Source organism: Accipiter gentilis, chromosome 21, assembly GCF_929443795.1.
Source record: "Accipiter gentilis chromosome 21, bAccGen1.1, whole genome shotgun sequence".
Classification (NCBI taxonomy): domain Eukaryota; kingdom Metazoa; phylum Chordata; class Aves; order Accipitriformes; family Accipitridae; genus Astur; species Astur gentilis.
This window is the reverse complement of record NC_064900.1, coordinates 9,602,283-10,178,998: the sequence shown is the minus strand read 5'-3', so window position 1 is coordinate 10,178,998 and position 576,716 is coordinate 9,602,283.

Genomic DNA, 576,716 nt, shown 5'->3' with positions numbered 1-576,716 from the left:
TTAGTATTGGCCTGAACATTGTGTCTATAAGAACGGTCCCATGGTATTGCTTTCCTCTGAGGAGCCACCTGTGATCCTCTCCAATGGTGCACTGAAAGAGCCATGGGCTTTCGTTCCGAGGCAGCTCAGCCTTCATGGGACCATGACACTGCAAAGGGCATGGGGTAACTGTGGAGCTGGAGGTGGTAACTTCTCTGTTTGCGCATCAGAATGAAAACCAGGAAGAACCAACACCTACAGAGAGAACGGTGGACTGGAAAATATTCTATTCATGTGCATTTGTTCTAAGTTTCTGTTTGTTCTCCACCCTTTCATTACCTGTGTTTTTCCTTATTGTCTTTTTGGCTCAGCAAACCAAGTTAAACATGGATCAGTGGACCTGATTTTTCACTCTCTTTCTTCTTACACCGGTAGAACTAGAGTTATAGTGGCCAAGAGGACTATTCTAGCTGACAAAATCACCCGATTCACGTTGTTTTGATTAGTGGATTGTAGAAATGGCATACTGGGTCCCGCCCTGCATCATGTCATTGCTGTTAGACCAGCTTAATCAAAACCCATGAGAAGGAGAGCACAACAGGGTGTTCCTTCCCCTGGCATTCACTTCCCTCTGCTGTCATTCAGCAGTTTAGGGACTTCCCGCAGTGGAGGCTGTGCTGGGTTTAACAGCCACTGGTAAAAGATCAGTGCTGAGATCTAAACAAAAGCCCCCCGGGTTTCAGCGCACTCATGTGCATGCTTAGCTTACATGGGCAGGGCTAGAAACCACCCTGCTTGTTTGTAAAATGACCTGGGGATCTACAAAGGCCTGCTCTCTTAAATCCATCACCTGGTGTCAAAGTGGGATTACATCCCCTCCGCCACAGCACGCCCACACCAGCTGGTGAGTCATTCCTGTTTGCTCTCACACCACCACCGGCTACTTGAAGAGATTTTTCCGCTTTCACGGGGCAAGGAGCGGCTGTTTGGTTTCTTAGCAGCATGTTCGGGTAAAAAGAGGAGCTGCGTGTAGAGAAAGGCGCTTATTGTAACCTGTGTTTGCACTGAAAATTTTGAAAGCGCAATGCAAACAGGGACATCAAATATAAGCTATATCTCAAATATGGTCTTAAGTCTGAAAAGTGTGAGAGAGAGATGACCTCTACCTTGCTGGATGTTAGCGTTGCTAACAGGACTAACATAATGGCTGCAGTTGTGCACAGACATCATGATGGATGGTAAATTTTCTGGTTAAAAAGTTCTTCTTTTTTTTTTTCACCCATTTAAAACATTGTCTCATTTAATCTCTGATTATACCGGATGTTTATCCACAGTGTACCAAACTGTACATTGTAGATTTCTTTTTTTTTTTTTTTTCATAAGGAAGCCATAAAAGACATGAGAAGCAAGCAAGAATAGAAATAATCCAAAATTTAGAAGGTAAATTCCTTCACTCTGAAGACATGCCTGGTAAATACTAGAAATATGCTGTGTAACTATATACCGTGTGACTTTCACAGTAGCAGAGCAAAAGAAAGCCTAAATCATAGTGAAGTTAGGGTGAGACAGGACAAATAGCTGAGAAATGGCAGCAGGAAAATTAATCTCTATAAAACTGCAAGTGTAAACCCAGGAATCAAAGTAAGAAAATATCATGAGACAGAGCAAGCTGTTGAAGAGGTATAAGAAATCAATAAGAGAATCATCTCAAAAAGACAGTGGTCTAAGTTTACATGATCTGCACTTAGATGCTTCGGTGACTGTGACATTGGTCTCAGGGTTCTTCAGTCAGGTAGCAGGTGCTTTCAAAGCACACAGCAAATATACATGTAGACCTGTTGTTGTGATTGTCCTCAGTAAGTGAGAGTTGAAGAAGCAGGCTTTGGCTAAGTTTGAATCTGTCCCTTGTACATCTCTCCTGAGAAGGGCCTCTGGTTCCTTGTGTTGTCCTGCTTGAAGCACGCTCTTCATTTTCTTAGCAGGTTCTAGTTACTGAGCATCGACTGGCATTATTTTCCTCAGGGGATTATAAACCTACAAGTTGTACATCTAATGATTTTGAAGAAGGAGAATCCAAAATGAGTAACTACTTGGGAACGGGTCTCAGACCTCTTCACTTGCATTGTCTCACAAGACCATCTTCTATGTCAGCAAAGAAATTACATTTAAAAAGAGAGTGGGCTAACTGGTAAGGGTGCTAAAAGCAACGCAGGGAATCTGTTCAATTGAAGATAAACAGCTCCAAGATAAGGGTCCTTTCTGAACTAGAGAGACTTTTTTAATTAACATAGATATTCAATTCTTCTGAAATTTCTGTGAAAAATTTTTTGACAGAACTGATCCTGCTTTCAGTCAAACCTGAAAGCTGCAAACCACCCTTTTTGTTTTCAGTGCCGATCTCTATTTTGGTACTTCTGTGTTTAGGCAACCAAAAGTAAAAAGGCACAAAGAGCGGTGGCCTCTGAAAGCTGCTCAGTTTTACCTAAGATAAGCAGATACAGCTGTCTCAGGCTTTTTCAGTATCATTTGTACTTTTCTGTGCTTACTACAGGAAATTCTTTGAATATTACAAACACCGAAGTTATCTAACTGCAAATAGCAGCTGTCGTTGGCAACTGGCAAGTTTTTAAGAGTCTCTGCTGCACTTTTCCAAACCTTAACCAGAACTCCATTCAGATTCAAATCATGGTCAATCAGCAGTCGGTTCTTTACAGCAGACAAATGAACGTTTCTCATCCTATTCTCCCTTAACCTCAGTTTGGGAGGATCATTGTTCGGCTGTTCCTCAGTTACAGGAAATCCTCGGTAATTTGGATATCTCTGTCATAGACTATTATGAAGTTCTGACATATGCAGGCTGCCAGTAAAATGTAGAAGAAAGCTGCATCATTGCTGACATCATACGGGAAGAACTGGAGGTAAATCTACAAACTACAGTTCTCATTTGGGAAGTTCTGGAAGCACTCCCGCCCGTCTCAAAATGCAGAGATGTGCATTGAGGACAGCGGGGCTACGCACAACCTTCAGGCGACGCATCTCCTCCAGGCACGTGCAGGACTTCAGCGAACGCACCAGACGTGCCTGTGCTTGTTTATTGTTTCAGCCAAGTGCCGTGGAGTCAGAGAAGGCGTAGATGTTTAAATCTGTTTTGGGTCTTGTTTTGTTTCATGTTTTACTTGGGCATACTCAGAGATTTCTTCCCTCTCTCTGCAGCGAGGGCCTCGATTTATAACAACGTGGAAAGGCAGTCATCTAGACCTGCCCCAGTTGGATTACACACTATGGAAAGTTTGTTTAATTATGAAAAATTAAAGACAACGGGGATATGTTTAGACTAAGAATGTAGACAGTTTCTTGGCTAGAAGCAAAGCTGAACAAAAAGGGTAAGAATCCTAGAACAATTGCGAAGGATTTATTTACATTTTTAAAAAATCTACATATGTTTTCACTTAAAGCTCTTGGAAGGGTCATTTCAAAGATTAGGAGTCCTGGCTGTTCGCATTCATGTCTACCTCCATTCCCCCTGCTTGCAACTTGAACGTTAAAATACAGACCACAGCAAAAGGAAATGCATGTCAGGTGTGACATATCAAGTGACACAAAAGCTCAGTCACAAGAAACAAATTTTAAACTGATCAAGTACAGTGAGGCCTTTTAGTAACATTTATTGGTGTATTTTGCACAGTTCAGGCCACAGGAGTTCCCAGAGAGTTTCTGGTCTTGCTGCCAGTGAGAAGTAAAGCTTAAGGTGTATTCTTTTTAAGCCCTCCTGCATCACAAAATGAAAAAAAAAAAAAAAGAATCCAAACTTTTTTCCCAATAAGTTTCCTTTAAGTTTTTTGTTTCGCTTTGTTTCTGCTTTCTTTACCATACCTTCAATGTGGGTTACGCTTAATCTCCTCTTTAAGTCTCTAAAGCTTCAATAATCCTTACCCTACCTTTCTGGAACACCAAAACCCAGCAGTATAGTTGATCTGCAGATTTGAACATGGGCCATTAGAGCTATTCATCACAAAGATGAAGCACAGTTTAAACAAGAAGATAGTGCAAATATAGGCCATCCTGTGTCCGATTAAACGTCCGGCTGCCCTAATATTCTGGCTCGGTAATGTAGGCTCTGTGACGGATTTTCATGATAACACAGGAAAACATCATCTGAGAAGAAAATTACAGCAGGGGAAGGGGATGCTCTGGATTTCTTCAGCCAAATCTTCCTCCTTTAGGAGGGACGACACTTATGTCACGGAGCCTCAGGCTGCAGCTCACTCATGGAGCGGGGTCAGGGGTCAGCCTACCTATAGTTTACCTTCCCTAAAGAGCTATTATCACTATATAGTCACCTCGGGCTCTGCATACAAAGGTCAAAGCTCTTATCCATGGCTGGGAGTGTGGACTGCAGGGTGAGGTAGCTGGAGGCTCTGATTATTGTCCGAGAGCTCTGTGAGGGGGCCCTGCCACGTGGGTGATTTTGCCACTCTGGACCTCAGGAAAAAAAGGGCTAAAGTCTTCAAACTCCTTTCTGAGTGTTTCGAAGTTTCTGTGCCAGGAAAGCGCTGTATGTCATTAAACAGAAATAAATGCAAACTTCCCTGAGCACCTTGCTGCTTGGCACATGAGGTGTGCAGACTCAAGATGGCCACGGAGAATTTCACTTGAATTTCAGATGCAAGGGGAGGTTTCACGAGGTCATGGAAAAACAGACAGCTTGCAGCCATTGTGAGATTTCAGAAGATTTCTGGCAGCTTTTTAAACAGCACACCTTCACCTCCATACACGTACACTTCTATACACCTGTAGTGTGTGCAGGAAACATAAGCAGTACTAGGACAGTGGTTTTACTGATGATTGTAGCAGATACAGATATCTTTCGTTGCTTTAATTTCTACACTTCAAGTCCCATGGAGTCAGGTAGTTTGTCTGCCCTCGATGACTTTTACTATCTATGCATTTAGTACCGCAACTATACCACATAGTGCCACTGGAGTTTTTCTTTTGAGAATTCAGAGTGTGGCACACTTCTAATTGCCAAGGAGAAATAATGGCAATATGAAGAATCACCAGAGTGTTGGTTTTGTCAGCCACACCTAGATAATCCCAGCCTGTGAACTTTCTGTCCTATCTCCAGGAATGTATGGCTCTGAGACAGAAAGCAAGCAGTGAATGCCAAAACAGGCAGGTAATCACTTGGCAGCAGACTCCTTTGGCTTAAGCTTTGAGCCAGAAAATGGACATTTTCATGATAGTGGCATACAGACAGAGGATTCCTTGAGGGAAATAAAACTTGATCTCAGTCTCTTCACAGGTGACAACCCCATCTGCTTTGTGCTTTATGCTCCATGTGCTTGTGTCAGTCGCATCTTCGGAAAGTAACAATTTAATGTAAAAATGGTTTCCTAGATATGAGTGGAGGAGAAAGAAATAAGTCCTCCATTAAATAATTAATTAACTGATTACAAACTGCAAACATTAATGCTCATGATTTAATGCCACACAGAAAATGGAAATATAAAGAACATACTAGATCTGGGGGACCAAGGAGAAGAAACATGAACGTCTCCATTGAAAAAATGTAGTATTAATGTTTTCATCATTGCTTGCTTTGTACTAGACAGGAATCCATTAACATCAGGTAAGGCCTATTTCTAATCCCCTTGCTAAGCCCCAGCCCTCAACCCAGGAGAATTTCTATATTCAAGCAGAAACATGTCAATCATTTTGGCCAATTAAGCACAATAATAAACATGAAACAAGGAAAAAAATGTGGGCGGTATTGCTAGGATAAGGAGAGCAGTGTCTACACATTTTGAAAGCTTGTCTAGATTACGAGGTTAGCTCAATGAAAAATCATCTACAACTTGTCTCCTAGGTCCAAGGGATATTCCTGATCTATAGCTTATTCATTTCCTGTACTGATGACACATGCGTTCAGTATGTGGCAAATGGTAACAGGATTACATTTCACACATATTTCCCTGAGTTTTTGTTTCCTGAGTACTCCCCCTGCTTCTGTAGTATCTTTCAGACTAACGGCAATTCAAATGATCACTGGGTTTATCTGGAAGCTTGTGAAATAAATCAAGTGCTATTTGCATGCAGCAAGCTGACTAGATATGCTGGTTACAATGGTCTCCGTGATGCTCTTAGCTGACAAGGAGATAGTTAAGAAATGTCTGTTTGGTTTTTAGGTGTTCTTTAAGCTTATCTTGTAAACGGTAACACATTTTCATTTGACATCCAAAACCACAATGTCACTGACTTGCAGAGGGCATCAAAAGTTCTCTTGAATTTTTATTATTTTTATTGATGGCCTACTTTTCCTTCCATTGCATTCTCAGTGACCCTTCCACATTAATTGAGCAGACCTGCAGCAGGAATTTATACCTAGCTCTACAGGTAAAGCAAATGAGGGGAAACAGAAGCTGTGCAAATTGCCTCTGAAAGCGATGTACACACACCCCAAAGAAGGTAGAGGATTATGTTGCCCCGCAATTAGGAAAGGTAAATTTTGAATAAATATAGGAGCCATAAAATGTAAAACCATCCTGAGATTAGCTGAAGGCCTAGTCTCCCTCTCTCTCTCTAGTATAAGCCCAGCTCCTGAGATGATCAAAATTCTGGGAGGAAAAGCCCATGTGCAGCGTGTACACATCCATGGCATCTCTCAGGGGTCAGAAAGCAAGCGGGAGAAGATGGGGGAAGCCTGGCTTGCTGCCAGCTCACATTTTCATTTTGAACAAATGTGTGTAAAGAGTTTAGACAGAGTCCCTACAGACAGTGTTTATCTGCTCAGCTTCAAAGCAAGCCACAGAAGGACTGTGATGAAATCTGGTGCAATTGTCCCTTTCAAAGCCAAGAAAAAAAATAATTATATATATATATTTATATATATTATTTTTTTTTTTCTTCTGGAAAAGACTGATGGCTAGGCGACTGTGGGCCTGAACAGTCCTTATATTGAAGCATAATAAGCCATTTATCATCTCCATTTAAGGCAGCTCTGGTCTGTCCTTTGCTTTCTAACCATGAATGGTAGCTGCAGGAACCATTTCGCTTGAGGAGTTGATCTGCACTCCCCCAGCCACGGCTCTTGACGTATGTTTGTGCAGGCTGGTTGTAGGCTAGCTCTGATTCATGAACTATGTTTTTATTTTCCTTTTATCATTCCCTTTGGTTGAAGCAGTGTCTATAAATACCATATCACCCAAACGCTGAGATGGTGGAAAACAGGTTAGGAATGCTGTATGCAGGCAAATCCCTCCTGCTCTCTCCCTGTCTCCCCAGATAAATAGCCCATCTCTGGTTATCCATTCTAAAGTCACCAATGCTTAAGCAAGTGGCTGGCAGGTACTAAATAATAGAGGAGCAGGAAAAGCTTTTGGGGATACCAAGTCCCTCCTGCAGCCTGAACAGTACTGTTTTGCTTTGTGATGGTCGGGAGCATCTAGGAGGTTTTTTGAGCTCTGAAAAAGGCAAGCTCCATAGCTCACACAAGACCCAAATGAAGCAGACTATACTCAGGAAGGTTTTATTTATTTTTAACCTTTCTAGCTGTACCACCAGTGATGCTGACATGCCATTAACCTGCTCTTCGCATTTTAATGTTAACTATATACGCATCCATTGCATAGCTGTTCAATCTAATCTACATTTGTTTCCAGACTTCCCCCCCCCCGGCCCCATCTCGATCTAGCTGGTAAATCAATGAGGCTGCTCTTTAGATTCCAAATCTTTGGAGATTAGCATGACTGAAGAAAAGATTATATAAAAAGGGAGGGGGGAATCACAGCACTTCTACAGGGAAGTACTGCAAAAGAACAAGCACAAAGAATACAGGGTAGCGCATGTTCAGAAAACTTGGATATACCTACACTGCAACTGGCAGTAATATTGACTTTTGTGTAGCTTCAACCTGAGCTGGATAACAGTGAAGGCTTTGCACTATGGGCTTAACATGGGCTGCAAAAGCCAAGCAAGGATGCTAGGGATGTTCATGCCAGTTGAGGTAACCATTAGCAAGGCTACTACTACTGGCACCAGAAATAGCCAGTTTGAAAGTTACTTGGCATGTGCCACCACAGCGAGCTCCTGTAGGCAGGCAGAGGCACAGCCAGCACTGACCTGCTTAAGAAAAACAGCACAAACCCCCCCACCAGCGTATTGTAGGTGGATAGGTGATGTACAGTTCAGCCGGGGGAGGGTTTGTGTGGTCTGTAGGCAGACTCTCCAGAGCCAGAGTTCAAATCCAGCAGTGCTGTCTGGGGAAGCTGGTATTCCTTTTGATTCAAACAAAAACAGGAGCTTCAGCTCTTCAAGTTATGAGCTCCTTAACCTTCTGCTGTACAAGTGTTTACTCAGCATGCACTCGGTGTTAGCGTAAAATTCACTCAGGGCCTTAATCAAAGGCCACTGTAATCAATGTAAAGACTAGGAGGAAAGTAAGCAGATCTTCATCTTCTAGGGATTTTTCAGTGGAAGTTGGGTTACTAATTCTTTAAGGTTGACTTGAACTGTATTTAACCTTTGGGTTAGGTTGAAGCAGCTTCTCTAATATAGGAAATAACAAAGTTCTCATCAAAACCAGTCACTTCTGACTCACCAGCTAAAACGATCAGGTATCCTCCTAGAGCCCTGTCATCCACCGGATGAAGCTTCCTTTTGGCCGAGGCTAGAGATAACCTTAAAAAGAAGTCCAATCTCTGGAGTCAGAAGCCTTAACTAGATATCTACCTTCCTGTCACCACATGAAGAGTCCTGCCGTGTACTCAGCGTCTGAGTGGGAAAGGTGTTCCTGTGGAAAATGCCTAGCGTGACGGCCACCGATTCTGACTGAGGCGTTATCACTGAGTTACAGATGAATTAATGATAATTTCTCCCTTGATGCCAGTGGATGGGTTTCCTGGGGTGGATCTGCAGAGCAACAGTGAATGGGAGCTGACATTTGGAAGTGCAGTCCCTGCACCCAGAGGACCCATGACTCTGCCGGACGGTCAGAGTCGGTGAGTTTGGCATCACTGTGACAGTCTGGCTTCCGACTCTCCGCATACCACAGCTCCCCTCCACAGGAAGCCAGAAGTTAGGAGATGTATGGCACACACCAAACTGACACCCACAGACCTTCAGGCAGGATATGGCCGAGACACACAGTGTGGGTAGGAGGTGAGATCTTCATGTCTCTCCGCTTTGACACACACAATAAGTCAGGCTTGGACCACCAAACCCCAAAACGCAAGGAAGTTTTACTCTGCTTCTGATGCTTTAGACATTTTTGTTAATTCCTAACTTACAATGTGAGTAAAGGTCTTTCTTCTTTGACAGCTCATTGTATAGCTATTCACTTACGCTGCACAGTTGGATAGAGTTTGGTGGTACGAGCTACAATTTCAATGGCAAAGGGAAGGAAATGGTTATCATCGCACCACTGCAGCAAATATCCATCAACTGTGATGCAACAGCTCAAAAGTAGGGATGCCTTCTTGTGTTGCATGGGCAAGAACTGCTCTTACGGCACTGTCCAGATGATTTTGCTTTCAAAAGATGTGCACTGAATATGTATGGACTAAAAAGCAAGTGAAAAAGGCTCTGAAGTTAGATAACGCAAGCTTTGAGAAGAAGGTGAAGAGAATGATTAACTGAGGATGCAGTCTTGGCATTATGTCTCCAAATTTAAACAAGAAGAAAATACCTGTGATATAGATATTTTTGCTTTACGCACCAGATACTATCCACTATTACCTAGTACCCTTATCCTAGTACCCAAGATACTGTCACCTAGTAGCCCTAACCTCTCAAGGGGCTGGATTTATGAAAGCGTAGTAGAATGGTTCTTGTCTAAGAGCAGAACACCAGTTCTGTCCCCACTGATATACAGCATCATTCCTGAGGTTGTCCTTACTCGATTGAAGGCTGCAAGCTCAGCAGTCTTACCTACATGGTACCTTGCCTACAGCACCATATCTGCCCATCCTATTCCCCTTTTCTTGTAGAGTGGAGAAGAGGGGATCTAGGGGATCTGAAGCTGGGGATGTCTAGGTCGGGTGCTCTCAGGTCAACATTTAGTGCAGCCCTTGATGGCTCTGGGCCACCCATATTCCCCTAAACCCAATAGATACACCCATAAACACAGCTTAGATTTCCCTGGGGAGAAATCTTTTTTTCACCAGAACATCATGAACAGCTACTTGATGACACGAGCTCTCCTAGCTTCCCTGGCTAACACCACTAAGTTGTGCCCATTTCCCACTGCGCGGGGCCCTAGTCCCACCCTTTCCCCCTTCTCCAGTCCCCTCACCTCCCTCCTGCCCAGTAAAACTGAGATGTCCCAACCCTCAGCCTCAACCCATGTTTTGGTTGATGAGATGAACCATCTCTCCCTATTACTCTATCATGAACCAGAAGTTCAGCCACTTAGGCATCCAGGGTAACTTTTCAGCATCCCTGAGTCCAAGAAAAAGCATCTGCCTCCTTCCACTCAGTGACAGGAGTCTCAAATACATGCAAAAATTATCCTCTGGAAGTGCCCACATCTTCGCATTGACAAGAGCAGGCTACGTGCCATGCTTCTGGATTCCTGAAGCTCGAGGAAGTAGAACTCATCCTTTGATATGATTTGAAGCTGTTGCTCTAGATTAATTGTAAGGGCCCTGTCTATTGTTAATCTGTAAAAATGTCCAAGAAACCCGCAGTTTGTTCTTAAGATACCTTTTCCCATTTGAAAGCTCAATGTTATTTTGATCTTTTATATCCAAGTATGCATAAATCAATGTCATTGGTGCCTAAGCACATAACTTTTGCCTTAGTAGAGTAAAATGGGTTTCTTTTAATAATTTAAAAATATTTAGTTTGATGGGTACTTCCTGTGCAGTGATAACTCCCCTGATCTATTATGTAAGTCATCCAAATGAGTTCCTTTGTTATAGGCCTACATAGAGAGTATTTTTTTTTTTAAATAAGATTCATATGAATTTTGATTTGTGCCCCATCTGTCTCTGGTGACAATCCACAGACAGATATTTATATTTGGAAAATAGGTTGAGCTGTCTAGTGAATATTTCATGGCACCCACAAGATGACTGCTTCTAAAAGTCATTGGCATTGGTAGTCACTGAGTATACCATTTTTTTTTTTGTGAGAGACAGATGAGTAAATCGTTCTCAATAAAGCTGAGAGAAATTTAAAACCGAAACTTGGAAGGAAAATAGCTTTTACAAGGATGAATCTGAGCCAGTATGAAGGGATATATTATCTTTGCAGAATCTTTTGGATCACCTATTCCAGCTAGGGATCCCCTAATATTTTTGAAGTCATTTTATATTTTTTTCTGAGTGTGTCGTATTTCAGAGAACTGGGCAAATGGAACAGCTGAGGGTGTGTCTTTCAAAAAAGAACTTGCAGAACAGGACACACTGACAATGTGTGTAATGCATGGCTGGACATCAACCAATTAAAGGGACAACTCTTTCCTACACCTCTAGAAATGAAGTGCAAATTAAATAGCCCTTGTTCAGATAAATGACACTGATAATGCTCTTCTAGGCAGCATTCAAATAAATTAATATTGAGCAAGAAACTCATTGAGCTTCTTCCAGTTGACACACATCTTCTACCAGGATCACAATTCCATGTAATATCCACATTACATATGGCTGATATTTGCCTTTACAAAACATAAATAATATACAACAAAAAATAAATATTTTTAAATAGGCATCTGTTAGTCCTTGCAGCCATGAAGATAGGAGCTTGCAAAATACTGAATGATTCCACAAAGGTCAGGAGCTCCTTTTTTTTTCTCTATCTTGTGATAGAAGAACAAGGAGATACCCGAGGAAATAAAAAAGGTAGTAACTGTCAGACTGATAAAAGGCAAAATTTGTATATTTGCTGACCTCAGCAAAACTGAGGCAAAAAAGGATTCGGAAAGGCATTAGTCACATCTAGGAATAATACAAATATTCACTGTCACATTATTCATGGGATGACTTTCTAAAGAAAATCTTTGTTCCTGTTTTAGGTCCTAAGCAACTTCCTGCTTGCTTGGGTTAGAAAGAAACTTCCCTCAAAGGCAAGAGATTGTGTATTTATCTGTTTTTATAAGTGTTGTAACTTTCAGTGAAGACTCTGATGCTGCCTGCTGTTGGACACCACAAAATAATGCTGATTGATTGCTTTGAAACAAATATGAAAATATTTGGAGTGGGGTCTTTCCAGTGCTTAATCTATACACCTCTGTGTCTGAGGCAGATCTGTAATCATCCTTGACAAAGGTTTCACTGGAAAAAAAAAAGCGACTGATTTGACGCATGTTTATTGAACACATTTAGGCGTGACCAGGCTCTCATTCTGGATTCTGCAGTAGATGGGCCATTGGTAGGTGTTAATGGTAAGTGTTAATATGCCAACATGCAAGAAATGTTTTCTCCAGCTCTTTGAATCCAGAATCACAGTTGACACCACTGTCAGAAATGGCAGGAGAGGACCTTGATGGGCCAATGAGATTCTCAGCTCCATGTCTATTTAGTTTTTTACAGCTGGTGAAGACAGCCTGAAAGAAAAATCTGTGGGAGGTTTATTTTGTCACTGACTGTGTTGTGTCTGTTTCTTCAGAAAAATGGAAAACTTCAGTTTGCAGCATCTTCCACTAGAAGTATCTTAATGCCAGAGTTTGAACAACATGGAAACACTCTACTGGGATCCTTATTCATATTCTCATCTGTGACTCTCTGCTTGCAGTTTCTAGCTACATGAACACTTACATTTTTCATGTATTACTCAGACTTTATACCTTATGAATATGAACAAGAAATTGGCAAACACTCACATCTCTTAAGATAAAATTCAAAAGTTCCCTTAAAGAAAAAAACCTGCATTCCATCTTTAAATCTAAAATTTCCTTTATGTACTTCCAACAGACTATTTATTTTACTGTCATATATATAGCAAGTGAAGCAGAAAAGATCCCCTAGCTAGGAAGTGGTGGTAAACTTTCGGAGGTACGAAAGCGTATTGAAACACACGTTATTGAAGTAAGATTGAAAAACTAGTTTACGCCTTCAATCCCACAGTAGTACACGCTTGTACAGACTCATACTAGCCATGAGGGTATAGGGTATTAATGAGGCAATGAGCATCTTGCGTTGAGAGACGTAGCAAAGCTAAGCTGTTAGTCACCTCCAGTTGCTTCCAGCACCTATGGGCTATATGACATCCAAACTGGGGTCCTTGCAGGAAGAATTCCACACCTCAGAATAGGGTCTGAGATGTGCAGAAGATTGAGGAGGAAACCTTTTAAGAAAGACAATAAAGGAAAGCTAAGGTGCACCTTAAATCTTACTGCTTCCTAAGATTTAGGTGTGGTTTCATTCACGATTCACAGCTCTCGAACTCTTAGTTGCGAAGATCACTTTTTTCCTCTGCCATATTCAAGGAGGATAGACCTTTGTAGCCTATAGTGAAAGACTTGACTGACTTATCCTGCTAAGAGTTTAAAAAGCAGTTCCCACATTACAGCCTGGCAGGAGGGTCAGACAGAGGAACAGCCCACATGTAAATCCACCCGGGCTCAGCTGGAGGGTAGATGACAAACTCTCCAGCGCTGTCAAAGGAGGTGCACTTCTACTTGTGATCAGAGGCAAAAGTCCAGTGCCATGTTAATGCCAGGTAATTCTGAGGTTTTATGGTTTAATCAAAGGTGTCAGGGTGACAGAGAAGGACCCCAGTCTCTGACCTGATCCCACCCTTCCTTTCACACAACTGGTCCTGGCAGAGAGACCCCTACCGTTAAAGAAGCCTTAAAGGTGCCGACTGAGATAAATACCTTACTGGCACTGCCTTCCTAAAAATTCAAGGGTCTGGCTCTGGCTGTCCCTGATGATTGTTCAGAGATTAAGTAACAGTGATCTACAAGGTCAAGGGGGGAAGAAAAAGGTCACCTAGAAATCTAAGTGACAGTGCTGAGCATGGGCTCTGCTGTGCAGCGTACCGAGCGCCCATGCACAGACCCACGCAGGAACGCAATCACAGCTGCGCACTCTCCACTTCTGGACTTCTCAGGTAGGCTAGGTGAAGTGTACAAATAAAGCTGTAGGCAGCAAATGCCTTACGTTTTTATTAAAATCTTCTACATGGTAGAATCATAAATGTATCTCCCTTTTACACACATGAGCAGGGGCTCGGGGAGAGGGGTGCTTTCTCTCAAGGCTTTCAGATTAACAAAGGATGTGTCTGGAGCATAGTCAGTGAATGATAAAAACTGAAAGGAGAGACACATTCGCTCATTGGCTGGGAAATTATCAAACATGTAGAGCCTAGGGGCTATCTTCAGATGCATGAGCAGCTCCCATTGAAGACAAGGGAAATGGTGTGTCTATGCCTGCGAAGAGAAGTTGATCCTGGCCTTAGGTACTTTTGAAGGAAGCATTTTCTTGCCTCTCTCAAAAAAACCCAAAAAAGGTACTTGATTCCTCTTTCAAAAGCAAAAAATAAACATCATAAAACATGTTATTACAGACAGCCTTGGTGCGGTCTCCCCACCCTCTAGCCTTCCTCTCCCTATCTCCTTGTTATTTAAATAGAAAGTTAGATATATCGCACAACTTTAAAGTGACCTTATATGGTAATTTTGCTGCAACAGTAAAAAATGATCAGTTTCTCTGTCAGACAGCCAAACAACACTTCTGCAGTGCTTTTTGCGCCGACTTCCAATCTTATGAACATTTGGTCGAAAAGCATATTTCTGTTATAGTCCTCATCTCACCTACGATGTCTGAAGTTTACAACACTCTTTTTGAGTGAAAACCAGGCAAAAGCCATCCCTGATAAAAATAGCAACAAGGAGAAAATCCCAGTGAAGGAATTCAAGCCAATCTTTGCAGCATGTCAAGGCTAATATAGGCCCTGCCAGTTCAGAAGTAGGCGATGCATGCTTTACGCGCTTAGTACAGAAGCAAGGTGAATGAGAATAAATCGGCCAGTCACAAAATGCTCACAGAGGCCCGGCTGACGCCATGGTGCACTCAGCCATGCACCGTGACATAGGAAAATGCAGCCTTCCTCCATCACCGTCGTCCTGCTGACGTGATGGGAGGAGGAGGAGGGCAATGATTCCACTTTGTGGTGGGAAAGCAACCCAGAGCAAACCAAAGCGCTACAGCAGGCTACAAGTCCATTAAGGGAGAAAGTTAATTTTTTAAACTCAGATAATTCTCACCTTCATGAAAAGGACACCTTAGACACAAGACCTTCCTGCCGAGCAATCGCAGGCCTTCCCTTTTTGCATGCACCAGGGAAATTAGAGATAGTGAAGCTGTACCACAACCCTTGGTGTGCAGCCCAGCACAGCCAGCTTTTGTTCATGGACTTCATTTTCTCCCTAAAGAAAGGTCACACGTCAATTACTGTATACGGTGCACCTCATTGAGAGATTACTGAACACTATCAATGAGGCTATAATAGAAGTCTGCACTGCATCAGGAAAATCCAGCAGTTTGACTTAGCTGATGGATGCGTCATCCGTTCCCAATATCCTGGCTGCTATTAGAAATTAAAATCTCTCTTCCTTTAACTGCTTCAGACATGTCATCTGTTCTTGTGGGTGAATGTACCAGTAAATGTCAGTCTATAGACATATCACTGGGGGGGCGGGGGGTGTGAGAGAGAGTAATAAGCTAAATTGTTCATATCTGAGTGAGACACACAAATCTGAACATAGGCACATAAATAAATGGTTCAACAGTCAAAAAGACCACGCGCCTGTAATGCCTTTTGACATCGCAGGGAGCAGCACTTCCAAAATCTCAGAGCGGGGGGTGGGGGGTGGTGTCAACTGTTCAGGGGTGCAGCACAACTTGGTATGGGATTGTTGGCAGAAGGATTGAAAATGGCCCTGATTTTCTGTAGTAAGTGTTGGTAAATGGAGGTTGCTCTACTGTGTTTCGCAATATGCCCTCCTGCGCTCTTATGCCTTTGGATCCCTGTAAACTGCGGACGGTTTGGGGAGTTTGTCTGGCAGGGGGTACTGCCAGGACAGGTGGAAGAAATGAGTTAATGGCACAGAGACTGCTTGTCTGACTGACTGCTCTGCACAGGGTAGCTGGAGTGGGAAAAGCTGCGCCGATTTTCTCCTTAAACACGTGTTGCAAATGTGAGGAGGGTACATCAGGACTCCTGGGGCATTTTTAATGACATCAGAAGAGATTATTTAACCTCAAGAGGTTAACATTTAATAATTAGGTTAGAACCTGCTGTTATCAGACTTGTCAGTCTTCTACCACTAAAAGAAATTTTAAACATCTGTGGAGGCCACAGACTGGGGAAAAAAATTGTCATGCCTCAAACACTGGGCAAAAAAATGTATAAGGAAAACATTTGCAAAAGTATCCCGGGATCATTTACAATTGAAGTGTTTAAAAATGAAGGTTGATACCTAAAAACGAATGCCTAGTGAGATTAAAAAAAATCTATTGGAACTTTTATAGATGATTCAAGATACGGGTTTTAAATACCTAAAAGACTTTTTAAAGTCTAGTCTTAAGCTATTCACACTTCTTGAAGGTTTTTCGCCTTAAGCAGATAATAACTCCTTTTTCCCACCTAAATTCCCTCAAGTCCCTGGGTGTCTAAGGGAGGCTTAGTCTTCTATGTAACTAAGGTGCCTTTGAAAATTTGCAGAAATTGTTTTAGCTTTGACATCTGTTTGAAAGTGAAGGTTGTAAATTCATTATACACCAGCATTAAACTAACAGAAAGGAAAGCAGCAGCGTGCGCATCTGCTAGACAGGAAAGTGCTGTGGTAAGAGTGTTTGTACCGATATCTCCAGTCTACGTGCAGAATAGTCACCAGTAGATTAGGGGTTAAAATAGAAACTGAAGTATAAAAATCGCAGAGCAAGACGAGGAACCACTTGAAAATTTAAACACAGAAATAAAGCTCGCACCACAGCTCAGACCAAATTAAACCAGCCCTGCACAACATCTGGTCGGGAGATGGTGTGCTAGCAGCTGAGTGGCAGCATGTCTCCCGGGCTGACAGGTAGTCAAGAGAAGGTACGGCTCGGGCTGACTTGGAGGCTCTCCCACCCAGCCTAGCTAGCTGGGATACCTGCTCTGCTTCTCAGCCTGCGTTGCATGGCCCTGCTCTCAAACTAGGCAGCCCGCGAAGAGGGGCAGGGGAGGCTGGGAGGAAGGCTGCGAGGAGGTGGGGGAGAGGACTGCGGCAGGAGAGGACACAAAGGTGTAGGGTAAGGGGCGTGGGGATGAGTTGCAGCAGAGGAGGAGGTGGGTACAGGTGGAAATACAGGCGAAGGTGTGGGTGTGTAAAGGCGCAGAAAAGTGAGGTGTACAGCTGGTATGCTGAAGTCTCACCTGTGGCTGAGCTGGGGAGCCCTGAAATAAACTGGTGAATTATGCTTAGACACCCACAGGCCAAAACGGGACGAGGTGTCCACCCTTCACACAACGCTGAGGCCAAGCTCCGCTACCTCCCAGGAGAGGACAGCAGCTGTTTGGGGACAGCGGTCAACAGCGTGGATCAATGGACCCGAGCACAGCCAGCAGCCATGGCAAGGTTAACGGGGGGGCGAACTGCATGGCGTGTACACCAGGAAAGATCAGATCCCCTCAAACGGCAGAGTCACAGTTGGCCACGTGGACCTGACGGCTTCACCGCTGAGACCTCCGAGAGAGGGAGAGTCCAGGCACCTAGCTCCGCTTTCCTCAAGCCCATGGAGCTGATGCGGCTAGCTACCCTTTCTCGAACCCTCCCCAGACCAACAGCTACCAAGACCGCTGAAAACATTTCAATTTTGAAATGCCACAATTGTATAAGAAAGAAAAATGCATTTAATTTACTTATTCTCTTTCTCAGTTCCACAGATCTCACTATCCTGAACGTCACCTTCAAAATCCTCAGCGGCTTATGAGAAACAGAGTTTGCTGTTTTCCGAGTGCCTCACGAAGCCAAAAAAAGGACAAGCTTACTTTAGGCCATTAAAAAAAGAAAAGAAACAGCAATGTAACTAGGGACTGCCAAGTCACTCTGTCCAGCCTCCCAGCTTTATGCTGGACTTCTTCCACGCTGCCTTGGATTACCTCCCTTTCTTCTCACCTTGTGAAGATTCCAGTCCTGCACAGATATCCACGTATGTCTCTGAAACTTCTAGCCCATGCTTTGGTCTGTCAGTGCGATTTAAGTTGTAGTCTTCTTACGTTGGGACTCCACTGTTGCTAACTCTCCCATGCTTAACTAGCTCACATAGCAGGGTTCAGCACATGTGCAAGAGTTTGCAAGACTGACTATTTGCTTGAGAGCACTTATAAAGAGACATTATATGAGGGCTATAAATATTTGGAAAGTGGCCAAGAACAAGTTTTGAAACTATAAAAGTAACATTGGGGGTGAAATTACAACTTCCATCGTCAAAAAAGCAGTGCTTTATTACAATTTAGGAGTATTTTTTTTTTTCCTCCCTAGAAATTAATGAAATATTTGAAGAAAAATACTGCAGGAAGTTTTTTTTAACACAGCCTCTGCTTTCTCCTGGAAACAATCATTGCCGCCTTTGTTTCAGACACTGAAAGAACCAAGGTATACCAGAATACTAGAAGAGTCTTAGCTATGCACAAGCATAATCTAGAAGTATTATGCTTGTGGCTTAAAAGATCATTCTTTTTAAATGCCTTTTTTTTTTTTTTTTTTTTAATAAATACACAGCCAGTGTATAAAAATACCAGAAAAATCAGAATGTTCCTGGCAAATCAGCTTTGTGATGCCTTCTCCATCAAGGTTACTTATTCAAAATCATGCAGAAACTGATTCAACACAGAACATGCTCCAAGTCATACAATGTCTCTGCTTGTCTAGATGCAACAAATTACAACATCTGACAAAAAGTACATAAAAGGAACTTACAAAAGAGATTGTAGGAAGGAATGATTCACAGAAAACAGCATATTTTAATGACAGGCGAAGGGCAAACAAAGTGTCTATCATTATAAAAAGGGGAGGAAGGCAAATTACTGAAGAAAGAAGCCAACAACCTAGCTGTAAATACATGGAAGAAAATGAGAAGATGAGCCAACAGCCAGCAAAGATTTGTTAGAGACAAACTGTATCAAACAACTCATTCATTTCAGGAAGATGATAGCATAGATTCCCTTTGTGGTTAGGGAAAAGTATACACATCATATAACTTAATTTTAACAAAGTTTTTCTGTGGTGTATCACAGGAAGACCACGTGAGCAAGCTAGGGGAGTACAGAATGGATGAAACACTTACAGGGGAGTTATAAAGCTGGTTGGAAAGCTGTATTTGGAGAGAAGACATGAGTGTTTTGCAGACAAGTTATGTGGTGATTCTGGAGTTTTACAAGTGTTTGTCCATGATCCAGTGATACTTAATATTTTCATTAATGACCTCAGCGTTGGATAAAAGGAGGATGCTTTATTAAAATTTGATGATGATGACCAAGCTAAGCGGACCTGCAAGTGTGTCAGAAGACAGGATAAATCTAGAATGATCTGGGTGGGTGCTAGAACTGGGGTAATAAAAAGAGACTAATTCAGCAGGTACAAGTGGAAGGTACATAGACAGGAATCATCACCATGAATAAACTCATGCTCAAAAACAACTGTGGAGGTAGCATTTCTACAGACCAGATCTGGGGATCTTAATGAATTACAAGCTCAACAAAAGCCAGCAATTTCATGCTGTTTTGGAAAAGGCAAATGCTGTGTCAGAAGGTATGAGTAGGAATAAGTGAATAGACTTTGACCTCTATTCAGAACTCTGTAAAGCTTCAGCTGAATATTTGAACATCTGTCTAGCTTTGGGCAGAACACCTCAAGAAATGTAGAGATCAATAGAAAAGAATCCAGCAGAGTTCATGAAGAAATACAGAAAAACACAATCTCTGGCAGCAGATTGAATGAGTTCCGATTGTAGCAGAAAACAAAAGCATAGCTGGCTCTCCAAAGCCCACAGTAAGGCAGACAAGCAGTGACAGGCTAACATTATAACCAGAAAGATTCAGGTTAGCTGTAATGAGAAAACTTGTTAAAACTGAGATTACTGAAGTGACAGAATAGATTTCCTGGTGATGACTTTCGTTGGAGGTCTTTAAGGACAGGTTAGGCAATACCTGTGATGGAGGAGATAAATACCACTGATCTTCCCTCCAGGACAAGGAGACGATTTCTTCAGGGGGTGTAGAGGCAAAGATAATAATTTCTTCTCTAAAGTGCTTTTATAAAGCTTCTATAAAGAATCGAGTTTGAAATTGTTACTGGTGGTTTACTCCTGCAAGAGTGATCAAAATGTCCATTTGGGAGCTGGATCCTCATTTTAACTGGGACTGTGAAGTGAAAGATTCTCTCGTGTACCAAGACCTCCAGACAAAGCCACGGGATTTTGGTGAGCTTGCAAGATCAGGTTGCACTGGCTTTGCTAATACTCACCAGAAACTGCTATCTTTGTAAGAGCTTTTGTTGGAATTGCACATAAACAGATCTGTTACCTTGCTCAGTCCAAGATTACGACCTTGGCTGAAATGATGTTTGCTTGAATCCATTACTAGAAAAGTATATTCCAAGAAAGAATTGAATGCAGCAATGGCCTCAAAGCAGAGAAGGAGCCAATATCAGGATCACTTTCTTATTCTGGAAATTCTGTCAAAAAATTGAGAGCTTTCAATCATGCAGATAAAGTATCAAAACCCAAGAAAGGTTGAGACAAAATCAGCAGACCTGTATCGGGAAGAACTTATTATGGAATAAATTCAGTACCAGACTTGATATATTACGATTTAGTGACATGCCTCTCTATACTGAAGTATGGCTAGAAGTGCCAGACCTGAAGGATGCTGTGCACCTGAACCAAGCACACTCAGCATTTCAGTGACGTGGGCTGAGAAGCTGAGCGAACATCAACCAGCCAAACTTGCAAAGAAAAGCTTGGACGGGAAGAGAGGGATCTGGCTCCATGCACTCCCTCCAAGAACTTGGTATAACTCTTCATGGTTAAGGGACTGGTATGAAAGTTAACTGGCACACAGGTAGGGCATTTATGTATAGAAGCTGTGAAGCCATGTGCTGAATGGTATATAAAATTGTGGTAACTATTAGCTGAGTGGTATGTGATAATAAAAAAAAGAATTTTTTGCTGTTGCAGATGACTCCAAAAGCTGGATTTTTTTAACATCAAAGACCTGATAAAGCAAAAGACAAGAAGGATAGTTGTGGCAGCAGACAGGATGAAGCTGGGGTGTTGAGTCACTGAAATTACAGAGAGGAAACATTATTGACTCTCTCTCCCTGATTATGTAGGACTTCTTCCTTATGGTACAGCCCCCAGTGCATTGCCAAAACTTGTTTAAAATAATTCAGTCACTTCTCATGGGATGCAACTCTGCTAACTAATCATTTGGATTTCTTTTTTCCCTGATTCTTCTACCCACAATTTTACATCCCACTGTACTAGCCCTTGGATGACCTGCATACAAATTCCTTTCCGTAAATAGAACTTGCACCTTTCAAAAAACCCATACGTTGTTGTCACATCAGCCTCCAATTTCATTCTGGGTTGGTCAAATTACAACATAATGTTAATATTTATTTCTGGTAATTCCTTTTCATAAATTGGTCCCTCCTGCGCCTTAAACACATCTGCTACTTTTCTCTGAATGTCTTCCAACTTATCAATATCTTTCTAGAATTGAAGGACCTAGGATTATATCCAGTGGTTTAGGTGACTCATTACTTCAGAAGCATTTTGCATTATTAAGTCCTGTAAGTAATTGCAAAGAATTTAGTAAGCTAAATTCCAGTAACCCTGAGCCATAAGTTGTTGGTGGTCTGTTCTGTGTGGCATGACTAACAACATTCTGTGCCTCATGTGGGTCGTCACCGGGAAAAAGAACCCCCTCATGCTCAAAGCAGACTGGACCTGCTTCATGGCCTTCTGCAGCTGTTTTGGCTTGTGAAGATGATGGATGCTTCACCGATGTTTTCTAGTCCAGTCTGTCTAATGTTTAAATTAGGTAATGACCAGATATACTGGTGAAATTCACCTCTGTGCAGATAATCTGCACAATGCTTAAGTTTCCCTTTGAGACCTGTTTTGAGGTCGGAGATGTTCTCAGAATAGTTTGCAGACTTTACACTGACCATATGTTTACCCTTAATAGTTACAAAAGTTAGTCACTTCCATATAAGTGGACCACAACATATATGAAAGTTCAATTTTTAATTCAGGTTTATGCTTTTCCTTTTCTCCCCTCTTTGCAGCAGAACTCCTCCCGGCCTGGCTCTGGGACCTGTGCTTGGTGGAGCACTTCTGCTTATATACTTCCCTTGGTTAGTCAGTCTCCCCCAGCATTTATGTTGCTGCCTGTTTCATCTGCTGGTGGTTCTGCCCAAGTTTCTTATTAAGCATAGGTAGATACAGAGCATCGGCATACAGCAGCTCTACCTTTAGATGTATGAATGAGCCATGCCAAGGCTTCAGCTAACACCGTTCCCATCTTTCTCAACCTGATCAAGGATGAAGCAGTCCCCTACTTCACACCCAACTCTAAAACTGTTGCCAGCAGAGTTATCTCCTTGTAGGGTTTTATTTTCAAGGAAGCTGTGATCAAGCTACATTTATATAGCTACTTTGCGTGTTGCTTTTCCTTGCTGACAGTCAAATTTTGAATTCCTAGAAAGAGGGGAGTTCCCCACACCACCACATGGACACACACCATCAAATGGTAATTTGTAAATGCACCTATTCCGTTCTCTCTTGAAGTTGTACTTTGCATACTGCTTGTGATTTTTCCCTTTCTTCCCAGGAACAAAAATTAGGGTAAGCCACAAACCTGCTAACTCTTATGTGGATAAGTGGCCCAGTCAAAACCAAAGGTACTACCTGGGAGAGCTGGAGGACTCTCCTATGGGACTGTAAGAGCAGGCCTTCTGCTGCCTAAGAATCTGTAAAGCAGATTTAGTTGCTGTAAAAAAATGGCTGGACTGTTATGACCTGCTGTGCTCAGGTTCTTCCCATCACTGTTGATATAACTTAGCTTGGAATCTGAGTCTCTAATAAAACATTTGAGTGTTTTATTTTGCGTTTTATTTTGTTGTGTTTTTTTTTTTTTTTTTTTTTTTTTTAATGCACATCAAAGTCACTCATAATTCCCAGAATTTTCTACACTGAACTGTTTGCTTAAGCAAAGACTCTAGTGATGGTGCGAATTATTTATTTATACAGTCTACTTTTAAGTTGGGGCCAACATTAATTTGGCTGGGTCACTGGCATTGTGGATTTAATTGCCATGTAAATAGCTATAGAGCCTATGTCTTTAATTAGTGTGCTAAATTCTACACAATTTATGAATAAAATATACTCATTTTGACATTTTAAACCAGTTATTTTATTAATGAAGAATTTATCAGTGTTATGCCAATTCCCTTGCCTTTTGTTAATTATATGCCTCTCTTGCATTTTCTGATATGTTAATTTTGTTTGGTATAAATATTTGTCCTCATTAAGATGAATACATTGTCAATGTTGACTCATTCTTTTCCCCCAACAGATAACTTAAATGTGATTTCCTTTTTTGATCTTGTGGTTCTTACTGATTTATAAGAATCGTCTAGCTCCATCTTCCACTAAGTCCTCTTCAGCAAGGTCTAAAGCGTCACCCAAGGAATGGCCTAGCTTTCTCTACGTGGTACGCACACCATGGCGAAAGGGATATAAGGTAGGATTTAGCTAGCTGTGTTTCTCACGAGAGGGAATAAAGAGCCAGGTTTTGCTAACACAGCACTGTCCCTTCTGTGAACTTCTGCGGCTAGATTGGTAATTCACACATGATGCATGCTGAGAGGCCGAAAGTATGCAGATAAGGAATGAGGGGCATGATCAGAAGGAGGCTGTGGCACCAGAGTGCTTCCAGGGCAATGGGAAAGCCACGAACTTGTGTAGGAATAGCTATGTCCCTCTGAAAAACAAGGGCTTTTTTAACCTCACATTCCTAGCTAGGGTAATTCTGACTCCCTTTTCCTCTCAAAGAATAGGAGAGCAAACAACCAAATAAAATTGACATACAACCACGAGTCCCTTTTGACACACAGCTTGCTTATTTTTGCTTGCACATGAGCTGATAATGTGCCAAGACCACCAGGGAGGTACAGGGAATGTCCTGACTGGGGAAGGAGGGAGCGGAGGGGGGCAGGTGTGAAACGTTCAGAGAAGGCAACAGCAAGTCTGCCTCCGTGAAACGGGACGGGTGGGAATGGCAGCTACAGAGAGTTGTATTAAGAACCAGCTTCATCTGAAAAACGTGGAGTCCCCTGGTTTTGTTAGGCACCTACACAGTGGCTTGAAGTGAGAGCTGATAAGGCAGGCCAGGCCTTTAGCAGTTCGGACTGAATGCTGCAGATAACACTCGCTGATGAGAAGGAGCCAAAATATTGACCCCGGCATGATTTGGGAACCTAGAGCTCAAGAAAACAGAGAAGCAAAGTACTGCTTGAAAGCAACTTTACGGAAAATAGTAGCTATGTGATGACTGAATCAATTAACTTAAGCACACAAAGTAAAAAATAATGGAGCACAGAGATGAGAAAGAACGATGTATCTTGCATAATTTTTATAAACAACAGAAAAGCCTCTTCACACTGAAATTGTATAACCTTTAAGATGCTAGGAAACACTGACGGGTGAGCACTTAGAAATAAATATTGCTCAGGTTTCAGATATTATGTTGCAAAGGAGTCGGGCTTTCACGGTAGCTGAGGGTAGGAAAGCTGGTGCGAGGAGGAGCTCAATGCTGAACGAGCAGCACCTTACAGCAGAATCTTTTTTTTATGAGCCAGTCACATATAAAACCCACATTAATAATGACATGAAAATCAGTTCTTAGTTTATTACACTGCTCTGGACAGACTCTATCAAATATTAAGCCAGATTAAGCTGAGGTTGCCTGATCTTGTACCTCTTGGCCTCTTATAGCTGTTAAGAAGAGTTTGGTGCTTCCACCACTGCTTGTCAGAACATGCAAGCTTTCTGTTTAATTATGCCTTACCTGTTACAGCTTCTAACCTATGCTAGGTCACAAAAAGATGTCAGGAGAAGACAAATCAAAGGAAGCAGTCACAGCTTAGAGTTAAAACATAACAACAGCCACACCGCTAAGGAGGCAAACAAGTCTGTGGATGCCAAATTTGACGTGGTTCCAAGGACGTGGATGAGATAAGCCACTGGAGAGTAGATCTACCGAGAGTTACTAGGGAAACCATATCAGGGTCAGGAAACCCCCTGAGCTGAGTACAGTTGGAAGCTGGTACAATGCTCAGGGAGTATCACGCTTACTTGTCCAGTTCTCTTTCTTCTTTTTGCAGGTACATACGTCTCCTGCAGCACACAGGACAGGTCTGGGTGGATGTTGCTCTGGGTTACCGCAGCCAATGCTCTTAACTCTGAGTGGTGATCTCCTTTGATTTGTCTTCCCTTGACTTCCCTTTCTGGCCTAACTTAGACTAAGAAGCCTTAATACAGAAAGTGTAACTTGTGAAGTACAGCTTGTAGGCGCGCAATGGACTGCTGGAGGGACTAAAAAGTCTTAGCATTATCATGTCCACTCTGTCACTCCCTCTCTGCACCTCCTTTCATTACAAACTGTCTTTTTTGCTCTGTATTTGCATGGCACCTGGGATAACGAAGACTTGCTCTGCCGCACACGGCTCCCAGGGAGCAGGGAAGGGAGGAACGGGTGGCCTGACCCTGGCTCAGGGAAGCTCCGCTCACGCCAGAAGTGGTGTGCGGGGCACGTACGGCAGGAGCCACCAAGCCAAGGTCACCCCACCGGTTGTCCTGTGTCCTTCATGGCTGATGCACTACAGCACTTGCAGCAACTCTGCCACTTGGGTGAGTTAAGATAACATGTCCAGAATATCATAGCATCTCCCGGGGAGAGGGTGAGGCTCATCCTGATGAAATGGGCATGGTGAAATGAAAATACGCTGAACTGGAAGAGATATCTCGCTACTTGGAATGAGCTGTAAGCTGTAAGCGACATCTGTCTGTGAGCAATGAGGACGCCAATATGGTTTAGATGGGAATGGCCCCGGGGTTGGACTGAGATGCATCACATGGACCGGTCCTCCCACACATGGTCACTGCCTATCCACGGACAGCAGCTCAACTTAGCAGGTTGGATGTGTATTTGTTTTAGAGATGAGGCGCTTTTAATAGGGACGAGCTTTTAATCAACAGTTGCACTAAAAGTCTGGAGACTATGTGTATATGGATATGTGTGGGTATGCATTTGCACAGTGCTTCACCAACGCAGTGGCCATTTTGACATGTGGAAATGCATATATATATTTTGCCTTGGATCACCTCTTTAAATCTGAACTTCAGAATCCTCACAGGCTCTGTACTGTTGTCCAGGCTATGTGAAAATGGTTTTTTTCCGTTCCTACATTTTTTCCCCCACAGATTTGCTATAAGTAAACTTAAATGGTCAGGTTTGTGTATCTCCTGAGATAAGATTATATGTCAAAGGACAGATGGAGAATCTGGGCCTGCACAGAGATGAGATCCTGCCTGCCATAAGTCACCTAGGAACACAGAGAGGAACAGGAACACACCCTTCTGACTCCTGAGATCTTTAGCACGTGGATTACTTTCCATTGCAGACAAATTTCAGGTCATCAGGCTTATTTCAGTTGCAGTTAAAACTACGATTTGAACACAGATTTAAAAGTAATCCGAGAGTAATCCACTGAGCTCCTTGTTGAGCCATGTCCACCTGTTTCTATTATTTTAATTTTGCCATTTGTGGACTGTGACTACATTCACATTTTCCTTTCTACTTCAGTTGTTTATTTTTCTACTATGGTGTTAATTTAGCTTTTTTTTTTTTTTTTTTTTTTTTTTAGGTGCAAATGCTTGCAGGCTTCCTCTGAAATTATTTGATCGTACACATTTGTAGAGTGCTTTAACATCATCTGCTACTTACTTTTCTAACATGCATTTTAGACAACATTGTGATTTGTTTGAACATTAAATTTGTTTGTGGATGGAAGCCAGCATACTGCTTTCAAATCATAGATCTGCACTCAATTGTGTAACATTTGGATCAGGAACATTTAGGATTAAATATGTTTTCTAAATGTTTTGAGAAAGCTTTTCTCAACAGGAGCTTTGCTGCAGCATTCACACTTTTCAGGTAACTGATCTCAATGCTCACTGCCTCTGAACAGCAGGACTTTGAAGACTTCAGCCAGGAGGTGACTTGATTAGTCAATCTTGTTTTTTTTCTTTGTTTCCTTTCACCTCCTCTCTTTTATTACGTTTGAAAATTAAAACAAACTTTGCCAACAGCAAATTTGTTTGTATGTTTCCCTTTGTTTGCACTGAGATTTATATATTTGCATACGATTGCCATTCCTTCTTACACTGAAATCAATTCTGCTTTAGTGTCACTACAGTCTAAGTAAAGGATATCCTGCTGCAATTTCAACACAGTAAAGGCTGATTGAAGTGTCAATGATTTCAGCTGTGTTTTGTATTACAAAGTTAAACATGTTCTTCTCCATTTAAGCAAAACAATCCCAAGAAATAGAGATGGCAGGATAAAGGGCAATAGTCAAAGATGTGAGGTCTTTAGTGAAGCTTACTGCAATAGGAAAAAGAACCTGATTATATGGCTGTTCTTCTCTTTCATTTATGTATTTTTTAAATTTAAGTGAATGATGTCGTGGTACAAAGAAATTTCTTTACATCGTATTCTGTTCCCCAGGTATTCCTGCAGTTGGTCATGAAACTTGATTTATGAGGACAGAGAGGAGCCACACACAGGTATACAGAGAATGATGCTCTAGGAAATTATAAGAACCCACATTATAGGAAGTCCATTAGCTTTCACTTTTTAAATAATTAAACAGCACACTCATTCACCTTATCTCAAGAAGTAAAAACGGAGCTTTTGCAAAGGGCAGCCTCTTTTACTTGAGAAAATATGATGCTTCTGCATACAAAAACCAGAATGCAGTTTGAAATGTGCAGCAGAACTGTAGAAATCAATCAAATTTCATTCCAAATGCACATTAAAAACTAGAACTTTTCATTACACAGACAGTCAATATTTATGCAAGTCAACATGAAGTGATAACTCTACAGTTATTTGTGGATCAACATCACTCATCAGTAGAGCTCATCAGACATTTTGCAATACAACAAGTTTTCTTTAAAGGGAAAAAGTGTTGTTCCTTGAAAGTAAAATATTTGCAGAAATAACTTACTTTCACTGAGCTGATGAGTGGTTTGAAAGCCAGTTATCCTAGGGCTGTGCCCGATCATACCGATTCAGCCAAAGCTTTCAGTAACTCTGCTTTTTGGCTTTGTGGAAGGAATTCTGGAAGCCTAGAAAACTTCAGTCACATCTCAGATTTCCAGGTCACTTAGCCACCTTACTTTATGCTGGGGGCGTTCCAGTCTGTTCTTTAATCTTTCAGGATGGCCAAGGTAACAACACAAGTAAAGAAATGATTATTTAGTTTCGTAATTAATAATTCCAGGGTGAGATATTTTGGGTTTCTTCTTCATCCAGCAGTTGTAAATATTTCAATTTTCATTCCAGAATAAGCACAAACGTTCTGCTATCTCAGAACTTCCTAGAACATTGGGAATTCAGAATTCTGAGCTGGTCTAATCACAATAATTTAGAATTTCTATTTTTTTTTTTTCTGGAAATGTTTGTAAAACTTTTGAAATGTCCTTAGTTGTGTTGATTAGTCTGAAAATTCAGACCAAACCCACGAGGTTTTATGTATTTTCAGATGTCCTTTACTAGGCTTCTGTCTGCATTTTTTAGTTATCCAATAAGGAGGAAGAAATAACAGGATGTGATTTAGATCTCTGTACTGTCTCAAAAATATTAGCAAGTGGTGACTAATCAAAACCAGCAATGCACGGACTGATATTTCTTTGCATAAATTATTTTCAAATACATGTTATACTAGTGGAGCATGAAATATAAATTACAAGAAAATGGGTAATTTCCTGGCTGGGTAACTAATAGAGACTACTAATTTGACCAGCTCTAGGAAAATTGATCAGCTACAAATACTGATCTTTACGCATAGGGCTACACATTCTGAGCATTTAAAGACATAGGGAGACTCAGCTTCAGGAAAGTACTTCCCAAGTCCTAAATGCACAACACTGAACAGTCAGCCAGATACTTTATGGGTTTATTTCCCTTTCTCAAGTACGAATGACTGCCAGAGGTAGTGTACAAAACTAAATGGGCAATAATTCCCTCTCTTACTGCTAGCGAGAGGTTGATGAAAAAGGTATACTGCAACCACCATTAGTAGTGATCAGCTGTAATCAATTGTACAGGTCTCAAACATCAGATCTATTGGGTGTTCTTGAGTGCCCTTTGCTTACAACTAAGACTAGTAGAGTACTCCTGCAACACCAGTCTTCGGCGTTCAACACAAAGAATGAACTTCAAAGCTCTTATGGTTGCTATTCAAGTTTCTTGTGTCAGAAATTACACGTACGTGGGGAGACCATGTCCCAAACAATTCTGATGGTTCATCTCTCCCACCGGTCAAGAAGATCTCCCTATTCTACCTGCTAACCAGCTTCACCAGCCCCTGGCTATTTTTCATTGCTTTGTTTTTCATTGCCATCCTTATGACAGTGCACTTAACAGCTGTGACCAAAACCTGAGTACCCAATCCCTACTAAAATTAATACTGAAAAAAACGAGGTGCATGAAAGCAAGAAGAGTCTTTTTTGATCCTTTCTGGTACATTTATAAATGACAATTCTTTTATTCAAGTGATTTAATAAAGACAAAAAGTGTCTTAAAAGTGCTAGGTCTAGGAGAATTTTAAGAAGGCAATACCTAGGAAGTCTCTGAAGATAAACATAGCTGCAGAACGTCCTGCCTATAGCTGTCTGTCATCTGTTTCAACCTGCGGCTCTAGCCACAAGGGGCAAGGCCCTGATGCTTCAGTGTCCAGTCGGAGACTCCTTAAAATCCTTACTGATAGAGCCCCAGTTTTGGAAAGTGTTAAGAAGCTACCAGCCTTCTGAAAACGTCTCCTCAAAGATATTGTTAAACTGCCAAAGCCCGTGACCTCCAAAATCACTTATCGGATATTTGCACTAATTGTGGCCTACAAACAGCCTTCGGACTGTGCTCACTAAAAGTCATTGTATTGCAAAGACTGAACAAATAAAGAAGCCAGTTTATACTAAGTTATAGCTTTGTTTCTCATTGGTGGACTGAGAGGTAGAGGGTGGAGAAGCTATCTATGCATTTAGCAATATATGACCATGAAACATTATCACTCCTCTCTAAAAATACATCTCAATTCCAGAACAATTTAGATATTTTAACAGGGAAAGAAAAGATTGGCAATCAGAGGTCAACATTTCACAGGTCAGATTTCACATGTTTCTGGGTCTTAGTTTTGTAACAGGCTTCATCTCAGTGCTTCATTTAAAAAATTCTGTCGTTTAACTGAACTCAGTGGGACTGCTCATATGCATAAAATTAAGCATGTCCTGAAAATGAGCTGGGGCCAGGTTTCTCTACCTTACCATATTTTGTTCAAAATAGACACCCAGAGACACTTGCAAATGTGCACAAGCAGGGTTCAGTGGTAATTTTTATACATCTGTCTTTTCTCATTGAATTGTGTGGAAAAAAAAATGCAAGTAATGTACTCAAGACGAACTTTTGTGCAACATTGTAAGGTGTCATTCCTATGCCTCACGTTTGCTTTGGAGCACAAATGGAGAAATGCAGGACCTGCAGCATGGGTAGGCAGCCCTTACCACTTCTGGGAGTGGGGTTTTTCACTCCGCAACCTATTGCAGGGCTGAATGAAACACAGGGCCCATCTCTGATCACAGCCAAAGGTACCGCTTTCTAATCTGCTACATCTGCAGTTGCATCTGATATTACACAGGTGCTTTCTTTTATTACACTTTTCTATTACACTTTCTCACTGCAGAGAAAGACAAACCTACATGAAACTAAAAAAATGCAGCCTATTTTACCTAGATCCCAGATCAGGACACTTACAAGACAAAGTCAGCTAGATATCTTCAAACATCAATGCCTGTGACCTTTTTTTTTTATCCCCTGAGGGAAACCAGTACGTAGAAGAGCTTTAAAAGAAAACTGTAGGAGGCCTATGAAGAACCGCATACAGTATGTGTAACTTTTTCCCTGTAAATGAGTAGGGCAGAGCCTCTTCAAGGACCGTACCTTTCAATTTCAGCATCACTGCTAACAAAGATGATGGAGAACAAATTATGATCAAGACCTGCAGACTCTCCTTTTTTAATACAAAAATTTCCTATAAAAGCTTTCTCTACACAATACGTCCAAAGAAAACCCTGAAAATCCTCCCCTGCAGGAGTATATTGATAAGAACCAAAACCATGCCAGTTAAAAACCACCATTACAATGGGAAAGGAGTACAAATACCTATGCTTTTAGGGAATAATTACAAGACTCTATTTCTAGTTATAGGGTTATGCATGTGAGGCAAATACTGATTGGTGGTGCCAGCAGATCACTTTCATAACAAGGTACAGAATGCAAATGCTTTGTGGAAAACAGTAATTGATTCAGTACCCAGTTGGTTATATGCATATTGATATCAAGGTTGCCTGAGTAACCTTAAGACTAAGTACAATACAGAAAGTCATTTATTATCACAACTCCCCCAAATATATTACCTCATGCACACGTATCTTTTGAGACTCAGACCTGAACTGTGCTACCCAAAATGTCTATCTGGACTTGAAACAAGCAACAGACGCTCCTGGAGGCTCTAGGAGAGTCTGAGAGCTTAGCAGGTGGGAAGATGTGTAGCATGTTTCCCTCCACTGCTCTCCCCTTCATTTCAGTTCCCTTGGGATCCGGTGGCACTGGGGAATTCTGGCATTACCTAAGCAGAGGCACCAGTTCTGACAGATGCAAGGACATATTGCAGAGGGGGAAGCAATTTGTATGCAGTTACATTTACTGACTACAGCCCTCGGGTTGGAGGTGGTGACTGCTTTTTCACTGGACTTCTTTTCATGAGAAAGCTGTGGATTGACTGAGAGTAACACAGTCATACTCCTTGGAGATCAGAGGGGAAGCTGAGCCTAAGCTCTCAAAGATGTGAGCTTCTGGAGCTCAGGCTGAGCTCTGAACCTGGTGCTTGCTTGGCAGGCAGTTGTTTGGCTGGGTTCTGCCCGCATCTCATCAAATTCCTGTAAGAGCCAAAGCAAAATCCTGAAGCAATTTTGCGAGGCAAGTTCAGCGTGAGATATGAACTTGGTAGCTCAAGATTACCCCTGATTTTTGAAGCACTAGTCCTGAAGAGAAGATGCAATTCCCAAGGCCCTCATTGTGAAAAGTAGAAAGATGCTTACTCCAGGTTTAGAGTACAAATTGATTAGGAGTCCCTTAAAATGAAGTGCTTGACCTGAAACATCCAAACCCTCTTTATACTTTGCTCTCAAAAGCATTCTCCCACCTAATGCCTTCTACTGCAGCATTGCTGTTCACAGCAATCAGTATTCTGGGGCACAGGCTCTTCCCTTTCTTAATGCAAAGCCTTACTTACACTTCTTTTAGTAGGCTGCATGGTAATGAGGGTAGTTTGCAACCTTCACTGTCAGCGAGAAGTCCCGGGGTAGCTCTCCCTGATTCCTGGTTGGTGGGATGCACTGCACATGGCACCCTTTAATTGGGGAAAAAAAAGCCAAATGATACCTTGTCAGTGTGGAGTTAAACCGAATTAAGTTAACACAACAGATGCCTCGTATTTCATCCAAAGTTGGCATTCCTCAGGGATCATTTCTGCTGGCCTTTAACAGAGATTCAATGTAGTCGTCAACTTTGCTGTGCTTCAGAATCTGGAGGTTGAAAAGCTGAAGCAGCAGATGCATACGTACACAGCGCACACAGTTACACATGGTAGCAATTAGATGTGTAGTAGCAGCATACAGCTCAGCATGGTGTTTTAAGAGATGTGCCTACTGTTACTTAGATTACAGCATCACTGAGATTTAACAGGGGAGATCAGGGTGCCCCTGAATTAGTCACTGTACAAGCATCTCCAAGGGTTTAACCTCTGAGGAGATCAAAATGTCCAGTGCCCTCCGCAAGGTGACACACAATGTCAGGAAAGAGCTGGGAACAGAAACTGATTCTTTCTTGGAACGTTTCTGATGTAGCCAAAGGAATATACTGTGGATGTACATGGTGCTGTGAACATTTATACATAGCTGAGTACACATTTTTTGAACAAAGCTGGTCAGGAAATAGTTAATATTTTCAAAGAAAATTATTGCAATAAGTTAATGTCCTCCCAGAATTTAACCTCTTCATACATTTTCCCTGAGAAATGCTGAAGCTTCAGGCTATATGAATGTGAAACGTGCCTTAGTATGCACTAGGGAGAGGAATCCTACATTAGGTTCAGCTCCTGTCTCAACTATGTCTGATCGGTCCCCCAGTTTAAGGCTTGTTACTAGATTTGGAAGCCTGTTACGTCTCAGGAAACTTATACGTGTAACTTGTAGCTGCTTTCATAGTTTAAAAGCTGTCATTTCACCTTATGCACAAAGAAATGCTTTTCCTGTCTATGTCAAAGCGATCCACACAGCTCTCCCACGGAGTTTTGAAAGCGTCTTCTGGGTACAGCAGCGCAGCGTTTCTTCTAAGAGAGCAATTTACTCTGCCATTATATTGTCTGCAGGTATGCAGCTGTATTGTTTTACCGTGTTGATCTTGGAAGGAGCTGGAAAGCTCATAAACTGGAAAGCAATTGGTTTCCAGCCGAAGCTTTACTTCTTCCTAGCCCACTGTGCTCTCCAAGGGAATCTCTGTGGGATTTTGTTAAAGAGGAAAAGGAAGATGCAGTTGTGTTCAGAGCTGGGGCCAATGCAATATTACTCCAAATCGAGGGTTACATCCTGCTCTGTTTCTTACTCATTCCTTCTGTCAGCTCACATAGATCAGGAGCACACCTCATCCTGCGTCTACATCAGCTGCCCACAACTCCCACCGCCTGGTTCCACATTTCTCTCACCACAGGGAGCCTGCGCATTTACTGTGGCCGCAGCGATACTTCAAAGGCAAACACAGGCAACTCTTGAAACACGGATGGTGAACACATGCTGGACAGAAAAAACGCTTCCTGCGGAGGGGCAGAGTATCACGTAAGTGGTGCTAACTCACAGATCCAACATCCCAGACACTTTTCTCTCAGATGTACCACTGGCGACAATACCCTCAGTCTGTAATCAAGGCTCTCCAGTACCATTCATAAATGGGAAAAAGCACGCGAGACAAAGGCCCCAGGCTGCAAGAGAAAGAGAGGAGTTGGGGGGGGGGAAAGCCTGACTCTAAGAAACAGTGCAGAGCTGCTCTGCAAATGGAGTTGGCACGTATGTGAGCTGCTCGTAGCTTGCAGATACTGATGGGAGTGAAATGTGTGGAGTTCGTGGGGAATTTCTATTGAGCCCCATGCAGTTCCAGAGGCATTCCTCCTTAAATTTAAGGGAGTTAATTAGAATAATGTATGTGCCACTTCAGCGTGATGCCTGGTGATCACACTGTGGAGAAAGGAAAGAAAAGCTTGCTTGAGAGAAAATGCCATTATCTACCCAAAGCAAATACAAATCTGGAACTTGGTGTATACTTTTTCAGAGATGTTACAATCATCAGTCACATAGTGCATGGATCTGATCCACAATACCATGCACACAGTCAGCTGTTCAGCATGTTGCCCCGTTGCTAAGTATGAAGTCAGAAAATAAGTAGGCAGGTCACTTCCCGCCTCATTAACACGGGGGGGGGCGGGGGGGGGGGGGGGGGGGGAGGTCTGAAAAATAAGGTTGTGGAAACAGCCATGAAAGCTTGTTGGAAGCTAAACAATACCCAAGATCCACCCATGATTCCTTTCCTTTACCTTATTTCTTTTTTGTCTCTTTCAATGGCTTATTTTCAGTTGTTTCTAACTACCGGTGATTTCTGCCTCTCCTAACCTTTAAGAATCCCAAAGCAGGGAAACAATTTTCTCATTTACTCAAGCTGCAGGAGCCTTTTTTTTTTTCTCCTCTTTTGGAAAAGTAGAATTATCTCAGAGAGACCACCTTTTGCGTTATTGTAAAAACTTACCTTGTGTGAAAGTGGGTGTGCTGAGGGTCCAGATGGGGCAGGAGGATGCAGCTGGAGCGCTCCCAGCACTCAACCAGTGCTGGTTTGCTTTTATCATACCGCAGAGAGATTATCAGCCTTGAAGCCACCACTTCTCTTGGGAGCGATGTCTCAGGAGACATTCTTCAAGGATTTATCATAAAAGCACCATCCTTCAGCCCCACCGAAGTGTGACTAAGTGAGGTTATGTTAGGGTAGGTTTTTTTGTTTTCTTTGCCTCTCTCTAATGCATTAATTTTTAAAAGCTTCTATAGCAAAAGCTTTAAACAGAAGGTTAAATATGTAGAAGGAAAGGTAGTCAAAATGTTTGATAAATGAAAGAAAAAGATAAAATGTTCATGAAAAACAAAAAACATCCCTGTTTTGTTCAGAATGCGCACTGAATTCTCTGTTCCTATAGATTCATCTGGAGCCATTTTTGTTTTGTTGGGTTGGGGGCAGAAGTCTGTATGTGGTTTTCTGATTTTTTTTGGTTAAAAAAAGAAAGAACAGGGTTCTGCTCCTCCCTTATATTCATATCATGACTTCTAAATGAAAAGAACTGTGTTGGAAAACAAAGGCTTTTCAGCAGCACACCCGATTCATGCTGCAAACCTTATATAACCAGCTATGACATGGGTTAGCAATTATACCGTGAGAAATGAGACAGCAGGTATACGGTTGCTTGCCTGGGGATACATCAAGAAAAAACCAGAATGCAAGGTCTTGCAGAAAAGCCACTTGCAAAATCCAGATTCAAGCATGGAAGGAAGGCCTGGGTTAGAAGACAGAGGCAGCCTATAATACAGTAGCAGGTCTCACTCAAACAGTCCCTGCAAATCTATGGATAACCTCCTTGCTCTGAAGTGATGCTCTCTGGTCAAACCTGGCTGATGATACAGTTTGAACAAGTTTCCTCCCACCTGTCTGTTTCCAAATGAACCTTCTGAAATGACATGTAGTAATTTCTCAATAATATTTCAATTTGCAACGTTAATGGGAAGGAAGCTTTGGTTGGACAAACCCCAGTTCTTGTGTTTTGAGGGCACCGCATATAAAGCCAGCGTCGTGCCAGATGCCGACTCTGGCTAGGGAGGGGAGGGCAGAGCTCGCCCTGACGGCCAGTACTTGTGCCTCCTCGGGGGCCGGGAATGGTGGTGGGCCAGGCAAAGAGTTGGTGTGGATGAGGGGGCTGGAGGCCACTGAGGGACTGCAAGGGCAAGAGAGGTCTTTATATCAGGGCACGAAACATGAGAATCCTCGTGAGGCGTCACTTCACTGACAACAAAAGGAAGGGCAGACTTTTAATTTCTTGACAAACTTTTGTTGATAGCTGGAAGAATTTAGTGCTTGGGCTTGGAAGATCTAGTACCTACAGTTCTGTGAAATTAAATGCCAATAAAGACACCCCAAAATCTCTACAGGCCTGGCTAGCGGAGTGCGGTGAACGGTCCTGCAAATTTCCCCCTAAAGACCTGGAGGGTGTCTTACAGACCACCCTGAAGATAAAAGAGGATTGCGTCTGCCTTGTACGTGCCTTAGAGGCTCAGATGCAGCAACCCGCCAAGGCGGCGGTTAGTGTCGATTACTGCTTTTTGTGTGCACAAGGTCGGGACCTTTCCACCGCCAGCTCCACCTTCCCTACCCACTCCAAGACAAACTGCTCTGTCCAGCCCCAGGGTCCTTCCCCCACCTCTGCCCAGCCTGGCCGTTCCCCACTCCGGGGCAACGCTGGCAGCAGGATTCGCTGCCTGCCTTGCCTATGTGTCTGCGGGACCTTCCCTTCCCCGGGCACAACCGTACTTCACCACAAGGCTTACAGCATGTGGCTAGGTAAAAATAGCATGCCAGGAGGTGAACACAGCAAAGCCTCAACCTTCCTGTGCCGTAGCCTCGTTTGATTATTCATTTTCCTCTCCTGTATTGCTATAATGATAGCCTGTCACATGCCTTTTTTGTTTGGTTTTGGTAGGGAGAGTTTTCAGGAAAGGTTTTTCACTGGAATTCCATGTGAGAAAATTGCCATTATTTCTAATACTCTATTCACAAGAAGCAGAATGATTCTGTGACAACTTCAAAGCAAACTTTGACTAAAACAGTGATAAAATGGTACAGATAATGCTTTTATTTTTTAAAACATGGGGCCTTTTTAACCAAGGAAAATGGAAACAACACCAAAATCTCCTAAAAAATGATGCTCCCCTCCTTTGAACAGATGTTACTCGCACCTGGGAGCGTGAAACTCATTTCAGACAAGTGCTGTCCTTCAACAGATGACCCTCTGAGGGGTTGGTACAGCACCTAGCATAATGAGATGCTATTCTCCAATTAGGAACTTTAGATGCCTGAAGGAAGTAGATAATGCAGCCAATGTAACTGTTAATAAACCCGGCGATACTAATTTTGGCAATATTCAGTCACCACCTGGTTTGCCACGTGGTGTTCTACACAGTGTGGCAAATCACGTAGTCTTATAACCTTTATCCCCAGTAATCAGTCTCCGTGTTTGTATCAGTGGGACCTGTCCAAGGGGTCTGAAAGTCTCTCTCCTCTCCACAAAGGAAAGATTTACAGCTGTTTGTGTAAATCAGCGGTGTTTGGGTGAATAAAGATAACATGTTTAACTCACCTGTTTGCTGTATCTGAGACATTGTTAAGCTCTGTAAATTAACACGGGTAAGTTCTCTTTACCTAAATTAAATCTCAGCTACACTAATAGGTTAAATAATTTAACAAGGTCCTAAGTCTGCATGACAGCTTTAATTTCGTGCATAACTTTCATTGTGTGCTGAAGTAGTTTCGAGGTCAGTTGTATTAAACAAATGCTAGCCTAAAGACAGAGTTGAGCTGTGCAAATAGTTCCCTGAACTGGGAAGCACGTAACCAGCAGATAACTCAGTTACGCCTAAACTTGTTATAGATGTTATTTCTTTAATCTTTTGGGCTTTGGAGCAGGCTTTGGAAATGAAACTCCTTACTGTAGCAATCACAATGACATATGTGCAGCCCCCATTAGAAAAAAAAATATTTTCTGAGCTGGGATCTGAGATTGAGCTTGCCTAAATCAAGGTTTAGACATTTTTTTATCACCTGCTAATACACGTGCAGGCATACTGTTCTTCTGTTCTTTAGATTCCCCCCCCCCCCCCCCCCCCCCTTTCTTCAGAATATATTATTTCTAAGGGACAGTTGAATTAAGTTTCTTGTCTTTGGTTTTTCTCTTTTCCCTTCAGCTCTATATTGTCATACCTTGCCAGCCAATCTCTCTTTCCCTGTAAGCAGCATACCCTACCATTTAAGAAAAAATGGTTTGCAGAAAAAATATGTCCTAAAAGATGCTATGACATTTTGTGAAACAACATAATGCAATGTGACTGATGCAGATGGATATGCCCCATAAAGCTGAGAGATTTAGATATGTAGTTCTCCCCCAAAAATCACTTCATAAAGCAGTTTTGTTTAAAATATCACTTTGAAATCCTATTTAAACTCCTTGGAATAGATAGCAAATTTATTTAAACTTTTATATAAAAGGCTTTTTACCTGAATGCTTAGAGATTTTCTGTGTGCAGTGCTTTTTTCAGCTCAGTACGTAGGGGAAAAAAGTATACAATATATAATAAAGCACCTAGCTAATGTTTCCTTCTTTACTCCCCTCCCTGAAGGAAGAAAAAATGCTTTAGTGGGATCAATAGTTATAAATCATTACAAATGATTTGAGGTTTTATTTCATCTACTTTTATTATAATGTCCATGCCATCTGCTGTACATATTGAGCTTATTACACTAATTCATTTTGCAAGCTCCAACCTCTGAGTGAGAGATGTCAGAGGGCAATTGATTAAGGGATACTTGTTCTGTTACACCTTTTTCTTTAATTTCTCTCCGTGAGGGTTTCAGGTTGAGCAAGTGAGCTGACATGATAATGGGGCCTCGGGTCTGGAGATAAATGAGACGTGTGACTTTGTGCATTCATAAATATCAGACCATCTTTTAACCTGGCCGTGATGGGAGTGGCAGTTGGTGTCAGTTGTATGTTAGTACAAAGCTAAAGGCATGAGGTTGTTTCTCTTCTTAAAAACCGAAAGAGAACGGATGCTTGACATACATACAAGTGATAGCTCAACCTAGGAATCTACCTCCCATACACCCCTTATTATCTGTAGTTACAAGAATTTTCTGTGATGGGAGTAGGACAAAGAGGAAAAGTAGAACAAAGAAAAACTCAAAAGGTCCTCTAATAGAGCATGTGATATCACTAATATGGTGAGTGAATACTGGCACTGTATCGAGTATGTGTATCTCCACCACAAAGGAAGAGCTGTTTGCTTCTAAACTTTTCAGCCCTGAAGTGTACATCCTTGAATACTTGTCTTCCACATTTGCACTAAGCAAACATTAAGATACAAGGGTTATAGGTGCTTGGAAAAAAAATCCATCACCTTGTCTCCATCAGTTCAAGACAGTGTCAAGAAGAAGAAGTGAACAAGACATGTCATAAATATTAGAGACTTGCTTCGTAACCTTAGAGCAATCAGTCCAAGTATGACAGTATCCTGAATATTTAATAACCAGTGCAAACTTTACAACAGCAACTTGAGCTTCATCACATTTTGACCTATTTATAATTAACTTGTCCATCATGTCTGAGGTCCTGACACTATACATACAGCTGAGTAACATTTACACACATGAGCTGTTCCACAGAATTCAGTGGAAACCCACGATAAATCTTATTTAGTGGATACTGGTGCTGGAACCTAAATGCAGACAGCCACGCATGAATACGTCAGCCTGAGATGCTCTCTAAAGGTCAGGACAGCATTTTAGCACAAGCTTCCTCCTCAGGGCTCCAGGACCGTCCATCCAGAACTCTTTCCCAGCACAATGCCTACTGTTCATGAAATAAAAGCACCTGGGCTAGAAAAGAGGCCTCACCAAGCTGGACAACGCAATATAGCTGAGATCAATCACTTTGAGCTGTGGCCCTGCGCTTCTGCATGTATTTTTTGAAGGCTTGGATCTCTGCAACATGCTATTAGTTGCACCTGTGTGCAACTTGACTCTAGCTTGTGGCCCCTTTGAAGTTCCAACTATTGCAGGCTTCAAATGCAAACCGAGTGGCCGTCAAATCGCCCTCTCCCTGTGTGCCCTCTCACATCGTTTCCATTGTGCCAGCAAAGTGCCTAGATTGCCTTTTTTCATCCGAAGACAGGCTGAGCAACTTCCATTTATTTGGGTAAAAAGGTCCTTGGACAATCTTAGTTTTATGTAAGGTTTTATATTAGCCAATGACTACTTCAAACACCAGCTCTGCTGATTCTCAAGCACATACTTTACACTGAAGCTAAATGGCACACCACAGAAGTCTGTGTTAAACTTAGTATCAGGTACCTCTCAGATGATTACAGAATTTGCTGGCTGAGAGCTTTACTGCTATAATACCTCCAAATACCTCGAAACTGCAATGAGTATGTTCTGCTTCTGTTCATGAAAAAATGTCAGATCCTGCATGACATGACACCCCCCGATCCGGTTGCGTCATTTCGTGCATCTAGTTTCCTCAGCACACAGGCTCCTGTTTTCCCTGTTATTAGGCACTTTACAGCTCCAGGGCTAATTGCACAAATCGATTCATTTACAGCCAGCACAACAGAAAACAGGGCAACAATGGAGACAAAAAGATTGCAGTAAGGCATTGCAACTGGTGTACTGATGGATGCTGAATAAAAGTGCCAGCTGTGTCTTGTCAAAAGAGGCAACCGAAAAAGAGAATCCTAACAAGGACTTTGTGAATTCAGCGGCATTTTGGTGTCTGTAGGGAAGAAAACAGCAGAAAAGATTACTGAGAGCTTCCCTACCCACTAGGTCACGCCACCACCCTGGGTTGAGGTGTGGGGTGCCATTCCACCCTTATTGCTACTGCAGTTTGCACAATATGGGGTTTGCTGCTGCGTTAAGAACAGAAAACTTCCTTCTCTCTCCTCAACAGAGCTTCAGTTAGTCATGCTGTACCCATGTCTCTCCAGTGGGTTTTCTCTGCAGCTTACTGAACTTGCAGTACTGAACAGGCAGTGCTAAGAGCAAAGCAACTGAGTCAGGAGCCTGACTGCTGGGTAACTAACTCCTTTGCTGGAGAGTAAATAAACTCCTTTATAGAATGCAGTCTCAGAAGAGTTCTTCTCCAATTGGCACAGACCGCGAAACATATCCTTTCCTTGCAACACAGGCAGAAAAAGTAATACCCTTCTGCTCTAATCTCCCCTGCAGCAATCTCATATATTCTTACTGGCATAGCCAAAGCCACTGGCTACCAGCCGGAGCTGTGTTGAAGGCTTGCAGGGCTTGTGCAGAGGTGATGAATGCAGGGCATGTGGGAGACAAGCCATTTACATTCTGGCACTCTCCACAAAGGAGGTCCCCGAAAGAGTTTAAAGCCATCTTTCTCTGGTGGGAAATAGGGACATGTGCAGCTTTGTCACCCTTTGCCACTTGTCCAGCTGCCACCTGCAGAGCCCTCGCCTCTTGTGTAGCCTCCTGGACAGACCTATGGTGCCCACCTTGACTGACACAGCTAAGTCTTTCTCAGGATCTAAAACTCTGATCTAAAGCTTCATTCCACAGGTCAACTCCCAGAGCTAAAGGGGATTGTGTAGGGCAGAGGCAAATATTCAAAGTCCCAGCCCAGGGACTTCAGTAATTTAATGAGGACAAACAAAGCATAGAAAAGATGATTATCAGGAGCATCTTAGCAAATTAGCACCTCACATATTGAAAGCATTACAGAGTCTAAATATTGCAGCATGAACATCTTGCTTGTCTATGAGCCTGGGCGATACTGCAAACCACGTAGGAGTTACATTTTAGTTGACTGAGATGCACAGTTAGCTTAAAGAGCCACGGTCATTATTTTTAGACACGGCTGATTAATTTGTTTTACCAAGACTCAAATGTAACATAATGTATATAATGCAATTAGAAGGCTGTGGCTCTATTAATACTGTAGGCAAAATGCAGAGATAAGCTTCAGAGAAGCAGTAGGAGTCTAATAATTACTTATACCTTCATCCTGTCTCTGGGAACTCATGGACTTCAGCCTGGAACTTTGAGCATTTGAGAGGCATGTGCACTAATCAGTGTGTTATTGATTTTCCCTCAAATTCCACACCTGAATGTGTCTTCCTCGGTTTACATGACAGCCTAAGAGTCTAACAGGACATGACTATACACTGAGGAGGTCAAAAAAAGAGGACAAACATGCCGCAATTGGGCGCCACAGCCGGAAAACGAATGAAAAGTGGGTTTTCTTCCATATGACTTTATCTTCTCCCAGAAGAGCGGCATGCCTGGCAGCCAACAAGTGTGATGCAAAGGAAGTCATTCCTGCTCCATGTTCGTCCAGATGATGATAACTGTACTGTACATAGCTCAGGGGGGTCCTTTTTTCACCTTCAGCACCCCTCTGCCAGGACCACAAGGTTAATTTCTCATCTTGGCTACTCTGTCCAGCAGCACACACAACAAATATTTATTTACCTTTCTGCAGGCTAATAGCTACATGCTGTCAGTTCCACATTAAGGTTAAAATTTTGGCCCATTTCTAGTTCTGTACATTGTGTAGAAAGAGTCATGTTAAAAACCCCAACGAATCAACAACAAAAAACCCCAGTCCTCAAGAAACTAAAACCCCAATACTGGCAAATAGCCTAGGAAACAATGTAGTGATGCATGCTTCATGCAGAGCCTGTTCATCGTTCTCTATAATAAATTGCATGAGTCTTGTTTTCTTCCTTAAGGAGTTCAGTGGTCCTTGGCTGTTTCTCATTCACCAAAGGGCAAGTAAGAAGCAACCATATTTAGGGTGTCAAAGCACATCAGCTTGCCTATGGATATGTTAAATAGGAACTAAGAGTATAAGGAAGAAAAAAGGTCAGATCTTGAAAATACCCTACAGACAGATGAAGTAAAGCAGCTAAAGAGACTTAACTACTGTCTAATTACAGTAGCTATTTATAGAATTGAATATGGCTGAGGTTTTCTTCGCTAGCCATGCTTAGCAAACTGCAACTAACGGGTCTCTAAAACTTAAGCTTTATTTTTGAAACAGTGTTGGAGAACTGATTAGTGTGTGCTTACACAGAAATGCATAAAATAATCTAATTATAGTAATACACGTGCTGTGACTGAAGGGCGATTTCTGTCAAGACTAGTTCTTTATGTTGTATGTTTCATTGTAACTGATCTTTTAATAAACAAACAGGAAATAGTACCAACAAGCAGCAGCGGAGCAGCCATTCATTCAGCTACTGAGAAACTTATAAATGGGTAGTGAACACCTTATTCTAGAGGGATTTCCCAAAGGAGAAATAGGGTACCTCAGCCTCCATTCAATCCTCAACTCCCATCTGTATTCAAACCCAGAAATATCTGGTATCATGATAAAGTTTTCAATAATTGACACAGATGTGTTTGCGTCCTGCACCATTTCAGTTAATGGAGAGCTCCAGGGAGCCAAGATTTTGCTTCTTGTGTATTCATTTATTATTCATTTAAAGAACATGGCCATTTGCCAATAGGAACTGAAATGAAATCACCACCTTCACGCAGGCAATCCAACAACCCTCCAGTCGCAATGACATTCAGTTACTAATGGGTTAGTTCAGTTTTAATCCGCTGCCTAGAGATGAATAACATTAATTATTGTAATTGGTAGTGACAGTAATGGGTGCAACATTTCCAGGGCTAATTTACTCTACTTTTGTATCATGCTAATGTGGCTATTCTGCTTCAGTACCCAAGATAACTAAAGCTAGCTCAAATGTCTCTCTACTGTACAGCATCATTGTGTAGCTCCTGCATGTCCTAAGACTTGCAACGTATGAAATGGTATAGAGTTGCTGCACTTAGGCTGTTGAATGGACACAAATGTACTGAAGCATCATGAAAGAATTTATGTGAACCCGTCACACATTGGCATGAAATGTTTTGTTCGGTTTGGCAGCTGACCTGGGGAAAAAAACCATTGGTTTGATTAAATAATAATAAAGAACCCATTTACAACAGGTGAAAACAGGAACCAGATTAAAGTAGGTCATTTTTTTTTTTATTATTTTGTACTTTACAGATTCAGAGCAACAATTTGACCCAAGGTTTCTTACCTCTCAAGTGAGTCTCTCAACTGCTAAGTTATTAGTGCACGCTGAAGCGGGCCTCCCTCAGGCTCGTCTGCTCAAACTGCTCCACTTTGAATAGCATACTTAAATATTTGGTGAGGGAATACAAATGATTCTGTAGCTCCTGGTCAGGATGCTAAAATATAAGGGACCCAATTATTTATCCAAAATGGAATAACACCTACAGGAAGGACTCGGAACAGGTCTCCATCCCCAGCCTTTTGAACAGATGATAAACCTAAGTGTTAGGACACATTACCAGGAAAAGAGGTGCTGGGCGGTTACGATGCCCTCAGGCAGAGAAGGACTGAATCTGCGCCTGCGACTTACCAAGTAAATGTCCTAAACAGAGAGCTACTGAATAAAACTGGGACTCAAGGAGTTTAAGAAAGTGCTGAAATCTGAACTGGTTTTTGATAACTATCGCAGGTAACTGAAAACTTAGTAAAGCACACAAAACCAAATTTGTCTCTGCTTGAAAGAGTTCAGGAAAAATTAACACATTAAAAAAACCTCCCCAAAACCTAACTCCATCTATGTATGCATTTATATACATGTAGGCACTTAGAAACTTGTAGGCACCAACAGCAAAGACTATCAAAGAAGCAAAAGAGAGGTAAAAACATCCCAGATATTTTGCCCTAGTAGTAATGCCATCTCAAATATTAGAAGGAGCTTCTATTCACAAAAATTGAATTTAAGTCTGTTCTCATGAGTTACATTAAATTAGATTATGTATTTATATACTGACTGGAAAGAAAAAAATACAAGGTCATGAAACAAACAACCAGAAATAATCGAAAATTATTTTTCCAGTCAGTCTGAGTGCTTCCAAAAAGGCTTTTATGAAAATAAATCAGTCGCAGAATTACATTAAATTATTCTTTATCAGTTTTTCAAACTTCTGACTTTTTACTGGTTTGTTTTGTTTTTTTTTTTTAATTTCAATCTAATGAAAATTGATACCATTTAAGATGGCATCCTGTTTAAAATTCTATATATTCATACACAGGGTAAGTTGAATTTCTGACTTGCGCAGAATATATGAAAGACAGCACAGCTCCTGCCAAAGGCAAGCATGCCTAACACCCGAAGACTACTGACATTCACAATGAAAGAAAACATATGCTCCCCGGAGAAGTGCGCGGGGCAGGATTCTGAGTAGCCAGAGCGGTTAAACCCAGGGGCAGATCCCTCCACCTGTTTGGTGACTCCGAAGGGACAGACCGGGGATGGGAAGTGGGAATTTGGGTTACCAAGTCCAGCTCGCAGCTGGCACACGCCCCCGTGCCACGTCAATGCGCTGCCTCAGAAGGAGTTAATCTCCCACTAGTCCCCTCTGGTTGCTCCAGAGCCTCCCTCTTCTGATGCTCAGAAACCTTCCTCTCCTACACAGCCAAAATTTATTCATTGCCTGTTTAGACTCATTTGTTCCTGTGCCAACATTGTCCTTTGGCTTAAATTGCTCTCCTCCCTCCCTGGTGTTTATCCTCCCGATGTATTTATAGATAGCAATCAGATCCCATCTCAGCTTTCATTTTGCTAGGCGAAACAAGCCAAGCTTTTCCCAGTCTCCTCTCCTAAGACAGTCACTCTATTCCCCCCCTCCCCGTCATCCTCCTCCTCCTCCTCCTCCACACCTGCTCCTGCCTCAGTTCTCAGCTCACGGTAAGAAGCCGAGACGTCCACTCGAGGACCGAGGTCCCCTCTCTTTCAGGTGCCACGCCGAGAGGTGGTGGGGATGAAGACCCTCGTCCCAGGGAGCAGGAGGGGGGTCCCTGCTGGCTGGGAGAAGGGTGCAATCCGGAGTGAAGTCAGCGGGGCTGAGCAGACATCACATACCTGTGCCCAGTGGGTTCAGCTGCTGTTGTCACTTCGGCTGCCTCAGCTCTGCTCACGTGGGCGCGTGGGTCGGCCCGTGACTGCTAACCTTAACGGGACACTCATTAGGGGATGCACCTGGGAGATCCATCATGGGATAAAAGGACCTGCACTACTTCAGGCCCGCTGCAATGAGATGTATGCTCTTTGGGAATAACTAAATTAAAAGTATGCATTAATAGGGCTGCTGTTCATATTTTCTGACAATGTATTTCCTCCGTACTATTTATAAATCTTACATGAAGAATTATTGGTCAGATTCTCAGCTGGCATACATTGATGAAGCTTCATTAGCTACAATGAAGCCTATCACTGCGCCAGCCAATCAGCTGACTATTTATTAATTAAGTTGTAGAACACGCCTTTGAAGGGGATTTTTCTTCCCTCTGCATAATCCATCCAACCATATTTCTTCCTTCATTTTCCCCTGAACAAAATATACTCTTCAGATTGTTGCCAAAACCTGTGTGATTCACTATATTGAAATAAATCTACCCTTCTGGAATTTATAGACAGGGGCGCTATGCTGAGTCTGATTAATCTCAGATTTGAAGGGCTTCAGCCCAGCTATAAGTTTCAGTAAAGAGCTGTAATTACAGGTTAAGTATAGCAATTCCAGATTGCTGAACATTGCTGTATTGATCCCTTTAAACCATTAAATATGGAAGTTCAAATTCATGCACAAAGGCAACGTTTTTGAAATCCCAATAATTTAGGTGGATTACGTTTCTGAACGTGGCGCAGTAGGAGAACGCCTGCCTAAGTAATGGCTTCTCTCTGCTGGAGAAACTCAAAAGCAGGATGCACAAGCAGGACTTTCATTTTATTTTAAGAAGGATAATGTTTTGTTGAACTACCTCCCCTTTTTTATCAGTCATATTCTGACAAAGGGGAAGATAGGGTAACAAACCTCACATCACAGCCACGAACCCAGTGATTTGCCTGGTTGCCACTCTGCTCAACGGTATGATCGCACTGTCAAAAAATCAAGGACCGCTCCTTCAATAATCCTCCTTTCCATGCTGCTCCAAGTGCAGGCAACCTCTCCCTCCTACCGTGGGAGCCAAGTACAGGTAATATAGGCACTGTGATGTGCTGCTGATCAGCTGGGAGCCCAATCATCACGGAGCGTGTAACATAAAAACGTGTTAGCGGTGAGACCTAGAAGTCTTGTCTCCTCAAGCTAAATTAGGGCACCCTCAGGATGCTCTTGTCTGCTTTGGCTACTCCTTTTCCTGCTGAGGTCTCCTGGCCCATCTCATGCTGGCAGGACCACTGCTCACACCAGCTGGAGTGCGTGGCCTCCCATGCTGAGGGCGAGGAGGAGGAGGGCACAGTTCTGAGTCTTCTGCCTTAAGGTATGAGGGGAGGCATGGTGGAGAAGGTGGGGTTGTTTTCTGTGCCCATCTGAGCAAAAATGTGACAACACCCCTCCCCCCCCCCCCCCCCGAACTGCATCCAAGGAGCTGGTTTTTGCCTTTTTGTTTTTCCTTTAATTCAGTGACAGTTCTGATATTTGCTTAAATGTATTCTCTAAGATCAGGGTTGTTGTCTCTTTGCGCCTGTAATCGTATTAAAAGTGCCGTGCAGCCTTGCCTATAAGCTAGAATATTGGTATTATGTGTCATGTCTGCAAAACACTTATGAGATCTGGTTCATAATTACAGCTTTCTAACATCACACAAGAACATTTCTCAGACCTACTAATTGTGCTGCCCTTTATGGTCCATCTTATTGATTAAACATCTGTTAGTGTTTTGGCAAAATGAGAATTCACTTGCAATGCAATGTGTCTGGTATATTAAATTCTGTTTAAGTCAGCCCTAACTACAAGTTTGAGATACATGTATTGTATCTCCTTAATTGTATCTTAGCATTTTTTGCCTCTGTTTGTTATTTGTACTGTTTGCTGGAGGGCAGGGGAGTGTTCTCATGTTTTCTTTACAGCAAATTCAGATTATATTCCCTTAATTTTTTTTGCCACACTTGAGCCATTTCAGGTGGACAAATGCTTGGGAACTTCGCAAAATAATAACTTAATACAGGCCATTTTTTTTTCCATATGTCACAATCCAATTACACAGTAAATTTTATCCTTTGTGGCCCTGCCTGAGAAACTGATGTATGAAGTGAGTTAGTAAAAAGAAAAAAAAAAAAACACCAAAAAACCCCCACCAAAAAACCCCACAAAAAACCATAAAGACTTTTTAATTAGACATTCTTAATTGTGAAGAATTTCCTTTTCAAGGAGAAAAAAAAAAGGATCTTTGAACAAGATCCCTCTGCTCCTACTCTTCATAATTCAAATTAAAATAAAAAAGATGTTAGTATGCTGGTAACCTCTGGGAAATTAAAAGAGTAGCTCTTGCAAAGGGATTGCAGAGAAGAAATGCAGAGTCCTTGTCTCCTTCCGTTCCCTGTGCTTACTAAAATATTGGAAGTTCTGTACAAAAGAAATCCAAAAGCTGACACAAATAGAGAGGAGGAGAGAGAGTCTGTTTCACTGCTGTCCAATGCTATTTCAAATTGACTTATCCTTTCTTTATCTCATTTGCTGACTGATAAAATCTTGACAGTATTAAAAAATAATCTGAGTGCTATTGCATGACTTGTTTTCCTTCTGCATGTTTTATGTATATTGATTGGAGAAATGAAGAAGTGCTAATATCCATATGTTGTCACATCAAGAAAATGTGGACCACTTATTTTCCCAAATTACATTATGTCTGGATGATTTTGCAAAGATCTGGGAGCTGAGCTTGCATTCAGTTTCAAGATGAAATGAACTGACCCAACAAAGAAGGAAAATTAAATTACTTCTACCCATATTTTATCTCTTTGACATTTACTTTCAGTGCCCCTCCCTCCATCATCTCCTTTAGTCTGACAGTTACAGTATCACCACCGAAATGCTGCCTAGCAAGAAAAATACTCCCTGCCTGCCGCCTCTCTTTGTCTTTGATCCAGACCTGGATGAAGTCAGAGTGAGTCTTTCTGCTGACTTCAGGAGGTTTGGTCAGGTCCTTTACCATTTATGGGTGGGAATGGAAACCCTGCTGCAGTGTTTTGAGGGGTTTATGCTCCTATTTAAATATTTTAGACTCTAACCTGGAGTAGAGGAACAGCCTTTTAAGCTTCAGACAGAAAACCCACTTGCTTAAGGGAGCATACAAGATCAAGTGTTATGCTGGGCCGTGGCCTTCAAGCTTCATCTAAAACCCAAGCTCAAGAAAACTGCTGGAGAGATGTGCACTACTGTGACTGACTGCCAAAAAGCAAAATGAACAAGCCAAGGAAACATGGTATGAATAACAAGAACAAAAAGCCGCTTTTGGATTCCCGTCACCATCCCAATAAATAAATAAATAATAGAAAAATTAAGCTAGCAGACCCTGAAACTGTCTGAAAACTAAAGCTTTCTTAGACACGATACTGTTCAAGGTATTTTCAATTCCCCCAAAATAAACAGACCTAATTCTTCCATTAACACCTTTGCCTTTTTATTTGTGCAAGGATCTGAACAAACCAGCTTCTGCAATAACTTTAGTACACGAAAAATGTAGGAGCAGCAATCCAGCTCTAGATGTTGCTGTTTTGACTCAATGGAGAGTAGGTAGCACATTAGTAGCAACACTGGAAGTCTCCTCTCTTTTCTGCTGCAGAGGTTTGATTGTACTGAGTCAATGATTAAGTATAAGTGATTTCAAAACTGCAGGGTCAGAGCTATGTAGAGCCATTTCTACATCTAAAAATTAAATCAGACATCTAAAGACCTTTAATATTGTCTGCAAATGCCTGAAGTCCGTTCTATGAAGACCATCTTCTGGAGGACAAGAAAGAAATTCTGGCTCAACTGAACTGACCACCATACTTCCATCAATGAGGATTTCACTTTAGGTCATTGACCACCACCTTTGCTGCTGACAGTGCCAGCTTGATGTTTCTCAGAGATTTCTCTTGCCATTCAGGCTTCTGAACCCTCCCACTCCTGCCTTGTTTTGCTTTCAAACAGTATAACTCTTTGAGACAAAAAATATGTCGTCTTCGATTTACCTGTCGGGTTGGATGTCTTATATTGCACCCAGCAAAGACTGAGTGCACAGGGACATCTCCAGGGGCAGGTACCAGCTCCATGCTCAGGCAGCAGTCAGGGTCAGTTCCCTGTAGCTTCTACTATGTTTTTTTTAAATGTCTTGGTCATGAGGTATCCCACTGCTTTACGGAGTAATGGTCCTACGCACTGATCCGGGGAATTATACTCCCTCTTTAGAAATCTAAGGGGATGTTTCCAAATAGTTGGGAGCAAAGATTTAAAAAGAATCCAATCACATATACACACATATATACACATGAGCACACACACGCTATCTGATGATCAGCAGTAGGCAGGAAGGTATGGAAATATCTAAGTGTAAGCTCTTGTGAAATAATTGGACATTTTATAAGAATACTAAACTATTACTCTAAAAATCTGACATCATTTTTTTGCTTTGTAAATCTGTGTCCTTAATTATAGACAGCATGAGAAATAGGAAGAACCTGAATTTAATATTGAGTCAGTTGTGACTCCAAAAATGTGGAAGAGCAAGAAGGATGTGTAGGCGTTTTGTATGCTTTGTGAAGTGCTCCAGCACACAGGTACGCTCAGAAACAATATTTATTTCTGGTAGCCAGCTGACTTACTGCGGCTTTGATTCACCCTGCTGAAAAGTTTGTCAAATTCTCCCTTTCAACTCATCTCTGATGCACAAAGCGCCCAGGGGACGGCTTATGGCTTAAATGCAACTCCACCAAACAACTTACAACTGCTGTTATGATTAAATGCACAGCTCCAGCTTTAAATATGAATGTCCCCAACTTCAGAAGGCGTTTAAAATGCACTTCGCTGTAAGCAACTCAGGGACATCCTCACTCCTGCTCTAGGACACCAAAAAAAAAATCCTCACAATTTTTTCACTAACTAATGGAAAGGTTCCTGGGTTAAGCCTTGTAGAAGACTATCCCTACTTTCTTCAGAAAACATCCTATCATGCCAGAATATGAGAGGCAAGAAAGAAGACAGAGACTGGGGGCTGCATTAAAGGTTTCTATCGGTCTCGAGGGTAGGATGCAGAAGAAATTGCGTAAGCGGCTATGGTAGTGCTGTGCCCCAAACTATTAGCTTCCTCTGGGCTGTGAAAACGGAGGTGTGATTTTTTCTTTTGTTAGAAGAAATATCCTCCACACCACCAGTTAAGTGCACCCTGCCTCGCTGTCTGTTGGCCTCCGAGTTCAAGAAGTCGGCAGCTTGGGATACTTGCTGGTGGCTTGGCTGGCAGCTTTCCCAACCCTGCCTCTGTCCTGACTGCCCAGAGGAAGGGCTGGGCATCTCCTGGGATTCGGTTTCCCTCCCTCACAGTGCTAAAGAGCTCTGCCCGGGGCTGCTCCCATAAATACATGCCTGCAGGTAGACAACGGGAATGGGAAGAGCTACTGAGACGTCAGTGAAATTCTACCCTATGCCTGTACGGCTACGTCTGCGATCCATGGGAGCTGTTGCTTGTTAACCTTGTGCCCAACTGGCGTTCCAAATCGGGGCTTAAGCAGGTCCCTGTGTATGATACAAGCTCTTAATCAAACAATTTATCTCAGCTGTTTGGACAAAGAGAGGCACTTTTGAAGGCTGTCTCATTCTCGTCCTAGAGCAAACCTCAGCCGGTGTTAAATAAGCAAGAGCTGAAGTGAATCCCAGTTAATTGCAGCCTATGGGTTCTTGGCCAGTTTTGGCTGGGCAAAGTCAGCTATCTTCTGCACCTCTGGGGAAGGATCTACACAAGGAAGGGGTGAATCTCTTTTCGTGGTGAAAGATCTGACATGCCAGAAAGAGCTTAAAATTTTGCTACAAAAAATTGCATGCTCGTTTCATGGCTGTAAAGGCAGATTTAACAGAGTGGGGACTACAGCTCTAGACTGGAAATGTAACTCATGCAGCAAAAATGCATTTCATAATCCTTTTGTTTGAGAATTCTTTCCTTTGCTTCTGCTTGTTTCGGGCAGCACGGGCTGGATACATGATGCACAATACTTAGGTTAAGTCATGCGCAAATACGTAGAAGCTGGATACATTATCTAAAAGCAGTCACAAACCAGAATTTTCACAGTACCAGTGAGCTCTCATCTGCTGTAACAGGCAGCTCCTGTGGCAGCTGTCCTCAAGATGCTTCCCTCCACTCCTGAAACAAAATTCATTGTATTGGGTAGTGGCCAGCTCTCACCTTTGTATCAATACAGGTCTCAGAGCAAAACCCAGACTTTTCTTTCTTAGGCTGAAGCCACGTATTGTTGCCTTTGCAAGCAGTTGAGTCTAATTTCATATTACACCAAGCAGACCAAAAATCCCATTTGAAAGGTGACAGGCCAGTGCATTAAGCAATTGCACCACTGGTGGGGTTAAGGCGGATAAATTATATAAGACTAGAGTCTGACACTAGAAAACACCAGCTGGATCAAGGACATTTCTATCCATTCTGGCTCATTAGACTGAGGACAACAAGGTCAGCTATGTTAAATTTAATCACAGGGCTTCCTAGAGGGTATGGTAAATGTGTTGGCTAATTTTTCATACCATATTCCAGATAATATATCACCCACAGCTTGAGAGGTAGCTTGCTTGTGTTTAAAATATCCACTCTACTTATGGCCAGTTAAGACAAATCTTTATTGCTTTTCAACCAGGATGAGCCAAATTAATCACAAGCATTTACCTCCTTCCTCCCCTATTAAAAACAGAGGGGTTGTAGTTCATGTATGTTAGCACTGAGTTTGGCATCATCTTTTTAACGGAAAAATAAACTGAGCTGTCTATTCTAAATTGAATCAGGCAAAATAAATAAGCAAACAAGATTTTTCTTTGCTGTAGGTACAGAGACCATGTCCGGAATGGAGAAGGCTAATTAGTTTTAAACTCTTTGGGGAAAACAGTGTCTTTTTGTACTCTGTTTGTAAGGTCCCTAACACAGTGGGGGTCTGTTCTATTACCACAACTTCCATGCGTTACAGTAATAAAACTAATACTGTGAAATTTATTTAACGTTCAGTCTTCCTGGGTGAACTTCATCTTGCCTCTGGAAGGTCTGCTGGCCCTCACAGGACAGTGCCATGAATGAAGAGAAGAATGGTATGAGCAACTCCTGTGCTACTGATACATCTCTTATGATGCATAGCAATTTATAATAATTAGGTATAAAAGCTAGTGTGATAAAGCAGGAGTAGGTAGTACCCCCCCTCCTTTCTGGTGCCAAACACCAACCTGGAGAAAACCATAGAATCATAGAATCCTTTAAGGTTGGAAAAGACCTTCAAGATCATCGAGTCCAACCATCATCCATGCCCACTAAACCATGTTACAGAGTACCCCGTCTACGCACTTTTTGAATACCTCCAGGGATGGTGACTCAACCACTTCCCTGGGCAGCCTATTCCAATGTCTGGCAACCCTCTAGGTAAAGAAATTTTTCCTAGTATCTAACTTAATCTCCCTTGCCGCAACTTGCGGCCATTTCCTCTCATCCTATCTCCAGCCACCTGACAGAAGAAACCAGCACCCACCTCACTACAACCCCCTTCAAATAGTTGTAGAGATGATAAGGTCTCCCCTCAGCCTTCTCTTCTCCAGACTAAACGGCCCCGAACACAGGACTCGAGGTGCGGCCTCACCAGTGCCGAGTACAGGGGAACAGTTGCTTCCCTGCTCCTGCTGGCCACACTATTTCTGACACAGGCCAGGATGCCGTTGGCCTTCCTGGCCACCTGGGCTCACTGCTGGCTCATACTCAGCCGGCTGTCAACCAGCACCCCCAGGTCCTTTTCTGCCGGGCAGCTTTCCAGCCACTCTTCCCCAAGCCTGTAGCGCTGCGTGGGGTTGTTGTGACCCAAGTGCAGGACCCGGCAGTTGGCCTTGTTGAACCTCATACAGTTGGCTTCGGCCCATCGATCCAGCCTGTCCAGATCCCTCTGTAGAGCCTCCCTACCCTCAAGCAGATCGACCCTGACTCCCAACTTGGTGTCATCTGCAAACTTGCTGAGGGTGCACTCAATCCCCTCATCCAAATCATTGATAAAATGATTTTTTGTCGCATCCATGCAATGCCCCACTAGAGTATCATTTTGCTTTGCTACTGCCAGAACATCATACCAGTCCAGGACTTGCATTTGTGGATTTTCCATTTCCAATCTTTCTGCTCATCTGAAGGTAGCCCTCATGTGAGATAGTGTGTGTTGGTCCTAGGAGAGTGCCTTGTAAAAGAGGTCCTACCAAGGGAAGCATGCACTGCAGCTGTTGCTGAATGTGCTGCCATGAGAACAGGATTGGTGATCTACAATGAGCCAATCCATTATCCTGAGAAATGCTAGGGTGATATTTCTTATCATTAGCTTAACTGTAAATTGTTAGCTAGAATCCAAAGAATTATTAGTGAGAGAGAAGCAAACATTAGCTTGCATAAAAACACTGCATAAAATTCTGCTTGGGAGGGGAGAAAAAAAAAAAAAAAAAGAAAGGTGATTTAAATGGCTGTGCCTGAATCTTCTTCCTCAAAACAGACTCCACATGGTTCCAACAATGAGAGGCCAAGAAAAGGGCTGGAGGAACGAACGAGATGCTGAGTACTGCAAATGCTGTCATGCTAGACTGAAAATAAAAAGGACAACAGGCCATACTGGTTAGGGGTGTCATGGGGAGCAGTTAGTAGGGGCAATGTGAGGGGTGTGGGCTCCACGTATGAGAGGCTAATAACATTGTGAACTGTGTGGCAAATGAAAATTTGAGGACCTTCTGCTGGCAAAGGGAGGTTCTGTCACCTCACTCGGGGAAAAACAACCCCCAAAATAAGCAAAGGCCCACAAGACAAGTGGGACTTCTGGCTCCTGAACATTACATTGCGGTGTCTGAGTTTCATAAATAACCTGGTTCCAGGAAGCCTCTCTCCTGATCTTCAGTGGCTTCCTCACCCCCAAAGGATCCGTTCATCCTCTTCATCCTCAACCTCTTCCTCTTCCTTTTACAACAAAAAAAGTAAAACTAAGGGTAAATGAAAGGTTGCTAATCATCTGCTTTAGGCACATCCAAGTCTATCTAAAGATCCATGTCATAAAGCACTCATCATGACAAAGGCACTGCTTTGCAAATTCCATGTAACAAACAGCTTGATCTAGGCATTCATTACATGACTCTTCACTCCCCTCCCCACCAGGCTACTGAACCTATAAATCTTATCTAAGGTACTCAAAAATAATGAATGATGAACATGTGTTAAAACAATCAAGTGATTACCCTGAATTTTTGTATTTGAGTTAAGATTTATTTAGGAAATATTAAAAGAGAAGCTTGGTATTATTTCATCGAAGCAACAAGAAAAAAGGACAAAATACATCATAAACATGAGAGAAAAGGAAAAGTGGCTGTAGAATAAGCCTACATAATACCTATAACTAGTATGTACTTATGAAAGGGTCAGCCTCCTTGGTGCAGTGAAGCAGGTCTAAGCTAGGTTGTAGGTAATGCCTCTAAACTACTTATTCTCTTGGGAAGTGTTGGAAAGGCTCTAGGGGGTTCTGCAATGGCAGAAAATGCCAGATGACACCACGTTATGCCTAAGCCTCAGAAGGCTACACTTTTAATGCTAAGTGATGGTTAAAAATTGCACGTAGGTTGCTTTATCTTCAGAGGGTTCTCAGTGGTCTAGTTGGGTATCACCACATCAGAGAAGTACCAGCTATTGAAAAGTCAAGCTCAGTTATCAGCAAAAGTATCTGAGATACTATAATTATTACCCCATAATTAATTGTACATCTTAGATACTCTGGCACAGTAACTAGCAGTTAGGTAGTTTCTTATGAGTGACAATTTTTCAGTAGCAGTAAGTGAGATTTGAAGCCTGACTATGCACTGCTCTGCAATTTGCTGAATTATATACACCAGGATGAGTATTAAAATGCTAGCATTGTGATTTAGTAGAACTTGACATTCACTTCAGCCCTGTATTTTCCTACCGGTGTATAAAGAAAAACAGCTTGCTTTAAGGTCAGGTGATCATGCCTTTGTACTTGTATCACTTCTTCCTGTGGAAGTTCCCATAACATGTAGAAAAATTAGGGAGATAATTCGACCACAGGTAATAAGGAGACCTTCAAAAGATACACCCCTCAGTTCCCATCAGCTGTAAATGCAGACACTGGAAGCTGCTTTCCGTTTGCAGTAGAGGAAGGGAAGAGGAATAGCATATCCAGTCAAAACAGGGGACCATTTAGGCAAGCACAGCCAGGGAGCCTTTTGAGGCAAATCCCTACTGTATTACCAAAGCCAAGCAGCAATGCTGATTTACACCAGCAGATGAATATAAGCAATGAATTAGAATTTTGCCCAGACCTTCTGTTACAAGATATCTATGCTTAAAGTTCCCTGGGGTTCTTTAATGACTAATAGTCAGCTTATTCACGGGTTTCAAGCCTACTCCAAAAGACAACACACTGCAGAGTTTGTAGAATATGGATACTCCTAACCTCATGCTGGGGTGTTGATTCATTACAGATTTGGCAGAGTATTGATTCATTCCACTGAACAACTAACAGCTTTTCTTTAAGGACCCTCACATTTCCTAGGACATCAACTGTCTGAATACTTACCTACTTTATTAAAAAACTCTGACCAATTTCAGAGTTCTGCAGATGAAGACATGCCAAGTTTAGTTCCCGAACAATAAGCCTGCATAAACAGCTCAATTCCAAACACTGAAAAATGAATAAAAAGCTTGTGTTTAGACCTACTAGGAGGTTGTTGAATAGACACATCATTTTATACTACTGAAGACATTTTACTGTTCAGTATGTTTTCCATGTCAAGTTCTAGGACAGATTTGAGCTGATGCACAAAAAAAGTTTGAAAAATGCTTCATTTCATATAAAAAGAGTCATTATGGTTCTGGAGTATCATGTCTTCCACATGTCATGATCCTAATATCCTGGTTTAGACTCTTAGAAATAACTGGGCTGAAGAGGACAGATAACCAGTCTTTCTATCCAGAATGCCCGCATTAATTTGCAAATCTGAGGAATCAGTCTAAGTTACTAAAGCATTATTTTACAGGTATTAGCACCCTCTTAGTCCCCCCACCATTTATTTTAGACTGAAGTCACTGAGTTCATAGTTACACAAATTCTAGTGATCCAGATGAGTCATCAGATGCTTGCGAATGGAGAGCAGGCATCGTAAAAGCTCTATCAACTGATTCGATTCCGTCAATAACAAAACATCCCTGCAATTTGAAGCCTTGTTCATGACTCTTACCAAATGCATCGATGGTGTCAGTTCATTTCTTGGTAGGCATCTGTTCAGATCCACAGTCATCATCCTTATGGTGCATCTGGTGACCGACTTTCACTTCTGCCTGAAAATAATCTGCCTGTCTGCAGACGTGACACCCGTTTTGCACTCAGTCATTGGCAGCCGATACATCTCTCTCTTATGGACCCTTTCATTTTCTCTCAATTGAAGGTCAAACTTATAGTATAGATATTTTTAATAGAACAGAGACTAATATAGTCTAACAAGATTTTTTTTTTTTTTTTTTTTTTTTTTTAACAGGGGATGGATGGGAGGCACCAGATCACATAATGGGAAGAATGCCCTTTCTCCCCTTTACCTCCCAGTTGTGGGATCTGACACTGAGGCTGGGACAGGGTTTTCATGTGCCTTCTGTCATTCTGTTCAACCCTCTGAAAATGCATAAATGCTTTTCATAGTAGCTTGAGAGAAAAAATTAAAAGGCCTGTGCCCAGAAGAAAAACCCAGAACAAGGCCATGTTCAAAGACTTCCTTCAGGACTCTGGGACAAGCTGCATTACTTGGGGATTGTCATGGCCAATCCAGATGTCTGGTCACTGACATAACACCTGAACTGGCATCATCTGGTAAACTCATCAACAATCTCAGCAAGGAGGCTTATGAATGAGCAAACACAAAGATGGTTCATTTTCTCACACACAGAGGGGGTTTGGAGCATACCAGCAACGTAATAAGTCAGTACAACTCCTGTTAATGCTATGTCTACTTTTAGAGTAAGAAAAACTGTCCAGGTCCGTCATTCCACAGCTTTGTGTTTAGGTCATGCAGATCCTCTGGCCCGTAAAGGAAAGGTCCATGCCCTTTGTATCTTGCTGATGAATCCTTGCTGAATTTAATGGGGCAGACCCTCTCTGGTGTTTAAATCAACACAGCAAGATGACCCTTTACTAAACACAGTGCTCTGCCATGTAGGACAATGTGGATCACCTGGGATGAAGGAGGAGGAGGAGGAGGAGGAGGAGGAGAGGGACAGAACGTCAAAAGCAGAGGGGAAAAAAACCCTAATATCATTTTGCAGAATCCTGTCTGGCACCTGTTTTTCTCCTTAATGTTTTCTTAGATTTCTTTACATTTTGGGGGAAGAAAGAAATGGAGATAGAAAGCACCCACGCTTCCTTTTCTGAATGCAGAGAGCAATTTTCTAGAAGGCCGTTAGGGTGGTGCACGGCGGTGTGAGCACCCCTGTGTTAATTTAAAAACTCAGTTGGTGATCTCCAGGCAAACTTAAGGCCACTCTTAATAAAGCGTGTGCATGTATATTTGTACAGGGAAAAAAGTCAGGGTTTTGTGTTAACAGCATTTTGCTTGACAGACCCTTCACAACCTAAGTACTGTGGCCAGTGCCTATTGTGCTTTTAATTTCCTTGCTTTCTGCTTTCTTAGGAGAATTTTTCTTTTTATAGAATATTATTTTTCGGTTCTAATTTTCAAAGGCCCTCACTGTGAGGAGCTTTTCTCTGCTGACATGCTTGTGGGGGGCCTTTGGCTTGCATTTAACATTCCAGCTGGGTTTCTGGGGCATCGCTTTAAGTGCAGAATCCCCCCAGGAATAACAAATAATCCATTTTGTTTCCTTTAACATTTGTTGTATCCTTCCTTACTTTCAACCAAGCAGACACATTTAGTAACCATCACCAGCAACCTCTGTCAGCAACTCCTCCACTCCCCCACTTCCAAACAGAGAAAGTACAAAAAACAGACTTAGCTTCAGAGGTGGCAGTGGCGGGGGAGAACAAACCGAGGAACGGTCAAGCCTGTTATTGCCAAAACAGAAGAATTCAAGTCAGTGCTCAATGAAAATAAACAGGCTGTTGAAAAAGAAGGTGAAAAGTGAATGAAAGTTCTGCTGCCTCAGGGAAAATAATCTCACCGTTTGCTTCATCATCTACGTCTCCTCAGGACAGCACTGAGGCAGGTGCCTTCAACCTTACTGAAGACAGCACCTCAACATTTGCTCAGAGATCAGCAACCATGCGTCTTAGGGCATTTCTCTGAATTGGGGCCTATACATTGCACGCTAAGATAAAACTTCTTTGAAATGTTTTTATTGTTTAGTCATTGTTTCACTAGCCAGCTTAGAAGACAATGCCCTCTTCGACATTTAATCCCTGCTATTCATTGCTTATTCCGGTTACCTATGGAAAATTCACCTTTGTGCCTGACCGTCCTCCTCCCCTGACCACACAAAACTGCCTCAGATGTCTGACCTGCCACTGTAATTCTGCCTTCTGCCTCTGAGTTTCCCTTCACCTGCACCAAGAGTCACCCGAGTCCGGTTGCTGAAGGGCGAGGCAGTGTAAAAACAACAATAGAAAACGGTGTAAAACAAGTGTAAACGCAAACCCCAGCCTCTCTTTACCACTTGCACCCTGTGTAATCATTCGCGCCACCACAATATGAAATGCACATACTTAACACTCTTTCCGAGAGCTCCGCTCTGAAGCACTTTGCGGAGATGCAAGTGACAAAATAAGGTACGAGGCTGTGAAGAAAATAATAATCACGAAGTCTTGGTCTATTCCTGTTACCTGCTGCACATTACTCTTCTTCAGCAGAACCGCTCTGATTTACAGCTGGGTGAGCAAGACACCGGTTGGAAAAGCAGCAGGTATGACTGGCAGGCGGTTGCCCCTCTGCAGCTGGCAGCGCAGCCCCTTCTCCGAACTGCTGCAGAAGCAGAAATTGGTGTGCAGAGGAGGGAAGAACGTCCTTCATTACCTGGAGCTGAAGTACGAATTTGAGGTAAGTGGGGTAGTGTGCAGCTGACACCTAACATACCTCAGAAGCATCGTACTGTTTGCAGAGGGAGGAGTAGGGTTTGGGCAGGTTCATCCGTGTTTTGCTACTTGGTTGTCTTCGGGTACATGGTCACACCCTGATTACAAGCGGTATAACTCTGGCAAGAGTGCCTTTATGTGGCACGGATGGCACAAGGGTGAGGTAGGACAATGTGCCATTCCCCCACGTTTCCCCAGTTAAATCTTTTTTCCAGCTGGAAATTCTGAGCTAGAGCAGCTGGGGGTCTCAAGCCATTTTTCTGTGGTTTTTGGATACCCAGCAGTGTTTGTTAAACATCTGGAAACATGGAGCTGCCTTGTCTTATGCATATGTGCAGATCAGATCAGCTCTAAAGGCACATACAGATTAACATGCCCATGCCCAGTGAGATGTACCCGGTGGACCCAAAGGCTCACCACTGGTGTGGGAAGAGAGGAGGGCCTTATATTTCTCTCCAGGAAAGTCCAGAAAAAAGAGAATATTTTGGCTGTGGCGTTAGAAGGGCCACTGCGCTTGCAAAGCTTCTGCCAAAGCTGCACAGCAGGGCAGCCCCTGCGAGCAGGGAATATTGCTCCTGTGCTTCAGAGAGCCAGGTTCTGGAAGCTTTGCTTCCTGACACAGTCTTTTCTGCAGCATCTCTTAAAAGTATCATCATGCTATACACAGATATGTGGTTTCTTTGAGTTCAGTTGAGTTACAGTTTATATTGGCTGGATCAAAAGCAGATGTAAGCTCATAACATCCATCTGAGAGTGTCTGACCTGAAAACAATGAGAAAAAAAAAAATAGAAACCTACCTGCATCATCAAATTGGTGTGCAAAAATAAAACCAGCAGGTAGGGAACACTGCTCATGGGGGACGATCACAAAAATGTGCCAGCATCAGGTGCTGCATTGTGCTGAAGCCCCTCTAACAAACTTGCTGTCAGTGGCACAGCTGAAGAACTGTAATTGCTCGGTTTTCCTCAGACTTTGGCCTGTACCATCAAAAATGTAAAACCTTTGTTGAATGTAGGGTATATCGTGGGCCTAAAAAGCCTACCTCGTAGGACAGCCTCCAACAGAAGGAAAACTATAAATCCTCTAACTCCATTTCACTTCATGGAGCCCAAATGCCTTCAAGGAACCATTCAATATTTGTAGCATTTAGCAGAGAAATGTTGTAACCAAACACTTAAATGAAGATGATGCACTTTTAAACAAAATGCATCGCTAATCACCACCCCCTGACAAAGTCATCTTCGGTGCAGCCCATTTCTTTAAAAACTTACCCCAAACTATTTGAAAGTTTCGAGAACCCACCTGAGGACAGCTGCCCAGAAACTCGGGGCAGGAAACCTGTCTTCGGCCAGGACCTCCACATCCTCTCCTCAGGGCCAAATGTATAGACTTTGAACAACTAGGATAAAGGCAGTGATCTTACTTGGCATAAGGTATCAAGTGAGCTGGTCTTCGCTGTGGTTTTTCTTAATTTTTTAATCAGGTTGTTTTTATTTCCCTGCTTTCCCCTTAAAGCCTTGCTGTGTTGCTATCTGAGCTGGAAATCCATAAAGTTGTCTCATCACCACCATATTTCAGAAAGTAACTCTTTCTTCTTTCATGAAGTAAAGCCTTTACGTTTTTCCCTGGGAACCACATTTCTAGCAGATACCTTGGCAACAGACAGTGCCTTGGTCTGATCCTTAAAAGGCTTTAATCAGAATGATTTTTGAAAACACGGATTAAGCTCCATCTATGCTATAAAGGAACCATTTTTCATTAAGCCATTTTCAACCAAACTGCATTCACTCAGGACACTAAATCATGCAAACAGAATATAAATCACTTAGAGGCTCTATAAATCATGTTGGTCACTGATAAAAAAAAAAAAAATGATTAAAGTATTCATTTAAAAATGAGCTAAGGAGAAAAAAAAAAAAAAGCACTTCCTGCATCTCCATTGCCTGCTGCAGCCTCATTTAACTGAGCTGAAACCTGTGTAAGGCAGCAGGTTTTCAAAGCCGAGGTAAAAATTGCTAGAAGTGGTCAAGAATTTTTGGACTAGACTTTTCTTCTCCCTCTTCTCACAATGAAAAAAAAGCAGTCATCTGTCAAAACTGAAATTGATTGATGGCAAAGGTTTGTATTCAACAAGTCTCTCAGCTTTAAAAAAATTCAAAAGAACCTTTGAATGATCAAGAACTGCTGTTTTGGCATTTTTTAAAGTGAAAAGTTTTATTTTCTAATTGAAGGAAACAAGTGAAAACTCCACGTTCCTTTTGTACTTAAAAGAGGCAACTGCTTAGAAAGGTCACAATCAAAATATACTCTTTGAACATTATTAAAGTAAAATATTTAGTTTGGCCCCATCTTGATTTTATTTTGGAGGTTTTCATCCATCCAAGTTTTAAAAGGACCTTTCATGCCTGGTGTGACATAGGAAAAAAACTGGAATTCTTGAAAACCCTGACAGGGTGAGGAAGCTCATTCCCACCCAGGTTCAGTAGCATTTTCTCTCCTCCGGTTCCACTGGAAGGGCACTCAAGGCCATGTGTTTCTTGACTCACTTTAAGATGGCTGAAAAGTAGAAATGAAGTTATTGCAGGCTTTAATTGTCAAGAGCCCAGAGACACAGAGGTAAGATCCCAATCACAGAAAGTCGTATCCTCCACTGGGGTCAACCAGAGCAGCAGCTGGGCTGGTCTAGGGTTCAGGCTTTTTCTTCAACCTATCTTGTAGTGGCACAAGCATCTGCTATGCTAACAAATCAGGCCCTATGTCTAAACGCAAATGTGAACTCTATTGGCTACAGTGCTACCTGTATTGGCCACTGCTTTGCTAAGCTGTGGGTTTTTTTTTTTCCCATTAATGTACCTTCTGAGTCCATTTTAAAGAGAAACTAACAAGTCAGCCATTGATTTACCATGGGACCCATTAGCAGCAGGCATTTAAAACTGCAGACCATTTACTTTAGCTGTATTATAGCCCTGCTGGTATCAATCACCATAACATCACAGACATCAGCAGGGCTGCACCAATTTATATGATCAGAGGATCTGCCTTCTTACCTTTACCGAGGTATTTGCAGTAATTCAGCCTTGATTCTGAGAGTGGTTATTTGCAGCTGGACCCCTTGTAGAGCCCCAGTGAAATAAAATTAGGTGAAGCAATTTCTAAGGCAATTTAAGGCCATTAAACATGACCAAAAAGTGATTAACATTGTTTGTGTGATTTACTGCCCTGGCTGAGCACTGTTTGGTTGAAAATGACTTACTCAAAAATGCTTTTAGATGCAGCCGGGAGAGGACTGAATCCATGCTTTCAAAAACACTGGTCTTAGCCAAATACGGAGGGTCAGATACAGACACTCTGCTCATTACCAAAGCAGTGGCCCGAGGTATTCTTCTAAGGAAGAAACACAGGTCTCATTTTATGTCTAGCCCTGACACCAGCAGGTCTCCACCCATAAACTGCGATGCAGTGTCAGAGCATTCCTAAGAGAAACCCTCCGTCTCTGCAGCGAAGTTTCATTCTTACAGGAGGCAGTTTGCAATGTAGAAACGAACCCACAGCCACTGATTTCTAGAATCGCTGCAGCATGTCATAAACTGCCCCTTCTCTGCCCCAGCGGACTCCTCTCCTCAGCCTTTCCAAAATGAGGAAACTCACCTTGGAGTATATCTACATGCGTGGCTCCCTAAACAAGAAAATACCTTAACTGTCAGAGGCAATATTCGCAATGCTCTCTAATCCAAATACTGTTTTCTGACAGTGTCCCTCTGTCACTGTTTCATAAATAGGAACGAGAGGGGTGTGCAGAAGAACCCTTGGAAAGCTGCTTCTAATTGCATAGGTTGTGCACCAAATTAAAAATCATCTCATTCAACAATTCTCTGGCCTAGATTTGTTTGCTCCCGCTGCCAGATGCAACTTAGTGGCACCTGCTCACCTTCTGATTCGGAAGTGAGCTGGCAACACCTGTTCTGATTTAATTTGATGAAGGTAAATCACTGCACGTCCCCTAGCAGCAAGGATCCATTATCGGTAACTACGTTATCTGCAGCGTACTAAACATTTGCTCTGAACACACTTACAGAAAGATAAGCAAAAGAATAGGAAGCATCTCAGTAAGCAGTTGCCAATCTAAATTTTTCCCTCTCTAGGAGCACCTAGCTGTGTGGGCAGGAGGGAGGAAAAGTGAGTTTACCATGAGGCTTTTGAAACCTGTAGATGAATGCAGATAATAAATCTGCATTAATGGATGAGGACTTGTAGCTCTACTCAAGAGGACATCTGCAGGAGGTGGAGGACTTCTTTTGGGCTGCAAGAAAAAAAATATGCTTAATGGTTGCAGTTGTAAGAGACCGAGCTGGTGCTGTTTATGAAAGTGGGATATCCAGCCAGAGCTGCTAAGTGGGAACAGGAGGTGGCTCCTTTGGGTTGTGGGGACTGTGGGGCACACAGCCATGCAGCTCACTGCTTTTGCATCGATGGGCTGCAGGACCATTGTGATCTCCCAGCCGCTGCTGGGCTTCTTGTCAGGATCTGAGGAATTCAAAAAATGTCATGAGGGAAATAAGACACCCTTTTGGCAGGGTTGGAAAAAAGACCCGAAAGGTCCTCTGAAAGGAAATGCAGATTGTGTGTGAAGAGCACAGGCACAGCTTTAGAACAGATTTTCTTTTTGAGTCTCCCAAAGCCTGCAACAATGCCCAGCTAATGCAGTAGCAAGCAGAGTGAGGCTTGCCTTCTCCTAACTAAGCCCATCGGCCAACCAGTAACTACTCAGTGCAGCGCTGCTTTTCCTTCTTCCTCATGTTTCCCGGTCCAGGAACGCCCAAGTCCCTTTCAGAGCCAAGTACATCACAGTTCCCACACTTCACCTGTTCGCCAGCAAAACCCGCCTCATATTCTGTCTCAAACCCCAACCCAAAATCACACAACAGACCTAAAAAGTACAGAGTGGAGGTGTTTGCTCGGAGATGTGTCTCTCTGGGGAGCTCAGTGCAGCATCCACGGGCATGCTGAACTGCTGGCCCTTAACACAATCCCTAGACTTTAATTTCACTCCTGTTTCTACAGCAGCCTCAAAGATGTTCATCTGCATCAGGAGATAACAGGAGACGGTGCTGTTTTGCTTGCTGTTCACCACTTCCCGTTTGACTCAGCTACCACCCTCTTTTTTTTTTTTTTTTTTTTACAGCTCAATTTTGCAAAGCTCAACAGTGAAATTGCAACCAAACATAGTTCATATAAGGGGAGAATTACCTCAGAGGCTTTAAGAGAGAGCAAACGCTTGCATCAGCTTTTGCGCAGGCACGGTAGCTGACATAAGGCACAATGCAACAAGCAACCAAACCCAGAGCTATCTGGCAGTGACCTACACATCTGCTGGAGTAAGAACCAAGGCCTTAGGGCACAGTTCAAACCACTAAATGAGAAAAAGCAACTTCTCCAGTTCAAACCATTGAATGAGAAAAGGCAACTTCCCCATTCTTTCTTATGATGCATCCATCTGTGGTGCAACTAATATTGGCAATGGGGCCATACCTATTATAACACCTTATGTTATAAAGCAGAACTCTAAAATTACATTGTGAGATTCTCTACCTAATGCTGGATTAAATTTACTTTGTGTTCAAGTGAAAAAAGTTGTGTGTGTTGTTTTATTATTTTTTTTTTACTTAATATTTTCCCTTAACTAGTAGACTGAAGATTCATTCTGGAGTCCCACAAAAGTCAAACCCAAACACTTGTCTTCCACATTTCTAGCAAGAAGTGTTGCTTAAACAAAACCTTCCCCCTGGGCAATGCCAGACTGATACAGTGGGTTTGGGAACTGGGGAATAGAAAGACAAATTGCAGTTGTAAAGGAATGAGGATTAGGATTTAGCAGTGGCCTGAAGGTACAGAGTTAAAGAGAGGGGGAAATCAAGGTAATGCATCTAGGGAGCATGGAAAGAGGAATATGTTTTTTGCCACAATGAATTTAAGTGACTGGCAATGGTATCTGGAAAGGCAGACAGTAGGGAGGCAGGCAGAGGTGGGAAAGTAATTTGAAATGCATTGCCATAGAGATCTGAGATGCACTCATGCAGGGATAACACGAAGTGGATGTGAAAGAAGGGCTGTTGCGATACCAATGGAAAGCAAGAGGTAAGGACTGCCACGGGAGAACAGAAGGAGTGGAGAGGAGGATAGGCATGTGGTGGGAAAAGGCTGAACGAGGACGGAGATTTGAGAAGGAAAAGGTATCTGCCAGTATTGAAAGTAGTAAAGAAGTTCAAGGATGAAATAACCTAAGCAGGCTGACCTCAGAGCACGTTTATATAAAGGGAGCTGCTTGGTGCCTGACTCGTATCATCAGGAAATGCAATTCAGTTATAAGCTTTCTGTCACAAAAGGGCTGAAACTGTAACATATGTTTTCCAATTATCGCTTATGATTAACTACAAGCAACACTTCCCTCCCATGCTGAAAGAAGCTGCAAGCAGTAGTCAGGGTGTTACTCTTCTCTGAAATCGTAGTCCTCTTTCTCACGTAATTCAGAGAGTTGACTGGCTTGTGGTTTCTTCAGGGTGGTTTGGTGGTGGGTTTTTTTCCCCTTTTTTCTTTATTTGGAAGAAAAGTCTGCTGACTTTGGCAGCATGACTTGAGCAGGTTCCTCCTTTCTCTGAAGGTCTTGCGCTAGATCCCTGAGACACAAAACCGATTCACACTAGGAACTGCATATTAATGCAAAGCAGGAGGAGAACTCCCTTGCGATGGGACGGCAGTGACACAAGCGCAGGAAGCTGCCAGGAACTTCACAGGGTGAGTCGTAGAAGCACAGTGAGGTAAGGGGAGTTGCTACTTCCAATAGAGTGAAGTCACTTGAAAGACGCAGAAATTTCCAAAATTGGGAACAATGGGTTCCTGAAGGTGAACAATTCATAGCAGACAGAAAGAATTCAGGAAGAAGGGAGTAATTTCCTTTGGGACGTATTTTCAGTGAAATTGGCCCAACTTCATAAAACCCAGGAAGCTATGGTTTTTCCTGCAACAAATCTCCATCACAGCAAATCAGTCAGACCTAAGACCAAGTAAGAAGTTACACTGCTAGGAGAAATATCCTGCGTCAGGAAGCCAGCTTACTTCTAGGCCCCAAAGGACAGCAAAAAAATACAACTTAGTGGTGAACTCAGCCAATACATTAGTTTTTTGGGCTAGTTCAGCAAGACCCAAGTCAGCTTTCAGGAATTTCTGGCTATAAACCCTGCTATTTGGAAGCCAGCAGAAAGTAAAGAAAAGAAAAAGAAAAGAAAAAGAAAAATGAAAAAGAAAAGAAAAAGGAAAGAAAAAGAACAGGGGTCTGCCATCTGATGAAAAGAAAAAAGAAAACCCAGAGGACTAACAGGTAAAGCCCACTGGCCACCATGTAAATCCCAACTCTGACATGTGGAAGTTCACAGTAACTTCCCCACATCACGCAGAAAATCCCTAGAGTAATCCAAGGAGGAAGGGTGCGCTCATGATCATCATCATCATCATCTCTCTCTCTCACACACATGTAAGCGCAAACACACACAGTAATACAGGTTTGTACACATACACACTTCTGCTTCTTGGGATCAGAACAGGTACATAGGGTAGCAAAGCCTTAATTCCTCAATGCAGAGAGGTGTCCGTATGTAATGGTGAGCTACAGCATCCTTCAGTGAAGTGCTGGTCAGACAGCGAGACGTTAAGAATAACATCGTCTACTGCAGAGGGCCTTAGGGAGGAAACTGTTAGGCAGGAGTGCAGAGCCACTGCTTTTATCCATAATACCAAACACTCAGAGAGGACAGAGTCTTTCCCTGTCCTTCTCAGAGATGTATGAAGGTGAGCAACTGTCACTTCCATTTTACAGAGGTGGACATGCTCACGAATGTTGCCACACGTGCGATGGTTGGTATATCTGGACACCGGCAGCAAGTCTAACTCACTCGGTCACATTCCTTTTTCACACACATTGGGCTTTCCCTCATGAATCTGTAAAAACAAGCAAGGTGCAGAGTCCTTCAAACCACCCCAGTGTTCTCGGAGATTACAAGAAGGGGGTACGCATTTTCATTTAATTACAGTCTGTTTTTCCTTCAGTGATGCTGGGACACTGGGTAAAAGACTGCTGTGCTGACCACCTTCTCCAAAACAAACATTTGAGACACCCTGGAAAAGCTGCAATGCCAAGTGTCTCACTGAAGGCTGATATCCCATATTACAAATACATAATTTCATAGTAATTACATATATTACATAATACAAATCACTTCTACATCAGGTAAAGAAAGCTATTCCCGTTATAAAGTGCAGAAGCCTAATTCAATTTTTTACAACACAATGCTCTCCAGAGTGAGCAAATTTGGTTTGGCTTTCTACAGACTACAATTACAGGCTTCAAGCAAAGGCGTCTGATGAAGGATTCAACAGTATCTCTTTGTAAATTATACTCTGGCATTTGCATTTTTCTCCCTATTTGATGGGGTGAGGGGAAAGAGGCAATTGCATAGAATGGGACTGGAAGAAAACATTTCAGAAAAAATTGCAATTCAAGAAATAGTTCCATAGGATTCAGAGAGCAGGTATGTGCAGAGTTGGTCAGTGACAGGCAAAAAAATGGAGAATTAGGGAACTGCAAGAGAATGAGGGAATGATGTAGCTATTTTTTGTGGGCTCCAGTTAGTATGGTATGATGCACTCTGGAGATGAGAGTGCATGCGTCTGTTTCCTAATGACTATATTTGATTCTGCAGCTGATAGAAAAGAAACAGATGCAGCCACTAAGAGACTGGGCCACCACACTGGCTGACACAATTTACAATATTAATATATCTATTTAGAGAAGTCTGCTCATTCAGCATAATCATCCTTTTCTTGATTAGTTCAGTCACTATCCAGGTTTTTCTCACCATTTTCATTTCTTTTAATCGTGCTCACCCTTCTCTGCCCCAGCCTGACCTGGCTACGTTTGGAGAACAAACACCTCTACATCTTTTTTGCATTTATACTGTGAAGCCTAACAAGCATCTTCATTAAAAATCTAAGACATCATTAAGGTATTGTTTCTCATATTGTCAATTGTAATGGGGAACACAGAATGTGTATTGTATTACTTAGTTTTTCATTCGATTTCCCTACAGCAAAGCAGGAGAGGATTGGGAAACAAGCAAAGCAATAAACAGGAATTTTAATTATTTTTCCCTTTTTATAGCAGGATGGTCTTCAGACACCTGCTTCATGTATCTAGTGATGTGTGTTCCCTCCAGCCTGCTAATACCTGATAGTCTAAAAATGATACCCACATCATCCAAACGGTCTATTTTATTCTCTAACCGTAAATTATCGTTTCATCAGTTGCGACCCTCGGTTAGATATGTCTCAACCTTTACACTGCACATCCCCAGCCTTTATCAATGCTATTCTAAAGGGCAGGCATATTCGATTTAATAGTCTTTTTACTTTTCCCTTCATTTTTCTGTCTTTTGTGACTTAAACAATCAATCTTCTCACTTTTCTCCCATTTTTTACTTGAGAACTTCTATTTTTATTCTTGCGCCTGTCTGTGCCTCCTTCGTCTCTAACAACCTGTCAGCAAATAGCATTTTGTGTGTTGACACAGCTCTTTCCCTTTTGATGGCAGACCAGAGGCATTAGTGTACCTTCGCTCTGCCCTGGAGTCAGGGGAAGGGGGTTGTCACCTCCAGGGTAGCGACTTGGAAACAAATAAACTGCTCAGAGGAACTGGGACTGCTGCTTTTGCATTGCACCGGCGCTTGAGGATGCCTCCCTGAATCCCAGCTATCTTGTCCTCAAAACGATCCCCGCGTTTGGGTGTTCATCAGCTGGTTAGGATGATGCCGTGGGATGATAGGTTAGGATGTAGGCTGGGATGACTTCTCTAGCACAGCAGTAACACCTCCCCCTCTGACACCTGCTCGCACACACACAAATTGAATTTCTCTCAGAAAAGTCCCCGCGAGCACCGAACTGTCGCTGCTCAGCATGAGAAGCGGGATCCCAAAGCTATTCCCCAATTTAAAGCCCGTCATGATACAAGAGGTAGAGGCCAGCTGAGGTCCTTGCAGCTTGCTGGAGATGTGGCTAAGCTCACCTCTAACCCCACCTCCCTTCTCCTCTCCGGCCGTACGCACAAAAGGGCACACAGAGAAACTCCCCGAGGCTCCGAAATGCTGAATGGCTCTTGCCGTGCCGGTCACCTTCCCTCTGCGTCACGGAGAGCCAGCGCAGCACGGAGCGATGGAGAGCTTTTTCCTTTCTGAGCATGTACCGAAGACACTGCTCAGATGAGGAGCTGAGAAATACGATTTCTCCCCCTCCCTTTTTTGTTTGTACTTTCTCCCCCTAACAAAAATCGGTCATTTCTTGCAGCCTCTGCAGTCAGTAGGGATTTTATTGTGGAGCTCATCAGTCACAACATGGCTTATAAATACAAAATGCCAGCACAGGTCTGTCAAGTCTCTTCCTCGCTGCATGACACTTACCTCTCTGTTCCCTCTCCGCCAGTCCTCTGCCTTTTCCATTCTCCTGTGTCTCCAGGCCAGCAAATCACTCGCTGCCAGCGCGGTGCCGAAGCACTTCTCCAGGTGTGGCTTCCCTCTGCGCCAGCTTGCCGGGGTGTCACCCTGCCACTCGGGCAGCACCCCACGGAGGGGACATTAGGGGGAAGTCACCCCACCGGGTACCTGACGGTGGAGGCAGGGACGGGGAGAACATCATCCCAGAGGACTCACCAAGCTGCACCTCAGCCTCTGGGTAGCAAAAGGCATGCAAGGCTTCCCGTGACTTAAATCGACGTAGAGTATTTCAAGACCCACAATGACAAACCAGGGCAAGGACTGGTGGTGTTAATACAGCTGCCTCCCAGTCCCAGGGATTAGTCTACAGGGCAAAAGAAGAGGGCTGCTTTACCCTGGCATGGGCAAGGCTGCCCCATGCATTCCACGCCAGGCAAAGCCTCTCAAGGACCAGGTCTTCAAGAACACTAATAGCTTGTTCGGCGCTTCAGAGGAGGGAGGGTCAGCAGAAACTCTTGTACGGCTCCATAATACATTAGAGAACTTTAATTCTATTTGGATGGTGGTTGTTTCCAGGAGTGGGCGCGACCTGGATGAGAATGTGGAAATCCCTTTCCTCCACTAGCCTCTGCTCTGCTGGGTCACGTCACAGGGCACGGAGTGGGATGAAGGGTGGTGGAGAGGGAGAATGACCCCTCGCTTGGCTGCCGTGCAGCTGCACAGCCTGTATCTGGTTGCTCACACCTGGGATCAAGCAGCAGTGGGAAGCCTCTCCCCATACACGCACAAGTGCCGTTGCAGGAGACGGTGGGCAAATAAGGTGTCCGAAGCTCTCACAATTCACCCCTTTCTACCACTTTCCCTTCTTCTCTCCCCCAGGTAAAGCTACACCTGATTTATGCCAAACTTGGAAAGCATAGACGTCAAAATGCGAAAGCACAGGCAGGTTTTACTCCGAGGATACTCCTGGGTCTTTAGAAACCTCTAGTTTATGTCAGCCCCCCCCCCCCACCCCCCCCCCCTTCCTAGATCAAATTTCACAAAGTTTCAATTTATTTCCAAAGTCATTTTTTACCCCCATGAGCCTGTCTTGCTGACATCCTGTGACTTGCACAGCAGTCACTTCTTTTAAATACTTGATCGTGGCCACTCCAAGCCAATGTGGGGTTCTCTATCAAATCGACGTACTGGAAATCTGGAAAGAACCAGCAGTTACTGTGTGCAGTCCCCTCTGACCCTGCGCTATGCCATTTTACGTAGAAAAGGTAACGTGTCTGCCAAGGAAAGGGGATGTCAGATAACATAGAAATGGTTACACGGCAGGTAAACCAGGAAAACACTCTCCTGCTGATGGGGATATATAGAACATGGAGAGGTCACTCACTTCTGAAGGAGAGAAGTAAAGCTGGCTGAACAATCAGAGTATATCTTGGGAAACTTCCCAGAAATCCCATGTTTCATTCATCTCAGACCCTTAGCAAGTCTAACTTAAAAATGTGAAATACCTTAAAAACTAGGACTAAGCTACCTCCAAAAATACATTTCTGCCTATATACCTAAATACGTTCTCCCTAAGGCAAGACAACACTGACAATAGATTTCACACGGAAAAAGCTAAGTTCCGCTTTTCCCTCCCACTCCCTTTCAGTTCCGACTCCTCCCTCCACTTCCCAGCTCTTCTTCCTCCAGGAATATTTGAATTCAAAGAGCTCTCTTGTCTCACCACAGGCTTTGGGAAGGGATCCCACTCTCGCCAACTTCAAAAGCTTCTGCTTACAACTTCCAGCATGAGAAGCTGGTCTTCATGTTTAGGTCTAACAAACCTATAATTTTCTGTAGAAGTAAAGAAATGTAGCTACCACTTGGTAAGGCCATGACTCTGCAAATAAATTCATGTAGCTAAATCTGTCTGGATTCCCAAACTACCCATAAAATGATGGCCTAAAAACTGAATGCAAAAATTGCCACGATTAGAGAAAGCACGTTTCTCCTATTCTTATTTGGACCTCCATGTATACATCAGTAGAAGATTAGCTTATACATTGTACAACATGTTTCAGTTCTTTAAAAAAAAAAAAGCTGTTTAAATATTTTCCTAACTGTTAAAGGGGATTTCTTTTTATAGTACAGATAATTAAGTATTGAAGATGTAGTGATCTATTTGATACAGAGAGAATAAAAGATTTGAAGAATTTTAAATAAAAAAATATAACCAAAACCCTATCTGAACTGACTACTGTACACTTTGAAATTTAAGGCTGATATTTTATCCCTATTCCTACAAAGTCTTCCAGTTACTGGCTGTGCATATTTATATCATTTAAATCAGTTACTTTCATTCTCTCGTATTTTTCTATGAGTGTAAGAGAAACTTATGAAAGAAGGGGGATTAAGAATTAGAAAATAAGACCTAGAGTTGAAGTTTGTTCCCTAGTCCATATAAAGAGCTAAAGCATGCAACATTTTGTCAGATTATATTGCTTCCTATTTCAATAACAATAAAGAAGTGATCTGATGAAAAAAGAGAATTTTCCTACAGCTTCTTTCTGACTTTCTGTGTAGCCTAATCACTTTTTTTTTTGTATGCAATATAAAAGGAATTTGGACTGTACGGAAACATAGTGAGAGACAAAATACCAGAGTTTGGTATCTGCAGAGCCATCAGGTACCTGTTATAGCCATCAATTCAACAAATCACTTAACATGCCTATTCTTAGCACTCACTGAAGCCCTATGGGGCTTAAGCATGTGCTTAACTTTTTACTGCATTAAAACTTGATCTAAATAGTAATGACTGTGTTTTAATTTGGTTTGTTGCTGCTACTATTGATAAACGTACTTGTCACTGCCTCTAGTAAGAGTGTGTGTTGCACTGTGGCCTTAAAAATTACTCCACAAGCAGAAATCCCACAGAAGTGCATTAGTATGTGTTTCTTAGATGGAGCTAAATAAATATCCTAGTTCTTGCTAGCTTCTTCAACGACATTGCCTGTTCGCATCTTTAGCTGCAATTTTGGCATCTTCTTCCCACATCTTGTCCCCACAACCCTCCACAGCAAACACATCCTTTGGGTGCTGGGGGGGTCCCAAGAACAGGCAAGGACGTTGGAAGAAGGCAGCGGTTGTGCTCGCGAGGCTGGAGCACAACGGTGGCTACCAAAGGAAAGGCAGGAACATGACATCGAGGTGAACCGGTGGAGTGAGTCACTGGGAGGAGAGAAAGGGTCTGGGAAACACTCGTATAAAGTACTCACAGAACCTGTAATACAAGCATAACTTCCCAAGCCACAAAGCTCAAGAGGGTTTGACAGGTAAAATGCATAAAACCAGTCCTGAAGGCAGGCCATCATGTGTAACAAGAAGAAAGCTCTTCAGAGATGTTTTATTTCCTAAGGTCTTTCTCTCTGATCCATCCATCCACACACCAGATTTTTTAGTGAGATAAAGATATTTTCAGATAGGGGTAGTTTCAGGCCTTTCTCTGTGCCAGCACTTTGCAAGCTGCCAGGTCAAGTGGGTGCCCCCTCTGCTCTCCCTCTCCTTTTTCTCCCCACTCCCTGTTTAAGCTGGGGTTTCATCCACTTCCAAAGGAAGGAAGCATATTTCAAATCTCCAGGAAACAGGAGACTCTCCTTGCTCTGGTTCTGTCCAAAATTCAGATAATTGATTAATGAACTTTTCCTCTCCGCTCATTTGCAGCAGCAGGAGGAGAGGGAGGTAATTATGACACTCATAATTGAAGGTTCACTACTGTGTGGTTACAACAACCAAAAAGCTAGGAAGAGGAAGGCACATGACGTGAGGTTTTTAAGAGTTTGTCAGGAATGAAAGCGGTATCGGCAACAAGTCCCCGCAAGCTGTGCTGTTTGCGGTCTGCCCATTTCCTCCCCACGCCTGACGGTGCAGAAGCCACGGTAATGGACACCCCAGATAATTCCTGCCATTGCAGCTGAGCCTACCTGTAAACTCAGGTTCAGAGACATTTGCATATCGCCACATAGCTGATCAAGTCCACTGCAGCACGCGCTTAATCTGTTTGTTACCCACCTCGTAGCGAAGGTTGGCAGCACACAAAAACACTTCCAAGTGCACTGTTTGCAGTGTCAAGCTCACAGCGAGTTCATTTGCACGACAGCAAGCTCAGTTATCTTTGGGGAAGGGACTTCAGAGGATAATTCAGCTATAATAGGATCCACAGTTTTTCCTACTGATCCCAAGTCACTATTTTACCTACACGTGAGTGCCTCCTATCAAACCTTCCTCCCTCCCCTCTTCTTTACAAAGAAAACAAAGCCCCACACACATACAGAGCCGTATTCCCTGAAGAGCCTGCAATTTATAGATCTCGCGTCTTCAAGGGGTTGCAAACAAACAGCTCGCTCTCCTCTGGCAGCCAGAGAAATCCACTGACATGACAGAAATTGGGGGTTAACTCTGTGCCTCATTGAGAACGGGTACTCAAGCCCAAGCGGTGTACCCAGAGGCACAGCTCTCCGACATCCAGGAAAAACACCTACCGCCCTTATTTCCAGAGGGTGCTGTAACTTCAGTTTGTGTGCTCTGAAATCGCTGGCACTGAGGGGATTAAATCAAGCCTTAGCTTGTGGGTGCACTTGATTCATTCAGTAATCAATCACCCTAAAACATTGCCAGTGAAAAGAAAGGTGTAATTTGTATCTAAGACCAGAAGAAAAGGAAACAAAATCAATATTAGAATATAACCAGGTATGGCCAAGAGTCTCCAGTGCAGGATTAGCAATGGGATAAATACAAACGCTTAGAAAACAATTACACAGAAATCTAAATCATCCTGGGATGATATATGTCAAGAGGACTGCTGTACAGGAAGGCAAAAGCCAAACATGAGCAACAAGAAATGAACAGGTGAGAATGGGAACTATTTTTGTTTTGTTCTAAAACTACCTTCCCAAAATTTAAAATGTCTATAAAACCATATAAAATGTATATAAAGCACTAGAATGTACATAAACCCATTACACCCTTGTTCAAAGTATTTTAACAGTTTTAAAATTCCTCCTTGCATCTTCAGAAATGTGAGGTTTTCCAAAGGAAGCAGTTGCCAAACCTGTTGCTTGAGACAAAGAAACACTTTGTTCAGTAGGATACTTACTTTCCTATCAGGTGAGTTAATCTTTGCAACTTTATGTATGAAGAACAGCTGAAAATCTGTTATTTCCTTTTTTTTTTTTTAATGTGTTATTTTCCTTATTTCAATTAATTATCTCGAAGCACAATCAACTTAGCAGGGTGCCTTCAAAAATTCCTTCACTGTGGTGCTATACCACTGAGCAGAGAGTTTAACTAGATGATTTTATTAGGAAGCCAATTAACACTCAGATCCCCCAAAAAGCAACTAATCCATCTTTTTGTTTCACCCTTCTGAGCAAACTCCACACCGTGAGTCCGTAGTCAACCCTGTTACACATTGTGGATCTCTGACGAGAAAAGGCTTTTGAAGATATGTAATCCTGATTTTGAAGAAATATTGTTTGCCAGTTCATGGGAAAGCAGCCATCCCTTGTTCTACTCCTTACCAATGGGTAGGGAACAAATGAGAGAAGATGAATTAGAGTGCAGCTTCAAATAAGTGACTGTGAGCAATGACACTTGAAGTGAGAATGGGAATGGGTGTGCTGCCTATTACAGGAGATACAGTCTGAGCTACTCTGGTCAAAAAACAGGACAGCAGAGATGAAGGAAAGGGAGGATGCTTCAAAGGAAAATGCTGCCTTTTGTTAAAAAAAAATGACAACACGTCTTTGTACAAAATCAGACATTGTTGTGGGGTGCAATTTTTAGTAATAATGCACCATTTACTGCCATGAGTTGGCACTGGACTGGACTTCTTTTCTATTTCCTTAAATCCACATTTTCTGTCCAAAACTAGTTAGAATGGAAAATTTTTGATACAGGTTTTGTGTCTCGCATCTGTATAATTCCACTCTGACCTAATGTGTCTGTACAGGGATTGCACTAAGAGGGTATTAGGTGGCAGAGAATTAAGTTTCCAAGGAGCAGAAATAGAAAAAAAAAAATCAATTTCGTGGAAACTGAAATACAGAAATAGAAGTAAGGAATGGTATGAAGGCATAGATTTACCAAGAATGAACAACGAAGGGGCTGTGCTACCCGTATTAGTTTGGCCTGGAGTACTGAATGACCTTGCAGTTCAGTCTCCCACCAATTTGCAGAGGGGCTGGCTCTGCCTTCCCCAGCTTCTGTCTTCTCCTATTCTGTAGCTTTTATAGTATGACCTATGTTCAAAGCCAGAGGATGCCCACATGCTTGTATTTCAATCCCATCTCTCCAGAAATGCTGCCTCCTCTCCGCAACGACCTTCAACTTTCTCCCTGTAAGGACTTCTTTGCCACACTGATATTTGCCCATGCTGCTGTGGGGCTACAAACCCCAAAGGTCTGAAAGGAATTAACCAGGGCAGGAAGGAAGCAAGAAATGAAAGAGTGTGTTTAAACACAGAGATGCATAAAAGAGTTGAGGAAAATAAGATGGGTTTTTTGCAAGCTATCATATGGGAAAGCAAGTACGTCAATAAATTAAAAGAAAGGATGGACTCAATAATAGCTCTGAAAGGCCAGATTTTCAATTTCTGCTTCGGGAGATAGACTGCAGGAAACAATCTTGCACAGACACAAAAATAACTGAAAGGTCTGAAAACCACTTTCCAAACTCTTTAACAAAGTGACGAATTGCTGATAAATGGTCTCCGGCTCTAAAATGGTAGTCCAAATTTGGAGTCCCCGAAATGCTAATGAAGGGGAAGAGGGATATCAAAGTCTAAGTCCAGATCTCTTTCTTCAACTTTGGAACAAAAATTCCATGAAGCCAGGCTTTGACTTCAAAGAATAACTCCTTTATCGGCAACCACAAGATACATGCAACCAACACAACTGGTGAGTTGGCACTCTGTGAAGCCAGTTATCCAGGAGTGATTGTAAGCAGAAAGAGATGGGCACCGCCAGAAGACACATTGTCCCACTCCAACAAAAATGCACCTGCAGGAAGAAACTCATCCCGTGCCGCCCAATGCCAGAGGCCCAGGTGGTTAGCTTAGATAAGACACTTTTAGACAGTTCATTTCTTCACTCTCTAAAAGCTGTCCCATCTTTTCTTGGGATTTGGACTTGTTTTCCTGTAGGTCTAAATTTTGGCTTTACAACGAAAGAAAAAGCAACGGAGCTAAGTCCACTTTGGTTTCGCTGGGAAAGATTTGCATAGCTTGAAGCAGACACAAAGCAGCTAGCGCTGTCGATGCCTGGCCAGAGAGATCAGGAGCAATGTTTTTAGCCCCAGCTCTTGGTACAGAGCTGGTGCAGAGCAGATTAAAAAAACCAAACCCGCTAGTTATTTAACTGAGAGGTGCTGAGATGGAGCAGCAGAGGATTGGGAAAACTAGGGCTCAGTAGCTTTAGGCACTGACCTTACCCGGCTCCTGCTGCAAGGAGGAAAGTGGGAGACGGGCAAATCCCACTGCCTTATGGCAGTTCTCAGCAGCTGGAGGTCTCAGCATCTAGCAAAGCCAGCCTTTGGCAGCCCCCTCTCCTCTTCCCCCTTCTCCCACCTCATGATTTACTTTCTGACAGTGTCACGAGAACTGCTGCTATCCCTTTCCCTAGCTTAGGTTAGCTGTATTTGAATATTGCATGTTATTTACCGACGACCTTCGCTTCAGAAGATATCTGCTTTTTGTAGCCTAGCTGTGTGAAGACTGACAGCAACCTTCATCAGAGGATAATTTCCAAATGAGGAAAGTATCCACGTGGGACTGTCAGAAGCGCTGAATTGATTTGTGCCTGCACCACAGGTCAGATTTCAACCCATTTTTCTTGAAGACGAACTAGACTGATTTATCCTCAGGGGCCTTGCCCTCCACTCCTTACAAGCCTCAAAACCCAGAAATAAATGATGTATGTTCATTTAGTACACCCATATCATGTGAGGGCAATTGATTCAATTACATTATAGCTACTGGAAACAAAGCAGCCATATGGCGAGCTTTCTGCCCCGAAGTAAAGGATGCTGCACAGCCACAGCTCTGAACTGGGAGTTAGCTCCTTGCATGGATGCTGCCCCCGGAACAGGTTTCCTGAGGGGAGAGCTTTCCCGGAGCCACAGGGGAAAGCTGAGTTCACGGCTGGTTGAGATAAGCATCTAAACCTTCAGATACTTCTCTGAAGCTTTATCTGAGCTATCCAGACCTCCCAAGTCTGCAAAATTGCAGTGAAAATTTGGTAAGAAAAGGCTTTGTGTGTGCAAGCGTGTATGTGTGTGCAGGCACATACGTACACGCTTTTTATTACCTCTTAATGCTGGAAGAACAAGAAGTAGATTGAGAGGAAAAGCAGTAACTGTACTCTGTTTTGCTTCATATGCCATGCACAGCGCTCGCTCTAAAGACATACAAAATTCAATCATGAGCCAAATCTAGCCTTAAATCGATAAAGTTCTGCCGGCTTCAATGGAGCAATCGCAGAGACATACTCCAGCCGCTGCTTTAAGCCCACCCATTTTCACACTCTCTCTGCTTTCCAGCAGGCTGTCTAGGCTGCCATCCAGAGATGGCAAATGCAAAGGTTCACAGATATCTACAAAACCTGCATATGAAGTAGTGAAGTAGGGTGCGGAAATTCAGCATGGTTTCTGAAGCCTAAAAAAAAAAAAAAAAAAAAGACAGAAAAAACTGAGCTCCTCCCTTTCTTTATAAAGGGAAGACTTAGTTGAAGAAGTTTTGTTCTGACCATTTTCCAGCATTTAGCCAGAACCACCTTACCAGGCTCAGACTTTCTACTCCTGAGCAAAACCCCCTGTGGTCCAGAAAAGGCCCACTATTAAAAGTAGCTCTGGGAATAGGTATGAGTTGCTCTTAATGAATTAAAAATGTGACAGCAGCTTTGGGATTTTTGCGGTTTGCCTGCGAATCCGTTCTGACCATGAAAAGCCTGCTAGTTTTACCTCAACTAAGTAGAACACTTAACCTCAGAACAGGCAATATTTACTTGTACTTCCCAATACTTAAGACAGGAAATGCCTTAAATGTTGCAAATACTGAGGTTATAAAACTGTAAATGTTTGCCTCTCGGAGGCACCTGACAAGTTTTTACAACCCTCAGCTGCCTGCCGACAGAGTCACCCCAGCACCGGGGTTTTCCCTGTCCTCTCCTTTTCATCCATTTTACAGGGTGCTGCTGGAAACCAGATCTTTTGGGGCATTTCAGTTTCAAGGCTACTGTCCTACCAGCATTTGTAGAAAGGTGATTCGGGTTTCACTGGACCTTTTAGTTATCTCTTTTTATTGATGGAAAGGTAAGTCTCTCAGTTTATGTTTTGTTTCATTAGCTGCCTAAAGAGAGGTTCGAGGCCTCAAGGACCTTCCTCAAATATTTTAAAAAGAGAAATTCAGCAGGTAACATTTGGGAAGGCAGATGTGAATTATTTCTTTTTACAGAATGATAAAAATCCATGGAGTATGGAATATGCCGGGACACGGTGCCACAGTAGTCTTTTAATACCATTTCTCTCCATGATACCTTAAAAATCCGGCAGAGGACTCTTCCTGCCTGGTGTTTCACAGCGAGCTGGCCGGCTTGGGTATTTCCATGCTCATTCTTGCATAGGCCTCTCGGAAGTGAAATTAAAACCTGCAGTCCGCTCTGCTTGACTGCACCGGCCCGACGACAGCCACGACACCCAGGGGTTGCAGTCGCTCTAGCGGAGCAGCGCGCCCAGGGGAGTGCAGAGCCCAAACCCCCCCCTGGGGCAGGGTACCGACCCACCCCACGCCGGTCAACGTGGCCAGGCTGGATCCGAGTGGGACAAACGGGTCCCTGCCAGGGGTCAGAACCCAGGACAAAACACCCACACCTGGGAGACGTAAACCAACCGGTAAGGCATCGCCACACGTACACGTTGGATGGAAAGGTGGTCTTCGCCCGCCTTTTCAAGGCTGTGCTGGCATCAGGATGAGGTTTGGCTGGCTTTGCATACTAACACGTTGTCCATATGCCCTAGATATGACCATATGCTCATAGAGGCGTTATTCTCGTGTAGCTTACACGGGTGTAATCTCACCGGCGACAGTAAATCAGTCCAACTGCAGGTGAGGGAAGAACCCTAAGTCCTGTGTTCAAGGAATGAAAAGATGTCGCTGGATTTCCTGATTTACCCTACTATACAAAGGAGAGGAGAATCGCATGTTAGGAGTTTGTACGCTTGCCTACTGGAGCACCTCTGTAATGCATCCCTGTGCCACGGGTGAAACACTTCAGGGAATTAAATCAGCACAATCTTCCCTAACTCAAACAAAACCAACAACCTAGGACGTAGTTCCTGCCAAGAGCCTGCTGTAGAAGTGAGAAAAGCAATTTCCAGACTTCTTTTTTAACCGTGAGCCGTTACTAGTGCAGTCACGTACTGCCTTTGTGGCTAGTGTTGGACCCAGGAGCAGGGGCTGGGGTGTCGAGGGAGGTTCTGCCAACTGGGATCCCGCGTGCCTGTTGCTGGAGCCCCTGCTGCCAGCCCATCACTGCAGCTGGGACGTCTGCCGGCCGGGCATCCTTTATCTTGCTGGCAGGACATGATTTAATTGAGCGCTGTGATTGCTTCTGGCTGCCCCAGTGTAGGTCTGGGGACGCCCAAGAGAAGGGAGTGACGGCACCGGCGTGGTTTCTGCTCTGGGTGGCCCCTGTGCTGCCCCAGGGACGAAGCTGCTGTGGAAAGGAGCCTCTATCAGCCCGACTGTCCTCAGGGAAACTGCCATTTCTCAGAAGGGACTCCGCTAGCAGCCAAAATAATAATATTGTTTAGGTGCGCTAATGACCCTGCCCCTGCCAGGTCTGCCCTGAATATGTCTAGCTCGCTACCCTCCAGAAACGGTGCGATAACACTGGAGCACCAGGAGTGTTATTAAATATCTGTGGCCCAGCTGAGCGTGTTCTAGCTGAGTTTTTATTACAAACTGCTATATGTCCTTGTCATTAAACAGGCTGCTAATTCATTATTTTGGACGTTAACAGAATGCAGAAAGTATCTTAAAATAACATCTTAATTTATATTTTTAACATCTTGGCACCTCTAATTTTTATTTTATAAGCTCTATTAATGCTTAATGTCTGCTGCTGCGTGGCAGCCCAGCTACACTGACAGCTATTGTTGCAAGTCTTTCATCTTTGATCCATCCAATTGGTCAAACAATGAATTTAGTACAATTTCCTTGAATCCAAAGTACTCCTGCTTTTACTATTGCTTCTGTGACAGGGGTAGATTTTTTAATAATGTTCCACCTGAAGCACAAACCAACATACTTTTTAAAATATATGTATCAACCAAAGTTTTCCCCCAAATTTTAAAGGATTTCTGTCTTCTCCCAGGACCTCAGTATTTCACATGTGTGAATGCAAGGGTAGCAAAATAATAGTTTGTAACATTACCAAATTATTTGTCAGTGGATAATATATTTGGAGTTTGGACAAAAAAAAAAAAGAAAAATAAACACAAGCCTCCAAAGAAATAAAAATAACCTGGTTAGAGGGAAAAGGGAGAATAATCTGTTCTGACCCTTCATCTGTTATATTACTCCACAGCTCAAAACCATGTTACGTATGATTTATACACACATCATACTTTGCTATGTTTCAGGATTTTTGAAAAATGGACATCCTCTCTCAGGTCTCAAAAACAATCACCATATAGCAGGCTTGCAATCTTTCCATGACTTAACAAAAATTTATAGAATATTGTAAATAAGTGCATACATACAGGACATTTATTAGGCTTAAAAAAAAATAAAAATGTATCAAAGTGGTTCTATACCCAACTTTAATTGGAAATCAGACTGTAAACATTTTTAATGAGTCAAGCTGAATATTCTTTTTGAATTTGTGAGTCTTCTCTCTTTTCCACAGCCTCTTGTTCCTTAACATAACAGGACCTGCCAGCCTCGAGTATCCTCTGCCTCATATGCGGCCTTCATTAGGATTCGCTCCCAGGTCTCCAGAAAGCTAAAAAGGAAGCAGCTTCAGGAAACTCCATGTGTGGCACTACTGAAGCTAGAAAGGCGTATTCCCTAACAAGTATCCTCTGTGCTCGGGCAGCCCACAGTCCCACTGGTGAACTTTCATTAAACACTACGCTCCTTAAGTCTGCAAGGCAGCAGGACAGTTTCCTTAGCAGCCAAGGAATTTTCTACCAAAACAAACCAAGGATCCATATATCGTCATATCTTTCCTTTCTACCAGTTAATGTTAAATACTTCAGAGGAAAGTGTGAACAATGATCTCGATTTAGCAAAAGAACATCTGCTTTGCTTTAAATGTGCTTAAGACCCCCGGCTTCAGTCTTCATTTAAAAAAAAAATAAAAAAATTACAACTTCAGTAGCATCTAAAACGTACGTTTAACACGTCAATTCCAGGTTACTTGAATGTATTTTTACCTTGCATGCAAAATGTTTCAAGAGGACTGAACCCTGTGCGTACAGCTAAGTAGGAATTTAAGTGCTTCCTTGGCCAGGGATAAGTAAGAGCACAAAATTGAGTGCACTGGTCAATCGGGTTATGTTGAAATGACTACATAAAAGCTGGCCAAGAACCGATCTTGGGCCCCAGGGCCAGAGAGTTGCCCTTTCTGTGGCAGGTTTGTCTTGGAAACAAATATTTGGAATAGTTCGAAGGGGAGCCAGGGGCTGAGCTGGCTCGCAAAGCAGCGAGGACAAGGAGAGCCCAGGCTCTCCCTCCCGACGCACTTTTATTTAGCAGTACAGACATACCCTCAGGACCCTACACCCCAGTTCTCATACCAGTTTTCTCTTCGTGTAGCTCCACTCCAGATTTCACTTCAGTTATTCCTGCCTACACCAGTACATGCCCCTCAAAGGCCCTAATAATTTTCTTACTCATGCAATCCTAAATCCTAGGGAAAGATTTGGGTTTTTTTTTCAGCGTGCTAATGACACGAGGTAAACATGTTTGTATATCCTGGAAATATAAGGCTTCTTTGCATTACTGATGATATGTCCATTTCTGTTAATCTGCCTCTGCTATCAGTACTCAAGCCTAGTCAGCTCCACTTATGTTCTGGCAATGTCAGTCATATACTTTGATTTGTTGTCAGATGATGAAAACAAACTTAAGCAAAACTTTCCTTGGGAACAAGAGTGAATCAGAGCTGTAACTGGACCTTCATAAAAATATGATATTTAGAAACTTGTGGTTACCTCACTGATTTGCTCAACCCAATTTACCTCAAGGGGCAATTACCACCTGAAATGTCACAGATTTTGTATACCATTTTGAATCTCTGGAAATAGTTCCTCCGCTCATGATTTTTCTTATGGCACAGTGGGAATGCTGGTGTAAAATGTCTGGCTATAAATTGCTGGATTTTAAAGCAAATATCAGTATTCATGGAGCCAGGTTCCAGACCTCCAGCTGTTTGAGCCTGACAGGGTTGTCTTTAAAATTTCTGTATTTACTTTAAATTTCTGACTGCTGTAATCAGTGGATGAAACAACAGCTAGAATACTGTATGGAAAGAAGTAAAGGTGGGAGTTAATTTTTTTTGTAATGTCTCAGTACCATGTTTATTTTCTTCCCACGCATTTCTAGTTTATAAGTTAAAGCATCTTTAGTCACTCATAGTTTGATTCTTTTTCATAAGATGATGTGAGTACTTCATATAATGCAGCTACACCAAGATTCTTCTACTTGATATTTCATAAAGAAGTCAGATCTCAAAGGCAAAAGAAGAAAAAGAAACATGATGGCAGACCATTCAAAACCATAACTGGGACATCACAAAAAAAAAAGTTTTCATTTTGTTTGTAAATATCAATCAGAAAGTGGTCCCCTTCCCAAAATTAAGGAACCTGCAGATCCTTTTTACAGCAGCAGGCTAAACAGCATTTTTTATCAATATTTTTACTGCTTCTGCCGAATGAGAAAAAAACAAGGCTGAGCTATGGAATGAAGCATAATTTACAATTTATCATTTAAACACGCAAGTGTCTAGGGGAAAAAGGCTGGAACGTGTGGGAGAAAGAAGACTTAATTATATATTACATTTCAGAGGTCCTTTCAGCCCATACCTCAACAGTTCCTAGCTACTCAGTCAGTCACTTATTTTTAGATCTAAATTTCTCTCCATCACATGTGAACCTGTTATCTAATTTATAAGGTACTCCATCAAAACTTCCAGTTCTTAACCATGAGGTAACAGAAAACATCAAACATGTTAACTAAAGGACGTCCCAGGCAATTTTAAGGTCCATCTTTTCTAGTATTATGCCTCTTTTATTTTATTGCCTTTCTTTTCTTTGCATCTTTACCGTAGTTTTGCATCTACCGTGGGACAGAGCCTGAGCAATGTGTTTAAGTAACTTGTATTTAAGATTAAAGAGGGGAAAAAAACCCCAAAACACCAAAAAAACCCCAACCCTGGGAAAAAATAAATATTCATAGCTCCACGTGAGAGAGCAGAGGGTGCAGAAGTCACCTGGCAGCAGCAGCCCCATTGACCCAGAGCTGCTCCGCAGCACAGCGAGCCCCGCTCGGCTGCCTCAGCGTACATGGGAAAAGGGCGATAACCACTATACAGCGGCACTGTATAGGCAGCGTTTGGCCAGGAACAGGTCAAAAAGCAGTGCTGCTGCTGAGGACAAGCCCCCGTGTTCAGCATCACCCGTCACCGCCATCCCAGGCAGCTGCCGAAGCCACCGGTTTCCCCCGCACCAGGCGCAGCTCCCGCTCGCCGCTGTTTTTTCGGGGCACCGGCTGGCTTTGGGAGGGGTGAAGGGCTCTCACAAGGGTCCCTCGGCCCCCCTCGTGCCACCACAGCCACTTTTCAGTCAGTGCAGAAAATAACAAACATGGGGCCATGGTGCAGTCTTTTCTCCTGCTGAAAAATGAGCTGGAGATTTTGCTTTCCTATGTATTGCTGTTGCTACCAAGATGTCCCCGGACTGAAAACTGCCATCTAAAACGTACCTCTCTTACCCCTTTCTGATGCAGCCCCCTGGAAAAGTTTTAAAGCCCTTGGACCAGTGCCGATTCTCTGACCTTTGCTTTTCATGAACTGGGAACTATATACTAGATGGTGTGATCAAGAGCTGATAATTACTGTCTTAAATCTAATGCTATGGTCAGCATACAAGTAGAATATTTAATGCCTTTAACAAAAATAGAAAGGCAAATGCTTCTCTGTAAAGTCAAGGCATGTGTGTCCTATTTGGCAATTCTAATTCCTTTCTCTAGCAGATCTGCTTTCATCCCTTAAAGCTCTTTAAAATAACACAGGAATACCCATTATAATATTGTAAATAGTACTGTTCAGCTCTCTTTTCAGCAGAGGGAACAAAGAGCCCGCCTTGTAAAAATGGCTTCTTATCACTGTATTTCCTTTGTGACTTTCTACGCATTACACTTATCTTTAAACAGGAAAAAAGGTATTCAGTCTTGTAAAATCAATGAAGCTTTTAAGCAATGGAATCATCTTCTACTTCCTTTACATGTCCTTTAAAAACTGTACAAGCTCTCCTAACTTGCTTCAGTTGGCAAACCCCAATCTGACCCTTCATGCCGAACTAGAGTAACTTAGCTGGATGCTAAAGGGAATTACAAAATGGCCTTTTGTGAAGGAATTCTCCCCCTTATGCAACAAAATAACTTCCAGGCTAGTCAGCAGCTCTCATAGATCCAGTGTAGGGAATATCTTATTTATTCATTCCCTGGGCAAACTGAAAAGTCACCACAAACTTCAGCTTTCACAGTGATTTAAAAAACTAATGTCAAGAGGAGACGATGCCACTTACAGTTGGTAGAAACAAACAAAAATATTTTACTTTTATCTAACTCCTTTCTTCCTGGAAAATCTTCTTAGTTAAAATAAAATTCAAATTTAAAGGGTGAGCTGAAAAAAACAACTTTTCTGATTACTTATTTATTTTTTCCACTCCCCAAGGACTGTTCTGTCCATTCTCCCCGGTTGTACCAGCCTCCTTCCCCAGGGTCTCTGCGGTCCAAACCCATAGATCATCAATACCAAAAAAATCACCATCACTTGGCGTTACGAGGGAACACCACCGCGCACATGTCTCTGCTGACGGGGACTATCAGTATAAAGCAGAGCAACGCACCCTGGGCGCAAAACTTTCTGCGTGTTTTAAACAGGCTCCACCACCTCCAATAAAACTACCAGCATCTGGGCCTCAGCAAATGCAGAAGCTGGAACACACTCGCCCTTTACGTTTAGAGAAATGAAAGGGATCGCACCCTCCCTCCCTCTCCTCACCCCAGGTTCTCCCGGCTTCTGACCCCTGTGCTGAACGGGAGATGGAGGGGGAGCAAAGGACAGAGTGTGTGGGGGAGGAATTTCTGTGATTTCTACCATTGTCATTAACTCTGGGGCCTTTTTCCTACCCCACACATTTCTGAGATTGTTTCGTGCTTCTGCCACAGCTGTCAGTTCCTCTTAGTCGGTTAGGTTTAAGACGAAACTCAGTGTCCGGAGGTGTGTTTTGTATCAGTATCAGCTGATGTACTTTCTGTTCCAGCTTACATCCTGCGCTAAACAGTAGAAATGAGCTGAGTGAATTTCTACGCCTTTCCTCTCTTCCTAGCTTTTATTATAAGAAGGAAGGGGAGTACGTTTGTAGCACCCTCCTCCCGCGCTACTTCCCAAGGCAGTAAGGTTGAACAGGTAGCTGAAGAACGGGTGCTGACCTCGGCTGTAGAACCAGGCTGGGAGGGTGGGAGTCCTGGGCTGCAGCTGATGGAAAGAAGGTGGCAGAGCAGGCCGCAGCCACCACCAGTCCTTCAGTCCTTCGGATGGACTGCTTTGAAAAAGGGGAAAGACGTCGTCGTCTACTGGGGGTGAGCAATCACTCCTCGAGACAGAAAGGGACCTCCCCAAGCCACAGCTCAGTCGTGCACTCCTTCCTCCCGACTGTTTGCCAAAGGGCACCCCGGCAGGGAGTAAATACGTCGTCCCTACCGAAAGTTGCCTGAATACACTGTCACACACTCCTCCTTCTGTCCTAAGGGCTTGGGGTGGGTAGAGGCGTCATTCCCTGCGTGACTAAAAAGGCTACCTGCGCGTATTAGTGGTCTTGCTGTGTTTTACTTACACACCACTTAAATCCCATTTAAATCCGGTGCTTGTTAATTTAGGCACACAAACAGACAGATAAATGCATCAAGCAGATGCTACTGACATTTTCCATGTTGAGGGCTGGGCGACAATAGCAAGCAGAGGTGCCTATACTGCTGTGTGTCAGTATTTTAAAAGCAGCTCCACAAATGCCACCATCTCTCAGTACCTAATAAACAGTTCAAGAGGATGTTGTTGAAGCTGCCAAAAGGGGTTTTAAAACTAGAGTGTCTCACAGAAGTCAAACTCACAGCTTGTACTCAGAATGCCTCCCCCACTTTGCAGATGGATAAGAGAGGCAGACCGCCGCTGCCAGACAGCGCAGGGCTCGGCACGAGGAGGCTGGGGGCACAGGGACGAAAAGAGACGGTCCGTGAGTGACACCAAGCATGACTGGGAGAGAAGCACTGGAAGAACTGCCAGGTTTGGGCGTTACAAAATTGGCTATTCAGCAGGCTTGCCTGACTGAGCCGGGCAAGGCAGCGGCTCTGCAGTCTGAAGCCCGGGTTCCCCCTCTCCTCCCCTTAAAAAAGCAACCCTCTGCACCGCCGGCTGGCCTCTGGAAATCACTTTCCATCGGGTACCACTTCAGTAGGTGAACAACACTCTCTAGGAGCTCTCTTGGAAGCACAGGCGACGCGATGCTGCCTAATCAAGGGTAGAAACCTCCACCAGGCCGCTGGGCACTGGCAGGCTCCTCTGCCCATTTGAGAAAGATCTCAGTCCCTAACTATCCAGTTAAAACGCATTGGAAGATTCAGGACGATGCCCACGGGAGGCACAGAGAACGAAGGCTGCTTAGCCCCTCAGTTCAGCATTTGTGCACCGATAGGGACCTGTTAGCACGAAAAGAGCTGTATCATTGTAAGATGAAGGTGTGATTAATTTTATTGATGTGTGGGTTAGAAGAAATGAATTGGTGCTAAGTGCTTTGAGACAAAACAGTATGATGTGCTTCCAAAGGGAACTTGGGAAAATAAACTCTAAAAAAAAAAAACGGGCGAGGTTAATATGAATTGGGAGTTGGAAGCTGAGTATAATATTTGATGCTTTGGTATTTGAATCAAGCCAAAAACTTTGATTATCACATCAATCAGTTGATTAAAACTAGTCACCTGAAACCTGGTATTATGTGCTGTGCAGGACATCAGAAGATATTGTTTAAGCCAAGAAGCATAAAAGGTTATTGCATCTCACATCTTCATTCCATGCTTATGCTGTGGCGATGCCATCTATAAAGATAGCAGGAATGCCGCATTTGAACAGAGCAAGTGTTATGTATGACTGCAAATGTTGTTGACTTACTCTGGGTCATTGGCGACTGACATTTCAGAAACTGCAGACATGTAGAAGATATGGTGTATGTTATATGGAGTCAGAGAACAAGCCTGTTCTTGCAAGATTTCAAACTCAATTATGCAGGCACAAGGAGTTTAGATAAACTTTGCAGATAATATCAAATGAACTTTTGGTTGCTTATCTGAACTGACCCTCTGAAGGCATTTGGGATTATTCTGAATGCTGTTGTTGTTGCTGGAAAACAGCAAGTTAAGAATTTAGTTTTAACTTTTGCATTTCTGGAGTCTGGTTTGCCTGATTGTGCAAGGGGAGGGACAGATTCCAAACTCTTTGCCCATTTTCATCAACATTTCATTATATCTAGCTGACTGCAGTGAATAGTTGCTCTCCAGTGCAAAGAAATCACAATTTGAGCCTTAGAGTTACATTAGAAGCTTTGTGAATTGAACTATGAAAGATTTTCCTTGCTTTTCCAAGAAAACATATTCAGAAAAAACCCCAACCAAACCTTCCCCCAAGATTTCAGGGGGACGATAGACTTGCTTCAGAGTTTTGCTGATTTCTATCCCATACAGGTCAGGAACTTCACACACCTCTGTTCTAGGAGGGAACAGCATCTGGTCAGTCCTGGAAAGCATTAAGTCACGATGGACTTTCCATTTGCAGTCTCCATCTCCTAGCCGGGATCCACTGCTGTAAGGTCACTCCTCAGTTACTGAACTGTGCCCAGAGGTGGGGCTTTTTGTGAGAGTGGGGAGAGAGCAGTTGTTGCTGGATTTTGTCTTTCTCCCCACCACTTCCAGTCCTGCACGAGTGGAAGGTCACAGCGGGGCTGGGACAGTGGTGACACCAGTCACCGCTCCGTGGGAAGGGTGAGGACCTCTGATGTGAGCTTCGAGGAGAGCTGGGAGCACCAAAGAGGAGGGCTCGGGCAATGGGCATGGGGAGAGAGGTCTGATGTAGCAAGGAGTGGGAAAAGTGCTGAGAAAGAAGGACATGCAGGTGAGACTTCCTAGAAAGTAAAGGTTTGGGGACAGTAAGGTTGGGGTCACATCAGCGCAGGGCCACCTTCCTGTTCAGCTGATGATTTCTGGTTAGGCTGCTGGGGGAAGGACCACGTGTGCACAGCTGCCAGGCACACATCCTCTTTTTCTCTTTTTAGAAATGCGTGATTTCAGGACCAGCACTGTGCTGCACTCAGGCATAGGATCTCGACGTGGCACTGCCCTGCAGCTCCTGTGGAGTTTCGTGATCTTGATGGAAACTTTCTTTTCAAAGAGCTCAGGCCATGCTTTACAGCTGCCTCCTAGATGGTAAATAAAAGTCCCTCATATCAGGAGCTTGATCCTGAAACAGCTCCTAGTATTGACATAAGCAGGGATTTATAGCCTTAGGCCGTACAGGATCTTCCTCAGCTTCACCCTTCAACAAGATTCACTACAGCCCTTTCTAACCAGGGTGGCCGTGCTGTTTGCTCTCCTGCCAAATGGTAAAAAACAACCACTCAATTGTACTGAAGTTTCCCAAAAGAGGGGAGGAAATACTGCCTGCTGCTGAGGTCATACATTTAAAAAAAAACACCTCATTACCAAAGTAAGTTATCCAAAAAGTTACAGGACACAAAAAAGTAAATGACTGAATTCTACAGGTACTGTAAACCGCACTAAGTTACAGACAGAGCATATGGCTGAATTTACCAAATCAGTGCTAATACCAATTCAACTACAATACAAAAGTTCTCCAATGTTGAAGTTCAAATAAGTAGCCAAATTTCACAAGGGAGGCCTTTATGTAATACATGTACTAATGCCGATATATGTGGTGACTCCATGGGGTGGTAACTGACCATCAGCACGACGGCCATTCATTTGGCTGTCTCAGCAATAACAAACTATTCTGGGTTAGTTATTGTACTTGAAATATAGTTTTGAAATGCAAATAAGCTCAGCCTTGGAAAGCTCGTGATTATCTAACCCCTCCTACTTAACCACAAGAGCATTCTTTTGGCCTCCAGAAGCCAATGCATGTAGAAGTCTACTTGAAATCTACGGGGGAGAAATAGTTGCACTTCAGCACCTAAAAATTAGAGTAGATTCATGCAACCTTTAGAAATGCCTGTACTCTCAACACTCTGCCATGTGCTAATGCCACCATGTTCATAGTGTTCACAGTTCACAGATCTAGGTGTCAGCAGCTAAACAGAAACCTTACATACGATGCTGCATTATTTACAGTAACCAGTGCTGCACAGAAAATCATGGCCCACAGCTGCAATTACACCTGTCACTCTCATTTGAATAAGAACTACATCTTATCATTACTACCCAGCAGAATGAAAAAAAAAAGTAAAACTCGTTGTTCTTAAGAGGAAGGGAAAAAAAAAACAACCCCTAATCTCATAGCAGAAGTTTAACAAGTTCTCACTTGTCGGCTGCTGGTTTGCGTGCCCGTGCAGCTCGTACCAGGTAGTCCTCTTTCATGAGAGGCGGCTTCCCAATGCAGTATTGCAGCGTTGTGCTTGCAGTGTTCCAGACAGCACTGGACACTGTGGGTAGGAGGCTGCTGGTGAAAGAGGATCTCTACAGGCCGCTGCCAGCTGTATTCCTCTAACATCAATACGGGCAGGGTTGGTTAATATCAGTATGTTTAAGAATGCAAATTCCCTCCCCGACTTGTGACTGTAATGAGAAACTCCCACCAGTACGTCAAGCTGAGAATCATTCATTTGTGAACAGCCAGTAAGTCATTGCCCAGACAGCTAAAATAAATCAGAATATCTATTTCCCAGAAATCTGAAGTAACTCTATTTGTTTTGACGGCAAAATACACACAATAGAATTAATTTCAATTAATATTTTTGACCGTCCCTGTAGAAATCCTGATAGGGAAACACATCAAGTTTGTCATTGCCTTTCAAAGAGAAAAGAAGTGGGTGCTGACACAGGCTGAAAGAGAGTGGCCACCTGTACAGAGGTAAATGCATGTGTGGCTCTTAGCCCGTAGCCCAGCCAGGTGCTCGGGATATCCTGACGGCAATGAGAAACTTTTCCCTCATTTACTCAGACAGACGAGATCTCTGGCAGGGGCAAAGCCCATGTCATGGGGACACAGTGGAAGCACATTGAAGGACATACTGTCCTTCAGCATGGCTAAAAGAAATTTTGCTCTTCTAATCCTCTTCCAGTGTGGTTGCCTCTCTGAGGTGACCTCTGCCAGGAAAATCTAGATTAGCCATATAAACCATCCTCCTTCCACCCTCTCCCTTCTTCCTGATTACAGAGGAGACAAGGTATCTTTACGAGACTACCCCTTTCTCTTCCTCATCCTTCCTGGGTCCTGCACGGAGCATGCTTCGGCTAAAACCAAGGGCCTGGCCATCTCCAGGGAAGCAAACTGCTGGAGACCACCGATGGATACAGCCCTGCTGCTTATTAATTCTCTTACCCCATCAGCCCTTTGTCTTCTCCCCAGCTGCCCTGCTTCCCATGTCATGTCCCTCCTTGGGCTTTTAATTCATTCAGCTTTGCTGGTGCTAATGAGAAGAAGCCTTGGACTAGGTCAGCTGGTCATATACAGCCACTGGCAGCAGCGCTGATGGTGGGAGTCTCGGCATGTGAGAAACAAAGACTGTAGAGCTTTCCTTCCAGAAGTGAACGCTGGGCAGGTGGTGGAGCCCATTGTGTTCCACCTCTGTAGAGGTGCAATGAAAATTTCCTTTCCATCTCTTTGGGAAGCCTTATACCCAAACGCAACTTTTCAGGAAAGAAACCTCTTTCACTGACTTCAGGGACAAACACTTGCAACCCCTGAATGAGAGTGTATCTCTCGGTGAGAAGCTTTATTTTTAGGGACATCCCACTGAAGCCCAGCAGAGCTTTGCATAAGGGCTCCTACCATGCAGGACACTCACAACAACTATCTGACACCAAAGTTGGGGTCTCAGGGCAGAAACTATGGGAAGAGGTAAAGCATTCAGCCTGTTTCAGACAATAAACAGTAACTGGCAATAACCTTGCAGGTTCAAGAAACCTCCTTTTTGTGGGCTAGCTTGCCCCTGTAAGTGCTGCTCCAAGCAATTTCAAACACTACAGAGCCTTTAAAAGCCCATCCAGAGTTGAAACAGCATGGAAATCTGCAAGCGGAGGGTACCTGCTGACTTAGGAGACCAGCCAAAAGGAAGACTGCCAGGAAGAACCTTAATTTCTGACAATAGCAGGTTCTGAAGCACTTAGTGTTTTTAACAGTTTCCAGTTAACTCAGAAATGGCTGACAATGAAACCATAATGCAGGAATGTGAAGCACTGTGCACGAAAGTGGACAAGGTGTGGTTGAAAACAAGCAGGTGCCAGGAGAAAGCGGAGAAACCAAAGAGCTCAACACTGTCCTTGGGTTGACCTCAAAGTACCTAGCATGACTAGCAACCTTGCTGGGCACTACGTGCTGTGTGTTGGGCCCACGTGTCCCAAACCACGTTGCTGTGTCACGCTGCAGGACTTTGAGCAGGCAGCGGTGGCGATGGAGGAGGGCTGGCTTGGGAGGGACTCCTGCCCAGCGTATCTCCTAGCATGCACGTGGCGGGTGTTGATACTGGCTTGGTGGCCAGTGGCCATCGCCCTTTGAGGAAAACTGGTGTCAAGGGGACATCTCAGCCTCGATGGCACCTGCTCCAAGCACTGCCGTGGACTGCTCTCCTAGGGCTGCTCCACACTGTGCCGCAGCCACTATACCTCCGTGCAAGAGCCGCGTCAGGGAGCAGAAAGATCGCACTCCCCTCAAATCTGGTCACTGGCGAATTTGTAGCTGGCGGGGCCTAAATGACCAGATACGTCAAAATATGCAAAGCCTCATTTTAGAAGCTGGAATCAGCTTTTCCTGTTCAGAAAGCCAATCTAATCCAGCCTGAGGCCAGGGAATGATACCCCGCCATTACAGGGAATCCTATACTACAGGTGAGGAGCAAGCAGGGAAAAATACACAAAATCAAAGGCAGACTTCACAATCAGCAGAACGTGAATTTGCAGACACTGTAGCAAAGAGCAACAGTCAAAGCTGTGCCCAGTATTCGGAAAGAGAAGAAATAAGGTAAAGGTGTAAACCAAAACAAGTGAAAAGGGTCTGTCTGGTGGCAAAGCAAAACTCTTCTGGATCAAACTAGGCAGAGATTTACTTGTTTTGGTAGAGGCACCTACCTCTTGCTGTTAAGAGAAAGCATTAGAAGAAGATGCTGACACAAAAGTGGAGATTGAGCATATCTGTTTTCTCTAGATATCATATCCCCGATGTAGTAATAGACGACAATAGGCCTAAATTTAGTAGATATGAATTTTTAGCAGTAACAATAAAAACTAAACTAGAAAGCTCTCACCATCAGCCATCCAAGCGGTTGGTAGAAAACAAATGTCAAGCAATGCAGAACACCGAGTCGGACTCATATCTGCATTTAATACTGCTGTGGAACAACGCCGATGAAGGCAGCTTGTCACCTGTTTTGTTCAGTGAAAAGCAGAAAGCAAAACTGCCTACGCTGTTGGAACCGATGTCAGAGTTACTGGGGGCATGCAGATAAATAGCGACAGGCAGAACAAAAACAAATAATGTGAGAGTCAGCACTCTGGCCACGCCAAATGAGGCAGTGCTTCTTGGTAGTCAGAAACAAATAGATATAAACAGCAATAATACTACCAGGAGATTAGAGGAGGTTCCTCCTCTCTATCAAATGTAAAGAACATCTGTATCCTCCCCCCTCAAGTTGTTTTTTCACCTAAAATATCTTGGACAGGTTAAACCATAGCAAATTTAGATAGCTGAGCCCTACAACACGATGATAGACTCAAATTCAGTAGGTATGAATTTGAGCAGTGAAGTGTAAGTTCAGATGCTCATATCCAGAACTAATCCACTTATCTCTACCTGACCATGGTGACAGCGATACTGAAGAGGACTCAATAAATTACAGGCACTTCAGGGATTATTTGAGCATTGCTATTTATATGTATTTGAAGTGGAGTTTCACGATATACTCAGGCTGATGAACTGTTCTTACTTCCAACTGTACCTTTAAAAAGTCCTCTCTTTGACCAAACCGAGCCCGTTTATTGTATCACACACGAATTCATATTGCGCTGACACAATTAGTTATAATCCAGGCACAGAAAGAAACCCGTCTCGGTCGGGCTCCTTACCCCTGAATCGCACCCTGCCCTCGTAACCCGCCTGCTAGCGCGGCGGGGAAAGCGGGGACGCAGCCCTCCAGCCCGGTCCCCGTCGCAGCGTATTCCCTTTCGGCCGCAGGGGGGTCCACCGCCCCCCCAACTTGCAGCAGTCCCCAGCCTGAAGCTGTGGCTGCCCCTGCCAACGCAGCTGCCGGTTCCGCAGCTGCGGTCTGGTTCTGGGTGGGGAGGACAAGGAAGAAATAGCAAGAAATAATCTCAGTGATTATGCGAGACAGAGAATACATTCCCTTAAATAACCTCCTCTGCCTGCTGAAGTTAGCGGAGCATGCCTTTCGAACGCTGGCTAATGCCAGGTTAAGTTCAGTAGTTCGCAGCTGCATATTTTGTTCAAGTTGTCCTTAATTGAACAGCAAGCTCGGGGACTACAGCTACATGTAATATCTTCCAGGAAAACACATTCATCTCAAATGACATTTTTCAAAGAGGCGCATACAATCTTGTTAAAAGCAGGAACCCTAATGGCCATTTGCTCCATTATATACCAGCAGCAGGTATGGCAGGAAAGGGAACAGCTGCTTAGTTGCTTCTGCGATCTATTTTGTCTAGATGTTTGTATGTTTGGGAGCGTGGTCTGGCCCTTTTGCAGCTCTCAGATGAATCACTCTGCTAATGGACTAGCAAGTGCCTGGATAACATTATCAGCGATGCGGACCGTGGTTCCTATATTGCCTTAATACACCCCCAAACCAATCTGGTAAATTACTTCCATTATAGGATTTAGATAGTATCCCATTACAGATCAAGCTTTTGGTTAAATGTCATTTCTTTGAAAGACATATTTGGTGTCAAGGTCTTCTTGGTAGTTTCAGAAGAGAATGAACAGAGTCCCAGACTCCCTTATTTACTCCTCGAAGCGTTCCCTCTAACTAGCAATCAAAGGGTGGAACCACAAGAGCCCGGAGAGCTGTGGTGAGGAGAACTTCTTCAGTTCACAGAGGAGTGCTGGCTAGAAAGTTTTTCACTAAGGTCTGTCCCTGGAGTACTGTAAACATGCAAGTCTCCCGGTGACATACTGAAAACTGTTTCTAGGCCGTGTTGGGTAATTCTAAAATTAAAGTCACTGTCTTCCATTATACTATTATGCTAGAAAAATCACTCCGTACATAGGCTGCTGTTAAAGAAACTAGCTCTTCAGTACCTTTCTGGTGGTTTACTCCTGACACTTCAGTGAAACTACAGAGCCCATCTCAGCTGCAAAGTACAGCCAGGCTATGCTGCATTTATTATTGCATAGTTCTCTTCCTTGCTCTGAAAGCAGATCTAAATAAAATAATTTTCCACTTGCACTTGAAAAAAAAGAAAAAAAAAAATCCTGCAACAAAACCAAGCCATGAAAATGCTTCTATTTGTATTATAAAGTATAAATGTTCTTCCTCTTTTTTAAACAAAATGAAGACATTTGTGTCCAGCCTATGCTTTTTTCCAGAGTTTCCATTAAACATTTTTACTTTATAGTTAATAAAAAGAGGCATTTCATTTTAGCAAAGTCCTGGCACATTAAAACTAAAGTGATGTGGCATATTAGAAGGACTTGCCAGTATTAACTATCTTTACATGATAATTTATTCCATATTTAGTGTTCAATGTTTGCAGTATTTAATACAGCTAAAGCATATGGTGCTGTTTTATTCAAACAGTAAACTATGTGATCATTAAGATTATATGGAAATGTAAACATCATGTCAGAGTTCAGCGTTTCAGAAAGGAGCTGTTAATCCTTGCAAACAGTTTCATTATAATAAGCAACCCAATCAATTAATGATTTTGTTTCCTTATATATTTACTTGGTATTACGTCTCCATTTAGAGCAATTAATTTTGTTGTTTTTCAATTTTATATATATTTACATTTCTACATTATTTTAAAGGAATGTGTCATTTTTATTTTCAGTTGATAAGAAACAAAGATTGGCAAAATCTGTTTAACTACTAAGCTGGGAGCTGAGATCAATCTCCATTTCACTTGAGGATTGAAAGCAAAAAGCTTCTGGCTCTACAGCAGCTTTGTCAGCCTTGGCAATTTGCATTATGTTACCCATGATAGCATGCACAAGGATCCATTGCCACGAATGCAATTTAAGAAAACACTTTCAGTTCTTTTTACTCCTTTCTCAGTATTTTCAGGCAGCTGGAGTGCCTTTTTTCCCCTTGCTGTGGAGAGATTACTTATTACTTGTATTTAAGTGAATAAAAAAAAAAACATCTTGAAAGGTAATAAATAAGTTGAGCTCCTAAGAGAAACTTTTCAGGGCTTTTCACGCAAAGGGGGAAAGCAAGAGGGATTTGGATGGAACATGGTAGGCACACTGCTTTTGAGACTGAGAGGAGACTCCGTTGAGCAGAGGAGGAGGGAAAGCCTGGGGAGGTGCTCTGGGACTGCTTTTTGCAGCCTCCTGCCTGTTCCTGTTAGCCTGGCACTACCTGGACCACTGCTAAGTGTAAACCGGCCACTGATGCTCTGTACTCTGTGCACTTGATGATAGCATTAACATAATATTATAATTTTTCAGCTATGGGTCTTGCAGGAAGATGTAGACATTTGGGGCCAACAGCTGTACTGATTAGTACGCGGCGTTGGACATTCTTCACTGTTGGGCAAAAATGTCTCCGTCTTTACTGAGGTCAGGATTTCATCCACAGAGCCTGAAGATTCAGCACAACCCAGACACAAGAGTTAACCAATACCCAGCATGGCTGTCTCCCCGCTCATCAAACACTGCTGCTGTTGCAAGACCCTTTAACTATTTCATCAGGCTACCTGAGGGTTTAACGTTGTGGAGGTATCTCCCTCCAAATCTGACTTCCATTTCCTTCCTGGGCTCCTGCAACTCAGTCTGACGTCAGCAGCAAAGGCAAAATGCTCGAAATACCTCGGCTGTTCAGACAGTGAGCAAGCCCAGAAAATAGACAAGCCTTATCTGTTGCCTTTGGACAGAAGGACACTGATAACGGTACACTCAGAATTTTGCTCCAAGGCACAAAGAGAACAAGGTATTAACTTGCAACGTAGCCAGGGCCTGCAAAGCTAGCTAGCATTTCACCGTCACTGTAGAAGCTCTCCGCGTGCAGATGAATCACGTTCCTTAAAAGAAAAGCCCACATCACAAGGGAGATGGTGAAATCTGGATGTCTTTCTAGGAAATTGCACAGATTCTGCTTTGATCCAAACAGAAAGCTCAACATTGGGGTGACTGGGTGAAAGTTTAAAACTGAACATGAGCTAAAACTAACTTAAAGCTCAGTATTGGGTTACCTGCATGAAAAGGTGAAAGCCTGTGTTGAGCAAGTCAGGCTCAGCGTTCTCACTAAATCTTCTAACTTTAAAGTCTCTGAGACTGGGGTTGCGATGCCCCATTTTGTTGTCAACTGTTTGTCCTCAACGCTATGCAAATTCAGCATGAAAATTTCTTTCTTACAGCCATTTAATTTATACCATCCATTACCCCTGCCTGCATGACTGACATTTACTGCATGATGTCTGGTAAGTAGTGCTGGCGGCTGGGAGCCGGGAGACCTGGTGTCTATAGCTGATGTTACTATCTTTGGTAAGTCGCTTCATCTCTTCTATTGCATCCACTTAATCACGGTCATCATCTTCAATTGAGCTGTTTGAAGGGACTCTATTATTACAGCTGTTACACCCAATACAACAAGGCTTGAATTATTTTCAGGGAACACAGCAATACAAGATTGTGAATTATTAGGTAGCACGTCTAACCTAAAGGATTTGGCAGATACAGTCACAGAGTTGAATGTAACATCATCCAGGTCTTTTTTCCACCCAGTCAGCAGTGTAGGTAAACAAAACATTTGCTCCCTATACTGAAACAATTGTGCCTCACCCACCATGCTGCAGAAATGGGGAGGAATCGGTGGTTCATTTGGCCCCTTCTTTGATCATTATTGTCTTTTTCATGGGCCTGATCCAAAGTCTGGAGCTGTTGCCTGGGGGCTTTTCCTTCTCTTCCTTCCCTTTCTAAGTAGCAAAGCCTTCTCCTAGTTCTCCTGACTCACTTATACTCCTCCGTTGAAACTGCTGGAAAACAGGTAGCAAAGCTGACATAGAGGAAGCCACAAATCCTTTTAATTACACAAATTTACACCAGGTAGATACCTTAGACCATCCTTTTCCCTCCTGATACCTCAAAATAGTATCCAGTTTTACCTCTGGTGTTCCTGAGGAAAATCAGGATGCTGATTTAATGAGGACAAAGAAACTAATTCAGGAAACATGAGAAGCCTCCAATGCAATTCCTTTCATGCAGAATCAAACTTCAACCAGAACTGTATTAAAAACGCGACATGGTTGAACAGGCCTTTTATGTCCCTCAGCTATTAGCACTAGAAGTCCTAAAAAGAACTATGGGACATCTTGCGAGGATGCCTGTATCAAAGGCATCAGATAGTTTTCTAGCTCTTTTTTTACAGATCAAGTTTTAGAGACAGTTTGGGTACTAGCATCCAAACATTTGAAACTGAAATCAGACTTTGGGAATGCACACATCTCTTGGGATCACTGCATTTATTTCACATGGGCTGCAGAAAAAGAAAATATTCCAGTTCCTCTAAATCCTCTCGCTAATCCATTTCCATCCCTGGTGTAACAAAGTGTTCAGATACAGACTTCCCCAAATGATCTCAATATCGCAAGGACCATTTATTATTTACTGAGCTCTAACCATGTCGTTGACACTTGGTGATTCATGAAGACCTCCCTACTTTGAGGAGTCTCTTTGAGTAACAGGCAGGAGCTGAGACCTGCTGGAAAACCATGGGCAGAGGGAGGTCAGAGTCCCTCTCTTCTGTTGCTCCTCCACCACCCTTTGCCCAGGCTTCGAATCTGTTGAGTAAGTTGTCTCACTGGTGTTAAGTTCCCTACCCAAAGCCATTACTGTGGGAGACACTGTGCTACCCCCCTTCCCCGGCACCGTGAGGCTGCCACCTCCCCTTGGCTTTCAGCAGTTCTGAAGCAAATACATGCTGCAGTCTCCAATTTGCCTGTCAGTCCTCAAAGTGCCGTATGTTTTTGGAGGGCTTGGTGTTGCAGAAGGTAGGTATGTATCACTGAAAAAGGAACCTCATTTCACAGCTATTTTTCTGCATCCTTAATGCTAAATTTTAAGGTGATTTTTGCCCTGTTGTAATTCTGTAGCAAGCATAACTTAATTATTTGGCCAATTATAATATCAGGGAATATAACAACCATTACGTGAATGGGAGTTGAATCAGCACATTTTCCACTCCACAGTAAGCAACAGGAAAGAGAGGGGAAAATGCATTAACTGAGCAAAATCTAATAAACATAATACTACCTACAGATATGTGCTATTTAATCTCATGAAAGGATTTTATGCTTCTGTTCACATGGCAATATCAGATATCATCTCACTGAAGGAAGCAGTGACTCCAATGTGCAAGCCCAACATCAGGAAAATAATGTTTTCATTTTAATAGCTGCAGGCAAACAAAATTTTGCCTTTCTTGGTAATTCTTAAATGTGGGGCGAAATAATACTCAGGCATTAACACATTTCAGGCTAGATCCATGTGGAAACCGCTGCCATTGACTTCAATCTGAGCTTTCTAGACAAGTCTGTGAGCTTCTCTGGCATACGGCGCATCTTCTGTTTGTCTGCATAGACCTTCCCCAGCTGGGACTAGAGCTGGAATGGGGGGTTACCAGATACTGCCATACAGAGAATAAAGATCTTTCTTCATGACTTCAGTTAAAACATAACCACCGCGTTTATTCTGCTGTTGTGTACAATTCCAGGGGTTGACAAATTCCCCGCAAAATTCAGATGTTTCAATCCACAGAGGCATGAATAATGAATTGGTCAGAAGCTGTGCTGAAAACCCAGAAGGGGTAAAAAAAACATACCAGCTTTAATTTTCCTCTGTACCCCTCACCTTGGAGGGGGGGGAGGGGGGGGAGGCAGAAAAGGGGATGGCTAAGCTTTTAGAAAATGAGCTAATTTAAAAAAAAAAACAAAACAAAAGTCAAAAGAACTAGTGCTTCAGTTCAAGAGGAAAATGTTTGTACTGAATCTCAATTCATACAGTGCTCCACAAGTGTTAAACGTCCTTACATTATTATCAGTTACAGCTACATGTGATATTGATTATGTTGATAATCAGGATAACATTTTGAAGAGGAAGTATTAGATTTTCTAACAGTGATTAGTACATTGATTGTGATTGGCTATACAATTAGAGAGTTATTAAGGTGGTATTTGATTGTTTAACATGGCATTTTATGTCAGCAACTATTTAGGGCATCAGCGGGCCCAAGTTGGAACATTCGCGCTTGTAAAGTACACATTTTCTAAATATAAAATTCTCTTATTAATGTCCATTTTTAGTAAATGGGATCCTCAAGTAGCAGGTTTCTGCATGCCTGTTATTGGAACTGAAGTCCACAGCATGCATCCAAGTCTAAATCTCTTTAAAAACAATAGCCACATTTATGGCCACCTCTTCTAACATCTGAATACATATTTAAGTTGAATTTATTATTATTATTCCTTCAATACAGGAAAAGATACCCTAAGACCCATATATTACATAGTACTTATCCAGACACTACTGAAGTAAATTGGAAGGGTCCTTTTATTCAGGGACTTAATGCAAATCCTAAATTGGGCACTTTGAAAAGTTAAATTTTACATCATTTTAGGTTATGTTCTTATTTTCACTTCAGAGATTCAAAATAAGAGTTGACTAGAGTGTTAATCAGAGATTTTTACTGCAGCTGGAAGTATCTACCTGTACAAGGTAACATTAGATATATCAGGCTATAAATTCTCATTTTTTGTGAACTACACCTGGATTGCACATTTGTTTTTCTCAAGAAAAATGGCTGATGCAAGAAAGATTTCAAGATATATCAAAATCAGGAATTTAGTACTGATAAACCAGTGGAGCCTTATTTTTAGTGTTCATAAAAGGCAAGAAAAATAAAGATCAGCTGTCACGTTGCAAACACCGCTTATTTCACATACCAGCAGCTAGCTCTGTGGAGGCAGGTAGAACCAGATTTTTATCTTTTTTATACACAGACACATCAGGCATCCCTAGAAGTATGAGGGAATCTTGATAAAACAACCGTATCTAACTGTATTTTCAAAAGAATAAGTGCATGGTACTGTATGTAAACCATGGTGTCTCCTCATTATAAAATAAAAAATGGCTATGCTGAATGTCTCACATTTTTTCAGAATGTACTATTATTCTGCTTTTGCAGTTGCTCCTTCTTCTTGGCCACGTGTAGCATAGCGACAACTGCTTTCATAGCCCAGATTCACGCTGCAAATTTTTAACAACTGGCGTACAGGTCCCAACAGACAAATTTCAGGAAACTGGCAAATCTGTTTCTCTTTTAAACCTGATTACATCTCCTTCTTTGAATAGCACAAGGTCTCAGAAGACACATGGTCCTCAATATAACCTGCATAGATGCTGTACTCTGTCCCAGCAGCCCTCAGGAGACACTCATGTACAACATTTGTATCCATGATGGTGACAAAGCCAATCAGGACTTTTAGCTCCGCGAGTCCAGTGACTCAGACTGCAGACACCTACACGTATTTCCCCGGTCTTTTGGAAGTGCCTCTTCGCCAGTGGCCCATTCTATGACCTGACAGACAACGGTCCACAGAAGACAAGAGCACCAGTTCAGCTCTACGCTGTTGGGTAAGTGCAAGATCACCTCAGCCTGTGGGGACAGGAGACGGTTTCAGCTCCCCTCCAAGGTCAACGAGGGGAGCAAGGACAGCAGTTCTGCTGTTGCAAGGAGGACAGACACCAGCAGCTATGAGGGAGAGAAAGGTGGCCGGGACTCAGCCAGGGGGGCCCACACAACCCACACAACCTCTGGAGATCACCAAAACCTGCCCTGATTTGGGAGCAGTCCCTCCTCTTCGGTGGTGTCTCCCTCTTGATGCTCAGTAGCATCACGAGTGTGTGAATAGGATGGAAGAGTCTCTGGGGAATGGGAAAGGATGGGAAGGGGTGACACTGCCGTGGGTCTCTGCCCTTCTGAAACCCACCAGGCTGAAACCTGCCACCAAATGAAGGCGAGGGATGACCCTTAGATGAAATCCTACACTTTTAACACTTTGTCCCCATACACAGCACATAAGCATGTCCTCTCTCACATCTTCTTTAAAAATGGCCATCCTTTGTAGAGTTGAAAAATAAAGGAAAGAACATGGAGAGTAGCTAGTTTATTTCAAAAAACCTGTCTTAGCTATGCAGCAAGAAACAGAGTGAGCCACCTGGTAGGGTTTCAACTGTTGCAAAACAGAAATATACCAGGAGTACATTTCATAAGGTAGTAAAATACCGATCCAGGTCCCCAAGCATAACAAAATAAGTGACATAAAGACATAAATGTGTGTTCCCTGAAAAACTCACTAGTGACTTTAAAAAACAACAAGACCTCAGGCTAAAGTCACCAGTACTCATGCACTGAAGAACACAGGCCTGTAAGTTCAAGACCAATTTTCCCATTCCGAACAGACCCAGCTGCTGCAGAAGATGGCAAAGGGAATGCTAGTTAAACTTGTTTCAGGAAGAATTACTTTTGTCTGTTATGCATTGCTAGGGAGCAACAAGAGTCCTGTCTCCTTGCGCAGCATTTCTTGACCACTCTGACATCTTTGCTTCTTAAGCTGGTCTCAACAGCATTTTCCAGGAGATAATCATCAGTCCTTAGCTGCTCTACTGCATGCTGGTAGAAAACATAACCACGACTACACGCGAACAAACTGGCTCCACGGGCAGTTGGCATTTTTTTAGTGGTGCAAGAACAGGTAACAGGCAACTCCCACATCCGTAGATTATCTTCTTTGCTCTGAACAAGTGAAGTTTATTTCTTCTTCTAGATTTTTTGCACACATTAAAAATGTGTGATAAAGTTCAGCATAAATGCGTGAGAACCAGTACCTGTCTTGTACCACCTTTTTCCTTCCTTTTTGACATGATCAACAGCATTATAAATATTTGAGCTATTTACACAAGAAAAATACCAAAAATAAGCAACAATTAAACACATGTTAAGACACAGTGGTAAAGTGATACTTTCCTCAGCTTCAGCACTCCTCAGTGACTCTGCTTGGTGCTTTGCTCTTGAAAACCAACAGATGACTCTTTGTTTCCTTCTCCCAGTCACCACATCATCTTTGTTATGCCAAATACGCCGCAATACATAGCAAGAAGCAATAGCATGAAAACTGCTCGCCTCAGACAGATGCAGGCAAGTCAGCCTGCCAACAGCATACCAAAATGTTCCCGGGCTTCAGGGTGAAGTAAGACAACCTGGTCTCTCTAAGAGGAGCCCTAGGCTTACATCAGGGTAGTTGCTTTGGATGGCGAGCACAGACACGGACCGCACCAAGCCTGGCTTTCTGCACCCAGGACTGGCCGCAGGGGGCCTTGACCCCTGTCTCATCATCGTATGATCATGTAGCATCTCTCCGAAACAACCACCAGGGTGAAATACAGTCCGTTCGATACAACGGGCACCTCACAGTTGAAAAACAAAAGGAAGAAAAAGAACGAAATTACGCCTCAAGTCTGCGTGAGTATCACAGGTTCGTGGCCTGCACTGAGGGCTGGGGAAAACTCTCCCCACCGCCCATCCTGGGTGCTGCTAGGTCTTCCAGGGTGCATCACCCCCACCACCCACAAGGTGTTCACGTGCACCGTCTGCTTTCCCTTCTTGAAAGGTCCCGTCAGCTCTGTCGCAGCGGTAGCAGTCATTTAAATTACACCAGAGCCGGGTGAATTGTGTAGCAGACCCCAGAGCAGGCCCCATGACCGTGCTCGGGAGAGGTAGCTGCTGGGTGCTGGGGATTTTAAGTAGTGAAGAAAAGAGAAATGTGGAAAGCCAGCCTCACCCACCCCTGATTTCCTCAGCTCTCCTCTGTGCTTTTTTGTAAACCACAAAAAAAGCGCATCCTGCAGGATACAATGCCAAAGGCAGTTTGGGTAACGTTTGTGCTGTGTGACCACAGCGTACCAACTAGCCAGGAGTCTGCACAAAGTATGAGCTCAAACAGCAAAATTTGGTTTTTTTCTGAGCACATGTCAAAGTCAGCTGTTGCATGCTGATAAAATTTGTGGCAGCAAGCTTTCTAGTGTAAACATAGCCTCACTCACACTGAAGTAACTGGTCCTACAGCCCTTCTCTGCTGGGGGGTAAAGCCATCACTGCAAAGTGGGAAAACATGACAAGAGTCAGACAAAATGCATGATGATTTACTAATAAAATGATAGAGGAATGAGATCACTCATAAGCATGGTAACCATTTTACTCCATATGGCTCAAACCCTGCTAATGTTTGGGACTATATCTCACAAAAATGTATACAACTCATACCAAGAATTTCCCTCCCAGACCACTTTTTACTAAACAGAGATTTTCAAAAGCATTTTCTGCTGGGCTAAGCTTTGCTTCCATCAAAATTGCTAGCACTCCAGTTTAACTTTGATGGGAGCAAAGCTAGGCCAAGTCCAACCCACAAAGTTTCATTTACTAAATGCAGGGTACTAACACTGGTATCTGCAGCCATATGAAATCGTAGTTCCTGCGCTGTGTCCCTGGAAAAGTGAACTCAGGACTTTCTAGCAATACAGACCCTCAAATAAGAGCCCATTCCAGCTCAGCACAAATTATCTCTTCATATGAATGACTTCTCATCAAATCCTAGTTACAAATGCTTACGTAAATGTATCAATATTACACTAATGCACTGGGGAACCAAAAGTAAAGAAATCAGAGAAATCAAACACCAGCAAAAAAAAAGAAGAGAACAATAAAGCTTGGACATGCTTCGCATTCTTTTCTGAATCAGAAGTACTCCCCGTTCCAGCAGCAGCCGGCTCAGCAGCTTGGACTGCAAGTCTCCTTTGCAATGGTGAGACAGGACTATCAGAATTAAGGAGGAGAGATAACGCATGAAAAAAGAATTTGGGAAATAAACAAACAAATAAAACCATGGAGGACTAAACTTATTTCAGCCCAGCAGATCCTACTAACAAGGCGCATCTTATCTCTATAGTCTTAATAAAAGCACAAAAAGACAACTTATTCCTTTTCAGTACACACTGAAATCACTCAAAATAAACTGTGGTTTGGTTGGAGATAGAGCTATTGTGGACCGTAATTACATACAAAGAAAATGGATATATCTAATGGGAAAGCTTTCTACGCTGAACTAAAATGCAATAGTGAGGATAATTACTTTGATCCTTAAGTCTTTTCCACAAAGACAAAATTCTTGCCAAGTTGGAAGTTGATTCTGCAATTTTTAATGTCTTTTAAGATAACTCATTTCCTCCTGCTACCCCCCACCAACCATCAAGTCCCAGATTTTTTTGAATAAACTACTTAAGGGGACATGTCCACTTACTTAAAAGTAATTTCTTTTCTTTTCTTTTCTCCTTTCCTTTCTCAACTCTCCTTTTCACTACTGCTACTACAAGTAACACTTAAGATAGAATCATAGAATAGTTTGGGTTGGAAGGGACCTTTAAAGGTCATCTAGTCCCCCGTCCCCCCCCCGAGCAGGGACATCTTCAACCAGACCAGGTTGCTCAGAGCCCCGTCCAACCTGGCCTTGAGTTTTTCCAGGGATGGGGCATCTACCACCTCTCTGGCAACCTGTTCCAGTGTTTAATCACCCTCGGTGTATAAAACCCTCTTCCTTATATGTAGTCTGAATCTACCCCCTTTTAGTTTAAAACCATTACCCCTCGTCCTGTTGCAACAGGCCCTGCTAAAAAAATCTGGCCCCATCTTTCTTATGAGCCCCCTTTAAGTATTGAAAGGCTGCAGTAAGGTGTCCCTGGAGCCTTCTCTTCTCCAGGCTGAACAACCCCAACTCTCTCAGCCTGTCCTCATAGGAGAGGGGTTCCATCCCCCTGATGATTTTTGTGGCCCTCCTCTGGACTCACTCCAACAGGTCCATGTCTGTCTTGTCCTGAGCTCTAACTGGAAAATAGTAAAGGGAGGGGAAATGAAAACTCATATTTGGGGGTGGGGAGGGTGGGGGTCTGGTGCTCCCCTCTAGTTATGTTTACGTTTGACAAAATCCTGCACAATTAATTGCCAGAGGTTTTTTTGTCACGGGTATTGGCATTTTAATGTGATTGAAATTGAGCACAATGATAACAACAGTAATAGTATTTTTTGTTGCTCCTGTCCTGAAAACATTTAGTTAGGATATAGGAAGTTCTGGTGCTGCAGCAAGGGAAAGAAATTTTTCTTTAATCTTATGGTCAACAAGGGCTGATGTTGAATGGTGCACATGGGAGCAGCTGAGGTCAGGGAACCAAGGCATTTTTAGAGAGGTGTCTGGCAGTGACAGTGCTTCCCGGTTCTTCACTCGCACTGCATTACGCAGCACACAGTTAGAGGCATTTCCCAATACCCATAACTGAGACACTACAGACCAAGTTCTTGGAAGCCTTCTCCTCTCTGACAAAAGATATCCAGGAACCTTCTGATGATCTGCTGATGTGCTTTATTTCTGGTTTGGAAAATTAACATATGACTTGGTACACAATCCTGCAAAGGACCTTTCCAAACAGAAACTATTGGACCACAAAGACAAAAGAGTGTGTAGCTGGATCTAACTATTTTAGCCAGGTACCCCAGGGAAGCAAGACCCATGGGGTTACAAGAAGGGGCATGTATGCATGTATATGCATGCCTGTGCACTCACATGCCTATGTGCGTCTATCCCTTTTGCTCCTTCCCTCTCCATCCTCCCCGTAATCTTTGAGACTTAATTTCTAACACATTTCACGGAGGAATAAAGCTCTCAGAGATACTCATCCCCTACAATGTAGTGAAAAAAGGAGTTGGGTAATGAAGAAAGATCTTACTAGAGCCTCTGCTGAGGGAAAGGTGGTAGCGTGAGCTCAATGAGTATTAAATACCAAGCAACCTACACAGGACATCATTCTTGAGGCACACATTTGGAGAAAACCAAGCCCCCACTGTTCATGCACCTGCTTTTTCTCTAATTGCTTGTACTCCTGATGGATGGCCTCCATTTAACTTTGGTGAATGTGCACCCACTGGTGCATAAATTGACCTCAGTAGCACCAAGTACTTGAGCACTGTGAGTAGCATGACATAGGCTGCACGTTAGTAAACTGAACAGTTTACATTAAAGTTACCGGTTCAACAGCTGGCTAAACCCCATCAGTTTACATGTTACTGATGTAGGAACAGTTTGATCCAGTGCTGCGGTGAATTTTGAAACAACAGTCTTGGCACGAGGCACAAGTGGCAGCAGAACGTGGATTGACTTTTTAAATGTGTTTTTGAAATAGGAGCCCAGGCTTGGTTTGGCTAGAGTCTAATGTACCGACCCCACCACTCCACAGGAGCGCCACTGCACCCCATTCCCGCAGAGCGATGGTAATAACCACACATCTCTGACGTGCCTGGTTATGCTGCCCAGATATATTCACCCTTTTTTTCCCTGTGCAGAGGATGTGAAACAGAAAAGGTGGTTCCTATGTTCGGTACCGACTCTCCCCTTTTCCTCTTTAGGCTGTACTCTATAGCTAAACAAGCAGAGGAATTAAGTCAGCAACTAATGACTGTCAACCTGGGAGAAAAGGAGAATTGGAAAGCAACTCACGCTTGAGGACACAGGCATAAATTACTCCAGGTAAGCCACACACAGCATGTCAGCAGCTCTGCAGGATCTCCCTTCATGCATCTTCTACCCTGCCACAGCCTGTGGCCAAGGTTCATTTATCCCTTTGTCCCTGCAACTTTCTGAAGCACAAATGCCTTCAAGGGCTGTCCCTGGAACAATGCCACTCAAGCAACATCCGTAGCCCTTGAAGAAATCTTACCATGTGTATTTCCTTTTCTCCTTAAAGTTGAATCTATTATGGGCTTTCATACAGTACCTACTTTCTTCACGCTCATATAATACAGGCTTTTACTGTCAGGAATTAATGCATCACGGGGGAAGAAGAGAATGATTTCAGCTCTATATGTTTCTCTCTCTACATCCATTTCTTCAGGGAGAATACAATATTCCCATTTGAAAGCAACAAGAAAAAGGGTTTTCAGGGAATGAGTGTTTCAAGTATAGTGCTTCAACATTATTACAGAAGCACCCAGCAATTCTAAGGACATATGTGCAATACTCCGACTAACCTGTTTCAAATGTTTCGTTATTGAGCTGATACAGCACGATCATGACAAACGAAGGCTTGTGGCTCATTTTACAGACAGGTAAAGAAAACAGAGCACAGGTTTTTGAGTTCAGGTTTAGACTTCAATGCTATGCACACAACAGTGAAACATGCTTTTCTGTAATGACAGACAGTAGTAAAAAGCGGCTCAATTACAGGTGTGTTGTCCCAGACCCACAGATTTGTGGCTGTTAAATATTATGTTAGAATTAAACAATACAGCTTCAGGGGAATCATCTGTTGAATACTTTTTCTGCTTAGAGAATACCTAGCGAGAAGGAAGCCTCAAATTTTTGCTCTTTTATCATATTGAAGCCACAAGAAACTCGGTGTTTAACATTGATTTTACGGTTTTAAACCATTGGTTTACATTTATCATGTAAAGCAAATTATTCCATTTTAGACTACTGCAGGTCAGCTAAGAATCAGTCCCAGACAATACATTTAAGCAGCTAATATGCAGTTACGTTAAGAGTTGGTCAATTTTTTTCCGTTTTCTCTTTGCTTTTTTTTTTTTTTTTTTAAAGAAAAAAGCAAGAGTTTTTTTTAGGAGCTTGGAAAGGGTATTTTTTCACAGAGAATCTGTTCTCATCAAACTTTAGTTGCTGTCCTGTTAGAAACCTGCATATATTTGCAAGCAATGCAAACAGTTCTTCAGCTCAGGAACTATGTAGCGAGACAGCCCCTCGCATGATGGAGTCCTAATGTCAGCTGGATGATAGTTTAATAGAAACAGTAAAAAACAACATAGTGGAATCTCAGCCCGAGAGGGACTGACATTCTAAGTGTCTATTGCCTTTTTCTTGTTATTCCATTCATTTCATCCAGTTGATGTAACTGACTTTGGTCTTAAATGATGAAGGCCTTTTGGAGGATTTTCACTAAGCTTTCCCTAGTTGCTGGATTAACAGGACATTCGGATGCATTTTTTTTCTGTAACACTAAGTATCCTGTCACTTTTAATTCAAACTGACCCACTGCAATAGCACTAGTTCAAATGCAGTTTGTTTGGTGTGAGTGAATACTTTACATAGTCTTTGACAGAAATTTCATTGTAAGTACAATGCAACATTTTCCACTACAGAAACAATCAAATCACGATCTTTAAGCACCAGGGCTACTTCGTGTAACAGCAGGGACTTTCAGAAGAACAAGAGGGTTTCATGAACTGGAAGTGGCACTGCAGAAATGGCATTAGCAGAGTGAAGAAAGTTTAATGGAAAATATGGCAGCTCAGGATTAAAGGGCAGGCAAAGGTGAAACTACTTCAATGCAAGCTCCTGCTTTCTGCTCAGCAGATTTTGACTAGGCAAGCCTGAACTGTTTGCAAATACCTGTTGTTCCTTGTCCAGAAAAATACATTGACTTCATTTCCCAGCAATTCTCCCCCCCCCCCCCCCCCCCAATACATGGCTTCTTTCTGTACCCTTGTAGTAGAAAAATATAACTCCTCAGCAACAGTCTCTGGACTTCTGCTCTCTTCAGCTCCATCCAAGGTTATGCCAACACTCTTTTTTCCACAGAGAAAACTGCAGTGATGCCACCGTGCGTGGTGCCCCCGCAGAAGATTTTAAGTAACTGATTAGCATCAAGATTAAAGGAATGCAGACTGACCAGGAAAAGAAATTTATAAGTAGGCCTCCCACTAAATGGAAGGTCTGAAAGCAGACATTTCCCCCCCATTTTCTACATTTTGTGTAGCCATTCACAAATCCCCACTTCCACTCCTCTGCTGGCTAGTTCCTCTCTATTGAACATCAATGCTTCTCTTCTTGCAGCGTTACAGAAACGGGCTTTCCTACATTCAGCTCTAGCCCTCTGTGTGTGTGTCTCAAGCTTCCTTCCAAAAAAATGCTCTCCTCATAAAGTGAAGTTAGATAGGAGTGCTGGATGTGTTTCATCCTCTACAGACTATTCTCATCCTTTCTGCTTGCCAGAGGAAAAAAAAAAAAAAAAAGTGTTTCACTGGGGAATATTTGACCATATACTACTTAACCGCCAGCTGCTACTGGAGCTCCTTGGTGGGCCCAAAGACTGAAACTCTTTTTCGCTCCCAGCATGGTTTCCCAGGCCAAGACATCTGAGGAGAGGCGTGAGAGGATGCACATGCTGCCTGCGACTGCCTGTGGTTCCCTTCTCCCACGGGGAGGGAGAAGACTCCAGTCGCCAAGGTTGTCAATCAAGTGTTAAATCTGCAATAGCAAAGCATACTTTTAAGCCAGCCATCTATTTAATAACACTTACTCCTTACTCAAAATTGCAGACAAACCTGTCCATAATCTGATAACATGAAAGAGACTGACAGATGGCTGGTGACGTCTGTACCTGCCCCCTTCCCCCATACTTGGCCAATTCCCTGTGGTTTGCAAGTATCTGAGCGAGGCAGGCTCTGAGAAACAGGATGCTTTGCACTCCTGGACAGGCTGAATGTGTTGCAGCAGCGAGCGTAACCTGCTGGTTAAAGCGCAAAAGCGATTATCAAAAGAGTTCGGATGCTGTTCCTGGCCACACGGATCATTCACATGTGCTGCACAACTTGACAGGTGGTGGTTGCATAAGTTTGGGGAAATTTTTTTGCAATGCTACGGAAAATCTGGTATTTTAACTTTTTTTCTGGGTTGGTGAATGAAGAAGGATCTGCAATGGAAATAACTTATCTTTGACAGCGTTGCTGCAATTACACTGACATTACCGAAACAACTAGAGCCTCTGCAAATCTTTCCTCACTTTCAAAAACCAGAAAACATACTGATGTTTATAGGTGTTCAAGGAACAGTAATTCATACTGGTACACCACACATGAATAAAGCCTGATGCTTACAAACTGCGTCTGTCATGCAGTCCGCCTGATTTGTTCAAGTGGCCGTGTTAGACCAGCACTGCTTCTGAGCTGGTGAGGTTATCTGGCAATAAATAGAAACACACTATTTAAAACACTTTTGACTAATGCAAACCCAGCTAAATCTGAGTTGGCAGATTTATTAGCACCCAATATTATACTATGACTCAAAGAATGATTAGCCAGGACCCTTGACAGGCTGAAGATATACGATCTGATACGGCAGCCTTTTTCTGCATCTATGGAGATGTCCTTAGGTAGGTGAGTGTGTGTTTAGTGCTTGTGTAAATTGTTAGACCGATAGCTCTGAAATATGAAAGTTTATCTTCAAAACTGGGCACAGGCTGGGTCCTTTTTTATAATGCTGTACTGTGCCTTAAACAAGGCTCGGGGGCTTATTGCTAAGAACAGGACAGGAGAGAGACAGTGCTTATTCACCAAGGAGACAGCTAAGTCTAATGAGATATTTCTTTACAATGTAGAAGGTACAAAAATACCTGGGACATGCTTCACATATTTGGTGTGTATCTTGAGTACAGAATTGGTCATTTTCAATATAGTTTACAAACTTTTCATGCTGCACACCTATATTTGCTTTACATTGTAGTTTGTCCTGAAGAATTAGGTATCCCTATAGGGATATCTTAGTGAGAACATTGGGGAGAAAAAGCACAAAGCAAGCTCTCCAAAGATAAAGAAGAGAGAATTGAGACATTTCTTCTCCCCTTCCCTTCTTCCCTTGCAAGGGGAATCAGTGTACAACTTGCTTCAAATTGAAGTCAGCTTTGCAAATTCTCATTTGAGCAATAGCCTAATCCAGAAAAGTCCAAGTTAACTGATTAGCTACTCAGGGTATCCCGAGAAAAGGAGAATTAGACTGTTTGCAGAAATGAAGAGTAAAGGAGGGGCATAAGTAAAAGCAAGATGACAAAAGGGCCTTGAAATTTCCAGTGAGCATCTAAATTTTGTGAGCCATTCTCAAACCTAAGAAGCACGTGTTACTTAACCATAAGTAACAGGACTGCAGCTGAGCTCTCGACAGAGCTGTAATAGAAAGAGAAACGTAGCATGGACAGAGGGCATTAATGGTTATTTTCTTTTATCATCCTGTGCTTTCTTGAATTCTTATTAGGGAATTAATAAACACATATGGTTTGCAGAACAAATCCGGGTGCGAGGAACTTTCCAGAGTACTTTTTTTTATTATTATTAATGGTAATTATGCCTACAGGTGAAGTAACAGCTGAGTGACTCAAGGTACCCTGCTGTTTAATTTAATCAAAGGAGTCGTGAATCCTTTAACAAGACCTTTTAGAAAAAGGACAAAAATAATTTCCCCTGTTACTGGGTTACAAAGAATACAAATAATTTATTTCATAACACCTAATATATAGTAAAAGTATAGGAGGAGAGAAAGAAAAAAGGAGAGGGAAGCAAGTAGGCCACTTGAAGGCATGTTGATTTTTTTTTTTTTCTCTCTCTGAAATTTTGTGGCATGTTCTTAAATCACTGCCATAATCTAGAGGGTTTGTAGATGCTACAAATTAGTCAAGACAATTATGTGTTAAATTCAAAAACTGTGAATTTAACAGAAAGAGCATTTGAATGCTGCTTGTCCCTAGAGCACACAATACACCTCAGGAGGAGGCAAGACCCCATCTACTGACACTAAATCTTGGGAATCTACACTGAGATTTCCTTATTTCTGCTGTTCCAAAGCCTGCAGCTTACAGAACAAACTCTTTCAGAACTTGGGAATCAGAAGCAGCAGGAAAGATCTACTGATCTTTGGTGTATTCTGTCTTTTCTGATGTCCCAAAGTATGGGAAATTTGAGACTAGACAATAATTTGAGAGGTTAGAACAAGTGGTATTTAATAAAGCTCTGGTAGATTTCAAGCACCTTACTTCTTGAGCACAGATGTTCCTGAAGATAATAGCATAGAATAAACCCTGGCTTATGGGTAAGACAACTCAGTGTTACTACTGGGTTCTTCAATTCATAAAAATATTGAGAGTTAATGTACCAGCCCTACTGTCCGAACAAGAACTGCAGTCCCTCCTGCCCATAACGTGTCTTTTCACTGTTCGATTTCTACCGCTCTCAACTTAAGTTGAAAACATAAAATATAAGGAAAGAGACAAACCAAAATACTCTTTAGCCTTCTTTTGCAGTGAACAGCAAATTGCAATAATCTTCGCAATCCTCTGGGACAACTCCTGACTCCTTCGATTACAGAGGACCCTGGGCGACTCCAGTTTCTGGCAGCACGGCCCATCTCTCACTGAGCGTAAGGGTAGCCGCTGCTCCTCACACTGGCTGTTTTAGCCACGGTGGAGAAGTTACGCTGTCTACGTGTAGGCCCCAAAAAATCAACCCTCTGCCTTGGTGCTTGATTACCCAACAGCTCAGGTGCATCCCACACGGCTCTTGTTCCCTCACCGCCCAAACCTGAGCTCACCAGGGCTCCTTCCCTAACTGTATCTGGGTTTTTGGAGAGAGGCACAACAGAAAGGTAAAGGCTACGTGCCTACAGTCACACAGCAGGTCAGTGGCAAATGTAAGAGTAGAATAATTTTCTACCCAAGAGACCCTTTTGTCAGAGTCCAGCCCAACCCAGAAAGTCAAAGAATTAACATATGCGGCAACCTTTCACTTCTAGAACTCATCTGTAGAAATGTCTGTTATGTTAAAGGCTAATTAAGGTCAAGCATACCACAGTCTATGTCGAAAAACTTGTTAAATCATTTACTCTCTGGAGGAGCAGGATTGGTTTCCACAGGACTCTTGCCAGTATTTTGTTCGAACTACTTTCAGAAATCACAAGCAATAGGGTTTTTTTTAGCAGTTCCTTTGCAAGACACTTCAGGTGTCTTGCTACCTGAAAATTCTAACCTGATTTTTGGCTTAAATGTATCTCCACTTACATTTTATATCCCTGTGCCTCCTGAACATGCTTGGGTGCATCAAACTACATTTCTTTCATTCCTGGATGTTTGCATATTTCAAACATTTATGGCCTGTTATAACATCATTTCTCCTTAGTCATTACCTAGTGATACATTGGATTTTTAAATCATTCCAATATTTTGTCCGAGTTCTTTTGTTCCGCTCCCAGTATTTGCTGCTTCCTACTGAACCACCTCCAATTTGTTCCTCTCTTTTGTAACTCAATGCTCCAAATGAATTCAGCAGGCAAAATTCAACACTCAATGTACGACATAATACTGACTCACTAGATTTTCCTTTCTATCCTCCCCCTATTTTCACACCCTTCTGAAGACCAGGTCCCTTTTTGGCACCTCAGTAAAATAACCAGACGCGTTTAGCATGCAGTCTAACCCTTGACACACGAAATGTCGACTGTGCGGAGCTCCCAGGAGACAAAGAAATGTGGTCCTGTATTGACGTGCCTGAGGATAAAGCTGGGCTCTTTTGAAAAATCTGCACCACTCCAGCACCACTGGAGACAATCAGAGACCCAGTGCCTGTTGCCACCTTTGCCTCGAGAACGGAGATGGGGATGATATTTCTTAAGTACCACGAGTATAACCCATGGATAAAGGCTGGGCTGCAGGGGAAGCTAGGATATACTGCTTTTCCATTACGGGGTGAGAATTCGACGACAGCATTGGCCAGAACGGGCCAGAGGTGTGGGAGACATCGCCCCTTCTCCCTTCCCGCGGAGGGAGAGCTCCCGGACCCGGGTCTCCTCCTGCTTGCGGCTGCTCCCCAGCTCTTCCCTGAAAGGGAAAAGGGGGATTTCAACAGGGGCACGTCACTCCCTCCTGGCACAAAGTAAAACTTTGGGGCCACACAGGCTAAATGCGCAGGAAAATGGCTTCTGCCCTATTTCTGCAGACAGGAAACGTATCCATCGGGAACAAAAGCATTCCGCTAGCGTTTATAAGCAAGCTGTTAAACAAAAGCTGGGGGTCTCCTGCTTCCCCACGCTCCTGGCTAGGCCAGAGGCACCGGGAAGAGACTGGAACAAGGAGAAAAGAGCTTTCCCAGCAGGCTCCCCGCTCATGCCTTGTTTGTGGGGACAGACCGAGCGCCCCAGTAAGCCCAGTGCCGCGGCAGCAGGTGCCGGAGGAGTCACTGGGTCTCCCTGCCCGGAGCCGTGGCAGGAGGCTGAGCAATGGGGACCACTGTTTCTCTGGCTGCCTGCCGGCCTCGGCCCCACGAGGAGCCCGAGGGGAATCCGTCCCTGGCTCTGGCCCAAGATGGGATGAAAGTCTCCAACCCTCTGGTATGACCACCTTAAATTAAGGCGCTGGTTTTACACTCTCGAGAACTGGGACGGGTCTGCCCAGTTCGGGCGCCGCTGCTGCAGCAGCTGCGTTTCACTAGCGTCCAAAATGAAGCCTGCCGTCACTGCTTCCTGGGGCTTGACTCTGCATATCTTTTATCACACTCCTTTTAAAACGCTGGTATCGTCCGAAGGAAAAGAAAACATCCTGTGCTATCTGGAATTTTCCATGGTTACGCTTTGCCCAGGGGTGACTTGTCCCTCCGAGGAAACTTTCAGCGTTATGTAATATTTTTTTTTTAATTCTGCTGTTTGTATCTACAGAGGCAGGCAGATGAATGGAGAGACAACTAAATGAAAGAATAGCCTGAGATTTTTATCAGAGTGCAGAGCTAGGATGACTCAATGATCAAGACTACTGCTCTGGAAAGTTTAGACCTTTGTTAATTGAAGATTGCTGAAATTCCAGGATGACGGGGGGTCATCCTTGAATCTCTCTCACAGAGGAAATTTTAATTTTAAGAGAGGGGTGTGACTGGAAATACCTAAAGGGAATGCCATTTTTAATTTTGAGATCCTGTCAAATTATGCTTTCCTAAAGAGCTAAATGTTCAAGTAACCGCTTGAGGATATGTTTTTTTTCAACATTTAGAAAATATTAGTGATTTAAAAAGCCACAACCTTGAATCCCACTGTTAACGTTTAAATATACAATATAATTGCAACCACTGTTATCCAGATTGCCACTTTTCTGAACATTTGAATCCCTAAGCCCCATGCACCTTTTTTGAAAGTGTGTTGATTCTTCCCAGAAGCAGCTCTAAACTCACTCTCCTCACTGCTCTGGAATATAAGTATTGGACATCAAGTATTTTTCTGTGTTATTGTATAATTCTTGCACACACAGATACTGTAATAATATAATTTCTAAACAATATGATTTTCCACACTGAACTTACATGCGCACACAGTCTGCAAAAGAGTTGGGGGTCTGGTTCATCAAGATGAACAAGACCATCCTGTCATAAATAGATTTTTATTGTGAGGTGGTTTGTATGTGGACGATTTAATTACTTGCTGGAGCAATAAAATTCCCACAACAGTGAAGGCTGGCCAATCTACCCATTTCTCACTTGATTAACCTGCTGAAACTGAAGACACCTGTTCCAAACTAACAGATTTTTATAGAACGAGTATCAGAGGACTTGACACTTCGCCACTATCTTGGCGTCATATTTCACGTAAGAACCCCCCCCAAAAATGCCTTTCATTCTGTGTCACAGATACATTTGCCTGGAGCTGTTATCAGGAAGAATGCAGAACACCTTGTCAAAAGGCCGAATGTCTTTAAGACGTGATCTCAAGGAAAAAAAAAAAAAGTAGACAAGTATACTGATCATCCATATCCAGAGGCTAAGAGGCTAAATCCTTTTGTTATTGATCTACTTGGGTTAGGAATTCAGGAGATACATGTGTGCCTTTGCATGTCTGTTTGCTGGTCTGTACTGTGTTTCTTCTGGGACACAGGTGAGAAGCTAAGTTCAAGGATCTGTCCTAAATTCATCTTTTATTCTTAGTATTGCAGATGCCCATGAGCTGTAATACCCAACGTGCCAAAAGTCTGTAAGCATTTTCCAAAGCATAGCATTACACCCTATTGAGGCAAAAAGTTACTCAAAAACAGAGGAAAGAGCTGTTGTTTCATCATTGTTGTTCGAAAAATGTTATAAATCTTGTGTCATGGGATTTTGAGCATCGATCCACCCGCTCTGGTGGTTCAATTCACTTCTCTATGGAGATCAAATTCTTAGCTGAGGGAATTTTAAATAAAATTAGCCTCCTGCTTCTCTGGTATACCAGCTGAGGATCGCTTTTCTCCTCTACAGCCTGGGAGAACTCACGATGCGAGTTTGCTTTCAGGGCTTGCTGTGTGCTGCCGATGAAGTAACACTGCGGTGGCAGGGAGAATTCTGCACAAGCCCTTCAGTGGTGCTGTCCCAGCAGCAGATTTGCTACAAGTAAAGAAACTTTCTGAATTACAAAGGAGCAACAGTTTGTGCCATTACATTAAGAATTCAAAGGAAATTATTTAATAAAAAAAATCCTTGTTTATACTCCAGCTGTTGATTATCTCCGAGCCTGGTAGCAGCAGGTACTATTTACAAGAAATCCTGAAGGGTTCATGCCAAAAGAGAAGATAATGAGCCAACCGGGCCCAAGACGAGACATTCCGCACTTCACTCCTCCGCAGGCAAATATCCTAACACTACCTGTTGGTTCCTACTTCTGGCATGCAGAAGTTGCGTCTGACTTTTCTCAGAGCAAATGCAGCTTTCATGACAGACTAGTGACAGGTGGGGAGATGAAATTCCTCTGTTTAGCCATGAAGAGGTGCACCATGGATAACCCCACGCACGGTTATGTACGTGTTCATCCCTAGCTGGAGGAAATGCCTACTGGGCAGCAAAGCTAACTCTGCCTTCAACACTCAGCCCTTCGCCCACCCGTAAGTGTTGGGTAAAACTTCACTGAAGCCAGCATGTCCTGCAGCGCAAGACACACAGCCCGGTAGCACCATTACTGTTGATGTAGCTTAAACTCTAAACTGTGCCAGCCAAAATAAGGTTTACCACCAAAATCACGTTTTTACTATGCCTATCCCTGGACTTTTTCAGGTATAGGAATACCATCACAAATCATAATTCCCATCTGACTCTACTACCCAATTCATGTTTTCAAGAACAGATTTGGCCTTCAGTCACAAACCCTCTTTAAGCAAAGCTGATGCTCTGATGCAGTCACCGGCTGGTATCAGTGGAAATTAAACAAACCCAGTATCCAGGATGGAAAAAACATTCTGTTGTCCATCACCAGTATGATGACGCACCCAGTCCCTGGTGTAAAACACAATTAACACTGCATATGAATGAGTCATCATTGAATGATTTCAGCTCTCTGAAGGGAACACTATTGCCTGTGTTTTTCCTTCAGATGTTCCACATTCCCCCAAAGACACCTAAGATTATAGTATGTATTAAGTGTTGTTCCTAAGGGTCAGTATAGCATATCAACAGAAGAAATACAGCTTATTGCTAACTTTCTGCACGCACCATTTGCAATTCTCTTCCATGGGCACTTGCTGACTGAAGTAATCTCAATAATAAAGGTGAAAAATATATATTCCTAGAAGACTATTACATGGAATGACATAGGATGTAATACCCTGTAGCCACAGAGAAATGATGACTTTAAATGAATGAAACTAGTGCTGCTTATGTGGTGACAGGAGGATACTGCCTTTTTAAAAAAATATATATCTGTAATGAAAGCTAAGCTGTTATTATGTGTAAAGCAGCTGCAGAGAAAGTGATAGCATTAAAGGCATTAGAACAAAGATTATCTGTTCTCTGTAATTAAATCCTTTTCCCTGCTTTATACCAGATGACTCCTCAGGTCACATAAGCCCAATTCAAGCATCATCCTTGAAACCAGCCTGAAGAGGTTGGAGACAGTCACTGGAAAGCCCTCAACCTACAGGGATTTAATTGTTCTGTGGTTTCCATCCTGCTTTCTCTCTGCAGGAGTGGAGAGCTGTGACATTGATCCTAAAAGTATCCAGAAACAGGCTGGTCTTTCCACCGCTTCCACTTCCCGCACACCTTTTGCCGGTGACCTCTCATACATTCGAATCGACAACATGTAAACATCATTTCCTTGCCAGAGCAGGCAGATTATTCATACCCTAGTTCCAATAGCTGTATGACAAAATATTATCTCCTGATCACTGAAGTGGGAATATCCATCTCCCAGAAAGTAAGCCCAGTGCCAGGCTGTTCTCTGCATGAGTCGGGGGACAGAGGAGTGTGTCAGCACATCTGTGGCAAACACAGAGGCTCTTCAGTGGCCTTTTATCAGCCTGTCACTCTGGCCAGGCTATGGGATTAACTCCACGCTCTCCGATTCAGCTTTCCTCCTCATCTGACACCACCTCACCTATTGCTTACCTAATACTCTTCTGCTGGAAGCAGTCACGCAGGTTTAAAAACAAATAAAGGTTTTGCGTGTGCCAGGAGGAGGGGAAGAGGGACTCCTACTAGTTCAAACTGTGATCCACATCACTGGTGATTAAAGAAAGAAAAAAAGAAAAAAGTCACTGCTGTTTGGTGGTTTATGAGAGCTGCTGGTCTCAGTCTAGTCACAAGGGGAAAAAAATAAAATCTATTCACATGGATGGCCTCAGCCTGGTAAGAGGGTCTCAACACTTGGAGGGCAGGAAAGCTGAACTTACATTTCCTCCACCTAGGGTCCCTTTGGATTAGAGCTGGAGGTGAAAAGAAGATAATGACAGGCAGACCTGAATTGTACCACATCCCTTTAAAGCCAGAAAATCAAAGGCTGACCCAGGAAACAGTCCTTCCGCTCCAACCATTCTCCTGCTAGACAAAGTAGCCTCCTTCTAGTACAGTCTTACGGAAAGCAAGCTCTGACATTTACAGTCTGTTTCCCCTTATAATCAAACTCATTTTTCAGCTTGCAAGGCAATTTTGTCCCTTCTTAAACTTAGTATTGAAAGAAAAAAGAAAAAATAGAGGAAGATTGACTTGGGACACACAATAGTTTGAAGAAATTCAGATATGAAACCCCTCTCTTTTTTATTTTACGCAGACAAAACAGGAGTGTAAATGAGTGAGCTCTGCTGGTGCCAAGACTGGAGGAAAGCCTGGAGCCTCTGTAATTCATCCCGGAGCCATAGTAGTGCTAGTGGTGAGAGGGCACAAAAAATGGAACCCCACTTGTCCCGAGAAGCCCAGTGTCACCGGTGGCATGAAGCCAGGCTGGACTGGAAGCAGGCACGCACGCACCAGCCCTTGTAATTCAGGTCAAGCTCAGCCTGTGCTCCCTGCCCTCCTTTTCCCCAACTTGGCCTCCCAGCTCGCTCCTTCCACTACCACCTCCACCCATGTTCTGAGGGACACGGCAACCTCGCCAGGTGACCATCACTTCCATCAGCTTTCAGGATTTCCCAGACCTCTGTTCTGCTTTACGATGAATGCAATTTACGGTATGTCCCAACAGCACTATCCTTCAGTAAGAGACACACGTATGGAAGGGAAGCCAACAGCAACACATAAGCCTGTCAGGCAAATGAAGCCACCCTCACTGGAGGTAACTCCGATGAACTGGAGAGAGTCAGAGCACGCAGTGAAGCTCTGGAGAGCCCAGGCCCCTTACTTCAGTCAGTGGCCAACGCAACTAACACGAGGAATCTTTTTCTTAACCCGAAATTTTTCACCCAAGCCTACAAAGGCTATTAACGTTGTACCAAACTTGGTAGTATTTACTTTCAGAGCTTTATTAGGCTCCTTTTTGCTGAGCAGTTAAAGGATATTCTGAGAGGCCATGCAAATGCGTAAACTAAAACAGAAAACTGACAAGAGGAAAAAGAAAGCAAATGAAGTTTTACGGGAATGCACGTATGACGCTGTGGGTGTTGTACAAATATAGCTTCCCTGTGCCACTGTTTCATAGTCCACAGCAGAAGACTGCTCAGCTGGTCCCAGGGAGCTAGGAGGAAAAGGCAGGTCAGCCCCTCTATTTTGCACAGCATGGCAACATGCTGCCAAGCCAAGTCTACAAAATCTTTTTACAGCTGTAATGTAGGTGACCACTTTCCTACAGCCCCCCCATAAATTCTGTTTACTCTCTGAGGGGGCTTCGCTGCAAAGAAATTCTTTTTTTCTTTTTTTTTTTGGTAGGGACTCTGACTTTTGCTTACTGAATCAACAGAGGAAAAATACAAACTATATAAAAGTGTGCCTACTGGAAATGGGGACAAGACTGGGAATACGTGTGTGTAGAGAGGCAGAGGGCTGCATGCAAAAGCAGAGAACAAAGTAAGTCTTTTGTTACAGAGGCTTATAACACATCACAGGTATTGAAAGCCAAGGCAAACAGGAGTGGCTAAGACTGCTTTCTTGTACCCTTTTTACAAGCGCATGGTAAAATCAGGCATTCCAACTATTTTATGCACTAGCCTGTCTCTGACACTTTACCACAACGTATGAGTAAATAGCGTGTTGACAAATTATGGATTTAACAAGAGTTTATTTCTTAGCCGAGGGAATTAAAGGTTCTTTTATGCCTCAGAGAATGAAGGTACATTTGTACATTTTTATCCTACCTAAAACAATAGAATATTCTTATCTATAGACAAGCTGCTTGTGGAATCCTCTCTTTTCACTCTTCTTGACACTATCTGGCAGCATGTACTACATGTTGTAAACATGCCACATTAAAAAAAACAAACAAAAAACCCAAGAAAACCCAAAAAACCCCCACAAACCAAACTTTTCTGGTCAGTTCCTTTTTTAAATAACCATTTGCATTCTAGCATTAGTACATTTTATTAGTATTAACATCCTTTAGGAGAAGTAGGGAGAACATGATGTACAAAGGCAGTGCTGAGAGAAGTGGGTTTGTTCAGTCCTAAGAAAAAATGGCAAAATCATATACTATTGCTTTCAACTACCTAACAGATGCATACAGAGAAGGCAGAGCCAGAGTCTTCGCAAAGGGCCAGATTTCTAGGATGGGAGATAATAGGTCCAAGTTGCAACAAGGGAAAGTTCAGTTAGGTGGGGGGGGGTGGGGTGGTAGTAGGAATTTAGAGTCACCTTGAGGGTGCTTTAAGACTGGAGAAGGTACCTGGGAGCTTGTGGAACCTCCATCCTCAGAGACACCTCAACCCCAACTGGAGGAGGCCCTGATCAAATTTGCCTCTTCTTTGGGCAGGATGACCTCCAGCAGCCCCTTCCCACCTAAATTCTCCTCTGACAGTGGTGCCCTGCCTTGCTTTACTTCACATTAGAGTAGCTTCTCACTTGGATTCTTACAGTGGACTTTGATCAAAGGAGATCATCCTGCCCATCCTCTGCAAAACAGTCCTCACGGACATCAGCTGAAGTGCTTCAGCTAGCGGTGCTTTGCAATAGGAGGAAATTCCTAGGAAAGCCTGAATCCTCCTGTTTTCAGGACACAACCTCCAAACTTATATGCAAGTCCAAACCCTTGCCTGCAGTAGGGTAGGTAGCTGTTTGGTATCAGATGAATGAGACTGTTTTGGTGCTTAGGAAGGCTTTCAAACTTGTTCTTTTCTTAGGATGCATTAAATAGTTGAAGGACAAAAAGGACTTTAAGCAAGTTTGAAAATACCAGAGAAATATTTTTATCAATATGAGTAAACACATTACTTTACAAACTCTAGTCCATTTAACCCCTTGTTAAAATAGACATTTAAATCGAAACAAGGAAGTTCTCAGTCAGACAAGCAGCAGAAGTTATTTTATACTTTTTACAGCAAACCACCTCCCATAGTCGGGAAGTGTTCCGTTTCCTACCCTGCTAGGTTGCTGGTGATAGTCATTTTCCTCTGCCCCCTTGCCAGTTCACCCACTACCCTCCAATCTCCTGCTCTCTGCCTTCTGGTTTTCCATCGGACAGCGTTTCTAGCATATGACACACTTCTACAGTTTCTCTATGCCCACTCACACCATTGTGCTCTATCTTCATTAGTATCCTACCCTGTCTCTCTTCCTGATGTTTTTTCCTCTTCATTTGTCATTGATGTTTTCCTTTGTGTCGGTTAGGCTCCTTATTTTTTTCCCCCATGTGTGCTTTCATTTTCCTTCTATTGTGATTAAGATTTCATTTTAATGCAAATTTCAAAGCCAAATATTGTTATTCCCAAATGCTACATGCACACTCACGTTTGAACAAGACAGAAACACTTCTCATCCCTTACCTTTTGTTCTAGGTTTTCCCACCTTGCTATGATGGTTTCTTTCTTCCTCTGGATTAATCTCTCATTTCTTGCTTTGATGCTCTTTTCTTTAATAGCACAATTGTTTTTCTTTGATGGTACATTAAACTTCTTTTCTTTATCAGTATTTAAAGCCTGATTGATGTTTGACTTCTTTTGTCACCATTTTCTTTGCGTACCTTCTATATTCCTTCCCACTGTTGGTGTGCTATTTTATTCCATCACCATTTTTAGGAATACTCCTCAAAGATAATGCTAAAGAAAGCCACTTTTTCTCAGAGGGCCAAATACTATTATATCCTTCATACATGCAAACACTGAAATTAGTAATAGTGCACACCTGCAAGCTAAGTTACCTAATCTTTTTTTTTTGACTCAAGGCACTTCCAGGGTCTGGGCTGCCACTAGTTTGCCTCTTGAATATGCAAACAAAATGAAAAGCAGGTGTTAAACATTGCACTTTAGAGCCACTTAGCAATGTGAAGGCAGAAGCCCTACTTTTCTTTTTCCCTTAGCCAGGCCATAAATGAAGCTAAGGAGAACACTGCAGGTTCTCTTTCTAATGGAGTCTAGAGGTCTGTAATCAATTCATTGAAAAATTATGTTTGTGACCTTTCATTCTGGCATGAACAGCCACCAGACTCCATTTTCCATGAAGTATTGTCAAACATGGATGTTTTATCAACTTAACTCTGAAAATTGGAAACCAGAAGCTCTGGAATTTGAATAACACCCTGAGAAATATTGAGATTGGTAAAATTACAGTTTTGCTTATTCAACCACAACCTGGGACCTGATCTTGCATGTGCTGAAGTACGTGATTAACTCCAGGAAGCAAGTGAAGTTACAAGACCTACAAAAAGTGGTTTCTATAGAAGAAAGAGGGTATGGAAGATTTAAACTAATAGTTCTGCTCTTGATAGTAATTGCTCCAGGCCTAGCAATTCCTCACAGACAATTCAATTAAATGCTGACAGAAACACAAATAGAACTCACACGGTCTTCTAGTTCTTGCAGTGTTGCACTGATGTCATCTTGTCTGGAAGTTACTGCAAAAGGCTGTTCTTACTGAACACATAACTACTAAATAACACTGAGGTGTCCGAAGCAATTAGAAAAACAATAACCTTATGTTTCAAAACTTGAATTTCCCAGTCTCCAGAACTGACCTTGTTGTACCTGGCAATCTCATACTGGATAATGTATATCTTTGCATTCCAAACATTTGATGGGTTTTGCATTTCTCCATTTTGGGTTTATGCTTGCATTCCTGAAGAATCTCTGATGGTAACTGAAATAGAAGGCACTCGTTGTTGTGCTGAAATTAGCAGCAATGAATCACCTGGACTGGAATTTTTTCAGTGTGTAACTAGTTTATTTGTTCTAATCTCCTGTTATTGCACAGATATTTACCTTTCTGAATTTAATCTTGTCAATGAATATCATTCAGTTACCACTTGTCTTTCCTGACTTTAATGATAGACTGCAGTATTTCATATATATATATATATATAATATCAAGTACAGTTTTGAAACGCTGGTGTTTTTAATGGTAACAATTGTTTACAAAGCAAGGCAAAAGAGCGTTGTAGAGACATACAAATAGTCATGTAGAAAGATTGAGTATTCTAATTTATAATAAATTGACAGAGCATGAAATTTGAGCTAGTTTTAAGTTTGTGGTAAAAACCTCCAAAGCGAGTATACCTATAATTAATTTTATAATAAGACAGACTGAAAACTTACAAACTCCATTAGGATGGAGGAGAAGTTGAGAGTATTTCTTGCAATATTAATAGCAAGCAACTTAAGGAAATACTTCAATCATCTCAAAACAGAGCCTTTTAAAATAAGGTTAAGCTTAAAAAAATATCAAAAGCTGTTAACATATGGAAGTACCCACTTAAGCCTCTCAAACAGCTTTAACTATGACTGCCAGTGATATTGTTGCAGAACAGTATTCAATAACCTTCTGATGCAACTAATACATGTTTGTATTTATCATCTCAAACTACAAAAAAATGCGTTTCAGACACTCCTTAAAAGTATATGCACATGCGTAGCATCACTACACGGCAAAATCTGTCTGTGGGCACAGTAGTTGTTCATTGCCCAATTGCGCTGGATAAGTGTGGTGTAAAATAACTGGCAGCGGTTTCTGAGGCAGGTTAAGCATTTATACTCAAAGTAGTTAAAATGTTTTAAAACATAAGAAATCCATGTCTATGTCTTCTTAAGTTCTGGGGCCAAACAGGTTACTGCCCATGATGTATTTGTGACTGACTCCGATACCAGTTATCAGTGTTTGGCAAATAGCTATAGAAACAGGTAAACCCTTGCCTATCAACACTGGTGGTTTGTTTCTCCTTATGTCATAAATTTTCATATGAATACCCTTGTTGAAGCTTTACTGCAAGATTCTGCAGTATCACAAAAATATTTAATGAACCCAACTCCAGCAAGTGCTGGCCATAAAAACAATTTGAATAGTATCCCACAATTCAAGCAAGCAAAAATAGTGGTATTATAATGGCTTTATTTGGGTCTAAACTTCACTAAAATTTCTTGACGTACTTTGCAATCCAGCCATTTCTTGGACTTCTTTGATGAGAAATCTCTCCTCAGATCTACCCTTTCTCATTACCTGAAGCTTTTTTACACTCTTTCTTCCATAACTAAAACTGTATCTAGCTATGCTTACTCTTCCCAATTTTTCCCTTGCTTAAAAAAAAAGTACTAGCAATCCAAGCTGGTTTTATTTTTGTATCTCTCAGCAAGTTCTAATAAAGTAAATTGAGCAATATTCTCGGTTTATTGTATTGATAAACAGACTGTAAAGTGTTTTATGATATGGTACTTCTCATATGAAAGACACTAAACTAACATAAATTGCGATTGTAACTGTAAAGTACTAAAATATATTTTCCCTCTAGGGCTCTCTAGTATATTTGGCTGAAAAAAATAAAATAAAATAAAATAAAATAAAATAGACTTGTTTATTGTGTGTATTTTTTGTGGTGTAATTAAACGTCTCTATGGTTTCCACCAGGAACAAAGTCCTTGTCCTGGTTTCAGCTGGTACAGAGTTAATTTTCTTCCTAGTAGCTGGCACAGTGCTGCATTTTGGATTCAGTATGAGAATAATGTTGATAATTCACTGATGTTTTCAGTTGTTACTAAGTAGTGTCTACACTAAGTCAAGGATTTTTCAGCTTTTCGTGCCCAGCCAGCGAGAAGGCTGGAGGGCCACAAGAAGTTGGGAGGGGACAGCTGACCCAAACTGGCCAAAGGCGTATTCCATACCATGTGATGTCATGCCCAGTATATAAAGTGGGGGGAGCTGGCCTGTGGGGATCACTGCTCGGGAACTAACTGGCCATCGGTCAGCAGGTGGTAATTGCATTGTGCATCACTTGTCTGTCTTGGGTTATATTTCACTCTCTTTTTGTTATCTCCCTTTTCATTACCATTATTATATTTTACTTTTTACCTCAATTATTAAACTGGTCTTATCTCAACCCACGCGTTTTACTTGTTTTCGATTCTCCTCCCCATCCCACCTGTAGGCAGGGGGAGGAGTGAGTGAGCGGCTGCGTGGTGCTTAGTTGCTGGCTGGGGTTAAACCATAACAGTCCTCTTTCCCTGCTCAAAGCGGTCTACAGGCCCACTAATAACTTTACAGGGCTGCCTTGTTCCAAATTGGAGGTGAAAAAGCACTTTCTTTTTCACTTTCTCCAAACTGCCTCCAGAGGAATGGATCTCTCGGCACTTGCTGCCCTGTCATTTCCAGGCCACACTAATAGTCATTATTAATCGACTCTTGAGTCAATCTTTCCTACTGTACCACTGTAATCTGGACCCATGCAAAAATTTCCATTCTCCACCCAAAGTGGTGTCAAGTGGATTCTTTGCGGTGATTACTTTGGATCTCATCCAAAGTGAGTATCGAGCAAGGAGGTATCTTCCCCCCAGGATTAGGACTTCTCAGTGTGGCAACTCCGGTACCGTCAGGGATGTAAAGCAATCGCAGAGGATTTGCCCCCCTACCCGTGGTGGCCAGAGGCAGCTGTGTCCGGACTGGTAAAGACACAGAGGTGCTCTGCCTCTCCGGTGGGCACCCCAGCCCAGGCACAGGTCCCGCTGCCCCAGGTCACACCAATGCGACTGTAGCTCTGCAACACCCACAGTGAAACTGGGGACAAACTCAGTCCTCGGCGGTTTTATTGGGGAAGAGTAGAAATTTGCAGGGATGTGGTAATGTAGCTATACGCTCCAGACAGGTCTCACTTCACGCACAGTAGCTACATTTTGAAGCCCTGCTCTTCAAAGACACCAGGACCTACTCTGATCCCTCTTGCAGTGTTCACCGACAGTAAAATTACTGAAGTGCTTGGAACTACTGAAGGGTGGCGAGAGGGAACAGTGTGAATCAGAGCAGTATCCAGACCCCAGGGTAGTAGTTTTTGCTCAGTAAATACAATCCCTCCAGTTTCATACCTCCTTGCTTTAACAGCGCTTCCCACCCAGACCTCCCATTAAGGAGGAGGTGCTAACGGAGCTGTTGTAATCCTTCTTCAGACAAAAGGCAGCAGTTGAAGTAATGGATAACTGAGAAAAGAATACTCACAGAAAAGTCAGAGAACAGGATCTTGGAAATAAAGGTGGAGGTGAGGTACTTAAAAAATTAACCTCCTCCTCTCTTTCCGTCTTCCTTTAATAGAATGGTGATAAACCCATCACCTGTTTTAAAGCTCAGAGCAGCTGCGTAATGAATCTGCTGTAATACACAAGAAAGTGCAAATTTGCCATTGCACTCCAACAGCTTGTGCTCCACTCTGAATAAGATGGAGGATTATACAAGCACAAAACCACTCCCTGGAGTAGCTGAATGGAGCTGGTAGAATTAAGGCTGAAACACAGTTAACTCCTGATACATGTTTAAGCACAAAATGTTAAGCCCTTCTTTTGACATAGACTTTCATAAGCTTTGATTGTCCTTACAGAAAATTCCACATGGGACTTCTTTCAGTCTCAAGAGCTTGCCTAAAAAAGGGAAAAAACACCTCCCTAGTCACAAAGGAAGGATCTGCTTGCTTCCCCGTGGCTCTTTCTAAATCCTAAAACTCTCTGTTATAATTCAGGATTAATTTTCTTGTTTGGAACAGTAGTATTTCCTAGATCTCTCTTGAGCAGTGGTCTATCTTGGATCTGAACCTGCCATTTTAATTTGAAAGCATTATTGTATCATGTGCATTCTCCAGTTCTTACTCTTGCCTAAGCCTTCCTTAATGTTCTTCAACCATTTCTTTTTCTGTGAGCATCTTACAACAGATAAAAACCTCTTCTCTCAAATATAGCATAAGGTGAATGTTTTGCATCATCTCGCTGATTCATTCTTCAACCAGAGAATCCTACTTAATTGTTTGGACACCTGTGAGGTAGAATTTGTCTCACATCTGTATCTCTTTGTACCCATCTTTACAATATATTGGCTCAAAACAGACAGCCTCTTCTATCCTGGACTTTCTAAAAAGGACATGTCTTACTGTAAAGCAAAGTGTGATAAGAACACAGAATTTAAGGCTTGCAAAGCTGATCCTACACCTCTGTGATAAAGCTGGATTAGCAGCAGTAATATTAGCAGTACAGAATTCTTTTCTCTCCCAAACTCTGGGGAATTGTTTGAAGAGGAGATAAAAAAAACCCCACAACAAACAGAAGCAAACACATATCACAGAGCTGTACAAAATCTCAGGCGATAACAGAATTCAGTCTTAATTATTTCATACATAACTGGTCCAAGCAGCAAGTTGAGCCAGAGCAGCGGGGTTGCCCTTGGCCGGGCAAGTGTGCCAGTTGTGCTGAGGTTGCCATTGGCTAACACCCAGCATTTGACAAGTAGGACTTCTCATCACTGGCCTGAAGGAACAGGTCCTTGAGGGGACACGTTTCTTCAGCATCCTAGCAGAAACTGGTGTGTGCACCAGGTTTTGCATTCTGCAGAACCCCAGTGAGGGGCAAATAAAAAGAAAAAGGCAGATCCCCAGACAAGCCCACTTTTCTTCCTCCTCACATACACACGTTTAGGGGACAATGAAAGGAGGAAAGATACCCTATCACAGTATCTTTTGTGATAGCCCTGGGTATGATCAGAATTCATGTATGTTCTTACTAAATTACGATGGTATTATATTGCAGACCTCCTCAACTTTTTTTTTTAGAAAGAGTGTTTTCCCTTAAGATTTCTTGCTAAATCTGTTGGTTAGTGCACACAAAATCCATCTGCTTCCTGAAGATTGCCTCCAGACTGCAGAGCATTGCCTTTAATAATGCACATCCTCCTTGTTGTGTGTTTTACTCTTTTTCCTGGGATGTGTACTGAGTGGTTTTGATGTTTCTTCTCTATAGTCATGATAGAGGGTGCATCAAACTTTAAGCTAAGCATCTTGCATATGGGAAACAAACACACACCCCCAGAGGAGACCTTGTGTACACTTTTTGAGACATGAAGACCTCCCTCCCATCACCATTTCGTCACCTGAAATATGCTACAGTCCAAAAGCAAGCAGGTAGGTAGCCTACACCAACCTGAAGGAACATGTGGTTCCACTGTACACAGCAGAACTAATGAAGCCTGGTCTGCCCTCTCTGTAGATTCCCAGGTGTCTACTAAAGGATGAGGTTTTTAGTTGGCGCCTCAGAGGGAGACCCTAATAGGATCACTCTGCTCTTCCTGGTCACCTATTTGCATAGAACTTACGAGATACTCAGAGGTAATTTGTATTCTGTGAAACTGAATTAAATTTTGCCACTGGGTTTGCAGGTTGCTTAGAGGGGAGAAGAGGAGGACAAAAGCACAACTGAGTGTGCTCGTTCCCTTAGAAGACGAGGCTAAAAATCCTCTTTAGCTGGGGAGAGGTGGAAGGAAGGTAACACACATGAAAGGTGAGAAACATCAGCAAACAAAGGAAAAACAGTGTCAGGACAAAGCAAAGAGAGGAACCAAAAGGCCAGTAAACTACACAAGCACCAAATCTTTCTTGTGAAGTCTTTTAGTCTTTTGCCTCCAAATTCCACTTTACATTACAAACATGAGTAGTCAATGTTTCTCCAGGTTGGCACAAAAATACACATGTAGCTTTTTTTCTTCAGAATATAAATAATACACTCGTGTCCAAGGAAACAAAAAATTATTTATCAGTAAATAGGGGATCACATGCCTTCATTTAGTGACTTAATTGATACTTTGCTCAGTGGGAATAATTCTAAATTGCTCCTCAATTTATATGGTTGTATGACAACTCTGCCACATCATAACAGGCTCTAGGGATTGCATCTGGCCTGTTGGTGCCTTCTCCTGCCACCCTTTCCTATTGGAGGTAAAACAGCTGGTCAGTCAGGAAACACTTCAGCAAAAGGCATGCAGCTTTTTCTGACATTTGCTCACGGTCCAACGCAGGTTGCATGTTGCCACTATGGCTGTAGCTTCTGTGGAAAAGGTGTGGAAAGGAAGAGGGTGAGCATCTGCAGAAGAAAGGAGAATGGTTCCAAATGGGGACCTTGTTACAGGGTGCAGCCCATGACTTCTCTCCTGCCTTGGCTCTGCCCTTGCAAGAGCAGAGGGTGATGTCTTAGCCGAGGTTAGTGAACAGCTGCTGAGTGAAGTGGCCTGAGGAGCGTGAATAAAAATTCCCAAAGGCAATTTGTCCAGTGTGACTTTAGGTCTGACCACAGTGCCCTATATCTGTAGTATCTGGGCTCCAGATTAGCAAGCTTCTTATACGTGCTGCTATTCTGGTGCCTTCGGTGGGAAACTACTGAAAGATGAAGCTAGGAATGTGTTTCTAATGCCTGCATCTACACAGACCTACATAGGTGATGTTGTGGGATGGATTAAGTCAATACAAAGAGCTCTGCCCAGCGAGGCTTTCCTTTGTTTTACATCTGGAGATATCTGTGAGAGGTGACCAGAGTGTAAACATGACAAACTAAACGGGACTTTTAACTTGTGACTCATTAGGCACGCTGGTGATTTACGGCGGGGCTATTTTCAATGCCATTTGTTGACAGAGGAGATAAGCATTTGACCTGGTGCTCTAAGCTCATTTTGTAGGCATTGTATATCATGGCGTTTTAGGAGCACGGCTAAGCAGGAGACTTGTCTGTTTCCCTTGGCTTGGTTGTTCCCCTCTGGGTCAAAAAGTTCCCCTGGAGAGAGAGGAAGGGGGAGAGAGAGAGATTGTCTGCTCCTTGAAGAGTAACCACCATGCTTAGCTCCAGCTGTAAAGTGAGGCAGGAGAAAAGGATGGCTGCAGGAAGAGACAAGCCGGCTGCTCAGCTCCAGAATACTATATACAGCTGAACAGACATTTGGACAATCATGCTTTACTAACAGAACGGGGCTTGCATGTAGACTGGAAAAATAAAACTCTTTATCCAGGTTCAAGGCAACAGTGGAAGAGGTTGAGAATCAGAGCCAAAGTCTTCACAGGAATGTTGGCTCTCCCTGGAATGAAAAGAAACTTGTGTTGTGCAATAAGGGGGAGAAGAGGCAGGGAATCTAAATCCCATTTGACATATCATTCTTTTTTATTCTCTCCAATGAAAACACTTCTAATGGCTCTATTTTTCAGTTTCATGTCAATTTTACAACAGTTTCTGGTTGACTAAAGCCCAGTCTTACTCTTTACAATATAGAAACTGGAAAACTGTCTTAAGTTTGCTGGCCCACCTGTTCATTCCAGTGCAATGCAGTTGGGCAGTATGAAATAAGCTTGCTATTATTATAAAAGACCTCATTTAGCATGATTCAGTGGGGCTATTTCAGTTCTAGCTACAGCAAAGACAAAGATCAAATGCAACCGAACAGCTCTGAACAGCTTCTGAAACAGATACCTCTATCTAACGGTGCCTTCTATTATTTTTGCAAAGTAAAATACAATGGAGCGAGTTCATTAACAACATTCTCCAAAACGTGCAGGGTCTATATGGAGAAGCTGGAGCATTATTTGGAAGTACTAGCAACCCTCTATACCATTCTTACCCTCCTCCCTAGTGTCGCTGTGACTCACATGACTGTTGGCTGGAAAACAAATGTTGCTACTCTTGATGACCTTCTTAATCTAACCCTCACTCTACTTTCCATTCTGATTTTTTTTTTTCTCCTAACCCTTCTTCTTGGTCCTCTGGTTGGGAAGTCGCAGGTGAGGAGGAGATCCAGGTGCACTCTGTTAACTTACACAGCAACTTGCTGTGAAATGGCAACTTGCCCTCTTCCACGGCAACTTGCCCTCTTCCTATCGGGATCCTGTTGCACGGCTCTTTGTGGATTTTTCTGAAGGTGCCCCATACTCACTCCCTGCCTGCCTCTCTGTCCCTTGAGGATAAAGTATGCTGCACAGGACAGAGCTAACTGAGGAGGGCCTAACAGACAGAAAGAAGAGGGGAAAAAGTTGTAGGAGAGACACTGTGATCCATCCAGCCATTTCCTCTCTTGCTCTGCTTCTCAAGGGTCTCTGTGGGCTGGCCTCCTGCTCAGCAGTGGAGAGGAGAAACTGGGCTAAGATAAATGCGCTCTCAGAGGGACACTGGTACTTCTCTCCATTTCGACCAAATCGAAGCCTCACTCCTCTTTTGCCAGGCCTCCGCCACTGAGTTAGTAGCCGACTCCTAATACCTCCCTGCAGCTGTTAACCAAAGATGCCTTCACTCTCTCAGAAAATTGGTATATAAATGAGGAGCCAAATTTTCTCTTTAGCAGCTCCAAGCCATTAGGCTTTCCACATTACTTACCTGTCAAATCATCCAACCGTTCATCTCTGGGGAGTTTCAAATAATGCCCAAATCACAAGTAATGAAAATGAGTTTCCTTCTTAATCTTACTCCTTGCCAGCAGTCCCTCACAACAGGTGATCCTGCCCTTATGATCCTGACGAGAAATAAAAGCAGGTTCTGCCAAACTTATCTTCCTTCCCTTGGTCATCTCCACATCAAGCTGAAAAGACAGAATTAAGACTGTACATAGGTACAGCTAATGGGGATAAAAGTAATACAACTGAAGCTTGTAATTGTTCTCCAGACCTTAAGCATATGAGTTATCATGTAATGTAAAAATAAATAGTGCATATTATGTGTATTGACCTGAATCCTAACCACATTTGTAAAACAATATTAAGACCAGTGACTAAGCATAAAGCCCATGATTACAAACCAAACCTCAGTCTTCTTTGCATGAGTCACATTTTTTTAAGCAGCGTAACAACTTTGTGTATACAAACTGAGGAGAGGCGAGACCCACTGGTAATGGAGAAAGCCCTGCCTAAGTCCATTCTCATTTCTACAACAAAATAAAGGCTGTATATCCACAAAATCTACCTTGAATTTTCAAAATTCAAAACTTAACTAAATGGACAAATTACACTTTATGCCATATTAATTGAAAAATATATTCTTAATTTGATTTTACTGACTGAGACCCTTCTCAAATAGCTGTATTTTCCAATAACTGGCCCAGCACATTATAATCTCTTTATTTCAATTTTAGGTAAGTTTGCCAGATGATAGATGCTGTTTGCAACTGAGCAGAAAATTATATATACAGTATCATTAGTGCTTTAATGCTTCAAAAGATTATGGAGCTTAGAGGTTTGCGCTTCTCATTTACTGTTCTAAACCTGACAGGGACAGTCACTTTCAATTTTTTTGTCAAAATTTCATACTTGGGAATTCCAGCTCATCTAGCTCAAGACTGCAAATTTTTCACTCTTTTTCTCCATCCGCCTATTTCCGCAAGGTCCTGTTCATGCAAAACTTTTTGCATGAAAGGACAGGAGGAATCAAGATAAGGGAAAATGCCAGCAGAATATTATCTCCTTCTGTGTATACTTGTACTTTCTGACTGCCAATAAGAAGCCCTTACTTTTGTCTACTGTGTTATGCCTACCATTCCAATGCAATAAGAATGGAGAGGGATAGCTTTGCTTGATGCCTTTTCATAATTACAAAGTCTTTAAAGTCACTCCTTTCAGAAAAAATATAGGTAGACAATGGCTAGCATTCAGTGAAATTGATGAATACTACATTGAATGCAAAATGTATATAGAGCAACAAAGAGAAAAAGGTGATGTTTCACACTGAAGCCTTCACATGTCTTCAGGGCTTTTGTGTGACTTTCTGTCTTCATCGCTGAATATACATAACTTTTCAAAGATCTTTTCAAAGAGCTGCCAAAGAGGTAATTCACATTTTTATAAAAGGAAAGAACAAAATGTTTAATTGTAGTGGTAAATGTATTCACCCCTGTCCCTAGCGCTCACCCTTTTCTTTAAATACATGATTTTTTGGAGATCATATGTTTTGATTTGAACTGCCACATTGTGCTTGGTTTGAGTCAAAACTGATTATTGAGGTTGCTGGCCACACATGAAAACAGGGGAGGAAAAACCCCATACCACCCTATACCTGTTAAGGTTTTTTCTCACTGGATTTGACAGGAAAGCTCTCTGTAGTTACTATTATTTTTTTTTGTGATCCAGGACCAGAACTTTAATTGCACCCATAACTTCTCTTATCAACACATCTGTATCCAACTGTGCTAACACTTCACTCACCTTCAACTTTTTTTGTTTGTTTTGGGAACATTTCTTTGTGGTTCTAAACAACATAAATTTGGTTTCCTCATCAAGAAGCTCATTTAGCTGCAGCTTGATTGCAAGTAATTTGCCCTAACTGTCTCCGTCTTTTAATTGTTTGTGCCTTTTTCTAATCTATAAACTGTAACTTCAGGCAGGCCATTTTTGTCTTACCATTTCCTCTTTGGAAAGGCATATCTAATAACCCACCTCATATCCTGTGGCTTTAGGCATCTGAAATCATATGAACAGAAGGGATAGACCATCGATTCAACTCCAAGTTAATTTGAAAAAAATACCTCCATAAAATCTCCTTTTTAAGAAATACGAAAATAAAACTTCATCCATGAAATTTACTTTGGTGGAAAATAAATATGCATCATCATTGGTACAGAACTGACTCCCTATTCTGTTTCCACAGCGTTTCCTTATGACCTATGAGAGACATGAAATTCTAAGTGCCAATTTGGGTACTGCTACAATCCTTGATTTAATCAGAGTCCAATGAATTTTATTCCCACAGTACTGAATTGGCACCATTTACCCTACTGGAGACAGAATACATGATCTCATAAAGTCTCTGGACATAGTCAAGCCTATGCATAAGGCAGCTTTTTTTTTTTTTTAAGTAATCTCATTAGAAGTTCTACCAAATATGGTATCCATATCAAATCTCTTTAATTCCTTCCACCTAATCCCCTTTACCCCCAAAGTGTAGCATAAATGTATTAGTCAGATTAGCAGCACATTCAGGAGTAATCCCTTCCAAAACAAGAGAACTATATGCATTTTTCCTGATCCCCAAACTTTTGTTTGTGTTAATTATTCTAAAGCTGGCTGACAGTGTGAATAATACTCTTCCCCCCTCTAGTCTGAATAGCAATTAAGGAATTTGCATTTGCTCCTTCTTTTTCTTACAAAATAAGATATTTTCTCTGCACTTTGTGTTCTGGGCAAGTTCCTGCTCTGACTCCCGCTGGAGTCTGTGGCCAAGCTCCCAAACGACTGTTTTCGGTGGTGTCTTTACAGCACTTGCATAAAGCACAAAACACACCCAAGAGTACAGGAGCCTTGGGATAGGCAAAGAATGCCAAGCACAGTAGGATTTCTTTCTCTTTAAGTTCTGTAGACAGGTACTTTTCCACATGGTCTCAAGACCACAGTTAGCTACTGCACTTGCCTGGTGGGGACCAGGGATTCCACCCAGAGGAGTGCTCTTAGCAAAAAGAATGAGAAGCATTTTCTGTGATGATAAAAAGTTTAGAAAGCTTTATCACCGCCTTGAGAAATTTTCCTTTCCATTCTTTAAACCACTGAAAATATCGAGACTGCATATGAAATGAAGACCACATTCAGGTGGCCAAAATTCAAGCAAATGCCAATGAAAAGCTTCTAACCAATTTCTGGCAGCTTTCTGGGAGAGAATCAGCAGATGTGTGCACATATACTCAGAGAAATGTGCACTAGATACATGCGTGTATGTATTGTCCCTTCAGAGCTCTCTTGTCTATGTAACATGTTTTCTTGACGGATAAATAAAAGGAAGCAACATGACTAGACAGCCTGCACAGTTTATTGACATTGCCAATACTCAGCTGTTTTGAGAAGAAGACATATTAGCTGAGAAGTTCTATTTTATAAGCTAAGTGGCTGATGGCTTCTTGTATGACGCTGCAAATTACTGAAGTGTTCCTGAAGCTCTTCTATTTTTTTTTATTTTTTTTTTTTTTTTCCCCCCCAAAGCTTTTCAAATCATACTGGAAGCTTCCGGAGTTGATTGTACTGCAGTATCTCATATATAAGCTATGGAGAAATTTCCATGTGGCAAAGCCAAACTGGCATGAAAGAATGCCAAGACCCCTCAAAACCAACATAATCAAGTACTTTGTTATACTATTAAAAAGCAGGTTAAAAAATACTTTCATTTCTGAGAAAGACATTGATTGTATGTGAAAGCTCTGACCTCCCCCCCCCCCACACATGCACGCACACACACCTGAAGCAAGGAAGCAATTTCTAATTGCCTGATTCCAGTTAGGAAAAGAAACTCCACCTGGCTTATGGACACAAACTGCTTTTCCCTAAAAGACTCAGAATGTCATGTCCCATTTTCAAACATGATATAAGTTCTTGGGAGCCTAAAGGGCACAGGAGTTAACAGGACTGAACTGCTAAAACACTTCTAAATAAGTACCATTAGCATAACATTTCTGAAAGTCCCTTGGGGACAAAGCAGTGCAAGTCCTATTTGAAGACTTTACAATAGGTTCCCAGATCTCATTTGCAGGGGAACCCATGCTCTTCCATCAAGTGAAAATTCTGTATCACTTACAAAAAGTCCTTTGGGCTCCTTTACTCCTTAACTCCTTATTCCCATTGCAGCTAGCGAGAGGCTGGGCTGCCTGAAAATGCAGAATAAGGTATTTAGGACACTAGAAATATTAATTCGACAAGTAAAGTATCGAGTCTTTGGATTAATGAAGCAGATATAGTTAATAACAGGAAAGACACCAATAAAATGCCACTAGCATGATGAGTGGGAATAATATAATACACCATGACCATATGGACTCAAAAAGAGTAATTACATGTGAGTAACCCATCTGATCTTTCATGTTGCCAGGCTTTTATCTCAGATAGTCATTTTTCTCTGCTATTACCAGCTTTTTGTTCTAATGAAGAACATCCTCCCCTTTCACCATCCTTATTATGCCTAAGTAATCATTATACACGGATACAGAAGAGGGTGAATTCCTCAAAGCAGATGCACGCCGAGAAACAGTAAAACTTCCTTTCTGCAAGGCCAGAACAAGCTATATAGGCTCATTTGGTACCAGCAGATAATTCAAATTTGTCTGGTTTTAGTGGGCACTCCCACAAATTTTAACACAATTTGCATAGAGGAGAGAGTCAAGTAGTGTGTTTAAAAAAAAAAAAAAAAAAAAAAAAGTTGTTTTTCTTTCTTTTCAAATGACATCTTTAATGAAAGAAATACAGAAAGCAAGAAAGAGACTTGCATTTGATCTTTACATCAATACACTCACTGGTCAGTTCAAGTGAAGGGGAAGCACACTGGAAGAAATAGGAACCTGGCTTTTAGGAATATAGAGTATATCCCATAGTGGAGTAATAATATCTCAGAGCTCTCCACAAGCATGCATTTCCCTCCTGTCTTTATATCTGCATTGAAAACCAAAGAAACAGCTTTCAGTGTGAAATGAATGCTTAGCCCTTAAACAGATTTTACACAAGAGGCAGAGGCAAGAAGAACGGAATAGCAGAGCTATGATCTGAAAGACATAATTGGGACTGGAGGGTAGGAAGGTAGATTGTGTTTTCCAGGAGAAAATGACAGAATTCTACTTTTCCTAGCTTTGTGGAACGTGATAAAAGTACCCATACAGAAATGTTTGCTCATGTCAGCTTCAAGCATTCCTACGTCACCCACTTTGTTTTAAAAGAGGTGAAGGAGAAAGGGCCAGGTCAAAGGAGGGGGACATTTAAACAGGTGAACAGATGCACTTGTTCATCTCAAGTGGGGACAAACCTGAAATAATTCCAGCTAGATCTGAGTCAGAGGAAATTTCTCTACTTTGAAAAGGAGATTCAAAACCGGCATCACTACAGTCAGTAATAACTTCCTTGCAGTTCATCTTTTAATATTCAGGGGAGCTATTCAGACCCAGTGTAACCCTTTCTAATGGGTGCTGCAGAAGCATGAAGGATTATGGTTTCATACCACATACGATATCAAACCATATCCTCCTGGGAGACTTTACAACCTGTAAGAAACTCAGGCTGTGTACGATAAAGAATCTGACACACCTCAGAGTAGCATTTGGTTCTGTTGGTTACCGGCTGTAGATGTAGAACGTAAGAGCTTGCAGGAGTGTCTTTTATGCCCATTTATAAACTGATTACACCATGCTGGCACCAAAATGCTTAAGACAATTTGCTCAATTCCTGTAAGGCAATGATTTTACTCACTTGCTCATGTCTGATGTTGAATGTTTTCTTAACCCACATGCAGCAATCATTTGGACATAGCAAATCTGATTGAAAGAAAATTTTCCTAAAGTACTGGCTAGGGAGTTCCAGCCATGCCGACAGATCTCTGACAAGCTCCTCTCTGTGGCTCTGAGAAGAGCTATTTGCTTAGACTGAAGGCAAAGATGGGCAAAATTCCACTCTGTGGCCCAAAGCATAATTTTTCATGAATTTGCATGAGATGAAAGTTTGCTACGCTTTTAGGGGAAGAAAAATGTCAACCGTTTGACTAAAAAATGAGCTCTTTGCAGCAAACACTCATTGTTTTTCTTTTCTGTACACAGAAAAATTCCTCTCCTCTATACAGAAGAAAGGGCATTAAGAAAATGCATTTTTGCTTTCTCCGAAGGTGTGAGTGCCCCACTGAAGGGTTTTTCCCATGTAGCTGTAGGTTTTTGAAATCCAGGAACCAATTTTTTTTTTTTTCTCAGTTGGTAGCTTGTAGTCACATTAACCCCACTAAAATCTCTTGTTCTGCTCCAGATTGACACTGGAGTATCTCTGACAAGCAAAGACTAGTGCCTGCACCTGAGGATTAGTTCCATTTACCCTTTGCAGCAACAAAAGCTCTTGTTTTCTTGGGAAGGTTTGAGACAGCCTTCTGATATGCTATGAAGTTATTAATGTTGCTTGATATTTGCTTTGACAGCTGCTCTGTACCCTCTTTAATCATCTTCATCATGGTTCACAGCTCTTTTTTCCCTTCATTTCACTTTTGCCTATGCTTCTTAGGGAGAATGGTGCAACACACAAGTTGATAAATCTTTCAGCCCTTCATGTATTTCCCCCCCTTTATCTTCACTTCCAAAGTTTCAGTGTTTGGCAATTTTTTCCTACTGCTCAAAAAGAGAACAGAGAAGTGTTCCACATGCAAATACCACTGGAGTATAGCGGTTTTAAAATATTCTGACTCTCATGGGAGAAAATTAGTTTGCAGCCCACATTCATTCAACAGGTAATTTGGTTATGCATTAAAAGGGCTCCTTCAATACTTGAGAAAACTTTTGACAATTGTATTATGAACATTATTAGCTGCCTGCCTTTATTGTATTTGGCTGCCTTTCCTTTGAAGTTATTGCTAATATTTAGAGGAGCAACCTCTGCTACAGAAAAGCTTTCTCCAACCATGACACTTTTTGGAATTACGTCATACTTTGTCACCTGACTTCCTTTTCCCAGAACAAACTGTTCCCTGTGAAGCTGTAGTTGTGTCTGTCTTGTCTGCTATTAGTCAGGCTCCTGTTTCTTGCCTGTCAGGGTGCAATGCAGGAGTACAGTATTCTACAAGCAATGTCACTGTCATCCACATTCCCCCAACAGCCTTGTTCCCTCGGTTGCTGCCAGAGCAGAGGTACAACCTGGTTTGGTCCCCTGTGCTCCGGGCTTAAGATTTTAGGTCTGATCAGCTCCCCAAGAGCGACTGGCAGAGATTTAGGGCTATGGGCTAGCTTCCTCCAGTACCATTTAGGGCTCAGCAGTCGTCAGTCAGACGAATCCTGCAACAGAAAAAGGTGTGATCTTCAACCAACTGGAGCGATTGCAAAGCTTCCCAGAGGGCCAGGATGCCATCCACCTTTCCAGTCTGCCTGGAATCGGCAGCATTAGATAACAGCCAAGAAAATCCATTACCCAGAGCTTTCTTCCAGGCATGATAACCTATTTCTCACGTCGTGGGACAGTGTCCGCATTCCGTGAGGGTCTCTGTCAAGCGTCTACATTTGCAAATGTTTTCACAATTGTACAGACAGCGATTTGCAAAAACTCACAATACTCTATCTGGTTGGTATTACTGAGAAGGCTTATGAACAGCTAAGCTTCATCCTGCCTGCACCCATTTGGGGGATCCACAAAGGAAGCCTGCACCAATCTGGGGGATTTACCAAAAAAAAAGCCCCAACCCTAAGAACAAAACAAAACAAAATTGAAAAAGAGAAAGAAATTCTCCAATCATCTGTCAGGCATGTGGAAAATACTGTTCTACTTCAAGTTTTACAAACAGGAGCCCTGACTTCATATTCTTGGGATCAAACTCCTGTTTCTCTCAATCACATTAAATGCATTCTTTTCATGTCAGTAGATTGCATACATCACAGAAAAGAAATGGCTCTTGATATCTGTCGGTTTCAAAGTCAGATGGTTATGATCAAAGTTTAGCATCGTAGCACCTTACAGGGAAAATCCATGTAGAAATGCGACAGGGGAAGCAAAAGCAGAGCTACTCCGCTTTGATTTCCAGCCAGGGTGCATCTAGGAAAATACACAGGTACGATCTCTTCCTTGCTCTTCGTGCACTGTGGTATTCATGAGAGAGTCTCAGGGTGGCTGCTTTCCCCACACGCATACCCTTTATGTCTCAACTCATAGAAAAACAACACTTAGCAGGGTGGAAATGCAGAGCTTTTATAAGGTGACTTTCTCCCTTTCACTAAAATCTTTCTGTCCGGCTATACCCTGTCACACATGACAACAGTCTCTAGCTCAGCTGCTGCAACATCAAAACCCACACGAGACACTGCAGTCTCCCAAACACCCCTCTCTATCACAGCATCTGACTCTTCCTAATTAATTTCCTTTGTTGTACAGAGAGCATCCAGGAGCTAATTGTTCTGATGAGACAGATAAAACATCAAAGGATGTTTTAAAATGTGTTTAAAAACGTGGCACGTTGACAGTGCTGCAGTCTGAAGCCCACCAGAATTCAACCAGCCTGTGCCAAGGAAAGCTGGTCCTTGGGGCCTCGTCAGGGTGTTTGAGCACTGCCTCGACAGTTCGCCTTTGCAGGGGAGTAGGAGCTCGGTGTGCAGTTCAGTCTCTGTATTTTTGCTTCCTCAGCTGAGGCTGTTGACGAGGATGCAAGCTCTCTCGGTTGTAGGGGAAGGTGTTGTATGTGAAGGGATAGAAGAGGATCCCCTGCTCTTTTGCTTCCCCCCCCTAAAGCCCCTTCCTCCCTCCCCCACTCACTCTCACTAATTTCAAGGAAGTCCTAAGTGGCCATCAGACAGTAATGAGGTTTTGCAATTGGCAAGCTGGATGGATTTGAACTACTGACCCAAGAATTAAAATGCTCCGTACGTCGTTATCTGTGCGTTCGGAATTCGTCTGTCTCTCACCAGGAGCGCAGCAGATAGCTTTGCTTTCTGACCAGATCCTTCCACTTTTCAGAAAAATAACTACCTCAGGTGGAAACGAGATGCTCTCAAGCCCCCGCTACCTGATGTTTAAGTTTTCTTTCTACTCTAACAGAACAAAAAAGTAATGTAAAAATCTATCAGCCCAAACTGTAAAAAAGTTTTTTCTCTTAGAAGGACTGTCCACATGACAAACAACAAGAAACATGAAGAAAGGAAAAGCCAAGGAGAGGGAGAGATTAAGACCCTGATACAATACATAGGCACGTGCTCACCTGGCTTCATGGGACTTACGTAGATGCAGAAGTGCTGTCACGAACAAAAGTGCTCTTTGAAACGGGGCCTCGGAAAAGAGGACAGTGGAGGGAGAACAAAGAAAACACGGGAGTCTTTTAAACTATCTGAAAAGGATTCAGGCAAAGAAGAAAAAATGGCTGAAAGAAACAAAGGAAACGGGGAACAAATAAACTGTGCTCAAGATGTTACAAAAGAAAAAAGCAAGGTCACGGTAGCATGGGGAGAAATGCAAGGAGAACATTGAGCTATATGGGGAGAGCTGCTGGAAAGCACAACACAGATGAGATGGAGCAGCCTGGCAGAAAACAGGAGCCCTCACACTCTGCAAAACAGCACGTTCCTTCCTCCTCTCCTGGGCTCCCAGGACCGAGGGACCAGTCCCGATTCCCCCCAGATTTGCAGGAAAGAGGGGCGGAAAATTTTTACGCAAAATGCCTTCGGGCCCCGCAGACTTTACAGCAAGAATCAAGACAAAATTCTCTCCTGTCCCTGGACTGTCAGCGTTTTTTTTGGGCTGGAGGTTGGTGGTACTGTTTTGATAACAAAGCTTGTTGATACAGGTACAAAGGAGGCTCTTGGAGGTCAAACACCACCCTTGGAAATGGAGCGACAAGTTTAACAGACTCACAGTGTTGTTTTTGGTGTTTGACCTTAAACAATATGTGAAGCTTGTAGGATAAAAGAAAAACAGAGTTATAAATATGAGCTGAAACAAGTTTTTCAGAGTTCTATTTCAAACGCAAACATGAAAAGGAAACAGAGAAAATAATCACATATGAACAGAAAAAACAACAAAACCAAAAAGCTGCTATTAGAACTACAAGCGGAAAAGTATTCAGAGCAGATATATCGCCTGTCACTTAGTATTTTTTATGATTCAGGCCGAGTAACTGAAAGGACCAGCCAGTCCAATCCGACTGGAAAGGCTATTTTCCCATGTTAGAGCTCAGACTTTGTTTTAGGTTATTTTCAGCGCTGCTGATGGAATGAGATGAAGAGATTAAGTTTCACCTACACTGCACTAAAGATATGTGGACAGAATTTATCTCCAGATCTGAGCTCAGGCCCAGGCCTGGAGGTACGGCGGTACCGGGCACAGTGACTTTGGTGGCCGCCACCGCAAGTGCTGGCAGCAGGCTCAGCACCTCTCAGCATTTGGCCTTATGCATGGAGGTTTGCAAATAACTTTTGGCCGGATGGTTCTCTCCCAAGGATAGATGGAGTTTCACTGAAAGCGTTGTCACACGCTGTGTGGCATTACATTCGTAGCATGCTCTGGTCTCCTGGGGTTTTAGAATTCTTTAACAGTGAGACAAACACAACATCCTTAACATATAAATACCTAAGAGATACAGAGAGAACCAATATGGGAGAAAATGGGTATTTGTAAGGAGCGTTTGAAAACAAGATTTTCTGACCTGGGATCTGATTTTTTATTTATTTTTTTTTTAAATGGGGACAAAATGTTAGCATTTACCTTATTTTTTCCCTTCAACTGCAATTTTGAAAACTTTTCGATCTGATGTTGACTCAATAGTTTCATTTTCGATATACATTTTCAAAGCACATTTCAAAAAATGAAAAGTCATTGCGAAGTAAAACTTCAAGTTTCTGATTTGTAAAAACATCTTCAAAACTCATTCTTAGAAATAATGACATCTCAGCATAATTTACATGGCTCTAAATTTAGAGTAGTCAAAATAGAAAGCTGTTCTTGAAGAAAGTTTTGCAGCTGGATGTAATACTCCCTGTAAATTTGACATAATGAGAAACACACCGAACTTCTGACCACCCAACCTAGTAAGCCTGGTAACAACACGGGGCAGTCATCAGGCTTTCCTCTCCAGAAAGGAAGCGTATTCTGCTAAAAGTTGAGCTCAGGGTTATCATCTCCATCTCACTGTGAGGTGAGGGGCCTTGCCCAAAGACGCGAAGAAAGGCAGAGCTGGAGGTGGGTTAGACCTCCGTTGTTGGTGATTGCTAACCATGCATTCAGACGATGGTCTTCCTTTATGGGGAGCAGTGGAGAAGAGAAAGAACTGGCAGTGCATACAGTTTAGAAGGAACCTGAAAGTCTCATTACGATGACAGCAGTTCCTTGGGGGAATACTGCATGAAACTGGCAACGTAACCTCTTGCGATGGGGAGGAGATCCCTGTGTGGGAGACTTTTGGAAATTCGGGCACACTAAGTGGAGTAATTGGCCTTAGGACCATGCGGCTGAGAGGAGGGGCGGGAAGGGTGGGTAGGACTAACTGTTGACCTGGTTTTACCTGTTTTCCCATTGTTGACACAAATTTACTTACATATCACCACCCTAGTGGTTAAAAAGATTGTAAGTACTGTTTGGTTCTTCCCCCAGATCCCCTTTTCAAACCTGGAAATGTATTTCACGTCTATGTCTTCCCAGCCCTACTCTTTAGTCTTCTGTTTACATGATAATGGTGAAATATGGCTTTTTTCTCAAGCTAGAAGCCAGGTTTCTCTTCCATTCATCCATTATAGAGCGAGAATAAGAAAATGAATACTCTTATATCCATTATATATATCAAGAGACTGAATCTACCTTTTTATTCCAAGAGCTAGAGATGACTGCATAGCTCATGAATTACAAAGCAATTTTGAGACACGAACAGCAGCAGAAACAGTAGTAGCGTTTGGCACAATGTATGACACAGATGCAGTATCCAGAGATTGAAAAGTAAAGGGAATTTCTATCTATTTATCCATTCATCTCGTTACCGTGTGGCTTTTACTTCCAATGTGGGAAAATAAAATCCTCTTTTACATGCTATTTTTTCCATGCATACTCGACTTAAATGCTGTTGATTTATGAAGCTTATATCAGTGGCATAAAATATAACTGTGTCACAGAATTTGGAGAGGTATGTTCAGACAAATATGCTGGAATACCTGAATCTGTGAATTAAGATGCATAGTATAAAAATAATAAATATATTGTTACCATAAATTAAATCTGTAAAGATTTTTTTTCTTACTTGTTGGCAAAGGAAGCGATCTCTCCAGTGTCAGGATTGAACTGCAGGGCACTAATAAAACATGACACAAATAACAAATAAATTTCCTCTGTATTGAATGGTTTGAGATTTATTGAGGTCTCTTATACCAAGATCTATTGGGAGTTGTATAATCTAATGTATAAAATTTATAGCTAGGAGATAAAATGTGGATAAAATAACCATTACCTTACAATATTATTTCAACTCTTGCATCTAATTTGAATATTGTTTAACACAAAACTTGCAGCTTTGGTGGAGAAAGGCATTTACACTGAGTGAAAGTCATGACAGCACTTTGAAACTGAATTATGAAAAAAAGAGAGAGTACATTAAGTTTTCCTGACATTTTACAAGTACATAGATTTACATATAAACTAGTGATCAACTCTCTTTAAGCTACGTGGGGTTTTCAGTCATTTGTACAATGTGGTTTTTTCCAGTTCTGAACAGATTTCTACCCCTTTTAGCAAACAATTTAGGTATCCTATCTTGGCTAATTTAAACTGTATGGAGCAGGACCTCAGCTGGAGACACAGCACAGAGGTGCACTGATTTATGCCATCTTAAAATCTGGCCAAGTCCAGCTCTGAAAATAAATTCCAACTAACCTGACTGCATGGATGCCAGTGTAAGTGAGTACAGACTGCAGTTCTGATTCTGTTTTCATTCATGGTAGTGTCAGTTCAGAGATAAAGCAATGACTTCCATGTCAGCTTGAATGTAAGCCAGAAGGAGAAAAAACAATTGGTTCTTTGGACCTAATTTTACCTCTGCTTGATTCTGTGTTGATGAAACTGCACTGACATAAAAGTGTGATCACTCCCTATTTATACAAGTATACATAGAAACAGAAATGACTTCACATTTTATTTTACTTCTGTTCTGTTTTGCGGAACTTGCTAGGGCAGACATCACATTTTTCAGAACTTCATTATCCTTTGATACTGTCAATTTAACTGAAAAATAAATAACCTCTCATTCAATAAACATAACTTAATTTTTCAAGAAATTTCCCATATGGAAAATTTGGATACAGAAGATTGCTACCAGCAATTCTGAGCCTTTTACTGTGAAAGTTATTCAGGAAAACCTGAGATAGAAAAGATCCTTCTTTCCTGCAAATTTAAAGTTGGTCTCCCTATTTTCTGATTTTCAGCTACTCTCATTTAAACAGGTCCTGACAAACATTTTCACCTGCTGAGGAGACCAATCTGCTTTCCCCTGCAACATGCAAACTTTTTGAATAGAATACCACATTAAGGTAAGGCACCCTGGAAATCCAAGTCTTCGCTGGAAGCCCAAAGAGGTTGGATAGTTGCAGTGACGGGGCAACCTCCCTCCATACTATTAGACCAAGGCTGATTTCCAGAAGGTGAGAAGCAAACAGAGGAAACGGCATCAAGTTGTGCCAGGGGAGGTTTAGATTGTATATTAGGAAAAAATTCTTCACTGAAAGGGTTATCAAGCACTGGAACAGGCTGCCCAGGGAAGTGGTTGAGTCACCATCCCTGGAGGTATTTAAAAGACGAAGTGGTGCTTAGGGACATGGTTTAGTGGTGGACTCGGCAGTGTTAGGTTTATGGTTAGACTTGATGATCCTAATGGTCTTTTCCAACCTAAATGTTTCTGTGATTCTATTCTGCCTAGATGGGTTAACAATATTAAATAGCTGTTTACCTAGATGTTTATTTATCAGAAAGTTGACACCTACTCTAGATTATTTAGCAAAGAACTACCAGCAGCTGTCAGAGGTAATGGTGTGTTTAGTGTTTACCTTGAAGCCAGATGCAATCATTGACCTTGAGGTGAAAGGCTCTGTAACCTCTCCCTAGTTTTCTGAGCCCTTCCATTTACAGGGTTTAGGTAAGAAGTATCTTGCTGAGCTTCTTTACAGAAACCCTCCCAAAGATTTAACTGCTAATGCTTTCTCTGACTGTTTTTACCACTCTAACCCTTCTCCTCTGACGGGCTTAGGGACCCTGCTGTTCTGAGTGCTATCAATTAGTATAAAATCTGACTTCTGCTCTTATGTTCAGGCACTTATATTTAGTTTGTGAGTTTGTGTGTTGCTCAGCAGAGACATGATCCTATACCTATTAAAATAATGGACTGAGGTGTTCCTTCTGTTTTTCTCCTGAAAAAGCATGTGTGGAATGCAGGCTGTTCTAGCCCAGCCATGCACAACAAACCATCCCCAAATTCATGTGCTCTGGTGAGGTCAGAGATATACAGACCTTTTGGCCCAAAGGTCGCCTTTTAGGGCTTTGGTAATGATCTAGTGTAATACTGTAGTGTTCATCTTTCTGTCAAAGACAGCTATTTATCTTACAACTGTTTGGTGCCTGCTTTTATCTGTTTGGTATTTGACTGGCCCGTGTGCAGAACAGTGCAAGGACAATTTGACAAATAACTTACCCCAAAGCCAACCCTTCACTTTTGGATTAAACAGTTTGCCCACAGCATTCCCTGTGGGAGGGCCTAAATAGTGTCAGTGACATGTCAGGAGTATGCTTTTGTACCTCAAGAGCAGTAATTTGGGCTGGGACACAGGACAGACCTTAATGGTTAATGAAAGTTAATGGTTTAGGCAGCTGGGGTGCCTCCTGTCAGTCTGATATTGTATTTTGCTGTCTCCATTTTGTTCTACCTTTTAATTTATCTGTGCGTAAAGTGGGTTTGGTACTTATGCTTACCTGTCCATAAGGAGTGGTGTTTAGACTTAATGAATACAGGCTTTTTGAACTCTTTGGATGAAGGAAACTATGTAAGTGCAAATTATCCTCTTGTCTATCATCTCTGAAGTCTAACCTACTTTGATGTGATCGTGATCTAAGTCGCTTGTAGTGTGTATTATAGGAGGGGTTCTCACAGCAATGAATGTAAGTAAAGCTTTGAGTAACACAAAGTAATTCATGAATGTGTAAGTTCAAACACAGGACGGAAATTATTATTTTAGGCATAGTTCCAGGATTTGGTTAAAGTATCTTTAGTTTTTAAATTACTTGCTCTCCATTTTCAGATACAAGCTAGCTTTCATATCCTCCCTGACTTATTAGAGGCCAGACCCTCAGGCTAGTATAAATCATCAGTACTTTACTGATACCAGTAGAGCTGTCCTGATTTGTACTTAGCTGAGCACCTAGTCCAGTGAGGTGTATTTACAAAATGTAGCCAGGGGCAGTACTCTATCGAGATGGTCAGTAAAAGTAATATGAATAATAGCTACCAAATGCAAAAGCTAAAATCCTTAAATTTTACAGTCTTAATTATAGGGTAACTATATAGGTTAAGCAAACCATCTCTAGATTTGTACCACCATTCACTTTTGACCTTTGCACTAAGAATGCTTTAAGGAACAATTAAGGAGCAGTTGCGTTTAGGAGCAATTCCTTATAAATATATTAAAATAAATATTGCTATGTCTATTGTTCTGATGTAAGCCTGAGAAGGGCTGAGAATTAATGTAGACTTTGAGAAATAATTCCTAGTGTTTTACCTCTGCAGGTGACCCAGTCTGAGTCAGTCACGCAGGCAGGTGAGCAGTGTTCATGCGGAGCTACGTGGATTCCCTTGCTGCACCCTGTCTATTCAGTTAGCGCTGGAACACCGCATCGCTATGGGCTCCTCTCTGCAGGAATAATATTGATTTCTGTTGAATGCTTTCTCCTAGGAGAAAACAAAAGGAAAGCTTCCATTTTTCTAGTCCTGCAATGAAAAGTTAATGGGGAACAGAGTTTACAGCAGGGGAAAAGGAAAGAAAAAAGAGGGAGGAAAGGAGAAGGGAGCTAAACACAGAGAAAATTTAAAGGATGCAAGGGGAGAAGGATGGATGTCAGAAGGATCTATGTCAGAAAGGTAGTTTTTCAGTTCCATCTCTCCTGAAAAGTTCACCGGCTCGGAAGAACTGAGGTCCCAGCAAACTACTACCACAGAGCTTTCACAGACAATGTGCAGGATTTTTTACTGTTTTTACAACCTCCAAAACCTTGATTCAATCTCCCCAAACTGCTTCATGAGAACGTAGTATTCCTACAGACAATACGCTACATGCACCTTCCTACAAGGTCAATACTACGTACGTGAATGCAGGAGGCGAGAGCAGGAGAATGGCAGCTGGAACTAGAAGACCAAACCCAATTCAGCGCCTGAGCTGGGTGTTCCATCTCACTCCTAGTTTCCAAGCAGTAGCTGATTCACTATCACAATTCTGCCCAATGCTCTGTCTTTTTGTAATTATTTTTCAAAAAAGGTTCTCAAAGAACCTTCCCTTGATGGAAATCATGAGCAAGCAAAATATGCCTGGAGATTCAGGCATTTACCATATTTGCTGCTCTTCCCTCCTTCCACCTTCATTTTAAACAAGGGGGACTTGCACTTCATCCCTGTAAACTCAATAGCAAAACCATAACTGGTTTCAATGGACAAACTCTTTCAATCGCAACAGAATATTGATGATACTTACTATTTTATTAAACTGCTGTATTTTTTCCACCCCATGAAGCATCCCCTCCCTCCCTTTTTTGTTGCACAGAATGACTAATTTAATCTGTTTAATCTGTAGTTAAACACAGCCTTAAATGAGTAAATTCTTTCCCTTGATGATATTTCTACATTTGAGACTGATTTTCTTCACTGCCAAAACATTTTTATGCCAATGAATTTTTTTTGCATTATCATTACATTTAGCCTTAGCTTGTACAAAAAGCACAGCAGTGTCTCCTTCCAAAATCTGCTTTTAAGGAAAATAAGACTCAGCCAATAAGAAGAATGTTGTGGGGTTTGGTTTTTTTTTTCCCAAAACCGTTCATGAGGGGAGGAGAGGTAATTTTCCAGCACGCTTTCAATTCTGATTACCATACGAGGCATGTGAAGTGTTCAGCCCATTGGTTTCAATGCATGCTCTAATGAGTGCATTTTGGTGCAGACTCTGAAACACCAAGTTTCTGAAATAAAATAAAAAAAGTTCCTTTCTGTGGAAGTAATCCAGATTAAAAGTAAAGGAGTCTGAAGCCTAGACAACACTCATTCTACCTTCACTGATACCCACTCCCTGGATGTGTAAGTGGAGGCTGGTTGGATCACAACAGGTAACAGACAGGAGGCTGTTCTGCAAGAAGCATGATTTTGTGAGTGTTTTGTTCATATACTCCTCTATTCCTGCCTGGTCATTTTTAGGGACAGGATCCAGCTAGGCTATCGGGACCTTTAGTCTAATCTGTATGTTCTTAAGAGCCATCCCACCACAAGAAAATAGCAGTGATACATATAGCCTTGAATCGTACCCCTTGTGCAGGGAACTGGGAGGGTTTGGTACTTCTGAAAATCAGACCACTTATTCAGATACCGAAAAAGATTGAAGAAGTAGTTAACATCTGAACATGTAAGACCCTGTCTGTGCCTCATTGCTCCATTAAAGCCCAAAAGTTTGGGTGTTTTTTTTGTTTGTTTGGTTTTTTGTTTGTTGTTTGTTTTTTTTTTTTAATAAAAAAAGGGGATTGTACTTGATCGACCTAATCCCCCTCTAGCTGAAATTATATCACTGGCTTCATTAGACATTGGAATTAGGCTTGTGTTGCTCTGCATGGGCATATTTTGAATCTCTGCTAGCTAGCAGTGTTCTCAGACAAGCGATTAATAGTACTAACTATTTTGGTTAAAATTAGGGCAAAGAGATACTCCTTCTGACATGCCATTTAGGTTAAATGCATTCTCCTTCTGTTCAACTTGTCTGATACTGTAATGTTAAGCCAAGAACTTATCTAAGTAAAAAGATTAAGCATATCTCTGAGGAATGCACAACACCATTACAGTTGAATCATGAGGTTAAAGTGTTGCACTGAGGTTGCAAAATATCAGATAGTGAAGAGATTGAAAGGATAAATCCTCACTCATTTAGCGTAGTTGCCCTATTCCACCTGCTAATGAAATCAGTATGTAAAGTGCATTGGAAAGGGGCTCTACATGTTACATCTTTCAGTACAAGTTACATTGCATCCTGCTATGGAAAGTGATGGCTTATTGTAATCATTCTTCAGGCTTGTTTTTCACTTGGGATCAGAGGAATGTAATTCAAACATAAAGAGAGTTGCCAATAATTCATTCTTAAAGAGCCCTATAAAGATATGTGGCCAATACTGTGGCCTCTTTCAGGAAAAATAATGGTCAGACATTTTGCATGAAATTATCATTTCATTAATGTACCGATCGTTCCAAATGCTTTCAGACTTAAGTATGAATTAAACAGTATCATATTCATCTTAGAGCTGTAGATACAAGCTTCATCACCTGCCATAGCATTACATTTTATTCACCTCTGGAAACAGACTTGTGTTTATGTATTTGAACATTAAAAGCCCGATGAAGAAAAGCACTTCATCACATGCTTAAGCAATTTAGTAGAGCAGGGTCTAGGGTGGGAGCTAACCCTCTCCACTGGTGAGCATTTCAAAAGCAAGCAGACCAATTTTAAAACAATTAAGAAGACATTGTAAGGTGAGACTGCATCAAAGAGTGATTAGACTGCACTGTTACTGGATAATATTAGGGACACAGGGATATTTTCCAGCAAGTTTGCATGCATAACCTAAATGTAATATTCCTCTAAGGCAATGCATTCTACAGATGGGAAATACAGCCTGACAATGCGTTAATATTCAGGATGGTGGGTTTTAGTCAGTTGGAGATGAGGGGTTTCTGTTAAACTTTGCATTATGCAAGTTGTATATGACAATACTTATGTCTTAATCCGCCAGAAGTATCCAAAGGTGGGGTTTTAACAAACAGCCAGACAGAAACAGATCATCAAAATAATTTAATTTAGACATTAAGTACGTGCCTTAAGTGGCGTCCAAATGACTTTCCCATGACCTCATGGCTGTGGCCTTTGATTCTCTTAAAAGGAGATGAAGATTTCAGTGAAACAGTTGATAGCTATCTCAGAAAACTCTTTGTAGGTCCATGTAAAAACTGTATTTTCTATGAAGGCTGGGCTTCTGATCTCATCAAGCAGCTCTGCTGGGTCTGTGGTTTCCAGGCATATCTGCCTTAAACAGGCTCTAAGCACAGCCAAGAGGGGACAGGAGCCTAAATTCTACACTCACTTCTGCCAGGGGTTAGTCCTTGTAGTGCTGATCCCTGAAAAACAAGTAGTTCCCTAGACAGGAAGACTAATGAACCTCATTTCCGGTAACTTTATGGCTCGTGACTAATTGGATTTGGCTGTTGGGAAGACATAAGAGCCACCTGAAATTTTCCTTGCAGCTGCGGCTTCTCTATGGGCTTCTTCCTGAGTGAGTGGATTCTCGGATGACTAGTAAGGATTCAACTCTTCCTGCTTCCTCTTCCTCATTTGTCAAAAGCACTTCTTCCTGTGCTCACACACCTATTTTCATACAAGTTTTTTAGGAATGCCATTCCTACATTCTACCCACATCAAACTTGACTGGAATTGGACAGTAGGTCAGAATATCCTAGTGGGAGTACAGATGATGCAGGAACAGAAGTCTCGCTTCCATAAAAAAATCAGCTTTTGGAGGGCAGCCTAGGTCTACAGAGCAAACTCATTGTCCCGTTTGGAAACAAGGAGTGAGGAGCTCAGAAAAAAATGCAAGTGAAGATTGGGCACGTAGCACTAGCATCACAAAAGGGCTAAGAACCGGGACCCAAATTTGCAGCATGCAGCAGATCTGAAGAGATTCAGGCAGGGATTTCTGCCTGAAAATTTGACAATTTCTCAACAACCATAACCAGCAGTCTTCAAAACCACCTGGGCTCAGGCGATGTCTTACTATGCTCTTTATTCCCTAGGGAATACGTTTCATTAAATAGAAATCACTATTACCATGTGGAAACTATAAGAGCGGCAAGAGACCATTGCCTTCACCTCATACCACCCAGGAGCTACCAGACCGCTGCTGACATAACTCTTCGGGGGGGTATGCAGAAGGCAACAGAGGGGAAGATCTTCCTTTCCCCTTTCCTTCTCTGGCTCTCCAAAACTTACGCTTCTCAAGTCAGCTCCTGAGCCACGTCCTTCTCCCTCCTCCAGCCTCAGTGAATTATTTACCCTTCCCATGTCTTAGGTTTGTCTCCCACACAATGAAGCCAGTGTTGTGCTAACACAAACACCACCTGCGGCTATCCTGATGGGTACTAGAAAACTCCAGGGTGTGTTATTAGCTGTATTTTATAGGTGGGAAAATGAAGATGGAGAGAATTTAAGTGACTTGGTCTGACAGGAATCATGGTCCAAGGACTTCATCACAGCATTACCTTACATTACAGCACACATCAAAACACAAGGCTTTGTGTGACTGGGTTCTAGGAAAGCAACAGCGACTTCTGTTGGTAGGGCTGTCACTCGTTTAACAGGTTAGTCGAATTCTGACTCAACCTCCCTGCTTAAATTCCTTTAGCAACCTCTGTTTACTGTGATCTGGAAAGTCCAACACAACTTACTGCTAGCTGGCAGAATGCTTTGGGAGCGTGTCTTAAGCTTTGAGATAGCTGAAAAATCTTCTAAGAGCTTTTATGTCTGTTGATGGGTGAGGAAAGAGGCAGCAGAGAGAGAGAGAAGGGAGGGAAAGAACATGAGATCCTTCAAAAAACACCTGTGACTGGATGTTTCAGAGTACAGGGAAAAAGAAAAGGTTTGGAGATTTCTGGAGGTTTTTTCCCCCAGAAAGTTAGAGGTGACTCAAACAAGTACCTTCAGTCATTTTTAAGGCTGAAAACTACTACCCAAAAATATCCATGAAAAGGAACAAATGAATAAATGCAAGCAAAAAATTCCTAAGCCAGCCCAAGTCCTGAAACATCAGTTTAATATGCTCCACAAGTGAAATATTTATATGCATTCAACATCAGATGAAATTTCACAGTGGTTGTCTTACGTAAGCACAAGGTTGCATTAACAAGTCTGAAGGTGACAAAAGCATGAATGAATGTGGTAAGCTCTTTATGCATGAAAGGAACAAGGCCAACAAAGACCTAACCTCCCCCCCCCCCCCCCCGCAAACTTTATTTTGTTTTTCAGGCACCCAAGGCAGTAGACTACCTAACTGTATGGTTTTTTGCAGCGCTGGGTTTGCATTACTGCAAACCTTTACAGCCTTATATTAAATTCTAAAAGTGAGTCAGGGATTTTCCTCTTTGCATTTCTTAGCCATAATTCAAGAGGCAGAGAAAGAATTATTTAACAGAGAAAATGAAAATATTATTTTATTAGCACTATAGCCACAAGTGAACACGGGAAACAAAGCAATTAAAGTAGGAAATATGGATATTTTGGTAGAAAATAAAACATATCAGGCATGATAAAAGTCACAGCAACTTAATGTGGACCTACGTAGTTGCTTAAAAACTTAAACGTGTCTGTGTATAAACATGCACAACCTGGAAAGATACAAGTGTATATAGACACACTGATTTACAGAAATCTGTGCAGGCTCCTTTGTTGTTGTTGTTATTGTTATTATTGGGTTTTTTTGAGACAATCCTGCCCAACATGCTTTCCTATTTCTGCTCTTTGCAATGATATGAAACAGAGGAGAGCTTAGCCAAAGCTGAAGTGAATGCAACATTTTTTTTCATGGCAATTGCAGTTACTAAGTGTTTGGTAAACAGGTCTAGAGTACCCATGCTGCCCATTCCTGAGGCCAGTTTCCCCTCCACTGCAGTTAGCCAGTTCACATAATCGCATTCATGACACTTACTAAGATCTCCCATACGTGCTGGATTTCCAGTACTCTATTTCCTACACTGGATGGAAACCTGATTCTAAGCCTGAACTGAGATTCACAGCCAAACTATGTCACTTAGTCTTCTATCTACATTGTCTTTTTGCTTTTGTGTCTTGCACTTTCGTTCATGATTGTAAAGAGCAACCAGGTCCTTCTTAGACTTTATTCTGCAAGGCTAAGACAACCAAGCCTTTTCATCTTCCTCGTAAGACAACTCTTCAGTCTTTCAGTGATCTAAACACTTTTCTTTTTCCACTTTATATGTCCCAGCTTCAGTTCAACTTCTTGAATAAGACACTTACTACATAAGAGGCATTGCTCTGACAGCGACCTGTGCCTTGAACAATGGCTCCGAGACATCCCCTGCCTCCACCGCAAACACCCTCCCAACACATCTCTGCATCACATCTGCCTTTCTCGTGGTTGGAAAGCATTAGTTCTCATCTTCACCTGTGGATTAATTACTGCATGGAGATCTTTCCCTTATTTCCAAGTGCCAATACCAGGATGACAGCGAGTACATATATACAACTCGACCACCTGTAATATCGCTTACTACAATATGTTATCCCAGACCATGATACTCTGATACAGTGCAAAATAGGGGAAATTAATCTCTACTGTTCAGACCTGTGATATGAAATATTCAACCCGTAATACCCATGTGTTGTTAGAGGGACTGCTGTTGGGCAGCTTTGGATACCAAATTGGTCTCCAATTAGCATTTTCTCTTCTATTCTTTTTCACATCAGGGACCAGCAGGAAACCAATGAATAGCAGCTAAGCAATGAGAGAAATAAAAGCACTTGAATGCAAAAATCATCAAGTCAATACTAATGCTGTTGCTATTATTTAGGGAAAACATAAGTGCTGTATAAATGAGCCTTATGGTTTTGTATGGCAGTTCATAAATACGTAGCTCTGCAGACAGAAATCAAAACTAAGTGATTCACTGCAACAGATATAATTAGAGAACAAGTCTGGAAAATACTTTCTCCCTCCCTCCTTGACAAAAATTTTCTTCTCTTCCATACATATGTGATTCTTGTCACACCAGAGAACTTTCAGTGGAACAAATATGAATCCTTAGAGTTACAACAATGAAATATGCAAAAGAGAGAAGAATGCAAGACAACTTTGCAATGTTGATCATACTAATTCCTTCTGTAGATAAAAGCTGGAATGGGAATAATTCAAGGTGTAATTAGCAAGTTAGAAACTGATGAGCACCCCATAGGAGCTCAGAAAAACAGGGAGGTAGAAATCAGAGCATCCCCAAGATGTAACCTAGTGCGTAAGAACATTATCCATTTAAATACAAAAATGGATCAGCTTCCTTTTCATGCGTATATCTGAATATTTCTATTTTAAAGAAGTCCAACCACCAGCTGCAGAGCACTAACATTCAGTAATGAACATTGCATATTAAGGAGAAAAATAATACCTAATATACGCAAACAATCTAAGATACACATATACCTTGCTCTAAAGCCCACTGAAGCTGCTACAGGGATACCCTGTATCAACTTGGAAGGAGTTTGGATTAGTCCTAGTTTGTCGGAAAGCACAGTTTGAAGCCAAGTTAGATTCACAGAAAATATCAAGAGTTGAAGTGTCTGTATCTTTCCAATAATGCTGGCTAAGAAGGGGATTCAGATGCAAAAGATGCAGGAAATGCCATCCCACAGTCATCCTTTATCAAAAGGTACTTCAGACCTTTAGCCCTTTTTCTGTAAGAGTTTGGAAATACGTTATATTTTCTACCCACAACAAAATGATCAGCATCCCCGCTGGCCAAAGGCCTTCAGGGGAAGGACTTGTTCTTTCTTCCCCCACTACAGTTCAGACGGGTAATTCTCACTAATACAAGTCAGAGCCACAGAATGTCCTCCATACGCAGATAGGAAGGTTGAAAGCTCCACAACACGTAGGAAGGTTAGTGGCCCCCTCATGTATTTTGGGCTATCCAGTGGACTGCCACTGAGCTCCTGCTACCTAAAAAGAGCTCACCAGCTCTCAGTTTTTATGTTGCTTTTTTTCCCATTCCTCCATTTCAAGTAAAAAGTCTCTATAGCAACTGGTTTGCATCCTGATGCATCTGAAGGATGGGGACAAAAGAGACGGAGTTTATTTCAAGAAATGCTTTCGTTTCCAAAAGTCACTTCTGAAAGAGCATGTGCACAACATACGTGTCTGCTTTGTATACACTAAAATGTCCAGAAGTCACCTGGATTCCCATGAGGTCCCACAAAATGCTATGACTAAGTGCCCTATCTGAGATTCCTGATGGGACCTGGCTCAGCAAGCACTGTGCTCCCAACCCTCTGGAAAGCTGAACCCCAAAGTTTGGTCCCAAAATAATCCAGATGAAGGGTCACGTTCATGCCTCAAACGGCACTTTAGCCAGGAGCATGCTGGAAACATGCAAGAGCTTTTAGCCCAAGATTTCTCAGAGGTAAAGAGTTATTTCTTTTCCATGTGGCAGCATTGCACTAAAGTCTTTACCATTCATTGCCCACAACGAGAAACAAAGATAGTGAACAACAACTTTGAAAAGAATGTACAGTAACAAGAACTCAGATATTTAATGTACTTAATTCAAAAGTATTTTGCGTCTAGTTTATAATGAAAGAATATTCAGACAAAGATTTCTCCCTTAGAAAAATGCTGTTCCCCAAAAGCTGCCATTTTGCCCTCACCTTGGCAATGTTTACTTCTCAGCTGCAGCTCTGAAAATTAGCAAGTACATGGCTTTTGCCTTTTAGGCTAATTTAATTAAAAGTGATACTAGATTGTATTATACCTCCTTAAAATACTGTTGTAAGAAATAGCCTGGGGAACCACTCCCCAGCTGCTTTAGAACAATGCATAATTCTGTTTAACTTCCCGAGCAGTGAACAATGCTGGTTTATCATAACTACTTGGAAGGTTGCCATGCCACAACCTAACAGTTCTTTTCTTTATTATTATAATTTCTTACTTCTTAAACTCAGAGGATGGATACCCAATGGACTGGGGAGAATATTTTGTGTGATTCTGACACCTTTGAGAAAACCAGGCTTCACTGTTTGCTTGTCACTCATCAAACATGGAAAAGCTCAGGAAATACATACACACTCCAATAATGGTGCAGTGCCTTTGGACGTAAGCATCTGTGACATATAGCTATATAATGGTTATTGGGAAGGTGCTTCGAACAGAGGAAGTGTGGTGTGTGCAGCTAGAGAACCATGTGTTGTGGGTCTGCAAGTGTATATGCTCTCTCCAAAAACACACATAGCATTTTGTTGGGTTCAACTTTTATAATCACATACTTCAGAAGTAGTTCAGCTTCCAAATTATGTGTAGAGCTTATCTATACAGTTAACTTAAAATGAGCATAAACTTCAGGACAAATAGGTAGAGGTCAATTTTTATAATAAGGCAGATTTCTAATGCCTGAAATGTTTATTTGCATATCAAAGGTTACAGAAAAGAAAAACAATTGGTCTAGCTGGAACTAGTGATAAACTACCTCGTGATCTTAGTTTCATGAAATTACAGTCCATGCGTCATAATATTCATGTAAGTTTGCTTTCTTTCTGTTGAACAGCACTGCAAGCGTTTAATTCCTGATGGGAAAAAATACCTAATTTCTTTGAGGATAGGGGATTGTAGGGAGTATCTCAGCAATCTCAAGACTGATTTTCCCTGCCAGACAGAAAAGCACTGCTACACAGGCTGGTCAGCATCACATTTGACCCACAGGTTTTATTTCACCACAAGCAGAAGAGAATGAGTTGACTAGGAACCCACGTGAGTGGGGAAATGTGCTTAGCACAAATCTTTGCCTGGCTTAGGAAACTGTGGGTACTCAGACACTCCCAGGACTGGGTCTACTGTATTTTCAAGAACACTAGCAATGGAAATTCATGGCTAAGTTTAACTAGCTTTTTGATAATTTGTCCTCTAGACGACAAGGATCTTCATGCTAAGAGAAACATTAATGAAATGCATGAAAAGATTTCTGCTTTTGGTGGAATGGGACACCTGCAGTTTAAAGAATTATTTTTTTTACAGGGGCCTGATTGGTTCTAGTATTTGAATACCAGAAGGATTTGGATTTGGGGGGGATTTTGTTTAGGTTTTCTTACTAGTTTTACAATGATATAAGTGATGACACACTATAATACTGCAGATTTAGAGAAACACAGAAATTAATTGGCTCCTTGTTCTTTTCTTTTTTTTTTTTTTTTTTAGATATTAATTTATCTTTGTGAGTAACAAAATCTGTAGCAGAATCAGACTCAGGTATTTCTATCCATTTCAACCAAAAAAAAAAAAAAAAAAAAAAAAAGGAAAGAAAAAGAAAAAAAAGAACCCAAAGATGATGAGCATCATTGTCGCCAATGAAAAAAAATCATTTACCTTTAACAAAAGCCACAAAATTCAGTGATCTGCACTAATCTTTACTTGGTCAAGATTCCTATTAAAGCCAGTAGGAATTTTGCCTAATAAAAGAGAGAAAGCTCTTTCCCCAAAACTGCAGTATTTTACAAAAATGTTTCAAAACCTGCACTTGTAATAGGGTCATCTAGAAGCACTTCTGGAATGGTTATACTAGTTTTCCATAATAGTATTGCAGCCAATATTTGTACAAATGTAGACATGAATCAGGTTAAAATTACCCTCAAGTTGACTTAAAAATTCTGAAATCAATATTTAGGTTAGTGATTAATTAAGCTAAATTACTTTAATTAATTAATTAAACTAAACGTATTTAGCTTAAACTTTAGAAGAACCAAAAGAAGGGAATCTTTGGCAGGTGGGGCTTGTCTGCCTTTCAGATTTTCTATTGCCTTTTTCTGTGTTTTTAAATTACTACACAGCTTGTCATGCCTGAATCTCTCCAGTCTGCCTATATTGCAACTAGGATATACCAAATAGCTACAGAAAAAGTTCAAAGGCAACTTTTTTGATTTTTTTTCACCTCAGTGATTCCTTACATGACACCCAGTAAATTCCTTAATCTCTGCCTATGTATTTGCTTCAAAAGGAAACGTTACACCACCACCACTAATCCAAGCTCGCAAAAGGTGCTACAAAATTTAATTAACATTTAAACATGCTCAGTGATCCTTAGGTGACAGAGGGTCTAAGTACAGTGTGACTGTTACACCCTGGAGTGGTGCACAACCACGAGAATAAAACTGCCTCTGTAGTACACCTGATAAATCAGTCTAAGAAAAATGGATACATGTAGCTCAGATGCCACTAAATTTCTGTAGCTGGGCTATAAAGGCCTTTGTATGTGTGTGTATGCATTCAAACACCAAGCTATATACTGCTGTTATTCTTACTATTCCCATGTATTTTTCTTTTCCTGAGCAGGCTCCAGCAATCAGATGGATTAATGACATGTTGCTTCATAACAACAAGTCAAGTGTTCCTCCTCATGAAAAGATAAAATAAAATAAAACACTTCACTAACAAGATTCATTAAAAAGGAAAGCAGCCTGATTCAAACGGAGATCCAGCCTAGCGCACCTGCTGCACAGCCTGCCTACTAGCTCCAGCTGTGGGTGGCGAGGAGGGGTAAAGAGCTGGATGCAATCCAGCGGTGCTTGCCCGCACACAATATGTTATCCTTTGGAGAACATGCTAGGATGCAGAACAAATCCCCACAAAAGACTTTGTGCAATTTCCATGTTAACTCTTGTTTCCTAAATCACAAAAGAAGGTCTTGCTGTCAAGAAAATGCAGAATTAACTAATGCATTTTTCAGGCCTTCCCATGCTGCTATTTCTCGCCTCCTCTTTGATCCCCCAATGCAAGCTGCTGGAAACAGGAAAAGCACAAACTGCATAAACACCAAGCTAAAGATCTGAGCCTGGTAAGTGCTAAGGATCCTCAGGTCAAATTAATGAGCCCTGGGGATGCTCATCTCTTAGTTCAAACCTTCAGCAGCTCCTAGACTCAACCTCCAAAACACCACCAGCTGCAAGCCAATCTATTGTGACATGGGGAGTATTTTAGCATCCATAGGGCATTAATTACCATTGCTTCCTTTACGCCTGTCAAACCCACCCGTACCTTTACCGCGGTTATCACTAGTGACATAAAAAACATGGGAAATGGTTTCAGAAAACTGGTAGACACAAACAAATGGCACAGATTTTTTTTTTTTTTTTTCTAAAACAATACATGCAAATCTACCACAGGGCTTACTATTTATGTCTCCCGTTTGTCTTGTAATACAGCTATTTGCACGGTTTCCGACATCGGTTGCAATACAGGCAACTGAATGTCATGCTCCTACTGAAACTCCAGAAGCTTTGATTTCTCTCAGCCTGGATTTACGTACCATGCCTCCTCTTTGTATTCTCTTATCCTACTGATTTTAGTTCTGAGCTGATGCATCTCTAGATGTCGTGGCACGCTTTGTAGTGCCAATGTTGTGAATAAAGAAGTACTCGATGGCAGGTGGAGTAACTAACATGCATCCAACACCACAAGTACCAGTGATTTTTCCATACTCTGTTTCTCACAAGAGATTGCTCTGATGGTTCTTAGCGAGCATCAGGGCCGGGACTGAAGACTGTGATGAGTCTTTAATCTTGGAAATGACAAATCAAGAAGTCCTAAAATAAAAATGCTGGAAGAGATGGAGAGGGATCTTTCTAAGCCTGTCAGACTGCTAGAGTTAACTAACACTAACTCATTTGTGTCAGAGAACTTCAGGAGGTAAAAGGTACATTTTTTTCATCTGAGACTTTTGAAGTTATCCCATAGGGTGCAGTCACTGCTGTTTCATGCGTTAGGGTCAGATTCCGGGCTTCTTAATCACAAATTCAATAATCTAAGCAGTCCTCTTAAATCACGTGCTGAGTAAGAAAAAACGTTTTGTGAATGCCCTGCGTAATAAGGTACAGAGATCTTTTTGCGGGGCAGGATGAAGAAATGACAGCTTCTCTCCCTACTGAACTTGCAGGGAAAGTGCAGGACACCATGCCAGACACAGACGAGCTCGGCGCTAGCGGCACTCGAGCTGTATGCGGCGCTGAGCAGCCGCATCTTCAGGCATTTTGTGAGGGGGAAAGGAATTTGGCATGTATGAAGAGAGAAGCTGTTCCAGCCATGAGGGACAGCATGAAAGGCTGGATGAGGAGACAAAGACAGCAGTCAGATAGGAAACGAAGGCAAACTGGTGTGAAAGGGAGGGATGCAGAAGGACTGGGGAAGAGAGGATGGAGCAAGCTCTAGCTGCGGTCTGCTCTACGTGACCAGTCCACGGGAACGTCTTACTGAACAAACTCATGAGGACTGACTGAGAAAAGCATCCACCGCACGAGCAATCCGCACACAGAACCTGGGACCCAGTTTCATTTAAATGATTATTTTTCCTTCAGCTCACTCATTTGTGTGCTGTTGATGAAGATTTCTTTTCTCAATTAAGTCATAGCAGGCCTCAGCCTAAACAATACCAGTACTGAACCCGTGACCTTTTAAGCCGAGCTGTCAGGCAGGGGGGCTGCAGTAATGCGAAGCAGAGCTAACATCGAACCGGCAGGGTACAATGGCCTCATTATTGAGTTTGCTTGCACTTGTCCGACACTGGGTAAAATCCCCGGAACGACGTCAAGACCTTTTAAATGTCAAGTCTTCCTGGGTCTGGGCACTTGTGCCTGAAAGCTCCTAAAAGAGCAGCAGGATCTGGACTGCAAAGAGTGATTGCAGGCTGTTTACGGAGGAAAGTGAGCAGGGGCAAATGAAAAGAAGAAAAACATGTCTGGGAAAAGAGATTTTTGCAGCAAGCTGTGAGATTTTGCCTGGTAATTAACTTAGGAATCGTGCAATTGTTGCAAACAGTTGACCTGAGTCTGCCCTCTGGGTTGAGAGCTAAATTTTGTATTTACTAGCTACCTTGGGAGAGGTAGAACAGATTGAAAGTAGTGGTACTGAGGAGTATTTATTAACAAATCACTTTAAAAGTGGAGGGCAAATAGCCAATGAAATCTGGCTTGTGAATTTAATATGGTTTTGTCGGCATATGGTACCACTCAGGGGACACGAAGGAGGCATTTTTGTTACATATGTACGTGTGACTGGCAAGGAAGCTGTAATGAGAAGACTGAAGCAAAAATAGATGTTTCTTGTAAATACATTTGAGCGGAGAAAACGAAGCAACATTGAAACTGTTCAAACAACCATTAGCGACAATACTACTTCTTGTGGATTTCGAGTTACACCTTGCAGGGTGAACGGTCTGAACTCTCTGTAGCAGAAATGGGAATAAACAATCAAACAAACCAGCAAATGCATGAATAGAACTTCTTTTTGTTGCAGTCACTCCTGCAAAACATTATTAATTGCAAGGCAAGACTTTGGGAAAAAAAAAAAATCATCCACAAGAGAGTGATTTAATATGGATAGACTCATCCCATGTTCATGATCCAAAACTCCCACAGACTTCACAGGGTGCCCACCCCCAATCTGTTGCATCTTTTTTGTTCTTCAATCAGAGTCCACTATTTTAACAACCTGAGTGTCACTGAAAACTCATGAACTGCAAACAGAGAAGAAAGAGGAAAAAGATGTCCCATGTGAACTTGGAAATGTTCCTAGCATTCCTATTCTACCCTTGGAAAGATTTCAATGGACTTTGGCTCAAGTCTGTGAACATGGGGAAGGTATTAGAACAATAGAAATTTTCAGTGAATGAGTTCTTTTGCACTAATTCCCTAGGAGAATATAATACTTCAAGAGTGCTAGAAGATCCTTGTACTAGGTACTTTAGTTTTGGTAACTGCAGTAACTTCCTTGCAGACAAATCTTTAATCCTTCATTTACTACCCACCACATGCTGCGGACACTTACACTTGTTTGGCAGAGTATAGGACTGCTTTAACTGCAGCACACAGCCCAGCTGAGCCAGATATTTGCAGAAGTAGTGCAATGATCAAGAATTATTCTACTTCTTCTGATATCTTATATCCATGACACATACAGGTAAAATGATACAGCTATCTCCTGCAGTCGCATTTTTCTTTGCTCCTTATATCTGTTGTGAACTCACATGGAACGAGAATGGCTTCTTTTTTTTTTTCTCTCTTTTTTTTTTTTTTTTTTTTTTTTTTTTTTTTAAATAAGGAACAGAACTCATACCACACTTGAGAGAAAAATTACAAAAATATGAAGTTGAACATGACGCCATTCCTTCATGGTCTGATACTTTTCAATCTTGAATCAAAGACGGAAAGGTAAGGGGAAGGAAAGCTAGGACCAGTGATTCTTCCATGTGTGAAGCAAGCTCTGCTACCTATTTGTTAGCTATTTGCCTCCCAAAAGCAGCCACAGTGTGTAACCAGAAATTCAGGCCACAAAAGATTACAGCACCAAAAGATAAGACTCATCAACTACTGTTTAGAAAATACTTCCATTATAAGCATGTTTTCAATGACTCAGAACATTCTTAAAGTCTAAGAAAATGAAGGAAGGAAAAAAAAAAAAAAAAAGACAAGCTATCCTTGGGCAGAATATCTTTAAATAGTCCTGTGCCCAACAAAAACTTCTTAAGAAATCTCTTTAGCTCTTTTAGAGGTTCCAAGTAATTCCTACAAGTTCATTTGTACTGCCTTATTTATTTTTTATTATTTTGTTCTCTTTAATAAAATTTAGAAGTAAATTCAGACGCTGATGTGACTACCAGTAGCCTTTACCTTACAGCCCCTCCTCTTTGTTCTTACATTTGGTCTCTTCATTTATCAAATACTGCTACATTTGGTGATCAAATATTTGAGTAGGATCACTATCCATTATTTTACAGCTTTGTGGCTGACATTCACTTAAAAAACTACCGAGTGGAAGACAGAAAGGTAATCTTTTTTTGCAGAGCTCCCAGCAAATAGGCATTAATCTAGTTTGAAGATCTCATTATTTAAGTCAAGATTTACTTTTAGTTCTAGGCACATACATGCAAAATGTTCTCAGCAATGTCTGATGATTCTTGTAGGATGTCCACTAAGAGGCCATGAGTCTCCTAAAAAAGTATTCATTACTCACCAGTATTCACCGAGATTCATCACCTGTCTGCCGCATTGCCTGCATGCAGTTCATTGTGCAGAACTAAGATTTGAATTTCCAATTGCTTTTACTAAACACAAGTCATACCGTTCATTTCAGTTTCTTGGTTGGCCAAGTATAGCCTGTGAAAGAATCAGTTTGAGCAAACCCTAACGACTGAGTGTTAAAACACCAGGACCTTCCAGTGATCACTCTGCAATACAGATTTGATATTCCCTATCGTGAAGAACATTTCTATATTGGAAGATAGAATACATACCACAGACAAAAAGAGGCACCAATACAGTGAAAAAGAATGTGCTTAAAAATCACAGTAAACACTAACAGGCTGTCGGTTTGGTGTGTAATGACCCAGCTGTCATTATTGCCATGGCTGCAAATTCTGCTTGCCTGCTGGGCTGTGGAATGATGTTGTATCGGTTGGATAGCAAGAGCCTGATATTGCTGCTAATCGGCGTGGCTGGGAGCACGCTGCATACAGCAGAGCGTGGCCCCCCACCCAGCTGGGCTCTAACCGGCCCCAGAGCAGAGCCCCAAAGGCGGCAGAAGGAGGGGAGGCATCTTTCATTGGGAAGGCACGTGCATCGTGAGGGTTTGGGGGCTGCCCGAACCCTGCCATAGACACCTACCTCATCGCTGGGCATCCGTATCCGAAAATGCAGCTCGAGCAGCTGGGGTGGCTGGGGGGGGGAAGCAGAGGTGCCCAGGGCCCATAAGGCACCCACCACCCCACTGCTCACAGGTCTCCTTCCTCCAGGAATATCAGGAGCCTGATGGTTTTTTAGAGGCGTGCAACTGCAGCTCCAGTGCAGCATGTGCTGCAGTGTGAAATTCAGCTGTGCCTAGGAAATTCAAGACAAACAACAGTAACTTCTTCGTCTTCTCCCCTCCTCTTTCTTTTTTCTCCTTCAACACGGCATCTACCTCTTGATGCAACTGAAACTTGTAGCTGGGGTGTGGCAGAAGTTATTTTGCTAAAGCAGCAGCCTTAAATGTCAAAGAAATCTTACAATAACTCCAATCTTTGTAGAAATTCAGAAAGAAAACATTTGTAAACTTAAAGAGAAGGGGGAAAGGGGCAGCCTGAGGAAAGTGTGAACAAAAATGACTGGTTTAATAGCCATGGTGAAAACGCTCCGGAAACAAGAGCAACATCGGTAACTGTACTCCCATGCCAGTCACGTACACGCTTACAGCTCTAAATAAAATAAGGTCTACTGACTCTGTGGTCTTTTAAAGAATTAGCTTCTGCTACACTCGTAACGCTTGGCCAGAGCTACCCTTAGTATCAGTGGGCCAGGTCTCCATTCCTTTTCACCGTTCCTGCCCATAAAAAATGTTCTTAGAAAGCAACTTTAAAGTTGTGCATGTTGAATACCTGCTGACAGGAAATTTTGAATTCCCACCGCAAATGTGTGAGCCATAAGTGCTTGCTTGTCCATCCAATTAGTGGGAGGAGAAAAAAAAAAAAAAAGTGAAAGAAAGTGTGCTATTTGAGTTCTCCAAACAATCACAACTTAACAACCCAGTTCAATGCAACAATATTTGTAATCAGTCTATACAGTGAAAACAAAAGTATTTTTTTATTGAACACTTCTGAATAATGGATAAATTTAAGGAAATTGTAATCTGTTTTGCTGAGAAGAAAAGCAGGCTAAATTAATTGAATAATTTATTCGTTGTAAATTATGGGCTCCAGTCTGCTATGGTGTCTTTGTATATATATATATATTCATTTTCTGGCATCTCTGCTGAGCTTGCTAATGAGGATACCAATTAGTAACAATGGTACTGGTGGTTTTATTTTAGCTTTACTTGCCTCTGCATTTCCTGGTTTTGTTTGGTACCAAAAGCTGATGTACTAAAAGGACATGGATTCTTCCATTTAGAAAAAATATAAAAAATAAATAAAAATCAGAAAATAATGGAAGTCTGAAAAAAAAATAGTAGCAAATAGACAACTTGTCTGAGCTTTACAGCTTGATCCTCCAGTCAGAAGTCTGAATCCATTTCAGCAAGTGCCCAGGCTTTGGTATAGGTATTTGGAATAAGCCTTCCAGTGTTCACAGCTGTTGCTTACCTCTAGTTATGAAACAGCAAAATAGATATTTGACCCCAGTAACAGTGAGAACTCCAACTGAGTGTATGTAAATTAAAGCTTATTCTATAGCAAGTACTTATGCTTGTGTAGTGATTTGGAAAGGTACACGTTGCTCATCTGGCTTGGGTGAATCAAAGTAAAGTCAAAGAAAAATCCACCTGAGGCTTCACAAGACACTCACTGGTGTGGCGACTTGAGCTGCTTCATGGGCAGACAGTACGACACGAAGAGTTCGGCAAAGCCCTTAGGTTTTTTAAATTAAATTCCAGTCTTTCAAAAGTTTGAGACAACATTGAACTACAGAACTCCAGGGTGGAATAATTTGATCTGATTTTGTATGTCTACAGTATAGGTATCTGTCAGAGACTGCCCTCCATGGCTGCTTTTGTAACAGCGCTTTTATTGCAGTTCCTCCTACTTCAGGTGTCTGCTTAGGTTGAGGTGAACTACTGGGCCAGCCACATTCTCTCCGTGGATTACAAAGTAAAGCAGGGGGGTGACTAGCTCAGGTGAAGTCAACCACAACGTAGATGTCTGGCTGACCACAGCCCCTTGTGCCTCGGGACCAAATTAAACATGAATGAGGAACTCTATGTTATAATGCCTGTAAACAGATGCTGACCAGTAATATGTGTTGTCCATTCACGGAAAATGCTGTCCCCAGTATTCTGGAAAACAACGGTCAAATGCACAAAGAATGAGCAAGATAGTCAAAGCCTCAGTAGCTGCTGCCTTCCCCTAAACCCCAAAGTTTATTAAAAAAAACCCACTAAACTAGGGTGTGAAAGCACTAAAGCCCAGAAAAAAGGTGACATACTGTTTTCCAGCTTACAGCCTTTGTACAGGTCTCACTTATTTTACCTCCCTTGCCCAGTGGAAACAATTAAGATAACTGAAGCAAAAGTGACAATGTCTTTACTAATAAGTAAAATTGTCCAAGGTCTATTGTCTTGTCCAAAGTGAGCCACATGGCTTATGTCTGCGTAACTAAGCTGTCTTTGACTCGCCAGCCCAGTGTGGCCTCATCCATGTCAGGTGTTTAAAACAGTTTCTGACCTGCAGTATTCTCTGAATCGTGTCCAGGCACTGTTTGGAAAAATACTAATTGTTATGGGCCGAAACTGCCAGGGAGCATCCCAACAACTTAGCAGTGTGGGTCACTGGGGAGCACCAGTTCAAGACTACCCCTTTATCTCCTTAGCTTCCTAGCCTGCTCTCACGAGTGCTAGCTTGGTCTATCTGGCCTTATTATACCTATTCAGTGAGGTATAAAGTAAATGACAGATGCCACGTCAAGAGTAAAACTGGAAACCTTCAGGCTTTATGCAGCTGCACCTTCACCTAAAATTCATGGACTTGCTTTGTTTCACACTCATATCCTATGTTAGTCAAGCTTGCAGGGCCCCAATCCTTTCACTGGTTGCTCTGTTTATATGCTGACTGGGAAAGGTCTACTTTGTACTCCTCCTGTTCCAAAAATGAACACTATCCTTTCCTTTGGAAAACACATATGAATACAGCTTACACAACGCGATATGAAAAATGATGCGGAACAACTGTGGATTGACAGCCGCTCTTCCAAACCCCTCTTCTCAACTCTTCCATTGAATTTATTTGAAAAACATTCATCGAAATGTCAACTTGCAATTACCATTTCCATGGCATTTTTATTTGGTTTTTAAATGAGTTGACTTTATCTGCTAAGCTAACTCATGACTGTTCTCTCTGTGGTCTTCTGATTTCTCTTCATATCTGCTTATCTCACCCTCAGTGTGTACCTGATCTCACATGGGGCAGTCATGGACAGGCAGCCAGCTGCAGCAAAAAAAGACGGGTACGTTTTCCTACTCTAAGACTACAGACAGAGCTCTTGCCATAAAATGCAAGGTTTTGAGATAACCAAATTCAACGCAAACTGGCAGGATATATAGCCTTGCAGATACTACTTAGTCACATAATTGCTCAGCCTAAAACTTACAGAGAATCCAGGTAGTGCGTTGAGCATGAATGTGTGGCCGGCTTTGCTATCTTTCACAAACTCTCACTTCATTGCTATACATCCCTTTGCAGTCAGCTGGAACAGTGCCTCTGGAAAACTCAGAATTTCTGAAGGACGATGAAACTTTTTGTTAAGGATTAATACAGTAGTGAAGCAGCACTATAAAACCAGAACAAAACTTCCTCACAAATGAAACTGTTGATTGTCAAAACAACAGCCTATGCCAGGGATTTGTTATCATTTGGCTCCTAGTCCTTTGACTTTCATCAAGGTTGGATTTGACAGTCTGGAAATCCCTCATTGACTGTCTCTTTAGATAGAAAGGAACTTGAAGATGTGGTAGCAGCGCTTCGTCAGCGTGATGGCTCACCTGAACCTGAAGGTTCATCTGGCGACACTGGTTTTGAGAGAAAAATCTTAACGTCTCACCGTAGAATAGGGCTGAGGACTTGGAGTGGGCAACGCTGACACTGTCATCCTCTCCTGCAGGCCACTGATATGACCTCCTGGGCTCCGTATTCTCCAGGGATTGCCTATCAGTCTATGCTGTCTATCAAAATACTTCTGGGATTAATTGCTATGCTTTTCTACATAGCCCTGGGGAATCAGACTGTCAGAGGATTTTTTCAAGGGGAATGGCAGGGAAAATGATCCTGAAGTTCCTTTCCGTCAACCGCTCTGCACAGATGAACGCACTTATTTGAGGTGTTGACCACGGAGGGGTGTGTGGTGTGTGCAACAGGCCATCCCAAAGATCTACAGAGAGAGAAGGAGGTTGCTTTATTTTCTGTACTGCATAACCTGTGATTTGCTGGATCAGTATTCAGCTTGGTTTCTGTTGCTATGTAAAAATTAGAGACCCAGCACTCCTTGGTAAAGGGCGAATGCCAGGTTGTCTTTGTTTCCAGCTTACAGAGTCTCTTAGTTCCTTGCTAGATGCCCCCAGTGACAGCAGAGTTGACATTGGCACAGTTTACATAACATAGACAAGCTGTTAGGAGCCAAAAGAAACCTGATTCTTTCCTACATCAGTGTTGATTTTCAGTATAATTAATCCCTACAGTCTAAATGGCATGGGACTGGATACTGTTCCTTCTTTTTAAATTTACCAGCTTCCCTTGCTGAAAAAGCGTAGTCTTATTTTAGTTGCCTTTTATTTTGCAATCCATTAAATTGCGAAGATGGTATTCTGTGTACACCATCGTTCATCATTCATGCCTATAAATCTTCTTCTAAGGAATCGTAAACATCACACTTTTTACTGTATGAACAGTAAGTAATAAATAACACAAAACCAGATGATTATCATTCTGCAGATTACCAGGTGCAAACCAAACAATTTCAAACTCAGTTTATCCACTTTTAATTATTCTTTCTGCCTCATATATGCTAAACCTACTGGCAAGTAACTAGCAGGAACTAATGAAGTAATATTTATATATTTCACTAATTATAACTACAAAAGAGGGAGAAAGCAGCTAATTAAATGACAATCAGATCTGTGAAAGACTTTAAGGACAATGAAGAGGGACAACATTTACAACTCAATGAGTAAGGGAAACCCTGCATTTACAAAATTTTCCCCTTTTCATAATCACAAAGCAACGTGGCTCTTTTTTCCCACTGAAATAAGAAAGTGGCAGGCCTCTAATTCTGAAAGACATAGTGAGAAAGTGCTTTTTTGAACGTAAAACATTAATTTAATCCACAAGTATGATAAGTGCCACACACTGCTTTTTATTGCATTGGAGCTGAAAAATGATTTTCCAAAATGTAATTTCTTATCAAGGTGCCTGACTAACTTCAGCTAAGGTTTTTAACTAGCTCAGGCTTTAACCTCAACTAGCCTTCAGAGAAACACACTTAAAGCCTGGGCAATAAGGAGGTAATCAGTTACAGCAGGGAAGAATTGCTCGTGTGGACTACACAGTTGTTGGATCAGTTCAGTGTCATGTTTGGTGCAGGTGGCCTGGAGAAAGTAAGCAATACAGTCCAAACCGAGTGGCTAAAGGCAGTCTCTTACATCCACCCAAGCATTAAGAACCTGAAATAAACGTGCCCTGTTGTACCGAGGAAGGACAAATTGAACTGTTGTCAAGAGGAGGCACTCGGTGCCTTTGGGAAAGCAAAGCATTTTAATTCTGGTGCCTAAGTACATATTTGTTAGCCTAATACGTGTTTCAATAATCTGACCAGGATGTAGGGAAACACATCCAAGGTTTCTAACACTGTCCATCCCGAGTCAGCAGTCTCTGACCTGTGAAGGTCTCCATAAATTGCACTTTTCTGTTGCTACCGAGTTGCATTTGATCAGCCTTGTTTGGGAGGTGTATGCAGAGGTTTTGCCCTTGGCTAACCCGTTGCATTTAAGGGCTCTGTTCGGAAAATAATTTATGGGATTCTTTGCCTATGCACCAGAGTACAGAGAACAAGAAGCAGAGTTTGTAAAGCATGATGTGACACTGCTGGAAACTGCACGGTACCCTAAATCCTACCGTCTCCTCCCCAGAGACCTGATTCAGCAAGGTGGCTGCCCAGGTAGCTGCTGTGACCTCAGTGCAACCATCTATGCTCCGAAATCTGCATGTATTGAAAACTTGAATCATGGCAGCTGCTGCCACCAGTGTCCACACTCATTGTGTGGATGCCCACTGAAAGAAGTCAGCACATGAAATTGCCACAGCCCAGTTCAGCCCAAAGACTGAAGTTCCACTGCAGAGTTTCACAGAGGAGGAAACTCCCACTGTGGGAAACCAGCATACCCAGCCACACTACCACTGCAGTGTATATATGTCTGAAAATGACCCTAGCCAAGCAATGCCTACACAAATGGTCTTTTGCATTGTTTCAGTCAATGGCAGAAAGAAAAGTGTATTTGTTTCAGCAGAATTAAAATGAAGAAAAAAAAAATTTACCCTGACAATATAAACATGGCATTTAATTTTGTTTAGTTTGTTTAGGCCCTGCTAACTTCTCTTAAAAATGCATCAATTTCCAAGCAAAATGATCTACATTCTCCTTCTTTCCTCAGCTAGTAGTACTTTCTGATTTTAGTATGAATATGTCTGTTGCTTTAGTCAGGACAAAAAAAAACCTACCAGAAAATAACATCAATACCACCGCTGATCTAGTTGTGACTGTTTACTTCAAAGTTACAGGCAACACGCATCTGTGGCCAGAAAGTACAAATTCTAAAAAATATCAGAGCATTTATAGAGTGCCATGCTGAACATGGGGCTGGGGGGGAGGGGGGCAGGGACTTTCAAGAGGGGTACAGTGCCAAGCACACCTCTCACAGCGTCATGCCCACTGCATTCTCTAACACTGTATGTACAGTGACCTTACTACTACTTTTTGAGATATAACACTACAGCTTTGATCCAACTGCTACTGTCTTGCAAACTTTTTGCAAAAGAACCCCCTTTCCCTCTTTTGGGGAAAAAACAGGTAATCAGATGTTCAGGCAACCTACACCAAATTCTAGATATGGGTGAGAAACAGTAAATCAGGCCAAAACTTCAACAGTCACACTCATTGCTCTCATTTTTATCTATCTCAAAGTCATTATACAAATGCTGAAAAAAAGAAAAAAGCAAATATCCTAGCTAGAAATAAAGGTGACACAACAGGTCAAGGAAATGGCATTCTGGTTTTCGATGCTAAGGCCCACTGGTGGCTCTCTTGAGCAGATACATCTATTCCTAAACATTGTGTCGGAAGGCATGACCACTCCAATTAATATAGTTATGTTAATGAAAGACAAAAGAAAAGATGAAGATCTTCCATAACCAGTCAAGAAAGGACACAGCACTGACTATCAGAATGTGGCAGTTTCTGGTCGCTATGTTTTCAGTTGACTACTTGCACTAGGACAGGAATTAGATTTTATGGAGATTTTCTAAAGTGTATGTGACACCTTGCTATTCAGAAATTCTGGTTGTACACGGGATTTTTCCTCTTGGGAAAGACATAGGTTAGAAAACTTTCTAAGACCATAGAAAGGGGGAATTTTTTTTCTCCAACCATATTATGGACTCTATCTTCACTACCTGAGTAAATGTTCTAGTTTCTGCTATTTATAAGCCTGCTTGTTCCTAGCGTGGCTTTAGCACAAGTTGCCTTGACAAATGCAGAGTGGGAATTATTCTGAGAAGGGGTTAGCAGAACCATCCAAGTGTGGCAAATATATTAAATAAAAGCTTTATTGAAATAAATATATGAGATGAAAAGCTACAATAGTACCTACCTCACTGACAGGTTAATAGCTCAGTGTTTAAAGGCAGGAAAACAAGAGTGGGTGAGAACAGTTGATGGCTTGTGAGATGCTACACTTGAACCTTTCTGTATACTGGACTCATATAACTCCTGTTCCCAGGCTGTACAAAGTGATGCATTGCCTTTCGGAGAAACTGATTTCTTTCCACTTACAACACAGGCAGCCTAGGAGCTCAAGCCTCTTATCTTCAGCACATAATATTTTGAGTCCTATCTATAGCCTTCCAGGTTTACAGATCTCAGCACTAGCATCAAGGCATGTCCTGAATCTAACCTGCTTAAGTTTGGCCCCCACCATTCCAAACGCTTCCTACACCACTGCTTGCAAGTGGGTCCATGGATTGGTCTCTCCAGTGCTGGCACTGGAGAAAAAAACTTCTCGCTTGCTTTGTGCGCAGCTTTTGTGCCAATTTGTATCTTAGCCTAAGATAAAGGCAAGAGGGTTGAGACTGGGAGACAGAAATACAGGAGAGGTGGTTGGTCTGAACACCAACAAGGAACAATCTGGCAATAACCCTCCAAGAATATTCTGGATGTGTAAACTTTGCTGATGCTCTTACTCAATTCAGGCAAGAACTGACCCAAGTACAAATCATGTTATAAAAGGGATAAGTGAAGACACTAAGATTTTGGATAATTTTTTGTTCTTTTCTCTCTTTTTAGGGAGAAAAGTAGTTAATACCATCATTCATAGCACTCAAAGGGCTCTGTAGGAGACTCAGGTTCGAATCCTTAATCTAGTGAATTGTTGTGTACAAGCATGACTCTAAAAAGAAGTCCAAATACTCACCTCAAAGCAGTCAGTACCTTAGGGAAGCACTAAGGCTGGAGGAATTGTGCAGAACAAGAATTTGAATCAGTGTTCCCTACACTGCAGATCCTAGCTCCAATGGGAATTATTTTCTTTTAAGGTATCTAAAAGTTTTATGGGAGAGGAAAGCAATTTCTTATCCAGACTAGCTAAAAGCTGACACAACTCTCAGGCTTAGAACATCTATTTGCAGGGGGACATAAGAAACTTGACAACTCCTACCAGCAATGTCGTTCACAGCCATGCAGGTCAATATGGTTCTATACCACAGTCTCTGATGGACTTTGTCGTTTCCCCAAACCAAAAGGCTGCCAAGCCATTTGGCCGAGAGCCTCAGGATCTAATGCTCCCAAAATTGGCAAGTGGCAAAATTTACAGGTCTGCACGAAACATCTCAGAGATACCCAAATATGACCCAAATTTGGTGAGAAAGACAACATAACTTTGTGTAAATATTGGCATTAATAGCAGCAATGGCATGAAAAAAAAAAATTAAAAAAACCAAGCAAACTAAGAGAGCAGGCTTGGGAAAAAAATCACCAGAACTTATATTGACAGAGATGGCATTGATTGGGTAAAATTAATCCGCTATTTGAACAGAGGAAAACGGAATACTAAGACAGACAGACTGTAAGTGGAATAAAAAGGAGTGGTTGAGCTGGGAATTTCACCACTGAACTTCTTTCCCAATGACAGCAGCCTAAAAAAAAAAAAAAAAAAAAAAAAAAAAAAGGCAGGTTTCCAGAGCACCAACCACATTGTTAATTAGCAGTATAATTTGTGCTGGCTTTAATGATGGCTTATTCTGCTCTGGCTGTCAGGAGAAGAAAACAGGAAGGGCATTTGGAAACCTTATGAAAAATAACCACAGTTTTAGGGCATTTGGTCTTGAAAAATGTACAGCTGTTGATGGATTAAAACACACACAACTCCCATAAACATTCGAAGAGTAATAGATGGAAGGAAAATAGGTAATAAGAGAGTGAAAGATTTTGTTTATAGACTTGACTGGTTGACTAGGGTATAATTATGGGACCTGCTTCCAATCCATCCTATGTAAAATAATTGGTGTGTACAGGAGACGGATTTACTCATAATAAATGGATCTCCTCACGATGGAGCAGAATGATATCGGTGTGAATACACTAGAATGACAGCATAATTTAACAGGAGTGATGCTGGAGGGTGGACATTATTAGCTTCAGCATTTCTGAAGGCATGTTATACTTGCAGGCACATCTTACTTTCACACAGAAGGTGCACAAGGTAAAAGAAGTGGCAGTCTTATAGATTAGAAGTTTTAAAGGAGTTAATTAGATTGCACTAATCTTTCAGCTGTACTACTGCTGAGCTGAGCTAGGTGCTGCAGAAAAAAAATGTGGCCAGCCTTGGTTTCGACAAAATTTTTCATGTCTGTTTGTAGAATGTCCTTAGATATGGGGAGTGTGCTTAGATATGGAGAACGTCCTTACTGTTCTCCCAGAGCTGAGCCAACCAGGCAGGTGACACTAACAAAGAGTGCAAACACCCACCGTGTTGTTCCTCCCCCCCCCCAAAAAAACAACCCCCAAATTCAGGGTTGTTCCATCTAGTACCACTGGCTATCAGACTCAGGGAGCTACTCTGCTTCTTCCTAGTGTCCTTCAAGTCCCTGTGGCTGCTGAACAATGAGGAGCTAGGTCTGGCTACAGAAGAGGCACCAAAGTTGATTACAGGACTTGAGTAAAAGAATCTTCATCCATGGCCCTAGTGGAGGTTTAAAATCCCTGCTGTAGTTCTGAAGGGTTGAAATGTGTTCAACACACACACTGCTATTCAGCATTGACCTTGCATCTGTGATCATCCTTGATGAATTTGCTATTCCGATCAGAATTAGAGCAGTTCAGATGCGCTCTGACTTAGCAGTAACCAAGCATTTACCATTATACGTTAAAAATATTCTCACGGACAGGCTTCATGAAAAGCCATCCCCACCGACCCTACCAAAACCCTACCAATTGCTCTTGGGGACTGAGGATCTGGAGGTGGTCCTTCCAGTTGAGGAGGGTGATATACTAGCAGATCAGCATTCCAGTACTGCCGTCACTACTAGGTATTTTTTTCCTGCAAGCAGTGGGCAAGGCTATTGAAAACAGAAACGGACTGTTAGATCTGGACAGTCCAACTTAGTGAAAAGAACTCTAGACTAGAAGTTAGGATGAGGGTTGTACAGCTTACTGAGTAGTCTTCTCTTTTTTTTGCTTATTGTTGTGTGACAGAGTCCATCTTGCTTTTCTTGGGCATTGCAGATCAAAAGAAATCGATACTAACGTTATTATATTCGCTGATACATTAGTAGACACAAGTACTAAAAGAAATCTGAAAGTTAACTGTTCTGCAGTGTGCAATAAATAGTACTACTATTACTACTAGTGACAATTAGTTGCTGAGCAGAGAGTTGCAAAGAGTTTCTTCAGGGTAATATACTGTCATCTATACCTATATTCAGTGGAAAGAAATAACAGGGTATCTCTGTGGAAAAGCCATTTAAAAATATATACTGTACAGAAGAAAGTGTGGTGAATGATTTATGTAACACACTAAAGATATAAAAATGCTTAGGCATAATTTATTTATTTTTGTTAAATATCCGTTAATTTCATTTTGCAGGTCTTCATCCCCTACTTCCAATGCTAGGTTGACAAATCCTCCAAAGGTTGGCATAGATCAAAGCTATAACTTATATTTTAGTTATCTGCACTCCAAGATACTTGCACCAATTTGAATTTATTAAGAATAATTAAAAGTGTATGTCAAAAGGGAGAGGACATAAAACACACCACAGCTAAGTCACAAGCCTTGCCAAAAGTTAAATGAAAACATTCCCTTCCACCAGCTTTCCAAGGAAGAGGAGCCAAATCTATCTCTGGAGCAACTCCACTGAAGTCAATAGGGTGGCACAGGGAATACATTTGGCCAATGCTACCTGGCGTATGGCCTTCTAGGAAGCATCAATTAGCAGGTTGGCCACATTACTGTCTTCAGTCTCTCAAGTGACTCGTATCTATTCTGCAGGATACATTTCTCCACTGTACTATCCCACTCACACTAGTAGAAAACCATCAAGGAATGACCGACCACAAAGCACTACGGTAGGTAGTGCGAGTAAGATTTTAGTCAGGCGATTTGCTCTTTTCCCTGCACCCCCCTGGTTTTATTTCATTGTCTGGAAAAAGCCAGAATTTACAGTGACATGGCTGATGGTTTCAGGTAAACTCTGGGCTCTGGTCAATAAGCAGGAACAGGCACGTGGGTCGACACGTCACATAACAGCCCAATCTTTGCTGCACAGACGCCAGAACTGCTTACGTTACAGCTCCTGAATCACGGCAGCTTGCAATGCGCCATATTAAGACAACACAAAACCAGTGGTTGTTCACTGCACTGACAACTGACAGTGATAGCTGAAGTAGCGTACAACTGCCAGTGTAACAAAGGACACTTCCAAGCCAGTGCTTCGTTTTTCAGAACTGATTTTGCTGCATTGTTAACCTAAAACATCACTTCCTCCCTGAAGGGGAACAACCAGATCATTCGTTTCCTATTTATTTGTCTTTTCTTAACACGGATACTGCCCTGTGATCTGCTGGAGGGGGTCCATGCCACCAGAAGGCTTTCAGGAATGGCCACGAACAAGGATGCTCCACCTTATGCCCATTTACACACAGTGGCTGTGGGCAGCCAAGCTGTGAAAGCTTTTGTAGACATGAGCAGCAGGCAAGCCTAGGCTCAAGGAGAGTCTCCGTCCTTCTCATAACATATTGGCTACCCACCAACAATCACTCTGAAGCTTAGTCTCTTTTTAGACACTTTGTAGAAAGAAAAAAATTTAGGAACAGCCGGTGAACACAGGACTGCAGCATCTAGAGTCACACAGTTTTCTTCTCCCCACCTTAAACTGCAGGACCAGTGCCACAATATTGCCTTCTGCCAGAAAGTGGTGTGGCCAAAGATCAAAGCAATAAAGTAAGCATGCAGCTCAGAAAAGCTGCTTGTTTGTAATAACAGCCTTAAAGAATGGCCCCAGGAACACAGTTCTAAAGAAACCATTTAGAAGCAATCTGCTGCTGAAATTAAATCTAAACAGTAATTAAAAAACAACAAAAAACCACACATCAAGGCTAAGAAGACGAATAGCATAACACAAAGGAGAAAAGAGTTTAGACCTCTTCAGAAAAAAAAAAAAAAAATCCAACAGTATTTTTCTACTGCTGTTGACATATAGGCACTATAAGAAACAGGTAAATTAGGAAAGCATTCTAAAAACTCAGATCGACAAAATGGTTCAGAAATAGGTTTGCAGGTGGGGTAAGATGGATTTTACCCTGCAGATACTTACGCACATTATGGCCTACTTCTTAACTTTCAACAAGAAATAAAAGCATTAGTTAAAGTGTTCTCCTTTCCATTGCAGACTAGACTTCCAAAGCAGATAAACGCCCATAATACATGAGTAAACTCTTAGTTACTTGAAAATTGTGCTTAGCTGTCTTTGAGTCACATGAATGTGGGTGTGAGAGAAAAGGACATATGTTCTGAAAAGCCTCAACAAGAATTAAACTTGAAATCAAAAGCCTACACATTAGCCTTTACTGAGAAAGAGAATATCAAGTTCAACCTAAAGAAAATTAGATAGGCACCTGAAAATTAAGGCTGTAGTAAGTTAAAACTGTAAAAATAAGATATTGAACTATTTTTCTATAGGTTATTCTCTTCCTTTCCTCAGTATACTCTGTAGCTGATCTTGGAGTAGTCTGCAACATTGCCAAACAACTTTGCAAATGGTGTTTACAGTGAAGATGCCCACAGATTCCTCCTGAAATCTGTGTATATGGATGTTGTCATTGATACCCATTCTCATTTCTTTCTTCCCCCACAATCTCTGATCCCAGGAAATAAAATGGAAAGAAATATGGAAAAATGAGAAACCTAGATCAACACATAAATACAACAGGAATTGCAAAAAGAGATAGAAGCTGACTCTCCACTGCTTCATAATCTATACAGTCATTTAGATCTGTGCAACATGATCTGAAAATCCAGCTGTGCTTTTCCAATTACATTGTCATCAATAATAAAAATTCTGCATTCAGAATTTATCTCACAGTTTTGTTGCCGATACGTGAAACAGCAGTGTACAACTTGTTTTGCCTTTCTATCAAGCATATATAATATGCAAAATCTGAAGCACAGGCTCGAACAAGGAAGATTTGTCAGATAAAAAGAGCCTTTTTAAACAATTTTTTTTAAAAACTGAAACTTGGGGTTTTTTTTGTCCTTCTTGTATTTTGATTATTTAGATAAGCTAAAAAGACAAAGGGCTATAACAATCATTGTAAGTACTGCCAGTAAAGAAAGTCCATGAGTATGCTGTACGTACAAAACCAACCATGACAGTGGGAGGTATGATTACTGTTCTTGAAATTTTTTGATTAACCATAAGGCAGATTTCCCAAACACATATTATCAGAGTTCTGCAGAATAAATGCACAAACAGCATAGCTCAAACAAAGGGCTAACGAGTCTGCACCAGCAGGTGGGAATATGGGAAGAGACAAGGGCCTGTAAATATGCCAAGGTACAGAGAATGACTGGGGAAAGAAATGAACCTGCAGCATGACTCAGATGAAATTGGCTGAATATAACAGGAGCAGCCTGGGAAAGAAACATCTACTAGAAGCTACCGAGAGCTGTGTTATTTGCGCAGCCAACTAAATAGGTTGAGCAAATACCGGTTGTGTCAAGTGCCATGGAGCTAAGACCCAAGAGACCATGGCAGGATCAACTTCTGCTGATAAAGGGCAGGAGGACGAGGGCTGGGGCAGGGAACCACAAGTGGATGTGAATCAGCTGCATTGACCTACCTTTGATGTATCTCCATGACCTAGAATCACAGGTTTCGACTGCAGTATGAGCATTGTAGGATGGTACAACTCAGCAGGGAGAGCTGATCACATTCACCCCCAGTCCTTTTGTTCAGGCCACTCCATGGGATGTTCTACTCTAGCAAATTACATGCTGAGGAAGAAAGGGGGGCCTTACTGTGATATGGGACATGGGTGGTCCTCAAGACTCCTGTACAGCCTTGTAGCTCCTCTCTATCTTTGGCTTGAGGAAGCAATATCCTCCAGACATAATGCTTTCCTCTATCCATGGTTGAAGGAACTGCCTCACTAACGTACTAACTTCACTTAGTTATGAAAGTTCTCATAAAACTACATGATCATGTTTGGTCATTAACTAGCATGTTGGACAGATTCCAGTTCAATGAAGTACTTTTTGCCCCATAAGTTCCCTCTGCAGTTGCAGGTATATGCTGCAACTCTTTACTTCCACCTGCATGCCACTTGCATGCAGTTGCTATGCTCTATGCTAATGTTCTTTCACTGGTGGGTAGAATGACCTCTAAGAGACACTTGTGATTAATCAAAACCGCTGTTAGCCCCTTACTAATGATAGTGGCAGTAAATCACCTAATGATCATAAACTGCTTAAGAGAAATTTTCAGGGACAGATGCAATAGACATGCAAAGTATTGAACTGAAAAGGAAAAGCCAAAATAATCATAATGATATTTGTTTTGAAGGGAGACACCATTTCAAGCACAGTGATTGAACAGAGGATTTGAAAAGAATTAATCTCCTGCATATTAGTCAACCCGACTGAATCATCCTGTAATATTCCACTTAGCTCATAATATTCAATGTTATAACAGCATGCGGAAATTTTCAATCAAGATGGTTGTTTGGAAGCCCACATACTAGCTGTAATGCTAAATATAAATATATTATAAACCAAGGAATGGAAAGATACTTTAAAATCCATTTAATAGCTCTTTTTTGAGCACTATAAGTATCCTGTGGTTCTCAGTTGGGGGTTTGAAAAACAGCCGATCCGTGATTTACAGCATTGTACCTTCAGTTTCTCACAAGCAAACTTCATTGCTTACAAGAGGCACAAGTTCATTTGATGTTTCCTTTCAAAATAAACCTGTCTGACAGTAGAAGTTAACAGGGTGGGAACCTTGTAAACAGATACTTTAAAAGAATTTACTGAAATTCCCCATTCCATGTGTTTCAAGATTAAGTACAAAACTGCCTCCGTTTAAGATAACACTGTATCTTAAACCAGAATATACAGAAAAGGGAGATGATGCCTTTAAAAATATCAGGCCTTTATCAGTCTTTGTCTTCTATGAGAATTCAGGAAGTTATCAGGGCTTGCATGAAAGGGATATGCTAAAACCATGCTTTTTCTCTTGTGCTATTTCTGAGATACTTCAGAAAGGACGTTTCCTCAGTATAGCTTAGTAACCAGAGAATAACAAAATAGTACAGAAAGTTCTGGATGATTTTGGTATTATAGATCATGCAGGCACAGCAGAATGCTCCCCGGGTAGCTCATTCTTTTAGATTTAGAAATGCAATTTGCAGGCAAGTTTTAAAAATATAAGTAGTAAGTAAAATAAGCATCCCAACATCTTAAAAGAACACAAGGCCTGGTACTGTTCTGTGAAATTATTATTTGGAGGGAAAAAAGACCCAGGATATTCCTTCTCGGTGAGTGCGTGCATTTATCTTGTGCAGTTTTCAGAAAGGTTTCTTCAGACTCTTACACCTATAGCTTCCCATCCATAGCTTCCCATCCCTGTTGGGCCTCTTATAAACACTTCAGGTAAGATTTATGAAAATACTTCGGCTGAATCCTCAGCGCTGCAGGAGCGGGCACTGGCACACAGTCAGACAGCCTGGACAGACAGTGGCACTTTCCTACTTCTCCTCCTCCTCCTCCTCCCCAAATCCGTGGGATCCTTGACAGCACAGAGCAGCCAGCATTGCACTAGAAGTTATACATTCTGGTGATGGAAAAACGTTTTTGTCTCCATCCTTGTTTTTCGTTACTTGCGTCTCAAAATCTCTCTGTTCAGTGTGGCCTGCCCTGTGGTACTTAAGGCACAGCCCAGACCTCAGGCTGCCTCACAAAATCTGGTACAAAGCTGGTCAGCATGGAAATGGAAACTTGGTTGGCTGTGTTCTCATCTCACCTGTACCGCTGGGTTGCTGTATCACCTAGGGCAAGCCAGCTCAGCTCTCTGCACGTATAAAATGATGCGGATGATAATACATATCCATTTCACAGGGGTGCTACAAAGGCTGATTAATTAATGAGCACTTGTAAAGCATTTTGGGAAGCTCGGATATAACCTGCTCTGTAAAGATAAATGGGGGAGAGGGAGGGTGGTATTTTGCTTTCCAGAGTATTTCAGTTTCTGTTTTGTTTCCCCTCACTGTTAACATGAAGCCATACGCAAAACATGAGCACCGAGATAGGGAAGAGTCAGTTTAGCAGCCTGTTCTATAGAATTCACGAGACACGACCTCTCTTTGCTTAAGCAGTAGGAGTATATTGTACAAGTCCATCACGCACTCGTGCTTTTGTTGTTGGTGGTTGGTTGTTTTTTTAATATATTGAGGTTTTAAGAAGGTAGAAAAATAAATGACATATCAACTACTTATCAATCTTACAGTCAAGTAAATACTTTAAGAGACCCAGGCAAACTACACTGGTACAGCTAAGAAAATTAAGGTTTACCTACAAAGATGGCATTAAAAGAAAAAAAAAAAAAAAAAAAAGTCTCAAAAATCTTGAATCACCACCCCTCTCACAGAATAGCCCACTGCACAATCATTACATCTCCCTCCTGCACAGGTAAGAAAGGATACCTTTGAGTGAGATACATTGACCATGAACTCTTCACAGACAATCAGCAGAAGTTATTTAGCACAGATGTTGCTGTAATTGTGAGATACTGGGAAAATCAATGTTTAATGGCAGACTCCCAACTCCACCCTGGCAATGTTCTTGAGTTAACACCACCAGGCTAGAATTTAAAACATGTAGAACAAAATTGGCTGAGATAAGTCCTCTAAAGTTGTTATCATCACTCACAATATCCCATGGTTTTTTTGATCCCTGAGTCACCCACAGATAAATAGATTGTGATTTATATCCATGTACTTCTAACCTTTGCTATCCACTGCCAGTTTATGGACAATGCTTTTGTGAAGTGCTGTGCATACACATAACATTATTCTTTGGGTAGGAAACATAGTGTTTGAACACAACAGAAAGATGGAACACAGCGCATGCTGTTTCAATATGAGGAATTATCCTAAATGTTGAGAATCTCAGACAGCCAATATTAATGAAACACATAATCATAATGCTTCAATGATAGGCGAGTATGGAAGGAAACAGAGAAATAAGTGGTGTAAAATTTGGTAATGCATTCTACTCATACCAATTCTGCATAAAGGATGAAGCTGTTGATGACACAGGTGACATCATTCATTCTTTGTTTCATTTAACGAGAACATCCTAAATGCAATCTAACAGAATTTGTTTCACCTCTCTCTCATACATGGTCTTGCTCTCTTTCTCTCCTAAACAATATGTGCGTAGAAGAGATATATATATAGGAAATAGAATTTTGTAAGCTTAGTGACATTCCTACATGGCATAGAAGAGTCTCACCAACAATTCACAGATGTACACATCACACAAAGGGGTAAAATGTAATTTGTAGGGATGACTGACTGATCTGTATCCATCTGTACATTCATCCCAGGATAAGCATTCCATCTGCTGCAGATGCTAACTACAGGGGTTTTGCAATATCAGCTTTCAAGGCAGGGAGGCGTCTACAATATACCTAAAGGGCTGGCTAAAAGAGAGAGTTACAAGGGTAGCTGAGTTGCACAGAAGGGCTTTAAGTGGGTCAGCCATCCAGCTGCAGAACTGCGTAACATATTCCATCTGAATTAACAACACTTAAACCCTGCATAATCAGTGAGAGCACTGAGAGGAAACGTCCTCTGCAAAGGCTTACTTTTCTTTGGTGTTCACATTCAGAAGCAATTCTGTTTGTAACAGAGGGACTAGGATCCTGATCTCTTTGTTGCTTTACCTCCTTCCATTCCCTGCATGGGAGTGTTTATGTGTGTGCCCTGTCTGTCTGACCTTAATTCTACCGAATTCCTCTCCTTTTGGCTCCCCATGCCCAGTGAACTGAAGAGCCCGCTGGCTGAAATGCTGACGCTATTGAGCGGGACTCCTATCTGCTGCCTTGAAGGCTTGCGGCTTGCCTATTGCAACAAAGGTGGTCTCTACTCTCCCGTGTACAAGTACATACTCAGAGCAAAAAGGAGAAAAGACAGACACATCTGAAACAGCACCTCAACTATCGGAACAGCAGCTGCAGTACCAAACCACACAGGACCCCCGTCTATGGAGTGCAGCACAACAGTCTTACAACCTAGAACTTGAGTATTTTCCAATGCACTACGACACAAAGTGACTAATGTCTGCCGCGTGGTTTGCATTTTCTCTCTCACACCCACGCACGCTGTGTGACTTAGGAAAAAAACAAACCTGTCAATGCAATATGTCTAAAAGCTGAGGGACTAAAAAAGAACTTGAGCACATCTTGATCGATGACCAGATTTTATAGATTGACAAACAAAGCCACTGTGACTGCATAGCCACATAACCTGTTTTGCACACTTCTTTTAGGGGTGTAAGTCATTTCTAAAGGTATGGCAGAAACAGCCTGGAGTTTTGCCTTGGGAGGAGTTACATTCTTCAGTGGGTAACAGTCACTGGTGTAAAAAGCAATAAAAAGACATAAGTAAAAGATGCCTGAAAGACAATGCTTTGCATGTGGAACCTCTTCCCACAGTTAGTATCTTATTCCAAAAGGTACCTCACTGACTTTTGGGGAGTATTCAAGAACTAAGATGTATTTCAGTGGGCACAGTTTTGTTACAATCTAGCTGTCACAGAAATCTTTGGGTAGAGCAGGACAGTAGGGAGATTAGGAAATTGCTAGTTGCTGTCCTCTTCCCTTATGGAACTATTCGGATGGAGAGGTATAACTTTCTTGTTCCATTTTAGGAACAACTGATTAACCAGTGACATTATATCTCTGAAGTGATTTCAAAAATCCACCCAACCTTGCCAGAATTTCTCCTCTAACAAATAAACCACTCACAATCATCAAAAGCTCTGAAAGAAAAGAAGTGATTTTGCCCAGTAATTTCCCTTTGTCACAACTAGACGTCAGTGGGACTGGTTCACAGAAAGTTCTTCAAATGTGTTAGGGTGCCTGCATTCAGTAGGATTCAAAAGAAAGGGATAAATTTATTTCCAAATCAGTGAAAAGAAGAAACATTCCAGGTCTTTTAGATGCTCTCACACACTAAGCAGTATATTACCAGCTGCCAGGATCAAAGCCTACTGGGAGTTCCTAAAGGGGCAAGCGACTACATAGCGTGACTGCTGATTACACCTTCCCCAGACAGCCTCAAAATGGGAATGTTATTAAAACAGGATTATTTTAAGGCTGTCTTCTCAGTGTCTCGGTCAGGCTGAGCTAATGCAGTAAAAGCTGTAGTTAACAACACAAGTAAACCACAGGCTGAGGTATACCCGCAGTAGCCTTCATCCCTACCTTTGATCAGAAAAATTCCATCCGGAACATTTAGTTTGGAAATATGGATGCATATTACAGGATACTAGCTGGTGTTTTGGGTGATTTACTTCCTTTCTGCAGTTGACTCGTCTAAATTGGACTCATGTTGCTCAACAAACGTCTGCACCACGGTGGCCAAACCAACACACCGGTGAAGATTGGTGCCACTCTCACCGGCCGTCCTGCTGACATCAGGGGCTTGCCGGGGCCTGCGGTGTCGCGTAAGCAGCAATGCCACAGCATAAGCAAGTGGAGGGACCCAATATGGCTCTGTCCTGGCTGAAATACACTGAACACGTTTTGCCTGCCTAATATAATTAAGCTTCCGCTTCTGCTGCCAAAGAATGGCTCACTAAAACTCTCCTTGCTTTCAGGATAAGGTGGAATCCTCAACAATGGGGAGATTTCAAAAAGTTTCTAGTTTCTCAGAGAAACCCCTCAAATTAAAATGTGTCTTTTTTTTTTTTTTTTTAAATTTGCTGGTCCTTCTTGGACCTACAAATATGAGATACAACCTTTTCAAGAAAAAAAAATAATATTGAAATTTCCCTGCTTCTAGTTTACTCAGGTATATTGCATGGAACAGCAAGTTCTTACAAAATGTTTTGCTTCCCTTCTGTCCCAAATGAAATAAAAAGAATGAAGGAAAGGAAGTAGACGGGAAAGACAGAAAAAGTCCTTATTTTTTCCCCCAAATTCAGGAAGAGTTATTTGTTTAGGAGGGGAAAAAAATGGACACATAAAATCCCACCAAATAAGATGACATTGTTATCTTATTCAAGATGGTGGGCAGGACTGTGATAGTGCTTCTGTCCCCTACTATTAAACAGTATTTTGGGAAGCTGCTTCTACTTACTGCTTCTGAAGAAGCAGCTCTATCTCCCACAGGACTACAGGTTTCCCATTTGAGTCCAAGTTCTGGCAAGGTTCAGATATGCTTATCTTTCAGTACCTGATAGGAATACATCCTGAGATTCCCAGACTCACACAATCTATATGCGGAAAAGGCCTCATACATTTTCTTTTTCTGCAGAAACATACTGTATGTTTAATACTTCTCTTCAAGCCTTGTTTTAAATATCTGAGGTGATAAAGTTCCCACCACATCCCTTGGGCCATTATTAGACTCATAAATCTCAATGTTGGGAAGTTTTTCCAAGACTTGCCACCTAAACTTCCACTTAGTTCACTCCATGCCTCCCTTCATTATGCCAAGTAATTCTCTACTTCATGGGTACACTCTTCCAATGTCTGTAGATTTCCCCCTCTGCCAGTTTGCCATTGCTTAAGCAAGCTGCAGCTACTTACCTTAATTTTACATTTTAAAGCAATCCCTCCAGTACCCTCAACCTTCTCACTGCTTTCTTTTTTAATAGTTTTCTGGTACTAGTGTGCATATAAATGTCCTTCAGTTTGTAGTCCTTTTGAACAGAGTCTCTGCAGTTACAGCATAGGATTTCAGAGTTTAACTCTTCTCCAAAAATAAACAAAACAAACCAACATATTTTTTCCCTTCTGTGTATGTTTCAGAATTATAATTAGTTTTATTAGCACTTGCAACTGTTAGTGAGAAGCCAGATCAACTACTTCGCTTTTTTTTATTATTATTATTTCTGCGCTGCCCATTTGCCAGCACAAATTATTTCGTCAACTTTTGTACTGTGAAATACAGAACTCCTCACTGCTGATGTGACTGAGCTCAGACTGAGAGGTTCAAAATGTCATTTCTACCATTGCAGACTTCTCTGATGTTCCCTACGCTGAGGGGCAAAGCAACTGTTACAATTTCATGCCTGCTCTGTGCACACTTCCGATAGGAGCAAACTGTGCTTCTTGACCCAGAACTGAAGTAATCTCAAAACCACATCCCAAGCATGCACACAGATATGTTCACTTTGGTGTTTGATCCTAAAACAGAACAAGTCCAGTCTGAACTGAATGATTGCTTTGCCCAAAGCCCGTGAACTTTCTATGTTACCTTTCTGAAACAACGCTAGAAATGCCTTCCCACTGTTAACTTAATGCACAGCAACACAGTTCAGTTTGCCAGGTGAGAGCGCAAACAGTGCAAAGCTTTAGGAAGCTCAAATACATACAAAAAAACCAGAATGAAATAAATGCATGAAGATACTCCAGTAAAAAGGTGGTTTGTACCTGAGCTACAATACTTCTAATTGAGTAAACCACAATGTAATTGATCATTTTCAACTATTATAACAATCCTGTGAGGAAAATGGAAGCACCTGATTTAGTACAACTACTCCAGTTAAATATGGGCGAGAAAAAAGTAGAACTTCCTAGAATCTTGAAAATTCAAGGAAAGAATGGAAAGTTCAGTCAACACTTCATTTTATTCAAGAATTGATCTAGAAGCAAGTTGCAGGTTTCCATATGAACATTCCTATAAAAGACACCCCTGCTGCTTTGGTCTGCTTTTCTTATCACATAGTTCTCCAGTGGAAAGGCCCTGCTATTGAACCATCTCTTCCCAATCCAGTCACAACATCAAAAAAATCTTTTCATAATAAGAGGCACTTTCCTCTTTGCCAAAGGCAGCCATGATATTTTGGTGATATTGCTGAGCAATGTTAGTCTGGGAACTAAAGGATATAACGAATAACCACGTATTATGCTGTAAGGAAGGGCAGAAGAAAAAGATCCTTACAGGAAAAACAGAAATCAAAAGCAGCTTGCCTGAATTTTAGTAGTACATCACATACCATTCTTTTGTCATGTCCAATTAAGCTATCGTTGAAACCGCATGTCATACAGCACTATGAAATAGTTACTTATCAATTCTTGCTTTTATTTGAAATTACCCTGCAAACACCTAAGTTCATTCTGGGCCATAGATTCAGATAAGCTTTGAAACACAAACGTCGTCTTAGCCAAAATCCAGAAGTACATCTGAAAACCCTCCCCCGTACATCGTCTGTGTCCAGCTTTCTGGTACTGAAGTAAAATTTGCCATGACACAGTTAGGATTTCGGAAGGTATAAGCCTAAATTAGTTCAAACTCTAACAATATATATTTTAATCCTCCTCCAGGCACATACTTGGATACTTTTTCATATCAAATCTAAGCATCTCCCTGGAATGTTTATTTAATGACCTTAGCCTTAGCATCAAGAGATTAATCAGTCAACTGTAAATAACTCCAGACTGTCCCCAAGAGTTTAAATTTTGTCAGAGAACCTAACTATAATGAACAATAGAGAATTGCTTGGGGTTTTTTTCTGAGGAATCCTGGAAGAAAAAAAATGTTTTGAAGGGGGGAAAAAAGCTAATCCCAAATGTAACCAGCTATATTCGCTTTGTCACTTCAGCATCTCATTTAGCTTATACCTCCGATAGATTGATATTTCACTCATTATTTCCTGTCTTCTCATCCGCATACTAAGCAAGATGGCTAATTCACTTTAGAAGAGCCTTTATTTATGACTCTCTCCCACCCTGCTTTAATTTCAGGGGGTGTGACCGGTAATGTTTGGGTTTTTTTTTTTTTAATAGGTTTCTTTTAATGGACTACAGGATGTTGTTGTAAGGTCACTGACCACACTGACAGGAGAGAAAGGGCTGTGAATCTGTATTATTTTCAGGTCACCGATTGACCAGGAGAGAATGGGCTGTGACTGGGAAGTGCCAGCTTTCATTATTCTGCATAGGTCTGAGTGACCTTTCATTTCCACCATCCTTCCCTACCTCTGCTGTAAGAGCCTCCTCTAGTTTCAGTTTTCCTCTGTAGTATCCATTTTCAGCTGTTAGCTCCTCATTCCAATGAAGAACACTGTCAGGAGTCTGAAGCAGTTTATTCAGGGCTGGTTTTGTCCCATGCCTCTCCCCAGTTTGGTTTCCAACCCCTTCTCTGTCGTGCATAATTTATACAGCAGGACTGTAACAGACTGCAGTTTCAGCCTGTGGCAAACACCCATATGGCTCAAAAGCTAACCCTGGGTGAACAACTACTGCTCACGTAGTTGCCTGAAAGCACTGTGCTCACCAACATATGAAAGTACAACCAATTCTTTCAAATAATACGATTTCTCCAGGACACTCAGCTATTGTGAAGTTTGCTTTTTAATAAAACAGTTGTGACTATGACTGCTTTACTGAAAATAGAGAATGTACTAAGATTTCTAATTCTTAATTCAAAGAATTCTGAAGTAGAACCAGAGTAGTTAACTCACTTTTGGGGCAGGGGAGGAAGAACATGAAAGCCAATATAAGTAATATACACAAAGAATTGAACACAAATCTTTTGCATCCTCCCTATGAAACATTGGGGACTGCCAGAGAAAAGATAATGGATAAGGTGGGTCTGTTCTGGGGCTTTTGTTTATTTTTTAAAACAACAACAAAAGACAACTGCAAAAATTGAGAACTATTGGCTGAAAAAAAAAAAAAAAAAAAATCTAGATCAAGGTTCCCAAACTGTTCTCAAGCAAGAGACTGTTCTCAGCCCTCAGCACTTGCAGTTTCCCACCCACCTTATCATCAGTCCTTTCAAAGACAAAAGTGATGTTGCTCTGTGCACCATATAGCAAGTTCCTGGAAATCTGGAAACCTGTTCTTTCTGAAACAGGGAAACTGTTGCTACTAACTTGTGCTTTTAGAGAGGATGAAGGGCATTTGGTCTATATAGGTGAGACACAGCACACCAGAAAACTTGGCTTTTCCTCACTGTGAGATATTTAGGACAACTTAGAAAGATTAAGTGCCAAGTATAAATAGTCTGGCAAGCACAGGGTTTACAGCAGCAGAAGGAAGATCAACAGGCATGAGGCTTTTGGGTAAGAGGGAAGACAGGGTAATTTTCCAGGGGGTGAGTCAATAGAGAAGATAAGGACTCACATCACAAAATTTTATTGTTGCAAATCATTGATTGCTTACACACAATGCTATTTACTTTGATTCCACATGTTCATCACCACATCTGTCATTGGTGAATTGGTTCATGTTTTTAAGATGCTCACATATTACATTATAGCCACTCCATTTCGCACTAACAGCAATACTACATAATTCATCACTGTCACTTCAGGCAGTGTTCTGTAGCTGTCTTGACCTGTAAAAAGGAGAGGCAATAAAGATGTAGAGCAGTGTGACTCTTTGAAATCTAGTGTGTTAAGCCCTGTGGCAACATGCTTTCAGTGCTGAATTTCTTTAGCAAACTCCAGCTCAAGATGATCCTTCAGTGAAAGGCAGAGGAAGAGGAGAAGTTCTGTTCCCTGTTGCCAATGATTAAAATCCATCAGTCTGCTGGGGACTGTTACACAGATGGATAGGTAGTTCCTAGACAGGGCTCCACAGTTCTGAAGAATTTTAGAAATTCTGCACAGCTCAGAGACATATGACCTTCTGCATCCACCAGGCAGCGTCTGTTTTAATGGAGGCATGTATTTGCCTATGCAAGCTGAAATTAGACAAGACTGAACATCAGACATCCATCCGTACGCTCAGGGTCTGACAGCCTGCAAGGCAACCACATTTTCAAGATCTGCTACTGGGATCTAAACCATCATAATGTCAACGCAGTCACTGCAGCAGATCAGTATGTTATGCAGCAACTTTTTATTTCTACATCCATATAAAGTCAGTCAGACTTTGCATGGATCAGTGTAAACCCATGAAAAGAAAAGGAGAGAAAGAAATGGTAGGCAAGAAAATACTATTGTATTTTAAACAGCAATACCCACAATAAAGTAAATTCTCAAGTATATGAAAGAGATGGCTAGAGTAGTTTGGCTTATTTCCTTATTACTTTGCTCTTTTACAAGACTATTTGTTTCTTCCAGAAATAAGAGTGTAACTATTTCAAAGCTCAGCACAGCCACAAAGAGAGCTCACCAGAACACATTAAAGATGCTTTTTGGTCTCTTGCATGACGGTTGCTATTAATATTGAAGCAATGAGGAACCAGTGATAAGTAAAAAGTGCAGACATACAGAACCTAACATAAACTCACCCACATTTTTGGCAAACCACATTAACCAAAGCAATGCCCATTGAAGCTTTTAGGTATAAATGCAAGATGGAAGGCAATCCTTTTTGTCTTCGACCTCGCCTATTAAAAAAAAAAAAAAAGAAAAAAAAAAAAGAGTAAAAACTAACCTTCTGATGAATCTAGCTATAACTGTCCCAGCAAGCCAATAATATGACTCACAGAGAAAAAGGAATTAATTCACTGTTGGAAGACACAAAGCAAAGCATCAGCTAAAGTCAAGTCTCCTCATAAGGTATGATCCTTCTGTCCTGAATGTGAGAATGAAAAACTTACAAGTTCAGCCCAGGAAATGAAAAAATGGTCAGAAAACGCTGGGGTTAGGGGACCTACCTAGACAGGATTTGCTTTCATAGCCTGATATCAAAAAAGGAGCATCCGTGTCTCTTAGAATGAGATATCTGCCCAGAAACAGCAGTTCAAGAATGTTTCCCTGATACAGGTAAATAATGCCTACTGCTTGGACTTCAACACTGCAGCTGAGCAGCCTGGTAATTTTCAAACAAGCTTGAATGACTTAATGACAAGTAACAATAACATGTCTGATTACCCTTGCCTTAACTTCAACATTTTTCAGTGTTTGGTCAGTTAGAGAATCGGGGCTGCAGAAAGAAAAATAAGGTTTCCATGGGAAGAGAAATATTATGATCGCTCACTCCTGTCAATTAGATGCTCCAAAAATCACATTAACTGCCAGGTCCTAAACCTTAAAAACCATCCCATTCCCTTGGGTGATATTCAACATGTCAATTCCTCATGCTGGAAAGAGTAAGCAGCTAATTTAGTTTCCATCACAACTATTCCAACACTGCACGCCTGACAAAGACATCACCCGGATTAAGTGAATGGGGAAATAATTTTCCAGTCCTGACATTCCATCTGTATTTCCATTTAAACTCCAAGACCGAATCTTTCCATACCTTCTACCAAAACCTTTGTCCATGCATTCATTTCTACCCAGAATGCATAAGAATAATAATTAGCAGTGGAAAATAAGGAGAAGAATGGTATAGCTAATCACATTCCAATATTAAGAAAAAAACCAAACCACAACATCCAGATGCTTCACACCCCAAATTACCTAAATCATTACTTTGGGTTACAAAAATTAAAAACCAAACTATTTTTCTGGCATTAAAGCTTGCAATTTGTTTCTTTGTCATTTAGAAACGTGACTTGAGAATATAAAAGCTAACAGGGGCTTACATTACCTACTATCATTAAACAGTCTAACCTTTTATAGTAATTCACTACATTTGAAAAAAAAACCACAACCCCAAACCTCAAATGAAGGATTATTTGGGAGAATAAGCAAGTTGTTCTATGATGTTTTCATCTCCCTCCTAGCCAACTGGCAGAGAGTTGTAATCTTACCAATGAAGGCATTGAACCTTCAAGATGGAATTGATACACCTTCCCAGAGCCCTACAAACCTACCTGTGCTGAAGCCTTGACTCTTTTCTAGTTATAGAAGTCTTACCTGGGGAGAGGCTGTGGATAAGGATGAGCAGAAGATTTGATTCTGTATGGTTTGCGAGGACAGTGACAGTAAGCACACCTCTAAAATGGAATAAAGGTCTTTCAGAGCCGAGTCCTCTGTAGGTGGCTCTGAGTCTTTTTGTGCCTCTGAGTGGTTTTGTGGCCAGAATCAGCACCCTTTCTGCTGACGTGGAGCGATAACTCATTGAAGAGATTCTGCCTATCATTTCTGTATGGAAGATGAAGCAACAAAACCATTCCGTGGTTGCTTTTTCCATCTCCAAACTACGCATAACCAGAAACGAGGAGGGGGGAAAAAGAAGCATTATAGAAAGTAATATGAGTCAGGGAGGAACCTTTCACAGTGCTTCTCTTCTGACTTCTCCTCCTCCTCCTCCAGATTGCCTCTTTTATGAGTGCAAACACAGCAGGTTATGTAGCCATGGGTTTACTTTGCAGAAGAAGTCACAGCCCAGGACCCTAATCTTGAATTCCCCAGTACAGTATACAAGTCTAAGAGTGCTGAAAGAAAGCCACACCAAACACCAAACTAACAGGGACACAGGAGTCTGATCAAATAAAAACTAAATATAAACATGGTCTCAAAGTGGTACCTTAAAAAAACTTTAAAAATTCTTCAGTAAAAAGAGGTAGTAAAGAAGATAAAAGTTTTCTTTTGCTCCCCTTTTTTCACCCACAAGAATTTGTTTTCCTTTGCATAAAAATAATTTCATTGGAGAAAAGTGAATTGCAGGCAAAGTTTTCTAATAGCAAAAGTAGTTTGATTCAATTTTATTTCTGGTGCTCAAATTCTATTCCTTCTCTGGCCCTCACATCCAGTCGCCATGGCAACAAAAGTGTTGAAAAATCCTCTGCCCATTTGATAATCATTTAATCATTTAACAACAAAAGAGATTGGGAATGGAAGAGTGGAGTAGTGGGAAACACCAAAAGGAAAATAAACTCTGGTATGGAAATAAAAAAAAAAAAATAAAAAAAAAATGGACCGGGACCAGAAGTAAAGAGAAGTTGCCTACAGGATCTCTGTGCCCACATTGAGAGTAGGTTTAAGCCTTTCATTATGTTCCTTCAGACACGATGGCGTCTTTTTTATATTTTTTTTTTATTTTTTTTCCCAGGGGAGCCTGCATGCTGTCTGAAATGTCCTCCAAGTAACTGAAAAAAATCCAGAGAAGAATCCAGAGGATCTGTGTTAAGAGTCCAGAAGATGAGCAAAGAGCTATGGGTGTTCCTAACCAATAAAAGCCACATTCTGGAGTTTGTCTTGTTTCTTCCTTCTTGTCAAAAAAAGGAGGGCTGAGCCTACAAGCGTATTTCAATAGGAAATCTCTGAGATGCTGAAGCCCTCAATATCCAAACACAGGACACGCTGCTCTTGCTCTTATCTATACCCCAGCTGCGAGTAAAATGATTACTTCTTTTTTTTGTTTTAACAGCTTCATAGTAGCCCTATCCCCCCAAAAAACTCCTCCAAAAACCCACAGATAAACCAGCAAACATACATGAAGGACAGCCAATTTATCAGTTTTCTACCCATCAACCTAGATATGGACATGGAAGCTATCAAGGTAGTAAGTGATTTCACTTACACTTTCACCTCATGTTGAGATGGAAAACTGCATCTTTCTTGTCAGCATTTCATTAAACAATGGTTTATCTGTTCAAGTTAACTCAATGGAAATTATTCTTAAATCTTCATGCTAGAAGTCAACAGCTCCTGTGTCGTTGGTAACCCATTTGATATGAGAAACTGCAAATGATCAAATGTTCTTGATGTACCCTTGGCAAAATGTTGCATCCCAAAGAAGGTGGTGAGGAGAAGGAAGACATTTGTGTGACAATCTTGGCTACTCATGCCTGCCAGAGAAAAGCAGCTCTGCCCTTTAATGGATATTATTGCAAATACCTTAGGAAAAATATCTTCTGAGTATGCTTCTAACAGGGAAAGGTACAGAATTTTTACATGGCATTGAACTGATAAGCCCTAACATTTTTAAAATAATTGCTATTTCTCAGTTAGGAGTAATGTATCTTCAGCCTTTTAAAATTATTTGGAAGGATTTCTCTGAGGTGCCACATCACTGTGGCATCTCAGCATTCAATGCAATTATTCAAACATGCCTATTACGTTATGCCCACTGCAAAGGAACGGAACGGCACACTACAAATTTCTCCTTCAAACCTAACATATACAAAGGTCGCTAGTACTGCTAGGAATAGAGGCTTGAGTCTTGCTTACTTTTTGCAGTGTTTTCACCACAAACATCCCCTTTTTTTGTATAACGGAGGGATGGTGAGCATCCATCATCCTCAGAGCTTTTCCCAAAAGGATCGTCTTCATTTTTGCTTTCTCTTTAACTCAGGAAAGTTTGAATGTGGATCTATATCCATTGACAACATTGACAACCCATTGCCCAACAAACTAAAATACCAAATAATAGAACTCCAGAATTAGGCATCATTGGATTTAACTCCCAGCCTCAAGTAAACAACTAGGTAAGACTTACTTTTGTAGCTGCCTCTAGATTTGCCTTGCTTCACACTCACTGTAATTTTTTTCTGCAGCCCAAGGACTTGTCAAATCTAAATTCTTGTCACAGATGTTGAGGTGAGCACAAAGGCAGATACAGACCCATGGGAATTTTTGACCTGATCCACATTCCTTATTCACTCATATTCATGTAACATTGATGTGCATAAGAGCTTCTAACACTGCTTTCTTTAGTACCTATCCCTGACCTGAAGTACAGAGCTACAGCACAAGCTTCAATAGATAAGCCACATTGTACCTGAAATACAAATGACCATTCAAGTAGCTTTCGCTTCCAAGCCCCCGTGTTTTCACACTTCCAAACCTCACTGAAGAATTTCCACCAGAAATTCAACCAGAAATTGCCTCAGTTCTTCCAAAACCCCAGCATAATGCCATCAGAATGTCAAAATTCAGTTTTATGCCAGTCTGGACCAAGATCTAATTGATAACTTCCAAGGCAAGCTACAGTGCAACTTGAGGTTTGCAAATTCTTATTAAACTCTGCGGAGCATTTCCCTTGGTGACAGCTAGCCAAACAACTGTTCAGATAAAACAGACAAGGTGGGAGCGATCGGGCTGAGCGCTGACATTTTCATGCCGCCGTTGCAGTGTGGCAATTCAGGCCGGGGCCACTAGTGCCAGCAAGGGAACACGTGCGTGAAATGAGGTGTAATTTGTACAAATAAAGGCCTCATAACCAAATCATAACATTCTAGTCTGCAGATGCCTGTGCTGCAGAGCGATGCAGAAATACATCATTCAGTCTTAGCTAACTCATTTAACTTTTTGGCAGGGTAAATTATCCCATGCTGAACTCCATGCTATGTGGTCTAAAGTGTTACTATAACATGAGCTAGATTCTTTAAAGTGATTTCACATCTTTCTGCATTGCATTGTGATATACAGACATTCCTTGCCTTACCTTGCACACATCCAGGTATCTATTTAGTCATTATAAGCTCTACTCTGATTTTTTTTTTTAATTTTACTTTTTACCTTTCACTCTTCACTTTGGATTTTATAAAAGTTGTTTCCACTACCCTTTGCCATTTTTTTCCAATCATTCTCTACTGGCTCACATATGTGAGCGGGGAGAGGCAAATTACAAAAAGGAAAATATAGTCCTCTTGTTAAAAAAAAAAAAAAAACAACAAAAGAAACCATTAAAAAATTAGTCTGCCCCCAAAATTTATAAGGTAGGCAAAAAATCCAATATATCTTGCCTTTTTATTTGTCTTTTGGCCTTTGCACCTTAAAAATACGCCTAGGTTAGAATTCAGAGATTTTGTTCCCACAATGCCAGGCCAAAGAAAATTCCTAAAAAGTATAGATTTTCTTACCTATTCATCTGAGTCCAGAAACCGGAGCTTTCAGTAAATCACCAGATCACACAGCTGTTGGGCTAAAGTCACAAGAAAAAGGCAGGAGTAATAATACTCCACACCTGATTCTCTAGCTCTGGAGGAAAAGAGCAACAAAAGGGTAAGGAGGCAATATGAAGCATGAGGTTAAAATCAACCACTTATTTCTTTCACCTGCTCCTCCCTCTTTCTTCCAACTGTGTTATGCAGCAGACGGAGCAAGAAGATCAAGAATAGGCAAAAGGGCACCAACCTGAAGTCAGACACCAATATACCTTCTTATGAACTCTGTCTCTTTGTACTACAAGTATTTTCTAATGACCCCTGTCAGGCACAGGATGTTGGGCTATTCAGACCTTTCACCTAACACAATCTATATTGGGTCATTGGGTGACCTATATCTTGCCATTATATTAAAGTTTTATAAAGCCTATGTGGACTCTAGATTACTATTACTGTGATTTTACTATGCTTGTGTCATGATCACATTGGCTAGGTACTACCCAGAAACAGAAAGGAAGAAATGACTTCTGCGTCAAAAAATTGTACTCTCTAGTTGCCAACTGGCTCTATTTTTATTTTGTAACTTAAAGAAAAGTTGGAGGGAAAAAACCTTCTTTGTATTGTAGGCAAATGTAACCTTCAATGTATTGAAAGGGAAATTCTACAAATGAAGTGTAGGCGGAAGTGGGTAGTACCCCCCCTCCATACACATAAATCATAGCTTGTCTTTTGTTCTCCAAAGGCAGGATTCACCATTAAATCCCACTGGGAAACGAGTGCGCCATCATTTCTTATGCAGGTGGACTTTGCAAGATGCAGAAAAGGCTAAAAAAAGTTTGGCTTTATGTCCGACTAGCTTGTGCTTCTGTGAAAAGTTCATCACTTCCAATATCACACTTAAATGATTGTCACCTGTTCTCTCAGATATCCTGATTTAAGTCCCCACAAATCCAGGAATTTAATAGCACACTGAAGCATCTTTATTACTGAAGAGGAGCTGGCTGTATTGTGGCAGAGCTGCTTACTGCTCCAGTGGGATAAAACAAAATAAGAGCAAAGATGTCCGATACTTAACTAGTGCTGTATATAAATAACTCACTATTGCTGTTTTATAGCAAGACAGTTGTCCACTGAAATATAAGCAGTCATTTCAAGTAAATAATATGATTCCTATCTATAATTAAAAATTACTCTTCAACATTGAAACACTACCTTTATTTCAGAAGGATCCCAAAATGCTATGAAAACTATTTTGTTGCAGAACACTTACATTTAACTTTACCCACTCAGAAATTCAGCCACTTCTATGAGAGATCCACTCCAGAATGGGTCAGGCTATGGCATAGTCAGAGAGAAAGTATGAGGAGCATATCAGTTTGAAACTACAAGAGGAATTTTGTTGGGGCAAAAACTCATTCTCTAAGCTGGAGTCTCTCCAAGACACTGGACCTAAAATCCTAAAGCAAATGAAAAACTACAATGCTTCATTTTGTTAATAGTAATGTAATTAATCATTTACCTTTTGTATAGCATTACACTAATTACACATCAAGCTGGTTCACATAGGTGGGGAACAGAGCTCTAGTATTCACTTCTTTTTCCAGAGGAAATCTTATTTAAACCCAGTTGCAACAAAATTCACAGGATTTGATCTCTTACTATATAAAGAAATCCAACACCTGTATATGTTAATATGTCAGAGACATTTAGAAATAAAAGATAAAGGTGAAAAATGCACTTTGTTCTTACTCCTTTTCAGTTAGGCAGGTTTTCAGTAGAGAAAAGTTTTCCACTTTTATGGATCATGGCTGTGACAGATGAAATGTCTGTGCAGCACAGAATTTATTTTTCTTGCAGAAATAACATTCTACCAGTTTTGCCAGGAGATGGCAAGTTTTATGTGCTTATTTCAGTTGAAAACATCTGCACTAGATAATATAAGCCGCTGGGTCACATGTTAAATAACACTATTATATGTGGCTGCTTATAACGGCTGTTTTGCATCTTCTTCATAATAGTTTGTAACTAAGCAGAATTGTCTTGGATCATTAAATGAAGCTGCTGTAACTTTAACCCTTAATGCATTTATACTTCTTAGTTTTTCAATTAATTAATCTCTGATTCAGTTAAGTACTTGAGTATAAGCCATTTCCAGAAATAGAACTCAGGTACCTACATCATAACTTGAGTACAAAGGCATTCTCAAAGCACCTGCTTGCCTCCTAAAATCTCAGATGCCCACAGATTTTTTTTTTACGAGAATTTCCAAACAATCCAGTTTTTCTGTTTCTGAATACATCAGTGCTAAAGGACTCCTTGCCAAAAACTATGTGCATCTTCTTTGAACCGATAATGTCCGGAGGGTTGTCTAACCAGGTTTTGCAAACCTGAGCTGCCAAAGCAGCTTAGATGCTGGATGAAGTCTGTAAGAGTGGCGAAACATTGATGCAATACAGGTCTACTCCACCACCATCAGCGTCACCGCTTGCATCTTTCCAGTTAGGCACATGCTTGAGCATCTCACCGGAACCTGGGTAACTGTGGTTACCCAGCCAGGTTTTTCAATGATTGACTTAAAATCCAACATGCCTGAAAAAATCAGTATTTGGTCTTCATCAGAAGCTAGCCCACAGTGGAATTCTAATGAAAAAAATAGCATGTGCCCTGTCATGTTAAGATTCCCAAGATTTGGGTAAATGACAGAGAAAGAAACTTTGGAATGGGAGAGGATGTTTCATGTCCCATTTGACTTAAGACTTCTGAAAGTTCATAATTACATTCTAGTTATACCTATTAGTGGCTTTTTGAAAACAGAATCTTTTTGGCTTCCCAATTCTCCCTCACTTATGAAGTAAATCTGGAAATGTTTTTCTAGATAAGAGTTACATCAATGCAAGACTGGTGTGTTTGGCCCTCTTCCCAAATATTTATAACACTGGAATCCAACACGTTCCAGCCCATGATAACAGATTAATGGGTTGAGAAAAAATGAAAACATCTTAGAAGGCAATGTACCTTCTATAAAAGCTTGGCTACAACTTGTGGGAACAGGTTTTAAAAAACAGGGATGCAATCTTATTTAAAACACACTGTTAATCAGGAATCTTCTCATCCTGATGTATGTACAGCTGGTTTTCTTCTGCTAAATGAAGGCATCGATGATCTAGTCCACAGTGATTTACTTTCCTGGAAGTCTATATTGAAGCTGATAAAGGGTAATGATTGGAAGTATTTTAGATAGCCCTGCCCAACTTCTCTGCCAGGCTGCTAGGAGTAGAGATAATAGATTGTCTTGGGCTTCATCAGTCTAGATCAGTTCTATTCTAACAATTATAGAAATGAAAGGTGCAGAACAATGAAACGAGGCATATTGTTGTACCAGATGGTCCATTTTAGAACAATTCACATGCAGGTCTAGAATAAGCTGTGGCTCCGATACCCACTAAATGCATTTGCAGACTGTTCCAATAGTTTCAGTCCAGTTTCCTTACTTTGATCAGGACTGCAGAACTGACACATTTTTATGCGTTGGTTGCTTTCAGGATTTAATCTCATTTGTTTAACAGCTTTATAACTTCCACTGGCAAGAGTTTATTCATTTATTTTGACATTCATATGGGCTACCACTGTAATTGTTTCACTATCTCAATATCCATCATAATGGGATCTCAGCAGGATTTTCTCTTAGTAATCTCACTTTATAATTAGAAGTATCATATCCAGTCTTCTAATCAAACTGGCAGAAGTATAGTGGTTGCATGTAAATCATTTTATGTGCATTCCCAAGCCAGCAACCTGTGAAGCCCAGATCCAACAAGTGCTCAAATGTATTTGCACTCAGTGAACTACTGCTAGGAGCTTCATGGTATCTATTTAACATGGCACCAAAAGGAAGTCTTCTCCATTTCTGAGTAACAAAAAAATGTTTCGGTTAGGACTCACAACATGGTTCTCCATTTCCTCCACTCCTCCCAAGTCACTTTGCATTAAATAATACTGCCTTTATATTCGACATGATGCTATGCCACCCAACGAACCACAACATAACCTGTCATTACCTAATACAATGGGATTGGATATATTGGAAAACTTTTTCATAAATTTATTTTCTTTCAGGTTGGGTACCTGCTGCTATTGAGCTGGATGCTAATTCCAAGTTAAGTTTGGGCAGGACGTAGAAATAATTCCGGCACATCAGGAGAGCCCTCCCCAAAACAGATAGCCTACTGTCAGATCCCCATACTGTTTCTGAGCCATCTGTTGCTAGGAGTTTTTGCTTAATGCATTCTTTATGGTGAAAGAATGTGCATGCATTATGTTTTCTTTCTTCCGTTCCCTTCCTACTTATCAGTTGATTCAAGGAGAAATATGAGAGTCCTTTAAACAGGGCAGTAAAACAATATTCTGTATTAATGCTACTTAGGAATGAGATTTCCTGTAACATTTGCACGCTCCCCGAAATGAACCAAATATGCAGAGAATTGCAGGCCAAGCCCAGAGACAGCTAAATGATCCTGATTTAACAAGTACTATTACACAGAGGGAGAGGTCTCTGATAATGGCACAGAGAGGTTCTGCGTGTATTTAACACAGCTGCTGTCTAAATTCTGAAATGCCACAGAATAACTACGGATGAGGAAAAGGTTGATATCTGTCTCTGGGAGGGACAAACAAGCTGTCATAACAAAGCATGAAGTCAGCAAAGATGTTGTCTAAACTATCAAGGACTACACCATGACAAAGAAAGGACAACACAATTTATTGGGAATCAAATGCCATTTTACTAACAAAATTTTGGCACTGAGTACGGACCTTTTACCACATCACACTGATTTAAGGGGAATAAATTGCACCACCTAATTAAAAAGAATACAGATAATACAAAAGGACAGAGGCAGGGTTAAAGCTGACATTGGAGAGCTGTAATTTGCAACAAAAATCTGGAAATCAAAAGCCTGCTGGCAAGGCATCCACTGAAGTGAATGAGGTGAGAAATACATGTACTGTCAAGAGGATGCCTGTACATCAGCTAGTGTTATAGTCTACTATTTTATTCAAACAAGTTTCCAGGGCTAGGAATGAAGTCAGAGAGTTCAACAATGAAACTTTTTTGTTGGCTCATCAAAGCTGAAACTCTTTGTGGGCAAAGGATTCAGTTTCTACAAGGATCCCCACTTATAAAAGTTGGGGGTTTATTTCTTATTTTTACTGTTGAGGCACTCTAGTTCAAAAGAACTGCTTTGAAACACTGAAACACTGGGAAGTTTGGTCTGAAAAGGACACCATGCTCTGAGTTGCTAGGAAATTAATGACAAAATTCTGCTGATCCAATCCCTTCCCCTTCAGCCTAGGTTATTAATTTAGAAACGTTTTTGAGACCTTCAGCATTACATCCCTGTTCAGCATAGAAGCTAGTCTGAAACCTTTTGAAGATAGGAAGCCCAACTTTTGTTTTGTTTTACTAAGGATCTTCCACTGTTGCCAGAGAGTCTGTTGTTACACATGGTTGTTTTCCTTCACTGTCTGCAAGTGAGAAGTTTGCTCACACTGAACATCGACAGGAGGCAGCTCTGACAGAACTGGTTTTGAAACAGGACCATCTGAACAGAGCTACTGTTACCATTTCAGAGCAGTATAGAAATTAGTTTTCTTGTCCAGATTTAGGGGTTCTATCTCTCCTTTTTTTGTTTTGTTTTTTGTTTTTTTAGTAGAAAGCCAAGCATAAGCAGGTCAAGGATACAGCCAGGGCCTTTCAAGGGAGGAAATGTTCTTGCTCAGGAGCGGCAAGCAGGTCAGCGGTTAGGGCAGCAAGAGTGGACAAGCAGAGTAGTCAGGCTCAGGTGAGGAACAGATTCTGCTCCTCCTTGCTGTGTTGAAACTCTTTTCCAATATTTGGGTTCAAGCCAATGAGATTCGTGGAAGGCTTTTCTAGAGTAACCACGCAATCAGTGCGCACAGGGCTGGGAGGGACCTAAAAAGGTGATCTGGTGAACTCCCTTTCCTGCTCCCCCTGCATGGTCCTGCTGGCAGCTGCTCCCAACGTGCAACAACTAAACAACCCATTTCCTTCAGTATGTCCCAATTAATGTTTTTCTTCACTTTTCTCTAGATTCTCTTCTCCTGATCCAAACCTCTGCTGAACCGCAGTACCCAGAATTAATCCAAATATTTTAGCCATGTGCCTCACCACAGAAAATGGGAGAATTACACCATCTGCCTTACAAATATGACTCTTGCTTGCATCCCCAGTATGGTGCTGTTTGTGGGGTTTTTTTTCCACAAAAAGCATGAGATTGTTGTCATATTCATTGTGCCACTAACTACAGCCCTATATTTCTTTTCCCTTGTAACAGGACAGTGATAGCAGGTGCGACTATGAGACAGAATTTGACCCCCCCAAAACTTTTATTGACAGTGCCTGCGAGAAAAAAAGGTGAAAGAAAGGATTAACTTTCAGGTGTCTGGTATAACAGCAATGTGCTTTTCCCTTGAAACGGAACAAGTGATCTACAATGTCACTGAGTTGCGTTAAAATGGAAATCCCCGAGACACTGTTTTTTGTAAATCGCTTTTCAGAGAATAACAGTGAAGCAAAAGAATTTATAGGTCTACTAATTTTGCCCTTGATAGCATAATTGCCATTACTATTCTGATTCCTAGAGGGTCTGATTTTACAGAGGTGCTGAGCAGCTGCATTTACCATTGATTTCTGGTGGAACTATAAAGGATCAGGACTTTTGAAAAATCCATACCCACTATGATCCAACCCTTACCAAAAAAATACTTTTCATATTACTTGAAAGTTATTCATTTCCCTCAGTAGGTTTTTCTGATACAATTCTCCAATAAATAATAAATCACACAAAGAACATTCTTCAAAACATCTGATACCTAGCAAATGCTTTGCATGTCTAGAAAGTGCCTGGGTTTTTTTAATGTTTTGGAGAGTTGTTTTTTAGTGTCAACCAGTCAAAGATTTCTGCTTGGACACAAGCTCTCTCTGTGTATGCCTCTTGGCAGAGCTTGGCAGATAACGGCATGCAGTCTGAACCCGCTATGACACTCAGAGTTTATAAAAATCACTGGGTCACAACTTAGCAGGCTGTTCAATACGCTGAAGCAGACACCATATGCAACTGGTTTGGACACTAGAACTATTTATGAAGTTGTATGTGGGCTTTTTTTCTAATAGTTTCAGCATTGGAAATGAGCTAACAGGAAATAATCCCAACCTTTTCTCCGCTGAGCAGATTAATTGCAATGTCACATTATTTGTTGTATTTTACAAATGAAAGTTTGGCCGCTGATTTTGTTTTGTGTTTGGAGGGGTGGGATGAGGACAGGGAAGTGGAGCTCTGATGCAGGAGAATTAAACATGCCTAACTTCTGCATTGGCAAAACTGTCATGGTGCTATTAACTGTAAAGGAAGAAAGTAAAGCAGAAATGAAAGCAACAGGCCATCGTTTGAATAATGCACATTTTGAATGAATAATTAGGCACAAAACAACAGGAGAAAGCAAATGTAAACACCAAAGGGGACCTCAGTGGAGTACTAAATCAACACTAGCATACAAAAGAGGGTGCATGAATACAATTATAAACATATATTTACATATTTTACATGCTCCCATTAAACAAAATCTACCATGATAGCTGATTTATAACAATTTATTTGATCAATGAGCTGAGAGTTTGTTTGCGAGAAAGTTACCAAATCCTCGCAGAAAATATTCTGAGGCCAGATGCATGCTCTGTTAACCATTCTGCAAATAAGTATATTAGACTGAAGCATTTTACCAGACTAAATTTTTAGGGTTTTTTTTGTTTGTTTCTTTTTTTTCCCATAATTAAAATACACTGGTCTTCCAGACAAGTTGCTTAAACTATGTCATATGCCTAATAGTTTGACATAAATAATGAATAATCTCAGGGCAAATAATGCTCAAAAAACCCTTAAGCTTTAAGTTATTCGTTGAAAATATTCAGAGACTACTGACAAATAAAAATGGCATTCACAGAAATCAGGACTAATTCATGAATGATTCACAAACAGAAGAAACAGCTGAATTCATAATTAATATTCTTTACTTCAGTAGTTCAACCACAAAAAATAACCCTATTTGAATGAAAAGTAGTGACCTGAGCTGCTTACCAAGTAACCACGGGATACTATATAATAGTCCACAATATCTCAGGAAAAATAAGACTAACTATATGATCAGACATATTGTGAATAGTAATCTGTCTAGTAAGTTGACTGATATGCCGTTTCATCATATTAAATTGTTCTACATTTGCATTCTGTGCATTGTTTGCTGATGAAACCTCGAAAATGTGCTTTTTTAAAAGAGGTGTGGAAAGGAATTAGAGTAAGACTTGCTAGACTTCTGGGAATATAAAGGAACTTCTTTTGAACAACAACTTGTTCAAAATGTTCCATATCACTGATTTTTCCTAAAATTGAAAAACTGGGAGGGGGATTACATTAATTTTACATTTAATTATTCATGATAGGGAAGATAATGTTAAGTCCAAAAAATCTTTAGAACATTTTCCTTCATAAAATATTCCAAAATCCTGGCACTTTGTTCAGGTTAAAAGAAAAAAAACCTGAAAGCTTAGAATTTCCTTCAGATTAGAACCCTTCTTAGCAAATCCACTTCTAAGTACAAGGCAGTCAAAAAAAAAGTCATATAATTTGTCTTGAAGATGAAAACAGAATTTCTGAATTCTTTTACATTTTTAATTCAATTGAAATGGTCAACTGAAAAGAAACAGCCAAACATTATTTAGACTAAATGTTTCACAACAGGGGAAAAAAAATATTACAGTGTTCCCATTCTAATGAATATTTGAGTAAAAAAAGGAAAGGTCAGCACTTTAACTTACCTTTCTGTGTTTTCTTGATAAGAGAAAACCCCAATTCTTACTTCACTAAATTTACTTCCTTATTTTTAGTGGAAAAAGGAGGGATAAATAAAAGAATGAGAACAAATGTTTTTCTCCAGGAAACAGATATTAAAGATGTTAACTTATTTTAAAATTATGTTCAAAACTCACAGTTCCTCTTTCTTAACTATTTCTAATAAGACTGTTCCCTATGCCATGGACTGTTCCACCATGGTCACCACTCTCTGATATAACGTTATATCACATTTATCCTACAACATTTTTCTTCCTCCCTGCATCTTTCCAGTATCCACCATCTGAGTCTCTACACTCCAAATTTTTAGTACCAGTCTCTACTTCCAGAAGCCCCTCCTGAAAGCCCAACAATACTTAAAGTTCTGTGTTCCCTAAAAGCCAATAAACTCTACCTTAATTCCTGGAGAGACTACCAAACCTGCCTGGGCCTACAACAATATTTTCAAGGGCAATGAAAAGAAGGCACTTTAAAGGAGGGCTGGAAATAGTTTGAATTTTTCATTTGGAGAAGGAATGGTTAATACCAAAAGCTGGGCGTTCCCTTCCAGGGGAAATACTGGAGGGCAGATGAGACAAGGGATTTCAGAATTTTGATTTTCGTGCGAATTGCTTACGGCAGCTCAACCTTCAAAGTTTCACCTATTTCTTCAGCTTTTACATATCTTAATATATAATCTGCATCCCTTCCATCCATAAAAGTTGTTTTGTAATAAAGAAAAAGCCTAACCATAGTAGACCTGGTATTGCCACGAGCTTGAGTCTTCTATGATGAATTTTCAAAAAAATTAATCTGAAAACAGGAACTGAGCAAAATTCAGAGTCAAACCTTCTGCAATGCTTGGTTTCATCCTTAAGCAGAATGGAAACATTGAACAAATTCCAAGGAACAAAATGTATTCAGAAATGTCAAAAGGTCTCATTTTGACATATTCAGTTAAAACATCTGAATTTCCTAGAAGTGGTTTGGTTACTGAGTTGTGTTTCAGCATTAAACTTTACCTTCTCATTCTCTCAATCCAGTTTTGCCTACTGTCTCCATAGCAGGCTGACGGGCAGGCATCAGGACCAAAATAAAGTCATCAACAGCATACATTAGCTCAGGTGAGTCTTATGATTCCAGAAAATGCATTAAAGAATACATGTCCGACCAAAACCCCAGCTTATAAAAGAAAATAAGTTCTATAAAGGTAAAATTTATCTATGACAAAATGCTATTTTATATTATATTTATTTAATATTGATCTGAAGCAAAATAATTTAGGTCAGTGTCAAAACAAAATCAATACTCTTATCCAGGTCAACTAACATGAAATAAAATAGCAATTTTAATTTTAATTCTCCATCAGAAAAATTTGACACTTAAAAAAAATGCTATCACGCTTTTTTCCCCCCTTGGAAATTACACTTCACAGTGGAATATCATTTCGGTGAAAAATTCCCAACTACCTCTAGCCAAAATCCATGTTCAAGTACTTAAATACGTTTCCTGATTTTGCAGAGGCAGAACGCTCTGTGCTTCCACCAGAATGGATTCATACATAATATAGCCAGAAGGGACATTCCTATTCATTAGCCTGATGTCCTGTATAGCACAGTCAATAGAGATTCCCTGAATTATGTTCAAACTAGGCAAAAAATAATTGCAGGGATGAAAAGTCCACCACATTTCTTGGCAAGTTTAAGTTCTTCCAAAGGTTAAATAACCTCACTGCTAAATATTTGTACCTGATTTCGAGTCTAAATTTATCCTGTTTCCATTTCCAGCCGTCAGCTCTTCTTACGCATTCATCTGCTAGACTAATGAACTTTTTATTATGACATCGCCGTTCGCCATGGAGTTACTTACGAACTGTGACGAAGTCCCCCCTTAGCCTTGTCTTTGTTAGGATAAACACATTGTGCCCTCTGGAGTCTTTGACCATAATGCACGTTTTTGAGTGCTTTAGTCATTCTTGTGGCTATTCTTTGATGAGAACACGCTGCTGTTAAGAGACTGAAAGCACTGGGTCTGTAATTTGGTCACTATTGTGAACACAAGGCCTCCTACGGTGCCCCTGGAGCTTAACGGAAAGCTTCCACTTGGATGTGAGGAGTTTCGATCTATAGTGCAGAGTACATGCTCTTTTGTGAGAGCAGGGTACCAGCCAGGATACTGCCTGCTCAGCTGCCTGCTTGCCACTTGGTTTCTCTCCTGCTCCCACCTAAGAGATTCTCTGCATCCATTTAGACGGCTTGTATCCCACCGAGACTATGGCCTTAACAGCATGCCCATTAAGTCAAAATAACAGCAACACAAAATGTACAAACTGAGCCATCTCCAATGTGCAGTTTGTGAATGCTCTTTTTATTGCTATGATTGAAGTGGAACGATTTGGAAATCAGGACTGAGAATCTCTCTTCCCCTATATTCCTTTACGGGGTAATCAATGGGTGTTCATTACCCAAGTGCTTTTGACAATCAAAGGCTAAACATTACTTTGGTGGTGGAACAAAAGTATTCAACAGTTATTTAAAAGTCTTTAACGTGGGTATGGAGTTTCTAAGACAGATAAAAGATTCACTTACAAAAAATAAGTCGTATGCTTTTGGCACAAACATTTTGTCTCAAAGTGAGTTTTGCAGTTTCAGTGACTGAGTCCTTGAAATACAGACAAAGTTCACTCACATAATTTTCATTCAAGATGCTGACAGCTGTATTGCTGTTTTCTTTCTGGATTTCACTGTGTCTTCTCTACAAAAGACTTCAAAGAAATGGCATTAATAGGCTGCTTGTCACTGACAAGGGTTGATTTGCTCCCAGTCAGGAGATACCTGCACTGGCCAAATGGTAACAGCCTAAGACAGTCTTTCAGTCAAATATCCTCCCATGGGGAGCAACCCGTTGGATATAGAAGAAATTTTCATACACTTTTTAGCTGGTGGGACAGCCAGCTTCCTGAACAAATAGAATTATGTAAAGTTTCTGGTCAAAATATGACATTCTGAACCAAAATGTGGATGAGTATCATCTCATCACACAGACAGAAAATGCAGTGTTTGCCCTTTGAAGTTTTGCAATTTTGCCTCTGGGAAAAAATCACTGCAGTTTTTATGCCAAGCATCATGGGGCATACGTGCGCTGATATGCCTAGAGTCAACAAGCCACCTGAGCAAACTGATTCCCTTGGGCCCCGCTCCCTATAGGATACTTTGCGCAATTCCATGTCTTTTCCACGAGTCACAGTTTTTCCATCAGCATTTTTAGCTGCTGGCTGCTGAAACATGCATTTTGAAGTAAAAGGAGACTTTATTTAAATCCCTTCCTGTTGTCCGATAGCTCTGCAGTAGCTTAGCTCTTCATCATGAAGCACTATGAGGTCGTTTCACCCGTATTTGTAGTCCAGTATGTTAATGTGATCTGTTCATCTCTTAAGTGGTATGTGTAACTGCCAGTCAAACAGCTGATTGAGCCTAATGATCTCACAGGCTTTAAGAGATTTTTTTAAGTTAACCCTGAAGGTTTTCATTTTACATTAATTTCTCAGTGTATCAAACTAAAAATTGCTTTATCATGAAGCAAAAGATTCTCACTACTTCATTGTTAGATATTCTTATTGATTGCGCTTTTATTTCAAATAAACAGCACCATCCAATCTCTTTGAAGTACTCTTTGTGGCTGGGTTGCCTTGGCAATAAAGCTATGTGGAAAAAAGGAAATCCTCTCTTTCAGAGAATTTTCATATTTTGAACTCTGGTTGCCTTCAGAAGCAAGCCCCATCTGCAAAAAGAAACAGGGCCCTGACTCTGTATCAGTACGTGAAATAACCTATCAGTTGTTCAACAGCCCTGAGATTGCCAATGCAATGGCAATTTTTTTAGCAGGCTGCTGAGGAGGAGGACAGAGAAACTGGCAAGAGACTACTCTGCTGCAACGAAACCTTATCTGTGATAGATTTTAACTTTGGAGAGTGAGAAAATTCCGACACAAGTTGTTTAGTCATAATTTTGCCAGCTAGCTCTATTTGGCAATTCATCAAGTTGAAAGGGCACTGTAATGAATACTTTGATGGTTTTAATTTTCTCTGTAGCATTTTAGATTTTAGTCAGCATCTTTACTTCCCATGCTATACGACAAATAGCACGACTATAAAACGATACCTGGAAGAACCACATTAATATTAAGAACTACTCTGTACAATGTATAGCGGCAAGGAAGAAGTCAGACAAGGAAATCCCTTTCTAAGTTTAAAAAACTCCCCAAACTTCATACCCAGCCTAAGCACCCGTAAAAACTAAAGTTATCTTGTGAAATTGCAGAAGTGACACTTGTTCTTTCATAAGCATTAAAAATTCAGTCCTTTGGCTAAAGCGTACGGTTCAAAATCCCACTTAGGTATGTTGGCTCAGTCTGTGAAAATTTTAACACGTCCTCCCCAGTTCTGTCCTATCTGTGTTGTATGGTTTGCACACAGCATGCTGACAGAAGCGAGCCTTTGTTGCTTTAGCTGGGTTATTCAGGGGAATGGTCCAGCTACCCAGTCGGATGCAGCTTACTCAGTCAATAGATTGCCTTACACAAGAAGACTCTTCCTACACAGACAGTAACAGAAGAGACTTTTGTAATAAAGCAAGAAAGGCCAAAGTTATATTACAGTTATGCATATGTACGTGTAAATACCAGTATCAATAAATTCTGTTAACTTCTCTGGGACAAAAAAAACCCCACCAAATAACCCTTAAAAGCTTCATGTCGGGAGGACAGGGGATGGAGAGGGAGCTATAGTCACTTCAGATGAAAATGCCTTTAAATATGCTTACATAAGACAATCCAGCTCTCAAAGAAGTATCCTGCATAAAATCTCCCATCTCACCCTCTAGCATGTGTGGCCAAAAAAGGAATTCACATTTTTCAGTCAAATGCTGAAATTCAGCATGAGACACAAATGTTGATTTACGCCTATAAACCTGATGCAAATTGTTTAAACCTGGCTAATCCAAAACCAGATTGAAATCACCTGACAGCTTTTCTTCAGCCACTTGAATTTTTTTTCCAGTATAAGGTGTTCTGCTGTCTTATAGAGAATTTGAAGTATCTGAGATAGGGCTCCAGTGAGCCCAAACAGCTTACAGTTACCTCCAAGGCTTTGATAATAACTTCATAATGCTTTACTTGTTTTGAGAAATGTCCACAATGCTGCTCCAGAGATGCAAGACATGACAGAATAATTTGGAATTAATAACAAATATTCTTTTGTGAATACAGCTACAGAATGCAGCAGATTATAAAGCTGCTTCAGCAATCACCAGCACAAGTGAGCTTTACATTATGATGTGGACTGATGGTAAGTATGAAGATGACAACTTGTACTTATTTAGAAAGCCAGTAAAGAGGATAAATACATTTGAAATGAGAAATTATCTCTCAGTTAACATTCAAAGGAAGAAAAATTAATCTACTAAAGCAGAGTGGAACAAAAGTGAATGAAGAAGTACGTCATAGTCTGTGAAAAAAAACTCCACTTGCTGGCTACGTAATCCAGCAAGAAAATTTTGCATCTCAACTGAGCCGGGGTATATATAGAGCAGTCAAACACTGAGAGCTATGTATAGAAAAATTATGAGAAGACACCTCCTTGTTAATGTTGCAGAACAGATGCATGCTGAGCATGGGCATTATTCCAAACAGCAAGGAGTGACACCACAAAGTAAATCAATCAATGCAAGTTTTTAATTTAATTTTCTTGGTAGCCAAGACATACAAACACAGATAGCATGAAGATGAATGCCAGCTAGGAGTGAGAGCTGCAGACCTGTGTTACTGCTCAGATGAGTATCACTGCTCACAGAAACTCTTGAGAAAATATGCCTAAAATAAAGATATTCTCATTCTCCTTTAAAGGTGTACTAGGTTTAGATTGATGGGGTTACTGTGGTTGGGTAAATTGAGTTTCTCATAGTCTAGTAAATTGAGCCATTTTGGCGTGAGGGTAAAAATCAGCATTCTGCCTATTTCTCTTTCTGGTTTTAAAGAAGGCACTTCCTGGGGTCAAGAATTGTGCATACCAGATCACCACGTTACGGTGTAAATAAATGTTTAAGTGACATGGCAACACAAAATATTCAGCTCACTTGTCCAAAGTCATGCAGAAAATCTGAGACAGAGCTGAGAAATAAGACCAAGTATCTTAATCCTAGTTTACTCACTAATACATCTTTCCTCTGAAAATGCGCTACCCTGTTTTAGTTATCCAGCTAAATACTTTCTTTCCACCAGAAGTGACTCTGTATGCATTTTGGTGCCAAATCTATTGTTACTAACATCAGTTTTGTTAGTAAGACAAGGAATTGCCTTTGCTAGATTGTGAAAATGAGGTGAAACTGGCACATTCCCATTAGATGATGCATCTAATGGGACCACATCCACTAAGGCTTGTTAAATCCTATAGCTTGAATAGTGTATCTGCTGAAAAAAAGTAAACATCTTCATTAAATAAATAATTATGTAATTAAACCAGTCATACATAATAGGATAATGTCTGATTAAAGTCTCAGACATTTTAGCATTATTATGTGAGTAAAGGGCTTGATGTTATTGCTACCTGCTCAGTCAGCACATCTTCCTAATTTATTCATTGCATTTTACAGCTCACAACAGAGATTATTCTAGAAAACTCACAGAAGCTGCTTATACAGTGCCCAAGCATAATGTATAGGCAAGGTAGAAGCCTACTGTAGTTGGACTGTATGTAACATATTCATCAGTGAATCATTATCCCCATTTTATAGACAGGAAATTAAAGCTACACAGAACATGAAGAAAGGCCTTACAGCAACTAGTTTCCAGGTATCAGTCTTGGCTGGCTAATTTACTCTCCTTACTTTCCTTCTTTACAGTCAGTGGAGAAAACTGAAGACCTCTCCTGAGCGGTAGCATTGCAAAAGTACGCAGAAAGTCTGCAGCAAGGGAAGACATTGAATCCAAGTCCTCAAGAACTAAACTGACGTTGTACTTATGCCAGGTGTAAGCTCTCATCCAGGACAAACATTTACTTATGGACACAGCTAGTATCTGGTTGTATGTATGTGTTGGAAGACCAGAGACAAAAATTAAAATAGGTAGAAAAAAGCACAGTTGCATTTGTGCCATAACCTAAAGGACATGTACTGCTCAAGAGCTTCCCTTGCCCACTTTTTCCTTCTCCCTCTCCTCACAAATCCTCTTCTGTAGTAATATAAAGTAGAAATGGGACTAGATCCAAGATATTCTCATTCCCAGGCAAATTTCATAATCACTAGGCTGGAGAGTTGATGCTGACTCCCACATTAGCTCAGTGAACTCACAGTTATATCAAGCAATATGAAACAGCTCCAAAAAGAAAGTTTGAGGGCCCCTTCACTTCACAACAGATTTGTAAGCTGAGTTAGGGTGGTCTCCTACTAGGAATGAAATATGTTCTCGAGCACAGGGTCAGGAAATGAAGGAACAATACAGGCATGGAGCCACAGAGCTATTGGGTGACTGAAGCCATTGCAGAGGAGGAACACAATACTTTCCCATCTTTGGAAGAGAAGTCCAAATCTTCCTCAGATTTTAGCCTGGCATACATTATGCCTGTAGAAATTATCTTATGCAGTCATGCGGTGTTCTTGCTTCTCCATTTACCTCTTTATAACTGCTTGAACGTGGCCAATTTCTGCCAAATTTTACAGGGCGGCAGCGGTCTCAAAGGTATTGAGTTCCTACAGGTTTCCTGCAGATGAGCAGCAGCACATTTGCCCTGCTTGCTGAGGGAGGGACAGCAGTTCGAGCTTTGCTCTTCTTGGATACCGGAGCACACGTACAAAGAAAGAGAGGCTACCAGAGCCCCTGCTGAAAGAAAAGTGGCAAAGGAGCTTGGTCGTTATTCAGGATCAGAGTTTCTGGCCAGGAAACCCTGAGCTGGGGGGAAGCAAGCTGCCGCCGCTGTGCCTTCTGAAACGATTTGTTTCATGAAAAGGCTTTGGTGCTCAGCTCTCACCTCAGTCTCGGAGCTGGAAGCTCCGGGTGGAAGCAGGCACCTGCCCATGGGCAGAGCAAGGTCCCTCAGTCTCAGAAAAGCGAGGGGTTTGGCATACTGCATTTCAGGAACAGTGTTTTGCTACTTCTGCTTTAGAGGCAGGTAGCAAGAAAGGAAAGGTAGAAGGAAAGAGGGAGGCAGGTAAGCAAATTAGCTCCAGAAAAGCAGTGATGTAATCCCCACTGGACAGACTATCTTAACATGTCATAAAAAACCACTGGGATGTTTAAGGGAATTAATTAGTTTACAGTTTCTATAAATATATTCTTGAGTGGCAGGTGTTCTGGCATCCATATGCAAAGCTGACTGCCCAAATACAATTGCGAAACCACCCGCCAGGAAAAAAATCATGTTTATCTGCTGAGAAAATAGATATGTTGTGCCAATCTGTTCTTTTCAGAGTAGCATGCACGGCAAACCTCTTAACTCTGTCATGTCCATGTAATCACAGAGTGAAATGTGGAAATAAGAAGAGCTAGTGTCCCTGCACAGAGGCCGAGAACACTTTTTTCCCCCCACTGACATTCTTGGTATTGAACGTTTCTTTCTCAAAAGAGGTGATAAATAATTTGCTTGCTTATCATAAGACACTGGAGAGCAGATTCCACCCTCTACAGTTACTTCAGTCTCTTACTGGTGTGAGTGAGAAGTGATTCATCTCCCTACTCAAATGTTTGCAAGTCCTTCTCCTGAGTGAAGTCTACAGTTCTTTATACTTGTATATTCTTTTGACTCAGATTTAGTATTCTAAATTTAAACTAACGTAGAGTTCAAAATACTGGCCTTTAGCATTTGAGCCTGCAAATATCAACAATTAATATGCAATGCAAAAACATTCCCTTGTACTGTGAGAGGCTATGTTTACTTGATTACAGAATCACAGGATAGTCGAGATTGGACGAGGTCTTTGGAGATCATGCCAGCCAACTCCCCCTGCTCAAGCAGGGTCAGCCAGAGCTGGTTGCTCAGGGTTGCGTTTTGAACATCTCCAAGGAGGAAGCCTCCACAGCCTCTCTGGGCACAGGTTCCACTGTTCAGTGGGAAACTTTTGATTAGGATCTTATTTTCTTTCCACTTGGAGTAAAAAAAGAATTGTTCTTTTGCTCTATGACTACTAATTATCAGCAACAACAACTACAGATTAGTTGCTATTACCTGTATCTAAAGTAACCACAGCTGGATAGCTGAAATCATAGAGTGACTGCACTGTTTTCCCCCTTACAAATAATTTGTTAATAATCCACCAGCAAACTTTGGAAAGTACAAGGATACCTGTGCATATACATTACCCAACCTGTAACAAGAACTTTCCAACCGTCTGACCAACAGGTAAACTGCAGGAAGTGCCAAGTGTTTCCAGAGTGGTGACCTTCACCAAAGCCAGCAGCTTCTGGGTTTTATCACTTGTCCTATTCACTCATGCAACACTGTCTGCTGCCAACTTGACTTTATATATGTATGTGAATACGTAGAGCGGGCAATGCAAGGGAGTTGGACTAGTATAGAATTGTAGTAATGTTTGTAGTAAACAAAACCTAACGTTTTTATTTAAAGGGACAGTAATGTACCACGCAAAATAAAAGAGTATACGACTACAACAGGGATGTCATCCTGTCCTTCTTCAGGAATTGTGCTTTCCTTCTCACATGGTTTGGTTTTCTCAAGCTTCCCTCAGTGTTGGGTTGTAGAGGCGAGATAAACCACCAGCTGAGTCACAGAAATCCAGCCCTGTGGCCACAGCTTTTGATTAACAGAAATCCAGCCGGCTCTGCCAAAAAGATCTCTCTGTGCAACTGCTATGAGAACCTGTTCTTTATTCGCAGAGCAAAGGAACCCAGCTCTGATAAACATTATCCAAGTAATCAATTGTCTTAACATGCTGCTTTCTCTGTATCATGCCACTTTCCTTTCCAACCACACAGAGCTAACTTTTTCTGAACATGGTGCTCTAAGCCCCCCCTCCCAGTAGCAACACTCTGCTAGCAAGCACTGTGTATTACAGGGCTTTTTTATAACATGGGAGACCCATCTCTGTGGTGACAGCTGACGTGACCTTTTGTGGGGGTAGAAGTAAATCACAGGTAATTGAGATTAAGCTAGGCTGAGGTAATATCAATTTATCATGTTATAGAAATCAAAACGTATATTTGACAAAAAAGTATTTGTCTTGATGCTGAGATCATAGAAAAACAGTGCTTGGAAATCTGTTACTAACTCTCATTTGCCTGTACCTGTCATTTTGTAGTTAGGAGGCAGTCTTGTTAAGTTTCATTGCTTCCCTTGCCATTTATGCAGAGTACTGCGGCACCTACAGAATTTATTTAGAATTAAAATATTTAAAAGACACATCTGTGACTCTAGGCTCCTATAGTACCTTCATTAATTTATACAATACAACAAAATCCAGCAGCATTAATATAATCACTTCAGTGGGAATGCAACAATGTACAGAAATAACTTCCTTTCCCATGATTGCTATGAGAAGTTTGCTCTCAGCTTTCTCCAAATACTCTTCAAACAGCTGGCTTTCATAGCAGCCTGAAAAGTCACCGCAGAAAGGCAATTTGTGACCCAAGGATAGGCAGCAATTTCAGTTTGCTCAGAACCATCAGAGCTGCTCCCCTCTTTCTTAATGAGAAAGCTCTAGTTTAAGGATTAGAGGTGCTACAGCATGGCCCAGAGGAGAAATCTCCCCCTGTATCAAGTCCCATGGCAGAGCCAGCAACTTCAATTTCAGCTCAAAGTGCCCACAGTCTCTAGAGCACTGGCATCACATTTGCCCATACAAAATACTTCCCATAATAAATAGCTGCATTCCTCACTAGCTGTGATTTCCAAATGATTTAAAGTTACGGCCCTTTTGTAAAGGGTGGTGCAAACATTTAATCTTAAAATGACAGAAGCGGGGGCAACTGCACTAAGGGCCAGATCCAAAAGGAAAGGTTGCAATCTTCTAGCCAGATGATGATGGGAGGGTGGCAGGCATTACAGGAGAGTAAAAATGGCAGCATGCACTGTTTGCACTGCAGAAGCACTACTGTAAACCATTTCCATTGAGTGCAAGAAGTTAGTGGAAAACCACTACTCTTTAAAATAAACATCAGGTTAAAGGATTTGAGGACCACCTTTTCCTTCTTTTTGTTCAAGGAAGATTAACCTTTGCAAGGCCTCTTTAACCAAATATTATGCAAAGTCCAAAGCGGCATAAGCACCGTCATTTCCATCAGAATCTAGGCAATTTTTCATTCTCTTGACTTCCAACTACTCCCCTTGAGGAACTGCATTCAGAAGTCCCAAGATAGCTTTTAATATCCATTGCCCAGGAATTTAAACTTGCAAAATACATGTTTTTACAGCACTCAGAAAGCCCACACTCTCCTGAATATTTGCATGTAAAGATGCCACCCAAGTATGCTCAGATGGGACAAAAATGGCATTTGAAGTCCCTTTATCTTGCCAGAACATAAGCCAGACTGACGGTTTCTATAGTATTATTAATTTGTATTTATTAGTGTGGGGTTCAAAGACATTAATATTTTATAGCACAGAACAAGAAATATTCCCTCTCATTATAGCCTGACCACACTGATGCTATCATGGTTATCACTCCAGATTTAAGAAAAACAACAGAAAACCCCAGTACTACAGCTAGGTTGTTCTGAGGGTGTAGATTATTCCCTCTGTTGCTGGTAACATGATGAAGCCTTAGAGAACAGACTCAGACAATTTGCTTATAGACATTTTCTCCACATCTTTTCACTTCCCTCTCACATTCCCTTCGAGGTAAGCAACAGACAGACAAGGGTCAAAGGACTCAAGTAGTTTCTGTCTGTCTTCAGGGTGCATCCTTTGGGTGTATACCCATTCCCCTCTTTCTTACTTTACATTTGCCTCTTTCTAGCTCCTACTGTGCCCCAGTAAGCATCTGTGGCAGGTAACTTCCCAAACAGAAGTCCTGTCCGCAGCTAAAGCCTTTCCCAGATGCACAGGCATACCAAATACAGAGGAGACTTTCTTTCATTAACCGCAGGTCTCATGGCAAACAATATATGACAGCTACTGAAGGACAGAGCAACCTGACTCTGTGGGAATGATAAAAACCAGTGTGTCCATTCTTACTGGGTTTTTTCCTACTTATTCTTTTAGTGTTTCTCACTTAAGGTCAGCCATCACATCTGCAGTAAAGTAATGAAGGCTTACTCCTTTTCTGTACAGTGGTCTTAGGCTGCCTTAGACAAATATATGTGGGGAAAAAGACATCATTTTTACATGTATAGGCGGACCAAATTTATTCTCTGCATGTAGTAATTAGTGATGCAAATGGTCAGTAAGCAATGTTTCCATACTGTAATAAAATAAAATCTTTGGTTAATTGGGAGATGAAAACACATAAAGAATATGAGAACTCTGCCTATTGTTCTAATACAGGCCTTCATCTCATTTATATTGTTAATTGAACAATTAGTATTGCTGAATTGTAAACCCGCAGGGGACAGAAGAGCGGAGAACATGTTCCTGCCACGCTGCATTACTCTGATGGCACTAAGTAGCTGTGACCACAGGACACCCAGTTGCTCTCCAGAGTCTTTCAGCAACACAGGTGCATTTCAACCATGAGGGAGGGAAACTCAAGTGCATAACTGTTCAAATTTTGGTGAGACTGCTCATAGTGGTACTTCTCCAGCAATCACCCAGCCCATGAAGCCTTACAGATAGGCAAACAGAGGAAGGAAAGACGGAACCGTCAAGAGGAGTAATGCACCATATCCAGACCAGCCAGGCATCAAAGCCATCCTTATCCATGCCTCCTCTTCAGTTGGCAGAAAGTAACAACGTCTCTGAGGCTACTCCGGTTGTTGTTCATCGATATGTATGTCTATGACTATTTAGTGTACAGATTTTAGGCAACAGTTGCTGAAACGCAAGACTTCTGAACTTGCTGATTACTACAGAAGGAAAAAGAATAAAAATGCATAAAGAAGAAGGAGCAGATTTAGAACAGCAGCTGACTGACAGCACACAAGAGGGACTCTGCAGGGGAGAACTTTCAACTGGGATTCTATCAGGCTAGAATAATGCATGGGCTGGACCGTGTAGAAAGAGACTCATCTATAAATAGGACTAGTCTTTCTTCTGCATTGATCAGCAGACAGAGGCATAGCCAAAGAACTTAAGGTAGATGATCTGGCAACAATAGAATGTTTTTTGTCTAAAATAATACAGTGGAGAAATTGCTCAGGAACAAGTAACTCATGAAAAAGTGTTATTGCTGAAATGTTGCTAACATCAGTACCTGCATGGGCTTTTTAATCTGTCACTCACAGTTAATGTTGGCCACATACATTAACGTCATCGAGGAGCTAATTGAACTAGCCTTCAGGTTCTCTTGAAAATTATCTGAGGTTTTTATTCCATTCTTGCTGTTATGCACTGGGAATGCCAATACGACCTGAAAAAATAAAATTATTTTCGTGACCTGTCAGTAAAACATCACCATGCTGATGGAGAACCATGACTAGAGATGTGTTTCCTTCTCAACGTGAAAGCAAAAAAAGGAAAAGGAAGAGAGAGAGGGAGCTACACAGTTTCTCTTGTCTTGTGACATGAACCTTGGGGCTAGCTTTAACTGGGAATGCTTCAGGACCTTTAGTGACTTGGTAAAGCCACCACTGAGTATCTCCACCTGAACCAAAAAGTGAGGTATTTAAGAGGACAGGGTCTGGTAACCTTACACAAGCCTGCAATCCCTGTGTCACTGCACAACTGCATCCATGTTGAGAAACCAATGTTGCCTGAGCATCGTTTTCCTGGGAAGCATAAAAATGTATTCTTTTCAGTACTGTGTATCTCTCATGCTATGCAGGAATAACATCACCCATTACTGTGATGAAACATGGTAGCTGCTTAACAAAAGCTACAGATGAGGTCAGGAAATCAAAATTATACTGGGACAAATTGGATCTCTCTTACACCTATGAAACAACACAGTAGTTGTTCTGGATTTAGACAAATTTAAACAAGAGAATCTTCAATGCCACTCCATTTTTATTTTTTTTTATTTTATTTTTTTTGCGAAGTTGCAAAAGGAACTGTAAACAAGTGGAACACGATTATCCATGTTAGAAATTGCTCTGTATGCCTCTTCCTTAAAGCATTGATAATGCTTGCCTACATTTTTTTCTGGAAGATCTCCCATCAAACTTCTCAACTACTTTACAGAGGTAACTGAAGGCTAACTGGGACTTGCACAGAAATAATTGCTATGGTTTAACATAAAAAATATTGAATTATTTTTCAGTGGAAAGGTCTGTGAAATCCAGAGTTGCTAACCATTTGACACACCGTTATTTAATTCAGGGAAGCAAACCACAAACAGTGTATGAACAGCACTATTTATCCATGGAGAATACATGTCATTGTCACAGCATATTGTGCATTCTAAAAAGTTCACATGATTTCAAAAAAGCAATTAGACAAATTCATGGAATGAAAATCCAAGAAGTGCTATTCAATACAGAAATAAATACGTCTGCACAAGAATGTCTGGCCTATAGAGAGCTGGTAACTGGGAGTGTATACCAGTGAGCTACTAAACATGTTTGTCCCACTCTTCCATTTTTTCCTAGGTATCCAGTTAATCACTGCCAGTGACAGGATCCTAGGCTGGACTGAGCTTTGGTGTGACTCATGCAGCTATTCTTCTGTTCTTGGAGGAGAATTCTGAATTTATTGTTATTAGACATAGCACATTTACTGTGTACGAGTGACATAAGATATACAAAATCATGTAAAACCAGGCACCATTACTGGAAACACCCTAATCATTAAATCAATATTCACCTCTGCAGTAGTTAAATTTGCCACTGTATTTTAAGGAAAAGAATTTTGCAAGTCTAGTGCAGCAAGCGTTGATTACTCTATTTTTAATGATACACAGCATATTAGTACAGTTATTACTACTTTGCTGCAGTCTAACTAAAAACATACTTCAGAAAAACTTCCAAATATTTATTTCCTTTCCTCTCTCCTCTTGTGTACTGAAAAGCTCTAATCCAATGTAAAAATTACAACCATTGCCTTAACACAGACAAAGATAGAGATGTTTCCTACTGCAATGAAGCTTCAGACTTCTTCCCTCCCAATCTCTGACAATAAGGGCTCCACAGCAGTCACAGCATTTTGCTTCATGGCTATCTTTACTGTCAGTAAACACTGAAAACTGTACACATCATCTATATAATCTTTTTCTTTTTTTCCAATGCCTCAAACAAAGATTAATGAATATAAATGCTTATGTAGATTTTTTTTTTTAGTGTATTGATCATTACTGTTGCATCTACCTAGCATACTGAATGGCTTACAGACTCAATGGACAGCTGAGTAGTTCCATAATTCTCGTGTGGAAGAAGACCTAAACCCTAATCTTACAGTTAAGCAAGCATGTATGGCTTTACTGATGCACACAGCTGTGATGTATTTGTGAAAATTATCTGCATTAGTGTTAGTCACTCTGGATTTAACTGTTTAGAAAATCAGTGCTTAAATCTACAATTACACAAAGCTAGCACTCAGTGTGTTACATTTCCCGTTCTGAGTAAATACTTGGGGAAAAAAAGAATTACATGCACTACAAAGTTAAAGACTTCTTGGAACACCGAAGAAAACTTACTCAAAGCAAACTAGTCTTTTAGCTAGTCTTTTAAAAACAGATCAATCCTTATGACTTCTGAAAATTGATACGTATTAGTTATGAGTCTTATGTGGTTTCTTCAATTGCTCTCCGTAAAATTCTCCAAGTTTGGGGTGTTTTTTTGGTTGTTGTTTTTTTGTTTTTTTTTTTTTTTTTTTTCCCCATAACTGAAGCTGTGTATTTTATGTTAAAATTAGAAACTCTTCCATTGCGGCTTTTTCAACTTAATTATACCTCACAATTGTTCCTGATTTTAGAGCTATCACAGATTTAACCTCAAATCTCTCTTTATTACTAGCTAACACTTTACTGTCTAACATAATAATGAAAATGCTAGATGAAGAAACAGCAGAGGCAACTCCAAAGTTTCCAGCTCAAAAGCATTAAAGTGGCTCTTTTCCTCTTAAAATAGGTTGCTAGATCTAGCAGTGTGCATAGGTTTTATTTGAAGATTAGGATTTCAGCATTGCAATGACTTTTGAGTGAGAGTCGGACATCTAATTACTCAGACACCCTTAGTTGCACCTAATCCTGGTATTACCGCCACTTATGTAAACCTGGAATAAATCCAGTAAAGTTAAAGTGGTTATATAGAATAAAGCCCGTGTAAGATAGGAACAATTCCTTCTTGGCCCTCCCCACCTGTGCTGTACTTTTTAAGATTGACTTCCCCTTTTCCCCACTGCGTGGCAGCCCACCATGCAATTAACAACTGTGCTGGTGCTTCTTGCTGGTATTTACCTTATACATCGTTACCATACACAGCTACTTCTGAGAGTCAAACAGTAAATTAAAGGAAGCAGGTGTGGCATCTGAGGTCTAAATTTCGATAATGTAAATGAGTGGCAGGTGGGAAGTTTACCAGCCACATAAATCGTATATGGTCCAGCTACATCCCTTATACCTGCCAGAGAAACAATCCCATTGACAGAACTTTCCCTCAAGTGACTGAAGCTGCTGGGGAGACACTGGGGGTGCTGGTGTCAGCGTGAGCCTTTATTTTGGATGACAAAGGAAAAGCATTATGTCACTGGGAAGAGTTGAGAATAGCTACAGAGGAACGTTCTTCTTCCATGGGGCCAGAAACGCCCTTTGTCACGTACCAGTTGCAAGCCCTCTCCTTCCGTTCCCTGCATTTATCCCCCAGTATTAGGGTTGTCTCGTGGCAAGAAGACGACAAGATTTGAACCATTGTGGCCTGGTGGACCTGATAAGTTTTCTGACTACCACCCAGTTACACAAAAGGCAAGTACACACGGTGGCTTGCTTTTATTTATTTGATGCTTTTTGTTCTTAATTACTTGTTTTAGGAAAGGGCGCGTTTCCCACACTTTCATTTCCATCAGTGATTGTGGCTTGTCTCCCAAGAAAGCAGGCACCACCACAGTGCCTCCCTACCTTCCATCTCACCAGAAGTGGCTGCCACCTCTCTGCTAAGTCTTTCCCATTTTCACCAGGCAGCTGCTAAGCGGGACCTGCAGATCATTCATCTGACACATCTAGCTGCAATGGGCAGGGAGCCGAGGCACTAGATTTGACCTTCTGATCTACTTTGCTTATGCACCTAAACCAGATATACCTGCTCCAGTTCTACAGTGCACTGAACACTGGAGACCCCAATTTTGCCTGAGGCTGCAGGAGCTGATATAATACAAATTATGAAAGCTCTTCTTTTACCTGACAGCAAGCTCTGTACCATTGCCTTGTCCCTTCTCAACCAGCACTTGGTGTGGTTTTGTACTGTAAAATCTCAACAGAATTATAACTCTTACAGAAATACATTGCTCCAGCAAGCCCAGCAGAGACAATTCACCTGAAGTCTCCTCCCTTTTTCCGGGTAGGAAGGGATGGCCGACAGGAAGTCCCCTACAAAAAACCTCTCCATCATGCTCTTCAAAATAGCCTGTATTTGATAACTTTCTGAATGTGATCCAAATAGCTGATATAATTAGCAAAACCAAATAAGCTTCCAGGCACTCAAGCCCTTCTTCAGGTCTCAAACAGAAATTATGGGAGATAATGAAATTTGTCTTCCTTCTGTGTCAGCCAGGTTTTTCTCTGCTCTTTTTTTTTTTCTTTTTTTTTTTTTCCCCCCCCTTCCTAATAGTACCTGTTCCTGTTGCTGCACTAAAAGCTAATACTTCTCCCTACAAACATTGTCTCAGAACCAAAACCTGTCCGAGGGTCTCTACTGAAGGCAGTGTGTGCACCTTAGATAAAGCAGGTAAGAAATGACCAGCTGGACAGCTGGAATGTATTTTAACACTACTGACACACAATTTCATTTTATTTATTGCATGATTAATCATATTGGGATGTCTGAAACAATGAAGAGACATATTTTCTTTCTACTAAATAATAAATAAATGAGTCACACTCTTAAGTGCAGTCTAACCCAAGTTAAAATCAGGTCATCCAAGGTGATACAACAAGAATCTCCCTTCCAAGCTATCTAACCTCTTTTGCAAATGCTTATAGCTAAGGAACGGTCAGTGATTGATGACCATTCTGTACAAAGCCATTCTTTCTAGCAGGGTTATTCATCCATTTTTTACAGACGGCACTAACAAAATTGGGGAAAATCTGTTGGTTTAACATTTTGTAGCCTGTGGGGGGGATTTACCTGTGATTCATTCATTTTAGGAAGTCGGGGGTGGACATCCTATTTTGAGAGAATCTTCTTGCTACTGTTTTTTCTAACGTGCATCTGAGTACTCCTCAGGAAAATCGGAGAAAGAAATATTTTTCTTACTGACACATACTTCTGTGAACAATCAACAAGCATTTTGTTCTGAGCCTTGGTGATGAATGGTCCCAAGGCACTCTTCATAGCATCAGGGGTTTCCTCTAAATGTCCTTGGGCAAATAGTACATCAAATGTCTTTTCACTAAGGGTGATGACATTCAGAGTTGTTTGGTTGCTAACGGCTGCCTGAAAACTAGCTGCTTTTCACTTGTGGTAGGCATACAGAGATTCTGAGAAACGTTGTCCTTTGGGATAGGAAAGCACTGCAGAAACATCAGATCAACTTTTTACAGAAAAACCAGCTGAAGGAACCTTGGATCACGGTCATATTGTATATAGTGAAATACGTGCCAGCTTCATATTCTCCTGCTAGCCCAATGTCAAACAAGTCAGGTCTGGTTTGAAACAAACACGGTGTCTGCTGAGATGCTCTGAAGAACTGCTCGGCAATAGGGATGTCTATCAGGGACCTCACACAAATGAGCTCTCCCTCCCCCAGCAAGTTGCCATTAATCCTCCTTCTTTCCTGTCACTGCAGGAGTTACTGCAGCAAAGCTACTCTGAGCCTCTGTTGGGAGTGTGTCTGAGGCAAAGAGGAAAAAAAAAAAAAAACAAACCAGGAATATTCCAGCCTACCAACACCAGGTAACTGACATTCAAGGGCAACTCCTCTAAGGACTTCCACAACTAGATTCCAGTCCTCTTCCTACCCCTCTGGTTTCTAAAACAACTTATTTCTCATAATCTCTCATACAATTTTATTTCTGGGGAAGCAGGACTCTACTATTACCTGCCTTGAACAAATGGGAATTGAGGAGATGAGCAACTTGCTCATAATCAAGCATCAGCCTTGAGATGGAGGAAGGAATGGAACTCATAGCTCGAGTTGCAAATTTTCATCCCAACCCCTAGACCATCATTCTTCTACCATTAGGGATTCAGGGTAGATGGTATGGGTACTTACTTCTTGAATAGAGTGAAACCATGTGGCAGCATACTCTCCTTTCCTCCTGCAGCCTTCCACAAGCTTATCAGTAATGACAGGGTTCAATATCAAGCCAGAAAGTTCTGAAAACAGGGGGCCCTGCCTGAACTTTGTGTCCTTCTCAGCATAACTCCATATATCCCAGCTATACTGACATAGAGAGCACAATACATTGCACCTTCAGCCGGCAGTGTTTTATTTTCCTGGCTTCTGTGCTGAGGAGGAGTGCATGACGGGAAAATCAGTTTGGCCCCAAGGAGCTAGTTAATTCTAACTTTCTGAAACCTCCTTATTTTCTTTCTATGCTTATTTAGGTAATCACACTACACTCTAGGGCATAGATTTGGAGTGTGCAATTCAAGCTGTGTTATGTCGTATTATGATGCAATATCATACAGGGTAAATGCTCGCTTCCTCTGGGGTGCTGCGTTTTGAGGCACGCTACTGCCAAGACATAAGTTTCCGAAACGCAACTAATGACAAAATCGTCAAATCAGGAAGTACTGATTCCAACTCATCTTAGAAAAGGTTAAAAAAAGAAAAAAGAGTGAGGGACAGGGCAGAAGTTATAAAGACTGTTGACAGTTTTAAATACAAACCTTTTTGACAGGCATTTCTTGAGCTTCCTTTACATTTTAATACAGTCGATGCTGAAGATAAAATACAGACTCTTTTCCCTGCCCAGCCTGCTATTTCTGCATAGTATCCAATTTCAATATCTCTAACAAAGGCATAATCAGACTCATGATTACAGATGTGGGACATCTACTCCCACCACATTTCAAGTTGAAGCTTTAAGACCCACTTTTCACAGATTACTGCAACTACTTTTATTCTGTGTATAGCTTTCTCCTTTGTTCAAAATCTCCAGTTGTTTATAAATGTTTAACTATAAGTTGATACAAAAAGGCTGGATATTAAGCTATATAAAAATGAAAGTCACAGATAAAAAAGAGCTGCAAAAATTCTAAGATAATAATAATTAAAAAAACCCAAACCCTGCGCTCCCAGTTGGCTATTTGCAATTAAACCACTTTAAAATAGGTCTCACTACAGAGAGATTCCTGTTGGGCCTTTTATAACCTTCCTCCCTAGGGATTAATCAGTGGACAGAATCACTGCTGAGATGGGTGGCATGTGTTCCACAATGCCCACGTAGCCAAGCATGCACTGGGTAATTGGCTTCTGTCACATTACTACATTTTAGCTCCAAAACCCCATGTTGTCCTAATGGGAATAAATGAATGACTTCTACTGAGAACAAAAACTGCTGCTCACCAAGAAAATTGCTCAAAATTGGACCAGCCTGAATCAACAAATATGGGGAGACACTGGGCTTTAGTTTCACTAATTTCTTTCTATGGTTTAATATAAGGCTGTCACCTATAGTACACTAAAAACATGGTACCTGCAGCTCTCACACAGGAAATTCTGGACTGGGTTGTATCTCATCCAGAGACCTGTCAATCTCCTGGCTTCTTACTGAAGACTCAGAGACTGAAAATACGGAGGGAAGGTAGGCAGTTAGTAGCAAAGGCGGGCAGCTGTAAGAATAGCCCTAGTACACTCACCAAGCCCTCTACCCTTACCCTTGCCAAAATATACCTGCTGACATGCTGCTTTGCTGATACTGCATCGATACATCACTTTGTGGAAATGAGCTCATTTCTTAACCTGCCACAGATCATATATTTGACAAAATAAAATGCAGCAGAAAAGTAGTTTTGGACCAGTCTGGTTCCTGCTGTGTGCTGTTCTGAAGGAGTGATTTTCAGATTATTATTCTTGCCTTAGCTATGCTGGCTCGATCATCTAGTTTACATCACATGATGCAGGGAAATGATATATCCAGATACCGATCAAAGGTTGAGGACACACAAATGTCTTCCGTGTTACTCTCCTGCTGTTGCTCGGGGACAGAGTAAAAAGATGTAGCCTGTTTCTGTCTATGGCATCTGGCTTGCTTGGCAATCTGACTCAAATGCCTTGAATTTGAAAAACTTTGGCTCTTGAAACAAGTGAATATTGGATTTTAATGAGACTGAAACACGCAGAATGAGGAAGTGCTAAACTGTATTCTTACTCCTTGGAGGAGCCCACGGGAGTAGCAACAGGAGCGTGTGGATGAGTGAAAAATGACAGCAACCTAACATCAAGCAATCCAGCACCAAATAAGTAGATTCCTATCAAACAAAACCTGTACAAGGTGCATCTCTCTCCTGGGTGCGATGTCAAAATGGCTGCTTTCTCCATCTAAAGACTGACTGACAGGAGAAGGCAAATTCTGTGTTTTGCCAGCTGTCTCGGCTACTGAGAAATAGAGGCTGCAGATACTTGGCCAAAGGATCGCTTTTATTTATGACATCAAAATTTCTAAACTTCATAATATCTATCACAAATCCAACTGGACTAGAATTGCTAAAATATCTCCTTATAACTATGTAAATGCAAATTATGTTGTAAAACATTTACCACCCAACAGTCTAGTACAGCCTCTTTTTGTAAAATGAATAGATATGAAAATATCTATATTCATTCTATATGCATATGAAATGAATAGATATGTGAATAGATATATGACTTGATTACTTTCTTTTCTCTTCCCATGTGAACAGCCAGGGCCAGCCATTTAAGAGAGATCAAATATTATGTTCTTTTTCTGGCAAATGACACAATCTCTCCAAAACACTCCAAGGTTTTGACCAATTCGCTTAATTGCTTTGCCTTATTTTTTCCATCTGTTCAATGGGAATAGTGAAATACTTACTGTAAGTCTCTCTTTAAAAATTCAGCATTATATTCAATTCCTGAGATATCTGTGCAACCTCTTTGAAATCAAAGGCTAGTTTCTACTATCCTTTCCATTAGTTTTTCTCATAAATATAGTAAGTCTAGATAAGGATGCTCATTTTAATTTGCTAGTTATTTACCATTCACACAGATGAATAGTATATTTTGATCACCAATGATTAATTATCTCAGAAGTTCAAAAGTAATCACAAACCTAAAATTAGAGAAAGCTAGTGATTCTAGTGGAGTACTCCAAAGTCTTTTAGGTGTCTTGCATTACTCATGTTTTGTATATGTAGTCCTTTTGGGGAAGTTTACAGAACTAAATGTGTTAGGTCACAAATCAGGCAACACAATCAATCTTTGGCAATCCTGGAGATACCAGACTGAACTGAAGGGAGTTAGTATCAGAATGATCAGAATTTGGTTCAGAATTTCTAGAGGATTTGGAAACTGAAGAATGCTAAATGAGCACTTAATGTTACTCATGGTAATAAGAAAGCTTGACAGCCCCAGCTTGGCATATCACTTAAGCATGTGCTTAAAGCTAGGCATGTTCTTTGGGTGTGTTGGTGATTATGGGTCCTGATCAGTTGTTCGGTGCTGTATACGCATGGAGGAAAAATATCCTTCCTGACCCCCCGTGGGCAATCATCTCAGCTCCTGAAGCATGAAATTAGAGTGGCCTTATCTTTGCTTGCATACTGTAACTACAAATGTTATTAGCGATCATAAATTTAACAAGCCCTATTTTAAAATCCATCCACAGCATTATTGCATGACTTTTGAAGATAGTCCTTTTCGAGAACTTACAACTTTTTTCCTTCCATCTTTTAATTTCATTTGAGTGAACTGGGGGAGGAAGGTCACCGTCAAACCTGCTGAAAGGCAAATATTAACAGTAGTGCTTAGCTCCATTTCAGCTACCTTCGAACAAACAGCCACTTCCTGATGTGTAGAAATAATAACATTAAAATAAATACCACTCTGTCCTTCCCTGGGGTCTATGCAAAGATTTCGAACCTTTACACCCTGGGCAAAGGAAACCTCAGCTCCCGAATTATAAAATGTTCTGATCTAACTGAAGTTGCCACCTGGCCAACTTTATATCACTTGAACCCATAGCCACGGTTTGCTTCTCTATTAGTTTCTTCTTTCAACGGGAAAGCCCACTGCAGCTCGGCAGAAATGATTAATCACCAGTACAGAGAAATCACCAACACAGGCAAGATAATTGGCTGTATTTGGAAGACAGCAGGAAGAACAAAAGGCCTATCAATGCCTAATATATATCAGCATAACCTTTTTGTTCAGAGCGGGATTCATTGCAAGTATTACTACTATCTGGAAGGAGAGAAAAGGTAAATGGCAGTGCTGCCTCCCACACATGGAATACCCATCTCTCATGCACAATGAACAACATGTGTTTTTCAGTCCAGATGACTTTGTACTTTAGCTTGAGGAAAAACAACAAAGACACAGTGAAAAGAAACCCTCCATGACCTGGGGTGGGGCAGAGTATGTTTCTCACTTGACCTTACTCGAAACCCTTCCCCCGGCAGATGAGTTCCCACTGCGACTTAAACCACGAACAGCAGATAAACAGATGTTAATAGTGTCTTTGCCGAAACACTGTGCCAGAACTCCTGCTGAAAATGCTACTGGGCTTTATCCTCCCTCCTGTAGGCAGCTGTGCTAAAGGAGGCATTCTGAAAGGATTACAATTTTGCTGCAGGCTCACGAAATAGAAAAAGCAGAGTTATGCGGGAGAAAGCCCTTTACTGAACATCTCTTCAAATAAGCTTACTTAACAGTCAGATGGGAAAAGACTGGTCTCTCTTTTCCTTCTTGCTTCCAAGCCTCTTCCAGGGCGAATACCCTGAGATTTACATTGCACTTGAACCTTCTGCATGGAGGCCACTGTTCACCCTCCCGGTAAGCCCTTCCTTCCATTCTGTTCCTGATCTCCCTGTCTTTGATAACACTGATTTAAGTAAAACCATTCTATCAGAAACCTACCGAAGCAGCTGACAGAGACTATATCGCACTTCACTTCAAGTATTTGCAACAGCAAAAATAATCCTTGGTGCAAAGTACCTGCAATCGACAGAAATAAAACTAAAAAAAAGAAGAAATGAAAAGGTTCCTCACATGATATCCTCACAGAAACCTCTTGGAGTAGATGCCACATTGGCCAAGGAATGAAGAAGGGACTTACAGACCCAAACACAGGATGCTTAAACTAATGAGGCCTCTAACACATACATTTTGTCTGCAGAATAGGCACAGAGGAACTTACATCAACACGTCACCATTACTCAGCCAAAATTTACATTTGTACCTTTGTTTTGACAAACTGCTCCAGAGCATCAAGGGGAGTTCAATAGCATCTGTACTCAGGAGGTGGAACTATTCTTTGTTTCAAGATTTGGGTTCTGGCACCTGAGTTCTTAGGTCAAAGAAAAGCACCACAAGTTGGCTTTTTTTAGCTGTATGCATCTGCATGTATCTGTGAATACAGTGAGGACTTGAAAGTTGTTTTCAGGAAAGCTAGATGCAAACACTTTCTTATCCAGCTCAGAGTACAGTGAAGCAAAAGGACCTTCTGGGTTTTCTGTGGTCCAAATGGCAGGCTTTGGTGTAAAAATAAGAAGAAAAAAGTATTGGTGGCAGAAAGCACAGATGAAAATAAAGAAAAAGGGCAACCTGAAATCTTTTCTAATTTCTATGGGGTTCTAAGTCCTGTGGATTGGAGAAGGTGAAGAGAGTTGAAGAAAATGAGGATGTGCATAAAAATAACATAAAAATTAACTGTTATAGCAAAGAAAGCAGATAAAGTAGAAAAGCAGATACAGAACCTCACTGCAGTACTGCTGGACCAACTTCCAGGACAAGCAACTTGGAGCAGCCATGAATACATCTAGATTTTTTATAAGTTGGTCTGGGAGTAGAATATGTTCTCCTTTTCAAAAAATAATAGTACATATTTTTTTTTCCTTTGGAGAGAGAATGACTTTCTAATGTGGAGGAAATGCAGGTGCAACAATGGTTCCTAAATGTGTAAAATGAGGTCTCCAGTTGGTAAATGGGTAACAGTTTCTCTTCTCTTATTTTTCCCCTTTGCTGGAGCTTCTGAACATTATTGAAAAATAAATGCATTTCAAGTGTATGGATGCACTTATGTGCGAACTGCTATTGCATCTCTTTTTTTTTTTTCTTTTGCCCTTCCTTGTTCCTAATATTACCAAATGATTTTGAGCTGCAAGGCTTTTACATTAATGGAAGCTCCCATTCAGCTGAATTCAAAATCCTCTTTACTATGAATACTGAGTGTATTGGGTTTGTGTGGCAAGGTTTTGGTAGTGAAGGGGCTACAGGGGTGGCTTCTGTAAGAAGCTGCTGGAAGCTTTGCCTATGTCCGATAGAACCAATGCCAGCTGGGTCCAAGATGGACCCGACCCTGGCCAAGGCTGAGCCCACCAGCGACAGTGGTAGCACCTCTGGGATAACAGATTTAAGAAGGGGAAGAAAAAACCCGCACAACAGAAACTGCAGCCAGAGAGAGGAGTGAGAACATGTAAGAGAAACAGCCCTGCAGACCCCCAGGTCAGTGCAGAAGGAGGGGGAGGAGATGCTCCAGGCGCCGGAGCAGAGATTCCCCTGCAGCCCGTGGGGAAGACCCTGGTGAGGCAGGCTGTCCCCCTGCAGCCCAGGGAGGTCCACGGGGGAGCAGATCTCCACCTGCAGCCCGAGGAGAACCCCATGCTGGAGCAGGGGGATGCCCGAAGGAGGCTGTGACCCTGTGGGAAGCCCGCGCTTGGAGCAGGCTCCTGGCAGGACCTGTAGCCCCGTGAAGAGAGGAGCCCACTCTGGAGCAAGTTTTCTGGCAGGACTTGTGACCCCACGGGGGACCCACGCTGGAGCAGTCTGTGCCTGAAGGACTGCACACCGTGGGAAGGACTCACATTGGAGAAGTTTGTGAAGAACTGTCTCCTATGGGAGGGACCCCATGCTGGAGCAGGGGCAGAGTGCTGCCCCTGAAGAGGACGAAGTGGCAGAGACAACGTGTGATGAACTGACTGCAACTCCCATTCCCTGTCCCCCTGTGCCGCTGGGGGGAGCAGCTAGAAAAGATCGGGAGTGAAGTTGAGCCCGGGAAGAAGGGAGGGATGGGGGAAAGGTGGTTTAAGATTTGGTTTGATTTGTCATTATCCTACTTTGGTGTGATTGGTAATAAACTAAATTAATTTCTCCAAGTCGAGTCTGTTTTGCCCACAACAGTAATTGGCAAGTGATCTCTCTGTCCTTATCTCGGCCCATGAGCCTTTCGTCGTATTTGTTCTCCATCCGTCCAGCTTAGGAGGGGGAGTGATAGAGTGGCTTTGGTGGGTACCTGGTGTCCAGCCAGGGTCAACCCACCACACTGAGGGACAACACAAGTGACATTAAACCTACCTGGATGGTTTCTTTTATTCAGGCATCAGTTACATTAATATGTGTAAGAAATTACTTCACGTGTTTAAGCACAGTAAGAAAGAGGGCTGGGGTCAAGAAGAAAGAGAGATCTGCCAACTGGAAAGAAAAAATGGGAGGATGCCCACTGCTTTGTGAGAAGCATGATGTCCAAAACCAGACATCAGGTCGGCGAACCTAAAAACTGTACATCCTTTGTAGTGGTTTCTAAGCTTCACAAAACACGTCCCTGCAAGCTTTCGCTCCATATTAAGAGCTTTTTTAATGCTTTAGTAGGTTTGCATCACACTCTGAGACGACCTGTGTTGTTATGATATTATTATCATTACTATTTTTAATACTAATAATGTGATTTGTCATCCCAATTCAGCACAGAGGCCCCAGGAGGAGAAGTCTCCTCCTCAAAGCCAACCCTATCAACTGCACCTCGAGACACGGAGAAAGTATCAAAAGCATGCTGTACCCTTGGCTGGTTTGCCCCACTGGAGTTCATTTAATTGGATATTAGGACTGACAACGTTAGCGCGCAGCCTGACAGGCGATGATGGGAGTCTGTCTGTGGCTGGCAAACTGGTCTCATCAGATCAGGAAGGCTGCTGGCCTGATCTCTGGCAGAAGTTCAAAGCGTGAATTAGATCTTGAGGCAACACTTCCGTCCTTGTATGATAAAGTTAGGAAGTGAATGTGACTTTAATTTGGAGATGAGGTATCCAGGCTATGAAGCTGACATCTGGGGTTTGGTCAAATATTTATACCCAGTTTCACACAGGAATGGATAGACTATCACCTTCAAAAACTGAATAAGCTGAGAAGTCCATTTTTTCCTTTTAAAGTTTAAGACAACTGTATATCATTCAACAGTACAAAAATAAAACTCTGACAAAACAAAAATGGCAAAAAAAGAGTGGAGAAGAGAATTACACCCATAGTATGCGCAATTCCAACTCAACAAAAATACCATCGTATGAGCAAACACTTTCAAGTAGGATATGAAAAAGATAACTTGGAGCTTATGACACAATTAATCCTGATGCTACATCTACATGCAGGGAAAATGGAGAGGAGATGTTAGGGTAGTTTGCAAACCAAATCAAAACCACAGGAACAAATAACATCCCTGTAACCTGAACAAAAAAAATAATCACATTTATTTTAGGCTTAGGTGCATGAGATCAGAAGAGAATGTTGCACAGGGCTAGATTATAATTAGCATTTACACACCAGCACACTTTGGTGATGCTGCTGCCTCACAGGTGACCCAAAAGAGGCTGATGCAGCTTCCAAGGGGTAACGAATAGGAATATTCTCTCTTTTTTTCTCCCATGGCTACAGAAAGGCCTCAGTAGGACAGGACTGCACTGGATGTAGCTTGTACCCTGACCCTAAATATCCAACAAAGTGGAGCTTCAACATGAGAGGAGGTATCACTCCATGAAGTGAAGGCAAAGTGGCCTTTCTCTCCCTCTGTCCTATATAATTTGCAGAAGACATCATTCCCCGAGGAAGAGTGTCTACCTGACCCTAGAGCTCCCACCAATAACATACACTGGTCTGTTGCTGTTGCATGGAGTCCTTCTGAGGCTGCCTTGACCAGTCTACAAGCCTACTTTCACAAAGAAGCTGCACCATTTGGCTTTCCACGTGCTTGGCCTTCTCCCTCCTGCTGCAGAAGCTGAGCGTCTTTCAAAGCTGGGCCCAGGAAGACACAGCACGTGGGAGGGAAGGAGGAGGGCATCCACCTCTGAGCATTCCCATGACTACACCGCCAGTTGCTTCCTTTCAAAGGCTTTCTTTTTGAGCAAGGAAGACAACAAGTTCCCCCGCATATGCTTGCAGGGCCACCTTGTTTCAGCTTTTATTTCATTTGTTTGTTTCTTCAAAAAAATCGACAATATTATGGGAATGAACATCCAGAGAACAGGAGAAAGTTAAACAGCATCCTGCTCCGAAACACTCTGGTTAAGGCAGAGAGCATCTATGCCACTGTATTTTAATCAGGCATTTAGAAGAGAAATAGCTTTGACAAGATGGTAATTTAGTCTTTTTGACTCCATCACATCAAAGCAAATCTATCTGGAAGTTCTCAGAGGAAACAAGGTTCTGCTGAAAAATGCCAAATTCTTGACCCTGACCTATTTTGTTTGCAACAACAGGAGTGATACAAACTTCTGCCAGAGCAAAGCAGTGTTTCTAGGATCCCAGATAGATTCATCCCTGCTTCTGAGTCACTGGGAACCCTGCCTGGCAATTTCTGTCATCAGCTGGAGAATAAGGGCATTCTCAGTTTGCTTTTTTTTTTTTTTTAATTGGCCTTTGACTGGCAAGAACTGTCTGAAAAAAAGAAGATGACGAAAAAAACCCTCACCCCGCAAAGCAACCAAACAAGCCCCTCACAAATATATGGTGAAAGCAAAACCTTCTTTTGTGTGGTGACCTTGATTCTTTCTCTCTCAGTAAAGAAAATATGACTACACTGTCAATACTGGATGTTACTGATCTGAGATCACTTGGGCTTTATCTACACTGGGGATTTACACACACATTTTCCCACTGAGCAGGAAGCAACAGAGGTAACAACTGTGGTTGCAGTGAGTAAGCTCTGGAGGCAAGACCTATATTTTACTTGTCTTTTCAAATGACTTATCTGCTTCTCAGCTGTTAGAATATTTTTCTCAGGAAAGCGAATGGAGGACAAATCACTGATATTGCTACCTCCACTAAATCCAGGCCAGTCTCTCACTTGGGATAAATTGGTGGAAACACACTGAAAGCAATGAATTAATGTTTATTCACAACCAACCTGAGGATCTGTATTTTCATACGTGAATACAAACCCATAGAGAGAGTAGGATGTGGCAACAACTGACACTAGATTGATTTTCTCATTTTCTGAGTTTGGCAGTGTGTTACACATCCCAGGAGCAGATTTGCCACTGGCTTAATACTTCCCTACATATATAATATTTCAGAGGATGCTGCTGAGGTCTCTGCCTTTACTAATTTAAATATTTGTCCATTTCAGAAATCTCAGCTCAGTTTCTCCGGCTTCATTTCCTTACCACTCTATGGCACATGGTGGCTTACTGCAAATGAAAAAAACCAACCCTGCAAACTGGCAGATGCAGAAAAGAGCTACGTTAAATTATTTTTCTTCAAATTGAGATAATCCAGCCACTCATATTTATTGGCTCAAAGTTTTACAGCCCTTCTGATGGCATCTCTCCTCCCTAGAAACCAATAGCTGCCACTGTTTATCTGCAGAGTGCACCTACGTGGATGTAGGTGCGTTTCTTCTCTGATAATACTTGTGCTATTCTGATAATTTCTGAGCAGTCCTGGCTCCTAGACACCACACTGTTACAATGCACTGCACAAGTACTAATGAAATTAGAGGACACATCCTATGCCATCTGAAAGCTTCCTCACATGAGTTGCCCAAAGGGAAATCTTTTCTTTTCTACCTGCAAATGACATGAATGAGAAAAGAAACAAAGCTGGCCACAGCTACTTGGTGCCTGATTAACAAAGCACACACTGCTCCAGCGTGCTTGAAGTATAATAATTCAATTTAAAGGTATACATTAGAAGCACATGCTACAGCTGACTCTGTGCACTTTTAATTGGCTTAACTACCAGGTTTACAGCGAGGAGGTGGAACTCTTGCTGAGATGTTCACTCAGTACAGAATGACACACCACCACAGACTGTCACTTATCCAGAATAAATCAGAGTTGTGTATTGCCCTTCTTTCTCAGTTTTGTTTTCTAATCCAAAACATTCCCCTTGCACTTATATCCATCCCTCCAAGTACTAATGGAAGCAAACTTATACCAGGGGATTTCACAATGTGAACCAAAAGCTTATAAACAAATAAAAAGCGCACAAAACATTGCTCATTTCTGACATTTACTAACACTTCTGTTCCAAAACAGCACTATTGCTGCACTTTTTAGGAAAAATTTTATCAAGTTTTAAACCTATCATAATTCAGTCACCAATAACAATATCACAGCTTTGCTTGTTATATCTCATTAATCTGGTGTTACTCACCCTCCTTCTCATAAAGTGTGCAAGAGTGTTATTATAACCTCACTCTTCTTTTAATTGCTGTTAAAAATCATGGTGATCAGAGTGCTCTCATCATTTTTGGCAGCAGTTTCCAAGCTTTCCACCTGGTTTCACTTCAGGATTCATAATTTCCCTCTGGCTAGCAACCCCCACTGTTGCAGCTGCATTTCTACCAGGGTCACACGGGCAGTTGGGGTAAAGCCATCTTACACAAGGAAGTAGCGTTGACTTACAAGTCAGAACTTCCAAGTGCTGACTTGACCAGATCATTAAATCCTCTTTTTTTTCCTCACATTTCTTGTCTATTCAGGAAATTCAAAATAGCAGAATAAGACGGGGGCTCCGCATTTTAAGCGCTTTGCAAGATGCCTTTATTTTTTCTCATAGCAAGAGGCCTCCAGCTGTGGGATGCAATGGAAGTTCCACCAGCTAAGACTTTCAGGATCAACTGGAAACAAAAGTGGAAAAGTGTAGCATCGTGCATTATCTCCTCAGGATTGCAGACTAGGTGATCTAATAGGTCTTATCCCTCTTCCTAAATCTAGGAACACCAAGTAAATCTCAGTTTCAGGCTTTCTGTGCATCAAGTTCAATATACTTGACGGCTAAGGAAAAAATAACACTCAAAAAGCCTCAACCTATTTCTACATTGAACTTAAACTAATAGCACAGCTCATTTAATCTTTAAATTTTACATCTGGAAGCAACACATACAGAGTTTTATGGCTGAACAGAAGTTTCTTAAGTTCTACCATCCTGGACTCTGTGAATGTCTGAATATTTCCTCTGAACTTACAGTGTGTCCTTATGATGTGACCTCTGAACTCCGTGGTGTGTAGAGAATCTGAATTGCAATTAATAAGAGCATTATAAATGGCAATGTAAATTACTTTGAAATGTTCCAGAGGTTTTTGCAAAAGTAAATTAGAGTTTTTGCTTTTCTCTGAATATCTAGATATAATGGCTTACATGGAAATATGTACCTGGCTTTGGATTATAAGTCAAAGAATCCTGAAATTTACAATTATGCTCCTGCAAACAAGGTTTCCTGGTGGATGTAGCAAAGAGATGCTGTCTGAGACATGGATGCAAGCCAGTTCCCCAGATCTAAATATCGAAGGTTAAGGGAACTCTGTAACCTCAGTATAAATACGTATATGAATATATGTAACGGACATTACAGTGGAGCCCATCCAAATAACAGAACAAACACTTCTTTGAATCATAAGGATCAAATCCAAACTTTCCAAGACATCCTGTAAGTCAGCAGTTATTTCAAAGGAAGTTGAAGGTGTTCAATAGCTCTGAAAAATCACAGCCCAAATTGTACAAAGCACATAGCAATACAGGTGCTGGTATTATTACTCTCTGCCTCGGGAGTTTTGAGAGAGACAAGCCCCAGCGTAGACTGTTTCAGATTCCAGCCAATATTTCAGGTTCCAGCCAGTGCAATCACATTAGTTATGTAAGCCACTTTCCCAAAATGCATTACTAGTTAATAATTTTTTACTTAAAGATAGACATCTTCTGCTGTTTTAAAGTGTTATTAGTGGAATTGAGGGGGCTTCAAGGAGGAGAAGTAGCTTCCAGTATTTTACACACAAAAAATATAAAATAAAATGGAGAAACATTAAAGTTTAATGCTGAACTTTCAACATCATATTTTTCATGATTTAACCCCAGCCTTCTCAATTCGTTTGTTGCTATCAGTTAAAAACTAACCTGAACACTTCTTCCAATCAAAGAATGTGCCTTCAGAGCTCTAATTTTCTGGCAATACCTGAAGGTTGCTACCGTTGTCATAACTTACATCATCTGAATGACTACAATTATTTGTAATGCCATTTCCTTAACAGTCCTCTGTGAGATGACAGTAACAATTCCTAAACCTTTACTGTCATTAGAGGGAATGATTGTCAAGGACACAGAACTGCTCAAAGTTAGAAAAAGAAAGAAGCAGAGGGAATGGCCCCCAGCAAGAAGTTCCCCCAAATAAGCAAGAAAACAGAAAATTCAGGCTACTTATTGGAATGATCTTTTTGCTTCTCTGAGTCTTTGGATGAGCCAAGCTCTTGCTAATGACCAAAGGAAAAATAAGGGAATAGTAGCCTTGCAACTCAGGTGTGCCAGCAAAGTGCCCATATTCAAGGAAAATAAATACCCACCTACCCATTGACCAAAAGAGGTGGCAGAAGGTAACCAGGCCCAGGGGATTATTTTTTTTTCCCTTATCTTTTCTACTAGATACATCATTATAAACTACCTGACTATCTGAATTTTAACTTTTCATGCCCAGGGATCAGACTACACCCTGTGAGGCTCTGTGTTACGAAGCAATACAAAGGGTAGTAGATTCTACGCAAAGCAATATCTTTTACACATATGTTCACAGATCTATCTGCAGTCACATATCCTAGTTCAATTTCAGACATCTAGGCTTCTTACCCGAAGGTCTGATTATATTACCATTTTGCTTCATCATATCCTTTCACCAGAGTCCCTCATGTTAGCTCATTCTCCCCCCCATCACTCTGTCTGGAGTTAGCTAATTTAATTATTACTTTCATTCGTTGTCACCTACTATCCAGAGCGCATAGTCCCTACTGACCTCACTTGCTAAGCATCCCAGGCTGTGAGCACTTCAGCTCCTGAGAAGGTCTCCTCACTTGCATGAAAATACTTAAAAGAACGCTATTTTCTCCTCAACCAGCTAGGCACATATTTGCAGTTCTTTGCATAAGCGGTTATGGGAAAAAAATGAAAGGATGATGGCCAAATTGCCTTTGCTTGTGGATTTGACAGTTGTCCATCTCCCCAGCGTTGTGCCTGTAGCTGTGCATGCCACACCATGTGTTTAATTTAGTGCACCCTTCCTTGCAGTTCTACTACAGTCTGCATGTAGGTTCCCAGTCATGCCAATACTTTCCATGCACCAGCATTTAGTGACACGTTGAAATCAACTGAACTTTCCAGAAATGCAGGAGCCTGAGCTGTCATATATGAACACAGGATTAGGGTTTAAATGGAAATAATTTTGCAACCTTAATTACATGGCACGTTTGGCACAACCATTAATAATGAATGCTTGGTTACCCGTAGAAATTATTGTTCAAGCGAGCGGTTTCTGCTACCTCCAAATAAGCTTTTAAAAATCAAATCCATCTTACCTGGTATTTTTTAACTCAGAAATTAACAGACCAAGCCATCAAATGTTTGTATGATGAGGATTTTATCCTTTGCGATGAACAATAATCCAAACAGTTCAATGTATCGTAATTCTATGGAAGTCAGAACTAAAGCACTGTTAAATCAGATTAAAAGTTGACTTGAAAAGTACCTTCCTACTCCTATGCAATATGAATGCCATAACTTAAAGCTATAGTTTTTGTTCTTGCTCATTTAAAATCAGAAAACATATCTAGATATTTCTAACAAGCATGGTATGCTAAATAGAATACAAAATATGCTAAGTAGTACAGCATGATACAAAATGTTTTACTGAATGCATGGCCTCTCAGTGCATGGATTTTGACCAGCTTTTTTACATACAGACACAACCCATCTTTTCTGCATGATGTGATCGAAGTAGTCATACTGAGGTGAAAAAGTAGAAATAAACTAATATTGCTATGTAACTTGAAAGATACATTTCATTATGCAGATGCCTATTTCCTTACCGGCTTTAAAGTTACAGGAAGGTTATCAGAGATCTTTAAACACATAAGTCCTTCATTCAGCTTTTTATATTTCTGGCTTATTTCCTGACTCAGGAATAGGCTACAGTAATTCAGGTACAAATGAAACTGCCAACAGGCTGCTGCACTCCTTATACTCAGCAAATGCATACTCTGACTCCAGCTTTTTACTGTTTTGATATTGGTTGCATAACATTAATAAGGCATTTCAGATGTAATAGTCTTTAGGGATTATTACTGAACTTCCCAGGTGGTTATAGCTACTCAGCCTCTGGCTCTGTGACTCCACACAGACTAAGCAGTATTCTGTGGCGTTCTTAGTAGGTATTCATTTACATGGATCACACCACGTGTCATTGGGTAAGGAAGACAGCCCCCAAAAGCAGGCTTCCTCCTTGTCTCCTATCCTAACAAAGAGGTTGGGTGCATATGTTTTGCCTTACATCCCCATGAAATCTCGTTATCCAGCCCCCTCCCATCCCACTGGGCCATCACAGGAGGGAAATAATTCATAAACTGCTGAAATCAACCTCAAAGGAACTTTTTTTTCCCCTTGTGCTTAAAGGTAGTCTTGGAGTGGAAGGGGGAAGGTGACTGACTACTCTTTCTCTTAGAGTTCTGTGAGTGCAGGTGTTTCAAAAATGAAAGCAGATGAATTTATTGCATCGATAGGGTCTAAGTGTCTAACGTTTTAAACAGATGGAAAGTTTGCTCAAGGAATTCCATGCAAAGCGTCTTCACTTTGTTTTGAACAGTGAGAACTGCATCATTCCAAATCGTACAATGCTAAATCAGAATTGATGAATGGCAAAGTCCTCCTCTGAGAGGAAAGGTACTCAGAAATCTTGTTCCAATACACCTCTGTTCAAACCTACTTTGAGGTGAAAGGCAGCTTAAATGTAGTCTGATCCATGCTCAAAACATGAAGTTATTGCCTTTTTCACCATCTTTTGCATGGTTTATAAAGGCTCATTTACATGACTCCTCTTGAATGAAATGTTTTTAAAAAGTCTCTTGTGTTTAAGTATCAATAATTGTTTACTAGAAGCGTTCTTCAATTGGTTCCTCGATTTCAGTGCATTTCTAGTCACTTTGCACACATCTGTGAAAAGTAAATGCATGTTGCCAAAAACTCAGTTAACCATTTTAGCCAGGTCACCTGGAAGTCAGGCAGCAACAGAATAATCTTAAGGGACCATTTGTGTATCACTGAGAATGGCCCATGCTTTTATAAAACGATTACAAGCTCTGATTCATGACAACTGCAAACAAGCTGGGTTAATTTTCTCCCTTTCTCAGCTTGATTCTGCCCATGAGAAAGAATCTCTGTCTTGCATTCTCTTATCTTCAGCTAAAGAAGATGAGATATTTCTCAGGCAGAACAAATAAGGATTAGATCTCACTGCAAGATGACATGCTGCTGTGTAGCCAGGTTGAGCTCATGCCCCTTCAAAACTTCCTCATGAAAATTGCCTGTTTACTTCGGAGACTCTTTCCTATCTTTGTGCTTTATTTTGACTACAGTCTTCTGGGATTTTTTTGTTGGTGGCGTTAAGAAAGTGGGATAATATAAGTAACCATATCATGGGCATGTGTCCCTTTCTCTCACCCAAAATTGTTGCTGTAAGTTTCCAAGACTCCAGATATAACCCAAACTAACCTGGTTGTGGCAAAACAGTTTGTATTTTCCGTCTTCCTTAACAGTTTCACAGTGGGTTTTCACACAGACGTGTCAACAGGCCAATATATACAGGTAGATACCACAGATACTATAAATTAGATAAACTCTAACCACTGCTGTCAGCCTGGATATGCTACATAAAATAAAATGGAGAAACACATAAAATAAAATGGAGAAAGGGCATCCTGATGCTGATAGGAATTCTTTTGAAAGACATAAGTTCAGCATCAGTACTGTCTGCCTTTAATGTGGTTTGCAGGTAGCTCAGTCAGAAAAATTTGGAAGTTCTGAGTACTTCCTTTTCAGAAAAAAGCTGAAAATTATATGGGGAAAAGCTTTCTGGTAAAGTATTTGAAAGCGCATGACTGAAAGTGCAGAAATTGATCAATAATGATAATAACATTATAAAATTAACTCACTTTGTTTGGAAGAGGAAAATTGGCTTGGAAGGAAACTGTTGCCGTAGTTCTGTTGTGTAAAACCAGATTAAAACAATCCAATGGAACTCACACACTTGTAATTGGCAGAAGAAAAAGTGGGGAAAAAGTTGAAGCAAAATTTTTTCAGCTTTTCCCCCCAAATAGACAGAATTTCCGATCTGAGGTTTCTCATCGTACTTTAGGGCTATATATACGGTTCCATCCTATTTAACTTTACACAAACAGCCATCATTCTCCTAAGCAACACGGAGGAATGCATGTCATCAGAGATAACTTCCCAGAAAACCAGACAAATCACATTACACCTGCTTCAGAATACTAATTTCTTAATGCTTATGCCTGTGTTTTGAGAAACACAATAGCCTGGATTTCATACCAAAACTTTAGGGGCCCACTTGTGCTGGGTTCTTCCTCTAATAGTTGGAGATGGACACTCACCTTCAGAGAATGACTTAGCTCACTGAGCTAAGAATTACACCTGGAAGAAATGCCCTCCAGTTAGATTAACAGTTTAGACAAATTGAATGATACCGTGTCAAAATGCCACTCTGCTCTGATCCTCAATGTAGATACACAACATGTAGGGCTTTTCTGTGAGTGTGTGCACACATGCTATGAAACATCTTTCTGAAGGTCTTTCCTAGGGACTCCAAAATACATCAGCCCAAGTGGAGAAAGGTATGAGAGGCGAAATCAATATGCACACTACAGATCTTCCCAGTCTTGAGACAGATGCTGAAGTTCTGAAATACCACTGGGAGAAGAGTTTGTTCAACTTCCTCCATGCAACTGAAATGACCTCATCAGCAAATGGCTCTGAGACAGGACAAGAATAGTCTGCACTCAAGACCAAGGCACAGGGTTGGGGCTCTACAATCACTCCGATCAATCAGCCCCAAGTTACATGACAAAGCCAGCATGCTGAGGGAAAACTTCAAAGCAACCTAGACCTTAGCAATACACTTGGGCTGTTATAAATTTTACATTTGCCCCCATTCCTTCTTCTCAGACAAACCTCCAGATTTTTTTACTCCAGATTCACACATCATAACAATCAGCAGTAGAAATGTCGATTATCACATTTTAAACAAACTTATCCTTAAGAAAAGTAGATTTTTTTTTTTAAAGTTAAATAACTTTGGGGAATCTTTTGGCACTATTGGTTCAGATTCTTTTGTTAAAGAATACAGATTCAGTAAAGAAAAAAAAGAGCAGGTATCGCAGCAACAAAGCTGGGGAGGGGGTTGCAATTGGAAGGACTACAGAAACTCAATTTCATTTGTTTCTATGATATAAAAATGCATTGGGCAATGGGAACAATCAGAATTTGGCACGACAGGATTCCTCTCCAAAAACTGTTAGACAGAAGCACACAAAAATCAATGAATTTTCAGTGACCCATCCACGTGTTAGATAAGCACACAAGAAAACATAAGCCTCATATTCTAATTTGACGAGAGCATATCTGACTGGGGAGATTATACCAAGGGAATGAACGAATAACAGACATCATCCTCCCCATCCTAAAGCTGTACTTGTCCTATATAACTTGCCTTACAGTGAGCTTAAATCAAATCTACAAACGTTCAGGACATACAAAAGAATAAATCAAACTGGAACCCAGAAAACAATAGCACTGCAGTAATACTACCCAGCTTTCTTCATTTTCTCTAGCTTTAGCTTCTATCAGAGCCTCCTTAGGTGCTCTGCTGTGCTCATTTCTGTTAAGAACTCGTTTTGGAGTTGGGATTCCAGAAAATGAGAAAGATTATTCTTGCATAGGTCTCACGGCACGGCTGGGTGAAAGCTCTGAACAGGATCGCCTCTGTCCATGAAGGACCCAATTCCAATCAGGCAGAGCTCCAAGGCAGCAGGAGACCTAACAGAATCAGGGCGCACCATAGTTGTGCGAGAGGGTTTTGTTCCTGGACAGGTGAAGCTGCGATGATGCCCAGATTGCTCTAGGACAGCGGCCAGAGACTGTGCCAATGGGAACACCTGCGGGGTGATACAAGAATATTGAAATGGCAGTGGGACGGGAAATAAAAAGATGTGGATGCAGCTGGGGCTCTCTTTTAAGCTCAGGAGACCCTTTTCACGTGTAGGTTCTTGGAGGCAATTCACAGCCAGTAGTAAGCAGGTGGCAATGAAGAGGTGAGGGTGCTGGGAAGAAGCGGTCAGATCCCAAAGCTGGCAGGAGCAGCTGCTGGAGCTGCAGTGACATTGTAAGACTCTCTCATCACTTTGCCCCAGCTCACCTGCCATCATGATCACCTGTTTGCTGCAACTCCCCTATCAGGCCACCTCTTTTGCCCTGGCCAGAGCCTTGTTCTCCTCTTTCTCCTTCTGCTTTATCAATCTCCAGCTACTTCCTTACTTTTTTCATACAAACGATGCCCTTTTGGTGAAGATCTACTCCCTAGATCATTCCTCTCCTTCCCTTCTCTCCCTATGAAGCTTCTGCAGTCCACTCTGCAAGTCAAGCACTGTCCTCTTCCCTAAGTTGCTTCTGTTTAACCTTTGGCTGCTCTGAGGCAAAGCACTTTCTCCAGGTTTCTGCAGTACCAGCCATCTGAGGCGAGCAATGTGAGTTGAATGCGGGGGAAAAAAGCTACTTAGTTTTGTGGAAAACACGCTTCTGGCTATTTGATGCAACAAGCAAAACCTTATTTTCTTCTTCACGTACATGCAGTCATTCACCAGCCCGGGCACTAAAAAACACATTTACAGCAATTTCACACACTATTTTTTAATCGTTGTAAATAGTTCTCTTAAAACACCAATTGATGCAACCAAGTAGGATGGCCTAATAATAAAAGAGAGGGAGAAAGAACAAGAGTGAAAAGTCACATACACAGGTGTATAAACACACACTTGTACGATGTGAAATCATTCTAAATATAAATTTATGATGGTTTTAAGAGAGGCATTGACATGGGATGGAGAAAAGGGGAGTGTAGAACACTGTCCTGCTTTCAGCTGGGATAGAGTTAATTTTCTTCCCAGTAGCTGGTACAGTGCTATGTTTTGGGTTCAGTATGAGAAGAATGTCAGTAACACACTGATGTTTTCAATTGTTGCTAAGTGGTGTCTGTACTAAGTCAAGGATTTTTCAGCTTCTCGTGCCCAGCCAGCAAGAAGGCTGAAGGGGCACAAGAATTTGGGAGGCGACACAGCCAGGGCAGCTGACCCAAACTGGCCAAAGGGGTATTCCAGACCATGTGGCACCATACCTGCTGTATAAACTATACAGGGGGCAGTTGGCCTGGGGAGATCGCTGCTCGGGAACTAGCTGGGCTTTGGTCAGCGAGTGGTGAGCAATTGCACTGTGCATCACTTGTTTTGTATACTCCAATCCTTTTATTAGCATTGCCATTTTATTACTGTTGTTATCATTATAGAAACAACAAAGTTTCTTCCTTTCTGTTCTACTAAACTGTTCTTATCTCAACCCACAAGTTTTACCTTTTTTCCCCCCCGATTCTCTCCCCCATCCCACTGCAGGGCGGGGGGGGTGGGGGGGGGGGAGAGTGAGTAGCTGCCTGGTACTTGGTTTCTGGCTGGGGTTAAACCACGAGAACCACAGAATGAAGTTCCCAACTTCTCTGCCAGCAATGCTGGAATAGCGAAGCGGGAGGTAGTATATACACACATACAACTAGACAGGAGAAAAACTGCAACACCACCAGAGTTTACAGTGAACTATGTTTAAGGTTTTGCAAAGCATCAGCACCAATTCACTGTCAGTCTGCCTCCACACAGCCTGTCAGTGTACAGAACCAGGGGCAGATATAAGATGGACAGCAGTCCTTAACTTGCAGAGCAAACATACCACATCCAGGGACCTTTTCTTCCAGACGCCCAGCAGCCAGAAACCCTCTGGAGTCCCTCAGTACCTGTTGGCAGGGCTTCTTCATATCTAGAAGCGGCCATGATCCTCCATTTACTAACAAAAGCAATATTGCACAACTTCTTACCCTGCTGTGCTGTCCCTCCAAGACAGGCTTTTGCTTTCAGTGGTAAAAATCTTAACCTCCTCACCTCTATTCCTAGCATCTCACCCAGGTACTCATTAATTGACGTGATGTCTTTCCACTAATCATCACTCACGTTGGTAATAGGGAACCCTAATTTGTCCCTCCATGTCTGGTACCTGTGTTGGTCCATCTGCTGCCAACATGCACTATGGCTGCACTGACTGCTCCATTTTGCTTCTTCCCGTACGACTTTTCCCCCAAACTTCTCTGTTTACTCTTGGCTAGAAAGAGTGTGCTCTCTGTTCGGCTGCAGGCTGCCTTAGCATCCGGAGGCCACTGGGAGCTTCAGGCTCTCTCCAAATTCTTTTTCATGATCTACACAAGGGTTTCCTCTTCTGCTCCTCCTTGCACACTGTTACTCTCAGTCACAAGTTCACTCTTAGGGACACAGAGACTTCAAATCTGATCTAAACGGGGTTGGCACCGGACTAAAATGCCAGGGTCCCCAACCTCTTACACATGCATTTTTAGTTTATATAAAAAAAAACCCTACCCCTTCAGGCTAGCCAAACCACTCTGCAAGTGAACGTGTCTTCCTCTGTCAGGAAGCTTTGCTCAGCGCATTTAGCTAGGCCAGATGATGGCTCATTTTCTGTGGCTTGTAACACTCGTGAATCAGTACATTTCTTTTTCTGAATTCATACCAGACTGGGACCCAGGTGAGTTTAATCTCTTTGGAGAATATTTGGCCTTTATATAAACGTTCAGATTATAAATGAAGCCCTATGAAGCAATTCATTTTTGCATGTAAGCGATCTTATTGCCTCACAGTTACACTGTGTGGTGGCTTTGTAATGAATGTCTAATTTTCCAGAGCACTGGCAAATGTTTTTGATTGCTTTTCTGTAGCTATTTCAGCTGGGTTTTGATAGTTTTCTTTATCTTTCCTATTTATTAGTACTTCTGGTTTGCCCAGAGGCATCTATTGGAAACTCTAAAAAGTCAAGACAAAGGATCCAACCACAAATTACTCTGTGAATGAAATTTTTTCCTTGAGCTGGAAATGTTTTGAATTCAGTACAATTTCTAATCACCAGCTGGAACAAGAAGCAGCAGTCAACACAATCTAATTATGTGCTTACAATTGTTTGCAGGAAAGTTACAATTACTAATAAAGATTAAGCTGAACCACAAAAAAATATATTACATAAAATTAAATAATGGTGTGCTGCCTTTAAGGGCTAAGGTAGTATTTTTGTTCAAAATAAACATAAATGCTATCAAGAACATTCTGCAAATACTAGTAACAAACACATAAACCAATCAAGAAAAAATCAGACTAAACTAAGAACTTATAGGAGGGGGCCTATATGCTCTGAGGGCACCTTCAATGTATTTCAAACACTTACAGAACTAGTTATTAACTTAAATCCTGCCCAAGCCATGAGCGACTCAACTGAGAGAATTATCTACAGCAACTAATTAATAGCAGTAAGTTTCTCTGTCTGTGAACAGTCCTTAAAACATTATTCACAGTATATGAATCATCATTTAATCATTTAGAAACACATTTTATGCATTGTATCAGCCTATGGAATGCTTGCAAATTATTTGCTGTTCATAATTTGTTGTCTGCACTGCAAATTTCAAGATAGTCAAATATTACAAAATACAATAATATTCTTCTCAAAAGTTTTGCAGTCCATTCTGTATGATTTAAAATAAAATTAGATTACTTCTATGTACTAGTTAAAAAAAAAAAATTGAAAATTTTCGTGCTGTAAGTTGATTGCAGTTGCTGTCAGAATACTATTCAAAGACAAGCACACACCCAGATAGAAATAATTTGCGTATTAAGTGTCTGACTTTCAAGCTACATGGAAAGAAAGCCTGTGCCTATCCTTGCATCGAGATAGTAAGGTAACTGTTGTTCCAAACCATGTACCATATAACTGAAAATCAGTAAAAATACAGATATATTTACAGGGATTTTCCTGGAGAAGTAAGCACTAAAGACTGAAATTTGCACACTGTAGGCTTAGAAACAGAAGAGTCATGAGGAAGCCATCGTGATGCAAGAGAGACAGCTCCTTGAGTTCAGAAACTGTTGGAGAAAGAGGATTACAGGTCTCTGGATGAAAGAGCTGGCTGTTGCCACTGAGTTCAGGGGAAGCTGTGTATTTGTAAATAATTGGACTACTCCCTGCACCCCTCCTTTGCCAAAACACCACTTGAAGCATCCAGTTCTCCTCTATGGATAAGACAGTTCCTGGAGTTCTAGTCACATCATCTGTCCTAAATTGAACCCAACATTTCCATAACCAGCTGGTCACCTAACTCATGGAAGGAAACCCAAACTAGGAGAGAGGGCAGCTGCGAAGCCTGTGAACCTTCTTATAGACTGCCCTGAACACTGAAATGATTGAGTCTTTGCATAAGTTTTATAGCTCTGCTCCTAGATTTCTTCTTTTCATTTTGACTTTTTTTTCCTGGTAACTCTAAAGTGTGAAGAAGAAAAAATAGAGAGAGAAGTAGCTGGGACAGGACTCAGCACAAATATTCATGGAAAAATACCTTCAAACAAATGTGTCCAAGGCATCCTCTATCTGAGGACGTGCTGGTCCAATCATCTATGTGAAGGTGTGATCATAAGAAGCCAAAGAGATAACAGGCACCTTCAAAGAGAATTTCAAGTTTTATCTGACTGGACCACTAGCTGGATACATTTTCCCATTAGTTGCCTGCTCACCACAGAAGAAGCTCTTGTCCCACTGAAATTAATAAAACTTACTGAAGTCGGTTAAGCCAGAATTTCTCTCCAGTGACTTAACAGCATATGTGAATATTCTCTGTCTTGTCCAGCTCCAAGAGGGTGGGTGAGAGAAATATTGTAAGAAACCAAAAGCAGCTTGAAATTCAAGGTTCTTTGGATCTCACTAAAAATTCACAAATCAGTCTATTTTCCCAGAAAAATGGAACAGGTGTCAAGCAAAAAGAGAATCCTTTGCTGAGAAAATATGGCTTAACTATCAAAAACATAGCAATGAAACAGAAAAAAAAAAAAAAAAACAAACAAAACAACAAACTCAACCTTAATCTTAAAGTCTGCAAAGCAACATATATAAATTTTGCAAAGCATTGTGTTAGATGAAACCACAATTAAAATGTTACCCATTCTAGCAATTTTTAGATATTATTGGAAGAGTTCCAGTTGATGCAACTGGATTTTACATCAGGTTCCCAGTAACTGTGGTATATTAATTTTGACAAAGAGGCAGTTCCCTGTGTCACAGTTGAGATGCATTATTTGGGCAGTTTCTGAAAGAATGAACATTTATTATTTGGATCACATTAATTCTATCAGCAAAATAGATCGGATTTTTTTTATTATTTTTTTTTAAGTCAAAATGGCACCTCTGCTGCACATTCAGTTCTTTTAAAAAGAACCTCTAGAACTGTGCTTAAAAGGAAAAATGTAAGAGTGCTACACACGGGTCCTTGAAATATACCTCAATACACTGTTCTTAATCATGCTATCACAGAATTCTTTTGATAGGCGATTATAAGGGATAGGTAATCTTAGAGCTATGCTTAGGAGGGAAAATGTGACTTGGCTGCCTGGAACATGAAAGAATGCTACAAATTAGATCTAGTCAAGTAGTACAAAAAGTCATTCATTAACATATGCACAAAAAGAAAGTACCAAGTTAGCGCTATCATTATTCAAGGAGGTCAAAATTAGTCCTTCATGTACATTCAGTTCATCAGCAATTTATTTGCAAGAACTTTTGTGAATCCTAAAAACCCCAGAATTTTACCACCAGTAATTATCTTGAAAAACTTTATGAAATGTGCATTTTTATTCAATACTCAGCCTTTCTTATTTTATTTTTTCCAAGGAGTAAGTATTCTGTGCTAGCAACCGAACAATCCCACAATGCTAGTGATGGCCAATGGCTAGCCAGCAATGTAAAATAAAGTCCTAATTCTTACCCACTATTGTCTGTCTTTGCCTCAGTGGTCACCAGACATCATCCATAATACAAGCAGGTAATTCGGATATAATAAATGAAGGCAGGACTGTTTCACTAAAATTCTTAGACAGTATTTGTGTGACTAGGAGATAAGAATTAGCACACTGGATTAAACTATTGATTCATCTAATTGATATCCCAGTTCCACAAGGCGTCAAAATGATTCTCAATAATTGAGAAAAGATTACTACAGCTGAAGTTTTGCAGCTAAGTGGACAGCTTGTGCCTTGGTGTGCAAGTGATTTTCCACCCCGAAATGTTTTTTGTTCTGCCTAATACAAACATGGAAGCTGTCACGATCCATAAATCTTTTGTCTTTAAAGAAATCTACTAATTAAATGCAAATGGATTTTGAAAATAACAAATCATATGGATAAAGCACAATCCATTTTTTAACAGCAGGCAAACACCAACAGATTCAAAAGGTAAATTAATGAGATAAAAGTGGCTACAATGAGAATACGTTATTTATGTTATACGGGTCTACTGAAATGACAAGGGCCTACTCATCAGCAAGGAATAACTCAGGAACACAGATTCAAGACAACAAAGGTTGAGAAACATAGATTGACAGACAAAAAAAAGCTGTTCTAAATCAAACTGAATTTGAATTAAAAAGGGAAAAAGAAGGAAAGTAGTGGAATAGGAGACAAAAAGGGTAGTTATGCATTCATTGTACGTCAGTCAATATTGTTAATTTGCTTACTAACTGCATAAGAGGAAAAGCAGAATCCTCAGACTATAATCTCCTCTTATAAAACATGATAAATTTATTTCACAAGGAGGGAGGGGAGACTTCTAAAGAGAAAACGGGCAGGAAGAGTCAGTCCTACCAATACCTGGCTTGCAGTAAGCCTCCAGACCCAGGAAAAGGAATATACAGAACTGGACAGTTTTACTCCAGAGCTTAGATGCCAGCTAAGCCACCAAAGCCTTCCATGCATGGATCATCCCCTCTGCCTTGAGTGGCGGTGCGGGTGGATTAGACGAATCAAATAAATATTCATGGTCTACAGGCAAATAAGTAGTACAGAGGTGCTCTAGTTTTCCTGTGTTATCTTCACCTCTGTAAAAATGTTACTCTAAGACTTTGCTTTCCTTAGGATAATACGATCAGGATGCTCACAATACTGAAGAGTCATGTCAGTCAAGACTGATGCTAAAGGTGATCTTGCAGTCAGCGGAGAGAAGGATAAGAGATGCTAGCAGTGTATCCATTAACACAGTTCCTCAAATTTCTGTTGGAGCAGGTTATTTTCTGGCAAAGGCAAAACCTCATGGGCATAGGACACAACTCACATCAAGGCAGCTCCAGCACCGATGACTCTACGCAGTAGCATGGCCAGCCATAACGAGACCCAGCTACCACGGAGAAGTATCTAAGCCGTCTTTGTGAGGAAACTCGGGAAGGAAACTCCAAAGCTCACTAAAGAACTATACAAGTGACATGTGCTTGTGGGAGAGTAAGGACATCCTTCCATCTTCTGAAAATGAAAAGATAGTTGAAAAACCTGTGCAAGACAACCACTGAAGGAAGAAAAAAAACACAACCCAAAACCTCTATAAAGTTTTTCAGTAGGTTTTCCTGCATGAGGAAGTGATCAGATTGGCTATTAGCATGGGGCCCATTTCATCTGGAATTTATTTGCTAGGAAGGATATTGAGGCTGCATTATTCCACCTCGGTATTTTTTTGAGCTGTGGGTGTTCTGCATAATTAACAAAGACAAATATCATCTTTTACCAAGGTTTATTCCCATCTAGGCAATTGGATTTAGTCCATAACAGAGAAAATCAAATACAGGATTAGGAAATGCTATTTTTTCCTCAAATACAAGCTTGTCAACATATGGAATTTTTGTAGAAATATATTTAAATGGATTTTTGTAGGGTGTTGAACAAGGAATGGTATTTTCTTTTTTTTTGGTCAAATGTATTACTCCTCAGAGCAAGTAGCTAATAGAGTTGGCAGAAGACACAGAGTGTGCAAGCAGTCATTGAACTGTGTAATAAAGACACCTTGGCCTCTACCACACCTTTCTCAATGTTACTTCATTCCAGGGTCTTTTAAAGGCACTGAGAATTGCACCTTTCAATAGCTGGACACTGACTTGTGATATTTCTGAGAGGTAGTCAAAGGGACAGGGCCTCTCAGTATGATGCCAGTTGATTTTCATACAACTGGCATTGCCTATGGTCAAGTCAGATGTTCACCAAAACTGGAAATACATGTGGATTTGGAAAAGAACATCATAAACATGTGCAGGACTTTGACGTCCATACTCTGTGTATGGACAGATTATGAAATTTGTCTTACCACAACATTACTAAACCCTGGAAGCATTTAAAATTTGTAAGCATCCCAGTCTTATCTTAAAGCGTATTGGTTGCCTAAGACTCTGCCCAGATCTGCTATTGCCTTTTGGTCTGCTTCACACACAGTCCTGATGAAGATACAAAAATTAAGATGTTCTTTTCTGCTTATATCTCCCAAGCTTCCCAGAGCATTTATGGGACTGGCATCTGATGAAAGGCAGATGTGATAGCCATTTTTATATCCTACTGTGTGCCACAACCTAGCATTACAGGAGGATGTGGGATACATCTATTCCTCCCCTTCTGCATGAACCCATTACAACACATTAGCTAGTGCTAAAATCTTGACAGTGCCTGCTGTTGGGTGGAAATGCTTTTTTGCTCCTTGTTGAAATGGATTGGGGAAAAAAAAAAAAAAAAAAAAAGAGAGAGTTTTACAATTTCTGGGGTTTCATATGATTTTTTAGCTTTAAATACAGAATCCTTTGCTATAGGCAACTAGTAAAAGACTTAACTGCTCTAACCGCAAGACAGTTCCGCACCTTGTTTCTGCAGTCATTCAGCATTTTGTTCTGCACGGTGGCACAGTTTTCATGCCAGCCGGGGATGGATTCTACCCTTTATCCAGACTTCCGTAACACCTGGTGGGTCGGAGACTCTCCCAGGAGGAGGTGAGAGTTAAGTTTGAATTTGATCAAGATCAAGAGGCAGGGAAGCAAGTTTAACTCTCCAGGTCCTGTGCGAGTTTGCTCACAAAAAAACTAAGGAATAAATGGGATTGGAAAGAGGTGTGGGCAGCACCATCTGTTCCTGGTTTTAAATGAAAAAGAGAGATTCCCTGCTGTAGGCTCCAAGGAAACGACGCAAGGGTCTACTTTGCAGAGGTGATTTCATTTCGTCGCTCTTAATGGAGAAAGGATCCCATTTGGCTCTGCACAATTCAAACCCCAGCCCTATCTTAGAATTCTCCATCAGTTCATCCTAAGTGCCTCCCCGGCGGAGCATGCTGAATTCAGCATGGTAGCGCCCGTGTCCCATTGCGAGACGCGTACCTCTCCCGGCGCAAAAGAAGAGCCGTAGTGCCTCACACAGTTCTGCCCTGTTCAGCGCTGGGCCCCGCAGCGCTTGGCACAGCCGTGCCCTCTGCACCTTCTGGGATGCGGCTCAAAACATTTGCTTTTGGGGAGCCATTGACTCAGGTCGTTCCCACCGAGAAACCTGCTGCACAGCACGCAGTTAGCAGCCGGCTAACAACGCTGAGTTGTAATTATACGCAGCCCCCGCCGGAGCTCTGTGGGAAGTCTGTCTATCCGTCACCCAGTAACGGGAGGAGGGAGGACTCGCCTTTTCTCAGTGAAGTGACGCTAATTGATGTGCCCATCCATACCACTGGTTGCAGGACCGACTTCCCGATTAGGCAGTTAGGAATGGTTGTGTTGTGTTTGTTTCAGACGTTCCCTTGTCGATGTAAACATCTGCTGCCCTCAGTTATGACAGCAGAAAAGCGGCTGTTACAAACCCAACCACGTAAATTGTCAACAGTTAAGCTATCTGTGCCTCTAACCAGTTGCAAAGTAACAGCGAGAGCTGCAGCAGATTTCTTACTCTCATATGCCAACTACTGCTCAGCTGTACACGGCCCATGTTTCCCTCTGCCCACTTCGAGAGGATGAAGAGATAAAGAGAACAGGCTGCCCCCAACGACAGCAGTGATAACACTCATTATTATACCCACAATGCCGAAAAATGAAGGTTTTCATAGGGAGCTGCTGCATGCCACATAAATTAGTTACTCACTGTTCGCCAATCCTGTTAGTTAACAAATGCTCAGCGTTTCATTAGTTCCCTTGACAGCTGCTCCAGGGAAAAAATTTCCTTTGAGGGTGACACAATGAAGCTGGCGTTTCTGCTCATTCAGCTATATGTTACCAAAGGGCTTACAACCCCCCAAACTCCTGCCAGAATAAGTTTGAAATCCCTGGCTTTTGTCTGAAGAGAGTGAAATACTCCACAGAGAGGGTCAGGAATTGTTACCCTCTGTCATTAGCATTCCTTATGTATCAGCAGCGAGCAGGTTCCCCAGAAGTCAGAGCACATTTTACTGTATACCAAGGTATCACTGTAAATTTTATTTAAGTTTCAGCCAATAAAAGGAACAAGCACAGCTTCCAAGAGGGAGGAGAGGGAGCTCAACTTTCACACATGACACTACACTAAATTTTTAAAAACAAGACAATCTGTTCCCTCTCCTGATATCGAATGTGTAGCACAGAAGCATAAAGCAGGGGCTAGTCCAAACTACTTGCATAATCTGATATTAACTAGTAGATTTCCATGTTGGATTGTCTCTTACAAATCCATCATTTTTCACTACACTTTTCATTTTGTGCCTCTAGGACTTGAAGAATCAGATAAACTACTTTCTTACGTGTTTCACTACATTTCCCCCTTCAATAGCATTCTTTTAATTTCTTTGTGGTTCCTTGATAAGTAAAAGAAACTTTAATCTCATTAAAACCTTAAAAGCTTTCCATTTTTACAATAATGCTTCCCTTTATTTATCTGAAATTATATTCTATCTTCAGTCAAATGTCATTAGAAACATAGTTACAATGAACATCCTTTTGAGCTGAACTAATGATGAGAAACTTCCTTCATATATACCTTTAACCTGCTGGTATTCAGATCAGCAGCCCTACTGATAGAGGTAGGCTTAGAAAATACATTAATTTTCCTATTCAAGAGAAGATCCTCCCAATATTCTAGGCTTCCTCTTTCATGTTACAATTACAGTATCTGCTTGTTTTAAAGGACCATCTCTCATATTTGGCCTCTTTCAGCAATATAGCAAGAGAGATAAAAGGTATGTATTTGCTGAGGGTAAAGGAATTATACATATGCTGTACACTCTTACCTATAGGCCTGACATAAATCTTTCTGGAGCCAGTATTGGACTTTCAGTTGTCTGGATGGCAGCTGCATTAATGGTAACCCAAAACCCCCAGCCTTTAATAACAGCTGATGTCACTACCAGGGCTGAAGCTATATGTATTTTATTTTTTTTTACTATATGAGACAATAAATGTTTCAACCAGTCTTTTTTTCTCTATATCAAGCTATGACCCAATGACCCAGCTTAAAAAGTTATCTTGTATCAGCAGAATGAGGGTAGCTGTCTACGCTCACTTACGTGGCAGTCATGAGATCAATTTGACTTAGCTAAAATTTTCCAAGGCCTGAATTAAAAACAGAGCTGTTACGCAAGTTATTAGATAAAATCACAATCACGTACTAGATCATGTCAAAGAAAGATCATCAGCCTTATACTGATTTTCCTCCATCCTTCTGCATGAACATGACCAAAGGGAAAACAAACAGATGGGGAAAGGACAAGTAGACTTGGTCACTGAAGATGACCTAAGAGTGTGCTAAAGACAGGATATTTGAAGGCTTGCAGAGAAAAAGTTAAACTCATGCAGGCTATAAGTAGAGCTAAATTTTAAAATTTTAAAGTACTATTTCCGGAGATTCAGATGACATACCCCTTTTTTAAAATTAATGATTAACAAAAAGATGGGGAAGATTGACAACACTGTAGAGAGAAATTTCTCTTTCCTAATGCTGTAGACTATGCCTATACAGCAAAATGGAGTTGTGATTGCAACACAGTGCTGCACTGTCATGTTAACTTTATTCTTACTATTGAAACATAATGAAAGCAAGTGGTTAAGGACAGATGACTTGAATTCTTGCACCAAAATCTTAGATTTCTGCCTCCGCTGTGAATGCTACCTGCATTAGCTAAAGTAAAGCAATTCTGCCTCGGCAAAATGGAAACTAAACAGCACTGGGTTTGTGTAGTTTTTTGATGATAGCAGCAGACACAGTGAAAAGGTGCAAGGAATATGCTCAGAGTTAGTTCTTAGAAGGTTTTTTGCTCATGATCATACCATAAGGGCCAGTAACACTGGCATGAAAACGGTACTGTCCAGTTGGTAGCATTTGCATTGGTGATGTGCTTCTGGTTTGTTTTTAGACTATGATCAAACATATTCAAATGGGTAGCGCTGAATTGAGAGACATAGTCAAAGAGGGTAAGGAAATCATACAAACATGGGAAGTCAGCACCTACATACAGGTATATATTAAGTTTCACTAAGAACACAAAAACCAGTAATAATAATCATCATCATCATCTCAAACAGGAAACAAAGGGATGACCAAAACAGATGAACTATACAGAGAAGGGGACGGTGATGAACCGAAGCATAAGAAGGATATAAAAAAGTATCTACCAACAAAACCGGAGTGCTTAAGTGGCTGACAATGAAATTCAGAAAATTATGTTCAGCAAGGGGCATTCTTTACCTTCCTTCATGGCGAATGCTTCGGAGTTCTTATGTTGGCTGATACCAGTGACACAAACTACATGATGAAGCCATTACAAAGTGGAAGATCTTGCTGGGGACATTGATTAAGAGGGAGGTCACCTGCATGACTTTAAAATGAGAGAAACTCCAAAGGATAGCAAGAGGAAAGATTGGATATCTGGAAATAAACTGCCAAGGAGCAATTGAAGGACTGGTATTATTTTGTAAGAAGGCTGGAAGGGTGGCCTTAGAACTTTGTCCAAATATGAAAATGAGGCAAAAAGCACAGAAGAAGAGTAACACACTGTTTTCCCTGTATACTGGGTTAGGACAAGCAGTACAGGACTTACATTTCTTGCAAGTGGGGTTTAGGTAAATGAGGACATTGGGGATATGGAGGTTGTGGTGTGTCCCTCAGAAGACTTCTAAGGAAGAGATGAGACAAAAAACCTCACGGGAATACTTCCTCCTTGGGCAAGGAGATGGACTAAACTTTCTGAGATCCCCTCAGCTCCATTTGTAGAACATAGAGTCAAGGAGTACCTGGAGAACAGGATCCTCAAGGTTTGCACTCTATACCAGTCACGCAATTCACATATGCAAACTGGATGTAATCTGAAAATAAGGAGACTCCTGCTGTTAATATGTTCTTGAACAACCACAAAGCTTCTGTACAAACATCCACAGAAGATGTTACATCCAGCAAAATCCTCTCAATCTTACTGTTGACGACTGGGTTAATAGTTAGAGGAAACATTTTTGGCTCTGCAACACAACTGCTGTATGTTCGTGAAGAAGTCAGTTCATCTGTCGGTATCTGTGAAATGAGGAATGTGCCTTTTACCTCATTCATACAATAGACAGAGAGGGTTATGACACTTATGCCAGTTCCTAAGTAGTCTGAGATCATTAGACGGATGGCAAAACACACATGCAAGGTGTCATTGTTCTGCATGCAAAAGCACGTGGGCATTGTTGGAAGACTAATCTTTAGTATGGACACAGCTCTGTGAATGGCTTACACGTAAAAACCCCAAACTGTAGAACTTGCAATATTGATGCAACGCTGCATACGGGTTTCCTGTGCTTAGGACTTTATTTTCATGAATATGTAAATTTCATTAACCACTATTCAGACCATAGCACTTTGGGGGTGGGGAGGGGAGAGAGGGGAGGGAGAGAGGAGCACCACGTGGAAACCTTCCAGCTGCCCTGCAGCGTGCACGGAGAGGGTGCACAGAGAGGTGAGATGAGGTCGGTGATTATTTACACAAGAAGAATAAATGGAGGAAATACTGGATCAGCAGGTGATTAAAGAACACAAAGAAAAACAGGATAACAGCACTAGAACCATTGTACGTGTGTCAATAGCAAATTATGCCTGCGGAGAAAAAGCCAAAACATTTTTCCTGAATTAAACCCAACCGGAGTGAGGTTTACATTGAACAGTGAAATCTGTTCTTTTCAAAGAAGGTTTGAAAACAATAACTTCACGTGCAAATCAAGAAAGGGTCTCCTCCCTTGCTTGGTCAAGCTATTACTGTAATGCTGTTTTCCTGAATTCAGGATTAAAATTCCTTTTATCTTTGCCCAGATCTCATCTGCAGTACATTTAACAGAATCAGACATTAAAAGTGACTCACTAACAATTAGGCTTCTGCTTCTGAACAGAGAACTCTTTGAACATGGATGCAGCAAGGAATGTTTTGGGGATGCTCTTTCTTGTGAGATGAAATTTAAAAAAAAAAAATATTTCTCCAAAGGAAAACGCAAGAATATCATTCAGGTGGTGGAAAAAGATGTTTAAACTTCAGCTGTACAGAGGGAAGATGATGTTCTCTGCAGAATGTCAAAAGCAGCAGCCTTGCAAAATTAGATTGGGACAGTGAATTGTATGCAACCTAATTATATTAACAATATTACAAAAATCCAGAAGCATAACAGCTGTTTCATATCTGAGCTGTGGTAAACAGAACCTCAGCAATCTCTGCCTGAACCATGCAAACACCGGACAAAATTCAAAGCTGCTTCAGATGTTTGTATGGTAAATACACCAAGAAAGCAAAAAACATGGATCCATTTGGCTACTCTTCCCCACCTCATTAAATATAGAGTAAAAAAGAAATGCTTATGCCCTTTCTCTGATGTTCCGCTTCTCATGAACAAAAATATCTCCACTTGCACGCAGAGCACTGTGCTGATGCCAGTCACAGGCACATATGATGAATAGGGGCTACTAGCCCCTAGCCTGGGATTTAAAGTAGCAGGGAGTGCAGAGCCAGCCTGCACCAGCCTGACTGGGACAGCATGTCTCCTGCAAGCCAGTGCCGCTACCGGGATTACCTACACGGTTACCCAGCCATACTGGGAGAAGTCGTGGCACAGCAGTGCTTCTGAATGTTCACCAAAAGTACTCAAAAGTTCACCATGCAGAGAATAAAGATTTGCTTAAACAAAGTTTCCAAATCTTCCACGGGAAAAGCATGAGCCCCCCCTCTCCTCCTCCAGCCTCCTGTTAAATGGAAAGTTACAAGGGAATTATGCGGCGAAGGATTTCAGCTCCCCAGCTTCCCAAGGGAATCACTCGAGGGTTTCCAGGCTCTCCGTTGCCTGCCAGTATGGGTGAACAAGAGCTAGAAGTGTGGGAGCAGTGGTGGGGGCCAGAACTCCCCGGCTTGGGTTTGGGTGCGACCGAGCTTGCAAGGCAGCACGCTGCCAGACTCCGAGCTTGGAGGGGAAGAAGCCTCCCCAGCTCTCCCAAGGGAGCTCCATTCCCTGATTGACCTGCCTTACCCACCTCCAGAAATTTAGATGATTACAGACACCCAGAAATGATTACACAGAGCTCCTATGCTGAATTGCTACAACTGCTCACGGAAGAATCATTTTTTGTTACTGAGGTTACTGATTTGATCCTACGCATTTTTTTAACTACAGGGAAAAATAGAAGGCCCGTGATTAATAAAAGAGGATTCGGTATTATGATATTCTCTTTCCTTTTTGAATTTTATGTATACTTGTAGTCCAACTGAAAATCTACTCACCTTTCCAGCTGTATTGAAAAAGCTTCTTTTTCTTTACCGATTTATATACATCAAATCCCCTGCCCTGCTTCTTTACTCCTCTGGTTTTCCCACTTCCCATCAGTCTGATCTTCCTTGAGCTCTTTGGAAAGAAAAGAGCTTGTCTTTCACCAATATATTATGATGCCTAATAAATAGTTTTATTCCTTTTCCATAGCTGTTGGTAAATACAGTGCCCAACTGAAAATTACGCTGTTTTTAAGTTTTCCACTGACTAATTTTTACGACTTGCAAAAGCAATTTTAATCTTGATTAAATGGAGTGTGCTTAAGTATAGTTAAGATGCAATCACCTAAGACGGGCTGACTGATTAGGTGAGAAAAAATCAGGAGAGGAGGGGCTGGCTCACCTTGAATCTTTTTTTTTCTTTTCTTTTCTATTAAGAATACTTCCAATAACCTGACTTTTCACAGAAATCAGAGATCAGAAAATAGAAAACAACCCTTACTCAACATAAACCCCCGTCCAGATTTCTAGTAAATGTGACAGGTAGTTTAAGAAGTTTAAGTCTCAATTTTATGCACAGAACAAGTGTTCTTGAACAAAGTTTCCAATCCACAAAAACTGGCAGTTCCACTATCCCTTTGTGGTAACAGCCTTGAGCTTACCTACAATTAATATAAATCAGGTACATTCTTAATGCTTTTTCCCAGGCATCATTCATTCCTTATCGTACATTACTTGCTCCCTTGGGACTCTTTAGGTTCAGCCCCATGCCCTAGTCCTGTTGCATGCCAGGAACAGAAGCTGACTAGCAGTGATCACTGCAAATTACTATTCCTCAGCAACAGCCTGCTCTTAAACTGGCCTGAGCACTCTCCTGACCTCTGGAGCTCTCGGAGAGCAGTACTGGAGTCCTGGACACAGCAGATGTTGTGAGGCGCACACTAAAGCTTCCTCAGGTGCAAAGAAACTGAACACCTTTGTGTGTATCACTGCCATGAAAGAGGAAAGACATCCATGCACAAAAAGCAAATGCTTATAACATGGTCACAAAGCCATAGAAACTGGTGAACATGAATGAAAAAACCCTCACCCTGCATGTATTATAGCCACTTACTAGCGAGATTAGACCCAAAGCTTTTCCTCTCCTCCAGTACTTTACTGATAAACTCATGCAGCCACTTCACACACTCGAGGTTGGAGATCCAATTCTACAAGATCCTACACCATTAGGTTACATGCAGAGTCGATAAGCTGGATATTCATCTTTCTCTTTACATTCCAAAACATTTGGGGAAGGCTATTTCCAACCAAGGGCCTCTTTTCCCATTCTTACACACATTTTTTATCCCCAAAACCACCTAGAACTAATTTTAACTACTCATAGCTGCCTCTGTTTCATGTCGGGCAGGTGATACCACATATGGTGATGTTAACATTTCCAAAACAGGATGACAAAGTCAATAGTTTGGAGGTCTATTGAAATAACTACTCCTGCCCTTCTCATCTATTGACTTTCTCCTGTTGCTTTGGAAATGCAACTGTCTCTTGACCATGGCCCATGACAACCATCATCTGCCCAGACAGTAACCAGAGGCTTACTGGTACCTGGGTAAGTTCTAAATAAATTGCTGAACCATGGCGAGACAGAATGCTCCTTACTGCCAGGCAGCGCAGCATTGAATCTGTCTGAAGCTTCTTCACACAGTAAACCCTACATGCTACAGCTTGATGTAATGTGATTTCACACTTCATGCAATGGCATAACTGAGATTAAAATACGCAGTTCCCAACTGGCTCTTGCTTATGAGAAGAAACAATCACCCTGGAGTGATGACTAGTTTTGGGTCAACCATCGCCACTCATGTCTCTGAGGGATATTATGGTATAATTGCTGTAACACACTCATAAGGCTGTTGCAACTCTACGAGTAGAAAGAAGTGTTGCTTTTGCAGGGCTAAAAGAGACTCATCCTATGTAGAAAAGGTGCAGAACTTCAAATGCAATTAAGCAATAAGCACACATAATCAAGCAGGTCAGAAGTTCTCCGATGTAAGGAGAAATAAATGCCTACCAGAAAGTTTTCCTATTAATAAATATATATTTTAAAAAATCAAAAGTCTGCTCCGGCTTAGACAAATATTTGTGGTGTTTCCAGACTGAACGGCTGGCTTATATATTGACATTGTTCCAGAGACATTTTAGTGCCATTATTTGTAAACATTTCTGAACAAATTTGCGAAGTGCTGAATAGAAGTCAATGATTAGTATATTACCCAAAGCATCTTCATGGCAAAAAGAAAATGCACAGTCTTTCCTCTGCCACTGTTTCAAGTGTCTCAGGGTTTGCCTAGGCACTGCAGGACAGTAATGTCTTCTGACTTCTGCATGCCCCTCAGGACATCTCTTGTGCTACAGACAAGAGGTGCTTTTGCTGGTGAGCATTTTCAGTGTCAAATCACTGATACAGCCAGACGGTTGACAGTGCAGCACTTTGAAAGCCCATTCCTTCCCATCCCTTAAAATATGCATTAATTAGTGATTATTAGTATTAATTACAGGACATTACAGACTGTTATCATTTTAGATGATGGTTAGTAGCAACGTTACATTCTTTCTGGTTTGTTCTTTTTAATTATTACTGTTAGAGTTCCAGAGCTGGATGGTGCCCCCTTGTAAAAGGCTGTTAGAAGCAGGGGAGCTGCCCGGGGCAGCAGAGCCGAGGGCAGCTTCCTTGGCTCCAAAAACCCTGTCAGTCTCCTTGGTTTGGATTGGGGTTGACATGTACAAGGGGAAAGGGTGCTGTTTACTCCTCCTTTAAGTTTCTCTCCGGATACTTGCTTGTAAGCATTTCTCTCACTGCCACCCACTGAGCAGGATTTATTCATATGTTATACGGTTGTGCAGATTCAAGGAAGAAATTTTACTCCTCCATCTAACCTGCATGGCTGAGCTAGGCACGAGACGCATTAGCTCTAAGTTAACTGGTTATTAAGAAGAACTCAAAATGTTGCCTTTTCCAGAGTGAATACCGGGCAGTGTGAACTGTACAATGAGACAGATTTGTACAGAGCCTGGTATAACAGTACCACAGTGACTCACATCTGCCGGGAGCTCTGCTGGTAAGTAACAGCACCGTACCATCAGACACAGGAGCGCACCTTCCAGGCACAGACCACGTCCTGTTCCGGTGCCTGCTGTTTACTTTAAATAGAAACCAGTTTTCTTCATGCAGTTTACAGATCACATCTAAAAGAAGATTCCCATTTCGCATCTAACGCACGTTTCTAGATGCTTTCCTGAATCTCTTAAAAACAATTACGTATGTGATTTTGAAATAGCCACAATTCCAGAACAGGAAAGTGAAGGCATCCCAAAATTAGACTTGCTTCTATCCCGCAGCATCAGTTAAGACGAGTAGCACACGAGACAACTTGTAACTTTACTGTTCTAGCTTTCCATACGCTTCTCTACATGGCCAAAAACTTGTCACAAACCTGACTTTTTTTTTAAATTCTTGGCTGTATGTGAGTTTAATAAGTAATGTAAATTGGGCACGCAGGTGACCTTGAGCCAGGTTCCTCCGAGAGAAGCTGTAGCAGTGGTATATAGGAAGAAAAATTGTTCTCGGTCTAGAAGAAGGTACAAATAATTTACAAGAAAATGGGGCATTTGGAGCCGCTGTGAACGGGACCAGCTGTGATTGATCCAGTAGGATCCAGCTAATCCAGTATCTTATTAGCAATGACAAGAATTCACAGAAATATCAAAAAACTTACCATCACTAAAACCAAATGACCTGTGGAAGCAGAAATATTAATCAATAAGACTGATTCCCAAATAAAAGTCACTGGCTTTTTATGAGGGCTCTCTTTCATCTTTCTGCCCATTTGAGTTCCTGATAAATTAAAATTGTGACACAAAAAGATACGTCTCATACCTGCAGTGACCACAGGTGTCCCAGTGCTCTCCTGAATTTAGCTGCTCTTTCAAGTTCCCTGAAGAAAAAAAGAGAAAAAAAAAAATCTAAAAATTAACTGGAGCATGATTCTGAAAAAAGCCTGAGTGGTTGGGCTCAGGGCATCCCACACAGTCTGTGATGGGAGGAGGAAAAGAGGTGCCTTTTTATATGACCTCTACAACAGTCCTTCCTTCAGCAGGCAAGGATAGTCAGCAACATTATTAAGAAGTAGTAAGACAGTAGAGCAACATCACAAGCAGTATCGAGTATTTTCCATGCCAGTCCACGAAATACGCATAGGACCAACTTTAGTCCAAAATTCATTGTGTTGTAGCTATGTCACAGGCCATTCAGACAGCATTTTCAGAACAGTAAAATTTCTTGCTTGATCTTCTCCATTAGTGCTATGCGGTCAGATAAGAGTCCAAGATCTAGACTGAATATAACAAATGGGTTAACAGCAGCCAAGGACTATGTTTCAGACTGCTACGCGAGATTTCCTGGCTTTTAACCAAGATCATCGTAATCCATGGTGTTAGAGAAACTCAGTATTTTCCATCTGGTTACCAGTTTTCCCTGACAGATCTTACCTGTGGTTGCAGTATTGATGATACATCACACATTTGCACCATGGCATCCCAATGGTGGTCACTTAAATCACTGTTAGGTCTCACAGAAAATAATTTCTCTCTGAGTGGGGCATTGACATTTCCTTGTTAAAGACTCTCACCCTTAGGGGAGTTTCTATCACCAGAGCTATTAACAGTGATCTGGATCTAAATACTGTACTGTGTTATCTGCATCCAGATGGCATAAAAATGGAAATTTCTATAAGATTCAGTCTTGACCTTTGGATGAAAACCATTCTTTCCCTAGTTACTGCCCGAGGTACTCTGAGGTGTTTCTCTTCAAGCATAAAAGCAAAATGGTGATTTATGATTAACATAAGAGAAAAATAGCTTGCCCGCAAGTTTATGACAGGGTGAGTCTATTTCGATGCCATTATTCCAATAAATCACGATGTTGCTACCTACTCATCCTTTCATGGGTAACATATCTGGGTGTTGCTCCTGCACGCATGTTTCATTCTCCTCTCCCTAATTTTTTCTTTTTATATATATATATGTGTATAATACGTATTTCATATGAAACACTCTATACATTTTACAGTTCTAAAATGCATATGCAGTAGTAAAGCAAACCCCTTTATGGTTAAAATATTTTATCTTTGATTTAGAGGTAAAGCTTCTGTTGCATATTTAAACAATTTGCTAAGAAAGTAAAACTCATCCTTTTTTTGAAATGACAGCACAAAGCATACGTGTCACTTTGTTACTACTTCAATACTCTTTTTTTTAAGGGCTAACCAGTAGCACAGGTTTTACAGCAGTTCTCTGCACAGGGTAAAGCTGGCAAGGACCTCTTATGAATGCAGGTATGCCTTTCTTGTAACCCCCAGTCTTGCTGTCTCAGGCTGTGTTTTAATTTCCCTGGTGGGCTGAGTTGCAAGTGAATTTGGCTTGAAGGAGTGACTAGGAGAATATAAATATGAATAAGGTCGTATTCTTTTGGTAAGTGGAGCCATCTGTTGCCACATCTAGAAAAATACGTGTTTGTATGGAATTCTGTTGATGATGTTACAAAACATAGTCTCATCCACTTCATTTGGTGACATGCAATACTATAATTCAAGTTTAATACACACATTGTCTGGATTGGATTTGGAAGGGGGATAGGATTTGGGGGGAGGGGAAAAGGGGATTCTTGCGTACTGCTGCACATCATGAGCTTGTTCCAGCTCCCACTGAAATTTCTACAAGTCTTGTCATAATTTCCAGCAGCTGTACTTCAGTCAATAGTAGGGTACAAAATTGCATTCCATTACAAGGAAAACTCCTATCATATGTATGCAACAGGAATTTTCCTTGCAAGATTATTATAGGCCAGGCTTATGCTGAGGTTGTCACTGTTGTAGCTATATCGAAGTTACGCATATGCCATTAGTCATATCTGCAGGCATCATAAAAGACTCAGTATGCACCACTGTACAATAGGAGTCAAATTCTGAAGGTCTTGCTCAAGATAAATCTTTTAACAAATCCAATGCATTTTTGGGGTAAGGTAACCATCTGGTTTTTGCAATTTATCCTTAGCAAAATAATGAAGCATATGCTGAAATCCCAAAGCCTGTTCCTATAGTTAAATATTTAATTTTGCCTTGTTGGATAGAACGTGCATGCTTTAATATGTTGTTAAAGTCACAGAGCTGGAGACAGAGATCATGTAACTAAAGAAAAGTAACATGATTTTGTTACTGCAGATACCTTGCACAGGTAACTGTATATGAAGTCTTAATAACAACCACTGTATGATGAAATAACTTTTTTCTTTCTTTTGCAGCCATAACAAGTGTCCATTTACTAAGGGAAATTCAAATGTATAAAACTATGGCCTGTTATATTTGAACTACTTCCATTGTATGATGGTTCATGATTGTTGTTTTCCATCCATTTTATTCATTTAGGTCCAAGCTAGTTGTAACTCAGTTAATTTTCTCACTACTGAATTTTCCCAAACATCATCCATTTGATATCATCGTGACTCTATGACTGTGATTATCTAGCAGTAAAAAAGAAATTTTGATTAACCGTTGTAGATAAGAGAAACAAATTCAAATGTAAGTTGTTTTCCGACATCCCTTCATTTTATTGAAGAGAGGCATGTGAATTCAATTAAATGTATTTAGTCCATTTATCTAATGAATGTGATTCTCAAAGATTATTTGATATATGTGATAATACATAATCAATATAGCCTGCAAGAGCCAGTCAAAGCTCTATACAACACAATCCAGGAGGTCACAGGGATATGCAAGTGTTCATTTGATTTGGTTTAGCTTTTGATGATGTACATCAGCACATCAGCACAGAGTTATCTTGAAGCTGGCTTCACCAGAAAATCTTGTTTTCGGAGCACTGAAAATAACATCGATAACTTCTGTTGGATTCAGGAGATGCTGTGTTTAAGTAAAAGTTGGTTTAATTAGAAAGCTGGATAAGAAATTGAAACAAGCCACATCCTTACTAGGAATAACATCTAATATTTAGTACACAACTTTTCAAAAACCTAGATGCAACAGAGTTTTAAAAGACTGAAAGAAATTCCTGTCTCCTTTTTTAGAAATAAGGGAAGATGGCGTTAAGAGAGCTTATACCAACTCTTTCCATCTCGTATGGAGAGTTAATAACAAATCTGGAGATTTACTATCAAACTCAAGACTATGTTATCTACTAAGTGATTCTTGCAAGAGCTAGCTGATTCTTCTCAGCAGGGCTACAGTTTTACAATAGGTTACTTAGCTGACCTGTTTAAACACATCAGCTTTGTTCCTTTCCTCTTCTTTATTTTCATGACACCATTTTAGAGCCTCACCCTTCTTCACTGATCAAAAAAAAAAGTGTCTTTTGTGAAGCCAAATTTTTGGTAGAACAGAAATTTGTCAGACATGAAGTACCTGCCAGATTACAAATCCAGACAACACGTTCTTCTGGACCGTATTAAATAAAGACATTTGCCAAAAAGGTGGAGTAGACTGATGTAGTGTCAACCTCATTAATGTTGGGGTAGCACTGAAGATGGATATCATCATGTTCAACCTTGTATTAGCAACATCCATTATTCAATAAATTATTAAATTAATAGACAGACGGTAACAATGGGCGTGTGTCCTCATTAATTAATTAATGAGAAGGAACTCAACTCATGGTCATCTTATGTCTATAGATTTAATAATTTATAGAATAATAATTTATTGATTCCCCACTATTTCTACAGGAGATAGAATTCTATTTCAATAACCATCCATTCTAGTCGGAAGCTGTTATTACCAGGCACTCCGGTGGCTATACATGCACTAATTGTGAGATAGACTAATCCTTCTGCAACTCCATTCTAAATGCTGGGACTGGAACACATTACAAAAAAAAAAAAAAAAAAACCCACACCAAAAACCACCCAATACTGAAATAGCCTTACAGCAGCACAGTCACAAAATTGACCTCTAAAGAAATGAATGGATGAAGGGAGTAAATGGTGTTATGTTTCATTAGTTTGAACAGAACTCATTTGGCTCTTGTTGATTAATTGAGCTTTTCTAATTGAATAAAGTGCAGATTTTTAAAAAATATATTTTTGATAGGCATTATCGAAAGTGGAATAAAAGCTCTTTTCTAATTAAAAATATTCTTTTTATATTCAATGCTGTGGCTTACATTGCAATATATTTTGATATGGCATCAAATACGCAAATTGGGAAATATTCAGTGCAATTATTCATATATAATAGCCATTTTCCTACTTCTGAATTTTATTATTCAAGTTATGATAAGTTCTCAGAAGACAAATGACACCTCTCCAATCTTTCACTTTACAGAGAAATCTGAAAAGCTAGTTAAAATTTATGATGTTTTTGATTTAATTATACATTTTGGCTGAAGTATTTTGGGGTGTATAAAGTGATAAGATTTTGCTGGTTGCCAGTTTCGGGCTACTCGTATGAATCTGTAGGGACAAGATGGGCTGCAGAAGTGAATGAAAGAGTTGGTTTTCTGTCCAAAGACACAGTACTTCCAGAAATAACATTCAAAGCATGTCTCCGAATTGAAGTTTCCTCAGAAAGAGGATCCCAACTCATTCTGAAACTTTCAAAACCAAAAAACCACATTCCTCCAAAGAAGGAAGAAAAGACAGGTCAGGGCTGTATAATATTTGGGGGACAGGTGTAGGACTAACAAGGGAAGAGAAGAACGGCACAGCTAAGGGATACTGAATGAGACACTCCAGTTTAGACTGACCCTTCCTATTCTTCCCCTTGAGGTGGTTAATGAAAACTTTGGTGGATTTTATAACAAACTTAGGCCCTGGCCTGAATAATTTGGAGTGGCCCATTAACAGGCAGGCTTAGGTGTTAAGCAACGCAGGCCAGTTAGAAAGCAGCCAGCGACAGAAGCAGCCTTATTAAGTTTCTCTTCACTGCAACTCATTTCTGAACAACAAATGCTGCCACAGCTGAAGTAAACTACAGAAAACTCCACAAATAAAGCAGTTAAAAGCTCAGCAGTTAAAAGCTCAACAGTAAAACCGAAACTCTCCAGAAGCATGGAAGGCAAGTGAAAAAGATTTAAACGTTACTTCTCTCTTTGTCTGCAAGCCGTGGGTGAAAACAGAAAAGAAAAGGGAGTGGTGTTATTTCTGACAACGGTTGACTCTGAAGCACTTGATAATTTTAATAGTTTTCAGTTAACTTGGCAGAAGAAGCTATATTGAAACTGTATTACAGAAATTTTAAGAGAACTGTGTTCCATGTAAAAGGAAAGGTGAGAGAGATACATGTTTTTAAATGGAAAATACAAAAAGTACAGAAGCCTATCCTGCAATTTTGCAGGTTTTAACTGAGCTCTTTATGAGAAACTCAGTTGCTGTTGGGATGGATCTGAGATAAAAAACCTCAGACGTGTTGGAAGACCCAGAATCAGGTTTTGGCACAGCCAACTGAAATTAGGTTTGTAATAGCAGCCATTTAAAGTGAACTGAAGTTTCTGTATTAGTCTAGTCACAGTGCTCTGACACAATGTTTTGACACTGTCACAATGATGGAGAACTCAAAATAGTACAGGGAAAACATCCGAAGGAAGAAAGACATTGACAGCTTTTGCCAAAAAACCTCTCTCCCACAGCCTATGAATGGTGATCAGTGGCAAACAGGAGAAGCCAAGGCAATACTACACATTTAGGAGAAAAAAACCCCACCCCACCATACAACTGCAATAAATAATAAAGCTTTTCAACCGGTCGAGAAATAGCACAGTATGCAAACAATGGACCAAGTGGATGAGGTAGCTGGAGACTTACACAACAGCTGTTCACAGGAGCAAAGAAAATGGTTCAGTAGAAGATGAATAACCAACAAGGCCTCTGTTAATTTTAAATCAAGTACCGTTTCCAATGTAATTCATGTGGCAAATGAAAAAGTGTTTGTAAAAGCTACAGGTAGGAAGGAATGAGCATGTAGGAGAGGGAGATGATCTTACCTCCATGAATCAGTAGGTGAACAAAGCAGAAGGGTAAAGAAGCACCATCCCACTCCCCTAGACAAAACCAGACATGAATATATCCAATATTTGGCTAAACAGTATCATGTCTTGCATCTCGGCAGGGGAGTTAAGCATTGCCTGGAAGGCTACCCAAAACCCATGAGAATTTTAAGGTCCTATTTCCCATAACTGGGAAGCCCTCTTCAGAACAGAGGAGGAAATGCCCAGCTTTCCAGGTCTCTAGGAGAATTCTTTTATATTGAAAGTCCTAAATAAGCGGAAAAGAAAAGTAATTAAAAATTTGATCACACAGTGGCTTGCTAGTTTCCCCCTCAGACTTCATTAACAATTTTAATGTTTTTTTACGTAGTAGGTTTGATTTTATTGAGAGGCAGCTAACTTTTATTGAATGGTATACTGAAGAAAACATGCTAAGTTTAGAAGGATATGAAATGAATTTGCAAGGATTTTGTGTTAAGCAAAACACTAGTAGCACCAGGGAAAAAAACCCCAACAAAACCAAACTGAAGAAAAAAAAAAAAGAACAAAAGTAGGTGTAGATTTGTTGCTAGTGTTGATTGAGAAAAAAACTCAACACCCACCCACCCCCATAGCTCCCAACTCCTCCATCCTCTAAGAAAAAAAGCCAAACAAACAGCAAAACTAAGCAACAGCCAAAAAGAAAAAAAAATATTCAACCAGCTACCCAAATAAACAGTTCAAGAGTTTCCCTGGAGTAATACTGTTCCTCTCTGCAGAGGTAGATATTACAGATAAAGAAATAATTGTGCATCTCAGATCTCCTTTCACTATTATTGCTACAACTTATCTCCACAACATCTTACCACAGCACACAGTTTAATGAGCATGAATTTATGCAGAATGAAGGTTTAGACATGTCACCACAGCTATCCACTATTACCCATCTGAGGTATTGACAGAAAACAGTTTCAAAATGTATGAGAGTTTCGTAAAAAGACTGCAGAAGGCAAACTCTACCATATATTTAGGTCACACAATTGCAGAGAAATAATAAAGGGCAGGTTGGCCTCTGCTGACATTCTCTTCTCCAAAATGGCTTGTGTTAGATGTTCACATCACAGTCCCTAAAGATATGAAACAGAAAATACCTAGAAAAAAATCCCAGTTGGATTTGGGGTCCCAGAAATGACCACAGCTTTCTCAGCAATATTATAAAGAGCAATGGTCAGGAACAGAAGTGGAAGTAAAAGAGAAGCCTGTGGGAGTTGTGAAATTTTCATCCCAGCCCTACAGTAGCAAAAAGACATTTTTTCCAAATTCCAGTGACAGATGAAAATGGACAAAGAGCAGACTTGTCCTATGCAAACAGCAATCACAGCAGGCTGGGCCAGCTGAATCCCAGGACACAGCAGACCCTAAAAGAATAGTCTTAATGCTTCTTGACAGTACCATAAGTAGGATTTTAAGAGACACTCACAAGCCTGCAAAACCACACAGAATCCCAGAAAATAATCAAACTTTCATCATGAGTTTGACAAATACAGAGGTTACAAGCATTAGAAATTCTGTATCATGTTGTGCTTGGCTAGGAAAGGAAAACTCACATTTTTAGGAACATGCTAGTTAGAAAGATTGATGTGCAGACCCGGGTGACACCACAACGTATGGTGAGAAAGCTGATCTGAATTAAGCTGGCTTCTGTGAGAGGCACCACTAGAGCTTTGGGCTCCATTTCAGGAAAATATAGTACTTCAATTTTCTTCTGGTGAAGAAACCACTTAAAGACATGCTTAATAATAAGTGATTAGTCCTAACTACTTCAAATGAACTTAAAGCAAAATTTAAATAATTTCTGGCTTAAGAATAGAAAAAAAAACACTGTCAAAAATCTTTATATGTGCAGAGCATCATACATGTTCAGCTAGCAGAGTAACATCACCTCAGTTTTTCTTTTCTCTTGGTGTCTCACTCCCTTTAACAGCTGATACTGTACACAGTAATTGCTAGAGGCGATTATTTTGACTTCTTTCTCCTTTTCCTCTTTTTTTATTGTTGTTGTTCTGAGCATCCATATCACTATTGGACACACAAATTTAGAGTTTTAAGGAAAAAACCCCCACGCTCAGAACTGTTTAAAGGACATTTAAATTAGGTTTAAGTGTGTAATACTCTAATCCTTACCAAATTAAAACCTTGTTACTTATAGCTGTTAGCAATAATATGAAATAAAGTTACACAAGTTATGAAGTACACAGCAAGTTTTTTTAAGGAAAAAAACTAATATAAAAAGCAAATGAATTAACTTGCCTTGTAAGTAGTGGTGTACATCCTGTATTATTAAGTATGCAATTACTGTGTAATGTGGCACAGCTGTAAAATATTTAAACTGTTTTTCACTAATTTTAGTTTGGCAAAACCGCAAGATTTCTGATAATTCTAGCATTGTTAACATGACAGGGTAATTCTCCAACAGACATTTGGAAAGGACCATCTTACAATTATCAGAAAGTTTTCTTCTCTTCATGAAGAGAAGGGTAAAATTTCCAGACGTGCTAGTTAGAAATATAAATCCTACTTTGAAAGACAGGTTAGCTCCTAGTAAGGTTATACTGATGTTCAAAAGCTTCTTTCATGACCAACAAATTCACTTAACATTTTCTCTCAGCTCCATTTTGCCAGTGTGAAGTTACTTACATAGTTTTATTTTAAGTTGACGCTTTTGCTACCACCAGTGTGTGGGCGGAGGAGAGGTGATTCTCCTCCCTCTTGGTAGGTACCACTATTCCAGAAGAATGGTGCAGTGCTAATATTGCTAAACTGGGATGAAGGGGTATAACCTCTGTTTGTGAGTGTAAATAGGAGGAACAAGCTCTTGCTGAATACCATACCAGCCTCTCCATGCAAGGGCATACACACTGGGTGCAAGAAAGGCTCATCTCAGGTCAGTTTGAACACTGGTCCTTAGTTCCTTTGTAGAAAGTTGAAGGACGGGATCTCTCCACCAGCTGCACTGAATACACTGCGAGAGCCGCTTCTCAGACAAGATCTAGCAGAAGACATGGACAACCTTTGCTAAACAAGAAATGTTTTTAAGTGAAATTCTTAAAGCAGAGGTGGCAAATAACTGAAAGTTCACTAGCAATTTTGTTTGGGTATCTCAGCAGTGTAATCCAGCTCCTAGTTCAAAAAAAGCAAGCTGTGAAACAAAGACAACGCACCATTATTTTGCTCTGATTGTACAAGCACACGTAACACCATAAATTTCAGCCAGTACGGATCTTTCCCAAGGTTAATGATTTCTTCTATTTCTTCTGTTACAATGACAATACTTACAGTATAGGTCTAATTTCTGCCTGAAACCTGACTTTTTTCCCCCCTAAAAAAAACAGGTGTGGGAGAAAGAAACAGGTCTAATTCCCTGAACTCTAGCTGTGTTCAGTTCCCAATCAGAATTTAGCTTAAGAGTTTAGACTGTAAAGATTATAAAGGCAACCAACATGAGTATAAACCTCAGAGATGCATAGTGGAGCTCACTCTGAACTAGAAGCACAAAGCTCCACAGATCAGCAAACTACCTGCATGCAAAATGAGGGGTTCCTACATGAGCTGCCTGGTACAGAGCGGACATGCTTCATATAAGGGCTACAAAAGGGAGCCAAGAAGGGAAAAAAATCACATATTGCTCATCAGCGGCCCCTCCAGAAGCCTGGGGAACATTCATACACTTTAAAGGGATTCATATTTAGCCACTCAAGAAAGGACACAGTAGCCACCCTGTAATAACCTGAAGATGGAGGAAGAAGACATTTGACAGGGAGGACCAGAATGTGTCAGGAACAAAACAAAGGTGATGAGAACTCTGAAAAGTATCTAAGAGACTTCTTGTAAAGTACAGAACACCTCAGAGATAAAAATCTCTAAGTAGAATTTGAACCTCTTTTAGTTTCTCTGCATCTATAATATACAAAATTTGAAAAGAAAACTCTTTCTCCTCATACTCTGGATATGTCATGTAATTGATGGCTGGTGGTGGCATCTAGTCAGAATCAGTGAATTAAGCAGAGAATCTTCCCACTCACACAGCAGGTCAACAGCACTGTCAACAGTTCAGGCCGCTCCAGGCTGAAAAAAACCAAAAATCTCCAGCCATTTTAAAGACACAAAGAATAATTTATTTATTTTTTTAATTCAAAAAGAAAGAGGAGGTTTTGGTCAAAATCCCATTCTCTCCCCCTACAAACCAAATGTATCCTCCATTTGCTACCTACAACACAAACAATATTTATGTAACATAAATCCTGGGTGACTAAGACACACAACCAGATGCAACATACCATGACACACTATTGCCAAAACGTGGAAAAGGCCTGTGTATTGAAAATCATGATTAGGGAAAATGAGTCACCTGAGGGAAGCCACCCACAGAACGGTTTAAGACAGGCATTTGATGACTGCTGAAATCTCTCCACAAATAATTGTCAAGGATTAGCTACAGAATTGTCGTTCTGTTTGCAGGTAAACATTTGAGGTTTTGGAGACACTAGGACTTGCACAATGTATTATTATCCCAGCAATATAATTATTACATTCAAATGACATATTGCTGTTACTGGGAAATATGATTTAGAGTCAGTATAGTTTATAGCTATACATTCAGTCAGGAAACAAGTAAGCAATTGAGCCTTTGTTAAGGGGTAGGGGCACAAAGACTATGAATAAAACTGTGAGATTTGTTTTGGATGGGTATTTCTCAATGCATATTTGCACAGACTGTTTATAAAATCCTATTTTCTTTATATATATGTGTGTGTGTGTGCATACACACACACACACAGGGTAGCATCAAGAGCAACTGAATGATTGAGAAAAAACTATGAAGAAATAGCTCTGAAATCCTTGAAGAAAGCCAGTCTTTACTCAGAGATCCTATTCAGGCTCCATACCTTCACGTTCCATTCTCCAGGGATTTATCTGAACTCCAGTTACCTGCAGGCTCACACAAGAAGGTGAGCAGCAGATGGCCAAATTTCCAAATCATGATTTAGCCATCCATTCCACCCCATTTCTTCCTCTTCAATATCCACCTTGCCCATCCTTCTGGCTCTGTCACTTTGAAGAGACCTCAAAGATACAAAGCTACCAAGGTTTAAGAATTATCCCTTCACTACTTTACTCATGGAGATATGGTGCTTTAAGCTGACTTATACCAGCTAGTGCAAAACTCTTTTACTGTGTATGAAAAAGGAAGAATATAAAAAATGCTAGTGACTGCTTCCTGGACCATGTGCACTATGTCCTCAAAATGTCTTCACCTGATTTTTGATGATGGAGAGAGTTCACATCGTTAACACAAGATGCTGCAATTAGCTACAGAGAGGAAGAGAGACTGTAGATTGGGTATTTCTAGGTCTGAAATTCCCTTGGACTACTACCTCCAAAAAAGGGGAGGTGAGGGGTGTGGAGTTGAGGCAGGATTTTGCTGTCCCTCTTGTTAATCTTGTTAATGGGACCACTGTTCAAATAACTTGAAAATTGCTGCTGGTAGTTTGCAGTGGGCATTCAAGTGTGATACTTCTTTTTTTCATAAAAAATTAAGCTTGCAGTGGAGAAAGACATCAAAACACAGAGTGCTGAACAGAGTTTACTAGGGAAATAGTATCTGTCCTACTCATCAGTGCTTGGAGAATGATGAAGACAGGATCCGGAGGTCATCAGACTGCTGGCCTTATAAAACACAGCCTCTGACAGCATTACAAGCAAAATAACAGCTGAAAGAACTTTGATAATTTTATCCTTTGCTGCCTCTAACTCACACCAGAATATACAGAGAGCCAAAACCAAACACATGACCAGTGGAAAAGTCAGAGAATACTTTGGCTCTGAGCAGATGACTATACTTTTTATGGTGTGGCAGAGACACTTCCCCACTCTTAGACAAGCTGCTGGATGCTCAGAGAAACCTAGTCATAAAGAGAAACAACTCAGTGCTAAGAAGAAATGTTTATTAAGCAAATCCCAGCCCTTGCATGAAAGAGACACCAACAAAATCAACCCTAAGTGTTCCACTATCAGTTCAATAAAGTTCTCTTATTCCTTCCAAACAATCTTTCCATACCCACATATGGTTTCCCATCTCAGTCTTATTCAGAACACACCACGTGCTTCTTCACACACTCTTATACCTATAATTGGCATGCTCTCAGGTTCCTAGTCTTTTCTTGGAGCAGAGGTTAATCTTCCTTAGAGGCTTGGCTTTTATTCCTGTTTAATTTTGCTCAAGAAAGTTCTTCTGCATTTCACAAAAGTGTTACATGAAACTGCTTTGCAAATCAAGTGGCGATACTCAGAGCACATTACCTTTGACCTACAGAAAAATCTCCAGGAATATTTAAAATTTTAAAAAAAACCCCAAACTCATCTACTTTTGCTTTTTAGGCCAGTAGTTTTCAAAATGTCAAAACTTATCGCTTATTGCTACAGAAGCACAGGAAATATGATACATAATGTGCATAGGTAAAACCTTATTGATTTTTGCAGACATAAATTGATGCAGCATTACAAGCAGCTTCTTTTGTAGCTCATTTCCCTACATACATGCATAGTATAAAAACCCAGCTTATGAATGTAATGTTCATAAACGTCAGTGGTTCATTTAATGAGCAGGTGGCTCTTGCTCTGGTCTGTGGATCCTGGGGAAATACACATTAACCTTTTTCAAATTGAATAAGGCAGGACAAGATACTAGTTTAAATACAAACCAGGGCTAAATTCACATAGCTTGTTCCTGAAGGTATTGAGTGTTAGCTGGATAAAACAAGTCCTCGTATTTTGATTCATGCTGGAGATTATGGTTGTCGGATTTGAGTGATTGGCAGCACAGAGTATCAAAAGAGCACGAGTACGGAGCAAGGTGAAGGCATGTTACCTAATTAAACCCTTGAGCGTTGTGTAGCAAGGATGTCGCCAACCAGCCAGACCAGGCTGGCCAAGAGGGAAATGCCACGTAGTGTAAGAAAACAAAGTGGCTATCTCATCTCCTGCAGACAGGGTCTGCTTCTGGAGTGGTATTAATGGAACAGCAGAGGAGCAGACCTGAGCCAACTGGAGACTATTTACGGAGCTGAATGGGAGACGTCAAGCCACTATGGATCAGCTCTCTGGGCTGCTTGCAGGCTTAGAACTTTCACTTCACCTTCCACTTCCACAAGGAAGGAGCCTGCACCACTCTTTTAGTACGTAATAAAAGCAGAGATACTGACATGCCAAACACATCCAGAGGCCTTAGCTGAGGTGATTACTAGAGCCAGCCTTTCACCCTTGCCTGCACTTAAAGAGTCTCAATGTGTGCAAGTTTAGCTATTAAACTGATAACTTGTAAAAGGGTAGCTTATAAAATTTTATAATAGAACATGGAAGACACTTCTATATATATTTGCATTCAACATGATCTACTACAAACATAGCTTTTAGAAATCTTTTAAATCTATATAAAACCACATCAAACCTCTTACAAATATATCACCTTTAGCCCTCTGATACATAGATAAGAGTGTAAAGAACATAACATCCAGATAAACTGATGTAGAAACAGCTGACTGGTAAGCTCAGACCTGGTTTCTTGAATTCTTTGTGCTGGCAGGGGGAATCCCTGACTATCTGATAGAGGATAGAGAGAGAGAGATGAGGTCGGAGCTCACAAGGCACAAGCTTACAGGTTTCTATTCTCTTTCACTAGGAAAAACATTAGTATCATATCATATTGGGTGTCTGAAAGATTTTCACTAACAGAGTGTAAAACCTGCAGATACAATCAGTATAAACCCAGGCTCGCTACATGTTTGAACCTGAGATGTATTTTGGCACTGGAATATAGCCAGTGAATTTAGGAGTATGTGTTAAGGGAGTTATGCAAAATAATTTCTCATGGGCAACAGTTCATCTGTGGAGGAAATGCAATGTAGACAAGCAAAATTCAAGCATGTTATTTTCCTCTTTCTGTATCTGCAGTGCTATACAGTAGAGAGGGAATGCATGGATACGAAATGACGAGGTGAGATGAGAAATAAATAAAATTGCTAGTGCTTCTGGGGAACAGCCCTCCTCCCACCCCTGCAAAGCAGAAGTGGTCCCAAACTCCATTTGAACTAAATCACATGAGATTCATTATTCCATATGAAGCACAAACCATGTGCTAGCACTAAATCATTTCTATGAAATCTGGAATATATAATTCATTCTAGATGGCCTCCTCCCCTGGAGATTTTTACTTCATTAATGTAAAACAAAACTCTTGTTAAAAAAAAAAAAAAAATTACACAGTTCAGCACTTCCACTTAAAAAATGCCTTGGTCTTAAAGAAGGCAGCCTCATCAGTTTAATGACGTTTGTTGATTACTTTCCATTAAAATGGACAAAATATATGGCTTTGTAAGTGGCAATTTAACCTTTGAATTAAAATACACCTTCCTTTTTTTATTCCCCCCTGTCTCAGTCTCTCTATTCCCTCCCCTTTCAGATATTTATTACTCACCTCCTTTCTGCTCTGCTCTGAAAGCTTTTACCAAGGAATAATCTGATGAAAAGCAAAGCCTGGTTTCATCCAAACAGGAAGAAGCCCAGGGGCGCGAGGGGACCGATGACAAACTGTCCCATTGCCTCAGCTCTCCGTCTCACGTGTACGCACAGTTATCAGAAGGGAAGACCATCACAACAGTTTCTAAACCAAAGAGAGGATATTCGCCTTGCGTTTTGGACCTCTGCTTCTTCTGTAGACCAGTTGTCCTTATGGCAACCATTTCCATCAGAGACAAGCAGCTCGGTACTGCTCTCTGCTGCTTACTGCAGCTTTTGCAGCAGCAGATTTAAAAATGTCATTATGGAGAGAGAAATCCGGGAGGTGTGGGGAAAGAAACGGAAGAGGATGATCACTTCAAGTGCTTCATTCTACGGTTAAATTCAATTCCAGCCCGCTTCCCATTCTCTCCTTCTCCCACACTTACATGAGACTTGTTTTCTGAACTGTCTCCCCTTTGCACTTTACAGAGGGAAAAAAATCCTTTATTTTTCCAAATTTGGTGCCTGATCTCGTACGATATTGAAACTATCTTGCATTCACCTTTTCAAAGAAGAATGCGTGCTATAAAGAACACGCTAGGCATTATTTGCCACTTCCACACGTTAGCGCACCGCGGCTGACTGCAACTAAGTCAAGGTGTTGTTTTTAAAGCCAATGAAAACACTAGGGGAATGGAATGGTGGGAGGGGGACGGGACATCTCCCTGAAGAGCAGGGAACATTTGTAAACAGAGCTGGAAAACACAGCTGGCTCCTTCCTGCTTCTTAGCGTGTTTTAGCTAAATGACCTGGGGCTCTGTCAGCCACTGTGGTCTAAGAAGATACTAGAGGAGCTGCATTCGGTCTTGCAGTAGGGCTGCAAATGCAACCGGACAACTGCCAGTACACAGCAGGGATACAAAAGGAGATAACGGGAATAGCACAGAGCTCTCAGTCTCGTCTTATCTGCTACTCAGAAAACTACCACAGCAGAACTGGCAAAGTTGCTCAGCTCCACTTCAAAAGTCTCAAAACAACCTATCTTGTCTGGAGCAGTGGTTAAGACAGCACATCATATACAGCCATAAAGAGCAAAAGAATGGAAGCTAGTGCCTTGCCTACTAATGGAGGTCTGTGGCTTCAGCAGGCACCAGTAGAAAACATTGATCAAATGCCCTGGCCTGGCTACCACTGAAGCAGACAGTTCTGCTGTTAAAAGATTTACAGCTATTAACGGCACACAAGAGTACAATATGCTGGAAACTGTTATTGAGTGAACATGTGAGAAGGGGTTTTGAAAATGAGGCATATGCATATCGAGCCTAATAGGCTTTAATAGCAAGTGTCAGAAAATGTCAAGAAGGTTGCCGAATACTGCAGATCATCCTCTTCCTCTAGTCATATCCACTCTGAAGTCTTCGTATCAATGGTTTCAGAATTGCCTCAGCTGGAATAGGAAGGCAGACCCAATCACACGGTCGTTCGAACACCCCCTCCCCGGTGTGCTTCCAAAGAGCCTGCTCTTGTTAGCCAGGGAGCTGCAGGCAACTAAGTCACCAGAGAAATTGCTGTCTCTAGCAGGAGGCTAAAAACTCGGGTAGGGAGGATCATCCTGAAGCAACCGGACTTAAGAGCTCTAGTTTCAGATGCAGCCCTTTGACCTCTGTAAAGTCCTTGCCTGTGAAACAGGGATATCATCTTTTCCTCTTTCTTCTGCTCAGAACATACAACCTCATTAAAGCAGGAATCACACAAGAACACACAAGTTAATTACAACAGGAATCACACAACTGTGCAACACTTGCCACCACATATGGCTTGCTGGCTGCAGTCAGTCTGCTGAGACTTCCAGATCTGAGTAAAATGTGAACAGCAAGCAACAGTAAACTGAGAAATGCTCCTTCCCTAACTGACTGCATGCTTTAAGAAAGGGAAACAACAAAAATGGTACCACTACATTTTAGGCCGAGAGCCTGTCATGTCAAGGATTTAAGACTCAGTAAATACTGTGTAAGAAGTACTGGATTTATATGTTTATCATGCAAGGGTGATGCAACAACAACGGACTAGGACAGATTGGATTTTTTCAGGTGGTTTTGTATTTTGTTCTGATGCGGGTTTCAGCTCAAGTACCCGAGACACTTCCACTTTGTTCTGGGGGAGCGGGATTAGTCTCATATGCCAATTTTGAATTCTACTTCCAGCTTTCTGGTTGTTATCACAAGTGGCTACGAGATGTGCTTTCTGGAGGTTAATGCATACAGCCTAGTCCATTCAGTTCCTCTTGACATGCAATTTTTATCCCTTCAGTTCTTAGGAAATGAAGAGGATCTTGTTACTGTTTTAATTTTGCACCTAGTATCAACATCGATATTTCCACACCTGCAACAAGAACAAAATAAGGCCAAGAAAATTAAGACAAGCTGCAAAGGGACAACTGTTTGGCTTTAATTTATACATGCAAGTTTTATCATCACTCTAGTTGAAACCTAAATAATATCCGAAAGCCATCAAACATGGTTCCTATTACGCAGCAATGGCTAACCTTTCTGAGAGCGGAGGCACGGTTCAGTATCTCAGTCAGACTGTTCAGATGCTGGTGTCCCGCCATCCACACTTGAATATGAAAAATTACTCGTCGCCTTAGAATTCACAGCATTAAAAGCCAGAGGAAGTCGAGCATGACTCTACCAGGGGCAGGTGCTTAAGTAAGTCAGATGTCTCATCAGGGCTTGCACGGGAGGAAAATGCAGGAGAAAATTTTAAGCCATTAATTTTCTTTGCAGCATAACTACACAGACCTCCGGACAAAGCAGTTTTGTGGAATCCGGGACTGGTAAAGCTGGTCTGAAGGGGAGATTAATCTGAAATAGTTTGGAGATCACCAGCTCCCCTGTGGGAGCGTTCACCCAGATGAAGCAGACGTGCAGTGGCAGGGCCAACAATGAAAATTATTAGAGAGTGTGATTCATTTCCTCTTTTTCCTTTTTAGTACCATCTGGCAGCGTGAATACAAGACTGGAAGCAAAAAATGCAGTTGTGTTCAGCCTGACAAAAGCTGCCTAACAAGGACCGTTTTCAGCGAGACTGAGAGCTGTAAGCATGTATCTAGCACTGACTTTATAACTGCTAGGAACCCCCAGATTTGTTCCTGTCAAGCAGCCCATATGGCACCCTGGCGAGTGACTTTAGACAGCAACCCACTGAATGATTAAGGACTTGTGAAACAGTCCACATATTCTGTGGGGTTTGTATAAACTGCATCCATTTATTTCTAATGCGTTACAAATAGTCCGGTTGTTCAGCATCAAAAACTCTATGTTTACAGGAGAAGCAAAACTCAAAAAGGAAACCAGGTGTCCCACAGGCAACTCTTAGAACCACATCCAAATGTTTGCAGAGACTGGTCTTTACTCCTGTCTGTAATGCTGGCCCCACACAAGCCGTCTCACTCTCCTAAAGCTGCATGTGCACGCGTACATGGGAATTGTGATGCCCCCTTCTTTTGTAAAGCCCTTCAGGATCTGCAGGTGTAAGCTGGATGCTGGATCCACAAGGCAACAAGAACAAAGGCCTCTCCTCATGGAAAAGTCCATGTTGGCCTAAATTTCCCACGTCAGGTGAACTGGGCTCTGTCTATTCCCCTGTTGGTCTGGCAGAAATCAGATTTAAAGCACTCTCACAGTGCTTCATTGCTTCACAACCTTTACTCACCTAGGCTGTTTCCCAAACACACGTGCAAAAGGATTTGTTAGCTTTCAAGGAAGTGATCCCTTTCTCATTCCAAAAGAGGAGGGGAAAAGGGGTTGTTGTGGGAGCTGAGCCCTCCACACCCTGCTGCCGGGGCTTTGCAGGACCAGGGCTCTGGGAGTTCACGGGGAGCCTAGTGACTTTCCCATTTAATCAGCTACAAGTTTTCATCCCTTCATTCCTGTCTGAAGGCTGTTAGAAAGAAAGGACTAGCCCTAGAGCCCTTCGTTACTAGGAAGAAAGCATCGGCAGAGAATGTGCTTTTCACCTCGTGCAGTTTTCACATTAGATTCTGGTTTGGACTAACCGCCTGCTCTCCACCACTAACCTGTTACATCATGAGCCAGCAAACCTTTAAAGTACTGCCCTCTTGAGAAAGTCGTCATTTCCTACAATAATAATAAATAATAAAATAATAAATAATAAAATAATAATAATAAAATAAATAAAATAATAAAATAATAAAATAATAATAAAATAATACCCAGTATGACACACGCTACCAGCCCAGGGAGGAAGAATTTGCTTTGCCCTTGACTAGCTGCTGGAACAGAGGAAGCTGCTTGCAGCAGCCCTGAAGCACTAAACCAGTAGGAGGAACCTCAGAAAACACACAAACAGATCTTCACAGCTCCCTGTAGGTGTTAGATACACAAAGGAATTCACTAATACTAATAGAATACATGTTATCTTTCAATTATTTCAACCGTCAGGCTCTTTAGGAAGGTTTTCATAAAAGTTTCAAAGCATCCCAAACAAAACACCAGATTTAAATTTCCGCCACACCAAAACTTCAAGGGTCTTTAAAACAGTTCTAAACTTTGCAGATGAGTACGGCTCTGTTCTAGCACAAATACTTAGGCTGTTAAATGACACAGATGTACTTACCTATTGCATCATTTACAAAGCAAAGCACTTAAAACCCAAGCAGTGAATATTAAAGGACATAATAAATTTTACATTGCCTACATAACAAACATACATTATTCATATATTATTCACATTTACATAAAAGGAATGCATTTTTCATCATTACAGAATAACCTTAACTCTGACCTGTGGATTTTCTCAATATATTTGTTGTACTACTTTTAGTTTTTAAATATTTTATATTAAGTGTTACATGGGAAATACTATCATTCGTTAACTTTATCAACTGACAATTTTAATTAGTTTTTCCAGAGAATAGGATTGAACATACAGTTTCACAAAGTGTGTAACAGTGTTGATTTATGGAAAAATTATGCATCTTGATTTACATTTGGGAATGATTAAAGTATTATTAATGTGTAGATACATCTTTTAAGTTTGCATTGGGATTACAGTTGAAGGTTAGTTATGAAAATAAGCTTTTCATCCTTCAAAACTCCTGACTCTGCATTTGAGCTATCAGTCAGATGTAAAGGGATCCTTAATATTCCTTCCAATCTGCATCCGGATCAGATAACTCTATGGTCAAACACAAAGGGTCCTTTCAGTTGCTTACAGTTGCTACTTAAAGCAGACCCACTGGACTCAATATGCGGATCAGGATTAAGATTGATGCGGTAAGATAAAATTTGTTTCTCAGTAACCCTAGGAAAGTAGGATAGAAAGGGTTCTCCTTGGTCATCTTTCTTCATGCTTACAGGAGTACAAAATATTTGCATATTGACTACATCATGCAGATGCTATAGAGTTGATGATGTTGTTAAGTATTCATCTGTTTAATTCTCATTGCTTCTGCTGCTTAAGTATTTCAACACACTAGTATCATTTGGCTATTTCACTGCTTCTGATACAGATTGGATGACGCGCAAAATTTGCACACAAATCAACATTCATCTCTTAATTACTTGAAATGCTTTATTGTGCTAATGAGATAAAAAGAACCTACTAAGTTAAATATGCATCAAAACGCTTAGAGGATTACGGTCACAGTTCCCATCTTACTTCTGGAAACAAATGCAGAACCATACAAACTGACTATCAATGCTTGAAGCCAAAACCCAAGATTTAAATTCATCTGTACTTTTGGTAAATCAAGCTCTAGATTCAGACTCTGTTGAGATAGTACATCATCCCCTAACATTTACCAGCCTTATTTCAACACAGCGTCTACAGCAGTAGCTCCTCTTAGTGCAATGCTTGTAATAACATGTGGTTTCTGGCAGTGGATTTTTTTCTGGCACTCTGTCACATAAGTCTTTTAAAAAAGTCAGTCCATACTGAAGCCATAACTCCCTTTTTGATTCTCATTTGTCATTGTCAGCTGGTGGGAAATATGAGTGTAAGACAGGAAGTTGAAGAGGAAATTAGGAAAAAAAAAATCAATTAAAGGACAGCAAGAATGCTTTGAATGAAAGGTGTAAAAAGATGCAAGTCAATACAAGAGAAACCTATCAATTTCCTTATTGTGACTATATTAGAAAACTGTAGCTTCTGCTTGCCAAAAGCATGAAATCAGTCATTCTTTCCTTCATCATTATAGATTATGGTGACACAACTTAGGTACAGTATGAGGAGCGATCTAATTATCAACTGATGAATCATGCTATACAATTTTAGTTGTAATCAGTCATGTTCTAAATGGAATCCAAGTTACATGCTGGTAATTATCCACTGTGGATGGAAAGATGTGATGATTTATTTTTCAAACTGGCAGTGCCATCTGATACGTTCACAAAAAGGCTACAAAAAGAAGTAACTGTCTAACAAAATATTTACACAGCATGAAAAATACCTACATTTCTATAGGTATCACAACCCCAGATCTTACCCCTGAATGGTAATGGTCAGCTCAGACTCCACCATTTCATACACGAATCTAGACTGTCTTTCCCCAGTATATCGCTTCACATTTTACATTGAATTTAATCTGCAATTTTATTGCCCAGACTTTCAGTCTTGCAAAATCCTTCAGCAGTTCTTTAGTTTACCATTGTCCTGACAAACCTTTGTATCATCACCACTGCTCATCCCCTTTTCTATGCCTTCTCAACAGACAGCCATGCAGAACTCCACTGACCATTTTCTGCTGGACTCCATTCCTGTCTTTAGCTGACTATTTATCCATGATAATTTATCTTACCCAATGCCAGCCTAGTTTCCTTAAAAGCCTTTGTCAAAAGCCCCTTAAAAGTTAGGGTAGGCTATATGAATAAATTCATTCTTATGCATCTTTGCTAGTCCCTTCAAAGGAGGCCAAGACTCTTATAAAGCAGAACTTCCCTTTAAAGAAGTCATGATGACTCCTAGCAAGTAGGTCATGTTTTTCCATGTTGATATGCATCATTTATAGTTTCCACTAATTAGCCTGGGAAAATTATCAAGCTTAGAGGCCCCCCACGCTCCTGTAAAGACTGGCTGTCATATTGGTTATTCTTCAGTCACCAAAGAAATTTAAGTTTTCCCAGTACTGTTAGTAACTCAGCTAGTTAATCTGGCAGTTACCTTACTTTGCTGATACCAGCTGATTCTAGTAACATTAGTGATTGTTTTGTCTGTTTTTTCCTCAACCTTTCCTATGGTTGCTTCAAACTTAGTTCAATCCTCCAATGATTCTCCCAACCCGAGCCCCCATACAGGGTTCTGACATCTGAATCTAACCTGGGTTCTACAAAGCCATCAAAGGAAAAATGTTCCAAAGAGAATAGACCACTACTAAAAATATTAAGTTTAAATACTGTAGTTAGATCATGCAGTCTGGTATAGGCTCCTCATTTGTTTGCCGTACTCAAGATTCATGCTACCACAGATAAATACTGGGTGGCATTCGTCAAGTTAACCTCTACCTACAAGCAAATAGTGGTAGAATGACCCCAAACACCTTGGGTCTTCCATACGCTGTAACGTTTGTTTAAAGACCTTCCTTGTGAGCTTAGGGTGTCTGGATTTTGACCTTGATAGTGTGTGTTGAGCTGCACTCTGGAGCCCTTCTGGAGCAAAGCGACTAGATTTGCCAAGGAAACTTAGCCACAAGTGGAAACCAATTTACCAGCAAGGCAGCCTGCAGGAACAGACTGGAGAGAAGAGGCTTTGTCAGCTCAAGCACAGCTCTCAACAGAAGCATAAACGTATGCTTCAGACACCTCTATTAGGCTGAATCCTGCCAATGGGGATGTTTCTCTCCTTCTGAGACTATAAAGAGAGTCTGTTTGGCTCAGTGCCTAACTTCTAGTGATTATTATTAGGAGAGAAGAATTCTAACTTTTGTGATTCAGATTCTCCTTCATAGAACACAGGGATCACAGTCCTGCCCTGTACCTCAGGGGGGGAAACACATTCAATATTTTGAAACATTCTGATACAACACTTGGATGGAACTCTCAAAATTAATGCCTTCCAGGGAACTCAGAGAGAATTCAGAGCAATTAGTTTTGTTAATTGCTGTATTTTAGAATTTTGTGCACATTTCAAGAAGTTTCTCCTTCAGCTCAGCTGAAGACTATTTTAACTTGCCTAACCCAGCTTAGACAAGGACTTTGCTCTCCAAACTAGGCTGAAAATGCTATGAAAATAGACTGTTTGGGTACTCTGGTATTTTATACCAATTGTACACCATTTTACACTAGACATTCACAAAAAGAATGTGTGACAAAATGTAACGACAGTTTTTCCACTACTGGAGAAGTTTAAGTTTTAGTTGGAGGTTCAGGCTGGTTTTCATTTTATCAAATCAATTTGATCTTCTATAACAAATACAAAGTTAATATAGAGTTTATAAAATAGGTATTATTATTTACTTAATGGCCCATAACAACTTCCATAGAGAATTTATATTTCACAGATCATTGACTTGATAGATTGTGACAGCTCTTCTGAAGATGTTCTGGTCTACTGGGTCATTACAGATAGCATGCACAGACAGTAAATCTATGTCCTAAATATCCAAGTAACATTTTGCTCAAAACAGTTAAGTGAATGGGATCAAAGTCAGTTTAAAATATTTATTTTATTTTTAAAAGGCAAACCAGCATGAGGCACATTACAGACTATTTGCTAGCAAAAGCCTGAAAAAGTCATGTTGTGAATTATACAAATGTTTTCATGTATGCACAGCTGAAACAAGCAGACATGTCACAAAAGATATAGGAAGAAATAAGCCCTGTCTCAAAGAATTTGTACTTTAAACCCTTACCCCAAAAAGATTTTCCTTGTTGGTTTACTACCCAGTAATGTATTATCTGTCTGAATTTTGATTACTACCAGATATCTAGTCCCAGCCCTGATGGCCACATACAACCTTCCTTCTGTGAATTGTCCATTGCTTTCACAGAAATTGTTTGCACAGGCACCTATTTCTCCCTGCATGATTTTATACTAGTTCTAGGAAGCAGAGGAATCCTTCAGCAAACAAGAAGGAAAACATTGAGAAGAAAGATTGTAGTAATCTGTAATCATGAAACATCACTCTAGACAATGTGTAAATTTTGATGATTCTCTTAGTGTCTTGTTAAAATGAAGATAAACATTATTGATGCCCTATTAGGATTCAGAAATCGGCTGAAACAAGGCTTTTTTTTTTTTTTTCCTTTTCAACTTCATGTTAAAATACATTAAATAATTCCTCCAGCTGCTATCCCATCTTGTCAAAGGTGAACCATCTAAACTAGAAGCTGTTTACTAAAATAAGACATAATGAAAACACTGAGATCTTGAATTATAGTGCCAAGAATAGCACCACTCAGCCAGTGGCTTAAATGTCACAAACTCAGTTGATACTCACAGATCAGATATACAGCAACAACCTACAACAGAAGCATGCAAGCAAAGCAAAGTAACATTTTGATTTAAGGAGGCTTAGATTCAGGAGAGCGGAGATTTCACAGTTGTCCTAGGATGGCTACTGATCTCTTTGGAACAGCTCTCCGGCAGCCACTCCTGAAGAGAAAATCACTCTAGAAGCAGCTGACCAACCTCTTCTCACCAAAGTTTTAAAAGAGGGTGATTCTTCTGAACCAGCTGCTGTTTGGGAGTAGAGGAAGGCTAGAGGAACAGAAACCCTGTTAATAACAAAAATGGCAACAGAGAGGAATGGATATCATAGGCTGATATATAACGAACAGCATAGGAATGGGAAGGTCGGTTCTTTAGCAGTAGAGGAGAGCATCTCTTCTGTATGAGGACAGTTGCTATCTCTCCTAATGAAGCCCTGCCATGGCATTATAGAATAGAATAGAACAGTCAGTATTTTTAAGTTTATGTTGGCAAGTTACCAGCTAACTTAAAATTAGTTCCAAGGAAAGTCATCAGTAAACATCTGATGAAAAATGCTGATGTACCTGTGATTCACATCCAGACCTTTGGTAGCAACAACTACCTGACAAAAATCCATATATTACATAAGATTTGGTGCTATGACCAGCACACTTCTTTCCCTGTCTGCATTTTAAAAAGCAGAGCTGAACACCAGTCATCTCCATGCAGGCAATATATGCTGGCAATACAGTACCTTGCATGTAGACCTGAGCAGACAGAGCTGCTTCACAGAGCCTTAAGGGCAACAGTGAACTCTTGAGAAATAAAAGTTCCTCCTTGCCTTTTCCCCCACAATTTCTCATGGTTGAGCCCTCAGAGGGCTGCACACTGCGAGCTGACCTTCGCTACTATCCTCTTGGCATTCTGGCTGGAGCAGGGTCCATCTTCAGCTGCTGCCTTTCTGCAGAGTTTGCAGTCTGGTATAAGGCATTTCACACTGAGGCCTCGTAGTGCTCAGTTTTTGGAAGAGGAAAATGGTGTGCAAATTGCAAACTGTCCATTTGAATTTACTGCTGAGAAGTTGGCTAAGTCCCTCTTCTTGTGTACGATACTTCTATTTTTTACATAAAAAAGCAAACATCATGCTCTTACTAATCAGTAATATGGGTCACTAAGCTTTATCACACAGATGGAAAACAACAATATCAACCAATCCTTAGTCTTACTTTATTTTTGGTATTGTCAATCATATGCTTTGATACCATATTACATTTTATTTGAGGCAACATATTCACAGACAGGACTTAGGGAGGTAGAAAGACCAGATGAAACAAGTTCTTGGAGCTATTACTAACTTAAAAATACCAGATTTTAGCTGTCTCTTCCTTTCCTCCTTTTTTGAAAATAATGAAATAAGGATGCACCAAACTTTCATATTAGAAGTGGAGAGACACGGAGTAGAAAGTACTTCCTTCCTCTGCATTCTTTTAGATAGGATAATAGATAATAGTCTGAGGTGTTAAAATGGCTGATTGGCTTAAAGCTAGTTTTCTCCATGCTTCCCCAAAATCCCACTTGTGTTCTCTCTCCCACTTCTGGCAGAGATCCGGGACTGCTGCTTATTTTCCTGGGCCACTGAGCTGAATCTTACATTGCCTGGTAGCAAGGCCAGTCAGTGCTTACTTTGGGAAGCAGCTGAACCCAGTTGCCACATTTCCCTGCAGATGTATAAGGCTGGACCCGGTGACCTGCCTCTTGCTGAACAGAGCCTGAGGCACGCGGCATTTAGCAAAAACAAACTGAGTAGTCCCATCGTAGCCACTTGGGACAATATGCCAACAGGGAGGTGATTCGTTAACAGAAGTTGATTTATACAACAGGTTTTGTCCTGGTTTCCAAGTGCTCCACGGCTGGACGTCATGTTTCTGAAATGTGCTTATTACTCAGAATTTATTTTATACAAAAGCGGCTGCATTGCTTACGGGTTGGTAACTGACTATTGACCATCATGATTAGCTTGAAAGAGTGCTCTTCAGGAAAAGCGATTGCTCGTGTAGGCTATGGATTGGATGCTCGAAATCTAAAAAAAGCCAAAAGCTAGCAGGCTTCCAGTTGCTCCACAGAGGTGAGAGGGACACCAAACAACAGACAGGTCTACAAAATTCTAGAAAAAAATCCCAGTAAAGACAATGCTATCCTTTAATAAATTCAGGGCTCCCTGCTGGATTAAAGCAGAGATCCAATCCATCAAAGCCACGTTTTGTTTTCTGTTTACAACCAGCAAAATCAAATTTAATTTTATTATTGCATCCACGAAGTAAATACCTGTATGTGCATCATTGCTGTGTGAAGGGTGAGATAACCAGATCCTGACTGTTCTCATTTTACTGTCTCTGTGATTAATCTACAACTGGGATTTTCCCACAATCTCAGCCGCATACTGCATTTCCATACACTATCTTGACAAATTTTGCTAGACCCAGGTTTCTAACCTGACATTTTTGGAGCAACAAAGTTCTGGACACGTTATCAGTACATATCCCACATACGTCATTCCTTCCCTTGCCTGTCGGTGCGAACGGATCGGTGACTGCACCACTTTCTCTCCCTCCTGCCATCCGTGTTTCCGTGAAGGGCCTCGTCCCTGGCATAACAGTGTCACTAGCAGGCCAGAGCTGAGGAGGACAGCAGGATGACCGACATTTCCTCTATTTTTCTGTAGCTCTTCCTGGCGATATTAATGGATTAACACCTTTTCCCTGGCACCACACATAGCTGCTGTATCAGTTATTTTTAAGCACCTCTGAAAACCTCTTCCCTTTCTTCCTAAATCAACTATGGGGAAAGCAAAAGAATTGCTTTGCCTACAAATGCATTTTTTACATAAAAAGGTAATCTCATTTTTCAAGACCACTCCAATTCACAAAATGTCGCTTTTAGACATGTCTCCCCACAACAAATAAGAAGCTAAGAAACAATTGAAACGCACTTTTTTCTATTCTTATTTTATTTAATAACACTTGTCCCTGTCAAGATTCCCTATATCCACTTTTGAGGCTTTCCTCCCTAGGCAGAAAACCTGTTACCGCATTTATAAGATAGGAAGATAAATATTTGTTAGATATGCAGACAAGTCAATTAAATTCATTACTTCAGCCTCTCCCAAAATTCTTCAAGCAGTGGTCCTCTTATCTCTGCAAGTTGCCACTAGACTTGCTTTGAACAAACATCTGTCCCTTCCTTATAAGAAAAATGGGTGATTTAATATTTGATTAGCAAGTACTATTTCACAGTTGTCCATGTTTTTAAATGGAAACAATACTGTGAATTTCAGTATTGATTTCAAGAAGCTTTGTGCTGTATTATTCTAGAATTCGTACTGTATATCTCACACTTGCAAGAATTCATTATCTCTAGGGAAAGGGTAAGTAGAGCCCTGTATTTGGGAGAAAGGAATACAGAAGACAGGATTAAATGGCCCTCTTTTTTTTTTCTGTGATAACATCAGCTTTATTTTAGAAACATATTCTAGCACCAATTATGTTTTTTAAGCATCTTAATAATAAAGATAAACTCCATGCTCACTGTCTGAACATATGCAACACCTAAAAGCTTGTCAGAATGAGAAGGAAATAAATTTGATTGCTAAACAATACCATTGCTTTATCTTGCTCTGCTTTTATGTTTTGGAGGAGGAAGATTTCAGAAGAACATCACATAGTAAAATCTACTTACAACAATCACTTTTTTTGTGTGTGAATTTCTGACCTTTTTTTCCTTTTAAATTTGCCCCAAACATTTTGTCTTTGCACGGAGTTTGACATTGTAAGGCTGTAAAAAGCAAAGGAGGACACAATAGGGGAAGACGGGATTTTTTTTTTTTTTTATTTTTTTTTAAGAGAAAAAGATCTGCAGGACTGGTCAGTGCAGGTTATTGTTATCAAAAGCTTTCCCTTTTGAAAACTGCTTACAGAGAGTGTAGATGCACATTCATTAATAGCTGTTGTGTTGCCAGAACAGCACCTAGAGAAGGAAAGCTCTGTGGCAGAGATGGAAAGCCATGCAAAAAGGTGCTGGAGAACCACTGGCATGAAAGAGAGCACTTCATATGAAAATAAATGGCGATGTTCTGCATGGTTTGAAGAATCGTCTTCTGGCTCAGGCACCGGGCTAGGGCTCGGAAGATCTTGGTTCGGTCTCTAGTTTTGTCATAGTCCCTCTCTGACCTTGAGCTAGGGAGTGTGTCAGTTAAATTCAGCCTTTCTATCAGAGAGTAATAGTGCTATGCTCAACGGTATTTCATCCATTTCGACTGCAAGCTTTCTAAGGCAGGAACTGTCTCCCAGTGTGTGGTTGTACAGTGGCTTTAGAGCGCTTGGGCTTCTCAGCTGGGGCCTTTAAGCTCTAGTAACAAGCATAAAGCTGATTTAGGAGATGGGTTTTTTTACTGCAGTTTTCACTTGTGCTTGATTAGCTCAGAAGAGAATTGGAGATTCTGCTAATCTGCTAATTGAATGTGAAATGTAGAATACTACAGAATGCTCAGGAATGTAGGAAATAGATACCTGAAATAAACTACTTGAAAGGAGGTTGTAGCAAGGTGGGTGTTGGTCTCTTTTCCCAAGCAACAAGCGATGGGAAGAGAGGAAACAGCCTCAAGTTGTGCCAGGAGAGGTTTAGACTGGATATTAGGAAAAATTTCTTCACTGAAAGGATTGTCAAACATTGGAACAGGCTGCCCAGGGAAGTGGTTGAGTCACCATCCCTGGGCGTATTTAAAAAACATGTAGACCTGGTGCTTAGGGACATGGTTTAGTGGTGGAGTTGGCAGTGTTAGGTTTACAGTTGAACTCAATAATCTCAAGGGTCTTTTGCAACCTAAATGGTTCTATGATTCCATTATTCTATATTCACCTTTTTTTTGTCTAGTTTGAAATCTGGTTTACCATTGTGTCAACTCAGTGAACTTCCAGAAATACCTGAAGCCCTTCCTGAGACTGCAGCCCAGAAAACCAGCAGGTTTACCACAACAATGTAGATGCTAAAAAGAGTAAAATCAACAGTGTTCTGCTTGTTGGACTTAAGTCTCTGTGATGGGTAGTATCCATTCCAACTGATTACAGCTCACTTCTCATAAGCTGTTGGGAAAAAGATTGTCTTCCCTCACAGGGAAGGCTGTGGGACTGTGAGGAAGACCATGGCTAAGAGGAAGGCTCCCTGCCCACGCAGTCAGGTGCAGCCTTCTGCACTGGAAGGAGAAGGTTCCTGCCACAGAGAGCAGATGGAGCCTGCTGGGGTTGTGGGGACCCTTTTGCAGTGGGATATGCGAGAGCAAGCCAAGAGTGAGAAAAGAAAGCCTGAAGGGAATCCGAGGCAGACACAGAGAATAGGAGGCTGCTGAAATAACCTGGGAGCTGACAGCCAGGTGGCTGGGGTGTCAAAAGGAAGATCACCCTTGGGATCCAGAGGGGGTTGTACAGACTTTTTGCAACCTGAAAGTTACTGAGCATTGCTATATTGGGAGTCAATCTGAAAGAAAGACTCATTCCACTAGGACAGAAAAATAGTACGGGGCAGTTTTGTTTACAAACCCCTTATTTCAGTTTGGTTTTACTCTGAGCTTCTCCTGTACTGAAGAGAGTTCAGAGTTATGATGCCAGATGTCTACAATGTACAATCCTGCTAAACCCTGTATTTTGAGATTCAAAGCCCTTTCCACTGTTTAGGGTGCTCACTTCAAAGAAATGATCCAAATAAGCACACTGATCCACCGTAAAGTGCTCCCCCCCCGGCCCCAGCTCAGGGACCCATGAATCATAATAGAATCATAGAATCATGAAGAGCTGTTGTGTCAAAATTATGATCAAGGTAAACATTTGGAAGAAGACATGCCACAGGAAATAGAATTGAATTACTAACCCTTGGGTGCCCACAGACTCCACAGTGTACAGGACCTAGTTGCACGGAACCAGGGGACATTCAGTCTGACCTCATAATAAAGGTTATTCAAGACATTTTGATGTTTTGTTTTGTTTAAAAAAAAAGTTTGTAGAGTTAGATCACCATTTGGAAAAGCAGTAATATCACCGAATGAGCCAAACTGTATCAGACACAGAGAGCTAAATCATCTGTTCATAAATTCAGGTAAAATTATCACTATTGAAACCACAAATGGCATTCACCTTCCTCTATTATTGGAAACATTGTAAAGCTTTATTTTTTAGCTTTTTAGTCAGTTACTTATCTGGGGTTTGGGAGCCACACAATTAATTGAGAGGATTAGAACCTATGTCTTGCATCTCCCAGGAGTGTGCCCACAACCATTATTCTGAGGTGGTTTCCTCTTGTTTCCTGTTGTTACTTTGCCAATTTGTGTAAAATACTTAAAAAGTCATTGAGAGGGAAAGAAATAACCAGGTGGTGAGAACAACAGCTTTCACGAGTCTAAAGGATGGGACATGTATCTGTAAGGATACTCAGCTCTAGAAGCTTGTGGAAAGCTAGCGCAATCGCCTGAAAGCTAAGCACTTTGGATTCTGATTCCTTGTAGACTGAAGTCAGTGCAGTGATTAAACCACAAAAAAACTTAATTAAAAGGGGAATATCAACATCACCTTTTTTCAAAGGGCTCCAAATTTTGCATTTCTTACATTAAAATAAAAACCCTAAATTTAGGAGGAAAAACTAGATATTGCTGCTGGAAACAATAGCGTCATGAACAGTAAAATCTAGTAAAGGGCAAGACTTATGAGGAGCGGCTGAGGTCACTCGCTTGTTCGGCTGGGAGAAAAGACTGAAGGGTGATCTCATCACAGTCTACAGCTTCTTCAAGAGGGGCAGCAGCAGAGGGGGAGGTGCTCATGTCCTCTCTCTGGTGACCAGCGATAGGACATGAGGAAAGGGGATGAAGCTGCACCAGGGGAAGTTCAGATTGGACCTGAGGAAAAGGTTCTTCGCTGAGAGGGTGGTCAGTCACCGGAACAGGCTCCCCAGGGAAGTGGTCATGGCACCAAGCCTGACAGAGTTCAAGGAGCACCTGGACGATGCTCCTAGTCATAGGGTTTAGTTTTAGGTAGTCCTGCAAGGAGCAGGGAATTGGACTCGATGATCCTTATAGGTCGCTTCCAACTCAAGATATTTTCTGATTCTATGATCTATAGTTTCTTTAAAATTTTATGTTCAATAGTTCACTACTTCATGCTACACAATTACTTCTATTAATTACATTCATCTTATTAATAAGAAGATTTAAATTATTTCCAGATCCCTGTAATAAGTGGGTTGTTTGTCTTAGCAGATGAACTACTGGATAAGACAGAAGGATCAATATTTCAATTCTTCACAATATCAATATCAAAACAAGATTAAACCTTTTAGACACAATTATTCTGGCTTTAGAAGATTCTATAGAGCAGAAAGATTCTGTAGAGATGTGATCTGGAATTAAAGAACCATAGGGTATTACAGACAACTCATTATCAGAAAAGCTTTTCACATGAAGATTTCCATAGAACAGAATATAAAAACATATGATTAACTCCAAACAATACATCACAAATTGTGATCTAATTCAGTTGAAAGAGTTTTGGTGGGGGTTTTTTAATTCTTTGTGACTATTACATCGGATGGAGGAGGGAGAAGGAAATCATAGAAATTACGAACGCCAAATGATAATTTGTGTAATGTAATGTAACACAATGTAAACGTGGCTTTACGTAACACAGACTCACAAGAAAAAGCGACAGTGTTTTTCAGACATCCTATGGAGCATCTAATTGAGCTACTTTCATTCAATTTCTTTTAAAAAAAAAAGTCTGTTGGAATGTTAGAAATAAATTTTACAGAAATTATCCCCTGGAGCATGGAAATTATCGTAGATTGCCCTTTGTAGTTCAATTCTCAGGACACAATAATCCTCCCTTTCCATGAGCAAGATGCTAGGCAGAAATGATTACATAAAATATCTGGGTTTATGTGAAAGTCTTAAAAGGACAATGAAGACAGACATGAACAGCAGTTTCTGCTTCAATCAAAATTATTGATAAGAGAACTGGCTTGAGGCTATCAGACCATGAAAATGGTAGAAAAATTGTTCCCTTTCTGGTCAACTCTGGTGACCACAATATCTTCTGGAGAGAGTAGAAAAGAATAGTCAGTTGCCAACACAGAAACACTGGTCTGGCAAATGGATTTGATGACATTACAGCGTGACCACAGCCCCATGAAGTAAACTTATCCTTCATCCTTTAAACTACATTCCCGTAGACTGAAGGTTCTATATCATATAGACTATCAGGAGGACCAGATACTTCCTTATGCTAGTCCACACAAGAAGATTAACTGAATCTATTTGAACTCTATGCAGTTTCTTTCTGTCTTAGGATGACATTCTTCAATAGTCAGGAAGAATTAAAGAACTTTTATTAATATAAAAAACCTCAGCTGGATGCAACTTAGAAGAAATTGCTTTATCAAAAATAGTCTTTTAAAGACATTTTCAAGTATGGTTACCAATCTTAAGAGAGTTTCAGAAAGAGACCATCTTATCCCAGACTACTGCGACTACAACTGTATGCTGTTCTGAAATACAATCTAGTGGAACTTGACTTTCTCCAATAAAAGTCATAAAAGCATAGCTCACGCTTACTTCTTGGGGATCTACACTATTTTTGCAATGACGTGCTCTGGATGAGAACTAGTGATATTTCAACCGATCATAATGCTCATGCTTTTGCTTTTACAGAAAGACACATGGAACTCATGCTAGTGCCTAGAAGAGCCTCTGCACAGGTGTGTAGAAAATATACATGATTTTTTTAGCTTAGATTTTTTTAAGCAACAAAATTAAACAACAACAAAAAAGTCATTTTACTGTATAAAAATTCAATACTCACATGATAAAATTTAATTTAAAATATTTCTATTACCCTTAGGAAGACTGTGAACAATTTGTTTTTCCAGTACCAGATATCCAGCATGTATTTTGTTTAGATAGATGCACATATCAAATAACTGTTTTATTAGAGAAATAAGCCATCTGTTAGTGGCTGGCAACGCAAAGGAACCATAACTGCATAATAAAAAATCCTGCAAAAAAATTACAGATCTGAATCACTAATACAAACACAAGATACACACAAAAACTGTCACAGAATAAAATAGAGCAACAAGATTGCTAAATGTACACTCCTTGTTTGAACAGACTAACAGCAAAGCCCTGGTTCAGCGTAGGGTCGTCCCTCAATATCAGCTGGCAGAGGGCTGGAGATCCCCAGACTGCCTCTGGAAAGGTATATGAGACAATTTGGACCACTGCTCTGCCTCACTGAAAAAGTTCCTTTTCTCCCCAGACTCCTGTACACAGCAGATAACTTTCAGGTTTTGAAGCTCATACTTCTCCAATTATTACAACTAGTCAGAAAAATATTTACAACATAATTTTATCAAATTATGTATTTTTGGCTCTAAATCATTTTTTTTTTTGCCTGAAATGCTAACCAAATCTTAAAATTATCAGATACTTTTCACAGAAATTGAGAAGAGAACAAACAGACATGCTGCAAATGCAGTCTTACTAATAACAGTGATTCAAATACAGCCAAAGGAATATTTCTAATTAAGCAGGATACCTCCTTCCCTTTCAGCAGTAGAACCATGATGGATAATGCTTTTCAGGAAGACACTATAATGAACCGGCTTTTCTTCTCACTAAGGCAACAAAAAAGAGTTCACAGGGATACCCAAGAAAGTCAAGGGGAGTTCACTAAATGGCACAGAATCCCTCATATGTTAAAACATGTGCATTAACATTCATGCAGGGGCTCCCATCTGGAGCTTTGAAGAACCTTTCAGGACTTAAAGTGCGGGCATATATTTTTTTACTGCTAACTGAACTTACTGGAAATAAACTCTTCACAATCTTTTTATATTAAATAATTTTAAAAAACCCCAAAACACCACTAAACAAACCAACAACTCAACTACAAAGCAATTTCCACACGCTCTGCAGAAACTGCCACTGAAACACAGTGCTCACTCCTGGACATTTCTTCCCAACCATAGCAAGGAACATCACTCACTAAGTGTGCTAACAAACTCAATTGCTTTAGTGGCATGCTGTGGCTGCACAGATGGGTGCATTTTACTCTCATTTGGCACACAGCTGATAGGCCTTTTGCTTGGCCTGGCCTTCCGCTTGTGCCAAGATGCACACCAGTCTACAGAGGCAAATTCACAAATGTGGAGGCATCAGAGCCCCTCTAAAATACCAACAGCACAGCTCTGAAAAACCTGGCATTAAAGGACATCATCAGAAACCCAGCCTCCGTGCAGCCTGTCCAGCTTGACCCTCCCCTGCGCAGACTTAATTTACAGGAGGCACTTTGTTCCCAAAATACCAGGATTCACGGAAAATTCCCTTCCAACTCCACAAGGCAAGGTATTAGGGATGGACAAGAACCAATTGACACATAGATGGTAGGTATGGCTCTCTAGCTGTAGAGCAGCCAGGCAGCTGCAACTTGAGATCCCAGCACCAGGAATGGCTGTGAAGTTTTACCGGAACGGCAAACATCCCGCGGTGCTGCCTGGGAGGTCAGTGCTGTTGGAAGCCAGAGATCTCCTACAGGGGAAACTGCCTGATGCTTAGATAAAACCATCTTCCTTCCTGAAATCCAGCCAAGACGTTTATCAGCTTCCTGTTCCTCACATTGCTCTTTTGCAAACCCAAACTCTACTGTTTAGGACTTCTGCTCCCACGGTCCAAGAAAAATAATTAGGAACATGACAGATTTTGAGTTAGCATTTGCAGAAAGCAAAAGGCAGAACCTCGCTCCCCATTGAACAATAATCCAGAGAAAAATTAATAGAAACTACAAAGAAAAGTTAGGTAATTTAAAGACTCAAAATGTTAACTTGTCCTTTGTAACATATCTGTCTCATAAGAAAATGATAATGTCAAGCTGCTTAGTAGTGACAGCTTTTGTTGTTTTTATTCACTATCTACAGATTTGATAGGATGTTTAATTACCACCTATTTTCTCTAATTAAATGCTACTCTGAAAAAAAAAAAAAAGGTGGTTCTTGGAAAAATACTGTTTGGTAGGAACCTCTCTATCTGTTTCAATGATGCTCCCATCAGGAAGGTTCTGCAGGCCTAAAGCAAACTTCGTAGTAAAATTAAACAAAGCAAAACACATACAAACATACCCCAACCCCAAACACTGAGACATTGCTCAGAGCAGTCACTGAGTAGGCCATTTTCCTGACTTCAGACCATGGACTCGGCTCCAAGTACTGCACCCCAAGCAACTGGGTACTCCTTGACACTTTGCTCTCTCCTTCTGATCCCACTTTTGAACAAGTGTGGTAGCCTCATTTACCTCTGCAGAACTGTATTGCTTTCCAACCAACTTCCAACTATCTACAGCAAACTGTAGCGCTCTGTGTATTTTTGGACTGTGCCAATATCCAAATCTATTGAAACTGGAAAGGTATTCAAAAGAAGAAATCTGCATGGGTCATTCACTAAAAATGCAGGAAGAAGAAGCAAAAAAACCCCATTGGTTTTGCTATTATTTTATGCCTATATAGCCGGTTAATCCTTCCAAACTTACATTCATTGACTTCACAATGCTGTATAATGCACCTTTTCTTTTTTTATGAAACCCTAACACACATGAAATAGAAAGTAAGTTTTGTAGGACCTGGCTCAAATCTCTGAGCTCTCCTACTGTTTGGGAAGAAACACAACTGTCAGGATGCAGCAACATATTTTACTTTGCCTTTTAAAAAGAAAGCAGACACAACAAGGGATAATTAAAGTAACTTTCACAGCCAGAATATTGTTAAAACATTTGAATACCATTTGTATTGAACTGCTAGATTTCTAGCAGTGCAAATTCATATCTAGCATGCCAAGAAAAAAAGAAGTAACAGCAATGACAGGAAAATCTTTTAAAATATTGTCTCACTCCTAAGCCTGGAGAAGTGTTTTCTGTGAGAAAAGAAGGAAGAAACACTCAATGACTAGTTCTGGATGCCACAAACTCTTTACAGAGAATGCCAGTGAAGTTCAAATTAGTGCCTATTTAGATCCTTTTTTTTTGTACGCAACATACTAGGGACTGTATGGAGAGCACATCTCTCTCACGTAGGTTACAAACAGCCATCAGTAATGACATTTGGTTCCCTCCCACCTGCTCTAGTTTCTAAACATGACCCTCTGATGAAAGACTGGCCTCCAGCAGCAATTCTCTGAGCCATGTCTTTCCTTCACAGCCTTCAGTTTATATTCAAGTCGTGAACATGACACTGCTTTTGTTAGCTTTTGATTTTCATCTTCTGTTTTGTGCATTAATCCCCATAACAAAAATTGTCATTGCAATAGGTGCTATAGAAATCAGTAAAATTAATAAATAGTTGGTATAATATCTAAATACTCTCCCCTATCAGGCTGAGTACGTTGCTGAATTTGTGCTATTGTAGAACAGCTGACAGTGAAAATAGTTATAATAGATCACTTTGACAACTTTAGATTTACATAATGGATTCATCCGCTTTGTAGATTGGGTATGTGTACATTCTCTCTGCATGCAAAACACGCCTATTACCTTTAAAATATTTGCTTTGAATGGTATCTGCTGCTGTGTAAAGTATATTTGTTTACAGTCTATAGCTTTAAACATGTATTTTTAAGAGATGTGTATTAGCATGTTTATGTTATGTGCAAACAAAGTAAATTTATGTACCTGCACCAGATGCACCTGTTTAGTGATTTTGTCACATGTTTTCATTTAATTCACACAAGCTGACTTTTTCTTAATTCACACAAGCTTTTTCTTTGATACTCTCAGCCCTTTTTCAGATTTAGAAAACATCATTAGTAGCAAACAAAGACACTGCAGAACTGCGCCTAAAAAGCTGATACCTTTTCCAGTCTTCTCACAACAGATCACAAATGTATTTATTACCCCCAAAAAAATAAAATATCTAGGATTAGTTCATTCTAGTTCCAGTCCAATTCCATGGATACAAAGAGCGAAGAAGCAGCAGAAGAGGCTGAAAAGGGCCATGTATCAAACATGAGATAATCCCCTCCACAAACACAGACATTGTGAAGGAGGCCACGCTGCTGCCTTCTGAGGTCTTCTCATTTGGGAGGACACGCAGGGCCGGGCTGCAGCAGCCAGGGCTGTGTAGTTCTACTCGGTGTTGAGACCAACAGGGAAATTCAATACCACTGAATTTCTAGATACGAGTGGTGTATAAATTTAGAAAGGGGCTTGCACACCTTCCCAGCAGGACACACAGCTCTGAAGAAGCCCAGTTTGAGTAGGATGGGGGTCTTAAAAGAACATTTCTGGTTTAACATCACCTAAAACTGAATCCCAGCGCAGGGACAGCCTGCCGAGTGACCGCTCAAGGTGGGGTACACGATCCCCAGGCAGTGCTCTTCAGCCTTGCAGGATGGGCAGCTCCAGAACAAGCCCCCCAGGCAGACTCTCCCAGGTCCAGGCCCATGGGATTTCAGCACACAGCTCCAAGACAGTTCAGTGAGCCTTTGGATCATCTCTAACATTCTCCCACAAATGTCTTCGCTGATGGGATTTTGTCAGATTTGCTGCAGTTACAGGGCCTGGGGAACATACCTTGCTGTACGCTTTGGAAACATGAGCATCTGTCTCTGACAAAATAACCTGAATTTTCAGTCCATGGGAAGTTCTTAAAAGTGAAATTTTCTGTAAACTAGAAATTCTACTTTTTGGCCAGGAATAATATTGTATCGTTTATTACACATGAATATCACTGAGGAGTTAATGTAATTTCTTCTGTATCTGCTACTACCTTGGACCTCTATTTCTGACAAGACAAAAGCATTTTTTCCTTGCAAAACTGAAGGACTTTATAATACTACTGGATGATCTAAGCACCTATTTTCATACGTATTTCCCATTGGTACTTCAAAATTGTGGAAAAATGTTACCATCCGTATATCCCACATTAAGAACGAGTTGCTCAGGGCAAGACATGAAGGCTGTCACAAAGAAAGCAACTGCAGATGGGCAGTTTTAATGTCAAATTGTTTAGATCGAGACATTTAAACTCTATGTTGTATCACCTTAAACATTATACTGAATTACGAGATCATGTATGGATTGTTGTTGCATTGTATGGTTTGAAGAATGTGATTAATTTGCAAGTTAACAGAGTTACTTTAAGATAATTAGAGCCTCAGATAACCCTTAGTTTGAATATATTAGCATTCTTTTTTATTTTTCAAGGTGGAATATATTGCCATCATTGAACTAAACCACAAGCAACGTCTGCCAGCCATAAGCGTAGTTAATAGCTCTAAACAGTTGCTGTAATTTATTTGATTTTATAAAGTAAGTTTGTAAATAAAATCAAACCTGCAATTAGCCATTTTATCATTCACTAATATTTTTTTTTTAAAAAAAGAGTGAAACACAATAAATGTTTATACACCTTCCCAGCTGTCAAGGTAAATCTTCCAGCCCCATTAACACAAGTTGTTTCTCCTTATCACATGGCTACCTAGACTTCTGCTGCACTCTCATACAAATACTTACATATAGAAACATACATGCATCATCAGTCAAGGATGAATTGCAAGTTCACATTTTTCTTAACCAAATTCTGGTTGTAATCATATTTCTCAGTATCCAGGCAGCTTCTTAAAGTGATCCTGATTCTGCTTTGGTGGCATTCACGAAATAAATGCTTCATAATTACCCTTTCAGTGTGATTCTATGGGGCCACATGGCTGTAAATGAGAAACTAACCACGTAAAGTTAAAAAGAATAAAATCCAAACGCACAACAAATTTGGCAGCACATTTTCTGACCTCTCAAAAATGCCAGGGGATGGTTGTGCTCTTAACTGCAAACCAGCAGTGAGTGCTTTCTTTGTTCATTCTCCCATTCTTAATTGGGATGTGCATTTTTCATGCCTAGTGCTCTCAGGTAATTATTCACTCTTGTCCTGGTTTCAGCTGGGATAGGGTTAATTGTCTTCCTAGTACCTGGTACAGTGCTATGTTTTTGAGTTGGGTATAAGAATGTTGATAACACACTGATGTTTTCAGTTGTTGCTCAGTAGTGTTTAGTCTAAAGTCAAGGATTTTTCAGCTTCTCATGCCCAGCCAGCAAGAAGGCTGGAGGGGAACAAGAAGTTAGGAAGGGACACAGCCAGGGCAGCTGACCCAAAGTGGCCAATGGAGTATTCCATACCATGTGACGTCATGCCCAGTATATAAACATTAGGGGATTGGGGGTGGAGGGATCATCACTCAGGGACTAACCGGGCATCAGTCTGCCGGTGGTGAGTGTTGTTCATCACTTGTATATTCCAATCCTTTTATTATTACTATTGTCATTTTAGTAGTGTTATCATTATTAGTCTCTTCTGTTCTATTAAACTGTTCTTATCTCAACCATGAGTTTTACTTCTTTTCCCGATTCTCTCCCCCATCCCAATGGGTGGGGGGGAAAGTGAGTGAGCAGCTGCGTGGTGCTTAGTTGCTGGCTGGGGTTAAACCATGACAACTCTCCAAATACCTACTGGTTGGCATATTTCCCCAATAGAGTGCTGCTGTTTGGTCTTTTCCCATTTCATCAAAAAAGATCTTAAAGTAGTCAAAACCTGTTAAGATCAGCAGGCCATGCCATCTTTTAACTTCCTTAAGCACATCGCACTTGCTGTATGATGGACAGTCTTTGAGCAACAACAAATGACTCATTGTTTCAAATTCCTTGTAAAACTTTAAAGAAAAAAAATCCTATAAAGGTGATGTTTTTTATTACCTTTGCTCTGATACGTACAGTCAATGGCAAGTCCTGAGCTGGATATTTGTAACTAAACCCAAATGTTACGCTTCAGGACTGCAAAAGAGCTTACATTTTCTTGAATGGAATTCTTGCTTAGGAATCGATTGCCTTGCTCTTTTATTTCTTTTTCACCTTTGTCATGGTTTAACCCCAGCTGGCAACTAGGCACCACACAGCCGCTCATTCACTCCCCCCCCTCCGCCCCCAGTGGGATGGGGTAAAGAATCAGAAGGGTAAAAGTGAGAAAGCTCATGGGTTGAGATAAAGACAGTTTAATAGGTAAAGCAAGAGCCACGCGCACAAGCAAAGCGAAATAAGGAATTCATTCACCACTTCCCATCGGCAGGCAGGTGTTCAGCCATCTCCAGGAAAGCAGGGCTCCATCGCACGTAATGGTGACTTGGGAAGACAAACGCCATCACTCCGAATGTCCCTCCCCTTCCTTCTCCTTCCCCCAGCTTTATGTGCTGAGCATGACGTCCTATGGTCTGGAATATCCCTTTGGTCAGTCGGGGTCAGCTGTCCCAGCTGTGTCCCCTCCCAACTTCTTGTGCCCCTCCCCAGCCTCCTCACTGGTGGGGTGGGGTGAGAAGCAGAAAAGGCCTTGGCGCTGTGTAGGTTCTGCTGAGCCACAACAAAAGCATCCCTCTGTGATCAGCACTGTTTTGATCACAAATCCAAAACACAGCACCATAGGAGCTACTATGAAGAAAATTAAGTCAATCCTAGCCAAAACCAGCACAACCCTACAAAGTGTGATTCCTGGAATTGGTGGGAAGAGTAACTACAGCAACTAACAAGACTTGAGCTTTCAGAAGGTAAAAGAGGGCTGGCTGCTCCTCCATTGTGCTAAAATTTTACATCACTTTAAAGAGTAAGAACAAAACAGGAAAAGAAAAGATGGTGGGGGGTATGGGGAAATCAAGGCATGAGCTGCAAAGTAATCAAACCACTTAACTGAGAAGTAAGTGATGAGGGTGTTTTAGGAAAGTGACATTGCTGAATCCCATCTTCCATTCTAGACCTTACGCTTTTATATTCAGATTACTGCTCACAGCAAGCTGTCTTGGCTCCCGGGCTTTCCCTTTGTCTCTGCTATGATTATTACGACAGATACTCCTTCTATCCATTCCTACTCTCTGCTGTGCTGTCTCCCTCATGCACTTGCTGTTTCTCTTTCTGCCTCTCATTATTTGCTCAGGCTTTCAACCCTTCTGTGACAGCATTCACAGAACAAAAGGTTGCCATTAGATTTATCCCTATTTATCCTCCTTTGATGCTGAATTGAATTTTGTTCTGCTAGCGTGAAGAAAGCTAGATTTGTCATCATCTTCATCATCTCTATTTTACTTAAATCACCCTGAACACAACTGTAATTTATTTCTTAGATTTATAAAAATCCTTTATGACCAAAAACTTTTCACCAAACCCTTCCCCTATTATTTATCTAGTGAAAAAATTGAGGTAAATGCAGACATGTTTGTATCCAAAATGCCTATAGGCATTTTTCTCTTGTACCTTGAGAGCCCCCTAGGAGGTACAGAATGGCCAATTAGCCAGCTGCGTATACACGTAAGGAAGAAAAGTAGTTCACATAATAAAACTAAATTATCATCGTTTTGTTTCTTTTCTTACTTTTCATAGAAATGCTAAAACATCCGTAGGTAGGAATCAGTCTCACTTAAAGTCAAATTGCTCAGAAAAAGCATCAAATGGCTGAAGAGGGATCAGCTTTCATACCGCTTTTGCCAGTCCATCACTGTATCAACTCCAGCTCCCAAAGCCATTAACCATCACTGTATTTTAGGTGGTTGGGCTGCAAGGTCTCTGTAGATTGGCACTGAATGAGAAATGTGTGTTGCAAAGATACTGCAAATGCAACAGAGCTAGATGTGTTCCTGACTTCACATGAAGTTGATTCAGTGAAAAGAAACTCTGAAATCTTCCAGAGTGTGGCACTGACAGGATATATGTATCTGTACTTCTAATTTCTCATGAAATCAGAGAAGAATGTATCTCAGAATGCTCCAGTGCCATCCATATTATACTCTCTTCCCAATATGCATTCACGTAACTTTAACAAAATGGTAGTTAATTATGACTCGCCATGCCTCTGGAGCAATAAAACAGTGTTTACCCCATTTTATAGAAAAGTATATGGAGACTAAGCTAAATCAGTCCAAAATCATCACTGGTAAGAATCCAAAATTCTACACGGCTTATGACATTGACTATCACACATATGCACATAAACTGAGAAGGTAGGTGCTCCCAAGCTCGCAGGGGAACTACACAATGGCATCACCAAAACTCTTGTCACCAATGTGACAAGGGGAAAGACTATATTCTCCCAATGACAGCCCTCATACTGGGACTGGAGTAACTATCACCTTCCCAAATGAACTACCAAATCCAACTGGACAAGCAGGAGTTCACAAGTGAACCATGAAAAACTATAATGAAGAGTTCACAGAGAAGAGAAACGGCATATGCTTTGAACTGCATGTGACAGAGATGCCACCACAGTCAGGATGATCTTCCTTGTGCCATTGTTCAGCCTCCCCATGAACACAGAGACAGCAGAAGGTGCAGAAGATGCTACAATAAGCTGGTCACTGTTGCTTCCATTCTGAGAAAGCTATATATTTGATTGTGGAAAAAGGGCTTCTCTCTACTAGAAAGGACTAGGTACCAGCTACTCAAAGTTTACAAAGACGTTGTCACCAATTAATTCTCTGTGCTCTACTTCCCTTTTCTTGGCAGTGAAAAATGAGAGCCCAGCACATGCTGTTTGCCAGCTTTAAGCAGCTTTTCAAAAACAAGCTTCAGGCTTGGATATGTCAAAGAGACAATGCTAATAGCACAGGATCAATGACTTCCTTGTGACTCAGGGTAGAGGTCAAATCTATACACTTTTTTGACCTCTCTCCAAATTTTGACACAGCCACTGATTGCTGATGATCTGCTAACAGACTCCACTAGCATAAGCAATATATGACTGCTATCACTTCAATTATGCATCTCAAACAGGACCTTAAACGTAGACAGCGGATGCTATTTTTCCCCCAGAGCCATATACGTACCACATTCAAAGATCAATGCAGGCGCCCTCCCTCCATTCCAAATTGCTGCAAGTGCTGTCCTGAAGAAACAATGCAAGACCCCAATCCTTACATTGCTTGCTACACGCCTCTTCTCTAAAAAGGGAATCATATTTGAATAACATACAGCTCAGAGAAAAGTTTAGGCTGAGCCCTGCGTTTTGTTTCTGTTAAGACTAAAGGAAAAGATTTCTCTATCATTACAGAGGTGAGAGTGTTTTCAAATTAGGCCAGTCACAGGCCTGCTGTGTGGACATCAGAGCAGGGATTCAGTGTACTCATAGTACATTAGGAGGCATCATGTTAGGCATCACCTAACAGACTAGGTCTCTCTAATATCTCAGAAACTAGGGAGCTGCAGTAAACAGCGCTCTCTGCAAAAGAACTGGCAAGAAGTTTGAGGATCCTGTTCAGTTTTTCAATATTACGAGACATGCAGCAGAGAAGCTTTCTCTCATTCTTTGATCAGAGGAGAACAACTGTAGTGTGGTTAATTGGGTTGGGCTGTAGTTTATCCGATTTCCTACTTTGACTTTATACAATGTGCTTCTATAAATCTTTGGCATATAAATTGAAAATCCAATCTCGGAGCAAACCAACAACCTTATTCGACACACAAAGAAACCGTTCACAAAATGGAATGTCCTTTTCTCCGCTTCTACTAAACAACAACCTCACACTATATCCTACAGAAAATCCTCAAATTTTGTCCAAACTTCATCCTTCTCTAAATCTGGAAGCCGGCCCCGTTTCATACTCTAAAGATCCACACATTCTGATGAATGTAATAAACCAGCAGAATTTGAAATGGCTCTGCTTGTTTTATGAATGTACTAAAGGCAATGTATCATCTCATTATACCAGTGAAGAAATGTAATGACAACAAAGAATCTTCTCCTCACATTTAACTGCTGTTTTGGCTCCAATCTGGCAGTATTCATGTGTTTTATTCTATAGAAATAGTAACTTCTATGGGCATATCAGTGTTTTGTTGGATCACAACCTCAAAATATTAGGTAACAGACACAACAGGTATGAAAGATTATTCATAGTTTCAGATGATATGGCTGAACATGGGTTTCATGTTTTATGCAAGCCTGAATTATATACATCCAAAGGGAGCTGTTCAATTTAGAGACTCGCAAAGCTCAATTTAAAAATTATATCATAATTTTTGAATTAACAGAAAAGTGAAACCATAACACCTGTAATTTATTGCCTAGCTAAACCTATTAAATATGTAGTATAGTTAAACTGGGAAAGAATAAAAGAGCCTTTGAACAAGAAAACTTATTATAAAAACCAGGTCTCAGTTCGGAGTGGACTTCCACACTCTAGCTATAAACCCTTAAAAATAGAACTCAAAAGGAGGAATCATATCACACCAGTATTTCTTTCATGCATCCTCACAGCCACCGTCATTGTACCTCACCCTTAAGATAGAGTGGGGTCAGTAGCACCTTACCTGTTGCACAATAGCCACCTACATATAGGAACCTAACAGAAGTATAAGGCATTTAAACATTTTGCCATTAAATTACTAAGTTGAAAGAATTTTTCTTTCTGGTAGTATGTGTGTTTTGCGGTAGTACTCTGAAGCCTCTACTCTGGACCGCAACCGTATCATAACATCAGAGAACAAGCAACGGTGGTGTAGTATTTTTGAACTTCAGGCACCACTACCAAGTGAGAATCCTTAAGAAAACAGCCCCTCATTACACAGCAAGTAGAAAATCACCTGCTGACAGGCACTAATCCAGTCAAAGCTTTTAGTTGTATAATAAACTTTATTCAAGTGAATTAGGAAAGTGTATGGCTAAAATGGTTGAGGCACTTAAATACTTTGACAGGTAGGCATTGTGAGAGCTAAGAAACTACATTTACTTTTTTTTTTCTCATAAACAAGAGAAAGAAGGAAAAAAAGAGAGACAGACAGAGGCAATAGCTGAGACTACCAAGACCACTAAATGCTACTTTCAACAGGCCATAATATAATACCTTATTACATCAGCATTAAAAAAAGGAAAACTTTAGAGCTGTTAACATGTTAAATCTATCTGTTGCAAAAGAAGATATGCAAATACCAGAACAACACAATTTTTTTAAAGCCCTACAAAATGTTTAGTTCAGAATGGCATGAAGAACAGAACAAGATCTTTGTTCTTGGGGTTGACGTTTACATTTTCCTTCTTCAAAGTATAGAGTTATTTTTAAGTTAAGATAGAGAAAACAGTATCCCCGCCCCCCCCCCCCCCCCCCCCCCCCCCCAAGAACAAGGATATGCTGATAGCCCAGGCTCAGAGACTTGCACAATTCCCGTCTGTCAGCAGATAATTCAAAACATGTACCTCAGCAGACAGTGGTTCCTGGCCACCTGCCTTTTATCAGAGATGTTTGTAGTACTTCTGGTGCACTGTGTGGTATTATAAGTAAATGAAACATAACGTGAATGAAAGTGAGGTAAAAGTAGTATTAAAAGACAGACAGACATTCCTGAGGACAGGACAGATGCTATTCATTTTGTAAGGGGACCCCTGATGTGAAATGGAGGCAAAGGCAACCAGGAGATTGCAGTACGGGGAAGACAAAGGAACTGGAGATATTATTGCTGACTCTTCAACCATTGAAACTCTTTTTCTACCATCTTTTTGACCGCAATCATAATTAAGAAAAAAGTCGCTCCGTGCTGAAAGAATAAGAGCCAAGAACAACAACAAATCTGAAACCGTGTTCTTCTGTCCCCTGCATCAGTCTAAAGCTAACCATAAACAATAGACGTCACACATTCATTTGACACTCTCTTTACACTATGACACTTAACATAGGTTCCCAAAAACCAGTGAAGGTCTTTGGTCATGAAAGAGTATTACCGAGACACAGGATGGACTACTTGTATGGTAGATGCTCCATTATTCACCTGCCAGGAAGGGAAAATCTGAGGATAGTTGGCCTTGCAGATTAGGCGGCTGGCAGAAGCACTGTGCCCAAAATACACTGGTGCCAAGCAGCTATCTGTGAGAGGTATTATTTTTTAGGCCCTCTAAGGACATTTCTGTACTCTTGGCAGATCACAGTGTGAGTCACTACTTGCCTCTAGGGGTAACCTATAAATGCCCAGTATGTTCTTTATGAATATTTACTGATTCAGAGTTAAGTATTTATGCCCCAGTCATACTCTTGTACAGCAGGCTTGCTGTGCTTACTCCCCTGTTCTTCGTTAGCAGTGCTTGAATCGAGGTGAGGTACAGATTAACCACACTGACAGGCAGTTTGCACACCTCTGCATGCCATGGACACTCACTGAAGCCATAGTCAAGGAGTGAGTGCTAAAGAATTTGTCATATCTTCACTCATTTCAGAAGCTTTTATGGCTGCAGCTTACTTTTCCCAATCACAAAACTCAGATGGCTCTGTTGAAAACGTCAGCACAGGTACATTTTCCAAACACGGGCTGAGTTTTGAGCAGCAAAACTTGGCACAGATCTATGCCAAACTTCTGGCTTTTGGTAGCAATTTTAAAAGGCCAAACTAAAACCCAAGTAAAAACTCTGAGTACAAACTTATGTGAATCAAAACACACTACAACATTTGGTGGAAGGCCTGGGAAAGCATGCAAACCAGGAATTGCCAATACTGGTCTTGCAAGAACTTTCAGCATTTTCTAGCTAACCCCTTTCAACCACCAAGAGGCATAAGTGAACCAAGTACATTTATAGCCTGCGACTCAATCAGCAACATCTTGAGTTTTCGAGTACCAGAAATCAAAAAATCACAACAAAGTTGAAGAAATACTCATGTTTCTTTGATATATAACTTCACAGAAAATATATAAACACAAGAATTTATTGCTGCAACCCTGTGGACATGCACAGGTTTACACAACTGGCTAAATAAGGAAGGGGTTTTTACGCTAATTTCTAATGAGAAGAGGCCTGTTTCATTTTTTATGTGAAAAATAACTAGTAAAATTCAGTTCAGGTATGCTCTGCAATTTGTAAAATTTTTGACTGGTTCCTCACCTCTCTGGAAAATGTCTGAGGATCTGCAGATCCAATATTGTTTAAAAGTTTGTGCTATTTTAGGTGCTAAATCCAGGGAGTTTTGCAAGCAATCCATGTAACAATACAGACAGGAAACTCAACATCCCATTTAACTTAATGAGTTTATATAGACTTGGGTCTGATGTCCAACTTAACTAATACAGAGACTATGATCATTGCCCTCTATATTCTTGAAAGAAAAGCATGGTGAGTGGATGCTTTACAATATTCTACACATCATTTTCCAGGTCTGCCAATAAGTCAGATTCCTCCTTCAGTCTGTGAAGTTCCATGTCAATGCATGCACCTAACAAAACCAGGAAACAAAAAAGTCCTCCCTGACCTCAGCTACTTAAAGATACTGTTAATGTGTATGTAAGAATGAAACCTGCACTTCTGCAGCACCTTAGTAACAGATACAGCAATCACCAGGTAGTCTTTTCTGAGGTTTTGAAATGCCCTTTTTTAAGGTCTCTGAAAGCAGGCAGCTTTGCAGAACTGAATAACCAGAACTGTCTGCATGTTTGCTATGCAAGAAGTATAGGTTTAAGTGACGTGACCTGACTTCCAGAAGATAGGAGGAACATTTTTTTAATCAGAATTCTTACTAAAGTACATGGCAGTCTTCAGGCTCAAATGAAAGAACCATATGTGAAATCGGTGATTTCTATTATCCTTTTTATTACATAATAAGAGTTCATTAGGTAACAGAAATAGGAGAATATGAAAAAAAACAAAGAACAGTTACCTAAAACTGCGTTGAGAGCTTCTCAAGAAAGATAATGCTGTGCTGTACTGGATGAGACATAGCAAAGCTGTTCTCACAAAATCTAGTGGAGCTCCTTACTGTCTGCTTGAGACTGATATATGACAGACTCAGAAACAGTTCTGGATGCCAGACTTTGGGGCACTAGCATGCTTCTGATCTGTTAGCTCTACAGATGCATGGGGAAAAAGCACAAGAATTTTCCATCAGCCCTAAAGTAGCCTTTATCTGAACATACCTAAAAAGGCTTGCACAGGTGTTAACACAAACTGACATTTAGTGCCTGCAAATACACAAGGAACTGTGTCTACAGGGAGCCGGTTTCTAGGCCTGTTCTAGTGCTGGATCAGAGAGATCCTCATTTCAAAAGCAGTCCCACATTTCTTTTCTTCCTAGTTGTATTTCTCAATGAAAAAGGAAAAAAAACCCAACAAACAACAAAAAAATTCTCAACATCAGTCACTCTTGTTAAAGTATGGTATCAAGCCTGCAACTGGCATAAAATCACCCAGTTTCTCTTAAGTGAAGCACCTCTGATTTACAGTACTGTAGATCTGGATCATCCTTTTGAAAATAAAATCTGTTTATGAAATGCATGTTTAAATCCCATCCTGTTGCCTTCCACTGAGTGATTAATTACCATAATCTGTGTGCTAAGTGATGTGCAAACTTTGAGGACAGACATGCTCCCTGCTCTAGACATTGTTCTATAATATCTTATCAGACTGCTTTAATGCTGAAAGCAGTGTCATTAGTAACTTGCTTCTCTTCGTCTGTTTTCAGGTTGAATAATGCCTTCTTTGCAAATACACCAATTTAGGTGCATTTCCTTTGCAAGTAATGCTAATCACTTCCACCAGCTCTCCCTGCTGTATTAATCTTTGATTTACTAGAGTTTTTCGAAGCTGAAGAACAAGGTCTGAAGAAGCAAAAAATGCAATTTTGCTTGTTTAACACATACTCCCATCATATAGCTTCTACCAACGCTATATACAACATGGCAAATTAAAAGCCTAAGTCCAGTTAATTTCATTTTTGTTGACTTTCCCTTGTAAAATACCCTCACCTCTCATATGAAATCAGCTGACGCTGTTGGCTTCACAAAATTTAAATCTTTGCATTCAAAAGCACAGATTTTTCTCTTCTTTGTTACCTGCCTTTGTATCTCTTAACCTCCCCATGCAGCCTTACACACTGACCGAAGGGTAGAAAGAGTGCCCGGAATGAGATTTTTACCTCAGCAAGGACAAGCTGTAGGTAGGAGTTTGTAACTTGTTCTTAGACACATCTCCAAAAGTGTCCTCCAGTAAGTGTGACATGTCACACACACAGCAGCTGTCTTCTTTTGCTTGGGACCCCTCAGCAATTCCTGACCCTCCCTCTCCTTTTCACAAAATTGAAAGGGTAAACATATGTTTGAATACAGTCCCCCTCCAATTTTAGACAATTTCTCATAGCAAATAACATTTTTCTCACCAGCAGATGGGGCTACTCTGAATTTTGTGCTTTCTGCTGTATTTTGCCTCTTAAAGACACCAAAGGCCAGCACTTCATGTCTCACAGCTTTGTTCAGTTCCAGTGGCTTTAATAAAGCCATGCTAATGTATTCCAGCTGAGGACATGTGCCAGTGGCTTTTTTTCATGGAAAGGGAAATGTCCCCAGCTGGCCAAATAGCATAGAATCACATTTTCTATTGAAATCTGTATTTTACTCCAGTAAACAATAACAAGCCTACACCTTGTAATGCAATTCATACTTCCAGTGCTATGGAGGAGGAGGACCAATACAGCTTTCAGTACCTATGGATTCATTACACATGACCAGTATATCTCAGTGAAATCCCCAGCAGATCAAAGCAGACATTAATGTAATCTCTAACAGAACCAGGCAAATGATTGACAGACTTGCTAACTGCTATCCAGTTTCAAACCTTTTAAATATGTCAGAGATTTGTTTTTATGCCATGAGATTCCTCCCAAAGGGTGCTATATTCAGTATGTTGAAAAATTATACACCACTCAATCAAGTTTACTTGGATCTTTCTTACTTTTTTTTTATGGACAAAAGAACCTTAAGCTCTGAGGTATGAAAGCAGGAGATTGCCCACCATCAGTAGCTGTTCTGTTGCACACCCCAGCCCCAGGCTTATTACATACAGGTGAAGGATAGAAGTCTGGTTGCATCATAAATCACCACCTCTCTCTTATTTTTTGCCATCATAGACAATTGCCTGGTACTTTCCAAACAGGTGGGGCAGGGAATCAAAACCCAAGCCCCCTCCTAAAAAGAAAAACAACCCACCCTGCACAAAACCCCTCTAAGCATAAGAAAGAAAAGAGATTAAAAGGTAGCACACTACTAAAAGTCACACACTACTAAAAAGAGATCCCCCTGTGTATTTATGCTTTGGTACACTGTATTTTAAAACTACTGATACGATATCTTGAGATGCAGTATATTACTACACTCAAGAGAGAAGAATATTCCATAGCCACAGACATACTCTGGAAGAAAAATCTGGAGCAGAGAGGTCTTCTGTCCTTGCATGTAATCTTCATAGGATGTGCACAGGCAGGGAGACCCTGTCCCTTGGAGACGCACCAGACATTCTTGTGTCATAACTTGTGATTCAAACTTATGGAAAAGATCATCGCCATAGACAAAGTCCTGTGTTAGTGGAGAACGTGAGGGTTTCTCTTAAGACTGACAACTCCCACGAAGGTACCTGTGCATTCCTGCCCCTCGGTATACTCTTCTCCTGACAGTGGCAACTGGCACCCGGAATCTAATCTTCCATTTCTCTTGAGATTATTCAGGTTGCACCCAGACACTTCTCACAGTAGCTCCTGATCTTTTGTCTCATATCAGGTATCATATATAGACTTTCTCCCACAGTAAAAAAAAAATATGTTAAAACAAAAGCAAGCCTGACACTATCTTAATCTATCATATAGAGTTCATTACAGCTTGGTAGTTGGTCTCAAAACATTCAAGACACGCTATTTGATAGCTTTATTCCTTTCTTTTCCAAGTGATCCACAGCACTCTGATCTTCTCGGTGTGCTCACCACACACAGCCATAAATTTTCTCTGCCCGATATTAAACCACTTTACCAACCTGGCGCTAGAGGGTTAATTAGCTGGAAAGATGCAGCAAGGATTACGTTACTCTTACACAGCTGAAGGCACCAATGTCTCCTTATGCTTTGTAAAGTCTCATCTGGAGCTGTGAGAAACACCGGATCAACCTACAGCAATACCATCAATTATTCTTCTCCCTATAACTTTTAGGTGGCCAAAAGACTGGAAACATCCTTTACAACTGCATATTGTTCTGCCATAATGCCTCCATCAATCTAATTCTGATGAGGTTGGAAGGCTGCTTTAACAGAAGTTATCACTCAAATTTACCAAAGGAGCAAAGATGAGTGGAAGTTAGGAGGTTGCTTTCCTTCCCTCATCTGCCAATCTACTGCCAGAATATCTGCACCTTTTCCTTTGTATTTCTGGACGTAAGGGACCAACAGGACCAGTAAAAGTTTGTAAAATACCAGGGGCCATAATGGATCTTATGTTGGGAAATTATTCCAAATCCCTCCATTTCCACTAGTTTCTACCATTACAAATTCTCTCTTTACCCTGGATTTTGAGACAGGACTATGTACTTGCTTGGTACAGATCAAGACAGCAGTTATGGTTGCAACAGAATATTTGCTAGTTTCATCTTCTATGTCATTATAATTTTAATCATTTCAAAGGCTCTAATAGTCTGTGATTGATGCTTTTGCCTTTGGATTAGATATGCACATAAATAAATTAATTAAACAGACAAAACATGGAAGATGGATTAGAAGTCAAATTCTGCTTGCTACTACATGAGCATCAAGAACGTGGATTTTTTAAATAGATAAAAATCTGAAGTGAGAAAACGTTACTGAAAGAATAAAAGCTACTAGCTCTTAAGACAAACATGCTTATCACTCAGCTGGAATATTGCAGGCTGTCATTTCAGCAGCATTTTAGTTTTGTTTAAAATATACTTAGAATCAATTATGGTAACTCTGTAGACTGAAAGTTGCTGGTAAATTGTTAAGATTCGTCCACTTTTAAAATAAGCATGTTCATGGCTGCAAGAATTTGAAAGCTCTGTGAAGTCCACTTTGTACCTTTGTATTGGCTTTGTGTGGCAAGGTTTTGGTAGTGGGGGAGGTTACAGGGGTGGCTTCTGTGAGAAGTTGCTGGAAGCTTCCCCTGTGTCCAACAGAGCCCACACCAGCCGGCTCTGAGACGGACCCACTGCTGGCCAAGGCCGAGCCAGTCAGCGATAGTGGTAACGCCTCTGTGATAACATTTTTAAGAAGGAAAAAAGTTGGGACAGGGAGAAACAGCCGCCGGAGAGAGGAGTGAGAACATGTAAGAGAAACAACCCTGCAGACCCCCAGGTCAGTGCAGAAGGAGGGGGAGGAGATGCTCCAGGCGCCGGAGCAGAGATTCCCCTGCAGCCTGTGGGGAAGACCCTGGTGAGGCAGGCTGTCCCCCTGCAGCCCACGGAGGTCCACGGGGGGGCGGATCTCCACCTGCAGCCCAAGGAGAACCCCACGCTGGAGCAGGTGGGTGCCTGAAGGAGGCTGTGTCCCCGTGGGAAGCCCGTGCTGGAGCAGGCTCCTGGCAGGACCTGCGGATCTGTGGAGAGAGGAGCCCACGGAGCAGGTTTTCTGGCAGGACTTGTGACCCCACAGGGGACCCACGCTGGAGCAGTGTGCTCCTGAAGGACTGCACACCGTGGAAGGGACCCACGCTGGAGCAGTTTGTGAAGAACTGCAGCCTATGGGAAGGACCCACGTTGGAGATGTTCGTGGAGGACTGTCTCCCATGGGTGGGACCCCACGCTGGAGCAGGGGAAGAGTGTGATGAGTCCTGCCCCTGAGGAGGATGAAGCGGCAGAAATAACGTGTGATGAACTGACCATAAACCCCATCCCTGTCCTCCTGTGCCACTGGGGGCGGTGGGGGGTGGGGGCTTGGTAGAGAATCCAGGAGTGAAGTTGTGCCTGGGAAGAAGGGAGGGGTGGAGGGAAGGTGTTCTGAGATTTGTTTTTATTTCTCATTACCCTACTCTGGTTGATTTGTAATAAATTGAGTTAATTTTCCCCAAGCTGAGTCTGTTTTGCCCATGACAGTAATTGGTGAGTGATCTCTCCTGTCCTTATCTCAACCCATGACCCTTTCATTATATTTTGTCTCCCCTGTTAGCGCTGAGGAGGGAGAGTGAGGGAACAGCTTTGGTGGGCACCTGGCATCCAGCCAGGGTCAACCCACCACAACCTTAAAGCAGGAAGCTGGGAGGAAGAGAAAAAACTTATTAGCATGGCAGGGAACTTGCTGGGGTACAAAAGGAAAGGAATGCCTAGAGCAATGGGTAAGTACACAGAAACAGAAGGGAGCACAGGTATTCAAAAATTTAAAAGAACAGCCAAGACCTGCACACTGACACGTGTCAGTTTGGCTTAATTATATGTCTGCACCAAATTACCAACTTGGAGGCAAATTTGTACCCAATAATATACAACTTGGCACAGCCATAATGAATCAGGCATAAAAATGTCAACAGGAGTACTGAAAGGGCAAGGGAAGTGTAGAAGGCAAGAAGATAGCGCAATAGTGCTTGAATGGGCTAAGAGGATATGACTATTCATAATGGGAAGCCATTTAAAAAAAATGGGCCATTGAAGCTGAACAGCAGGGAAGAAAAACAAGATGAATTAGACCACAGAACTCTCTCCAGAAGGAATCCCATCTTATGAGATGTTTAGAACAAGACTCAATGAAGTAGTAAAAAATATACTGTAGCAAACAGTATTTTGGGTCAAAGAAGGTCTTTTTCTGTCTCTAACTCTGTTCATTACATGGCATTTCAGGGAATTAAGTAGGGAAAAACAAAGTAAGAAAGGGAGTGGCAGGGGAAGACTGGCTAGAAGCAGCATCCTGTTCATATAGGTGAGAAATGGTAGGAGCTTTCCAGCAATGGTAAAAGTTGAGTAAATGTTCTCAAGATGGACATTTTACGCAGGCTATATACAGAGGGTTGGGAATGAAAAAGGGAGTGTTTCAGGGAAAGAAAAAAGTTGTACCATTGGGCACAGGCCATACAGATTCAAGACAAAGTAGAAACCTACCATACCTATGTTCATTTGTATAAGTACTGTTGTACCTGTGGATTTGTTGAGGACAAAAAGATAGAAAACTAGATTTAAAAAAAAATAAATTAAAAAAACCCTCAGAGGTTGAGAAACAGCAGCTTTATGGCAATGCACAGATCCATAAGCTAGGCAGAAGTACAGATGCCAGAACACAGGCACAGCTCAGGTCTCCATGCCAGGGACTATGCAAGAGCAGCTCGGCTATATAACACGTGTTGCAAGCACCCAAGCAAGAAAACCAGAAAGTTAGACTAAAGAGGAACAGCAGAAAGAGAAGGCTCTGTACTATTTACTGCCAGTGCTAGGGAGAACCATCCAACCACAGCTGGATGCCAAAGTAGACATCCTGAAAACACTCGACACAATATGCTGGTTCGTGGAGCCACTGGAGAGCACAGATAAGCTCAAATACTTTCTGCCAGGTTGCAAACTGATAAGGCCCCAAGAACATATGGTCTTTCAACAGGCGTGTATGGGGCCAAAGAAACTGTTGACTGGACTCACCAGGGACAGGGACAAGAAAAACAGGACTGTAGTTATCGACCTAGGATTAATAGTTAGTTCACTGCTACATTAGAGGCATTGTTTGACAGAGCTGGAAAACAATATTTGCTGGCACAGTCACAGAGCATTACTTTGTTTGATATGAAAATGTCAGTGAACATCTCTTTCAATTATTCTTCCTTTCCCATTCTAAAGTGATGTTTATTCCACACGAACCTAGTGTTATCTCAGTTTAATTCAGAGAATTACTCATATCAGTGAAGCTGAATAAAAAAAAAGGTTGTGCAAAATGTTACAAAATACAAAACCCATGTAAGACATTCAGGATTGATCTTCACAAAAGGAAAGACTGCCATCCAAGATAAAAGGCCTTGTTGTAGGTTCACTGGTTTTAACCATGCATAATAAACAGGATGATAAATCTTTAAACACTTAAGTAAAAGTTTCCATGAACGACTTCCCAAGCTTCTTTCAGAGGAAGGAATAAAATATTTTCAAATCATCTGACAGTAACCTAAGACCTTTAATTCGCACTTTCTACAAAACACATAACCTGCTATGTCTGCCTGGAGTAGAAGTGGTAAGTTTTAAATACAGACGCCAGACTTATCAGAAGCCCAGATTTATGGGCACTATATATATATATATATAGTGAGCACACAATACCATGGATTACGTGATCAGGATTACCTCCCTCTTCTCAACAAAACCAATGGAAATCTGAATTTCCAACACCATAGACTAGCTGGTCACTGAGCCAGAAAAATGTGAAAGAGGGATCAGAGAACAGTCATACATTTCTTTTTGTATCTTTTATAAAACCACTTGTAACTGCACAGTAAGGCTTACCTCCCTGTGCAAAATGTCCACAACTAGACATACCAAGTCCCATCCTAGCGCTCACACAAACAATTCAGGGAGCGGCCTAAATTGGTCCCACCTCTCTAAGAATTGCTGGAGTAGATATTATCCTGGGGTTTGTGCCTTTACGTTGCCGTGTTGCTCCAGTTCTTTACCTCACCCTTCATAAGCGCTCTGAGGTCTGATGCAGTGCTCTTACCAGCTCTACGACACAGCCAGATGCACGCCAGAGTCTGGATCTGTTGATCCCTACACAGCCAGAGGAGGCAGAAGAGATGCTGCCGTAAGAATTGGGCAGATACAAAAGGAAGCGCATGGCTGGATACTGTGGTCAGGCTAATCATCAGGTCAAGGTATGAATGAACAAGTAGTGCTGTTTAAGCTGGAAATCAAGATTCCCAAAGTTTCCACTGTGTTTTGTGAGAAAGCAGGGTAAATTCTAATCATGTAAGGGAAGGCATTCCTTCCATTCAGCTGGAATCAGAGGGCAAGCAATGTAAAACTCAGGCAAGGTTTCAATATTAAAGGCAAGGCTAAAGTGTGCTAAAGCATGCTGGTGGAAATGCAGTAAGAGTATGTGCAAGAATATAATCATGGTAGAAATTACACATGGAGCTAAAAAAAAAAAAAAAACAAACCACCAAAACCAAACAAGCTGATTTTGGAAATTAGAACTCCATTTTTAAAAAAACCCACCTGTTAATTGGGATCATGTGTGCAGACACAGTTTTATTCATCTCCATGTGGTTCTGCTGGCTGCAGATCTCTTACAGGTTCCCTTATGCAGTCAGGGTTATGTACTTCTGCAGTTTCTCACCTGGCTAATGTCAATTGTCAAAGGTGTCACATAGAAGTATATGACTTCCAAGATACACAGGCAATGGATGCAAAGCAAGTAATATGTAAGATGGAGGTCTTCAAAATGGGCAGTTGCAGAGCTATGAGACTGATATATCTGACAATTAACTTGGTGTTTTGATGACAGATGGTAAGTAAGAGTGTGATTACCAGACGACAACGGTTATGTAGAATGAGTTCTCCTGAGTAGAAATACAGTGGTTATAGCAAAGACTTTGCAACAAGATACTATATTTTCCAAATCCTCTATTTGGCATCTACTAGTTAACTACAGTTATCTTCAAAAGGAAAGAAAATATCAGGCGGTTATCAGGAAAAATTTTGAGCAGTTGCATGCTTTTTAATCTGCCTTTTTTTTTTTTTTAATTTACCAGAAAGTAGCCATAAGAACAGAAAGAGATGACTGTTTCACTAGATAACACCATGCAAGTCCTGTTTAAGGGCAGCACTAGCCTCTGCTATTAGGTATGTCTGTGCAATTCTTGAGCAGATGCTCTAGATTTCCTCTGCAGTAAAAGGGCAGCCGCATGGGGGGGGTTTGTCTGGATCCCTGTAGGGAGAGCTGGCAGCGAGGTGGCCCCCTGGGACTGCCTTTTTCGAATTCCACCAAAAAAAATAAGGGGGTGTTTGGCATGATTGTTATGGTGCATCAGCTGGAATCACTTCCCTTCCGGATGCTGCTAAATCATCTCTGACATAAACCGTTTATCCCCAAGGCTCCTGAAAACATTTCTGAGCCACAAATTCTTTGCCTTTGCAAAAGACTTGCTCTGACTGAGGGCAGCCAGATTACCACATGAGATAACGCTCTCTAAAACCTTTTATCCCTTCTTGAGCCTCCTACCAATCACACCAACTGAATACTCTACTATACTGAACAATAAACACAGTCTGCTGCTGGCAAAGCCTGGAAAAACATTCACCTAATACTGTTTTGTTTACACAGAAATTGGAAGGCTTGCCCACTGCCATACAAGGGAAAAATTTTAAAAATTTCTGGGGTTTCTTTCCTGCTCAAAACAGGCATGCCCAGGGAGCACAAGTGTAGCAAAAACCAGAAGTATTTGGAAGTTCAGTATAAAACACAGGCATCCTATCACTAACACTGAGCCAAATTCTATGCTGATTTTTATACTTGCAACTACACCGTCTCCAGCAGTGCTCTGAGACCTTTATTCTAAATGTTCTCTTGACTAATAGGAGTCTTGAGTTAGCTGAAAATGTTGTACAGTTGTGTAGAAATTTCCCACAGAACTAAAAAAAGATGTTCTTTCTATAATTGCAGATGTGTCAGAAAAAAAGGCAGCCAGAGCAGGAACAAGCTGAACAAGGGAAACAAGTAATGGGGTAAGAAGATTAAGGAGCAAAAAGCTGAACTGACACATCAGAAAACAATAACAACAAACTCAAAACAAGTAGGGTGGAAGCAAGGATTAATGGGTAAAGAAGAATCATGGATATGATGGGAAGAGGAGGCCAGGTCTGTGCTTGCTGAGCTCTCAGCCCTCCTGATTTAGTATGAAAGTTTCCTGGAGTCTCCCCATTCTTCTGCAGCGAGAAGGGACGGAGGGAAAGGGAGGTGAAAATTTACAGAGGAAAAAAGAAAACCAAACAACGTTAGTTCTTACTCTGTTAGAACTACTGTTCCTATGTCAAGCTAGGCAAGTCACTTAAACTGTTTTACTGCTGGATACTCATCATGTGTTCCCCGTTTTCATGTTCAGCTTGAAACTTGATTTGCAGAAGTGCTGAGCCCTCACAGCTGCAGCTGGGAGTTGTGCTTGTACTCTGGGAACTGCTCAATGAGAATCATGCTTCTATATATAAAGTATAAGTGTTATAAACATGTAGTCTATGTATAGTCTTAACTAATGCTAAGTATGCTAACAAAAAAAGAAAAAAACCCAAATTCCTTAAGCATTAAAAAATAGACACCCAAAGGAGGTAATTTCATACATTATTTCCAGTACTATCACCTCAGTTCTCAGCATTTTTTCTGAAAATAAGCATCTTGTAGTATGCAGATACTTAGAACAAGCACTAAAAACAATAATGCTGTCTCCCAAGATGATTTCAAATAGCATGTAACAGGTGAGGTTTAGAGAGCTCTACTGAATGATGGGGAGAAAACAAAGTAGCTGCTCATCAAGCAAGCACTGCCCATCTGGCAAACGAGGCAGGGCTTCACAGACAAAAAAAATTAAACACATTATACAATCCCACCTACCTTGTAAGATATTACACAAAGAGGCCTAAATAATTTTTAAAATTTAACTCTGGCATTTCCTAGTAACTGCAGCTTTGATTTTGCAATTTCAGTTGTGGTCTCCTGTACGTTATGGAAAAGTAGCATCTCACTGCCATAAATTCCCGAATCCCTTAAAAAGATTTCAACGTTATATACACCTTTTAGGAGATTTTTCAGCTGAGAGAGAAAGTAAGCAGAGTAGAATTAGTTCATCAGTGGTCACACTACCCAAACTCAGCCTCCATGCAAAAAGTCAGGACCACATCTGCTCATCCTCAAATGAAGCTCAAGATTAAAAAGCACAGGCTAACTCAGCCTTAATGGGGTGGATTGGAGGGGAAAGGGGAAAGGTACTGTTTCATTCTCAGGAGCAGCTTTAGGTTGAAGATTTTATACCGAAAATGGTATGGTTGATTTAGTTTCCTCAAACCAGCTACTATCAGAGTCAAAACATATAGTGACGCACAATTGAAGTGCTAGTTAATAATGTCTTGGGGAAGAGGCAAGAAGAAACAGGAAGAAAAAAGAAGTGCAGATGAGACAAAAGGAGATAGGATATTTAACATTTTGTAAATATAAACAAACACACACATAAAATCAAGTTATATGGTAAGTTCTTTGCTTGCTCAACATATTGCAGTGATTTAAAAACCAGAATGCCTAGACACAGATGAAACACTTGGAGACTACATATGCTATCACATAGGGTATGTGGCATTATAAATCACTTGCATACACAGAATGAAAACCTTGTGATTTTAAATGTTGCTGTTGAAACAGAGTTAATGGTAAACTATGCAACTTGACTGCCTCCATAACACTATCCAAACCTGCTTCCTTCTTCCCCTTTCCCTATGCTTAACCCTCCCTCCAATTTAAAAAAAATAGATTATAAAATTTAAAAATACAGCTTGCCTTCTGTTCCTATGGAAGCATCATAGATGAATAAATACAATAATTTACTACTTTTGAAACAGCAGTAATCACCTGGTAAATATACTGAGACATATTTGTCTTGTTAATATCACTTGTATCTGCCAACAGTAGTTTTGAAGATTCCCCAGGGCATAACAATTAAATCTGCTAGCACTTCAAACATGTACAAGGCAAAGTATGGCATATGGATCTGGGTGTCTGGGTCTTTCTACAGAACTTGAGAGGAATCATGGATTTCCTATTTATTCTGTCAAAAAAGAATTATGAGCTGCTCATCCTCTGGCTGGAAGGTATCCACAAGAGTACTATAAACTCTCCATTTAGAAGGATGCATTTCTGTACTTTGAGTATTTATAGGTGCTATGACATCATAATGCTGGGAATAATAGTATTTATATGTTTTCTGTAAAGGAATCATTTACAGTAAAGCTATTAGATAAGGTGAAGAATACTAGCTTGCCCATCAACAAGTGCTACATAAACACAAACAAGATACATAAGATAAAAAACATCCTGTGAACCTAGTATTAATCACAGCTGGAAATTAATTTTACTTTTGTCATGACATGCACACTTGAGGAAAAGAAACCCAGGCCAATGAATATTAAAAAAGGGGGAAACAAAAGGAAGCATGTTTTACTAAAAATATACTAGTCTTCCGTTCACCTGCTATACTAGTTGTCCTTCAGCTTTGTCCTCCAGTTTCTCAGATGACACTCTTACCCTGTTCCGCAGGATAGTTGATAGTCATTACATCAGATGTGGGTTCACCCTACTGTTGCTCTGCACAAATGCTTGTAATTTGAAAAATGTTTTGTTTTTCCATGCACGTAGTAAAGTAGTTGTCATACATGGCAATTTTGCATGATGTTGCATCTATTCAACAGGGAATGACAGTTAGCACAAGGGAATGAATAAAAAAAGAATAATCCACTTTTGTATGAAATCAAGTTTTAACGAAATTGTCATTAATATTTATGTTAACTGTCATCAAAACCTAAAGAGACATGTTAACATTAGAAACTGAGCAGCCTGGAATCACATTAGTCTCTAGTTTCAGAGAAAAGCTGCTTTAAATGCAAAAGCTCTGATTTCTGTTCTAGCATTGATTGTTTCTTTTGAAAGCGTTCCTCCCCACATCCACCCTCATCTTCCTTCCAGATGTTCATGGAGCAAACACCAAGTGGTTTGGATAAATGAATGCATGCAGTTGTAAGGGCAAATTGACTTCTAGTTGCCAAGAAGTTCTCTAGTCAGATTTGCTGATGACAGAACAGCAAAATCTTGCCTCCGCACAATTCCCAGTTCACTAGCTACTGATTTCCTAATATCTTATCTTTTTAGTGGCCAGGATGCAGAAGAGCTTTATGTTGATTATCAGAAATAGACTCTAATAGGAAGCCTATTTTTAAATGGTCATTATTATGGTCAATGTATTATTGAAGGTTGCATTCTACACAAGCTGAACAAGTCCACATGTATTAGAAGTCATCACTTCTGATAAAGATGCACAATCTACGTGTACAAGAGCAAGATATAGCAGGATATACCTGTACAGGCAGAACTTATCCTTCTTTCCACAGTACCCTCGTGGAAAGCTGTGCAGCTTGAGTTCCAGCTCAGATCTGTCTTTTTTTTTTTTTTTTTTTTTTTTTTCCTTTCTATTTCTTCTCATTCTCCTGACTTAGAAATCAGCCAGGCATTATAATAAGCATGCATTTCTGGTTTGCAGCCAGCTACACATTGCACTAAAGAACATGGTAGACTAGAAAGGCATAGGGTATCTGATCACCCCTACATTCTTCTTAAAAAAACAAACAAAAAAAAAACCAAACAAAAAAACAACCCAACAAAAAAACCCAACCAAAAAAAAAAAAATCAAAAAAAAAAAATCACACAACCAAAGCCACTGAAAAAAACTGCAATACTGAACAGTCCTCAGGAAAATACTCGGTAACATATACATGCACACTAGCAAAGATAATATATTCCTCTCAAGAACCAGTATGCAGGGTCCCACACTCTGATTAATCCCTCATGGCTACAGAAAGCAGTGAATTTACAGAAAGTCCCATAACATTTTCCCTTAAAAAAACCCAACCAACCAAAACAAAACAGGAAAAAACCCAACACCAACAAAAAACCCTCACCACACCAGGCAAAACCGCTCCTTTGAAAGCCTTTTCTAAAACCTCTTTTTCATCTCAGTGGATGGAAGGGAGCAGGATCTGTCCTAATTAGCTCAGGGTCAAGACTAGAAATGGAGCCACTGCTGTTCATCTGTGCCCCAGACAGTACATTTTACGAAAGGTAGCATCAGAGAAATTGTCGCAATTCGTTTATAACTGCCTGGTGTGCTCTGCCCATACCGAACTGGATTAATCCATCATGAGCAACCTTAACTGTGAGCCTAAAAATCCACTAGAAGATTAAGCACTAAACGGATGGCGAGGCAGGTACGGACACTGCAAGGACAATTCAAACCAGGCTCCAACAGCTCCTTCCTTCCAGGGAGGCACACTCCAGGGTCCTTGTTGGCCTGTTGCAGGAGGTACCAGCAGTGTCTGCAGTGAACGGGTATCTCCAGTTCTGTGTGCGACCGAGTTTTCCAGGTCCTGCGCCTGAGTGCTGCTTCCCTCGGGAGGAGGGAAGCCAGAGGCCGGCTGCAGGGAGGGGGCTTGGTGGCCAAGATAAGGCGAGAGTCAACCCTCACTGCTGCACCACCAACTGCGTGGTGCCCTTGAGGGGTGAGGGGGGCTGCTGGACCTTGCTAGAAGTTATCGAGGTAGAAATGCTTTTTCCAGTGGGGAAGACTCTCTGGAAGTACACAACCAAACAAAGAGATGGCTTTGGTAATGTTACCAGTGATAAGGGACCTACCAATTATTTTCCAGTCAGTGGAATCACTGCTCAACCTTCCCTGGCCAGAGGTAACTCTGCAGTGGAAATGCATTTGTCAAAAACAGATTCCTTCCCTCAGGTACCAGCTATACCAGCAAAACAATGATGAAGTGTCCCAAGAGGCATTTTTTTCAAATCTGTTCTATCTAAAATCTCTTACAGTCATTTTTAGGCATCTAAAAAAAGGTTGTAATTTTTCATGGAAGGCATTTTCAAAATATTAGGGGCATGTATTTAGGCAGAAATAGGTACATGCAAACCCTCCACTAAATATGTCCTTTGGGGAATCCTAGATCAGAGGCTTTCGGCTGTTTGTTGGCAGGTCTCCTGTTTAGAGTAATAGCTTAAAAAGGCTTAACAACATGGCTTGATTTTGTTAAAACCCAATAAATTTTTTGAGAGAACAACAGGCAAATCAAATTGTTAGAAGAAAACCAGAAGCAAAGGAACAAAATCCAGTCCTCAATCTGGAAAAAATCCCCAAATGTCTGAGAGGAGTTTATAACAGGTCTGTACGTATGCCACGGCACATGAAAGGGATGGCCCCGTATTGACTGTTCCCTGCCTCTCCTAATACAAGAGCTAGGTAACAGTAAGCAAAGGGGCTCACAGCTGGGGGCTGCTGCAGGCTCTACGCATGATATGTGGTTTCACTGTGATGCACCATACCACGGGATGCTGGGACACATTAAAAGCTTACATGACCTCAGAAAGAAACTGGACAAAATCAGGGTAGAAAAATGCATTAAAGGCTGCTAAATGCATAGAAACTACCCTCTGACTCAGGATGTCCTTGGTTTGTGGCTCAGGAGGAATATCACATGCCTAGCCTTTTCCTATATTCTTCCCTAAGCACCCACCTTCAGCTCCTATGAGACAAGATACTGCACCAAACAGATCTTGTTTTTGCAGTCATTCACATGTAATGCAATCACTTAAAAAAAAAAAAAAAAAAAAGAGGAAAAAAGACCCTACGAATACTTTTGTAATTCAATTACTGTATTATTTTGCAAGCATCAGAAAGTTTAAGGAGTTGCTTATGGTCTTTTAAGATAAAATTCACGAGCAGTTCCGAATTCCTTGGAATTTTAGACAAACCAATGGATGAAACAAAGAAGCAGGTGAGGGCTTTTTCTCCCTTCCCCACCCCCAGTTTGTTTTGGTTTCTTTGTTAACACATGCGGAATAAGGTTTAATTTAAGGTATTCATCTGATAGAGCCAAATAAAACACAAGTATGCCACTCCTGTGCCTTAACTGTTTACATTTGTATTACTATGCTAGTTTTAATGAAAGAGATGAGAGATGGTAACAGTGAAACCAAAATGGGATAGACCTTACTGCAGTGGACTGAAGTGGAACTATGTGCCATTTACTCCCTGATGAGCCAAGGGCATTATCCATTTCCAAAAGAAAGAGAAAAAAGCGCAGGAAAAACACATGACAATTTTTTTGCAGGATACAGTATGACATTCATGTTATAAGAATATGCAAAACAATCAATTTTGTTTCTTGATATTGCAAATCCTTTTCCTCATTCTATATTTGTTCTTGAATTCTTTTATTCAATAATTTTTGGGTCCTTTAAAAAAAGGGGAAGACAAAAAACCCTTCACGTGCATACACAAAAGCCCACATACTTCCAACGATGTATAAACCAAATATTAGACACTCAGTTATCATAGCTGAAAGTTATGTCCATTATTTCATTTAAGTCAGAGTTTACAGGAGCCAGAGAGTCTTGTGTTAATTTCATTCCTCTAAAGCAGGTTCTACAAGGCTCTATACATTTGTGTAGTAAGTCTTGAAAATTACAGAGTAACTTAAGTGTACATTGATTTCACTACCCTATTCTCACAAGCTACACCTACTCACAAGTCCATGTTTGTGGGGATTTCCCCACAAACAAGTGCTAGAGATATCTCATTTATTTTTGCACTTTTTTTCTTGTCAGTTGGGATCTAGACACATCCCACTTCTATTTTTATTTCTTCTCCCCTCTACTACGTTACTACCGAGCTGAGGGGGCTGAACTAATATCTTTCATAGATCAAGAAGAAAAACACTGCAGTTGAGGCAGCAATAAAGCAAGTTCCACTGCTGCTCTCATCAGCGTGTTTCAGTCACTCATCAGAGGAGCTAGAGGTGGTAGGCAAATCCCATACCTCTGCCCTCGCCACTGACCTGGATCAGAGAGGCAGTAGCTTTTTCCAGCACTGGTCACCAGTTTACTAGAAAGCAGAAATAGATCCTTCAGTTTATATCCCTTAGAGCCACAGAGTAATAAAGGGGCGGCAAAGCATTGAGCCAACGTTCATCCTGGCTGGACTTGATCTAATGACCTATAGGTGAAAAGCTCTGTGTATCCCATTAGCAATTCTTTGAGTCATCCTGACCCTTTGTTCCTCACCTTTATTAAAAGACCTGAAGATTAATGCAGGCAACAAATGGCAGAGAGATAAATCTTGGTCTGTGTTACATCGCAGAAATGATGTTTCACAACTGTAATTTGGGGGAAAAGGTATTTTGGTGGGGGTTTTTTGGTTTGGGTTTGTTGGATTTGGTTTGTGGGTTTTGGTTTCTTCTCTTTTTTTTAACATAAAACAAAAAAATCACCATAAAATCTGATAGTGCCGATAGGTGTCTAGCTTGAGGCTTCTATAACTTTGAAGCAATTGTAGGTAAAGATATTATTCAGAGTTTAAGTTTTACAACATTAGATGGCTTTATTATCTTTCCAATTTCAAAGCAGGCTAGTAACTCGGTTCCTCCAGGAACACAACACAATTAGTCATCTACAGACATTAGCGAACGATTAGGTTTTTTCCCTAACAAAATGAAAATCCTTTAATTATCTTTAAAATACTTCTAGCTTATCTTGCTTTTAAATTTAAAGAGAGGGAATGTATGCCAAATTAGAATTAAATGCATGGTATTTACCTGGCTTTCTATCTTGGTCAAATTTGGACTATTGTTTCCAATGAGCAATCACTCTCTACTTCCTACCATTATCAAGGCTGTTTAGTCCAGATTCTCTTTCTCTTCCTTTATTTTTAGGTGTTTGTGTGATCTTGCTAAATTGAAAGGCAGGACTGACTCACTTTTGACTGTTGTGGGCAAACCTACACTGGCTCAGATCATTTGTAATCTAAAAATGCATTTTCTGTCTTCCCCTGTTTTCATTTGGAAGCCGATTTTGCTTCTCATACAAGAATTCAGAACGTTCAAAATAGTAAGCAATGAAAAATATCCTGAAATCAGTGCTGATCCTGCTCTTGCCCCACTGGTTAATTTTCTGCAACCTTAGATGTTGGTATCTGCAGCATCACATTCTTAAGTAACTACTCATTTTGCAGTTAGCTCTTCCACTACTTTTATCCAGAATTTATGCTTAGATAAGCATACACACATCCCCAAAGTATTTAGGTAAGTCGTCAAGACTTTCTATTAAGTAAACAGCATGTAAAGATCTGCAAGTGATGAGAGGAAAAAAATACATCGTTTTTAAACATTTAGTCATGAAATAAGTGCTTTTAAAAGCATGAGCCATAGATGTATACATTGGTACAAATAGCCTTGCTTGCTGTCTCTTTACAGTGCTAACACACACTCATTTAATCTTTTCCCTTTTCATTTGAGAGCTCTCTCATTGCACATCCCCTAAATGATTTCAAGCAGTTCAGGAGTTAGCCTGGAGGGAGTTGGGGAGAAGGCATCAAGCCCTCTTAAATATAAATAACTGATCCAGGCTAAATGCCGGTTCTTCTTAGGTTTAAGCTCGTAGGAGGAAGAAACATTATTTTGCACTTTGTTCTGCGCAAACTTGGAGTGCCTGGCACTTTTTTGCCACCCACCCCCCACCCCCCCCCAACCACTAATTCTCACAGTACGTGAGCAGCCCTTAACATGCAGTGCAAAATGACACTCTTTGGCTCTAAGTACAGATGAAGCAAAACTGCCCAGGGTTTTGTCTCTGCCAGGATTACAATGGAACTGTCATACTATAAATACCAGGTTCTTACTGTAGCTTTTTACATGTTCAGTTACTCCAAGTTTATGTTTTGACCTTTTATTTCGCATCGGAAGTAATTTCCTCCCCTGCTTCCAATTCCTCAGTCCTAGAGAGAGCTGAGCAACAGTTAACTCTACGCAAATACCCCTACCAGTTGCCACTTTTCCAGTGAAGGGTCTTTGGCATGTTCTCCCACCATCTTCTGCCTCCTCCCAAGACGTAAGAAATCAACCTTTAGAGGGATAAGCGTTCACAGAAATAATAGACAAAATTTGAAGAAGCAGAATACGAAATTTGTGTACATTTTTCAAAAAGTGTAAGTATATACCTCTGTGTCATTCAAACCATGGTATTTTATTTAATGAGCTAATCAGAAAGAATCACTGCTCAATAAAAGCTATAGAGACCATACACAATGTACAGTTTGGGATAAAACCAAGAAATCTTGAAAAATATTAGTAAAAAAACAAACCACTTCAAGAAAAATACGTGGTGCATGACTCTAATATCAAAGGGAATTGCCAGTGAACCAGATTTTAACCCTTCTCCACCACTAGCCTGCTGCATGTCTCTGACCAGCAATAGTAACAGGTTTCCCTTCTATGTTTTCCCTTTCACCTGTAAACTTTAATATCTTACATACGGAGAATACTGCAGTGGAGATGGTGCTTTCCAATGTTCTAATTGTTTTAGGTGGTCCCCCTCCAAAGTGATGAAACAGGGGCCTCAAATACATGTTTGTTACCTCTGGACTACAACAAATCGAAGCTTCTGGTGAAGATGGTTCCAGCACTTGGAAAACTTGAGTTATACATACTGTTTCTCTACCACATCTTCTCAGAAATACTGCCTATACATCAAAGCTCTACTTTACCTGTGCGTGGATTGTCCGGCTCATAGTTCACAAACAAGTTTCACCATGTCTAATGCACACAGGTGACTCATGGCGGGTTACAAAAGCGACCCAGCCTTGGATTGCCTTGAGGCCCTGTCTCTCTGCAGAGCCAATTCATGGGGAGCCGTGTAGGCAGCTTAGCCCTAGGTTGTAAGATAAACCCTAAACTAAACAGAACAGTGGCTGCACCTTTCAGAGAACCAAAACCTGAACTGAGCCTTGAAATCCCTTAACAAATAGTATGCCCTGAGTCTCAATCCAACCACTATTCAGTTGCCTGAGGACGCAAGGTAAAAAAAAAACAAACCACAAACCTGGAGGGTTTCAGCTTCAGTTTCAAATGACAACCTTGTGTATTCAAACAATCACAGACCAACAAAGGAAAGATAAGGGGAAACTCCACTCAGATATACATAATCCGTTTAGGCATATATCATAATACACTCAGACATAGTCATACACACCATTTCACAATTCAGGGAATAAAAACTAAGATTCAGGTTGGAAATGGGAGAGTCACTTCTCCAACTATACAGATGGCTTGCGAAGCAAACCCTTTCCCCCCTTGATCAGTTTGCCAGTCAAGGTAACTTCCCTGGGATTGAAAGCCCTTACCTGGAGGGATAAGTGAATATTATTTATGCTTTAAGTTTGTAAATGCGTGTGTGCTTGTGGTTGTCTGTGAATCACTTGTGGTTGTAATAATGTACTACTCTTGTCTTAAAAAATTGCAATTGTGCATTCCTCCATTGTATCTGTAAAACCTGCAACAGTGGCATGTTAAGTCTGTAAGTGAAGTTCAGATAAGTTGTTGCTTGAACCTTCCAGTTAAGTCTGTGAGTGAAGTTCAAGTCGTTTGCTAGAATCTTGCAGTGAAGTCCTTTTCCATCATATTAATTTGGCATAGTTGGCAGGATACAATGGAGGAACTATTGCAGAATCATGGTTGTAAACCTTCTCCTGCAGACAAGGAGAAGGCGAAGTAGTTGTGGAGAAGTAAAGAGAAAGTGGTGGCGTGGGTAGAGCAGTGTAGGAAGGAACAAAAGAAAAAGAAAAATAGGAAAGGTAAAGGTATCCTGTGCACTATTTTTGGAGCATGTTTAACTTGTGCACAGGAGGAGGCACTGAAATCTGAGACGGCAAACATAACTGGTGCAGCCGATCTCATTGAAGCTACAAAATTCAGGGCATTAGAAACTGAAGTTTGAAGTGACCAAAACTGCTTTAGATGCAGAATGAAAGATAAGTGTGGCCTTGAGTGTTCATAATGGACAATTGGAGGCTGAATATATGTTTTTGAAAGATGAATTAAATTCTGAAAGGGAGAAGAGCAGAAAATTACTAGAAAAATTAAAATTGTTGTTATCAAGTGCTCCAACTCCCTCTCCCGCCCAAGTCAGGAATCTAGTTATGTGTGCCGATCCTGACACTTGGGACAGGGATATCTGGGGCGACCCAGATGATGAATCTGATGGGGCAAATTATATTGAAATTCGACCCCTCATTAAAACGGAGGTACAGTCGAGGGCCAGGAATGATCGAAACTTAACTACAACCTGAGCCACCCTGTGGTCTGGACCTGAGCTTGCACGAATGCAAGAGAAATTTTCATGCAAGCTGGGGGAGAGTGAAACTGAGTATTTATAACGTGTGTCACTGAATGGAGGGGATTGAGTCTTGTTGAGCGAGGAGGAAGCTAGGGGATATTGGGGTCCTGGTGTGTTCCTTGATCAGGGTCCTGTGGGGAACCAACCCTTGACGCTCAGAGTTGCCTATTGGGCAGGGGGACTAGATTCTAGAGAACGAGGTGAACCTCTGACTATTAAAACAGCTGGATTATCTAGGCTGGCTGAATCAGTGCAAAAGGCTGTGTGTATACAAGTTATGTACAAGCAGGGGGAGCAGGGTATTCCCCTTACTGCTCTGGTTGATCCGGTCCACCTTAAACCATTAATTAGAGGTCTCCCTGACGTCTTGAAAATTTATGTGCAAAACCTAAAAGAAAAAATTATACGGGCAACTGATCATAATACTTGCAACCCCAACCAGCGACAGCAGCCTGTTTTAACATGGGGGCAATTATTACAAGAAATAGTGATTTATGGTGGAGAGATGGGCTGGCTAGAGGAAGGTTCAGATTCACAGCACCGAGTGTAACAGGCACGATTTTTTGAGGAGAATAACTCCCATCCCCCTCAAAAAATCTATTCTTGTTTTGACTCTCAGCACAATGAACTATGGAAAAAGGCATTAGCATTAGGAATACCCTGCTCAGTGTTACATGGGCAGTCCACAGAAAATATTTGTACAATGATAAACCTGGCGGAGCAGCCTATTAGCAAGGCTATGGAATGTACCGATATTGCCAAAACACAAGAGTGATTGTAAAATCTATCTCTCAGGTAAGGGCTCACCCAGAAATTGAGGAATACATAACTCTACTAAAACACACAGACGAAATTTATACCAATACACTGGTCAATGATGACATGCATGTGGTTGAACTGTGACTCAGGTCACAGAGTGGATTGTGTGGATTGTCTGGCTCATAGTTCACAAATGAGTTTCACCATGTCAAGCGCACACAGGCGACTCATGGTGGGGTTACAAAAGCGACCCAGCCTTGGATTGCCTTGAGGCCCTGTCTCTCTGCAGAGACAACTCATGGGGAGCTGTGTAGACAGCTTAGCCCTAGGTTGTAAGATAAACCCTAAACTAAACAGAGCAGTGGCTGCACCTTTCAGAGAACCAAAACCTGAACTGAGCCTTGAAATCCCTTAACAAATAGTATGCCCTGAGTCTCAATCCAACCACTATTCAGTTGCCTGAGGAAGCAACCTGTTGCTTTCTACAAAATCATGAAACAAGGTCTTCCTCCTTATCTTTGACACACTCCTTCTAAGAGACCACTTAAGAAGTGGGATGAGGACTGCAGCTGAGATTTGTCCTTCTCTGGCACTGATGCAGGCTTAGGCCAGAGCTTTCTCGAGATGCTGGTCCAAGACTGCACAATAAATCACTCTTCCCTCAAAACAAATTCAGGATGGTGTTGCATACACAGCTACATGTATGTTTTGGAAAGCAAACCAACCCTCTAAACTCAAGAGGACAAGTCGAAAAACAGGACCAAAACACCCACCAAAAAGAAACACAAAAAACCTGTGATGCAGTCACTTTTTAGTGTTCTGTGATGACAAGAGCTTACTCTAAAAGAAAGCGTCAGCTGAAACCAGTAGTATCCACTCTGATATACACAATGATGACAACAACATGATCTGCCCAGTGGAAATATTAGGAATGTTAGAGGATCCATTTGTCAAGAAAGCTATTTGTTTTGAATTATTCACTTAGTTCCTCAGTTAATAAATTCCAAGAATCTGGCTATTACATCCAGGCTATGATCTTTCAAACTGTGCTTAATTGTCGTTACAAAAGATGAAATTCTCTCTCTCATTTTGAAGCTGAGACAGAAATCATTACAAGAAAAAGTAATGATTAAAAAAAACCCCACAACAACAACAAAAAATGCAACCAAAACCCCCACAAAACAACAAACACTACCAAAACCATATAGCTCCCAGAACAGACAGAAAATTAACATGGCTTAATAAAATTCATGGTGAGCTTGTTATTGCTGCTGTTATGTAGGAGAGAATAAACATATTGACTAGTGCTCCTTCACACACAATCCCTCACTTGTTGGCATTCAGATAAGCCTGTGGCTATAAATAAATAAACCTTGATTTATCTGTGTTATAAATATACTGTCCCTCTCACATATGAGCAATTTGTAGACACAAGAAAAGCGCAATGCACAGAGAGGAGGGCAGGCACGGACCAGGGCTCCGTTCCTGTCCCCTCGGACTCAGAACAAATCACTGGCATTTGAGTTCCATTCATTCGTCACTACCTTCAAACGAAGCCACTGGAAACTCCACGCTCAGTGCCATGACCTTTATCCGTCCCTTTCCACTGCATACAAAATTGTACTTTACTCATTTGTCTTAAGAGCACATGCAGGTTTTCACCTGCAATTTTCAAAGCAGCACTCCACATACAGTCTTTCTGGTTGTACACTCCACTTTTCAGATCCTCCTACAGAAACCCAAACTAGTTTGTCAGATCTGTATGGAAACCCTGTTTCTCTGTAAGGCCTCAAAGAGAATTTATATTCATACTATATGCATGCATCTACCCTCTGTGGGATATTGCCAGCTGAGCTAGGGTTTCTTCACCATCTAATCCAAGCACATCAAAGCATCTTAGCAGTTCTGGAATGAATAACTACAAGCTTTCATGACATAATTTATACACATATCTAATGTGGTGAGCCAAAGACATCTGCAGTCCTGCAAAACAATTCAAGTTTCAGAACTGCCGTCCCGCAAGTTCAGCCCAGCTCACGAGGCTTCACAGCAATTAACCCAACTCACCGTGTCCCCTTTCCTGATGGGATACAAGGTGGTATTAGTGAGATTGTCACCGAGCAGTGCCACAGAAGTGCCATTGCCTGTGTTGCTTCCAGGCATCTGGTAAAGTCATCCAGCCACAGAGCTTTCACGCCAGCTTGGTGCACGGCAGCATTTGGGATGTGTTCTACCGCTACGGGAGGTTTTTGTTAGGTCTGCACCTGTCAGCATTCGGGAAACACCAGCATCCCCAGCATTTGGGCACCCCCAAATGCCCCAGTAAGTTCACATCTACAGAACAAGTTACAGTCTTACCTTGGAAATGTTTATTTTTATGTTTTTAAATATTCTGATCTCTGATCAAAGCATTCAAAGTTAGACTTCAGAAAGCAACTGTGTATTAGTTTATTTTTTTGCTCAAAAACTCCATGTTGCTCCTTATATAGGGAATATCTTCCAATTCAACAGACCATAACCTTTTCCTAATTTAAATTCCCCCATAAGCCATCCCTTGTACACAACCTGGCAGAAGTGACCTTTATCTGAATAACTGAAATATAAAAAAGTTAGAAAGAATTTGATGCAACTCAATTTAGAAATTCAGAAAGGCCACATTGTTGTCATATCACTGTATTACAGTAAATATAGCCCTTCCACTTCTCATCCCTCAAGTCATTTCTTGGTCTCACATGAACCAAGATGTTTAATTAGATACCAAGCTCCTGAAGGCAGAAACAACTTCTGTCTGTAGCTATGAATTTTCTAGTGTGCTTTTGGACATGGTAAAGATAATTTCCAAAAGAGCTTTGTGTAAATAATCTGAATCTAAATTTCCTTTCTGTTTAAGCATCAGCATAACTCACCAGATCTTTAAAAGGTTTCAGCAGGGTGGGCATACAGCCCACCAGATGCCCACTGTGGTTTTCGTCTTGAAGCGTCACATTGGCAACACCTGACTGCAGAGTTTTTTTGTACAATACTTTGATACGATGCCTTCACTCTGTACGTTATTCTGGTGCTTTACTGGAAAGAGTCTTCTGTTGGAAATCTGTATTCAAAGGAAACTGAAAAGCAGGCCCTTGGCACATGAACAAAGATATTTATTATTTAGTGGCACTATCCAGGGGGATCTGCAAAATAGCTGGGAGAACAGGACACTTAGGTGGTAACATCATATAAATAATTGTACTTCTCAGATGGAATCATTGCATGCCTGTAAGCAAAGCTGTTAACCATCAAAACGTTTTTTTTTTTTGGAGAAGGCAATCTTAGTCAAAGTCTCATTTCCTCTACAGACAAAAAAAAAGAAAAAAAAAAGTTATCCTCAATGATGATGTCCTCATACAGAAGCTTGTTAAGCCAAACCAAACTGTGTGTCACTGCATTGCTCATGTACCTCATGGAAACTGCAGTTGAAGGGCTCCCACTCTCCTTCCAGACTCTGGGCTGGGCTACATCTTTACAACAACCACATGTCCCTCCTACTTTTTAGCCAGGTCACAAGTTTTACAGGCTGCAGCTATAGCCTGCTTAAAGGAAACATGAGTAAGAGTATCTTGAGCTGCAATTCCCATAAAGCATTTATACCTGAGACACAGTTTTATCTAATCCTGCTTCTACCTCCAAAGAAACAAAAGCAAAAAGCCACCTTGCTGGAGGCTTTGTGAAAAGTGCTGTTCACTAGCTCTTCCCTCCCTATCCCAGGACAGAAATGATTGCCGATAAGCCTACGTCCCACAAAATGAGCATTGCTCTTTTCTGTTACTAATGGCTGATGATTTCTAGGTTCAGTTTTAAAGAAAGTATCAAAGAAAGCTGCCCTATATGAGAACTTAGCTGTTGAAAACGTTGGAGTTTTGAAGAAGTCCTCTTTTAAATTAGTGAAACTGTCAAAGGTCTTCCTCAGCTGCTAGGAGGAAAATGGCACGATGAAACATTTGGTTTGACTCACATCCCTACCTGAACAAGTAAATGTGTCCCAATGCATTTTGTCCTTACTTACATAAGGCATGAGAATGACAAACCAAAGAACTAGCTAGCTGGTTTTCTCTCCAAAGTTCATCCTCAGTGATTCAAATATTTACCAACACTTTATTTAAGCTCTACCATTCAACTAGTTCTGTGCGCTATGCAGTGTAAATCAGACTTGGAGAATACTGCAGAGAGGCAATACATCATCTTTATACCTGTTGACATGGTAAGCTTTGATCTTTAGGTCTGCCTTAGGCTAGGATCAGAAAGAAGGGAGCAAAGCCAGAGCCTTTAGTTTCACTGGGCTGTTTCGATTCGAGTTATAGGGATACACTGATCCACTCTATTAGTCACATCTTTCCATCTGTCTGCAGTGCCAGTTGGACAGAAATGCAGAAAAAAAAAAAGGTCTTTTAATTTTTTGTCTAAGTATCATTAAAACCCCTCACTTGAAAAAAATCCTTAGAATAAAAATCAAACATAAAATAAAAACCAACAACAGCTTAAGCTGGATTACCACAGAGGAAGAAAAATGAGACTGTGCTCTTCAGGTAAAGTGCTGACCACCGACTCAAGTTTGTAAGTGCACATTCGCTGTGTATTTAAAACACACGTTAAGGACTCGAGAGTTCTTCACCAACAGAAATCCCCATTGCCACCTGCCTACAGTCCCTTGCTGTTACAAAATGTGTATGCATGCATTGCTTTGCAGACACCCTATCAACAATTTGTGCCGAGCGTCTGAGACTCAAGCTATAGCATCTAGTTGAAGTGATATCTACAGTTATGGTCCTGGTTCTTTTCAAAGTGAGTTCCAAAGCCCTTTTTTCCTGATGTTATTTACAACGTCCTTGCTGTAAATTAGTTCGGATTGTCAGATAAAATTTCCCTAATTCAACAAACGGTCTACCCCAGAATCCTTCCATTAGAATTTTCACAGCAAGTAGATAGAAGGAAAAGTGGCATGAATTTAGAAAATGAAACTTAATTGAAACCCACCCAACACAGAAACAACTGCACTTCTCGGGAGCCGTGCGTTTCGGTTGTAAAACTTCTCGCCTATGCAGACAGGTTTACTGGGAAAACAAACAAATAACAACAAACCCCCTCAATACTTTAGGGTAGATTTTCATGGATTTTAGTTGATACATGAGTACTAGTTTCATTATAATTTTTCACTGCAATTTCTGCTTCCAAATCCCTTAGGCCCATTTTCAAACTCTGCTGAATTACTATGGTTGTATATTCTTTTACCAAACAGCGTATATATAAAGGCTGCAATACCCAACAACTGATGAAGTGTTTGCAAACTTAATCTCCATTTTCTTAAAATAAGGCATTGCTATGACAACGTACTACTACCACACCACAGCTCCAGCAATGCAGGCTGCAGGAAACACTATTCATCTATCTCTACATTACTTTCCTCTATATTCTGCCATAAGATTTCCAATTTCCTGTCTTACTTATTTTGAATCCTTGTGAATGCAATTCAGCTGGTGCTTTAATTTTCCCAGGTCTAATGTATTATAACCCTTACTTTACTTTCTCACAGAAGAAACGCCTATCGTAGTCTCTAGCACGGGATCTTCAGGAGCTCTTCTGAACAAATATTTCTGTAAACAACCCATTTCAGCTTTTAGCAACACTAACCTCATTCATTAATAACCCCATTCAGGTTTTCCAACAGCCCCAATGACCCTTGGCTTGACTGCAGGTTTCTTATACACGTTTTTTTAATATATATTCCACATATTTAACCTGGTTTCTCATGTATTATTTACTCCTTTTCCTTCTTGGGGTTTCTATATTTCACTCAAGTTTTCCTGACATATCTTTTTATTAACTTTCTCCTTCGATATCTTATACTTCAAATAAGCCAAGTCTTATTAATACTTCAAATACATTTCCTTTGGTTTTTATCAGTTAATTAAAAAAAAGACAAAACCTTCATCTCAGTGTGTTTTTCCCACCTCTTTCACTAGTCTCTTATACAGTGGATCAGAGTACAGACAGAACATATTTAGCTGAAAAACTATTCCTTTGAAAACAGAAGCCCAGAACCAAGTTGAAAGGGCTTTGGAGAACAATATTCATCTGAAGGTCCACCAAAGGCAACAGGTTAACATTAAACATTTTTTTAAAAAATCAAGCAACAACGGAGGACACCAAAGTGAACATGCAGGATGTCCAGAAAGGATCTGAGAGATGAGGAAAGTAATATCCCAAAAACAAGGAATTCAGGTTACCAACTTTACAGAAGACATTTCTGCTGGCTGAGTAGCTGTCACCAACTTAAAGGCAATTATAAAATATATATATTTATACACACACAACCATACCCTACCAAACCACAAGACAAACCAAAAATTTTTTATTTTGAACTATTTAAATCATATTTGAGGGGTAACATGGACTATCTGCTAGAGGTTCAATCTCTAGTCCCCAGTTCAGTGCTCGGCCCCCATTCCTGTACTGGTTTCTGTAGGGAACACAATAGCAAATTAACACACTGTTTTATTGCATGATGTGGACATCTGTCTACTGAGTATTAGAATGAAAACCCACCCACACAGATTTCATGTAGGACATCAAACAGCCATTAAGGAGAAAGAGAAGGCTCACTTCTTATTAAAATTGCCTGAACTACAGTGAGTAAAATTTAATGGTTCTACACCATGTTAGCAATCCCCCCACATCATGTAGTCCCCCTTAGTAGCAGTTTGAGAAATATATCCAGTTCATAATATTTTATTAGCCTATATAAAACATGGGATTCATCTGTTCCAAATATCCACTTACTGTTATTCTTAAGCCCAATATTTTATTAGTATTTTAAGCTTAGATTCTTACTATTTTGCAAAGAAATCATGTGTTTAAATTGTTTTATGTCCTAAGCAATACCAGTACATAACTTTTATGAGCAACATGCATTCCTAATTACACTCTTTCCATCCTTGCTTCGCAATATGGTATTATTTATATTCTGGTGCTGGTCCACTAGTCAATATACCCCAGGTATCCCAGGCCACAGAGAATAAGGCTGTTGTAGCTGCTGATTGAGAGCCTTGCTCTCTAGCTAAGCTGTATGCATTCTTTATTCCCTTGGAGATCCCCTATGACAGTATAAAATAAATTAAAAAAAAAAAAAAAGAAAGAAAGAAAAAAAGGCCACCTACAACAATACAGTTTTGATTTCAGCTGCCAAAACACCACCAGTGACTGCAGACAGGGTCCAGAAGAACTTGCATCTACAAGAGTCTTCATATCCTGGTCAGACCAATTACATTTTGAATTCTTCAACATCTGACATGCCACCTTTGTAAGTATAACCAGTTCAGGTTTAACAGAATCTCATACCAGTCCACCATCAGCCTTTAATAGGCTGAACTATTTTTAATTTTGCCAATAGCTTGCATATCCCAAAGCGTATGAGTCAGAGAACTTGTGCTGTTGGCAGTTCTTAGGCTTCCCAAAAATCTCTGCTTTGATTTTCTTCTGACTTTAGAAAAACAAGCACTTTCCTATTACAAACTGTTTAAGCAAATCCTTGGGATCTATTGTGTTGGACCCTTTGCCAAATTCGGGCTGCACATGGTTTGAGCCGTCTTCTCCCTCCAGTCCTCATCTAACCTCTTCTTTCAGACTTTGCCATACTACATGCCAAAGATGTCTGTAAGCTTCAAAGGAAGAGAAAAGAAGGGGCAGCAGGGAAAACATCCAAGAATAGAGTATGTTATTTGCTCTCAGGGGGTCCAACCTATCTGCACAGACCTGTCTGTCTCCACTAGACTTGTTTGCTCTCCATGTCACATGACAACAGAGCAGGAAAAGAAAATATCATGCTGTACTAAAATTTTAACCTGTACCTGCCGGGCTGGAAATCCCAATGATATAGCATAGGTTTGACAGCCATGTCTGAACCCACACTGCTTCTTGGGGCTGCTGCTAAGTTCCTATCCAGTACGTTAAAGCATCACCAGCCTATTGTAATGTCAGCTTTATTTTAAGCAGAGTTTTACAGAGGTGGTGAAGTGCATTACATGAGACTCCAGTCAACAGATAGGCAGACTGCATGGAGACCCTCAGACAGGCAAGATGAATACACAGTTGTAAAAACTATGAAGACATTAAATAGCAACAATCTAGAATCATTCTGTATGCATTTAATTCATTTCTGATGAGAGTAGGCTGGGAAAACAAATACACCATTTACTTACCTATACAAGAGTGCTTAGTAAAGACATGATGAATATGGCTATCTCAGCAGAGACACTTAGAACTCTATTGCATTAATATGCCTGGACACTCATTTACTAAATGCAGTTGTTATAGAATATCTCTTCCCATAACATTTTAACTTCCTTATTCAATCAAAAAAAAAAAAAGAAGAAAAGAAGAAAGGGGTAGTTACAGAACAAGAAAAAACGGAAATAGGTTCTGTATGGTATTCAATGTACAGAGGATGGAAGAAGAAAATTCTTGTTTTCTTCCTGGAACAATGTTTTATTGTAGGACAAAAATTCAATACAAACGTCAAGATGTCTCACTGCAATGGCTCAATGCTGTTCATGAGAACTACTAAGTCAGAAAGAAGAAAGAGATGATAGAGAGAGTAAAAGGAGATTAAAGTAGGCATCCAATTCAAGTTAAACAATAATTTTCTTACCTGGACAGGATCAGAAGGATGACCTCACTGTATGATGACATCTTACTGTACTAGATGATAAAATAGTACACTGCACTTCTTGGAGGGAAGACATTCACACGTTGCTATGCCTTCTTCGGTTATGGTCACCTAAAATATAGAAACCAGCATCTCAACAACTACGACTGGATTTCAATTAAGAAAAGATCTTAAGAACCAGCAGCAAGGAATTCCAGGCTTCTCCTTAAAATTCCACCTTTCTATCTGGCTCTTAACTCTTGTTTGGTTCACAGAAGCAATTAGGACTCCCATACTTGTACAAACATACATTAGTATAAAATTTTAACCAGAATATACCAGGTTATGATATTTCTGGCACATGAGAACTCTGACACAGAATTAGTATATTGATAAGAGTCACTCTTATTCCTCAGACTTCAGTGCAAACCATGAAATTCAGAGTGACTTTTTAATACAAAAGTAGTAATAAGTGAAGCATATTTGTTCAGCGTTGTCTGTAGCACTGTTTGGGCTTCACATATCCAGAGAGAGTAGTTCAACTGATAACAGCCTTTCTTGAAAGACAGTATGAGATCTTGGAAAAGTACTAAGCTAGATTTGTGAGCTTTGAATAAGATATTAGTAGCAGTGACTTCAACAGAATTACACATATCCTAAATTTTTACATGTGTTAATTACTTTATGAACTGAAGACTACACGTAGTATTCTCCAATATGCTGTTTTACAAATCCTCCTTTCAAAACACGAAGCATTTCCAATATACTTAGACTTTGTCCTGCTGTTTCCACTAGAGAGGCTAACTCTACTGGTCAAAACTGATGCACTCCTTGCTCAAAGAGCACTGCCACCCAAGTCAACAACAGTGCTCTCCGGGACAAAGGCTTCGTAATATATAAGCAGCACAGCACGTGCTATAGTTAAAACTGTCTCAGTGGTGGTTTGCCACGTATACATTTTTGCTTTCATCTGTTATCACATCCCTGATACCCAACTGAATGGACAGCGTATATTCAAGTAGGGTTTGCTGTGGATGAATATGCTCCTGAATATGCAATGTGTGCTCTTTTACTGCTGGGTCTTTTATTAAACTACCTGAATATTAGTGGCCTGAAATTGATATGATTAAGGTTTAATGAACTACTGATTAGCACTAATGAACACAACTGAACACACATTTTATTAAATGATTTGTCTCTTTAGAAATGAAAGTAATGTTGGGCCCATTAATAAAAATTATTTGGGTCATTTCTGAGCAACTGTTTGCACTCCTTGGAGAAAAAGGAGAGGAATCAGCCAGTGTGCCATCTGATTAGTGTTTCAGCAGGTCTAACACATCAATAGTCAGGGTTCACAGGCTGTATTTTCTAGTCTTAGTAAGGTCAGAAAAATTAAATAATTTTCTGAGTGCCTTTCAACAAGAGAGATATGTCCTTATGATGTGGCAGGATCTGAAATTATACAGCGTACAAGAAAGGAGAGGACTTCGTCCCCTAGTTCCAAGTAATACAATAGATGTGACTGGGAGAAAGATGGCACACAAACACAAAAAAAAAAAACCCACAAAGCATAAAAATCCGCCCCCAACCAACCAAACACAATTGGAAATATATTGTTTTGTATTATTGCATATTTTCTACATCACCTTTAGTTGAAAGCATTTGGGAAGCCACATGTACCAACATCTATCCAGCTACCACAATATACTGCACTAGTTTACATACAGTCTGAAGGTTTAAGGATGGAAATGGCATCCAACACACTTTACAGAAAGACTGAGGAAGTGTTAATGACTGTTCCCATTTATGTGAAGGTAAGATGGAGTTAATCGTCTTACAGTAAAAAGTCATAAAAAATCCATAAATACTCTTGGATCTATGATGACAAGTGATGAGAACATCACATTTGGCTTCTATTTTAGAACCCTATGTCCCACAGTATCCAAAATGACATGGTGGGTTATTAAGATATCATTCCAATTAACAAGTAAGATTGCTACCAAATAGTTGCCCACTTCCTACGTTAACTCAGTTGTCCCCAGGAGAATTTCTTTCCAATTATTCAATCAAATATGAAGGAGGAAGGAGTGACAAGAACACAGCCGGCAGCAGTGTTCTTCAGAGACTGCATTATCTGCTAACAGGTAACATAAATAGACACTACACTGAAAAATTTAGTTGTTTTCTTTCTAACATTTGCCATTCCAGCAGCACAGCAACCCCGAAGTAAAATCAGTATATTTCTACACATGGGTCCCCTATCTCGAATAGGAGTTATAAGTAAGGCCCTGATGATTCTAAGGAACCTGAAGGAAACCAGTCACATATTGCAGAGTTCCTGATATAGTTAAAAAAATAATAATTAAAAAAAAAAAAAAAATATCAACAGGCATCTGTTGACTTAATGGAGTTTTCTCTAGTGCAGCCTCATTATAGTTTTGAAACCATTTTTCCCTTTGTTAAATCAAGTCCTACTACCGTCAAAGGAAAACCCAAGAACATAGCTAGGGATTCAAACAGAGTATTGTAATATAAACTCTCTGTATGTAAACAGCCAGACCCAATATCACTCACATATTAGCTGGAATGATTAATGTAGAAAAACAGCAGCACAAATAGAAAGACTAATGAGACCTTTACAAGATGATTTTCATGTAATTAAGCATAATGGGCTAAATTCTGCTTCAAATTGTTCCGAAGCAAAACCAGAAGAATCCTTATGTGTTTCAATAGATCTGCTCTGCATCAGGAAGAGAGAAGCTGCTGGCAGAATTTGACCTATTCCCAAAAATACCAGCTTAGCAAAACAGCTGTTTTTCTCTACTGTGTAACTAATCGAATGAATCCACAAACTCTCAAAATAGATTTCTTCTTCGAAACTTTGAAAGGTTTAATGCATAATGTAGGAGGGAAAGACAGAGCACACAGAAGTAGAAGAGTGAGCAGTTGCAACAGGCCTAACCCAAAGCCTTGGAAAGTCAAAGGGAATCTCCCTAAGGATTTTAGTCTTTGGACTAGTTTTACTGGTGAAGGAAGAATGTTGATCGTCACCTTCCCTACCATATGGATAAACACAAAGGGAAGAGAGTCTGCCTTTTGTTATTGAATGTGGGGCTGAAGAGGCACAGGGGGACTGTGTAGAGAGCTTCCCTTTGGATGAAACTGAGGAAAACCACCCAAGACCTTTGCACAAGAGCCACTGAAGTGCTGAGGCAGCTACACCAGGAGCTGGAAAGACTTTACAACTGCTGGCAAGAGACATTGCTGCCACTTTTACAAGGTTTAGTACAGGTTTTAGCATGCGCCAGCGATGAAGGTGGGACTTCAGAGGGCACAGTCTCCCTTCAGAAACTCCTGTGTCGCCTCTTCATTAACGGCTCCTCGGTTTCCAAGAAGAAACACTTTGTCCTCACTTAATAAGTAGAGAGTTTCTTCAATACCAACATGCACAATTTATGTTTGTTATCTTCTCACCTGCTTAAGTAGACAATCTTCCTAATTGTTTACAGAGAAAACATTCACTTTCATTTGTGGATTAAGACATCACTACTTTAAAGAGTACTAAACCAAAGTCAAACCTCAGTTGTAGAAGACAGCTTTAATTAAAAAGCAAAGAAGAAAATTAATACACGCTTTCAACTTGCAGAAGTGTAACCTAGGGTAGAATATTGTGGAAGAATTGTTTTTATTAATTATGGTCTTCAACAAAACTACCATTGCTAAAAATCACCTAGAATACTTAAATTAATAAGTGGGCTGCTGTGAAATTTAACCTAAGAAAATTAATCAAGACATCATATGAATGTATGTGATGCAAGCATTATTTATGGAAATAAGGTCCGTAGAATATACGTACTGTAGCCAACAAGTAACAGTGGTTCTAAGAAACAGACATTATAAAATACTAGCATGAGGGCAAGCATTTAGTAAGTGATAAATCAGACTTTCTAGGCCATAAAACAACCACTAGCTGCTTGGGATCCTCTGCGAGAAAGTTTTTCTAGAATATACGTGTTTTAAGTCTGGTACTATGTACTACCAGTGCTTCTGATGGGCTTCTGCTTTGATCCACAGCTAAAATGGTTTCTAAGACTGTGGGTCATATTTAAGTTATACGTGAATATAACCCCAAACTAAGAAAAATCAGTAATAACACATCAAGATGTTTCACTCATCCTTGTTCCTGAGAAAACTGTATTGAAAGACAAAATAGTCACTTTTAAGGCTTAAAACACAAAAGGGAGTGGCAGGATTTATGCACATGAAACTACTGCTTTTATTAGCAAGTAGCTTAATCATATTTCTTTTTAATAAAATCATGGAACTGACTTGCTATAAACTTTAGGAGATGCACATTATTTCATAGGAACAGTGAGTCTATATTTGTCTGCAATGAAAAATTTCAAATGACTGTTTAGAAAATACTCCCTTGGACTTGTAATGAGTATTAAGCATCAGCAAATCTATTTCTATTTAATTACGAGTAAATTAAAGGTTGTTTTAAACATTAAGAATCTGGTTCATTTTTAGGAAAGGCTTCTCAGGGGTTGAAAAACAGCAAAGAAAATCAAAAGCTTGGGAATAAGGAATTTTAAAAAAATAATTATATCTTCATTTCTGAGGGCAGAAAAATTCTGGATTATCTCAGCATCTTATAAAAAGATAAAACATTAAAGTTATGTACCTAAAACCATACATTATTCATGAAATGTAAAATTTGCATCCTTAACTAGTTATTCCCCGCCCCCGCCCCCCCCCCCCACCCCCAATGTAATTAAACCCAATGGCTCTTCTTTAAGGGCATGTAAGAATAATAAACGAGATTGTTAAATAAAGAATTGAATTAAAGCTCATGGTAAATTTATTTGACAAGAATTTCCATTATGAGGGGGAAAAAAAAAAAAGTAACATTTTCAGTTGCTTGTACAACTACAGCTTCAAGAGTAGCTGGTCTTAGAAAAGACATGGTTAAATTTAACAGCAGTATGTTCTTTTTACCTAGGCAAGCTATCTCTCCTATTTAAACTTCCTTACCTATGTCAGATGATTGACGGCTGGATACCGCTCAAGACACCAGTGTTTGGTCTGAGTGGCATGCTGAAAGTCTCAGGGGACTTTTCTGAGCTTGTACCACAGGCAACAGGTCAAAATATTTACTTCAGACAACAACCATGAAACTTCATTTGCTGCTGTTATTTTCTTTCTAATTAAAGACTCATTTCAAAGCAGAGTGGAAATAATGTGTCTGCTATGGTTAATATTTAATCAGTAGTCTAGCGTGCCAACCATGTATCCCTTGTAATAGCCCAGGGTCAGTGCCCTGGATCCCACTGGGATGCCATATGGCTGTGTCCTGAAGACTGGCAGCCACAAATGACCCATCATGGGTTGAGTGATAGTATGAATCAACGAGGATACTAATTATTGGGTTTGAAGAGCTGACTCATCCGCTGTGGGAGTGAACATTATCTTAACAACCTTGAGTGTTTCACATCATGATATGAGATTTTAATATTGAATATAGATATGTGCTATTATAAAAAAAATAATAAAGCAAACTAGATTCAAATTAGCCAAGGTTTTCTAGCCATTTACTGTTAAATAATTTAAATATAATTTATCTGGCTATAAGACAAGCATGCTGCTTGTATTGCTTCTTCAGTCCAAGGACAATACCATAAATTCTGGTTTGGATCTATTTGGAATCCAGACCCCCAAACGTCCATATGCAAACTGCATCCTTTCTTATGCAGTTACAAGAAGGGCATTATTTCAAATCCATTTCTGCAAGTGGAATGTTTATCTCAGATTTCACGAGGACCTGGACTAGATTTTGAAATACAGAAATTGGGAAAGCACTTAGACGTACATTTAACCCTCAGTGAGAATATACCTGTCTATAATAAGGCATCTCCTGAACTGCTATCAAGCCTGGATTTGCTGCTCATATGTTCAGCAAATCTAGTAACCCATCCGTAAGCTGCACTCTAGAGAGCATAGCATCCCCCTCTGCTGTGCTCTTCTAGCAGCTCAGTACATTTTCCCAGTACGTTAGAACTCCTGATAAAAGAAAACCTCATTACTGTCTCTGATTCATTACTGATATCTTGGGAAGTAATTTGCTCCGAACAACAGACTGCACTCCAGAGAGAGCAGGATACCACCTTTTGTAGCAGGATGTTACGCAGGTAGGGTACCATCAAATATATCGGGGATCTTTGTGGAAGAGGAAAGCGTAAATAAAACCGATTTAAGCAAGTCACAGTTGGGAACAACTGCTCATCTCCCATGCTTAGTTTCAAGCCAACGCTTAATTGTTTAGCCAAAGCGAAGCTGGAAACAGTTGCTGCTCCCGAAGTCAACTGTATGACACAAGTTTAAGGTTTAAAGACCGCACACAAAACTCGGACTCAAAGGGCACCTCGCAGGCAGACCCTTCCCTTACAGAGTCCGAATTTTCTTTTTTTCTCGTGAGTAGCAGGGTAGTCTGCCTACTGCAGACTCAACTCAGCATGCGATCTCCAGCAAAAAAAGAGTTGGTATAGCTTTAAATTTTATCTCCCTCGGTTGCAGAACAGATGACTGTTCAGCCTGCGTCGTCGTAAGTGCTTCCTAAAACACAACTCAGGTTTGGGGTTCACTCGGCGAACTGGGGGGGGGGGGGGGCGAAAGGCCCGCCAGCCCAACGCCGCCATCCGACAGAAACCCGGCGGGGCACCGCAGAGCTGCCTCGGCAGACACGGCCGGGCTTCGTCTCCTCGCTCCCGACTTTGTGCCGAGCAAAACGCACCGTCCCTCGCAGGCGCTGCCCCTCGCCGGTCCCGGGGGACCCCTGCCCCTCGCCGGTCCCCGTCTCCCCCCCCCCCCCCTCCCTTGCCGGCAGCGGAGCGGAGCCGCCCGCGCTCCGCCGCCCCCGGCCGGCTCGGTAACCGGGCCCGGGCAGCCCAGTGCGGGTCTTTAGTCCCCTCTAGCGGCTGCGCTGCTCCGAGCTGCCGCCACGGCCTCCGGCTTAACTCCTGCCCGGCCCTGCAGCTGGGGGCTCCCGCCGTCCGCTCCCGCACGGGGCGGCCCCCGCGGCCCAGCCGCCCGGGGGGTGGGGGGAGCAGGGTGAGGGTGAGGGTCTCCACTCACAGCCTCCGTGGGCGCAGCTGGGAAAGGCTGCAGCCTCGGGGGCTCGGCGTGACGCTTCACGCAAGCAACCTACTTTCTGAAACCCGTTTGCTACCCAGGGGTGAGCTATACTACAAAATTAGAAAGCCATCGGTATAATTAAAGAGGAGCGAGATTCCGAGGCCTACACGCTTCCATGAGTACTCCAGCCCTCTAGCGCTGCTGGTCTGAATTCCTGCAGAAGACCTAGCAAAAGCGGGAGGGATTCTGCGTAGGACAGGCCATTTTTTTCTAGTAAAAAAAGATACCGCCTTCCCTCACTCCTCTTTCAGCCACTAGAGACTTCAGTTCTGCAGCTGGATCCAGGCCAAACTACTACTAGTCTCTGCAAAAAGCAGCACCGACTTCATTGAGACTCCTCACTGAAGTAAGCAGCGTGGACTAATCCTGGGACTTTCACCATTGCAAATCATGAAGCAAACGGGCTTTCTACTCACCCCAGCGCTGGGAGTTGGGAAAGTGTACGAGAACCTCAGACTTCTATTCCTGGCCTGGCAAACTACAGAGAAAACCTTGAAAATAAGACTCCTAGAGACTAAAGAAATGGAAACAATGAAAAGCAGCACTGTTGTTCTTAGGAAAAGAAACAAACCGAAATTGACATTTGATTTAGGTTTGTGTCATTTTTGCTGTTTATCATTTAGAGAGCTGTAGCTGATGGTCAGAATCAGCAATACTGGGTAGAGAGTCAGCTTTATGGTCAGCGTCGACACTACCGTAGCCTGAACCAGCGAACTCCCTGGCAAAGAAAAGGTAGCAGAAGTATTTAATTTTGAGTTAGGTACACAGGCATTCTCAAGCTTTTCCCAAGTAGACTTTTTTTTTTTTTAAAGTAGAGAGTAAATGTAAGAATACCTCCTGCACATGTTCTCTTTCTATGTTTCTCATGCCTTGTCACCAATGTTCCATCCAGAAAAAGAGAAATTAAAACACTGAGGGGGGGTGTCACCCTCCAGGAGCATGCGTAGCTCTCATTTAGCTCTCAATAAACAAACAGATTAGTTATGGAGGAAGGTGGGCAATCCACAGCTTCCCAGGCACTTCTGTCTCCAACCAGGCTGAAGATTATGTGTCTACGCGGAGTAATACAGCACAGCGGTTTCCAAGTGGCCTTCTACTTGTTCTCTGCTCTCTGCATTTGGGGGGGCATTTTTTCATTTTACACATTGTTCAGAACTTGCTGCAGTGATTTCAGAAGTTATATAACTGTGTCAGATGCTCGTATGAACGACAACTATTTATCTGGCTTTCTTCTTCCGGAAATCCTTCCGGCATTGCTTTTCACGGAAATACTAGTACACAAATAGCTGCATGGCAGCAGTGGAACTCTGCCTCTTTAGGTGCAGTGAAGATAATGTTTTAACAAGGAGACTGTTATTAGTTTATTCCTGTATTGCTATATGATACATTGCTCTGCTGATTCTATCAGATCACTTTAGGTACTGATTTTACCTATCTAAACTTCAAAAAAAGCAAAGACAACTTATTTGTCTTTTATATTTTAATGACATCTCATTTCCCCAGCACCCTGTTCAGTGTTAATAGTCCATATAAAAGCTCATTCTCATTATTAAAGCATAAAAGAAGAGGGGAAAAGACACAGAAGGGAAGGATTGCAGCATGGTCGTTGCTCTGAGTCCCATCTCCTAGATTTACCAGGTGTTTGACCAAGCTGAATTTGATCAGCATGTTATGTTACTGAAGGTCTACAGAGAGAAATTATTATCTCAAACCACATTGCAAACATTCTACAGAAAGACACCCCTGTGAAGAAAGAAGGATGACTCCTTATTTGATCAATGAGGGGAAAAATTAAGCACAAAAAGCTGAAGTGACTCATCAAGGTCACACAGAAGAGGTTGATTCTGCTGACAATAAAACTTCCTTTAATGTTAATAGGAGTGAGATTAGACCGAATTCAGACAGGGAGTCGGCATCAAATCCAGACTGTGGATTAGCAGCACTGACCTTTCCACCGTGAAGGCACACATCTTTCCAAAACAAGAATTACTCTTGAAAGATGACTTGTCTGCTTTTCTATCCAGATACAAATACCTCTATGTGAGATACCCAGGTGATCTCATCCTGCATCCTCCATATACACACGAAGACTGTGTTAGGCAATGAAATACTTATGCCAGAGCAACACGAGCTTATATAAAACTACATTCTTTATTACTGTTGTTATTATTTGCCCAAACAGTAATGTTTCAGAGGAAGCAAAGCTATTTCTTCAACTCTGGTGAATAGTGCCCTGTAAATAGGGAGAAGGGCTAGAGTATAAAACAGGCAAATGGAGAACTATTTGGCAATGGCAGTCTTTCATTCAGATATTGTCACAAAAACTAAATTTGCATTTCAATATGATATTTTTGTCAAAGAAAAAGATGGGTTTTCTTTAAATATATAAACCAAATCCCAACAGTTCATTTTAGACTGAACGAAACACTGCAAATGACCTTTATGTTTGTTCAGTCTGATTTGCTAAGATGTTTCTGTTCTGAACCAAATTCTTACCTCTTACCTCCTTTGATTTTACAGTTTGGCTGGTGAACTGAAAAAATCCATTCATCACCTAATTTTATCATGATTTTACAGATGAGGAACTGAAGTCCAGAGAAATTATGTGAATTCTTCAAGCCAGCACAGAGAGTCTGTGGCAAAGCAAGAAATTGGATCAACCCTGCCAGATCTGTTCTAATACCACCATGCTTAGATCATCCTTTCTGTCTGTGCCAGCATGTCCGCAGCATTTTGTTTAGCTGCAACAGATGAATCAAACACATGAACTAAAATGAAACGGGCAGAACAATGTGATCAAAATAAGTTGCTTTTCCTCTGACAGCATCAGTTAGATTTAGGAAGAGAAGATGGAAAAAAGAACCACAGCGATGGCTCTCTGCTCTATACAAGAAGTTTGCCTGGTTCTGCCAAGCACCCAATGTACCTATGATAAGAAATATCCCACTGCTCATGCAGCATGCACCTGCCAAAGTAAGCTGGTTCATGCCCGGATGGCATAGGAGAGCGCACACCCCAACTGTTTAAAGCCATGTATCCACCCTGAGTAGGTTCAGCTCCCTGATCAAGAAGCACTCCCAAAGGTTCTCAGCTATCCAGATTAAGATGATCAGGTTGGAACAGGTACTTTGTGGCTAGCTTTCTCTCTCTCACAACCATTGCTGTTATTTCTGCATCACTTTCTACTACAGTCAGGTTGTTTCGGCTTCTCTCATTGCTTCAAAAAGAAAAGCTGCTAGGGATTTCTTTGCACCGGGACATGTCAGGGTTAATATTCCACTGCTGCTCCTTGCCCCATTTCAATCTAGTTAATTTACTTAAGATTTCCCTACATGCCACATTTGTTTCAATGAAGACAGTTACAAAACATAAAAGGAGGAACATCAGAGTCTCCTGAAACAACCTGAGAGCTGGCTGCAAGTCTAGTGACACTGTTTGAAAAGATGGCAATGAAAAACAAATATACCTCAAATTCCCCAGCTATACAGATACCGCTTAAGCATATTACAAAGCATTATGTGAACTACTGCTCCCCTTCCAGTCCTGTTTTCAGCAAACATTTAATTTGCAGAGCTATAGCTCTAGATAATGTGTTATTATGCTGGTTGTTCTTACTTAGGAATAGATCCAAATCACAGCATTTGGAGCCAGCAACAGCATACCCTGAAAAATTGTGTGTGCTTGCATAAGGAATGGTTTAGATCAACATTTTTTTCAAGTTCCTTTATCCTCGCCTATATTTTAACCATGAAGGGAATCTTTTATCAGCTCCAGGGTTCAGAAGTGCTTGGACCTCAGAATGGGAATTCAAAGCTCAGCAAGGGACTCTGGGCAGTGCCAAAATTCTGCACTCTCAAAAATCATGGCTATCTCCTGCAGCATGATCGCTTGTAGCAGTGTTGTCTCAAGTGGCTGGGCAACCAAAAGGGAGGCATAAGCTCCCACTCGGGCACACCCGAGGAGCAACAACCATTTACTTCTTTTCACTGCGCACGCAGCATCAGAAAACTTTTAGCCACGTGCAGGCCACCTCACTCCCACTCACTCACAAAGACAGGTTCCTTCACCATGAGCAACATGTGCTCGGCACGGCACCCCTGCAGAGTTGGAATTAGCTAAGGTGAAGTTAATGAATCTTCATCGAGGAGGATAAGCAGGGAAGAAGTCACAAAGTAAAATGTGAGAAGGGTAAAAAGGAAACAAGGGGAAAGGAGGAGTGAGAAAGCTACCATACCTGCACCGCAGGGAGGTGTTCCCACCCCAAAGTGTGCTGTTTCAAGGTGATGCAATGTAAAGGTCTCAGGCCAGAGTTGGAGGGCAGGGGACTGCAGAGTGGGAAGGAAAGGCAGTGCCCAGATCAAGCTGGAAAAGGAGAGCTCCTTGAAGATCTCAGCAGAAGGAAACCTCTGACACAGAATTGTTAACTTTGACAAATGACTATCAGCTGCTCGCAACTGATGACAGGGTAAGGGGAAGAAAAAGGGGAGGGGGCATTGTTGAAAAGCAATGTATCCATTTTGATAACTGAGTTTTCACCCCTCTTGGAAATACTAAAAACTGAGTTTTCATCCCTCTTGGAAATACTAAAAGCTGCATTTTGGGTTTCTCCTCTTCTCTAAGGATACAATAGAGAAAGCAGGCTGCAGCAGATGAATCAAACACATGGACTGAGATTTACGGTCTGTTCTCAAACATATTTTTGGGGTACTTAATAATGAAAAAAAAAAAAAATCTATCATGGAAAACCACTATAGTTACCTCCTAGAATTTAAAAAAAAAAAAAAAGTGTTTGTCTTTTGTTTAAGAAAAATACCATACTGGTCCAGGATTCAACTATCACCTTTTGATCTGATCATTAGCATTACCACTATTTTATCAGATAACTTTCTTAACAAAAGAAAGGAGATACATTGTTACGTTTACCATACTTCTTAGGCAGAGTCCAAACTATCATACCCTTGTCTTAAGATGAAGGAAGGGTGCCCATTATTTCTTCTGTTTCTCTGGTTCCAAAGATGGTATTTCTCCTTTTGCAGCTAAGTTGGTTTTCCTAATCATACACAGAGTTGCCAGCTGGTTGAAGGTATTCTAATGGTTTAATGACTGAGAGACTTCAGCAGTTGCCTAGGAGAATATAAACGAGACCCAACCCTGCAAATCCACCTGCAAATTATTAGCTTTTTGCATGAGTAAATCCATTGAAATAAGTTCACGAGTAGCCCCATTATAGCATTCACAGAACTGAAACATAAGCTAGGAAACATTAAGTCAAGTGCACCTTTGGATTAGTTGTCTGTATAGACAAGCAAAAAATATCTGCAAAACAAGTCCAAAAGTCTCTATTACTAACATTAGCAAGACAAACCCCACTAAAATAGCCAGCTGCAGCATCTGAACACAGAGAAGTTAGTTTTGAAAGGAAGGCAGGTGTGACCATAACAACATCAATGATCTGATCAGTAAGAAATAAAGTGGTTGTTACAAATACAGCCTTAAAAGTTACCAGAAATCCACTGACCTACCGTTCATTACAGATTTTTACTCCTTGCTGACCTGCTCATGCCACTCAGTGCAAGAGGTCAATAGAGACAACACACTGAGAAGCACAGATAACGCAAATAAACTTAGTGTGGTGAAGAGGGAAATTAAGGTGCAAACAGGGGAATCCAGTTCCAGAATCTGATCATCAAACTTATTATTTGAAAGTCTTGCTTATATATTCTCTATATAACATGCTATATGCAGACAGAGAGTAGTTTTAAATTAGATCAAGCCTGCAAAGGCCTCCTGAAAATATAGGAAAATTCATTTTTTCAGGTGCTAGCAAAACATTATTTATGGCCCCATAAGCATTGTGACAACTTAATTACAGACACAGACAATACATCCTATAGAAACCAGCTTGTGCAGAGGACAGATACTCAAAAGGACCAGAGCTAAAGCTGAGTGGGTAACTTCTAGGTCAGACATTTCTAGTGCTTGATTTTGCAGCCTAAATAACATTCTTCAGATGTAAGAGATTTTATATGATAATTAGTGATGTAGGAATTACTATCATTATTGCTCTCAGTATGTTGCTTCAGGAGAGTTTTTCAGAACTCAACCTCTGAAGATGAAGTATAGTTCTTGTTTTGTAGTTTCTTTCATGCAAACTATGTCCCCAAAATGTCAGAGTTAACTGAACTGTCACGGAGTCAAGTGAGCTGAAGAGATAGATCATAACAAAGGGAAAGAGAAAAAAGGAGGCATAGGCAAAGGAGGAAAAAAACCCAATCCCTAACTATTGAGATAGTTAGATAAAAAGACCACACAGTGACAGAGGTGAATATTCTATCAACCTCTTTAAATAATTGTGGTTTACCAGGTATTGAGCCCTAATACTGTAAGATAATGACATGTAAGTGGGACCATGATAGCCTGGGGAGAGGCAAGAGGGGAAAAGTTGGGAAAACAGGAATCCTGACAGTGTAGCACTGAGCCACTCTATTGGTGTCTGTTGGGCTCTAGACAATACAGCTATGTCAGTACGTGATGTTTTCAGCCCCACTTTGTTATTTCACACATAGAGAGCCCTATTACTACCATAGTATTGATACATTGCTCTTTTCTACCTTATGTTCACAGCTGTGCAATAGCATTAAAAACACAAGCAGAAACGTAAGACAGGTCAATTTACCAACAAGTGAAGTAAAAAGCTCCCCACCCCCCAGTACCTCTTTTTTTTTAAAAAAAAAAAAAAGAAAAGGAAGAAAAAAAATAAAAGCCACCAGCTGAATTTTCGAGGAAGACCTAGCACATACTGTTTTAGAAATACAAGTGCTGGGATAAAGAGCTTACATGAAATGCACATGCATATTCAAAGGACAACACTCCAAAATATAATAGAAACAGCTGTTTGAGAGATGTCTGACCACAACTCTTCACTTCTGCGGAAACATAAAAGAAAGATGCAAAGGGAAGCATAACCAACATCAAGTATGCTCACCAGCTCCCGCAGACAAGAGTTGCAAACACACTTGCAAAACAGCCATTGCTTCAACCTCCCACATTTAAGGGGACTGCTCCACATAGACATCCCAGGCAAAGGTCTTCCAAGATGATCACACGGTAGTCCCTGGGTAAATTCATGTTGCATTTTACCAAGGGGAAATTACCTTGTTATTCTGGACAGAGTTTTTCATCAAAAAATGAGAAATTGTGAATATCAGCCGTGGTGTTTAAAAGGCTTGCACATGTATGGTTAATCACTATCAATCCCATTGAAATTTTCCAGCGGACCACATGCAGGGTTTCTAAAATTTAAGTTGCTGACTAGATACAACAGTTATTAGAGAAGCAAAAATATCTGCGAATAGTTAAAACTGGATATGTTTTTATGCTTTCTTGAGCAACGACCTGGAATGGTTCTTCCATGACTTGTGACGTGATTAGAACCGCTTAGTATGTGAAATGTGAGAATTTTACAATTTTTTTTCCAAAGTTTCCTCCTATTCCCAAGGCAGAGGTGAGGAGAGGATTGGGTTCTGAGGAATCAGAAATACTCCATGTTAAAGAAAACAAGACAGATATGCACATTTTTTAAAAAATACATTATCAGCTTCCTGACTGAATGTCTGCATTTATTGTTTCCTTCTAAAGGGGAAGCAATGCAGTCCACTTCAAACATTCTCAGGCTTGGTTCGCTCATCTCATTCCACGCCAGTGAGAGATCTGTACCACTGAAGAAGGAAGAACAGCTACTCCTCCTTCTGCACTGGTCTGCTTATACACACACAGGAAGAGAAATACTTCCAAACCCATGTCGTTGCTGCCCATTTCTGAAGTCATTAAACATCCAGCTTTAACAGAGGTCTACAGAATAAAGTATATACCTAGTCAATATGATAGTCTGTTGATTTGGTAGCAGCAAAGAAATTTGTATTCTGAGCCTCACAATCACCTGTAAGTCTTCAAACTTTTAGGAACATTTTGAGGAAAGCTCAGCAAAGTTTTGAAAGTGCCAGCCACACCGAAAGAATTATTAGAGATGGACTGTGTTCAATGGGAACCACAACAGGGAACTGTTTCATCGGTATCTACTTGCCACAAATGTGAATTTGCATAGTAAATACCCAAAGTCAGAAACACTGAGGATTCAGGTGCAGCCAGCCATCTTCCAAGCACACAGGAGTAACAATGGCACCAGTTCTGCATTGCAATCCACACTGGTATAGCACTGGGGCCAAGAGGACCTGATCTCTCTCTTTGTTCATGGTCTTGGAGCTCTAACAGAATCACAGTGAAGGCAGCTTCACAAAATTATAATACAGTCACTCAAATGGTCTCAAACAATTGTTTCCAAACTTCAACCTACAGGAAATTCTTTTCTGGTATGAGACAACCCCATCCTGCTTCTCCACCAAAACAGTATCATTATGGGAGTTTCCGTTATCAAAGAGTTCCTTGGCCTTTGTTGGCAGCCACTAAGTTGTCCTATCATTCTACTGGTGGACCTTTTTTCCTCACCTTTCATTTCCCTTAGTCTTAAAACAAGCAAAGCAAAACAAACGATCAGATGAAAAAAACCCAATAGTTTTATTTACTTTCTAAGTTTCACTCTCTTTTTTTAAATATCAAGTACAGGAAATCCCTTCCTACTGGCTAAAGAGACACTGTTAGAGGAAGGCATTACAACAGCTTTGTTGTACCTTGCAAAGTTCTGCCCATGAGGGAAAGGTGTGGATTCCGGGATTCTTCTGACACAGACTGATTCCCAGTCAAACTCCAGAGAAAAGACAGCATCAGTAACTTTGAAAAAGAAGATGAAGGAAGAGCAGGAGTTCAGGAACAAACAGCTTTAGTTCATTTACAGCAGATGAAAGATTTACAACAGTAAAGCTTGTGTGAGCAACTGGAGGAATATATTTGGGTTGAACTTTAATGTATCAGTTAATACCATTTCGACTTTTACTTTATGCCACTGTGTTTTATGATTTGACTATTCAGCCTCTTCCTGCTCCCACCAAGGTGGGATTTGCTGACCACATCATCAAAAAGTTGAAGTCCACCCTCATCTGATTACCTGATGGCTGCTGTGTGCTATACACAGATCTGCAGGTTCGCTGTGGGGATTGTCACCACTTAGCGTGTATGGATCTTCCGTGGGGATTTCTGGCTTCTGCTGCAGTGAACCCTGCCTGATAAACAGGTTGCAGAACTGAGGTATACTTTAATTTAAGCACAAACAAAAGAGTTCTTCTTTTGCCTTATTTAGGATGCTTTACCAGATGAAAGCCTGTTCTAACAGGTAACTCACTAGACTCAGGACATTCAGGTCAATTCCCACTTCATCAGCAGACTCTGTATGTGACCTCTTTAATCTATTCCACATTGCTATTTCCCAGCTGCAAAATGGAAAAATTCCCTGCTTCAAAATGATGAGAGGAGAGAATCCATCAAGGATTGTGAAATACTCAGCTATCATGGTGAGGGGGAACTTACAAGCACATAGACAGTGATACTTCATTTTAAAAGCTGACCTCTGCTTCTGTAGCATTCATAGTCCTTGCTCTTTTAGACTCATTCCATTTATACCTTATGATTAATATAAGTAATTTAGCATTTCTATTACTCCCTACATTATTATAGGAAATACAAAAAAAACAATTAAATAGCTCAAATAGGTGTTTATTGGCTGGGATTCTACGCTGAGATTACAACATTTGGGCCATAGGTCTCTCATGCATTTAGAAGCATTTTTCCCCTGGGTGGCCGCTTCATTGCTTTACTATATCATAATTAAAACTAAATTGCATTTGGAAAAACAAAATGCTGGACATTGTGATGCATTATTCTTGGCCTGGATTTGTTTTGCTTATTCACTTGGTAATTTGTGAAACTTGGTAATTTGCAATGGGTATCCCAGTCATTAGTGCAAATTATTCTCCTTCTACTGTATTTGCATGTAATTGCCTTTTGAAATTAATTCATTTTAATTTCTTAAAAATAATTTGTTACAGGATGTTATTTTCCTTAAGAGGGTTTAATTTCTTAAAAGAGTTCTTCTAGGATTGTGATTAAGATGCATATTTAGAGGAGGCATTCTTATACATTTACCTCAGAAATTTATGCTTTGTGTATTCAGAATCAGTATGTGCCACATGCTGGGCCACGCTTAAATTGCTTGTTTGGGGTATAACAGGCTCGTATTTGACTCCCCTGTGAACTAGAAGATTAACCAGCATACCTGGGGCAGCACTTACACCATAACCATATCACGTAACTTTCTAGGGAACAGGCATTCAGGAATAGCCAGAGTTTTTATCCTGAGTATCACACTGAAATCTTGGACACCTCTGTATATCCCAGACACTTACATAGATTATTTCAGTTCACCAGTGTTTCTCATATATCAATGTATTTATTGTGTGAGGTATGGAAAGTACTTCTTCCCCCATTTGGAAAATAAAGCCGCATTATGGTGCGACAAATTTTCTAGTGGAGATGAACACCGAACCTCGATCTTCAGCTATAATCACCTAACCAGGTGCAGCTCCTACACCAGTGAAATTTAGAGCATCCATGAAGACCCTTGGATATGTGGTAAAGAACAAACAGCTCAACAGTTTTAAGCGAGCAATTTCAGAGTCAGAGGGAATAGAAAAGCAGGTCCATATCCCTAAAAATATTCTCAGCTTTGGTGAGGCTCTAGCTAAAGCTCAGGTTGGGCGCTTCCTCCTGGTGACATTAACATTTCTATTAGAATGAGGAAAGAAATTATTGTGTGACAAAACCTGATACTCTGCACAGAAGCTCCAGCCGGGGTTTTTTCGGGACATTGCTGGCTATTAGTTAAATATGTGCTTAGGAGAGACCCGAGTGCAACCTTTTACTCCGGTGACTCCAGTTACGTTAAAATTTCAGCCATGCAAGGCAACAAAAACTCTGACTAAAAGGTAAATAATAATAATAATAATAATAATAATAATAATAATAATGAAAATTTGCTTTGTACAATGATTCCTTTCAAAGTGATGTGCCTTGGGCTGTTTAAACCACTGAATATCAGTATTCCTTTTCCTTTCAAATCTTACTTTATCCAGACTCAGTAGACACCCAGCAGGTGTTTATCTATCATGCCCTTTGGTTGCACAAAAGTCTCACTGAGACTTTGAGTACCATAAGGAATTTTTATATCACGTATTTAAATTTGTGTGTGAGAGTGTGTATGTGCACACACAATACAATACCAAAAGCTAATATAAGGTAGTGGCATAATACTAAGGCTTTACATATGAGCAAAAATAAAGAAAAAAATATCCCTATGATATGTACCAGTGCAACTGGATGATTCTGCACAACTGAAAACCAAGGCAAAAGAAGCCAGATATCACATCCACAGAAGTACCCCGTTCACATGTGACTGGTGATCACAACAAGCAGTAGCTCATTTAGTTTATTTACTAAGCACTGGGAATGCGCTCTTGAGTGTATATAACACAGGAAAGAAAGGGAGACTGTACTTGCAGGAATTTTCACTCTAGGAGACAGACAGGCAGCAGCTGAGACATAAAGCAGCAAAGTAAATGGAATAAGCGCACCACAACATGCGTTGTTTGTGGCCAGCAAGGCTGCAGCAGCTGCAAAAATCATTTGGAATGAAAGCCTGGAGACGAAGGGTAAAAAAGGAGTAGTTCTTATATCCTAACTGGTCATCCTTCCTTTTCTCTTTTCTCCCCTCCAAGATGGGGGAAAAGGAGGAGTTTGCTTTTGTCAGCACTTAGCAGAAAATCTCCTTGGGATGACAGCAAACAAATGGTTAGTCTTCAGGACATTTTTTCTGAAATTTATGTTTCCTAAATAAAAAGCCTTGTAGGGAGTAGACACATTACAATTTTTGTTTCACAGAGATTCTATTTATAGTCCAGAGGTTTTTTCTGGGTAGGTTTGCTCATGGATGGCAAAAAAAGTTGGGGAAAAAATATTTGTGGACGTGGAGTTATAAAGAGATTTGAGCACTGAGATGGAAAGCTTAAACACTTAAACCTAATGCAGAAGGCGGAGAAAGCTCCCAGGTTCTGGGCTTTTAAGACAGTTTTAAGGCCATCAGGTAGAAATGGACTGACTGGAATATAACACGACAAACTGGAAATCCAGAAAAAGCAACATACTAAAGAAGCATAACAAAGGCAGCTAGAAGCAGTGTACCAACTAAAGTCCAGAGCTATGTTTTCAGATGAGGAGAAAAAAAAAAAAAAAAAAAGAAAAAAAATATTTTTACAATATATGAATAGGAACACTGGCCAGATTACTTCCAAGGGAGAATATTCTATTTACAGAGCCCTCTAGAGATTCACTGGGATCATTCAGCTGACTGTATTGAAGAACCACTTCAGTTTAGTTTCCTACCTTCCACGTTGGCAGCATATTTTTGGCTATTAGCAGTTCTCCAAGGATAATTATTCTCTGAGCAGCAAAGAAATTTCCCCTTTTCCTCACCAACAAAATCTTAGAAGAACAGCAACTGCCCAGAGGGTAAGAGCTCAAAGCAGAATCAAACTTGATGCCTGAAAGCTGGGAACTATCTGACAAAATCACAGCTTGTGTAGGAGGACAACTGCATTACTCGTATTATATTTCCTCAATGTATTTCTTTCTGTCAGTCCAGTTTTCTTATTCTTTCTGCAATCTAGAGAATATCTCTATATCAGCTACAGCTCTATCAGTAAATTAAACAGTCCTGGGAATGTTCATAGAAATGCTTCATTTTATTGTATAGATGCAGCCATAGTATCTAGAAAAAAGAAATAGCTGTTTCCCTATTGCTTTATGAAGCTGATGACTGGATGAGCTAATCTAGGTAGAAAGCTTACTGATGTCCCTGCAAGTTTTCAATTCAGTTATTAGTATCATTTGCACTAACTGCTCTGGGAAGTGTTTCCCATCCTCTCTTGTGGATGTCTGCCCCTATGTAATGGGTAAGATGTACTACAATTTGAAGGATGAGTATTCATACAGTGTTTGTGATTTTCAGACTGAATAGAAGCTAAATAAGAAGCCACAGATTCCAGGAGATGATGTAAGCTCACTCTTGCTACAGGTATATGTCCTGGTTTTCAAGTGCGCCCAAGTAGAGCTGGATAAGGAAAACTGGAAGGCAATGTAACCTAAGAGCCATTTGTATTTCCTTCCCTGAATTCTGTGGGTTTTATTCTAGTTCATCTTCTATCACAAAATTGACGCCAGCTTCTGGTTCCTCCTTTTTACTCCAGAGCAAGTAAAGGTCTTTCAGGAAGAAGATGCCCAATCACACACTTTTCTCCCCATGGTCACACACTTGGAGCTGGGGAAGCTCAGGCAGAGTTGAAATAACTCTTGCAGAGTTGTTATTATTAAGGATGCTGATGGGTGACCTCATTGCTCTCTACAACCTCCTGAGGAGGGGAAGCAGAGGGAGGTGTTGAGCTCTTCTCCCTGGGATCTAGCAATAGTACGCATGGGAATGGTTCAAAGCTGCATCAGGGGAGGTTTAGACTGGACATTAGGAAGCATTTCTTTACCAAGAGGGTTGTCAAGCACTGGAACAGGCTTCCTAGAGAGGTGGTCAACGTCCCAGGCCTGTCAGTGTTTAAGAGGCCTTTGGACAATGCCCTTAATAACATACTTTAACTTCTGGTCAGCCCTGAAGTGGTTAGCAGTTGGACTAGATGATCATTGTAGGTCCCTTCCAACCAAAATAGTCTGTTCTATTCCATTCTAATGTTCTGATTGATTATTAGAACAGACAATTATATCTCAGGAGCCAAGAATTTATTCCTATACAGAGGCAATGAGTCAGCCCTCGAGTATCTCCACTGACTTTTGTGGAGTTATTCTCAAACTAAACCTGTGTAAATGAGTAATGAACCAATGACCTGATAAAACTTGAGGATATGCCAAAGAAGAAGTAATGAGGATGACAGATGAATCAGGCAGAACGAACTGAGTTACTTGGTGTCCTGGGTCTATTCAAACAAAATATTCTTACTGCAGTGAAATCAATGAAGAAACATCTGGGGAGAAGAGATATAGGCCCTATCAGCACTGTATCTTGGGAGCTGTATCCTAGAATGCAGTGACTCAAAGAAAATTTTGTGAGTTATATTGGATAAGCCATGGTGAATGCCACACTGGGGTAAGAAATGCTAGTACATTTCTTACACACTAGATGCTAGAGCATGGAGACTGCATATAGGGAAATGATTTACCTCTGTTGCATTCATGATGCTGATACTAGAAAACTGCATACATTTTTAATAGACACATTTAAATGTATTATAAACACTGGAGAGGGGGCAGGGAAATGCCAGACAAATTACCTCAAGACTGGAGAAAATATTTTACAGTAGCGGACTTAGGAAGTTCAGTCTGTTTACTTTACCAGAAAAAAAGATTGACAGCTAACTTGATGCCAGCATATAAATATGTTCATGGGAAGAAAGGAAGAAAATGTAAGGTGTTAAACCAGCATCTTTATTATTAAAATGAGGAAAGACATAGATACATATTTGGAAAGAGAAACCAGAAAAAATTGAGAAAAAAATCACACACTTTTTTTTTTTTTTTAAAGTATGGTCAACACAAAAATCGAACTACAAAAGGAAACAGTGGATGCTTTCAGATCAGGGCTAAATATTTTCCTTGTATTCTTGTATTTTAGTCAGCCCTAAACCTGAGCTCAGTACAAGGGCAATTAGGTGAAAGTTAATAGCTGGTAAGAGATGGTATGCCAGAACAGATAATAAAATGGTTCCTTTTGACCTGAAACACTGGATCCAAAGCCTGTCCCCTTCCACATGATGGGCATCCTTAGCTGCCTTTGTATTTGTATGATCTGGAATACAGATTTCATATATCCTTTCCAAGAGTGGAAATTTATTGTCACTTTTGCACTTTTGCTTAAGATACTTGGAAAGAGGGAAGGATGAGCCAGAAGTCCCTCCTTACTGTTTTTGAAATCATTCTCTTGTTCAATAACCCACTGGAAAAAAAAGAATATCAGTAGATGAAATACTGAGACAACTTTAATGAGAGTTACCAGAGAAATACTGTTTCAGTGCTTTCTACATACTTTGTAAACATACTGTTTCCAAGCCCTCTGTTAAACAGAACAACAACAAAAGCTGTAGCTAGTTCTATTTTAGTGGCTTGAACAACAGTGATAACAAAACCAGCAGCTTTTCTTTTCCCTTCCAGAAAGCAGCAATGTCAGCTAGAATTGGCAGCATGCTGAAAATAAAATGAAGCCCCAAACTGCCGAGAGACAAGTGTTGACATTTGCCACACCGTTGTACCTCTAGGCTTCTTTCCCTGTAGTTCCGTACAAAACTTGTCGGTTTTGTGCTGCTATTTAAAAACAGGATTGGGGCAAGTTAAAGTGAACTAGTAGTTCAATAACTTGTTCCTCTGCCTTTGTTCTTGTGATTACCTTTCCAGAATGACAGTATGCATTTCAATTGAAACAGTTGACAGTTTTCGTATGTCCTCATTGTAACCTTTCTATGGAACTATTGTTTTTCTTTTTTTTTTTTTTTTTTTTTCCTCTTCTCTTTGCTATTTATGCTACACCCCACTGATAGTAACCAGTATTTGTTAAGGTGAACAATGTCCTTTGGGACATTTAAGACACAAGGAAGAAATAGGTCTCTGTTCCAGGCAACTTTTATTGAAAACAGAGAATATAATTCAGAAACAAAACCACCCTGGCCGATCCAGAGAACAATCTAGCAGACTATCTTTATTTCTAGCATGACCATATACTGTATAAAATATTATGGAAGGGCCAGATCCAGCCACTCGTGCTAAAGAGAAGTTCTACAGATTTCAGTGGGAACTACTTATTGCATTATTTAATATTACTGAGGAAGGCAAAATCAGTCACATAGCAAGTGGATATATTTTTACAGAAATGGATTAGCATCAGTAAGCTTTGCAAAATAGAAATGAGGGGTTGAATGCAGATTTGTGTACAACTACATATGAAAGGAATTCAGAAGACAGAGGAGAGACATTTAAGAAAGGCTTCATGACAGATAGAGAATATAAAATTAGGAAGGAAAGATAAGAGTACATATATAGACAAGGGAAGCTGTATAAGGCACTGAAGGGAAAGAGCATTATCTTAAATTTCTTGAAGAAAGAGGACTTGGATGAGGCCTTCTGAATAACATATTCAGAATGGCAGTCTAAGGTTATTTGAGCTCTTGCACTTCTGATAGACAAGGATAAGATAAGACTTCAGCTGGAAAATATTAGAGTAATAAAATAGCAACCTGTGCTGGAGACTAAAGAAGATTTTTGAGAAAGGAAATCAGAATCAAAATTTTATCATAAGACTGTGTTAGGAGACAAGACAGTAACACCCAAAGAGCCTTTGAGGGAGCTTGAAAGATTGCCATGGGTAGGAAACTAAGGAAATTTGCATCAGCGGAGGAAAAAGTGAACTGGAGGGATGATCCTAAATGAAAACATGTAAATGTCCCTTGCATCAGGACTATGCAAAGAGCAATCCAGTTTCAACATGGGGGTAGTACACAAGCAGATGAGATCATTCACAATTTCAATGAAGAGACAAGCTGGCAGGCAGAGGTTTTAAAATACAGGTGGCTGAAAGGTGCGCCTAGGTTGCGACTTCTTTAAATGATGAGTTCTTGTCATCTCCCATTAAACGTCTTTCAAAATGAACTACCTTGAGGTAATACATTCACAAGTGACCAAGTATCCATTTAAGAATATGCCAGCAGGAGTGAGGAATTCAAACTGAAAGATAATATGGAGGAAGAGAACTCAACAGCAAGGAGATAATTTATTAGTATAAAAGAACCATGGGAGAAAGATGCTCTGGTCAAAAAGAAGTCAAAATCACAGTAAAGACAATAGAAAGAAACAATAAAAATAAAGATGATGCCTTAAGCACCATTTGGGGAGAACAATTGGGGTTTTGACTGAAATCAGTAGAAAGAGAGACTGTACCAAGGACTATTAAAGATGAGCCCAGAGGAATAATAAAAAATAATGAAAACATCAAAACACTTTAAATCAGTTTTTTTTTCAATTAACTGTTCTTAATGGAAAATCAAGGCTTACTTTAATTAATTTTGCTTTTTCCCCTTTTGTAATAAAACTGAAGACCAAAATAGTCAATCTTTTTGTTTTTCATATATCGTTTTTCTTCAACTTATTTTCAAGGGAAAAGTGGAAATTGAAAGAGGAGGAATACTGCATTTTCAAACAAAAATATTATACTGATTTTTGAAACTAGAGTACCCAGTTACTTTTTGAGCTATGCAAACCAAAAATTATATCAAATGATTAAACATGAAGAGGTAAGTAGGGTGACATTAATGACAAAAGATACATGTTTGGAAATTATCAGACTTGCATGGTAAAAGAAGCAAAGGCTTCATTTCTTGGAGGTTAGAGTATAAGAATGAACAACCATAGTTTAAGTCAATGAGTAGCAAAATGCAGAACCTATCTTTCAGCCTTACCAGTCTAATGGATCTGTAAAATCAGCAAAAATGCAGAGAAATCAGGTCTCATACTAGTAGATCTTGACGTATCAGGGTTTTTAGGAAGGTAAGGCAGAGAAAGCTATGTCCTGACTGGCATGAGTTTTTTCTTGACAGCCAATAACAGCTGCTGCAAGATAAAGAAAGGCTGTTTTGCGTACACTAGGGCTGGATCCAGGATGCATCCTGATTAACTCTGTTATCCAAATGGATCTTTGTTTTTGAAAGGGTCTGGGCTATAACATGTAAGTGTGAAATAAATGAGAAAAGCATACAAGGTTTAGAGACAGGAAACTCCATGGAGACAAATGGAAAGGTAATTGCACAGAAGAACAAAGGGATTTATGTAAATGTATCTGGGTATGCTAGGTGAACTTTTCAGTGACTGCATCTCCCCATGCAGGGGAGTTCAACTTTTAAAGACTCTCTCTTCCAACACTCTCTTTTTAATCTTGTTTTTTTTTTTTTTCACAGATTTCTGGCTTTAATTGTGCAGATCTTAGACCTTAAGGATGTTGTTTTCAGTTAATTATGATATATGATGCTGACATGAGGTCAGAACTTAATTAATTTCAGTTCTTTGACTACTTCTAAAAGGCAGCAGGATAGGGGAGAAGATGAATACTTTATGTCTTCCGAAAAACCAACAACAATTACTTTAAATAAAAAGACCTTCTCTCTCCAGGAGTAACAAAAATGTAGTGTACAGAAATAGATGGCACAATTTGTGACTGTGTGAATTTTTTATGAAGATATATTTCCACATTTGCTTCTCCCAGATCATGTGAGTTACAAGCACGGTTTCTGATAAGTATCCTATTTTTGTGGCTCTGACTGCATACTGCTAATTCCAGTTTTAAATAATGTATCCTTAAGTGGCATGTGTATGTTTGTGTCTTACGAACCCATCAGAGAAAAGAATATTGAATCTAATTGATCCAGTTTTGACAGCCACAGAATACAGTATTGTATTGGAATATGCAATTGGTGCATTTGTCTCTCTGTCCTTAACACAGGAAAAAAATTTCTGGTCTTCTGGTCTGCTTCTGTAGCAAGCATTATCAATAAAAGGCAACAGAGTTGCGCCAATCACAGTTAGTAAAAATTTTCCTCTGAAATTCTTTCATGCTATAAAAAAGTAGCTTTTTCAAAAAACATTTCTGTATGTGAAAATACTTGCTCTCTTTATAATCAAAACTTGCATTTTAAGGTACGCTAGAAAACCAGAAAGCTTCTATTTTAGCAACAAACAGTTATTTTCATTCTGGAGTATTGTCATCATGTCTTAAGGTACATGAAGACAGTTTATGTTTCTGTTCATTCCTGTGAACCTGATTCTGTGGCGAAGCTATGTGGCTACCATTAAGAATCTCCAAAACGGATGCCATATTGCAACTTGGGTACTGCAGACAAACCTGGCTGTTAGAAAACACAAAGCAGATGAATTAACTGGAGGGGAGGGTGTAGCTTTTCCTGAAAAGTAAAAAACTAAACAACCAAACAAAAACGAAACCTGCACAGAAGAGTGAGAGCATGGAAGAAACACATAAACACTCTTAAAACTATCTCTAGTGATGGGTACCGATAGATAGATAGATTGTATTTTCCTCTCAACCAGAAAGTCAGTGTAAAAATAATAATGTCCACAAATACATTCTCTGCCAGAGTGATATTCCATCATCTGCAGTACCGGCCCCTTAGGTCTCACCAGAAAACCCTGGGCTTTCGTACACGTCATAGCATTTCTCTCTCATATTTTTTCCCTTTCTTTCTTCTTCTTTCTCTCCATCTGACTGCCTTTCTCTCTCTCCCCCTGCCTCTCATATTTTCCTAGTTAAAATGTCACCTTTATTGGATCGTGCTCTGCCCGTGTGCTTGTGCATACAGGATGTGGGCAGTACCCTTACCTGTTCAAAATAGTATAGCACAGCTTTCAGTAAAAAATAGAAGAAATAGTGGGATGGATGAGGAAGAGTCAGAGAGGAAAGTGCACCCTAGCAAGTTTTAGCCGTGGCTGATGTGCAAAAACCTTGTCTGCTGAACACGCATACACGGTGCTGGCTTGCGGTGCTTGCCGATTGCCATTGTATCTGGCTGTAAGCCATGCAAGGGCCACCTGACAACCCTAGACTTAGCCACTGGCCAGCGTTGTCCTTGGCCGAGGTGAATACTGCCTGTGAATAACCAAGGATGGGCACGGGCACAGGTACCAGGGCTGAGCAGCGCTGCAAGGCCACTGATTCAGCACAGGTAATGGAGGTAAGCTGAGAAGGGCTTATACCTTAGGACCTGTTTGCCATATCAAGGGCTGGTCTGGGCTTGATGGGTGGGCGGTTTGGCTTTGAAGGTGACATTAGGAGCACTGTGACAGGACCAAGTAGAGACAAGGCACATAAGCAGCACATTCAGCATTCACAGGCGAAACCAGCCCCATGTAAATGACTTATAAGCCATGTAAAAAGCTTCCGTTAAAAGCATTTCTCGGTAATTTCACCAGAGAGACAAGGCATGTACCTGAACTGTTCTCTCTTCCTGTACTAGGACAATTGATGTCCCCTTCAATGCCCCTCTGATTCAGAAACAAAACCTAGCATACAGCACATAACTACGCATGGGTACAGCCACTGTGCCAAACCAGGGCCTGTATTCACTCTTTTTGATCAAGATCATTATTTCAACCTTTCCATGCACTTCCCAGTTTTACAATCTTGGCTATCTTAGTGATCATCTCTAAAAATAAGAAAGCAGGGTACAACTCTTCTGTCCCAAGCCAACACACACCACAAATCCCCTTCTCTTCAATTTCCAGTCCCTCCATAACTCAGGTATATGCTAGTTATTTACCACAAACTTCTGTTCCTTTAATGTAATAAGATCAAGGAAAGGGAACGAATATTTACAAATTTCAGTTGACAGATCTGTTTGGTTTTTACTGGATTTGTCTTCCATTGGGAATAATCCTTTCAAATCTGTAATGGTGTTTGAAATCTTTCCATATTTCTGATAAAAATAGCCTTCCATGAACAAGTGGGGTTCATCATAACCAGACATATTATTAGCTTTTATAATTTCTTGCAGAAACACCCCATTAGCTTATTGGAGCTATTAGAGTATAATTTCCTGAATCCAAAGACTGCTGCGTGCAGAACTGGGTGGGGGTTTTTACTTTCCTTTTTTTTTCTTTTTTTCTTTTTTTAATAGAACAGCATATCTGGTATTTTATATGGTCTAATTGCAAGGAAGATCATACTCAAGAAATGAAAGCCTATGTTCAAGCTGAGGCGATAGATAACCTTCAAGACCGCTATAGCTTACGAAGGGATTAGAGGAGAAAAAACTGCAAAGTGAACTTTTGAATCAAATATTTTGAGCTAGAGCTATGAAAAAGGAATCCAGCTCATTCTAAACACCATCTGTTTGCTGAGTGTACTTGCATATTTTCAATTGCTTTATTCCACAAACTGCTATTTACTTCCCTGAAATGTCCCTTGGTGTGAAGATAACATCTCATAATAAGCTGCTTCCATTTTGGGGCTACTGTTTGTGGGCCGTGCAGTGGTATTAGGATTTCCAAACTTCTCCAGAATCTGAACAAAGCAAACAAAACAATTAGTGAAACTTTAAAAAGCAGTGAAAAATATGCTCTCCTATATGACAGGAACACTAAAGGGGAAATTACAAAAATAATAATAATTTAGACATTATGTCTCTCATCATGTATACTTCCAACTTCATATTTTTCCCCCATGCCTACTGTTTCTATTTTTTGATAATTACAAAGAACTGGCACCGCATGTGTTCTGATATGAATGCTAACATTAAAAGTCTCCTGCCCAAAACAGTACATTCTGTTTATTTCCGAACTTTTAAAAGATGTTTCCTCTTTCTCTTCCCTTTTAAGATTTCATTACTGATGCAAACTGAGAAGTTATCAAAAATTATATATAGGGGTACCACTTAAAGCTCCAAGCAGTAATCTGAGTTGGATTGTACTGTTGAAAGCAGGGATTTATCTACTTTCTGTAAAACATAGCATGCACAGTATGCTCCCCTAAATTATAGCATTTAAGTATGGCCTCCTGAATATCTGTCTGTGCCAGCATGATTGTCTGTGTCGCAAAGAACCCCAGAGAGCTGGGGAGCTTCTTGCACAGTAGGAGATAGAAATTATGTCCTGTGTTAGCCCACTTCCACATAGATACTATTCCCATTTCTGGCCCACCAGCCATAACACAGAAACATTTTGCAGACAAGATTGTATTTTTCTCTGCCTGTCAGCTTCAGTTTTAACACTTTTATTCCCTAAGGTAGTGGGTAATGGAGAAGGTCCTACAGACAGTATGTTGCCTGTGAACCATGGGTCAGGAATATCCAAGATCTACATTTTGAGATCCTTATTCAGAAAAATAAACCCTTACACTTTCAGAAAGTCCTGTTAAAGCCAACTGAGGTAAGTAACTTACTGAGGGATATCTTCACATTCTTGTCAAGAATCTGCTTATTGCTGAGTAAACCATATCTACCTGAGTCAAAACTACAATAGTCTAAGAGCACAGTCACGATAGCCGAAACAATTCCTATGTGAAACTGGTTTCACAATGAAAGCACTTGCAAAGCAAGAGAATGATGGAAAGTTTCCTGTCCTCATGAAGCAAATATATATATATCAATGCAAACATGAAATGTGGTAATTTTATTGCGTATAGAACATAACTACTGATGTATAGCGTAGTCAGTTGGAACATACTGCAAATGAATGATGATGAGGCCAGCAGATAAGGAAAACATCTTTATGCTGTTACATAATCATCTTGATCAAGTTACATTAACACAATGGTGCTGTTTTGGGCTCAGTGCTATTAGCAGAAAGAGCACTTAAAAAATTATCCTGACACTTATCTTCTCCAGTTACATTAACCCATTCCCTGCTCCTTTAGAAGTTAATGTATGAACTCAAACTTCCCCCTTTTTTTTGTATCATTACACAAAAGGTCTTCTGAGACAAGGGTTGCTTAATTATTTTTTTTTTTTTTGGTGTCTGCTCATGCACCTTTGCTTGACATTTTTTCTTTAATTAAATTCTTTGAGTTATTTATGTTGTACCAGCATCTGTTGGAGCTTGGGTTCAATACAGCAAGGACAGCGAAGGTCAATTAAACCAACACTAGAAAGCTTTCAGATTCCACTATTGATACTGAGCATTTCAGTGTATATTGACACCTTTCCACCCCCCTCAAAAACAAACCCTCAGTCCCTGTACTCACATAACACATGCTTCTAGGCATATAGTAACATTGGCTTCAACACAGAATAGCTTGGCCCAAGGCACCTCCTGAAATCCTCATGGAAGCAGATATCCAAAAAGCTCCCCTGAGATTGGTTAGACACTGATGTCTTAGACGCCGGGGGGAATCTGAGGTTTTGTAGCTTGTCTGTTTCAGCACTTGGGGATGCAGTGGAAATACACTACTTTTTGGTCATCCAGTTTGTTTTGGCTTTCCTCTCCTGATTTTTGAGTGGTATGGAGTTTTTCAGCTTTGTCACTGCTGACCAAGAAGGACTCTACAAAACTCTTGAACCCTCACAGTCAATCATCTCTCACCAGAGAGCAATCTGAGGCACTCTTGGCCTGAGGAATGGGATTTCTCAAACAGCTTTCAGCCTTGGCGTTGCTCTGTTCCCTCTGAATTTAATAAGAGTTTTCCTTTCAAAGGAAATGGGCAGAATAAGACTAATGTTGAAAGCTTTAGAAAAATCTCATTCTTCGCGTCACTTCTCTTCCATTAGTCTTTGAGTCAGATCCTCACCTTGAGTATACTGGAATAGCTTCATTGATTTAAAGGGAGCTGCACTGATTTACACAGCCAAGGACCTGTCTGCCTCTATTTAAAAAGCAGTTCCTTGACCCTTTAGTGGATATAGGAGCCTTCTAATGAGGGTTTAGAGACCAATTGTCCAAGCAAAATGTAATTGTTTCAAAGTAACGAAACGTTCCCTTCAGTCATCAGGAATCTGCTGAGACCAAGTCTGGTGCTGACCTGCACGACATGCATACTTCTGAGCATCTTTATATATACCGGACCTTACGGAGATCCCAGGCTGGTTCTCAATGAGTAAAGGCAGCTCTGAAAAGCTCAGTAGCCACGTTAGTGTAGTACTCACAACAGGGCTTGTTAGTATGCTGAAACAGCTGCCTCACTCAGAACAAGGTAGCCCAAGTACGCAGGCTATATGGCACTGTGCTGTGCAATATAGACATATCCTTGACGGCAACACCAAGAAATTCAGTTACTCAGAACTGGCCCTCTACAACCTCTTTGTCTTTACTACTCTTAGGTGGAGAAGACTAGGCAGCTGCTTACCGTCGCTACCTGTGTAGTCTCACACTGTTTAAATACACTTATCATCGCTGCACTCCAACAGTGTTGCCCTTGCAACACGGGACCCACAGCAACTGGAAAAAAACTTTGTACTAACCCCTCCATCAGGAAAAAAGAGCATTGCAACCATTCTCTAAAACCCCTGTGTTTAAAGCTTGACAATAACAGCTGCAATTCTCAGCACCTCCTTTCCTCTCTTACTGAGGGGGAATCAAAACAAAAGAAAACTGAGGGGCTGATCCATAAGGGTGCTTAGCTACTGCACTCGTCAGAAAGTGTCTGGCACCCACTGATACGAAAACATTGTGACTTGGAAATCAATGCGAGCGAGGGACTGAAACTGGCACTAGGAAACCTAAATAACCTTTGTGGATTTAAGACCAAGTGATTTGCTCAAGTTTTCACAAAAAGTTTGTGGCAGAACAAGAAATTCAGGTGTGATCTCTTGAGAACTAAAGCTAACACCCTTTTCCATAGGATGTCCTTCCTATCTCCATATAGCTAGAGGGAAGTGTCTGAAAAACACAGCACATTATGCACTACTCTCAAACGATTCCGTGTTCTTGTCAGTTGGTATATCTTTCTTCATGAAAATCAGCCTCTCATCATCTAACCAGCCCTGCAGCTCTCTCTGCATAGATTGTCATAACTAAGCTTTGACTCTCTCTTTTGCCTTTGAAGATAAGAGAGCATGGTCTTACTGCAGTATCTGTCTAAATTTCCTAACGTGCTGAGCCAGGGGCTGGTCTACATTTCCTTCTCCTCCCTCCCCCACTTTGTTGTTATTTCTGTTATATGGAAATGTTTGAAGACTGATCTAATACTCAGTGAAGTCCATGGAAAGACCCATTGACTTGGCTAGAAACCGGATCCAATATGTAACAACAGACAATTTCAGAAGCAATCTAATTTAATTTTCGTATAAATTTAATTTAACCTAATTTAGATTACCTAAGTGTCAGGACTAGAGGTACTGCAAAGCCAGTCCACACCATGTAATAATATAAGATGGCTCAGTGATTTCGCCCCCTCCCACCAAGCTAGCATCATTGAGTTCACTATGACACTGGGAGCAAAGAACTCATGTCAAAATAGCACTGCCCTCAGCCTAATGATTCCCCCAAGAGGCAAGGCTCATTAGCTTGTGCACTGTGCCATACTAATGTGCCATTATCTGGGATACTTCCATGCCTTCGAACCAGTCTATAAAACCAGAAATGCCCTGTGGAGTTAATAGACATGAGTCGTTTCCCCCATCTCCATTAGATATCAGGGTATCAGTCAATCCCTTTGTTACTCTCTGATGAAAAGGTGGGGAATCCGCTGCAGGGCTGGTCATTATGGCAGCAAAGCAGCCAAACATTCTTGTAGTAAAACCACTTGTCTGAATGCCAGTATTTGCCTGATATATATTTCTACACCAAGAAAGCATGTCCTCGTGCGTACAAATTATCTCCTTCTCTACCTGAGAAGTTCATACATTAGGATATGAACAATTTTTAAGGTATCATTTATACGAATGTGTTTGTACTTGCGCATATGCATATAGCAATGAATACTTTCGTATTAAATAAATGGAGGTGATTACAAACTAGCCATGTTTTGACGAAAAGTTAAAAAAAGCAGAGATTTTTAACCATTTTTCTTGAGGTTTCCTCTGTTATTTCCAATGAAATAGCTAACTTTCATAATGAATTGCTGAAATTTCTTGGCATTTAAAAGTTTAAAGTTTTCCAACATTAGTTATTTTCACTGATGTAACATACCTTAATTAAACAGAGGACTGACCTGTGGTACATAAAGAGTCCACACTGTGCATCTGTGGATTCTTTCCAGATTAGGGATCCTCATTTCCCTACCACATAGCCAGCCATTAATCTGCTACTAGGACAATTATTTATTTAATTTCTAGAAAGTTTCCTTTTAATCCACAATTTTGCTCAGACAGTTGTGAGTGATGGGGAAAAGATCATGGAAGAATGCCAGCAGTCTCTTCAAAATCAGTCTAATTCAGTGGTCTCAAAAGCATTTAGAAATTCATCAGTTGTCACTCCTGTCCAGATACTAGGGTGATCATTTATAATCAACATCACCTGAGAAGCTGAACAGATGGAATTTGTCAACATTTGCTGACTGCCTGTGCTGCTGGTTGCACAGTTGATCCAATTCAAACGCACGTCTTCATTCCTTTGGTTGGCTGGCCCTGGTCCTTTTAAGGATGACTAGATATTATCTCAGCAGCCCCAGTTCTCCCTTTTGAGTGGCAACTTCTGACATTTCAGACTTCAGTGAACTGCAGAATTCAGTTTAGAATGCATCTAGCTTCCCCTCCAGTCACTAGTACCCTCAACATCTTTATCCATGCCTCTCTTGGGGATCTCTTCAGCCTCCACAAGACCTCCTACTTTATCTTGTTTTGCAGGTTTCGGCATGTAACTTTACTCTGCCAATTCACTTATTTTGTCATTGAGTTCCAGTGCAAGATGCTTTTTCTGTTATGTATGTCCAGAAAGCTTTATCTTTTGAAATCTCTTTCAAGTTTAACTTCTCTCATTGTACAAATCCACCAGCTCATCTTTTCTCAACCAAAATACTTTCTGTTTCCCTGTTCTGCTCCTCTAAGACAACAAAGAGAACTACAAAGAATAGCTGTATTGCCTTTTTTTTTTTTTTTTTCCCCCTGTAACACTTTCAGCCCACTCTGACATTTTAGGTTTTTTCAGATTCCCCATTTTTTGTCTGCTATTCATATTGCTACCAATATGGGGAAGCTATGGGACTACTAACAGTTCTGAAATTTGCTTTCTTTCTGGTCTCCCTGAGCATATAAACTTCTCATCTTCATTTGGGTGGACTTTAATTATCCTCCGTCTGTACCAATTGCCTATTTTCTGGAAAGTTTAGTTGAGTTCCCAAACAGACACTTATCAGGCAGGAATCCTATTCAGGGGTCAGACCTTGCATTTCCTTCGTTTGAAAATATGCAATATAGATCAGTAGACATTTGAAAGTTAAGGATGTTTGTTTAGCATCAGCTAGAATTTAGTATCATTGTGTAGCTTTTAGAAGTATTTAAAATACTCAGAAGTTCATATATATACACCCAATCTTAACTAATGCTACACTTCACTAATGCCAAGTTAGAGCTTCAGCAAAAGAGATCTGATTACTCTTTGTGTCTTTTAAGGTGCTGCTGCTCCTAGGCTTTTCATTCAAACCTCTTCCCACAAATATTTTCATCTTCACCCTGTTCCTTATTTGCCTTTAAGACAGCCTCTCTGCTGGAGAGAGCGAGAGTTTGAATGAAGATGCCAGACTATGAACCAGAGGGACTGAAATGCAGGCACATGTCCTCTTCTAGCAAGTCTTCCGGAGAGACAAAAATTTCTGGCAGGGGAATGGGTTGTACAGCTGAAATCCTGCAGTAAGGTTCAATATAGACCTCATCTGCAAAACCTCAGACTGGCTTTCCTTACAAATTAGAGAGCAACACTGCAGGCTTTCCCCAGACAGCAAAGGTGCTTTTAGCCCTTACTCACAGGCATGCCTCATGGGTCATTTTTTTCATTTTTGCTCTCTTGCTTGCAAGAATTTTCTATATCTGTTTATTTACACAGAATAACGTAACAGTCTCAAAAGCTAGCTCAGAGCAACATGACATGACAGACTACAGAGACACTAACCAAGCCATTTAATCCTATTTGTTAGCAAAGCTAGTCAGCCTGGGCGGAACAATGTTCTGATGTAGATTCTTTGCACCTAATCCTGTAGCTACTGAGAAAGGGGTTAAAGAGGAAGATGGCCATCATCCAGTTTAAAAAGCAACCAGGGAATTACACTGACTTTTGATACAAAGAAGAAATCAACTTGAAAAGAAATAAATGGGAAACACGAACACCTATAACGTGGGGGAAAGATCTTGGAGTGGAAACAGAGAACCAGCCAAAATCTGGTCTGGCACGGATGCAAGTTGCCCAGGCAGCATGGTCGCCTCCTCCCAGGCCTTACAGAGCAGCCTCCCCATCCACGCCACACGATAAGCAGCCAGTCAGTGGACTGACAATACTGGATGCAACATGTAGGAACCCCCATCTCAGCGGGCATATATTAATTTGCAGGGTGCTTTTGCACTGGGTGGGTTGACAGGTTGTAGAGACCTGCCCAGATATGCGTGCAAGTAGGGGAATCTGCATTCTCACGGGAGGGGAGCTCTGTCCTCGCAACCCACTTGTACTGAGTGTGGATTGGGGGGGGGGGGGGGGACAGTACCTATAACTCTGCAGGGTGAGGGGAAAATTAGGTTAGATTTTTTAGGATTACTTCAGAAACATCTTTAGAAATTTATAAGTGTTTATTAATATTTTGGAAGCGTCTGTTATTGTGGTTTAATTTGTTGTATGGCTGATGCTGATCCTGAATGTATAGTTCAGTGATTGCCAATTAATTACATGTCATTAATAAAACAAAAGTTACTTCAACCAAAATTTGATTTAAATTCTGTGAACCAAGTAGAGTTTTTTCCCTATGGTCTGATCTTTAAAAATAAACAATATTGCTTGTATTTTGAGGTACAGTCGAGACACTTTTGTATCATTCAGAGCAAGGACTGGATGGGGTCCCAGAAGAGATTCCCTGCTTCTGTTAAACATCCTCTCCTCCTCCTTGATGTCAGACAGGTCTCAGAGGAACTCCTTCCTGCAGATCCCCTTTCTCTCATGGTTTGGCCACATCCTTCTTTACAATACCTGATAACCATCACACACTGGTCTTCTCTGACTGTTTCGCACCTTTTTGTGGGAATCTCATAGCTTTTGATATGGACAAACCCCAGCCAGAATCCAAAATAAAAAAACGCTGAATACAAAGTCAGCTGAGCAACAAACAAATATTCCATATTTATCATATCTCATTCTCCCAATATTGGATTCATTTCACATAATGATAGACAACTTGTGTTTGCTTGATTTCTTATGAAGATGCAGGGGAGGACACAGGGAAGTGGCTGTATTAACTAGGAAAGAACGTCATATCAGAATACTTGACCTACAAACAGCTAACTTAAGACTCCTCCACGACCAGATCTAAATAGACCACGTGTATATATGGTCTTGCTGTAGTGGCAATTAAGCACTTTACCCATAGTCTGTAGAAAATTTCATCCTTGCCCTTTAGGGTGCCCTTAGGAGGTAAACGAAGATTTTACTGAGAAGAAATAGAAGTAAAGAGAACTTAAGTGGCTACACTTCGAGAACACACCTGCAGCACAGAGAGACTTGAAAGCAGTTCTTCTAAATTCCAGGCCAGCATCCTAAACACCAAACTGCTCTTCCCTGGGAGAGGAGAGCTCTGCACAGGAAAGCAAAGAGCGTACAGGAATTAGCAGGACATTCGGTTGCTGGACCTTGTGGCTTTCAGTGCCCGCCGTAGCCACAAGCATAGCTTGTTCCCGAAAGCTGACTGCTGGCTGTGCTTTAACTGCCTCACAACAAATGCGACCTGAAGCTACAAATCAACTAGGGAAAGAAATGAAGCCACCTCACTGGTCCATATTCCACCTCCTCGGCAGGAGATGAGTAAGCACAGGTTTACCGGAGGGGCCAAGGGACTCTGCTGTTGCACCGTGTACTGAGGGACGTGGGACACGTGCCACAGCTGCACCCCTGTGCTTGTGCAGCCCCCTAGGTGACACTGTGCCTTACAGCGCCAGAGCAGGACACGGACATGGGAGGCCATCTCCTCAGATGGCCTATGAGTCACAGACACAGAAGAGGAACCATCCTGACAGAGCAGGCCAGTGGTCTTCCCCCAGAAGTCCATTGCTGAGCCCGAGAGCAGAAGCCAGGGACAGCTGGAAAAAAGACTTGGGTTTTTGCCACAGTGAGAAATTATTCAAGTATATTTTAACCCGTAAGTAAAAAGAGGAAAGAGAAAATAGTAGGAAGATTACAGGGAAAGACAGGAAGAAGATGTAGAAGTGAGAGTACTAAACAGCAGAGGAATAGCGTGAGTCAGGGGACATAGGAGGGACACACAGGAACACAGCCCTGAGAGCCTTTGGTGCAGCTGGAAAGAAAGTCAGAGAGATGGAAAAAGAAAAACAAAGCCTCACTGAAGAAGAGGGAGGAAGGCAGGAAATTGGAAGAAGGAATAACACAACACACAAAAGGAAGAGACAAAAAAAAAAAAAAGAAAGAATAAAAAGGAGAAAAGAAAGAGATTGAAAAAAGAGAGAAAGCAAGAGCAGCAGTGCGGTACCGGTTCTCCAAAACAGCCATTAAAGTTATGGGGAGTGGGTTTAATTTTATTCCCTTTCCTGTGTGGTACACTACTTTAAAATGACAGCTCATGCTGCTATACAGTACGTACACATTTTTTAGGTATCTATATATAATCTTTTTATTTATTCCATTTCAGCATCTTCATAAATTAATGAATCCTTCATTCAAGAAATACTGGAGAGAAATGAGAGGCACTATTTATGAAAAAAACAAAACAAAACAAAACAAAAACAACAACAAAAAAAACAAACAACAAAAGAACCATGAGAAAGAAAACCTACAAAAGTGTAGTTCAAATGTTCTGTAAATCACACCAAGTAATTCTATTTCAGAGTATCTGTTGTGCAGGCCATTAAAGGATCTTGATTTTCAAAGAATGCCTCCCGCATATCCTCTAAAAATCAGACCATTCTGAAGTGCTCAGCTGGCACCCAAAAGTTGAGACATGCAAAGTTAGCAATCATGCCTGGAAACCTCAAATCCTCAAAGGTCATTTTTGTCACCCCTTACATCCTCCTCCCCGCAGGCACACACTCCCTGCTGAGTCACTGGACTTGAACACAGACAGCTCTCTATGCTCAGAGCAAAGTCCATCTCAAGAGTGGTGCCAGCTTCCTTCTCTGATATGTTTGTTGGAAATTATTAATCTAATGATTGTCTTCTGGCAGTATCAAATATGGACAGACAGCTATGAATGTTTGAAGTTTAATTATGTTTCTAAAGATGTAAACACGCCCAGAGGCTTAGGGAATGGGGTTGTGTTTTAATAAGTACTAACAGGTAAAATAAACAAAGACATTATTTGGTTGGATGGAAGAGGGAGCAAACTTATATTAATTATTCCTTTCTTTTCATTATAACTGAAAAGCAGCTCAACTGAAAACCCCGCTCATACAGGACTACAAAAGATGAGAGAGCTGCTTCCACAAGGTCACTAGCTACATCTTTTTGATCTCCCTTGTTAAAGAAATAAAATTAAAGTTGAACTGAAGAAGAAAAATAATCATAACAATTTAAAAAAATATACATACAACCATCATCTCCTCCTAGACGTGCACAGCACTGACTTGCTGCCAAAGTTGGTACTGATCTTGGGAAACCATTTTCTCTCTGCCTTCCCATTGGTAAAATCCCAGTGAACATTCATGATTTTACTATTTACAGTTTCAAAAATATGGGAAGAAAGTATAGCATGGTCTCAAGATGTGCGTGTATGTGCATATCTACTCAAGTTCTAAATCTGCTAGCCCCTAGGAAGTACTACAGCTGTGTTTTCTCTCAATTTGCGATGTTAACCTCTTTTTTCTTTTTAATGTACCCTGGTTTATTTTATGTTTAAAATATTAGAATCAAGTTTACAGGTTGCAGTGACCTATTGGTAGCACTATTGCTAACAAAATTTTGCATAACTATAATCAGTCAAAATTATTTTCCTCTTCTGTGACATGGTTCTGTGCAAAGGCAGAAAAACATCATTCCTGAGGCTGCGATGTCAAGGAAGCAGTTTTCTTAGAATAATTGTGGTTAGGTACCTTCTCAGTTTCTTGATGTCTAGAAGGCTCTTCAATCCAGCCAATCTGGATTCGCTCTGACTTCATTACATACAGATTTTCCTACCTAGAACAACAATCAGTTTACATTAGTGGCAAAAACTTATCTTGCTGACGGTATTTGTTATGGTCCCATCAGATGACTGCATATTACTGACTTAATACCCATCAAAAGAGTAGTTTTGTTCACAGGGTTCTTTCCTCTGAGAGAGTTTCCATATGGTGGTAATAAGTGCTCAGATTTCTCTTCCGAGGGCATGGACTTGCGACACCAAGAATTACTCCTGTTTTGTCCTCCTTGCTCAGCTGTTAAAATAAAATGTGCTTCATTTTTCTTTAAAGGTTCCCCAATATTCTGATAACACTTGCCTCTCTTCTTATCCCTTACCTCACTGACACACCCTTAAAGTTGTTGTTTTCTCCCAAAAATCAACCAGTTGCTAGAAAGAAATGTGGTTGTGAGTTACAATAGGGAAATATATCTAAATGGATGTACGCTGTCATGTTCCTTAAGCTGCTCAGGTCTTTTCTAACACGGTTTGCAAAAGATCCCGCTGCTGAGTTCCTGAGCATTTAGCTTCTCTAGCACACAGTGCCTTTTTTACCACGTCCTAGAGAATGTGACAGTAATTCCTTTTCTGCAGTTCTTGCCACTTTGATCTCTGCCTTTCTGTCCTTCAGAGTGAATTACTACAACACACTGTATTTGGGCATATAAACCTTGAGCAAGACAAAAGCCATTCAGTTGTCTTTTACTGATTTTAGGGGGGGTTGGCTATTGCAACCCTGACCAGTGAATTGAAGCCCCTACATCTGTTAATAAGTCAGAGCTTTGCTGACTTTTGGATTCACCTGTAGCTCTGGCAAAGATTGAGACTGGCTTATATTTTAGGCTCCCCTGTTCATTTGTCTCTTTGTGGTTTATAGTTAATCATCGTAGAACACAGGCACCTCAGAAGTTGCTACCACACTACTAAAGACACTGTAACTCTGAAAAGTGTCGTAATATTCTATGATCACAGCGATGCTTCCTTCTTTTTTTTTTTTGGAGTAGAGACAGAACAGCTGCCTTTGACAATGGAAGCTATTCCGATTGTTTTAGTCTAATCTAAGAAACATTTAATCCCTTTCTAATAGCTATTTCAGATGTGTGTCTGTCTGTGCAGACGTCTCGGCAGTGGGTTCCATGGCATTGGTCTTCATTCTAAATAATTCATTCCCAAATGCACTCCACTCCCAAAATAATGCATGGGACAGCTACCTTACTCTTCTGCGAGTATTGCAACTGAAGATGTATCATACAAGTAAAGAAATACATGCAAGACTGAGAAGTCCTGCTACCCTTAGTATGATTCAGTAACTTTCCAATATTTTCACTGGTATCACGGAGGAAGTCAAAGGGGGTGGGAAAGCTCTTCTATCAAACATACAAAGTCTCAGATGATGCTTTTTCTGAATATTCCAGCATAAGCGAGCCATATGGTTTGTGTTGTGGGAATCTCACTCTTGGCATAATTATCCACTAACTTAAAATGCAATTCAATAGGCAGTAGGCACAGTGCTTTGTTTATTAAGTGCAACCTTTAGAATCATGTCGGCATGTGGTGGGTTGAACCTGGCTGGACACCAAGGCTGCTCTATTACTCTCCCCCTCAGCTGGACAGGGGAGAGCAAATATAATGAAAGAGTCATGGGTTGAGATAAGGACCAGGAGAGATCACTCGCCAATTACTGTCACAGGTAAAACCGACTCAACTTGGGGAAATTAGTTCAATATATTATCAATCAAATTGGAGTAGGATAATGAGCAATAAAACCAATGTGATGGGTTAACCCTGGCTGAACACCAGGTGCCCACCAAAGCCATTCTATCACTCCCCCATCCTCAGCTGGATAGGGGAGAGAAAATATAACAAAAGGCTCGCGGGTCGAGATAAGGACAGGAGAGATCATTCACTATTACCGTCACGGGCAAAACAGACTCAATTTATTACAAATCAACCAGAGCAAGGTAATGAGAAGTAAAATGAAATCTCAGAACACCTTCCCACCACCCCTCCCTTCTTCCCGGGCACAACTACCCTCCCGGATTTCACCACCAAGCCCCCCCAGCGGCACAGGGGGACAGGGATGGGGTTTATGGTCATCACACGTTATTTTCTGCCGCTTCACCTCCTCAGGACGAGGGCTGATCACACTCTTCCCCTGCTCCAGCATGGGGTCCCACCCACGGGAGACAGTCCTCCACGAACTCCTCCAACGTGGGCCATTCCCACGGGCTGCAGTTCTTCACGAACTGCTCCAGCATGGGTCCATTCCACGGTGTGCAGTCCTTCAGGAGCACACTGCTCCAGCGCGGGTCCCCCACGGGGTCACAAGTCCTGCCAGAAAACCTGCTCCGTGGGCTCCTCTCTCCACAGATCCGCAGGTCCTGCCAGGAGCCTGCTCCAGCGCGGGGTTCCCACGGGGTCACAGCCTCCTTCGGGAACCCACCTGCTCCGGCGTGGGGTCCTCCACGGGCTACAGGTGGAGATCTGCTCCACCGTGGACCTCCCTGGACTGCAGGGGGACAGCCTGCCTCACCAGGGTCTTCACCACGGGCTGCAGGGGAATCTTCGCTCCGGCGCCTGGAGCATCTCCTCCCCCTCCTTCTTCACTGACCTTGGTGTCCGCAGGCTTGTTTCTCTTACATGTTCTCACTCCTCACTCCGGCGGCAGTTTCTCTCCGTCCCAACTTTTTTTCCTTCTTAAAAATGTTATCACAGAGGCGTTACCACTATCACTGATTGGCTCGGCCTTGGCTGGCGGCGGGTCCGTCTCAGAGCCGGCTAATATGGGCTCGCTCTCTCTCGAACACAGGGGAAGCTTCCAGCAGTTTCTTACAGAAACCACCCCTGTAACCCCCCCCCGCTACCAAAACCTTGCCAAACAAAACCAACACCTTCCCCCTACCCCTCCCTTCTTCCCAGGCTTAACTCTACTCGAGAGTCCTCGACCTCATCCGCCCCTGAGCAGCACAGGGGGACGAGGAATGGGGGTTGAGGTCAGATCATTACATGTTGTTTCTGCTGCTCCTTCCTCCTCAGGGGCAGGACTCTTCACACTCTTCCCCTGCTCCAGCGTGGGGTCCCTCCCACAGGAGACAGTCCTCCATGAACTTCTCCAATGTGTGCCCTTCCCATGGGAGAGAGTTCTTCATGAACTGCTCCAGCGTGGGTCCCTTCCACAAGGTGCAGTCCTTCAGGCACACACTGCTCCAGCGTGGGTCCCCCGTGGGGTCACAAGTCCTGCCAGAAAACCTGCTCCAGCGTGGGATCCTCTCTCCATGGGACCACAGGTCCTGCCAGGAGCCTGCTCCAACGCAGGCTTCCCACGGGATCATGGCCTCCTTCAGGCACATCCACCTGCTCCGGCGTGGGGTCCTCTCTGCAGGTGGAGATCTGCTCCCCCGTGGACCTCCCTGGGCTGCAGGGGGACAGCCTGCCTCACCAGGGTCTTCCCCACGGGCTGCAGGGGAATCTCTGCTCCGGCGCCTGGAGCATCTCCTCCCCCTCCTTCTGCACTGACCTGGGGGTCTGCAGGGTTGTTTCTCTTACACGTTCTCACTCCTCTCTCCCAGCTGCTGTTGCACAACAGGGGTTTTTTCCCCCTTCTTAAATCTGTTATCCCAGAGCTGCTACCACCGTCGCTGGCGTACTTGGCCTTGGCCAGCAGCAGGTCTGTCTTGGAGCTGGCTGGCATTGGCTCTGTCAGACATGGGGGAAGCTTCTAGCAGCTTCTTACAGAAGCCACCCCTTGTGGCCCCCCTGCTACCAAAACCTTGCCACACAAACCCGATACACAGCAACAATAATACATAACGTTCTAATAAACAACTTTTTTATAGCACAATAGTCACAAGGGTATTGTAGCCTGTACCAATATTAAAAACAAAGAGAGAAAATAATCTAATTTTGACCAGAAAATAAAAAAAGTATAGCTAAATGCCCAGCAAATGGAAATAGGATGTTGTATAGCACAGGGGCACTACAGGATTTTTCTTTTTCTTCCTATGAAAAAGTAACTATTAATTTAGCATTAACCTAAAAGATAATAGAATTCCTATAAGCTACTCTCAGATAATACCTTCTAGCAAAACACTGAATTAGAGGGCTTTTGCCACTCAGTTTTTCCACAGAAGTAGTCTAGGAACTAGATTTAGTCCTTCAAGTGCACTACAAGAGTCACCCTGCAACACAGAGTATTGCAAGCAAACTGTGTTCACAAAGAATATTATTCCCTTCCCAGGCACATACACCTTTAACAGTTACTACTAAATATAGTTTACTTTACTGATACTAGGAAGTCACCTTCAGACCTCAGTAACAGAATAGTGAATCTACATAATAAATCTCATTGATGTCCGGAAAAAACTACCTCTTAGTGGATTTCCTTCCTACCTCTTCTTTCCCCTTTCTCTCATGCATTTATCTTATTCGTAATCTGAAGATAAACTCATTCTGACCTTGCTTACGTCTATGAAACTTGATTAGCAGCACACATATCAAAATATGATTCAAAAGAATAAACTCAGGCTTGCAATTACATAATTAGCCTTATTAATGGCTTACTTAGATGTGTTTGCAACTTTGAGTTTATTTGTGCATTCTTAGCTGGAAAGAAGTATAAAAAACCCCCATTTGACAGATCATGCCCTACACTGCAAATAAATGCACTGCTGCAAAAAGTAATCATGCTTGACCTCTATAGCTAGGGGATGATACGTCACCAGATTCTTAAGAACTTCATCCAGAGGGGCCAACCTCTTTAAGAATAAATGGTATTTATATCTATGCTAGCTCAATCCTCTTGAACAAATACGATCACATTGCTAAGCCTTTTAAGTGACTATCTATATGCAATGCTGACTGAAAGCCATCAGCCCACAACTCATTTCTCCAGGTCTTGCAAATTGGACTTGAAAAGCTTCAGAAAGGTTAAAAAGTGCAATATTATTATTATACAGTAGTGGTGAGGTCAGGTCTTTGGTTGCACTGAAAAAGCGTAAAGGTGCAAGGGAAGCAGTTAAGTCGATGTATAAAGTTGACAGGTATTGGTATGGCTCATGGCACAATTCTCAGCAGCTGTATGGCCAATCTGATCTGGGATCATCTACAGTAGTCACTGCATGCTAAGTTCCTAGCTGGAAACAGATAACTTCTACACTAACATGTACATTAAAAGAGTCTTGGACCATTCCATGGCACTAAGGCCAAATGCCAATATCGAACTTGTCCTGCAAACAGGGTGGCTACATCAAAAAACCTATTGGGAATAGCATTACTCTGTATTAATTCCCTAAACAAACAAGCCCGGAAACTGTTTGGGATAATGATAGTTGACTTCAAAGTGTGGATAATTGGATTCTATTTTTTTGGAGCATAATTTTATATACCAGTAAAAATAACCACGAAGCCTTCTAGGGCACCTCCAGCCCACATTTGTTGTGCTAAAGGACCCTTTCTCCCTCCTATCCCTTTTCCAGACAGTTGAATTGTAATTCATCAGTTCTCAGGTTCATTTGGTAAAAGATAAGACAGCTGGCTCATCAGCAGATGGTGTTACCCATGTAACGTAAAAACCCATTCCCACTCCCAATATCCGCACACCTTTCTGAGGCAAAGGACTGCCTTGCCCGTGGCACTGGGCATGGAGACAGACCTCTGTCTCCAGCCCCAGTGCTGACAGTTCCACCTCCCATCACCTGACAGGGTCTTCCTAAATCATACTACCACCACTGACCCCTAATGCTGGTGTATTAAACCAAGCAGTGAAATACGGAAGTTTATAATCTAGAGATGCACACATGAGCTGTCTGTATCTAGGAGCTGTAATTTAAGAAAAAATTGCCTATGAAAAGAGTTACAAAATTGAATATATAAAGCTGGTTTTCTTTCCCCAGTATGTTGTTTCTATCAAATTCTTGATACAGCTTTGGGCTAAGTAGGTCAAGACATTCAGAAAAAGGCCAGAAGAGCTACTTTTTCAATGTTTTCTTTCTATGATATGAAATTTTTCACCAGTAAAAGACAGGGGGAAAGGATTTGGGATGTTTATGAGGAAACTCTTTTTTTTACATATAATTTTCCTTTTTCCTAAGCATTAATTGTACTGTAGAAGCACCTCTCCCTCTTAATATGTGAAACCTATCTCAGCTCAGCATAAACACACACGTAGGTTATTGAAGAGTAGAACTGAAAGCAATGAACACAGGTTTTTCTGCTTCTGGAAAAGTAAACCAAAATTCATTACTAACACCAACAGAGGTTGAGTTAGACAAGCACTAAGCTCCGAGAGCATGTGAGCCCATAGTGCTGAGTACAGGAGAAATTAAAACTTACTTCATCATCCTGTATCTCACAGGCCTGCCTTTTAACAACTTGGTAAATAAATGGAAATCCAGTGTAATAACACTTCCAGAGAGTGGTTGATAGGTTACAGCAGAAACAGGGTTTTTCCTGATGTACAGTTTCAAAACCAAGCATCTTTATTTCCCAAAGCCATTTTTATTCTCCAGTAATGTTCAAACAATCTACTATAAGAAGATGGCAGATCTTTAGGGGCAGAACAGGCTGAATAGAATTTAGGAATTGTTCCTCCCTTGCTAAAAAGGTGGGAAAAGGAGGGCTCTTCACCTGCAGGATTTTATCTTGGCCAAGATTTTATCTTGGAGGTAATGGCAAATCCTTGGTTGACACTAATGCTAAAAAATGTTGGAAATTCTCCAGGAAGAAAGCAAGTTTCCCCATTCAACTTCTTATTCAATCTGCATAAGACTTTATACCTGCTGCTTCAGATAATTTTTGTTTTTACATGCTCCAGAGGGATGCATTCCTCTAACAAACAGCTGTCTATACAAGCCTTGCAAAGCTGTCTTTTCCATTTAGTAGCACACTTCTACCACAGTCACTCATCTTTGAGCCTGTACCATGATTTCATGTGTCCATTTATCTTTTCTGTTGTGGTTTTTAAGGCTGATACATATGCACTGAAACTCTAGGACTGAAGTGTTTCAAGTCAGGTCCTGAAAAGTTTCCCATGCTCTTTGCTTCAGTTAGTTTCACTACATATTAGCCTTTAAGTAAAACCCATCATTTTCATAGTATTTTACGTAGGGGTGACTGAAGCTATAGAGAGTTAACTAGTTGATTTAGCAATGGAGATTAACTTTAAGTTTGTATTTATGAATGCAAACTGTATGTTCTCAATGTGGTAGGTTATCGAACAGTACGTTTTTAAAAGTTGTTATAGTGTCAACTGTTCCTACAAATAATACGTGAAAAAACACTAGGTAATAGAAGTCACAAAGTTGAGGATGGTGGGAAGCATAAATCTTGTCAAATACTTTATGACATAAAATAAACCTTGTATGAAAACAATTAGACAACATGTTGATAAGGTGGGGGTTTTTTCCACTTTTACTTTAAGAAGTTTAATGTGTTTGAAAATACGTGGTGAAAGCCCTTTTCAAAACATGAACATGTGGGTTACTACAGAACTGATGGTGAATGCTCTTAAATGGAAATGTTGTCACATTGCCTTGAATTGCAGAGGAATCAAACAACAGCAGAAAACAGATCTCTTTGTCCTGCACACTCCACAGCATTGATTTTTCTGCAAGTTTTCTATGTACAGAATTATGTTATTTTATTAATTTCCACCCTTTTCAGAGACCTAGCTTTGATCTGATCCAAATCTTTGTTGTTTCATCTATTTCAGTGAAACTGCCCAAGTTTGTGTGGCAACGGCACCATAACCAGCATTATATAAATGTTGCTTTCACTTCATTATATCTATTTCACAAATGGGTCCAATACGTTAGAGAGCAAACATATATGCAGTGTAACCATAAGAAGCACTACCAAACCAGGAACGTATCTCAGAACTGATGTCTGCTTTCAGGTCTTCCAAAGGTGTTCTACAAGACTAATAATTTGCAGAGTATGGGAATGCTGTGATTAAAGATATTACAGAGTATTCTATATTCCATGTATGATTCTATTAACGAGTATTTACGTTCTTTCTGGTTAAATAAAAGAAATAATCAAAATCGTTGTCTTTTAACTTTGTCCAGAAGATGAAAATTGTGGAAAAAATCTGAAACATTGTATTCAAACCAGAATTGATGTATTATTTTTTGTCTTCAGTCCTCCAAAAGTAATTCCAAAGTGTGTAAGATACTGGTAATAACCATTTTTAAAAAATAATAATTAAAAAAACAAAAAACAATTCAAAACCAAAACAAAAAAATTCCAGGAGAAAATAATGATTACATAAGAAGAATCAATACTACAAAGATCAGTTAAAAACGAATCATGGAAACAGCTCTAGAGTTAAGCATTTACCTCTTGGGGGGATATTGGCTCCACTAGAAGATGCCCTTCTCTGTGAACTTCCCCCGACTTTGTTGTATGAACTGTTTCAGAATGTAGTGGGGACAGCAGTGCTTGCTGTTTTCTAGGTCTTCCTACACTGATGCAAAATGTACTTACTTTTATCAATACACCAGGCCAGAAGAACATGTAATATAATGTCGTAATTCTATGGAGCGGGATGTTTAGATGGGCAACAGCATTTACTGAGAATTAGTTAAAATTATAAGGTGCAAGTTAGCAGGTAGGGGAGGAGAAGAGAGCTCAAATACTCCAGACATTTGTTTTGAAAGCATTGGAAGAGAAGAGGGCAGAACTGCATCAACATGATGCACTCCTTCGTGCATGTTTGTTTACTGGGATGTTTAAAGGCATTCTTGATGCACTCAAACCAGGTGGGAAATGTACTCAAACCAGGGGAGGGGAAAAACCCCAAACCAAACAGCTTAACGGTTCACTCCTCAGCTAGAATTTGTTACAATTGCTGTAATTTTCATTCCGTAACCTAAAAACCAGTCTTCATTCTCCGCCATATCCAACAGATATGCAGAATTCAGCATCATGAATTTGTCAGACATGAGTCTGCTGGAGTAGGGGAGGGGGTGTAAGAAGGGACATTAGAAGAATCAGTTTGGGGGTTTTGGGGGGAGCTCTCCAAATATGGTCTTAAATACTTAGAACTGTCCTGTTAAGCATAGTTTCAAGTTGTACAAGGGTAACATGAAGATGGTCATTTTTTCTCATTCTTCTCCATTACATGTGCATTTCAGCAATGTGGGTAACAAGCTAAATTGTGCTGACCTTTATCAGAGACAGGGGGTAACTGCTGAAGGAGAAGTAACATTGCTGCGTGCCATGTTGTCCATTTGCTGCTGCAATTTCTAGGCTTCCTGATACCACATAACCACACTAATGAGCACATCAGCTCAACACGCTTACTCACAAATCCCTTTTGAATCATTCTATCAGCTCCAATTGCAGGGGTGAATGTAAATGCCAATTCCAGATCTTCAGCTAGTTTAACATGCAGGAAATGATACACATTTTAATTTACAAGAGCCTCGACTATGTCTCATCAAAATAAGAAAGTCTCCTAATTATATTCCATGCCATCATGACATTTTAACCCTATAAGAAGACTGCATTGTCACATCATGACAACATGCTCAGCAGACTTCACAAATGTCATATATAATGAGTGGTACATGAATTACAGTAAAGTTGGAAGATGCCCATTTAGGACTCTTGCAGTTTGCTCACAAAGAGAAGGATGAAATTGAAGCCATGCTCCACCTGATTATTTCTTAGGAGCAGTTGTCCCACTTTTAAACCAGAGATTGCTGGAAGCAGTTATAGAAGGGGACAGACAGAGGTGAATTCAAAGTCCATTCACAACAGCTAAGAAATATCTACGTACTTCCAGGTAAGAACTTCCTATCATAGCAGTACTAAATACAACTGTTTCAACATACTCATTTTCCTCCACAGGGCAATACAGAACTCAACAGTCCTGCAGTTTCTGCTTCATTTCCTCACTGACAGTCTAGGTCTCCAAGTCAGTACCATCTCCTCTTTCTTTCCTGCATGATTTGCTGAGGCCATTTTAAACACCGCCAAGCAGGTTGTCCTTTTTCCACCAATTCTGCTAATCTAATAAATAAGGACAACGCTTAATAGTAAGTATGCCTCAATCCTCTTATGTACTGACTTCTGATCATCTTCAGGACACCCTGTGCTCTTCCCCAGTCCTTGACACTTGTTCTCTTCTTCCCTCCAGAGCTTTGACTTCAGTTATAACCAATCAACCTGCTGTAGAGCTCTGGTCTGAGGAAAGATGGCAATTTTTTAGCAACACTAAAAGGCAGGAGCCTCTCAAAACCAGTCATTCAGAAAGCTATGCTGACTACAATTTTGCCAAGTTTCAGATACAAAACAAAACCAATAGGAGTTGTGTATCCTGGTAAACATGCGAAACTCATTTTCTCTTTCCAGCTGAACTCGCATGGAGTTATTCACGGACAGAAAACAAACAGTATAGAGAACACACAGCTTGTCATTGGCAACTATACTCCCATTTAAGTTCACAGCAAGTCACACACACAACTGCTGTTGCTGTTAAGAGGTGTTATGGATATCACTTTTCATACAACACAAAAGAGCCTGTCCTCGGTACTTAATAATTTAGGGTAGCGGGTCTAACACATGGAGGCTCTTCAGTAGAAACTGAATAAAGTTATCTACCTCCATGTTTCTCTTTTAAATAAAAACTGTGTGAAAGTGAGTTAAAGAATAAATGAGGAACCCACCTCTCTTAAAATCTGCATTTTTACACATGAAATAACCTTACATGTGACAGACCCTCTGCTAAACTTGCAGCCACGGTCATCTTGTTATTTCACTGATACCCAAATAACTACAAGTCAAACACTATTAGTATACACAATATAAACACATACTATTGAAACTGCATTTTTATCAGTTCTCTAGGTTTTCTTCTTACTCATAATTTTTCAATGCATACAGAAATCATTCCAGTTAATGGAATTTAAAAGACTAAAAAAGCTGGTAGAGTTTAAGGAATAAGCAAGTTACATTGCTGTTCACAAGCAGACATCTATTACATCACTTTGTTTCAGAAAACAAGCAACTGGAATGCTGAGTCATAGCTGGTTTTAAATTTGCATGAAGTACACGCACTGACTTTCAGTGTAATTTTTCATGGCTATCAAGGGCAGCATGTGGCCTTGGCACCATTGATCTTTATTTGGGAAGGGAGATTAGTAAGAATACAGTATTAGAATCTGTGCCTGAGTGAAGTGAAACAGTTGTAGCATGGGAGCAGATAAAAATTTCCCTGCTTAAAATAGATATTACAATACAATTCATCTTTCAGAAAGGTGAAAGGTAACAAGAAAATACCAGTGCTCTTTGTTTAGTGTTAATCAAATAAGGCCCAAGGAGATGCATCTATTCTGTTTGGATAATAGTGGTGCTACCTCCCGAGCCATAACTTAAAATAATAATAATAGCAGCACAACATTTACAACTCTCCCAGTCGTCAGCATACTTGTACATCATACCCTCTACATATGAATTCCTTGCCTACACTGCTCATTGAGCTTGTCAGACCCTTTAGTGGCAGAAATAATTGCTTATGTGGGTCTTGTACAGAGAGCAGCACAGTTGGGTCCTGATCTTGGTTGGTATTTGAAAGCATTGGTAATATAAAGGAATAAAAATTGTCAGTGTCACTCAGGAAGTAGTTCATGTTTGTCTTCAATCACTGACCTGCTTAGATTTGATGCATATGCTGAAATCTTTTCATTCAAGGTGAATGAAGAAGGAACAAAAATACATTTCTCATAAGAGAAACTGAAACAATTTTAACCACTGACCCAAGATCAAGTCAGCGTGGAAAGCCTCAGGAGAGTTTATGTCAAGTTGGCCAAGAACTAGTGCGAATGCAGAGGCCAGAGCACTGGTTGAGTCCAATGGGTGGGCCACGTAGCTCAGTGAAGAAAGCTATGAGAACACCTGAGCAACTGTGAGGAAGCAAAGAGGTAAAGTTTCTAATTTTAGGCACAATATTTCTCTTGTAGCAGAACTGGATGGCTGTGCAAGGAACCCTTCCCATCTCCTTCATTTCTACTATATATAGGGAAGCAAGAGAATGAGTACTTTCTTTATAAAGTAACACCTGACTCATCTCAGCAGTTTCACCTAATAATGGCAACAACCTTGCTAACTGCTCAAGCAATAGTGATACATAGTGAAGTAATTTATCAAGATCCCATTCTTTCATGAAAAGAGGAAAGAAATGGTGTACAAATCTGAGAGAAAACAGCTGAACAAATTTATTTCCTTAAAGAGTACAGAGTTCCCAGTCAATGATAATGATGAGAAGGAGATCGGAGAGTAGTCTATAAACCAAGTTACATTTGCCTCCTATCTCTAGCTGCAAAGGGGGAGGTGCCTTAATATTGGACATCTTTGTGTTAGTGTAAGGAAAAAAAAAGAAAAAAAAGTTTTACTTGGGTGGGGTTGGTTCTACGTGATTTCTTCAGCAACCGCCAACAATATTCATTTAATACAGCCCTGGTGAGATCACTGAGAATCTTCTACTGGCATTAGTGGGTGTTTCATGTAGCTACACAAGGCTCAAGTTCAACCACACAGTTTAGCGCACACCTAACCATTGAGGCAACCAACACTTTCGTTGCCTTTGCCAGAACAGTTGCTTACAAGCCATAAAGTTAGGTACCTATGCAAAAGCCTTGCTGAGTTTCAACCACAAGTCTTTGCCCTAGAATAACTAAATGGTATAGTCCCATTGACTAATTAATCATCCCTGTGTATGTTTGCACCTGAACCAAATGGGGGGCGGCAGGGGGGAAATCACATCAATCTCCAGCAAAAATACACCACAACACCACCAAGGACATGTGGAGTTCATTTATTGTTTTGCTGATAATTTACTTATGGCAACATCAGTTTGCCGGTAGTATGTTATTAGAAAACATTTTTCATTATTTGTTCACAATGCCCGTTTTGAAAGGGTTGAGTTTATCTCATTCTTCTCAGCTCAAAGAAGTTTCATTTTAGATATAAAAAATGTGCAGTCATTAGTCTATCTGTGAGTTATTTAGTCATAGAGCTAGCAATGCAGGAAATACAGACAGTGATGGAATCCCTCTTGCATCTACCTTCCAGAGAATCAGATTTATCTTACAGATCACAACAGATAAGAGAGTTAGTCAGTAAGCCAAAGAAATTCCAAATCCTCTCTCTTCTGAGCTATTTGGATGAAGCATTGAAATGGAGGTGAGGACAGCAACCCAACTCACCAACCTTTCAGAAGAAAAAAAAGTTGCCATTTTCCCTTGCTTAAAGTTTATTTAATTTAACGTTGAGAGCTTGAACATTTTCTAAGCCCAGAGGCCATGGACAAAAGAGGTGAGTAAAATCCCAGCACACTACTAAGGTGAATTAAGTTTAGGCTAGAAATCCTAAATCAGTGGACAAAAATAGATCAGACTATAAACGTGTTTTTCTAAGAGGTCAAAAGGTCAGATGTCAGGAAATTGGACAAATAAATAGAGGCGAATCCGAGAAAAGAGATAGGCAAAAACTAAGGCATTTTCAATAAAAATGATAATGAGCAGCGGCTTATATAAGACTAGGAATAATAAATAAAAAGGTAATCTGACAATACATTTCTGTAGTTATTGAATAAAGGACTTGCACAAAACTTTCCAGAAAGACTTTGAAGAAGTATCAGCTCTGTCTGGGGATAGTTGAAACAAAAGGGAAAAAGATGTTCTGAAATTCAGTAAGTCTGGAAATCAAGCTTACGCGTTCAAAGGACACAACTGGAACAAATCCACTTGAGACACTGAAGTCCCACAGAGGTGTCGCTCATGAATGAGGTAGTGATTTGTGTTAGAAAAACATGACTGACTGACTGTTGTGTCTGCAGTTACATTGAAAGCTCATACTGGACATTAAGGGCTAACCGAAGTCAAAAGATTTCTATGTTAGCAGAGATGATTCATAGAATCACAGAATAGTTGAGGCTGGAAGGGACCTCCGGAGGTCATCCAGTCCGACCCCCACTGCTCAAGCAGGGTGACCTAAAGCCAGTTGCCCAGGACTGCGTTCAGTTGGAGTATCTCCAAGAACGGAGGCTCCACAAGCTCTCTGGGCAACCTTTTCCAGTATTTGATCATCCTGACAGTAAAAAAAAAGGTTTTCCTTATGTTTAAATGGGATTTCTTTTATATTAATTTGTGCCCATTGCTTTCTGTCCTTTGACTGGGCACCACTGAGAAGAATCTGGATCTGTCTCTACATGCTCCCTTCAGATATTTAAACATATCAAGCCTTCTCTTGCCACAGCTAAACAGTCCCAGCTCTCTCAAACCGGTCCTCACATAAGAGATGTTCCAGTCCCATGAATGTCTCTGTGGCCCTTTGCTGGACTTGCTCCGCTGTGTTGCTCTCTCTCTCGTACTGGGGAGCCTGGAACTGGACATACCACTCCAGATGTGATATCACAAGTGCTGAGAGAGAGGGGAAGGATCACCTCACCTCCCTTGACCTGCTGGTGATGCTCTTTCTAACGCAGCCCAGGATGCTGTCCGCCACTTTTGCCATGAAGGCACAATGCTGGCTTCACAGCCAATTTGTTGTCCACTAAGATCCCAGGGCCTTTTCTACAAAGCTGCTTTCCAGCTGCTCATTCCCCAGCCTGTACTGGTTCATCGGGCTATTTCTCCCCAGGTGCAAGACTTTGCAATTCTCACAAAGTCCCAGAAAAAAAGCTTTTGGCAGCTTCATCTAATAGGGGTAATGGAAATAATCAGATAATTGCACACAGAATTTTAATCAGTTTTAATTGTTGCCCTCTTTCTTTAAGTAGTAGGGATCCACTGAAATATTGAACCATAGTTTAAGTTCCTAATTTCCCTTTGTGGACCCTGCTCTAAAACAACTGTATTTGTTACTTGTTAAATGTTGCTAATGTGATCCATGTAATTAAATCACAGCTCACATTGCCATCGTATTTTTTTTCTCTCAAGGTATCTTGATATTTTAAATTTTTTCTTTTTCTAAGAATCAATAATGTAATTTACTTAAAAGACAGAAAACATGCACTAGAAACCATAAAATGAATACCATTTGAACAACGATACAGGCCTTGAAGCTGTGAATTGACTGTACCCAAAATAATAAATAGACCTTTCCCAGTGACTGGCCAATTTATAATCTGATCCTACTGAGATTTATGTACATGTTTTACACATGATAAGGTATCCCATGGACTTCAAGAAAGTCAAGTCAACATTTAAATTATTCTGAGATTAACCTTAGTTATGGTCTCTACTATACCCAAACTAGCAGAGCTGGGCTACAGATCCGTGATTCTTTTTGTTTGTTACCTCAAGATGTTTAATCTTCATATCACAAAAGTTGAAGAAAATTTTAAAATCTATTACTGGTTGACAAATATATTTTCCAACAGCTCAGCTTCTGGTTGTTTGAGAAATATTTATCTTTCAATTCACCAAAATTATTCCTTATTCATCCTTAGTGCAACTATATTTTATACCCATAATATTGTATTCATTAGTATTTTCCATAAGCTGTTATCAATAGCAATTTTATATGTCTATCCCTAAACTTTTCATTTCTACTGTCTTTGAAGATACATCATTATAACTCAGCTAGGCATAAATCTTGGACATAAAAGAGTTTGTTTGTTTTTGTAATTGAATGTTGCCATGACATCAGAACAATTTATGACCCTGGTAAAAGTGGAAATATCCATGTATTATGCACATGAGTCTTTACATACGGGGATCCAAAACAAGTCTTTTCATGTTTTGCATAACATTTTTTAAAATAGTCAAACCAGTTGGTTTTTAAGATTGTAGCATAACTTTTCCTTGCTGCTGCAGAGATTGAAATGGGCACAGATATGAAAGCTAAACTATTTCCATAAATATTTCAAATACCAGATAAGGTAAGAACCTGTCAGCATTTCTTTAACAAATCATTATTTTCACAGAAACTGTAACTCAAGTGTGAAAAAAAGCCAAACTTCTCTTTGGATTCCAACTTATTTTAAAATTAAGGGGGGGTCATTCAGACTAACAGAAAATTACTTCTAGCAAATGTGAAAAAATACAAAGGTAATACAAGACTTCCCTCTATCTCAGCCCTCCTGGCAGAAACTGTGGGTCTCAAATGTTTTTTCTGTTTCTGTAAACTATATTTCTGTGCCTTAAATTGATCTTTTTCATTTAAAGTGGAAACTTTTTTTTTTTCCCCCCAAGTGTCCATAACACAGACTACCAGTTTTGGACAGGAATTATTATAGAGGAGAAGAAATAAACAGAAATGACCACAAAACTCTTATTTTCAAATCTGGTTTGCTATGTGTTCATTCATTCTTCTTAACAAAAAATTCATAAGCATTTGAGAAGGTGGAGTGAGGTTTTATCTCTGCCAACCAAATAATCCTGGGGTTTAGGAGTCTGTTTCTCTAAACCTTCTTTCAAAGTGATTTTGTTATACTTCAGTGCTTATGCTATTATACAGGTATGGAGCCTACAAATAATGTTAGCTGGCTGACAAAATAAGGCATCCAGACCCAAGCAATTCTTTTTACAGTGTCAGCTTGCAGACCAGTAATTCTGGAAGGAACTATTTGTAAGGTAGGAATTTGTATGAATTGATAGGCAGAAATAATGGCAACAGTAAGCATTTGTAGGAACTAAAAAGTTTGTATGAAGTAGCGTGATCACCATCTCAGTTCTCACATTTGTCTACCTTCTTAAAGTTACTGTGAAGTTACACAAAGAATTTGTAACTTTCAAGAACTAATATTCAAAAGCTTGCTGTAGTCCACTTAGCAGGACATGGCATCAAGACAAAGAATTTATCTCAACTATTTGCTAAACATTAATAACCATCCATCTCTAGCTACACTTTCCAAAATTCTCAAACAGCACCTGAAGGACGGTCCAACCTGTTTCTGTGCTGTGATATTGTCTACAATGGAGTAAAATATGGGTAACAGCTCCACTGGATTTAACATCTTCATACCCCACCTTGTACCGTCTCATTATAGGCATTATCATATAGGCAATGCTATGAAAGTGAGATTGTTTCAGGTTTTAATAAAAACTCATCATCCCAAATGTTCGAGAGTTTTGAGGATCACGAATACACCACGCAGAATGGTGAGAAAAGGCTTAATTTTTAATAAAAAACATCTAACACCTTCCCCCTCCACCCCCCACCCTCAGATTTCTCAGCAGTCACCAATCTCATGCAGTATCCATTTAACACAACTTTCTGCTTTGGCTAAAACATGCTTTCTAGAGTATATTGCCAAAAGGTCACCGAGAGCAACCAAAATGTATTTTTGCTTTAATAAGGAAGCAAGTACTTGTATTAGAGATTCAAGATTTCCACATTTGATATACTGACTTTTACCTCAGTGACTTTGAATCAAAAAGGCACATGCCTAGGATCTCACTACCATTTGTCAATCTCTGTAGCACCAAGAGTTGTGAACATCACCACCACTTTGAGCACAAACAATTACATACATGATACTCAGCCACCTCCTGAATTTTCCCCACCTCTAGTTGAGAGCTCCATTTTGCTGGACTTATGATTCCAAATATTAACCGATACAGCTGAATTGCATGTGAACATATTTGAAACAGTCTCAAACCTATCTGGGATCAGAAGTATTTGCTTGGAAACCACTACAATCCCCTCTTCCCTATAAATACAAGAGCTGAATTAGTAAAAGGCAACGCTCTTAGGATGTTATTCTAAATAAAATAACTGTATTTCTCTTAGGATGTGGAAAAAACATCTTGAAGTAGCAAAAGGTTGCTATTTCAACCTTTTATTTATAACAGCAATACTCAACTTCGAAAAGAAAACTTAAACATCTCTGCAGGAAGAAAATCATTATTTGAGATCTCCTTCAAAATTCTACAAAATTGCATGCTGCTTTGCAGAAACAAGTGCTGTTATTCTACATGGCATGCCTGGCTATATACCCTACGAAAGCACTGCTAAGCGACATTTCAGCCTTTTGCTAATTTATGTTTAAAAAGAACAGCACAATGCTCTATATGGAGCCAGTAGCCCTATTAATGATATTTGACACTTCCCTAGCATAAGTCCTTGTTTTAGTTGGTTATAACTTTGCATGTTTTAAATATGGACTCTGAACTTCACACTTACATTTAAAGTTAGAGATAAAAATAGTGTGCAGTTTTTCACAACCAGGAGAAAAGACTCATTATTTTTCTTTTATGCAAACTGATGCCCCCCCCCCCCTTTTTTTTTTTTTTTTTTTTTTTTTTTTAGAGAAGTTAGTCTCTCCAAGGTTTAGGACAATGGCTTATGACCTGTGGGGTTTATGTGTGCATATGATAGCTGTCTCCCTTGTCATCTTCTGCAGCAAGAGATGGAAAAGTTAAATCTCTGAAAATTTGTTTCAAATCTGCAGAAGAACCTTAATACCAGCTATCTCTCTTTTCAGAAGGTTTAAGGTATGTTTAACCATAACTCTCTTCCCCTTCCCCTGAAAAGTTTTGGAATAACGGGATCTTAACCTTTTACTAAATTGGGTCCTGCACCTCATTCAATTCACAAGATGGCCATTTGAGAATGAATCAGGATTATGTATCCTGAGACTGTTGCTTGTACAAGTCCTGGATATTTGTCAACCACTTTAGAAGGTCTGAAGTCAAGGTTGCAAGAAGATGCTTAAAAAGGAGGGATTATTTAATGGGTAAGGCAGTTAAACAGTACTCCAGTAAACCACTAGTGCTGCCCCCCAACACTTCTGCTTAACACTAGCAAGTTACTGAAAACAAATTTGTCACAGTTTAGCCATTAATAAGTATTCACAGTTTTCTGCCAAGATACCTGAGAATGCTTTTGCATAAATTCTGTAACTAAAATACTGGAAGTAGGGTTTGAATGTAAGAAGTACCCTGTATGATAAGTAGCCTGAAGATTCCAGCCCTAAATTAGCCACCCAAACTTAGCAGATCCTTGGCTTCAGTCTCTTGGGCCTATAAAACGGGATATTAATAGCAACCAGTCTCAGCTAGGAGTTAAATTCATGAATGTTTGCAGAACATCCAGTGTTCAGCCCTTCCTAGTAAAGTCCCTCAATAAATTAATGATTTTCCATTCAATACAAGGATCAAGGAGGTGGAGATGTGAAGACATTACTAAATAAAACATTCAATGAACAAAGCTGGGGTCTTGGGCAGAGAAAAAATACCACAATCTTTAATTACACTGTTGCACATTTTATTGTAAGAAACATGTGCAAAGGTGATGAATTCAGGTGACACAAGCAAACTTAATTCTGGCACTTCCTGATTTCAACATATTTGACTTCGCAACCTTAAAATTCTTTTAGTGTACGATTTTTGGATGCAGTACGGTATATATTTGTAAGACAGCCAAAAACAGCTGCATGAATAAATGCAAAACTCCTGCATACCACAAATTTAACTAAATGTGACTTTATCTCCAGATCAGGAAAGACAGTAAGTATGCAAGTGCTTACTTTGGGGGTTGGGGATTCATTTGTTTCCAGTAATTTATTTAGATATCAGTGTCAGAGTGTGTCAAATCCCTCTGGTCTACAATTTCCACTAAAAATTCATCACTCAAAGAAAACACTTCCTGGACAGTGTGAAAGGGTTCCACGAGCATGAGAAGTGACTGAATTGACTGAAGTTACCCTTGCAAGCTTTTAAGGGCGATACAGCGCCATAGTAAGTCACTGGGTGAGAAGGAGTAAGACTAGAGGGTAAAAAACCATAAAGGATGAAAGGACTGCTTCCGAGTGGTTAGAGGAAAAGACAAGGAACTGGGACTCAAGGGGCATCCCATTAACAGTGGAAGCACAAGCAAAATTTGTCCTGATGATCTTATTCTTGCTGTCACTTCTTGAAAGATTCCAGCTTGTAGAGTGCATAAGACTTCAGACTTGCAGACTTCAGAATAAGCTGAGAATAAGGAGCATCTTATAAGACCTAGACTTAGGATCTATTCAATTTCCTGTCCAAATTGTAATGTCTTACGCATGCAAATTTGCAGAGCTGAATTTTATCTATTTAAGGACACCCTATAACTTACATTACCGTAGTGGTTTCAGGACTTTAATGCAGTTATGCAGCAATACATTGTCCTTTACATTTCATTTTCCTTAAGTTTATGAGGCAGTTGACGCTGTACTATCCAGTGTAGGATACTTGGGTTAATGATGGGTTAACAGGGACATGCCCAGAATCCATTTAGTTGGGCTGGGCAAGCTTGGTGCCAGGCTAGCTCCTGAGGTATGTAGGAAGAAAAGGAGTCAGGAGGAGGAGACCTCCTAACAAGTCACTTTGTAATGGGATATAAAGGTTTATGGGAAAGTTGGTATGCCCTCACTGGACAAAGCAGGGATTTGGACTTAACAACCTAAGTGATGTGGCTCCATGAAGTCAAACAAAAACTTGGCCACAGCTACCATAGACATTATTGAGATAACTTATACCCTAGCCTACCATATAAATAGACCTTACATCACCTTAGCAGTTATTATTTTTTAAAGTTTAGGAAATGAAATGCAAAAGCTACTCAATGCAACTCTTAAGTATGAACAACTAGGCTCTAAACTAGTTAAATATTTAAGTACATGAGCAAGCGCTTACATTAAAGTTGTTGTTCAATTTATGTGCTACTTGCTGGACTAGTACCATAAATCAACAGGAGTCAGAAAATGCAAAAGTTTACGTTCCAGCAGTGACATGATTTTGGCACTCATAGTGCTTTCTATTTCTGTTTTCTCATTAAACATGTTGCTTAATATGTATAAGGGGACTTAGTCAACCCTATTCCTTGTCAAACTAATATAATCATTCACTATCACTAATACTTTCTACGCTGGTGTGTAAATTTTCTTTTTTATATACATCACTTAAATATTTGCATCTTAAGATTTTGTAAGTTTTCTTGTACACTGGCAAGAAGCAGAACATATTTTTAAATACTACCACATTTAGTATTCCTTTAAATCCTCTCCTCTGCTTGTAATGGAACTACATTCTCCCTTTAACTGGGCATTGGATAAAGACCACACCGAGCACATTTTTATCATGAAGGAACCCCAAACGAGCTGTAAAGTAACTGATCTACAAGTCAGTAGGAGTATTGTGATAAACAGCTCTGAAATGCAATCAGCTGTAGCTTGAAATGCAGCCATTGTTTACCAGTACATGCATACCACTTTACAGTTTGTAGCAAGTGGTGAAAAATTGTACCTTTCCTAATAAGCGAAGTTGCAGTGGAAAATTAAGTAGGTAATATGTCATTAACAGATCTGGACTTCAGCCAAGACAGAGAAGCTATCTTGCTACTTTTCTGATGGGCCCCAAAGAATACAAAGTGACTTGAGGAGATCCTCAGTTTTATGTATTACCCAAAGGAGAGAAACTCTAAACAGCACAGGACCCCACAAGAAGTTGATTTCAGTTGTGATTAGTGTACTTCTATAAAGCTAAATATAAAATTTCATTCTCCAGTCTTTGTTTGGTATAACCCCCCATAAAAGCACGGAAGATATTTTTAAAGATCCCAAGTAGATATAACTGCCCAACTCTTACCAAGAATATTGAAGACAAGCATTAAAATTCCCTGTGAGATTATAGATTATCTCCCTCAGCCCAGGATGTACATCCTTTTGTTGCATAGTGTCTACGTTTTCTTTCAAACTGAAATAAAAGTTAAAAAATAAGTAGTTTTGTTACAATTCCTGACTAGAATAACACATCTTCTGCATAACAAGGCTCTGAAGATTTTTTTAACTCACTGTTTTTATGACTCTCAGGTTGTGCAATAGCCAGCAGCTTCCAGCACCAATGCACTGCACAAGACCACAGTGTCTTATGTTCACAAGATTAAAAAAAAGAAGAAAATGGTTTCTCAAAACTGGGAGTTGGAAGAGAAAGAACTACACAATGCCTGTGAATGAGGAAGGAATACTAACAACTATGGAAAAGTTGATCATGGTATTTGGAAAGGCAACATTAGAAAACTCAGAATAGACATTTTTTCAAAAAATACCTGCAGCACTTCTAAAAACATGGACGTACTGAAACTGAAACCAGAAAATTAAAATCCCAGCTGAACTCTGGGCTGCATTTTGGTGTCTATTTATCTTACTTTTGGCAAAAACATAGAGCAGATTAGTGCTCTGTTTTAATAGGGCACCTGTTATACAAAGAAGTTGCAACTAAAGACAGGCAAATGGCAGAGTGAAGGATTCTGAAGTCAAAAGATACAGCATTCCAACCTCAGCAAAGAAAAATAAACAAATCTTCACAGTGTAATTAATTCATCCCAGTCATCCTATTTAGAAAGTTGACAGTTTTATTCCTTCTTTCTGCTCCCACTCTTAAGTAACAGCAGCAGTGTTACACTCCTGGTTCAGTTAATCAGGTTATGTAGTTCACCAAAGCTCTAGGTCACGTTAGTTCACAGATTTGTTTTATATGCTGCTCTTGACAGATGAAAGAGTCTCAATTTTCTTCCCTCCATTAGCCTGCCATCCTGGGAATTGCCAAATTCTGGAAATCCCAGCAAGTTCCCAATCTTTTGCAGAATCAGGTCTACAAAAAAATAAGAAACTTCTGACAGAAGTAACACACAGAATCAGTTTACATGAGCTACATACTTTACATTTTCTCTTGATCATCATTACTAATAGTCATGGAGAGAATCATCCCAAAGCCCTTAATTCTATTTAGAGTTCCTTAAATATATTCTTCTTTTCCAGGGAGAGCCTGGGAAACTGCTGTGCATCAAAGTCTGACTGAAGTAGTTACGTTAAAGTTTGCTAGGTAGTGATATACATGCTTATGTATTACAGTGCACTAATACTGAATAATCAAACATTTTCAACTCACCTCCAGAAAAATCTATAGGAAGCTCATACATATTCTAAGGAGAAAGAAATTAAATTCTCAAGCATGGTAAAGTGCCACAGGAATCTTTTGAAAATGTTGTGGCATTTACTATCTTCTTTACAGGATTTCTATACCATTTTTTAAAATCAATCAGCTTTACGCTCCCGTCAGCGTATAGGATGATGGAAAAGTTCTAAAGAAATCTCATTATCAACTTCTCACTTATGTAAGGATAAAATCTGAAGGAAGAGAAGAATATTTTTCTGTTTGAATCAATAGCCTCCTAGGGAAGACCAATACTATTAATGAGAGATACTCCAGCCAACAAGATAAGTACAAAGTCACGCATATGCACAAGTCCCAGAACTGTTGTACATATTGTTGTACGTGCAAATGGCAGCCCAGCAGCAGCTGAAGTTAAAGAATCTGGAGCACCCGCATGCATCATCTTCTAAGAGCAACAGCAGGAACTGTCCTGATTCCAGTGCTTAAAACAAGAGAACCTTCTCCTTCCAGCAGTTTCAAGAATAATAGCTGTGGAGGAGCCCTGCTCAGTCTTAGAGGAACTTCATGAAACTCAGATGAAGGCATTAAAGACAGTGGACATTTGTTACTACAGTCTACAAGCTAAATACAGCACCTGTTGCTTATTCTTTGCACAATTAGTTCTGTCAACGGTCCTATTGGATAGATATTACTATCATTGTTTTGCAGAAGGAAAAACTGAAGTTGAAGAGTTAACTGAAGATTTCCCCATACGCACAAAAATAGCTGAGAAATTAAGGCTCCAAAGTAGGTAGCTTTGAATCACCGAACGATACACTGTCCATATAGCTCATCTGCTATAGATGCGAGTCTGCAGAAGGGAACAAACGTGTTCCTGGCCTTCGGATTTGCAGGACGAGCTAGAGATGGAACATAATGTATACATGGGCTGAAGCCAGAATTTTGGATGTAAGCTCTGATGCCAGATCTGGGTTCAAATGACACTGATCTCCAGATAAAAACCAATAAACATACAAATCTGTGGTCATAAGAACACAGATGGTGCTGTCCATATGTTTGTATGGCATACACAGGGGAAAATCCCGTAATTTAATATGCACTTTTTCTTATTCATTGACACGATAATTAAATTCCCCGAGAACATACTCAACAGCTTATGAGAGAAGGAAGCATTGGGAACTTCATAACATTGGCTTATTTAACAAGCAAGGGAAGTGAGAACTGCTACAATTTATAGAATTTATGTGATGACAGAGCAAAACTTAACCACAGCATGTTAACCCATAGACACTCTATAAAGACTAAGGACACAGGATGAACTGCTGTATATGACATCTCATTTCTAGATCACTGGACTAGCTTGTTGGATGATCCCAGGGTGACAGAATTATTTTTTCTACTTACACAGAGGCAAAGTTTTTAATAAGAGTCCAGACATTGAAATAAAGACAGTTTTTCTCCCAGGTTTATTGCTAACATTTAAAACAATGCTTCCATTAAAAAAGTATTTTCACACTTGATCAGTTTAAGGGGTTCATTATTTTCATGCTGTGCAATTATGTAGACTTCTGGTAAGTATTCTCTGCCTCTGTACACTAGACCGAAGTGCTAATTTTGGTATTTGCTTGATGCTTGGAATGTGATAATGGTATTTGGAAGGAAGTCTTTTATTGAGCTGTGTAAAAATTGACAGTCTCACTTCACATGCATTTATGTGAAAAAAATACTCAATAAGCATCTGTTCTTTTCGCCCACATCAGGTTAAGTGTTTCAAATGAAAGCCAGCAATCTTCATATATTTTAACACATTTAAAATGTCCCTATGGTTCAAATACAATATATCGCTATGAAGAATAGAGTTTTATTAACTACAAAGAAAAAAATAAAAGAAATATATCTTTATAAGACTCCCCAACTTGTGGGTCTTCAGAGCCATCCAAACTGATTTTTGTATTACTGCAAAGCTAATTCATATGGATTTATAAACTTATGTTACCTTGTGCAATATGATATGACCATTAACATAATACACAGTAGGGCAGAGGTGTTATTTACTACATACCTAATCTTGCCTAAATGTTTTATATATTGTTTGGGAAAGTTTAACTATGAATAATTCCTCCCAAACGTATTTTTTCTGTTTCTTTTGGTACAAGATTTGATGGCCATTTTCTAAGGAGTTCTAGATGAACACAATTCTAATATTTCTGTGCATTGTTTGCTGTTGACAAAACAAATAACAATGACATTCCATATGTGCCAGATATAAGTTGAAAGAGTAATAACAGACTCAAATATCCACAAAGATTCAACCTGAAAGGATAGTACTTGTGCAGAATATAAGCATGCTTCATTGGCTAAAACCCATAATGAACTTTTGCTTTTTCTTTGGGGTTTTTTTGTAACCCAAAACCAATGGGTTTTTTCATGCCTCTGTCTTTTCTACCATAAGCTTGTTAATGAATGTGTAAATGAAATCTTAAGGTCGACTAAAATGCAGGAAGGAGAAGATGCACAAAAGCACATTTGGGAAAAGAACATTTGGAGTAATGAGTATGTGAGGAGTCTGCAGTGCTGGCTTTAGGAGGATAACTTAAGAGTGTTAAAATCAAATGAAGTATTGCCCTTAGCTAACAGTTCTTCCCCAGAGAGAAATATTTCTTTGGGGAAACATCCACCTTTAGAAAACAAACCGTTCTTTCACAGTTTAAAAAAAAAAAAAGTTTCCTAACTAGCTATTACAAATAGCAGCCTATTTAGCATCTTTGCTAAGCTTAGGGAAAAATACACTATTTTAAAAAGAACATTAAGACCAAAATGGCTGGGTACTCACAGTTAAGAAACACCATTTTAAAACTGCTGTACATCCTCTCGTTCTTTTATACATGTTGCATTATGATGCAATCTTTAGTAAACACAATCACGTGACATTTTTGCCCACAGATTCCTGCCTCATTCAGTGCACAAAATACAATGTGCTCCATTAATGAGCAGCTATTCAATAATCTTATCCTTATTATCTTCCCAGCAGCACCTTTTTCCCCAGTGGCCCCAGCATTTCTCCAGCACTCCCTGGAGTTTGTAAGCCTGGTCTCAGGCTTCAGAAGATGAGGGGCTGCATCACATCCCACCTAGACAGATTTTGCCAAGAGAGAAAGGGGACCTGCACATCTACCCCTTGTGAGGGGAGATGTGAGTAAAGATCACAGACCTCTTGAATCTACCCGTTCCTCTTCTCCTCAGGAAAAAGGACCAGGGAGCAAGGCCAGACTGCCAAGGGCAGGGAGAGATTTCTGTGTGCCCTGATTTGCCGCTACATGAGCCCGTGACCCACCTCCTGACACAGCAAACGTTCAGATGGACATGCCCTCCTCCACCTCTCCTGAGGACACCACACACTACTCCCTTCTCCATAAGGTAGTCTACTTTCAGCCTCACTTAAGAAGGATTGACAAACCCGGTCCACCCAGACATCAAATGTAAATGCTTCACAAAATAGCAATAGAACTTCACCAACATCCCTGTAAGATGATGACTCCCATGAGATGTTAAGCTCTAGGTGGCACTTACCAGGTCTTGGCATCTCATATGAGGTGCTTATGGCCTAGTTTTTAAGAATGTTTCTGAAGCACACTCCATGGTGCTGTGTATGTTTCAACAGGATCTTGACTCATCTGCAGCATGGGTACTCTAAAGATGTATGTTAACGACTGGCTACCTCTGAAAGGTTTGGGTTAAATGACTTGGGTTGTAGTAGAGCTCTACGACAGACAAGGTGAGAATCAGTTCCTTTAGGGAGCTTTCAGTATCATCTTGTCCCATCTCTTCTTCAGTCCTCTACATACAGTCCCTTACTACACACCTTGCAATAAATGAAGCACAGGGTTTTATGGATAAGGACTGTTGTTACTACAGTTGTAGTACAGTTGGATAGTTTGTAGTACAGTTGGATAATGTTGTACCTGTACAGCTGTACAGCTATCCCTGATTCAGTGCCGGAGCAGACCAGTCTATATACTGAGTAAGGTGACAGTCACAGAAAGGAGGGAGAGGGAAGCGATACCTCTCAGGGCTGCTGTCTCAGTCTGGATGTCTCAAATTGGTCCCAATGCTAAATGTACAATAGTATCCACAGCCAGTGTTCCTGCTACCTCCAGAGAGAAGCACCTATCCTTCTTACCAGCACTTCCTACACTCTGCTGCCTCAACTACATCTCCCCGTCACTTTTGGTGCCAGAGCAAGTGTGTCTCTTGTGGTGACTCCTGGGGCGATTTCTGCTACTCCACCAATCACCTTGTGAAGAACCCCGTGGTCAAAACCAGTATTTCTCTGGATAGTATATGCCCTCAATACTTCAGTTATCTCAGATCCACCCATCCAAGGCCATCACATCCATCGAAAATATGACTTCAAGTTAGCAAACAGGATTTGGTAACGAGAAGTGAGGGGTAACCTTCTGATGTTACTGGTCCTGTTTAGAATAGTGTCTACAAAAGAAGTTTATTTCCAGATCTAGGTACTGCCTGCTATTACAAGCCATCCCATCTACAAGGTGAACTGGGCATTTCAGCATCTTGTGAAAAACGTGACATCCCTGGCAAGCTTGGGTAGAAATTCTTTTTTTTTTTTTCTTTTTTTTTTAAATGGTTGGTTAGTTAATTATTTAGTAAGCAGCTGAATAAAAAAAGTCTTCAGAGCTCTGCCTCTCTCCATTCCAAGGTCTTTCCCTTTATGTTTTTTTTATATTAGACTCATCACAATTATGAGCTGCAACTCAGAGCTCTCTATTATAGTCATGCAGGAACACTACACTATTGAAGTCAATGCAGATTAGTTTGATTTACTCTTATGTTTGCAATTTTATAAGCAACTACTCTTACACCTATTCAACTTCACTGAAAGGAATGAAGACAAGAGCCAGCCTTTTCTTGTTTGCTCACCAGAAATTTGAAAACCAGAGGAAGGGGAATAAGCCATGAAGAATTCCATGAATTAGTTGCTAGGCTAAGGATGGAAAACACACTTGGGAATTACCAACATTAAAGTACTTATGCTTGGACATTGCCTTCTTTTATCTAAAACAGGCTAGCTGTGGAGAAGGAATGATGAACAAAGTTTAAGTGCCTTAATTGTTTTGGAGATCTGCTGTTGGACATATTTAAGCTTCCCTTAGGCTTATGAGCTTGTAGAACTCTCAAATTAAAAAAACAAAAAAAAAAAAAAAGGAAAAAAAAACCCAAAACACTTTAATCCTCCTCCTCCTCCATCTAATGTTTCCAGACTTTCTCACCTAACTAGCAAGGATTTACATCAGTGAATTAAGCCTGTACCTTTAAAAGCGTAACCTGCATGCTTGCATTCCACTGAGCTTAAACTGTACTATATTGCCGCCCTAACTTTACCATGTCTCCTAGAAAACCATTCCCTGTTTTTCATCATTTAAGACACACACAACTCTTCGCATTTTCAGCAGGATGGTGGCAGAGCTGAAAAAATGAGAAAGGATCTGCCTTAATCCCTCATAATCTTCCTGAGCATCAGGATCTGTGGGCAGCTTCATTATTAGAGGTATCATTGCTTCCTCTATTACTAAGTAATTATTTGAATAATCCATTTTGCTTGAGTGAGTTCAAAAATCATTTTGTTTTGGGAGAAGTATTTTGGTAGTGATTTTAGGGAAATTCGTGTGCTCAGACCCCAAAATACTCATATCTTGTATGCTTTGCAAGCCTGGTACACGATTAGCCCTCAATTTAATAGGATGCCTAAACTAGAGGAAAACAATTCCTCAAGACAAAGTGCAAGACTGAATCACGTCTCTTTTACACTGATGTAAATAAGGGAGAGCGCCAGTGAAAAGAAGGAATTTACAGTACTTTAAATAAGAACAAAATTCAGGCTTGCAGAGCATTGCTTTGTAATGCCTCAGTGTTGCAGTTGAAATTGTACGTGTTGAGCACTGTGCTATAGCAAAAACTGATCAGAAATAAGCTTTATTAACTTTTTTAATAAAATCTTGCCGAATTTTCAAGGGATTCAGACCAAAAAAAGTACTCTTTATCTAAGTCTATGAGAATTTGATAAAGACTAGTCACCCCTACAAAAATCATAGCAATTTCTCTAACCATCTCTTCTGATGGGATTCAATTAGTAAAATAAAGGGAATAAGAAAAAAAAAAAAAAAAGAAAGAAAGAAAACCAAGGAAATCTTATTATATGCTATTAAACTCAATAAGGCTTTTCCATCAGAGAGCATCAAGTCTTATTTCTGGTAATCCCTCCGCTGCTATAAATCAGGAGTTACTGCTATAAAGACTACAGAGTTCCAACAGAATAAAATTGCAGTAAGCAGAAGCCAGACCTTTGAATCATATTGCACAAGTCTAGAGAATTGTTAGACAAAAATCTTTGCTTCTTGCAACTCTATGTTTTTTTTGTAAGTCTCACAGAAATGTTAGCCCTTGAATATTGACACTTTGGCAGCTCTGCCCCAGTCAGTCTGAAATGGAAACTTAAAGGTGAAGACCGTTAAACTTGGGTCTCAACAGATTTTGTTTCACATAAAACCTAGTATCCCACAGCTGGATTGCCTTCAAGCAACTTGAAACAAAACACAGATAATGGCATGGATTGTCAGCCCCACTGCCAGCAGTGACCCTCTTGCCTCCTGGCACCAGAGTGACAGCCAGGCTCCATGAGGATTATTACCTCTCAGGTCCAAACTGATCTTGAATCTCTTGCAGTCCCTTGGCTCAATTTAATTTGCAAGGATGTGATCCCCACCCCAGATCTGTCCTGTAGTTAGACTATTCTTTCATGGGTATGAGAGAGGAGGGTTTAAAACCCTTGGAACTGAAGTCCCACATTTCCTAGTCATTTCTCAGGCTACAGTGCACAAAAGCTGTGAACATGAATATTAGGTAAATATATTTGGGGGTGGGGGGGAAAGGCAGGTGCGTAATCTAGGGGGGTTGTGGATCTCTCTTAAAATTAGGCCCCTAGACTGTATCTACCATGAAACCTTTCCCCTGACATCCATTTGCAGGCTTGGACTTGAGATAATATAGTGATAGCATACAGAGGTACCATGTCACAGACAACTTCAAAAATATCTATACACATTTAGATTAGGATAGGTAAGTGAACACAGCCACTCTTAAGAGACTTTTTAGGACTGGAGCCTGCTATTTCTTTTTTAGGAATATGAATAACCCTTCCTCCTGCTCTCTTGTAAAGCAAGAGAGTATGGAAGTACGTGATGTCCTGACTGAGGAAACAGCAGTTTCCAGAAATTGATTCTGAAAATCATCAGCAGGTGAAAAACCTTGGATAACAGAGATAGTAGTACTAGTGTCATATTTTTACAATAAAGAAAATATGTAAATCATACATACAACCCCCCATCACAAGAATTTCTTGGGATTATCTGATGGGAGGCAGATTTCAAGTCAAACTTTGATTATAGGCGCGCTAATGCTATTCAGAGTAAGATGTACATTATAGGTAAAGATTTGCTTTGTCAAAGAATATATGCCATCATAAATAATCTGTGTTTGTACAGACAGAAACCATAGGCTTCGTTTTCTGTGAGCTATGCTGCAGAGAAATATAAAGTTTTTCTGAAACATTTTATAGGAAATACATGCTATATCTTACCAGAAAGTGCATCTGAATAAAAACACGTCTGGTCTAAAGCAATGTCATTCTCTGAAAAGTTGGTGGCATTTGTTCGTACTTAGCCTTGAACTGAAATTGGCCAGAGATATGGAATTTTGATGATTATGTTTCATATCTTTATCATATCTGCCCTGATCCCAAGATAAATAGACTATTTCCGAGCAATACAGTATTTCTAGATATCAATTTACTGTAAAATTCTCTATAAGCAATTTCAATTCCATGTAGACTCCACTATATTGTATTTTCAAAAAGTTCAACAACAGGAAAATGAAAGTAGAGGATCAAAAGCAAGTTTTTTTACAGTTGAAAACAAGCGAAACTTTGGAGTTTCATATAGGTACTGTCAAAAGGAGTAAAAAGCAACATATTAAGGGACTTAGTAGAACCTCAAAAAAAGAGTAAAGACTTGGCATCCAGTTCATTCTTTTATTAAGCTTCCTGATGAAAGAGAAACCCATCACACACCCCCAAGAAACCCAAACAAACAAAAAAACCCACACCCAAAACCAAAAACCCACAGAAAAAGGTCTTTGGTTTTGTAAAACAAACAAAAAAACATACTGTGAGAAATCCTAAACCCACCAAATATTATGACTGACTTCAACATGGACAAGAATTCACCTTAGGCATCCTACCATCCCACAATGACAAATAGTTCAAACTCAGATCCCTGCCCAAATTCAGGGAACATTTGGGACCACCTGTGATTCTACACCTAAATTTCTAAGTCACCTCCATTGAGCAGAGTTGTTGTATGTTACAAGAGGAATAGCCTACACATAGAGAGCAGAAACACTCCTCACGCAAAGATGGTTCACGCTGTCACGCTGTTCCAGGGGTTGATGTGATTCTCCCAGCCAGCATGTTGCAGCCAGCATTGGTGCGTGTGGTGGAAGATTCTCCCCGGTCTGATATGGTGTTCTCCTACTTTCTTTACACTGGCACTGCAGCTCACAACATGGGTTTTCCAGCAATAGGATCTGACATGAGTCCCTAAAACTGCATTCAAAGTTGCCTGAGAATATGATTTGTAGTGACATTTCTGAAGGGAGCTGTAATTCATCAAATACAGTCTGCAGCAGGAATGCCTTGAAATCCAAGGGGTGCCCATAAGTGACAGATACAAGATGTTACCACCCTCAAAATCCTGGCTAACAAGATGAACTCTGCTCATCTCAACCTTGATTGCTCACAGAATATGAGCAGACTTTCAGCCACAAGCGCTGGGGGAAATCCGAGGGTTTGTTCAAGCCCCCTGCCGCAGTACAGTGTGGGAAACTGCCGTGTTTCCCAAGGAAGGGGGATATTGTAACACTGTCTCAGTCTGGGCTCCACACACCCCCTTCCATTGAGACATATGCATGTGTGCCTTCATCTTTTTTTGGGCAACTGTCATTGGAAATTTCTCTTTCACTCTTCTCACTGCTTTACTGCTGCTTCGGGCTCTCTGACCAACCGGTCTGCCTTCTCTGCCAAGCCTCTTAGGGGCTCTTGCAAACACTGGAGACCTTCAAAGACATAACAAAGTGGACATAGGACACAACCTTGGAAGCCAGTTCTGAAAGACTAAACAATAGGATGCAGAAAAAGAGCAATCAAGTGAAGCATAAAGGCCAAGTCCTTAGCTCGCAGGAGTTTGAGCTAGTTGAGCTCGAGTTGCTGTCTGAAGCTTCCTGCTACGGAGATGACCATCAACCCTAGCCCTCTTCAGCAATTTAAATTACATGGGAGTCTCTTCCAATCCTTACAGCTCCTACTCTGAAGCCATTCATGACCAGAAGACTAATTTGTACTGAGTTTAGATGGCTTTAAACTAGCCACAGGTCCCTTTCCTAGGAGAGGTTATGCCACTGATGACAGCTTCAGATTCCCCCTAGGCTGCCAGCTTCACTCCAAATCTAATGTGAATCCAATCAGCGGTTTTACCCATGTTCTCTTACGTCTTAGATTTCTGCGCTCCCATCACTCATTGTGAAATCCACCTTTTTAGATATAAAACATGATCCACACTAGATTCTAGACATGAACTGAGGATAAAGCTCTTTTCTGATGTTTACCTAAGACTTTTTTCCATTAAGATTGCCATGTGACACCAACAGGTGTGCACAGCTTTAGATTATAAGCAAGTTAGCATCCTAAAGCCAAAAAAGTTTTGCAAATTTATTAAGATCTAGAGTCTAGTAGCTCATTTGATAAAGAAAAAATGTAACGTCAATGTATATAGAAATTTTTACATTTTTTTATCCACTTGCATAATTGTATGCTCATATCCCAGTGGTTAGTGAGATTCTGCATTGGCGTGTTTGTCTTTTAGATATTATAGAACACCAATATAAAAGCAACAGCTGTGAATACATCAATATTCACCTGAATTGTATGTTTTTAAAGCACCTAGTCTGGGAGAGTGGGTAAGTTTTGATAGCTTTTTATCCATCATAGCCAGAAGCTGTTACTATCTCTACAATACTTCGTCTGTTTTGAGCCAATGATCTCCCCACTGAATAGCCCCCTCATAGCATAGTGTCCACTTATGTCATTTGGGTTGAGTAGGACAGATTTGAATACTAAACAAAAACTTTGATTCTGGAAATCAAAATACAATCCTTATCTAAAGCACATGTTCATTGCATGCTCTTGTCAAACCTTGTAATCTATCCTAAAACTCCATGTCTGTCTTGTAAAATTGAGACACCTTCCTATCTGATGGGGGATAGCAGGAAATGAGAGATGCTCATTTCTATGCTAATGAGGGTTTTAAGTAGATAAACACCAAAGAATGCAGAAATGCTGATATTGAACGTGGTTGGCACAAAAATGACTACCAATGTGTCACTACAGGTTCACATTTGGTATGGTACAATTTAACCAGCAATATTGAAATTCAGCATGTCAGTTACAGGGGGGAAAAAAGAGAGTGAGAGAGAAGGAGGGAGGGGGAGAGGGAGACAGAGGAACAGAATGTAATATTATGGATGGAAGGAAAGTAACAAGGGTACAATCTATTATAAGAAATTACTTATGAATAAATTGCAGGAGTGTAAGAGCTAAGAAAATAAGAAGGGAATAACAATTAGATAGAAAGCCCAGACAGTCTAAGAGAATAAATTCCTTCTTAAGAGAAAGGTGTGAGGTCTTGTGTTGATTGAGGACAATAAGTACATCAATTGGTATTTTAAAAAGTCCTGGAGAGAAGCTCAAAAATCTATTTGTTATACAGGAATGAAACAAATCACTGAAGCCAAAGGCAAAACCAAAATCATTCCACAGCTGGGGAGATGCAGAAGGACTGCTATCTTTTTTGGTGGGGCACAAATAGCACACAAAACAACCATTTTTAGAATCAGTATGGTTATTCAAAGGGAGCTGATATGCTCAGCACCTCTTAGCTTTGTTAGGAAACAAATTATCAGGGGCTGGTACCAGGGATATGATGCAGCTGGAAGGTTTCATTATAAGAAAAAAATTCCTACGTTGAAATTCAGTTTATTTGAAACCTCTCACAAAACCACTTTATTTTACATAATTGAGGTAGAACTCATGTACCATTCCTTTGTAATAAAATATCCCCCATTATCTAGAAGCTTAGTTTAACCAATTTGAAGTTCACCTTTGCAATCAGGGAAACAATATTCTACATGTGTATTTTATAAACATTCACGGCTGTATCTTGTGGTACTTGTTTCCACAGCAAAATTGTGGATTTCTAGGTACCAATCCAAGATCTGCTTGATCATTGCAATATGAGTTTACAGCCTACAAATACCCCAAAAAGAGAGCTTGCCCCTGCTACCATTGCCATGAATTTTCAGTGAAGTCGAGTGATCTCGACTTCAAAATTACTTAATGTGGCCCTGTTAGTATTGCTAACATGAAGCAACTGTTATATTCTTGATCGTGCGTAGACAAACTCAACCTAAACTAGTGATAATGCAGAACCAGCAAACCAACCACAACATCGTGATATGTATGTACTGGAGATGAGAAAACCAATTTACACACAGCTCACAGAAGTCTTTCACTGGACTCAAGTTTTTTAGACGTTCATTCTTAACACATTTTCAAATTTCCAAAGCATTCTGCACTTTTGTTTTGCTTAAGTTATTTTTCAGGAGTAATATACATGTTGAGTTTCCTGCCCTGTCAAATCTGCATTATCCAAAAATGCCTTTACTCTTGAAGGATTTTTGCATAGCCTTAAAAGAAAAGCAGAGCAACCAGCAAAAGTTCTGTGGCTGATATGACTTATTCTGGGTTACCTTCATGAAAAGGTCCAAACAGGCTCAGAATTACTGAAAGGCAAAGAAACAACTATACTGTAAGTCTGAAAAATAACAACTGTTTTGCAACTCGCATAGTACAAAATTTAAAAAAAACCCCAAACATTCCTTCCAATACAATGGCTTATTCACTGAGAAGAACTATTTTCAATAAGTATTTAACGCCTTGATCTAGTGGTAACAAAACCTGAATAATTGTATGCACATTTAATAACAGACAGTTAAATTACTTGTTTTGGTTTATTTTCCTCCATATTTGCTCATAGTACTCTGTCACGAAAAGGCAGGACTTTGAATCACTGGGAGTGACTATGCTACGCAATGGAACTTTTAGCCATGTGTAATGTTAAATATCTGAATAATCCTACTAGCTGGTCAGACACCTGTGACAAGAATCTGCACAAGACTAGAGTTTCTTACAGTACAACATTAAAAGGCACCTGTGCAAAGCTCCAGTATGAAAGAAGCATAACATTTTGTAAAATCCTATCAATTGCCATAAAACCTTAGGCACCTTGCTCTCTTCTATGAAGAGAGTGATAAAAAAATCATACTGACGTTAACAGCCTGAGAGCTTCCTATGGTTGTTTAGAGCCAGGCTGTCAAAATTGATGCTACGGTTTACAGGACTTCCTCATTGTTGACTCTGGCGGGTAAAGAAACTGCCTCACCCTCAGAAGATGTTCAAGTTGCCTTCAAAGAGCTGAGCCTCTGAGACAGCACAGGCCGAAGGAGAAGGCAGGGACCATGATCTTTAAACAACTTGGTAGCTTCCCAAATCTTAGTGGCTAGCAGGACTTGCAATAGCTTTCGATGCAGCACAAACAGTCCCAAGCACCTCACAGCACTCTTAAACAATATTAATTTCCTCTTCCCAGACTGACTCCCAGTACAACCCTATATTGTACCTCGTGTGCGGCTCCCCTGAGGGAGATTTTGCAGCTTTCCTCTACAACATTTGCTCAGAGGAAAATATTCCCATAGCTGGACATGAGATTCAAGAGACCTGTGATACTGCTGCCTGAGTACCTCTGCTATGTTCTTCTCCAGATGCTGTATGTGCGGTAGGAGCCAATGCATGCTGAAGGAGGCAGAGTCACGCTGCGGCAGCAAGCTGATGCAGGCTTTGACTTAACTGGCAGTAGCAGGACTTTTTCTAATTCCTGTGCAAGTATACAAAATTGGTAGAAAATAAAGTAAAAAATCCTCCTACTGTGCCTCATGCAGCCTCCCAGGCCTTCTGTTTGCCCACTGACTGGATATGTATAACCAAAAGCAGGAGGTGACAGCCCCACCGTGTAGTTTTTCCCCTGGCGCTCTCATGCTGCGAACTATCAGCACTAACAGCTCAGTGAAGAGAGACTGCAGAAACACCACCACAAACACCGATCCTGCCCGTTCCTCTCTCTGACAGGAACAACGTAGTTGTCTAGAGCCCACTGACAAGGAAGTCGGAGGTGCATTTTGGTGACCTCCAACTCCCATTACAGACTCAAACACAACTATGAAGGCACTTGCAACAGCGGATCAGGCATAGGCGAGTGATACTTGCATCAGTCATGTCGTGGAGCCACGCGAGGTTACGGCATGGCTCCTCAACGGCAGCGTAGGGCTTGTAGTCCCGGGATTGGAACACTTCTTTAGTCACAAGGACCAACTTCAGAAAACAACTGTACAACAGCCTGATTCAAAGCCCCTTGAAGTCATTTGGAACCTGTTTTTAGGATGCTCTTATTCCTGGTTCAAGTGATAAAGCAGCAGAGGCTAATAGAAAAACCCCCTGTTCTTCCCAGAAGCCTCCACTTGCTCCCCTTCACCCTAAACATGTGACAGCACAGGCACTCTCCCCTGCCTCTCTGGAAAGATTTTCAATAAAAAAAGAAAACCGTGGCCAAATCTGCAGGCCTCTTCAGCTACAAGTTAAAAAAATGGATACCTTTCCCTTCCTCTCAACTCCCTGCCCCCAACAAAGATCATCTTGAATTAATCTTATCTCAACCAAGTAACAACACAAAATAATGCAAAGAAAATGAACAATATATGTGATTTCAGGTCCCAGAAAACATCTCAGCAGGAAGAATTTATCGCTGACCTTCACGCCTAGCATCTGCTGAAGAATATACAATAGTTGTAACTGGATAAAAAAAATTGTTTTCATTTAGGACAAACAAAATAAATGAATAATCCAACAGTGATTTCTGCTTGTTTTCCAAGATGAGGGTAACTATAACTATATATGTTGGTTGTGGGTTTGCTTTAGTTTTAAAGATCAATTTCTCATGAGCACCTCTCAAAGAAAAGAAGGGTTAAACATATACTTAATTAAGTGACTTCACACGTTAGCAATCATAACGTGTAGAAATCAGATGTGTTTGAAATATTCATGATGAAATGCAAAACCACATTTTCACATTTCGGTCAAGCTTGAAAATGGGTTTGTTTCTGTGAAAAATGTCACCAAGATACATGCTTTTTTTTTTCTCTTTCTCTTCCTTTTTTTTTTCTTTTGCATGAAAAGTACTTTGCAGCTAGCTTACATGAATTCATATTAACATTAGATTCATAGGGGTGAGACTCATGTTTCATGTTTTCAATGTGCTGACAGCCATATTTTCAAGTACTACATAAAGTGGTGTTTGGGTGCAGGGGAGAGCTGATAAAGCTGGATGAATGGAAAAAAAAAATTAAGAAATAAAATTAGTAAAACATTAAGCACACTTTTAAACTTTAGCACCTTTGTTACAGAGAAAGGCAAATTTCAAACAGTTCAGAATTGGGTTGTGGTTGAGTTAAACATGAGGTAAAACTTTTAGCTATCATTTTTCAGCTCTGTTTGTACGAGTGATCAAAGTTTATTAAAAGTGCCATAAAAAAGAAGCAGAGTAAATTCCGTTCTATTCGAGCAAATGTTAATTGAACACTTATCACCAATATACTTCCAAAATGTGTTGCTTTTACCTGCATAATGAACCACTGGCATTTTATGTCCAGAAAATATGCCATCAGAGGACACTCCTTGATACCTTTACACACAAGCTGTTTTTACTGCCTTTCAAACCAAACAGTATTCTGTGCTCTGACGCCTATAAGAGCTGTTTGGAAAGCAAAGTCTTTTCTTGCAGAAAGCATCAACCTTTTATAAAAAAAAAAATAAAATAGAAAGTTTCAGTGAAAACCAGAAAGATTTCAGTTTCAGAGCAAAAGTTTTCAATGAAAACTCAGTAATTTCTTGACAAAAACTGATCTTTTTCCACCAACACACTTGAAATGCTTACTTGAAATCCTGCACCTCTGTTGGCAGGCAGGCAACTAGCTTTATAAACATCTTTTACCAGCCCACTGTTTAGCAAGACCTCCTGTTGCCAGCTCGTATACCCATCAGGATCTCAGCCTACTTGTCTCCTGAAGAGCCAAGAGCTCAGATGAGGATATTTCCCAATAACCCACTACTTTCCCCTCACACACCTTCCATCCCTCTGAAGGGGAGAGGCCAGAAAGGGAGACAAGGTGAGAGGAGTTTGGTACAAACCACCCCATCAGTGTGAGAAAGAGGGTGAGGTCTTCTCTTAACAACTTCAGAAAGTCTCTGTATCGCAGACCCTGGTTCTTAGGGAAGACTTTAATCTCCTTGACCTCTCTTGGAAGGGACAAAAGCAATCCAGGAGATTTCTGGAGGGTGAGGTAACTTCTTGGCAGAGGTACAGGATGGCCAACCGAGGGGTGACACACAGCTGGATCTGCTATTCACAAACAAAGAAGCGACAGCCTTGGCTGTAGTGACCATGAAGCAGCAGAGTTCAGAATCCTGGGAGCAGCGAGGAAGCAGAGCAGCAGAGTGCACGCCCTAGACTTCAGGTGGGCAGACCTCCGCCTGTTTAGGAAACTGAGCAGTGGGATCCCACGAAAGGTGGCTCTAAAGAGTGAGTTCAGGCAAGCTGGCAGGTCTTTGAGGACACTATCCTCCAAGGGGAAGAACAGTCCATTCTGATGCTTAGGAAAACAGACAGACATATCAGGTATCCAGCTTGGCTAAACAGGGCTCGAAGGGGGAATTTCAAACAATGCTAGGGCAGGTAAGCATGGTCTTAGGAAACCCAAAGATAAATTGGACCTGACAATTGCTAAGGACATCAAGGACAAGAGACCTTCTGTTGCCACTTTTAAGCAGCAAAAGATTGAAAAAAATTATATGAAACCACTGCTGAATAGGGCAGGTGATTTAGTGACAGACATACAGATAGCTGAGGTGCTTCTCATTGGAAGCATACCTATGGCCTGTAGGACATCACAGGATGTTAGTTTAATTGGGTTTGTGCATTTCCTAATATTCAAAACCAATCAAATTTAAATTTTTGTCTCTCAGTCAAGTGTTGCAGCTTAAACAAACAGCGTATACTCAAGTTTTATCAAAAGGGCGAAGAGCTTTTTAATAATGCTTATCACCACAGTGGAGGCAACACAGTCCCTCCCCAAGGGCAACATTAAATCGCTGTACCTTTAACACAGTTCATCTATGATTAGTATAACCCTATAGCCCTGTCATATGCCATTGCCACTCCTGATAGCCAGCCATAAGCTTTGTACTGAGTTTACGAGGCCTCGGGACTAAGGTTTGTCAAGTCTGCTCTGTCCAGACTTCACTTAACCTGCTTTAAGCTTCGTTTCACTTGATTTAGCTGTGACAGCAGTTTCTCCAACTGATCAGGTGTCTATGGCTAATTTGTTTTACTTTTGTCTATCTTTGTGTGGTACAACCACAATTTCATACAGAAAGCAGTAACAAGCAGTTATGCTATAAAATATTTATGACTCTAGCACAGTCACATAGCGTAGAGAAATACAGGGCTGGTACAAGAGAAGAGGCTTTGGGAACTGGAGACACAAGATGCGGCACAGGAACACAAGAGAGGGGGCCCGGGCTTGGCACTGGGGACCCCAGAGCTCTAACCAGCTCAGTCATGATCAGTTGAAAACATGCAGATCCTAAGCTGGACAAAACTGGGTTTAGCAGTAACAAAGAAATACTATGTAATATACAGAAAGTATATAGTAGATTTAGATGTAACCTAGAACTCTAGACCAGTGGAGAGAAGGATGTCAAAGCTTGTTAACAAAGATACAAAAATGATCCCAAGTTAATCCAAGAGAGAGGAAGAAGAAAACACCAACATATTCAGCATCATATTTCTCCTGGCAAAAGACTCCGGATGCTGACAACTTTTTGTCCCCCTACCACACATGCCACCCACCAGAATGAAACCACTGACTAGGATCTAGATTAGTAGCAGCAGGGGAAGCATAACACCAGAAAAGGGGTAGAAACTAAGTGTGTGTGTGTGTATAGCAATTTTAACTGCATAATTATTCTTTCTTGTTCTGCAGCAATTAGATCTGGACTAATAATGACTAAACTCTTAAGACTTCAGTTATACTAGCAATGAAATATTGGCTTTATTTATACATAAGGTGTGCTTTCTCCTTGCCCCCAAAAAAGGCTTCAAGTGTAACATTGGCTGGACTGAAAATAAGAGAAAATGCCACACAACTACAAGACCTGGTAGTCTGAATAGGAGGTGAACTGCAGGAAACACACACTGAAATAGAAATATTTTTAGGATGGATTTTTAATCTACCATGTCAACACTTTCAGTCACTTAGTCTTTCAATTTGGCACCATCTGTGCATTGCAGTTATTACTTGGGACATCACTGGATTATATTAGTTTGCAATCAGAAATCTATTTGAGAGGAAATCATTGTTTTCAATACAATTAGAGTTTGCCATATTTCTCTGATTTTACAACACTTTGCTGTGAGAAAACAATGGGATATTTACTGTCTACATTCTGCTGATTATCAAAGATTTTCACATATTGGAAAAAATACACTGATGCAGCTCATTGGTATGCTCTACGGCATCAGTGTGATCAGCCAGTCACTTCCCTTAAAGTCGCAGTTGTTGCAGCTCCTGCTACTGTGAAGACTCACAATTAGGCTTTACTTTACCCATAAATAGAAAGTCATCTATTTGCAAACCAAATCTTCATGGGAAACTACAGGCTGGGGATACATCTGCTGGGTTGGCATTAACATTTTAGCTTTCAGCCAATTAGGACAGAACAGTACCTTACATTATTCTAGGGCATAAAGTATTGATTCCAAATTACAATTGCTGGTTTCAACCTTAAAATGTCACCTCACCTACCTTATCACAACGATCCCTCCTGCTACAAGAAAAGTATAGTAGCACTTAACAACAATTGGACATGAATCTATTAAATTACAATGGAATTTTTTTAGCTTTGCAAATTATAGCCATATTACTACCAACCGAGTTCTCTATGAACCATAAATGCAAAAGAATTTTTTTTTCTCCAATGATTAGCCACCTTTTGTAAAGCGTAGACATTTAGTGCATGCAAATTTCCTGCCTTGCAGATCAAATGTGAATTAGAGCACTAGGAGGCTGGCTTAGATAGTGTCAATTATAAAACCAGCATAACATAATCACACTTAAATTGTGCAAGTCCTTTAATGCAATATGGGTGACCCCTGTAAATTCGGTTGGCAAGAACAGAATTCTTTGTCACCACATTTTGATGTAGGACAAGATTCATCATAAAACAGGAATTAGAAAGGTTGGAAACTTTCTGAACCTATGGGTAAAATCTACTCACATATTGAGTATGTGAAAGGTTAGGCCCTGCAACATCTATGCTTCAGGCACGTAGCCACTAAAGCAAGATTCAAAAGCCAAAGTTGCCAGTATCCCTCCATCATACAATGGAAGAGCAAGGTGTCTCTGGCTAATGAAAGACCCACGTGTTGAATGGGAAGGGAGCTGAGATTTGGCCAGCGGGAACCTTGCCAGTGCAGGCATCCCCTCGCAACTCTCTTGTGCTTGCAGCACCTCAGTCAGGCTGGCACAAGGGGTGTTTGTCCCGGCTTGGGATTCAGGACAGTCCACCCTTGGCGGTATGTATCTCCACAAAGTCTTCTGAAGAACTGCAAGACACTTTCTCTTAAACATGGAAGCAAGAAGGGATAGCTTTTCCCTTACTCCTCCTACCATTTTCAACTTTGCTGTAAGCATTAGGTTTTTAAATAATTCCCTGACAGTTGGGAAACTTCAGTTGTCTCTTTAGCCTACAAGGGTTCCAACTTTGACTGTGAAATAGTCACAGTTTATCTATTATTATTTCCAAGATAAATGCTCAGTACACCTTCTTGGGAACTTGACACCAGCTGAAGAGGTTGTCTTCTTTCCTCATGAATTCTGCATTTTTTGGCAGAACACAGAAAACACTTCAAAGGAAGGACAAGCAGGAATCCGAACCCCGCTCTCAGCCCCAAATACAGCGTAGGCTATGGCTTGGTAGTGGGCTTCAAAGCCCTGAGGCCAAGAAAGAAGCAGAATTAATCAAAACTGTAGGAATAGCTCTAGTCAACATATGTCTAGCAGCAAGCAGAAATTAAAATTTATGGAATTTATGGATTAAAACCAACTTAAATATTCCTTCTAAGTTTATAATACACATCACAAAAACCACTTTATGTAACTTTAAAGCACTTTTCTTGCTCTTGTCCTAACCCGCTCGGGAGCTGTGGCAAATCTGTGCGTTTCTGTTCAGCTTTCCTGTACCTTGCCGTTCACAAGTACTGGAGATTCTCTGCTGCTAGAAGAGAAGATTAGAGAAACCCAGCTGGGTAAAGGAGCAATGGCACAACACAGCAGATGCCAAGTCTGGAACATCATTTCCTTAGTTAACATGATGAAGAGAGACATTTCCCCCAACAATATAAAAGTGCAATCTGAGACTTTTTCTCTAATTGTGTCTGCTGACTCCCTCTGCTTCAAGGTTATAAAAAAAATCTTATCACATTGAGAGGGCAAAAAGCCACAGAAAGCAAAGAAAAACAATTAAGCACCATGGAAGAGTGACGTGTTATTAGGACTTAATCTTAGCAACATCCTTCCTTCCCTTTCTTTTAAAGGCCCTTTAAAGCTCTCTAAAAAGGAAAAGCCTACCTTGCAGGGCAAGGACAGGGACAACTGTGCTATTCTTCATTTTTTATTGGTATATGTTGCTTGTCCTTACATTTCAGAGTCAATAAAGCAATTCACCTGGGCAGACATAAACTTGTTTTGTGAATTATCCATTAAGCATTTACTAAATTAATTCTTCTGTTTCTATTTAGCACACACATAAATCTGCATGCCAATAGAACTTTATCATTCCAGTGTTGCCTTTTTTTTTCCTGGTTTTTACCAAAATTAAAACACCATCAATAATTCTGTTGTCAATATATGCAGGTATAGAAACAAAATGAGCTTTGCAAAATTACTACATGGATAAAGCTAAAACATGTAATGCACACATAAAACAGTCCACATTTTACCCTAAATCCCACATATTGTTATAATCAATTTAACGTAACAGGAAGGCCACTAGTGTTGAACTATGTACAACATTAATTCCTGCTACATAGGGAAAATTGAGAAATCCAGATCACATACAGAAAGTTATTTTTTCTTCCCCATGAAGTTCCGTGATTTATGCTTTAATTGGAAAACATTATAATGTAGAGATTCAAAACCCACAGAGATCAAAGATTTCATATTCCAAAGACCCTGCTTTACATTTAGCAACACATTTCTTGTTCGCTGACAGTTTTACTCTGCAACAGGACAACAGAGGCTTTGTTATACTTTCATCTTGGTGGCCTACAAGACCTGATCTCACATATGAAGATCCGTACACCTCTACTTTCCACTTGGAAAAAAAGTGCAGCCAATCCTGTTTATTGCTGAAGCGTTTCCCAGATACAGCCCAAACCCAGAAGCCAAGGTTTCAAACTGTCACAGCAATAGCCACTCTTAATTCATCCCCACTCAAAGATAGGCTGGTTGGGAAAGAGCCAGTGACTGTTTTCTTGCACAGGACTACAAAGAAAGGACAAAAAGGATCTATATGGACTGAGGCATCCCAAACAAGCGCCGAAAGCTGGGTGCCACTTCTGGCCTGCACCTGGATTCAATGAAGCTGTGCTGGGACTAGAGGACAGAGTGAGACTAGCCTGTCCCTGGCTTGCCTGCTGCTGCGTGAGGCGATGCTAGCACACCCCATCCCTGCTGATCCCCAGCAGAAACTCTTCCGTGTTTCACACAGCTCCTGCTTTCTTACATTCCATTAAACTAAGGAAGGGTTTGAAGAGCAAACGGCAGACTAAGCACTACTAGCTGCTCCACAACAGAAGTAGAGAGTCCGGGAATTGGAATTAGCTTCCATTGCTGCCCCACTGTAGCTTGAATACTACTGCAGCTTTCTCAGTAGGAGGGACAGTGGGGAAATGGTGGGGACAAACTCAGAAGATGAGGGGGTTTAGAGTGCTGGAAAACAGCAGGGACAGTGGGAAAGTAGAGGAATCCTACAAAAACACGGAGGAATAGGGGAAAAATTAATTTGGAAGTAGGGGGAAGGTCAATTAACCGGGAGAATGGTGGGTAGGGTAGAGGAGGAGGCTGGGTATTTTCAGAAGAACAGTTAATGCGTTAGGAACAGATTAGAATGATTTGCAGGGATGAGAGGATTATGTAATGAATTGATTTGGAGGGCAGAATTAATCAATGAGTTAGTGGTACTACTCAGTTTTAAAATGCTTACTCATGCTAGAATGAAGATTCAAATTCCCAGCGGACAGAGTCAGTTTTTATGGATAAATTCTTTCACGGTGCTGTGCTACATAAATGACTTATTGGGCAGTTTACTATTAAACAATTAAGCATTACATGACTCCATTATTTTGATTTGAAAATCAAAGACTGAAATCTTCAATTTGGCGCAATGTCAGGGGAGAAAAATCCTAATCTGGGGCCATTACAGCAGCACACAAATGAAAATTTTACTGCTGTCTCCTCACTGGTCCGATAAAACCTCCCCTCTGGTCTCAAAATTAGGCTATTTGTTTATATATGTGGGCTCGAATTCTGCAGCTCAGCCTAACTAAGATACTGGAAAGGTGACCAGTGCTGCAACACTAGGAAGAAAAAGAGGAAATCCCACAAAACCAGGGAAGTATAAGAGTACAACAAAAATGCTCTTAAAAGAAAGGAGTTTTACAGAGATCTAAGTTCCTCTGAAATTACCACCAAGTCTGCTGATAATTTTATTCCATTAGTAAAACTAGCTGACTAAATAGGGATGTGAATTCCTTGTCCTCCTCTTCCCCAAAGGCAGCAAGAAAAGTTGAGGTCCAGGTTCAGAGACAATGCCTGAAAACATGGTAAGAAAATTAAAAGTCCCTGCTAGTGAGCAGGGACCACTCAATTATTGTGGTAAAGATTCCCCTAGAACTTCCCTAGCATTATTTCCTACCTATCAAATATTTCTTTATGGCAGGGTCATCTGTGAGAAAGTAGTTACAATAGCTAAAATCTACGGTAGTCATAGAGACAAGATATAATATTAGAAATGGCATTGTAAAACAGATTTTAAAGGGATTTAGAAATGGATAGGAAGAAAGAGAGGATGCCCTGCATAGAAAAGAAAATGCATATGGGTTTCTGGTGCTGTATGATACAAATTCCTCCCCATACTCAAACAGAAAAGCATATCTTAGTAAGAGAGCAGCCCAAGCATTTCTTCATGGTAACCAGAACCCCTAGTTTCTCTGTAGTTCCACAGAGCTAAGTGAAGCCTTACAAGAAAGAAGAATATACAGTCCCTATTTCAGAGAAGTTACATATGAGCCATAGAGGCTGGACTATTTTTGGTAGTTCACCAAGATTTCTGTCATAGGTGCAGGAGTAAGAATTGAATGCAGACTAGATAACAGGAACAGATCATACAGGGATGAAGGGAAGAATTATATGGAAGAACAAATGCAGGCATAGCTACTTACTTTTTTCTATGAAGCAAAACAGCATGTAGTTGAAACACATAGCAGTATCCAAGTATTGTTTGTCCAAATAAGCAGTTTCTACTGCTGTTAAAAAGAAGGTGTGCAACAGTAAACAAAAACAGCAGGAAGAAGATGGCCAACATAATTCCAATGGGATTGTCCACACGACAGCCTCTATGTTAAGCTGAAATGCACTTTGTGAGGCATTTTAGGCAGTGACATGCATATGCAATTCTGATCCATCTCAGCTAAAAGAATATTTAGGCTTGGATCTTGCTATGATAGTTTTTGCAAACATTTTTTTTAGAGGAACTGATTGTCTTGTATCATTTGAGCAGAAGGAAGGTAAGCTATAGACTTTTCAGTTTTTATGAATCACACCAGTTAGTACTGTTGCCTAATGTTTTGGGTTGGTTTTTTTTTGGGGGGGGGGGGGGGGGTGTGCAGACACACTCAAAATTTTTAACAAGGAAAAAAGTTATTATAGACTGGAAATCTCCCCACTTCTAACTTGTGAGACTATTATTCTAGTCGTTCTGAAAATGTAGAGAACTCAGAAGGATTAACAGTTTTTGTTTCATTGATTTCTTGCTAGAAATAAACAAAAAGATTTTCAGCAGTATGGGAATTTAAAGTAAATGGAGTTGTGTCTATGGAGGAGTACAATCGAGATTATATTTTCTTTGTTGATGGTTTCTTTAAAAGGGAAGTAAAAAACTCACAAACAAAAAACCCAAGAAAGATAACACCAGAAAACATTAATCTATAAACAAACAGCAAACAATTTCTCTCATGTTGTCTTCTGCAGATATTATGTAGATTTTGGCAGCAAAATTTGTTTGTCCTTGATAAAACCAAAATTCAGCAGAGAAAAGGACAAAAAAATCAATTTGAGAGTTGTGTTCTGAAAATAGATTTTCTCAGTTTGCCGCCTAAATATGGACTTAGCAGAACGCCTCCCTGGAAAAATACTTGGGCAGCAAGCCATGAATGACTCACATGTTGGACCACCAAGCTGGCAGCCTCACCTTCTAGCTCCCTTCCCAGCAGGGAACTTACAGCCTTCCTGCACACCTGATGAAAGGGTTTGGGGACCTCAGGATGAGACTTGCCAGCCCAAGCCTACTGAGGAGAAAGTTTTGCCAGCCCAAGCCTGCTGAGAGAAAGCTGCTTGGAGCTCAGATTGGATCTCTCTGATCACGGGAGAAATTGGGGCACTCAGCCTAGAACCCACAGTTGGCAGTCTCAGCCCTCCCTTTACACCACTAACACTGCTAACAGCTCTACCAGAAAATCAGCATTTTCAAAAGTTTGTCAGTCCACCTGCGGTTTGCCATTCTAATGCTGCAGAGCAGCCACTGTGAGCGTCATGGACCATCATTACTTAGAAAGTCTTGCCCTTCACCACTCTAAAATAAAACGTTGCCAAGAGGAGAAGGAAACTGACTGAAAGCCCCCCTCGCCTGCTTGAACATTCAGGTCATTAATAGTTCTGTTCAAAAACTCATGCTTGGATTTTTTCTTCTTTAACAAATAAGAGTTTAGAAGTTTTACTGGATCAATGCCCAACGGCAAAAAAGGCTGTGCAAGCATCTTTCCTCTAAACAGAAACTATTTGGTTGCTGACAGACGGACAGAAGGTGTTTGTGTGGTTTTAAAAATACCTTTGTGTGCCAGATTCGAGAGTTTTAATCAGTTAAACAGTTGAACACATTGTACAAATGTTAAATTCCCCAATCAGGCCATGTTCTCTCTTTTCTATGAAAGTGGAACAGGAATTGTACTTGAGGAAACAAATAGCTCTCAACAAATGTCACAAAACATGCCACAAAATGACCAAAACACATTATTTATCCCTTATTTCTTAAAGCAAACTAATACCTAGCATTCTCTTTTGTGCACTGCATATCAGCAGTTAGGTGAAAGACCCAGGACATCCCTGTCTGGATGGAAAGAGTTCTAATGTATATTTTATCAGCAGATGGAATTAGCCAGCAACGCACAAATGTGTCCTTCTATTAGAGTTTCTCTCTCTCAAAAAAAACCCCCATACATGGTTATTGCTGCTTTGTTCTAGAGAAAGGAAAAGTGCTGTATCAGACTGCAGTTTTCCAAGGGCTTTTCCTTTCATATGACTTTCAAACACCCCTTCCCAACACACAGAATTTTACGAAGGAAACCAGGAATGATGGTAAGTCACAGCATCTTTTATTTGTCCCACGCAAAGGCAGAAAAAAACCATCTTTACTCAGCTCTAGGTGCAGCCTTTCTCCTTCATTCAGGGAACAGCTTCAGGACTATTTTTTACTTTTGTCCCTGTTTCTTTCTAGAGGACCATAATCCATGAAAGTGCCTTTTTTCAAACTACAGGAACTGGACTGGGCACCGGGCACTAGCAGTATCCAGGATTACATTCAATCCACTGTGCACTGCTTGAGTTTGGTTCATCCACACCTGCCAGTCTTAACCAGACACAAATAAGTTTCAAATCCTGTTAACAATTGCAGGATTAGTTTGACACCTGATACTGCCAGATCATAGTCTGTCCTAGCGTAACGATCTTGCTGAATGTTGCAGTAGTTCAAATCCCTCCAGTGGGATCTTATTCACACTGAACGAGATTGACAGATCTTTGGCTAAATTACACTAATCCATGTCATGAGCAGGGAAGAGGATTCTTGTTTTTATTCTCTGAGTCAGCTTCAGGTTTGGTTTGAAGCTGCTGGGTTTGTCATTAAAATATAAATATGCATTTGAAAAAAAATCAACAGGTTTTTAAGCAAACAAGTCAGAAAGCACAAAGTGACATTTTACTTGAAAGACAGGTGAGATCCAGCTTTCAAGGCTCAGCTAAGTCACAGTTATGTATATAGAACAATAAAACTCAGTGGTAAAAGCTAATCTGTTATGGAGATAAATGGAGATAAATGCCTAAGGCAATAGTAATAAAATGCCCTCACTAACAAACATGTCTGCTCTTCTGAATTTTGTAAAAGTTTGCACTTTAGCAAAAAAAAACAAACAAAAAAAAAAACAAACAAAAACCCCCTATGACTTATTGTTGATATTGTTCTATTCATTAAAACTATCTCTGTTTTCTATAAAAGCAGGAATAGCCTCCATCCAGTTCTCTGGCAGCTCTCATGCACTCTTATATGGATTATTTAACACTATATTTGAACAACTGATCCTCGCCAAAGCCTCTGCTTGTGCAAAAATGTGTCAGAAGAGATTTGCGCTAGTAGGATTGATGCTATCCTGATCTATGCCCTGTCCAGGCAGCTATAACTTATTTTAGTCTGACTGAATATCCAGCCTCATAGCTGAGGATATGAAAAGTGGGCAGGTCTGGTTGAAGGTCCTGTGCGCTAGGATGGAGTTTCTTCTGCAAGAGTCTACCCACAAATTGGATGTGAGCATACAAATGCTTAAAGCTGTACAAGCCTAAATACAAGGGTCCCTTGCATGCTACTTAGAAGAAAGCTTATAAAATCCCTCTTCTTCCTTACAGCTTCTGAAAGATGAAGTAAGGGATAAGAAGTCTGTAAAAGAAAACCACATTTCAGTTTTAAAGGACTGATAGTCTAATTGACAGTTTTAAAATCTGCTAAGACTTCATAGCAATCTTTCTCTGAAGTGAATCTATTAAAAAAGTGAAATGTGAGATGAAATTGGAAAATGAGCTTTTCATATCAATGAAATAAAGCTGATTTGTTGAATTCGTATCACTTGAAAAAATCAGTTCCCCTGTTAGGTCTTAAAAGAAAAGGCAAATGAAAGAAAAAACCCAGCTCTATAAATCCTGTTAGAGGATAAAACCATGTAAATCTACTCCTTTCCTTCTCTGAATCAAGTACCACAGCAACATTATTCTTGGTGTCACAAGGTGGTGCTCTCCCTTTCAAGTAATCTGTTTCACCTTAAAAACGACCTCATTAACTTAGAAAAGCACACATTTTGAGACTTATCCACATACACTGTTACAGGAAACGAGAAGCATCTCATCTACAGTACTTTTTTGGCACAAAGACGTACAAAAGCCAAGTTTCTTTACAGGTGATGTACATGATAACTTGGAAATGCTAATGCATGACCAGCACCAAGCTCTTTTATAGTCTTAAGAACACTGGATTAGTTGAGTGTTTAAAACTTGTAGTTGTATGGTTGTTTTGCAGGAAGTTCCACTTACCTAAAACTTTCAATTCTTTACATCTAATGTTTTAATGATTTAAGCACCAAACCTATTCATGCAATCAATAATGCAATCCCCGTGTTGTTCATTTTATACTAAATCTATTTTATTCTATGCTCCTTCTCCTTGTTCCACTTTTGATACAGCAAAGATTTTTGTATTGAACATGTATAATTGCATTGAAGATATCAAGGAAGAGTTAGAGGGTTTGACAGCTAGTCTAAAGAGTTGTGATTTTTGGCACCCACTAATGTATTTGGAACCTGGAGGTATTAATTTTGCCCAGTTAATCCTGCAAAAATGACTAGCAGCACAGATGTCTGTCTCCATCTCCTGATTTATCAGTCCCTTGAGATCAATGGGATAGATTACAACTCCAGAACATCTTCTTTCCAACTGTCAATAAACTCATAAATGTAATACTGTGTCACAATTCACAGCCTAGTAGTTTCTTCAGATTCATAATTGCAGAGAAAGTTCCATGGCCACAGAAACACAGAATGCCTGGGGCACTAACTATTGTCATAGGATCATTCAGGTTCGAAGGGACCTCACCATGCAATCTGGCATCTAGACTAGAGAATGCCTACTGAATCTCTGGACTAAAACTGTAAATACAAATAATGTTGTGTCAAAACACAACAGAGAAAGACAGGGCTTTGCTTGCCTTATATGCTTAAGTTATACAGCCAGAGAAATAGCCTTATACTTTCAAATTAAAATATGGCATTAATATATTAACTGATGAGGTAGTAAAACACGTAAGCTAGGCCAATACAACAAGTAGCCAACAGAAATAAAGGACTGCCAAAAGCCAAGGACACGACAGAAAACCAGGGCACTGCAGTTAGGATATACAGCAAGAGATGGCACATAGCCGAAGCCTGAATACAGCGGGGCAGGAAGAGGAGTGGTGCTCAGGGAGGACAGGTAAGTTGAAGTCTTTCATTCCCTACCTATACTTGAATTGTTCACCTCTACTCTAAGCACCTCAAACAGTCATGCGCATCAGAAAAGTGTGAAAACAACCTTCTCCTTGATTTGATGCTGAATTAAATCTAAGTTCAGGTATTTGAGGTACTGAGCATCTCAGAGGAAGCGTTCAGGGCTTTAAAAACACCAGAGTCCTCAGAGAGGACTAGTTCATGAATGTTTCACCTCTCAGAAAATCCCCAGTTTCTTTACTGTTTCTGCGATATAAGGCATGTTGTGCCTATTTATTTCCTCCCTCACACGTCAATTCCTCCTATACTACAGAGGGTGTCCCAGCTAACAAGGAGCACGCACCGTACAGATCACCATCCTGGCATGTCCAAATGCCTCCCCATCGCCACTGGCATCTCTGCTACTGTTACATGTCAAGAACACAAACATCTCTAGCATCTCGGAAATCTGAAAGCAAAGGACAGTGTGAAACAAATGGAAAATAACAACAAAACTTGTATTGGAGAGCAGCAAATGCAGTGACTGTGTTGGGGAAGTTCCCATTTAATTTATTAAAAACCCTTCTGCCTTTTCATATACAGGGGAGTTGCTGTGGAATTCCCAATGTGCTGCACCAGAGCTCTGCAGCAGCTGAGGCTCTGCTGCAGAGGACCAGCTTGCCTAGCTGGTGTGGTGCCTTGAGACCTGCTCTTTAGCAAGGCAATGTCAACAGAAGCTTTTCCTGCCCAATGCAACTCTTACCATCTGGGGAAACCATTATTCTGAAAAGTCCACCTCCCGGTCCTTACATTCAGTTAGAAACAAATTTTGCTCCTGTTGAAAGCTCTTTCTCAGCCAAACTGATCTACCTACCGCATTATGTGGTATGTCTGTAGAATTTAGGAGAGTCCAGCATAGGCATGACTGTCTACTGCCATCCTGCGTGAAACACCTGGGACTCTACAATTTGAACACCTTGAGATGAAGAACTACATGTGAAGCCTGTGGCTCACTAAACCCCAAACTGGACTATGCTACCATATCTCCAAGGCTGACATGGACCATGACATCCACTCTGCAGTCATCATTGGCATTAGAAGAGCTGCACAGTAGTAATCCAGACAGGAATCCCAGGAACAGATGTTTCTCTGTACGTCTACCAAAAATCTACAGGAAAGCAACATTTTAGGCTTAAAAATTACTAAAAGAAGGGAGGGTTTTCTCCCAGCCTCTCACATTTTCAAAGTATTAAAAAAAAAAAAGTCCTCTGATATCTCACTACATTTCAGTTTTAAAACCCCACAGAAATTCAGGTCCTTGATTTGGCATCTCTGAAAATTCCTGGCAAACACAAAATGTATTAGCGCCCCCCCACTCCTAGGGACAGATTCCTCTTGATATGCGTCCATGCGTTCATTCTGCCTCTGAGGGCACCACTGTGGGTGGCTTCAATCAAAGCATGTGTCTGGGGGCCGGCAGGCTGAAAAGGGCATTTTGAAAGAATGAATGCATGGAGGACTTTGCTGAAGTTTGGGATCTTTCACCCTTCAACAAACAACGAAGCAACAGGGATATTGACGCAGCTGCCTGAGCAAAGGACAGGAGCCATCGCTGCCAATATAGTTTCCCCTCCGGAGGCAGGTAGAGAAGAACTGCATTGGACATAATTAGTTTTGCAGTAGAAAACAAATCAATTGAAAAAGCAAGTTTTCAATCCTCTGTCTAACACAATAACAGGAAGCATAACATTGATTTTGGTTTGAGGTGGATTGGTCTCTGCCACGTGGTATGTATGGGGCTTGCTTTATCTTATTTATTTCTTCCTGTCCAGAAGGTGACAACTTCAAATGAGTTAAGGCTGTTTACTAAGCCCTTCCTCCGTACCTGTTCAAGGTGCACCTACAAAATACTAGAGCTGGATTTAACCATCAAACTCCCAGACACTGTGGCTCTGTGTCCGCAAACAAACACAATAAGGATCCCCCGTCCCTTTCGAGGTATGACATCCCTTAGTACAGCAATCAAACCTCATTAAACAGTCATTCTAACAGGAAGGTAGCTAGCCCCTGCAAAAATTCCTCTCCATCCTTTCAAGCAGCTGAGACATGAACACTCAGCCTTCTTAATAAACTTGGTTCAACCTAATTTTTTCCCCAGCATATCCCAGAATGCTGCCAGATTCAGTCCTTTAGACCAGGCAGGAAAGCAACCATGGGCTACAGAGGAGCTTAATTCTGGGCCCGTGTTTGTCAATGACTTGGCTCACATATCTTGGAGCTGTTCTGAATGGGGTTCTTACTGAAATGGTACCTGAAGGCACATCCAGCACCAGCTTTTCGGAGAGTTTCTCTCTCAGCAGCTATAAAATGACAGTCATATACTGCCAGACGACTTCACCTCTCCTTTTGCACTCTCCCTGCCTCACTGCTTTTCAACTGCCTTCATCCCATAGCAAGGTCATGCACATTCACCCCCATCTGATACCTTTTTCTTGCTATAAGTCTGTATCAATATTTTGGAAGATTTAATCAGAAGAGGAAGCACAGAGCAGGAGAGATCAATAATTGATTATGCAGTTTCTTCCTCTCTCTAAGTGAATGATTCACATCCACCATAGCAGTTTAGTGATTTCCGCCAAGGTCCTGTGGATCTCCAGCCTAAATAAACTTCTACTATCTGAGAGGCTGGATAAGTAGAGGAAAGTTGGGGACAAGCAGAGATCAAATTTATTCATTTTATCACTTTTAATTAAATAAAATAAAGAAGCAAACATCAGATGTAACCACAAACATAGCGTAATTCCATCTCCAATAAGCAATCCACCTGTTTCAGAAAAAAAGTACCTTTACAATGAACATAGAGTTTGTCTAAAACATAAGACTGTACATTACAGAATAAATATTACAAACCATTGTTATAAGATCATTTGAAAGAACTGGTGAGACCGATCGTTTCCACAGAGCACCAGAGTACAAGACTATCAAAGCACACACAGCAACACCACAGCATTAAATCATCAGCAACAAAAAAACCAAAACAAAACCACACGTGCGGGGTAAATCAAGCAGAATTTTAAAAAGTCAAAATGAACTCTCCAATACAAAAGCATACCTGGAAGCAGTCTGTTATTTAATGCATTTTATGAACTATGTGAGGGCACAACAGAGATCCTTTCAAGTTGATATGAAGCCTCAGTTGAGAATGCAAGGAGCAGGAGCTTACCTTGCTGCTGCTCTTCTTCCACTGTTCAAGAACATTGCTCAGGAGCAACACCCCACCACTGAAGCAAATGCAGAAAATGAATGCTGAAGAAATCATCTTGTCTAAACATGTGAACTCCTGCAATGTTACCAGACACTTGGGATCTTCGCTGGTTCCTGAACAGTCACAAAGGCAACACGTTCATTCCCAGAGTCTGTCAATCCTTTTAACACCTGAAAAAGTGCCACGTGCTCTCACCACCAGCACCAGTCCTGACTTTATTCCCTGGCTTTGCTGGAGCCCAGATTTCTTCCTCTGCACAGCCCTGCTGAAGGAAAAGCAGCTAGCTGTGGCTTCCTGCAAGATTCTCTCATTTGCTAATGAGAAGACAGGCCAAGTTACAACTCCCTTCTTGTCACACAACTGCTGAAAAAACAGATACCTATCGACATCATACAGTTTCTCAAGCGGCCTGTAGCAGCCCTTACCATTCCATACTTCTACTTGAGTTTATCAATGTCCAAGCACTTTCTAATCTATAAAGCAGATTTGTATCATATATCACAATATATGAACTGTATTGGGCTGTCCATGTATTTGTATGGGTACTGTAATAATAAAAACTGTATAAAAACGCACTTTTCTGGATTGTTTCCCGTCGACCACACACTTCCAGAAAGTTAGCAATAGACCTGTGAATGACTATCCTATGTGCATCATGCACCAAGAGCAGCTCCTGCTGACTTCTCACAGGAATTATGCTCACAACAGCTCCTTCTTTTTTTTTTCTTTTTTTTTTTTTTTTTAGTCCAACAACATCTGCTGATTCTCTCAGAGGAGGTAGGCAGTGTGATAAACAAAGTCTGCAGGAAAAGGTTCTCAGTGACTTAGGTCTTGAAACTTAAGTGTAATACCTTGAACATGGCTTGCATTAAACCACATATAGATGCAAAGCATTAACGCTTGAAAAGAAAGAAATCCAGAATATCTGTTCTGTGGGAGATTCCAGCACCTATTTTTATCCTGCATCAGACTGATTTCCATATATTCCACTTAGACTTCATCTACGTATGTCCTAGTATTTTCACAGGCTAGAAATTAAGGTAATAAATATTTTGCTTTGATACTTTTGATGAAAACAACCAAGCATATAAACATTCCTTATATAAAAGTACTTAATCTAGCTATAGACTAGACTCCAATCCTTTGTCTAATGTTCAACATTAGGCTATATTTTTCCACAGTAGTACAGTGCTTCCTGGGAGCTAATTCCTAAGTATTGTAGTCCCCAACACACCATATAACCGAGACTCTTCAATCAGACTCCTCTTACCACAATATATTTGCATTTATTTGATTGTAATGAAAAATAGTGATGTTGAAACCTGACCTGCACTATGGGAAAGTGGTATGGAGCCTGAACAATTCCCAAAAGAAACCCAGTGCTAAACTGTCTCACCCTCATTCCACTTTGAACATCTTGATGCAAAAAAAGATTCTTAATCGGGTCTGATGGCAAATTAAATACCCGTTTCAGTTACCCTGACAAAAAACCCTGTTGATTTCCAAGGCCTACTTTGTAAAGAACAGTAACCTTGCCTGCTTACTTCTGCCATGAATGCCTCAATGTTTTCATCACTGCTAGGCTTAGAGCATGGAATCCTTTCCAGAAATCATTTCAAAGCCCATTGCTCTTTCATCTTCCAAGACTCACTTCCCTTTATGATACACTCAGGAAAAGAGTGCTTTTGGAACACTTACGTATAATAGACATGCCTTTATTTATCATTAACAATGAACATCACAACAGCTAGCACAGCCTGCTCTGACTGGGTCGCTCTCTTCAGGCACCCTTGCAGGCTGCACCTGCAGAGCACCTCGTGCTGTCTGACCTCAGGCTCTCCTGCAGTGGAAAGAGCACTAAAAATAAATAACTGAAAATCACAATTGCTTCACAGATTTACTCTGTCAATCAGAAATTACGCTGGAAAGCCAAGTGTGGGAATGGACTTAAACCCTGGCTTTGTGCTGCAGGTTCATCTCCCACTCACAGCTACACAGCCGTAATGGAATTTCCTCAATAAATAATTGTTCCTCTTTAAATTTGCCTCCAACAGTTTTATGGAAATATGGATCAAGTTTGAGAGGGCTTTTAACATCCCATTAAAAATTAACCGCTTGTATTATTGATTAGACAATTTGCAATGTGGTTGACTTTGCAGTTTGGGGGGGGAGGGGTTGGGTTTGTTTTATTTTTGTTTAAAAGAAAGCCTTGTGTGGATGCATTCTTTCTCTGTTGGTCAAGTGAGCACTTTGTTAAAGCACAGCATAATTTGATGGGGTTTACTTACCAAAGCACTATTTAAGGTAATACTATTGTACAATGGCTTTAGACTTCTTTAGGAAAATACAGATTCATCAGACACTTCACTCCAGTGAAAAGTTTTACGTAAAAGTTGGCACCCTCAGAGAATGTAAGGTCCAATAGCAACCAACATATTTACCCACAGGAATGATGGTTTACAGAAAGTTCTCCCAAGGAAAAGCAGGAAATAAACACTATGGCAGTTTCAAGTTAGTAACACTTCTGTTTCTGCTACATCCCTAAGATTTTTCATCCTTTTATAAAACAGTAACAGGAAAATGGGTAACACTGTTGTTCATCTAACCACACTGAGGTCAGAACAAAGGCAACTTTAAGTAGACATACTGAAGGAAACAGGGAAGGGCTGTAACTTTCCCCATACAAACAACTTTCTTATGTGTGCACCTTATTAATCTCTTTCCTTTCCGACTGCACGCACCTCCCATCCGACACTGATAAAGGGCACACAAATAACCTTCCTTTCCCAAGACCTCAGCCCCATAGACAATGTCCAGCAACTGACACCCCCTGGTGATGCCTGTCCTAAAAATATCAACAGTAATAAATACAGCATAGTCCAAAGACCATTTTAAGACCATTCTCTTAAAAATAGTCCTCAAAAAAAGCTTGAATTACCATATGACACAAACTCTAGTCTGTAACAGTTCTGTGAAACATGAAAGCTGTAAATTACAGGTAGTTAGGCCACATGAATGCTAGTAAGAACAGATAAGCAAGATGCAGTTAGATTACTTTCAGGCCCTTTATCAAACTCTTATGACTGAATAACATGGACGTGAAGTTTGGAGTGTCAAGTAGGTAATGTGTTTCAAGTTTTCAGACCATCATGACTGAAAAATGATTGAGCAAAGTTAAAGGAAGTTGGAATAGTGAGAATGAGTCTGCCTAAAACTTGGGAATGAAGAATAAATCTTGTTTTACGATGTAAAACAGATTTTTGGCTTTAGGAACTCTGGTGATTCGGCTTAAGAAAACATGCAGTTTACCAGCTGTCTTTTCTCAGAGGTTATCTACACAATTCCCCTGTAGGCAGCACCTGGGTTTGCAGGATGTCAAGATGACATTAAGTTTACTGTAGCAAAAACAAGTTACTGCTAATTTTGTCCCAGTACTCCCTCTCGCCCTGCTGCGTGTACTCCCATCACGTGATCTGCTAGGCAGGTACCAGGTATTTTTGCAACCTGGCTTAGTTATGAATTATAGGAAAGGTGAAAAACATGAGGGAATAGATAGCACATATGTGGGATTTGCAAACCTCAGCAGGACAGCTCTGATTGTTCGTGTCCTGAAATGCTTGATAATTGCTGAAGAAAAAGAGTGAGGATATTAGTTTTAGTTCTTTCTCCAAATGTGAATTTTACTGGAAGACGAATACATTTATCAACATGCTTTCATCATTAAATAGAGCCTTTATTCTCTATTTTATGAACACATATGTATATATATCAAAAAGTTTATGTTCAGTTTCAATATCACAGCACATATATATGTTTTATACACACATATATATATATGTGTGTGGATTTTCTTTTAGATTCTCCACAAAGCTTTACTGTATTTGTTTACAGAGAAAAAGCTGTATTTGAAACACATCTCTAATAGCACAGGGATAAGGTGACCTTGTGACTTTCTGTAGCATTTCCACATTCTGGTTCCACCTGTGGAAGCAAAGGAAGGAGAAGAACCTCACGCCACCAACAGCATTTTTTGTTCATAGCACACTCCTTAAATCAAAGGCCCCTGTTCTCTGTGGAGTTCTAAATTACCTTTTAAACTGACAGTCCTTTCCACACTGCTGCTGCTGTACTAACAGGCACTTTCTTCGGAGACCCTGAAATTGCAGGGAGGTGACCCACACTGCCTATTATCAGTTGCTTACACTGTACAATGAAGGCACTATTGCAGGAACAATAGTGTTAAAACCATCAAAGCCCTCTGGTTAAAATGGCTGAGAAACAAAATCCTCTACTTTAGAAAGATTTGAACCAAGGCTTATAATTCTGCACTTTTACACGCAAATTTACTCAGGATTGTACCAGGAGCACGCTCACAGGATGCAACGCAACTCCGCTTACAAAAGGGATGAAGCTCCCATGGACATTACCAGTTTAGGAAGAAGTGTTAGAGGCATGAGCGGCATGGAAGGGGGCAGAATGATACTGGAAATTCTGCTACCTGTATGTGGGCTTATCATGTCAGCATTGCCTACTGCTTGAATCACACCACAGCTAAGGGATGATTTTATTTAGCAGACATTAAGTAACTAAACTGATATATTTTATTCCATTTTAACAAAAAATCCCACCCTGTAATGGATTATACAACACTGATATTGAAACTCCAGAAGTGAAATTGTTTGCAACAACAGTAATTGTAATTAATAAGGCTGTGCAAATCTTGGCAAGTGAAGAATAAAGAAGTATCTTTAAAGACAGTAATAACAGCAGTCACAAAGAAAGTATGGCTATGGGCCAGCACACAGGCCACACAATCACAGCCCAACTAACTGTATTCCAAAAGCCCTGGCCCATTTTACAGGATTTGCCAGTTTTGTGGTGAAACACTTGCAGGTACTGAGTTCTTAGGATATAGGAGAGCACAAACACATTGTCAGCAGACTACACAGGAATATTTAATATTAGGCTTTCTTTTATACATCAAAGATCATTGATGGAGTATTATCCAATTTCAGCCAGGCTACGAATACCATTGTAAAAAATTTACTGACAACAAGAGTAACATGAAACAGAATAGCTTGAAATTATTGCCACAAAAATCTAACACAAAGAATCCTACTAGTGGAAGATTTACTGACTCCACATCTCTGAATAACCCAACACCTCCAAAGGAGGAAGCCTGAGGCTATTTAGTGCTGAAAACAGGACAGAGCTAGGAAAATACAGAACATAACACTGTCGTGTTAATCTTTTGCCATAACTGGGTTGGGTTTTCTTTGCAAAACTAATATTGACCTAATTGAACGGAATATACATTTAATGTGTAAAACAGAGCTAGGTGCTGGCAGTTCTTTTGGATGACACTGTCAGGTCTCTTTTCGTGCATTTCCAAGGTTGTTTACACTTATTTCATTGCAAATCATTACATTATATCTGAACAGCACCAGTGGTTTTATTTCACAGTGCAGCACCCATTGGCAGGGACAGAGCGCTCCCTCCTCCAGGCAGCACAGCCCACATACAGCCAAGACAACTCACAAACGTGCTGCCTGGTGACCCAGCTGCTACAGCTCGCTCAGAAACATCCATACAATAGTGTGGCAAGACTACCTTAAATACCATCAGAACCACTGATTCTGAAATCTTAGCGACACCTTGGTTTACTTGTTAGTTCTGCCCTTCCTCCTGCTTCCGCAATAAATTTCTTTTCTCTGCTGTACTTTAGAAAGTCATGAACAATACAGCCTTTTGTCTCACCTCCTCTGAACTGCATTGCTATGGTAAATTACATTTATGGACATTCACTCTATTTCAAAAATTTTCATCTACAAAACACAATGTTGACATTTTGGAGGTTTTTTTGTGGGGCAGAGAGAGAAGCAAAAGCAAAGTATTCCAGCTGCTGTTTATTTTCTCCTAATTACTTTCCAGATCAAATCACTTCCCTGGATGCTAATATATTACTTCCTTCTTTATTTCAGGTTAGCATCAATAATTGTCTAGCTACTGTAGATTTTGATACACGGGCAGAAAGAAAATTCTGTTGTGATTAAATGAGGAGATACATAAGTGAGAAGGAACTGTCAATAAGTAGAGTTAGGATTCTCCCCCCCCCCCCTTTATTAATTTAAAACTTCTCAGGCTGTTTGCAAGCCTCTTAGTACTTGAGAGAGGGGCAAAGAAGGTGGAGTTGGAACAGATGAATTTTGTTGCAGATTGCTGTTCAGCGGTAGTTGGAAGACAACTGAGAATCATTTCCATTACTGAAAAGATGTGTAATGCCACAAGGCTCAATCCAGAATAAAAAAGAAAAAAAAAAAAAAAAAAAAAGAAAGAAAGAAAAAAAAAGGAAAATTCTAAAAGGACAGCTTCATTATAAGGACATTTCAGTTCTTTCCTTCACAGATTGGAAAGGCCAAAATGTCATAATCTTGCATTTGACACACTGTCTTTTTTTATCTTTAAACAAACACCTTTGGTTTTTAAAAGTTATCATTATGTACAGAATTCAGAAATGCTAATCATTAGATAAAAAATAGGGAAGAAAACAGATAATGGAATGAAATAAGCTGGAAGGAGATTCATTTGGGGAATTAATTTACAATGCCAAAAATATAATTGCCAACTGATTAACACATTTTTTTCTCCCTCTTATGGGCATTTATTTTTAATTTATTAATTTCAATGCTCATTATACCTTGATTACACTCTCTTTTGGAAGGAAATAAGATTTGAAGTGGTTTCTATTTTTTCCCTGTTTTATTGTTTCCATACAGTAATTGTATGTCATGTACTTGAATCTGTTTGTACTTTCTCTCACTTGAGGTTCTATTTTGAGTTGACTGTATTTGGGGGGAACAAACACGTTTAAGGGCACTTGGTTGCAAATCAATCACTGAATGATAAGAGCTAATTTAAAGTGGTACTAGCATCTGCTCTAAGCTGCAGAGTGTCCTTGTGGCATTGCCAATGCTCTGTGCAGAGCAAGAAAGGAGCAAATACAAAGGTTACCCATAAAATGCTCTAAAGTTGTAGGTAGATTTCTAAAAAAGAAAGGTAATTGTCCTGCTCTGTAGAAATACTGGCCTGTCCTAAGTCAGTCCCATCTTTTGTATCCACCAAAGCCTGTCATTGTTATTGCCATGAAGCAACTGAAGAACATGTGAGAACTACTAGGCAAGACAATCTTAGTTTATTGGTTCCATTATTCTGAGCAAGCCGCCTATGGTTTTGTTTATATTCCAATCATCAGGAAACACTCCGGCACCCTACTGAGTACTGCAACAAGATCTGTTAAAGGGTGGACAAGCCTCTCTTGGGCAGCAGAGATAAACAAAGTCCCAGGCTCCTAGACAGTTACTATCAGCTGCAGAATTGTCTATATGCAGTTTTGTAAATTGTAATAAAAGCACGGTAATTCAAGTTGCACTAACTGAAAACAAAAATCATAGAACCATAGAATCATTTAGGTTGGGAAAGACCCTTAAGATCGTTGAGTCCAACCATAAACCTAACACTGCCAAGTGCTGCTAAATGATGTCCCTAAGTGCCATAATATACGTGCCTTTTAAACACCTCCAGAGACAGTGAGAGACAACCCACTCTATTATTATTTGCCTTAGACCAACATACACGCGTATTATTTGCCTCCTCACACGTACACGCATACCTCTACTCAGATCTGCTGATGTGTGTTGTTGAAGCACCATAACTTATTCAAAGATGAAACTTTTCATTTATTTGGAGACATCCCTGGCATGTTCTAGAGAAAGCCTGCATTTGCCCTCTAATTTCTAGTGTGGCTCTATTAGAACAGAGGACAGAAGTCATAATCACATTTCTGTCCCCATGTGCAGCTCACAGAGCGTGGGTTTGGTATGGAAAGGGTATCAGCTGTCAACATGAATGTTTCCTTTCCCCACACTACCCCACAGAGTAGCGGTTGTCTTTGTGCAATCACAATTGCCACTGTTATTCAAACCTTACAGGTCAGCTCCACAAAGAAACGTGACTTTGAGTACAAGAGATCTCTGACTTTTTAATGCTTTATTTCGAAGTAGAAAGCAAGCATTCTGCTAATCTGATTTCCAGTTTTCACTTTTTCAGACTTCTCAAGAGAACCAGCAACATATATCTCTACACGTTTTAAAGGAGAAAGTTAACTTCTCACAAAATAACATGCTTTAGACCTGAGGCTTTGTTAAAACGCTGAACGTGGCAGGACTTAAGGTAAAATTGTGAGCTAGTAATCTTGCTTGTGTCTTTAACTATGAGTTCCTAAATTCATTATATTTTATGGCAGCTATTACACCTCTGGATTATTTTCACTATTTATATAAATAGCTAGGCTTTGCTGGAATCTGGCTAAATTGTTTGCCTCAATAATATCTTAAGGCAGCAAGGTCCATAGGTTAATTGCATGCTTAGCAAAGAAGCGGTGCCGCTTAAGAAGCTATTTGCTTATTTCTGCATTTTGGTTTGGGTTTTTTTTAAAAGAGTAAGGAAGAGTACCTGGTTTCAGTACTGTGCCTGCAGTTACTCTTTCGAGACAGAATTAGCAGAAAGGATCACAATTATTTTCTTAATAACAGAGATTATTTACAGGTAGAGATACTAGAGCAAATATGATTTCAGCTAAAATCTCTCATCTTTTCTATGGTTTTCAGGGGACAAAAAGGCTAAAGTTGTTAGGGATGTATTTAAGACACTAGAAATTCAGAGCCTGGTACAAAAATCGTAAGTGGGATCTTGGCTGTATAAAATCAGCATGAGTTCTGCCATTAACTTCATTCCACCAGGATTTCCTTCACCTCATTAGCTTCTACCTTTGGAGTCTAGTCTATAGCAACCATCAATTCATTCAAAAGGATAATAACTCACAAAGTTCAGACAAAGGTTTAAAATGTGCATAGTTGACATATAAACCCAAGTCTCATTATCAAAAATAATGTAGGAGTTGAGTTTTTCATGGCAATCTGGTGCACAGATGCCTGCCCAGAATCAGATTTTCCAACCTGGATTTGTAGCTTAGGTGCTGGATTGCAATGGATGTTCTCACCTATGCCATTTACTTTAGTGGTTTTTTTCCCCCTCACCTGTATTACACACTTGACATTTATATACCTTTAAAATTATAGCCCTTGAGAGGAATACCAGCTAGTGAATAAGTCATATACCATGCCTAGACTAAGGCTGCTATTACAAGCATAGTTACAATAACAACATTATGTCGTACGTACAGCAGAGCTCTTACCATGGACTTAAGCGGACCCACAAGGCTGCAAATTTGCAACCACACAAGAAAATCAGCTATGAGTGAAATAAGACAGACTGGTAAAAGAAATTCCATCCCACTGGGGTTTTTATTGGCAAAACACGCATCGGTCAGGACTCCCTTGTCTGGGAGTACAGAACTAGCTCTAAGACTAACCAATCAATTTAGGTCTGTACTAATGGACCCACTGGGCTTTCAAGTGCTCTTGGAAGCAAGGAGCAAAGCTCTGAAGACTTTTATAGTATGGAAAACAAACCTTATCTTCAAGCCCTACAGAAACAGGCACCCAAAGCTGTATCTCCATATCAACCAGCCTTTAACTTCAAAGATAGTCCTGCTCTAAGGCCAGCTGTCAAAAACTCAGGCCTCTTTCCACTTCTTTGATGATCTATAAAGAAGGTGGAAATGCAAATTGTCACAGAGGGGGGAACAAATCAAATCTCTTTCCTCAGGGGAGGCCATCAAGAGACTCTCTTCAGCAACACTTAACACGTACCTGCATAGCTGTGAGTTACATCTCTTACCAGCAGTAATCTTCCCTCCTTTTCATTTTCTTCCACGCAATAGACTCACTTCTATCCTTACTCTTTAAAGCACTCTGTATGGTTGATTTAGCTCTTTTCTCCTCCCACTGTAGCTGCTTTATAAAAAGATGTTATTGAGAAAGGAAATGTATGTAGGTAGGAGAATGAATGCATAATTATTATTGTTATTATTGTTATTTTTGTGTGGAAAAAGATGCAGAATTTGGCATTCGGAAATGTGAAATACAAGATTTAGATGAGGTGTATAGCTCAGAGAGATTATTCTGTTCCATTCCAATATCTGTTACCCAATCATACAGCCTCTTTGGTCTAAATAATTTTAATTAAGCAATTCTACCTTCTGTAGCAGCCATTACCAGAAGATAATTGACTGCATTGGTAATGAAGCTTTCTGAGGGTGCTAAACAAACAGCAAGGTTAATTATCTGGCAGTAATGCTTGTTATGGAAGTGCAACACTGGCCAACTAAGTTTCCTGTTCTTCTGCAGTACCCTTTCAGTAAATCAATGTAATATCCGTGGCTATATATTGTCTTACTGCCGTACAAGTATTCAGCAACGGAAACAGGCAGCCACCAACTGGCTGGGAGTGCATGGAAACCAATACATAGAAAATATGACTTTTTATTAAATGTCTCTTATTCAGCTACTAAGTTTTATTAATTTTTTTCTCCCCTTTCTAACTGAGGAATGAATTTTCAACCTCTGTGTTTATGTACCAGGTACGTCTGTCAGCAGAGATGCATTTCAATTATAGACAAAGTCCAGAAGTTTATATTACCTACAATATAATCCCAGAGTGGATCTGATTTTTTTTTTATTCACTCAGCTTCTGTTTTCACCTTTTCTCCTTCTTAGCAATAAATCCACTCACACTGAATTAATTGGATAGATCACATTTGGATTTCATTTTGTGGGTTTAAATTCAAAGTGTTGACAATTCATGTATTTAATTCTGTATCACTCAAAACCAATAGTGACCTCTGAGTTTCTCTGCAGGTAAAAGGTTGTTTTAGATTTGTGACAATGTTGATTTTTTTCAGAATTAGAAATAAATGCATCAAGTCAAGTTTATTTGACCTTTAACTTGGGAAAATGTCAAAAGTTAGTTTTATTGTAGGAGTTATCTTATTTGGTGTTTTTTTTTCCCTAAGGCAGATTCCCAGCTTTATAGCCAAAAGAATACGCAAATGGAATACCTTGATTCCCAGGACCACAAGGCTATTCCCACCCCAATTTCAGCATCTCAAAACCAAAGCAGTGTGTCTTTATGTCAGTTTAAATAAAAAAATAAAAAATACCCCCAATGTAGCTGCTCTCTGAGAACAACCAAATACCATGCACTGGCATTTAGACACAGAAACATCTATACAGCATTTGGGGGGGGTTGGTTATTTGGGTTTTTTTGCCACTCACTACCCTTATCTGATTTGTATGAAATTCAGACATTTGCATAGAGGTGTCAGATGTGTGCAAATTCTATTTGTTAATAGTAGCTCAGCTGTTTTACATAGATCCAATTGCCAATTACAGGTGGAAGAACCCCAGCAGCCACTAATGGTACATAATTTTAGCAACAGCCCTTTCACATGGAAATCTTGCTAAGAATTCTCCAAGGAGTAAATGTTAGAGTGGGTTCTGCAGTGCTTGCTGAGCTAACCCTTCTTCCAGTGTCTTACTATTTCACTCTTATGGATACATAAGGAAGTGGAAATGCGTATGAACAGAAATACAGAGAACTACTTTGCATTAAAACAAAGTGCTTACAGCCCTTTTCAAGGAAAAAGTGGCTTACCAGTAATAGTAGTTCTTCAAGAGCATTGTTGTTCCTTACATACACTTACAGGACACTTTCTTAAGGCCACAAGCCTCTGATGAATTGTGAATAATCTCCATCTTTGAACTGATTTACACATATTCCTGAATGAATCCATCTAGTGCACAAAGCCCCTCAAGAAGATCCACTGGCAGTTCTGCTAAGCAAGGATCACAGAATCACTTTCTCCAAGTCTGAAAGAGCCAGACTTATCTTGTACAAGGACAGGAATTATTCCAGTGTTGATTTATTGAGATTTAAGTTTGCAGGAGCTCCAAGAACTCCTCCATAATTGCTGAGCCGAGGACAGTTTTTCTCACTGATGAAAACACAGCCATCTCACTGCTCCAAATGCACCTTTGTAGACCTTAAAAAACAATTGATATGCAGGCTAATGGCCATTCCTATATAGCAGCATAAAGAGACACGAAACAGTTTTCAAGATCATGGCTAAGGACTTGGAGACAAGTAACATAATGAAAAGTTCAGCAACAAAAGTTATCTGAAATTATGCTAAGTACGTTTTCATTTTTTCTCCTCTGCAGTCAGGTGGTGACCTCTTTAGGGTAAGTACCACTGCTTTTCTTGCATTGGCAGAATGCCTGATTCAAGAGGCCTTCAGCCCTGACAGCATGAATTTCACAGCAATACAAATACAAAAAAAGAACAGAAAATAAACTTAAGAGGTAAGTTGGGAACAAAGAGTCTTCCAGAAATCATCTATGTGTAGACAAAGACCCATTAAGAAAGGATGAAATGTTTTCACCCGGTGCTAATTTCAATTGTAGCCAGGAGCAACCCAGAAATTCTTATGAATTCAGATTAAATTTGAGAAAGAGTTCTACGAGGGAAAAAAAAACCCAAACAAACCAACAAAGAAGTAGTAACTACTTTTAAACACCATAATGTTTCATTTTAACCCTTTTTGGAACAAAGCATTTCTTTTTAGAAAGACTAAAACATCAAAAATATTTTAAAAGATCTCAAAATAAACAGACACTTCACTTTGCTGTTAAAAAGAAAGGGGGGGGGGGAAGTTATTTATCTGAAAAGCCAATCTCCCTCCCTAGAGGACAGTCTAAATCCATTCTGCCTCATACCAGCAACCCCCAAAGGCAGGCTATTATTGGCACGAAAGCTCAGATTAGTCCTGGTTTTTTGTTGCTGCTGTTTTTTATGACTTCCTCACTCTGTTTAGCAAAGCTTTGAGTTCTCTCATAATTTTAGCTCCAGAGGTTTTTTCCAAGGTTTACTGCAGCCTTTGAAAGTGCTCCCATGCTCTCAATTCTTGTCCCAAAGATGTCCACAATTTGTGATCAGATGCTTTATAACGCCACAAGTGGTCCAAATTTTGCCCTACTCATCCACTGTATTAGGCAGCTTCTTTGAGCCCCATGTTTCATCTCAGTTTCAGCAGTGAGTGTGAAGGGAAACCGTGCTTTTGAACTGAGAATGGTCCCTCAAAACATCCTCTATTCAACTACTGAAGAGCTACTGAGCCCCAAACTCAACACTTACCAGCACAGCAAGACAGTGACCATAGCTTTGGTCTGTTTCTCAGTACAATTTATTTGACCAAATGTAATATTCCACAATGCATACTCCTAGTTTATCGTTGAGGTTTCCCCTTTTGACTGAAGGGGAGAAATGCGCATTCTGATACCATTCACATCACATTAATGTGGACATCAAAAACAAGTCAGTTGAGTCACATCCTAGAATTGTTCCTTTATCTCCACTGACTACAAAGGGAGGGCAGGTGGTTTGCACAGACAACTAAAGTTAGGTTAGATGAATCTACCCCACTTGTTACAGTAGAGTAGGAAAAGGATGAAGGAAAAGAACAAGGGAGGATGGCAAAAGAAGGCAGCAGAGCTTTGGCTTCAGTCAAGACAGCAAGGCTCCACTCAGAACTACAGTGATTACCTCTGTACCCTCATCTTCACTCCTCTGTTTCACTTTCTGGTTTGTTTGTGGTTTTTTTCTCCTTTGCCTCATTCTATTTTCTTTTAAACATTTCCTGTTAGAGCCTGCCTAGCCCCTCAGTCAGTTTCCTTGAAGCCTGTCACATCACTGTACCCTTCAGCATTTGATTCAGAACAGAACACATTTTGTACAAGGCATCTCCAAAGGCGTGTCAGTTGTCACTTCCACAGAGTTCACTCAGGATGACTGAAGCACTTGGGGAAAAAAAACCAAACCACAATGTCTTCAGCTTTGCTCTTAAAACACTAGTATGGAATTTGTTGGTCCCAGTAAAAATTACAATAGCTTGTCCATAAAGAGAGAGCTGCAAGGGCAAGTGTGATTTTAGCAATACAGAGAGGGGTTTGGTGAAAAAATGAATAAAACTTTGGCCATTTGGAGGCTCAGCTCCGACATGCTCTCAGTCACACAAGGTGGTTGGTTTGAACCTTACTGAGAGATATCTGAAAGCCTTGGATCTGCGAAAGTGGGTCAGAAATACTGCAGCACTTCTCTGGGACATAAGGTCCTGCCCAGAGGCAGAGAACAGAAACAGACATAGAGAAGCAAGTGAGATAAAGCTACCCAAACTTCTCTTCCTAGCTGATAGAGTATGAATTTACAGCAGATTTAAAACAGTCCTTCTTCTGCCTGTCCTTTATTCCTATCTGGCACTGTTTCTACAGTGAATTTTGGCAACAGAGTAGGGCAAATGTTTAGATGGCAGAAGTCCAAGTTGTTAAACTATGGATGAAGTAGTAAAAACCAGGTGGCTTTCCAGATGCCCATTACTTGCAAGAAGTTTCTTGTCTGCTCTATCTATACGAGTTGTACCTAGCTCCTTTTTTTGCCTATAGTTTCTCTCACAGACATGCATACAGAGGCATTCCTCCCTCTTTCTTCCAACATTAGTTCACATCTATGCAGCTGTCTCCAAAATGATATGTTTCATGCTGACAATATTCTCTTGCCCAAAGGAAAGCTAGGCCTAAAGCTAAGCCTAGAAAAAGCATGGAACAGCCTAGAACTGGCCATTTCACTGTTTCAAAGGGACACGGAGGACAGAGATTTTTAAACCAGAAAGGGTTGTTGGAGCACACGATCCAGCCTTTGGCACATTAGACTCCACTATTCCACTCAGCCACCTCATCTTTCAAATCACCACCCTGGTAATCAGCCAGGTCTTCCAATGCCAACGGAACGTGTGGGAGGGGGTGTAAAAGTAGAGTCCAAAGTTGGACCCCAGACTCAGGAAAAGGCTCTGTTGGTCTGTTTGGACAATTGGCCTAGAAATGGCTCCCCACCTCCAGCGAGAGTACAAATGACTACTTGCATTTGTGAGATACAGCAGGCCAGGATGTTTTGCATCCAAGAGGACCCCAGTACCGTGGTAATGGATGAGCTGTAAACAAACACTTAAGTAACATCAGTGTCAGCTGGTTTTGAGCTGAATGGGAAAGGAGGAGGACAGAAATGCATACTGTTGTATTTAGCAGCTGATTCTAGCACATCCTTGGAAACAATAATTCAGGTGGAAGGTCTGACTGCCAAGGGGACTAATATCCAAAAAGCTGATATGGCTTGTTCATAGACTCTCTCAAACCATAAAGCTACCAACAGCAAATGGGTTAAGCCACTTGAGAGTGGAAGATGGGTAGGGAAGAAGAAAACAAAGCGAAAGGATGAAAAACAAAGCTGCTGCTTCCTATTTGCCACTTCACCGAGCACAGGTATCACAGGAACTACCACTGCTCTCCCTCACTTCATCAGCAGCAAGAGAGCTTATTAAGAGTTTTATACCCACATATGCATAAAAATCTCCAAAGCAGGTTCAAGGTACTGGTGGTAAAATTGGTACGTCACTTAAAGCTTTTTGCTGCAATGTTGAACAAGCAACACCCAAGAACCCTTCCATCCTTCAAGTTTCCCCAAGAAGAGCTATAATGAGACAAGAGACAAGATGGACATGGAGAACACAGGAATTAAAAATTCTGGCAAAGCAAGGCAGAGTACTCGGGTAGGAGTAGCATACAGAACAATATGAGAACAAAGGTCTAAAGTCCCTCATGGCAAAACCCCCGTAGGAAAATAAAGCAAAGCAATGTCTGTTTTGCTGGCATTACATATCAGAGAAGATGCTAAAAATGTTACTGCCAAGCAAACCAAAAAAAAGTAAAACAAGACAAAACAAAACATTCCAGTCATTTTCTATTGACAAATTTAGTGTTGTCTGCAAAATATACAATACACAAAGTATAGAACTACAGACTGTCCCGGTGTTGGTTTCTCTCCAAACAACACACAGATAAACTTCCCTGGTATAGGATGTTTCATCCTCACACTAGCATCCTGAAGATCACCATGGAAAGAAAGGTCAACTCCATATAGACAGAGAGGATTAGACTAAAGCATATCTTTCCTTTCCTCACATCTTATAACTCATTCTACCTAGGAATTGCACTAGGAAGAATGTGGTGCTTCCTTTACCAAAGCCAAGTGCAACTCACTTTTGGAATCTGAGGGCTTAATGCAAAGGAGATAGCAATGAACATGTTACAGTCCCAATGCATCTAGAGATAATAAGCATTAAAATGCTTTTAGATACTTAGCCCCTTTGAAGTTAACGGGACCACTTAAGCATTTCTAAATGTTTTAGACCTTGCAAAAACAAGGTCTAGAGCTCTAAGGTCAGCTGTGTTGTTTGACTGACCTACACACAAACACAGCACAAACATTTCCACCAGACTGGTATTCCCAAAGAGAGGCAAATGTGTTCCCCTGCCATCTGCTGAGAACAGAAAACTCAGATTGCTGTAGCACACGGTGGCACCGAATGGAAACACGTAAGTGCCAGAATGAATGGCAACCACTTTGGAGATTTGGGAATACTTAAATGTGTTTCATGTAAGGCAAGATGAGGAGACAGACACACAAAGATAGGAAACTAGCACACTTGATCCTTTTTCTTAAGCTTCTTCAGAGAACCATGTATTGAAGTCAATTACAGAAACAAAGCAAAGGGAAAACAACAGCCCAGGGGTAAAAATACATGTATTAAACCTATTACTTCCCTGCAGGATGATGAGAAATATCTTTTGATGTGACTGTCACAAGACAGCTAGGAAAACAAAGCATCTCTACAGCTGTCAGAAAGGTTGAAAATAATGTCTGTGGATACTTCTTAAAAGGGTATTTTAATACTGGGATAAGGCAAATGATGAAGTGTTTAACATTCAAATCAAATTATACAAATTGCACATCAGTTTGCCCAAATCAGAACTCAGTCATCCCCAGCCTCAGAAGGCAGGAGAACATCTGGGCAGCAGCAGAACAGGCCAAAGTGCCAGCCAAGGCCGGAGTCTTCAGCCTCTGCTAGGAACAGGACACTGGCTCAGTCACTACCGTGCACTTAACCTGACAGCTCGGAGCAAAAGGTGTCCTCCTCTCTTGTGGACAGAGATGGATAAAAAGGGGAAAGGGAAAAAAGGAAAGAAAAAGTCACACCTTCCAGAATTCCACATCATAATTAAAAAAAAAAAAAGGAAAGAAAGAAAGAAAAAAAACCCCAAACAAACAAAAAGGGCAACTCTTTTCCAAAACAAACAAAGAATTGAAAGGAAAGTGCTTATTCTTTTGGCCAACCACATTCATTGAGATCCCCGGTATCTTTTGACTACTGTGATTTCACCATATGCTGGACACATCTAGAAAGAGATTTACTTTTCAAAGTCTCAGAAAAAAGCAGGTCTGCATAATACTATGAATTTTTCTGGATTTTCACACTGACTGGACCATTTCCTATTTGACAAGAGGGAAGCTCTCTGTTGGACAGAAAACACAGTGCATCTCCTTAACATATAGTCAAGTATCTATATGAGAAACATCTCCCTATGACCTGACCATGTGCATACATATCTCAATCTCATGTCTCAGCCCTTATATATCTTTGGTGATCTCCCAAATCATGAATATTCAAACAAGAATAAGACCTATTTTTCACCCAGTAAACATGCTGCATAGGCTGCTGTGCTGTCCTCATTAAACCCATGTAAAAACTGGGGGGGGGTGGGGAACGTATTGCAATCAGTCTAGATCACAATAAAAAATTATTGTCTCTATGTTCTAAAACATAGAGAAGTCTTCTTTAAAAACTTGCAGTATAGAAAAGAGGAGGAAAGAAAAGAAAAAAAAGCCTAACAATTTGAATTGTAGTTTTCGTTAAACTTGGAAGAAGTCACCTAGGTCAAGCCTAAGAGAATGCTGTAAATCAACTCTGACAGTCCACTGGAATTCAAGTAATTGCAATTTTCTCGCTGCATATTGTCCGTACTTCATTTCTAAAACCAGTAAGTTTGAGCCCAACACAGTTTTGAGGTTTGTGACAAAGTGAGGATTATGATCTTCTCATTAGCTCTTATTTCCCTCAAGTTACTTGCTTTCCCTACACCACTCCACAAATTCAGCTGCTTATGGTCTGTTAATCATAAGGAGAACAAGTTTGCTAGAGACATTGCTTCACAGCAGAGGTCCCAAGCTGTTTGGACCGTGGACCATTGTCAAGTTTTTCTTTCAGAGCATAATATAGCCTCACCAACAACCATTTAAATTGCAAATCCAAATCAATCTACTGATGACGGAAAATAACATTATTTTCTTCATGGCTCACCAAGTGTAGGAAATTCCTGCTCATAGTTACTTGCTACCAGCTTTCCTTCCCTCTTCACACAAGAGTGGGATAAAACGCTAAGTTCTGGTCATGCTGGGGATAGAAAGCTCCAATTAAGGGGATAGGAGAGAGGGAAAGATAAGGCATTGAGAACAGGCAGTGCAGGAAACAACAACAGAAAGGCAGGTGGTTCTCATTTAAATAGCTAAGCTGAGGGAGAATCCTGAACTCCTTAGCATCTAGAGGCTGAGACCAGTATGGAACAAGCTGCCAAGCTCAGTGCGCTTCTTACTGGGTGCAGTGAAACACTGCCCTAGAAGAAACAAAACTCATTACCAACTACAGTGCCAGGTAAAGTTACTGGCTAGGCTAAGGAATTTCAGAAGGTTACTATACCACTAGTAGGGCAGGCATCTGCCATGTCTCCAGATATTCTAATTCTGAGCTGCAGATTATTTCATTGCCTTTGGAGGTCTGAACCCATGTGAGAAAAGAATATAGCAAACATGAGAAACTGCTTATTTAATTTTTTCAAAATGACAACCTCCAACACTCACAGTTATGAAACTGCCTTTATCTTCAACAGTATCTCAGCATTCAGGTCTCTTAATAAAACAGTTACTTTCCTACCATCAAGCAATATTTTTCAAAAGTCCCCTTTTCATTAAAAATGTAAATAAGGCAGTATCTTTTTATACATATCATGCATTTAATAGATAGAAAATATCTTGTCTTTAAGATATGAAGAAGAGTTCGTGATCAGTTAATTGTCTGTCAACTAGACTTCATTCAACCAACTCTGGGCATTTCAGAAAAAAAGAAGGTTGGAAATATCAGTGACCATAAGTCTTTAAAATTAATAAAAATTCATTCTTCCTGTATTGACAAGTTTTCTGTAACTCTTCTACTGAAACTAAACATCTTAAATTTAACAGTAGTTTCTTTTGGACTGAAAAGGAATTCAAAATAGACTATGCAGAAAAATTAGTAAACAATTGGGTTTTCTGATTTCTCTTTCATTTCTTTTACACAAAAGGCTGGGTGCAAAGGAATTATGCTGTTTTAAAAAAGTTGAGTTACAAGTATGAGTTTTTATTATAGTCTCCTATCTGGCAAGTAATTGAAGAATTAGCCGTTTAAGCACAGTGAAACACTGGCTTTTTTTGCACATTATTCTGAATACAAGCTAACATGCTTGTGTAACAACTCAAGTCAATAGAATTAGCCTCATAAACCTGAATGGACTTTGATCAGATTACAAGACTACAAAGATTATATATATAGTATTTAAGTATGAGAAGTCTCAATAAATTAACTGAAAAAAATAAGAAAAAGAAAACAAATTATCCCATTGACATGAATAGAGGCAGGATTTCATCCCCAAATTCTACTGTATTTGTAACATCTCTCAGCCTTTTAGACTGAAGCTTCACCTCTAATTTATGCTGAAAGGCTTTCTGCTAGCCATTGCTGCTTTCAAGAACATATGGCATTTCTCACATTTTATCCTCACAAACTCATCAATGACTGGGCTCTGTTTCAGAACTCTGCCTCCTCCTTTCTGTACTCACTCTCATAAAGAAGCAACATCTACTTTTGGCAACAATAATCACAGTTTGCTATTGGATACATAAACCATGGTTCTTTCCATGCATAAATTAGAAAACATGGACAGAAAAACAATGGCAAAATATTTAGACAAAAAAGAAAGCAATTTTACAAATATTCCTGTTTAACTTCTTGCCTTATTCCAGTATGATTATCCGAACATTGGCAAAGATCAAATCTGTACTTCTTTAAGCAGTGCTTTGCTTAATGCTTTATACAGTTGATCCTCTATCAAACATGCCAGTATTGAGGGTTTTGGGGTCATTTGAGCCTTAGACCATAGTGTTCTCTGGGAATAAAACAGAAGGTAACCAACTGTGGTGGCAACACAGAGAACATATTTATGAGAAAAACCAGCATTTTTTCAGACTCATCATCTAAATAGCTATGGAAATAGATGGCACATTAAAATATATGACAAGAGTCAAGAGTTTTATTCTAAGCAGTTTACACTTGAAGAATTTCCCTGGGTGCTCAGAACACTCAGAAAATAAAAATTATGTTCAGAATTTCAAGGTTAAGGTTAGACAGCCCACTTATGGTCCAGGCACAAAAAGTTGAGTATTGCACATGGGTTGTTGGACAGATTGTACCCAGCCTTGTGCCAGTACTCGAGAGAGAACAACAAACTGTTATCACCTTGATAAAAAAATCACACACTATTCCAGGTGAAACCTGCTGTGGATTTCGCCTTCCAAATACAGACCAGGTAACTACATGTCCCTTTTTGTGCTAGCCAGTAGAACAGACCAAATACAGTGGTGGCAGCCATAGTTATATGTTAAGACAATGAAGACCTGGTAAAAGAGCACATATGATCTCCAGACATTAAGTAACTATAATCAAATTATCTACTGAGTCAAGGTGCCTGTGAAAATACTACATGCTGCACCACACAGCAAAGGCAGAGCATCCCACGTACCTTACAATCATTTCAACCTTGGGCTATGTTTTAAAGACAAAAAGGTCAGTCGCTCATCTGGCTCGGTGCTGAAATCAATGGAGCAATCCTGATTGACGCCAGCTGAGGATCCCGCTAATGAAGACGGGGAAGTTTTCTAATTTACTTTTACCTGGGGAGCTGCCCTAAGAACTATTCTTTGACAATTTAATGACAATGGATGTGCATATTCTGTTACCACCATATAATGTTAAACCGATGGCATCACTCTCCCAGTTGGCCACTCAAACTCTGCTGGAGGACACTGTAACAAGGCAGCACATTTCAGACTGCAGGGCTAAGCACAGTTACATTTCAGTTGCTGCTATTAAAATATTATGCCCAAAATTAATGCATTACACCTTTCAGACTAATGTTCTCTAAATCAGACTGAATTTATTCAGGGGTATTTTTAGGCAAAAATACATCCTCACAAGCAATGTAATGATCAGCACTTTTCCCCCAGATGCTCTAATATGGAATAAAGCCTATGCAGTAATTAATATTTATGAAGTGAATGAGTTTCTGTTAAACCCTAAATCACAAATATATGGGATTTGAACTATAAAAATGCAAACTTAAACCAATATAATAAAAAGACATTTACATACATATTAATTGTGAACTTTGGTCAAGTTGTTATAAATTGTTTTAGTAAACTCAAAACTAATAATCAGGCAGGTCTACAAACTTACATATTGATCAATGTAATTTCTAGATTAGACATATACAACAGAGAAAGTTTCATTTTAGTACATTAGGGCACCTTTGAAACTTGATCAGTAGAAACTTGATCTTATGTCCTTCAGTTGCCAACATTACCTTGTTTCCACTCTCACATGAGTGCTTTCCCTGTTGCAATTCAGACAAAGCATTATACACAGAAACAAGCTCTTTGCAAGATGAACTGATATGTGATTCAAGCTGTGTCCTAGGAAGAGACAGTTTTACCCGTTATTAAAAATGAAAACTACATACACTGTTCCTAGAACATACATTCGGTATGTATCAAGCAGTTGAAGAAGAGTAAATAACACTTTTTGCAGTGTTTTTTCTCATCAGATCTTGAATGGCTTTATAAAAATTGCTGTTCTACATATAAACCATTAATAAGAAATTAAAGGATTACAAATCTTTTTATGGTAACTGATGTTAAAAATGTTTTGGCATCAGAAAGAAACTATGTGATTTAGCAACATGAGATTTATTTAAGAGCTCCTATATGAATTCAGCAGGCTAACTTCAGGCACCCAACCCAGAAAATGTTTGCTTTCATAAGAGCATAAAAGGATTCAAAAGAAATGTGAACTAATTCAAGCTAAATGTAGTAATGTCTCCTCAAACCATTATTAATGTTTTATTGGCATTTGTTACCTCCTCCCCCTTTCCTGATAGCACAGTGCAGAGCACCCTGAATAATGCCATCAACACCTTTGTTGAAATGCAGGTGGAACACTACAAGGTGTGCCAAAACTGACCAGCTCCGTGAAGGGGTGTGTTTGTTTCTTTGATACAGTACAAAAAAAAAAAATAAAAAAAAGAGAAAAAAAAAAAATCTTTCTCCCTCTTTTTTTTTCCTGGTTACTCAAGAAGCTGCCGTAAATCTATTCAAGATAGGACAGGAATGGGAGTGTATGAAACATGTACCTTCTCCTTCTCTTTAAGGAGATACTGCTGGTAGAGGTGCTGGACTGGTAGTTCAAAGGACCATTGCCCTCTGTTCATCTAGAGCTTGGCTCAGCACGACTACAGCCAAAAGAAGTAGAAAAAGAATCAGCAGCAGTGCATGCTAAGGTGCTGAGAAGCAGGAAACAAAAGCTACAGGATAGTATGTTCTCCACAATAAATACCAGCATCTCTTCTAAGGCTAGCTGCAAAGACTCCAGGCATGGTAATCCACAGACCACCAGTTCATTTTACACACACCAACAACTTGCCATCGTATGTCATCACATTTTATTCACCAGTACTGAAGGCATTCTACTAGAGGATATTATCTATCTAATCATCTAAGCTGTTTAATATCCATTTTTATCTTTCTTCCTACTAAAAATATAAGCCTATTTGACTTCACATCTCTCCCATCTTTTGAGCATCAAGAAAAGCAGAGCTGCTTGACAAAGTTGCAGGTAGAATGGAATTTTATACTGAACAAAGAACACATCGGCAAGCTACAAGTAAATAATTTAGCTCTGGGCCTGAGGCATTACCTTTTATTCAAAGAGGTATAATTGATAAAGAATGGTAGCGGAATAATTTACAAAATGTTAACTATGCAGTAGTATAAAATCCTGTTACAAAGCCAGATAATTATTTTACATACCAGAACCTCAAAAGTAAATAGATGAATGCACAGAATCTTAAATGATGTTAGCAGATTAATGGGCAGATGAAGGATATTGGAGACAATGTAATCCCTCAAAATGTTCAGGCCAAAAAAGAAAGTAATACTCCAGCTTATTAAAAACACACCTTTATTTGCTTTTACTTTCTGCATTAACTCAAAACTTCTCTGCTGCACTGGAGAACATCACTGGGACCCTGTTTAACATCTTCATTAATGATCTGGGTGTCGGGGCAGAGTGCACCCTTAGCAAGTCTGCAGATGACACAAAACTGGGAGGAATGGCTGATACACCCGAGGCTCATCCTGCCATCCAGAGGGACCTCAAGAGGCTGGAGAAATGGGGTGACAGGAACCTGATGAAGTTTAACAAGAAGTGCAAAGTCCTGCACCTGAGGAGGAACAAACCCATGCACCGGTATGGGCTGAGGGCCACCCAGCTGGAAAGCAGCTTACCAGAAAAGGACCTTGGGGTTCTGGTGGACACCAAGCTGAACATGTGCCAGCAACGTGCCCTTGCTTCAAAGGCGGCTAATAGTATCCTGGGCTGCGTTAGGCAAAGTATTGCCAGCAGGCTGAGGGAGGTGATCCTTCTCCTCTACTTGACGCTGGTGAGGCCACCCCTGGACTGCTGTGTCCAGTTCTCAGCTCCTCAGTACCAGGGATGGAGCTATTGGAGAAAGTCCAGAGAAGGGCCAGAAAAAAGATTAAGATGCTGGAGCACCTCTCATATGAGGAAAGGCTGAGAGAGCTGGAACTGTTCAACCCGGAGAAGAGAAGGATCAGGCGGATCTCATCAATGTGTACAAACACCTGAAGACAGGGTGTAAAGAGGGAGCCAAGTTCTTTTCAGTGGTGCCCAGTGACAGGATGAGAGGTGATGGGCACAAAGTGAAGCACTGGAGGTTCCCTCTGAACATCAGGAAACACTTTTATTCCTATGAGGATGACCAAGCACTGGCAGAGGTTGCCCAGAGAAGTGGTAGAGTCTCCCTCCCTGGAGGTATACAAAAGCTGTCTGGACATGGTCCTCGGCAACTGGCTGTAGGTGGCCCTGCTTGAGCAGGAGAGTAGGACCAGATGACCTCCAGAAGTCCCTTCCAACCTCAACCATTCTGTGATTCAGTGATATAGAGCCCATTCCTCCTCCACATAGGAAAGCAGCTTTACTCTGGACATATGTTCAAGTAATAGCCTACACTGAAAACTGTAACCTCTCATCTGCATCTTCCCCTGATTCTGCAGTTGTAGAAGACAGTATGGTGTTTCTACTGCAGTAGCTTTTCAGTTGTCTGCTTTAAATTAATGTTAGGTAATTACTAAATACCTTCTGCCTCCCTCCCCTCTCCGTCCCAGCTGGAAAAGTTGGTAACCTGTTTCCTCCACTGAAAATGCTCTTGGAAACCTTTGCAAAATAACTACATGAGCATCATGTCTGTAATATGTTATTTAAAAACAAATGTTTTCTTTGCAATACTTGTAGCTCTACGCCACTATGCATTTGTCGGTACTGCTGAAAAAGAACTCTGCAGATCTGAGATACATCACCACTTGTCTGTCTAAAAAATAGGATGTTTACTCTGCCAGGAACCGCATGGCTGACCAGGAATTAATTTGGAATCATTTCCTGGACTAGACTGAGGAAAAAGACAGGCAGGACTAATGTACAGAAGCATAATTAATCACAGTTAATTGAATCTTTCTTTATTTATTTATTTTAAAGTGGTTGATACCTTTCAGTTAGAGATAATATGTGAATTAGCATTTGGGGTTTTGTTTCCTTCTGCTTTGTTCAGACAGTTTCTGCCTATTTATTCCCTCATAGTGCTGTTTCCATAATGTAAGCCCTTACTTTCAGCCTGCTAAATGCAAGTGAAGAAGATCTCGTGTGTAGTTCTTCTGTGATAAAGAAACCAGAAATAAAATCAAAACACACAGCAATATTCTCTTATGAGAACACGCTCTGTTGAATTGTTGAGAATGATGAAAAGCAGCAGGGTTTGGCATAGAAGTAACTGTGGAGGAGGTCAGTCCATGCCTCTAACACCTATTCTTGACATCAAAGATATGCTGGGGAAGCAGGGAAAGTGTGAAGGGGGAAATGGGAGCTCTATTTCACTACCCTAATCTAATAAGGATGCATCTACCAGGACAAAATTCAGAGCCTTTCACTAAGAACACCAAGGAACTCGGGGGCCATCTGTCAGCACTGGTTAACAGCTCTCTGGGGCTGTCTCTCACATAGCAGAGCGTCTGGCCAACTGGCCTTTATTTTTTTGCTGAAGTAACCTCATCAGAATCTTTTAATTGCTCTCTGCAAAACTACTGCTGGTCTGTCACTGAGACTAGCCAATCTAGTCAAACCTCAAATTTAAATAGAAAAACAGAGAACTTGATTTTCAACAACAGCAGTCACATAAGTTTAAAACTACCTACCCATACGTGGAGATTCGTGACCAAAGCACCCAACCACACATGGATGGAAAAGCTTCCATCCCCTCGTTACTCTCTCCCCATAGCAAAGACACACTAAGATAGACCCAAGACAGTTCCTACCCAGCCTGTCCACAAAGACAAATGTGCCATGATATGGTGGTTCAGCTCAGCGATACGCTTAAAAAGAGCCCAGTAATACCCAAGTCTAACATTTGCTATTGGATACAGCAGCACAGAGATCTCAGCTGTATCTTCTATAACAGTGAGAAGCTAGAAGAAGAGCATTTTCATGGTAGGATGGTTGAATTTCAAGCACAGCATACTTGACAGTGTTCTTTATGGTGACTGCTAATGAAATACTGGTCTGAAGTACCAATACACAGTTTAAGTGTTTTACCATAGATTGACTTGCACATAACGTGCACGCTCAGATGTATACATGGTTCTCTATAGGTGAATAAACATACTACCCACATCTCAGCTTTAAGGGAATAAAATCACTCTGCATGGGACTGATTCCAGCCACCAAAGATGAACAAGGCCTATCATATTATAGCTAAATTCAAGAACCCTGCACCAAGCTTAGATAACTGGGGTTGGCACTGAGGAGGTACACAGATGGGAGGAATCCTCCCCCACCATCTGGAAGATTTGCTACACCTGTAGCAGCAGCTGCTTTGATACGCACAATAATACACATATCCTTCCCTTCAGAACAAAGAAAATAAAGGTCTCAGCAATGGCAAAACTTCCAGGTTTATATATTGTTGGTGCCTATTCCCTTGCTGTGAGTCTGATCCCATGCAGCAGCATAAATCCCTGCCTTACCTCCTATAACTAAATGTTCTTTGAAAATGGAGCCGCTGACCAAATGGAGGACTAGCGTAAGGAGGAGGGAGAAGTACAAAGTGACCTCTCCACTGAATAAAGCTTGGCAGATAATGAAAACACACATTTGTACAAATTACAGGTATTTTCTTAAACCTAAAAAAATTGTTATTTTATGCATCCAAACTGATGTGATTTTAAAATATTAAAGAAATCTTCTCTAGACATTTTGGTTTAATACTGCCAAGAATATCAATAGGATATAAAATACTCATTATGAAATACATACACACATACACAGGAGTATATTAAAATTGAAAGTTGAGATAGTTTTCTCTTATAGAAAGTCAAAACAAAACATAAGAAAGCATAACCAAAATATTCTGATTTGAATCACTTTGCATTTTTCAGGTGACAGATTAGGAAATTGATACTTGTACATCCTCACTGTCAAAAACAGACTTCTCAAATGAAAACTCATTCATCAGCAAGTTTGATGCCAAGCCCACCATGGAGTATCATGCCAGATTAAACCCTGTGACAGCAGCAACTCCAATCTTTTTTCTTTTTTTAAAAAAAAAAAACAAAAAACAAAAAAAACCCAAAACCACCACAACAAAAAAAAACCCAAAACAAATCAAAGAAGTAACTTTCACCAAAAATTATTTTGAGGAAAGTGAGTCGGAGGAATTAAAAAGCCTAACCAGTTACTGGTCTGCAGCTAAACCAGGATAATCATCCTGTCTCTGCTCATTCACGCCTTAAAGCAAAATAAACGCAAGAGCTTTTGAACTACTTTGAAGGAAATGCATTTGCTTTTCATTGTATGTCCGTATGCTAAGAACAGAACACTTTTGTGCAGTTTTAGAATTGTGCGCTAGAAAATGACTGGCGTGAAAATAGAATGACATAGAAACCAATAAAAGTTATGGACAGAGAGCTCATGAAAATACCATGTAGGCAACAAAACGCGTACCAGTTATTCTCACTCATATCCCTAGACACAGCTGTTCATATCTAGGGATTACTAAAGCTGTGACAGCATTAGAGAGAGATTGACAGCTGTCTGTTGTATAACAAAAGCAGAAAGCCAGCATGTGTTTTGCTAGCTTCCAGCTGAGAGGAGTAAACAAACAAGTCAAAGGCGTGTACAATCATTAGTGTATAGATTATGACTGACTAAAGCTGTGTGAAACTTCTACAGAGAAAGCCCTGAACAAGCCTGTGTTGCCCTCATGATGCCTAGTTTAATTTTAAACTGGAAATACAGATTAAGCTCACTAAAATATTCATAAAACTGGGCTAAATTAGAGAAAGGATTGGAGTGAGTTATTGCTTCAGATTTGAACTGTGTTTAGGCTCATCAGGGCTGCATAGATTTTTCGGATCAAACAAGTCCAAATTTACCTTTGGAGTTTTACATCGATTTTTTTTCCCGTTTGTTTTACCTGTTTTACAAGGAGTCTGAATAAAGACCAAACAAGAGGAGATGTTTATAAATCTGTATCAATAGCTGCTTTACTCCACTGAGAAAACACTGGTAGCTTTGGCATAACTAAGAGTCACCTGCCCTCCCAAGCACAAGGGACTTGGTCAGTCATACTCTTTTTTTCAGAACAATACTCATCCAGAGACTATCCTACAATAAAGCAAATTTGGAAAAAAAAAAATTAAATAACATTTATTTATTACTGTAAATCTCATTTGAGTTGGAGCTTAATGGGGCTCATTTCCTGTCATGGAGGAATTGGGAATCTTCCTTTGCTAGAAGCCTTTCTCCCACTTTATCTCCTACAACTATGAGGAAGCCTCAAGAGATCAGTCATACAAGGATTATGATAGTGATTACTCCTCACCTTCCACAACCTTTAACATACTTATTCTGTTCCCTGCAGGACAGTCTGAATATCTGCTGGAGGAAGGAAAGAGATTTCTCAGTACTTAGTGGGCTTATTTTGAGACTAACCCTCATCAGCCTCGGTTTTATATTTAGTTTTGGTATAATTGTAATATCTCTTAAAGACTAATACATGCTCTAGATATGGCATTGTCTCCATTGTAAGATATATTGGGTTTGTGTGGCAAGGTTTTGGTAGCAGTGAGGTTACAGGGGGGGTTTCTGTGAGAAGCTGCTGGAAGCTTCTCCTATGTCCAACAGAGCCAATACCAGCTGGCTTTTAGACAGACCTGCTGCTGGCCAAGGCCGAGCCCATCAGCAATAGTGGTAGCACCTGTGGTAACATATTTAGGAAGAAAAAAAGTTGCAGGGCACACAGAAACAGGAGCCAGAGAGCAAAGTGAGAACATGTAAGACAAACAACCCTGCAGACATCAAGGTCGGTGAAGAAGGAGGAGATGCTCCAGCCACGAGAGCAGAGATTCCCCTGCAGCCCGTGGGGAGACCCTGGTGAGGCAGACTGTCCCCCTGAAGCCCAGGGAGGTCCACGGGGGGGCGGATCTCCACCTGCAGCCCAAGGAGAACCCCACACTGGACCAGGTGGGTGCCCACAGGAGGCTGTGACCCCGTGGGAACCCCGCGCTGGAGAAGGATCCTGATAGGACCTGCAGATCTGTGGAGAGAGGAGCCCACGGAGCAGGTTTTCTGGCAGGACTTGTGACCCCGTGGGGGACTCACGCTGGAGCAGTGTGCTCCTGAAGGACTGCACCCTGTGGAAGGGACCCATGCTGGAGCAGTTTGTGAAGAACTGCAGCCCATGGGAAGGACGCAGGTTGGAGAAGTTCATGGAGGACTGTGTCCCATGGGAGCGACCCCACGCTGGAGCAGGGGAAGAGTGTGATGAGTCCTGCCCCTGAGGAGGATGAAGCGGCAGAGACAACGTGTCATGAACTGACCATAACACCCATTCCCCATCCCCCTGCACCCCTGCAGCGGGGGGAGGTAGAGAATCCAGGAGTGAACTTGTGCCTGGGAAGAAGGGAAGTATGGAGGGAAGGTGTTTTGAGATTTGGTTTTATTTCTCATTACCCTGCTCTGCTTGATTTGTTATAAATTGAGTTAATTTTCCCCAAGTTGAGTCTGTTTTGACCATGACAGTAATTGGTTGAGTGATCTCTCCTGTCCTTATCTCAACCCACAAGCCTTTTGTTATATTTTCTCTCCCCTGTCCAGCTGAGGCAGGGGGGAGTGACTGAACAGCTTTGGTGGGCACCTGGCATCCAGCCAGGGTCAACCCACCACAGAGGAGTACCACAGATACAAGTGTAAATTCTTCTAAACCAACAAGTCTTTGCACTCAAGCATAATTTGTAATTGAAAAAAATCTTGGTCAAGAATCACACCTTCAAAGACTACTTTTCTTTTAGAGTACCCTGCCCCATTTCCCAACATATGCAAATTGGGAGCTGTAGAAGATAATGCATCCTTTACTAAGTCTGTCATCCACTAGGACCACTCTTCTTTGTGACAATCTTGAAACCACCCAGCTGAAACATGGTACTCGGTACTGTTACTGAGGTGGTTAAAAAGATCATCAATGTTGTAATATATACAACTGGTGGATTAATAAACATTTGCCATCAGCAACATGGCCAATGTTTTGTCCTGGCTGATATTTCCAGTGCTGCCACTGGAGATTGAGCTGCCACATCCTCATAATTTCTTTTGATTCAGATCTCCTGAATTACAGCAAACAAAAAAAGGAGAGGCATTGGAGACAAGCTGCAACACAGTAAATGTCCAATGCTGGGAAAAAGATTTCGCCGCAAGAGCTGTCATACATTGGGAAAAGGTACCCAAGGAAGTTGTGGAATCTCCACCCTTGGAGATGTTCAAAACTTGACCAAAGTCCTGAGCGACCTGAGTTGCACTGGCCCTGCTTTGAGCAGGGATTCAGATGAAATGTCCTCCAGAGGTCCCATCTGACCTGAATTATTGTATAATTCTACGAAAGCACTCTGAAATTTCTTGTGCTGAAAGAAACAGCAGCAAAACTAAGAGGAAACCCAGAACTCTTGGCATTTATCGATTTCTAATTTTTAGAGAGTTTTTCATTAATTCCTCCCCAAAGCTTTCAGGAACATGTAGAAACATACCTACCACACTGAAGTAAGACTCCTCTTTACCAGGTGCCACTACAATTCACAGTCTATTGTAGTTATTTTTGCTCTTGAGATTTCATTCCTGTCTCAAGTCCTGACTGCTGTCTCTCATTAAAAACCTGACACATCTGAGAAAGCAGATTAGAACCCAGTGGGGTTCAGTCTTATAGGACATTTGCGCTGATCCCTAATTTTGAATGGCTATTGAGTCATCTAAGGTCAAATGGCATGGAAATATGCAATGGTTAACCCTTAGCGGAACTGAAGGGTTTTTTTGACAGAAGGTGCTACCTGCCAACCAGTAGATCTATTTACTGATCCAGCCATCACAGAACTCAAATGAAGCTAGCTGATTTATTCTCAGTTCTGATTAAAACACCGAATAAATCCAGGTACACTAGCAATCCTTCTGGTTGAAGTAACTTACTCAAATACAAACTTGATCACAAAATGAAGTGTTTCCATTTGTATGGAAATCCTGGCTTGAAATATGTGTTGGGGAAAAGTGTTATCTAAGCTCAAGCCAATGTTTTTATTTTCATTGATTTATACATATAATTCTATTGATTGTTATAATATTTATTCATTTCATTTCAACATGCCAAGTGCAATCTGCACTAACTGAAACTCACTTGACATTTTTCAAATAGAACTTTTTCAGTTTTGTAGCGCTTGCCTTCATTAGTTTCATGTGCAATTACTGAATATAAGATTAGTAGAATCCATACCGCAAATCACTTGAGTGATAATATCCATGAATTCTTGCAAAATTGGTACTTCATTTGGTCACTGAACATGAGGTAAAGCACATTTATTTATTTCTACATAAATTCTTCTTTGGTTTCTATTATAATAACATTTATTACAAGCTGTGTTTTTTGTAGAGATGCCTGTGACACACAGAAACATTCATTCTCTCCTGTACAAATAAAAGATTGACAATGAACTACATTAAGAAGAAAATACAGCTGTTGTATTTTGAGAAAAAAAATCTTTTCTTTAAAAGTCACTGTATTAAATAATGCAGTGTTTATGACTATAACTCTTTCCCTATGCACTGTTTTCATCTGGACATCACTGAGTTTCTTGGTAATTACAATCCATTGCACATCCATATACACTACAATGCTGGCAAAGGTAATTTATAAAAATCAAATCTAAAATGCTATGGATAGTAGTCAAGAAGCAGACATGAATCAGTTTCACACAGATGGAGAATTTGCTATGATTAATTAATTAAAGATTTGCAGTCAGACCTTTCTTGCTTTTATAACTTAATGAGTAAACACAAATTAAATATGAAGGTTCAAAGACAGTGATTTTCTGAGAAAGGTCTTCTGCCAATAATTTAGAAAAAGAGGTGTAAAGTATTTTACAACCTCTTGGAGATTACAGAATATAATATCCTGAAGAGTAACACTGAAATGTTCTTACATAAAAAAAAAAAAAAAAAAGAAAAGAGATAACCAAGCTTTGTGTTTGGGTTCAGAGCAGTTAGGGCAAAGCTTGTGTAGTCACCAAGTTGTATTTCTTTGCCTTTCAAAGGTTTTCTTTTGTTCCTTGCTTGTCACACAGTTGTATGCTGTCAGATGAATTGTGAAAATCTGCTGAGAACTCTCTGTTACCTTATTTAAGTCAACAGGAATTTCATCACTGATCTTATAAATAGTAGAGTCAGATTTTGATAATCCCATCTCTGAGGTCAGATTTTAGGGGAGCCTTTGGGAGAGGTATGAATATACTACAAATATGGGGCTTGATTCTGATTTCACCAATATCACTTTAAATACTTCAACATGTATTAGTGAAACAAAAATGGGCATTACAGGGGGATTTCTTCAGATTTTTGCATAAGTCCATTTCCCAGTGATACATTTGCTCCACTAAAGATTACTAGCAGGGTTCTGAGAGACATTCATTCTGCTGTGCTGGAAGCTGCTCATCGGATCTGCCAATATGGGACCACAAGCAGAGTACATACTCTGCTTTAGTAGCAGATCTGACAATAGATAGAGATCTGGAGGAGCATCAATAAACTCACAATTTCATTTCAGAAATAGCTTTGTTTTGTATTGTTTAAATCCATTTAACATTATGACACCTTACATACATTGTAATCAGCATTTCTTTAAACATAACGAAAAGCAGGCTGGCTTGAATTTTTAAGTGTATGCACTGATCTTAGCAGCTGATGGATAAAACCAAATAATTCATGCTTCTGAAAGTTTCTCAGAAAAGTAGTTACTGAGGTTAATATTTCATTAATTACCTTGTATGTCAGAGGTAGGTTTTTTCTCCTAACCATCAAGCAGAATTTCTGGAGAAAAGAATGAAGTGTTAAAACTTACATCACTGTCAATGACTTGCTAAACATACGAATGTATAGGTTGATAAATGAAGGAAGAAAAAAGAACAGGAAAGACAGAAACAATGCTCAAAATGACGTGGTGCTAATGAGCACTGAACATTGTTAGAGGATGCCAGTCATCCAGCCATCTGCTGAAGACAGACAAAACAACAAACAAGGTTAAAGAGAACAGAAGACTCAAAAAATTAATGGTTCACTCAACTCTCATCTGAAGTTTTTTATTGCAGGAAATACTTTGTTAAGATTCTGTGGAGACCCTAGATGCCAAATTTCATTTTAAGTCTCGACAACTACATTTCAGGTAAATACCAAAATAAGATACAAGATTATGTTGTTATTTTCCAGCCTTTTGTGATGGATGAACAAAGAAGTGCAGAGTGACTATGATGCCAAGAAAGAAACATTACTTCTAAAATACGTTTTTTAAAAGACTCCAAATTAGATAGGTCTCAAGGACAGAATTAGTAGGATAAAAATCAAATAAGTTTATCTAAATAAATTTATTTTTACACTGTAAAAGAATTATAAACGTATCATTCTTTCACATTTACTTTTTTTTTTTTTTTTTTTAAAGCTTACAGCAAGTTACTTTTATCTTTTCTTACAGATACCTGAAAATACAAAATAATTTGAGTTTTACTGGGTTTTGGTTGTTTATAACAAAGATGACTAGAAACATTTTATTACTGTTTTGGCTTATTTTACACTGGAAATTTACATCTGCTCAACCCCAGTCTTCTGGAAAAGTACCTGGCACATTAGTACAACTATAACATCATGAACACCAAGAACTAATACTTCCAGAAATTCAGAGAGAAAGGGGTTTGGGGTTTTTTTGAGAGTCTGTGTGTTAAATATTCATCAAGAAAAACAACAGCAAACAGCAGCACAGTTAGAAAGCAGGTGGGTGGCTTTGCAGATTAAAAATTCCAGCCTGTTTTCTTGCAATTTTCCTGCAATTTTGAATACAAGTGTTTTAAAAATTCCTTTTTTCATTCCTCATACTGCAAAAAATACACTTTGAAATCTATAATATTCATATCTTCAACCAAAACAAAAAATAGCAATAGGTTTATTCCTTCATCAAGAGTTTTTAGTTGACTGAAGAGCAAAATAAATCTATCGCCATATTTTTCAATTAAATTCACAAGTCAGCTAGAAGGCCTCAGTCTGAGCAAGTTGCTAGGCATGACTGGGTGACAAATTATGCTGATGAATTGACCAGAAGTTACAAGTATCATGCCAAAACAATAGCCTTGATACTAAGAAACTCTCGTTAAGAATCTAGGGGCCTCTAGCTCAGATTTAGCTCCAGAAAGCTACACTCTTAGTAAATACCAAACAGAAATAGGAAAATAAAGTGGCATTATTAAACACTTTTTCAACACAAAGTAATACAAATATGGTAGAAGGTCCCTTGCTATAAAAACCCATGCTCTTATAAAAAGCCATTTGACACTAGCAGCACTCAAACTTCTTGGTCCGTGCGCTACTATAGTAGCACTGAGCAGGGCCAACCCTCTGTCTCCCCATTAGTGTCTCTGCCTTCCCCATGATGCCTTTTGGGGTTCTATTTACACTTGCCAGACACATCCTCTCATATCCTGTTTGGCACCTTGCCTCAGCTATTTACATTGGAAAAACAAGGAGACAGCTGGCTGGTGGATTCAGAGAACCTCCTGCTCTAGTCAGAGAAAATAATCGTTCTTTTCCACAAAGCACATTTTTCTTTTTTAATACCAGCCTACAACATTCACAATGACCTTGCCTTCTGCAGACAAACATTATTTCCGAAACGACCACTACCAGAGATAGCCTGAATAGGTACAGAACAGTGCCCATGGATTTCCGACACAACACAATAATCCAAATCTCACTAAGGTCTCAAGTGGGCGTAAGGTTCATACCATGATGGATTATTGCCTCTGATTGCCCCTAGTTTGTAGTGCTCAATGTGCCACATCATTAGTCCTTGCTTTTACGTTATGCTTGATGTGTATTTTATCAGGAACATATTGGTGTCTCCTTGTTAGATCCTCAGCTGCCTTCTCTCAGATGAGGCTTGGCACGCTGTAAGGGAATGAAGCTGCTCTCTTTCATCATTTTTGTCTAAGGGGTAGAAGAAATTATATTGGAATTTATTTCCGTCTCTCAACTTAGGAATATTTTTCTCACCCTTTGGCTGTATCAGGAAGGCAAAAATAATAACGTCAATTTAGACTGGCAACAATCATGAATAGGCTGATCGCCAACACACAGGGAGGTAGCAGCAAATGCACACATTCATAGGCTGAAGTGATTCACACTTTACCTTATGCCTTAAGTGGCCTCTCGCAAACTGTTATTTTGCAGCCTCTGTATTTCACAAACTGCAGTTTACAAACTGCAAGCTCTGTCCTCCATTTGCAGAGAGCATACTGAAAGGAGCCCACACTGGTGAAATGTGAGATGGAAGTGGCTCATTCAAAGTTCCACTGAGTGGAGAAGAAGGAAGAAAAAGGAAGTAGGTAGAGAAACTGTTGCAGGGAAAGGAAGATATCGGGGAGAAAACAGTGCATGGGGGAGAGGGTAGAAGGAAACAAAAGAGAAGGTAAAACCAGATTTCTACTGCAAAACCAATGCCTTACCATGATTAATAAAGGAACAAGAGCAGCCCTGCTCACTGTACTACAATTCAACAGAAACATTCACATCTATTTCTTAGAAACAGTAAGTATATGCCCCATATAATTTTTCCCTGTGACTCAAGAGGAATAAAGGACTATGATGGCCATATCACAGCTATGCTTCAGAACTTCTACAGGCAGCATAGCATCACCTTTTCCAGAGATGACTTCTCTGAGTCTGTCTGAGCTTAATCAGCTAAAGGAATATGTCCCCAAAACACGCTTCATCCAAAACCTTATAAACTAATCTCTGCTAGGAAAAGAGAAAACAAGCAACCAAGAGGTCTCAGAATCAGTATCATCCTTCCACTGATCTCTTCACGCATAGCATCCAGGTCAAAGAAAACTTCCGTTAATGTTGCCAGTTCAACTCCTTCAAAAGCACACATTACAATACCACCTCTCATTATCAGACACCAATTTTTCTATCCCACACATGTGGGAGGCTTACAATTGCCCACATTTTGATGAACTTTTATAGTCACAGTAAAAGGCACATCTCTGGCGCATGGTCAGTTTTCTCTGCTGAATGCCAAGTACCTACTCTGTTCAAAGTATCAAAGTGCCATAACTTGTAAGTGAAATATTTACATATTTATTATTTTTCTTTAACAAGCATAAAGCAATGCACTTTCCTCTAACCTGGTTACAGAAAATGATTGAATCATGTTATCTGAAATTTGCACGCTGCAAACACACACAAACAGCCCGAGGCAGACACTCAGCCTGAAATATTTCATTGCTGATTTAAGTTTGGCAAAGTTATAAGCAACTGAAAATGGAATTCCATCATGGAAAGCATCAGCCTTCCTTAACTGTAGGCATCACTACTATCTGTCTAGTATATTTGTAAAAATTTTCTGAATGAACATTGTGGCTGGATCTCTCAGTGTTTGTTTGCTTATCTACTCAGGTACTTTCAAAATCCATAGACACAACAAGCCCTAGTTTACACATTTCAAGTCTGGTTCTGTGATTTGCCTATATGAAAACTCCATCGACAACATGAGCTTTAAGTATTGCCAATGGACTCTCCCACTGCAGTGACGTGACCCCTCTGCCGAGACAACTATTTCTGCATGCAGAACAGGACTGTTGAAAAAGAAACATTTTGGTCATGGTATGTTTCAGCTAGTTCAGCTGCAACACAATTTTGGGGAAAAAAAGGAATGTTACCAGACTAAAAACAAGTTGCATAATTAAATCTTCCAAATATTTCATAATGTGAATTCTCTGAGAGGAGTACCCCTACCACCTCCAATTCAAGCATCTGATTGAGGCAGCAGAGGGTATGGCAGCAGGCGTTTGGTCCTCACTCCTGGAGGCACCGTGTTCCAGCCAGTCCGTGCCATTCTCTGAGTCATGGCACACGTTTTCACAACCCCAGGCAGAGACCTACCATTAGTCCAGGCAGCACGAGATGCTCACAGCATTCAGACTGCTTTGTTACACCGTTATTTCCCCTCACTTACGACAATGGTGTTATGAATTCGACAGCCCAATGTTCTCACAATTATATGTCCATAAGACTTAAAAAAAAGCAGAGAAAACTAAGAGCAGATACAGTGTGCTTCCCCCCCCCCCCCCCAGTAGCCTAATTTATATGCAGAACACAGGCAAAAAGCCTATATTATGCAAAATAATAGCATAGATTAAATTCAAAGTTTGGGGGATCTGTAGGTCTTGTGTACACACATTTCCTCTTGTATATTTAATTTAGCTCTAAACAGGAATGATTTCTTTATCAGTAGCATTACTAGTGTTGTTTGAAGCATCTTTTTTTTTTCCTGTATTGTGAAATATTTCTGATACAAAGTGCAGTAGGGTTTGTCTACATTGAGGTTTTTAAGGAACCCACATTATTCAAGGAAGCAGAGCTCACAAGCGGTGCAGGAGGAGACAAGATTGCCAGACAAAGGGTCTTTGCGTGGTTCCCTCGGGAAAGTACTACCCAACAGCATACACCAGGTGCTGCTTCCAACACATAGCAGATACATAACACCATGACTTTCACCTACTTTTTGAATCATGCACCATCTTTATGGTACAGCCTAAGGAGGATTTTTTCATGCAACCACCAGAGAATCTGGCCTGGCATACAGTCAAGTATCCATTTTTCACATGCTCTTTTCCCCAAATATGTTTACTAAAACAAGGACAGTGCAGCCTGCTATAGGCATAGATCTGACATGGTTACAAGTTCATACAGCCCTTACTCCTACTCTGGAAGAGGGAAAAAATAATCCAGGAGAAAGATTTATTTGGCAGTTAAGTCCTGGGAGCTCCAGCTGCTGTAATACCTACTTGTCTCTATAATACAGACTGATGAATAATATGGAAGAAGGAGAAGGATAAGGGAAAACATCCTTAAAACAATCTAAAACCAAGAAAAGGAGAAGATTTTGGCTAGCTGATTGCTTTTGGTATTTCAGAGGCTGCTATTCAGATGCTCCAGTAGTGATGGAGATAAGTATGTAGGATCCATACACTAGGAATAAACAGATATTAATACACCTGAGTCTATTTACAGTGTTATCACACCTCTGCTTTTGCAATTTTGCTGATGTCTTCTCTAAGAGTGCCAAGGTCTGTATTAGCACTGACCTATCTCATTTCTCTATCTTCCATTTCTCAGTAATGGGCATATTCTGTACCTGGAAGAATTTCATTATAATAATGGATAATTATTAACATGTAGCTTAAGCAATGACACAAAATAAAGTTAATATTTTCCTGCCTTCAGAAGATAAAAATACTTTGGTTGGAATTTAACAGCTAGTAAATTGTTCTATAAAAATACAGCTCTGCAGCAATTTTTACTCTCTGTGTACTAATTACTGGGGAAGAAATCCTGGCCTTGTTGACACATAAACCAAAATTCCTAGTGAATTCAGTAGGGCCAGAATTTGGTCCACACAATTTTACAAAGTCACCATTTACAAACATACACTCATGGATTCAACATTCAGGCTTTTCAACTCAATAAACAAACAGAACAGGGAAATCTATTTGGCACAGACCTAATTTCCCAGAAAACAAGACAAATCAAATCAGCAAGCAGTGGGGAAGTAAGCAGAAAACCAGGAGAGAGAAAATGGGAAAGGCAGATGTTCTTTAGCAATACTGGGCTAAGTCCTGGCTTGTAAGCACTGCTACTCAAAGTATCTCAGTACCTTACCTTCAGGTATTGTGTGCCCTAACACAATTCGGTATTGTCACAGTCAGGTGCTTAGGCGCCCTACAAACACCTAGGACCTCACAACCAGAGTATTCACCCAGGCTGCAAAAACCTTTGATTCAGTATCTTTATCTGGAGTGCACATTTCCTACAGAAATTCTTCAATTCTCTTTCTGTAAGTTGATTAGATATTCCCCATGCTAGAAAGAGGCAAAATCTACCATATCTTGGTGCACAGTACATCCATACATCTGTATGCTTACAAATAGGTAATTATCTTATACTAACTGAAACAGCTTCCACAGATAAAATTGAAAAAAGACCTATTGTTTGGAAGTGACTTTGTGGTTAGGGAACTTGCCAGGGACAATGGGAGACTGGGACTCCTGATCTTGCTCCAATTTACTACTCCAGGGAAATTTTCCAGTTGTTTTTTCCACACTACAGTTGAGCACTCTAGTCTGTATTGCTGGCTGTTACCCACCATTTCCTCCTCCCACTTTTTCTCTTGATAGTTTTCTGTTCACCCCTTTACTACAGCTAAGACAGACATGCGAGTGTGTTGCTTACTCAGTGTTCTGATTTTGGCTGGGATAGGGTTAATTTTCTTCCTAGGAGCTGGTAGAGTGCTATGGTTTGGGTTCAGTATGAGAAGAATGTTGATAACACACTGATGTTTTCAGTTGTTGCTAAGTAGTGTCTATACCAAGTCAAGGCTTTTTCAGCTTCTCATGCCCAGCCAGCAAGAAGGCTGGAGGGGCACAAGAAGTTGGGAGGGGACACAGCCAGGACAGCTGACCCAAATGGGCCAAAGGGGTATTCCAGACCATGTGATGTCACGCCCAGTATATAAACTGGGCGGATTTGGCCTGGGAGGATCGCTGCTTAGGAACTAACTGTGCATTGGTCTGCGAGTGGTGAGCAATTGCACTGTGCATCACTTGTTTTGTATACTCCAATCCTTTTATTAGCATTGCCATTTTATTATTGTTATCATTATTAGTTTCTTCCTTTTTATTTTATTAAGTTGTTATTATCTCAACTCACAAGTTCTACCTTTTTCCTTCTGATTCTCTCCTGCATCCCACTGGGGGGGGGGGGAAGTGAGTGAGCAGCTGCATCGTGTTTAGCTGCTGGCTAGGGTTAAACCATGACACTAGGTCAACAAGGTTTTCAAATACAGCTAGTCACAAAAATTTAGGCACCTTCCTACATGGAAGTAGGTGGGCTGGGGACAGATGTTCCCCTGGCCACCAAATGCTACAGTTTCATATTTGGCAGCAGTACTGGGTAAGAAGCCATCTCCTGCCCTTGGTTCCCTGTCCTTACCCCTCCTACTCCTTGCTTCTGTCCTGCTCCACTGTCAACTAGAAGACAGAGTTTATCTAGGTGAAAAATGGCATTTTTTTTCTGGTTTGATTTTCAGTCCAAAAGGAGGTAACGTGAATGCATGAAGAAGCCACCAAGAGCATAGAGAACACAGAAACTACCTGAGTCGGCACTGGTGCTGATAACTGTCCACAAAATCACATCAAAAGGGGTTGGTTTTATGATGGGCTGCAGGTGACCCAGTGCCACACCGTCACCAAAAAGGATGTTCCAGTCCCCTACTTTATGCCACTACTAGCAGTCACAGCGATGTATGGTCAGTGGGATCTGGGGATTGACTGACTCCACAGTCCCACCAGAGAGGTGTCAGATCACTTTCTTTCCATCAGGATTTAGATCAGCTTAAACCAGGCATGATATATTATCCCAAATCCTTTTCTGGACTTAGGTCATCCTTACCTGTCTCCTCACAGCTGAGCTGCAATATGATTAGAGCTTCGGGACTGAGAGAACAAGAGTGGCAGAAACAGAGATTTGGCTTATATGGGATACTTATTCAATTTAATAGATAAACAGCTGTAATCTTCTATAATTACCTGTTTCTTATCTAGCTAGAATAAAAAGAAATGGAAAGAATCTATTTCCATAACCTAACATTTTTTAAAGCAATTTTTATAAGAGTTTTTATGCCAGTTACACAATAGACCATATTTTTTGAGTATCTAGAATCCCGACATACCAAACAAAATGTGTTAATTGCTAAAAATTAACTGTCACATTTTGCTCTAGGTCTTTTACCTAGATGGTTACCTAGCTTTCTTCCAGGTATATGATTATATTTTTTCTCTTCTAATCACTATTGTTAATATTTGTATGCACTGCCTTACACATACAAATAAGCAGATCAACTTTTAACAGCACAGTTAATAAGATCATTTTCAAAGGCATCACCTGCAACATCTAAACCTATCCCAAAGGAACCTACAACTTCCACTGTTGTTTTCCAGGGTATGGGTTACATGTTGCGCTGACTTCTTAAGCCCTGGTGACATGCTCATGCATTCTGCTGAGTCTTTAAAGAACAACTTTTTCCCGCATCTCTAGGGAACAGGTGCAAAGAACACCTCTTTAAACAGCACTTCAGTAGACATCCACCTGTACCTCCCTCCCTATCTCTACTCTTCTTGAGGGTCTTCTTTCTAAACATTTGGCAGAAAGCTCTTCCATTTTCTATTCCTTTCTCTGCTAGCTGTGGCATGTCTCTGTGAGCCTTTATTCCACCCCTTTCTTCACCAGACACACACTCATATCTCCACTCTGAGAGCTATAAGCCCCATTTTATGCAGTGGTATTGTTTAATGGATTTCACTGCGAAACAGCATCTGCGCTTAGCTCCAGAGAGCCTTCAGGTTACGAGTGAAATGCTAGCAAAGAGCTTGCCATACCTCAAAATAGGTGCAGCAAACTAGCAGATTTTCCTGACAAGAGGCAGTTTGTGTAGCTTTCCAAAGGGACTAGAGGATCAAGAATTTAAACAGGTGAGTCTGTAGACCACTACTTGAAATGAAATGAAATGCTATTTTTGCACTTCTGTACCATCAAAGACTTGCTACTGTTTTGCAGCTTTTCCCTCTCTTTCTGTCCCTGCCTGAGAGGGAAGCTTCATGGTAACTCCTGCCAAATTTATTCTACACCACCAAAGCCATGCTCAGTGCTATCTCCCAATCCACATGTGGCCAGGTAGAGAAGCCGATAATGAACACATACACAGACAAAACCTGAAAAGTGCATGCTTGAGTTCCTGCCAGCCACAGAAACTAGAGATAGTTTCCTCATCTGGCTTTTCCTGTAACCAACTAAAAGCTTTGAGAGAATACACTGGGTCATTTTCTAGGAATTAAGGTATGCGGTTCCCAAGGCTGTTGAGGGAATTCTTCTCGCTCTCTCTTTCCTATCAGAAATCATGAAAATAAAGATAATTAATAACAATAATAAACACTAACTTCATTGTGGCTTTTTGAGCCATTGTTAAAAAAAAATAATTCTTAGTTAAAAGAATCTTATTTGGAAAATGTAAAGGCAGAGACACAGAGGCAGAATACATTTGTCTCTGTCTAGAGGGCAGAAAGGCAGTGGAGCAGGGGGAATTGTGGGATCTGGGGAAGAGACCTACATGCTGGCCCTGTTCTCATGCCTTTTTCTGCACATCACCCCTGGGCTGCCACTATCATGGGCAGGATACTAAGCTAGGTGGAAAAATCAGGCTAACTAAAGTACATATTTATGTTTTCATATGGTGTCTAGCTTTGCAATAACTGACCATCTCAGAATTTTTAATATATTTGTGCCTGTTTTGAAAGGAGGTGCTATTACTCTGATTTACGAAGTAAGAACTGAGACATAGGGAGGCTAAGGATTACCTGAAGGTTACCCCAAAGGTCTATTTCAGACCAGGAGCCACACCCTAGAGTCCTAACCTACAGCTGCTGTTGCTGTACTACTGTACGGTACTGTTTTCCCTCAACCAGTGGTGCCCTTTCCTTACTGTATCAAACAAGATATATTTGTAATAGGAAATAACAAAATGCAAGCCAACATTAATCATAAATCATGTCAATGAAGAGCATGAGGTCTCATGCTCTCTGTACTTCTGTCTTTACCGCTTTCTCAAGGCAGAAGGAGTTGAATTTGAGAGGATGAGGGAAGGAACAAGGAAGGGAGTCTGCAATCCCTCCAGAACCTACACTGACATCCTTGTTCTGTAAACAGCAAATATCTATGAATCCCTTTGAAAAAGTAGATCTCCCTTCAGTCCACCTACAGGATGACAAGCTAAGTTGTTCAGTTAGTTCAAGAGACAGCAGTCTTCATCCCAGTTCCACACAGCAGACCTTAAATGCTTCACCTTAGCGTCAAGATCAGTCTAAGAAATGTGCCACTTGAAGAAACTTGCTCTTGACATACTTTCTTTAGGAGCACTCCATTACTTCAGAACCTCTATTTCAGCAAAGTCATACTCTCCACTCCGAGATAAAGCCAAAAAGAAGATTCCTTTTACTCTTAATTTGGCCTCCTTTTCAAAGGGCATTCCAGTACAGTCCAACTACAGAGTCACAGCCAGCTTTGCAACGAACCTGCACTTCCATTTAGTAAGCAGCGCATTCCTGCTCCACGGCCAGCCAAACTGCACAGCGAGAACATTTTTTAAGACCCCTGCATTCTTTGTCAGAGAAGTTGGAAGAAAGCACACACACGTACACTCACTTAAGCACCATTAACGTGCACTTAAAGACCACTAACACATTTCTCTGAAAGCTGAGGGCTGACCCAAGAAAAGAATAAAGATTTAGTTGTCTTAATCAATCATAGGATGACCGTGAGCCAACAGTACGATATGGGCATGGGAAAAAGTGAATATTTACGTTGTGTGGCAGATAGCACTGGTAATACCTCATCTCAAATTCTGTATAGAGTTTAGCATCAACTATATTTAACTGAAACAGAAATAAACACAGAAAAGGGCTGCTATACATCTAAGGAATGAGATATTTTTCTTAAGAGAGGAGAAAAGGCAGTAGCTTATGTAAATTTAGCAAAATAAAGGCTAAGAGGAAATATAATTGCTTCCTGTAAATATAAACACAAAGAGGAAAAGAGCTACTTAGTCTAAAGAACAATGTTGATACAAGAAGAGATATAAATACATTTGGCCATAAAGAAACTCAGGCTGGAGATCAGAAAAAAGATTTTCAATCACCAAAATTATAGGATTTTGCAGCAACTTTCTAAAAGGCATAGTACAATTTGTCTAGTTTTGAGAAAGGACATGATTAATTTATTAAAAGTATGATATGATTTGTCTGCATGTGATAGGAGGGAACAGTATTGATGATGATGTTATTTTCCTACAACAGTCTTAAAGTAGCTGGATCCCGCCTGGAGAACTGGATTCAGTCCCTACTGCTGTCAGGGGACTCCTTTAGGATGCGAAGGAAGCCACTCTAACCGAGCTTTTTACCAATGTTCACAAATTACACTCACAAATTGCTTCTTCATTTTGGGGGACCCAGTCTAGAGCCCCTGGGTTCTAATTTGCAGCTGTGAGGAGCAATTACAGCTGCAACTGAAGTCACAGGAAGCTGGGCTTTGAACACAGAAAATACCCTCTAATGCTAAGCACCCAGAAAATATAGGCCCTAAGTATCTCGAGGAGACTATTCAAAATAAGTGGCTGTACCCAGCTTCATACCTGTGCATCCAAGTTCCACAGTGCTACAATGGAGATGAACCCCAACACCTCAGAAAATGTTCTGTAACACTAAAATGATATTTGCACAGTGCACATAGAAGGCGATGGCTAGATGAAGCCTAAGGGAAAAAAATTAATGATGTCATTGCGAGAACAGACTTTGCACAGCATGCAGTGAATCAGGCTTCAGTCTGCACATTGAATAGCAAAAGGAAAAAAACCTAACTATTGAATTTCTGTTCTTTCAGTGTGCACAACTCTTGTGTGCACTGAAGAAGGCAGAATCTGGGGGCAAAACCAGTATATGATCATGTAATTAAAGACTATATCATGATGATGATGTAATACTAACATGAAATAGCTGGCTGCTGTTGCCATATAGGGCTGAATGCAAATTATTTTTCTTTTCAAGTTCTGCCTCGACTAACTGGGAAGAAGAATGGAAAACACCTGTTTCCTCACTTCCGTATTCTACAAGGCTTTGATTCCCCTTTGTAACTCCTATAGTCCCTTCTCTTTTACTGTCCTTGGCTATCTTATCTTTCTATTTTTGAGAAATAATGCCTTCAAGAGATGTAGCTCAAACTTTATCTTGTACTTGTGTGTGCTCAGTGTTTAACAGGGTAAGAAAAAAGAAAGGAGTTAGTATACTATGTGAACACTGTTGCGCTTACCAAAATATCTGTAAAGGCATACTACTATGATTTATTCTCTTTAACATTTATTTTAAAAAGAAAAAGATTAGAAATAAATCTATACAAAAGCTATTTTCACTGCATGAGGTTAAAAGAGCTTTTAGTTGACAACTGGGTTGCCTGCAGGCTGGACAAATTGTGTATGGGTTTTTATTTTATTTATAATAAGAGTTAATGTATATGTCTGAGAATATGCCAGGTTTAGGTTGAGAAAGTAAAAATCTCCCTGAAAAGTGTTTCTCATTTAACACAATCAATTGCAGGAAGGAAGGAGGATCCCACATAGTGCCTTTTTGTCAACAACAAAGACAATGACCACACATACAAACACACAGATGCACACATACAGGGCCAGACCTAGGCCATTTAATCTTTCCTCACCTACTGCAGTGGCACTCATTTATTTTAAATGTTTCACTTCATTTGACATCAGTTCAAATCTGACTGAAGAAATAATGATCTTACTTTCAGAGATACTGAACACATGACTCTTGGTGAACTCAGTGGCAGCTGTTGATACTCAGTACCCCCTGAAACTCAACATTAAAACATGAACCCACTGATTTCATGTATGAAGTATCCACCTGGAGAAAGCAAGACATTAATTTTTATTCAGTTACTTAATTTGGAAGATGATGATGTGTTGTTTTGTTCTGCCACATAGATCTGCTTTAAAAAAAAAAATCAGTTCCACCCCAATATCAGGTATATCAATCTGTTTTCCAATAGATTTGTCCAAACAGGCTTCTCAGAGACAGCTGAACGTATTTCCAATGTTTATTTATTTTTTATAGTACGAATTAACCAGTGACAACATAAAGGTTTTTGCAAGAAAAATTATTCCATCAGAAATTGTTCAGATTTTAATTAAAAATCCATTTTCAAGCACTTAGTTCAATAAAACCTGAGCCAGAGAAAAAGAAATGGAGAAAGAAAAAAGAAGAAAAGCATACAGGCAAACTTGAACCAAAAAAAGCTAACAAGCCTCCTCAACTCCACCAAAATGACGAAAGGGCACACAGGTTTACTCCTCAAGAGAACTGCAAGAAATAAAAGCAGGTACTTTGGCAAGAGAGTGCAGGGGACATGGATCAGGAATGGAATGCTTGATCAAGGGTCAGAGAATGGATGACAAAAATAACAGAAGTATCTTTATCAAGCAGTCAGAGGAATCTGTGCTTTGGATTTTAGTACTGCACCACAACTGAGACTGCAAAGTAAAACTAACTATTAGTATTAATTTTTTACTCTCCATATCAAAACCAGTACAAACCAAGCCTAATGATGCTTCCATTGTCCCCACAGAAGAGATGAGCTGAGCAGGGAAGAGCAAGGAAGTCCAAGGGAAAGGAATAAGCTCCAAACCTCAGGACCCTTCACAGAGATTGCTCCTGGCTAGTCTCTTTTTTTTTTTTTTTTTTCTCCTTACATGAGAAAAAGACAGGTACTGTGAACAGCAAGTAGAAACACGGTGACCAGAATAATAATTTATTAACTATGCAAGTTGTGAGCTAGCAATTAAGTTCATCCCACTAGTTTATATGTCTCATAAAATGGGAAAATTAAACCCTTTTTCTTTGCTTTCCCTCCTCTACCTTTGTCTACTCATTTGTCTTGCACCTTGTTCCTTGAGATTTTTATCTTTTGGAATCACAAGTGCACTTCTACTACTCCCCACTCCACAGCACCTGTTACAGACCATAAAGATATCTGTGCAACAAATTGACAAACCTGACTGTTCAGTGTTCACTGCTACTGCCCAGTGAGCTGGGGTAATAAATCATTTTAGCAGATGAATTTGTCATCCAATACTATAACAGCGTAAAAGCAGCAGAGGCAACAAGCCTCCAGGCAAAGGAACAGTAGCAAAACCGAAATTAACATCTAAAATGGAAAATTGCAACAATAAGAAGGATACTAGAAAGAAACAATTTAAAGAGCATATAAGCAGTATAATCCCTAAACCTGGTTTGGCTGCAATTCAACTGACCCACATATTTTGGCTCATTCTAACCATTCATACTTGGAATGAGCTGAAACCAAAGCTAAGTTGAGAGCTTAATGCGTTTGCTCCCTCTTTCTACCATTTGGTGGGCTGGAGTCAATACTTGTTTCTACCTCCACGAGATTAGCCCCTGTGAAATACCGCTCAGAGTTCATCATTTTTGTGTTCACATATATCAAGTGATTAGCTGATGCTCTGAACTACAAGAAAGCTCTGGTTAGTGTATCCAACGGTGGTTTAGCTTCCCTTCAGCCTTATTAGAACTAGGCAGCCCTCCAGATGTTGTGACCCAACCAGAACCCCATACTGTGCTATACCCTGTGTACCTCACGCAATGAACTGGTAAGAGCAGTTGCTTTTAAAGATGACGTTTCTCATGCATGTGAGTTTCAGAAGAGGTCTGTAGCTAACCTTTTCCACTGCTTAGTTCTTTGAAGCAGAGCAGCAGCCAGTAACTCCAAATTAAAGAAGGCATCAAACATGTAAAATTATGTACAATAACTGTTTCTCTAAAGCCATCCTACAAAGCAAAAAAGTACAATGAGTTTGGTACAGTTACTCAGAGAGTCAATGGCCAAGCCAGGAAAAGAGCAAGCCAAATGTACTAAGCCATTTTGTCTAAAATTAGGAAGTCAGGAAAACAGTGGGCTATAAATAGTTAAACCTCATCAGAAAAAGCAGAAGTGCCACATTTCCTACCTCTCAGGGTCAGTACCTAATCAGACAAAAAAAACCCCCAAACTGCCAAAGCCTAAGACAGGAAATGGAGCCAAATTATTTCTGTGTATTAGAAGACGTCATAAATTTTCCCCTAGTCATCAGTGGAAAAGCCACAGTCAGGGCTCAGCACATACAAGAAAAGCCTCATGGAAAGAAGAAAAGATAAACAGCCTTTCTCTGCATATGTGTGGCATCAAATCTACAGCAAAACTGTCCGATGATCCACGTCAGACTTCAATTCCTGTGACAAACCTCAGCTGTAAAACCATTCCAGAGGTGTTGCAATGAAGAAGAGACACCACAAACATGTCCGTCAATATGCAAACATCTATTCAAATGCACTTGTCATCAGTACTGATTACAGTGGTAGGACAAAACTAAAATGAACATGGCAAAAACACACGAAGGGAATAAGGAGCTGGTGATGTCATGGAAGACTCCCAGGCAACAGCAATCTCTGCCTCTCGAGAACGGGGGGGGGGGGGGGATATACCACGTAAGATGCACAGCATGATTTTACAGCAGTGATTTTTCCTTGGTGAACACATGGTCAGCTGTGACATCGTTGGCTCAGACAGGAGGACACATAAAGGGCTGTTACCATAGACTGGTTGACAGATCAGGTAATTAGCCACCTAGACGTCATGACCCAATTACTTCACAGTACCTTCTTTAGAAAGCTTTGAACGAGAAACAGTGCCAACTGCTGTAATTAACCAAATTCCTCTTAAGAGGTTATTGGATTAGTTTTTGTTGTTTGTAGAATACACACAATTTAACCAATACAGGAATATTACACAGACTATCCCTTTAAAATATACTTCATATGAAGGTAAATATTGATTTTACTGGACAGAGTGATATATCTACATAGGTGATTATGTCAGCACCACTATCAGACTTCATGGGTTTTTTTAGAAATACCTTATGCTTGGGGTGGGATAGAAGGAGAACTTACAAAAAATACACGAAATCAACATATTTCAGTCTATAAACAGAAGTTACCCTCAGACACACAACTACAAAAAAAAAAAGCTTTATTACCCAGAGTTACTGTCAGTTAACCTCTCATTGCCTGAACTGCTGTTCAATCCATGCATACTAGGAGACAACCATACTGTTAAAGCACAACAGAATTGGCTTATGCCTGTCAGCTAGGATAGGGTGACACGTCTGGGGTCTTTACCCTGCTGCATACAGGGTTAGTTACCACAGCTCCAGGACAGCCTAATAGAAGCAAAGGACAGGGCAAAATACTCATGTTCTGCTCCTGAAATGCTGTTTGCAGACTTCTGATAAGCACGGAGCAACTAAGCCTTCAAGAGTCAAAGCATGTCATCTGAGTCCCAGTATGCTCCTGCGTGAGTACTCCCACCTGTCAAAAACGTGCCTAAAATACACCTCAGTGCAGTTATGCTTGTAACTGTCAAGTAGCCCACAGTAACTCATTAAAATACAGAAATTCAGTCATGGGTCTCAGCCCAAAGCACTGGCCTAGAATGCTGCTTCTGCTGAGAGGGAATTTCATATGTGCATATCCAAACAAGTTTTAATCTACTCACCAGGTAATACCAGCAATTAACACAAGAACTTAGGTAAGACAGTAAGTTCTGCAGCCAGATCAAGACCAGTCTTTCAGCTCCACAGCTTACAGTATCTGACCTCTCTATTTCTGACCCACTGCATGTGCTATAATCATGGAAGTGAGAGGAGTACAGATAAACTCTCAGCTTCTGTGATAGGGCAGTAACTGAGCTTTGTCACGTTTTACTTAAATGCTTTGAGACCCACACAATTTGGAAAGTATCCTATGCTATTGCTCAAGATTACTGCTCTGACAACGGAATTCTAGCTCTCCCGCCATTAAAGCACTAAAATACATTATACCTCAGGAACAGAGATGAGAAGCACACATGTAAAAGAAATATACAAACAGGTCACACTGTATTTGAACTGCTTGGAGGAAAAAAACCCAATGTCACTGGCTTTTCTCCGTCAGCAAAATGCATTGAAATATTTCCTGCATACACCCTATTCAAGCACTGAAGGATATCACTAACAAAAAATCTAAGGAAAATCACCAGAAGTGCTACCAGGCTATATAAATGAGCAGTAGAATAATTTCCTAAAATGATAACAAACTAATGATAGCTTTGAGGTGATAAAACACTAAGTCAGTGCCAGATCGTATTCTGGAATAACATGATAATATTTCCTCTACCCAGGTAACTGGAACAATCAAACCATTTATGATAATGACAAAATAAAGAACCTTATGTCTCTACACTAAATACTCCCTGTAGTTAGAAATGTTTTTGTTGGGTTTTTTTTATTCCACTTTGCAGAAATATTGAAAATGTATGCAAGGTACATCTGTGCTCTTGATACTACCTATCTAAAACCAGCATGCAATATTTTACATGATTTTGACAAACACCAGACCACATCACTGCACTATCATGTGATGATCAGATCTGTGTCCCACTTTGGAATTCATGAGGGTAGGCAGCTGTGGGCCTCCCTATCTTCCAGGAACAGTATAGGCATAAAAGATAATCACAGCTTTCATTTATATTTTTTAAAAAGTTTCTGTCCAATTATCTGTCAGAGATAACCTTGAAAATGTAATGGAAACAAAAAAAAGATAGACAGATTTGTAGGTTTGAAAGAATTGAGAGCTACGTTCAGTTTCAACAGAAGGCTGGAAGTGAGAAACGTGAAAAATACACACACACACACCCTCCAAACAACTCAATTAAGCTTGAGGTATTTCAAAAATTTATGCACAAAAAAACCAACCCTCCCTGTCCAGATTACCCACAAAAGCAAAGCAGGATGTTCCTTAGCTGGCTAAATGGAAACAACTGCACCTATGACTAGCTGGACATCAAGTAGCCTGTGTCTCATGGCGATGAAAAGTGTGCATAGCAATCTTATTTCAGCCAGAGAGGATTAGATAAGAAGCTGTCTTGAAGGCCCCTCCCAATCTCAGTTACTACACTATTTCTCATGGTTTATCCCCCTTCTCCTTGAAGAGTTGCTCTATTTTCTTGACATCATCCAGCCTGAGAAATATTTCCCTTTTGTCTTCATATTTTTGTGTCATGGAGAAAATTGGGGAGAGTGACAGAGAGTTATCTTCAAGTACATAATGTGATGTTATAAAAAGAACAGGAATCAATTATTCCCTTTAATTAATGAGGACAGAGGAGGAAGTAATGAACTTAAGCAGCATCAGGGGAAATTTAGGTCAAATACAGTTACTGCATGAAGTTTCACACAGTAAGAGTTAGGCAAATGAACCAACCGTCAAGGGAAGTTAGAGTCCTCATCAGTGGTACATAGCCAAGGTTAGAAATCTCCCTGGAGGATGACTGAGGAAAAATGAAGCCATTCCTATTCCCTCAGTGGAAGAATGGACAAGAGGTTAAACTCAAGCTTCTTTGAACATTCACAGTTCTCCTTTCCTCTTTTGTTCTTCTTTCATCAACATCTTCCCCTATTTTTTCATGTTGTGTTAAGTGCTCTACATTGGATAGCTAAAGTTCTTTCAAAGCTTCACAGGAATATTGTATTTATTATATATATATTAGATATTAAATAATATTATTATTTATTATAAAAAGTCTTTCTTTTCTAAGCCTCATGGCTTCCTGTCATGTCAGGACTTCTAATAGCAAAGCCATCCAAGAATCTGCAGCAGTTGCTCTTTACCAAGGCACAGTTCTCATTCCAAGAGACAAACACCGGAAGACAAACAATACTAGCATAGTTCTTTGTAAAGCCCATCTCTAATTCTTTCTCCTTTTTTATTCATATGTTATCCAGGCAATGAAAATACAGAAGAATGAAAACAGGAAAGACAGAAAAGTTTTTCTTCTCAACCTGAATATTTTTTTGTTTTATTTTTAAAGGGAAAGTCCAGACATGCTTTTTCTTACTATTGCTACTTTTCCTTTTTCTGAGAACAGAGTAAACCGAAGTGAATCTGATGGGCAAAAAGGCCATACTTTTTATTTTAGTTTTTATTAGGATTTCTAAAGAGTTCTTATCTTTGTTACCATTTCCCACCCAAAAAGAAACTTAAAAAGCTTAACATTTTAAAGTAAAAGCACTAGGAATAACTTTCAAAAAGTAGTAAAATAAAAAAGGATTCCTTTCAATTTTAGGCATCCCATTTGCACCTCACTTTCACTTACAAGGTTTTGGCAAGAAGATAGGTATTGCTTTCTTTTTAATAGTTTAAAATATTTTATAAATAAAAACCCCAAAAACATTCCCAAATACAACAACAAAAATTTGAGAATTTTACAAATTTCTCCCAAATTATGCTTCTCTTTTCCCACTTATCCACACAGAGAGGATTTTTACATATACAGGTATATGGAGATGAAGAGATACACAGAAATAGCCTATTTTCTTGTGGACAAAAAGCTGTCAGGGAAAGAAAAAAAAAATAAGAAAAAACCTAATCATTTCACTTTATTAATGAAAATGCTCTGCTGGCATTTCTTAAGATGTCAGGTCCATTTCAGTATTTTGCAGAAGAAACAGGGTGTGAGATTTCTAAATTTCCATTGGAACTATTATTCACACTAAGGTAAGGAGAGATTGACGTCACCATAATCTGCATACCCTCTGTAGTTGGCTGGGGCCATGACCATCTTGGTTAAAATACGCTTCATGTTATGATAGGTGTCTAAAATCCTTGAGAAGGGCTGTACAGTAGAGATGCCTCACACTCCCCATGCCTACAGATGGAATCTAGGCAGTAACTAGCATTTCTGAGATTTCAGAAGTTAACTAAGAAAAATTTCAGTCATCTTTGAGTTCCAAATGACTTTAGGACATCACAGCTCTAAACCCTATATGCACAATCAGTGATTAATTGATTTGTCCTAGGGAGTTTACTGTCTAAACAGATAGGTCAGTGAAGACAAAGAAACATAGAGTGATGTAACTTAAAGAAATCAAAGCATCACAACAACAATAAGACAAATTGTCCTCTCGGTTCTGTGTCTTCTTCCTTAGAGAAAACCAATGGACATAGCAAAGATGCTTGTATGCATGATCACATGACTGACTTCCATTCTGACATCTACAGGTCTAAATGCTAAGGATAGAGTACACTTATCCCTTTAATCTACTGCATAATCTACAGTTATACAGCTATGAGTGCAACTTCCTATTAGCAGTTATTCCCCTTCTAGCTTTTAGCTAGAGAAGAGAGCAGCATAAGGGGCAGAAATCCACTAACCATGAGACATACCTATACTAACATAGTCCACAAAAAAAAAAATCTCACTGACACATTTTCACCACTACTGTTGCCAATGTCATTTAGGTTAGGCTATCCATCACTCCATCTATGACGACATTATGCACTCAGTTGGAGCCTAGATATACTTATGCAGACATAGCTTACCTTTATTAGCACATTACATAGCCAGCCTAATGGTTGAAAGACCATAGGATTCTGTCACAGTTGCCAGCCTCACTATTGGAGGGGTAAGTTAAACACAACACTAAATAAATGTACATTGGTCATAAATAAAGATCAAGATATGTAATAAGATGATCACATGACTTTGAATGCAAGACTCCATTCACTCCATTGCAATAGTTTGCTTGCAGGATACCTTGCATTCAGTAAGATCAATGCAAACAAAAAATAAGTGCCAATACCAAACTCTGTATGAACAAATCATCAAGTATGGAGCCATGTACTGCCTAGTAAAGGCCACAGGGTCTATATATAATTGGTACCCCACCTAAAGAAAGGTTATGCTACTAAACCTCACTTTTCCCTGTGGATAGAAATTGTAAAAGTGGTCAGACATTTTATGATCTTGGATAACAGTTTTCTTCCTCTTCTGTTCTGGTACTGTAAAAACCATGTCCAAATCTGGTAGGGCAAAGGAGCTAAAATTACAGAGATTTCCATTAAGTCCTGGAAAATAATAGGAATTAGATCCCCAGATCCCTGAAGTGCACTTTAAATTCTAAGTCCGACTTTCTGAACATATTTAATATACTATTGTATACTAACCAGTTACTTTATTCCAGCAAGATCTGCATTTCTTCTTAGAGATGACCCCAAACCAGTTTATATTGTTGGAATAAGGCACTGCGGGCAAACTTTCAATGTTTTTGTTCAGCTTCATTTCCCCTAAGATTATTTCAATTTTTATTCTAGAAATTGTCAGTATTCATTATAACTTTCTAAAAACAAAATACCCAAGTTCATTTCAGCTAATTCCTTCCAATGTTCTCCCCAAAGCATATCCTTTTAGCTGCAACATTGATAGGAGCTGCCATAGAAAACAGGTAGTTAATAATAAACAGCTCAGAGGTTGCAGGCTGTTTTTATTTGCCTTGTATTACAAAATACAAGCTCCAGCAAGGCTTAACATAACAGTCATTCCCCAGAAACAACACAGTTTAACACTGTTTAGACTGCTTTGGAACCAAGATCCTTAGTACCTCTTCCCATCAACTCAACACAAAGTTATTTTCCTCTCCGCTCACAGATCTTCTCTCTGGAACTCACTCAACAGTATGGCTGAATTGAATTGCTTTAAAAGCCTAAGCTTGGACTCAAGCAGAAGATAGATAATGACGACTACTTTGGGGTCCTTTTTGTTTGCCTGTTATTGGAACAGAAGCTTAAACTCTTGGGTTCATGAAGTAAAGCTTTTTTCCATAAAAGAATACTAGAAATCTGTTCTAAAAGAAAAAAAAGAAAGAAGAGAGAGCAAATTTTTTATATATAGTCACAAGAGTCTTGTAGTTGAACAATTGCAGAATTTCAGTTTCAACTTTCTCATGAAACTTGGGGAAGCATGGTGAGACTGATCATCGAATCAAAACCCCTGACAATTCCACACTCAATAGAAGGGCTTTGTCAGGCAGAAACTTCCCCTCTTACCTCCCAGCTTATGAGCTTAGAAAGCCAGTATATGAGTCAAAAAGCCCTGATAAAACTCCCCATTGAGAGGAAGGCTTTTCCAATGTTCACATTAACATTAGAAAAGTCTAGCTTGAGAAAATACAAATTAGAAAGCCACTCAGAAGCTCTGCATTGAAGGCTTTGTGCAGTCAGGAAAGGGATTAGAAAGCATGTGCACCAAGTGATGCCATGTTATCCATTCAGGTTAGCAATGTGGAATAGGACAAAGAGTTTTGAAAAAGGAAGAAATAATGGGAAATTTAAAGTAAATCTGGGAAGGAGACAAGGATAGGCAAACGAGGGAAGACAGATGGAAGAAGATTCTCTAGGAGAAAAAAGAAGCTGTACGGAGAACTGAAAACCAGTATAAGTCAGAGGAGTGAGCAGAGAAGTACCAACAGGAGAAACAGCTGGAGAAAATCCATGCTGACAGCAACAGATCTCTCTGTCAGTCACAAAGGAGAAGTGCTACCCTGTGAAAAGCCAATTTAGGTATCAGAAAGTGTCAGAATGGATCAAATTACCCAAAGGAGTTCAAAAATGGAGGTGAAGGGATGAGCAGGCTGGACTGGCCCAGTCACTATAGTAAGGACTGTACTGGAGAGAGAGAAATCCAAGTCTATTTCTATAGCAGTTATTGCTTTCCTAGAACAAAAGGGGGAAAAGCCTATTTTTATGCAAATATTCCCAGTTCTTAAAGTATGATTTGTAGTCCAACTTTTATTTCAAGATTCTCTGCAATGCAACACTGCAGATGTGCCCAGTTTACTTTGAGAGACCCAGGCTGGGTGCCAGGTGTGGTACCGCTCAGGTAGGATGGGGTTAACTGGCCCTGCCAAGAAGCACAGGATTTGTTCCCAGTCAGGACACTGAGCTGATACAGCCACAACGTTTCTGTTACTTGCCCCAACTTATTCAAAGCTAGGTGAGCTGGAGTGCCTCTGCGTGATTCAAAGGCAAGCAAAGAATTAGCTTGCCCAAAGGAAAAATATTCTATGAAGTTTTCAAAGGAGGCAGCAAGAATATTTCCACATTTGAACTTGCAGCTTAACTCCTTCACATGATATGCAGGAAAACTGCCATTTGGAAATCCCAATTTGAAGGCTTATTTTTCAAACACTTATTGCAGAAGAATGAAAACTACCCCTTTTAAACCTCTGAAGCTATATACAGATGAAGATACTTCTATATATTAGATATAATAATATGTATTTTTTTAAAGAATATATATCTCTTCCTAGCTTTATATCACCTATAGTTAAAATAATTGGTTCAACCTGCTCTTTTAAGGCCCTCATGTCTAAAAATTCCTCTTGGCATTCCATGCTGTTGTTGTTTTAATAGACTCTACAATACGTCCTGTCTTCATATCACTTGCTTTCTGTCATATGTTTGTGTAAACAACAACAACAAAACCAAACAGTTACAATCATTTTCACTACTGGAATTAAAAGTATTGCAAAACATATGGTTCATCTGCCTCAGAAACAAAAAAGCTCAGACTTTTCAAACAATAAATTATCAGGATCATTCCACCCCTATTCAATACCACAATGAACAGAAGTTTTCATACATGTAGTCTTGACACTTAAAACCATTTCTAACTTACTGAAAGGAAATCTAAACTTCTCAGGAGTTTCAAAACCTGGTAATACTAAAAGTTCAAAAATTTTGTTTTTTCTTGTTTGTTTGGGCCTTGTTGTTTTGGTGGATTTTTTTTTCCTCTGCTTTAGCAAGCTTAGATCATAACCATCTAGCTTTGATTGCGACTCCTGCTTTGCTAAGACAATTTATTGTATGAAAATAAAATTCCTAGCAAAGCAATATTCCTCCTTCTTCTATGGTACAAAACACACTGTCTATCTTGCCTCCAATGATTTTTTTATAAACTATAAATCTGTGCTGAAACGTAAAAGGAAGGAAAAATATCAAAAGACATCTGGGATCTGAACACTGATCAAACTTACTTTCAGCTCAGGTTTAAAATTGCAGCTTTAAAATTCACAATTTGTTCTAAGAACAATATTAAATATTTAAAGTGCACTTTGCACTACCATCAGATCGGAAAAGAGCAACAAAGCACTTTATCAGGCAACATAACCCCCATTAATATTTTTTCCTCTGATTTTAAAGACATATTTCGTATCACTCAATGGATAAAGAAACTGTGATGGAAAGTGCTGTCATTCTGCCAAAAGCACATACAGAACAAGACAAGTGAGAGCAATTAAATTTCTGATCAGGATAATAATTTAACTGCAGATCTAGAGACTATAATCATCTGGAACATTTGAGCAGTATAAAATATTACAAGGACTCCGTTCCTTAAATTATCATACACAGCTTGTCACCTGAAGGCACCTCACCTGAAGGTATGTAGTGGCTTCCTACCACTCCCCCAGAGATACTATATCTTCTAGCAGCAAAGACGACAAAAAAATGAAAGACTCACAGACCATATAAAGAACTGTTTGCGTATCCAACTGTTTGTGTATCCCAATATGGAGACAATTCCCAAATTCAGGGTCATCATTCTCACTAGCTTCCTTTGGCAGAGTAGTGCCTTTATTGCCAAGACACTTGATTTATCAAAGGAAAAAGTAACCTGACACTTCAGACAATCCCTTGTCCCATTCACATACAGAGCAGAGTAGATTTCAGCCTCCTCACAATAAATTGAATTGATATTTCATCATGATGCAGGTAAGGTAAGGTGGGTGTCCCTCATTCAGTCACTATACAGTGTCATGCCCCTAACAACTCAAAGATTCAGCATAGTATTCAAGAACACCCACAAAAGGCCAGTCCTTGAGAATTAAAAAAAACACCTTTTACTGACATTCCAGTATGTCACAAACCTTTCTGCTTGCTTAGGAAAAAAGCGGTAAGTGATCATTTCTTCAGCTGAGAGAAAAAGCATGGCTACTTGTTAATCCATCAGGTGCAGCTGCTTTATCACAGCCATTCTGAGGCAAATAATTTGGGGTGACATTCATCTCACTGCATTTTAGCAGTCTAAAAGTCAGGTGTGTAATCTAATATATTCATTTAGTTCCACTTAAAAGTCAGTGAAGAAAGCCAGGCCCCTCCAGCAGACTGGGGATGAGACAAGCCCTCACTACGTCCTAAAGCAGTTGGATGGATTGTCCCCCACTAGCAAAGGAGAGATACTTCATCTGTTCAGGCTCAACATCTTTTAAATTGGTAGAGATAGGCAAGATGAATCCAGCTGTCAGAACAACATTTCTGAAGTTGTTTATACCCCATGCTCTCATGTAAATCTTACTTACTAAACCTTTACTGTTTGATCTGAGAGGAACAAAGGGAATTTAGGGACTCAAATTTGTTTTCAAAGCTTGCACACGCTCACTTTGTGCACTGACTGTCCACCTGCAAGATGAGGCCAATTGTGCTGCCACTTCTCAAAGGCGCTCGGCAAGGATAAGACCTCTGCAAGCTGCAGCAATCTTTACATGTGAAGGCACTTTGGTTGCATAAGGTGGCAAGCAGGGTGGTTAGAACTGTGCTCACACATCACAGGGTATTTTAGGGTTTGTTCACACGGCCAGACACAATAAGGTGTATGGGACCTGACTTGCCAGCCAAGCTGTAGTAACTACCCTCATGCTTGCCATAGCCCACTGCAGCAGGGAAGTAAAATGTGCAAGCTGAAACCATCACTTTGGAAGCGGGGTGCGCGCAGAGCTCGCCAGCAGCCACCTAATGGAGTTTAGCTGTGGTGAGTGACTTACCTGCCTGGGCCACCTGTCAAACTGCAGCAACCAAACTGCTCGGGATCATCTGACCATGCAGTTAGTTTCATATCAGTTTTAAAGGACAGCTTCCTTGTATACAACAATGCTGCTGCAGCATGGAGACAGCTCGTAATTTGAACTTGAGAGCTGTGGGGTTTTTGGCAGGAGATCTAACCAGGCACACCACTGAGAGAAAGTAGACATCCCTTATTTTGATCTATTTTAGGGAAGAGTTTTTCCAATTAAACAGCATTTTTTTGAAGCTTGACTATTTCCATTTCACAAAAGCAGTTCCACCAAGCTTGTGTGGATGAGACTTCTACCAGATTTTGCCAGAAGCGTGACGTTTTTCTGCTATATTATACCCCATACAGACACCAATCCTAACTCAGTGGAAAGTAGCATCTCACTGCATTTTTTGTCACAATACTGTGTGACAAATGCACTTACCCTGACTTCTGAGTAACAAGGCTTATTCCAAATATTAAAAAATTACTGTCACTACAATTTACATTTAACAGTATCTTTCTCAGCTAGCTTGGGAAAATACTGCAAGGAGAATTCACAAACATTAATTTGACTAAAAGCATACATTTGCTTTGACAGCATTCACAATGGTCATTGTTTGCCTTGCTTAGATATTTATTCCATTTTTTTCTTTGTTTGGGAAGTTGCTTGTGGGAAAGCTGTACCTGGGCAAACAGATAGGAAGATTTGTGGAAGAGCTCTTCAAATGGCCATGAAGCCTCTCATGTCCTCCCTACTGTCAAAAGATTCAGACATCACATCAGCAAACAACCCTGCATGACAAAAATAAAGATCATCGAATAGTTACACAAGCTTGTAGAAGAAAATAGAATAATAACCCCTTCATAAAGCACTTCTTAGCCATTTGTCTGAAAAAGCTTTAAAATAAAGTTCCAATCTGCTTTAGTTAAGCACAAATTATTGGACTCAGTATGGGAGAAATTAGATGAATTCCTACTATATATGCATCATAAAAAAGATTAGAGTAGATGATCTAATAGTCCCTTCTGGCCTAAAATCCTATGAATAAAAAGGAAAAGCTGCTGCACTATTCACATTTTCAGCAAATATAGCAAATAACCCATAGAAAATGGGTTATTTTCCCCTCAGTCAAGAGCACACTAAAAAAGAACATTCAGGTTTCTTGAGTCCCACTGTAAAAACCCTCCTTGTATAACCGTAACCTTCCAAAGAAAGAAAGAGAGAAAAAAGACCCCAAAAGGCACTCACACAAAGCATTTGCTGAGCAATTTTGAATAATGAACAAATTAGTGGGGGAAAAAGCCTGTTTGCAGATAATTCATGAACAGAAAAGAGGACGACATTGATCAAATAAATTATTCACTGTAAATAGTTCATTCAGCTCTGGCTTCAACACACGTTACCAATTAAATCAGAGCCCAATCCCACAGCAATTATTTAGGAAGTACAATCTGGCCACCTGAAAGCAAGTCCAGATTGCTTAAAGTGTTTCTTTTTTTGTCGATATGTCATTTTTCCCCTCTCTCTGAGTTAGGCCACTCTTGCCTACCTACAATACCACTCAACATTTTTCAGCTCTTTTAGCATATTTTCAAGTTTGTAAAAACTAATGTTTTCCCAGCTACAATTGCCCTTAGTAAAAAATTTTCTCATTCTCCATTAGTACTTGTTAGGGAGGCAGGTCTCAGAGGACAAAGATCTTGATGCTATAGGTAAATTCATTTCCAGTTTCTTGTTTAACATTCTGCTTATTTTTTCCCTAAAATGACTAGTTGTACATTTAGGTTCATATCCTGTAAATCAAGTTTGCCTTTTCTTTTCCACAGTTCAAGCACTTATTGTATTAATATTGGGTTTCATTTTGTTGAGTCCAATAAATTCTAAATAATAATTTCTGCTGGATTCATTTCAGTCTCCAACTTAAAGACCAATTAGTTCACAACCTTGTGCTCATTGTTTCAAGTCTTATTACTTACATTCTGTAGCTCAGACTTCTCCACAAGCTGAATTAATATGGTTTGCAGTCTATTTCTGTCAATAAATATGAGCCATTTCACTTGCTACCCCTTAATATATTGTTTGTTACCCCTTACACATTGTTAAACAGGATGGCAACAGAAGCAACCTAGACTTGTAGGTATGAGCACAAAACTCTTTACAGCCTTAGGTATGTCAGAGATGACAAGCACAACCACCGGTCCCCTGTGTACATTCATACCACTGAAGGGAGGTCAAAGTGTCACTGAGCCTGTTACTGAAAACTGTGTCAGGCTCTAAGACAGTTTCTTCCCTAATTTAAGCATTAAAGACCTCCATGAGGAAAGCTTTCTACACCTGTATGGATCCCACCTGATCTTCACAGGTTTCCCTAGAGAGGCTGAAGGTTCCTTCAGCCAAAAGGGGTGATTTCATTCTGTAAAATACTACTAAAATAAATGAAATAAAATACTGAAAGGTCACCATTCCAGACACCTAGAAAATATCTTCTCACTTCTAGACTGTCAGTTCGGTCACTTATAACAACGTCTATATTATTCTGCCACTTTGTGGCTCAAGGTCAGTTTTTTGACCATCCACAGAGCTTCCACAAAAGTTCCTAGCTGGCTAAGGCCCAGAAGACGACCTGAATCTGAAGCACAGGGCACAAATTTTGTTCATACCATCACTCTGCCCCAGTAGACAGCACAGACAGAATAAATTAACTCAAAGTACTTGGCTTTAAGACTTCAACAACAGCCAAAGGCAAATCTAGTTTTTATTTCTGTTAGGACCTGAAAGGGTAATAGTATCAGAATGGAAAACTAAATGTACGGGCTTATATTATCCTCAGTTAAAGACCTACATTTCTCAGCCAAAACTGGGAAGTCTGTCAACCTCATCAGTACTGAAGTGTGGGATCTCTCCTTTCTTTACCTTTTGCTGTATCAAAAAAAGTAACTCATGTGGGCATACATATTAGTATAGACATTGATTTCAGGATATGGTTTTATCAGCAATGTGGAAAGCTTGCATATCTCCTTGCTCTGTCATTGTGGAACGACAAGCAGAATGTTTTGTAGCCAAGTAACTTTTACCACAAATTCTCCTAAATGTTTTATAGATACTTTCACTTCTCATATTCTGCCAGTTGGGCTTCACCATCATGCTGGATATTTTTCTAAGTCACCTCCCCACCTTCATCCTGATGTTTGGTGTCTCTGTCTTTCCTTCTTCTAATTACATGTGAATGTTCTTATTGAGGTGTCCATCATCCTGTGATGCAATTGCTTGCACTCTTGGATGAAGAATTTCTAGGAGGGTTATATTTCTGCACTGGATGGGTAGAACCAATTCTCCAGAACAGCAAGAGGCACTAATCAAAACAGGTACATTTACAGCCCAAATTATTTTGCCCTGATTTCCTTCCAGTGCAAACAACCAAGGCTTTGCCTTGAATAAAAGCTATAGCATCACAAGCAGTTTGACTTGACTTGGGTTGTTTGGCATAAAAATGCCTTTTCTATATCACTTTCTATCTTTCAAGAACATTTTATTCATTGTAGTTATATTTGAAAGTAAACCTTTAAAAGACTACTTCCTCTGAGTACATTTTCATAGAAGTTCATGTACATATATATACAGACACACAAGCAATACATAACAAACCTTGGAAAATTCTTCTTTCTTTTACTGTGCTTACTAACAGAAAAATCCAGATTCCGCACAGGGAATTGAAGACGATTACTATATTAGTTCTAAGAGCATTTTTCTTTATGCCACAACTTGTTGGGGTTGAAGGAATTTTTAAAGTAACAAAAAGAAATTAGGTTCATGCTATGCCATTGAATAAGTAGATAAGCAGATGAGAAGCTATCTGAGGAGGTACAATCGCTCTGTTGTAGTAATAACTACACCCAGCTAAACAATGGTACAGATATCAGCAAGGCAAATGCAAGATCCTAGCCAGGTTAGGTTTTCCAGTGAAGATTTAAAGGCTAAAATCTATAGCAGGTTCAACATCTTACTGCTAAGTCCTTTAGCACATGCACAACTCAGAAATCAGTGCAACAACTCCCATGCATAAGTCTTTTGTGAATTCTAGAGATGGAGACATAGCATTTTCCTGAATTGAACCCCAGGAGAGGACAAAGGGGAAAGGATGGAGGGAGGAGCTGGGCAGTGTGCAGGGAGATCCTTCTAAAGTATGAGGGGTAGCAAAACAAAAATCATGATGTTTGTGGGAAGAAATATGCTCAAGGCTCAACATTCCCAGAACAGAGAGTTGGGGTTTATTTTGCCATGAAAAATTAAACCTGAAAGGTCAGTGAGACTCAATAGCTATACAGGTGACAATAAAGATGCCTGTGCTTAATGCAGCGGAGAAAGCAAAAGCAGTAGATGAATAAAGTGGTCAGAAAAGGTGGCCAGGCAGACAAGTCAAGCAGAAGCACAGCAGACAGACTTGAGATAACATGGTTAGGAGAGAGCTGTAATCAGTTTCCGCATAGATAAGGACAGGGACAAGTGTTTTGATAGTACAGGCTGAACAGTCAGATCAGCAGATCTCAAAGCACGTTACCAAATCATTAATTAAGCCAGCTCCATACCCCTGGGAGCTGGGTACCATAACTTGATAGTCATCACAAAATCACTAGAGGGTGGCACAAAGTGGTTCAGTGACTTTGCTCAAGGTCACTGAGCTGGGAACAGAACCAAGGCAGTACAAATCCTCTGACAGCTGCTCCCAGCACCAGCCTATCCTCTGTGCTTTTGGGACAAGGGAATTTACTTTGTGAATCCAACTGTAGTCATGATCATTCTAGCAATAAAAAAAACCATTCAAGATTATTTGAATGTTCAGCTCCAACAAATATAACACAAAAAAGGCATTTTTACATTTGTACAGTTCCTTAGTAAAGGAGACTTTCCACCTTATACCAAACTGGAGGCAGAGCTAGAAGATAACCAGTCAATGGCATCATTTACAAGCGAGACAAGTGTTAATGTAATTAAGCAACAGATCCTGTAAGATGTTCAGCACACTCACAGACATTCATCTCAGGGAATTAGGCTTTAGCACTTGAAGAAAAGTCTCTCATTTGCTCAATGTGAACCCCACAAAAGAATTGACAGAATTAATGTCGTCTTTTGTGACAACAAGCATTTACCATTTCCCAAATTACAGTATGAAACAAGCCACTTGGTTTATACCAATTAGATAATAACTCATTATGTAGCAACCTTCCAATCAGGTCTTGTAGATCAACAGGTCCTTTTAAAGTCTTAATCAAATTCATGATCAAACTACAGAAATCCAATTATACTTCAGAAATGAAACCTGTTTCTTTGGATGCAGTTTACTCTAAGGACTAATCTGGACTCGCAAGTTTGTATTTATTCAAGAATGTAACCTAAAGTGACAGATGCAAAATAAAATGGGATTATATATGATTTATAAACATGGGAATAATTAAGCTATAATCATCCATTTTCTTCAAGTCCAATCTTGATTAATAGTTTCAGGAAAAAAAAAAGTCAAACCTTATCTGAAGCTTTTTATTTGCAGAAAACTAAACTAACTTTATTGGGTTCCTCTTCTCTTGCTAATTATCATTAGAAGTCCTGTAACACAGTACAGTGAGGAAGAGGTTTGTTCCCTGGACAGAACTGCTTCTGTTCCCAAGAAGAAGGTTGAGCTAAGGTTGAGTTGGCTTGGCTAGGATTTTTGTTGTTGCAGGGGGAGAAAAGGGGCAGATATTTTTTTAAAGGATGAGAGCTTATGCCTCACCCTAATTTGTAAGACTTTTTCTAAACTCCCATCCCTAACATTGCAGTAATATGTATTCCTGATGTTTTATGTAAGTGGTCCACACACCATTTCTGTGTTTCTTTTGTGTGTTTTTTTTTTTTTAATTTCTTTGGTTTCGTTGGTTGTTTTTTTTTTTCTTTTTTGAAAATTCTGTCCTTCCTCCTCCCCAGCCAAATAGTGTATCAGTAAGTTCCAGAGACCAGCTGGGTAAAATAATGTTTGTTGGGTTTTTTCAGTTTTAAAACTGAGTCTTACAGGTTCATGGTACATCTCCTTGTACACAGGTCTTTTTGGGGAGGGTTAGTTTCCAATTTAATTTTAAGCAGAACACCCAGAAATAATTTATCTTTTTTACAATACATATTTTGTGGCACTGAAGGGTCATTTTCTCTCCTCTCAGGAAAAAAGCAACCCATGTTGACCAAAAACATTCAAATAAATCATGGACTTTGAATCACTTCTGGAGGAAGCCTTCAAAAAAACAACTTTCAGATCTGGTCCCATTTCTAATCTTTCAAAGGGTTAAAAAGATGAATGCATTCTTAAGATGTGTATGAAGCTGAAAGTCAACATTGCCTTTGCTTATAGGACTTTAAAAAATTACTATTTGATTAGCACATCCAGTTCTGATTACTGGATCCAGAGTAGATCAATATACTCCACAAGCTGAGCCACAACATACTACAAGCTTATTCCTGTATCTCTTCTGTATCTTCTGTATCTCCTATAGGAGCTCAGACTAAATAAATTAAATGGATTTTCAAACTTAAAAACACGTAGAACTACATTTTCCAGGGCCGAGTAAACTGTCCACATGCAAGTAATCCTAACAGCACATGCAATCACATGAGCAAGCAATTGCTTTTCTAGCATTATATGTCTAACAGCATTCTAGCATAAAATATAAAATAATTTAGAAAAGAATATTAGGTAAATACAGTAGTTCCCTACTTATACCAGTATTTCACTGGCTGGGGGTCCTGGAAGCCATAGAAGTATCTGATAGATAAGCAACCCCAAAGCAAAATGTGGAAAAGGACAAAATATTTCCTATTATATTTAGGAAATTATTTCTGTTTCTTTGTCAGTAGAGCAACAAACTGTAATTCATCAAAACATGGCAGGACTGACACACTCTCAATCCTCCAGGTTCAATATAGCCCATACATTTTTGTCACATATCTTTATTTGGTAATCTTTAAACTATTGTTTTATAACCTACTTTTTCAAAAGTCAATTTTTTTAAAGTGTTCCTCCCTCACTGCTGGAAAGTAGTTAAATGTTTACTTCAATCTAGACACATTATGAGGCTCCATCAATCTCAAAAAGACTTAAACGTGTCTAAAACGTTAAGTATTTGTTTAAAATCCTTTACAGAATCAGGGTTTCTGTGAAAACCCATATCCAACATCAGAAGATGTTCTCTGCATTGAATATACCTGGTTTGTTGTTTTGGTTTGGTTTTTATTTCCCCCCCCCCATACAAGTCTTTATTACAAAATGTATAGGAAGTAGTATACCTCATTTAGTGCTAGAATACAGCCTGTCCTGGAGTGCCCAACCTGCTTCTATTTTTTCTCAAAATTGCTATTCCAGCATTCTGCTCTTCTTCAGACACTTCAAATACATTAATCAGCCTGTCAGATTCACTTTAACACTTTTGCCAGGACGCTTCTGATCTTAATTCTGGCCTGCGATACTTTTAAAATATCCAATACAATACACGGAGCTTTTTAAATCATTGTTGTTTTATGGTTTTGCACCTTCCATTGTGTTACAAACAACAGCCCATTAATCATGTCAACCAAGTTTGTGTGTATGATCCTCATAGCTTTTCTCCAATTTGTTTACAAACTGTTTCAGCATTTATTAGCATGCAGTACAAATACAAGTGATTGAAAATCTCTATGTGACAGAAGATCCTAACATTTCAACTTCTGATTTTGTCCCAAAATAGAGAGGAAAAAAAAAAAGGAGAGAGGAAAATTTGTTTCCTCAAACCAATGAGCCTGAAAGCCATGTCAAAACAAACTGAGTTTTCCAGGTAGGGATAGGAACCAGATCCCCTCACTCTCCTCCTGTGGGACTCATCCTTGGGCCACTCCACACATCCCAGAACATGTGCAAGAAAGCAGCACTGGCTGGGAGGAAGGAGGCAAGTACTCCTTTCTGCTCCTTGTCCATGAGAGAGAAGAAGGACCACAACCACTACTCCAGGTGGTTGAATGCCCAAGTAGGAAAATTAATTTTGTTTTTTTTGTAAAAAGAGTGAAACAATTTCTATTCAGATTAAATAAAGCAAAAAGTACAGTATTTTGTTTCAGTTTTCCCAGAAATTATTTTTTAAAGCTCAGCGAAATGCAACATCTAATTGCTTTTCACGTGGAGGATTTTTACCGTGGAGGTTGCAAAGTATTTGTGCCACCTAAAGAGCACGCCAAACTCAGGGCAGAATTTTGATGTCACCAGGTATCTCTTGATAATCACAAAACCTCTTCTGACTTTTACTATTATCTTCATATTCACAAGGCATTCTGTAAATTCAGAGGAGCCTGCCTGAACAAACTTGGGACAAGGAAGAAGCAGGGCTCATTAACACCTGTGCTTGGAGATACATCTCGGAGCTGAGAACAGGTAGACTTTTATAGGTGACTGATGACATGCAACATCTAACCTAGGCTTCTCAGCTGTGATTTGAATGTCAGAGACCAGTCCTGAGTAATTTCTTAGTAATACCAAGCTCCTTTCAGGTGCCTTGGTTCAGTGTCTGAAACATAGGGCATCCAATATCCTGTAATTGCTCATAAAAATCTTGGCTAATGGCCCAAGACATCCTCCCAAAACTGAGGTACTCATGTATGACTACTAGAAGCAGTAGCAGAAGTCTACAGTGGTCTGCAAAAGACCTCATACTTGAGTACAAAGGCACAAGAGGGCAAAAAGAACAGTGCAGTAACCAGAGGGAAGAGACACAGGAGCTCAGGGATATCAGCACTGTCAGGCTCAAATACTCTTACACCAAGCCAACTTCCTATGCTAATTTTGGACTTAAAGAAAACTGACAGACCAGGAACCAAGCCACAAAAAAAAGTCTGTGATGCAAGATTTTTCATTTTGAATTTGACCCACCTTTATTTTTTATTTACCAGCCTACAATATGCCTGCTGTTTTATCTGGTCACACTACATTTATATTCGGCCTAACCTTTCCTTTACATTCTCATCCTTCATTTCCAATTACATGCCAAATAAACTCTGCATTGCACAAGAACACTGAAAGTGGCAGCTGAAAGACTGTTCTTTTCCCTAAGAGATGTAAGGCATAAAAGTGAAGATAGAAGCCTTTCTAGATATTTCCAAGAGAAGGAATTGGTCATCTTTGCTAATGTGGTAGCTATGGACGGATCAGATAAGGCTAAGTCTCCAGAGGGGCATGTCCCGGATCAGCGGGATACCTTACAAAGTGAAATGCTAGTGTCAGGCTCATGCTTCAGTAATTCACGATTTAATGCATGCACCACTCAAGGCCACCTGAGTACTTTGTAAAGATAATAACATATCTGCCTTTATGCCGTTCCAAAGGCATGCTGCAGGCATCCCATTCCAGTAGTTCTGCAGCGTCCAGTCTGGCTGTGCTGCTCAAGATAAGGAGCCCACAGGACCATTTCCAAGAGCTGTTACACAGATGCTGGCATGAGCCTGCAGCTAGTGGTCAACACGGAAAGGCAGAAGTCGTGGTAAGGACCAGCTGATCTGCAGCCAGTGTACATGAAAGGGCCAGCATGGGTGTTTGACGCTCTGGTAGGTGTACCATTCAGAGTCTCGGTTTGGCTCCTGCTTGTAAGTCAGAAAGATCTGTGAATACAAGGGGATACCCCAGTGAAATAAAATGGATGCTGGCATTGCATCTAAAGGCTATCACCACTCGTTTAGCCAAACCTTATTTAAGCAAGCTAAGGTGTTAAGTGCAGCGTAGGTAGCCTCACAGTGAGGAGTACTCTATTTGATGGTTAAAGCACACACCACTGCAGCTTCCCTGTTGTCTTGACCCAGTTTAAAAACAACTCAGCTGTATGTACATGAGGTTTAATCAAACTTCTGCACTACAGGGTGGACACGTCCTTCAGCGTCTGGAGACAGCTTTTCCAATGGTGCTCCACCTGCAGCCCTTCCAGCCACACCATTTTACACTAACCATGTATCTGGATTCTCATTGCCCTGTCCTGAAGGTTAGTACCACTCGGACCTCACCACAAAACACACTAATGCTCAGGAGCCTGCACAAACATGTAGAAGTCTCTCATTACAAACACTAGAAATGTGGATATTAATAGTGGTAAAGCAAACTATATCATGTATTTTGCCTGTAGCTTGCTTAACACACACACAGTGTTATACAGTACATGTCCTTACAGTCGCACATATTCTTTTCTATTCCAGACTGGGTTTTTTTCCCATACATTGTAAGGCAGATCGCAGAAGTATGATCTTTTATCCAATTTTCCTTGCAGATAGATAAAAGGAATTTGTTATACCATGAATGAAGTGCAATTGGTTTTGGCAAGACAGTGTTCAGGAGGCACAGCAGGACACATATGTTAAGGCACAGATTCCATAGGATTTCTGTGCTCTTTTTAATTACCTGAGCTACAACTATTGGTAACAGCTTTCCTAGTCTAAACAATATAAAGCATAGAAATCAGAAAATGCAAGAATTATCCCAACATTAATTAGTTGCTATATATCCTGGATGTTTTCAACACCTGTACTAATATCTATGTATTAATAGTTTACCAATGTGACAAACCACTGACAAAGCCAGTGTGCCTACCCACAGAAAGTTACATTTTCTCATGACACATCAATGAAGTAAATTCAGTCAATCAAGTAACATTAGTCATTCAATCTCTCCCATTAGTTAACAATGAAGTGCAGGATAAATCTGTGGAATAGAAAAAATTTCTAAGAACACATCGCATATAAAGTACTTCTGTGCTTCAAGTTATGAAAGCTTTGAGTTTTGAAAGTCTTTAATAATTCATGCAGTTAGTGGGGATTTTTCCATAAAGTCTAAACGGAAGTGTACTTGCAAACGTTTTATGAGAAAATGCTAGAATTGTTAAACCAAACGTAATATTTACTCATTTTTTTTTTAATTATGACACCATTCAAAAGCCCCAGGCAAGTATCATACCACACTTTGTTAGGGACTATGCAAATAAAACAAAAAAAGGCATTCCCTTGATACAAGTATACATATGTGGGAGATATTTTCTGTGGATAAGACGGAGTAACCAAATTTCACAGAATATGTTCATTTAGATATTCAAACTGTCTCTTAAGTATTCAGATCAGCTCAGTGAAGTCTTGGCCTGAAGCCAACAAAAAACCCTAGCAAGTTCAACAAAAGCAGAATCTCATCCTTTTTTGGTCTTAATGTTACTTTTCACTTCAAAATACAGCTCTAGAATGTCTTAGAGCGCCACTCAGGTCAGAAGATTAAGGTTGCCAAGTTTTTCTAAATCACAGAATACCCCAGAGTTAAGCCATAGGAAAGTATTAAAATTACATCTGCAGAGAGTCTAAGACTTCTTCAAACAACTGCAGCCTCTTCAACAGACTTCCAACCACATTAGTGAGCAAAGGCAAAACATTTATTCCCTGACATTTACAGGAACCTGAACAAAGGCTGGACAACAGGTAAAGAGCATGTCACAGACAGTCCAGATGTATCCCATCTTACACACCTTGGTGTATCCGGGTTTAATACACTTGTCCAAACCCAGTCAGCAAATCTGGCGGAAGCGTGCCAGAAGATAGACTGCAATATACTGCTGAAGACATTTATCAACTGTCCATTGTTATAACAAGAGTAACCAGTAGTAAGAAAAACATAAAACATGGTTTTTGTTTGTTTACATTCATCATGTCAGTTCACTCCTGTGTACTGCCAAGGCTGAAGAGAATTTACCATTTTATTTTCCCACCTTTTGTAAATAGAGCCACCTTTTAATCCCTTAGCAGTTTAATCCACACTGTCAGTTGGTGACTGTGTCAAAACTCCAACGCAGAAAAAGATTTTCAAAGATATCTAGATAACCAGGAATGAAAAAACTCACATAGGAATTTTTCCAACAGCATTTAAGGCAGACAAGTTACCTCATTTACCTGAGTTTAGGAGACATCTGTATCTGGAATACGCTATACACCCCAACAAGCTTATAGCAGTCAAGACTTGGTCTGAACACAAAAGCAGAATAGCCACTTGAGCAGCATAAGACACCAACACTAATTAACCCTAATTTTCTTCCTATTTCATATCTCTAGCAGACTCGTAATTGAAAGAGTCTTAGCAATCCTAATAGGAACCTATCCAGATCTTCACGCAATTCTGCATTTTTAAAAGTCTCCCCTTAAAGCCTAAGAAATAGAAACCTAGGTTTAGGAATTTTAGCTCATGTATTTTTAAAAAAATAATTTATTTTATGTTTACATTGCCCAGCAATAAATATTGCCTCAAATTTCTACAAATAACTTGCCTAGTTAAAGATTTTGCAAAGACAACTGTTAAAAAATTGTAGCATAATGAATTGAGATGCTGTAAAACCCAATTTAAAATATTTTTCATATGCCATTTAAGTTGTTTTCGCCTCATGTTTTTGCTTGCTAAGGAAAAGAACATCAGTCTTTCTCATTATAGATGATTTTAGTTGCGAATTTTGAAAAGGCAAAAGTACATACTAAATAAAATATGGGAATTAAAGTCAACATAGTATTATCTATCTAAATCACAAACTATAATAATATTTATTGAAGTGTTGGTCAAACCCCAAGCATAAGCTTCATAATTTAGACTTTTTATTTTAGTAGATTGAAATACAAGGAGAAAGACCTGGTATAATAACAACAACAAAACAAAAAAACAGACAAACAAACAAACAAAAAAAACCACAAAGAAACCCACATCACACTTGGAAACAAATTGTGTGTAAGCTTTAATTACTTCCTTAAAATTTACCTAAAATAAAAAAGGAAAGAAAAGAGAAAAAGAAAATAAAGAAAGATTTACTAGATTCAAACTCTGATGAAGAAAGTAGCCTTAATGAAGAGCAATAAATACAAGAAATTAAGACTGGTGATCTTAATGTTGTACATCTGTTGGCCCCATGGTGAACTCCTTAGGGGAACAGAAAATAAGGAGAACATGCATAATCTTGAACATCGATATTCCCAGTGAACCAATATTTTTATTTAGAGGGATTAAACCTCATGTCAAACATTAATAAATTACAAGATTCTTCCAAAAGTCTGTACAAGTGTAATTCCAAGGGTGCACACACAGCCTTTTCTTTACAAGGACTGGGATCCAAATTTATGCTTCCAATCCCTTTCCTCTTTGCAAACCATCAGTTCTGTGGTGCCTGGGGCTGTTCAGTACTTCTAAAAATTAGGTCATTTAGATCTCAGTGCCTACATATGAATTTAGAAGTCCAGCAATAAGTCCACAGATGTGTTTTTTCTGGCCAATGTCCTAATAAACATTCTTTGATTTCTCCTTTTTGTTCAACATAACACATTGCAAAAAATGAACCCATTTCAAATCCATGTGTGTAAAATATTCATTGCAAAGGCCAAAGCTCAATACATGCTGCCCAGCCTGTTTTTTCTTGTACTGATTCAAAGCTCACTCTGAGATCTTAATAAGGATTGCCAACATAACCTGGATCCCTGGGTGGGAGGAGCTGTTGGATGATTTCTCATTTCACATCAGTAAAACACATAGATAGCAGTGGTAAGTCTCAGATCCAGACAGAAACTTCACAAAATCCAGAAACAGAATGTCTGCCTCTGTGATAACTGCAAGATAACAGGCCCAAGAATCTCCTTATTTCCTATGTTAGCAATAGAGATTGCAGTGGTCCTTTTAGCTACAATTATCATCACTCTGTAACAGTGTTCCCTTATACCACCAACCTAAAGGGATGAATGGATGATGTTCAAAAACATCCTTGCAAATCAACGCTATGCCAGTAGTTTCAAACTCTACTTGCTCCATATTTCATCAGTCAGTGTTGCTTGACATCACTGTTGCCATTTGCTTTCAGTTCCCTTCCACCCTCCAGATTACAAGAGCAGTCGCTACTATTGCTAGCCTTGGTATTTTATGAATATGACTCTCTATTACTGACAGCAGCCAATAATACTATTCAATGGCAATATGTTGCCATGGTAAAGCAAGAGTATCCAAATGTCTTATACACAATAAAGGCATTAATATGCAGCTATTGTCGCTTCCACCTCTTAATCCTGACAGAGAAAAGCAAGATTGCTAAAAGCAATTATGCTTTATTCCAAAAGAGTGACAGATATTTTAAGAGACAGGAGTGTCAGAAGAGTAACAAACTCCAGTAGCAGGTGAGATATACATATATATATATACACACACACACAATTTTTACAGATATTGCTCTAGCTCAAAGGTAAAGACCTTATTCTTTTATATATAATATGTACTATATAAAAATAGTCTACCTAATTTAATCCCATGTAAATAAACAATAAAGCAATAATGAATAGTAACACACTGATTTTTTTTGATTTATTATTGTGCATTTCATCACGAAGATTTTACAATGATCACATTTTAGTGGTGGTATATGGCAAGGCAGGGGTACAATACTCAATACATGAAAAAAACAAAGAACTCTATTCAAACTCCAGTATCAAGTGGAGATTATTTCTTCTCTCCTTTGTGCCATTTTCATGCTCTACTTGGAAAGCATGCATTTAAAAAAGAAAATCTGTTTCACCAAATACTTTGTTCCACTGCTGATAAAAAAAGAAATAAATACAGAACTAACAAATGCGTTGGGGGAAAAAAATTAAATTCAGGCATTAATAGCAGCTGTGTCTACTTCAATTTGCAGCAATTCTTCTTACACACTGACATTCAAAGCCAACAGTTTGCCCTCTTGCTCTGCCTCAATAACAAGGCTCTATCAAAGATAATTACATACACTTAACACATTTCTTTAAATATCACTTATCTCTGCTTTATTTATCTGCCATGATTTGATTTTATTAGACGTTTGTTTTTTTCATTACTTTTACTGCAACATTCCCTAGCAGAGTAAAATGTTTTTCTGAGATCTCTTACTCTCTTACAGCTTGTCTACAAACTGACTTGTTCAGGGACAGCTGTGGTTCAGAAAGAGCTATGATTCAAGACTAAGTACTGGGGACTGTCTGTCTCTTTTTAAGAATCCATTTGAAAGCAGAAAGAACTAATCTGGAGCAAAGAACTGGCGTTTTGTATGTCACGGTGTCAGTGTCATCTTCTTATAAGCTAGACTAAGAGAGCCCTTCCAAAGAGCTATTCCAAAATAAGTATTTGGTTTTCCATTCATACCCTTAACAATTAGAGCCTTTTCAACACCGTTGTTTAATAACAAAAAAGTGGTGGATATGAGACGAGCAAAACATATAAAAATTAAATATGACACTTAACATGGTAAAACTTTCAAATGTAATAGTATTGGGACACTAATAACTAAGCATTACTCATCTAGTACAGAAAATGTGATGTGTTGCTTTTATAATATAGTACAAAGAAAGAGTGTAAATAGGAAACACAGCTGTCTGAAACTAAGTCACAGCAAAATAATCTGATGCTCCAAAAATCACCTCAAAGTTTTTCCTTTTACATAGATTTTCATGTTTTCAGCCTTTCCCCCCCACCTCAAACTGAGTGAAATATATTTTGAAAGCTCATACTTGGTGACCAGAGTTAAAAATACTATCCCCACATTTAAAATCACCTACACAGAACAGACCTGGAATACTTCAAAAGCTATTAATATCGATAATGGTGAGTGTTTTGTAAGCTTTCAAAAAAAATCCATAAACTCTTGATTTTAGTTATGACTATATATCTGAAGGACATTTTAAACCTATATTAAAATATTCTATTTACAGGATAACCTTTATCATACTCTACCCAAGAGAACAACCTAATAAACTGTATTCTACTGGTGACAGTGATAGGGTTTAAATAATCCTTTCATTTCCAAGTTTTTCTAGAAGTAAAAACAAACTAAACCTTCTCTTTTTTGTCTTTTCACCAGTCAGATGCGCCACCGGTTTTTCTAAGTACATTTATGCCGAAAGTCAACATACTACTGAGCAATTGTTATTGTTGTTGATAGTGGAATAGAAAATATTTTACATTTAGTTTTAGACTGACTGATTTTCAATTATTCCAGCTCTAAGCCACTGCTTTTATTCTGAAAAAATATATCAAGGGGGGAAGGTACTGCTACTACCATTATACAATAAAAGCAAATTTGACTGACAACACTGAAAACTAAGTCTTATTATATTCCTCTTTTGGAGGTTTTTTTAATATTTCACCTGTATACACCAAAATCCTTATATGACATGGGCAAAACATGCTTAAGTGGTACGGTTTTTCAGAGTTGTGAGGTGCTATTAACATCAGTTATAACAGATTTTCATCATGAAAACCAATCTAGTATTTCTAATACACAGTACACCAATTCTGTATTTTAGACCTTGGCCTCAGCAAGTGCAGCAATTAAATAAAAAACTTACATGAATGTAATCTGCCTGAAGATTTTGGTTTTCTCATTTTGACGGACTGGCAACAGAGCTGGTCCTAAAAATTAACAGGGAAAAAAGGAATGAGTGAAGTTAAAGACTGTGATAAAGTACCTAGAACATGGCCTTCAAGAACGCCTATGACTGTATTATTTATTGCAGTCTCCACATTCACCTTTTACTTAGTGTAGGACAACCCAGGCTCTCTCTTCCACCACAATCAGTGCTTTAATTTTAATCAAAATTGGTGAATCCACACAGAGAACATGCTGGCTTTCATTTCAAGAATATCTTATCTTGCTGTCCTTTTTTCTTAAACCCATCTTATCGCCTTTTTTTTGCTAGCGCTTGCACCCCAGTACTTAGCCAGAACCAGGAGGCGGCCTTTGCAGTGGGGGCAGCGGCAAGGCCCGTCCCCCTCCTGCCGGCCTCCACCACAAGGCCTCTCCTGGCAGCGGGCAGAGGCACCGGGCACGTCGCCATCTCAAAGCAGGCCCCGGCAGACCCCAGCCACCTCCCTGAAGGGTTTTGGTGCAGGAGCGAACCTCCCTCACGGCACCGATGCACAAGAGCCTACGAGTTGCTGGGGACAGGGCCCCCCAGGCTGGCTGCAGCCCCCAGACCCTGACCCGGGACAGGGGCAGTGATAGGGCTCCTCAAGGGCCCTGAGGCAACGGACACACACACACACACACACACACACACACCCCGCCGCCCTTAGCAGCACCCAGGACGGATCTGTGGGCCCTGCTGAGACAAAATGGCACCCCCAGGCCTGGGGAGTGGAGTGGAGGTCCCAGCCTGCCGGTGCCCTCAGGGCCCAACGCCCAGAGACGCCTAAACACTCAGCAGCAGATCCGCGCTACCCGCGGCAAGTTTCAGCGGTGCAAGGTGGCTTTCCCAAAACGGCCTGGCCTAGGCTGGTCCCACAGCTAGAGCAAGGGCTTTCTGCAGTGGGAGGCCATCAGTGGCCACCTTCCCAGGAGGAAGCCCTGAAGCACCTCCGAGGCATTGCCTCCGCCATGCCCCAGCTTATCCAGCGCATCTCTCCCTTTCCCTTCTTAAATAGTGCTCTCTCCTGATTTGCTTTGACCCTCACAGTTGAGAATTCATTTTTAAAAGTTAATGCTCAGTGAGTCTTGCTGCCAAGATTTCCCCAATGGTTCCTCTACACAGTAATGGATCTACTTCAGTGTCTGAACGGCCGAGTGGCGCAACGTGAGGGCAGCCACGTCCCTTGCCTGCCAGGGGAAGGCAAGGTGTTAGCCAGGTCTCTTGCCTTCTGAGCAGCGCTTCATACTCCACTGCTTTTTGAGAATATTGTCACACGCAGTCCTTGGGAAACAAACAATCCATGTATCGAGCAATGCTGCTTGAAAGTATCCCCCAATAGATTTTGATGGAAAAATCTAGTCTTCAATGATTTTTGAGAAAGTTTTCAAAATGTTTTTTTCAAAACCATTTAATTAGTTTTGAAAAGTATCTGCCTTCACTGATTTTTTTTTTTTTTTTTTTTTCATCAGAAGGCCAACCACCTGAAATCAGAAGTATTTAGACCTTTAAATGCAACCCAGATGTTTCCCAGGAATAGGTTTTGAATACCTTGTGCCACCATTCCCTTTTCTGATGGGCTTCATTGTCTGTCATTAGCCACAGACGGATCATCATTTTTAGTAGGAGAGAGATCAGGTGCCTCTCATGGATTGGAAAGCCCATTTAGAGACCCCAATATAGAGGGAGAGGTTGAAGAATTAATAGGAATGTGCTCTGGATCTGGTATTTCACTGGCCTGCAATCTGTATAATCATTCAAACAAGCATTAAGAGTCAGGTTTTTAATTCTCTGCCATGTTTTTCCCACTTTTATCACAAGAAAACATCTGTTTTATTTACGTGGCTGAATTGGCTGTGGTCTCAAATTTTCATGCAAGTTAGTTGTTGTATTTTAATGAAAATTACCTTTTTCATTTCCCACTCAAGACTATAGCTTTCCTCTGAGATTGCCAATAACAAATGTCTCCTGCAGTGACAAGAAAATGAACTGAAGTGCTTGGGAACTACACTTGCAGGTATTACAACATTTCAAAATTGGATTTGTTTGAAATCAGAACAGATGGACAAGTTTAGAGATTACCTGAAACAAAAATACTTTAAAAAAATCCACTATAATCTATTATTTAAACTTTTATAGTTTTTGCTTCATTACATTAAATTTTAGTGAATGTTTCTGTGTAAAAATTTAACACACAAAATCATGAATTTATGAACAGACGGTATTTTATCATTAATATTTACTGATCACCAGCATAGTTATCTTCTAATACTACCAAATAAAACAGAAATATTCAGTGTTAATACCCAGCCATAAAAAGCCAAACATATCCAGTTAGAACTCCTATAACAGAAAAGTTCAACGAAATTTAGTTTTATTTTGTTCAAAAAAAAAAAAAAAGAAAAAAAAAGAAGAACATTTGACATTGCTAGCTACTTTTTTTTTTTTCTCCATAAAAATGGTTTCATTGCAGGTCAATCAGAATGATACTTTGTTTTGACCTCATTGCAGTGTTTTATCTCCCTTTCATCTTTTCAACCTGAATATATAACTGCCAGGTCATCCTGATTAACTATTAAACATAATATTATTTGTATTAAAAAGGCAAATGATGAAGTCAAAACAATTATCCTCTTCATTCTTCAGCAACAACTGGGAGAGAGAAATGCATGCCCTAAAACAATCTGGATTAATTCAATCATCTTTTTTTCCAGAACAGAAGTATCTCATCAGGACAAGTTAGCCCAATTTTAGCTAGTGTGAAAACAGAAATATAACTGTTTCTTCTGTTCCATGGTCAGAAATTGTCTTCCCAATTCGATTCGTTAATGCCTGCAGAATGATAAATGTGGTCTTATATTTATGTTTCTCCACTTAATAATTGCTGTTTGATATTTTCAAAGTCATTTTGGGGATTAGAATATGCATTAATTCTAGCTTTAAATATAGCTTATATCTATTCAACAGCCTTAAAAATGTTAGTTATTTTCTATGCAAAATGACTAAATCATGTCTGCTACTGTATGTACATATTCAAAAAAGTTGTATGATTTAATTTTTGCTTTTGAAAAATGAAGCATGGTTATTAAAAAGAAATTGGCATTTATTGGATATTTCTTTTGTCTGTAGCTGAAAATTTAAAACAATCAGAGTCTTGCTTTTGGTGAACTTCATTCTGACATAATTTAATTTTTATTTTTTTTCCTGAGTCCTTATATGTGACCACCACTTTGTTTAAGAGTGCACATGTATTTGCATCCTATATGCAGAGAGCTATGCAATCTAGATGTAATCATCATGCAGTCTACAATAGATATAACTAGATATAGTGATAGAGATAACTACCAACATAACACTTGTAAAATGCTAAATACTATGCCTCAGAAAAAATACCAATGAGACTACAGAAGATTAGCAGTTCAGTTGACATTATCTCCATATTTTTTAAAACCTGCAAGATGATGTCAGAGTTGCACTGATTCACCTCAGGTAGTATAAAGTAAGGAAACATGTTTATTTCCAGCTCAGAAAGATGCAACCTGAGGAGCCTGTCAGAAGCCATTTTAGGCCAGCTGTTATGACTGATTGATACATAACAAATTATGAAGGAATCGGCTACCTCACAAATTTGGAATGCAACATGCACTTCGTAATCAAATATCCATGCCCATACACCTACCTCACAGTAAATCTGTCATTACATACACATGGGCCAATTGCCACGTGAAAGATGATTTCTGCAGTCTTACGCCAATGGGAAACAGGTAGAAAACAGCCACACAGGGGTACTAAAATTTCTCTTACGTGATTATACTCCTAAATCTTCAGATCAGCATTTCAGATGTCTCATTGGAGGCTCTGAATTTAAGCTACAGTGGCAAATTTCATGAAGTCACAGGTTTATGTTCCTTGGTGGAGTCTCCAGCACACTCCCAGAGCTGCAGGACACCTCAATCTGTAACGTTGATTCAGAACCAGATTCCCTAGAGCTGCAACTGTGCAAGTCTAGGTTTTGATGGGTGCTGGTTCTAATTTTCTAATTAGAACTTTTCATGTGGGAAAAATGAAACAAAACAATTTCACTGATTTCCAAAAGGAATCCTCTCAGGGTAGTTGTGTAAGGCAGCACAAAGAGTAAAGACAGGGAAATTAAAAGTCCTAACCAGATTCAAGAAAAGAACAGAATGTAATTGGAATGATTTATGATGGCAAGGAAATGACAGGAAACTCTGAGATGCACAGTCAATTTTATACCCCATTGGAGAAAACCAGAAACTAAATCCTGATTCAAACTTTTGAATGTCTGGTAACATTTCAGTGATAATTTCAAACATACAAATGAGCCTAATTTTAACAAAGAACTCCATAAAAGAAAGATGGTTTGGGGTGGTATTTTTTTTGTTTGGGTTTTTCTTTTTAGTCTCCCAGTAAAACCTGACCTTCATAGACCCTAGACCTGGCTCTACTTAGCTTGCACAACATCAAGAAATCACTGCCCAAAACAGAAGAACAAGCTGTTGTTGTTGAGTTGGTCCACAATTAAAATCTTTTCTGCCATAAAATTGAAGATTACACATTTATTTTTGTTCTGGACTGGAAAAAAAATGAAACCACTACAACAGATCAATCACGGAGGTAATAGACCTGAGAACTTAAAGAATGATTTTGGGCAACATCTGCCAGGAATGTCAAAGTTTTAGTTAACCTTGCCTCAGAGCAGACAAAGAGATTAGAACAAGATGAACACAAGCTTAAATTCAAATTATATGTGCATATGATATTAAGTATACTGTCCTGGTTTCAGCTGGGATAGAGTTAATTTTCTTCCTAGTAGCTGGTATAGCGTTGTGGTTTGGATTTAGGATGAGAATAATGTTGATAACACACTGATGGTTTAGATGTTGCTGAGCAGTGCTTGCACTAAGTCAAAGACTTCTCAGCTTCTCATACTGCCCTGCCAGTGAGGAGGCTGGGGGTGCACAGGAATTTGGGAGGGGACACAGCCAGGACAGCTGACCCAAAGGGATTTTCCAGACCATATGGTGTCATGCTGAACAATAAAACTGGGTTGAGTTGGCCAGGGGGTGGCAGCCTGCTGCTCGGGGACTGGCTGGGCATCAGGTAGCGGGTGGTGAGCAATTGTATTGTGCATCACTTGTTTTGTATATTATTTGATCATCATTATTATTATTATTTTCCCTTCCTTTTCTGCCCTATTAAACTGGCTTTATCTCAGCCCATGGGTTTTACCTTTTTTCCAATTCTTTCCCCCATCCCACTAGGGGGGGGAGAGAGCAAACGGCTGTGTGGTGTTTAGCTGCCTGCTGCGTTAAACCACAACATAAACCAACAGCTGATATTAAAATTTGAAGTCAAGAGAAAATGGATCAGAGTTGTCAAAACTTAATGTTTCAACTTTTTTCCTATCAAAGTTTGTCAGAATAATCCATTTCCTCCAACATTTCAACTTCAATAAGAGTACAGTTTTGATGAAAAACTGACAAAAAAAAAATCAGACAGCTCTTGTGAAGATTATTACACAGCACAGTTCACACCTGTAACATTTTCCCTGTCACCCAAAGTGCAAATTCCCTCACCAATGCACATTCAATAATACCATGGCAATTTATAAAAAGCAAATAATTATAATCAGAGCAAAAGAGCATATGGCTGATCTCAACAAAGGGATTAACGCCTCCCATCTCAAAAATATCATTACCAAGAGATTCAGGATGAAGCAAGAGGAAGCAAAGTTAGTAATTATAGATTCTGTGTATCCCAAATATTTTAATGCAAAGGCAAATGCATAACAATCATGCATTCATTTAATTAAAACTTACCACACTAAAGGGGCTACAAGCACATGGTAGGAACCTGAAACTCAGGCATAGAAATAAGAGCAAAGTTAGGAGAGTCCTCAAAGTTGAACATCTGAAAGATGAGTTTAAAAGAAAATTGCATCCCCAAACAAGCAAAACCATAGTCTGCAGGAACCACAAAGACACTAGTGCGGAAGCAGCCTCTGGGGCTGCTTGGTCTGTGCGCCTGCTCCGGCGTGGAGCAGCTAGCACCAAGAAGTTAGTCCAGTTGGTCAGGGTGGACATTGCTACGGCATACTCAGAGCAACTGTGTGGCCACGCTTCACGTGCAGTGGGTGTACCCACACAAGGATTTAGTGAAGTCTAGAGAGCACATTGTAAGCACCCACCCCAGCTTACTGTACGATATCCTTCCTGTACAGAAAAACTTAAGACTGATTGCCTATCAAAGGACCAAAGGTTACTCAATTACCAAGTCAGGAATACTTGTTTCCTAGAGTGTAGCTTAGCCCACTCCTGCAGTATCCACACTGCCCTGTAATTCCAGCATTCCTCAAAACCTGCCCATTCCCATCCTCCTGGACTGCACATAGCCTCATCAGTCTAAAAAGTAATTATTCAATGACAGAGTTTTAAATAGTATCACAAACATTTCTAAAACCTTATTTCACTCTGTAGCAAGTATCACTATTACTTGCTTGTAATAAACCACAGTAGAAATGACTCAGAAAAACTTTGATCCCATTTTAAGTCAGCACACATCCTTTCTTTGACTTTAGCGGACACAGCACTAATCTTCAGTGTAATCCAGTAAAACAGCAACTTCACTAAGGAATATGAGTGCACACACATATTTCAGAAAAGTACTTGTGATATTTAGGATTTGGCATGCGCTAGAATCTCCTTAGGTTTTGCAGGGAAGAACAACATATTCCCTTCCTTGTGCTGCGGGGCTCTGATATACAGCTGCCAGCTATCATTTCACCTGATTTACAATCTTCTGCAAAGTCCACCCTTTCTGCTCCCTAATGCTTTTGGTTTATTTTCTTTTCCCTTTTGCTTTGTTTGTGGTTAAAACTGACTTAAAACTATTGATTTTCTTACAGTTGAATTCACTGGTTCAAAGAAGCTTCAAAAGATGTTATTCTACTGTATCCCCATGCCTATTTTGGATGCACCTGTTTCTGAATATGCTAAAGGCTACACAAACAAGAAGCTTCTACTTTGCAGCTTAGCAAAAGCTGCTATCTCCATGCTACTACCTACCATTAAGAAAACCACAGCATAGAACACTAGATGTTTTACAGGAGGGGAGTCTGATTTGGTGCTTTTAACACAATCTTAGAATTCCTGTAATTTGGTGGAAGCCATCTGTAGGCTACTGACACCACATTAAGAACTGCATTTCTAGACAAGAAGAATATGAAAGAGTTCTTTTGCCACAAGTAATAAGATATAGTCACTGAATGTCTACTCCAGCAGTACTGACCCATAAACTGAACTTTCAATATCCACAAAGTCAAAAGCAACTTGCACAAATTAAGATGTTAAGTGGAGTCACTAAATTCTCCCATCTAAGCAGCGTGGCTGTCATGGTCAATACTTTCTTATAGGACACCTTCAGATGCCAGGTGCATGATCATCTGTCCTATGCCTTTAAATCCGGGATTATCACAAGCCCTTTACTTCAGTCTCCCAAGACTTGTGTACTGCTATGCACAGGTAGGGGTGGAATGACCAAGACATGGAGCATAGTGCAAAATTTAGGGGGAGACAGTACTCACCCATTCAGTTGCAAGAGCCTGGGCCCTTCCCTCCCCCAGAAAGCCGTGCTTTCCTGCTGGACTGGAGGTGAACTGATGGGTGTTCCAGCAAGTACCTCACTTGGAGTGAGGCAGTGGCTCAAACTGAGCTCCTACACTGTTCCTGGACTGACAATATGTCACCGGTCCCTTCCTCTGATGTGGTTGGACATTAGTTCTTGCAACTGTTTTTACTGCTCAGGAGAGGGATGGAAACATCATGTACTACATGCTACGAGCTGGACCATTCTGTCTCTTTCTCCTGTTCCTAAGGAATAAGGTAGAAATTGTACGGAAAATACTCTGATGGAAGAAAAATTATGGCATAAGGGAACAAAAATACATTGACTCCAGAATTCTTGGGGCTTATTCCAAGATTAGTGGGTTCCTTATTGGACACTCTTCTTCCTGATGACTCTTGCATCTTTTTTCAAGCCCATAGTCATTCTTTTGTGGATGAGAAATAACTATTTAAATCCTTATATAGCTACTCAATACCACCCCAAGTATCTACTATGTAACTGCTCTCAGATTGTTCTTAATCTTAGAAGTCTGTGTGTTTAAGCAGTGTAAGTGCTGCAAAGTTGACTGAAACAAGCCTCTATTCACTTTTTCTCCTGAGGAAGCAGATTTAAGTCTACTCTGACAAACAGCTGGACTGTTGGCAACAAAGGGTTAATACATTTGCTTTCAGAGACTTTGATGAGACAACGAAGCAATAAAGGACTCAGCAGAAAGCGCCAAAGAAGGTTTTTAAATATTCTCTGAAAATATACTCAGAGCTCTGTGAAAATATATACGGGAGTCCACATGTAAGAAAGAAGGAATAAGAAAAATAAATCATTGAGTTGGAGCACGTGCCTAATTCAGAATAAGAACATGCAAAAAAGCAGAAATTCAACTAATCACATTGCAAGTGGCATTTTCCTTTGAAGTCCACAATTCAGAAGGATGTTTTATTTTCATTCTGGATATTTTATTTTTTTCCCCCCACATGTCAAAGCTGGACATTTTAATGTGTTCTGAAATAATGAATTGTACAGAGATGTGTAATTTGTGTGCTGGTATGTATGTTATGGGTGAATCATATCAAGAAGCATTTCCAAAATGGTAGAATTTACTTCGATAAAGTGCCAGTGGAGGCCACATTAAATTGAAATGTGATGGCAAGACTACACTGTAGTTGAAACTACGCTTGCTGAACTGATAGAAAGCTGTAGTTCTGTAGTAGCTGTGCAAAGTCTGTAGTAATGAAGACGCTGAATGGGAAAGCCCAGGCAATATCTTTCAGTGAAGATTAGACTGTAGCCTCATCACAAGAGAAGATATGATCAGCACAAAAGCAAGCTTTTTGAGAGACTTATCAATGTCTCTCCCTTTTAAAGATCCAACTAAATGCAATCTGGAAAGATAATGGAGAGCATTGACGTTAAAGTTGAGATAAGGTGATAAAAAAGGGGCAGGGGGTGGGGAGGAGGGGGGGGCAGGAGCAGAAATCTCGCAGTACTACCTGATAGGCACAAACCAACTAGAGTATTTTTACACACAACATAGACTAAGGGAAGAAACTTCACTTCCCCTCACCTCCACCACAACTGGAATCTATCATCAAGGAACAGAATCAATCTCTTCAGTCTCACATTTAAGCTACAGAAAACAAAATTACCTTATGGATTTATCCAGCTTAGGCCCATACCATGGCTCACCCTAGAAGGAGTTATAACTTTTCAGGGAAGCCATGAATGAAAGGAAGACAATGGGAAAACTAGAACCACAAAAAACCCCATGATTTCAACATACAGCAAGTCTGTAAAATAAATATTCCCGAGGGCCAACACATACTAGGCAGTAAAGAAAAGAGAAATCAACTTCTCCAACAAGTATAGATTAAAATTGTATTATCCACATACAATCGGAATTTCACATATGTATTAAAGAAAGAACTGGTTATACTCTGATTGCAAAGAAGCTTTCTGCAAGTTTGTGATGTCTGAGCTTGAGTGCTCATTACAACAGATGAGTGAAGTTGCATCACCTTGACTCCATTCTCCAACTGAACCAAACATAAGAACAAACATTTCACCTCGTAGAATCGTTCCTACCAATGCAATGCAACTCTTTCTGGCCACAGTTGGAGGTATTTTGGCACTCAAGGATGTAGAGAGGTGCCCAATATTTAATTTTCTTGTATTTGTTGGGTTGGGTTTTTTTCTAAAGTAGTCAAACAAGCGAGGTGCATACCTTGGCCATTGCAATTTCTAGTCCTCGACAATTTTTTAAAAGCCAACAAAATGCCCCTTTGACAACAATGACCTCAAAACGCACATCAGCCATCCAGTTAAATTTCCATGTCAGTCAGGATCAACTGTCCAAGCATTCACAAGAAGAATGAACCAGTGAGGAAATGAAAAAAAAAAAAAAATCACGTTAAAATTCAAATAAATATTCCTGGAGAATGTCCTGCCCTCCTCTGCTAGTTCTAATGTCAAGTAATTATCAGCTTCCAAGTGCTGCTGGCCATCGTCATTTTCACTTCTGAAAGCAACTGACAGGACGTAGTAAGAATTGCTTTGATTGAGAAGTGATACGATAATAGTTGATGATCTTACACTCTGCCAGGCTTGTCTAAGCAGATAAGAAGGTGCAGAAATAAAGTGGTGTCACAGGGTACTAGAAAATCTAACACCAGCTTGAGATAAGTGCATTGCTGTGCCCACACGCACTTGTACAAGTTTTTCCAAGAATCTCTCAAACAAAGTAAGGCTCAGAAATGAGTGTAAGGTTCTGAGACAGTTCATGGTTAGAAATCCCTGGAACTACTAGTCAGCCTATAAATTGGACCATAATCCTCTGGCACCAAGCATTAACAACATACCCTTCAAACCTAGAATAGTTTGCTATAGCGTACTTTAAGTTACAATAGTTGACCCCATTTCTATACTGCCAACATGCTCTAATCACTGCAGGCTTATTTACATTAATTTCAGTTGATGGCACAAATCTCTTGCAAGCACACCAGTGACTTACAGAGGTAGGATTGGCCCTGATATTTTTCAGGACCAAAAAATGTTCGTAGTGAAGAGCCTTAATGAAAATTTTTTTGTGTCCATGTAGGAATGATGTTTTTGCAGAAATATTCACCTAATACTTTCACAGAAATCCCTGGTAAAATATTAGTACCACCTCTGCTGGAGAAAAGTGAGATCTTTATGTGCACAGTGTTGTCTGCATTGGCAGAAAGGAGCTGAATTGCTCTTGATGAGCTACAGCGATAGATCACGCAATTCATGGCAGAAACCTAAATGCCACTATCTTCCCCTAAAATAGAAAGCTTATGGAATTTCCTCTTTGAATGAGGGAAAGTTATGAGGATAAATAACTACAATCTGTTTTTCCATTCTCTCTGCAGTGATTTACACAAGTCTTGCAATTTTACCTGCTACGTAGGGAATTCCTGCTGGGCAAATTCCTTTCTCACTTGATTTGCTTGTTACCCTACTCTTGTCTGGCCCCGCAACACGTAACTTATGACAGCTTAGAACTTTCCTTTGTATGTCAATGCAAGCTGACAATTTACACAACTTGACTCACTTGGGAACCTGTAATTTGCCTTGCTACATGCACCCTTAAATTGTGGTTTAGAAAACATTAGCCTTCCAAACATAAATAAACTGGAGAATTAAATCACATTGCCAATGTATACACTATTTGAATATGAAATTATCACTGAATGGAAAAAGGACTTATCTGCAACAAGCAAAGACTCAAATATGATGTGCTAATGATACATTTCACGGGAGAAAATATGAGGGAAAATAAACACCCTATGGATTTACAGCCAGTGATGAGTTTAGCTCATTTGAATTAAGAATGAGGTGTAATACAATTAAAATTAATAAGAAGCTGGTACAAGACTATTTTTCTTTTAATAATACTTGGAACTTCATTGCCATTCCAGATTCCCAGAGTCTTTTCAGCTTGAAAAGTCACTCAAATAATGGCTTTATTCTGAGTAAACTAGTGTGGTTCAATACTATAAATACATCTGCTTAGACACATGGGCTGATTCTGCTAAGTCTTATGCACGTGTTTACATTTTACAGACACAAATACTTCAACTGCACAGACCTTAAAAATTAAGCACCTGCCTACATACAGACATCTTTGCAAGACTCTTCTGCAGAGTTTATTAATATTCATTTTCACATTCTTAGTAAGAAGGAAGTGACAGAAATGGGCCTCAGCATATGTGCTTAATTTTACATAAATAATCCAGTTAACTTCATTGTTAATATTCATATGCATAAAGTACATAGATATTTGCCAGATGGGAACCTCTGTATTGGCTTTCATCTGGATCCACTTGTATTTACCTTTTAAATGTTGGCATATTTGGACCAATGCTCTGTGGAAATTCATCTCAGAAGCGTGTGTGATACATATCGGTTCACAACAGTGACGTGCATGTTTTGGAGGTAATGAATGTCTCTCCAAATTAAGTGATTTATTTTAAAAACCACTTGGTTTAAGTGGAGACAACGTTGAGAAGTGTACCAAGATGAATTTTAAAATTGGTCTTTTATTTTCGTAAAGGAAATTAATCCTGCACAATAATAATGCAAATCAACCTAAACTTCTACCACTTAACACAGCGTACACGACATTTTGAAATTACGTAAAATAAAAACATTTCCTCCCCCCACCCCACGAAAAAGCAGTAGTGTTATGCAGATACTGTGAGGACATCTCCACAGGACATCTACACATTTAAAAGTATGAAGCATCAATACAGTACATACTTCATCACAACAAATACACTGATATAAGGTTGCTCAACAAACCTTTCCTTTTTTTTTTCTTCTGTAACCTAGTAGTATTTTCTTTGACAAGAAAAAGTAGTCAGGCTTCTTTTGCTGCATAAGAAACTAAATTATATTAAAGCCAGAGCTAAAGAAAACAAAAAAAAGGGACCCAAGATCCTCATTCTGTCTCATAGTAGCAATTTAGTTTGCTCAGCACCCTGTCAAACCCACTTGACATGAAATTCCAAGCTACTAAAAAGTGTTTTTTCCTCCAATTTATTTTTATAGTACTTACTGGTTTGATCCCTCTTTATTGTACCTGGGAGGTCAGCTCTTCCACATCATTGTCAAAGGAAAAATAACAACTTTGAGAAGTATTTTAATGAATCACATTTCATGTTGAAAGAAAACATTGTCAACTTCCAAATTCCACGCATACACAAAATCAACAGATTATGTTCTTGCAAGCTTCTTAAAATATCAGACCTGGACCTAGCTACATGATACAGATCTAATGTTTTCCCCCTCGCAACACATTTCTAAGAGGTTGAAAACATAGTTAAAGGCAACCAGCCCCAAAAAGGCCAGATTACTTTATTTTCAAGTCTAAAGGCAAAAATGTGCCAAGTGGCATAAATCACTATAAATAGCAAATAAGGCATCCATAAGGGAGAATAGTTTCAAGAGGCAGTTTTGCCAATGTAAAGACACAGAGTATGGAGCATAAGTGACCCATGTGAAAGTTCCTGTCCTTACAAAAATATTCTGCTGCTGTTATGGTCTGCAGCTGGGTGACTGCAAATGGAGACAAAAACAATCATCACAGCAGAGCTGCTGCATCACACCTTCTCATTATCTGCAGTCTCCTAGTCTGAGACAAATGTACAGAGGCAAGAAGCCCGATGGTTATATGGCTTTATGGTAAAGAAAACCGTTCTTTGATAAATACGACTTTTCTCTTATGTCACGCTGCCCTTCCTCCCCATCCCCAAGACAGTCTCAGAGCTCGCTACAGTGCTGCAAGAAGAAATGCCTCAAGACTTCTGAACCTATTGAACATTTTGCTTCCCTTGTTTGCCTTTCCCAGTGTATAAAAAATATTAATACACAAACATCATTAGCCCAAGTTCACACTGCTGCCAGAGTGGCGATGCATATTCTCTACTAAGAGAGCAGGGGAAACCCCAGAGCAGCTGTAACAAGTCTGGGGAGCCTGGAGAGAGCAAGAAGCTTAGGCTGGCTGCAAAAGCCTCTCTGCGCTTAAAGTACTACATAGAAAGGAACTAGTTTTGGAATCTTAATGTGAACCTATTACAGTTACATGATCACAAATACCTACCCCGCACAAAAAAAAACCTGCACAGGCAAGAGTACATATGCCGTTCCTCAAATTTTAGGCTTGTCATAATACAGAACACTCCCTGTTCATACGTATACATATAATTATATAAACAGCAATTTTGCCTATGAAGACACATGCTTAAAGAAAGAGAAAGCAAATTCATACTCACAGTCATCATAAACTTGTTTCATGTGGACTGAAAAATGCCATCTTCTGCGAGAATCTTTTAGATATTTCAAATGAAAATCCAAACTATTACAAGTTCAACGTAACCATCACAAGTTTTTTGTGAAATGAATTTTTTTTTAACAAAAATTTCTTGACGGAAGTGTTTGATGAGTTACTTGCAACATATCATGGGATTTTCTGGAAAAAAAATGCTGTATACACAAAAGCAATTTGGTATAAATATGATTAATTATTCATTCAGTGAATTTACACAAAAACAGAGGATATTTCTCATTTTTCTGCCCTCTAATGTACCCCAAGACAAGAATCCAAAAATTTGACCAGACTTGATAAATATTTTCAAGCAAGAAGGAAGGGGGAAAATGGAAACACTTTGACATTTTCAAAATAGAACAGCACATCCATTTTGAAACTAACCTCATTCTTAAAGGTTTAAATACCTTCAAAACATAATTATTTGATCTTTGTACTGTATTTTCTGCAGCCATAGCCTTTGTAACTGAACAGAAGGACATTCTTCATATCTTTGCGTTACCAAAACCAACCTCAGAACATTGCACATTGAATCAACATGAGCCTTCCCCCTGCAATGCTTAAGTTTGGCCACTAGACTGAAAAATCCATTACTTCCACCGCTCTGCATTTTATTTCCCTGTAACATCATGCTGCATTCTAGTTTCTGCTGTAAGAATGTCTGCATGTGTTCCCACTGAGTTACATACTGTACCTAGACTTGGCTCCTTGTCTTTGTTATTCCTAGTCTGTTCTCATCTTTTACCTATTGCCAGTTGTTGGCATTAGTTCTTGAACGTATTCACTTACGTCTATGATTCATTCCTGCATTACCAGCAATAGTGCAAGAAAAGGATGTTGTTTCACAACAATTCCATGTTTCCCCTGTTCTTGCCTAGAATAATTATGTCCTGATAGGTCCTTCTGATAAGAAACTACAGGAAAACTTCCTGTGAAAAACAAACACGCTTCTTCCAACAGGTGGAAAGATGCTATCATCTTGAGTAGAGTCTGTGAACACCAGAAGAAAACAAGTGTGCCCACATAATGGTTTTGCATGTGTTAAAAAAAGCAAACAACAGGAATCCTGCAGGCACAAAATATGTTGCATACACTGCTAAACTACAGGGGGCTTCTGGTGGGTGCATCAGAGAGCTGTTTTAGAGGGACTGCCAATGGTAGAAGTGAGGTCTTAGTCACCTCAGGATCGGTAAGGACAGAAGGGAAAAAAACGTATGAAACTCAGGGATCCAAGCCAACCCAAATTTAGAGATTCAAAAAAATACCCAGCAACCTCTGTTAAGTCACACATAACTAAGACTGAGGAGATGGACGGAAGAAACTTCAGGTTTTTTCTACAGTTGTCAATCTGTAATCTTCAAGTTCCTCAAATCACATTCTTCTCTGTCCTATAGTTGCTACTCCAGTTCTGTTAAGATACATGTGGCTGAGCAAGTGGAGAAGCAGGGGCAAGCTTTTTTAGAATCAAGTCTAGCCTTCTGCATCAACAAGCTTTTATTCAGTATTTACTCTTTCCCACTGAGTAAAGCTTCCGAGGGTCGAGAAATTGTATTTTTTTAAAAAAGTCATTTGTCATTGGACAAGACACTGCAGGTGATTTGATATTTGTTTACATTTTAGCAGTGTCCATTTTTGCAATTGGAATTTGAAAGTGTAAATGTAAAGAATACAAATCTTTTTATTATTACAATTTTCATGCTTCCCTGGACATAACAGTCAGACAAGACACTTAGTTTTCATAGAATCACAGAATGGTTTGGGTTGGAAGGGACCATGGGCAGGGACACCTTCCACTAGACCAGGCTGCTCAAAGCCCCATCCAACCTGGCCTTGAACACTGCCAGGGATGGGGCATCCACAGCTTCTCCGGGCAACCTGTTCCAGTGCCTCACCACCCTCACAGTAAAGAACTTCTTCCTTACATCTAATCTAAACCTACCCTCTTTCAGTTTAAGGCCATTACCCCTCATCCTATCGCTATACTCCCTGACAACGAGTCCTTCCCCATCTTTCCTTTAGACCCCCCCATTTAGGTACTGGAAGGCTGCTATGACGTCTGCCTGGACCATTCTCTTCTCCAGGCTGAACAACCGCAACTCTCTCAGCCTGTCTTCACGGGAGACTTGCTCCAGCCCTCTAATCATCTTCATGGCCCTCCTCTGGACTCGCTCCAACAGGTCCATGACTGTCTTATGTTGTGGGCCCCAGAGCTGAACACAGTACTCCAGGTGGGGTCTCACAAGAGCCAAGTAGAGGAGCAGAACCACCTCCCTCAACCTGCTGGTTATGCTTCTTTGGATGCAGCCCAGGATACGATTAGTTTTCTGGGCTGCAAATGCACATTGCTGGCTCATGTTGAGCTTCTTGTCAACCGACACCCCCAAGTCCTTCTCCTTATGGCTGCTCTCAGTCCACTCATTGCCCACCCTGTATTTTGTGCTTGAGATTGCCCCAAGCTGTGTGCAGAACCTTGCACTTGGCCTTGCCAAACTTCATGAGATTTGCATGGGCCCACCTCTCAAGCCTGTCAAGGTCCCTCTTGATGGCATCACTTCCCTCCAGTGTGTCGACCGCACCACACAGCTCGGTGTCATTGTCAAGCTTGCTGAGGGTGCACTCAATCCCACTGTCCATGTCGCCGACAAAGATGTTAAACAGTGCCGGTCCTAATATCAATCCCTGAGGAATGCCACTCATCACTGGTCTCCATTTGGATATCAAGTCGTTGACCGCAACTCTTTGACTTCGACCATCCAGCCAATTCCTTATCCACCGAGTGGTGCATCCATCAAATCCACATCTCTCCAATTTAGAAACAAGGATGTCATGCAGTACAATGTCAAATGCTTTGCACAAGCCCAGGTAGATGACATCAGTTTCAAGAATATTTTACTACAAAAGTAACAATTTCAGCAATAACTTGTAACGTGCAATAGTTAGGCAGGGAGCTGAGTCTGTAAGCTTCTGAAAAGTAAGAGGTCACTGAGAAGGTAGATTCTCAATTTAGGTTTTAGCAAGAGTGTAGAAATAGGAAGTGTCACATTATTTTGACTAAGTTTGTTCTCTCTCATGTTAATCCTTTCAGAGACGATAGTTTCATTTTGAATTAAAACTGGTTTCTGAAGTTTCACATCTTGAGCACCAACTAAAGACAAGAGGCGTATCAACAGTCTCAAAAATCTTGGTCACCATAAAAAAATAAATCCAGAAAATGTAAAAGAAACTTTCAGCAGAAGACAAAGTTGTCACCTCATTTCTCCACTGTTCCAATATGTAGTTATGGGGAAACTGGGGGGATGGGAGAAAGACTGAAAAAAGAATAAATTATATGCACTTCTTACTGTCTTTGACCATTTGTGCTGTGCTAACTATAGTATAATGAACTTTGATATGAATTTCTTGTTTATTTTCATTTGTTGCCCTCTGGAAATGTAAGCAACTGAATTGTAACATTAGTTTTAATCTTCCATTTTATTTCCAAGTGTTACTGATACACAGTCTCCCCACATGCAAACTTGTTGGGGTTTTTTTGTTGGTTTTTTGTTTGGTTTTTTTTGTTTGTTTGTTTTTTTTTTTTGTTTTTTTTTTTAGCAAATGAGCAGTACCAGTGCTTTCAACTTCACAGCTTACACATGTAACTGGTATGAATGTTCGCAGAACACAAGGGTTCCAGTTACAGACAGTATTATCTGAAAAAAATTGTATATAAAATCACACACGTGTGTCATACAGCCTGCCCCTGCATCCCCAGGGGAGTTATGCTCATTACACGTGTAACCCATCGTCATCACTATGCTTCTGCACTGATCTGCTAACCCAGGCTGTCTGGCCCAGACACTGACGACTGCAGATTTGGAAGTTTCTGTGCTAGTTCTCTCCAAAGATTACTTATTCTCATACTTAATTCTCCAAAGATTACTTATAACAAGGCCTCCTTGGAGACCTCTCAATAGAAGACTAAAACCCGCACAGTTTTTCCACAAGTATCTGACAGGGTCTCAGGAGAGTTTGGGATATTTCCCCCCCTCCCAGTTATCACAAACAGCAGCATTTTGCTAATGGAAAACAATGAGTATTTGCTCAGAAAGGATTGCTACACCCAACTGTGCAGTGAAGAAGCAGAAATGCTGTCTAAATAAGCCAACACAGCCACAGAAACTAACCACCATTTGAAATGGAGACGGAGATCATAAACACTGCTTTGCATCATTTCACCATTTCTGCCCACAACACTACTAACTCACAAAGATGAGGCCCTTAAATACACTCAGCTCCCTTTGTGGGAAGGAACAGGATACAGCGCACAGTCCTCACCTGTATATTTTCCTCCAAACTCTGTATTTGTGTGCCCAGCGGGATGACATGTTTTGATTTACTTGTCAGCAAATAGAACTTTATATTATGCTCCTGCCTTTTTGCTTTCTTAGCTAGCAGACTACAGTGAATAAGGGTTTTTCTGTCATTTTTTAAATTGTTTTTTGAATCAAGGTATTTTTCATAAAGCCAGACCTGTTCATTATTCATAGGAAGCATATTGTTAGGAGGTCTGTCATTGTGTTTTGGGACCATTAGTCTGAGGGCAAGCATTCAGGTTCGTCTCCCACTCTCATCCTGCCTGTATATCTCTTCAGACACCTCAAAGACAAGGAAGGTGCCGGTACTGAATGCATGGGTGTCAATAGGATGGGTCGATTAAAGAACTACTACTTCTTCATTTTTAGCATTCTTCTCTAGTTGCTAAAAAAATACCGTGCACTGAATCAGGACAAAATATATGCTTGAAATGAAAACTATCCATTAAAAAAAATACATAACTCGATCCTTGCCAGTAGAGCATCCAGGCATATATTGCTCTGTACCTGTGAGTGAATCTTTCACAACTTGTCAACAGTGCTCCATGCAAAAAGGTGACATGAGAGGGACTTCAGAACATCCAGTCCTAATGGATGCTACAAACAGACAGCCCACCACTACTCCCACCCTGCTTTTTAAAAGCCTCTTGGACATAAAACTCAGTAACAATTCAAAAGCTATGACTGCTTTTGAGGAAAGTTCAGTTCCTCAAGTTTTTAACAGTTTTCCCTTGTAAAAATACCTATTATCAGGATTGATTTCAAAAGATTTGCAAAGTCTATTAATTTTAGTATCTGTGCCGTGCATTTTATGAAACATTGGGGCAATGACCTCAGAGGAAAACAGCTTATTCCACTTTGCTGTAAACATGAAGGAAAGAAGTACTTATCTTAATATTGCAGTATGTAGTTTGAAAAGTATGATTTCTTATTTAGTCAAGAGACACAGATAATATTTATATAATTCTTAGGTATACATAAATCTGTAAACCTATCAACATCTACCCACATGTTCTCAAATATCAAAGTTCATTTTTCCTGTATTGCCAGCAATATCTGAAAAAAGCTTCGTGGCATTTTAAAATAGTTTGTGATATTTTGCAATGTACTTTGTTACTTTTTATATGACCTGGTAGTTCTCAAATGCATTCACAGGTGCATGCACCTGCACATGTGAAAACATCTCTAAGGTTTGTTAAGGGCACCATCTGTAGAGAAACACTGCTTAGAAGTCCAGGCTTCAATATGCCATAAACATCCAGCTTTATAATTTTCTTTCTTGCCCAAGGGCTTCTCTTGTGAATGATCAAAGCAGCAAAGATTGCAGAATTTAACAACAGGTCTGGTCAGGCCTTAAAGAGCAAGAAAAAGAACAAACTTTCAAATAAACATAGAGCCAGTCCACCAGCATACAGACAATGCTACCATTTCAAAAGAGGAAGCCTTGCAGGCAGCTTATATTCAACATAACTGTCCTTGGAACAGAAAATATTTTGAATGAAAATGCTTGGACAGTCTGTTAATCCTAGATCCACCATGCACTGAAAAAAAAATCTTGCGGTATAGCTAGAAGAATTATTTGGATTGTATTTAGTTATGAGAGTTCCCTTCAGACATGAAAAACAGATTGAGAAGCATGGGTGGAATAAAAAAAAGCCTAGAGTGCACCCCATCGAAAGTCCTAGGCTAAAAAAGTGTTGGAAAAGTTTACTTTGACTCAGTATGACCCCAGGAAAAACTTTCTTCATGCCAGTAACATGGCACAAACTACCCACAGTGTGGTGTCGATTCTCAACCATCACTGTCAGTCCATAAGCTAGGATAGCAAGGAAACAAAGTAAAGTCAGAGCAGAAAAAGGTAATTGTCAAGGGACAAATTTTCAACATATCAAAAGCAGACAATCTGAACAATCATAGAGTTACTTACAGGGCTGCTGTTTTTATCAGACCTTTAGAAATTATTCTACCAAATAATTCTTATGCTTCAGAGATTTTTCCATCAATCAATCAGATAAGGAAAAATAATCAAGTAATACTCCAAAAATGTTAGAAAAGTTGAAGCACACCTCAAAGCTGTCCCTCTACCTTGCCAGTTTCCCAGTCTTGGGTTTTTTTAAATTGAGGTGTACTTTTTACATAAATAGCTTTAATTATTTTGTGCCACTCATCCCTGCCTCCATCTCTTGCAACAGTGTGGAAGTGACTTTTAATTAGTTATTTTCCCCTTGACATGATACATCAAGAACATATTCTAGTTTTTTTATTCAGTGAATTTCCCTGCCTTGTATTTCCTCATGAACAATACTGTATCCTCTGCCTTCTTTCTCATCCTCACTCTTATACTGCATTTGCTCTTTTTGCACACTCTCAGATGCCTTCTTTCCTAGTCCAGCTGACATGCAGAGTTCCAAGATAGGAAAGTGAGACTAGAGTGTGATAAGCATAGGAAACCAAGGAGAGATGGAACCTCTTCCAAACTGCATGTTTAGATCGTTTCCTATACTAGACATGAAAAACTATAGCCATACAGGAGATATGCAATAGCATATATGAAAAGATGTGTAAGTCCATGTCCATAACATAACATACTGTGACAAACATCATAATTTTCCACTTGCACGAGGAGGGCAAACCTCCGAATGTTGAGTTAGCAACCATCATGTTTCAAAGGCACCTACTGCTGGGCACCCGTTCTATGGAACAAAACAGAAGAATCCACTGTCTGGGGCAAATCACGTCCCCTTCTTTCTTATTCACCTCCTCACCTCATCTAGATCTGAATCACTGTGTTTGTTGGGGCAGCAACAGGTCCACAGTTTAGCCACCTTCTCAGTGGAAGCCCTTCCAGCGCTTCTCGGGCTCCTGTGGTGAGCGAGTGAGGGCTCCCTCACCCTCCACCACCTCCTGCCACGTCATCTTCTCCTGGGTCTGATGTCTCATCTTTTCACACATCTGCCAGCAGAGTCTTACTTCCCATATCTTGTCAGTCCCAGCACAAAATTCGCCTTCCTACTTACTGCCTTCACTTTTAACTTCATCAAATTAGTACAGCCTACCCCATGAGCATACTGCCTTTTATATTCTGGGAGTTCTGCCAGGTCACACTTGCACTGGAATGGAATTAGGTCCTGGATTCTAGAGCAAGTCCAACAGTTTTTAAGAGTGTTAAACTGCTGATGTCGTTTTTCTTAAGGTACAGTTAGAAGAGATGACTGAAGAGTCCCAGGGGACACTGCTGCTTACACATGTATATCTAAAGAGTCAGTCACGATCGGAGACAGGCATGACTTTGAACAGGTAGAACTGCGCTGTTCCAACACTTGTCTTGACCAATTATAATGAAATCTGACAAGAAATAAGTAGTACCAGAGGCCAGAGAATTACTTTCTCGGATCCAGCAAACACAGTTCTTACAGAAGCTTGTTCATTCACACTGAATATGAAAGTAGAACAAGTGAGGTATGTTAATGCCGATTTACACCAGAGCAAACATCAAAATCAGGTCCAATAGGAGGAGAAATTGCCTCTCTTAAAAGGTGATTTGCTGCTGTCACCAGAGCTAATACAATGCTCTTTTAGTAAACAGCAGCTTTGTCTATGGCTCTTCAATCACAACTTGAAGAAATAACAAGGGAATGTTTCCTGTTGAGTTAGAAATAATAGTACCTTTAGCAATTACTTACAAGCAATCTATTCACAATCTCATCCCTTGCAGAACACCTCTAAAGGCAAATAACAAGAAAAAAAACTATACAAAAGCACTGAATTATCCAGAAAAAAAATAATGCCTATTTTAATGATGCCAGTACAATGGATAGATGACAAAATTCTGTTTTTTTCACCCAGTTGCATTCACTTGCTACTTATCTTCAGAATACTGCTATGATAGTAATCCCTTATTTCACTCTCCAGTACTTGCTTGCTGCTCTCTACTCACCAAGATTTGGTTCTGCTTGTCTATACAAGGGTCACTGATGTGGGTGCCTTTGAGAGAAACTAGGAAACCACACAAGCCACGTCGTGTTGTTTACATCAACGTTTTTTGTTTAAGCTTTGCAAACCTGCAAGAGCCCCACACTGATCAGCAAGACTTGGGGTTGATTAGCAATTGATATGATTTCCCTACCGTGACAGAAAGACAAGCCAAAACCCGCAGGAAGTTCATGCTGAGTCCTGGCAGGTCTGCAAAACCCCTGTGATAAAACCCTGCACAGAAAAATGAAAGTCTGGGGAAGAACCACCTCAGAAATACAGCAATGGAGTCAGAGAAAGACATGAGATCTGTACAGCACACCCTTGCCAAAGTCGGGAAGGGAAGGGAAGGGGAAGGAAAGGGAAAGGGGGAGGGAAAGGGAAAGGGAAAGGGAAAGGAAAGAAGAAAGAAAGAAAAAAAAAAAGGCTAACCAATTACATTACACTCCCAGAGCATACTGGTATAAAAGATAAGCTGTTTGAAACACTAATAAGAAAGAAGGTGTGTTAAGATTTGCTGTAAACAAGCAGGTTCATTTAGGCATTAAAAAAACATGGAAGAATAGGGTAAGGAAGGAGTAATGAAAGTGATATAAAACCTACACCACAAGAAAGAGTGAAATCTTTAAAAAGTTCATATATAGATCTTTGTCTGAACTGATGCACCTTTGGGTTTCACCCATCAGTAGTTATTTCTATGCTGATATAACTCACAAATTAAACTTTTATTAAATGCGTTCAGAAGTTTCTATTTTTGCACATTCCAGGCACTTCAGATTTTCCATAACTGTCATCTAGAGAAGTCTCAGTCCTGAAGTACAGTGGGAGAAAAATGTGCGCTGTCTGTATATATATAATACATGATGGCTGATCACTTCTATAACATTTATCTTGGAATTCTGGTGACATGAAAAAACCACTTGAGTTTTACTTTTGTGGGGTTTTATGGTCAATGCATTCCCCTTGGATAAAGGATACAAACTTCCTAAGGACAGTAATTAGCAACCAAAAATATTGCCCTTCTTTTGCCCTTGAATCCAGTATGGTCCCCTGCCACCTTGTGACTGAATACACAGTATCCTTTGTATTATAGGCGGCAGTATGCCAAGCATATGCCCTCTAAAAAATTCTCTAAAACATCCTAAGAATTTTATGTCAGTATTACCAAGAAATTCAACCATAAATTGGATTTTTTTTTTTTATAACCCTGCCCATAGCTATTTGATATGGATTATAACTGATATCAGGAAGAGAGAGAACAAAGCATGTATTACAATGTTTCACAGAAGATGCAAAATATCACACTATGGGGGGTTTTTTTGGATGATCCCAAACATCTAGTTATGAGTACATACCTAAATTCCTGTGCAGGTCCAGAGCTTTTCACTCCTCCTTTTTTCCATTTTTAGTTACAAAGCAGCTATGGCTGAATATCAAACAGTCAGGAGTTGAAAGCTAAGAACTTGTTTTATGTATTCATTAACTTGAACTATGTAATCCTTTGCAGTTTATTCAGATTTCTGACCACTGACAGGAATATAATGTGTCATACCTCAAAGCCCATTTTATCAAAACATTACAACGCAGATTTCACAAACTGTGGCTAATATAGTATGTCTGTAAAGCAACATTTCTTTGAAAGTATTTTAATCAACTCTCAATATATTTCTACGTTGTGCATTTAGAAAGCAAATATTGTTTTCATGCATTTTATTTTCAAAAGATACTGAAAGTGTCTTGTGAAAATTTAGCTTAAGTTTCTACCTTATTTTAAGATAGAATTTTCAAGAGAGACAGATTTTCTCCCTTTGTAATCCATGTTTAAAATTGAGCTCTCTACTTAATAAAAAAAGGGGGGCGGGGGGGTTGGTGAGAGGGAGGCAGAGGTCAGAGTGAACATTAAGTAAAGCCAGATATTACATTACACAGCTTTCCACACTGTAAAAGGAACCGAACCGGGGGGGGGGGGGAGTGGAATTATAAATAACAGTTACTTTACAATTGCCCTCCAGAGCCAGCATGGCCGAGGAAATGTGGCTCAGCAAAGTTGATTTTGATGGTTCCAATGTCTAATCCTAAAACCAATATATAATTCGTGAGATTCATACATACCATACAACAAGCTCACAGAATTTCACTTAATTCCATTCGCTGATCACCAACAAGGTTTACATATGTAAAAATACTCCTTAAAAACAGCCTTGATCAACTGAGGAATCATCTCCTAGGTCTCCCTGTGCAGCATCCACCCCATCACCATCCTTCAGCACCTTTGACTGAGACCAAGCAAGTTCCTGGAACCGCTAATGGGCACGGACAGCTTTAGCATCTGTGTGCCTCAGATTATGTTGTTATCTCTTGGGTTTTGCACACAAACTCAGGAGGGGTGAGGAAAAGGCAGCAAGTGTTTGCCCTCATCCTTGCCACTGAATCCTCAGACCTGCAAAGAAGCCAGCAACCAGAGGAGCCACTCCACTACCAGCACAAAACTGAATTTCACCACCTTCAGCAGCAAAGGAATTTGGGTTTGTTTTTTTTTTTTTTCTCACTGCTCTAGCAGAAAAACTTAATTTTCCCTCTAATTTTCAGCTTTCGGCCAGTCCTGGTCCTGCAGCAAACCAGTGATTTTCATTAAGAACCCATCTTGGGTCTCTAAGAATATTACAGGGCTGCAGACCCTGGCAGTCTGCTTGGGGGATTGGAAAGGAGGGAACACAATTCTTTCTATACTTAACTTTTGAAGAAGGTGGAAAAACGGCAAGCAAAAGCAAATACATCTTTGTGAGCCTGCAGAGGAACTTAATGAAGGACATGGCGACAAACTCTTTAAAACTTCAGAAACATACACATACACTGGATGCAAAGCTACAAAATGCATAGCAGAATCCAGACACCCTTGCGCAGTATAGATCTGTCTGAATGAAAAAAATTATTCCCTAGTAGTTTATTCAGCAGCTGACAAGGGGTAACAGAAGATATTTTCTGCAATTAATATTACTGAGTCACATATAAAACTGATCAAATAGTGAAAATACACATTCACAGATAATTTCATCATCAATTGATTAAAACAGCTTGGACTGATTTTCTGTTCATCAGTTGTGCTGTTCCTTTCATTCTCTGAACCATGGGTCTTCTATCAAGAAACTAGCAAAAGAGAGCAAAATCATTCCCAAACTCTAAGGCTAATATAGTGGGAAAAGTTAGCAGGTATTTGTGAAATCTGATAAAAATCAACTAAGAGGACACAGCGCCACACAATTCCTCTCAGTGCCTGGGGTAACAAACACTGTGCTTTTAAACCCAGCCTCTGTGGAGTTCGCATGTGCCCGGGCCTTTGAACAAAATGTTCCTAAATTCACAACGTTCACAGCTATGGCACAAAGAAACGTAAAGACTCTTGCTGCAAAGGCTTTTAAGCTCACAAAAGGAGGTGCTGCATGGTTTCTGGCACAAGAAGATATAAAAATCATTCATGAGTGACTGTCACACCTTGTGAGAAAGTACAAAGCACCACAGACTTGAAACCAGTAAATGAAACAGAGGCCAAACACTCAAAATGGGGGTTTTTGCTAGTTAATAGAGAGACACAGTGTGACCCAATGCTCGCAGATAGCTTTCAACTGGCTGCTGGATCTACTACCAGTGCTAGAGGATTTTCAGGAATAAGTAGATTTTCAGTGACTTCAGAAGGAAGCTGGTACCGACAACAGAAAAGCTATAGACTCTTTGGTTCCTTCAGAGTAACAACTGGAGGCTGGCAGAGACGGGCTCCTTCCCGCATAAGGGGGTGAGAGCAGCAAACAAAAGCACTGGGCATTTGAAGAGGCGCTGAATCCTGAAGGACAGGGCTAACAACCCACTTTGGAGAGGTCCACGCCACCCACAGCAGCAGAGCACAGGAAGCCCCCAGCCGCTCCATTCCTGGAGGCTGAGGAGCAGCTCACAGGAGCCCAGCCTGGCTCCCAGCTGCTGCAGCCCACCAGCGGGACTCACTCCAGTTCAACCAGTTTAGCACTAGCTCAAGGCCTCCTTATTCTTTACATCCATTGAATTCATTGGAAAGTTAATTGGAAGGAGATACGTTACACCTGATACTGGCCATTAAAAGGTTAATTGGGATCATTCTATAAGCTAACAGGGCAATAAACACTTTCAAAGGCATAGCTATCCTTCCTAAGACAAACGATACACGACTTACTCCCAGAACTGCTTCTTGCTTTCTCTTGATTAGTAGAGGGATGCCCAGTGTTTAACTTCTGGATGAGATTAGGCTAAGTAGGGCAAACTGAATGCAAAGTGTCTTTTCTACCTCTTTCAAAAAAAAAACCAACAACCACAGAAGAAAAAAGTAAATTACATTTTTCAAATCAGAAAAGCAGCAGCTTGGGAATCCTTGTTTTTCTGACAAAAAAGTCCATACACATAGGTAGATACACGGAGATAGAAAAATAGGTAAACAGACACATGAATATAGGGGAGCCTTTCAGGTCAGGTCAACTTTGGAAAAATTCCTGTCTATGTAGCAGTGTTGGTTAGAGATATGATTTTGGGCAATATTCCTACATCATCAACAGCTCATTTAGATGCAGTTACAGCAATCTAACTGAGCTTTTGATGACATAACTGCTTTTGTTTAGCAATCCAATGTAAATTACTTTAATAATAGTGGTTTTGGCAGGTATAAAGTGCTTTTGCTAGACAGTGCTGACACTACAGCTATACTGGCAAGTATTTTAACCTTAGCATGTAAAAGACAATACCAAAGAAGTAGGATGAAAAACTGTGTATCGCAGTAGGGGAAGATAATGCGGACTCATTCATGGGCTACTTCCTTCTATTTTCTTTTAGTAACTTATATTTAATGATACTATTTAAGGAGCATCTCCTATTCCCTTTCTTTTCTTTCATTCTGGAAAAAAACTACAACCACACGTCTCTTGTATGAAACTTGGAGAGAAAATTTAGAAGTTACTCAAAATAAAGGCTAAACCAGCCTGACTAATAGCTGTAGTACGAACGGCCTCTTCCCCCCTGCCCCTCACCACCACCTTGAAGAGACACAACATCAGCAATTCAAGTTCCTCAGCACTAGCTTATAAATGCACAGACCTTGAAGGGCTAATTGGAGTGGTAAAAGAAGCCACCTACCTGTTCTTCTGCTGGTGTGGCTGCTGGAGCAATACCAGCAAGATGAGACCAGGAAACAACCCCACACACCACCTCTCACACCAGCACCACCACGAGACCTCATTCTGGAAAACAGAAGATGTCCTGTTCTGAAGTGTCTTAATAGCAACAAACTTTGCCTATGCTAGGCCTATTCTTGGTCATTTGAAGAAGTTGCATGTACTACCAAAATAGCTTCACAAGGGGGGGGGAAATTTAAAAAAAAGAAAAGGAAAAAGAAAAAAAAAACAAAAAACAACAGCTCTCCAACCAGAAGCAGCACCAGCTAGGGCTGCCCACATCTTCTGTGGCTACAGCAGCCCTGCCTCAAAAACCAAGGAGCAGCAAGAATGAGAAAAAAAAAAACAGCTGCCTATTCCAAAGACAATACAGAATGATAGAATCTAGTCTACAGATGCTAGGAAACAGTTCTCATTCAGGAAAAAACCCTACTATCTCCCTTTCCTGCAAGCCAAAGGTAAAACAGCCTGGTCTTCTCCCTTCTCTTTGCAGGCAGGTTCACACCGTAGTTGTTTCATGGGACTCCTATGCAAGAGGAGCTGAACTGAACCAAAGCTTAGGTCACCAGACCAACATATTTATTTATTTTCCACATAACTGTCCCAGTTTCATCTCTGTGTAAAACAGGCACTCTCCAGAACACAGCTAACAAAGGACTTCTTAATAACGTATACAATAAATAAGAGCATAATACAAAACCTGCATCTGTTTTCACTTAAAAAAGTAGCCCACCTTGCTTCAAGAGCAAGAAGCACATATCTCCAAGAACAAAAACGCACATGTCCCCAAATAGAGCAACTAAATTTCTAGGGCTTTCTTTTGTTCATTTCCCTTGCACACAAATGGATGAAAGCTAAAGGGCAGCATTCAGCCACGCACACCTCTGTACTATAGCCCACTTCCCCCTTCAGAGAACTTAAAAAATTCAATTGACCTTCGACAATGCAACAAAGTCTTACAAAATACTCTTTTCTGCAGGTTTGCACCAAAGAATTGGAGAAGCAATCAAGCTAGACATCTGCCAGAAGAGCAGCAATGAAGAGCCTAGCAGATATTGAAGATTCAGGTAATCTAGCCCCTCTCTCGAGCCCTGCAAGGTAGAGAGAACAAATACACTGCTGAAATCAATTCTTTATTCAACAGATGCTTTTAAATCACAAACTGAGTGGTGATTATATGTACTATGTTCTTTTCAGAAAGAAGATTTTTTTTTTTTCTCCTTCTGTTTCATTTTTACCAAGTGGGTACAAGAAGCCCAGCTCCATCCACTCTTTAACGTGACACATCTGTGTACTTGCAGAAAGCTGAAAATACATGAAAAGCTACACAAAGAGAAGGAACACAGAGCCAACAAACCCAAGCTGAAACCCCATAACAGTTTAAAATTCAATTTTGATTTACGTTTTTCTAATTGCTCAGGCACTGAGGCTTTAACACAGACATTTCTGGCAGAAACTTTTTCACCATTTGAAAAATGTTTCTAAATATTATATCATCAAGATTTTTATAAAGGAAGTACCTGCTGAAGTCACAGTAGAGAATACTTTAGTAGTCTCTCCATTTACTGTCAGAAAAAAGCAAGAACTAACTGCCACACCTTCACTCACCCTCTCTCACTCACTGTTCTCACATCCTACATTAGAGTTTACATGCCTCCTTTCTTTTGTGCACCTGATCTGCAAATTACTTCTGATTTGATGAACAAGCATGGTCACCAGCGTATCTTTTTATTTGCAACCAAGACCTTGTGGACCTGCTAGAGAGAAAACCACTGATTACTATCAATAAGGCCTGTATTTTGCTTTATTCCTGGCTCTGACTCTCAACTGTAACTTTTTCGTATACCATGCAGAGCTTGTAAAATCCTGCACAGAAAGAATGGAACATACATTTTAAATTGTATAATAATTATCTAATAATGCCCTCCTTTGGCTCTTCTCAATCACCGTTTCCTTCCAGTCTTCCACTGTTGTAAATGTTCACCTATTAAAAAATCAAATTAGATAAAGTCAAAATTGCTTAATGAATTTTTGTTTATTTTTTAAATGTAGAGCTTTTCCTTCTGTGCCATACTTTCCAGGAAGGTGTAGCTTTGGTTGCAGCACCTTGTGTATTCGTTTCAGACTTGCTGTTTACAAGAGAGGTGGGTGCACCTTCCTCGAAGCACAATACACTGTGTGCCTTTTCCTCAGCACATTAATCAGGGCCTACAGTCAAATTCCAGCAGATTTAGGGTTAGAAAAATAGCACTTCTTCCTGTAAGCAGGGGAGATTTGGTAATTCCACTCTTGGGCTATATTACAGCCTTACTAAAGTGCTCATCAAACAACACACAGTTTCTGTGGGCTTTGGGCAGCGTGGATTTGCAAGCTCCAGTGGAGCAAATCTCTTGCCAGGCTTGACCAGACAAGCTATATGTAATGAGGGCAGCCATACAGCTGTTCCTTTGAGTCCCCTTTGCCATCTTATCCTCTGACAATTATTTACAGATTAGTTATAGATTTGCCAGCTGGCTGCAGGCAAAGAAGCCTCCTGGATAATTCTAGATGAAGAGAAGATGCTGATAAAAAATGAAATAATTTTTTAAAAGGCGGGGGGGGGGGGGGGGGGGGAAGCTTTTGGGCAACAAACTGCTCTGCATCCATTTACTAACATACTCTTTACACCTCTAAAGAAGCATTTTATGTTTCTCTAATGAGTCACAAAACTAGATAATAACAGATTATTATGACTGGAAAAGGGTAGGGAATGTGATGAAAAGGGACTTTGCTAATTTTTTGCCTTTCTTCTAGACATCTTCAAAGGAAAAACCCTGAAACTAGGAAAAGAAAGGTACTCTGACTCTCTAGTAACAAGCATAATTTCAACTCTTTTGGTATGCAAGTATTTCAAGCGTCACACAATGTTTCCTCACAGATGTTTTTATTAGACTCTTTTCCAACGGTAAAACAAATTGTAATTCTTAATCTTGCACCAGAATAGCCAGCTTTAAGATTAAAGCATTTGCTCTGCTGTCATAAAGACGCCCTTGGCCCCATTTTGCTTATCCAGTATTTCCTCCACTGCTTTAGTTCCACTGCACATAATGGAATTAATTAATTCCACTGCACATAACAGAGTTATTTTGCAGTAAGTGGGAACAGAACAAGAGAGACATATTAAGAAAGAAACTGCCATTTGGGTCTGTCCCTGAATACCTGGGGTCTTACACAAACCAGGGAGATGCTGGGGGAGGAAATCCATGGAAAGACCCTTTCAGAAGATCAAAAACTGTCTTTGACCATCACTAAACCAAACTTACAAACCCCTCCTGTACTTCATCCTACCAGCCAGCCAGGACATTTGGTAATACCAGCGACCTATTTAGGCCAGCTTAACTCAGAACTAAACTTTCTCTTCTTTGCAAAGAAAGGAAGGGGGACAGAGGGGAAAATGGGAACACGGAGTGGGGGAGATGGTGGGGAAAGGGAAACCAATGTCAAGTAAGGTAAGTGACATCAACTGGTCAGATCACGGTGAGCCACAAAATCTCCCTCAAAATTCTCGACCTATCTTGCGCAGACTTGCAAAGAATAAAATAAGTTAAGCCTCTCCTCTTAGAGTGGCTCCCCCTCAGTGTGTGTGTTGTGGGGGGGGCTTTGGGGCTTTATTCTTTCTTTCTGGAACTGTTACCATAGAGGGAATATCCGATGGACAGGCTGAGGGATGGGATTTCTCTTCCCGACGCCCACCACTGCCAGGGAGAAACGCAAAGGCGGGTCCCATCTGGCAGGGCCCTCATCAGCCTACTTTTAAACCTGGCATATAATTAGCCTTAAGCAGATTTCAACAATCTGGCATAATTTTAACTCCTGCCACCCCGCGAGCGACAGGCAGCTGGAGGGGGAAGCGCGGCCGTCCCCCAGCCTCTGCCAGGCGAGGGGCCTTGCCGAGGCCGGCTCACCGCACCCATGGCATCAGCCTCCCGCCATGGGGAGAGCGGGGCAGGGGTTGCCTCGCTGATCCCTCGTGTAATTAATAAGGGGAACTAAAGCAATAGGTGGAGATTGTGTTAGAACAGCAATGCTGACTGAACACCTAGCTCCTGCAGAGCATCCGATACCGTTGCTCGGAGCACCCACTGCAAGAGTATCCAGGAACCGCAGTTGCTTCCGAAGACGACACAAGGAACTCCGAACGGAGCAGACATCAACTTGTAATAAATAAATGTTTCTTGATCTCACTTCAAAACTAAGAACACAAAGGAAAGGAAGAAAGATGTCTGGGGTTGAAAAGAAGGAGTGCTGCTTCTTCACACTTCTAATATTTCACTGAGGTTTTCCTTAAACAATTTCTAACAAGCTGTGCAATTTGCCCCAATCTTATAAAAAGTGTTTGAAAAATATTTTTAAAGTGCATGCAATCAGTAAATAAGAAGCAAAGGTGAATGATTTTACAAAAGTCTTGATTTGTGTTACAAGAGACGGGAAAAAAATACCAAGGAAAAACTCCAGGGAAATCTATCATTTTATATCACTGTTAAAACCAATCCTGGCCACGAAACACAGAGATCCTTGACCCAAAAAACTGCAGGGTGCTGACAGCATACCATCACTATCTTTACAGAGGTGATCCTTAAGGTATACTAGGTACAGCATGTTGCAGAGTCTGCAACATAAAATAGAAATGGAGTTCTCTCATGACAAAAAGCAGTTTTCTTCTGTACGTCTTTGTGCCTCGAATGTACATACTTTCATTTCACAAAGCCAAAGGACTCTCAAGACTCTGGCTGCACAGTATCAAATGCAAAAGAGATTTAATCTTCAGATTTGTGAGGATTTAAAGTTACAAACACTCTGTTAAGCATAGGTCTGCATACTGTCTTTTATTTACACACATACATTTATTGCAATCAAGTTTGTAAAAATCTCAAAGTAGTTTAAAGGCACAGAAGAGGTGTTTGCCTGAACTGCTCATGGCTCTATAATCTGTTTCAAACCAAAGTTGCTTTGATTTATCAAAACCAAAAATAGATTGATGTAAACCAATTTGTAGTTTCTTGTTTTCCCACCACTCCTATGCCCAAAATTCCCGTGTACTACTCTTATCCAGGCTTGCATTGACGTTCACAGACATCTAAGGTTTCTCCTAGGCCACTTCAGGGCTGTGTATTTACAATTCTCGGCGGAGAGCATCTGAAGAATTTGCAGAGCAAAGACACAGTTTAAACATAGGAGAAAAACCACACTAACCAATAAGACTTAAGCATGGCATTAAAACTCAACAGGTGTCTGCATGAATCAGAGCCATATATCGGAACACAAGCAAGATATTCTCTCTGCTTCTACTTAAGTTCTTTTTGCACAGGGTTTTTTACATTTAAAGTAGTGTCAGCAGATGCATAATTTTGCATTTCATAAATTAGATTATTTTTGTTGACACAACAGACATTGTAGAAGGCTGACAACGATAAAGCTGAAAATCACAGGCAAGAAAAGTGCTCAAGGCCTCTCTCACATGCACAGGAGGCAAATTGTCTAGTTTTTCAGCTAATGCATTTTAGACTAGTTTAAGATCATACTAAGAAGAATCTAGTTATTACCTCCTTGTTCATGTAAGTGCCTATTTACTGTGAAAGTCAAATGTAATGCAAAAACTTTCATTGCAGCAGAAAATGTCTAAACATGTGAATACATTCAAACCCTCAAGGGGCCAATAATACTGTCCAAGGAATCAGTCTTGCAGAACCTAGACTTCAAGCCAAAGCTGTTTGAATAAATACTTCTCCAGCAGTCTTATCTTTTAACAGCATGATAACTTTTGCAAGCATCTTGTATATTTATTACTTGTGAGTAGTCACCAAAACCTATGAAAGGCATGATGAACAGAGAGAGACTGACGAGCCGGCTGACAGGGACTCGACTCCATTTGGGGAGGAGTTGCCAAACACTGGCATATAGGACAGTCTCATAGTTTGATTGCTTATCTAAGCATAAAGAGAGCTGAGTTTGGTCCCTGGCTTAGCAGCGAAGCTTTTCAATACCATTACATAAGACTCCTCCATCTGAAAGGAAGAAGAAAAAAAAAACAGGAAAAAATGCTTTCTTATACACGGTATGTGTAGAAGATTATGACATCCACACCTATTTTGTACATAAGGCACCCATTTTTCCGTGAAGTTGCTCACATTTCCTCTGACACCAAAGGAAAACCCATTTAAATATCCTACTACCTCAACAAGCATCCTAATCACTGGTAAACAGTGTAGGAGGAGATGCAAGAAATTCCTCCTTCTCCTCTCTAGGGATGATATCTAATAATTTCCTTTACTTTTCTTCTAAGTGTCCATAAAAGAGTGTTTGCTTTTGTGTCAAAGAATTGGGAAGCACAAAGAGAGGAGTGAGTCTGAAAAAGGCCGGGATTGGTTTTCTTACCTATTTGGTTTTCTTCTAGATTTATCAGGTCAACTGTCTGACCTTACAAAAAAAAAACCACCAAAAACCAAACCACAAATTAACTAATGCTGTAGTTCATATAATCAGATATATATTACAACATTTTTCTGGTTTTATATATATAAAGTAACAGGAAAATATGTAATGGGAAAAAGATAAAGCTTTGGGGCTAAGGCACAATGCAGGGGAGAAACAGGGATGTACAGAACATGCACAAGGCTGGTTAACTTCAGAGAAGACATTTAACTTCTCCATTACTTAGTTTCCCTCTAACAGAGACAGAACAATACGTCCTTACCATCCAAATTGTTCCCCTGGTTAACACAAATACTTAACAGCAGAATGACTGGTGTACCAGCTCTGGCTACTTCATTCTATACCATTTCATAAAGTTTTATTTCTGCCATCTGTGTATATCCATACTTAATCACTGTCAGTTCTTTTGTTTTCCAACATGAAGTATAATGAGACATTTTTCCACAAAAACTGTGTTTTGGCCAGTTCTTTGTATATGGGAATTCAAACTACTAAACAACCCTCAGAAATCATGGAGCACTGCCACGCGCAATGGCCTCACGACATCCAGACATTTAATCTGAGATTCAATACAAGCAAGGCACTGCCAAAGCATATGGACTTTTTTTGCAGGACCACGCAATGCCTTAATCTCTATTCCAGCTGCCATATCTCCATCTTGCCTTCCCTCCTCTGTTTCCAGGGCTTGGGAGAATAGATGGGGGAGCTTGGCATGGAGTTGGGAAGAAAGGGGAGTGGAATGGAGCTGAAGGAAGATGCCAGCAGATCTCCATCAAGGGCCAAGCTTTTTTCCCCTCCTCCCCTAAGTACTCAACAGCTATTTACAAAGCAAAAAGGTTGATTTTCCACATACTCGATCGAAAAATTGTGCCAGCGTAGGTGTGCCAAGGTAGAGAGTAAAAGGAAGTATCACAAGAGAACCACTAGCATCACGAGGGGACCGGTGGCTGAAGGAAACCCTGGCGCAGCCCAAGAGCCCTGGGCACATTAATCTCTCCCAGCCCCGCTGTGCTTGCACACGAAGGGCGGCCGTGCAAGCTGCCCTGGCTGCTAGGTCTGCCCGTGGGCATGGCTGCACCCCACTGCCCGACCTCCATCCTGGGCAGAATGCCTGCTGCACAGGAACACAGAAGCAAGGTTTAGGGCACGTCAGGCTGAGGACCACCCCAAAACCTACCCTCCGGGCTGAGTAAGACATCCAACAGAGACCCACAGTAGAGAGAGCACCTACAGAGGCCTCAACTGCGTCAACTCTCAGCCTGTCATTTTGGAGTCTTATGAGGGGGAGAGAAAAGAAAGAGCCAGTGTAGTCTTTCAGCTGGTCTCAGTTCATCTACCTCAATAATATTCCCACTGCCTCTGTATAAGGGGTGCCACAGCAATCTCCTCTGTCTCTGACCCTTTCAGAACAAAACATTGATGCCTGATCACTGTGCAGATCTGGAGGACAACAGTAAAGAGGATCAGCTAAGGTGTTTGTCCTGCTCCCGTTAAAGTCAACAGCAGCCCTGGCATCAATAAAAGTCAGGAGACATGAGAGACAATGACAGTTGTTTCATTGCTTTGAGTAAAGGGAAGTGAAATCTTAATATTGATCAGGAGAGACTCATAGCTTTCTACAGGAAGTAATCAAACTGCCCTGCAAACACTGGATGGCAAAAGTGCTAAAATTTCCCCAGTTTGAATGGAGAAATTTCAAAGTGAAACTCAGACCTGAGCAAGTTAAACTATATAGCTACCTTTAGAAGGTAGTGGTCACAAAATTGTATCCTCAACCCATCAGCCAATACACAAAGACAATACAATATTCTTTCCCCGCCAACCTAAGGATAGGTCAATAAATTCAGACAATGTGCCTGCAGATAATTGGGCTTCTCATATTTTTTGCATTAATAAAATGACTACACATAGTGAAAGCACACTCAAGGCTGAGACATGTTTTTTCCATGAGCCTAAACAGAAGTTGACTTATGAAAGGTTTGCCTGCACATAATACTGCTACCTGTATATTGTGCCAATATGAGCGGGGAGGGAGAGAGAGAGAAAAAAATTCCTCCTTCTAAGGAAGGAAAGAGCTTTTCCCTCAGCCACATCCCAACATTTTTTTCCATTTTTTCCTTTTACTGTTTATGAGTATGTCAGCAAAGGTCTTTACTAAAAGATGAAATTGTATCATTTCCATTTCAGCAAACGCAAAACTTCTATTTGTACAAAAACCTCATGTTTTCCCATTAGGTCCTTGTAAGGAAAAAAAAGTTGTGATACCACGCGTACATACAATACGATGTGCATGACGAACATCTGAAAAAAAACCCAAATCTGAGACAGATGTAATAAGAGTTTTGCAGTAAAAGCTATCAATGTTAACATACTAGTTCTAATTTACTCTACTTCATGCATTTAAATTTATTAACTTCAGGCCATATGTTGGCTACAGAGTGTGGCTCTGCATTCCTGAGTCAGCTGACAATGAACAGTTAAGTTCCAATAAATTGGAAAGGTGAAGTAGGGTGAGCCTAACTAATGGAAGAAAACGTTGCGAGCGCAAATCCAATACACCACACTAGAGCAGGAGCAGCACAAAAATATTCCACCATATGTTTCGAGGGCTGGCTAAAGCTTCATGCAGAAAGCTTTGATGTTGCCTCTGTAATTGAGAATGTCAATATTTCTAGGGTAAAAAACTTTCTTCCATCGATTAAATACTTGATTTCCAGGCTTCATGTCAGAAGAATGTCTGCTTCCTCAAATTCGCTCCACACCAGCTACTATTATTTTGTTTTAGAGCATGTAAGATGGAGGATGTACCACTCTCTTGTGTTTTTAGAACAGTGCAGCTTTAGGCTGAAGGGCAAAGTGGATGTATTGCAATTTTTTTAATTCAGAAGCCATCTGTACTCTCTTTTCATCAGTGCAAGTGGAAGAGTTGCTTAAGAATCAGAGAGATCCCAAACATTTTGGCAAACTGAAAAATGCACAGCTATCCAACATATACACAAAACAAGGCCTTATCAGTGGCCAAACAACAGCACACCACATAGCAAAAGCTGACTCACAAGATCCACAGAAAAACAAGACCTAGAGACAATAAAGTGAAAGCACACGCCTGGGGATGACTGGCTCATCTTCCTCCTTTGACTTTCCTCAGTCCAAAGCTGCCTGACTGCAGTGCTTGGGGAGAGCATGCCCTTTTTCAGAGGAGCAGAAGAGGAAAACTGAAAATACTTGACTGCCACAAAATACACAGCTCTAATACTCCTCTCATCTGGTACCATGTCTGCCACTTGAAATCAAGCTGCACAGAAGCTGACCACAGTATCTCAGGCACTGGGAGCAAAAGCAAGGAAGCAAGCACACCAGGAGGTCAAGACCAACATTTTCAGACATAAAAGAAGCCAGGATTGTTACAAGGAAAAGCAATGGAACACCAAAATACTTTGAAGAATCTGGGACGTAAATCTGCACTCAGGCACTGAAACCAAGAGCAGCTTCGTTTTCCAGAAGTTTCCAAGTACATAGGTCCTCCTCCACAAGAGAAGGCCAAAGGTGGTTCAGGGGGGTCCAAATGCATGAATGCCTGTCTGCAAAACTTGGGGTCCACCCTCAACATACATAAGAACCCTTTTTCCATCAGGGCACTGCAGGGGCCGGGAGAAGCAAGGGGTCCCCCAGGACCAGGGCAGGGCCTGTCCCACCCCCAGCTAGGAACAGGGCACCTGGGGGCACCAGGGCAGCCCCAGTCCTGGGCACATCCCTGGGGATGGGGCAGGCCAGGCTGAGATATGGGCTTAGCTCGTCAGGGCTCATGGCTGGGTAGGGGGGAGCTGGAGACCAGTCCTGCCACAGTGTTTGAGGCAGGGGCTGACGGTCCCAGGGGCCTGATGTGGGGTCGTGGGACATGGGAGGCTCCAGTAGGCTGAAATGGGGTCCTGGGCAGGGCAGCAGGAGCCCTCAGGGGGCTGGGCAAGGGACAGTTGTATTGGATTTGTGTGGCAAGGTTGGGGGGGGGGGGGGGGGGGGTGTTACAGGGGTGGCTTCTGTAAGAAGCTGCTGGAAGCCTCCCCTGTGCCTGACAGAGCCAATTCCAGCCAGCTCCAAGATGGACCCACTGCTGGCCAAGGTTGAGCCCATCAGCAATGGGGGTAATGCCTCTGGGATAACAGATTTAAGAAGGGTGAAAAGTTGCTGTGCAACAGAAACAGCAGCCAGAGGGAGGAGTGAGAACATGTAAGAGGAACAACCCTGCAGACCCCCAGGTCAGTGCAGAAGGAGGGGGAGGAGATGCTCCAGGCGCCGGAGCAGAGATTCCCCTGCAGCCCGTGGGGAAGACCCTGGTGAGGCAGGCTGTCCCCCTGCAGCCCAGGGAGGTCCACGGGGGAGCAGATCTCCACCTGCAGCCTGGGGAGGACCCCACGCCGGAGCAGGTGGATGTGCCCAAAGGAGGCTGTGACCCCATGGGAAGCCCGTGCTGGAGCAGGCTCCTGGCAGGACCTGTAGATCTGTTGGAGAGAGGAACCCACGGAGCAGGTTTTCTGGCAGGACTTGTGACCCCGTGGGGGACCCACGCTGGAGCAGTGTGCTCCTGAAGGACTGCACCCTGTGGAAGGGACCCACGCTGGAGCAGTTTGTGAAGAACTGCAGCCCGTGGGAAGGACCCAGGTTGGAGAAGTTCGTGGAGGACTGTCTCCTGTGGGAGGGACCCCACGCTGGAGCAGGGGAAGAGTGTGATGAGTCCTGACCCTAAAGAGGATGAAGCAGCAGAGACAACATGTGATTAACTGACCATAAAGCCCATTCCCTGTCCCCCTGCACCACTGGGAGGGGTGGGTAGAGAATCCGGGAGTAAAGTTGTGCCCGGGAAGAAGGGAGGGGTGGACAGAAGGTGTTTTGAGATTTGGGTTTATTTCTCATTACCCTACTCTGGTTGATTTGTAATAAATTAATTTTCCCAAAGCTGAGTCTGTGTTGCCCATGACAGTAACTGGTGAGTGATCTCTCCCGTCCTTGTCTTGACCCACAAGCTCTTTATTATATTTTCTCTGTCCAGCTGAGGAGGGGGAGTGACAGAACAGCTTTAGTGGGCACCTGGCATCCAGCCAGGGTCAACCCACCACAACAGCCAGGGCCAATAGCGTCGTCAGGGCCCAAACATTTCATACCTCATCATAAGTTTGGGTGCACCTAGTAGGGTTTATTATTTTTTTTCCTCCGTTCCCCCCCCCCCCCCCTTTTTTTTTTGGTTGGTTTTTTTTTTTTTTTTTAAGTTCAGAAGGGAGCGTTTTCAAAGCAGGTCTGATCTCCACTTTGGTGTGCATCATTGAGCAGCCTCACAGCAAGATCTTTTCCAAATGAAATTTAGCTGGGAGACGCACACCAGCATGGGACCTAATGCTCTGCGTCTGTGAATGGCCATTCAGCACGCAGGTGCCAGCTGAAGGCAGTCTGAGGCAAACATGCCTGAAAATACATACACCCTGCATAACTTGTCCTCAGCACTGTTTTGATCCTCCTCTGTTTGGTGGCATTGCCACAAGCCACCTGCAGTAAACCTCCATGCAGAGCACAGCCCTCTCCTTCCCTTCTGCTCCCCAGTATGCAATGGATGGGATGTGTCCTAATTTTACAGCTCCTCGACAGATGGGAAAAGCCTGAATTAAAGTGATCTCTATAAAGATCTGTAGCTAATGCTTGTGATATTAAAGACAAAAAACCCACTCCCTGCATATGTTAACATAGTTCTACTTTGTGTGGTTAAAAATAGAAGTTAGTCTGACTTTAGGGATCTGAACTTAGCCATACTGTGCACACACACTCACTTCTATTTTTTGTTAAATTAAAAATTGGTCTATCTGTGCCACTATTTCTATCATAAAAGATTGAGGGACAGCTATACTGTGAAGATTAAAGGTAAAACCATCATGAGGCAGAAAGTCTACTACTGTTAGCAGGGAGAGCCCACCTTCAGTCAGAGGCCCCTGGGGCACTAGATATAATGCAGAGAGGACAAGAGTGTCCTCCCGGAAGACCTCACCACATAAACAGCTGTCCAGGAAAATGGTGAGAATTGATCCAGTAGAAGGAAAAAAAAAAACGAGGAAAAAGACACGGTCGTAACCTCCTCCTCTCCCAGAAGGAGAGCCTGGAATATCTCAGTGCTGCCAGTCAAGATGCCTCATGAACCAGAGCGTATAAAGGCACATCTGCATGCCCTTCCTCTCCATACCCAAACTCTCCCTCGCCTTCTCCCCCCGCTCATTGCAATAAAAATTAAAGCACATGTATGACTATTGTAGAGTAATACAATAGTGGCAAATGTTGCAACAAGCAAGAGCAGTGTCCTGGTAAAGTTACAGCCCCATCCTCTCCTTCATTTCACTTTGCAGAGCTTGGGACAGACACATCTGCTCCACTTTACAGGATTCTGACATACTGCACACCATTCACATGCACTTCAGCAACACCACGCTGCACCGTACCTTTTTGGCTAGGTTGCAGATCCATAGCACCCTCTAAGATGACTTTTACACAAAACCAAACCAATATTTAAATAGACACTTCATCAGGTTTTGGTTTTCCACATACCATGAAAAAGAATATATTAGGAGGGAAAGTTAACGACCAAGATAATCATATTTGTTGTAAACAATCTTCCGCAAGATTAAGTTAGCAAGAAAAAACCCACACATCTCATATCTCTGTCATGGCTAGCATTTTGGCAATGGAGAAAAATATAGGTGCTGATCTAGCAAAACTTCTTACACAGGAACAATTCAAGTGGTACAAACTGCATGACCCAATTCAACTGCACAAGCACTTGCAGAATCTGACTTTTATTTTTTAAGTAAATACTTGAAGACTGCCAAAATATAGACATCAAGACATAGAAGGCAAAAAATAAAGACAGAAAGAAATCTCAAATCTCAATTTGCCTATTTCCCCACCTGTTAAAAACTCTATTCTGTTAAGATATTGCCATTTTGCTACCGTTATTTAAACTTGTAATACTTGAAGGGCTGTTTCTAAAAACTCATGCTCTTTAGTGTATTGTCACACTCTGGTTTCATTAAAATAGGATTATAATTCCAGATCTCATGGCTGCAAATAAAAACAGGATGACTCTATATAAACATGAAAAACAGAAAACTAATTAATACTACTGATATTTTGCTTTATATTTTCACTATTTCACATAATTTTTAGTGGCATAATATTGAATATTTGGCCAATAATTCCATTCATATATTAAAACATAATCTTTACAGGAAACTAGATATAGATTGTTAAGAAAACTAAGGGCATTTGGAATTTTTTTGTGTGTATATATACATGCACACATGTGTGTATATATATTTTACCCTGAGGTGAATTTTCACATTGATTTTGACATTAATTTCATTCTTGCTAATTTTTGCAACAGACTGCTTTATATAATCCTGACGTAATCCCAGATGGTAAAAGAGTTTAAACACTGGAAGATATAAAAATACTAGCTGTGAATTAGAGAGCACGCATATTACATACCAACGATGTATACCTAAATTTATGTCACGTTTAATTGAAAACTTTCATTTCTTTTCTAGATACTAATGTCATACATTAACAGAAAATAAGAGGCTGAAAGCCTCTTACTTCCACGCTAGGCACAACAGCATTTCTTCCGAGCTAACCCACAGAGAAACACTTTACACAACGGCCTTGTAGAAGGGACTACGCTTCCTTCAGCTCTGCATGCACTGGTGAGCATCCTAACAGTAGTTAGACAAATCATAGGTTGCTTCTGATGATTCCCCCCCCCCCCCCCCAGTTAATGACTTATTTCAAGCCAGATCTAGCCCACTAATACATTTCACATTGGGCAAAACAATATTCTGAAGAGAAGGACTTCTAGTAACTTCTAATTTAAGCTGCAAACTAATCAGCAAAGTAGACAGGAGAGTTGCTGGCTAGAGAACTTGACTCCTCTACAGTACCTTTTTATGCTTTAGCTCTGCAGAAATTGAAGGATTGACACAAGAGCTACTGCATAAAATGTGCACTTTTTTTTTATTTGTGGGTGTCAGCCTTGATGACAGTAAAGATTCCTTCTGGTTTGAAATCTTTGGAACCAATAACAACAGAGGGAGACATAGCTTCACAGAGGATACTACTAAAACAATCATTTTTTCTTTCACTATTGTACCAAACAATCACCAAACAAAATTGCCTTAGCATAAAACTTGATTTGAATAGCTCTTTCAGCAACGTACTACATAATACCCAAAAGAATTCTCCTAAAAATGGCAGCAGATTTTTATCGGCTAAGTTATATACAAATTCAGATACAGCGAGATGCAACCCACCAGTTTGCTCAAAATATGATTTTACTTTATGTGTCCAATATTCAAGAACGTTCCTTTGATATTTTTTCATTTGTGCCTCTCAATACAATTAGGAAGACCAAGAAAGGGAGAAAGGAGACTTGGGACTGAAGCCCAGAGAATAACACATAGTTACAGTTACTGCCACCAGTTCCCCCTGCAGAGAAATTTTAGGACTGATAGACCTGGAGAATGACTGGAAATGAACAGGGGCAGGAGCAGGACTGGATGACGGGCAAGTGCTGGTAGCTCTCAGATTAGCTAGTCACCACGACCCCAGCACCCATCTCTGTGCAGCTTCTTGGGACACCCCAGCTGCAATACAGAGGACAGGCGACAAATCCCAGTGACCCACAGAGGTGGCACAGGAAGGAAAAACTTCCTGTCTCCTACAGGCTTGTCAACTACAAGCTCCTAAACAATACAAAAAGGTCCACCCAAAACCATCGCATGGCCACCAGCCTGGAGGATGTGCTGAGGATCCAGTAACTGGCATCCCTTGCATTAAGTATCATGGCACAAAATCCTGCACAGACGAGTGGGACACGTGCATCCCGGGGCCAGCCAAGTGAACAGACTACTCGGTCTCACACTCCTGTACACGCATACTTACAAGGAGCTGGATGCAGAAGTACAAATGACTGAAATCAGTTTTGTTTTAAAATAAATTCATCTTCCCCTCCTATAAAGTCTCCAAGATTTGCTACATCACGGACGTAACAGTGAAACATTTTCTTACAGTCTCAAGGTACAAAACAGGTTTTGGAGACCCTGAATCTGGCTTGGAACTAGAGTCATCAACAAAAGTCGACATGAAAGGCTTAGAAGTGCCATAAGAAAGACTTTCTGTAGCGTATATTCAAACCTGGGAATACAGACCTGAGAAAAAAAAAAAGCAGCCCATTCTCATAAAAACTCCCAAGTAGTTTAGAAAACTAAAGCATTGAAAGAAACTCCAGCAGACTTGCTAGGGACACTCTGCCGTAAGTCTCTTCACAATTAGGTTTCTAAGTCAGAGAGGAATGCAGCCTAGGAAGTTCAGGTAGCCTTGTTTATAAACTCTGCCATGAGATAAGATTTGTTCATTCCCAGTTAAAGCAGGAGGGTATATTAACAGAATAGTAGTCAAATCTGGCTTTCGACATGCTGTTCTACTCTTTCTGATCGCTTTTTAATGTTCCTACTCATCCTGTTTCTTAGAGCCAATGTTACACTTACTATCTCCTGTTTATTGTGGTGTCTTTTTTTATTTTATGGACAGCTTGTTTTAAAACACTTATTAGCAGTGTTTTCTGTTTGTTAGGGGACAGAAATGAAACTTTGCTCTGAATTGCTTCCAAAAATTATATAAAATATTGTCAAATCTGTTAAGAAACAGATTGGGTTTTTTCCACTTTTCAGAGCATCAGCATGGAGAATTGATTAGAGCTAGATTTTCCATTGTTTAACAAACTGTACAACATCTGATACTTTTTCATTATAAAAGCTTAAATGAAATTTCAAAATTCCTTATGAAGTCAAATACGAGGTGGGGTTACCAAGTACAAAAATATGTTTGGTTACACTAAAATGTTTCACTTCAATATATTGTACTGTATTCGTTTTGGTATGCCTAATGTAAGCACCTCACATTTTCATTTCAGTTTCTTACACTTCCTCCAGAAAAGGGGAAAATAAAAAAAAATCTAAACATAATTTACATTTTTACAAAAATAATTTCCCAGATTGGAATTGCTACAAGATAGCTAATTGTTAACACTTAGCAACTTAGGTAATAGGAAACCAGGAACATAGACTACATATGCCTACTAGAAACTCACATGTAACTCCAAAAAAATTCTGAGGCTAGCATTAAAATTAGTAATATGTGCCATTAAAAAAGTATGTAAATACTACTTAAAAGGAGATTTTGGTATAATCCTGAATACCAAGCATGAGACTATTTCACACTATAAATCCTTTAGCTAACCAGTCCCCATGTGAAATGGTGTTTTTAAAACCTATAACCACCACATTTAGGATTAGACAACAGAAAAACAGATGCAAGTAGATGAGACCAAAAGAACTGAACTAGCTCACAGATGGACAAAGTCAGCCTGCAGCCAAGGACCTGGAAAACATGGGCAGAAGTCTCTGCTCTCCTACAGTCTTTGCATAACCCTGGCCAGTCATTTCACATACAGTTTTGCAGAGCGTCTGAGGCAATCTGTCAGGGGTGAAGTTCCATGACACTCTCTGCTGAGATAGGGGACATTGTGCCCTTCTTCAGCGACAGCCACCTGTAGCACATATCTGTTTACTTCCTTGCTCCAGCACAGATGCTTACCTGACCGCTGCAAGCTGGGGAGGTAGAAATCCCTGCTGAAAACACCCTTGGTTGCCAAGTTAACTTCCCTCTGGTTTAGGGGTCTTAGGCTAACGTAGTGCCATCAGGCAGTGCTGGCACAAGGGAAAGGGTGACAGCACGCAGCTAGGACACGTGAACTGAAGCCTCCTCTTCACAGGCAGCCTATAACTGGTTTGGCACGGTGACACTACCACAGTACACCCTTCAGGGCTGGCATCCACCTCCTCCTCCTGTGACTTTCATCCTGCCGGAGCTCCTCTTCTCTGGCCAATGACACCTCACAGCTTTCATCTCGGCTGCTCACATGATGGCAAAAGCCCTGATGTCAGTCAAAAGGAGTTAGATTATTTTTGCAAATTAAATAGCGTTTGCTTCCTCCATTCATTTTGCCCCAAATGCACTAGGGAATTCCTAACACAGCCAGCCTGGCTGCGGAGGGGGAAAGGTAACCTGTAATGGTGACTTGGTGGCACCATCAAGACAGTGTATACCACAGGATTTTACCATTTTGAGCCAACCTATCTCCAGTCTTGAAGGAATAGAACCCTAAATAAGACACCCATAAAAAGAAGAGAATAGTGCCTCCCTTTCTTTGAGAGATGTTATGAGGATAAATACATTAAGGATTATGAGATGTTCAGATACTATGGTAATAGGGGAGATAGAAGTAGCCAAGATAAACTGCTATATAAAAAATGCAGAGACTTTAAAAAGAAACAACATCCAGCTATGCAGAGAGCACACTACTTTTGTAGTTACCATTAATGTGCTATCTATGAACAAGGAAAGTACTTAAATCAGCTTTGTTCACGCTTGAGTTGGGCAAAGAATGCAAAATAGCTACTTGCAAACTCTTGTCCAAACGTAAATTCTCCTTGATTGCCTTCCTATTCTGTTGAGCCCCTTTACACAAATACTATAATACAGGTACATTCTTGTTTGTCAGAAGAGTCAAATGTATGGAGGGAACATGCTTTTCCCAAATATTTGAAGGCTTCTCTGTGGATTTGGGTGTCAGACACGGGGCTGGGGGGGGGGGGGGGGGGGGGGCAATACTACCTGACTCAGGACATCAGTCACAAAGAGCAATTAGCAAGTTAGGTTTAGGAAATAACTAAAGTAACAGTTGTTACATTAGCCACACACATCTAGCCAGACGGTCAGCCAAAATACGTTCTTTCTAAACTATTCTCATGATAATTTTTTTAGCAACAAAGGCTTCTGTTCCTGTGAGTTCTTACACAGATAATTCATCTTCAGAATAAAAGGACCATATTCATTGAGTTGCTTGCTTCAAACAGATTTTCTCCGGCTCCAGTTCAGAAACAATACCACCTACAATACAGTGAGACCATAAAGAAACAGTAAAATGCTATAAACCAAGGCTTGATTTGCTTGTGTTGTTGCTGTGCTGTTCATACAGCTTAAGTAGCTCAATGACAGGGTGTCTTGTGGAAAATAGGAAACAGTTAAGCTGAAGGGAGATACAAATCCTGTTCATTTAAATGACTTGGTTATTTTTACAGGGGGTGTTCAATCAGAAAGCATCCCTGCTCCTTGGGAGGGAATTCTCGGAAGGCTGCTCCCTACCAAGCAAAACAGAGCTGGAATGACAAAAATGAGAGATTATGATCACTTAATAGGAAACAGTAAAAGCCAATACAATTTGTTTTTCAGTAATGAGCTAAGAATGGTTAGATCCCAGGAAACCTTTCTTTCTGTTTGGCATTTCTGTCTTCTCAGATTAACACACAAGTGCACAAGTCCCTGGGGCTCCATTTCTGCCCTCTGGATATCACAGCCACCATCTTAGCAACTGAGAATATTATCAGCCCTGTGGGAAAGAAATATGTTTTTACAGAAATACAAAGGCTCTCTGCCTGATGAAGATCCTTGTGAGATGCCCTACGTGAAGTGCCATTCTCTCATTAAATGACCAGACCAACTTCTTTCAAGACAATTGGCTTGGGGCGAGGAGGGGGCGGGGGGGGGGGGGGGGCGGTAGGGGTATTATTATTTTCAGAATTATGAACAAGGCCATTCAATACAAACACTGATTGCTCAGGTGGGTGAGTTAAACAGAAAGTGGTTCTAAACACTCATTGTCTCTCCTCCCTTCTCCCCCCACAGCTTCATTAGGTTGGTAAGTGCTTCTTCATAATTCCCATTTTGTCAGCACTACAATATCACTGCAGTATCTGCCACGCAGAGACAAAAAAATGAGTAGGAAGGAGCTGTCAAATAAAAAAGGATCTTAAAAGACTGTAAATCACTATAGTATGGAGTATATGGTGAGGGTAATCATTAAAAACATATCAATCAGTGGGAGCAGGTTAGTTAAGGGGGGTGAGAGAGAAAGAACAAGCCACCAAACTAAAAAAAAAATTATGATGTTGAAGGTCTTGAGCACTATACAGCCAAATTCCTCTGAAAACAGACCTGGCAACACTGCGAGATGGCCCAATGGCCTAGCCCAGCATGAATTTCTTCAGACACTGCTCATAAATGGGCTTTTTCTTTTCACTGTAAAAGATGTTGATTTCATGATTCTATTCAGAATCCTGGCTCTCATGTCACAGAAGAAAGGCTTGTATTATATTATGCACTTGCTGAACTAGACCATCTTCAGGGCATTTGTGTGCCTGCTAGACAGATGGCATGTCCCTCAGCCGTTTGAATATGAAAACTCTAGGAGCCCCTAAAGACACCAGGAAAGTAAAGAAATAGTCAAGAGGAAATGAGAGGGCAGAAAAGATCAAAAGGGCCCAGAAGGAGGCAGTTTCAAGGTATTTTCTTAATCAACAAATCCATGCATGCTGGAGGGCAAGCCCTGCACCACTCAGCTCTTGTTTTGTAACTGGAATGCCTCTTATTCTTGTATTACGCATCTAAGAGAATGATCGTGAAGCACTTCTTTTGTGGTACAGCTATGCAGCACCAGGACAAACAGAAATAACATGATGTTTAGGAACTTCGGAAGTCCCAAGCAAGACCAGAGCTATAGTCATTGGCTGATAAACCAATACATCCTTGTGGCTCTTGGCTTCATGGGAGATTTTCTGCTACACACATGAACATAATCTGTGTAGGTCTCCACAAATATGGATAGTCTTCGACAGAAAAAGCTTTTCCAGGATTTTTGGAAGACATCTCTTCCAAAGTTTTTAGTTTTACTGTAATAACCCTAGGTGTTTTCATGATCCCAGAACAGGTTTATGTCTAATATTTCTCACAGCTCTTCTGAAATCTGGGTGTCAATGCTCTTCAACAGGAAGAATTTTCAGCTCACCTCAGCAGGGTTGTAGAAAGTTCAACTTGGAAAAATATAAAGCCTATGTTTAAGGCAGAATATGACAGTTTTAAAAATTTCACTAAGGACTACCCTTACAAGTACTGCAAAAAACACAGTTCAGGAACAGAGCTGATAATCTGAAATGCAGTTGGAAGATGTTCAGATTTGTTTGGGTTTGGTTCCATTTTTACAGCAAGCAATTAACATTTCATTGTAGTTTTGGATAACTGGAAGCTCCTAGGGCATGGCTGTTCCTCAGGACAACAGTGTCCCAAAGAGAAAACAAGAAGACAGACTATTTTCTCTGAAGAGGCTTCAGGGAACCCCACATTCCCTAATTCAAAATCGAAAAACCTCTCTTTCCTCAGAACTAAAGACCAACAGCTTGCAGCTGATTCCTGTTGAGCATGCCCCATAGCTGCATGGACATCCCTTCACATGTTGCCTTCATTGCTGTGAAAATTCATTAGACCCCAGAGGTTTTGAAGACAATATGACTGCAGGATTTTTTAATTGACAAGACCAATACCGGAATGCACATCACCCAAACGTGACCTACCAGAGCTGGTCACTTACAGCTACCATAATGTGCATAAATATCCACCAATCGTTGTTTTTCCATTTGTCCAGCTTTTATGTTATCACATAAACAATCAAAAGGTCCATGAAGTTCTGTATCTCCTCTCCCTGTTATACCTATCTTTTTATACAAAGATAGCCAATACCCAAAGCTGAACAATGGATACCCTCCTCCTGATGGAGTTATATGGAATATTAAACAACATAGGCAAAAGCTCTCTTGAAAAAGTTCCTCCTTGTCCTTCCATATTTTACTGTACAAATACATACAGACACTATAGGAAAAAGTTAAGAATACGGTATAAAGTACAAGGGCTGCCAGCAAGAAGGTGGCTTTTGCATGTTACAGATCTCCACAAAGATCTACAAATTAGCCAAAAAAGGAAAATGCAAGGCACAAGGTTTGGTTGATGTGGTTTTGGGAGTGTCTGCTCAAAGATATGGGAGTAAAAATGAATGTGCACTGAGAAATCAGAAAGCAGCAGACTACAATATATATTAGTCTGCTCAGAGTTATGTGACAGTGATAAGGGAAGTAAAATAACCAAATCCATTAATGCTAGTCACAGGGGAACAGAAACGGATTTTATAAATATATTTAGTCTGTTAAATAAACAGAGGGAAACAATCAGTAGTGATTACAAACAGCTTATTTAAGCAGTCTTTAATAAGCTCAATGGCTTAGAGAAGAGAAGCCTCTTTAAGATTGATAAAAATCAGCCTCTCTATTGGGTGACTTGTTAAGAACCAGCTATAAAACCCTGAGGGTCAGTTTGGTCCCACTGTAGTAAATTGGGGTTTTATCAATTACTTCAATTTTGCCCTCTAAGTATCAGCTAACATTCACCTGCCTGTGAATCAACAGTCATAGATCCCAATACAGAATTTTTCTTTTGATCCTCCAGTTATTATCCTGGGGAGGATAATGGTCCACTTCTGCTGTAATCTGTGAATTCGTGAGCTTGAGCTTCTAGGTGAATACTTGCTATGGCACACAAAACTGCTAGAGGTGAAGTATCATAAACAGAGACATAGCAGTGATCTTGCCATTCTCATGGTCCTGAGAGTAGCTCTGTACAGTACAGATGAAGTGCCCAGTTTGGAGATTAGGAAGCCACTAGGGAATTACCATCCCAACACAAATGAGTACCTGTGGACTTTGTTCCACCTCTAATAATGACATGATGCAGCTGAAGCCGTAACTGGTAAGAACACTCTGAAAAACAGTCTGCAGGTTTCATAATGAGAGCCCCTAAAAGGGCACCACCTCTTGCTGAACAGGCCAAGCACTGGACAGTTTTACTACATTTAATGCTTGCAACTTTTAAGATGACCACCTTAAAAATAAGTACCGCATGCACTCAGCTAAACTCAGATCACTCTGGTCCTTCAGAGAAACAGCCAAGGAAGGCATGGATCAGTAAATAACTCACTCATCACTAAGTCACAGAGAACTTGCAGAGTAGGGAGAGATGGGCCATAGGATTCTATTACACAGTACATAGTATTAACTAGTAACTGAATATAAAATAACATCTTTCACACAATAGGAGACATAAGAGGTGGTAGTGAAAACTCCACAGGAAAAGCTTGCAATACGTTATTCTTGAGGATGGTTCCAGAGCAAAGTCATTGGCACAACTGTTGTCATTACTGCTTGTCATTTCATACAGGTGTTTCACATATACTGTACCTGTCTCAATGAAGGAATTGTGCTCTCACTTGCTGTTTACACTTAGACATGTTTCCTCTGTCCTCTCATGCATCTACTTGTCAGGCTGTCTCTCTCATCGAGGGCAGAGTTAGATCAGACTGGGCTATCACAGATAAGCATCAGGAGTACAGACAGGCTCAGACCACCAGCGGGAAAGAGAGTGCCTCTAACAAACCACCAAGCATCATGAAGCAAAGCACTTGGCATCCCATCAGTAAGCCTGACCTGCCTCCATATCTCAGTCCATCTACAGCCTGTTTCCTTCTGATCGTTCCCATTGCATCCAGCCCCCACACACAAAGGACTTGGGGAAATGCAGTTCAGTTCTGGATAATGCAGGAGGAAAAAGAATTTGAGAAAAACCAAAACCAAAGACTAAGTTAAAAGTGTTGTGGCATGTTGTTCTTGCTTTAACCCCTGCACTGGAAATCAGCTGTCAGAGCTGGAGGCAGAGGATCTGCTTCCATTTAGCCTGCTTTCCAGGATGACTAGGCTTCCCCCTCTGAATAACCTGCGCAGCTCTCTCCAAGCAGAATTCCAACTCTGGCAAGCCTAGCCAAGAGCAAACATGTATTTCTTACAGCTCCTACGGGGATTTATTCAAACCCTTTACAGTGTGGGGCTAACAAGCTGGAAAGTGCAAGGAAGAAAACAGAAGTGCCCCGTGAATGTTGCAGGGACTCCAGGGTTGGGGACATAGCAGAATATCAGGGTTACGCCAAAATACTTTTACTTCCAACCTTCCATAAAACTCCCATCACAACACTGTCTCACCCAATTATATAAAAAAAAAATCTTTTTCTAGCTCTGCACACAATTTCAGTGCACTAATCCACTCCTTTCTTACAAGTAATATCCTATCATCAGACATATTAAAAAGGACTCTTTTGCCAAGAAATCAGATTGTGTTACAGTAAATTAAGATAGGATAAAAGCTGATGGGTATTGTACCTGGCCAACAGAGAATAACCATTCCTGAACAAAGCAACATTCCATGGCAACCCTTACAAAAGGCTATCCAGACAAGCTGACTGTGATAATGCCAGACAAGCGTCAGAAGTGCCAGCAGCTGGCAAGAAGATACAGAAATCCAGCACTGAGGATAGAACAGCTGAAGAAAGTTTCTGCTAATCCAAACCAGGAACATCATCTTAATTATTTCTACACCCCCTGTACCTTCAAATGCACCCCCCTCACCCTGCCTGGATGAGCAAATACTCAGTTTGAACTGCAAGAGCACAGCTCCTGAAAACAAGGAACACTACTTTCATAGCCTGCCTCATTAATTCTATCTTTTCCCCTTGTCTTCACAAGCCCTGTTAGAGAGCTGATCCTCAGGGGTCACTCCCCCCACTGCCACACAACCTATCGCAGGGTGCGCTTACTCCTTCCACTCTGCCTTGCACTTCAAAGTCTATAGGTAGTCAGCAGAAGGACTGAAACCACAACTGAAACCATAGGTTCAGGGAGAAACACGTCAGAAAGAAAGCAGGAGGGGAAAGAAAACAACACTGAGGGAGAGCACTGAGAGAGCTCAAAGAAGACTTTGATTAAAAGCAGTAGTAGCTGGATTCAGAAACCCCAGACAAAAACCCAGCCAAAAGGGTCACTCTTGATCTGATTCAATTTGAGTACTGTGAAAAGGTCATACTTCTTTCTTGCTACTGAGGAACAAGTTCAATGAGCACTCCAGAAGAAGTGCTTCATAACACCCCTCAGTTCTTTGCTCCTTATTACCTCCATTTTCATCACTTTGAATAACCAGACATTCCTCCTCTGTGCGGTGACGGGTTTGGTACATCCTTTGCCAAGCTTCCCCTACTCCGCAGTCTAGTGGTTCTGGGTTCCCCTCCCACTGCCCCACATGCCATGGGCTCCCACAGGCCCCATCCCTCGGCAGAGACTGCAGGCATGCGCTGAGAGATTTCGGGTCATTTCCCTCAGCGTGGGTTCCCCACCCCCCGCCCCCTCCGCTCCCCTGACTTTCACCAGAATACATAGTGTTTTGTTCCTAACTGCCTTCTCTTCAGATAATCTGAAAGGATCAGAGAGTCATCCAGTTTCAAGGCACTGGTGAAACAGAGAAAGACGGAGGAAAAAGAGTGCTGCAAAATATTGGCATGTGACAAGCCTGGAAGGTGCGGATGTTGGAGGAGGACTCCGACAAGATGGGGTAATTGGGGATATCACAGCTGAGCAAAGGTACAGCTCTGAGAAGAATCAACCTGTGATACAAATACAACGAACACAGTTTACATTAATTCTTCACATCAATCTAACCTGAGCAGACACTAGCACAGTTACACTGTGACTGTTGTACTCCTCAAGGTAGGAGCTTGCACCCTGGAAAGTACAGAGGGAAAGTGAAACAAGTGAGGAAATGTCATGGAGAGAAAAGACGTGGAGATAACATAGCAAGTTCTGCTCTGTGTTTAAACTCCACAGTCCCTTCTTGCTTTTTTTTTTTTTTTTTTTTTTTAATTTAAATTGGATATAACATAAATATCGATGCATTTAGGAAAATTGCAGAAGTTTTTCCATAGTATTGTTGTATAGCTATTTAACATCTTCTACTAATGCCAGCAGGCTTGGATAAAGACTCTGGAGAGAGGGAAAAAAACTTGCTCTGAGTTACACCAGCAGAAAATCCATTTACTTCAAGTGATGTTTCTATGGGTTTATACCACTATAGCCACACACCAAATTTGTATCCTGCAGCAGGACAGAAGGGAAAAGAGGGTGCTTCCCTATCCACTCTTTGCAACAATATCAAACATTGCTGTACCTCTGTCTCACGCTAAAGAGACACCTCTGACTCCTCATCTCACTGGAAAATGCAGACATTTCAAAAATACTTGGTTTCTGATCGTTACCTACACACTGCTTTTCTGTAAGTACGTAGTTATTATAGTGCTGACCACAACACCGCTGCATCACCAGAGTAAATTAATTTCTTAATGTCCCTTCCAGAGCTTCTGGCAATATCTTGACAACATCTGGGGCTGACAGAAGATATGTTGCCCATTAGTCATCTGCATAGTTATTTACGCAACACCTACAAGGCCTTAGTAAATACAGATCAGGAAGAGTGCAGAGATTGAAGTCAGCTGTATAAGTTCAGTTGCCATTCCTAGTAGTTCTACCAAAGAGTCTTCACCTGTCCAGACAGATCAGACAGATGGGACACTATCATGAAAAAACAGTGTTGTTTAAAGCTCAAGAGAAAAATAGAGGCACATGATGATGAAGTAATGCTGTAATAGTCCAATGCCACAGAGTCCTGGATAATCTTTCTGAGACTTTCTACATGTATTGGGTGTGGTATTTGGGATTAAGTTTATAGTGGCATACAAGAATGGTGTCATGAGACTTCAGTGCCTCCTCCACTAAATGAGATGCTAAGCCTTACGCAGTTTAGCAGGTAGGTAGTGAATTTTCATGCTCTGAAATATTCCTAGTTTTCTCCCTCAGAGCTAAGAAACTGGGAGACAGAGTTTGGTCATGTTCTAAATAAAAGTTTCATCAGCACCTCATTGGTAAAGGATTAACAACTGATGATGGCCAGAAGTAGTGAATGGATATTACACTTTGTTTACTTATGTACCGGGTTTGCATGTCAAGATTTTGGTAGCAGGGGGCTACAGAGGTGGCTTTTGCGAGAAGCTGCTAGAAGCTTCCCCTGTGTCCAATAGAGCCAATGCCAGCCGGCTCCAAGGCCAGGCTCCGCTGCTGGCCAAGGACGAGCTCATCAGTGACAGTGGTAGCACCTCTGGGATAACATATTTAAGAAGGTGGAAAAAAATGTTGCGCAACAGCAGAAAGAAGAGAGAAGTAAGAATACGTGAGAGAAACAACCCTGCAGACCCCCAGGTCAGTGCAGAAGGAGGGGGAGGAGATGTTCCAGGCGCCGGAGCAGAGATTCCCCTGCAGCCCGTGGGGAAGACCCTGGTGAGGCAGGCTGTCCCCCTGCAAGCCATGGACATCCACGGTGGAGCAGATCTCCACCTGCAGCCCACGGAGGATGCCATGCTGGAGCAGGCGGATGCCCGAAGGAGGCTGTGACCCCATGGAGAGCCCACGCTGGAGCAGGTTTGCTGGCAGGACCTGGGGCCCCGTGGAGAGAGGAGCCCATGTTGGAGCAGGTTTGCTGGCAGGACTTGTGACCCTGCTGGGAACGCAGGCTGGAGCAGTGTGCTCCTGAAGGACTGCATCCTGTGGAAAGGACCCACGCTGGAGCAGTTTGTGGAGGACTGTCTCCCACAGGAGGGACCCCACGCTGGAGCAGGGGACGAGTGAGGAGTCCTGCCCCTGAAGAGGAAGGAGCGGCAGAAACAACATGTGATGAACTGACCACAACCCCCATTCCCCATCCCCCTGTGCCACTGGGGTGGGAGGATATAGAGAATTTACAAGTAAAGTTAAGCCCAGGAAGAAGGGAGGGGTGGGGGGAAGGTATTTTAAGACTTAGTTTTTATTTCTCATTATCCTACTCTGATTTAACTGGTAATAAACTAATTTCGTCAAGTCTGTTTTACCCATGACAGTAATTGGTGAGTCATCTCTCCCTATGAGCCTTTCATTATATTTTCTCTCCCCTGTCCAGCTGAGGAGGGGAGTGATCAAGCAGCTTTGGTGGGCACCTGGTGTCCAGCCAGGGTCAACCCACCACAGCTTACTAGCAGAAGACTTAAAAGCTGGTTTGTACTTCTGCTTCATACCTTTGTTTAACATTTAGCAAAGCTTTCCTAAACTGTTTACCAAAACTTTTATATAAAAGCTGCCCACACAAACGATAGACTCACTGCAAGTCCCATTCCTGACAGTAAACGTGAAGAAAATTTTGCAATCCATTAACAGCAACAAGAGAACAGATCTTCGTGTTGCAATTATTACAGAGGTCTTGCTGAGGCATGGTACGAGGCATGCCCTGTCAAATGACAATATTGTGTTAACTAGATAAGAATTCCCAATAGTCGCTCTACCTTAAACCTGGCTTCCAGAAAAATCTGAAAATAAGTCTGTTTTGCCATTAGTAGTATTGTTGCCTGAATAAAAGCACAAATATGCTACGCCCCACAGAGATAATCAAGACCGTATTCAAACCAGCGTTTGGATTAGGCATAGAAGAGCACACAAGTTCAACAGCAGCAAATTGCCCAGAGCGATAGGTCTCTGAACATCATTCACGTGACACCAGGGGAAACGTCAAGTTCCCATCTTTTCCTCCAGCCACTTGTACTAAGCAGGCTGGCCTATCTTCTCCTCTAGGGCTGATTTTTTAATTCTTATTATTATTTTATTTCTAAATCAAGCTGAAAGCTGCATGGAGATGGAGAAAGTAATTTAAATAACACACCTGCCAATTTTCCACAGCTAAAATACCCATGACTCTTGGAGAAAAACTGAGCTCCTTCACAATTATTAGTCAGAACGTGGAATCTAGTATCAAGCAGGAGGAAAAGCGTGCTACATCTATTTACATAATGTATCATTTTATAATATATAATGTACTCTTATTGCAACATTATATCAATTATTTACCAAAAAAGCTTTAATAAATTTAACTGTGTTGCTCCCACTTATCAACCACTTTAGAATAATTTAAAGCTCATTTCCTGATGCACTGAAATTATTCTAAACTGTGCATGCTGGCAAACACAAAAAGCTTTTTACTCCCCATTTGCAAAATGACATCTGCTCTATTTCCATCTTTGTTTTCAGATGCAAGATTACTTTAGCATTTTATTTCTTAATCTGTCAAATAGCATTGTCAAAAAACAGGGAGTAACACTTACTCCTCAAACCCCCATAGATTCAAAATTATAAAAGCTACATAACATTTTACCAAACTTGCATATCAGACAGGAATCATATAAACTTTCTTCCTTTCCTTTATAAAAAATGTCCCCTCTGCTAAAAAGTCTGCAAACATTTGTAACACCATGAAGGGAGAAAGCCTGACAGATTTATTATTACAGAGTGCCTGCTGCATAGCTACAGCGGAAGGTAGTTTTCCGTTATTAGCTGAATTTTCAACCAACGCCATCTTTCTATTAGCATAAGGTCAGTCCTGTTCTGGTCCCAGGCACATGAATACAAAGAGACAATAAAAGCCATCAGCCCTGGCACAGCCTCTAGCATTTGAAGTTCTAGCAGTCTGAGAAATTAACGGCTAAAAAATAATGGAGAAAAGGGTCTTTTCTTCACTTCCTTTACAATCATTCTACACATCAGAACCAAACACAAGCAAGAGACCTTGGAGAATGCTAAAAAAGAAGCATGCAAATACAGACCCACCACCATTTATTTCATCACCTCCCATGGTCTTTCTGCCACAGCTTCATACTCTGCTTTTTGCCTTCCAGTACTCTGATCTGGGAAAGGCTTATTCACCTGCTTATCTTGGAGTCCAAAGGAATATACTTCACACTCAAAATTAAATATGTATGGCTAGGATCAGAAGCGAAGGCTGGTTGTTTTGGTTTTCATTTTGGTTTTGGGGTTTTTTTTAAATATAAGCAAGGTCAATAAAACACACTAGTATAACGAACTACAGTCTCTTTTTCTAGACAAGTGACTATACCCGGAGAGTCTAACTTTTTTTTTAAGTGATATTTTTTTAATCATTTCCTAGTTATTTATTTGGTCAGTATTTGTATAGATTTTTCTCTTTATTGTTGTTGTTGCGAAACTGAAGGGGCAAAGAGCAAGCTGGCTCTGGCATCACTGACAGGGTGACAGGAAAGGCAGTTGCAGGTCCCAGGTCAAAGTGCTGGGAACAACAGAGGAGACTGAAGCCAAGTTTAGGATACAGCAAAGAGGTAAAAAAACCAGGCTGACCATGTCAGGAAGATGGTAGGAAAGTTAGTAGGGAAGGCTGTGTGTGGCAGGGAAGGATGGGTGGGGAAGCCAGATGCAGATGTGTTTGACAAGTAGAGGTCAGAACTCAGGCCTGTATGCGAGAAAAGAAACTGGGACAAAGGGGCTTTCCTAGGGTGCCAGGGCCTGGGTAAAAAGGTTGGGTGGAGTTGGCAGTAAAGGGTTAAGATGAGTAGTCAGAAGGAAAAAGGCAAGGGAGACTGCCTAGGTACATAAACCAGAAACACTGCAGAAAGAACAAAGTGTTCAGCAGTGATATGTTGCTGGCCAAAGGGCCTCAGAAGTAGGAAGCAGTGAAAGAGGAAGGTGGTGAGAAACAGCCTGTGATGTGGAATCGATGAGTGACAGTGACAGACAGACGGCAGAAGGAGCCAAGTCAAGAAAATTTATGTTTCTTCAAAAATATCAGTTTGATCCATGACTATAAAAAAAACCATATTGCTTGTAATTGCATGGGTGCCATATGGCATCACTGCTCAGCAGAAGTATTCATATACCTTGTGAGAGCATTTCCACACTTAAAAATATTTGGATTTCTTTAACTTCTGTTCTGGATGTCCTGGTACTTATAAAATTCTAATTTGAAACAATTATACCACATCTCTAACACCGATTTCTACCACTACTAACTTCTGTTGGTGATGCTTTTCATCAGATGATCTCAGGGCTCATTTACAAACTGGGTCAGCATCATTATCCCCATTTTACAGATGAAAAATGAAGGTGCTGTAGATCAGCCTGCATTATTAATGTGAACTCTCAACCCTAAATTCATTTTACTGTCATTTTCCTTGAAATATTCATTTGTACTTCTGCACTAAGGGTATTTTTGTCATGTATTTCTAACATATGTCAAAAGTACCTGGAGCATAGTAGGGGCCATTTTTAGCATTCTCGGAACTCTGAATAAATAAAACAGCACAGTGCCAGACTCCCACACTACCCAAGAGAAATCCATGCCCCCCTGAGCTTACCCCTCAGTCTGAGCATGTTCCACTTGAACTCCAGCATCTCTAGGGAAAGCTCCCTTGTTTCTCCACAGCTCAACCTGTTCCCGCATCCCCATCTTTCCTCCAGCTCCAGACCATTATGGCAGTACACACTTTGAAAATACAAGAATATCATGTTCCAAACTCCATTCAATTTCTATAGCAGCCACCAGTTGCATCCTGCGCTTGAAACCTGCATTCTTCAGCACCTGGAGAGAACATATTGCTTACGGCTTTTGGGGAAAGTCTGCTATGTTCTGGAACACTTTCCGAAGAGAAGCTGGGACATGTCACCTGCTTCTTTAGATGCATTCACATGGGCTTTTCAGTATTCTGAGAAGTCACTAAACAAGGACAGATGATCAGGAGCTGCTTTAAACACAAGGATGAGTTATAGCACAATGCCAAGCTCCCTTCTCCTTCCCTCCCCCCCCCTCCCCCCCAAATGCTAACCTTTTAAAAAGAGGCTTCTCTCTTCTGAAGTAAGAGAGGTTGGGCTACCAGCAACAGCTGAATTTTCTTTTATGAAGACCCTGAGGCCTGGCTCCCTCTCTCTCTCAAAGAGCACCTGAACTCTTCCACTTTGTGTCCAGGTGCCTTATTTTGCTGCTGCTAGACCTATCCCTACCTGTAAAATGAACACCAGTGAGCTCCCACCCAAAGCCCTGCAGATACAGACCAAATACCAACAGGAAGGATTTAACATCAGCCAGCATGGTTTTGTAACAAACCATAGTTTGATGGTAACAGTAAAAGCCTTCCTAAACCCCCGAGACTTCTTCCCAACTTTCCTTCTTGCACATAACTCAATACATTTGTAAGAATTTCAATTGCTGCTGTTGCTAGGAAAACCATGTGGCTTGTCATTATACACATCTGTAACCTTACCTACCAGTCCTTATGAAAAAGGTTGCTCACTGCCTATCCCTGTGCACACTGGGGTAGTGCTTTTCACACTGGGGAGTACCTGATTCTTCTGAGACAAGGAGACCATCCCACCTTTGGATACCAATACTGTGCTTGTACACAAACTCAGATTTAAAAAAAAATAAAGCGATGATGCCACTGCTCACAGCGATTGCACTGCAGACTAGGATGTACTGTTATGGGAGAGCCATCCCAAAGTGAAACATAGTGGTTAAACAAAACAAAAAAAACATCACAAGCAGAACATTAAAAATCTCATCCAACAATTACAACAAATTGACAAAACTTGAAAAACCTGTGATATTTTTCCACAGGCTTCTTGCTTAGCTGCACTTTAACATTTCACAGAATTGGCAGAGGCTGAACTCTAACAGAAAAGTCAGCTTCTTTCAAGTTTCAAGTTCCTTCTTCAAGGCCTGGACATATTAGAGACACTGACAGGGAATTAAGCTGACAAAATGCCTTTTTCTTTTTTTTTTTTTTTTTTTTTTTGCCACTGCCATCATTGTCAGAAACAGATTAATTTGGCTGAGATTTTCAATGATACAAAAACTAGACTCCAACCTGAAGTCAGCCTGAGGTTCATGTACTTGCAGTAAATGTTTAATCTAATGGAAATAAGAAAATCATACAACATCAAGAAACTGCTGATTCTTTAGGGTGTGTGGGTGTACGACTGTTGAGGAGGAAAGCAGAGGTCATTTAATTACGTTTTCTCCTTCCCTCATCTCCACCATTTACTGTCTTGTTTAAGTGCACTCTAGGTCTTTACAAATAAATGAACAGACGCCAGCCTGTTAGTAAGCTTGTTTTTAAGAATGTTCATTCCAGGAGAAGAGTTTTCTGAAAACATATGGTGAGCTAAATACATTGAAGATTTTTCTCAGCTGGCTTCATCTGTACAGGAATATACCCCTCAGGTGAGATGCTCAGAATACCCAGCATTAAGTCAACAGGGTAGAAATCCCCAGGTGAAAGGCACCACATATACCAGAAAGTGGGAAAGGAAAAAAAATTTCTCCTTCCTAGTTAGTCCTAGAAATCTGATCATGATTCAGTCCTCATTGATTTTTATAGTGATAAAGCGTTGCGCTCGCTGCAGATCATTGTAGTATCAGCCATGTTGATTTAAATCTTACAGAACCTAACACAAAAAGACAGGCTGCAGAGCACCCCACTGCCTAAGAACCACAGCATTTAACAGATGATCAGGAATCAGGCTGACCACAGCAAGCCACCTGTGACATCAAAAAACACCAGAATTCAAAGGCTTTGACTGCAGTTCCTTTGAGCAAAAAAGTCTAGCCTATCAAAATAACAATACATGCCCCACCTCAGCATACAGCCTTCTCCTGACAGCAGTGCTGGAGAATGCCAGAGCCTTTCCCCTCCTCTAATGAACATCCTCTGCGGATCACCTAATCATGAGAAGGAAAACTCTGATCCTTAACAGCTGAATAAATATTTCATTATTTTTGTAGCAGCAAGCTAAACATAAAAGCAAAGGACCTTAGCCATGCATAAGTAGGTAGGATCAAATACTCCATATTGTGTTTGGTTCTCCATCTTAACAAAAGGATTTTTAGCAGGTGACTAAGCACACTAAGTGGCACAGTCAATGGGATGAAATTAAACAAGTACAGTTGTGTCAGAAACATTAGACCCTTAGCTGTGTGAAGCACAATATTAGAAGTGACAGGGGGAAAAGTTCCACATAGCAAGCGAAACCTGAAGTCTTTTTGCTGTGTCAGCAAGGGGCAGGGGTAGGCACCTAAACATACATTTCCTATTTTTGTTTTTGTTTCATCCCTTAGAGAGAAGCCAACCCTGATACTGCAATCCCAAGCAACAAGCCTACATCGCCGCTCAAAACACGGATGCAGAATGAATAAATTCTGCTTGCAACACCCTGTTTGTACATACTGAAACACCACATTAATTTGAATGCAGCTGATCACAGATGCAGGAAAAGCTTCAGGGACAAAAACTAAAGCAAACTCATTGTGGAGAGTGTCAGGTACAGATAGCTCAAATTCCGCTTGCCTTGGACCTTTTTCACAGCTTCCACAACTCCATCAGAGTAGGCACCATACATTTCCTTCTCCTAAAGGAACGGTAAAAGGCTAATTAAGACACTGGAAAATTTACAGACCTGTCGAGTGTTATATACCAAGAGCAAGGCAGAACATGACAAAACAGTTATGCTCCTTCCCGACCTCAGCTTTTGCAGCAGTTCGTGGCGCCACCGACCAGTGCAACTGGTGGGTTGATTTGCTGACCAGCTGCTGCTGCTGCACAGGGTTGCAAGAAAAGAGGTAGCACCTGAGAATAATTTTTCACCTAGCAGAGCCCCATCCTCAAAGAGAGTCTACTAACCAGCCAAGTCTCCAGCAGAAACCTGCAGCTGCAGGTTTCAGGTACCACCGAATGCATCAGACATTAACCCATTTGGGAGGCCTGCCCCTGTCCTCAGATCTTGTACATTTTCCCTGGTTGAAATACCGATGCAGAAGGTTGGTGTAAGCTACCCCAACCCAAGCAGAAGTTGTGACTCTGAAGTACAAATGATTTTTTGAAATCATTATAAACCTGTCCTATGTGGAAGGTCAGACTAAATTTTAAGGTAAAAAAAAACCCTCTCTAAGGATTTCTGAAATAGTCTCATTTTTAGATTCCTGCAGTCTTGATGCCTTCAGTGATGGCACTGCATATATTTCATACATCCAAACCAGTATCCCATTTTGCCTTCCTTTTCCAAGTATGGCACTAAATTTCATTTTATCAGAGCAAAAGAGGAATGTTAGGAGTCAAGGAGAGGGGGAGGGGAACCAAGTAGCTTGGTGATAGTCACCAACCAGCAACTTGCTTTCCATTCTGACAAGCTCAACATTTCTTCGTTGTCAGGACTGTTATCTCTGCACCTAGCCAAGAGTTTCCAAAAAATGTTGGCGAGAGGAGGGCAGGAAATCATGTAGCAATTTTGTTCTTTTGCTATTGAATTTAAACACTTGGGAAGAGAGAAGGAAGAATTAATTAGAAATTATGAGAATTTTTAATTTTTTTTCTTCTTCAAATTTTCATGTCAATATATTATTCAACTTCTTTTTTAGGTCAAGGAGATAGGAAGAGGCTAAGATTTTAGTTTTATTATTTTTTAATTTTTAAGTGAAAGAAGTTTAATTATTACCACTTACAAAACTGATGATCCTGAAACCGATGGAGTTTCCATAGGTCACATTAGGTAGTACAAGGGTATAACCTGAATTCACTTAACCAAGATCAATACCTTATCTCCTGCAAAATACTGTCTTGATACTTAAAGATCTAATGTTTTTCTTTCCTGAGATATTTCCAATTTTGCAGCCCCCCAGAGACACATATACTCTTTGCAACTGACTGGGATTTCCTATTTTGAAGAATTTCAAGTGTTCAGTTTACAGATATTTTGCCAGAAAATTAAAAATTATTCTGACATTTTCACAAACTGAGTTTGATCATTTCATGTTCAACTCTAAAGATAACCAGCCAAAAACAGAGTCAGTTTCTTTGTGATCAATTCAAAAGCAATTGAAGCACAACTAAAATGATCAATGTAAAGAATATACTTTAACACAATTACTAAAGAATGAAATTATGGATCACTAAACCTTTTAAAGGAAGTTCAATCTAAGTTAGACAACTCCATAGCTGTAACCTTATCTCCATATTAATCTTATTTACAGCCTGGTAAACCTCATAAACAGGAATCAAATGGCAGCAGTTTTAAGAGCAGTAGTACGCAGCCAAACAGAAAGAGAAGCTTCACCCAGGCACAGCTTTGGATGAGATTGTGTGCATGTGGGAAGGAAAGCTTCTGTACTTGTGCACGAGGTTCTCTGGGTGCAGGATTTCGCATTTTCCTTTGTTGAATTTCACGACATTCCTCTCTGCCCAATCCTCCAGCCTGTCCAGGTCCCTCTGAATAACAACACAACCCTCTGGCATATCAGCCACTCCTTCGTTTTGTATCATCTGCAAACTTGCAGGTGATACAAGTCCCTAAGTCCTTTGTCCCATTGTCCAGATCATTAACGAAGAGGATAAACAGCACTGGACCTAGTACCGACACTTGGGGTACTTCCCTAGTGATTGGCCTCTAGCTGCACTTTGTGCCACCGATCACAACCATCTGAGCCCAGCAGTTCAGCTAATTTTTCAGTCCACCTCACTGTCCAGTTATATAGCCTGTACATCATCAGTTTTCCTGTGAGGATGCTGTCAAAGTCTGTCAAATGTCTTACTAAGGACAGATTAAACAACATCCATTGCTCTTTCCTCCTCCACCGGGCTGCTCATTTCTTCACAGAAGGCTATCAGGCTGGTTAAGTGCGACTTCTCCTTCATAAATCCATGCTTACTCCTGATCACCCTTTTGTCCTTCATGTGTCTAGAAATGGTTTCCAGGATTAGTTGTTCCATTACCTTCCCAAGGATGGAGGTGAAGCTGACCAGTCTGTAGTTCCCTAGATCCTCCTTCTTTCCCTTCTTGATGTGTGATATTTGCTATCTTCCAGACATAAGTCATCTCCTGATCACTGTGACTTTTTAAAGGTAACAGAGTGGCCATAGTATCACTCAGCTCCCTCAGCATACATGGGGGCATCCCATGGACTTACATGTGATCAGTTTAAGTGTTCCCTAGCCTGATCCACCGCCACTGAGGGTAAGTCTTCCTTGCTACAGACTTTTCTTCTGGTCTCAGAGACCTGGGACTCCTGAAAGGTAAATCTCACCATTAAAGACCAGCCTGAAGAAGGTACCGAGTACCTTCAGCCTTTTCGGTATCCTTTGCCACCAGAGCCTGTGCTCCATTCAGCAAGCAGGTCCGTGTTTTTCCTTGGTTTCCTTTTGCTGCTGATGTACTGGTAGAAGCCCTTTATATCACCCTTCAGATCCCTCAGACTCAACTCCAGGTGGACTTTGGCTTTCCTAACCCCATCCCTGCAAGCTCGGACAGTTACTTAACCTACTGGCTGGGCCACCTAACCCTGCTTCCATGTCTTGTACCCTCCCCTTTTTGTGCCCAAGTTTTGTTGGGAGCTCCTTGCTCACCCATGCAGACCTCCTGCCACCTTTGCTTGATTTAATGCTCATCAGGATAGACAGCTCTTGAGCTTTTGAACTTACGAGCTCTTGAGCTTGTTGAGTCCATTTTCTCCACCTGGCTGGAGGTAAAAAAAAGACATAAAGGAGTCAGAAATGCCATCCTGAGAACAAGGTGGACTGGGAGCAGGCCAAAGGCAGAATAGCAGCAGAGAGCATGCAAGCTATAAGGATCCTGCGCTATGGTCCCTCTATGGCTGGCATAGATTGCAAAGCACAGTGCAAATTCAGGATGCTCTGAA